Below are 576,716 nucleotides of genomic sequence, written 5' to 3' on the forward strand. Positions count from 1 at the left end.
TACATCTTACTTCTCTTGCCCACTAGTTAATATTTATTAAATGCTTCCTAAGTGACAGGTACTATCATTAGAAATCCACATGAATTATTCTGTTAAATCATTACAACACTATGAAGTAGGTACAGTTATTACCCTATTTCACAGAAGATGGAACTGAGAACTTAAGGAGTAAAGTAATTTGCCCAAAGTCACACAACTAAGAAGTGGTATGGCTGGTATATGACATCAAATAGTTTGATTCCAGAACCTCCATTCTTGGTACACTCTAGTTTTCTCAAGGAAATAAAGAATTTATTTACAATTAAATGAAACCTAAGGAACTTATTCTCATTTGCGAATTGCCTTGCTTGCGATGGAATCTTAAAGACTTGCGGGGCATTTGATGGATGTAAAATCATATCGAAAAAGAGTCATAAATGAGTCATAGTATAAGAATTCCCATGGGACTCCCATGAGAATTCAAACTTCAAGATGCACATCAATCCTCAAACATCTGGGGAGCTTTGGACCGCAGGCAGTTCTGAAAGGGACAATGGATCCCAAGAAACTACAGTACCTCTGAAATCATAAAGACAAGCATTGGAACTGCCTAGAAATCCTAGTGTTTTCTAGTTTTTTAAACATTAATTATTTTTCCTTAAATTTCTGAAAAACAAACAAACAAGCAAACAAACAAAAACCAACACTAGGAACCACCGCCCATGAGATAAAACTGGATTCAGGGTGGAAATACATTCAGAGAAAAATGGAGTCTTTCAAACACCATGAACTGTATTGACTTGTATAAAATTAAACCCAGACTCTGTAATTCTGTATAAAATAGTGGATTTCTAATAAAATATGCTACTATTTTTAAAAAATTGAATGCCAACAATGGCACACATTGAGACAGATGTGTAGATAACATAATTGTCCTGTTACTATATCTGTACTCCCAACTTCAATTTTTTCTGTTTACTCTTACTTGCAGGTTAGTGAAGAGAGCAGGATACGCCACCCCCAAAATATGACTGTAGAAGTTCATGAAATGTCACTTCAAAATATGTCATTTTGGCGTATTATTTTGAGCTGTGGGCACTTGAAAAAGAGCAAATGCAGGGAGAGGCTTTCTCTGAATTCCTAACTGCTTAAAAATAGATCCTTCAAAAGGAACTCAGTTGTCATAAATCCCCTCCTAGAAGTTTCATCAACCAGGGAAGACTCACTCTCATCACAGGAGCGGAGACTAGGCAAACCTTGTCACAAACTATTACACCTTTCATCTATTCTTCTAAAAGCCCATTTATCTTTCCTACAAATCATTTACTCTCCCCTAAGAGGCCTACATCCTCTCTCCGTTTCCCTATTAAGATGGTATTTCAGTTTGAATTCAAAGCCACCTCTAAGAGTTATTCATTTTTACTTGGGTATCTCCCACATGTTAACAACTTTCTGTTTGTTTTTTTCTTAATTTGTCTTTTGTTATAGGTGTCTCAGTTAAGAATTCACAAGAGTAAAGGGAACATTATTTTTCTTCCTTATATCAACTCATGACTCAACTGGAAAAATTATGATGCTAACTCTCTTGGCTTCTGTAGTTAGTTCAAAAAATGGACACAAAACCTAAATCAAGCCAGTCAGAGTGTTTTTTCCTGAGATTTAAAAACTTAAAGCTGGAAGAGAAGGACTCACCTCAGTTGCCTGCCTGTAAGGAACACTGAAGTACCTGAGATTACATGTCCAGGGACTGCCCTTAACTAAGCAAGGCAAAGATGAAAATAATTCAGCTCCTTCAACCTGATCAGCATAACTCTAAGGAATCACCTAGACCTGTTTTGTACAACACAATAACTTATATATGTGGCTCCTGAGCACTTGAAATGTGGCTAGTCCATATCATGAGGTGCTGAAAGTGTAAAATACAGACTGGATTTCAAAGAATTAGTAGGAAGAATGTAATGATATTTCTACTGATTACACATTAAAGTAATAATGATTTTTATATAGTGTTAAATAAAACATTAAAATTAATTTCACCTCCTTTAAAAATGTGAATACTTCAACATTTAAAGTGACATGTGTAGCTTGTCTTATATTTCTATTTGACAGCCTTGACCTGTAGTGTCTCTCTAGAACTTCCTATAGGATTGAACTAAAATTACTCTCCATAAAACTTTGCTCAGTATTTTCTCTTTCTTGGCCTCCTTTTCTTTCTTCCCAGTTGCTCTTCCCTATTCCTGTAGAGTTTTAGTGGGAATATATCACAAGTCACTTTGACGCCCTCAATCAAAAGCTGCTTCCAGAAGACTCCAACAGAGGCGACCCCCATCCTAGAGAAGAGATAGAAAAGTAGGGTTGGGTTTAATAACTCATTTAAAATGAGTTATATATAAGAACCACTGCCTTCCACCTTATGATTAGAGCCCAGTTTTCCGCCCACACTCTTGTCATCAGAAGTAGGTTTGTGTTTCCCTAGGTTGTTACATCGGAAGCTGGGGATTATTTCTTCTAAGGCCCATCTGTTTGAAGCAAGGGTCTCACTCATTATTATTTATTCATCGCTTTCTTCTATTTTAAGAGTAATGCTAAGGATTAAATATTCTTGCAGCCAAATGAGCTGACAATGCAATGGGGGATATTTTGCTTTCTTATTGTTAACATTTGCAGTAAATAAACAGGTTGACACTTGTTCTCGTTTTCTTAACTACCCAGCAGAACTTTAAAATATTTCCCTCCAAATTTCAGATTCCATCCAAAATTGTTTTCTAGCTAATGAAAACAGAATGACTCTCTAGTTAAGAAAGTATTGGCTATAAGTAACTTATGGAGTAGCTTAAAATCTTTTTCCTAAAAAGGAGAGGGGACTACCAGTATCATTTTTGTGCGCATTTTCCATTCATTCAGTTTAATTCCCACTTACAGAGTAACCCACCTATACAAGGCACCACTTGAGAAACTTCACAAAATTTCTGCATCAAGATGATTAAATCTAACAGACTAGATTAAATATGTACACTAATAACTATAATCAAGGCTATATGGGAAGACTGTCATGACTAGGGAGCAAACCACGGGTCTAGGTACTCAGAGATCATTTTTTGCCAAGGAAGTCAGGGTATGTGGCATGGAGGGTGTTGCCACTGCAAAATACCTTAAAGAATGTGGAGGAGGGAAGATTTCAACTGACAGAAATAGACACAAAGGTATTTGAAATAGAGAAATGGCATGAACAAAGAAACAGATAAGGCGAGATGTGTAGAGTGCTTTCCTAAATAATAAGCTTTAAAACGGAAAAGCCAAAGATCTTTAAACCCTTTGTTTGAGGAAGTTGACTAAGCCAATTTGCCTGCGACAAGGAATGGATATAGAAGCACAGGTCGCCAGCTGGACAGATAAGAGGCCATGTAGGTTTGGGAAGCCAGGCCCTCAAAATGAACTTTATTAAGCAATAGGGAACCACTGAAAAGTGGAGCACACAGGCACACCATGATTCAGTCAAATGTGAGACGTGATTACTTTATATTTAAATCTAGAGACATTTCTTAAATGCCAATTTAGCTCAACAAGAATTTGCAGAGCAAATACCAAGTCCTGTTATGTGTTCTGGAGCTCATACATTTAAGTATTTGCTCTTTGGATTGTCTTATAAAAGCACCCTCAATGTACTTTTATAAATCCTACTATGAATTACAATTTAGATATGGATTTAAAAGAGCCACTTAATTTTAAAGAGGTATGTAGAGGTTGGGGGATAGAAGTACAAGAGAGTAAGAGGAAGAAGAGATAATACTTTTGGAGTGAATATCATGCGTCAAACTGTGCTATGAGCTCTACACATTATCTCAAAATATTAGTTTGGTAGGAGTGAGGGTAGGAGAGCGAGATATAGAGATGAAGCAAGTACAGGAAAAGAGCTGACTTTCTCAGTCCTATCAGTGAGGTTAAACTTCAAATTCCTTTACAGTTACCTTTCTACCACTGAAGCTAAGAGGAGTTACTGAAATTTACTGAAACCCCATCCCCTCATCTGAAAATTTGTAATAACATTCCTACCTTATGTAAAATTCCTGGCAGACTGCTTGCCATCTAAGTGGGTATTTAATAAATGACTATTAACTTTTCCTCTCCTATTACCTGAAAGTGGTCTAACAGGTTGCTTTTTAATCTGAAGGTTTCCTCTCGTAAATTGATGAATGCTGGCAGTATATCAAAAAGCAATGCGATAACAATCTTAGAAGTAACACGAAATAAAAATGCCACTAATCACAGGTTAAAGGAGACAATCTGTGCATTTAATCAAAATGACCACCCTCAAAATTCAGAGGGCATATGCTAAGAATGTCATCAGTCCTGTTTGACTATTTGAAGGTTGATTTTAAGGGAAGATATAATAATCAGTTCGTGAGAATCAAGCTTCTACCATGTGCTCAGCTCTAGCCTAGGTAAGGAATCTCATCTGGAACACAATACATACACATGTAAAACAGAGAAAAGTAAGGATACATCAGAATTAAGAGCTAAATGGGGTATTATTGACAACTGCTGGAGTTCAGAAAAGGAGAATGACCTTGCAGGGATGTTGAAGAGAGAAGGGAGGGCAGTTTTGAGAGAGAGAGAGAGAGAGAGAGAGAGAGAGAGAGAGAAAACATATCTTCCCATCATCCCACATATTATTCCTATGCTAATAATTATTAAAATCAAAATATCAAAGTTATTTTCTATAAGGGGAATAATTAATATATGTATTATTTCAATATGTCCTTAAATAATCCCCCAGATTTCTTGGCAAGAGGTACAGGGCAAGTCAAGGCCAGATGCTGATTCTTTGGGGTTTGTGGATCTTTGATAAATTTTAGAAAAGTTTGCAACATGAGCCAAAACAGATCATTTGTATGTAAAATCCACTGGAAGCAGCTTGGGTGGGCCTACAAGTTGGGTGTGGTAGGGTTTCAAAGAATCACTTGGGTAGAGCCTATGGTATTAGCCAGGTTGAGGGAGACTCAGACTTAGACCCTGCTTGCACCTTCAGGCTGTGTGGATGGAGGGCTCAACAAAGAAACAAAATGGCAGAGAGAGTTTTCTCTCTAGCCCTCACCCTGAAGCCAAACAATTCAGTTCTTCCTCGTATGTCCCTGATGCTTTTTGAGTTGCTTCCCCAGCACTGGAGCTCAAAGTGAGTGAGTTCATTAGTGAGGAAATCTGTAAACAAGCCTTTGAAGAGGAACGCCTTGGACTCCAGAAGCCTCTGTCTCACTCAGCCACAACCCCTGCTGTTATTCACAGCTAGAAGTTATGGGGACTTCTCTTCCTAGCATTGAAACCCTGGGTTTGGAAGTCTTGTCAGGGCTGGGACCCCTTGCTCCTCAGCGGGGAACCACTGCAGCCAAGATATACCCTTGTTTCTTAATTGCCATATCATGAGTATGGGGCCTGCCTGTTCTGTGTCTCTGCCCCTCCAATGAGTCTTGTCATGGCTTCTTTTGTAAATTCTTAAGTATAAGACTTCTGTTTAGCTAGTCTTCAGGTAGTTCTCAATGATTTTTTTTTTTCTGTAGTTTAGTTGTAATTTTGATGTGGTCATGGGAGGAGGCAAGTGCAGCATTAATCTACTCTGCTGTCTTGGGCAGAAGCCTCTCATGGTGTATTTTTAAGTGAAAAGAATAAATTGGAGAGAAGTTATTTCTCTTTCTTACTTTTGTAAACTAAACAATCCCATTTTTATAAAATAAAAAATGAATCTCTTGTCTACTTCCATATATAAAATTTATTGGAGAAAAGAGGTAAAAACATAAGAGTCCATTTATGTGAGATAATGTATGGTATACATGTGTGGTTGAATAAAAAACCATAAGATTGTGAACAGCAAAGTGTTAATGGTAAGGCAGTTATTACAGAGTAGTAGAATATCAAATGATATTTACCTTCTCCCTTAAAATGTTATGTATCGCTTGATTTTTTTACAGTAAGTATATATTACTTATGTACTCTGAGAGAAACGATAATACTACTTTTACTTCAAAGAAACAATTTAACTTTAATGTTCTTCAAAGTGCTATTTCTAATATTTTAAGACGCAGAAATAAGCAGAAAATCCAATAATAGGGAAGGCCCTGTTAAGTATTTTGGTATAGTTATACAACAGAATGCTAATTGGCCTTTAAAAAAGATGTTGTCAGTGATAGAGATTGCTGGCGTTAAAAGTGGCTAGACCTAAGTGTAAATCCAGACTCGCACATACCAGCTAAGGATCTTAAGAAAGTCTTTTCACACGTTGGTGGATTTTCTTCATCTGTAAATTTGGAATAGAAATATAATTTTGTTAGCTCAGCATTGAATATATAGTAAAGTTCTTTAAATATTATCTATATAATAGTTATTTGGGCTGCTGATGTGAAATTTAAAAAATAGTGAATATATATTTCTTCACAATAAGAGACAAGAATTATTTTTTATTATAATGAGTTTATTTTAGATAGAAATGGTTACTAAAAATCATAGTCACTATGGAATCTACAGCAAGGTACCTATTGCTGTACAACAGAGGTCAGGCTCAAGAGAGAAGGTCTTACAGATAACAGTAACAGTGAAACTTTCATGCCTGTGTGGAGCATCACAGAGAGAAGCACTGCATAGGCCGGACTAGGAAAGGAGAGAAGACAGAAGAGATACCAGGTGATACAGTCATTAGACGAAAAAATGAGTCCATTCTCCAGTAAGACAAAGGCAAGACACACTGTACCTTAGCCAATCAATAGTCGTGGAATCAGTGTATGGATGGTTGTCCAGGCTATGCATTTATGATCGGATTGTCTGGGTCATAGAGAATGAATTACAAAGAAAATCTTTCACTCTACACTGTTAGAGAGGACACTGAATTGTGTAAAAAAATATTCACCATCCTATTAAAGGGTGCATGACAGTTTGAATGGTGTGATCCATATTTCATTCAGTAAATAGGTATTTATTGAGTGCCTATGTTGTGCCCACATTCATGAGATACCAATCACAGATCAAGATGTGTTCTGTTTTGAATCTGGATAACTTTGCCATCTGATTCCAAGGTGTATGATGTCTGTGTTTACAATGTGTTGGGAAATTTAAGATGACAGTTTGAATGGTGTTTGGCACTTACCCAAAAGGATGAAAGGCTAATGAGTTAGAATCAGTAAGACATCATTAGTGGTACATAGGCAGTGTGGGGCATCACATAAAGGTACAAGAGGTCATATCAGACTACTTGGGTTCAAAATCTGTCTCCACTACTCATCGGCCCTATAGCATAAGGCAAGTTTCCTTATCACGCCAAACGTCCATGTTCTCAACCGTAAAATGAGGATAATAATAGCATTTACCTGAGAGATTTCCTTTCTCTAATTAACAGTTAGTGAAATAATATATAGAGAAAGCATGGCATAGTGCCTAGCAATAGCAAACACTAACACCCAATAAATGTTAGCTCTTATTATTATTTCACCCTTGTGTAGCACTATAAGGAAGGAACAAGTTAAAATGGAGCAAACTAGAATCAGACCAGAGGAAAAGACGATCAAAGGTGCCAGGATAACAACTTGTCTGATATCTGCTGGTCATGACAGATATCAATGGCTAAACTCTCCTGTGACAGTTCTTCAAATGAGTATTACTGTTTTGTATGTGTAAGTTTGGACTTACAAGGAGCATGTTTTTGGAACCATATGTCTACTAGAAATAGTACTCTTAAGGATGACCTAAACATAGAGAAGGGAGTAATCATCAAAATTCTGAAAAAACTTAACAAGAAGTCTACGGTCTGGTAGAGTTTCCTTGAGAAACACCCATTCTTTCTCACACAGGTGCTGCTATTTGGCAGAGGAAAAAGGTATTTGTGAACAATGTCAGAGAGCCCCATTGCCTTGGAACTCCTCTCAGGGTACAATGAGATTCCTTTTCTTCATGCAACTCATTTATCGAATACCTGTTTGATGCCAGGCAAGACGTTATGTGCTAAGGATACAGCATTAAGGGGGAGAAATGATCCCATTGGCCCTGTCCTCATGGACTTGCAGCCAAGAGACAGAGGAAAAAGAGTCATGTGAATGCCTAAATAAATGTAAAAATATAATTGTAATAAGTGCTGTTAAGGAAAAGTGTATATTGTTATGAAATCATGCAAGAGAAGGACTTGATGTAGTCAATGAGATCATGAAGGCCTCCTGGAAGAAATGATGCCAGTTTGTGATGGGAGGAATTAGTGCTCCAGAGCGAACACACTGAGCAAGGGCCTTATGGTGGAAGGAAATATAACACCTATGAGAAAAAATGTCAGTGACTGAAAGAGCTAAGATGTGTTAATAAGAGCTAATATTTATTGAGTGTCTACTACGTAAGTTTTAAGCACTTTACACTGATCTTCACAACAATCCTAAGTGAATGATACTAGTATTATTCCCATTTTAAAGATGAAGAAACTGAGACACAGAGAAGTAACTTATCCAAGGCTATGCAGTTAATAAGTGGTAGAGTAGAAATAAGATTGGAGAAATAGGACAGGACCAGAATGTGCAGTGACTTATAGGCCATGTTAAAATTTTGATTTTTATGATAAAAGAAAAAGGAAGGCACTCAAGTTTTAATGAAGGAAGAAAGGTGTGTGTGTGTGTGTGTGTGTGTGTGTGTGTGTGTGTGGTGTGTGTGTGGTGTGTGTGTGTGTGCGCACACGCATGTAGGTGTGTGTAACATGAACATATTTATGTTTCAAAACAGTCACTTGAGCTGTAGTATGAAAACTAGTTGAAAAGATAGAAAGAGTAGATATTGAGAAACCAGTTAAGAAGTGACTGAGTTGTTTGGGCAAAAACAAGAGGTGAGGGTAGCAGGACTAGGGAGTTGGTCCTGGAGGACAAAGTGGATATGTTTTGAGATATATTTTGGGGAGAAAGTGGATGAGGTGTGTTGAGGGGACAAAGAGAATAATGTTTCAGTGGTGATCCCTAGGTGTCTGCCTTGTGTATCAGGGTAGATGGTGGTGTCATTCTCTGAAGCAGAGAACACAGGAAGAGAAGCAAACCTGAATACAGAAAAGAAAAGTCATGAATTTGAGGTATTTGGAGGACATCTCCACTTGGCAATGTCAAGAATATGGTTGTATTTATGGATCTGGAATGCAGGTAGGTCTATGCTTGAGATTTATTTTGGGAGTCATCTGTGATTGGTGGTCATTGGAGACATGGAAATGGATAAGATCCAGTAAAGAAAATGAGAAGAGATAACTGCTCAATACATGGTGAGGAAGCGCAAGTTTCTTTTGGCCTTGATTTAGCCTTTTACATGTTTTTCCACTTATTGATCCAAACCCTATCTTCTGTAAGAGCAAAATAAGTTCAACCAGTAGTCAGAAGAATCATACCAAAAAATTGATATAATAAATTGAGTAAATACTTGGGATTTCTTCATTCTTTTTATCCAGTTTGAAGCATTCCTTCTAGAAGAAAATAATTAACCTAGCAATTATATTTTGTCTTAACCTTTTTAGCATGTCCTTAATACTCAAAAAACATTTGCACTATAAAATGAAAACTTAGGCTAAGTACACCCAGAAAGCAACTTGCCAAATAATACTCCCAAAGGTCTGGAAGAATTATTTCACAGGAGCTTGTCTTACAGATACAAAATAATTACAGTACTCTTTCTTTTTTTTTGAAGTGTGATTACCAGAGTTATTATTTCATCCATTGCATTGAATATTCACCAAAGGAAAATACATATCTATCTCTAATGTCTTATATTCATGCTATTAATAAAATAGCTCTAGCAAAAATACTTATTTGACATGAAATTTCCATGAGATAAAAATCTGAACTTTAAAGGAAAGCAAAACAAACTCTTTTATTACATAAGTGATTTAGAATGAACTTTATCACCCAAATTCATGAGTAAAGTTTCCCATTCTGACAGTGAATTGTGAAGTAACTGAGCAATGCAGTGATAAATACTAGGTGAGTAGGGTGAGCTGTGCCAGTGTTTTCTGGATCGTTCAACCACCAGAATCAATAAGGCAAATAGTTATAACTCCAGGTTTTGGGACAATATGGTTACAGAGTCAGACACATCCAAGCAGGAAACAGCAAACAGATGTTTTTCTCAAATTAGGATAATCTAGATGGGGTTTTCAAGAGGGACAAGGATAGAGCAGTATCCTAGGGCCATTATCCTATGCCTGAAAGGATGTGCAAGAAAGAGAAACTCAGAAAAGTTTTGTGGCGAAGTTCACCTTGAGAGGAGGTATGCTCCTTAATGAAGGGACATTAAGTGATCTGGCTTTAAGTGATCCTGCATGGAGGCAACCAGGAGAGTAAAATAACCCCACTTCACGCTCCTTCCTCCTTAATGGGGGCCCTAGCAGCCATGAGCCAATTTAGTTCATTCAGGCCAGGCTCCAGGGTCAGAAAGCAGGGTGCAGAAGGGTGGGGAGGAATTCAATAGAGAAACAGAATATAGTGAGCACAAAGAGGAAGAATGGCAAATAAATAACTAGAATTAGTGGATAGAAGTTACTGCAGTGTGGTGGGGCGGTGGCAATGGTAACATAGGGAAGCCTGAGAGGCTGGCTCAAAAAATCTACACATTAGTCTTATGTGTCCATAATGAATATGCCAATAGCATTTCTAAAACCAGCAGAGTGGTCTTACTAAAATTGGATGACGGTCTCTTGGAAATCTTACAGAAATTAGGCAGAACTGTTAATTCCAAGGCCTCTTTCAGACCTGTGTACTGTGATCCTATGTTTGTTGAAGAATAAGTCAATAAAGTTGAGGTCTTGGCAAAGATACCATAGGGATTCAGAAAGAGCCATCCCAAGATGCACCTCAGTGCTATGTGAATTATTTTGAGCTGAAGACCACCAAGACTTTGTGCACTCAAGAGAAACTTCCGCCCCACCTTAATTATCTAGAAGGATTTAAATTAAGAGCCCAGCCTTTGATAAGAATTATCACCAGAAATGACTTTTATTTATCTATATGACAGGACAAATTAATAATTACTGAACATGTGTTCTCCCTGCAGTGACCTACTGAAGCCCCAAGACGCCTTACCTCATCCCTAGCTCAAGATGTCTTATACACCCATGTGCCCTTTCTATCTCTGAACCTGCCCTGCATATGGGCTCTCTGTCTCCCTCACATATGGGGGGTTCCAATCCATAAGTATGTATGAAATTTGGTTATTTTCTCTTGTTACTCTGTCTCATGTCTATTTGATTATTAAACCAGCCGGAAGAACCTTGAGGGTAGAGGAAAGGTTGTTCCTCCCTGACAGTACTAAAAAAAAGGTGTGGGTTTTCTTTGTTTTTAGTAAAATGGGTATTTGAAAACCCACTTGCCAAATTGAAAAAAATTCCTATATACAAAAATTTTCATCACAGCAAAGAGCAAAATGCTGTTAAGAAAATTTTAGTATGTTTGTCAATGCTGGATCGAATAATTATAAATACAAGGAATCATGAAACATCATAAAAAAATGCATATGACTCAATATCAGGTAAAAAAAGCAGAATTTGAAATTTTATATATACTACTCTGCTTATAATTTAGAAAACATGAAAAAAGATGAATGAAGTTATTGGAAATTAAAGTAGTTTTATTAAGGTGGCAAAACAATGGATAATTTGTTTCTTCTCTTAATTTTTCAAGTTTTCTGTAATGTTTTATCACATTTTATTTAAATATTTTGACATGTCAAATACTTAAATGTTTCATTTGTTTTCATTTCAATCTAAATATATTATTTTAAATGAAATTAAAGTATTTTTTGGAGAGCAGAAAATTTTCTATATCTTGATCTGAATGAAAGTTACCTGGGTGTATACATAATAAAAATTCTTTGAACTGCATATTTATAATTAACACAATTTATGCACATCCATACATGTACATATATAAGTTATACCTTAGTAAAAGAGTTTTTAAAATTATAATCCACAACATATTATCTAAAGTATACTGGATAAACCACACCCATTTCTGTCCTACATCCATCCCTTTCTTAACCCTGGCAACCACTAATCTCTACTCCATGCCTATAATTTCTTGTTTCTAGAATGTTACAGAAATGAATGATACAATATATAACATATTATGATTGGCTTTTCTCACTTGGTATGGTTCTCTGGAGGTTCTTTCAGATTGTCAAACGAATCAATAGTTAATTCCATGGTATGGAAGTACCAGTTTGTTTGACAGTTTATCCATTGAGGAACATCTGGATTGTTATTGAGAATAAAGCTGTTATAAGCATTTTTTTTAAAAAGCATAGCTGGAAATGAAGTTGACTGTTCTTTCTAAATTTATCTCCTGCATTTAATCAACACGACACAGCATGATATTCCTGAATTTTAATTCCAAAGACAAAAAAAAAAAAAGCCTTATAGCATTCCTATATAGCTATTTCTCTTTACTGGAAAACCCTTGCCTCTGTATACAGTATCATGCTAGTGTGTGTGTGTGTGTGTGTGTGTGTGTGAGAGAGAGGAGCTGGGGCACTGCACAAAATGTGGAGTGTTTCACGAATTTGCGTGTCATCCTTGCACAGGGACCATGCTAATCTTCTCTGTATCATTCTAATTTTAGTATATGTGCTGCCCAAGTGGGCACAGTTGCCATGCTATCCTGACTGACCACTTGGAAGTCAGTGACAACAGGATGATAAGGAAGCCCATACAATTTCTAGTAATAGCAATAGAAATAAAATTTTAAAAAAGCATCAGTTGAGACTGGGAGTAAACTGCAATTTGAAAACACAAATGATCTCTATTTATATTACCATCATTTGTCATTTTCATAGTACTTTTTATTTGTAAATTCTTCATAGTGGGAACCTCTAGGACATAGACAGCATTGAACATAATTGCTATCATTTGATTCACAGGTAGTGGAGAATTTAATTTAGTGAAATCGAATGCTGTGCTTGTCAGAAATTAGCAGAGCCAGAGCTATACCACAAGTTTTTGAAAGACAATTGTGAGATTCAGATGTGCCAGCGAGCTATTCTGTGTTTCTTTAAAGGTCTAGGTCTCAAACATATTAGTCTTCTCAATAGAAGCTGGGTTTTGTTTTCTTTTTCGTTTAAAGTTCCAAGCTTTTAATGTTCATTTTAATTTTTTAGTCATTGCTGAAGAAAATATGTCTGATATCTCAGATTATGAGTAGCAATATCTTCCAAAGGCTGCTTGATGGGAGATATTTCCTGATGAATAAGTATGTCCTAATTTAAAGAAAATCTAAATCTCGGGAATTGTTTTCATATACAACTGGAACAGTGCCCAGTTGGAGATACAATATGCAAGCATAACATGAGAAGTATTGTGCAATTTTTCCAGTGTACTTTTGGTTTGGTTTCCACTGTAAGGATAAGACTTTTTCACTATGAGCTGGTAAGGCAAGTCACTTACTTTCTTATATTTCTCATTCTTCACGGTTATTGCAAAAGATGTTTGAAAATACTATCAATAATATTGTTTAAAAACTCTACATATGTCAAGTCCTCCATTTTTTACCTGATTTCTTTTTTCCCAGCTCTAATGAGGTATTATTTACATATAACATATATAAATTTAAAGTGTACAATGTGGTGATTTGATACACATATATATTGCAAAATGATTACCACAATAGGTTTAGTTAACACCTCCATCCCCTCACATAATTACCTTCTATCTGTGTGTGTAGCCTCTGATTTCTTTTTAAGCCAAATATATAGGGAACTATATAATTATAATTTAAAATATCTTTTCAAGACTTACACATTAAAATATAATTTGATGTTTATCATTTTAATTAAATACATATTTTTTTAGAAAATTAGCAATGAAAAAATTCAGTTGATATATTTCCTAATGGACTAGTCTGTCTTTTGACATTTGCAGTTCTCCCCAAAGAGGTTGATTTGTATTCGGAAGAGAAAAGTTCCTATCACTGATATCTTGTTACCTCCTAAAGTTATAAGTCTCAAATTTTAGAGTTCATGATTAGTACCTGGGGTTGCTCTCGAAGGGTAACAGAATATGTCATCCTAAAATATGACTGAAGGACTTCAAGATATGCTGTCTCAAAATATGCCACTTTGGCATATTGATTATTTTGAGTTATAGGCACTTGAACAACAGCAAAAGCATCGAGAGGCTTTCTCTGAACTTCTTTAATCTGCCTAAAGACAGATCCTCCAAAAGGAACTCGATTGTCCTAAATTCCCTTCACAGAAGTTTTAAAAACTAGGGAGGACTGATTCTCATAACAGAAGAGGAGACTAGGCCTGACACCACATCCAGACAAATCTTGTCACAAAAATAAATCAGTCTTCTCAATGGACAAATCTTGTCAAAAATTATGACACCTTCCATCTATTCTTAGGGACTATTCATCTTTCCTAAAAATCACTTACTCTCTTTTTGCATAGCAAAGGAAACTATTAACAAAAATGATACATAGATAGGGGTTAATATTAAAAATATGTAGGGAACTCATATAACACCAAAAACATTCAATTAGAAAATGGGCAGAAAATTTGAATAGATATCTCTCCAAAGAGGACTTATAGATGGCCAATAGACGTATGGAAAGATGCTCAACATCATTAATTATCAAGGAAATGCAAGTTAAAATGCAAGTAGGTGACAATAAGATGTCACCTACTACCTGTCAAATGGCTATCATCCATAAGTCAACAAATAACAAGTATTGGCAAGATTGTGGAGAAAAGGGAACCCTCATGCACTGTTGGTTGAATTATAAATTGGTGCAGCCATTATGGAAAACAGTATAGTGGTTCTTTAAAAAATTAGAAATAAAACTACCATATGACCCAGCAATTCCACCTCTGGATATTTATCCAAAGAAATCCCAAACACTAATTTGAAATGATATATGTGCCCCTCTGTTTATTGCAGCATTATTTATGATAGCCAAGATATAGAAACAACCTAAGTGTCCAGCAATAGAGGAATGGATAAAAAAAGAGGTGCTATATATCTACGATGGAATATTACTTGGCTATAAAAAAAAGAATGAAATCTTGCCTTTTGCAAGAATGTGGATGAACCTAGAGGGTATTATGCTAAGTGAAATGGGTCAGAGAGAGACAAATACCATATAATATTATATGTGGAATTTAAAAAAAACAAAATAAACAAACAAAACAAACAAGTTCACAGATACAGAGAACAAATTTATGGTTGCCAGATGGGAGTGGGGTTGGAGGAGAAGGATGAAAAAGGAGAAGGCATCAAGATTTACAAATTGCCAGTTATAAAAACAGTTATGGGAACATAAAGTAGAGCATTGGGAGTATAGTCAAAAATATTGTAATAACTGTGTGGTGCCAGATGGGTAGTACTTACTGGGGTGATAATTCATAAGTTATATAAATGTCTAATCACTATGTTGTGCACCTACAACTAATATAATATCCTATGTCGGTGGTAATTGAAAAATTAAAAAAATTTTTTAGTCATTTACCTGAAGAGACCTGCATCCTCATTCTCCTTTCCTTACTAAGATGATATATAAGCCTAAATTATAAAGCTACCTCTCTGAGTTAATTTGATTTTTGTCTCAGCTAAGAATCCAGAAAAGTAGAGGAAAAATAAGTTTTTCTCCCCTACATTATGGAGCTCAGATACAGTTAAAATTTGGAGAAAACATTTTCTACATAGAAACAAGGAAATTGAGGTGCTTTTAGCAGAAGTAGGACTAAACTTTGGCCATGAAAAACAAACAAACGAACAAACAGTTGTCTAAAACATAGAGATTAAGAGAAAACATATTTATGTATCTGGTATAGTCAGCTGAGTTACCCATTTCAAGGTTTATTGAGTACCAAGCACTATGTGCTGCAAAAGATGTGAAGATAGGGAAGACAAGACACAACACCTACCCTTTAAGAAGCAGTTGTCTTAAAAAAAAAACAAAAAAAAGAGAGACAGTTGACTAGAACTTTGCTCTCAAACTCTGGTATGCATAAGACCCCTTAGGAACTTAAATGTAGGTTCTGGGCCCCTTTTCAGGCTTATTAAATGAATTTTTGACCCTGGGGTCTCTTTTAAAACAGATGATTCTATTACAGGTGATTCTTGAACAATACTTTGAGAAACATGTGTCTAGCCGTTAATACATAACATACACACAAAAAATAATAACGCAAGGCAGATATGGAAATAACTGAAAGTTTCAAGCTGTGTGTATAGGTCAAGCTGGGCTTAGTCTCAGCTGTGAGAAATTAGTGAAGATCTGGTGCTCATAGAGAAATATATTTAGGCTTTTAACAGGCAAATTAAAGAGCAAAGCTTTCTAAGTGGAGGAAGCAGTGTGAGCCAAAGCACAGCTCTCAAAGCCCCCAGGAATCCTTTCTTGGAAATAGTCTAAATACGATAAGAATTGCATTTTTGGCAAGAAGTCTGCAAAAATAACAATACCACTAAATTGTACACTTAAAAATGGTTAAATGGTAAATTTTGTTGTGTACATTTCACTATAACTTTTTTTAAAAAAAGTAAGTTAAGACCAATTGGTGGAGGGATTCTCTCTGTACTGTAAAAATCTGGTTTGAGTCTGGAGGCCTTGGTAATTGGAACCCTCTCAACACTTAGAACATGGCAAATGACCTAGGTCATTGCCTTTATTGGCAGGAATGATATATAAACATTTGCTCCCTGTTTCGACATAAGTCATCAGAAAGGACTGGGGCCAGGTTCCGGAGCCTTACTGAAGCGGCAGCTGAAAACCTTGCAGAGGCTCCAGAAGTTGAGAAGGGCAGCTAGCACAGTGAAAAGGCACTGGGGAGCTCAGGGAAGCAACTGCTCTATCAGCCGAAATGGAAGTATTTCAATAGTTTCAGGACTGGTCTGACTATATTGGTGTAAATTGGCTGAATGCCAGCAATGTTCATGGGTGTTTTGTGTTCCATTCTGCACAAATTTACCTGCAGGGAACCTATAAAGAAGGCCAGATTTGACCTTTCCTATCATATATTACAAAACTTTATCTCCTCTAGTGTTTCCCTTTCTTCCTCTCCAGCCTTCCCATCTGGCAACTACACACACCTCTCCAGTTCCCATGAGTATATCCTGATTTCCTCCAATAACATAACTTGAATGTGTTCCACATTCCTCCCTAAATTTGCAAACCAGTTCTTCAGCATCTCCCTTACACACCTACCCAAGCTTTTCCTTTCTATCCGCCTGCCTGACTACCCACTGAAGAAATTGACCTAATAAATTAAGATGAAAGTTTGAGCTGTTAATGAAGACATATGGAGACATCTGTTGTCCAGAGTAACAAGCAAGACCCTGTGGCCGTAATCGGTGTGCACAGGAGGTGTGTACTAAAAGGGGAACCTGTTACTTCACTCCAGATTTCTGTTCTCCAGACCAAGAAGACATTCTCAATTTGGTTCCACCACATTCTGACTACTACAGTACATTTTTCTCTATATTTTCATTTTCCCTTTCCCCATTCCTTTCTTGTCTGTTAAGTAGCTGATACATGTGCACAAGTATTTGCAGTCTTTTCGGTAGGTTTTGATAGACACCGAATGGAGATCAAGTGGGAAAAGATACGGTCCTGTGAAACTACCCCCTTTCTCTATTAGTGGCATACTCACTCAGCTCTTATCTTTATGTTCCAGTAAGTTATTTTGCTCTTACCTTTTAACAAAAAAAAAAAAAAAAAAAAGAAAGAAAGAAAAAGAAAAAGATAAAAATCCTTGCATACCTTGTTCGATTGAAGAATTTCAATGTTTTTCATTTGTCATTGTAAAACCAAGGAAATTTTATAACTTTTTTGTACATAGCTGTTACATGTAGGGCAATCTGTCTTTAATTAGAGATAAATTACTCTAAAAGAAATGAATCCTAAGTAGTTAGTTTTCACTTTCAATCAAGCATCTGTTGTTTAAATAAACTTCTTATTTTAAAAAACAAACAGAAAAATCACTAGGAAAAAATCTAAAACATTTTAGAGAAAATATGTTTATATCGATTTAGATTACAGATAAGTAGAGAGAAAAGTAACCCTGAGAATTGCTTTTCTTTTGGAAAAACTTGTGGATGTGTTATGCCCTGATTCGGAGCCCCACAAGCCGCGAAGGAAACAGCAGCCGATGCAGTCACACAAGGGAGTTTATTAGCGAGCTACCTCGGACCCAACTCCATACACAGCCAAAGCAGTGTGCAGGAGAAGGGCCCCTTCCTTAATCTTACAGACATATTTAAAGGGAAAAACCACAGACTGGGGTGACAGGTCTTGGCGTTGCAGGATTGGTGGGCAGGTAGCCGCAGGGGAGGTCTAACTAGCAAACAATAGAAGAGGAATTTCAGAGCCATTCTTACTGGTTGACTATATCTGGTATGGGGGGTGGTTACCGTTCTCATAGCGTTCCCATAGTGATAGTCGAACAGTAATTTCCAGGAACTGGCTAAAATGGAGGCCTGTCACAAAATGGAGTTACTTTGGTTTTTCAGATTTAATCAGACTTGCTTGAGGTACCTTGGGGAACGGAACAGAGGAAAGGAAGGGAAACTTATACTTTTGCCTCTACATACTTTGTATTGCATCACTTAATTTTTTTTTTTATAATAGGAATGGATTATTTTATAATTTTTTAAACAATCATGTTAAGTAACAGGTTATGTACTACATAAAGAAAAACAGCTGTGTTTGAAATGGAATCCCAGAAACAAATGCAGTGATCAAAAATAAAAAAGAAGATGGAAAGAAGTTTTGAAGAGAATATATATATAAAATGTTCATGGTGCTTATGTATAATAGTACAATGAATTTTTAAATTTCTATATTTTATGTTCTCTATGGTCAACATACATCTTTCATAATTAAGGAAAATTTAAAAAATAAAATTACGACCTTTGCATATATGTATTTACCAAATTTTTTATACATACATTGTGCCACATGTTTTTCTGTGGGTCTTTAATCTTGAGTAAATAATAAATTTCAGAATACAAATCATAAACTACCTTCAGAAAAAAAGCCTGTATTTTAAAAAACATGAGACTCAGGACCTTGGCTGTTGTTGCATAATTGGTTTAGTTTCTTTCTAAAGTTATTTAGAAAAAATATTCAGCTATATACAGGGCTGCTTTCCAAAATACTAGAAGTAATGATCAGGGAGATGCTGTTTGAGTATTTCCATGAAATATCTGAAACCAAACATTTGATAGTATTTAAAAGAATTTCAAATCTCTGGCTTCCTCTCCCTGTGGTCTCTTCTCTCATCTCCACTTGAATAACCTGGAGACACCGCAGACAAAACAAGCTCCAAACGAAATCCAGTATCTTAGCTCCTTCACATCCCCAAACTTCTCTTCCCGCCATCTCCTAGAATTAAAAGCAGTGTTTGAGTTTCTCCTGAGAAAAGCCAGATCTGGAGGGGATTTTACTTCCCCCAGGAGGGGTGCTAGGCCAGGAGAGTTGCATTCTCAGAACTAAGTGGAATATCAATTACCAAGCAGAAGAAGGAGAAAGCTCTCAAAAACAATGTAGCAGCAATAGCCCCATGAAGGAGAAAAGAGAGAGAGATTAGCAGTCAGAGTGAGTGTAAATTTTGGGAAGAGAGAGATGTTTAAAGGGGATTCCCAGGAGAGTTTTCCCTGTAATGTGCTGCCTCCCCCAGCCCTACTTTAGCAAAGCACTCCATCCTTATTCCCAAAGCCTTTAATAAACCTATGTGTAGACAGATTGCCTGTGTTTGAGACCTGACTCCTCCATTTACTGGCTGTCTGGCCCTAGGTAAGGCAGTGTACCTCCTTGTTAATTGATTCTCTCATCTGTAAAATGCTGAGTCTTGCTTACTTTATGATAAAAGTTGTGAGGAATAACCGAATTAATCCTGTTCCATAACTGAAACAATGCTTGACTATGTTGTAAGAGCCACATACCTACCTATGTATGAGTTAGCTATTGTTTTTCTGGGCCTCATAGTCCAACTGATTCTACTTGAATGCACCCTGAGAAGAATTCTGGCTCAAATGTAATCTTGTAGAATTTGAGATACTTTTTCGGTTGTCACCACTATCCACCCAGTCACTCAATCACTCCTTTCTCCCAGAATTAAGCAGTCACTGAGTTCTTCATCTTCCTAAATATCTCTCAAATCTATTCTCTCCTCTCCAATGCCCTAGTTGATTCATTGACTCTTTCTTAGATGGCTGCAATAGCCATCAACTTGTTTTTACTTTCTTCAGGATCTTCTAGTTTTGATATCCTTCAAAATGATCCCAAATTCTCTAAAGTACAAAACATATGCATTTATCTCCAGCTTAAATCCCTTTGAGTGTGATCAACAGTCACTCTGTTTCCAGCTTAACCTCTCTGATCCTTAAGTCCTATGTCCCTCTGACCTATGTCATCATAGCCAGTCTACACTTAGCACTGGCATGAGTCCAGGCCTTCCCATGTGTTCTCTCCTTTCTTTGGAATGATCTTTCTATCATGCTTTAACTAATGAGTTTCTATTTAATCTTCAAGACACTAATAAATTTTTTTCTCTTCTGTGAAGTCTTTCTTAGCAACCCCAGACAAGGCTATGGTACATAGCCCTGTCTATGCACTTAACAAGTTGAGCTGGAGGTATGTGTTTATGGGTCTGTCTTTCTCAGTAGACTATAATTTACTCAATGACAGAGACTGCGCGCCTAATTCTTTGTTAGCCTAGAACCACGCCCATATGTCCGTCACATCAAAGATGTTTAATAACAGTGTGTTGAGTGAGTGAAGTAATAAACGAATGGATTAGTATAACACCTCAGGTGAAATATACATTGGTAGGAGAGTATATAGGGTAAAGGAGAGGCAATTAGTATTCACCACTGTAGCCAGGTGATTTTGGACAAATTTCTTACTCTGTCTGTGCCTTAGTTTCCTCATATACAAAATGGTGACAATAATATCTTTATAGTTATGTGAAGACTAGTTAATAAATGTAAAGTGCTTAGAAGAGTGGCTGGCATATAGGAAGTACTCACAATGTATTAGTTGTGGTTCAGAGAGACAGAATCATTGTAAACTCAGTGAGAGATGGGGGCCCTACTCTCCCAGCACCTGGATACACTCAGCTGTGAGGTTCCATTAAGTAGACATGGTGGATTAAATCATTGGTCATTGGTGATTAGCTCAATCTCCAGCTGAATTCTCTCTCAGGAAGTCAGGAGGTGGAGCTAAAAGTTCCAACCCTCTGATCATGCTTTGGTCTTCCTGGCAACCAGCCCTGGTCTTGAAGCTATTAGGGACCCACTGAGAGTAGCTTCATTAGGATAAAAGGAGCTTCTATGCATGGAAAATTCATATCATGGTACTCCATACAGCCATTAAAAAGTATATATTTGTCAAAACCCACAGAATGTGTAACACTAAGAATGAGCCCTAATGTAAACCATGGACTTTGAGTGACAATGATGTGTCAATTTAGGTTCATCAATTGTAACAAATGAACCACACTGATAGGGGATGTTGATAATGGGGTAGGCTGTGCATGTGGTGGTGGTGGGGTCATGAAATATGTGAGAACTGTCTGTACATTCCACTCAGTTTTGCTGAGAACCTAAAACAGCTCTAAAAGTAAAGTCTATTTTTTAAGTAAATATTTAAGGACATGGACCGCTATTATCTAACATTATGTATTAAATTCATATTAAGATCATTTCTCTCATTGAGTACACTCAATGTTGCAGGTATAACATAGTACAATCCTAGATTCAGTAACAATTATTATACTACACAATCTATAAACATGTATTTTAAATTATTCAATCATATTGTTGAATTAATGTAAAGTTTTTTTTTTAATAGACTATATTTTAGAAAATATTTTGGGGAACCACAAAATTGAGGGCAAGGTACAGAGATTTCCCATGTGCTCCCTACTCCCACACATGCATAACATATTGACATGGAAAGCTATCCATTATATATATATATGTTGAATAAAAATGCATAGAATATGCATATACATATGTCTCTAGTTGCATGGAAAATACTTAGAAAGGATAACTGACACGTTTTATTATTATCTCTATTTTTTTGTGGGAAAAGGGAAGCTCCGAGTAGTTAAATGACTTAACCAGGAGCAATCGGCTATAAATGGTGAAGGAAAGAGATGAAACCAAGTCTGTCTGGCATGGTACTGGGCTTAGTCCATTTTAACATGAGCCAGGAAGGTCTGTGAGGGAATGCCAGGAGCCACTGGTAGAATGATGCAAAAACTAGGGTTTCGGGTAACCAAAGAGTACATTTAAGGAAACTGTGCCCATAGCTGGGTTGGTAGAAAAGCCGGAGGGCATGCCAAAGAGCCACTGTGGAAACCAATGAGTCACTGTGGAATCAATGGTTCAATCTCTGTTTAGAGCAAAATCAACCATTTTCAATTTCAGAGAACCAAGGTTTAAATTCTGTTTTGGAGAAACTACCCCTGACTATTATTGACCCTTAAACTAGTAAAGAAACTAGGTTTGGGCCAGGATGTGGGTCTTATTGCAAACTCTGTTACCTTATCAATAGGGTTCTTTTGGTTGATCTAGCTCTAGATCATCTGATACAATCTCCCTTCCTAGGCAGGAATCTCTCCTACAGCCTTACTGATGCACATTTTAAAAAATCTTCTCTAGCTCTATAAAAATCCTGACATGTCATGAGGCATAGAAAGAAGAGACTGTAGGTATAGGTTAATTGCCACTTTGATTTGAGTGGGCTATCTTTTTATTTGAATATATTGTTTCATGTGTGTACATTTTTAATTTATGGAAAGAGTATCGTATTATATATCTCCTTCTGGTGTTTACATTTTCCAACTCAGCCCTATGTATTTAAGAGTCACCCTTGCAGCTTTGCCTGCATCTAACCTAATGGTACTCACAGAAGTATTAGACTCCGGCATGTGCATCACAATTTGCCTGCCTACTCTCCCAGGGATAAGAGCCCAGATAGACACCAACTCCCTTCCACACTAGGCTGTGATGCAGGAATATCTTTGCACCTATTCCTGTAGAGACCTGTGTGAAAATTTCTTTGGAATTTATATCAGGAGCAGAATTGCTGGGTCATAGGATAGATGTTTTCTTCAGTATACTCAATTATGCCGGGTGACTCTCTAGAATGGCTCTATCAGTTTAGATGTCCACCAGCAGTGGAGGATAGTATGTTCTTCCCCCCCCCCATCTCTTCCAACCCTTGACAGGATCCAAATTTCTGATTTTTTTTTTTTTAGCCTGAAAAGTATGAAGGTATACTTTGAATGATTTAGTTTGCTAGCAATTCATGTTTATATGAAGAGAAAGCTCATAGTAGAGTTGATTTACTGAGAAGGGTCAGATTGATCCTGTTGTTTCAGGTTCCTCTTCCACACCTTGTTCTGTTCCTTAGGTTAAAACAATATCATTTTTTAAACAGTGTTATTGAGATATAATTCACATACTACGTAATTCACCTTTTAAAGTACACAATTCAATGGCTGTACAACCATCACTACAATTTGTGGAATCAATGGTTTGAATGAGTGAACAGCTGTTTATTGAGCAAATAAGAGGAGAGGGTTTTTGTTGAGGAGAGGAGGGGGAGGAAAGAGATCTTGTGAGCAAGAGATAATATCAGAGACAAGCAAGCCCAGAACAAGGTAGGGTTCCACGCAATATCAAGGACTAATAAAAATTACTAACATTTACTGGGTTGTCTAAAGCCAAAAATGACTCTTATTTTTACCATTTAATTCTCCCCAAAAGCATGATTTGAGGAATACTACCATTTCCATCTATACGTGAGGAAATAGCATAGAAAGATTAAAAAACTAGCCTAAGGAGACAGTTTATAAACTCCAGAGCCATATTCTCCACCACTATATTACATGGCCTCTCAGAAGAGGCAACTATGAGGCCCCTGAATATCACCCAGAGTCAATCCTAACTACAGCCTTAATGTTTTTCTACAGGTAGTGCAAAAAAAAAAAAAAAAAATCTAATTTTGTAAAACTTTGCTACTAACTGGCATGTCTTTGATAGAATCCCTGGTTTTGTTACCTGTTTTTAGGAGTTCCGATTGCATACCATGTGAAGAGGTAGAATTAGAACTTGCCTGGAATGACAGAAATTTGGCCTATAATCCCAGACTGTAGTTACCAACTCTATGGTCTTAGACAAATCTCTTCACCTCTCGGAGTTTGCATTTCATTTTCTGAAAAATGAAGGAGAAGAGGAGGAAATGAGTTCAAAGTGGCTCCTAGCTCTAAACTTGTTTGATCATATTGACTTCTGGACAGGCAAAAAGACTTCTAGGGGCCTTTCCTCTCCCAAGCTATAAGTTTAATCAGTGAGATAAGAAGGAAGAAGTGATAGGTTCCCCAGTGGCAAACACTACTTTATTATGATCCTTATCTACAGGAAACATGTAACACTATATACTCTGCCTTCTCATGAACCCCATTGGACAATCGAGCCCCCTTCTGGAATAAAGCTTTCTACATTGGTTGCTCAAAAACAGACTGAAGTTAAATTCATCTCTCTCTCTCTCTCTCTCTCTCTCTCTCTCTCTCTCTCTCTCTCTCTCTCTCTCTCTCTCTCTCCCTCCCCCTCCCTCCCTCCCTCTCTCTCTCCCTCCCTCCCTCCCTCCCCTCCACATACACATACCTCTTTGGTGAACCCTAATATAGTTAGCAATTATTATTTTTGTTTGCAGCACAAAGTGATACCCTACCCTGGTTCTTCAATAAGAGCACAAGCAATCAGTAATCACATGGCAATCTTTCAATTTAATCCTCCCAATTCTAAAGATTTAAGACAACTGAGATGAGAAAATTAAGATTTGCTTTGGAAAAAGGCAAGAATACGAGGAGGTGAGAATGCTCGTGTCAGACTTAGGAACTAGTAAGTGTGGGTGCAGTGTGGGTATTTTTAGGAAAGTAGTGGGTTATAATGTTGGTGAAGGGCAGGAGCAGACCATGGAAAAGTTTGAAAACCACCCTTAGAAGTTTAGGATTTTCCCCCCATGTTGGAAATGGGAAGCTTTGTAAAACAATGCTGTAAAATCAAAAAAACAAAACAAAACAAAACAAAAAACAAAAAAGCATCAGTGGGTATAGGATTCTCAGTGGGAGAAACCAGGGAAAGAGAGAAGAGATAGAAAATATTATTTAGCTTGCATTATGCAGTTACACACAGTTCATTACCAAAAAGCTCTAAATATTTGTTTCCTTATTGTTTCCCTGGGTCACATTTCAGGCCATATAGTGGTCCCTAATGTGAGCAGGCTGATGTCCCTCTTTGGGTCCCCTTTCCTGTTTTTCTTGCCCAGGTTCCTGCCTCTTCCCTATGGTCTGTATAAATTTGGGGTGTGGATAGGGAACACCATTTTTGTTGCCCTTTGTAATCTGGGGAAAATTCTCCCTCTTTCAACCTGTAAGGAGGACTGTGAATTCTTGTTTTCTTTATATTAAAGTATCTTCAACAAAACCGAGCTCTCTTGTTTACTTTTCATAGTATATCCATTCTGTGCTATTAATTTATTTGAATTTTAAAACTTTTTTCTTGGAGCATTTCTGTATATAAAATCTAGATCGCCCAAAGCCAAAGTAACAAAGTAAATGCTAACTCTGTTTTTAAAGTCTTTATTTAACACTGCCAGGGAAAGATTGGGTACTTTCCCAGAATAAGCCAACTAGCTGGAAAAAGAATACTTTATTTTCTGCCATTGGAAGAGAAAGTGACCAATAGAAAAGCAGTTCAGCACCTCCTCCTACTCTGTACAAAATAGGGAGGTGTGTTTGTACATGCCAGTAACTCAGGCTTTTGGCTGCCTGACAACTAGTGACAAATGTGTCTTTCATCATCTCTAGCACTGTTAGTTACCTTGAGATTCTGAATTCTAAAATAAAGGAGATTAGAATAAAAGAAATGAGTTTAGAAAGTTAGATATCATTTCCAATAGGTTAAAAGTATACCCACACTTCTGAAATTACAGATTTCAAAGACAATGGCAGTTTTTCTTAATACTGCATGCATTTTTCTGTTGTTTATACACTTGTTTAAAACAAGTCCTTTGTACATTCACTTCGTGTTACTGACAAGAAAAGTACCAAATATCTTTATGGAGATTATAAAGGAATGTTGGGCCTATTTTGGCTATATCCTGATAGCAGTACATTAACAGGTATTACTTGGCAATAAACACTGAGTTTTAGATTCTCGAAGGTATATTTCCACCATGTTGTTCTGTACCATTTTCCACAGCCAGTGGGTACATTAACTTGTTTATATGCTGCTTTCTAGGTAGACCAAGTGTTTTCCTTTTAAAACTGGCTATTTATTGGCTTCTCCAATGTACTGAAAAATCTTTAAAGAATAATAACTCTGTTTATTTTTGTGGGACACTTACATTCTCTGCCTGATTTAATTCTTGCAACAATTATGTATGTCAGCTAGGGCGAGTCTTATTTAGCGCTATTTTACATCTGATGAGACAAGGGCACAGCAAAGTTACCTACTTGTCTGAGGCCACACACTGGTCAAAAGCAATGTTGGTGTCCAGGCTCCAGGCTCAAGTAAGTTACATTTTCTATAATTCCGAGATATTTCTGAAGAGTTAAAAACTTATTTTCTCTCTCTCATTCTTTCTAGGTAGCATATATATATTACGTGACTGAAAAGTCCCTAACTTAGAAGAGAGACAGAGAGAGGTAGAACGGGAAAGGTGAGTCACAAGACTCCTAGGATAATACTTAGAGAATGCCATATTTTTCCAGGTATAACATTCTTCATATTTAGACACATGCCTACTGTCTCCTTTGCCCCATCTCAATTTTCATGAGAGCAGAGATCATGTTTACATCGTTCTTTCATTGATATGAACTCCAGAGGCTAACATACATTGTACCTGATATACTATAGGAATTTCATGAAAAGTTATTGAAATAAATTAATGAAAATTTCTCTTTGACTAAAATTGTCCCAAGAAAAACTTAACCAAATAATTATCAGTTGGAGCTACTCTCTGTACCAGGTGAGATTGGCTAGGTTAATTTAGCTCAAGGTGTAGAACAAACAATATCAGTGGCTTAAAACAACAAAGGTTTGTTTCTCACTCATGCTATATGGCCATTGTGGACTGCAGCAAGATTCTTCTTTTCATAGTCACTCAAGGACCTAGACTGAAGGAGTAACCATGATTTGGAACACTGTTGGTTGTAATAGCAGAAGGAAGTGACCCTTGGAAGGTCTTGTAGGAGAAGACTTAATTGTCAGCTCCACTCACAATTAATTGACTTAACTCCCTACAAGTGTCCCACCTTCCCAACAGCATCATCCACAAGGGGACCAGAAACTGCCAGCTGGTGGAAAGCAGGAAATATTTGGCAAATAGTGCTAATGTCTGTCATATTTCATCTCCTTGATTTTGAGCTTTTGTTATTTAAGTAGCAATTTTGTTTAAAACTTTTTCTGTAATATACATATATAAAATATAATTCTCCTAATAACAACCCTGTATGAGAATGATGCATAATGATATTAAATACATGAATAAGGTAAAAAAGAAAAAGAGGTGGAAATGCAAAAATAATTCAAATCTCTGTACCACCAGTACTGGATGAAGCTCATTTATTTCACATTTGTGGAGGTAAATTACATATGGGAAAAGAGCAGCAATTATATTCTAAGATTAAAATCATTGCTGCAAGTTTTAATTAGGCCCAAAGACAAGATTTAAAAATTCCTTGTATTTGTATTTTGGCAATTATTTTGGTGACACAAAGAAGGAACAACAGGGCTAAAAATTCTGGTTAGAACATCCTGAACTATGGAAAAATACATTCTAGTATCCCAGGCCTATGTTTAGGAATGAGGCCAAAAGTAGCATATAGATACTTACCTAGAAAATTGGTGATTCTAATGTAAGAGAAGAAAAAATGTTTTCCCTCTACTCTCCTAGGTTATCTTTCTGGGACCCTGGAAAATAAACGGACAAAATACAAATTTAAAAGGGAAAAAACATTTTAACTGTGTAAGTATGCATGGAAATTTCACAAAAAATATGAGACTCTAGTAGGCCAGATGACTGAGGTTGGTACACTACCTTAGACTAAAAAAGGTTAAGGAATCTGGGTGGGGAAAGTAAGTTATGGGAAGGGGAGGAGAAGAAATGTATGGTAAATAATGATTGTCTTGTTATATAGAGTCAGGTGATTAAAGTTATCTTTGGGAGTAGCTCTCTTCCTGGCACTTACTAGAGATACCATGATAAATGAAAATATCCTTTATAAATGTACATTTATTTTAAAAAGGAGAAATTTATACTCTATTCTTAGGTGGGGGCATTTAAAAAGCTTTTCCTGCATCTTCTGTTTCTCAATTGCCTTTATCTCAAAATAATACATATGCCAAAGATGCATATTTTGGGACAGCATTTTCTGGAACACTTTACTGAGTATATAAAAATATCCATCTCTAATTTTTTAACAAGATAATAATTGACTATTCATTAGTGAATATTAATAAAACTATCAATTCATTATTATACATCACATGGTTCCCAGAAGCATTAGTAATTTATCAGGAAAATGGGTAGTGTTAACTTATATTAAACAAGAAGATTATTAGACTGAAGTAGCTATAATGCCTTTACTTTCGCAAACCAAAACCTAAGCCTATATTGCCTTAAGGTTAAGAAATGGAAACCGAAGGACAACCAATTAGAACCAACTAGACTTTCCCAAGTAAAGTGAAGAAGAAAGAAAGCTACAACTTCTAACAGTAAAAAGTACTTTCTTGAGGAAAATTAGACCTGTACTTTTAGCCCTAGGATTGGTCCAGAATGGGTATCCGTCAGATGTCCTGTGGTTTGGATTAACGATGTTAAGTGAATGCAGGTGGTCTGGATATGTGAATCCTTCAGGGAGTAATCAGAGAGTTACCTGGCAGTCTGGTAGATGTCCAGGTATTGACACATAACAAACTGATATATATGTTCAGGCATTCAGGACTAGAAAGTTCAAAAGTTTAAGTTCCCAGGCTATTTAAAACAAGAAAAGAAGTCTTTCCTCATGCCTCGACCTACTTGATTTTGGTAATTTAGTAGCTTGACTATAGTGACTCTATTTTATTTCTTAACTCTATCCCTCAAAGGTAACTGCTTAAACCAGCGGTCCCCAACCTATGAGAAGCTAATCCCTGATGATCTGAGATGGAGCTGAGAAGGTGATACGAGTTCTGGGGAGCAGCTGCAAATACAGATGGCTCACAGGCCACTCATCACCAGCTGTGTGGCCTGGTTTCTAACAGGCCACAGATCAGTACTGGTCCATGGCCTAGTGGCTGAGGACCCCTGGCTAAACTATAGTCAATTAAATAATTTCTTTGCTTTGCTTTTGCATCTTTAGAAAATTTTGCCTCCAGATCCTGTCAGTGGAGTGCTCCTAACTGCTACCAGTTTAGTGCTGCCCAATTCTAATAAATTTTTGCTCAAATAAATTCTTTAAATGTTTCATATGCCTGTTTATCGTTTAACAGTTTCATTCTGGTGGTTCATTAAATCTCAAGCGGCTTACTCAACATTCATATCTTCTCACTTTATATTTTATAAGCCCCCATGCCACATACCTACCCAAAGCTTTATAACCTGTTTTAGGTATAATTTCCTGATAGTCACTACTGTTCAATAGTTCAATTCTTTGAACTATAAAGTGAAATAAAAAGGAGCTCAAGTCAATACAGGCATGGAGTGTTGTGTCTGCTCATTTCTTCTGGACATTCTACAGTGATCCTTGATGCTGAGAACATGTCCATTTATACTACATTTAGCCACGCTTTAGAGATTCAAAAAGTGGAGGTATATAATTCAAAAGAAGTAAACTGTTGGCTTTATTTATAATCAATTCTGGTAGAATGTTGAACAGTATGGTTTTCAAATGTAATTTCAAAAACTGTAATAATGTCAAAAACAAATATATTCTTAATACAGTCTAATTGACCTTACTTTTCACATGACTGTGGATTACAGTCTATTATAGTAAAAGAATGTAGCGAAGTCATGATATTCTCAAATGTTGAGCATGCAGATCGTAAGTGCTTAAAAAGAAAGTCACAACAACATGCAGAATTCAAAATTTTTTAGACTAACAAGCTTAAAAATTCTACATTAACAGGTCCTTGTTGTTACCAAAAGTTTTCACATTTGTGAGAGCAAAGTCCTTCATTATTGTCACCAAACTTTGGTCTAACTGGTTAAGATATTGCAACACATGGTACTACATTAATGATGAATTGATTAAAGAATAACTTATTGTATTTAAAACTCAGCCATCAAAATGCTCCATTAAAAGAAAAGGGCATCACCGAAAGACATGTACTGGAATGTTTGTGGTTAACGCCATCTCTAACAGCTCCAAGTTGGAAACTACCCCAATGTCCAACAGAAGAATGAATTCACAAATTGTGATATATTCACAGAATGGAATAAAAGGAATGATCTACAACTATATGCAATGAAATGGAAGAATCTCACAAATATAAAGTTGAGTAAAGAAGTAGGACAAAAAAGTACATACATTATGATTATATATAGAATTCAAAGACAGGCAAAACTAATCTATGCTGCTGACAATCAGGATAGGCAATGACTAAAAGGCAGTATGATGGGGTTCCTGGGTGTTAATAATGTTCTATTTTTTGATTCTGGGTACATAGGTGTGTTCAGATTGGAAAAATTCATTGAGTTTGGGATATGTGCATTTTCCTGTATACAGACACACACGTATATAATTTTTCACTAAAAACTTAAAAAAATATTTCAGAAAGCCCATGAAAATTGAATTTCAATCCATAATCCTCAAATGCCATTACTAGAATTTGTAAGTCGTCAGTGCGAGACTCACTCTCTAAACAGAGTATTCAAAGAACTGGATTCAGAATAGTTGTCCTGGGGCCAAAATACCTAATATGTCAAAAATCTCCAATCTCTCTCTCTGCTTTCTTCTACCTGCAGTGATATCACCATAGTTTAAGCCAGGTCATTTCCTACCTTGAGTCTCATCTGATATAGCCTCCTAAACACTCTCCCAATAGCTTATTTTACTTGTTCTCCACAAATTAACCTACGTGTTTAAAAGCCTAAACCAGATATTTTTAGTTCTTTGCTTAAAATGCCTCAAGAGTCCCATTAAATTTAAAATTAATACATACTTCAACACTTGGCTACATGGTCTGGCTTCTGTCTACCTCATCCACCTCAAGTCATGCTGCTCTCCCCCTACCTCTGCATTGGAGCCACATTGATCTTTCTGTTATTCCAAAATTTCAAGCTGTCCCACCTCAGGACCTTTGCTTTGCTGTCCCCTCTGCCTGAAGGAATCGTCACTTTCCTGTTTTCATATTCTCCGAGTCTCCGTTTAAATGTTATAAAGTTTTCTCATAACAAGCCTCCCTATGTTACGTCAACCTCCTATTCTCTATATCCACACCTTGTCTATTTCCTTCCTTGACATATGTTATTTTATTTGCTTGTTTACCTGTTTGTTTTCTCTCTCTTTCTCTTCATTAGACTGTAAGCTATATGAAGGCAGCTATCACTTCTAGTCTATTCGAGTCAGGATTGCATCTCCGGTGCTTAGCACGGTGCCTCAAATACAAAAAAAAAAAAAAATCCTACATAAACAGAAATACTTGTTGAACGAAAGAATCGACAACCTCGGGGGATCACAAAATATCTGTTAAGTCACGAAGAACGCTGCACTTCGAGTTTTTCAAAGAAGAGCAATGAATCAGATGCCTTTCAAGAAGCTCTTTGCCCAGGTATTGTTAGCGTTCCCTTTTTGGTTTCCTAGTGGTCACAACTACAGCCTCAAGCCCCAAACAACACCTCCCCTTCTTCCCCGCCCGGCTCTCCGATGGTGGACTCGCTGGCCAGGCACAGTCTCCCGACCCCTCCCACCGCCAAGGCGCCCCATCTTTGGCCCGCGCGCCCAGGCCTTCGGAAGGGTGGGATATTACCGCTAGCCTCTACTGGCCCAAGGCGATGTCTGTGCGTAGCTCAGCGCTACAAGTCGGGGAAGTCAAATTGCAGTTAGAGGAAGGCTCGTTCCCTTTGGAATCTGTGATTGGTGTGCCGACGGCAGGCGCTCCGCCTTTCTCAGCGCAGATTGGCCGGGGCTGCCGTCAGTCAAGGGGAACAGACCTTCCTTTTTTATCCAGCCCACTGGGGGCGACAAATTCTCGAGTATTTCCAGCAGACCAGCCCGTGGCTCTTCTAAGCGCTTGCTCCAGAGATCTGAAACATCGGAGAAGGCAGTCTTGTTTACCGACCAAAAAAGCACCTCCTCCGCCTTCTGTTAGCTAATTTAAAAATTTCCAGGAACCTAACCATCACGAGGTAAGAGCCTAGAGAATTCGCTTTATTTTGATTGCTGTTAATCTTTTATACTATCATTTATAGGCCGGGTCGCATCCCACCACTTCCAGATCGTAGAATGGATAGCTAATAGGGCAGGGTTTCCTAGGACGCGAGAGGAAATATAGGTTTAATTTCCTCAGCACCCCTCAGTCCGAGCTCCACGGTCGGTGTCTGTATTCTCTATGCGCCGTTTTCTTTCCTTTTGAGGTCAGGGGCAGCTGGTCCGGGCTTCACCGCCGGCTGAAGGCGTTTCCTATTGAGACTCCTCGAATTTGACCGCAGGCTGGAGGCGCAGCTGAGCAAGTTGGGTCGGCCGAGGCTGAGGGAAGAAGGGACCGCGCAAGAGACGATGGAAGGGAGGCAGGGGCTGCCCCCTTGTGTTTACCTTTAGCGAGGCCCCACGTCGAGGATGCTGCTGGAGTCGGCGCGGCGTCGTCGCCGCAGCTGCAGCCGGGGAGAGGGAGACGTAGGCGACACTTGGGATCCATATTTCGAGAGGGTGGTTGGGAGGTGGATACCCGGCGACTGTAGGTGCTAGGGCAAACCCAGCCATCCTCAGTGCAACGCGGGCGGGAGGGTGTGCTTCCTTCCTTGTATCACACTAGGCATTCATCTGTCACGGCCGGGGAGACGAGCCCAAGATCCTGAATTGTGCAAGGGAGAGGTTTTCAGGGCCTCAGAATAGAGAAGGTTGCAGAGCCTTGGTTGATGTCGATGTGAGGGTTTTGCTCTTTTCCTAGGAGAGCATTGTAATAAGGCTTTGTGGCTGGTGCTGTCTTTTTTAGCAGCCAATTTCTGTAGATTAGAGATTTCACAGGAGGTGAAAAGACGAGATTCTGGATGGAAATAGCCTGGGAATTTGGAGTCTCCAAAGCTCCATTTAACCTTTCTGAGCTTCAAACTGGAAATGTGCAACAAGGCCTCTTTTTCGTTGGAGGGATAAATCTAAGCAGGTGTCAGTAGTATTGATTTTTAGAACTCCTGAATAATTTGACATGGGTTTAAAATGATAACGACAAACTGCCCTTATGACCTGCTTTTAACAGTTAAGAGCAATTTCACTCAAGTTTCCAGTTCAAGCTCCTGCCAGAAACAGTGTCTCCCTTTTTCAAAAATAAACTTGGATACCTCTAAAGTTTTTAACCCATTGAGATTATAAAATGGGAGTAAATGAAATGTAAACTTGACATAGCAATCTTGTAGCTATGTGGCTTTTCTTCACCCCCCCCTTTTGTTTTTAAATCAAGTATTTATTTCAGACTACAAACCAAATGGATTTATTTTTTTCCTTATGATGTTTTTCACCTGAGATTTCCTACTCTAAAGATGTGGGTTTTCGCCAACGATCTTATGTAAATCTCTGTGCCTGTTACAACTAAAATATTTCCATTTAACCCTCTTTGCTGAGACACTCCCCCTGCCTCTGCCCCTGTCCCTACCCTCACCCCAGAATTGTTAAACCAGGGGCCAACTGGCTTCACTAGTCAGTTCTGTCAGGACTTTAAAATATCAAGTTAACTAGTTAAAACTTTGAGGAGGAGGAAGATGGAGAAGGCCTGGTCACACAAATCAATATGAAAATGATGAAAAAGAAAGTATTTTGAAGGTATTTATTGACAGTATATAGAATATGTAGGGGGTTTGTGTGTGTGTGTGTGTGCGTGTGTGTGTATGTGTGCACACTCACATTTTTAAACATTCATGTAATTAAAGTAAATTTGTGAGATACATTTTTGTTTTGATTAGAAAAGAAGAAGGAATTTGGAGAACAGTGTGGTCTAAGTGGAAGATTGTCCATCCCTTCCCCACTCCTTTTGGATTATGACTATCAGTATAGTTTAGGTTGCTTATATAACATGTTACGTGGCTAGGATTCCAATCAAGTTGTTTATTTTCTTGCTTAACATTGTTTTTAAATTTTGTTCTTGCTAGTAGAACTTGATGTGAGCATAATATGTTTTTGTACTTTTAGGTCATTTAACCTTTGCTCTGATGTTTTCGTGTACTCAAATGTCTTTCACACAAAATTACTTCTACCCTTTGACCCTTTTGGATGATTTCAACTTTCAAAGATTGCATATAAATGTTAAAATGGTTTAGAAAAATAAGCTAGGCTTGATTTCCGATTGAGAGATTGACAAAGGATTCCTGAATAACTTTTTTTAACTAGCAGAATGATAAATACATACCAATTTATAATTTCTGAACTGACAAATAATAAAAATATGTTTTAGGTGTTTGTCCGTTTGTTCTTCACTCTTCTTGTTATAAAGAACACTGCCCCCTCCTCCCTTTTTTTTTTTGAATGCTTTCGTGTGTTTATCATGTCAAAAATTTCTACTCTCTTGTCTGCTAGTCAGTGCAGAGACACTTCCAAGGGCATCTGGAGAGCTGAGAGCCTATGATGGCTGACTCCTAGTTTACAGCCATGGAGTAAACTTTTCTTGATGTGTGAGTTTAATTCAAAGTTGTTATTTAGCGTGGGAACTCAGGTCCTCTTTGAGTTTTTTCCTCAGGAATACAGGGCAAATTAGTATGGGTTAGTTACACTGCATATGGAAAAGGAGATGAAACCACTTGGACAGTCTTTTGCTTGCATAAGTGACCCTTACCTAGTTATATAAACTAGCTATATATTTGCCTCACATTTCATCTATGCCAATAGCAAACCTCAAAGAAACTGTTTTTCTATGACTATTCTGCTTGCTTTCTGAGATGATTGTGCAGATAATAGATGAGTTGAAGCCAGGTTGATGATTGATTTTAGTGCTTATAGGCTTAAAGAAACTGCTCAACTTGCATTGTTTCACTCTTAAATAATGTTTCCAGTGGATATTTGTTCCCTGCTGAGAATGCAGCTCTTTATTTTATTTTATTTTATTTTATTTATTTTATTTTATTAATTTTATTTTATTATTTTATTTTATTTTCATAGTTGGGGGATAAAGAAGGGGGGGCAGGACAACGGTATCTTATAAAAACCGCAGAAAAACTTTTTCAATGTTTATTGTTTGTAATGTTAGAACTTGTTTAAAGTAGGTACATGACTACACAATGACCCAAGGCTGAATATGGCATACGTGCTTTCAGATTGAAGTCAAAAGAATAATACTTTGCTAATTTCTGGTGCACTCTTCAAATGCTAGTGTGTTTTCTAATCAATGCACTTTAAGTTTTATTATTTTTCTATGTGGTATTAATCTGCTTTGTGAATTATCTCTAACAATAATTAATACTTAGTTCTTTCACTTGCTAGATTGCATTATAGTTTGAAATTTCTTTACACATCATCATCTTTATTTGACAGTTGTTATTACTGAATAAAATATAACTTCAAACAGAAGCAAAGAAATTAACACTTCATTTTTTTGTAATGGAATGTGTTACTTCTCTTAGATGCCTGATAACCAGAGATACTGTGTCTCTACCATCTCCAACTTGTCATAAAAGAAGTGAGTTTCAGTCTTTTATACATGATATTAGCTAAAAGGCCAAGAAGAAATGGCCTCCTAAGTATTTCATGACAACAATTCAGTGTTAGCTTTGCCATCTTTATTCTAAATACAGGGCTTATGTCTTTCATTGCGTAAATAGCAAGGAGTAATGTCCCTTCATATACATAGCTACACTGATTTCCAAAAATTTATTTGAAAATTATTGCTTGAAATCCATAATGCATTTTCTTATAGATGCGCACAAGCTGGGCTTTTTTTGTTTTGTATGTTTGTGCCTTTTTTGGAGATATATTTTTTCAAGCTCATTTTTTATTGTGAAATAATTCAAACATACAATTGAGAATAATATAACACCTACATACCCTCCACCAGCATTATCAAATCTTTACATCATGCTATATTTTCAAGTTGGTTTTTAATTCTTAAAATAACAGAACAAAGTACTATGGAGATGAATTTTTGCTTAGGACCTATTTGTATGGAAAACTGCCAGAAACAGCCCTTCCTTCCTGCAGCAGTATAGAAATTCCCTGTGAACACACCCAGAGGAGGCTTTAGAATATAGCTTTGTGGCAGAGTCTAGAAGTAGGGCAGAATAATAGTTTCAAAAAACTGTTGTCCTGTCTCTGGTGCTGTCTCCTGCTGGAGTTGTCAGCAATGAGTTTAAGGTATGGGTGGGCTCCTGGGGTCATGGGAGAGGAGAGGGCTGCAACCCTGATTTTTGGTAATATCTAATAAAATAATAGATCAGTTATATTTGTAATTACTGATAGAGTCCCTCTCTCTTCCTTTCTCTCTCTCCTCAGTTGCATCATTTCTCCCGAAGATATTTCATTATTGTTCCTTTGACCTTTCCCTGATTACTGAGTCTTCCGGAGCTGAGTTATGTCAACAACTGCCTTAATTACTTTGGTTAGAGGAGGTGGGAACCAGGTGAGAAGAAGAGTGCTGCTAAGCTCCCGCCTACTGCAGGATGACAGGTGGGTGATGCCCGCATGCCACAGCTCCACTTCAGAGTCCAGGTGCTCACGGTTTGATCCGGATGGTAGTGGACATCCAACCACCTGGGATAATTTTGGGATCTGGGATAACCAAATAGATGAGCCAATTCTGCTGCCACCCAGCATTAAGTATGGCAAGCCAATACCCAAAATCAGCTTGGAAAACGTGGGCTGCACCTCACATATAGGCAAACGGAAAGAGAATGAAGACAGATTTGACTTTGCTCAGCTGACAGAGGAGGTCCTGTATTTTGCGGTGTATGATGGACATGGTGGGCCTGCAGCTGCTGATTTCTGCCACACCCACATGGAAAAATGCATCATGTATGTACAATGACTTTCACTCTTGACTTTGCAGTTTGCCTTATGCTTTGTGTTTAAATGTTCTTTTGACTGAGATGTTCAGTCTTAACATGGCTATTTGAGTGGTGGTTTTGTACTGTTGTTTTATGAATGAGCAGTAGCTCCAGCATACCATTTATTACTGATGATTATTATTATTTTATAAATATATGTTTTAACATCTAACAACTCCCCTGGTGAGAGCACTAACTATGTTAATTGACAAAAATGCAACTGGACAAATTTTAAAGATCTAATTGGCTTTTTTGAATGATTCATGAATCAGGCAGCATCCTGTCTAACAAATAGAAAAGAACTCTGAGGAGCTGAACAAAAGGAAAGTCTTATTCTATAGGTAGAGAGGGAGGGGGTAAGAAAAGAGAAGATTACCTCATCTTTGGAGGATGGAAAGGGCTTATGTGGCAGAGTACCTCATTGGTGCTGACCAGAGAATTCCAGACTAACCTGTTAAGATTACCTTCCTGGAGAAAGTTGAAACTTCAGTTAGGTTAGGCACTAAGCTGTGGTTTGGTGACATGGAGTTAGTACAGGTGACTCCATTTTGGGAGTTTTTTTTTTTTTTTTTTTTTATGAGCAGAATCTATCTTATGGGATTTGTGATCATTTCAAGTGAATAACATAAAGTTCATGACCTTATGTGCTACGGGAATCTATGAGAAGCATTTACCCCTATCGGTACATGTCATGTAGTGCTTCAATAAATGATAATTATTCCCTCAAGTAGTATGAATAGCTTTGAATACTTGTTGAAAATAGCTTTAAATGATTAGCATTAGTTTGGGGAAAAATGCATTTAATGAGGCTGTTTTGGAGCCCTTTTCATAGTTTATTTACTGCAATTACTATTAATGTATTTTTGAGGATTATACTGCTTTTAATACTGCTAGTATTAAAAGACAGGGGGAACATGGCCATGTGACTATTGTTTTCCTGTGTATAGTTCTTCAGACTATTCATTATTGGATGTATGTATATTTTGTCTTATTCCACAGAAGAACTCAATGGTTCAATTTAATACAAAGGAACTCTTGACCTCTTAGGGTTGCAGTACTGAGGATTAATCTTTTAAGATTAATCTTTTAAGACTTTTATTTTAGTGTCGTTAGAGACTTATCATTATGTCTGTTACTTAAAGAGCATCGGAAAGGCATGGAGTGACTGTTAACTAGAATGACCTCTAGAGGAGAGGAAGACTGAAACCTATTGTAAAATTATTGCTTGGGGTTCTTTTTTCTCCCCATGAAGGGATTTGCTTCCTAAAGAGAAGAATTTGGAAACTGTGTTGACCTTGGCTTTTCTAGAAATAGATAAAGCCTTTTCGAGCCATGCCCACCTGTCTACTGATAGTAAGTAAAATAATCACATTTCTTAGGGTCCTGGGGAATATCAGGTAAAATGGAAACAATTTAAGTCCTTTAGTGGATGGGAATTGGATGTTTATGTTAAAAATTATTTTACATAAAGAATCACTTTAAATGCTGTCAAACTGATGTTAATACCTCACTTTTAAATGAAATACATTGGAGAATTGTTCAGAAATTGAAGATCTAAAATGCATCTGATGTTGAAATTTAATTTTAAAAAGATTAAAACATTTTTAATCTGTTGTTCGTTTGATGGACAAGATGTCCATACTATGAGATTGTTTATTATTCTTTTTTTTTTTTCTTTTTCCCCCTTCTCCCAACCCCCTTGAGGGTTTATTATTTTTGTTTCTTAAGATAAATCTGATGAACAAATACTGAAATATACTATAAGGTAATCTCATCTAGCCAGGACAATAATTGTTCAAGCAAGAGGAAAAATGCTAATTGATTCTAGAAAAGAAAGAACAATGACTAATATATACTAAATACTTATTAATTGTATAATTAGAATAATTAATCTTATTAATTTTTTATTTTATTTTACTTATTTTTTCTCCCACCGTAAAAAGCTTGATATTGCAGCTTTTCTGTGATAACAAGTGATATTTTTGTTTTATTTGTTAAACACAAAGTGAATTAAAAATTTTGTGTACTATGTGTCCTTAAATTTTGAAAGTAAAATGTTTCTGATTTTGACTAAATTTATCAAAACCATTTCAGGAAAACATAGTGAATGTTTTCTAGTTAGCTGGCCCTAAAATATTTTGCTCGAAGGTTAATCTTGAAAACTTGTGCAACAATCTTAAATATGTACATATAAAATGAAAACAAATCATGGAATAATTATTAACCATTATTTGGTTCATCATCTTGTTTAAAGAAGCTCAAAGTGCACCACTGAGATGTCATTTTCACAATGTTCAGTCGGAGTTCCTAGGCATGGAAATTCTCCCCATTTCCTAGATAAGGAACTGAAACTCAAAGAGAGGTAAAGGGCTGTTGCTGGGGGGTTTTTGGCACCCATTGCAGCCTCTCTCGTGGGCATATTTAATGATGAGAATTAGAGAAGATGACTCTAAGACTCTAAGATGGCTCTTTTTGCAACCTTAAGGTTTTTCCTGCTCTTTTTTGAGAAACTTTCCATCATCATACTCCTCATAAAAGTATTAGAGTCCGTCTCTTTGTTCAGGAATTTATTTTCTCACTTGTAGATCATCTGGCCCATTTTCTTATCTTCTCCTTCATTCCTTTGGACTCTTTTTCCTTCCAGCTGGCCCCTCACCTTATCAAAATAGGGACTGAGAGAGGGCACATTTTAGGCATAAGATTTATCTCTTGTTCTTAATGGGTAGAATATATGAGGAGAAGAGAAGATTAAAACACTTTCTTATTATTTTATTTTTATAACTCTGAATATTAGTGTCCATATCAGCATGCTTATTTCATCCATAACCAGCTTGGCTGTGTCTTACTTCAAGATGTTTGTTGGCTGCAGTGCAGGTGGTATGCCCCAGCTGTTCTGTAAACATGCAAAGCTTACTGGGCCAGGTTTTCATTAAGTACATTGCGACCAACTTTAAAATTTATTATTAATAAGTTGCTAAGGCTTTCAAAGATGGTAAAAATTGCCTTTTGATATTTGGGACCTATTTTATCAAATGTATTGAAGCCACTAAAAATAGGATGCTTTATATTGTTTAACTTTTTGATTTGTGGATTAAAAAAAACTTAGACCATTTCAAATTTCAAAGTTATTATTCAGTTTTTTTTTCTAGTTTTTAGTAAGAACTGAAGTATTATCAGTTATAAGAGTGTATAATATTCTTTTTGGCATATATATGACTAGGACCAGTGTTAAATAAGATTGTGGAGTTAATGCAGTTTGCCCTCTCCAGTTTCTTTCCATAAACCCCATTTCCCCAACTTGAACCAATCCTTCCTGTGAATAGCTTATTCAATTTTGAATCTCCATTGTTCAGCACTCTGCATAGAATTTGGAAGGTGCTCGATTGGACTGAACTGATGTCTACTGCCTACTTATTCTCACCAAAACTATTATAATTTATTCCTTGATTATCCTATAGCTGATTTAACATGACTATTGGTATAATGTATGTGTTTTAATGAGTTATATAACATGAGTGAATTTGAATTTAAGTATGAGAAACCTGAAAAAAGATTGGTTAAACCATAGACATGAGTCACTAACGGTGGAATTTCAGGTATAAATGGGAGGAGGGCTCCTCAATTATATATTAACTTTCTTAAGAGAAAGCGAAAATATAATAAAGTGAAAATAAAACATTCTCATTTTTTCAAGACATTAGTCCAAAGCTGTCACATCCGCATAAATTACTTCGAATTATCCCATTAGCATTTAAAATATTTACTATTTTAGTTTAAATTGGAGGTGGTTTGAGGAGAATAAAATCAGAGTGCCACTTACTAACAAAAAGCAAGAATCTTGCCCCTAAGAAATACCAGCTATATTTATTGACTTGTTGATGAATTTCGAATTTACCCTTATTTATAAATAGCTAATTTCATCATCTTTGAATATTTTTATATTCAATTTATGCCAGTTATATATTTTTACAATTCACCAGCCAGTAAATTCAAATGACATTCCATGCTTATGAATCAATTGTCACTTAAGCAGAAGGTAGAAAAATTAGATTATAATACTATATATCTGATAAACTTCATAGTGTTTTTAGAGTGCATAAGGTTTGAAAGCAACAATATTTTTCAAGAGACAAATGGTTAAAAAAGAGAAGACTTGCTCCGTCTTTCAGAGTTGAAGATAGTGACAACAGCGTGAGTCTTATCGGAAACTTCTGTGCTCTTCATATTATGTGATCTTTTTATGGAAGAATTAAACTACTACACAGCGAGTGTTAGAAACACCGTGTTTTTGAGTACGCCTTTTATGCTGGGGGTAGCCAATAGAAAAAATGGGGGAAGAGCATTAAAGAGAGATTCTTATTGTGCTATTACTGCTCTCAGCTTATTACTTTGATTTTGGGATTCATGAGCCATACTTGTCTGAAAAGCCCATTTTTAATAAATATTAAAACAATACTGGTCTTATACAGTTGAATAATTACCAGGGGGGGGTGGGGAGAAGGTTAGATTTTGAAAAGTACAAATTTTATGCTTTCTGTTGCCTTTTAAATTCTCCATCATTTTGCTTCTGATATGTGGACTTGTAACACTGGGGGAAAGAGAGAGCTGCAGAAACACCCCCTTTATGAATTATATAAAACTATAAACATGCATTAGAGCTCAAGAGCCTTATGAGCCTTTATTTAAACAATTAATCGTTCTACTAAAAAATGGCTTCCAGATACTGAATCCTGCATTGAACACCGGAACAAGTGTGTTACTCCTCGCATCTGATTTTGATGTGCTTTGATTCCTTCTTAATATAGTTAAATCCCAGTAATTTGGTGGTATATTGTAGTTCACATCCTCTCTAAGTACTGCTTGTCAGATATGATGAATATTTTTTTAAGCCCATGAAATTTCCCCTCTGTTATTGGGACAATTCTTATATTGCTACCAAAATAATATACAGTGCATCTTTCAACTCAGTAAAGGTACTGATTTACTCTTAAAGCCTATTTGAGTGACTGTATTTGTGTGTGTGTGTGTGTATGAGAGAGAGAGAGAGAGAGAGAGAGAGAGAGAGAGAGAGAATATAAATATGCAGATGTCTGTCTGTGTCACTGAATGTTTTTCTACACATGCATTTTTTCTCGCTTTGGGAAGCCACAAAACTTAAATGTTACTCTGTGATGAAAAATAGACTTAACTACAAAATACCATCAACTTGGGCAAACTGAGTTTTGGAATCTTTGATTTGGCATGCCTGGAATATTATATAATTTGCAAGTGAAATTTTCACCGAAATAAAAACCCTTCCCCTTATTTTGCAGCTCTTTTTCTGCCCTCCCCTGTGTTGCAGGTTTGTAATGTTTGAGCAAAACTCCTGGGTGAATTTCCTATTTGCCTCTATGTGTGTTATTTGTGGCAGAGAACAGTGCCTGGTCAGCAGCTCTAGACCTGGAGCCCGTGGACACTCTATGCTGGGCTTCAGTGGAAAGAGAGATCTGCTTAATTTTGTCCCAGGTGGAGGAGTCCAGCGGTTCCTAGCCTGGACTACTGGAAGGTTCCCACATCCTCTTTGTCCCATTAGTTGAGATGACTTGCAGTAGGAAATGTCCAGTGAGTGTTAAGAACTTATTGAAGATGTCTTAGTTTCATAGTTTTGTTTTTAGGACAAAAAGTGAGAATTTTTATTTCTATGTTAAATGAAAATAAATGTTGATTTAATACTTATATTATTAGATGCTTAGCAAACCAGAATCAACAATTTTGAGAACTTTCCCATATATCCTGGAATTTTGGAACTGTTAAGTTGGGTTGGTAAAAATTCAAGCTCTTTCGAATTTTTAGGTGGCCGAGCCATAGCTATAATCCTGAACAGCTAGCTACTCTTGAAATTTTCATTTATGAAATTTTAACTTTTTTAATGTAACCAATGAAAAGCGACTTTTTAAAAAGCTGCTGCTGACAGTTTACACAAAGGAGAGGAATTCTGAACTCCCTGAGCAGTGCTGTTTTCCCTTGCCTGGCTCCTCCAGTCAATTGAAAATGTTACAGAAGATAAACTGTCGGAGAGTCCATTGTATTGTATTTTGGGAAACTCAAGAGTTAACATTTGTAATGTAAATAGTACTGATACTTATGCTAAACATTTCTGTTATACATTAACAAATATACTTTCGCATTTCCAAGATATTTTGCAGTTCCAAAATCAGGAGACAAATGGGAAGACAGTAGAACTAACTATAAATACTATTTTTCAGTAAATTCAGCGTGGATATAAATGATTAAGCAGGGTTTATTCATGTTTTTTTATATTACTTTTCTGATTAAAGCAGGCATTTTTATATGTTGATTGGAAAATATATTTATATATATCTTTCCGAAATGCATTACTGGTGTAATTGTTTAAACTGTTTCTTTTAAAAAAATTTGGAAATATTGAGCCTCAATCAGTCAAGTCAGTCGCACTTTGTTTTTCCTAAATCTTCCTTTGAAGTCAGTAGTCTTTGGATGATCACCTGAATATTTGATTTAGATACTTTAAGGCATTAATCATGTTATAGAAAATACTTGCTTTAAATAAGTTATTATTTTTTCAATTTCTTCCAATTTGCTTTACTTTTTAGACCATAATTTCACAGTATTTCACTTTAGCAAGGCTCAATCACCTTAATTTTTCTTTTTTAACAAGTAGTAAAGAACTGAAGACAGACACTGTTAGAATAGTTCAAAGGAAGATGCAAAATGCAGTTTGGATTGGCTGGAGGAGATAGTGGTGACCTCAGGCCAAGTAACATTTAATTTTATTCCTTATTGGTCTGAGAAAAGTAATATTCTTGGAGTGGTTTTGGCCCAGGGAATGACCACAGGAACAGCACTTAGACGTACTATCCTGCATTTGGATACAGATGGAGTGTATTAGATCCTGTGGAGCTAAAAGTGTTAACTATATCAAGCTTGTGGGAAACTAGAATGAATTTCATTCTCCACCCCGCAAATTTTCTCCTAATATAACGATGGTTGCAACTTTGTTTCATGCCTGAAGACAACAAAAATAAACAGAAAAGAATGTGAGCCTTTAAGCATTTTAGGGTTTTTTGGTGAATGTTTGTAGAATGAAAGAATATAAAATAAAGCCTTCGAAGGGCTAATGATGTGCCCTTGGCATATCTTGCTTAGCACATTAATTGATAGTACTTTTGTAGGCTAGGAGTAAGAAATGGAAGAAAAAATAATAATCTTCTGAGAACATAGATTATAGAAAAGTCAGTTTGCCTGAATGGCTCAGTAGACCTAACTCACCCTGCCATATTCGCTAGTCTAATTAAAATATAATACTTTTAATCCTGACACCTGATAATACACACAAAGGTGTCATAATAATTATTATAAATTTATGTCAGCTCTACTTGATATAAATTGAGGCCATTTGAAGACAGTGATGCATTGGTTACCAAATTAGGATAGCAACTTTTTCTGTTTGCATGGAGCCTTGTTACTGAATTAAATACTTCTTTCTATGCATGCTCTTACTTACATAGTTCATTTGCCTTTTATTTGCATAGCTCTAGTTAAATTAGAATGATACATTTCAGTGTTAGTTTAACATGCCTGTTTTATTTTGTAATAAAAATTCAATACAATCATTTGACCGTCAATAACTTCTTCATAATGTTTACAGCAACCCTTCTGACATCTGGGACAACAGCAACAGTAGCCCTGTTGAGAGATGGTATTGAACTGGTTGTAGCCAGTGTTGGGGATAGCCGGGCTATTTTGTGTAGAAAAGGAAAACCCATGAAGCTAACCATTGACCATACTCCAGAAAGGAAAGATGAAAAAGAAAGGTACCACCTCCAACTGATCAATTATTCTGAGAATGTTTATATATAGTTCATAGAGATGAAACCTTGTATTTCAAATTGATTTCATGCTTAAGTTTAACTGTGCCTTGGTTTTCTGGATTTTGCATCAGAGTCTAACTTTTTCTTGACCAGGATCAAGAAATGTGGTGGTTTTGTAGCTTGGAATAGTGTGGGGCAGCCTCATGTGAATGGAAGACTTGCGATGACAAGGAGTCTTGGAGATTTGGGTCTTAAAAGCAGTGGTGTGATAGCAGAACCCGAAACAAAGAGGATTATGGTAAGAAAGGACTTGAAAACGCTTGATACACATACAAGGAATGAATGCAGTGTTGTCTGTTTCTGGCTGCGAGCTTTTTTGGAAGCCTTAAGTGAAGCCAAAATGATTTTTTAAAGGGAGTAATTAATGGAAGAATAGATAAACTTTTCAGACAAACTAAGATACTACTTTCCAAGCCTAATGTGTGGTTTGGTTTTTGTTTCACCCAGCTATGGAATTCTGGTGGAATGGCTCTTCCGCCTTTCCTTACCTGTACCTGATCATTTAAGTGTCACTTCCATTTGGAAGCTGACCATACCGTCCCTTTTCCAGCAAGCTAAATAATCATGATATCCTTTCCATGCTACTAATTAACATCCATACTTCCCCCAGCACACATCCAATCATGAGCTGACACCTCCCTCTCTGCAACCCCTGTACTACTCTAGTGCCTGGTACAGTGTAGTACAGGTTTCCAATAATGGCAGCAGACTTTATTAACAGAATGACTTCATGTCTTATAGATAGCCCACTTTTATTCATTTTATCTAACAAATACTTATATAGGATTTATTATGTGTCAGGCTCTGTTCGAAATAGCTACTGCTATCCCGCTGTACAGAGAAAAAAATCTAAAGCGTATAGAGCTCAATTTAACTATGTTTGCCAAAAAACAGAGACAGTTTTCAAACTCAGGAAGCGTGGCTCCAGAGACAGTGTTCTCAGCCGCTATATCTTGCTGCCTCTCACATTCAGCTATCTGGCTACTTCCCTTTTAGTGTTACTAAGTAAATGTTAGCTTTGTGCTCCATGGTTGATGCTAAATCTTGCTACTTTTGCCCTAAATACAGGCCTTCTATTTTCACTCTGTTTGCTTATTAGCTATTAAATACAGATGACCACTTTGGCAAACAGATAAAATCTTTGAATTATGAAGATTATTCTAAAGCTGAGTATAGTTTATAATCCTGTGAATTTGGTTCTGATTGCAGCTACGTCATGCTGATGACAGCTTCCTGGTCCTCACTACAGATGGAATTAACTTCATGGTGAATAGTCAAGAGATTTGTGACTTTGTCAATCAGTGCCATGATCCCAGTGAAGCAGCCCACGCAGTGACCGAACAGGTGACACAGCAGAGCTTCTGCTAGAAAAGTCCCAAGGTGGGAGAGGAGAGGAGGACACACCTGAGTATAGGACGTGGTGCAGCCTGGAGGGGCTACCACAGGCTTGAGATAACTTTGAAATCTTGTCTTTTAGCTTCAGTTTTACAATGAATTTTATACTAGACTCCAACTTAAAAACATTTTTCCAACTTAAAAACATTTTTTTATAGTTCTAAGTAGTTAAGTAAAATTCATATGCCAAAGAAATATATTGTTTATTTTTTAGCTTTGTACACATCTTGAAATAATAACAGCAATAGTAAATTATAATAATAGTAAATACTAATATATCCCTTACTATATGTCGCTCTTCTGTTGATATATATTTGACTCATGTAATAATCACTATAAAACCCTCTGAGGTTGGAGCTAGTAATATCTCTTTTTCATGGATGAGGAAAACTGAGGTACAGAGACTGAGAAGTGACTTCAAGATCACAAAACAATTAAGCTGCAGAATAGTTGTTGGTTGAGCTTCAAACTGACAGCCAATTTCCCGTTTAACCATTTGACCATTAAATGAGACTGCTCCCAAGTAATTACCCAATATAGGAACACTATAGCACAGTCAACTTCTGATTTTTGAGAATGGGTGTGTGAAAACAAACAAATACAAAAAAGATGTATGGATGTGTTGTGTGTCACTGTGTCAGTCAGAGCTAAAATTTGGAAGCTGGATAATACCCAGTAGAGAAAATATAAGATTTCCATGGGTTGTTTAATATTCTGTTTGGATAGGTAGCTCTTTTAAGTTATAGCCCACTGGTCATTAGAGGCAAAGTTTAATTCAAAAGCTATTTTGCATTTCCCAAGTTTTACATTTTTCAATTCTGGAGGTAAATTTTGCTTAAACATTTTTTTTCCTTATACTTTTTAATTTATTTTATTTTTTTCAATTACAGTTGACCTTCAGTATTATAATAGTTTCAGGTATAAGACCCAAACTTCAGTGCTAGTATTTGTAATTAAGATATAAGAATTACTTAGAAAGCATTATTTATTTGAAAATGAATGGGCAAGCATGAATTATATTCACTTGGATACTATGTATGCTCATGAGATTAAGGAAATGGGCCTAGTTCCATAGATATCACTTCTTTCCCTATTGTAATTACCTATCTTGAGATACGTGTGCTCTAATTCATGAGGTCAATAATATTTATAATGACTGCATAGTATTCCAGTAGATTTGTATACATTCATTTAACAGTTCCCCTTATCAGCACATTTAGTTTATGTTCATTTTTCCATATTATAGAAGGAGCACTACAACAAACAATTTTATATCTATTTGTGCATATCTATTTTCTTCAGACTTTAGGTTAAAGGCTTAGAAGTAAAATTGCTAAATAAAAGAATACACAGCATTCTAAAAGCTTTTAATAAGTTTGCCAAATTGCTCTCCAGAAATATTATTCCAGTTTACACTTAGAAATAGTATTTCATAGCTTGTGTTTCTCGTATGTACAGCTTGTTTTTTTCCATTACCTTATAGCATGTTTGTCTTTTTATGGTTATTGTATTTTGTCTGATATTGCAATTTTTTTGTGTGTGCATCTTTCAATTTGTTTTAAAAGTTCTTTGTTTTTTGAAGCTTTTTACGTGTGGTATTTTTATCAGTCCTTTTCTTCAAAGGTTTTGGCCTCAGGCTGTGAGGTCTTTTGAAATTCTTTTGTTCTTAAATATAATCCCAATGCCAACTTTTTGAATTTTTGAATTAGTTTGAATTTGCTGTTTGAATTAGTTCCTGAAATTGATTTGCAATTCTCCTACTGTAGAAGATTGTTTATGCCACTTTTCTATTTTGTAGGGTGCATAATGAACTTTCTTGTAGTTATACCTTTATATATAGATCCACTTTTTTAGGTTATTTTTTAGGCTAAATTCCTAGAAGCAGAATTACTAGGTAAGGACTAACACTTACTAAGTCTTTACCTTGTATCAGTTCCTATGCTAAATGCTTTACATGTATTTTCTTCTTCAGGAGTTGCATATCTTATACCTTAGTTCATTGGTTGTTTCTGTTGCCAAAATAACTACAATGGGATATAGTAATGTGGTTGTTTTGGATCATCTATTATTCTGTGTGCAATCTAATAAATTGTGTGGATATTAATATATGGTGAAAGAATCACAAACCAAACCACTGTGGCATAATTTGGGTTGGTAACTGTTAAATAAGTTTGACCTTCCAGAGGAAGGATGATTTCTCTTTGTACAGATTCTGATTTCCTGTGTTTTTCTCTTCTTTTCTGCCAAACCTTGCAGGCAATACAGTATGGTGCTGAAGATAACAGTACTATAGTAGTGGTGCCTTTTGGTGCTTGGGGAAAATACAAGAACTCTGAAATCAATTTCTCATTCAGCAGAAGCTTTGCCTCCAGTGGACGATGGGCCTGATCATTTGCTGAGACTTTGAATTTTTATGCAACAGTTATGTAGTAACTAAATCAAGAAACCGATTAAATCAAAAGGTTAACTATATCAAAGTGACCTTGTGACTCACTAGATCAGTATACAAGCCAGTGTAAACCTAGCAATCATTTGCATGATAGTTTTTCAGAAATATCCATCATATTTATGTTCAACTGTATATACTTAGTGTAAATATATGTGTAATACAACTATTGTGAGTCTAACGAAACTATTGTGAGCAAATGAAAAGTGGTTTTGATATACATTCTGAATGTTAAATTTCTAATTTTTAAAAGTCTTAGGCAGTTATGAGTTTCTTTTGATCACATTTGTTCTTTATTCGTTTGAACAGATTCTTGTCTCCAGGTTCTTCTAAAGTAGTACGTTGATAGCTACTCAATGTCCTTTCAGCAAGCATTTCAATTTTTAACAATTGTATCAAGAAATAAGTGTGCAACGGAATTCTCCGTTACTGTATTTTGTATTCTGGACCACTTACTGGGAAATATAGCAATGTGAAATAAATTAATTCAGATAGTATGACAATGCTAAATTATATACGTATTTGTAAACAGTGCTCTTATATATTTCAACTGTGACACCAGATTCTCCCTCTCCCCCAATTCATTCCTATTTTGTAGCTAAGAATGCTATAGATCTATGACTCTTCCTTCATATCAGGCTAAGAGTCCTTCGGTCAAAGCTCTACAAAGTTAAATACAAATGATATAAGTATCTTGCATAAAGTTTGCATTGGTTATATCTAACCGTGTTTTGTATATAGTATACTTATATCACTGTATAGAGTAAGCATGTTGGATAATTTGTAAGTAAAAACAATACTGCATTGACTATTGGTACAGACATAGCTTGAGGTTTACATCTCCTTTTGGCTTATTTCTAAGACTCATTATAAGGGATAAATCTAAAACATTAAAACTTTATTTGCCAATTTTTTTGGCAAAATTATCTTGAAATCATGATTTTCACAAGTATAAGTTGTTAAGTACCTTATATATTCAAAAGTAAATGCCATCCTGCTTTCTATCAGCTGTTCATTTGTTATAGATCTTTGTGTTTAAGTGCTTTGAAGTCTGATACATTCTTTTAAATTAGTTTTGGAGGGATCAGTTTTGAATCTGTACTCTATGACGTGAACTTTTCTCAAGTTCCAGTCTTTTAAAAAATTACTTACTTTGAAAATTGTTAACACATAATCTAAATAGAAATTATTTTTTTTTCAAAGTGGAATTTGATTTTTTTCCTAAGAACCTTGGCAAGAAATGAGTAGGCCCATGCTATCTCTTCAATATCAGAGAGGACATTTATTTTCCTTTCTAGGAGTGGAAAGGGATTTAATTTCATAGTAATATGACAATAAGAAAATGCTTCAAAGCAGGGTGGGAGGAAGAGATGGTTAAAGTTTAGCATCAGACATTTAAACGTATATTTTTCTTTAGCACCTCAGTTGTTCACAAACCCATATCTGTGAAAAGTGACATAAAATTTTAGTTGAGTTATATTTTATTGTATGTATTAGATTCACTTCTCTGGATTATTTAAGCAGAAATAAAAAGTCATGTCTTTACAAGCCAAATTGTAATGACCTGCCTATTGCTTTTGGCATCTGGAATGAGAACACTTGACTCTGGCAGCTCCCATTGGTTGTGAAATGGTTGAAATGGTCCATCGATAGTCATATTGAGTGTTCCGGACTATGAAATCATAGAATTCTTCCACCTCCAAGAATGACTCATCTGCCATTGGCTTCCAGTACAGAATTTAGTTGCTTGGTTTGTCCAAAATGAATTTAATTTCTGCTGAAGCACTCTTGTACACGTTTGTTTTATAATTTACCAAAATTCTACTTGGGCGTATAGCACTTCCTATTAATTGCTGCTTTGACCATTGTTTTAAATGTATGTATTAGAGTAACTGTGAACGGACTAAAATCATATATCTCAGTGTACAAAACACCATTTTAATAAAGTACATGCATTTTAATAAAGTATATTAAGCATTTTCTAAAATCCAACTGTTTATTAGGCATAAGACTTTCCAGCATTTATTACATGACACTGTGAAGACTAATTTAAACGAGTCAGTGAATGGTTGGAAATTTCGTTTAGTAGCCAAATTCTCACTATTTGCAAAGTTAATGTGAAGAATCTTTGAAAAACGTATATACATTTGTCTATTTGATCTTTTTTATTTAATACGAAATAAAATTCATCTCTTTCATTTTCTTCTTGGTACATCAAAGGAAAATGGTCATGATGATTTATTTCTACAATATTGTGCTTGTAGTGTATTTCACTGCAGCATCTCCGTATATTAAAAATTAGAAACAGGTGTTTGGAAATGATAGCACAGAACTTTGCATCATACATTTAACATGAGCAAATTTTAATGTCCTATCATTGATTAAATAAAATATAGTAGTTGCAATCCATCGGCGCAAGGGTCTCTTCTGGAACATATCCCTTGATGGTAACTTGGCAAACCATGGTGGCAGAGATCTGTCCTGTTTTATTCAAACTTTATACCTAGTACTTTTTATGTTTAACAAAGAGGAAATGCTTATTGAATTGTTAATCATTAATGTTTGCTGAATGAGTAAGTTAATGCATTGAATTAACTTTTATTAATTTTATTAGTGAGGAAATGGCATTAGAGTTCTTAAATATTAAGTTAAATTTGGTATTTAATGGTGAGGGAATGATATCTTACTTATTTTACTGTTTCTTTAGATAATGATCAGTTAGGCTTTTGTAAAGTATAAGTTAGTATAAAAATCTTGTTCTGAACAAAACCTAAAAGAGCAGTGCTGCATGAATGACCCTACCCTTGCTTCTTTAGAATATGGAGAAGGGGAAATAAATATTAAGGGTCTCGTATGTGCTATGCTCTTTTGCATACATTATCTCAATTATTTACCACCACCACCACACAGAAGCCTTTTTAATGAGGAAATGGAGCCTTCGAGTAGCTAATAAATAGCAAGACTCGAAGTCTGTTTTATTTTGCCGCACCTTCTTAACATATCAGCAAAATCAAAACTAATTTACTAATTTACCAACATTATCTATTAACATCTATCTGTAGAAATATCTTTGCTGAAAATGAAGCAGTACATAGAAATGATTCAGAAACTCTAACTTAGTGGATGGATGAACATTAATTAGAGATAGTAACTGAGCATATGTCATCTAAATAAACTAGATTAGAGAACTAAATTGTGTCCAAGCCAAATGAGTATAACTGGGGAGGAAGTGTGAATGAATGAATGCAAAATGACTGCTTTAAACAGTACAGGATTTAGAGGATCACTTATGGAAGTCCAATAAGTTTGTCTACCTATGATCAACTACTACATATGTCTAATAACACCAGGGTGGGTCTAACAGGGCCTGGGGAAGGTAGTGGTTGATTACATACCTGAAAGAGCTTTGTCCAGAGACAGAAGAATGAGGAAAGTGAGTGATAGCAGAAAGAGATATCAGCGTTCACCTGGAAGGGTGAAGCAAAGATGTTTGGAGGCAAAAGAGATGTAACCAGTAAAGTCACTGAGACTTGAGTCACATGTCCAGGGTAAGTTCTTTCAAGGACCAGGAATCATGTCTAAGGAGGCAGGTGGCCAAAGGCAAGGCCAGTTACATATTTTATGAAAAACAAAAATACCAGGCTCTTATTCAAAAATTATGTGGGTCTAGAAGATGCAGAGCTGAAATGACTTGTGCCACAGAAACTGGCAGTGACATAATTTTGGCAAGGGTCCCAGGCAGGTTAGGAAGTGTGATAAAGCTCCAGAAGTTTCCCACATATCTGGATCTTGTGGGTAATCTCCCCACTGTGTATGTTCAGATGTGAGTTTCAACTTCAGAGAGATGTCTCTCCCAAAGGCTGTCCTCCAGCATCATACTGAACAAGGATACAGCACATTCCCTGCACATCTGTGGTTTTGCTCCATTGTGAAACTTCCTGGTGCCGAATGAAGCGAGACCTCAGGCTGAAGGCTTTCCCACATTCACTGCACTCAAGGTCTTTGTCCAGTGTGAGCTCTCTGTTATTCAATAAGGCTGGAGATTTGGCTAATGGATTTTCCACATTCACTGTGGTCATAAGGCTTTTCTCTAGTGTGAACTTTGCATACAATAAGGCTGGAGCTTTAGCCAGAGACTTGTCCCTGTTTTGCTGCACTTATAAAGCTTTTCCCCAGCGTGAATTCCTTGGTGTTGAAAGAAACTGGAGATGCAGTGTGAAGAATTTCCTCCATTCCCCGCATTTACAAGGCCTTTCTCCAGTGGGACACTAGTGTCGCACAAGGTGCTCTATGGTGCTGGGCCCTGGTGGGGAGGGGCGCGTTGTGGGGCTGCTGCCCAGGATTCATGGTTTTTGACTCCTTGACCAAGTCGCACCCCGACCAGGAGGGTGAGGGCCCCGCCAGGGCGCCCTGCCTCCCCCGGCCAAGGCGCGAAAAGCTTGGAGGGTGGCTCTTTACCCTCTCGTGCCCCGCGCCAGGGCGCCACTGCCCTCGTGAGGGGCTGCGAAAGACCCAGGCCTGAGGCGCCTGAGAACTTTGTCTTTCAGGCCCTTGATGGATGCTGGACAGCTAGCTGCCTTTTCCCTCTCCTCTTTTGTTTCCTTGTTGCTTCCTTTCCCGAGGGGGGGGGGGGGCGGGGCAGGGGCTGCTGTGCCCCACTGAGATAAAAAACTGCCTCAGATGCCTAAACTAAAGTTGAGAGAACCCCTTGCCTAGCTCTTCCTTCCTTCGCGCCCCTGGTGAGCTTGAGGGTGCAGGCCTTCTTACCCCAACACCAACCAGTCATCGGATGCAGCCGGTCTTTGGCAAGAGGACATGTATATTGGCAAGGAGGCTCTTCCGCCTAGGGGAATACCTATAGAGGATGGCAGACGAGAGCTGTCCCCTGGTGGTGAAGCTAGGGGAATAATATTTCCTTCTGTCCTGAAGGTAGATTCTGAACAACACAACACATCGTCCACTTTGCAGATAAGACTGGGAAAATCAAGGCCTTTGTCCAGGGTTCTACAGGGGTTTCTGTCCAGCTCAAACCCTCATTCCCAGAAACTTTGCTCTATTCATTGCTCTTGCTTAACTGTTTGGCCTGGGTGACCATGTTTATAGCAACAGACACTTCTTGGTGTTTGGACAACATAATCCTGAATAGAGTTAATCTTTAACTAGTCAACAATCATTAGATTCTCTCTTTAAAATATATGCTAAGAGATGAACGGACTCTCTAGCTGTATAGTGGGAGGAGCTAGGATTGAGAGATCATGTTAAGCTGACATGGCCATTTCTAGATAATGTGCATACTTTCGAGTATGCAAAGATTAGATACCCAGCGAGGGGCAGAGAAGTGGAGGGAAGAGCTGCCTCCATCTAGCAGAGTCTCAATAACAACCCACGGCTGGTTTGAGAGGATTTCTGTACAGACCAAAACTCCTGCAGACAACAAAATGCAAAAAGCAACTACCTGAAGACTGGCTAGAGATTCGAACCCAACTCTATTTCATCCCAAAATCAGTTATTTTCCATTTCAGAAGTCAGAGAAGGTTGATAAGTACTTGTACATTAATAATTAGATGGGAAAAAATTCCAGAGGGAGTCTGAGAATGCTGCAGCTATTCGCTGGAAGCCAGGAAGAATCAATTAATTGGAAAAAGTGTCAGGGATAGAGGAGAGAACAGAGTAAAAGCACATCAACACCAAAAGTCTAAGACCAAGAAAAAAGTTAACCAAAGTTAATCATAGATCAGATTCCTGAAGAAACATTAAAGGTTCCCACTTCCCTATCTCTCATTCACTCTTCAGTTCGCTGCATTCTGCCTTCTGACTCCACCACACTGATGAAACATCCATCTCTAAGGTCCACAATGACGTCCTATTGGATAAATACGGCGATTCTTTTTAGTTTTTATATTTTTTGACTTCTCTTTGCCATTCAACATTCCTGGCTGCTCCTCTCCCATTGAAACAGTCTCCTCTCTCAGTACCTGTATGGTTTTCTTTCTGTGTATCCAGCAGCTGCTTCTCAGTCTTCTGGCTGTTGGTATTCTCCAGGTCTACCTCAACTCTTCTCAATGTGTACTCTCCTGGTACAAGCCAATACATTCTTTTCCCAAAATCTATATGTCTTCATGTTTAATATAATTAATTTGTAAGTTTATACTGTAGGGGACTGAAGTTTCTCTTGAGCCTGTAAGGTCTTCATTGCCTTTAGCTCAAAAAGCCAATACATTTTACAACCTGTACACTAATGACTTCCAACTGTACTCCTGGCCCAGATTTCTCTCCTGAGCTCTAAGTTCAAATATTCAGGCATGGACTGGAAATTTCCACTCAGAGGTCCTGTGGGCACCGCAACTTCAACATATCCAAAATGGAATTCTCTCCCGAATCTATTTCTTTAAATCCATGTATCTTGATGACCCACTCAGACCCCTTTCCTCCTTTGTGCCTGTAATTTGGCTCCTTTGCTTCATCATCATTGTCTTTTCCTTAGATACAACTGACACTGTAGCTTCCCAACTGATTTCCCTGCTTTCAGGGTCAACTTGTGTCCACTCTCCACACCCTGAGCACCGCACACTCATGTTTGCATTCTTTCAGTCTCACCTTCTAGATAAGTTAAAACTCCTTAGGGCTGCATAAATGACTGTTCCTTTGCAGTCTATTCCCTGCCACTCCAGCATAATTTCATCCACTTCCAATCTTCCTGCCTAAGCTTTATCGCAGCCTGTGTACATTTTTTTTTCTTTCATTACAACACATCTCCCCACTTCTTTCTCTGGTTAACTTCTAAATTCAGGGATTATTTCCTCTGAGATGTTTGTTCTGAGAGTCCTCCAGTCTGGATCAAGTTCCCCTTTTGTTAATTGCTATGGCACCTTTTCCATCCAAACACTACCTTATATCATAACTCTTGGTTTGTTTCCTTTTCTTCATCTTTAACTTAGGAATTCCTTGAGAGCAATTCCTTAGGAATTCCTTTTTTTTCTATATAATCCTAAAAGTTAGAAACAGTATCTGGTACATAGTAGGCATTCAGAAAAGTTTGGAATGCATAAATGACATACTTAAAACAAGGAAAAGATCTATTTTTGAGCCTCATTTTAACACTTGAAGGTACATCCTTCCAAACACATGATTTCTAGAAAGAATAAAAATCACTGTGTTACCTGAGAAATGAAGCCCTCAAATTTCCTCAGTTATAGCCAAATTGAGTAGGTGGGTCCAGTATCATTATCTTAAGATCATGTCCAATTACTTCTAGCAAGTTATGCTGGCATAGTTGAGAAAGTATGACAGTGGTGCTTGAAATAAGACACAATGATAACATAAGAAGATCTAAATGTAAGAGTCTTCTTAGGTCCTGCCAAGAATGTCTTTACACTGTTACATTTCCCTGATGCTGAACTTACTCTTACAGATCAAAGAAATGTGAGAGATATGTTTAATTACAAAGCCTAAAGCTATGTTCATCAGGGAGAATCCCTGCCCCAAAGTTCCTTTATAGAAACTCAGAAAAGAAAGGAATTGGGTTTTCTAACCTAAGCTTATCTAATCTTATTTTCAAGATAATACAGTTTGTTAGATGCCAAACCAGGGACCGGCTTCCAAGCTGTACCCCATAGGTCACTGTGCACACTGTGCAGTCCTTTGAGGACAGGGGCCAGGTGGCTTTTACTCAGTCTCCCCACCCCCAACTCCCCCCCTCCCCGCCCCCACCACATACACACACTACCTATCACAATCCTGCCATAGTGGGCACTCAATTCATTGAATGAAGGAATGAACGAATGAATGTGTTCCACCAGAGTGACGTAGATGAGAGGGAAGAGCACTGTCATTTCTCCGAAGGTGGACAGCTTTACAATTTAGGGGCGGGGGGGGGGGGGGTAAAAAATAGTTACTTAAAAAATAGACTTTATCAAAAAACAAAGGCAGAAAAAATGTTTTGGTTGTCAAAATGATCTATGTTAAGTTGCCGAATATTTGTTACTATTTCAATGGATGGTGGAAACCTGTCTTCCAGAATGTTGACATGTCTGCATAAGAAGCTTCAGGGCAAATGCTTGAGTGGGAAGTTAGGAATGGCTTGAATCCTGCCCTCCTCGTCTAAACAGCTGAGCAAGTTATTTAGATAAAAAAGAAAACCATGATATTACTAATTTTTGTCATTTGTAAAATGGGTATAATAACACCATATAGGGTTGTTAATATACAACCTACACAGTAATTACCCATTTTTCTGCCACTACTTTCTGTCTAAGTATCAGTTTTGCTTTTTCAGGAAATGTTTCTCTCTGTTTTTTCCCCCCCTTCCCTTATGTGCCTTCATTTTTCTCACTACTTTTCTACTTTTTTCTCTTTATTTTCTCTCTCCCTGCCCGACTGAATTTTTTCATAATGGTCTCATATCTCTTTCTCACTCACTTAAAAAATGACTAATGGCTATGAACTTTAGTAAATTTACAGAACAAGAAATTTAATATCTATTAAAACCTTACTTTCTTTTTTCAAAACTAATTTCCGATCTCTGCCATATTCATGCATACTTTTTTTACATTTCAAAATCAGTACTTTCATGTTATTTTAGTTCTCATTTTATCCAACTATTTATAACTTTAGATTGAAAGGGACCAGGATATGCCACTTTGTCATAAAGATGATTTTGAGTTGAAGGCAATTGAAAATCAACAGATGCAGAAAGAAGCCTTTATGCTTCCTTTATCTAACTAAAAGCAGAAACTTCTGAGAAATGAGACTGTCATAAATTCCCTCTTTAGCATGGGTCTACTACTAGGAGAGAGACCAAGAGTAAAATGACCATAAATCTATGTCTAGGGGAGTTTCATGGTCATGAAGAAGATGAAGAAGGCCACTCTTGTATTCGTAAACACATACTATCATAAATTTTTTTTATCTCTAGGTTGTTCTCCCAAAACCCCATTTTTCTTTCCTAAAGAAACTTATTTATTCTTCCCATGGAAGCCTTTCCTCCACTCCCCTCTCTCTCTTACTAAGTGAGACAGATACACCTCAAACGTTAACCACTTTGCTACTAGCTACTTCCATATGAATAAACTTTTTTCTCCTATTAATCTGTCAGTTTAACTCAGAGATCCCCAGGAACTATACCTAAGAGGGTAGAGCAAAAGTTTTTTTTTTTCCTTTCCAGGAGTTCATATGCCCTGTATTAATATAGACCATATACTTGTAGATTTTTATAATTATGGTATCATATGCTATATTTATGTCACATTCCTCTCCTATGGGGCACATTGTTTCTAATTTAAAACATTTTAAAATCTCTTCTTCCATTCCACTTTCCCTTGCTTTCTCTGCAACAGAAGACATTTACAAACATTCAAATGCATGATTATGTAAATATATAAAATTTGCTATGTTTCTCGTCTCTATCTTAATTAAGCTTTGTGAAAAGCAGAAAAATCAGGCAGTGCTGCGTGCTTGACAGTCTGTCTTCTCTGTGGAGCTGATCTAGGCACCAGTCATAAACTTTATTGTACCTAGATTTCTCAGACTCTAAACATTAATAAATGTTAATAAATAGCTGCACAAACGTATAAGGCAATAAAGAGAGCTGAGGTTGGTCTACCTAATAAAAATACTTGCTTTGATTTGAGCTTCCCTTTCCTAGAGCTTCCTGTGACACCTGTTTAATATATAGTAACTATTAAGAGTTGACAAGGAAAATCTGTCACTTACTAATTTTCTGTTGTGGTGTTTGGCTTTTAAAATTCAGAAGCAGCCATTAAAGCAGATATGGTATTTCAAAGTTCTGCCACAAGTGTGATTTTCTTTTAACTAATGTTTAGAGGCTCAGTTTATATTATCATTTGGTTTATAATGCTGATTATAATGTCTTGATTAAATAGTTACTATGTGAACAGCATCATACTTTTGGACTACGAAAGCCTAACATGTGGTCCTTAACTCGGCAAAGTTTATAATATAATTAGCAAAATGAGAAACACAAACTATAAGTGCTAAGGAGCTTATAAATAATCATCATGAGTCTTGATATGTAACATAGAAAATTTGACACTTAATAAACAGTTGCTAAACCTTGGAGTTTCTTCAAAACCTTAAAGAAATTTTTGAGCAGATTTTTCATATTCAGGAACATAGGAATAAATTATCACAAATTTGTACTAATTCATTCTAGAGAATTGTGAAGATGCCATCAAAACCAACTCAGGCTGGAAAACAAAACAAATTTAGAGTACTAGAAAAGGCCTTCCATAGTTTTCAAATGACTAAGCTAAGAAATGTTCTGTTCCTACCTCTCAAGCACTGAGGAATAGTCAAAGCCAGAGGAACAATAGGACTGGCGAAATATTTGCCTGAGGTACTGGGGTACAGATCATGCCCTTCCTCACATAAAAATTACAGTCTATGGAAGGACACATTGTAAATAGTCATGAAAGTATACCTTCCCTACCTCCTCGCCTTGTTTATTTGAAGTGGCTTTCTCCCTTCTTACATGCTGCTAATTCTGATAAAAGTCACCTTTAGCTGAAAGACTTCACTACTCCTTGAAGTAGGGAACGAAGCTGGCTGTTTAAAACCTTTCTTACTTCCCTGTTTCAGAGAGTTCAATATCTCCTCAAACAAGACTGGGAATTAAAATTCCATCTACATCCTTAGGGATTTCCTTTTATTTTATTTTTTTTTTTAAGAAAATAAAGGATGCCTCAAGAAATTAATAAACATGATTTTTTCTATAATTCTTCACCTTTGATACAGTGATGATCTTATAAGAAATAAGGGGCCTTCACTGGCCCTTTGCCTCTTTAAAGAAATAGTTGGGGATTTCGTGGAGATTTCTCGGAATGATTCATTTATTCCTAGTTGTTTGGAAAAAAACCATGTTCCAGGGTAAGATAATATGCACTGTTAGCAAGTGTGCCAGGTCAATAGAAGGCTTTTCTTTCTTTCCTATAAAATCTGTCTTATTTAGCTTTGAGCCAGAGGTTTTTATATTTTGTTCCACAGAACCCAGGAGGGTCTCAAAAATTTTATTCTAACTTTTTAGAATTTGGTTTTTGTTTGCAAGATAGGTGGTCATCTTGATTATTAAAAACAGTAAGCAAAAAATACATGAATATTTTCTTCTGAAGAACTGTGAATTGGTTAATACATTTTATCAAGCACCTACTGGTATATTGCATAATTCTAGGGACTAAGAATATGTCAATAAACAAAACAAATAATCCATGTCCTCATACAGCTTACATTCTACTGGAAAGAGAAAATCTAGCACAATAAATAAAGAAATCACATAATATATTAGAAGGTGATAAGTGCTCTCAACAAAAATAAAATGAGGCAGATCAAGAATGCTAGTAGATGGACTTGCAATTTTAAGTTGGGAGGTCAGGGTAGGCCTCATTGAGAAGTTATCATTTGAAAAAAAATCTTTAAGGAAGAAAGGGAATGAGCCATATAGATAAATAGGGGGAGAGCATTCTAGGCAAAGGGAACTGCCAGTGCAAAGACCCTGTGGTAGGTCGATGGACGTATAGTTGAGATATAGCAAGGAGATAGGTCTGGCCACATTAGAATCACTAAAGGAAAAAAATGGGATCAGAAGAGTAGGGATAGGAGATACTGACTGTAAAAGTCTTTGGCTTTTACTCTAAGAGAAATAGGAAAGTATATGAATACACACAGGGAAGTCTTTAAACAATGGAGATGTGTGCTTTCAACATAGAATTCCTACTTCCTAGTCCCATACTTCCCAGAGATTGCTGCTATTTTCGGTCACATCTTTCCAGAGGTTTTTCTTTGTGACTACACACAGAGATGGGTATATATAGAAATACATAGTTTTGTGATTGTGTGTGCGGGTGTCTGTCTGTCTGTGTGCATGTGGTTTAACATTCGTATGGTTTGTGTTAATTAGCAACTTGCTTTTTAATATGTCTTGGAGAGCTTTGTCAAGACAGTACATATATTTCTATTGCATCCTTTTTAACTGTTTCATAATATTTCATTGTACGCATATGTTACATTTTATTTAACCTTACTGGTAAACATTTAGGTTCTAATTTCTTTCATCTTTACCTCCCTTCTCTTCCTCTTCTTTTTTTTTCTACTTTCCTTCCTTTTTTCCTTCTCATATTGAATTACTATTATCTTAATATTATATTTAATCATATAAAATAATATTTAATATTTAACGAATAATATATTGAACATTTCACAAATAATAACATAAATAGATATTTAATAACATAACATGTTTCATGAAACATGGGAGGAAATTTGAAAATTAATTACCTTCTATCAGAAAAAAACAATGTGTTCTCTAAATTGGAATTACTTAACTTTGCCTCATTGGAAAAGAGGTTTTGGTTACTTCTTAAGCAAGGGCTTGTCTAATATTTACTGTTCTGGAATAAGTGGGACTCATGAGGGCTTGAGCCTAGATACTCTGAGCCTTACTAAGGGTTCACTCGGTTACCTTAGCCAAGTCAGCCATAGGTCTACATCAGTGGGAAGTAAGGATTCTACGTCCACAATCTGCTGCTTCTGTGCTGGGCTCTCCTCCACTACTTACAGCCTGAACCAGTATGGCATTCAGCCAGCACTGTTTTTAGGTCCTGTGTGTTAGTCTTGTCTTCCTAACCTTGATGTCAACCCCTGGAGGACAAGAACCCTGTCTTACATTCCTTTTTTTCCACCAACAGCATCTAGCTGATTCTTAGAATCATGGTTATTTATTTATTTTTAATATATGTTTTAATTATCCTTAAACGTGTTATTTTCCAGTTTAGCTTTATTTGGTTTAGAATAAATCTTGGAATAAAATTTCTGCCATCTTTATAGCTATATCTGCCTTCTTTTAAATATGCCATTGATTAGGAAGTTTGTAATTTTGTGCTGGTTGGGTTTTTCCTTCCAGGCCTTGCTTATATACAGACAATTGTGCTAGTAGTATAATGCACACACGCCTTAATCAATTAAATTGCAGGGAGATACAGGTAGCTATGCTTCACCCATGCTTATGTCACAACAAAATGGTCAGTCATCCAATAAGTAGGAAAATTATCACAGTAATATCACAAATAATTTCACATTTATTCATGCTTATGATAAAGAATGAGATGAAATTAAGTCCTCGCTGGTACCCATGGATATCAGTAAATGTTAGCTCCTCTCCTCCCTTCAAAAAGAAATGATTAGCCTTATGAATTTAACCTGTTTAAAAGGTAGAACACATTTAAAAGAAGTTCAGATATATCCACAGGGATGACAGCAATTTTATTCCAAGGCTTGTGCTAAATCTTGTTTCTATCTGGAATAAAGAATAATCTTGCATATTTCAAAGATTTATTGTATTTTGTGTGATTTAAGCACAAATTTTTATAAAAAAGAGTTATCTGTGTTATTTTTGGCCTTATGTATAGTCTCTTCTGGGGTACTCACGGTGCAACTACTACCATGAGAAAAGAGGGATCCCCCAAATTAAAAAGTGATCCTTGCATTAGAAAAAACCCTGGAGGAGTTATTTCTTCATGAGTACATTGTGAATGTAGTTAATACCACTGAATGGAACACTTAAAAATGATTAAAGTGGCAAATTTGATGTTACAAATATTTTACTACAATAAAAATAATAAAAATAAATAGATGGAATTTCTTAACTTTCATTTTAAGAAATATCTATTGAATACTTGATTCATACTTAGGTATGCACAGTAGAGAGAGGAATCAGGATGGTGATTTAAAAAAGAAAGAACTTACAGCATGGCCAATTCAATAATCAGCGTTTCAGTATCTCATGATATTACCATGCTGACTCTGTAAGGAAGGCGTTACTGTTATCACCATTTTATAGTTGGGAAGGCCTGGATAAAAAACAACTTGTCAGGCGAGTAAAGGGTGGAACCAGAAACTCTTCGTATATGTCATATTATTTCACTTGACATCATTATGTTTTCAGGATATAAAATGCCTATTTAATAGGCATTTAGAAAAGGAGAACATTGAAAAGGATAGTGTGTTCTAAATATAGCTTCTCTTTTCAAGTTTCTGGCAAACCTTTACACTGAAAACTAATGTTGTCTTGCTTTGTTTTCTTTTTTACTTCCTTTCCCAATCTGTGTTATCTTCCTGCTTGTACTTTTTTGCAAGAGGGCAGAGCCTATGAAAGGAGACCACCAATTAAGTCAGAGCTAGTCAAAGACAGGAAGTTTACACCGAGCAAAACTATTTGCTAGAATTGGTTTTGATTCTTTCTAAAGTTGTTAGCATTGAGATGCTGTCATCAGGATTCTGTTGCACAAAGAGAAAGATATAAAAATATCTCTCTGACATGTGAATTTCCTCCTGTTCCCCATCCTCTTACCAGGAATGCTGGAACAGGATCCCAGGCTGATTCGTTGTCAGTCTGAATCCTAGTGGATGAGAAAGAAATTGGGTAATACCCAGTTAATGGAGTAAAGAGGAACTCAAGGAGAGTTGGGAACTGTTCTTTTCACTGTGGACATTTTCTCAAGGCCAGTTTATTTTTGGAAAGCCTCAGTCCTCCTGGTGTTTCAGGACTGGCCTGGGCTGATAAGTTTCCTCTAATGCATCTCTTGCCTCCAGAGAGCTGGCAAAAAGAAGTTCCTGGACTTTAAGGGACATGGATCTTGGTTGAGTCTCTATAAGAAGACCTACAAGTGTATCGCCACTGCTTGTCTACTAAGGTTTGGGCTGCTTTCCTGCCAACATCACACGTCATAATTGAGGTGAATTATTTGCCTGTTTTTGTTTTTTCAAATATTCATACTGAGTAGAGAATTCTTTTTTGGTATGTGTTTTAAAAAATGTATCATTGAAATCAATACTTCTCCTACTTTAATATATGAATCACCTGGAGATCTTGTTAAAAAGCAGGCTTTTCAGAATTTAGTGGGTCTGGGGTAGGCTTGAGATTCTGCATTTTTGACAAGGTCCCAGTTGACCTCAGAGCTGCTGGTCCAGGAACCATGCCATGAGTAAACAAGGCCTTAAAGACTCTAGGTTTTTTGCTTATTTGGGGAAGCGGTTAGGGGAATGCAGGCAGAATGAAAGCATTTGCTTGAGCATATGATTTACACAGAACACCTGAGAGGAAAAAATGGTATCCTTGGTTGTACCTGTCCTGGTCGTATCTGCTTTGATGGAGGATCTCTATGTGTGGGGGTTTCTGTTCAACAGTACCTAGGTGTGGTAAACCAAGTCACCCCACGTGAGAAAAGATGTGCTACTTTTTAGATTGCATGCGCCACTTTTAGCAGAGCCAGAAATCTTGTTGTAATTTTTGTAATTTGGGGATTGAGTATTCATATCATGCCTCCCACTGGACTTTATTCATACCATGCCTCCCACTGGCATGGTTAGTGATCACTTTGAACATTTCGGCTTCAATTAAAAATTGTGCATTCTAGAAGAATAACTGGTGTCTTCCTCCTACTATGTGGAAGTGAAGACTGTAAAGCATATGAATCCATTGTATTGTTTAAAATCAATTTTAGTAAGAAATATAACTAATATGTTTATCTTCTTGTGAGAGGCCTATGTTCCTCTTTAAACTGAGTAGTTCATTGCCCTAAATAATACATTTTAATCTGACAGTAGCTCTTAATCCAAAGAGACAAACCGAGGGGAAACAAAAACAATAAATAGGTAGGGAAAGGGGACCAATTCTGTCTGTTGAAGGAGGAGAATAGCAATGGAAGTAAAAAGGGGAAAGAAAGGAGAGTGTTTGCTTAGGAAGTCACAGCTTCACAAAGCAAATAAAAGAAACACCAGCCTAGAAATAGAATTCTTTCCCACAGGTGCATGGCAGTTCTTCCAGAGCAGGAGCATGAATTTTCCTCACTGAAGAAATGTGCTAGAGCCAGAAGAGGTAAATGATAAATCGTGTTGTCTTAATAAACATGCTGAAGCCATTTGTCATTATTCAAAGGAAGTAAAGATCAGAGGTATGAAGTAGGCCCAGTATGAACTCATGAAGTCATCGTAGACAGTGGGGAATCGCTTCAGTTTGAAATAAGCTTCCAACGACATTCTTTTCTTTCACTGCATATAACCAGGAGTGTTATTAGAAAATTTAACAGCCTTTGGGGCACGAGTATTGATCGATCAATCAGAACAGAAGCTATTGTAAATAACCCACATAATACAAACCATTGGTAGGCAGTAAGAATGAACAGGGCTGAATATTATATTAAGCTATTGAAAGTTTTAATTAAATTTTTTTTGGTACAGGAGAAATTGCAAAGCTTTAGATGAGTTCTGGGACATATACAGTAAGTCTTCATTTCGCATCACTGACAGGTCACTGACAGGTTCTATGACTTTAAGCAAAATTATGTATAACAAAAACAATTTTACCATAGGCTAATTGACATAAAGAAGAGTTAAGTTTCTGTGGTATCTCACCAATATTATAATGAAACAACGTTGAACAACATGACGTTAAAGGACCTAGTAGATGGTGCCAAGACTCTGGCCCCATTCTCTTAGGTGGGGCTACTCCCTCTCTTCTCCAGCCCAGAGCAACCCCTCATTCCAGCTGTGTATCTTCTGCAACCTACACCATAGAAGTAGAGTTCTCTTAAGTCACTGCAAGATTCCAAATCCTATCTTTTCTGAAGCAGGATTAGGAAAAATACATATACATTCTTTTGTAAAGAGTTACAGCAGAAGAAATTTAATCACCACACTGTCCTTCCATACAAAGCATTGTCACATATATTATCCCACTGATCTTTCACAACCATTACGGGGTACAGGTCTAGGTTATTATTTTAACCTTTCAATGAAGAAATTGAGACTCTGGTTAAGTAATTTGCTAAAACGCACACAGCTGGTTAGTGAGTGTGCCAGATTTACCATTAGGTCTATTAGCTCTAAGTACAGGTTGATCCTGTGCTTCAGCATCCTCACAAGACCTCTAACGTCTATATTGTTCTGTACTAGGGTTTTCTTTGTATGTCATAATTTGACACCTTTGTGCATTGAAAAAAAGCTTGTTTTTAATTTTTCTCATCAAAATTGTACATGTGTTGTCTTAGCTTTGCCTCCATTGAGAGCTTTAAATCCTAGAGATGAATATTTAAGAGCAAGGCTTCTCAAACTTTTTCATGCTTAAAAAATCACCTTGCTGAAAATCAGCTTCCTGGGTCTGAGGTCCAGAGATCCTAGATCAGTAGGTTGGGGCTCGAGTCTGAGAATTTCCATTTCTGACAAGCATCCTAGATGACCTCAGTGTCACCATCCGGTGGCTGCGCTTTTGGACTACAGACTCAGCTTCAGTCCGTAATCCAAAATTGTGTCTTCATGGTTTAGTGAGGGCACTTAGTGTGTTTAATTAGAGATAATAGAGCTAGAATTCCTGGGTTTGAATATCGATGCCATCACACATGAAAGCTGTGTGATCCTGGAGAAAGTAAGTCTTCTATGCCTTAGATTCCTGATCTGTAAAATGGGTTCAATGATATTGCCTACCTCATAAGGAAGTTGTGAGAAGTGACTTAACAGCACTGGCACGGATTATCTCCATATATATTTGCTCTTAGTATTATTAAGTCTTGTTCAATTTTTAATGATATGTTATGATAGAAACACCACCAACAAGAATCCACACAGATACTAAATGCTCTTTGATGTAGGTGTTACCCCAGGGCTTAATCATGAGTCAAACTTGTTCTTATGTTTGTGTGTGAGTAGATATTCTGGGTGTCAACTAGCACTTACCACTAAAAGGAGAGAGAGCAAATGATGCTGAAAAGCTGGAAGGGTCTGATCATGCAGGTCTTTACTTGTATGATCTGTGAACTTGGATTTGACTCTGGCCGTGATGAAAGCCATCAACATAGTTTGAAACTGGAGCGTGCAATCAGAATTGCATTTTAGAAATGTCTCTTGCTCCACTAAGGGGCTAGCTTGGAAGGAGGTGAGGCTAGACACTGAGACCTGTTTGAATAGACTGTTGCACTTATCCTGGAGAGAATTAACACAGGCTTGAACTAAGGCAAGAGGACAACGCACCAAGCAGGTGAGGCTGAAGAGGGCAAATTCTCTAATTAGGGGGAACTCAAGCCCTGTACTGAGAGAGAAAAGGGTTCTTAGTGGAGCACAAGAAAGAATTTAAATACACGCCAAAGTTAGAGTCAAAAGGAAAGTTTATTAGAGAAGGGGAAAAGCAAAGACAAGAGAAAGCAAAGACAAGAGAAAGCAAAGACAAGAGAAAGCAAAGACAAAAGGCCTAGACAAGGGGAATAAGCCCCGGGTCAGGGAGTCCAGCATATATGTCATTATTTAGTTCCTATGAGTTATAATTTAAAGACTTTGTTTACCCATTTTCCTTTGATATGGGTGGACATACAGGGAGGAAAGATAAGAGTATGTGGCCTGAAAGGCCTGCTGGCAATTCCCAGTCTTCTTTCTATAGGTACCCCATGTTTTAGCCGTAGGAAATGAATGATTTTATTTTTCATAAGGTGCCACCTAAGTACTCTGTTTTTTTCTTTTTTCCCTTTAGGATGTGGGTAAATGGGTTGTTAGCATCCCAACAGAAATCTTTTGTTTTGCAGGTTTCCTCATGGTCTGCCTGCAGGGCTGATGAGCATATTACAATCTCTAAATGTAGCTTGATTTAACATTTCAGTTCTCTTGCCTCCTTCCTACATTACAGGGATCCCATGGTTCAGGTGATGAAACGGAGCACGTGCCATGATTCAGAAAGAAAATATAACTCTGTGTTAAGACTCCTTGGCTTACACCTCTTCTCTAGATCAAAACTCTGTGAATTTGACTGAGCCTAACTCCTATGTAGTCAGAATCCCTAGCTCCTAATAGGTCTTTGATGGATGGTTGGTGAGTGAATGGGCGAGGGAGAATAAATCAAATCCTCCTATGGTCTTCAAGTCTGTGCGTGATCTGACCCCTGCTTACCTCTCAAGCCTCATCTTCCTCCTCTCTTGTGTTTGTTCTTGTCACACTGGCCTCCCTTCAGGCCTTTAAAAATGCCCAACTGTGATCCCTGGTACAGAGGCTATCAAACTACTACCCCTGGGAAAAATTCGCCCTGCCACCTGTTTTTACAGATAAAATTTTATTGGAACACAGTCACACCTATTTGATCGTCTATGGTCTGTATTGTCTATGGTTACTTTAGTGCTACGATAGCAGTGTAAAGTGATTGTGACAGAAACCAAATGACCCGTGAAGCCCAAAATATTTACTATCTGGCTCTTTATAGAAGAAGTTTGCTGATCCTGCTGGGGACTAAAAAAGATAGTGACTACTTTTCCTCCAATCTTTTGAATTCTTCTAGCTGGGCTAATAAATTAACAAAGATTAAAAGGAAAAAATCAAGGTTTTAATATGTGCACATGGGGAATTCACATAAGCATGAACATTTCAAAGACAGTGAGGCAACATTAGCTATATATGACATTTTTGAACAAAGGAGAAAGGGGGAATGGAGTATTAGATTTCAGAAGTGAGAATGTGCAATTCACAGATAATTGAGGAAGAGTGGAACACACATAGCAGGCAAATTCTTGCTAGGCAACTCAGAAGCCATGGGACATGGGGTACCAAGCTAACAGATTTGTGCTAGGTGTAGATTCTTAAGGTAATTAGCCAAGGCTCCCTTCCTAAAGTTGATTTTCCTTTCTGAATCTCTTAGGCAGGAAAGTGGTTGTGTGTGTGTGTGTGTGTGTAGGGTTCCTTCTGAGTCTTGTTTCTTAAAAAACAGCTTAAAATCAGTATCTTTAAAAAGTAGTTTCAGAGTGGTAAAATTTTGGTTCCCTTCAATTGCTACTCCAGTGGTATTGGTATAAACACAGACATACAGACTAATGGAATAGAATAGAGAGCCCAAAAATAAACTCTCATATGTACAGTCAAATGATTTTTGACAAGGGTGCCAAGACTATCCAATGGGGAAAAGACAGCCTTTTCAGCAAATGGTGCTGGGAAAACTGTATATCCATGTGCAAAAGAATTAAGTTAGACACTTACCTTGTATCATATATAAAAATTAAGTCATAATAGACAAAACATATAAATGTAAGAGCTGAAAGTATAAAATTCTTAGATGAAAACATAGGGAAAAAATTTCATAACATCAGATTTGGTAGTGAATTCTTGTATCTGATACCAAAAGCATAAGCGACAAAAGAAAAAGTAGATAAATTGGATTTTATCAAAATTAAAAATTTTATGCATCAAAGGACATTATGAAGAGAATGATACAGAATGAAACAAAAAATTTGCAAATCATATATCTAATAATATCTAGACTATATGGAGAACTCCTAGAGCTCGACAAGAAAACCAAACAACCCAATTTAAAAAGGGCAAGGACTTGAATAGACATTTCTCCCAAGAAGATATACAAATAACTAATAATTAGGAAAATGCAAATCAAAATCACAATGAGATACCACTTCATACCCACTAGGATGGCCATAACAACAACAAAAAAAGGAAAATAATAAGTGTTGGCATAGATGTGGAAGAACTGGAACCTTTGTGCTTTGCTGGTAAGAGTGTAAAATGTTGTAGGTATTATGGTAAACAGCTTGACAATTCCTCAAAAATTAAACATGAAACTACCATATGATCCAGCATTTTTACTTCTGGGTATATGTGAAAAGAATCTAAAGTAGGCACTCAAAGAGAGATTTGTATACCCATATTCATAGCAGTATTATTTACAAAAGCTAAAGGATGGAAGCAAAATTTAAGTGTCCATCAACAAATGAAGGTCACAAAATGCGGTATATGCATAGAATGGAATATTGTTACAATATTTTACCTTAAAAATTCTGACACATGCTGCAACATGTATAAACCTTCAAGACATTGTGCTAAGTGAAATATGCCAGTCATCAAAGGACAAATGCTGTGTGATTCCACTTATAGGAAGTACCTACAGTAATCGAATTCATAGAAACAGAAGGTAGAATGGTGGTTATGTTTAATGGAGAAAGGGGAATGGGGAGTTGTGTTAAATGATACCAGAGTTTTAGTTTGGGAAAGTGAAAAAAAGGTTTGAAGATGGATGATGGTGATGGTTGCAAAAAAATGTGAATGTACTAATGACATAAATTATGGCATTAAAAATGCTAAATTTTATGTTATGAATATTTTACCATGATAAAAGAAAAAAGAACTCTACCTTCAGGTCTTTGCATGACTAGTTCTTACTTATTCTCTGGTTTTCAGCTAAAATGATATCTCCTCAAGGAATCTTCCCATTACACTGTAATTTCATTATAAGACATATTACTATCTGACATGATTTTATTTATAAATTTATATACACATTTATCATCTGTCTTCATTAGATTGCTAGCCTCCTGAGAGTAGTCTTTGTCTAATTCAAAGCTGTATTTAACACTTAGTTCTTGGCACAGAGGAGATGCTCAATAAATATTTGTGAAATAAACTAATGGAAACACCTTAATGAGAAAAGAGAAAGTGCTCCACCTGGAGGTTGTATTAATAAATGTACTCTGTGGGAGTTTTATTTTATTTTGTTATTTTTTCTTTTTTGCTATGAGAGTTTTATTTATTTATTTATTTATTTATATTATTTTTTTATTACATTTATTGGGGTAACATTGGTTAATACAATTACATAATTATCAGGTATACGTTATAATTTGACATCTGTATATTCTATGTTTACCACCCAAAGTCCAGTTTCTTTCAGCTACCATATATTTGATCCCCTTTACACACTTCGCCCTCATTCTCCTCCCCTATATTTGACCCCCTTTACTCCATCCATCTACTCTCCCTCCTCCCCCACACCCTACCCTCTGGTAACCACTAATCTATAGTCCATGTCCACGAGTTTCTGTTTGTCCTATTCATTTGTTGCTTTTAGGTTATATCCCACATATAAGTCATAGCATGTGATTTTCAATTTTTTCTATCTGGCTTATTTTGCTTAGCATGATTATCTCAAGGTCCAGCCATGTTGTCACAAATTGCAGTATTTCATCTCTTCTTATGGCTGAGTAATATTCCATTGTATATTTGTACCACAGCTTCTTTAGCCAATCATCTATCGTAGGACACTTTGTTTCCTTCAATGTCCTGGCCACTGTGACTAATGCTGCTATGAACATCAGTGTGCATATAACTTTTTGGATATGGGTTTTCAAGTCTTTGGGGCAAATACCCAGTAGAGGGATTGCTGGATCATATGGTGGATCAACTCTTAGTTTTTGGAGGAACCTCCATACCGTTTTCCATAGTGGCTGTACCAATCTGCAGCCCCACCTGCAGTGTATGAGGATTCCTTTTCCTCCACATCCTCTCCAACATTTATTGTTACTTGTCCTGTTGATTATAGCTATTCTAACTGGTGTGAAGTGGTATCTTATTGTGGTTTTGATTTGCATTTCCCTAAAAGCTAATGATGTTGAGCATCTTTCCAAATATTTGTTGGCTACCTGTATGTTCTCTAGGGAGAAGTTTCTGTTCAGATCCTCTGCCCATGTTTGGATCATTTGTTTTTCTGTTGTTATTGAGTTGTATGAGTTCTTTGTATATTTTGGATATTAGGTCCTTATTGGGGACATTACTTGCAAATATATTTTCCCATTCGGATGGTTCTTTCTTTACCTTGTTGATGATTCCTTTTGCTGAGTGGAAGCTTTTTAGTTTGATGTAGTCCCATTCATTTATTTTAGCTTTTACTCCCCTTGCTTTTGAGGTCAAATTCATAAAATCCTCTTTAAGTCCAAGTCCTTGAGTTTAGTCCCTATGTTTTTTTTTTTTTCTATGCATTTTATTGTTTCAGGTACTTAATCCATTTGGAGTTAATTTTGCTGTGTGGTGACAGACAACAGTCTAGTTTCATTCCTTTTCAGGTGGCTTTCCAGATTTCCCAACACCATTTATTGAAGAGGCTTTCCTTTCTCCACTGTATGTTTTTGGCATTTTTGTTGAAAATTATTTGCCTATATAAATATGCGTTTACTTCTGGACTCTTGAATCTGTACCACTGGTTTGTGTGTCTGTTTTACTGCCCATACCATGAAGTTTTGATTACTATTGTTTGTAGTATAATTTGAAGTCAGGCAGAGTGATGCCTCCAGCCTCATTCTTTTTTCTCAGGATGGCTTTGGCAATTCAGAGTCTTTTGTGTTTCCATACAAATCTGATGATTTTTTGTTCTATTTCTTTAAAAAATGCCCTTGGGCTTTTGATGGGGATTGCATTAAATCTGTATAATGCTTTAGATAATATGGTCATTTAACTATGTTGATTCTTCCAATTCAAGAACACGAAATCTTTCCATTTCCTTTCATTTTCTTCAATTTCTTTTAATAGGGTCTTGTAGCTTTCATTATATATATCCTTCACATGTTTCATTAAATTTGTTCCTAGGTATTTTATTCTTTTTGTTGCAATTGCAAAAGGAATTATTTTTTCCACTTCTTTTTCTGATACTTCATTATTAGAGTATAGGAATGCTATGGATTTTCGAACATTGATTTTGTGTTCAGAAACTTTATTGTATTTGCTTGTTATTTCTAGTACTGTTCTCGTGGAGTCTTTAGGGTTTCTATTTACATTTGGGGTGATTATTGAAATACGAGGTCTTTTTATAGCCATTTGATCTTTTGCTTTCTGGTAGCTCAGTGTTTCCATTGCTTCCTTGTCCTTGTGTTTCTGTTTTCTTAATTTTGGTTGGGTTTTGTGGGTTTTCCCTCTGATCCTTCTTGTTTTATGTTATGCACAATGGTTCTGAATATTTGGCATGTGGTTACCATTATAAATATGTAAAGGATAGTTATATATATACAGTCGTCCATTTTCTTCTGCATGTGCCTTATATCCATTCCTCTTTGCGAGTTTGGATCTTTGGATCCTCTCTTTTTCAGTTGTTTTTATCTCATTTTGTCCTTTTGTATGCTGAACATGCATACTATCTTGCTATACCAATTCTCTTCTTATGATTTAAGCTTATCATGTCCTGTTCTTAGTAAGGGTTGCACTCCTCTGCTTCTATTTGCCTGATAGTCACTTTACTCCTAACTATGTTTGTTTATTTATTCATTCATTTGTTTGTTTGTTTGTTTTGTCATTTTATTTTAGGTGAGCTGACCCCTTTCAGTATTTCCTGTAGTGCAGGCCTTGTAGTGGAGAATTCCCTTAAGTTTGGTATATCTGGAAAGGTCTTAATTTCTCTTTCATACCTAAAGGAGGGCTTAGGGGTACACTATTCTAGGCTAGTAGTTCTTTTCACTTCATAGTTTAAATATTTGATTCCTTTCTGGCTCGTAAGGTTTGTGCTGAGAAGTCCAAGGATTATCTAATGGATTTTTCCTTTATAAGTTACCATTTTCTTCTCCCTGGCTGCCCTGAGAATTCTATCTTTGTTATTGATTTTTGATAATTTTTGGTTTGAGATAATTGGGTGTTCTGTTGAATTCCAAGTTCCAGCTCATTTCTTAGATTTGAGACATTCTCGTCCACTATTTGTCTGAAAATGCTTTCTAATCCCTGCTCCTTTTGCTTGCTTTTGATTATGCCTATTATTTTTATGTTTCCTCTCCTAATGGTATCAGTTAGTTCTTGTATTTCTCTTTCATTATTTTTTATTCTTCAATTTCCCCCTTCTTCCTTCTGATTTATTTCTAGATTTCTGTCTTCAATATCACTGATCCTTTCCTCTATTTCACAAGCTTGTTATTTCATTTCACCTCTTGCGGTCTGTTCTTCATCTCCAGAAGTTCCATTTGGTTCTTTCTGAGGGTTTCAATCTCCTTGCTCTGCTCATCTAGGTGTTTTTTCAATTCCTGAAATTATTGATATGACTCATTTTGAATCTAACTGAGTTTTTTCAGAAGTACCATCCTGAATTCTCTGTCATTTAAGTCACATATTTCTATGTCTGTAAGCTTATTTTATGGAGATTTTTCTCTTTCTTTATGAGATGCCTTGTCACCTTGGATGTTCATGGTGTCTAATGGACTATTTCTCCACCTGGGCATTAATGGAAGAGTATTCTTCTGTTTTTCTAGAAAGAAGATTTATTATATAAAGGTCTCTCTTTAGCCTGCTGCAAAGAAGATGCTTTTCTTTTGGTTTCTAGTAGGTGGTGTCTAAGCTTCTTGGATCCCTGCTTTGTATATAACCTTAAAAGTGCCTTTTTATTTTCTGATAGATATTTAATCATGCTCGCTACCTTCAGTTTCAGTACCTGTCAGTGTCAGCAACAGTCTTGGCAATGTTTGCTAAGATTCCCCTGGGGCTCTGTGGTGATTGGTCTTGGAGGGCATGGGCGTAGGGGCCCTCTGAGTTGGGAGTTCGGGGCTGCAGCTGTTGTTTTTCTGCGGTCCCGTCCTGCTTCTCTGCTTTCTGCTCTATGACTGGGCCCTGCCAATGGCTGTTTGGAACTCACAACACTTCCAGGCAGGGCTGTTCAGTGAAGTTGCTACATCTTCACCTCTCTCCCTCCTCCTCCAGGGAGCTCTAGCAGCTTTGAGAGGCAGCTTGCTTCTTACTCCCAGTCCACTGCCAGACACCCAGGGTTCTGACCTGTGGTAGCTCTTATGCACAGATCCCACACTCAGACGTGCTGGTGTGCAGTTTGGGTGTTTTTTGTTGAGTTTTAGATGTTCAGCTTATTGCTGTTTCAAGGGGAGAGATCTGAGGATGTCTCTCTCTCCACCATGTTCCCCAGAATTGCTGTGGGGGTTTTTAATGTATAATATTCAAAAGCCAAAGTTGAACTGAAAATGTAACTTCACTAGTATTAGCTATCAGGATGAGTGAGAGGGCATGAAGAAAAAATAAATCAAATATATTTTTGTAAAATATTTCCTTTCCCTGACTTTCCATATGAACTCCCTCTCAGCCTCCCAGTTCCTAGGACTTTAGCTACTACTCTCTTTCCTCTCCATGTATGACCCATTCATTTACTTACCATCTATGGCTGCTTTCATACTGCAAGGCCAGAGTAGAGTGTTTGCAACATCAACTGTATGGCCCACAAGCCTAAAGTTATTACTATCTATCCTTTTATAGAAAAGCCTGCCAATCAATCCCTAATGTAGATAGAGATAAATACTAGAGATAATTTCTTTATTCTTCTTCAAGAAATGTTATGATATTTATTCAAGTCAATCTAGAATATTTATTGAGTTCCTACTGTGTTTCGGGCACTTTATTAGGCACTGGAGATAGAATAGTAAATGAACAACCTTTGTTTAAACTCACCTTCTAGTGGAAGAAGACAGATAATAAACAATAACCAAGTAAATGATAAGTATGTTGGAAAGTGAGGAGTGCTAGAAAGAAAAGTATAGTAAGGAAAAGGGTAATCAGGAGAGGTTTTTCAACTTTAAATAGAGTAGAGGAAAGCAAAGCTTTTGGGGAGAGGAAATAGAGGTCAGATATGTCTAACATGTTAGAGAAACACGCAGGAGGCCAGTGTGGATGAAGGAATCATTTCTTTCTATGATTTCCAAGCCCCTGCATTCTGGCTCTATTGGCTTCAGCTTTAAGATGTATACCTTGTGCTGCTGGACAGCATCCCAGTCTTGCATAGTGTCCTAGCTAGCACTATAATTGAGCCTTCAATAGGCTAGTTCACTATTCTATCAAGCCAACTGCTTTTTCATGATGAGGGTTTGTAATGAGTTTTGAAAACATGAGCCCATTTCCAAAACTCCTTGCTCATAGCATATGCCCAGGGTTAGAGACTGTCATGTTGGATACCTTGACTATAGTTTAAACATTCTGTAACTTCATTATAGCAATGTTGGCAGAAGCTCTGCAGGCAGGGAAAGTACATTTTTATCCATAATATGTAGCTATCCCTGAGAGCATAAAGAGCTGTTTATGATGGCAGGATTCCACCATTATCAGCAATGAGTAGGTGGCCACCTGTCACCCTGGACAGCAGTGCCATATCATGGCTTAGTATTGGCTTCTGCTTTTGGTAAATTGGGTATTTAGCATTAGATATAGCTAGACTAGCCTTGAGGAGGTTGAAACCATGTTATTAACTCATACTTCCTTCCATGCTGCCATGATCACTTTGTATATGGATCTGCTAAGCAAGCACTGGGATGCCTGGAGAAAGAGGCGTCCTGATGTTCGCAAAATGTATCCTTTGATCATCTGATCTTTGACAGCCTGCACCATCATGGATATTCTCTACTGGACATATACATGACACACAAATATTCTCACACCTTGTGCCACTACAAGAAGCCCATACATAGTACATTTTGTCACCAAGTTTTCAAATAGTTCTTTCCAAGTTCCCAACTAGCTGGTCAATTCAGGAGCTACTTCCTGTAAATCATTATGAATCTTAGTATCTCAGGCCATGAAAGAAACAACCAAAACACCCATTGCAGTTCTGTCTGCTTAGAGGATTTCCCTTCAGATGGTCTTCTGTAGGCATACCTGAGTGGGTTAAAGTACAGTGGACATCCACTTTTGTCAGTGTCACATCATTTGCAGATCCATCTGAGAACTAGACCTAAGCTTTATTCCTTTCTGTGAACTGCTCATTGGGAATACCCCAAGAGAACACTTGTATAGGTTGAGGAAAAGGTAGAATAGTGGCAGGAGAAGGTACTTGAAAGTTAGAGCCAACTGGTCATACGTATTTCTTGTGCCTTCTGGACCTGCTGGGGCCTGATCTCCTATATACTGCTTCCATATCATGATGGAAATGTTGCTACATACATCCAGTTTTTTGGTTCGTGATGGGAAGTTCAGGTCACATGGTCACTTGGTGCTGCATGGTCATATTTTCAGTCTCAAAAACTAGGCCAGTAGCAAGCCATGAGCTGCTTTTCAAAGGAAGAGTATTTGTCATTAGAGGAGGAGATGGCCTTACCAAACCCCTAGATGTCTGTGCTGTGGTCCTACTGCAGCTTGCCTCAAGCTATATACAGAATCTCTCTCTGCAACAGACATTTCTAATACCCTTTGGTCTGGGAGGTCCCAGGGCTCAAGTGTCAGAACAGCTTCTCTTGAAGTCTGGAGGCCTTTCTAGTACTTGCCCCACTCAAAAACTGTACCATTACAAATTATCAAATTAGCGAGTCAGAGCAAAATGCTCAAATATTGCATAGATTGACTCGAAATTTGAAAGAGGCCCACCAGGTATGGTGTGTGTTTTTTCTCTTCATGGTGGAAAGTGCAAGGTATAGCAAACTGTGTCTCATTTCAGAAGGGCCGTCCTAGCATGTGCCAGACAACGGAGGCCTCTGTGAATATCACTGATGGAATAGACCCATAAATTTTTGTAGAATTTAACCCCCATCCTTTGGCGTGTACACGCACGCACGCACACACACACACACAGTTTTGATGCTTGTTTCTTTCTGCTTACTTTATCTAATTGGCATGACATTAATATACAAAATCAGCATGATATCTTCTGAGATATCAAGATAATCAAGGTTCCTCTTAACTATGTTATGATGGAAGGAGAGAGGACATAGCCTTGGAACATGAACAATAATGGATACTGTTGTTCTTGCCATGTAAATGAAAATTGTGTTTGGCTTTTCTTATTGATGGAAAGGAAAAGAAAACATTTGATTGGTCAATAGCTTCATATCAGGTACCAGGTGCTGTGTTGATTGTTTCCACTAAAGATATCACATCTTGAACTGCAGCCAAGATTGGCATCACCACCTAAGATCATAATAATCTGATGTCATTCTGTGTGACCCACTGGACTTTTGTACCACCTAAAAAGGTGAGTGAACTGGAAAGACTGAAGGAATCAATGCCCTGTATCATAAATTTCTATTGCTGGTATTAATTCCTGCAACTCTCTCAGGGATATGCTATTATTTTGGGGTTCTCATTATGGTAGAGAGGAAGTAAGAGTGGGACGGTAGTTTCAAGGGGTTCTATTTGATGCTTCGTACCATAATAGCTATCACTCTATGTGAAGGAGTCCAGAGCTAGACTAATTTAGGCCAAGACTCCATCTACGTGCTGATCTCCATAAGTTGCTACTCTGAATTTTTGAACCTGGTGAAATTTTGTATTGCTGAGGGTCAATGTAATCTTAAAGATAGTATCTAATAATCTCCAGAAACATTGGATATTTCCTTTGCTCAAGTGTATAGCCATGCAGAAAACTCTCTCTGTGGCAGTACTATTTAAGATGAATCCTTGGACCAGAAAAATTAGCAATACTTGGGAATTCATTAAAAGTGCGAATTCATAGGCATTATTCCAGTCTACTAAATCAGAATCCTGAGAGTGAGTCTCAAGTATCAGTGTTTTAATGAGAGTCTCAGCACATCAAAAGACTGAGAAACATTGTCCTGGATCAGTGATCCTCAATTAGGAGTGATTCTGTCCCTCAGGTAGTATTGCCAAATGAACAACAAGGTACCCAGTTAAATTTTAATTTCAGATAAACAACAAATATTTTTTTTAGTATGTCTGCCCTCATGCAATCATTTCAATTTGAAATTCAAATTAAACCTGTATTTTTATTTGTAAATCTGGTAGCCCTACTCCCCTGGGAATATTTGGCAATGGTTTGGCAAACATTTTAGCTGTCACAACTGGGGAAATGGGTGTGTGTATGTTACAGGATAGTCTCCCACACTAATGAAATACCCAGCCCAAAATGTATATAGTGCTAAGATTAAGAGGCACTGACTTGAAGGAAGATTTATGGTATACACTTATGGCCATGTTGCAAAATATTTTCTCAAAAAGTACCCAGATCTTCCCTCCAGGGGCTCTCAGTCTCTGAACTGACTTAGGTCTGGGTATTGAATATAAAACACACTGGCAACTTGAGTTAGGTTCTGCCTAGCAGGCTTTGATTTTTTTCCACCTACTTATGTCAAGTAGCACCTCAGTAAGCTGTCAGCTTGTGATTTCTCGAGACCCCATAATCGATTAGCCATTGCCACAAAATACAGCAGGTCAAAACACCAATTATGTGTTCCATTCCTGTGGCTTATTGTGGTAGTCATACCACATTGTCTCTAACAGTTCAGCATGAGATCATGCCTAATCCCTTTATTTCCACTGAAATAAGGTATACATTTTTGTTGTAGCCTTACTTGCCAATATCTCTGACCTACAGCGCTCTTCAAGGATACTGGTGCCTGCCTCACTAATGCATTTCATAATGTCTTGGAGAAAAGAGTATCTTTTAGACCTTTCAAAAAATGTTAGGAGGTAACTGAGCAGGTTGTACATAATGCATCTATTTCTATTTGTCTGAAATTTGCATTCATTTGCCTACAGTATGCAAGAGAATTGCTGGTATTTCAACCTCATTAACTCTAGGCTATCATTGAGTCCAGGCTTTCATTAGCTAACCCTTTAAAACTGTTAGCTCTATCACTAGTATTCCAGCTAACATGTTATACTCCAAAACCTGGGGGAATGTACCCATGTCAATGAATTCGGATTCATTATTACATTTTATCCCTATTGGCTTAACACCCTTAGAATCTATACTCTCAGCTCCTCCTCAGGCTTTTGGTAATACATGCAGGCAAAGTCATGTGACTCTGTCAGGGTATAAGCTCTTTCCTCCTAGTCTGGTTATCTATTGCCTCATAAAACCACTTTATAACTAAGAGGCTTAAAACAACAACTTATTATTATGTCTCATGGTTCTGATTGAATGGATTTGAGAGAGAATGAGAGAAGAACTGGGGAGTGAGTATAGAGAATTCTTTTGAAGAGTTTTCTGGTAAAAGACAACAGAGCAATAGAGCAGTGGTCGGAAGATATGAGATAGAGATGTTGTTAAAGGTGAAAGAAATAAAAAACAGCACATTTGCATGCCATTGGGAATGATCCAGTAGAGAGGGATAGATATTGATATAGATATACTTATATAGATAAGTATGTATACAGTGTATAAATATATAATACATAGGTAATACTTCTATATCTGATGATGTAGAAGAGAAAGGAGAAAATTACTGTCATTGAGTTAGGAAAGAGGGAACGGGATCTACTGCAGTGTGAAAACATGGACTCAGACCTTAGCAAGACTATGGACGGTCTATCTGTGCCAGAGCAACAGGAAGAAAGGCAGAGTATGCCGGTAGGTGGGCAGGTATGGTGCAGGGAATCTAGAAGTCTCTTTTGCTTGCTTCACTTTTCTTCATAAAGTGGGAAATAAGGTTATCGGTGAGAATGACTATGAGAGAGAGTACTGAGGAGAAAGAAGTCATAACGTATTGAGAGAGGAAAACAGAAGAGTGAATAGGATAAGGAAATAGGTATGAATTTCTGGGCACCACTGAGAGTCCCAGCATTGAGATTCTTGATCATGAATTTAAAGTCAGATAAGTCATTATTTTTATGTTTTTCTCTACCCACATTCAGCTGCAGGGATGTAGGCCCAGAGAGGGGAACATCTGAATTTAGAGTTTTGTCAGGCAAGTAGCAATGCAAAAAATGAGCAAGGGAGTTGAGGGTGTTTGCAAGAGTATTACTGAAATGAATGATAATGGAATTTCAGCTGACATGGAAACTAAAGGGAACAGTGGGGAGTGGGGTTCGTTGGAGCTTGGTTACTAGAAGGAGCGAGGTAGAAAGATGAGATGCGGAAGTTGGAGAGCAGGATACATAAAATGACATTGATAATGACAATGTTTATGGTATCACCTGGGGGTGCATAGCAGAGGCAGGGTGGAGAACAAGAACATTAGAGAAGTTCAAGAAAATCAGAGGCCAGTGTGCTGGCAAAATAACCTTTGTGTATATTGAATTCATCAAGAAGTAAGACAGAAGTGGTGTTAGAGATAGTAAAGCGTACCCGGAGCTATTACCGATAGATGGGGGAGAGGGTCCTGGAGCCCTAAGATAGCAACTTCTGTCAGGGGTGTTCAGTGGTAAAGTTGGATGACATGAAACTGAAAGCTGAGATCTTTGGGGAGAAGTGAGTAGACGATCCACTTTGGGGTGTCCATATTTTTGTGGCGATTTATCTTCTCAGAGTAATCAATATCTGACTGTGAAATTCTCAATGTAACTTCAAGAAAAAGTTATTTCTGTAAAGACTTTTCATGCTTTGTCACAAGAGGGCACCAGAGACTAGCCAAGATGATTTTTTTTTTTTTTCATCTAAAACTGTCAACCGTATTTACTTCTGAGAGTTAAACAGGGAACAATTAATAATTACTTTGGGCGATATGTGTGAACTGGGACTTTCCTATGCAGGCTAGGACATATGCTCACACCCTGCCCTGCACAATATGGCCAATTTAATCATGAGCTAGTTCTATAGTAAACGCTCTAGTTCCTGAAATCGCTACAATACTTTTGACACAATCAGATTAGAAAGAGAAAAATGATCAAACTTACTTTTATCTTGAATAAAAGATTAAGGAGGACTTTCTTCTCCAACCCACCTCCCTAGTTATATTTATTGCCTAGTCCATCTTCCCCCTTAGTGCAATCCTAGTTTGACTATATCCTTCACATGAAAGAATTGTTCATTCTCCAAAGTATTTTGGTCATTTGGAAGCAGTCTAAAGTGTTCTCTAAATTTCTATGTTTCCTTTCCATGTACCTTTTATCTTCTATATATTATATGGTAATTATTTCTGTAATTGTTTTATTTCTTCTTTTGGACATGACTTACCTGCTGAGGATATTAAGATAGTGTTGAAAATGGCTCTTTTTAAGTGCTCTATCACATCCTCTCTTTTCTTAATAAGCCAAACTGTTCCCCTTTTTATTTCTAGCTGTTGGTAGCACTGTTTTCCAAAAAAGAATTTTATCGATGCATATTTAGCATACAATGTTATGTTAGTTTCAGGTAGCACACTCTTAACCTTATGGGACTTATATCTACCATTCCTTTTTCTTTGAAGCTACATTCTCCATCATCATTACTGAAATGAAGTTAATGTAAATGATAGCTCAGGAAAATAAGTGAGAAGGTAAAGCTGTTGGGGAAAACATTTCAAACTCAATTACAAACGGGTTTACAATTTGTTTTTGTCCTCCTCAGGTAACACAAAAATATTTGATTACTTACATTCTTATATGTCATCATATCTAATTCACTCAAAAGATATTTAATTACTAGTTTATATGTGGATTAGCAATGTTTTAAACTTCTCTGGCATACCCACAAAGTAATTCTCCTAGAAAGGGTACTTAGATTTTTTTTAAAAAAATATGTCTTTAGATGTATATAAAGAGGGGACTAGCACAAAGGCATAAATATAAACTTATTCAGTTTTAAAACTGGGTCAAAAAGTTATTGACAATTGGAGAGAATGGTGACTACTAGAAGAGATTTTTGTTTGTCTATTTGTTTTGTCTTTAGGTTGTCTTTGAGCAAGAAAAACTCAGTATGTTGCTAATGACATATTCTCTTGAATCTAAAATTCATTATTATTTTATATACCAACACAGTCCCATCTAATTAAATGGGAAAAATGCTTTCCTTCCACTTATAATTTTTATTTTATACTTATTGAAAGAATTCTCTAAACTTTGATGAGATTTTTTAAATCATGTTTCTTTTTGCATACCTAAAAAGGGAAATAAAAATACAATTAATTGGTTGTTATTCCTAAAATTTCTTCATCTCCAGACACTAACTCTTTTGAATCACTTAAAAAATATCTTTTCATACTTTATTTTATTTTTTATTTTAATTAATTAATTAATTAATTAATCAATCAATTGTTTCTATTGAAAAATGATTTAATTTTTTTTCCCCCTGTCTACCTTCCTCCTCCCCTGGTAACCATTAGTCCATTGTCCATGTCCATGAGTCTCTGTTTGTTTGTCCTGTTCCTTTGTTGCTTTTAGGTTTATATCCCACATATAAGTGATATCATGTGAATGAATCACTTTTGACTCAGCGATGGATGTCTTCTGTTTTTCACACAACAGCTACCTTTGTGCCTTCAGAGTATCAGGATACAGCTACTTCTTAACATAATCCTTAAGGGAACCGAAAACCAATTTTGCCAGGTTCTTTAACTGTTTTGCAGTTATACAGAGCTGGCCTACACTAAACACCCAGGAATATTGATAAATATATCACACACCACTTTCTAAGAACTATTTGGTTTCTAGAAGTAAAGAATAGTCCACTATTGTTTCAGTAACTTTCATTCACCTACTGAAACTCATTCTGCAAGTTTTGATGCTGACACTTTTGATGTTCAGGCCTGTACAGGCAATGACAATAACTATGTCATAATTGCCTTCTGGCCAGCAGGAATTGTAAGATGCCATTGATTAAGAAGGTCAACTTGATTTTAGTGATGAGAGAAAAGTGTGCATCTTAAATCAATGAAATATGGTAGATGCTTTTTGATAAGGCTCAATTCAAGTCTTTTGCTTCTATCTTTCCAAAAAAGCATAAAAAATTTCAAACTATCAAAAATAGGAATAAATATTGTAATAAGCAAATAAACACCAAAGTAGGAAAGGACAGAGGAAGAGAACACTAAATGGAAAATGATTATGATCTCCAAACCTATATGTTCCCTCCCCTGTGAAACCTCCACCCTCAATTCTGCTTACTTGGAAGAAGAGGAGAAAGAGCACAAGCTTTAAGTTTTGTGGCTTTTAGCTGTTAGCCTCAGAGAAATTTACTAAATGTCTTTGATCCTCTATGTTCTTACCTGTAAAATAGGACTAACAATATTTATCTTTCCTAGTGACTTTGAGGGTTAAATGGGATTATATCTCAACAGTTTTTTTCTTTTTTTTCCTTTGAACTATTAACTTTGTGTATATCATTGATAAGACAAATATTCTGTCTAGCATCTTCGCTGGTATACTTTTCTCTTTTTGAATTATAAATTCCATGAGAATAAGAACTGCCTCAATTCACAATGCTTTGATATTGCAGTTACCCAAAATAGATTTGCTGAGTTAATGAATTAAATATATACCAGTGTCCCAGGATAATTTTTATAGATGATTCAGAACCACAGTGATATAGCAAAGTTATAGGATACAAGGTTAATCTACAAAAGTCAACTACTTTCCTATATACCAGCAATGAAAAAGTGGAATTGGAAATTAACACAATTGCTATTTACATTAGCACCCCCAAATATGAAACACTTAGGTATAAATCTAAGAAAATATGAAAAGGTCTATATGAGGAAAACTACAATACTCTGATGAAAAAAAAAACAAGAATAATTAAATAGATACTCCATATTCATAGATAGGAAGACTCACTATTATAAGATGTCATTTATACCCAACTTGATTTAATGAAATCACAATAAAAAAAAACAAGTAAGTTAGCTTGTAGACATTGACAAACTGATTCTCAAGTTTATATGGGGAAACAAAATACCCAGAATAGCCAAGGTGATATTGAAGAAGAACAAAGTCAGAGGACTCAGAAAAGTATGAGATCATTGAAGGAATAGGCATATAGATCACAGAACAGAAGAAAAGGTTCAGAAAAAGACCCACATAAATATAGTCAACTGACCATTGACAAGGGAGCAAAGGCAAAACAATGAAGCAAAGATAACCTTTAACAAACAGTGCTACAATAAATGGACACTCACATACCAAAAAAAAAAAAAAAAAAGGAATTAAGACACAGAACTAACATGCTTCACATGACTTAACTCAGGATGAATTATAGATCTAAATGGAAAACACAAAACTATTACACTCCTAGAAGATAACACAGGAGAAAATGTAGGTGACCTTTGGCATGGCAATGACTTTTTAGATATAGCAGAGGTATGACCTATCAAAAAAAAATTGATAAGCTGGGCTTCATTAAAATTAAAACATCTGGTTTGTGAAAGATATCATCAAAAGAATGAGGAGACAAACCATAGACTGGGATAAAATATTTGCAAAAGATATCTGATAAAGAACTGTTATCAAAAATATACAAAGAACACTTAAAATTCAACAATAAGAGACAATCCAAATAAAAAAGGCACAAGAGACCTGAACAGACACTTTATCAAAGAGGGTATACAGATGGTAAAAAAGCATATAAAAGATGTTTTATATCATATGTTATTAAGGAATTACAAATTAAAACAATGAAATACTACTACTATATACCTATTAGGGAGACTAAAATCCAGGACACTGACATCGAATACTAGTCAGGATGTGGAGCAACAAGAACTCATATTAATTGTTGGTGGGAGTGCAAATTGGTACAGCCACTTTGAAAGACAGTTTGGCAGTTTCTTACAAAATGAAACATATAGTAGCACAGGATTCAGTAATCATGTTCCCCTCTTTTTACCCAAATGAGTAAAAAACTTGCCCTCACAAAAACGTCGACATGGATATTTATAGTAGCTTTACTCATAATTGCCAAAATAGAAGCAACCAAGATATCCTTTGGTGAATGGATAAATAAACTGTGGTACATCCAGACAATGAAATATTATCCAGTGCTAAAAAGAAATGAGATATCAAACCATGAAAAGACAGGGAGGAATTCATAGTATTGAGTGAAGAAGTCAATCTGTAAAGGCTACATACTGTATGATTCGAGCTATATGACATTCAGGAAAGACAACACTATGCAGACAATAAAATGTTTGGTGGTTGCCAGTGGGTATGGGGAAAGGAGGAATGTGGAGCACAAAGAATTTTTAGGGCAGGGACACTATTTAATATGATACTATAATGATGGATAACACATCATTATATATCTGTCAAAATCCATAGAATGTAGTAATTTAAATCCTAATTTAAACTATGGACTGTGGGTGATTATGATGTGTCAATGTAATTTCATCAGCTGACCAACAAGTGCACCACTCTGGGTATGCTGAAGTGGAGGAGAGAGTGTTTGGTGGGGAAAGCAGAGGATAAAGGAGAAATCTCTGTATATTCTACTCAGTTTTGTTGCGAATATAAAAGTGCTCTAACAAATAAAGAGGGAAAAGCTAGTTATGACCATATAGATTAAATCATAAGCAGTGAGCATTCAGTCTTCAATCTGATATATATATATATATTTTTTATCTAAAAGTGGTGGTCCTGAAAAATAGCAAGAATATGAAAGAATGAAGAATTTTATTAAGTTAAAAAAACTTTAGATTTAAATCAAAATGACTGTCCCCTCCTGCAATTAACATCCCCTCCCACAATTAAAAAAAAAATCAGCATTCTATCAATGCTTAACCTAGGGTAAATGGTAGACATCAGTTGGCTCTCAGAAGAATTAGCAAATATGTAATGTAAAAGCAGAGATACTACAATAACCCATCTTGAAGTTGCCTATCAACCACAAATCAGGGGCAGGGCAAGGAACCGATCTCTGCAGAAATCTTCCGTTTCCGGCTGGAGGATGTCTGCATCAACCAGCTGCTAGGATATCTGCCAACAGTGCTAGGGTGACATTTAGTTTCCTTAGTGTTCTTTCATTCTAAGAAGAGTTGGGATTAATCACACACATGTTTAAAACAATCAAATCCATATTAATACTTTTATATTAAAGAATTTTCCCCTACTGGTTATTTTATATATTTCTATTAGTGAAGAGAATATGAGACTGATTTTGTTCACCCAGTTGCAATGTGTAATTAAAGAAGTGATTCATGTTTTTGATTTAAAGTTGAAATCTTACTAAGTTTGTAGAAAATTATGGGATATTTAAAAGAACTAAGGTTGATCATATTTATAATTTTAACTATTTACTTTATATATGTTATTTGAGCATGCGGGGAGGTTTAGTGTGTTAAAATAAAAAACGGAAGTATCTAAGTGAGCAGAAAAGAGTTGACACAGCAGACCTGAGACTGCTGTCCTTAGGAAGGCCTGCTCTCAAGATGTATCCTTGATGGTATCTGGAAAGTTGAGTAACAGAGTGCTCCCAGACAACAGTTAACTAATAAGGGTGGTTTATGCAGACAATATGGTTTGTAATGAATGTCTGCTTTCCTTCTTGGAATCTGAAATTTTGGTTAATTCTAGGCAGAGTGTGCCTATTTACCCATCCCCCAGTAAAAACCTTGGGCTCTAAGTCTCTAGTGAACATCCCTAATCAAATTTTTGCCCACATGTTGTCGAATCTTCATTGCTGAGAATAGTGTGCTCTCTATAACCCCTCATGGGAGGGAGGAGGGGGGAAAAGGAAGTTGGAAGATGGAGTGCTCTAGACCATGATGATCTTCCCTTTATGATCCAGCTATGTATCCTTATAACATTGCTATAGTAAATCCTGAGTAGAGCTATATATCAAGTTCTATAAATCCTTCCATAAATGTGGAATTCTTCCATGAATCTCTAAATGTGGAGGTGGTCTAGAAGACCCCCAATACACTAAGGAAAGTAAATATTTTCTTCCAAGTACAGTCTAGAGTGTTTGAGAATATTTAATTAACTATGTTTGTAAATTAGATCAAATATTATTGAAAGATCTCTTAGAAGTGAATAATACAATTTGCTAGAATTACAAATAGAGCAATAGCATTTGTAAACTGAATTTACAGTCTTAAGGAAAACTAGAGTGCTAAGTTTGTAATTTTAATCACCAAGTATTAATTTTTAAAGTCCAGGTAAACTTTTGAATAGGCTTCTCAGCCTACAAAAAATGCCCCTCAAAAAAGATTTTCAAAAGCTCAAATTTATTCTCTCTCATCAACCCATAACAGGTTGCTTGTCCTCCTAATCTCAGTTACAGAAGGGCATTTGTTCAAATTGACCACAGTTCTATATTATTAAGATTTTAGCTATAAAGGAGGAGCCTAGCATCCAGCCCTGTTTATACCACTTGGTATGAACCATATCATACCATCTTACAGAGTCTGCTTCTGATGGTGATATTCAAATGTGATTTTTATAAAAGTCCCAGTAGGTAGGGAATAACAATATAGTATTAAAGACCCAGGAAAAGTTCACAAAAATTAGCCTTTTGATATTCTTTAATGCCCTTGACAAATTTCTCCATTGGATGATGAAGAGTGTGGCAGGGATCTCTAGTAAAGCAGTCGTGCCTGAAACCTACTTGTTATGCATTAAGAAAATATGGCTTTAAGAACTTAGTATAAGGAGAAAATAGAGACTTTCCCCTCCGTACCTAGCATAGTACCTGGCACTAAGTAAATCCAGTACATATGTGTTGAATGAATGGAAAAGCTGATGATTTAGTTGAGGAGAAAAAAATGTAAACATGTCAGAGTTAAATGACAATACAAGATGTGATTTGGGGGACATTTAAGAAGCAGCAAATGATTAGATTGCCAAAGAATGGAAATGAGACTAAGTGTTAAGAGCTCAAAGCAGAGGGAGACCATTGTAGGCTAAAGTGGTCAAGCAAGGAAGGCTTCATGGAGAAGTTTGGTCTTAAAAAATCTTGACCTTAAAAATACATTGTACTCGAATATGTGAGAGTTGGGGAAGGCATGAGATGCAAAAATGTGAGCAAAGAGACAACAGTGAGAAATAAGAGGCATGGTTATGAAATGCATTTTGACCTCTAGCACTGCAGTCTAGCTGTCTTACAAAAGAAGAGTGGGGCAAAAGCCTCTTAACATCAGGTTGTGGTGGCTGTACATGTCAGGCTCAGAAGTTTGAAGTTGATTCTTTTAATAGGGAGAAGAACAAATAGTTTTTCAACAGGCAATGATATGAAGGAAGAGTTTGGTGGTTCTAGAATAAAGAGTATACTGAGACCAAAATATAGAATAGTTTAGATTGGATTAAAGGAGTGAGTGTTGATGCCACAGAATAGTTAGAAAACGGTGCAGATATAAAGTAATATAGGGCTAAGCTAAGGTAAGGTCAGAGGGAATGGAAATAGACAGATGTCTTAAACATTATCAAGAAAGAAGTGTTGGGACTGGTGACCACATGCAAAGAAAGGGTAAGAGTACCTTTACGAAAGTGAAAGAGGAGGATAAATTTTCAGAATGAAGTATATATCTGTGAGTTGTTTTAAATGGTTAGTTCTTCTTTTTTATACCAAATGAATTAGAATCAGTATGAATATTGGAAGGTAGTGTGAAAAGAAAAGTTCAGACCCCAACTGTTCCAATACTGAAAAGAACTTTTGCAACTTAAAATGTTATTAGAACACATACTTCAAGGGTTTAATGATTATATAATTTTTAGAATCTTGACTTTACCATGGAAACCTTGGGAGAGTCAAGCAAGCAGTACCTAGAGGAATAATGGACATAGTGTTAAACTGGGATTTTGGAATCTGCTGGGATGTTTGGAAGACTTTTTAACCATTTTGTTAGAGAAGAGCTGAAGACACCAACAGCTTTGGTGATTGTGCTTCAGGAAAAAGTACAACTTGCCAAGTTTTCTGCCAGTGAAAGTCAAAGGAAACAGAACTACAGGAATTTGTTGGATGTTTCCTAATGTGTCCCTGCTGGTAGACGTGCTTCAGAAAAGGCTGAATTGCTCTTGTCCAAGGAGGAAGCAGCTTTACAAAAGCAAAGCCAAAACGAAAACTTGGCTGTACTCTTAAGAGGCCAGGCGGGTAGCATTGTTCAGGCCAGCCTGACCTTCCTGTTCTGTGGGATTTGCAAACATATTTTGTATTTAACTGATAAATATCATAGCAGCATAGGTCCCAGATTTCAAGTCTATCTCCATACATAAGCCACTACTCTTAATTATGAAATAAAATATGCCTAGGAATGTCCTAATCCTCAGTATCTCCAAAACAGTGCAATTAATTCTTTTCTAATGGAGAGAATAACCAATCCCATTTCACCAAACGCAACAAAAGTCCTCTACCTCTTCAAAACACTGTTCTGTTTCCTCTTTTATTGTAGGCAACGGGACAAATTAAATAAAATGGAGCTTTCTTGCTCTGCCAGAAGAGGCCAACTGATCTAGAACCTAAAATGTACTGAAGATGTGCAAAACTTTTACATATACATAGGCCCACATGGCAACTGTGGTTATTGAACATCTATAGCAAAGTCATTGTCTGTCCAAATGGTATGCTAAGCAAATGGGACTGTCTTTCTTAATTCTTTCTAGGTGGGATATGTTGGCTCTTTTAGAAGCAGCAAAATCCTTTCCAACTTGACGAGAATAAAACTAGAGAAACAGAAAAGAGGAAAGAGAAGATTTGCAAAGTCATTCAAAGGGAATAATTACATAGAGGGTTTCCTTCTCTTTTCAGGTTTGGAGCTGAAACGCCTTTGGTTCAGCTGCTGTTCCAAGATTTTCTGGTGCAAAAAGAGGAAGCAATCAGGGTAATCTGTAAAACTTTACTTTGTGCCACTATGATTAAATTTTTATTTTGATAACATCAGTAATATTCAGTTGTCCTTTTATTTCTCCAGTTTGAAGAGAACCTCGTTTTCCAGGTGTAGCCTTCAAGTTATTTTGTAGCTCCAATATTGGAACATTCTAATTAAACCACTTTGAAGAAATAGTCCTTCAATTTGTTAACTACAGCTTTCTTTGGAAACCAGCCATAGTTGTTCATTAGTCTCAGCCCTGGGTCATCGAATCCAGATGTCAGAATCCAGCTATCATTTAACAGTTTATAAAACCAGAAAGAACAGGAGTCTCTGATCTTCCTCTAAGTTCTTTTGTCTCTTTACTTTCTCTTTAATTCCTCCCCATTTTGTTTTCACCTCTTCAGTTCCTAAATAATCTGCAATCAATCTTTTGAATCACCCTTAGTATTTTCATTGGTTATGTAAACCCCAAAATTTAAAAAAGCCAAAGTGAGAGGCAACAAGAATTAATTTGAGATCGAAGAATAGCTATTTGGCAAGCTCTGATTCAGACAGAAACCCAAAGTCTTCTGATTATGGGATGAAGGTGATTTTTTTGTTGTGTGAGAAGGGGAAAAGAAATAACTACAAGAGTAGAAGGAATGAATTTCTCTTGGGTGCTAATAAGCTAAGGAAGGAATTTCTATAGGTACGAATAAGCCAAGTTATTCTTTAGCTGTACATGGTGGCGCTTATTTTAAAGTGTTCTTAATTTTTAGTCTTCATAGTCAGGATATCTGCTAGCTTTACAGATAGTTGTTTGAAATACAATGTTGATTTGGCTCAGTCTAAATGTTCCTTTGCCCAATCAAAACATTCTAAAATTTCAAGGAACAAGATGTACAAGACGGTTCCTAGCTTGATTTAAAAATGACTCCTCTCTTTTATGAATTTGACCTCAAAAGCAAGGGAAGTAAAAGCTAAAATAAATAAATGAGATTACATCAAACTAAAAAGCTTCTGCTCAGCAAAAGAAATCACCCACAAGGTAAAGAGATAACCATCTGAATGGGAAAATATATTTGCAAGCAATGCCTCCAGTAAGGGTCTAATATTCAGAATATACAAAGAACTCAAACAACTCAATAACAGAAAAAAATATATATCATTATCCAGTCAAAAAATGGGCAGAGGACCTGAACAGACACTTCTTCCTAGAGAACATACAAATGGCCAACAAATATTTGGAAAGATGCTCAACATCACTAGCTTTTAGAGAAATGCAAATCAAAACCACAATGAGATACCATCTCACACCTGTTAGAATAGTTATAATCAACAGGACAAGTAATAATAAATGTTGAAGAGGATGTGGAGAAAAAAGAACCCTCATACACTGCTGGTGGGACTGCAAATTGGTACAGCCACTATGGAAAACAGTATGGAGGTTCCTCCAAAAACTAAGAGTTGATCTACCATATGATCCAGCAATCCCTCTATTGAATATTTACCCCAAAGATTCGCGAACTCATATCTAAAAAGTTATATGCACACCGATGTTCATAGCAACATTAGTCACAGTGGCCAGGACATGGAAGCAACCGAAGTGTCCTACGACAGATGATTGGATAAAGAAGAGGTGGTACATATATACAATGGAATATTACTCAGCCATAAGAAGAGATGAAATACTGCCATTTGTGACAACATGGATGGACCTCGAGATAATCATGCTAAGCAAAATAAGCAAGACAGAAAAAGTTGAAAATCACATGATATGACCTATATGTGAGATATAAACCTAAAAGTAACAAGTAAACAGGAAAATCAAACAGAGACTCATGGACATGGACTATAGACTAGTGGTTATCAGAGGGTAGTGGGTAGAGGAAGAGTGGGGAGGTAGAAAGGGTAAAGAGGATCAAATATGTGGTGACAGAAAGAAATCTCTGGGCAGTGAACACAGTGTAAATATGTGTATGTGTGTGTGTGTGTGTGTGTGTGTGTGTACACACACACGCATATATATATATATGCCTTACTGTTAAAGCATATAGCTGAAACTAATTGGATTTAGTTAACCAATGTCACTATAGGAAAAAAATGGCTCCTCTTATGTCAACTTTTCAGTTATAAATGGAATCTCATTTTAATGGCGTTTTATTGAACACCAAACATTTTCATTAAAGTTTGTCAATGTAAGAAATCTCAAAACCTGTAGAGAATTTTTATGAGTTTATATGAGCCAAACTGATGACATATGCAATGAAGAAAAATCTCAAATGCTCCAGAGAATAACAGTTTTGCAACTTCTTTTATACATTTGAAATTAAGAAGGGGATTGGAGAAATTGGAAGGGGATTGGGAGATTGGAGAAAGCAAAGCAGGGATTGGATTATAGGGTAGGTAACAAGATTATGTGCTCTCTTGAGGTTTAATATTCACTTTGAAGGGTATTACTCTGGATATTTCAAAGGTGTGTTAACTTAGATGCACAAGAATAATGGATAGGGCTGGCTTAAAACCTTTCACTAAGAAGTAATATGCCTGGGGCATGACTGTACGCCATGACCTGTCCAGTTATTAATTTAAGATCAGATCACTCTGTGAAGTTACTTTTTATAGAACCCCTTTTTTTTTTGATCCACAAGTTATATTTAAATGGAAACCTATCCTCCTAGGGTAAGCAATTTGGGTGGGAGTGAGAGAGAAAGGGAAACTAAGGAGAGGTTTATGTTACTAAACTATTGAAACAAAAAGTTATACAAATAAAATCTCTTAAATTTGGTGACGGCCACTAATGAACATTTCCCCATTAGTAGCATGTTGGGGGCAGCTCATGAAATAGTGCAGTTGATAAGACCATTTGAGCTAAACGTGATAGCGCTGCACCAATATTTATGCTGTGACTTTTCTTATAAGATTTTTTTTTTTTACAAATTTTACTGAACTTCTCTCTCTCTCTCTCTCTCTCTCTCTCTCTCTCTCTCTCTCTAAATTAAATTTATTGGGGGTAACATTGGTTACATTTTGCTGAACTTTAAATAGCTTTTAAAAACCCAAAAGTCCAGGCAAACCCATATACTTAAAACAGACTCTCCCAGGAGATTCCAGTGGGCAGACAGGTTGAGAACCAGTGCTTCTCAACCTTACTATGTGTGTGAATCACCCAGGGGTCTTGATGAAATGCGTTTCTGATGCCGTAGATCTGGGGTGGGGCACAATTTTCTGCACTTCTAACCACCTCCCAGGTGATGCCATACTACTCATTCCTGGACCTTGAGTAGCAAGGAAGGGATTAGACAAAAGGTCAAGATCAAACTTTGGTCTTTATCATATTGACCTGGGGAATTTGGTAAAAATGCAAATGCCCAGACCCATTCCTGCTTCAAGGAACCTTATTAGCTTCCAGGTGATTCTGAAGTAAATTAAAATACAAGAACCATTGGTCTGGACTGTGGATCCTCAGCTGTCTAATCATTCTGCCCAGCCTGTTATATTTTTTTTCTTGCCTCTTGTTTCCTTTTCTGTACATTCTGAAGTCTTAAAATACAAATAGCAGAAGAAACTAAAAAATCAAAACGATGGAATCTTAACAGTCTAACACTGGTATATGAAATACATTAATTAAAAAAAAAAACAGTTCATATGGCAGATATGTCATTCCAAACAATCCAGTCTAAGGCTCTCTGGACTAATATAGGGATGTTTGGCATTGTGTTTGCAGAATCTCACTTTGACTGATATTAGGCAATAATCTTTATTTCCCTCAGTTTTCATAGTCTTATACCTCCTCACCTTGAACCTCATACTTATGTATGGTATTTTTTAATTTTTTAAGGATGTCATTTTTTACAACTATGATAGTGTCACCTTAGCCTTAGTTAATTAAGACTATCAAAAAGAGACTTTCTGTTCTATTTTGTCATGATATGTTATTTTCTGCTATATTTTCGGGCCCAAACTTGTGGTATATTAAGAAAATCTATACATTTTTCCCCCCACCAGACACATATGACATCTCCTGGCATAATAGATTTTACAGTATGTTGTGTTGATTTTTTGTTCTTTTAATATCAATAATAATAGCTAACATTTATTGCGTACTTACTGACTGATAAACACTTCTCTAAACACTTTACATGGTTAAACTCATTTTGTCCTCCCAGCAACCTAGGAGATAGATGTCCCCTTTTAGATAGATAAGGAAACCAAGAACTTGGTCCAGGTGACAAAGTACAATGTTGTAGAACTGGGATCGGAAGCCTGGCAGTCTTGATGCATAATTTCTGTGTCACACTGTTTTTAGTGTTGTCATTTGCATGTACATGTCTCTTCATTAAATGTTTGTATATATCTACATTTCCCTTTACAAATACTTTAGTTTTTGGAGCAGTTTTAGGTTCACAGTAAAATTGAACAGAACATACAGAGACTTCTCACATACCCACTGCCCCTACACATCCATAGCCCTCCCCAATTATCAACATACCCCTCCAGAGGGGCATACTTCTTACAAATGATAAACATACATTGACAGATTAGTTATCACCCAAAGTCCATAGTATGAATTAGGATTTACTCTTGGTATTGTACATTTTATGGATTTTGACAAAAGTATAATGACATGTATTAACCATTAGTGTAGTATACAGAATAATTTCACTGCATTAAACATCCTCTGTGCTTCACCTGTTTATCCCTCCCTCTTTCTTACTTCCTGGCAACCTCTGACCTTTTAGCTGTCTGCATAGTTTTGCCTTTTCTTGAATATCGTATAGTTGGAAACATACAATATCGTAGGCTTTCTATATGTGCTTCTTTCACTTGGTAACATGCATTTAAATTTTCTCCATGTCTTTTCACAGTTTGAGAGCTCATTTATTTTTAGCACTGAATAATATCCCATTGTCTGGATGAACCACAGTTTGTTTATTCGTTTACCTACTAGAATATCTTGGTGGCATCCAAGTTTTCGCATTACTAACGAGCTACTGTAAATATTTACGTTCAGATTTTTCCAAGAACTTGGATTTTTTTTAACTGTTTGGGTAAATGCCGAGGAACACTATTGCTGGATTCTGTGGGAAGAGTATGTTTAGTTTTGTGAGAAACTGCAAAACTAACTCCCAAAGTGGCCATACCAATTTTCATTCCTACCAGCAATGAATGAGAGCATTTGATGTTATGAGTGTTTTGGATTTTGGCCTTTCTAAAAGGTATGTAGTGGTATCTTATTCTTGTTTTAATTTGCAATTCCATAGTGACATATGATGTGGAACATCTTTTCATATGATTATTTTTCATCTGTATATCTTTTTTGATGAGATGTCTATTAAGATCTTTGGTTCATTTTTTGATTGGGTTGTTTATTTTCTTATTGTTGAGTTTTAAGTGATCTTTGTACATTTTGGATACCAGTCCTTTATCAGATAGCTTCTCCCATTGCGTGGCTTATCTTCTCGTTCCCTTTGCAGAACAGAATGTTTCAATTTTAATGAAACCCAGCTTATGAGTGATTTCTTCCATGGGTCATGCCACTGGTACTGTACCTAAAAAGTCATCACCATACCCAAGGTCACCTATGTTTTCTGCTATATTGTCTTCTGGGTATGTTGTAGTTTTGCATTTTCTACTTAAGTTTATGATCCATCTTAAGTTAGTTTTTGTGAAAAATGTAAGGTCTGTGTCTAGATTCATTTTTTTTTTTTTTGTATTTGACTGTTCGTTGTTAAGCACCATTGTTAAGACTATCTTTGCTCAATTGTTTTGCCTTTGCTCCTTTGTCAAATATCAGTTGACTTTATTTATGTGAATGTATTTCTGGGCTCTCTATTCTGCTTCATGAATGATCTGTTTGTCTATTCTCTCACCAATACCACACTGTCTTGATTGCTGTAGCTTTGAAGTTAAGTCCAGAAGTTGTATGTTGGCTATTCTGGATCTTTTACTTCTCCATATAAACTTGAAAATCAATTTGTCAATATCTCCATCTAACTTGCTTGGATTTTGGTTGCAGTTGCATTGACTCTATAGATCAAGTTACGAAGAACTGACATCTTGACAATATTGAGTCTTCCTATCTATAAACATGAACTATCTCTTAATTTTTTAGTTATTCTTAGATTTATTTTCATCAGAGTTTTGTTGTTTTTCTCATATAGACCTTGCTCACATTTTTTTTAGATTTATACCTAAGTGTTTCATATTGGGGGATACTAATGTAAATACCATTGTATTTTCCATTGCAAATTCTACTTGTTCATCGCTGGTACATAGGAAAGTGATTGGTCTTCATAGGTTAACCTTATATCCCATAATCTTGCCATATCATTAGTTCCAGGAGCTTTTGTTGTTGTTGTTGATGATGATGATTCTTTTGGATTTTCTACATAGACAATCATGTATTTGCAAAGACAGTTTTATTTCTTCATTCCAAATTGGTATGATTTTAATTTCCTTTTCTTGTCTTATTGTATTAATAGGACTTTCAGTATAATTTTGAAAAAGAGTGTTAAGAGGGGACATCCTTGCTTTTTTCCTGATCTTAGCGAGAAAGCTTCTAGTTTCTCACCATTAAGTATGATGTTAGCTGTAGGCTTTTTGTAGATGTTCTTTATCAAGTTGAGGGAATTCTTCTCTATTCTAAATTTGCTAAGAGTTTTAAATCGTTAATGAGTTTTGACATTTATCAGATGCTCTTTGTGTATTTATTTATAGGCTCATGTGATTTTTCTTCTTTACCTTGTCGATGTGATGAATCACATTAATTGATTGTCAAATGTTGAAACACTCTCATACCTGGTATAAATCCTGCTTGATTGTGGATTTTATACATTGTTGGATTCAATTTACTAATATTTTGATTAAGATTTTTTGCATCTATATTCATGAGAAATATCGATCTTTTCCTGTTTTGGTCTTTTCTTGTAATGTCTTTTTTTTTTTTTTCCTTTTCTTTTCTGATTTTGTCTGGTTTTGGTATTAAGGTAAAGCTGGCCTCCTAGACTGAGTTAGGAAGTATTCTTTTGGCTTCTATCATTTGTAAGAGATTGTAGGGAATTGGTATAAGTTCTTTCTCAGATATTTTGTGAATTCTCTGGTGAACCCATCTGAGTCTGGTGCTTTCTGTTTTCGAAAGTTATTAATTATTGACTTGATTTCTTTATAGACAAATTGTCTGTTTCTTTCTTTATGAATTTTGGCAAATTGTGCCTACAAGGTCCATTTTATATAGATGATCAAAATCGTGGCCATAGAATTGTTTATGGTATATTTTATTATCTATTTAATGTCCATCAGTTCTGTAGTGATGTCCACTCTTCCCTTTCTGACATTAATCATCTGTGTCATCCCTCTTTATTTTTATTTCTTTGTTAACCTATCTAGAGGCTTATTGTTTGTTTAAAAAATCTTTTTATGGAACCAGCTTTTGGCACTTCATTAATTTTTTCTGTTCATTTTCTGTCTTCAATTTCATTATTTTTGCTCTGATTTTATTATTTCTTTTCTTCTGCTTACTTTATATTTGATTTTCTCTTCATTTTCTAGTTTCCTAAGGTTGAAGCTCAGATGACTAATTTGATATCTTTCTTTTTTTCTAATATATGCATTAATGCTATCAATTTTCCTCTAAGTACTCTTTTGCAGCATCCCATGAATTTGATAAGTTGTATTATCATTTAGTTCTTTCTGTTTTTTCCATTTCTCTTGAGATTTCTTCTTTGACCCATGTGTTATTTAAAAGTGTGTTGTTTGAAAAATAAATTTTAAAATGTGTATTGTTTAATCTCCAAATATGTTGGGATTTTCCAGTTATCTTTCTTTTATTGATTTCTAGTTTAAATCCATTGTGGTCTGAGAGCATAGATTGTATGATTTCTATTCTTTTAAATTTGTTAAGATGTTTTGTATGACTCAGGATGTAGTGTGTCTGGGTGAATGTTTCATGTGAGCTTGAGAAGAATGTGTAATCTGCTGTTGTTGGAGGAAGTAGTTTATAAATATCAATTTTATCTAGGTGACTGTTGGTGCTGTTGAGTTCTACTATATTCTTACTCATGATTTACCTGGAGGATGTGTCCATTTTTGTTACAGGGGGCTTAAAATCTCCAAAATAATTTTTGATTCATCTATTTCTCCTTGCAGTTCTATTAGTTTGCCTTATGTATTTTGATGTTCTTTTGTTATAGGCATACACATTAAAGATTGTTATGTCTTCTTTGCAAGTACAATTCTTTATTATTATGTAATGTCCCTCTTTATCCCTTGCTTTGAAGTCTTCTCTTTCTGAAACTAAGGTAGGCATTCCATTTTTCTCCTGATTAGTCTTTGTATGCATAGCTTTCTTTATCTATTTATTTTTAATCTATATGTGTCTTTATGTTTAAAGTGTTTTTTTTTTAAAACAACATGTAGTTAGGTCTTGTTTTTTGATTCACTTTGACTATTCTGTCTTTTAATTATTGTTGTTATACCATTGATGTTTAAAATGATTATCGATATATTTGGACTAGTATCTACCATATCTGTTATTGTTTTCTATTGATTCTCCTTGTTTTTTGTTCCTATTTTCATCTTCCATATTTTTTCTGCCATTGACAGTTTTTCATATCATTATCTCTTCCTTCTTAACATATAAATTATATATATTTTAAAAAGATGTCTTTTTTTAAAAAAAACTTTTTTTTAGTGGTTGCTCTCAAATTTCTGACTTTTATGAATTTCTTTCTCTCTAAAGAACTTCTTTAGATATTTCTTGCAAGGCAGATATACTGGCTACAAATTCCCTCAATGTTTGTTTGTCTGGGAAGTCTTTATTTTTATTTTACTTCTGAAGGGTAACTTTACAGAGTACAGGATCCTAGGTTAGTCTTTTACTCTCTCAATACTTAAATATTTCACTACTTTCTTCTTGCATGATTTCTGAGGAGAAGTCGTGTGTAATTTTTATCTTTTCTCCTCTATAGATAAGATCCTTTTTTTTTCCTTCGGCTTCTTACTTTATTTTTTTATTTTCTACAATTTAAATATGATGTACTTAGGTGTAGTTTATTTGGTATTTGTTCTACCTGGCGTTCTTTGAACTTCTTGTGGGTTTATAGACTGAATGTTTGTATTCCCTCCTCCCCCCACCTCACCACCAAATTCTTGTGTTGAAATCCTAACCCACACATGCTGGTATTAACAGGTAGTGTCCTTGGGAGGTAATTAAGCCATGAGGTTAGAGCTTTTATGAATGAGATTAGTGCTCTTATAGAGAATGAAGAGCTTTCTTGTAGTCCTTGCCATGTGAGAGATAAAACAGACAGCCATCTACAAACCAGGACACAGGCTCTCCTCACCAAAACCAAATTTGCCAGTATCTTGATCTTGTATTTTTCTACTTCTAGAACAGTGACAAATAAATGTCATTTTTTAAGTTACCCAGTCGATAGGACTTTGTAGTAACAGCCTGAGTTAACTAAGACATATTTTGGTTTCTAATCTTAATTTGGGGGAAATTCTCAGTCTTTATCGCTTCACATATTGCTTTTGTACCTTTCTCTCTTCTCTTGGAATTCTCATTATGTATATGCTATACCTATCTTGGGTATTTGTCCTTTTGTTCAGTTATTATTGTTATTATTATTATTATTATTAATTATTGGTTTCAGTTTCTTTTGACATATCTCAAGCTTAGCGATTCTTTCCTAAGTTGTGTTCAGTCTGCTAATAAGCCCATGGAAGACATTCTCCATTTCTGTTACAGAGTTTTACTCTCTAACATTTCTTTTTGATTCCTAGAATTTCCATCTCTATTTACATTACCCATCTGTTCTTTCATGTTGTCTACTTTTCTCATTAGAGCCCTTAGCACATTAATCATAGTTGTTTTAAAATCATGATCGGATCTTTGCAAAAGCCTTGCCATATCTGAGTCTGGTTATGATGCTCGATCTGTCTCTTTGAACTGTGTTTTTTTGCCTTTTTTTGTATGCTTTGAAATTTTTTGTTGAAAGCCAGATATTATATACTGGGTCAAGGGGACTCTTGTATATTGGTCTTTAGTATGAGATGGTACAAAGTGGGGTGAGGGGTAGCATTCTGCAGTCCTATGGTTAGGTCTTAGTTCTTTAGTGAGCCTTTTCTCTTAGGCTGAACCTTCACAAGTGCTTCTCATCCCCTGACTCCTCACCCCCATCTCCACCCTGCAACCAACCTTACATAAGACAAGATGGCTGGCTGGAGTTGGATCTTTTCTTTTTCCTTGGTCATTTGGGCTCTAATAAAATCCCAATATATTAGGCTCCAGTAAAATAGATTCTTTTGAGAACAGGCTATGTTATGAACAGAGCATTCTGGTTTGTTTCAAAATGATTACTTTTCCTGGGAAAAGCCCAGGGAGATTTTTCTCTGATCTTTCCTGTGAGAACCTGGTAGAACTCCAAGAGATAAAACTCACAAAGTGAGGAGACCCTCTTGGTGTTTTCAGTTCATAGACTTGTCCACTCTGAGCCTCTAGCTAGTCATCAATAATATGTCAGGTTTTTCTACCCTGGTACAGGTCCATTAAGCTGTGATTCTGTATTTGACTGAGTGTCTTTCCAATTTTAAGGGAAACAGTTTTCCCTGTATCCTCAGGTCCCTGACAAATCAAAGAGAAGCTACTGATTTTTCCATTCAGCTCTTTACTTGTTGTTAGGACAGTGATGACTTTGAAGGTATTTATGTTCCTGACTGCAAATTGAAGTCGGTTCGTTTTGAATGCCAATTTCTCTCAACAGCCATGGTAAACACGGTTTTTGTTTGTTTCTATGTTTGAATTAGTTCTCCAATGATGAATTGCTGCTCAGACAGAAGTAATTGGTACTTAGTAAGTATTACTGAGGTAAGATAAACCTAGTTAAGAGGCCGGACCTCACCTAAGTGGGTCCATAAACTGGATCTTTTCAGTGTTCTTGTAGCGATGGAGCTCATATTTGCTGATTCGTAATAATTAAATGCACAAAAATTTGAGATGTGAATCAGAATAATAATTAATCGATTTTCTTAAGAGACATTTCTTTCTATACTTGAGATATTCAGTCTTCTAGGCAGTCACTTCCAGACATCAGAATAAAGAAAAGTGGATATACTTTAGAGCTTTTTCATCCTAGTGTTGAGACATGCTTGTGTGAGCTATGTCTACCCATAACAGAGTAAAACCTCCTTAGGGACTAGAAATTTCATATTGCCTTCATCCAAGGTTAAAAGTGTAGTTAAGTATTCTCAAACTCTAATACTCATAACTAATTATAATAAAGACACCATTTATGGGATGATTCTTCTGTGCCAGAAACTATGCTAAATACTCAATCCTCACAAATTCTTTGAAAATAAAATGATTACTCTTTGCTAGGTTAGGTAAATTAAATGGCTTAGTTAAGGTCACCCACCCAGTTAGTAAAACTCAGAGGCAAGTGTCAAACACAGAGCACTCTGAGCTGACCATACACCATATGAATTCTCAACAATTCTTGGACCGTTTTTTTTAGTTTCCATATAGACAAACCCTTTGTGTTAACACATTCTTTATTCATATAGGTTGTTGTGAAACTAGTTGTAAATGATTCGGCATTAGCTTTGGCCAGTTTATGAAAAGTTTTCCATGAAATTTTATAACCTAGAATTTTTAAACATATATAAAAAGGGTAGAGAATATGGTAATAAATACTTACGTATGCACTCTGAGGATTTTTATACATTAGTATCAGTCTACTGTCTACAAAAAGATTCTTTTAAAATATATATCATTCTGGTCACTCCTCAAAACCCCCAATTGCTTCCCACATCTAAATAAAAGCTCAAAATACCAATGAACCACGAAGACCTAAACCATCTCGCTCTGTTAGCCTTCAGCCCATCTCCTACCATTTTTCTTTTCATTATTGGTACTCCAGACACCTAACCCTGCTATGCCTTGAAGATGCCACACACTTCCTGTCTCAGAGGCTTTGTGCCCACCACTCCCTCTCTCTACACCACTCTGATCTCAGTATAGTCATTAGTATTAATTTTAGCTGTAAGATGGTGGCATCAACAATAAAAATGTTTTTGTCTCGTGTTCAAGAAATCTAAAGGTAGGCATTCCAGAGATAGTATAACAAGAACCCACATTCCTTCTATCTTGTTACTTGACTCTGAGTGGCTTCTATTCTCAGTCACCTCACAGTCCAAAACAGGGACAGGAACTCCAGTCATCATGTTTGGATTCCAGCCAACAGGATAGAGGAAAGGGGAAAGGGCACTCTGTGTTTCTATGAAGTGTTGAGTAAAGGAGAAAATTGAAACATTTGATGTCTAAATAAAATCCCTTTTACTTTCATGGACACCTTTGAGGATAGTGGCAAGGCGTTCTTTTAAACTGAACTTATTTCTAATCACTCTTCTAGTAAAAATATAGTTGAGTTTAATCTTTTTGTACCACCTGTGGTCCAGGAGATTTCAGATTTCTTTTGTTTTAGCAACAGAAACCTTTTTAAAAATTAAAAATAAACATATAACTTCAATATAGAAAAATATTTATTATCATATATATGATAAAATTTCTAGTGTTTATTTATTAAAAAGTTAGTCAGTGAAAACAAAGTATATTTGATGAGCACAAAAGGGGTTTGTTATAGTTGAAGAAAGCTTCTGAAATAAATTTATTTCTGCATTTGCTTTAGTCATACAATATTGAGAAAAATATGATTCACAAAGTAGTAGGTGGAAATAATTTCATGTTTTTTATTGTTTTTCTTCTAATAATTTTATGATTTTCTCTGATTAAACACAGATGATCACAGAAGATTTGTTCTGAGAAAACATATAAAAATAGTTCAAGTTAACACTTAGGCTTCCAATATGTTAAACTTTGATAGACACTACATGAAAGGGCACAGTATATTTTTGTACAATTTATAAAGTTTTTTAAACAAACAAACAAACAAACGCTTCTCTCTGTATTTTGAATAAACATATTGTTATTGTTTTTTTAAACACTTTATTGAAATTTAGATACTATTAATTTTAACTGTACAATTCAATGAAGTTTAGTAAATGTATAGAGTCATATAATCATTACTAATCCAGTTTTAGAAACTTTCTATCATCTCATAAAGCTTCCTGCAAACCTGTGCTTACTGGTGCTACTTGTACCCCCTGTCTTTCCTCCCTTTTCTTTCTCTACCTTCCAGCTGAGAAGAGTAGATGGTTTCCTGGAAGCTGGTGTATTAGTGTCTGTCTAAAACATCCATGGTATATGTTTCCTTTAAAAAGTGTCTTAACATAGCTATATAACTTTTCGTGAAAGATAAAAATTATAAGTGATTTTGTCATCGAGAGAACTTTGAGTCGATTAATTTTATAAACTGTGTAATAATGTATAATTGATACTGAAGTGTGTTATATGTTGAGCTGGAATGTTTCTATGGTATTATAGTACAGTTCTTGATTGACAAGTTGTAGATGACATTCTCAATGTCCTTGGATGGCCACCAGAAGGGGGACTTAAAATTCCCAACAAGATTGTGGGTATACTTGTCAGTTATGATACTTGGAATAATATTAAGTGGGTTCACACAAAGAATCTCACGTGTAGTCAAAGAACAACTGCTGTCTTTCACAAACTCTAGTGTGTTCTTCGTTTTTGAGAGAGCACTTGCTGCTCCTGTAAAATTGCTGCAAAAGCTGGCCTTTGTCTCTTAGTAGAAGAGGCAACACTAACACACCAGAGATAAATGATTGACCTTGGGGATTTAAAATTCCCTTTTTTTTTGATAAAGTGTTTGGTGACAACAGGCAGCAGTTACATTGAAATGTACTAAGGCCTATTCGTGTAGCAGGTTGGAAAGAAGTGATATAAAGGATGGGTTTAGGCAAAAGCCCCTTGAGACTATAGAGGCTTCTTCCTTGACTAGCAAATGAAGGAACCCTACCAGTTGTGCAGGAGGGCCAGGAATGGAGATCACCTCATGTTGCAAGCCACTCTGGCCTGATCACATTGTTCAAGCAGTAGGGAGACCAAGAGGAAAGGCCCCTTGCTGAGATCTGTGCTGATGTTGCTGAGAACATAGGACTGAAGTTCACCTAATGAATTCAGCTTCACCTCTGACTCAGGCATTTCTCTTTTCAAGAACAAACAGGCTTATGGCAGGGGTTGGGGTCCCACTTTCTTTCACTAGAACTGGAGGATTTTATGTTCCGGTCAAGTGTGTTGCAGATTTGATGGCACTTAGCATTGTCAAACTTATCAGCTCTTAGTTACAGTGGAGTACAAGTTGCTATGGTTCTTAGAATTTCCCCTTGGCATAGTCAAAACTTACTTTGGATGTGGACACAAATCTCAATTAGACAACAGACTGATGCAAGTGTATGGGTAAACTCTTTGAGCAAAAATATTCAAGATGTTGTAACTGATTATTGCTAAATGCATTATATTAAAAGTTAGGGTTAAATAAATTACTCATGCCTATTTGTAGTCATTCCCCTTTCCCATCTCAAGGACAACTAATCAATCTGCTTCCTGACTCTATAGCTTTGCCTTCTCTAGGCATTTCATTAAATAAAATCTTATAGTCTTTTTGTCTGGCTCCTTTTACATAGAATGTTTTTGAGGTTCATTCAACTCGTTGCATGAATCATTTATATTCCTGAACAGTATTCTATTGTATGGATAAACCAGATTTTGTTTATCTACTCACTAGTTGCTGGACGTTCAAGCAGGTTTCAATTCAGGGCTATTATGAATAATGCTACTGTAAACATTTGCTTACAGGCCTTTGTGTAAATATATGTCATTATTTCTCTTGGACAGATTCCAAGGAGTGCATTTGCTGAATCATAAGGTAAACTTATATATATATATATATTTTTAAGAAACTGCTAAACTGTTTTCCAAAGTAGTTGTACCATTTTACATTTCTACCATCAATGTATGAGTATTCCAGTTTTTCCACATCCTCTCACCAAAACTTGTTATTGTCTTTTTTATTATTGCCATTCTGGTGGTGTGAAGTAGTATCTTATTGTGATTTTCATTTGTATTTCCCTAAGGGCTAATGACGTTGAGCATATTTTCATGTGCTTATTGGTCATTCATTTATCTCTGGTGAAATGTTTATTTAAACCTTTTGCCCCCCCCCCCTTTCTTTTAAATGGAGTATTTATCTTCTTGGTATTGATTTGTAAGTGTTCTTTATGTATTCTGGGTATAAGTTGTTCCTCTAGCCTATACATTTTTAAAAAGGCATATACAATATTTATACTTTTTATTTTATTTACCAAATAGAGCCAAAATGTATAAATATTTTTGTTTATATATTGGGGAAAAATTCATGCTCTGAATACAAGTTGTTTATCAGATACATGATTTGCAAATATTTTCTCTCAGTCTGTTTCTTGTCTTTTCATTTTCTTAATGGTTAGGATATTTTTGAACATAACATTTATATGAAAGGTTTGTGGATTCCTTGAAACCTCTCCTTGGTACCATAGGATTATCAGACCACAGTTTGAAACCCACTGCCAATGAGCACTTCAGTGGCATGTAAACGCAGCAAACTGTGTAAGTTATCTTCAGCAGAATCATAAACCAGTGGAGTTGGAAGAGACCTTACAATTAACTAAATACTCTTCTGATTTTATAAATTAACTCCTGCCTGTTTGAACGCCTTACTCGTGTGCCAGTATGTAAGGTTCGATGGAGCATTGGAGGCATAGCTTAGATTTGAGGACAAATAAAACATCGGAAGTTGTGAGGTTAGCCTAGGCAGGAGCACAAAGTGGGAAAATATTTATTTCCTGATAAGACTGGGGATTTATTTGCTGGCTTACGATAAAGAAATTTAGGCATCAAAGCAAAGTAAGGAAGAACTCTGAACTCTGTAGAAACTAGACTTTAATAATAGAAATCTACCTCAATGACTGTTGTTTTAAATAATAACAAAGAAAACAATACTCATTCTGTTAGGGAAATTTGTACTGTGTTCAGGATAAAAAGGTCAACTTTGTACACTTATCTCAAACTACCTCATGCCTCCTTTGCATTTATGATTTATGCACATTTCTTTTTGTATACCCCTTTAAACTTACCTCCTTTATTCATTTAACAATGACTTTATTAAGAATCTACCATACAGCTAAAAAAAAACACAACTGGCCTTAAAAAGTAATTTATACTCTCATAAAGAAAATACAAAAGTAAGTAGCTATAAAATTATGGATTAAGTACTATAACATATTTTATAAGTAGGTATAAGTATAAAAATAATATCATGAAACCAAAGCTGTTTTTTTGAAAAGATCAAAAAATTGGCAAACCTCTAGCTACATTGACTAAGGAAAAAGTAAAGACATTACTACTGATTTTATAGAAATAAAAAGTATTATAAAAAAAGACTATGAACTATTGTCAATAAATTGGATAACTAGATATGATGGACAAATTCCTAGAAAGATACAATCTGCCAAAACCAACTCATAAAGAAATGTAAAATCTGAATAAACTTGAATAAATTTGAATCTGTAATTGAAAACCTCCCAAAAAAGAAAAGCAATGAACCAAATGAATTCATAGGTAAAGTCTACCAAATATTTAAAGAACTAACATCGATCCTTCTGAAGCTCTTTAAAAAAATTGAAAAGAACACTTCAAAACTCGTTCTGTGAGGGCAGAATGTCTTTCTTTGTCTCTTGTTATATGCTTTGTTTTAAAATCTATTTTCTTTAGTATAAATATTGCTATCCCAGCTTTTAAAAACTTTTTTCCATTTGCACGAAATATTTTTTTCCATCCCTTTACTTTTACTTTTACTTTATGTGTGTCTTTTGATCTGAAGTGGGTCTCTTATAGACAGCATGTGTATAGGTCTTGTCTTGTCCATTTAACTACCCCATGTCTTTTGATTGGAGCATTTAGTCCATTTACATGTAAAATGATTATTGATGGGTACATAGTTATTGTCATTTTATTATTCATATTTGCATTCCTTTTTCCCTTTCTGCTTCTTAAAAAGTTCTTTTAATATTTCTTATAATAGTGATTTGGTGGTGATAAATTCCTTTAGCTTTTTCTTGTCTGGGAAGCTCTTTCTCTCTCCTTCAGTTTTAATGATAGCCTTTCTGGGTAGAGTAAACTTGGTTGTGGGTCCTTGCTTTATTCACCACTGAATATTTCATATCAATCCCTTCTGGCCTGAAAAGTTTTTGTTGAGAAATCAGCTGACTGTCTCATAGGAACTTGCTTGTAGGTAATGAACTGTTTTTCACTTACTGCTTTTAAGATTCTCTCTTTGTCTTTCACCTTTGGCATTTTAATTATGATTTGTCTTAGTGTGGGCTTCTTTAAGTTCATCAATTTTGAAATTCTCTGTGTTTCCTGGACTGGAATGTCTATTTCCTTTGCCATGTTAGGGAAGTTTTCCATCATTATTTTATCAAACAGGTTTTCAATTACTTGATGTTGTTCCAGTGGTGCCTTAAACTATCTTCATTTTCCTAGATTCCTTTTTCTTGTTGCTATTCTGATTGAGTGTTTTCTGTAACCTTGTCATCTAATTCACTGATTTGACCCTCTGCTTCATCTAATCTACTGTTGATTCTTCCTAGTGTTTGCTTCATTTTAGTTATTGTATTTTTTATTGCTGATTGCTTCTTTTTTGTGGTTTTTATGTTTTTTATTCTTCCTATCTCTTTGTTGAAGTTCTCACTAAGTTCCTTAAAGCATCCTTATAACCAGTATTTTGAACTCTGTATCTGGTGCATTGCTTGCCTCTGTTTTGTTTAGTTCTTTTTCTGGAGTTTTCTTTTGTTCTTTAATTTGGGACATCTTTCTTTGTTTCCTTATTTCAGCTGCCTCTCTGTGTTTCTATGTATTCGGTAGATCTGCTATATTTCCCAGTCTTGGCTTCGTGGCCTTATGTTGAAGGTGCCTTGTGGAGCTCAGCAGCATAGTCTCCCTGGTTGCCTGAGCCAGATGCTCCTGGAATGTCCCTTGTGTGGGTTGTGTGTCCTCTTGTTGTAGCTGAGCCTTGATTGCTGTTGAGATGTAAGTAGGTGGGATTGACCCTCAGGCTTACTGGCTGTGAGGACTGACCATGGGTATGAGTCTACTAGCTGCTTTGTGGAGGCTGACCCTATGGAACTGGATTCTCCCCAGGGGCTCTGGTGCCTGCTGACACCATTTTTTTGGGGTGTGCTGCTTGTGAGACTGATTGGGTGGTGCTCTGTTATGGTCCGAAGCTGGCCACCAGGTATGCTGGTTTTATCAGCCTCTTGGATGGGGATCTTGTGCAGGCCAAGGTCAACAGCTGCCTGTGATTGACCTGGGGCTATGTGGTAGAAGCTAGAAAGTGATCCATAATTAATTTCTGCCTGTGCTAGACCTGGAGGTGCATGGGAGAGGCTATGCTGAGAACCAAGGCCAGCTGCCACCAGTGCCAAGCCTGAGGTAGCTCAGCAAAAGGCCCAGGGCATCTTGAGGCCTGCTGTTGCCTGCCAGCTGCTCGTGTGCCTCAGCTGTTGAAAAAGCCTTGGGTAGTAAGTGAGTTGGGGTCTCAGGGAATCACCAAGGTATAGTAACTAGTGTTCACCAGATTAGTGCAGGTTCATATTTATCCACATAGTACTCACCACAGGAAATACGGTGCCTGATTGCCGGCTACACAAGAGGATGACTTAACACAGGGACTGTGGCACCTGTCCCTCCAGCCCGTGCCTTGAAGCCACTCAACTGATTCTTTCCCTATGTCCCTGGCACCTCCCAAGTTACTGTCTTTCCGCCAGAGCCAAAGGTGAGTGCCTGGATATGAGAGCATCTGTATGTGGGCCCCCATGGTGTATGGCCATGCCACCCTGAATAAGCCCGATCCCATCTGATCTCAGAAGTTGAACAGGGTTGGGCTTGGTTAGTACTTGGATGGGAGACCACCTAGGAAGACCAGGTGTTATAGGTGTAAAAACTGAAAATAAATAAAATAAAATAAAATAAAAAGTGATTATAAGCTGACAAGGTCCTTGCAATCTGTGAGGTCAACCAAGGGTTGCCTCGCCTTAAAAAAAAAAAAAAATTGGTATGTATGTGGGCCCTTTAAGAGAAATGCCTAGGTTTCCCACAGCCTTCTCTCTTACCTGAACATAATCTCTGCTGATTTTGAAAGCCAGATGTTGTGAGAACTTCCCTTCTGGACCCTGGTCCTCTGGTATGGGGCTGGGAACCCTCACTCTTCACTGGGGACCTTTGCAGACAACATATTCCTCCCATTTCTTACATGGGTGTGGGACCAGCCTATTTTACATTTCTATCCCTCCTACCAGTCTCAATGTGGTTTATTATTTATATCTTTAGTTATAGGACTTCTGTTCAGTTAGTCTTCAGATGGTTCTCCAGGTCGATTATTCTGTAATTTAGTTGTAATTTTAATGTGGTCATGGAAAGTGGCAAGCACAGTGTTTACCTATTTCCCCATCTCAACCAGAACTGCTACATCTCATTTTAAATCATTCAAACAATGCAGAAAAAATGTGACTGAGTGATAAAAATAATAATTTACATATTGAGCTTCATTCTTGACAAGAAACTGATTTAATTTGAGGCTATAATGAATATTTGGAAGTAGACACATGAGTTTTAAATAGTTTCATTTTAATTAGTATCAATTGAATTTCTGATACAAAAGATGAGAATGAATTACATTTCTTTCCACTTCCTTTCACTCTCCCCTTAGATTTTATTATTTGCAATTTTTCATATTTATATTTATATTATGTTCTATAAATATAATTTCCAAGTGGAAATTATGCACACTACCAATCTTTTCACATCTTTTTTTTCTAGAGTTCTTTATTTTTATCTTTCTGTTAATCAGCTGGGTTTTATTGTTAAGTGATATTTTTCCACCTAGTGTTCATGGATGCTGTCTGCCCTGATTTCCTTTATGGAGTATTTTCACATTGAGAAATAGTATGAACTGCACTGAATAAAGGGGATGGAGACAGAGCCTTGAGTTCACATAAAATGTGAGCATAATACCTGGCCACAGAAGTATACTCTCAGAAAAGGCAGACTAAAATTTGTAGCCATTGGCCAGACTATACATGGTGTAGGACCTAAATCCATATTTTTTGCATGATTTAAAACATAGGCCTATAATTTAAGACTATCAAGCTGTATAATTTCCATATCTGCCTAAGAGAAATAAAGAGAGACTTTCCCAGATGAGCATACCCTCAAACAAGCCTCGAAGAATTCCTACAGATACACAACCAACAAAAAGCTCATAATAAAAAAATGATAAAACAGAAATCCAGCCAGCCATAGATAACAGAACCGGAACCTCAGAATTCAAATAGTATAATTATCATAATTAAAATAAAAAATAATTCTGCTTGAACTATATTAAAATGTAAGAAAGGACATTGAAAATATGAGCAAGAAGAGGAGACTATCAAATGATTAGGCCAATTGGAAAAATAACAAAATATTACTTTTCTTTCTTGGAGATATTTATTTTGGATTTGCAACTGCATAGACTTTTCTTGTTTTTCTTCCTTTATTTTTATCCATTGTGGCTGAGGGAGATTTTGAAGGGTGAGTGAATTTATTTTACCTCCTCTTTCCAATTTTTTTAGTGATTTTTACAGGAAATAATGATGCCATTATTTCTTATATCAGTATTAATTAAAAAGAGCCAGATGTGGGCATAAATGTTTTACTAGATGAATTACCTTGGGTAAATTTTTTAATCTCACAATGCTTCAGTTTCATCATCTACAAGATAGAGATTTTAATAGAACACACCTAAAGGTATTGTCATGAAGCTTGAGTGAAGTTTTAAAAACCTCACAAAATTAGAAGGCACTTTGAATACTGCCTGGCAAGTAGTAAGTACTCAGTACATATTAACTATTATTGGCATTTGGTAAAAATTAAGGTTATCTATGTTTTTTAAAATATATGTTATTTAAAAAAATTTTTTATTCAACCCTTTGATAGGTATTATCCATTAATGTGAGGTAAGAAATCGAGGCACCCGAGAGTCAACTAGCAAAAATTGTACAGATGAGATGAAACTTGGGTACCTTAGATTGGTTTATGGCTTTGTCACACACAGAATAATTAATGTATGTTTCATGGTCTAATATGGGTTCCGAGTAAGGCTATAGCATTTGGCTTTGTTGACATGAACTATTTTATTAAGCATGACAGCCAGATCTGAAAAAATTCCAAGACATTGTGCATCATGTATCATGAATTATTTAATGCTCGTTACACTTTAACTTTAGTTGTTCCCATGACTTATTTCTACAGGCAATAAAATGTTTATAGTAGTTGGTAATGTTATGTAAAAGAGCTAAGTCTTTCAGGACACCCTCCTCCATTTTTATAACATAGTAGGTTGAGGTAAGGGTGGATAGGCCCCTGAATTATATAAGATAGACTCATTTTTATTATTCAGTCAATATATATGTATTAAATATCTGTTTTGTTCAAGGCCTTGAGCAAGGCAATATTTAGGAAATACCATGAGATGTTGGATATACTTTCTACCTTTATAATTTTTATTAATATTACAAAGTCTTTAGCTTCTCATGTTTGAGATCTTGAAATTAACTCTCACCTTCAATGTTCTATCAGTTACCGGGTACCGTAAATTCTTCCTTTATAATGTCTTTTTTTCATGCTCCATTCATCATAAATTTTTCCACTATTGCTCTAATTCAATCTATATTTTTTATTTACAAACTGATCGCTGCCTTCCCATATCCTTCCATAAACAGTACATAAACAGATTAATCTTTCTAAAAGACTACTTGGGCAATGTCATCCCTTTTCACTAACCTTTTAATGGTTTTTCCCTCTCAAGATTAATCTGAACTTCTTGGTTTGGAATTCAAGGCCTCCACAATTTCACCCCAGAAAATTCTCTCACATTTCTTTTTAAGCTGAACTACTCCTTGAGGGATAGGTTTTATGAATAAATGCTGTATACATGTTCTGCAATGATTAAATCTACTTAATTAACTCATTTTTCTCTAGCATTTTGCCATCTTTCTTTCCCTCATAACACTTGTTATAGTTTGGAAGATAAAATAGTGTTTCTCTCATTTGATTATTCACTGTATATTACTGAGCATCTATGACATGCCTGGCACAGGTTCATAAATTACTGCCACACAAGACAGAATGTGCGTAGTGGTAGACAGTGTTTTGGAGTTGAAAATAACTTTATAATCAGGTGACAGGAAAGACCTCATCAGTGTTTACATTCTTAATGTATAATTACACAATTATACATTACTCAAGAATGAGTATCAGCAATTCATGACCACAGATAAATGAATAGAACTATGAGCTTAGATTAGAAAACTGTAAAATGAACAAAAGCTATTTCCAAAAGAACTGCCCAGAAAAACAATATTTTTGTTGTAGTGAGGTATACATAACATAAAATTAATCATTCTAACCATTTATAAGTGTACAAGTCAGTGGCATTAAATACACTCACACTATTGGGTAGCTATCACCACTATATATACCCAAAAGTCTTCTACCATCCCAACTACCCAGGAATTTTTAAACTTCTGCTCATACTAAGCTCGGATGTTTCCTCCAGGCTCAGCATTCCATGACTCTCATCCCCATGTAGACTTAGTTATATCACTCACAGTGGCATAACACTTTTCATACCATTTTAATTGTGATTTATCCATTTAGACATCTGTCTCCCCTTTTCAATGTGTTATTTCTCTTCCTGTTGCCAAACACAGGATGTAACACAAGGGAAGCCTTCAGGAAAGACAATGTTGCTTAATTGGAGTCTGGCTGGCATTCTGCTAGAGAGAGAAATAGAACCATGGCTTATGAGTTCACTCTCTTCTACAACTCTGATCCTCTCTCTAATTTTTTTCTTTATGCTGTTTTAGCATAATCAAAGGGAAAAGATGATTTCAAATATAAGGCTTCCATTTGTGCCATTCTACTGGGTGATGGAGTTAGTCAAGCATTAGGATTCTTTTCTAATTTAACACTTTATGGTGTATCTCAAAACTGGAAACAACCCAAAAGGCACATCAATAGTAGAATGAATGAACTGCAGTATATTTATAAAATGACTTATACACAGAGATGGAAATTAATAAGACTTTACTATGTGAAAACATATGAATGAATCTCATATAAGTAATACTGAGTAAAAAGAGGCAGTTTCAAAAAAGTAATTACTTTGTATATACAGTTTAAAAACAGACAAAATGCATAGATGATGAAAGTCAGGAAAGTGGTTACGTTTGGAAGGGATAACTAGCCTAGAGTGTTAGGAGGCTTCTAGGGTTTTGATGACAAATCAAAAGTGTTAACTTTGTAAATATACATCAAGCTATTTACTTAGATTTTTCTACTTGTTCTGCATGTACGTTATACTTCAATTAAAAAGTTTACTTAAGCAGGAGACTTTATGGACATGTGAAATTTAGCTTGGTGAACTCTCAACATTTAACCTTTCAGCCTGTTTTGAAGGAACAAATGTTACTACCTCTATGCCACTTTCTGACTCTGCAGGCTAATTATGAGTACTTGACCATATATATTTCACCCCACCCTACCCCCGCCACTGTGCTCATTTTTCATAGAGTCGTTCTAACTCTATGAACTTTATAACTAAATGAATTATTTCTTAGTTTGTCTCTTATCTGCTATATAAAGCAAATTGTATGAATCAAGGTGGTCTGGCTCCAGATTCTAGGCTCTTAATACACTTGCCAGCTCCTGCCACACACACACATAAGCTTGCACACACATACACACATAATGCTGTCTCTCTTTGTATTAATGCTACCTTCTGTTCTCTGTATCCATAAGACTTTGATAACTGGGTTTTTTTTTTTTTTTTTTTTTTTTGGCATTTCTCTTCTCTCCAAGATGGTTACTACTTGGGCAAAGTCTGCATTTATTTAGATGATCAAACAATCACTCTAGCTTCTGTGCTCTTCAATTTTCTCAACTTTACCTTCAGAGTGGTCAGAATTCAAACATCCTCTGCTCCCCTAGCCCTCAAGAGTCCAATTCATCCACTGGTTATTTAGCCTAACTCTATGTACTGTTCTGAGGAATTATGCAGTTGTAATTAAAGTCCCAAGTCAGTTGACTCTAAGGTAGTGCAATTATCAAGATGCGCCTGATTTAATCACAGCAGCCCTTTAAAAGGCAGAAGAGGAAGTCTTAGAGATACGAATTTTGGGAAGGATTCACCTTCTTTGAAGATGGAGGGAGTCACATGTGAAGGAATGTGAACAACCTGGAGGAGCTGGTTGATGCAAGGAAACAAGGATCTCGGTCCTACATCTGCAAGGAATTGGATTCTGCCAACAACTTGAATTTAGAAGCAAATTCTTCAGGTAAGAGCCTTCATAAAAGAGCCAGGTTGGCTGACACTTTGATTTGGCCCTGTGATAACCTAAAGGGAGCCTACTTTAGCCTACCTAGAGTCCTGACCTCCAGAACTGTGAGATGATGAATGAGTGTTGTTTTGAGATGTTAAATTGATAATTTGTCACAGCAATAGAAGAAAAACACATCTCCTTTCTACTTCCATAATCTTACTGTCATGTTCAAGTGTTGGGACCTTGTCAAAATCTGGAATGCCAATATTAAATGTCAGTTTTCTATTCGGTGACCTTATCCTCCTGTTTCAGCTCTGAGTTACCCCTCCATAGGCACCCATTTTACCTGTCTCTTCCTGGTTTCATTTTTTTTTATGATGAATCGCTTGATCTGCTCAACTTCTTGCTACATCTTTCTATTGCCTTACCCATCCAACAAAACCACATCCTAGAATTTTTTCAACCTTCTAAACTTCTCTTTCTTTACTTCTTTGTGAATGGGAAAGCTATGCCCATTTGTGACTTTGATGCCACAGCATTTATAGAATCTAACCTTGGGTGTCCTCAGTGTTGCCATGCAGTCTCTCTAGGTCTCTTATTAGTGTCAGGAGGAAGAATTTTTCCTCTACCAATTTAGGTCCAGTGGGCCAGGCGTTGAAAGTTAACTGACAACTGACAGATTAAAGGAGAAAAGATAAGGTTATGGGGTTTATAGGGGAGAGGTGAAAGGGGTAAAGGGACTTCTATGGGAAAACAAAGGACTTTTAGAAAAGACAAATGGGCTTTTAGGAAAACAAATGTAAGAATGATAGTTTTTGATAGTGTTTGTTTTTGTAACTTCTTATCCAGGCATGAGTAGTTGGTCTTCCTGGTGGTGAAGCTCCCTGAGGGGGCATTTATGACAGCTTCACTCTCTGAAGGCCCTGCCTTTAGTTAGATAAACGAAGTTCCAAAAAGGCTTCTTTCTGTACCAGTTCTATCTCAAGTGTCTTCAGTTTAAAATAATCTTCATACGAACTCTGTGGGTGTGGGTGAGTCCCTACATTAGCATCTTCTTTGTTTCCTTAGGGCCCTGTGGTAGGCATCCTCCCAAAAATGTCCATATCCTAATACCAAGAATGTGAATGTTAGGTTACCTAGCAAAGAAAAATTAAAGTTGCCAATGAAATGAAGGTTGCTAAGCAGATGACTTTAAAATAGGGAGATTACCCTGGTCTATCCAGTGTGTCTAATGTAATGACAAGGGTCCTTAAAAGTAAAAGAGGAAGACAGAGGATGAGAGTCAAATAAAGCTATGTGACCACTAAAGCAGTTAGAAAGTCAGAATGATGCTTTGTTGCTAGCTTGGAAGCTGGTGGTATAGGGCCATTCACCAAGGAATGCAGGCAGCCTCTAGAATGTAAAAAAAGTTCCAGAAAGATACCTAGATCTGATGACATCTTTAGTTTTAGTCCAGTGAGGCCTATATTGGACTTCTGATCTACAGAAATGTAAGATAAAATTTTGTTGTTTTAAGCCACTAAGTTTGTGGTACTTTGCTACTACAGCTAGGGGAAATGAACATAGGCCTATTCTAGTATTCATCATTTTCTCAAATATTCTGTTTTCTTATTCACATTCACATTCTCAGCAGTTCCTCCAACTTCAGAGAGAAAATGTAGTTATGGGCTAGACATTTTTTTCAGTTTTTGTCTATAATCCCTGATTAAAACATATGTCTGCATGAGACATATCCTGATTCCCTTCTCTTATACCACAATCAGAAAAAACAAAAACAAACAAAAAAACCCACAACTTTTCCTAATGCTAATTCCTCTGGATTCTGTTTCCATTCTGCTTTAGAAGGGACCTGATTATACTAATTAACCACTTTTTCTGTGGGACCTAAGGGAGGGGTCGATCAGATGATGTATGAAGGAATTCAGGGGAAGCAATCTCTTTTCTGCCCGGTATCTAGCTGGCAGGTGGTACAGCAGCACTCAGGCAGTGGTCATGTCATATAATGATCTTTCCTCTACGGATGTTACATATGTAACCCAAATTCCCCCAGCTCCCTAATAAACCCTGTCTGAAAACTGGATTTGCGTGGAGAAAATTGAGTCTTCAGTTTACCACTAGGACTAAGCACTAAGGAACATACTGGGTTCTTAGAAGATTTTTGTACCTGGTAGCCAGGCAAACAAATAGACCGAGAGCTCAGGGAAGCTGGAAGAGGCTAGGAGGATATTAAAAATCTTGAGAAGGATGAAGAGAGCTTCTTTTATTTTTTATTTTTTATTTTTTGGTTGACCCCACAGATTGAAAGGACCTTATCAGTTTACAATCCTTTATTTTTTACACTTACAGTACCTGGTCTTCTTAGGTGGTCTCCTATTCAATTACTAACCAGGCTCGACCCTGCTTAGCTTCCGAGATCAGAAGGGATCGAATTTGTTCAGGGTGACATGGCCATAGACAAGAGAGCTTCTCTTAGGTTCATATGAGAGCTTTGATAGTAATGTTAGGTAGCTAGTCAGATGTGGGAGAACAAAGGAATAAGGGTCCAGCAGATAGACCACCCAAAGTACACCATATTGGCAGAAAATCTCTCCTGCATCAGGAGGGTCATAATCTTAGCTGGCTTAATCCGGCTTACAGATGCCAGCACAGAAGGTACTGCTCTAATTTGCCCACAATTTAAGCTTCATTATAATACTACGTTTATGTCTGGAAGTTCATGAATCTAATTATAACAGATAATTCTGGGTAAGTACATGTGCACTAGGCAAAGAGTTAAATAGCAGCCAAGCGTCAGTCAAAATGGCCTCACTTGCTAATCACCTAAGAATGCCCTTGTAACCAGCCATCCAGGCCCTAATATGATGCAAACCCCTCCCCACCCAGGTTCGTTAGTTGTTATTGTTGGTGTAGTCCTTGTTGTTATAGCTCTCTGTTATAGCTGCATTTGCTAAAATCATGTGCTTCCTTAGAGCAAGCTTTATCTTTCTAGAATTTACTTTTAATCTTTTCAAAATCTCACCAACCTGTGCTTCTTCACTGCATCAATGTGGAAGAACCGAGGAAAAATACTACTATACTTTTGTGCTATTATTTACCCCCCTACCATGCCATTGAGGCAACACCGAAATTTAAATCACTCCAACTGAAACAGTAGGGCACCTAATTCATGGAGTTACAAGCCCAAGAAGTTTCTTCCTTTAATGAGAAGACTGTTTTTGTTACCATTCTGTATAATAAACCATATCCTTTATCAACATTAAATGAATGTGTATCCTTTGCCTGTATCTATTGCTGATACTCCATCGAGCACTGATATCCTCGTGAAAACCATACCAAAAAGCCCCTCACTGATTTGATTATTGGAAAGTATTACCCCACCCTAAATTCTCCCAGTTCTTTTTGAAGTTTTCAAAAGTGAATCTCAAGTGATTTCATGAATGAATGTGTCTCCTCCCTTCACTGGAGGGCATCTTCCCTATTTGTCTATTTATGTCCATGTACACCGTCTGCAAACACACGGTGAGACACCTCACCCCTGCCAGTGCCCGTTTAAGATCTCCAATGTGTGTGTCAAGGATAGGGACTCTAGATGGTCCCCAAACCTTTTATTAAAATCATAAAGAAAGTTTAATTTTGATAATGCTATGGTCTGATTGCAAGACACCTAAAATGTGACAGTGACTTTAAAAGTAGCTTGGAGATAGCCCAGCAGATCAACGATATCATTAGAGATCCAGACTCTTCGTGTTTACTTGTTCTGCCATCTAAAAAATTAATAGAAAGAAATGAGAAGGCCTTACATAGAAAAATTACAAATAAACCACAAATGATCATTAAATGTTAAAAAAGTTTACTTTTACTCACTAAGTCAAAGAAACATAAATTAAAACACTGATATGCCATTTGTTATGTATCAAAAATTTTAAATTAAAGTTATTATTCTATTCAGTATTTGTGAGAGTTGAGGATAAACAACCTTTTAAATTGTTAGAAGACTGATTTTGGCACAAACTTTTTCTGGGAAAATTGGCTAAGTGTGTTAAAAATTTTTAATGATCATAACCTATTACCCCAGCAATTCCCCTTCTGAAGTTTACCTGGATGTGTGCAATGATGTAGCTATAAGGTTGTTTCGTGAATAATAGAAAGATTGGTTAAATTATTTATGGTATATAACAAACAACTACCATGCAGCCATTAAGTATAAAGTTATAGCAAGATATTGAATGACGGGGAATCATGTCATCCAACAGAGAAGTTTATGAAGTGATAATAGATACCATTTATTGAGTGCTAACCAACCAGCGATAATAACTATGTTCAGCGCTTTACACAAATTATCTCATTTTATCTTTGTACCTACCTTGTGGAGGGAGGAGGGCTGTCATCCAAGAAAAGCTCTGAGTCACCTGTCTATCCTAATTTTGACCTGAATAAATTTGCCCACTCTGAAAGGTCATCTTTAAGTTTCTTCCTCCCTCATATTCTGTGTCCTAAGATACCTGAACACTAAAAGAGAAAAGATTGGAAAATAATCAGCCCCAAATAAAATGCTTACTTATAGTTAAAATGACTCATTTCTTTACAATGCAATGCACTCATGCAGGGCTGGCTTTAATATGAATTTGCTGTTAACAAAATGTCCAAATCTGTAAAGAAGTCAACTGATGGCCATTGACACCAATTCAAAGCCAAAAGGAGTCTCCAATTTGTGGTGCAGTGAAGAGAGAAATATCATTCAGTGCAAACAGCTCAATTGTGTTACAATAGAGCTGTGAGAACACTGTGAGAACAGCTCAATAGTGTTACAGCTTAGTTACGAAGTAGCATGGTTCCTCTCTGACTAGAGAGCTCTACTCTGCTCCACCTGCTTTGGTCTGCTTTGCTCTGCTCCAGGAAGACAAATTTGTTGCTTCATCTTTGGCTCCAGCTGGGGAAATGCAGTCTTCCGCCTTTAATGGAAAGAGACAGTGCACTAAAGCACAAGGATGTTGATTTATATGAACAGAAGTCCCTGCCCCTGGTTTCTGATTGGTCTGTCCTTATGCAAATGAGGACTATAAATCCTCACAGATTTATTGAGGATATAGCTGCACAGCTCCAGTTGGATGGGGGAAAGCCTCAGTCCTATTGTTTGAAACAGTCTTCCAAGAACTCCTTTAGAAGGACTGACTCAGATGGCAGGAACACAGTGCAGGAAAACAGTTGAGTACAGGAGGCAGGCAGTTTAATGCAGGGTTCCCCCTGAAGTGCTGTGTGCATGAGAGTCTCCTGTTTAGAAATGCCTGCTAGGCTCTGCTTTTTAAATCGAGCTGAGTAAGTCACCAAAAGCCCTTCTCGGTAGATATTTTATTTGAGCCCAAACTGATGACAATTGCTAGGAAGCAAGATCTCAATTGCTCCAGAGAAGGACAGTTTTGCAGTTTCTTTTATGCATTTGAAATTATGGAAGGAATTTAAGGAAGATTACATGAAGGTGGAAGAAGGCAAGGCACAGATTGGATTGCAAGTTAGTTAACAAGGTTGTGTGGTCTCTTAAGGGTGGTTATGTCTTCAACGGATATTACTTCTGACATTTCAAAGGTGTGTTAATCTAGATGCACAACAGTAATGGACAGAGGTTGCTTTCCTTCTATATCCATTTTATTGTTTTAATTATAAATGGATGCTGTGTTTTGTCAAGAGCTTTCTCTGCTTCTATTGATATGATCAGATGATTCTTATTCTTTATTTTGTTTATATGGTATATCACATTAATAGATTTGCATATGTTGAACCATCCCTGTGCCCCTGGGATGAAGCTCACTTGATCATGATGTATAACCTTTTTAAGGTGTTGTGGTATTCGATTTGCTAGTATTTTATCTACGATTTTCGCATTTGTGTTCATAAGAGATATTGGTCTGTAGGTTTCTTTGGTGTGTGTTATTTTTACTGGGTTTTGGTATCAGGGTAATGTTGGCTTCATAAAATGAGTTGGGAAGTATTGCCTCTTCTTCGATTTTTTGGAAGAGTTTGAGAAGAATAGGTATTAAATCTTCTTTGAATGTTTGATTGAATTCACTGGTGAAGGCATCTGGTATTGGACTTTTAGTTTTGGGGAGGTTTTTGATGACTCAATTTCCATATTGTAGATGCATGTAATTACATTTTTCAGTTCTTCATGATTCAGTCTGAGAAGGTTGTATAGTTCTAATAACTTGTCCATTTCTTCTAGATTATTAAATTTGGTGTCATGTAATTTTTCGTAGTATTCTTTTATGATCCTTTTGTACTTAGGTGATATTTGTTGTAATTTCTCTTTCATTCCTGATTTTGTTTGTGTCCTGTTTCCTTTTTCTTTAGTGAGTCTAACCAGGGTGACAAATCTTCAGTTAATATCATACTTAATGGTGAAAAACTAAAAACATTCTTTCTAACATCAGGAACAAGACAAGGCTGTCTGTTATCACCACAATTATTCAGTATAGTATTGGACGTTCTAGGTAGAGCAATCAGGCAAGAGAAATAAGTAAAAAGCATCCAAATAGGAAATTAAGAAGTCAAATTGTCACGTGTTGCAGATGATATTATTGACATAGAAAATCCTAAAGACTCCACTAAATCTTAGAAATAAACAAATACAGTAAAGTTTCAGGATACAAAATCAATGTTAAAAAATCCAAGGCAATCCTATATTCTAATAAAGGATTTTCAGAAAAAGAAGTTAAAAACTTTCTTTTGAAATTATAATAAAAAGAATAAATACCTATGAGTAAGTCTAACGAAACATGTGAAGGAACTATACACTGAAAACTATAAGACATTATTAAGAGAACTTGAAGAAGACACAAAAAAATGAAAAGGTATTTCATGTTTTTGGATTGGAAGAATCAACATAGTTAAAATGACCTTATTACCTAAAGTATTATACAGATTTAAAGCAATCCCCATCAAAATCCTATCAGTATTTTTTAGAGAAATAGAACAAAATATCATCAGATTTTTATGGAAGCACAAAGACCCTGAATTACCAAAGCCATTCTGAGAAAAAAGAATGAGGCTGGAGGCACCACTCTACCTGACTTCGAATTATGCTACAAAGCAATGTTAATCAAAACAGCATAGTATTGGCAGAAAAACAGACACACAGAACAATGGAATAGAATATATGGGCAAATAAATTTTGACAAAGGAGCCAAAAACATACAATTGAGGAAGGACAGCCTCTTCAATAAATGTCAAAGAATGAAAGTAGACTGCTGTCACCACGCACCAAAATTAACTCCAAATGGATTAAGAATCTGAATATAAGACCTGAAACAGTAAAATGCATAGAAGAAAACAGGTAATAAACTCATGGACCTTGGACTTAAAAAGAATTTTATGAATTTGACCTCAAAGACAAGGGAAGTAAAAGCTAAAATATATGAATAGAATTATATCAAACTAAAAAGCTTCTGCTCAGCAAAAGAAACTATCAACAGTGCAAAGAGACAACCATCTGAATGAGAGATTATATTTTACAATGTCTCTGATAAGGACCTAATATCCAAAATGCACAAAGAACTCATACAACTCAACAATAAAAACAAACAATCCAATTAAAAAATGGGCAGAGGACCTGAACAGACACTTCTCTCAAGAAAACATAAAAATGGCCAATAGACCTATGAAAAGATGCTCAACTTCACTAGCTATTAGGGAAATGTAAATCAAAACCACAATAAGATACCATCTCATACTTGTTAGAATGGCTATCATCAGTAGGACAAGTGATAACAAGTTTTGAAGAGGATGTGGAGTAAAAGGAACTCTCATACTATGCTGGTGGGACTGCAAATTGGTACAGCCACTATGAAAAACAGTATGGAGATTCCTCTAAAAACTAAGAATTGAATTACTGTATGATCCAGCAAATCCCTCTTCTGGGTATTTACCTAAAAAACCTGAAAATATTTATCTGCAAAGATACATGCACCCCATGTTCATAGTAGCATTATTCACGGTGGCCAGGACATGGACGCAACTGAAGTGTCCTACTATAGATGGTTGGATAAAGAAGATGTGGTACATATATACAATGGAATATTGCTCAGCCATCAGAAAAGACGAAGTACTGCCATTTGCGACAACATGGATGGATATTGAGATTATCATGCTAAGTGAAATAAGTTAGAAAAGTTGAAAAACACATGATATCACTTATATGTGGGATATAAAATTGAAAGCAACAAACATGACAATCAAACAGAGACTCATGGACAGGGACAGTGGATTAGTGGTTACCAGAGTGAAGGGGGAAGGAGGAGGTAGATAGGGGTAAAAGGGTTCAAATATTTGGTGATGGAAGGAATCTAACTGTGGGTGGTGAACACACAATGCAATATATATGACATACTGTTGAACTGTACACTTGAAACTTATTTGATTTTATTGTTACCCCAATAACTTTTAATAATAATAAAAAACTCTTTCACTAGTGACATTATAGGCCTGGGACAAGACTACCCACCATGACCCGCACAGTTAGGAATTTATCATTTATTACACTATCACATTGTCAAATAGAATTTTATGGGAATGATCAACTTGAATAAATATTAGGGTAAGGTTAGGTTCTAACAGAACTTTAGCTAGCAAATAAACTAACATCAAAATGAAAAAAACCACAAACTAAAATACTTTAAAAATTAGACAAAAAGCAAGGCAGAAAGTTTTTTTGGTTTGTTTTAGTGATTTTAGCTCTATTTTGGATGAAGATATGACACAGTATTGTCATGTGTCTTTATATGTATGTGTTACTGATTAAAAATAAACAGACATTTTATCAATTTATTTGATTTTTAAACAAAATTCATTTTTCAAAAATAAAAGTTATATATCTGCATTATATCATATCAAATTTAGAAAATTATTGCGAAGTAGAAGAAAAAAAGAACCTTGTTACTACCCAGAAAACAAATATTTTGTTGTATTTCCAGCTGTTTTTTATATATATAGGTTTTTGGTTTGTTTTTATTTTATGTAATGGCAGAATGCTATATTCAATTTAATATCTCTTGTATGTGCCTTTTAAGCTATTTCATGTCTGTTTTTTCCATTTTTATAAGTGGAGAATTCTTGTAATAGCCTTCAGAGTTTGCTAGAAAATTTTTATCTTTACTGCTAACAATAAAATTATCTTCTTGAGAGGGTGTTTTTCAATTATGCAAAAAGCTCTGAGGAATTTTTCCAAACCTTGGCTTAAAATGACAAATGTATTTATAGAAGGGTTTTTAAACTGACTCAGATGTTTAATGCAAAAAACAATTTCACCCAAGTGTTTGGGCTCATCATAGATATATATTCTTAAGTCCTTAAAAAGTATATAGTATATTTTTAATATTTTTAAATATAATGTATAATCAATTTTCTTATTTAGATTTCCTAGCCAACCCTATCTTGTATGGGGTAAAGAATTAACTGTAATTCCTAATGTTGCTTTAAAAAACTTAGCTGATAATATGATTTTTCTTTGTAAATGCAAACCAGAAATAATCTAGATGCAAGCACTAATTTTTGTGAGTAGATGCAACAGATAAATTTTAGCAGAGCCAGACACTCATAAAGTCTGATAACCAGCCCTTTTCGTAAATCTGCACAATCATTTTCCAGCTCTTTCACTTGATCAGCGTCTTGCAAATAAGTGTTTTTTACAGGAGTGTGAAAAAAATACTTTTAACTGTTTCCAGTAATATATTCATTCCAAAAGTTTTTTCCCCTCCCCTCCCACCGCCCGCCCGCAAATTAGCACCATAGATTTAGTTTCTGATTTTATTGGCTGTGGGGCTCACAAACCTAAATTCTCAGACGCTCATTCAATAGAGACCGCCTACGTGCTCTAGGTGGGCAACATTCGAAACTGAAAAGCCGATGCGTCAGCGTCCACTGGTGCTTAGAGGCACGGCACGCGCAACCGGCAGACTCCGTCCATCCAGGCCAGAAAAGGTATTGATCATCCACGGTAGGGTCCTGTGATTGCCAGGGCCGACTGTCTATTTTGAAAGAGTCCTGGAGAAGGGAGTTTTGGGGTTGTCCTTGCGTGCTTCAGCATAATTGTCTGGGTTTTCCCGCCTAGCAGGCGGGTGGCGGCCGCCTGCGGTGCGGAGCTCGGTACCTGGACCACAGGGGGCGCGGGCTCTGCTCTGCGGCTTATCGCAGCCCGGCAGCCGGCGCCACGCCTTCCGCCCTCCGGCAGGCACTGACCCCCGGAGAGCCTGGGCGTGAGGGAGGGGCCGCCGCCCCGCGCTCTCCCCGCCCTGAGCCAGAGGTGTGCGATGTGAAGCCGGCGCCCGCGCTACCCGCGCTCGCCTCTGCGCCGCCCGCCCCCTGCCGCCCCTGACTGTAGCCACCAGCACCGCGGTCCCCGCCTTCCCACGCTGTTCGCCGCGCGCGTGAGTGCTGCTCCCGTGGGGAGCGCGCGGGCGCGGTGGGGGACTGTCTGCGGGGCTGCGCGTGTCGGCCGGGAAGGTCGCCTGGGGCCGGGCTTTGCGGCGCGCGCGCGCTCTGCCCGGAGACCCGAGTCCCGGGCGCACTGGAAGAGAGAGGTGCAAATGCTTCCTTAGAGTGTGTTCGGAAGGTCTGGCGGGCTCATCTCAGCGTTTACGTAAACGATTGTTAGTGCTCTGCCTCGGAGCACACGGACCCTGATATCGGAGTCTTCGAATCTCTGAGTGAGTAAATGGTGACAGCCCTTTGACATGTGTGTGTCTTGAAAGATTGGTGGGTATCGAGTGTACATTTGGTAGAAAATAGAAAACTGTTCATTTGATTTGAACAGGTTTTAATTAGTCCCTCCCAAGTTCATTCGAAAGTGAACATGAAATACAAACTGAAAATTCAGACTGCTTTTTCAGAAAACGATGCGTTGGTACAACCAATTCCGTGTGTGGTAGTGTGTGTTAAGGGCCAGTTGGTAAAAAAAACTCTTGCCTTTCTCCAAATGTGTGAAACCAGGGTTGATATTGGATAGTTAAAAACTTATTGAGCCTGGACATTACTGTAAAGTGGGAGGAAAGTTAGTACCTTAAAAGGAATTAACCAAAATATTCTATCTTATCCCCAAGGCATAAAGTTTGTCCACAGCTTTGGATGATTTATTGAAAAGTTATTGAGTTCTCTTGTGCAATTTTTCTATGGGTAGTTTAATGATTAACATCAAAGAGTTAACCAGCTTATTACAATACTGATTTAAAATAATATTGAAGACGTTAGAACAAAAGAGAAAAATAGAAAGCCAAAAAAGTTAAACTGCAAATCTTGCAAACAGTTAAAGAAATACTGCCTAGGTTTATTTTTTTTTTTTTGCCTAGTAATAGACATGTAAAAGCTGATCCCACTTTCAGATAAAAATGTAGATGCATAGTAACAAACGTTTATTGGTCATCTTTGTTCCAGGACTTGGGCATTCAGCAAAAGCTCTTTTAGGAAACACGTTTTTTTTTTTTTTTTTTTTTTTTTTGCACTGAGGTGGTGTAAAAATACACTTATACCCCAAATCTATTTCTTACTATTTCTTATTTATTTTATTAATGTATATTTTATTACTATCCATGAAGCAGTTGAGGCAAACATAAGTGTTAAAAACGGAAAATAAAATACAACTGATAGTTGAGTTACCGTGGGGGAGCAAGTTAGAAAGGACAAGGACTGACCATAGGTCCCTATGCAAATTGAATTGCATCTTGGAGGTCATCACGTACAATTCAGTGCAGATAAAGCGGGGAAACATACCAGCTCCTGGGAAAGAGAAACTTTTCCTGACATTTACTTCTGAGGGAAATGTCTTGTGTCACAGAAGGATGTAGAGGAGACTGAACCAAGGCAGTGGGAAAGCATCCTGTGAATTCATCTGATAGTGCATGCAATGGTGCATTTTCTAGGACTGCTCGTTGTAATTGTACTTTTTCTTACTCTATTTGTGAAAAATACTTTTTGCTTGCTAGGACCCTATAGTCACACATGCTGTTGTTTAATGGCTTGGGGCTTCTTTAAGGATAAATCTAGATTTTCTAATGGGATAGGTAGACTTGATCTTCAAACACTCTATTTGTCTGTCAAGAGATTTTCTTTTTTAAATTTACGTACTTCACTTTATTCGCCCAAGCAGCAGAACCATCGAACGAGAAAACAGAAGAATGCGTGGCTTTGTATACATTTAACATCACAACATAACCGATGCAACCAGTCTGTCGGTCTGGTGGGTCTGAGAAGGCAGAGAAGCCATTCACTCAGGTTTTCAGTTCTAGCATCCCTCCAATTCCTGTCAAGAGGTTTTAATAGAAGTTCGCCAACAGTTGAAGGTCATAGCGAATGTTTTATTCTGTGTTGCTTACTGGGATTATAGGTTAGGGTTGAAATCCTTTAGTAAAAATTAATGAACCTGAATGGCCGTCCTCCCTATAGGTATAGGGTATATAGGTCTGCAAGAAGCTCAAGTGTATCCTTTTAAAAAATGAGTTTCCAATTTACTCCAGGATGTGAATCAATAATTGATAAAGTATCTAGATGACTTAGGCTTCATAGCTTTTTTTTTTTTTTTTAACAACAGTTTTAGGAGATATAATTCACAGATGATACAAATCACCTATTTAAAGTGTAAATTTCGCGTAACCGTCACATTTTCATCATCCTCCCCTTCAAAAACCCATTAGCAGTCCTTCTTCCACCTCACGATAGTCTCCCCACCCCATAGTTTTTGAAGCAGGTATTTTACTTCACTGGGAGACTGTTAGAAAGTGGATATCTAATTTTTGAGCCACATAGTTAGCTTAGTTCCAGAGATAAATAAGTATTCTGAGAATTGTAGCAATGAAAGTTAGTTGTGTACTGGTTGTTTAAATTCAGGGTGGATAAGTGTGGGTTAAGCAAAATTGTTGCTGCCACCTTGATTTTGATGGAGAAGTTTTGTTTTGGGCAAAGAAGGGTAGAATAAAATCTTAATGGGCCAGAAACCCTGTTAAATAGGGTTTGTTGCACTTTTCTGATGTGGGGCAGAAGAAACTTTCATCTGCCCTCAAAGTTCTTTCAGCAGGTCTATTAATCAAGTAGATATGAGGTAGATTATCTGGAGAAAATAACCAAGTTTATACATACATATAGATGGGAACCTCGCATACACGAGAGTCAGAGACACAACATGCAGGGGACGTTCAGAGACTGAAATGGAACATGGGTATATGCAAGACATTCAGAGCTAGGGAGAGGTAAGGTGCCTTGGGGGCTTCAAAGGGTCATTGCAGGGAAAGCAGATATTTAGTAAAGAGCAGTTTGTCTTGCCCTATAGAAAGGTCAAAGAGGTGATCTCTGATAACCTTTTATCAAGAATGGACCAGGCCCCTAATTTAAGTTATTCTAGGTAGTCAATGGAAGGGCAGAAGTTCATGAGCCTGAGATTGAAGTTGCCTTTATCTCAGAACATCCCCTGTACCACACAGACACATCTTGGGGTGACTTGTTCTAAACTCCAGCACTGATCACTAGCTCAGATGCTTTGGGCTAGGAAAAATATGTCTTTGATATGTTATTCTTTATAAAGCAATACTTTTCAGAATACTGTTGTGGAGAAACAAACTTTCCTCTACTCACAAGATTCCCTGGCTGGGCTAATAATCAAAAGACATGAGAAAGAGTAACAAGAGAAAATAACCAAAATTAGCACATACATATGGATGAGAACCCCACATACGTGAGTGAGTCAGAGACCCCCACATGCAAGAGAGGTTCAGAAATAGAAAGGGTACGTGAATGTATATATACGACATCCTGGGCTAGGGATGAGGTAAGGCTCCTTTGGGGTTTCAAAGGGTCATTGCAGGATAATAAGAAGAGCAGACCTTTAGTAAACAGAAATTTGGCCTGCCCTGCAGATAGGTCAGAAGAAGTTATCTCTGCTAATCTCTTATGTGAAAGGTCTATAATTCAAATTTTTCTATGTAGTTAAAGAGGAGAAGGTGGGGGAGAAGTTTCTCTTGAAAGTTGCCTTGAGCGCAAACCACTCTGCATACCATCGTGCACTTTATGGGGTGACTTGTTCTATACCCTCAGGCTATGTGTTGCTATGACTTGGTTATATAGATCTCGAAGAAGAAGTTGTCAAGAACAAAGGTTTTTAAGTCTAACATTTTGCTTCCATTAAAAATACTGAAAATTAGCGGCATTTTATTATTTCTTTTAATTTTTTATTTTGAAATAATTTTTAGACTTACTGAAAAGTCGCAAAAAGAAATGGTACAGAGTTCCAGTAGCATTTCCCATAACTATAGTACAATTGTCAAAACAAATTAACACTGACACAATACTATAGTATTACTAAGTAAACTATATAGACTTATTTGAATTTCACCTGCTTTACACTATTTTTGCTGTTCAGGATTTGGTCTTGGATGTCATGCTGCATTTGGTTGTTATTCATCCTTATTTCCTCCAATCTGCGACAATTCCTGAATGTTTTTTTTTTTTTTCATGACCTTGATATCATGAAGAATATTGGTCAGTTATTTTGTATAAGGTTTCTGAAATAGTACTTATGTTTTCTCTCAAAAAGATTGAGGGTTTGCATTTTGGGTCAAAATACCAGAAGTAATCCCAGTGCCTCCTATCAGGGATATGTGATTTCTTATTATTGACATTAAACTGGATAGGGTGATGTTTGCCAGATCCTCGGTGGAAAGTTATCATTTTCCCCTTTGTAATTAGGTGAGAAACTTGGACTAATATCCTGTTTCTACTGTAAATGTAACCATAATATTCCTTCTTAAAAATATTAGTCATTAATTTTAAAATCCATTTGTGGAATTTATTGTATAGTACTATGTTGTTCTAATGGTGATTTAAATTTTTTTTCTCATCCTTTTTATGTTTATTAATTAGAATTTTTTTTTAAGGAATTGCTGTTCTCCACTTATTCAACTAGTGGTATCAGTATAGAGTCATGGGTATTAATTTTATTATATGGGTTATAATCTAATGCTGTTATTTAATTGGCAGCTCAGATTATTCCACCTTTAGCCTCTCTGGGAGCTCTTCTTTCAGGTAGGCCCCTGTGCCCTTTCGACATACCACCATTCCTTTCTCCTGCATTTAAAAGCATTTCCCTACTTTCTGGTATCATAAAACGCTCCAGGCTCATTTTGCATTTTCCTTCCATGCCTCAACTATGGAATCACCCATTTCCCCAAGACACTCTAGTTCCTGTTTTTGGAGAATGTTATCAGAAACCAAAATATGGGTACTATCTGTTGCTACTGGAGTAAAATTGAGCTTTTTAAGTTTAACATGTTACTTAGCAGATGAATGTCTACAAAGAAGAGTGATGCCTTAAATTTTAAACACCCTGCAGGACCTGATGGTAGTTGTCAATTGAAGTTTGGTCTCTTATGGGAAAGAAGTGAAATTGGCAGGCTCTAGCATTTTTAGAAGTTGCCAGTTTTTCTCAAATGATAACCCATAAGCACTTACAAAACAAATGAAAGAGCATAGGAATTTTTATTTATTTGGATCTTATAAGAAAACAGTTTTTAAAATTTATAACACAATTAAACCATTTTCTGACTGATGGCCGAATATATGTGAAGGAGAGATATGCACAGATCATGTCTTCGAGATGTGCTGTTAACCTAACAATAAAGGCGACAAGCATTTATTTGAGATCCAAAAGAAAAGTCATTTTGCAAGCACTGATTCAGTCAGCAACACAAATAGTATTCTGATTAGGAGGTGAAGGCAAGGGAGTATTTATGAGAAACGGAAAAGGAATAATTATATGAATAGAAGGAAGGAATTTCTAATGGGAGTCAAGCTAAAGAAGGAATTAGTTAAGTCCAAATAAGGTAACGTAATGATGCTAATCCTAAGCAATATCTTTAATTTGTCCAGTTTTAACATTCTAATTTGTCCAGTTTTAACATTCTAGGAGGCAGTTCCTCTGGGATGGTACCTCTGACTCTCTGTTAAAGTGGCTCCATTAATATTATTTTTTATATTTCCCTCTATTGATTGAGATCTTTCTTTGAAAGCATTGCTGATCAATCATTGGAAAGTAACATACGTCATTTATTAAAAGGATTGTTTGTCCCTTGTTACTGGTAAAGCTTATTTTTGGTATGTCATTTCCCACATGGAAGGGAAAATGGTTTTCTTAGAATCCTTAGGCCACATTTGAGCAACATGGATGCCAGAACTGAGAAAGGCTTTATGTCCTGTTCTTTTAAGGGCAAATGTCTGAACCAGGAGATAATACCTGAGGGCAGACAGCTGAAGATATCAAACCATGAGGTGTCAGTGGGCACTGTGTTTAACCTTTTGGCTGGTGCCTGGATTTTATCTAGTTTCTCTTTACTTCACAAGAGGCGTTTCATCCAAGTGCATCAAGGAATAGTAACAACAGAGCAAACCCAATTGTTCAGCTAGGATACAGTCAAGAGAAATTCTATTATCTAAAACAACTTGTGCAAGAGAAATTAAAGATTTATCCTTGTTGAGTATTGCTTTGGCAGTAGCTCCCCCCAGTTCCCCACCTGCCCAAGGAGAACGTATTCTTCTGAATCTGGCATCTTCACTGAAGTGGCATCCTTTACATATTTTTCACATAAGTATATCTGTCTCTTATGGGGTTATAAAATTGGTTATTTGTAAAGTAACCCAGGAATGACTAAATATATTTAAAAATATTAAACAGTCTGGATCTGCATTGACCAATATGGTAGCCATTAGCAACATGTGACTATTTAAGTTTAAGTGAATTGAAATTAAATAACATTACAAAATTACTAGGGACATTTCCACATGTTTTTTCTACTGTAAACAAAAGGTCAATTAGGGGTTCCAACAGAAAAAAGATTTATTTAGGAAAATAAAAGGATCATAACCAGTATTTGAAGCTGTGGCAAGCCACGTATAAGAGAGAGGAAGAGGGAGGAAGCTCTATTTTAGACGGGTGGAAGAAGTTAAGGAGAAGGGCTGTTATAATGGCCTAAGAGCTGTTTTCACCATAGAGTTCTTCCTGTGGGCTTTAGGACTGACATGGGGTGTGAGGGTGCCTCCCAGGCCCTCTCAGTGCTGTCTTGGTTAACGTCTCTGTCATAAATTTTGACAGCGACAAAAGACAGTGCTATTTTATTCCCCTTTCATTTCGCTGAAGGATGTGGAAAGCATAAGTATTTTTAAGTCTGACCCTGAATTATGTTGATCTGCAATTCATAAAATAATCACTTACTTGGGCCTTATTTACATACTTTTTAATGTCAGGAATGAGATTATCATCTATTAAAGAAGTGATCTGTTGTGTAATTTGTAAGAATAAAAGGAGTTATTAACATTTAACTTCGTCGAATTATGTATCTTTGCTTGTGCTGCCCCATTTTCACAAACTTAATCACAGTCTTAGGCCTCAGTCCCAGAATTCTTCTCTCTAACTAGAGTGTAGGGGTGAGAAAACATTCTCTAGTCTCTTAAGTTTGTGATTGGAGGACCTGCAAATTAAATCGATAAAAGACATATTAGCAAGAGAAAAAGACAGATCAGATTTAATCATGTGGGAAGGGAGTTGACAGAAAAATGTGACTCAAAGGGGCATTAGAATTTGGGTCTTAATACCACCTTAATAAGAGCAGGGGAGGGGGAGAAGGGCACTTATGGGAAAAGAAGTGGTTTTTAAGAGAGCTAAACAGGCCCTTAGGAGGGTAGAAGGGAAATAGGACAGTTTTGTGATAGGTCTGTTTCCATGTGGTGCCAACTTGTCTTTTACTGTGATGGTAAGAGTCAGTCTTCCCAGGTTGCCTCTGGGAGGAAGTTATGACAATTAAATTCATTGACTGGCTCTGCTTTCAGGTAGACAGGGATTTCGGGAAGTCAAACAGCTTCAGCTGAATGTAACTGCTGTGCCACATCCGTGTACTCAGCATCCACTCCCCTTCGACCCTGTCCAGGTCAGGGCCCAGCACCATCTCCAGGACCTCTCCTGTGAACTGTGGACCCTGCATCCGTCTGCGTCGTCTCTGCGTGAGTGTCTAGGAAGTGCATGTTCCAAGCCGAGTTTCTAATCTTGTGTCCTGAAATCGAAGTGAATAAAGCATTTCTAGGAGGGAATATTCTACTCTTGTCAGTCAGTGTTCCTGGTGATGTGCCTCAGAGGAGGACTAAGAATTGGTCATCAGTACATGAAAACCTACTTAATTATCAATACTTTCCGAGGGTGGATTTTATGGTCTGCGAATCATATTTTAATAAACAAATTGGTCATGAGGTATGTTATTTTGTCAGTCACCTAATTTTGTGAAGAGTATGGGGGTGAGCTGGAGTGAAAACTGATTGGAGGGGATTCAAGAAGAAAAGGGAGGGAGAGGAACGGGAGGGCTATGGACAGGAGCTGTAGAATTTTTGTTGTTGTTTTTAAGAAAGAAAGTGTAACTCAAAGGACTAGTTAGGATTTGGGGCTTATCTGTCATCTTAATCGGAGGAGTATTGGGAGAAGAATTACAGAATTTTTATAACCGGTAGAGAAGGAAGAATTGGTGCCAGGGAGAAAAAGTGAGGGGTGGAGGAAATTCCTGGAGAAGGTGTCCTGGAGTAGGCCGGAGGGAATGAGCAGCGGTGTCAAGCAGAGGGTTCCTGTTAGGGAGCAGCAGAGGGAGTCCTAGGGGAGTTGGCCCCTGATACACAGAGGGAGTGGGTGGGAAAGGTTGGAGATGGATGAAAGATGGGACAGAAAGGAAGAGGGGGTGGGTGAGGCCACGGGGTCTTTTATTTATGATGCCAAGGTGGGAGCATGCGTGGCCGAGATAGTGGGGAGGGCAAGATCGTTAGAGGAGAGAAGGCCAAGTGGCTAGTGGGGAGCGGGCAGGGACAAAGATCTACATGGATTTTGAAATCCCCTGCAGCCACCAAGATTCTAAACTTCAAAATTGTATACGACAGCGTAAATCCATCGACACCTGTTGGAAAACAGCTCACACTTGGATGCTCAGTTGAACTTGGATCTGTAGCACGCCCTTAAAATTGAAGAGCAATACGTTATTGCATAATGAAGACCCCAAGAGAGTGGGGTGGTTTGTCATCCATAAGAATCATGTTTAAGATTTTTGTTTTTGAACCAAAGATATCCCTTCCTGGGATATGTCACAGATGCCTAAAACTTACCAAGTTGGCACTGAGGCCTCGTTGATCTGTAGACATCCTCCTCTGTCATTAACCAGCGCCCCGTCGCCCTTGTCCAAGCATGTCTCACCTGCTTTTCTGTAATAGCCTTCTAACTTGACTTTGCTTCCACACTTGCTACACAGTAGTCAGAGTGGTCCTTTAAAAACCTAATTAGTATCATGGGACTTTGCTGCTTAAAAAGCCTCAGTGGCTTCTCACTGTACAGACTTTTGTGATGGGGTCTATTCTTCTGTCTGATCAACCTTGTCCTCAGTAGCAGGACAAGGTACTGTCCTGTCCTGGACAAGATACTATGCTGCAAGGTTATTGGGGCCTAGAGTGCCAGACTCAGCTCGCTCCCTCGGCCTGAGAAATTTAGTGCTCCACAGTACTGAGCGGTCTTTGGACCTCAATATAGTGTCAACAACGCTGGATGCTTCAGGTTGGATCTGTCAAATCAGAGACAGCCCATTAATTGACAGAGGACATTTTAAATTTATGGAAGTTGAAACTCAGATTTGTTTTTTCCTAACAAGCTTTAATAGTACCCTGTTTTTGTGTCATTCATAAGTTTATAGATATTACCTGGCAATGATTTGAGAACTCCAACTTCTAGTCAGGATTATAATCTCTTGGCCGGGCTTCTACCAGTCTTTGTAAAAGTTCCACTCTGGGCAGGTGTCTGGCTGAGGACTTTAGAATCAACCTGTGTACTTTTCTTACTTGCAATTTTCATTGCCTTACACACTCCATTTACAATAGAGTATCAGATTAAGAGTATGGTAAAAAGTAAAATACAGGAAAATGGCATTTCAAATGCAAGTTATCATTTTTATAATAGGTATAGCAGCATCTATGGAAGAAAACTGCTTAAGCTTTGCAAAAAAGTAAAAATATGGCCTCATCAGTTAGAAAGCAACAAGAAGAGAGGAAAAGTGACATAGGCAGATCACTAGAAAAGTGACAGCTGGAAAATGCCAAAGAATCCCATTATTCCAAGCCCCTTGATTCTGTTTCTTAAAAAAAAATAAATAAAAATAAAAAGATACTGGTTTTTGATAATAGTCTATCTTTTTATTTACTTTCTTAACTATATAAAGCACTTATTTTAATGTCAATGTCTGATGACTTCTGTGTGCATTAACATGGGTCTAGTTTCTTGTCGTTGGAACATTATGATCCTGTTTTCTGTAATGCCTGGTATTTTTTTTTTCAATTATAGTAACAGTCAATATTACTTTATACTAGTTTGATTTGTATTGCCTAGTGGTTAGACATTTATATAATTTTCAAAGTGATCCTCCCCAATAATTCTAGTACCCACCAGGCACCATGCATAGTTGTTACAATATTATGGACTATATTCCCTAAGCTGTACTTTACTTCCCCCTGACTATTTTGTAACTACCAATTTATACTTAATCTCTTCATCTTCTTTACTCAATCCCATAACACCCCTTTCACCTGGCAACCATTAGTTCTCTGTATTTATAAGTCTGTTTCTGTTTTGTTTATTTTGTATTCCTGGTAATTTTTATTGAAAATCTGGATGATTATATCTTCTTTGAGAGTGCACTTAACTTTCTTTGGATAGACAAAGTTGATCAAGTAGAGGCTGGTCTGTTTCTGGGTTGCCTAGCTCTTCTGGGATCTCAAAAGCTTGGGTTTCTAGAGCCCCCCCCCCCCTTTTTGGTAGGCTTGTCACTTCAAATTTTGTTTCCCTAGCACTGAGAGACTGCTGAAATATTTGCTAAGATTTTTAGGCTCTAGCAGCTTCTTTCTTCGTGATGTTTCTGAGCTTTGCCCCACGTGTGTGCAATCTGCCTCGCGAGGAAGGGGCACAGGATGCAGGGTTTGCATTCATGTTGTTCCCTCCTTTCCAGGATTTTGGCCCCTTTGGTACTGGCCGCTTCTGTTGCTCTCATCAGAGAGAGCTCTTCAAACTGTTGCTTCTTGTGTTTTATCTACTTTTACGGTTGTCCTTAGGGGATGATTGGTTTTGAACAGTTACTCCATCATAGCCAGAGTGAAAGTTCTTCATAGATTACTTTGATTTTTAAAAATTAAAATAGATTTATTTAAGTTTCAGATTTGACACCTATTCACAAGCTCTTAAGTTCACCTTAAGGTCTTACCCTAATTAAATCTATTCAAGGGGCTTTTTGTAACTTCCTTAATGAAACATTTGAAACTACATTTATTCATTTAGGACTCAGTTTTGTTTTAAATTCATTAACTACTTAACTATTAGTTTGATTTTCTTAATCATTTTAATTTTTAATTCTAAATCTTTCTAGAATTTAAATATGTTTGCCCATTAAAGAAATGATTGTGTCATCCCAAACAATTTTAGAGTTTATCTCCTGAGCTGATTGAAAGGGAGTAACAACAAGTGATATAAATCCTGGAGCTATAAATTCAGAGAAATTTCTCTTGTCTTTGACTCCTGGCTAAGCCCCCTTTTATAATAACTATGTCATAAAGTCCAAAATTACAAAAAAGAAAAAAAAAACCCTAATACCTGTAAACAATAACATATAGTCTGTCCTGCTCTTAAGTCATATCCTAATATGCTTTTAAAGCTAGACAAGGTTAACTTCTGGTCATTTTTTTCCTGCTTCATGAGTTTTGAGTAATTTTCATACTCTTCCTATTTATTTATTAGATGTTTAATTGATATCTATTTGGAATTAATGTATTCAGAATTGTATCTGCCTCCCTAACATGGGTACCAAAGTTCTTATCATAGTGATAAGTGCTGTTCAACAGAGCCATTTATTGCAGTGCAGTTTAAAACATTTGCTTTTTAATGTTAATAATATATGATACTGAATCCAATATATCGAAAACATTTTTACTTAAACATTTAATTAGTATAAAAATGAATCACGAGGCATTCGTTTTTTTTTTTTAAATTTGGATCTCTATTTTTATTTTTTAATTGAGGTATTTGACATATAACATTATTTTCAGGTGTACAACATAATGATTCAAGATTTGTATATAGTGTGAAATGATCACTACAATAAGTCTACGTAATATCCATTACTGCCTAGTTATGTTTTTCTCTTCTCATGATGAGAACTTTTAAGATTTACTCTTAGCAACTTTCAAATATACAACCTAGTATTGTTAACTATAGTTACCATGCTATATATTACATCTGCAGGACTTATTTATTTTATAATTGGAAGGTTGTACCAAGATGAAGATGTTTTAGGTATACTGTTACTGAGTATTTATAGTCTTATTTATCTGGACTGTCAACTTACTGTTGCTTTTTCCTCCACAGAAAGGCAGAAACTCTCCAGATGTCTTCCAATAATGACCATGTTTTCATCCCAATATCACAAAGAGACACCAGTGGGCCCCCTGGGACAACCTCCAACGACCTAAAGACAGTTACTGAAGGAGCCGTGTTAAGTTTTCATAACATCTGCTATCGAGTGAAAGTGAAGAGTGGCTTTCTACTTGGTCGAAAAACAGTCGAGAAAGAAATACTAATGAATATTAAGTATGTGCATGAACTTTTATTTAAATATTGACATGACGTGAACTTCGCAGGTTTTGCCTATTACAAGTAAAGGTGCTATGGACATTTGTACACGTGTCTACAGATATATAGACACATACTTTCATTTCCTTTGGCTCAACTGAGAGTGAAATAGTTGGATCATGTATTAGGTATATGTTTAATTTTTAAAAGCACTGCCAAAATGTTTTTAAAGTGGTTGTACCATGTGTATCAGCTTTCATTTGAGAAGCTGAATAATTAATGTGTTGTTTAGTTTTTCCTGGGCAAGCCTTGCGGTTTAGTTGAAAGATGCCTGGACATATGACTTCTGATTTTTCGATTGTGGGAATATAATTGTAATCTCTGAGTTTCAGTTTTCTAATCTGTGCGATTAAAGATCTATCACTGTACTTTATGAGTCAGACACTTTAGGTACTTATGCACTTTATGTCCTTTATATACTAGAAGAAAGAGTCAGAAGGTTGAAATGACAATATATTGTGAAAGTACTTTGGGTTTCGATATACTCGTTTTCAATGAGTGGCCTATTTATAGTTGTTTATAATCTATAGCAATTTATCTAATGTTTTCCCCGATCATACAGACAGACAGGAGCAACTTACATATAAGACAACTCTAGCTTAGCTGAAGGTATGTTATTGAATGAAGACCAGTGTGATGGAAAATTTAGGATCCAAATAAACATAAAACTACAATTTTCATTCTCTTCCTCCAGCAATGAATTCATCACGTGGTGGTGGAGGTAGGCAGTGGAGTGGGGAGCGTAATGAGAAAAGAATTTAGTTGGTACCAAGTATCTCTCTTCTTGATACCAGATAATACCCATTAGGATTGTTCACGTTTTTCTGATTTCTAGAGAACTGAGCCTGATTATTCCTCTCTGTGGTTTGGGAAGTACGTCTAAATTTGCTCAGACAGCATGGCCACTGTTGTATTTTGTTAATTTTAGTTAATTTATTTGTCATAGGGGTAATAATTCTTCCTTAGATAAGACTGGCAGCCTTTCTAGTTCTCTTAGACTGGAGGAGTGGTTATAAGAATGCTTTGGCCAGGTGTGGCTGCAAACCTAAATAGAATCAGATGCTTCTCATGTTTCCCTGATGCATTCTCTGGGATTGTGGCCTTTTCCGTCACTGGCAGCCAACTGCTCCCAGAATGCTAGGAAATGACAAATAAGGGAGAAAATTTTTGCATGTGGGTGGGGAAGAAATGATGGGGATCTGAGATTGATTGGGTGTGGCAATGTCAGGGGCTGCGTAGGGTTAGATAGAACTTTCTTCATGTAGCAACACTACTGTCAAGCCTACTTCCTTGGTTTCTTATGGTGGTTAAAAGAAACCCTGACTAGGAAAATAAGGAGAGGAATGGTAGACACAAAGCTTTTATCTTTTGCTACATGCCTAGATAGAATTGACTGACTTTTTTGAAAGGTGACTCTTTTTTTGTGGAACACAATCAAGTTGGTCACTACAGATTTCGTGCTAAGTGAAAGGTAACACAACTTGACTATGTACAGATTGAATGGATTTCAAACGAATGCTGTGGAAGGATGTATTTTTATCTTGCTTATGTTTTTAAGATTAGTAACTTAATACTCTTAACTGTATTAAGTACAGTTAATACACTAAAAATGTCGTCTAATCACACTTCATCACGTTTTTATGGGTCAGTGGTATGCATTCCACCAATAGATGAGTCCCTCTTCACCTACATTCCTAGGTTAATAAAAACTGTGTCACATCTTTTTTTTCTTTTTAAAAATGATTTTATTTTTCAATTATAGTTGACATAAAATATTATATTAGTTTCAGATGTACAACATAGTGTTTAGAAATTTATGTACCTTATGAAGTGATTTCTCTGATAAGTATCTTAGGATACTAGGGCTTTCCAGTTTACTCATATTTCTGGTTTAGGCATCATGTGAAAGGGCATCCGTTATATTCAGTGTGGCATTTCTAATTTTTCTTCTATTTTCTATCTTCTACTAAATAGTGTTTCTGGGATGGAATAAAAGTTGCTCGCATATATCTTATTTTTGACTTATGTTTGATTGTATCACAATCATTCAAAATACTACTTATATTCCAAAAAGGCCAATGATTTCCATTTTTCCTTTGGAACTCTTTTGTAATCTCCTGTTTTAGACGTAAGTAACTAGAATTTGATGTCCTCTGTGGGGGTAAAAGGATAAAACAAAATCTGACTATGCACATTCAAAAAGGTAAAATTTTACTACATTATGGAAAATATTTTTGTTATGCTTAGTTTTTCTCCATACCTAGCATTCGAGCTTATTCTCATCAATGCTGAAGATGTATAAAAAAAAAATGGTACATTCCACTAGATGGGTGAATATCCTATAATCATCAGGGAAATTCATTATTTATATAGGTTTTTAAAATTATAATTTATTTGGAAATAATTTCAAACTCAAACCTTGTGAGCACATAATCCTTTTACCCAGATTTCCTACCTGTTAACTTTTCACTGCATTTGCTAGTCATCTTGTCTCTTTGGATACCCACTGTCATTAGTACTATTCTGAATCATTTGAGAGCAAGCCATCTATATGGAGCTCAATTATCCCTAACTCCTTCAGTGTATATTTTTCAGAAATAAGGAAATGAGGACCCTCTCCAATATAACCACTCTCGGTCATTGTCTGGGAGTAGCCCAGGAGAAGCAAAGCGCCATAGTGGATGCAGTGGTGGGCCCTAAGGGGCTTTTGGTCACCCATATTCTTTGCATAGTTGACTGACTCTGACATCATATCTCCCTCTTTAGTCTCATCCAACCTGGTATTTTCTTGTTCCACTGCAGGTATGTTAACCTTGGTCACCTGGTCATGTTGGTGTCTGCCAGCCTTCACTCTAATGTTACCATTTCCCCCTTCGTAATTAATAAATATTGTGAGGAGAGATACCCTGGCATTATTCCAAAACTCTATTGTTCATGAAACCTCAGCTCACCAGCTTCGGCCCATTTGATGACTCGTTCCTGAATCAACAATAACTGTCACTATGATAGTTACCAAAGAGTGATTTTCTGTTTTCATCCATCTCTTCTGTATAGCGTAGTTTTCATTTTACTAAAAGGCAAAAGCTTTATTTGGCATTGCTTCATTTATTTATATCAGTGTAGACATATGGATTTCCATTTTATTCAGTAGCATTCTATAATAATGCATTATTATTATCTACCTTGAAATTTCTATTGTTCCTAATTTGGTCAGTGGGAGACCTTTCAAGGTAGGTTCTGTGTTTGTTTTTTAAATTCATACTTTTGACATATTCTCTCATTCTTTGAGTATTTTGCTGGCACAGCAAGAAATTTCACACTCACTGTGTGCTTATCCCGCCTCAGACCTGGAATGAGCTGTTGTACCTTTTTGTGGAGTTTATATTTACCAACCCAGATCTGGATGTTTGGAACATTCATTGCTGTTGGGTCATCATAGCTCCCAGGCCTCCTCAATGGACAGCCCTAGGGAACATATACATGTATATTCGTATATACATATCTAAACCTTTTTATATCTGTCTGCGTATACATTAAAACCCATGACCTCTAATTCTGATCTTACACCCAAAGGTTATTTCTATGTTTCGATGTTTGTTAAACATCTTCTCCAAAAGTGAAAAACCTGGCTCTCATTATTCTTAATATATTGACTGACTTAATCAATTTTCTTATTCCTTAATATAAGCTATTTCTCCACCCCTCAGCTGTCTCCTCTCTTTCTCTCACCTCCTTTGTGGCCTGTGTTCTTGGGTGCTGGTGGTTGCTGCACCTCCACCCAGCATTTCCATCACCTTCACACTGGGAAGGGAAGGTAGAGTCTAATAGCCGTGACTGATGTATTCTTTGAACATGGTATAATAAGTAGGGAATGTAACTATACCTATTTTCCAGTCAGGCTATACTTATTGTCCATAAGTTATTTCCTACTTCTTGACATTTGTTTCTATTGAAAACATTTGATTTTCCTATAAGTAATTGTCATTTATAAAAATGTAGGGACTCCTCATTCAACAAATTTTGAATGTCTGTTAGGTGCCTGACATTGTGCAAGTTGCTAGTGACAAAGGTATATCATATCCTCTGTTGTCAGAAACCTTTCAATCTAATGGGGGATTCAGACAACTAGAGCACTTCACTGTGTTCTACTGTGATAGAGGAATTAGAAGACACGATGGAAGTCTGTAACCCAAAGTTGGAGGACTAGGGGCATGGGGAGAGAGAAGGTGATGATTGTGTGTGTGTGCACGTGGGGGGTGGTTATATTTGAGAAGGACTACGCTCTAAACAGTGGGAATGGCATTGACTTTCTGCCCATAAAGTGAGACCAAAGGATTTACAATTATTCATTAAAATATAATAGATGTAGCAGGAATCTTGTAATTAGGTTTCATTTTATGTATTTAGTATTTAATCATCTACCCACTTTAGACCATCGTGCTGCATGCTACAGAGTTGAGAGTAAAAAAAGATGACACAGTTCTTGTCTGCATGGTTTTACAGTATAGCAAGGGAGACTTTCTTGCATGCAAATATTATCAAGCAATAAATAAGTCTGAGGAATGGGTTTTGAGGGATGATTCTAGGGTGGAGGGTGGGGTAGGGCAACGAGGGAACTGTAGACCATAGACTATAACAGAGGTCAGCAAACTTTTTCTATAAAGGGCGTGATAGTCAATATTTTCAGTGTTATGGGCTGTACTTCTGGGTTGCAATTACTCTGTCGTTTTAGCATGAAAGAGCCATTGTCATAAATGAGTGAGTATGGCTCTGTTACAATAACACTTCATTGATGAAAACAGAAAATGTGAATAGCTGTAGTTTTCTAATCCCTGAACTAGAATGTAAACTCTAGGAGAGCCAGGTCTTTGTTTTATTCTTAACCCTGACCCATGTTCTAGAAGAGTGTCTTGTATACACAAAGTAGATACTAAATAATTGTGTTGAATAAAGAATTCGCCACTGCTGCAAACAAACAGGAACTCTTGCATTTGTGATAGTCCCATGTTGTTTTATGTAATGCTAAGGTTTAGTGCCAAAGGAAGCCCAACTCAGAGGTCTGTAAAATCCTTTGAGTTAGAAAGTTCACATTGAGTTTTGGGTTAATCATTTAGTGTTGCTTGGTCTATTTTGAGTAGATTTTGTAAAAGCTTGGTAAGTTTTTCTGACAAGGAAGTCTTAGTGAATAGCAAGCTGATTTCTAGTCATTTTAAAAACAGTTACTAGGTAGCTATTACTAGAGAAGGCACATTAAGAGCTATAGATAAACGCATCTTGAAAGTTCACCCAGCCATTCGCATGGATTTCTACATCAGGGGAAAGGTCTCAGAAAGAATAAAATATTTTCCTGTTTTACAGATGGCTTTACTTAACTCACTGTATTTGCCCAGTGTTTCAGTGAGAGGCTCCTCAGTCAATGAGCAAAGTGGAAGGTACACTTCACCCTAGCACCCACCAGCCATTTTACCCTTGTGACAGTTCAAGCACAGTAGGCAGTAAATGTGGAGGTCCTCCTGGATCGAAGCGCTGCTGCAGCTACCTCGTGAAGTTGATCACTCACGACGCTTGAATAGCGTAGTGTTTGCCTCTGTGAAAGACATTATCTGGAAATGAAATAGCCTTCCACTTCGTGCCATCCACTTGGAATAATTTTCTCTGGGTAATCACTTTTGCTTATACTCCACCGTACGGAGATTGGCGTCGACACCAGGGTTTTGCAAGGGCTTCGTCAGACCTCTGTTTCATCACGCCGTGTCACTATGGTGGTCCCGCCCCTCGTTCTTGCTCCAGTCCATTCTCCTTACCTTTCTACCGGTTACCTTCAGGATAAAATTCAGACCACTTATTTACCTTTTTCTTGATTCTCAGCACAGTCAACACTGCCTTAATATTTTCTACTTTCCTACTCTCTGTCTGAATATTCTCTACCCTCAAACACTATGTAATGTGTTGGGAACATGCAGCATGCAGTGTCTTCACCATGTCTGTACATCGTTCAAGGTCACCCCCTGAAGAAAGTGGTGTCTCCCCTTCTAAACAGAATTTTCCAGTCCACTTATCTGACACTTTACAAGGAAGAAACAAATACTATATTTGAAGGGTATATGTTTTACATTTCCAATTTGATTAAGATTTTTGTGAGGGTTAAGAACTGGTGAAGTTTCTTTTTCTTAATGCCTGAGGTGCTTTATTCTAGCCATCGAATTTGTACTTCAGATGTATTGTTTCTTGGTCCGACTAGATTCGAGCAGTGAGAACACTAATGCTAGTGATTCTAGAAATCCATTAACTTCTTAATCGTGTAGAACTAAACTAGGTAGCAAATGAGGTGACTGGAAAATAATTCTCATCAAACATTGCTCAAGACTTCGCCTTGTGTTAAGAGAGGTAAATGTAACAGAGGCTTTACTAGAATCTTTATTTTCAAGTAGACTTGAAGGTTTATGTGTCCTTTTAAAAAAAATAAGTGGTATAAAGAATAAGTGGAAGAAATCTAGAGGGACCTGAGGCCTTTTCCTTATAGGTCCTGAAAAGTGAAGGCGTCCTTTGTAGACTAGACTCTATTAATTGGCCATTTGGTTTGTTTTTAATTTAATAGTGGGTTTGTGCTTGTTTTCTGCTGATTTCATCAACTTTCATTGAGTGTATGAAATGCAGACCCTATATTAGTAGACCTGGCTTTAAAGTGTACCAGTAAATCTGTTTCTGCATTTACAGTGGGATCATGAGACCTGGCCTCAACGCCATTCTGGGACCCACAGGTGGAGGCAAATCTTCGTGAGTATAGCAGAGAGCATCAGTAAGATTTTTCTTTGCCATTTTAATGTGCTTTTGAAGATCACTTTTAGGAGAGCAGGTATTTGTAGAGCATTACTGCATGTCTAGCCTGCTGTAGGTGCTATGGAGTACATGCAGTTAAGCCATGGTTCTGTCCGGAGGAGTAGGGAGTCGTTAGGTCATCTTCACTGACAGGACGTGATAAGGTGGTTGGCACACAGGGGTCAGCTGTGAATTTGAGCTAATGAGGCAGAAAAGGAAGGGGATGAAACTCAAAGTGGGGAGATGGAGCTGAAGGCATAAGTGAAGGCTTGAGTCCCAGCTAACTGAGCACATTGCCTGTGTTTGATCTCCCAAGGTCACACAGCCTGGAGGGCAGTTAGGGATCTCTGTGCTGGGTCAGCCAACAGTGCTTTCATGTTTTGGGGCTTTATTGTAGCATAGAGTTAAAAATGAAAGACAAGAATTAGAAGAATATATAATAATAGTTGAAACATAGAATTTCTTGATCAGTTAATTTTCTAACTTGAACAGAATTTGGATTCTGAATAGCTGAAACATATAGCCTGAGTTTTTTTTTTTAAAAAATCTATACCCTTTTTAAAAAGTATATTTTTAAAAATTTATTTTTCAATTATAGTTACACACAATATTATATTCATTTAAGATGTACATACAACATGGTGATTAGACATTTATATATCTTACAAAGTGATCACTCCAATAAGCCTAGTACCCACATATTTGTCCTTTTTGTAGGTTGTTAGATATCTTAGCTGCAAGGAAAGATCCACAAGGATTATCTGGATATGTTTTGATAAATGGAGCACCTCGACCTGCCAATTTCAAATGTAACTCAGGTTATGTGGTACAAGTAAGTATTTGGGAATTTGCATTTTAGATTTCTCCTGTTTCTGTGTGAGCATGTACCATGGCTGATAGTTTAGTATGCTTCCTGTTGGTTCTATGACTTAGGCATAGAACCAACATACTTTAAACCAGCTTTTGATAATCTCCCATAACATGTAGTATTAAATGGAAAGGCACAGGGCATAGGGTATGACCCTTATCAGGAAAGTGATATGAATGCTACTTATGGAATATGACCCTTGTAAGGGCAACGTTAGCAATTCTAGTCATCACATTCCTGAAAGATACTGCTGTTTTACTTTTTTCCGTACCTTCACTTTTCTCCTTCCCCTTGCTTAGAAAAGTATTTTGACAATATTTGTGAAAAGCAGTCTGTAATTGTCTGCTAGTAATAGTTATAATTACTTGTGTTCTATTTGGGTGTACAGATTCTGAATGAAAATTATTTTTTCAGGCTTTGCATCTATCTGTATATGGATTATTATAATTTGTATAATTACAGGTTCATAATTAGCTAGAACTTTCCCTTGAGTATATTATTTATGTGGATTAAGTTTTCTACACTGAAGAGTAATGGTACTAGAAAAGACCTGATATGTTTTGCTAAAATGCCATTCCGCCTTAAGGATGATGTCGTGATGGGAACTCTGACAGTGAGAGAAAATTTACAGTTCTCAGCAGCTCTTCGGCTTCCAACTACTATGAAGAATCAGGAAAAAAATGAACGGATTAACATAGTCATTCAAGAGTTAGGTCTGTCTAAAGTGGCAGATTCCAAGGTAAGGTGGAAAAATGGATGGTAACATTGACAGGGCATAGGACCTTTCCTGTGTAATAGTGTAAATTTTTTTTTGGGGGGGAATATAATTTATTTAGAAGTTTTCTATAATGCGAGTGGTCAAAAGTGGGGTGCTTTCCATGTCTGATAGAAAAGTGACTAGTTACATAATATGTAGGTGGAAATTAACCAGAGTAAAGTAAAAAAATGATTCAATCCTGGAAATGAGTAATGGCAGTGTGGTCTAGCACGTAGAAGTGTTCTTTGGAAAGTCACATGCCCCTGCTTAGATTTCTCCTGTTTCTGTGTGAGCATGTACCATGGCTGATAGTTTAGTATGCTTCCTGTTGGTTCTATGACTTAGGCATAGAACCAACATACTTTAAACCAGCTTTTGATAATCTGCTTTCCATTTGTTACCTTTGCTTTGTGATTACAGCTTTTGATTCTCTTCCACACTAATTGTTTAAGTCTAGTCTCATTCAGTATCTGTACACTAACTTTTCTTTTTATTTTCTCCTCTTTTTAGCCATTCTTCCTCTCTTCCTCCAGGGGACTTTGTTCTGGTGCTTTGGAGGTATCTTTCTGGAATTCATAAATGATGAAAATGCATGAGATCTTGCTTTGTATGTTTCATTGTGCTAAAATTTGGCTTCTAACGTTATATTCAGTCAAATTAGGGTTTATTTCTAATTTTTGTGGCATCCAAGTTGTTTTTCTATACCATTTTTACCTTTTTTTTTTTTTTTTTTTGGCACTTTGTCTTCCTTCCCTTTCTCTCTTCCCGCTTCCTTTGGCCAGTATCACTTGCAGACTGTCATGTACTGGTCTCCCTTAGGTTTTATAGATTACAGCTGTGGGCAAGGGAGACAAAGTAATTGCTTATATGGGTTGTGCAGAATCAGGAAGACTAATTGAGATGAATGAGTGAACTTTCCAGTTGATAAATAGGTATGGAAGGTTTGCTGGGAGGACATTTGAAGCTTTGGGTGAAGATGAACTTCTTAGATTGTCATGGCTCTAGTTTAATCCCCCTGCGAAATCTCTTCCATAGAGTAATGAGAAATGGCAGTATTCTGCTGGTCACTGCTTTATTTGATACTTTCTGACAGCCTTTTATGTAAAATGTATTTTGCTTTATTTTATTTGAAAGAATAACTCTGAGATGCTACCGTTTACCACTTTTGTTGGTTTTATGAGTGTTTGGCTTCTGTTTATTTGATTTTGTCTTTCCAGTAAGTGCTTTCCATTTGTTACCTTTGGGCAGCCATTGCCCTGAGTTCCTTGCATGGATTTCCAGGGAAAAGAAGCTGAAGGCAATTGATGACTTCTTAGAATTCATTGATCTAATTGATTGAAACACCATAGTAAAAATGTTTACTTTCTATGAAATTTAAACCTAACAGAAATGTAGAGAGAATAGTCCGATTACTACAGTAATAATATCGTTGTAGTATAATTAAAATATGGTGTGATTACAAATAACATGCACCTAGATTTTCCAGTTGTTAAATATTCAATAATGTCTTCAGGTTTTTCTCTATGAACTATTTTTTAAAAATTTATAAATATTAAATTTTACCACTGAATATTAATGTATCTTTTTAAAAATAAGGGCATTTGCCTACATTACTGCAATATCATTAACAATTAACAAAATTAATAATATTTTAATATCAGTTATATAGAGCCCATATTCATTCACATTTCTCTGGTTGTCTTAAAATGACTTTAATAGCTCAGGTGTTATGGGATATAATAAAGGACCTGAGTTACATTTAATGATTATCTCTTGAAGACTCTTGCTATCAGAATTGTTTCCTCTCTCTTGCCTCCCCTAAAGTCTTCTACCTCCCCCAGTCACACACAGTGACACTGAGTGGTTGAAAAGACTGAGCAAATCACCTTGAATTTGTCTAAAAGAATGAGTCAGGATTTCTGCCATGCATTAAACATATAGACAGGGTTAGTTTGGGAAGCCTTGTGGTAATCTAAGAGGTGCTAATGTGAATGGCAGAAAGTGAACTTTTGTAGCTGCCAAGGCCCAGTTCTTCTTGTAAGCCCATCTGAGGATTTTTCTTGGTGAGAGAGAAAAAGAGAAGTGCAAGAAGACTAATTATGGATACTTTCATAGTTTTCTCTCATATCTTTTCTCGCTTATGGACTGTGATTTCACAGTCAGGGCCATGTCTGTAAGTTCTAACATACAATCTTAAAACTAAATATTTGACTCGGTAAGGAACATGTAGAACTGTTTAAAGCATGGTCTTCATATGAGGCTTAGACACATACCAGCTCTGTTCTGAGCCTCACTCTACTCATCTAATTAAAGAGAAACCAACCTCTTCTCCAAGATACTCATTTATTTGCTGTTCAGAATAAATGAGGATGTGAGATAAAGTGCCTCTTATAGGGTTGGCACATGTTAAGAGCTTAAGAAACTATAGTGGCTATGATTGTTATTGTGAATAATGATAATATTTGTGTTTTAGGTTGGAACTCAGTTTATCCGTGGTGTGTCTGGGGGAGAAAGAAAAAGGACTAGTATTGGAATGGAGCTTATTATTGATCCTTCCATCTTGTTCCTGGATGAGCCCACGACTGGCTTAGACTCAAGCACAGCAAATGCTGTCCTTTTGCTCCTGAAGAGGTAAATGCTATGGGAACATTATTTTAATATTTATGCACTATCTGATCACCTGCTGTGTGCCAGGCAGTATTCTTGGTGCAGGGGATTCAGCAGTGAACCTAAGAGACAGAGGATCAGTCAATTAACAAATACAAGTGTTTCAAGAAAAATGAAGCAGGATGAAAGTGTAGGGAGGACTGCTGTGTTGGGGTGGTGGGTGCCCTATTACATAGTGAGATGGTCGGGGAAGACCTCAGTGATGTGCCGTTTGAGCTGTGAGCAAGACCTAGATGTCTGGGAGGAGAGAGTTCTAGTTGGAGGGAACAGCCAGTGGTCCTGAGGCAGCTCATGCCTAATGTGTTTGGAACTCAAGAGGCCAGAGGGATGGAACCCAGTGACCTAAGGAGAGCAGAGCTTGGTTAGTGTATTAGTTTGCTTGAGCTGCCAAAATATGGTACCATAGACCGGGTTATGTAAACAACTGAAATTAATTTTTTTAGTCTTGGAGTCCAGAAGTCCAAGGTTACAGTGTTGTCAGGATTGTGTCTTCTGAGACCTCTGTTCTTGGCTTGTAGGTAGCTGTCTTCTCTGTGTGTTTTTACTTCATCTTCCCTGAGTGTGTCCATGTTGGGATCTCCTCTTGTAAGAACTAGTCTTTATTGGATTAAGGCTCATCCACAGGACTTTTCAGCCTTAATTACCTCTTTACAGAAAAAGTACAAGAATTATGCAAAGAAATCCCATGTCCCCTAACCTAGCTTCCCCAAGTCTTAGCATTTAACTGCTTTTGCTCTCCCTTTGCTTCTCCCCTATCCACACCCATTTTTTCCTCTTTTTTTTTTTAACATTATTTCTCATCACCCAAAAATACACTATAGTGTAACTCCAAAATATAAGGACACTTCTTTTACATTATCGTCTTATATACCTCCCAGGCAAGAAGTCACATTGATAGCACTGCCACCATCCAGAAGTGTCTCTTTTTCCTTTCTGTGTCTGAGGCTCCTCTGCAGAAATTCTCTTCTTTTTTTTTTTTTTTTTTTTAATGTGTTTAATATCTTTTTTTTTTTAAATTTTTTTATTTAAGTTTATTGGGGTAACATTGGTTAATACAATTATATAATTTTCAGATAGGAATTCTCTTCTTTAAGCCTGAGCAGCTCTTTACTCTTTTTTTTTTTTTTTTTTTTTACCTCCCATGTCCTTGTTTGTCTTTGAGACTAAATATATAGGATGGCCCTCAACCTGGGTCCAGCCAGTAAGTTTTTATGTGACTAGATCAGGCCATGAATTCTTGACAGGGAGGCCACAGAAAGGATGATGTGTTCTTGGCTGTATAACATCAGGGGTTGCATGGCTCTGGGTGATGTTAACTTCCATCACCTGGTCATGTGCGTGTCTGCTGGGTTTACCTGCTCTGAAATAGCTAGTTATCCCTTTGTAATTAATCCGTATTTTTCCAGGGGAGATAATTGGATGTAATGCCAATATCCTGTTCCTCTTCAAATGTCCACCCAGCAGTTTTAGCATGCACTAACAACTCTTTCTGTATCAAGTACTAGTGCGATTTTCTGTTTGCATCATTCTTTCCTCATATATTAGTTCACATTCTACTGTAAAAATGTTTTCCATAAGTTCATAGTAATATTTTCAATTCCAAACTAACACCTGAGTACTGTTTTTATCTTTACCCTTTCCATGTTTATAAGTGACCTTTCAGACAGTGAGAAACTTGGCTCCCATTATTTCAATATATTTACTTAATTGCATAGACAACTAACTTAATTGCTCAGTATAACCAATAACGCTGGCACATTTCAGATGTTTAACGACATGTTATTTTCTCAATTTTTAACTTAGGATGTCTAAACAGGGCCGAACCATCATCTTCTCCATTCATCAGCCTCGTTATTCCATCTTCAAGTTGTTTGATAGCCTCACCTTATTGGCCTCAGGAAGACTAATGTTTCATGGGCCTGCTCAGGAGGCCTTGGGGTACTTTGCATCCACTGGTATGGTTGCCTTTTTCATGCACTGAGATCCTTCATTAATATAATATTGAAAGAGAACAGACTAGAGTTCCATTTAATCTTTGAGTGGATGTATTATGGGTTTCACCACTCGAGTGTATGTTTGGTCAGTTTGTTGCTTTTTTCCCTTCATTTACAGCACTGACTGTTATTTAGGTCTTTTTCTTGTCCTAAATGAGTATGCATGCATACTCTGTGTATATGTAAGACTATTTCTACTGGGCCTATATCTGTTCTGCTTCCCAGTTCTGGTGACTTTTTCATAACAGTTCAATAAATACATTGGCCTCATAGCAGTTATCTGTCAGTTGAACATTTTTAGAAAGGTCTAATACCCCCAAATCGTTTGTCTTCTTGATCATACAACAGATCAGTTTTTCCCTTTGCATGGGATGTTGGTCTGCATTTATGAGGGGTCATGGAGATGCCGCTTAATCTTCTAGTAACATCAGAATACAGATTTAGACCTGGAGTTGATATGAGTGTCTTACCAGTCAATAGAATGGCTATTCCTGAGTTTGACACTGATGGGCCAACATTTCTGACATTTCTGAGCTTCCTGGTTCTATTTCAGATGGATATAATATTTTTTATAGTTTATGCAGTCTACTTCATTTTAGAGCTATTTGGAAATTATTATAGATCATGTTCCATGACCAACTATAATTTAAAATAGTCTCTATCTTTTAAAATTTGTTTTTGTTGACTCTATCATTTAAAATAATCAAACACACATGGATCTGGGTAGTCTAGGGGAGAGGAATCTAAGAGTCAGACTATAGGCCAAGTTGAGTTCAGACGATCAAGCACAAGAAGTCAAGGCAAGCCTTCAGGTGAGTGTGCCATGCTGGTCATGTCCTCATGAGAATGCTGCTCTAGTGATTTGTTCTCCATATTGGAATTACGGCAGTATAATAGATGATGGTTTGGACCTAAATTTAGCTGATGGAGAAGGAACCATTGCTGTAGTGGGATACTGGCAGTGCCTAGGTGAACCCAGAGAATAGAACGGTCGCTGTGCTGGCTTTGCTTGATGCCTTGCTTTAAGGAGCATTAGTCCTACCTACAGCTTTTTGTTTTCTTTGCAACTTTTTTTTTTTCTTAGACTTATATTTAGATTTCAAAAGAAATACTAATAAACACCAGAGCATATTGATAACTATTTTATGAATTACAATAGGTAAGGCTTTCTGAGAATCCAAGCTTGGTTTGGAGTATGTTTTTCTCCAGGAGACAAAGAATTGTTAACATATTATGTGACTGAATACACAAAAAAGAAAGGGTAACTTGGTGAGGGGGAAGAGAGAGAAGATGAGTATCTTCCAAGACCATCATGCCTATGTACCGTAGTTGCCTTCTTTTGTAGGTCACCACTGTGAGCCCTATAACAACCCTGCAGACTTCTTCCTGGATGTGATTAATGGAGATTCCTCTGCTGTGCTATTAAATAGAGAAGACAAAGATGGTGAAGGTATGTGAACCTGTCAAGAGTCACAGATTGTCACCTAACTGAATTGGCTGATGTGTAGCAGTGTGGTAGCTCATTAGAATGTGATTTATGAATTTATATTACTAATGCTGTTCGATGATACCATTTATCTTGCTTTTCTCAGGCTGCTGTAACAAAAATACCATAGGCTAGGTGACTTAAACAACAAACATTCAATTTTCACAGTTGTGAAGGCTGGAAAGTCTGGATAAGGCACCAGCAAATCAATGTTTCTTGAGGCCCTGCTTACTGGTTATAGACAAATGACAATCTGCTCATTATCTCAACACATAGTGGAAATGGGGACAGAGCTCTCTGGGGCCTCTTTAATAATGGTACTAATCCCATTCATGAGGGTTTCATCCTCATGACATGAAGTAATCACCCCTCAAAGTCCCCACCTTCAAATACTATCATGTTGGGGACTGGGTTTCAGTATACGAATTTTGGTGACGCAACCATTCAGTCTATACCACCAGTCAACACAGATTTTGTTGTCCAGGAGTGCTATAAGTGCTTCTGATTTAATTTATAAATGAGCATTTATCTCATAGTGTCAGTTCTAAGAGGAGTTTTCTATTAAAAAATACACTCATTGTTTATAAAGTGTTCGCAATAAGAGAATTGGCAGTTTATGCTTTTACACATAGCAGAAAGCAAAGACAAGGTTTTAGGTTAAGAATTACTACTCCCCAAGGATAGAAGTTTATTTGAGAAGAATCGTGGTGCACATATTATAGTTAGGGAAAGGTCAGCTGGTTTGCTGTATCCACAGTTTATGGAAGTAGTCAGGCCAATAATTATATTTTTCTAATGTGTAAAGCAATGACAGAGCACAAAATTTTTTATGCTCAATTTTAGCCTAGAAAAATAGGCTAAGTCAGTCATTTTGTTAATGTTTTCCTCTATCCACTTTTATTACAAAGGCAAGGAGACTGAAAAGCCTTCCAAGAGAGATAAGCCACTCATAGAAAAATTAGCCCAATTTTATAGTACCTCCACCTTCTTCAGAGAAATGGAAGTTGAGTTAGATCAACTCTCAGAAGCGCAGATAAAGAAGAAGAGCATAGCCTTCAAGGAGATCACCTATGCCACCTCCTTCTGTCATCAACTCAGGTGGATTTCCAGACGTTCATTCAAAAACTTACTGGGTAATCCCCAGGCCTCTATAGCTCAGGTAATCAGATCCTTCTAATTATGCTGTAAGTACTCAAGCAGGAACATTAAATTCTGATACAATCTGTTTTATGATTATGCTTGTCTACTACCTACCCTTTCATTATTTATCATTTTGGGTGGAATGTGGAATCAGTCAATAAAACAAAACAATTAAATTTTAACATAGAGATAACATTTTTAAAGTGGTTTTTGGAGTACCTAATTCAGATTCTTTTGTTGATTTAGACAAGCTGTTATGGATAATCTTTGTAGAGAGAAATTGTTTTCAAAAACAGCGAAGTAAAGGAATTATTTAGCCACACTTGAGGTTTTCTGTAGCTGTGCATGTTCATTTTCTGATTTATTCAACAAATTCTTATTGATCATCCGCTACATTTGGGAGTTTGTCAATAGCTGTAATTAAAATGAGTAAAAATAAAAACCCCTGTATATGGAGCACATGTTCTTATGAGGATAGACAGCTGCTGTATTTATACAGAAATAAAATATGTAGCAATGCAGAAGGTAAAAGGAGCTATGGAAAAATTTAAGCAGAGAAGGGAGAAAGGAAGAGAGAGAAAGAGAGAGATGGAAAGGAGAGGAGGAAAAAGGGAGATAGGAAAAAGGGACTGGTTTGTGTTTAAATCAAGTGGTCAGAGAAGCCTTCATCTAGATGTGCAGGAATGTACCTGAATGTAGGAGGTATCAGTCTCTCTGCGGGAAGAGCCTGAGTGGGAATTCTCATTTAGGGATTCTAACATTAGGAGAGCACTAGATAACTGAATTTCTGTTCACTACTACATGATGAGCTATTACTGACTTCTTACCCCGTGCATCATAATTTTCATACTTCAGTGTGTTGCCTTCTAAGTATTAATACCTAGAGAGCCTAGATACTTCTTTGAGATATACTGCTAACTGCTCCAAACATTTTGGGGGCTTGTTATTTGACATTTCTCTCAGAAAATAACCTCTTTTGTGTACTGTCAATCAGGGGTAAATTTCAATTTTTTTAGAGTAGATTTGATGTTATTTGGAAATAGTCTGGTGAGCGAATCAGGTGAACCTAGTTGGCCATCGGTCAATGGTGATATGATGTAATGGAATTGATTCTTTAGTGTGATTTATGCATTCGGGTTTTGTTTGTTTGTTTGTTTGTTTTTAAATGAATTTCTCTTGCTTCTAAAAGTGGTTTATAATTTTCTTGTCCAAGTCACATGTATAGTAGTTCTGGGCAGGACATGATTAGAGTGTGGAGCTACTACTAATGAAGAACGATTTTGCAACTTTGGTGCTAGGCTTCCTTCAGCTGCAAACCCCAGGCCTACTGCCTCCAGGTTGCATGTTCAGCCTACTTATCTCAGTGAAGTCAGGTCCACAAAAGGAATTCCAGCAATCTTCAGAGCAGTGGCAGTGTCATAGAATAAGGATAGAACATTGCATTTTCTTGAGCATCTGCTTAATGGGAGCAGCTCTAATACAAATTTATGAAAACTGGAATATTAGCTTGGGGCAGGAGTAGGCAAACCTTTTTTGTAAAGGGCCAGGTAGTAGATATTTTAGGCTTTCTAGGCCATGTGGTCTTTGTGTCATGTAGTGAACTCTGCCATTTTAGTGAGAAAGCAGCCACAGATAATCCATAAACAAATGAACATGGCTGTGCTCCAATTGAACTATTCATGAACAGTGAAATTTGAATTTTATATAAATTTCATGTGGCAAGAATATTTTTCCCTTTATTTTCCACAATTTAAAAAAATGTTAAAAATCGTTCTTGTGGACTAAACATAAATAGGCGATGGGTCCTCTTTGGCCTGTGTGACACACTGTTACTAACCTCTGGTTTGGGGGTTTCACTTATTTTATTTATTTATTTTTCTTCCCCCTCTTTAATTGCCCCTCCCCCCCGACTCCCCCCCTTCCCTATGGATGTTGCTGTTTCCCCTTAAGAGCTGGATCTCTGAGGGTGGGGCGGCACGCACCTGGGGCCTGCACCCCGGGCCTTCTGCGTGTAAAGCAGACGTGCTAACCACTACTCTATGGAGCCACCCCCTGGGTTGGGGTTTTTAAACTTCCACATATGTCATTTGCTTCTTCAAGTGTTCGAATGTGTAGCTATTAAAATGATTTATGGCTCCCTGCTGATAAATCTTTTATCTGTTGTCTTACAGATATACTTGGGTTTGAACTAGTCATTCATGTGATTCAGACTTCGCTTATGATAATGCATTTAACCAAAGGTAGTTTTAGGAAGATCTTAGAACGAATATATTATCTGTATAAGAAGATTAATGTTCATTTGTTGTGCCAAGGGTTTCCTTAAATTGATTTGGAAAACATCGTATCTCTTAGAGATTCATCATTTTAATTAACATATTAAACATTTGACTGTGCATTAATTTTTTGTGTATGTCATGGCCATAAACATTCCTCAGAAGTCATCTTGAGAAATATTGATAAACATTTGAGTCACATATTCAGGGAATTTTATTTTTCCTATTCACAGCAGAGGCCAGATACATAGATCCGCAGACAGACCTCTTTGTCTGCTGTTGTACAGTGTTTACTTTGTATGATTTTCTCTTTCTTAACGCAAGAAAGAATAACATAGACCCACCTTGTAAAAGCATGAAAATATTCCAGGATTAATCATTTTATCAACACATTCGAAAGCTGACTTTGAAAATACTTTTAGAATTTTGAAAACTTTAGGGAACATCCTAATGATAATACTGATAATCTGTTAGTAAAAGATATCAAGTTTGACTACAGGAGAAGCAAAGCATGTGGAGTGTTCAGTTTAACAAGTGTGAATATTCCTAATGTTATCCTGCGTGAAAGTACAGGCTTGCACGTGCGTACATGTTGGTGGAGTCCTCATTCGTTTTGGCGTCATCATGTCTGTTGACATGAAATAAAGTGTTTTCTGAGGATAATTGAAATATGGAAGGGTAATAGATTTTTTTTTTCAAATTTCTTACTGTCTTATTAGCAAAGGAATTTTGAAGTCCATCTCAAATCATATTCTTTGCAGACTGTGGTATTCATAACCTTCACAGATCATGATCCTGTTTTCCAATTTGGTTTCTTTGTGCCAAAAGTGTGCTTGACAAGTTACTTTAAGTCTTGATACTGTTGACTGTTGTAGTACTGAGATTTCTTTTTTTAACTTTGAAGGTTCCAAGGTACAAGTTTGGATGTTTTATTTCTATCAATTATTTCTTGTATTTTTATATTTAATATAATTTAAAAGTAGAATTTCCTTGAAGAAACTGTGTCATAATATAACCCTTAACCCTTTGCTGATATAAGTGTCCTTAAGAGACATTTATCAATCTTAAAAACAAAGTGGTTTATTCAGTCTTTTTAGTACTCATCAAACAGACTAAGTGAGGGTAGGTAAGTGTGTGGCAAAGAATTAGAGGCGTAGCCCTGCACTGTGGGCTGTGGGCCCTACAGGCTGAGGTCGCTGGAGAAGCAGTGACAAGAGAATGGGTAATGGAAGCACCTGGGTGCCCTCAGGGAAAGCCGACTGAATGAATGCTTGGTGACAATGACAGTGCACTTTTCCATGCAGGCATGGAGTCCCCCTCTCCCTACCCCATGGGTGATTCCTTGCGTTCCCCTACTTCTTATCATGCAGAATTCTATTGTTACAAATTTTGTTACATGCACTTTCGAATTTTTACTTATTTTTAATATTAAGAGTAAAGATACCCTGTTTTCACTTGAAACCTCTTGAAATAGTATCAAAATATGCATGTTCACTAACTCAAAGGTTGAGAAAAGTTTTGGCCAGAACTCCACCACTGGGATCTGATTTTATTCCCTAAAGGACTCTGCTAAGCGCTTGTGGTATTCTACCCTGTGTGGTATTCCCAGGTCCAGTAGCTGAACTGGACCCTGAACTGGCAATTCTGGGGAAGGACTTGGAGGGATCTTAGCTTTTCTAGTAGTCTACTTTGTTCTCCTTCAGTTTCCCCAGCATAAAAATTAAATTATTCTTAATTTTAATTTAGAAAGCACTCCAATGTTTTATATTTTAATGACTTTGGTCAAGCCGTTTAAATTATCTGTCTTGATAGATTTGATTGTAGCCATATATTATAATAAATGGTGTGTTGAGGTTTGCCTTTAATTGAAACTCTTTTTTCGTTTTCTTTTTGCAAAGATCATTGTAACAATTTTCCTGGGACTGGTTATAGGTGCCATTTTCTATGACCTAAAAAGTGATGCTATGGGAATTCAGAATAGGTAAGTAAATTTGGACCTTGGTTTTGAGAAAATGCTGTTACTTTTTTCAAGGTTTTGAAAATTCATTAAGAGTTTGAATTTTAGACCAGTACAAGACTAATTGAGGAATAGGGTAAGTCAGTGAATTGAAAGCTGAATGGAAGAGTTAATTTTCATATAGATAGTGGTAAAATATACCAAATATAAAATTTACCTTTTTAACCAGTTTTAAATGTACAGTTCAGTAGTATTAATTACAGTCACATTGCTATGAATTATACCATTATCTGTCTTTGAATTTGACTGCTCTAAGTACCTCATATTAGAATCATATAGTATTTGTCTTTTGGTTACTGCATAATATCTTCCAGGTTCATCCATGTTGTAGCATGTGTCAGAATTTCTTCCTTTTAAAGGCTGAACAACATTTGACTATGTGGACACCCCACATTGTTTATCCATTTATCTGTCCATGGACACTAGGTTTTTTTTCACCTTTTGGGTGTTGTGAATCATGCTGCTGTGAACATAGGTGTACAAATAAATATCTGAGTGTTTGCTTTAAATTCTTTTGGATATATACCCAGATATTGCTAGCAGAGAAAGCAGCTACCAAAGTAACACCCTTGAACACATTTGTGTCTTTCCACAATGCCAAGTTTATTGAGTGGAACCTTCTCAGATAAACCAATCAGATACCCACACAACACACAGAGAAGGGAAACACAACACACAGAGAAGGGAAGTACAGAGGCTTATGTGACAGAGAGAAAGGAATTGAGTCCTTATCTCCAAAGCACGTTCCCTTGACTGGCAGCTCAGAGAGCTGTGCATAGGTCCCAAGCCAGTGGCTACGATGGGTAGAAGGTGAAAGTCTTTAGGTCTCAGCGCACCATCCATGATCCTCTCTGGTCAGGCTTGAGCACCATTTAAGGTGTTCAGCTTTTATGGACCTTACAAGGTGGGATCCTTATGCTTATGGGCCCCTGCAGATTAGGGCTTATCCAGGGCAGTCGTTGCCATTTCTGTGGTTTTGGGAATTCCAGTCAAACTCGGAAGGGTGTTCCTGTTATGTGCCAGTTGACACTACTGTCATGGCTTTCATGGAATTCATTTTGTAAAGTCCAAAAAGTTCTCAATTTTTTATGCTCTGTACACCAGAAGCAGAATTACTGGATCATTTGGTAATTCTATCATTTTTTTTTTTTTTTGAAGAATTGCCGTCCTGTTTTTTACAGCAGCTACATCATTTTGCATTTCTACCTATAGTGCACAAAGATTTAAATTTCTCCTTAATCTGGTCCACACTTTAGTATTTCTTTTCTCTATATTAGCCACCTTAATTGGTATGAAGTAGTATCTCATCATGGCTTTGATTTGTAATTTTCTAGTGATTAGTGATGTGAGCACCTTTTCATGTGCTCATTGGCCATTTTTATGTCTTCTTTAGAGAAATGTTTATTCAGATCTTTTGCTCATTTTTAAATTGGATTTTTGTTGAGCTATAAGAGTTCTTTATATATCCTGGAAATTAACCGCTTATCAGATATAACTTTACAGATATTTTCTGCCATTCTGTAGGTTGTCTTTTCACTCTGTTGATAGTGTTCTTTGACACACAGAAGTTTTAAATTTTGTCATAGACTGTTTTATCCATTTTTTTGTTTTGTTGCTTGTGAATTAATTTCCTTTCTATTATTTGATTTGTTTGCTATGGGGAGATAGATGGGAGTCTGTTTTTTCTAACTGTAACATGGATTACCACCTTGTAAAGAATTAAAATACATTAAATTCTTTAACAGACACTATTTACTATAAAATAAATTCGTAACAATTGAGAAGGAATTTTACTATCTACTAGTTCAGAATCGTTATGAACATTATTATACTGTTAGATGTGAGATTTAGCAAATTGAGCTGAATTATTGCCAGGTACCATGTTTCTAAAATAAACTTTTACTTTCGAAATTAGTATTTACTTTGATATTAGGCTTTTTTTTCTGTGTCATTATGGTGTATGGTTAGCACTTGTCTGAAGAAAGGAAAAAATTTCTGGAGCCATATCCTGGAGGAGAAAGAGATGTCTCTGATCTATCTATCCTGACTCAATTTTATTTTTGAGGAGAGTTGCAGTGGTTATAGTTGAATGTGTTTTGATGTCTGGACAAGGATGATTATTTATGAAAGGAAGAAAAAGTATAAAAATCAAGTCCTCACTCAGGTAAAATAAATGATTTCTTGTGTGGAATCAGATAGTGTTCCTCTGACATGAGATTATTAAGACAGTTCTTACCACAGTTCTGTCATTATTTTTATCTTTACTTTCCCCGAGGGCTGTGTTCTTTGCAATATTTCCAAACCTGCTTATAATTGATGGTTTATACCTTTGTAGTTCCCATATTTCACCCTGCTGCACAGAGAGTACTTATGACAGGATCTGTTACTAGTCCAAAGGCCTTGTGCTTGATGCTTCAATAAATCAAAACTCAAAACATCAGAGTTTGGAGTAAAGAAAGGTTTGTTGATCAAAAAGGCACTAACTGAGAAGATGAGAGCCCTAGTAGTTCCTCAAATCCATCTTTAAAAAGTATAGAGTTATTTTATGTCAAGGAAAGGGGAAAAGGGAGGGGCTATTTGTATAAAAACTCAAGCCTTAAGCAGAATTCCTCTAGTGAATAGCATGCCTAAAGCAGGAGCTCTGAGTCTGAGGGCCATGGGTGCAACACTGGCCTGACCAAGATGGAGTCATAGAAACCCAGCTGTTCACTCTGTTACAGATATAGAGCCTGTGGATCTTTTGTGTTGTACAGCAGGACCATTTGGATAAAAATGTTGGGATAACAGTCCTCCACTAGAATTTTAAAGAGGAACTAGACCTCTAGTAGTTAAAGACCTCGTTAGAAGAATCCAGAAAAATAAAGAAGAGCTTTAGCTGTTTCTTCAAATGTTTTCTGGAGAAACAGGGGATTGGATTTATTTTAATTTGTATTTTTGACTTAAGGTTGCTACCAGTTTTCATCATGGGAAATTGTTCAGAAGGCCAGTGGTTTCCTTTCTTCTTTTGAAATGAGTTATCCCAGGAGGTGCCCTCTCTGCCCCTTCTCTAATCTGTATAACTGACAGCCTGGGTTTTAATTGTGCAGAGTATGAGCTTCAATCTAATGGTTTACCTTACAGGGTTGTAGTGATAGCTAAACAAATTAATATGTATTTAGAGGAAAGGTATTTGAAAATGTATTTGGATCCATGTTAGATATTATATACATGAATTACCACCTTAAAAAGAGTTAGAATACATTAAATTCTTTAACAAAACTGTATTATCTATGAAATAAATTGTCATGATTTAGAAGGAATTTTACTATCTACTAGTTCAGAATCATTATGAATATTATTTTATTGTTATATTAAAGACTTAAAAACTTGAGCTGAATGTTGCCATGTCCTGTATTTCTGAAATATTTTCCTTTGATATTAGGCTTTTTTGCATATCTAGAAAATTGCATACTGCTTGTGTACTGGGCCTGGCTATTTTCCATTTATTCATTATTATATAAACATTTACTTTTAAAACAGCCTGTTCTCCATGTTCTGTTCTTTATTATTTTTGCTGTTAAATACAATTATCGAGTTTCTACAGACTCTTGGTTTTGAGGGCTGTAACTTGGGCTAACATTCTTTTTTAAAACATATTTTTGTGTCATTTAAATGATATGCTGCTTCATCTCTTTTAGTTTCAAATCACATCCTCATTGGCCATTAAATTGGTTATGAAGGGAAACCCAACACTGTTTCAGGGATGTTGGCATGCATTCATAAAATTCATATTTGTATCAAAGTGTAAATGAAGTGAGTACTTTACTTTTTAAACCTTAATTATTTCACTTGGAGAGAAGCATTAATGGTCTTCCTTTCCTAGCACATGCACAAACTGATCTTTCCTTTAATCATGATTTGTTTTCTTTCCGAGCATGCTGGAAACAATTTTAGCGATGGGTCGTCAAGTATAATATGAAGGTTCTTCTGATGATTGTGTGATAAATAACTATAATAAGGTTTCGATAGGAGTTTCTCTCCACTGTCTTTTATTTTGTCTCCTCATGTCTTTGCATTTTTTTTTTCACTCAACTTTTAAAAAGTGGCTAAGAGAGATTTTAAACTTTTGTGGGATTTATTTGGCTCTATCTTTGTTCATGCACGAGGAATGGTACTTCATGTTTTTGTTAGTTAAAATTCAAAGTGATAATATTTTTATGACCTATGTAATCGTTAGCTTGGCTGCCATAACAAAGAACCACATACTGGTGGCTTAAAAAAGATTTTACTTCTTATAGTTCTGAATATCTACATTCCAGATCCTCGGGATCTGATGAGGGTCTGCTCCTGGCTCGCTGTATTCCTACTGTGTCCTCTCATGGTACAGAGAGAGCACTGATATCTCTCCTTTTATTATAAGGTCAATAATCCCTTCATGAGGGCCCCACCCTCATGACCTTACTAATTACCTAATTACCTTCCTAATTACTACCTACATTACTACCTAAAACCTAATTACCTTCCAAATCACATTGAGGGTTATGACTTGTCATAGGGATTTAGGGAGGATACAGTTCAATCCTTGGCAACACAACCATGAATTTCAAACTGTGTCCTAAGGAGTCTTAGGGGCATGACAGTAGAGACACAAGGATGTGGACCTGAGGGGACTCATAGTTCCCTTTGTTTTTTAACCAGAAGAGTTGTATAACATTATAAGGTATTTGATGAAGGAGTTTTACAGGTAAGTAGGTGTTCTGCAGGTTTGGAGTACACAGCCCAAGCATAGTTCTGGCAGCTGGAAGAATATGGGAGGAACCTTGAGCAGATGCCACATAGCTTTATTCAACCATAGCAGGACACAGCAAGGCGCAGGCACAGTTTCAGCTTCCCCCAGGCCATACAGGCGGGGCTTATAACAAGGTGCATGATAGTAGCTGAAGGCCAGGTACTATAATCAGTCACAATCTACAGGTAGTACAGAACACTATCTAAGGTCACCTGGGACTCTGTAACTAAGGCTGCCCGAAACCGCAGGGCTTGCTGGGAGGATGCCTGACTGCATCCATTTTGTTTGTCAGTCCCCTCACCCAACAGTAGGAAATTGGTCTAAGAATGTTTATTTGATTGCGGTGCTTTTGTTCTCTTTCTTTCATCACAGAGCTGGGGTGCTTTTCTTCCTGACGACCAACCAGTGTTTCAGCAGTATGTCATCCGCAGAGCTCTTTGTGGTCGAGAAGAAGCTCTTTATGTGAGTATCTCTATTTCAGGATGAGCTCTGTTCAGTGTTAGGACCGTTGGTCAAACTGGTCACACTCAGAATTGGGCCACAGATTGGTTCCTAGGAATTATCATTGTTAAATGAGAGAGAAAGCAGCCAGAGAAGGGAGGAAAATCATGAGCACGTGGGGCCAGAGACCAGGGGAAAAAGGAGGTTCAAGATTAGAAAATAGCACCGAATGCAAATGCTACAGAGAAGGCATGCAATAAAGCGGCTGAAAGGATCTTTTGTTTTACCCAAGAAGACGTCATGGTGACCTTCACAAGGAAAGATTGAGGGGCTTGATAGACAGAAAATAGTGGGTTGAAGAGTCAATTGAAGGTGGGGAGATAAAAATGAGAAAGACTATAGGGAGAATAGAAAGAGCCAGAAGGCAGCCTTGAATTAAGTGTGGGCTGATTTGTTTATTGTGTTTTTCAGTGTTGGAAGAGATTTGCCCATATTTACACATTTGAGGAAATTAATCATTAGAGAGAGAGAGAGAATGAGGATTTTGGTGGAAGAGTTTGGAATCCCGGGAGGAAGATGTTTGGAAGAGAAGGGTTCTAGGACTTCAGAGGGGAAAAAATAGGATTAGATAGCTGACAAGATGTACAGTTGTCAGGCACGATCATTGAAGGAAGAAATGTGGCTTTCTCCTTTCATCACGAGATGGAAGGAGTAACTAGGGTTTAGTGGTCAGAAGCTGCACTGGGGGGTGTGGAGGAGAGAAGAGCCACCTTCTTCATAATGAGAGGCTGAGAGAAAGAAAAGCCTCTCTGACCACTGAGATCAGCTACTGAGTGCTCTTCATGAAGATCCAGTGTCAGAAGAGAGGGAGGAGGTGCAGAACCTTTTTACCTGGAGAAGGGTCCCCGTGGGCAGAGTGGGTGGCCTGAGGAGGGAGTTCTGTAATGAGAGGGAGGGGTCATTGCAAAGAGCTTCGTGGGGACTGTGTCCCAGGGGAAGCATGCACCTGACATGGTGTCTGATGCTGACTGGGTGGAGTCAGTGGGTTAACCTGGAGGATCTGAGAAGGTGCAGCTGTTAAACCCCTGGTAGCAGTAGAAATCTGTACAGAGGTGTGTTAATCATCTGGTCTGTGCCTTCTTAAATTAATATGGGATGTGTGATATGAATTTTTGTTTTTTAGACATGAATATATCAGTGGATACTACAGAGTGTCATCTTATTTCTTTGGGAAACTGTTCTCTGATTTACTATTCTTGAGGATGTTACCAAGTATTATATTTACTTGTATAACATACTTCTTGTTAGGTAAGCAATAAGACAAAAACTATGTATCTTTAGTCTGGTAGGTGAGGGAAAGCAAATTTCTTTTTGCAAGCATGTTTTTGATTCCCAAAAGTATAAACCAAGCCATGAGATAAAGAAGCATCTATCTATTGTGCACACTCTGAAATAGCTGTTCTCTGAGGATATTTTTGTCAAGACTTTCTCCAAACTAACATTTAAGCCTATTCATAAAACTACTTGTTACTGAGAGGTGATATGTGTCATATAAACCTGGAAAGAATTCATGAAGTATTCAAGACTATGCTGGAGGAGCCGGAGGTGGGATATTTTATTACCTATCTAATTATATTCTTGTGTATATATGGATGGATGTGTGCATGCATACATGTGTGGGTATGTGTGTGAGAGCGAGAGATATAGAAAGATTCATTTGTGTATTGTGTTTAGGCTTCACCCCAGGCTCAAAGCCTTGGAATTTTCATGTATTTCACTGATATACATACCAGAAATGTAAAACACTGTAGAAGATTTACTGAGCCTAAACTTCCATTTTAAAAATAAGAGATATATCATGAATTGGGCATAGACCCTAGATCCTCAGACTCTTGACTGTTCTTATAGCTTTCCAAAATGATTAGGTTGTTTGACCCATAATAGTAGCCCATTATAGTTTATAAGGCAGTTTTATGAATTGTAATTTAACCTTTTCTCAATCCCAGAGCTCTACAGTACTTAGTCTCAGAGACTTGGGTCCTGGAGGCAGTCCCTCAGATAGTGAGGCTTCTTACTGGGAGGTCACAATATCCCAATCTTCCCAGTTCTTCACTAATGCACTTACGACAAACACTGAGCAATGTGGTGATGTCAGTGTAAAAAGACTGTGCTCTTCACAAGTTTCCTTCTTTAAGAGAAGGCAGTAGAATTCTGGCCAGGTGCAGTGCCTCCTGCTCTCCCGCTGAGGCGCTGAGAGATTGTTACTACTGACACATAAGGAGCATAGGTGATACATGGCAAAGTGCCTGTGCACTAAGTATAAAAAAGAAAACTGTATGGCAACGTTAGGCAGTTATTTGGGGAAGGAACAATGAAACAGGTGACTCAGGGTGGTTGAACAGAGGATGAATTTTTTCATTCTGATAGTTTCTCAAAATATTATAGTGCTATTTGTACAGTGAAGAATCACAGATATGCAGTGCCCTAGGCAGTTAGACTAACCCCTCTTTTTTCCCTAAGGATTGAAAGCAGAGGTGGGAGCTTTCTTCATCATGATGCTTACTCTTATGATGGTGGCTTATGCGGCCAGTTCTATGGCCCTGGCCATAGCAGCAGGTCAGAGTGTGGTATCCGTAGCAAATCTTCTCATGACCATCTCTTTTGTGTTTATGATGGTGAGTAGAAGCTGTGTTTCTCTGAGAAGAAATTATTTTCTTTTGTCCCTTCCTGCAGATGTACCTGTCATGGAATACCTGTTTTGAGGATTCTATAAATGGGACTCTTTACATTAAGGAAGCCATATATTAAAATATAGCTTGTATCACCTTTTTCCTGACATTACCCAGCCTTTTTTGCTACTGTTCTAATATAATGCCTTAACTTTAGTTAACATGTTGTTCCAAATGAGATTTTAAAAGATATTTCTTATGACATGTAGTGAAACCTTGATAAATGGGAACTTCAAAAACCAGGAAACTTTGATTGAAAAATTCCCTCATGAAAGGACAAGTTAATTGCCTTTCTTTGGCAGTGCTGTTAGAGAACTGCTGGCTTATTTAACCAGCATCTGAGTTGGTTTGGTTGGATCAGACATTCTCCAAGGGAGAAGCAAAGCTCCTTGAACTTATGTGGCACGGGTCATCCTTCCTGGGTTCCTCCCATATTTTGAAAAAGAATGTTTTAAAAATACTGAAAAATTCCAAAGTCCACACAGTGTTATGTCCCCTCCTTTCTGGGTTCATGACATTCTCTTATATCAATATTTCTACGTATCTGTTTTTTTAAATGGTTACTTTATTCTAAGCTTACAAGCCCCTTCAATTTGCACACATGTAAATGAATCGACAGGTAAAGGGAACCAGTTAGCACATTTCCCCATACTACATCAAGTAAATAGGAATACTTAGCCTACTTACTAAATATGCATGTCCTCTCTAGAAGTACATGTCTTTAAAAATTTGTCATTAGCACAAGCTATACCGTTGAATACTACCAATCTAAACATTAATGAGAAGTTGATAAACTTTGTGTATGTTTTCTGTTATGTCATTCAATAAATAAAATGTCCTTCAGTATATAAAAATATTTTGTTTGATATATTAGATACTTCAATTTATTACTTAATGGTTTATATTTAGAACTTTTTAAACTACTCATAAAATCATATTTTATTGAGAGATGTTATATATATTCAGCACTTGGTAGTCAAATCAAAAAATGTGCAGTCACACCAGCAACATGTTCATTATTATGCCCATCCCGGCAAACCGAGTCCCAGTTAGGAGAAGTTCTGTATGAACCTCTTCTTACGTGGCCGTCTGTTGCTGGAGCGGTCCTTCCTGGGGCCTCTGTTGCAGTACTGCTTTTTGGTAGCTTTAAATGATGTTATTGGCCATATTTTATGCTGCACTTCATGACATCATGCTGTGTAACAGCTCTAGGTTTTGAGTTATTTAAAGCATGCATTTTGAACACCAAGTTATTCCTAAAGTCGTAAAGAGATAGAATGCAAACCTCTGCAAATAATGAAGCCTACAGTTGTGGAAGGAGATAGAGGCAGGAGATGCTCAGGATGTCCTGTGTATGTCTATTGGTGGGAACATACAGTGGTTGTAGGATTAGGACATTCATGCTTATAGACCTTCCATTGTGTGACTTTAAAAAGAAAGCAAAAGCCTCACCAAGCAAAGATCTTCCTATTAAATGAAATATACATTTTCATTCCTTTAAAATCATAAACAGCCTCAGTTATAGAAAAGTATACACAGGCAAAGAGGATATGCTAAGTCTTTAGAGTAGTGGAGTGAATTTCAAGAAAGATTGTAGGGGACTTAAGGAGGGTGTTCTCCAGAATTCTTCATGAAATCACTCCACCAGTCTCGATTCTTGGTATTTGCTTTTTGTAGATTTTTTCAGGGCTGTTGGTCAATCTCACAACCATCGTGCCTTGGCTCTCATGGCTTCAGTACCTCAGCATTCCTCGATACGGCTATGCGGTAAGTTTTCCTCACCTGTCCCTGTGACTGGTTCATTGCTCCCAAACTAGGAACAACCAGAATAAAGCTTGACCATCTCACATGCCCAGACGTGAGCTGTGGAAATCTCCAGGAATTTTCTCTTGGGAGCAATGAAGAAGACTTTTCTATTAAGCCTTAGGTCACCTTGGTTGTCACCTGGCTTTCCCCAATCACTCTGTTTGAGGAGGGGCAGAGGGTGGGGAGAGGACCCATAGTGAAGGGAAAAGGTTGACCAGTTGATGGAAAAAAATGTAGTTGCTTTTTAGTTAGTTCAGTGGGGAAATCAATAGGATGATAAGAGCCTAGAATTCATATTTTATATTGAAAGCAAATTTAGAAGAAAAACCCAAACCATATAATATTCACGGCCACTATTGGCTTTAGGATATAATACAAAGGAAACTGTCTGTCTTAAGTGGTTTCGAATAAAACAGCAGTATAAAAAATGTTACCATAAATGCACAATAGTCATTGGGTATCACTGTATCATTCAAATCATAGTGTTTATGGGTTATACATTGGGAAGAGGAGGAAGGACCCATGGGGTAATATAGCCAGAGGTTTCACCTCATGGCCAAATACTTTATTTCCTTTGATTTAGAAGCTGAAGTCCTACCCCTAGGTCTCTTGATTGCCAGGAAGAATCATTTTAGTTGCTTTGCTGTGACAAAGACTGTAAATGTGAACATAGTTTGTTGCAGAAACAATAAAGATTAAACCAAGAGGATGCGATTGTGATAATTCTTTGGAAACTTACTGAAATTTAAAACTATTTAAATAGTTTTCCACTTGTCTACTTCCCCTTGTGTTGTAGGCTTTGCAGCATAATGAATTTTTGGGACAAAACTTCTGCCCGGGACTCAATGTAACAGCAAACAACACCTGTAGCTTTGCAATGTAAGTTTGCCTTCAGTGTGTCAGCAGGTTTGCTTACTGTGTGGTGTGATGCAGAAAGGCCACTGAGCTTAGAGCTGGTATGGGTCCTTGCAGGGACACTGAATTCTTTGGGCCTAAGTTTTCTTATCTGTCAAGTGATTTGTCCACTAATGCTTGTCAAGGTGCTGTGCAACAACTCGGTCTTCTACTATGTTCAGAATTGTATTTACATTGGAGAAATTGTTCTTATGTATTGCTTGTTTTGGGCCTTTTAAAAGATCCTTTTGCTGTTTTGATTGTGGGTGTGAGTTTTGATTTTCAGAACTTGCGAGTTTGAAATGCGCTGCTTTGATCTTTTACAAAGTCCTTACAGTATCTGCACTGTATGGATTATGTGCAGTGAATGGATCCGCGCACTTAGGGCTCCCGGTGAGCCCAACCCATGGTCAGCAGTAAGAGGTAAAAGGGCAGCAGAAGGAAAGGGAGTGGACATTTTCCTACCGTAGTCCTGGCACTTGCCTCTTTCTCTTGCATTTAGGAGACATCATGAAATCAAACATGGCACATTTTTGGTATCCTAAACCTCATGACCTCATGATCATTCAAGTGGAGCAGAAATAGCTTTGGATAATAGTACAAAATGCTCTTCTGAAGTAGAGTTGATGCTTGAACAACACAAATATGAACTGCACAGGCTCAGTTATATGCAGATTATTTTTCAATAAGTACTGTAAATGTACTTTTTCTTAATGATTTTTTAAATAACGTTTTTCTCTAGCTTACTTTATTCCAAAGAATACAGTGTATAATACAGATAACATACAAAATGTGTTAACTGATGGTTTATGTTATTGATATGGCTCCAGGCAACAGTAGGGTATATATAGTTAAATTTTGAGGGAGTCAAAAGTTATATGTGGCTTTTCGATTTTGCATGGGTCTGTGCCCCTAACCCTCATGTATATAGAGATTTGATCATCTTTGTGAGGACCTCAGATGTCATCTGTTAAAGTTGAGGTTTTCCCCTTAAGGAATGAGTGAAAAATTACTTGGTAAGTGTTTCTGCCCTTTGAAGGCATCATAGATCTGGACACAAATGAATCTGGAGAGGGAGCTTGGTTCAAAGTGTGAGTCTGTGACCTTGGTCAAGTTCCTTAAACCATAGTCTCTTCATCTTTTAATGTGTGTAATATTAACCTCATTCCATTATTTTAGGTATTAACTAAACTGTTACATGCAGGTCGTTCATTGTGTATCCAGCAGAATTGTAAGCACTCATTGGCTGTTACCTAGTTTATATGAAGGGATAGTTAGTTAAGACTTGGTAACCTATAGGCTTCTTAAAATAAGGAATGGTGATTGTACTGAGTAAAAATTGGACTCATGCTAAGATTGAAATCATATTCTTTTTCTGTTGAATTTCAGATGTACTGGCGAAGAATTCTTGATAAAGCAAGGCATCAATATCTCGCCTTGGGGCCTGTGGAAGAATCACGTGGCTTTGGCATGCATGACTGTTATCTTCCTAACAATTGCCTACCTAAAACTGTTGTTTCTTAAAAAGTTTTCTTAAAGCTCTCTCTAATTTACCTGATTTTTCTACACATTAAAAAGGAATCTGTGCAATTCAAGTATCTAGTGAAGTACATTGTTGTCTTCTTTTCACTTGCCGTCGTACTGTTGTGCAGCCGGAATTATTTTTGACAGAAACCTTTGCAGAAATCACAGTGAACTGAATTATACATGAAGCATCCAAGTCATCTAGCCAAACGGTAACCATGGGGGAGAAATCTAGTTTAATTTATCAACCCCTAGAAACTCGTGACAAGTTACTAATATCTCTGGTAGCAGTTTCTTCATCTTTAAAATGAAGAGTTGCTCTCCAGCTTCAATTTTATATGAATTGATAATCTGCCATTTTTTAGTAAGAAATAACAAATGTGTTAGTGCTGCAGTAGAAGAATGAAATCTATGTTGGAAAACCCAGTGTTACTTATAGGGTAAAAAAAAGCATTATGATAGATAATTTTTGATAAGCGTTGTAAGGTTAGTAGAACCTACTGAGGTTTTTCTGTTGTGGAATTAGAATATCTTGGGAATATCTGCCTTTGGACAGCAGATAGAGAGAGCCAGGAATCTGGTGACTTAGGCTGCCTGGGGTAGTTGAGTGGTTTGTGACCTGGGTGTGCATCTGGATCACCTGGGAACTTTACGCGAATGCAGATGTCTGGGCCTGTGAGCCCCGCTGCACCTGTGGGCCCCCTCTACATGAACTGTTCATGCCAGGTGCTGGTGATTTCCAAGATCCTTCCCATCATCTTTTCATTCTCACCTTTAGCAGTAGTAGGAAAGTTTTTAAACTTATTTTTATTGAAGGGTAATTTAGGGGAAAGTATGGTTCAGTGAAATAGCATAAAAAGAACATACCTCTGTATTCACCAATGCAGGCTAGGAACTAGGAATCACCAGCGTGTGGAAGCCTATCTCATGCCCAACTCCCAGTCACGACTTCACTTCTCTGTGGGGCATTTTTAAAATGACACTTGTATACTCCCCTCTGTGCTTTTATCAGAAAGAACATCACCACAGCTCAGTTTTGTGTTCCCATGTGAATAGGTAAATTCTTAATAAAGCACTAATTTTGGAATAATTTTAGACTTACAGAAAAGTTGCAAAGATAGTGCAGAAAGTTCCCATGTCCGTTAGCCTATCTTAATGTGAAATTTTATATACCATGGTCCAGGCCAAAGCTATGAAATTAACACTGGCACATTGGTTCAGGAGATCATGTTGCATTCAGTACCCCCTTTTAAATGTAAACACATGTCAGTATTACGGGAATTAGGGACTCTGAGCTGAGGACCACCAGAGTGCAGACCCCCGTGACGGTGTCTCGGAGTATCATTCAGCGTCGGCAGGTGCCCTGCCATGCGGTTGCGTCATTCTGGGAACATGACATTAGATTTTTATCTTTGAAGTTTAAGGAACATTTTCCTGCTTTTAAAAAAAATAATGTATTAACTCATCATCTCAAAACACATCCTTTTTTTACATGATTATTATATAATTATCAGGATTAATCAATTTTTCCCTGTTCTTGGTATAGTTCCTTCTCTTTCCATCAACCTGGCTTATTCACATTTCTCTGTATATGTTCTTACACAGGAATAAATATGTTACACAGAGAACTGTGTGAAATATATATATCAGAGAGAAATATAGATGTATGCATCACATTCAAAATATACATAAGAAAACAGCCAAAAATATTTTTAAATTTAATAAGAATTTAAATATATCCTATCTTAACCTACTTTTGTGTTACAGTTATCTTTATATAATTCTGTTTTAATTATGGCAGGAAACAAAATTTTCATCTTAAACATTTTTAAGTTAAGAAAATTTTTAAAGTGTAGCTAAAAGCATTTAAATCCTATAAAGCATAAAAAATGTTATAGACATTTATCTCATACTATGTCTATATTCTTTTAAATTTTGTTTTTCTTGGCTGTCAGAAGAACGTATCTATAATGGAAAGGATAAATTACTTGGTTTCAAGTAAAAGAAAACTCAGGTATAAATGAATGTCAGGTACTATTTATACTCCTTATTGGGTCTAGTGAGGCTTTCAAAGAAGAATGCAGGAAGACTTGCTATGGAAGGCTCCTTGGCATGCTGAGTGAGGCTATAGGAAGGAATGGAAAAGTGGGAAGGCTGGAGAGAGAGTTGCTAGAGAGAAGCGGATGTGCTCATCTGTTTTCCCATCTTTGAAGCCATCCTTCATGGTCTTTAGATTTGAATTTTATGATCCTCAAAACTACCTACATATATTTGAAAAGCAACATTACTCCTATTTACAAGACCTCTTTAGGCCACTCCATGCTTGCTCATTGGGCGCAGAGCAGACTAGTCGGAAGTGGCGCGGACGGAGGGCACTCATGGTCCAGCGGCGTGGGCTCTCACCACGGCTGGTCGGTCTCCTGGCAGCCACTACTGATGCCCGAGCTGTAAGCGGAAGGGGCTGGTGCTGAGCTCTGCACACGCTCCTATCCTTTAGACACTTGGTGACAAGCTGGTAACATGCGATAACTTTATGATTGTCCCTGAAGCCTCTGAGGATCACTGTCTTGCGCTGTGGGTCCTACCAAAGGCACTAACTTTATAGAAATGCTGTGCTTTCTGTTTTATTTTACGTCCCTGTGGCAGAACTGGGTAGTGTTTTATGACACCTCTTGCTGTGCTGTGTCTAAAGAAGTTTTCTTTTGATGTAGCATTGGGATTACAGAAGCTCCTTGGCTTGAGAGCACTTCCAAGTCATTGTAGTGTTAAAATTTTTGACTGGTGTCCATGTTAAAAAAAAATATTCATATTGAATGTTCATATTACAACCCATTTCTTGTGTGCGCACAAATAATCCAAAAAAGTTTTATTTGGTGAATTCTGAATTTTTTTAAATAAAGTTTGAGTAAACCATTTTAAAGGCCCACTAATATAATAGTCGATATGTAATCAATATTTTCAAAAAGTTATATAATTTTATATGCCCCTTATTTATTTTTAGTGTCTTTCCATTCTATGAATTCCTTCTTACATCTGTAAAATCGAATGTTTTTACCTTAAATTTTTGATTACATGACTTTATATTGAATTGTTTACTTTTCGACTTCTCCATGCCTTGATGTAAACCTAAAACTATTCTGAATTTTTACCAAAATATTTTGAATCTTATATTATGCAGATTTAGACTCAAAGTTGCTAAAATCAAGGAGGACCTTTTTCTTTATGTTGAAAGGCAGGTCTTTTACTTGTTCTTTCTTCTGTTTTGTTTTGTTTTGTTTTTTAAACATTTATTTTCTCGAGCTGGTTGCAAGACAGAGGGCAGTGGTTTTTTTCTGCACCAGGAGTTGACTTGACAAACTTTTTTTTTGTGAAGGGACTCAACAATAAATACTTTGCAGTCTGCCTTAAAAGAAGAAAAAGAAAAACAAACACAAAACAAAACAAAAAACTTTTGAAAATGTAAAAACCATTTTTGAGAAATGTAAAAATAATTCTTAGCTCACTGACTTGTAGCTCACCGTTTGTCCCCACTGAGCAAAATGAACCTAAGGTACTATCAAGCACAAGATTTTTAACTCCCACAGCTGAAAATCTTTTTGTAAGTAAGGTTCTATTGATCCAAAAATGATATCCAAAAAGAAGACCGATCTTGTGGCTCAGAGTCTAAGCCATAGGCAGCATGGTTAGGTGGAAAAGACATCATGTCTGCCATCCCAGAGTTTTCTAAGCCTTTTAATACATCAAGTAGTGGAAAGGTGGTAGAAAAGGTAGTCTGAAAGAACTTATATTAGCTGTAGGAGAAGTGTGCAGGAAGGGGAAACGAGGCCAGTTCTGCAATAGGCGCTGAGTCTGCACAAACGAATGTCCCCTCCTGTAGATTGGTGGGGAGCAGCAGTCTGGAAAGCCAACAGGTAAACAAGTGGAGGCTCCTGGTAGCTAAAATAATCTGTGGATGTGGCCACCTGACAATTGATCCGAAGTCTCAACAGGCAAGCAGGGATGTGAACAATCTTTTGACAGCTGGCCAGCAGACATTTACAGACTGACAGTTCTATCTCTTTCACTCTGTCTGGCCTCTGAGAATTAGAACATCTTGGAATTTTCTCCTTGTCATTCACTTCCATGTTGCATCCAGATCTTTCGAAGAGAGCCTTGCTAATGAACATCTGCATGATTTTAATTATGCTTAAGTGGCCCTTTTGTGTTCAGGTCATTGTCCCATATTGCTAGGAAGGCTTATCCTAGGAGGTCATCATATTCCATGGAAAAGGGAGGTCCAAGGATTAATTTAGGTGATGAGATGTCTTATTCCAGTTATGGGCAACGAGAGAGAGAGAGAGAGAGAGAGAGAGAGAGAGAGAGAGAGAGAGAGAGAGAGAGAGAGAGAGAGAGAGAGAGAGAGAGAGAGAGAGAGAGAGAGAAGGGTTTTACTAGTCAACTGCTGATGAGGATTTTAATTTCTTTGAAAAATCACTTCTGGAAAGGTAGAGGAGGATAGTTCAATCTGTTGAGCAAGTGTAATGTTAGCTGGGGTTTGACTTATGGACTCATTTAATTAGGAGAACCAGTTGGTATAACATTTAAAAATTATGAATAAAAGGCCAAGTAGCATTATTGAACCAACTTTTAATATTTTTTTTAAATAATAGAAATGTCCATTAAAGAAGCTTTTCCTAGCTGGAAACCAACTGAAAAGGTTCCTGTAGGCAGGCATCTAAATAAAAAATATTTTCTATGGAAATAAAGGAAAACAAAACAAACAAAAGAAGTTAATGATTAAAGTCAATTTTAAATCCAGCTTTGAGTCTGTAATGCTGTTCAGTGAGAAGATTTTTGATGTAGGACTTGAAGCTTCTTTTGCTTGAGTGAAGGCAAGCAGTGAGTCTGATAGATTCTATAGGTCTGCAGTTTGAATGCCTGGTGGCATCATTGAGTGCTCAGGTAAACTCTGCCAGGCTTACATGGCATCAGTCATTGAGATTGTTTAAGCATGAACTGAATAGAAAAATTCAGGATCCAGTACAGTTTATAGGTAGAAAATAAAACCTCAAGATTATTAACTGAACTAGAACCTAATATTCATAAATGCGTATTATAGTTTCTATTGAAACACAATTTTTAAAAATCATTCTCATTTTTATCAAAGATAGCCAAATTAAGACTAATTTATTTATTGTATATGTCTCGTTTCGATGAATTCGACCTGATTATTTTCTAAATACAACATGAATAGCAGTTGATCATGTAGGTTCTTTTAAATCTGCTTTGCTGGGCTTTTGCATAAGGACTCTCCAGACTGAGCTTTACATAGCCTCTCAAGGCTAAGAAACATAGCTACATCCAGCGAGCTTTTATTGGCTTTCAAAGTTAATCTTCATTCTTTAATGCTATCTGGTCACATCTGAGTCTAAGTATGTATCTCTCAAACATGACATTCCAGTCAAAGCCTTGGCAATAAAACTACTTTCCAATTGTGTCCTGTAAAGGGAACAGATTCTTATTGAACTTATACAAATAACTCTATTCCCATGAAAATAATAGCTCTCACGAACAGTTTCAATTTCTGGAGAGATCAGGTAGGGAGAAAAATATAAATGTTTCAATACCATTCAAAAAGATATAATTGACCAAATTGTTAAGTCATTGGTAGTTTCCGAGAAACAAATGATTTAAAAAATCAGCAATTTCAAACAAAAAGTTATAAAATTATAATCATTCTTAGTTTATTTAGTCCCATATAACCAATTCTTGCTTATCAATACTCATGCCAGTATTCCATGAATAAAGTTATTCCTTAGAATTCTATAAATCTTCATGCAGTTTAAAGGTATGATCTGAAAGTTATTCTGAGATTAGTATTTTAGAACAAGTTAAAGTCCTCTCCATGGGTCTTTCTGAAGATGAAACATATTTGCAAAAGCATCAGAGTAAAATAACGACTTTATTTTATTTTTTATACCTCTTAAAAATTTGTAATTAAATTTATTGCAGTAACAAAGATTAATACAATTATATAATTTTCGGGTGTATATTATCATTTGACATCTGTATATTGTGTGTTTACCACCCAATGTCCATTTTCTTCAGCTAACATATATTTGATCCCCTTTACCCACTTCACCCTCCCCCCAGCCCTTATATTTCACCCCCTTTACCCTGTCTACCTCTCTCCTCCTCCCCCACCCCACTAGTAACCACTAGCCTACAGTCCATGTCCATGAGTCTCTGTTGGTTTGTCCTGCTCATTTGTTGCTTTTAGGTTAATATCCCACATATAAGTGATATCATGTAATTTTCAACTTTTTCTGTCCGGCTTATTTTGTTTAGCATGATTATACCGAGGTCCATCCAGATTGTTGCAAATGGCAGTATTTCATCTCTTCTTATGGCTGAGTAACATTCCATTGTATATATGTACCACAGCTTCTTTAGCCAATCATCTATCGTAGGACACTTCAGTTGCTTCCATGTCTTGGCCACTATGAATAATGGTGCTGTGAACATCGGTATGCAAATATCTTTTTGGTAATGGGTTTTCAAGTCTTTAGGGCAAATACCCAGTAGAGGGATTGCTGGATCATTGGTAGATCAATTCTTAGTTTTTTGAGGAAACTCCATACTGTTATCCATAGTGTCTGTATCAATTTGCAGTCCCATCAGCAGTGTATGAGGGTTCCTTTTTCTCTGTATCCTCTCCAACAATTGTTATTATTTCTCCTGTCGATTATAGCTATTCTAGCAGGTATGAGATGGCATCTCATTGTGGTTTTGATTTGCATTACCCTAATCGCTTGTGGTGTTGAGCATCTTTTCATATATTTGAGGACAACTTTATTTAATTATCTCAAAATGTATCTTCTTATGTTATTCTTTTATTACAAAACCATACTTTTTTAACAGTGACATTCTCTCTTTTGTCTGTATGTATGTATGTATGTATGTATGTATGTATGTATGTATCTATCTATCTATCTAATTTCTATCTTTCCCTCTCTCCTACTCATGAACTCTAACCTACTTTTCTCCCATGGCCTTCAGGCTAATAGCTCCTGCTATAGATATGCTCCTGCTGTACAGAAATTCTGCTTGAGGCTTGAGTACTTAGCAAAAATAACTTTTTTTCAAAAGGAGTCTTTCCTAAGGAGGTGAGAAAATATATGTAAAACTGTTTATGAAATATTTACAGGAACTTCAGGACTAGACTCAGATCAGTGGGGATCAATGGACCAATGGGGAACAAAGGAATTTGGACACTTCTCGCTCTTCCATGGATACCTGTCAGCACCAGCCTGTCTAGAGATCTCAACCACCTCTTGCCTTGCCCCTCCTCCCTTTTCTTGACATAAAAGACACTTGAACTTGAGGCCCTCTTGAGATGGATTTGAGGAACCATTCAGAGCTTTCATCTTCTCAGTCTGCACCTTCTTGAAAAATAAACCTTTCCTTTCTCAAAGCTCTGACATTTTGAATGTTGGACCTTTGAGGCATTAGGCACACATGCTTTGTACCTTGTAACACTTTATTCCATCCTAATTAGAATTCTTAATACTTAGAACCCTTAATTTCTAGTAATAATCAAAAAGTAAGCACCTAGTATTCTCTAGATTGGCAAATTTATGAATTTTTCACCATCTTAGGAAACATAGTCTCTTTCATTGGCAAACATTCGCAATTTTTTGGAAACTTTTTAAAAATAAAGTACAAGACATATTCATTAACAGATTCAAATTTATCAATTTCTTTATAATAAAAAGTCAATAGTAGGTAAACTTAGTTTTGATATTTAATAATTTTTGTCATTTCACTTAACTTAGTAAAACTCTTTATTTTCAAGTTACCAAAAGATTTTGGGAAACTATGTTTAAATGTACTATGTTTAAATATGTATATGTATGTATGTATGCATATATGTATATATCATAAAACATAATTATTACACAAATTTATCTAAAACTTTTTATTTATATCTATTTAATTTATTAGCTCTTAAAAAATCTGTGAGATTTTAAAGTCAATTACTATCCAAGTTTTTTTCTTGACAAATCTTGTAACATAGATAACATGAACTTATTTTTGTAAAGCCAGGCAACATTTGTTCACAGAGAACAGGCTTGGAACTGGGGTTTACACCACCCTTTCGGTCTATGTCAGACAAAATCGGAAGAAATGCTCTGGGCTAATTTCTCATATACATTTCCTGGAATAGGAGTAAGGAATTGGAATTGCAGACCAAGGTCAGCACGCTGGTTCCTAATAAATAATGCAGGTAGGAAACAACATCCTAGGTTTTGAGATAAGACTCAAATTATATGAGACTGGTTTGCCCTGTAGGTTAAGTCCTCCTATCTACTAGTTATAAGAGAAGACAGGCTTAGTGCCTTATGTCCCCATCTCCCTTCTACTTTTTTATTAGGAAAGACGGGCCTTGTACCTTGGGCCTGTATCACCAGTCCGCATCCTCACAAGAAAAGGTGATGTAACGCTCCCTTTGTAGTGACGAGTGTATATCACCGAGAATATTCACATCAGCACCGAAAAATTATTAATATGTGTGGAGCGGAAGGTGGCTGAGACAAATTCCGTACTGATCTCCAATCAAATGTCATGTTTATATTACAAATTTAACTTGTGGTCAAAGGTATATGCGGGCAGTCTGTAGTTTTGTCATTTTGTCAGGAAAACTGCCTCATGTTCGTGGAGGCAGCAATCTCACATCAGCGACTTTGGTAATGGAGCCTGAGTGTGTTTTGAAGAGCGACTAAATAGCAGTGGAAACAACAGCAGCAGTTTTCCTGTATGGTAGGAGAAATGCTGAGTCACTGTGAGGAAACTTCTTCACGACGGAAAGAACGCTATTTCAGAATTTCTCTACAGAACACCTCAGAATACAAATTTTCAGAGGTTCTGTCTTAACCACAATGAAAAGAACAAAGAGATATTACCATTGATGGTATTCCTTCAACATATTCTGAACAGGCTTATTTTAGCCTAGCAGAGGAAAATGAGGTGGGAATCAGCTGGAAATCTCATCACAAGAATTAAGGAATCTCGTGATGCTCACAAGGCTTTTCCCAGCATTCAGGTGACCGTCAAGAGACAGCACAGAGGGCATCAGAGGGAGATGATGTGCTATTCGGTTCATGCTGTGGAATTCACTTGACCGATCTACACTCCTTGGTAAAATTCACGTAAGCGCTGAGAAAATGATAATACCTGTATAACATAGCCCTGTAACGTCCCTGGAAATGAAGATCATGTCTGTAAGACAAGATATGCTTCAGGACAGCGGCGTCGGCTAACAGACAATGGTTAGTTAACTGGTTTTAGGTTTCCTCTGTGGTCAGGCAACCTGCTTGAACGCAATGGGAGCAGCTGTCGAACATTAACTGCATTGATATTTGGAGGCAGAGTCTGCTTGACAAAGGTCCTTTAGAGCGGTGAAAAGTGTAGGTGCCATTTTGCTGTATTAGAGCAAAAATGCTGAGTCACTGTGACCATAACTCTTAATGGCTTCATGTGAGACTCCTGCTGTATTCTTGTCTGCGGACCTTAGGTCACTACTGTCAAGAGGGAATTCCTTAATGGACAATGCCTCAATTGTGAAATATTGAAAATAAGAGTATATGAGACAGACTTTGAAAGCACTTGTTTGAGGATAGGAGAAGAGGAATAAGGTGGAAGTCACCTGAAAATCATATATCAATCACTAAGGAATCATACGGAAGTCAAGTAAACATTTGACTGGAATCATGTGGGGATCAAGAAAGATCCCACAAGAATCTGGTGTCTACCAGGTGACTGGTATTGTTCCTGTGGGCATAGATTTTTACTTTATCTTTAGAATGAAACAGACTTCAGAGTGTGAAACGTTTTGCACTCAAGTTTACATTTTAAAAGAGACTGGCAAAGTGTTGTGCTTTCCATCATCCACACAACTTATTATAGTTTGATCAGAGGTCTGGTTCTAGGACCATGGTCTACGATAGACTTTTTTTTTCCTACCAAGAAGGTCTCGTAACAACATGCCCAATCCGCCATCTAAGGATTTGTTAAGTAAAGTTAGGATCGATTCTGTGGGTCCACGTCTTCAACTACTTCCTGGAAATAGGAACAATGCCTGACATGCTTCCAAACTCCCCAATCAAGTTCCTTACCAAACATTTCAGGTTTTGGCTTGGTTTCTTAGTGCCCACGATACTTTCTCTTACCAGGGGAAAGGCTTGGTGCTGTAAATTATGTTCAACTTTCAGACATTTTTGAAAAGGAGAACTGATGACATGGGACAAGATTGTGCTGAATGGACTGTTAAGATGACACAAGGTTGGTTTCATAGGCCCATTTTCAACGGTAACTGCTTTAAAGGAAGGAAAGTCTTAGAGCTATGCATCGAGTCCTCTATTCTTCTCCTCCTAGGAGACAGGTTGGTTCTGTATGCCAAGATTTCCTCAAGTGTCTGGTGGCAAAGGGCAAGCTGAGTGTTTATGGGCCTAGGTCTTCAGTCTCAAAAGTGTTATCAATTAGATGTTCTATATGTTGTGGCTCTAGGGCTGTCAGGTAGTTCCTTTTAGGAAGCCACGCTTGGTGCGTATTTCCATAGTCTCTTTTTCTTGTTTCTTTTCCATAAAGAAGGTTTTGCCTAGGACTCCAGGTGACATCTGTTCACAGAGGAAAGATGTGCTTATGCCAACCCTTCAGCCTTGGTCTGGGAAAGATAGAAGATATTTTGGGCCAGTTTCTCAGCTCTAATTCTTGAAAATAGGGCCAAGGATTGGAACTGAAAACTAAGGTCAGCACTCTGCCTCCTGATTAGAAATACAGGGAGGAGACAAGGTCTTATATCTGAGATAACATTCTCTTCTTTTAGAACAGGCTTACCCTTTGGGTTAAATTCTCTAAGCTACTTGTTTTCAGAGAGGACAGTCTTAGTGCCTTGGATCCCAGGCTCCCTTATCCTTTTTGTTATGAAATGACAGGCTTTACGTCTTGGGCCTGTGACACCACACTACATCCTAACAGTGGAAGACAGTTTGGCTGGTATGAATGGCAGCCTCCATTTTTCTTGTATTCTGAGATGTAAGGTTTTTTTGAGGGTCATACACTCCACATGAGTATCTAGAATTAGGGGATACCTTGGGTTTACTGTGAGTAGTTTTTTGTTTGTTTGTTTGTTTGTTTGTCTGTTATCAATTGGATGGTATCGAAATTCCATGCATAGGCCCACACTGTAATTCCTGTGAGGAGAGTCCCTCTAGGTTTGATGTCAGAGGCCTAAGTCTCCATTCTAGTTTCCCTTCTGTAAAGACATATTTGTTGCTGTATGCCTAGGACTACACTCGACCTTTTTTCAGGAAAGTGAAGCTTAGAATTGTGAGTAGAGGCCACCACTTCAATGTCTAATAGGAAAAGACAAAAGAAATGCCGTGACTCGAGATCTCAGCACCACTTTTTGGAATAGGTGAAGAAATGAACCAACAAGCTGACTCACCACTGTCGCTACTAATAGCATGTCCAGGCTTGGAGCCAAGGTTCTAGTTCCTTAAGAAATATATTCAGAGGAGTGGCTGGCCTAGCAATTTAAGGTCTTTAATATACAAAATTTCATTGAGGATAGGCTTTTTCACTGTAGACTAGGTCTCTGTTGTATTAGTATTAGGAAGAAATTGGCTATGTGTCATGACCCTGGGATCCAGCCTACATTATTTGAAGGGAGGACTGTATTTTACCCGAGTAGTGGTCTCCTTTCTTTTCTGTATTAGCCCAAGGCTTGATCTGTGTGTCATACACTGCACAATAGTTTCTGTCACAGGGTGTAAGAGTTTGGTAATGTGAGTATATCCTTAGACTAGTCTGTTCAAAATTTGACAGTGTTAAATTTGAAAGTATAGGCCAGAGAAAGTCACTAATGTTTCACGTGACTGCCCTTGGGAAGATGGTGCCCATCAAGAGCCTGGACTGTATGAAGCATAAGGAGATCTTGTGACAGATAGGGATGATGCAGTGCTCCCTTTTAATGGTGAGCGCAAAGCACTTGAGAAAATTCACATCAACACTGAGAAGTCATAGGTCTACGTGGAGCAGCCTCTTATCTGTCCTCCAACTAAATGTCGTATCCCCATTATAAATCTAATCTGATGTCAACTGTATATGCGGGCAGTCAATGAACTTTACTTCACCTCTCGTTTTGACTGTTTGTCTTGAAACGTGCTTTATGACAGTGGTGGTAGTTTTTGCACATTGGCTGCCTTGATAATTGGAAGTTGAGTGTGCCGTGAAGAAGGGACAGGATAGCGGTTGAAGCAGTAGCTGTCATTTTGCTGTATTGTAGGAAAATGCTGAGCCATTGTGAGGATACACTTTCATTGCAAAAAGAATGGCTGCTTAAGAATTTCTCTATAGCAAATCACAGACTAAAAATTCTTGTCATCAGGTAACTGCCATGAGGTTTCGTCCGTGATCAGGCAAGCTGCTTGTAGACAATGGGAAAAGTGGTTGTACGTTAAACACGTTAAAATTTGGAAGCTGAGTCTGAATGTCGAAGCTACTTTAGAGCAGTGGAAACTCTAAGCGCCATGACGCTGTTTTGTAGCAGAAATGTTGAGTTGTTGTGAACATAACCACTAACGGTTCCAGTGGGAGACCTGCACTATTCTTGTAGGGGGATGTTAGGCCACTACTGTGGAGAAGTAATTGCTTAAGGGCCAATGACTCAATGCTGCCATATTGAGAATAAGAATTTATGATCTGTGTTTTGAAAACACTTGTTTGAGGATAGGGGAAGAGCAATAAAGTGTATGTCACCTGAAAATCACGTACAAACCCCCAGGGAATTACATGGAGTTTGAGAAAACACCTAGCAGCACTCAGGTGGTAATCAAGAACCCAGCAGGAATCTGGTGTCTATCAGGCAACTAGTCTTGCTGTGGCTGTAGGAGTTCACCTTACCTCTTACAATGAATCAAGCTTCGGTCTTTAAAATGTTTTGCACTCAAGTGCACCTTGTAAATTAGAGTGCTGTGTTTTCAAGCGTCCACACACTTACTCTTGATCCAGCAGAGGACTGGGTCTTAGGACATGGACTTTCATTGACCTTTTTTTCCCTACCAAGAAAGTCTTGTGACCATGTGCCAAGTCCTCTACCAAAACATATGTTAAGTAAAGTTACACTAGATTCTGTGGGCAAAGGTCCCCACTCTACTTCCAGGAAATAGGAATAATTCTTGGCTGCGCTTCCAGGCTTTCCCATCGAGTTCCTTACAAAACAGTTCAGGCCTTGTGCCAGGTATTTTTATGCCTAAAGTATGAGTTCTTATCCGGGGAAAAACTTCATACTGTCAGGTATGATCACCTTTCAATGATTAGCTAAAAGAAAAATCGTTTATGTGGGAATAGGTTGTGCTGAATATACTGTTATGATGACACAGGGTTTGTGACATCAGCCTTATTTCTATTGTAGATGCATTAAAGGGAGGACAGTCTTGGAGCCGTTCTCCGAGTCCTCCATTCTTCCTCCTCCTAGGGGATGACAGCTTGGTTCTGTAGACTAAGGGGTCCACAGAGTTTCGGGTAGCCTGGGCCAGGCTGGATGTCTGTGGCTTTAGGTTTTCAGACTGGATATGGTCACCAATTGGAAGGTCCTGACGTGGGCCTGGGCTTTAACTACTTCCTTTGAGGTAGTCCAGGCTTTCTTCAGTTTTCAACAGTCTCTGTTTTATTATCTCCTTCTTAAAGAAGGCTTTTGCTTTAGTCAGGTAGAACAAAATATTGTATTTAAACTTGATAACTCAAAAAGACATGTCTATTCAAACAAAACTTAAACTAGCTTTAATATTAAATAGTTTTCTAGATCAATTGATACTGAAAATAATGGGTTATTTTTATGATATTTTTAAATCTTATATGCCAATTAAATATTAAAATTAATGATATTTTCCAGAGGTAAAAAATAAAATAACAAACACTATACAACATACAAACGAAAACAGATCACCAAGAGATCAAAACAGAAAGAGAATTACTGATGATTGTAGAGAAGACATGCTTTTTCATTTGCCCTTGACGATTTTTAAGGGCACTGGAGAAAGGGCTAGGGCTGGGGTCAAGCATGGGAGACTTCAGCCACCTGTGTTTTAAAAGTGCCCCTTACCCAATTTTTTCCCTTTGGTTTCCCAGCCTCAGGCAGTGGTGGGCTCGGTTTGCACTTCTGATTACTTGGCAGGAAGACCTGATGACACTGCCCAAATTTGGCCAAATTTTTGACCACTCATTAAATTCATTAAATCCTGTTCAAATATGTAATTTTCATAACCTTATATCACAATAATATTTTTAAAATTTCCACTTGGTTGGGAAATCTCTGGGTTTCGCCTTCTGTTTTTTTAATTCTCTTGTTAATTAACTTAATGTTTGTATTAGAATCGGTGAGACCCAAGGAACAGAAATAGTAAATTTAAAAGGTTTAAAATGATATATTTTTTATGTCTAATTTTTTTTTCTTCCTAAGTGCTGGGCATTTGTACTTCCAATTACCTAATTTTTTACACTATCTGCAGGTAAATAGGAAGGGGTCTGCGTGGATTTCGATTTTTGTTCTAATTTCATCTTTCTATCTTATTAAGAGAATCTTAATGGCTAGTTGTGATATCAGTTCGAGAGCTCTCTAAAAAAATTTCTATTTAGAAGTTTTTCCAATTCAAAGGATCCAGTGTCTGACCATTGATGGTAGAATTTATAGCCACTCAAACCAAAAAGCCTTTTTACAGTTTAACCAAGGATGCAAAAGTTTTCCACAAAGAAAGCAAAGGATGTAGCCCCCACAGATCCAAAGCATCATTGCCAGGGAAAGTCAGAGAGAGAGAGAGAGAGCACAGACCTCATTACACAGGCAGCCAGGATGGTGTAGGACATATGTTGTCTCTGGCCTCCCACAAAATGTGAGACACCTCCAGCCACAAACCTGCTAATGTGTGGCACTGGCCAGTGCTATTGGAATGGGACATTTCCAGCACTAAAAAGTAACAAAGATTTAGATGAAAAAGGCGCCTTATAGGCTGAGGACTTTTATGACAAACTCTCTGAGAGCTGGCATAGCCAGACAAAGAGACACGCGGAACCCCAGTCTAGTCAACCGACCACCAGATGCACCACCATTGTAGCGCACCTTCCAGAAGGGGAAGAGCAGAGAAAATAGTTTTTTTCTGGTCACAAAGCCAGGTCTTAGGACATAGCCAAGACAGAAGGACAAACATCATCTGGTTTTTTACAGCGACCCACAGCAAAGTTTCTCTGAACAGATGCCAGTCTGGAGAGACCAGCTTAACTCCTCAGCCTACAAGCCGAGGTTGAAGAACACGCTTACAGGGAGTCTATGCCTGTGTTCTATCCCTGTGACATTTTCCTCTTATGAGAAACAACAAAAGAGACACAGACACAGAAAAAAAATGACCTTCTCTTGGAGGAAAGATTCAGTAAAGAAAACCTAATGGTCACTAGGCCCAAGAAGCCAACTTCACAAATATTATCTCCATCAGTCTAAATTTAGAAGAAAGACGAAGGATCTAATCATTTCTAACTTGTCATTTTTAGTAAGGTCAACCCATTTAGATTTTTTTTAAATGCACGAATCAGCTTTATGTTCTCTCACAGCAACAACACGGTGTTTTCTGGGAGGGGCCGGAGAAACGTTACAGTTTCGATTTCCTATAATTTAAACTGCTTTCAACCAATCAACGCTGAGAAGTTGTTTCTGGTCAGTAGAATGCTGATTCCTGCATGCCTCTCTCCAGTGGGTCTCTGCCTACTCGCTTATGTTTGGAGTGGGAAGCTGATCCTCATTTAATTTCCAAAGCCAGTAGTATACAGCGTTGGTCTGGTGCAAAACCCCAAACTAATTACATGAAATGACCACCAGATGCCGCTATGAGTTCAGTTATGTCAGACAACAGAAAAAAAAAAATACAAGCACATTTAAGATTGAGGGTGTCCCTTTAAATAATCCTTAATCCGATGAAGGAAGAGTGATTCTCTCTTTAACATTCGCTATATTGATGTGGTACCCATTCGCTACTGACACAAGGGAACAATCCCTCCTCATTTTCTGGGTTGCCACAGATGGACACTTTATTCTAAAGGAACACCCTGCCCTGGACCAAGAAAACTGGCTTCTACTACCAGGTGTGGGTTCCCAAGATGCAAAGCTTTGGAGGGGCAGAAAGTGAGTGGCACTCAGAGTCTACCAAGCCTCATGGGGTTCTGCGGATGTCATACTCAGACCAAGAGGGCAGCATCATTCTCTGCTTCTCCAAAGCTTGTTCCACGTTAGGGGCCAAATGTTAAGCACGAATTTTCCTTCCATGTTGAAAGTCTTTTTATAAGTGAAGTTTTATTGAGCCAAAAATGTTAACAGAAAGAAGATAGTTATTGCTGCATAAATTCTAAACCATCAGCAGCACGGCTAGGTAGGAAAGACAGCAGGTCCACCATCCCAGAGCTTTGCAAGTGTTTTTTTTTTTTTTTTTTTTTTTATACATCAACTAGGGGGAAGGGTAAAAAAAGAGGTTGTCTGAAAGAATTTACGTTAGCTGTAGGGCAAGTGTGGGGGATGGTGAGGCAGGGCCAGCCCTGGGATAGGCGCAGAGTCCGCATCAATAAATGTCCACTCCTGTAGATTGCAGTGGGAAGCAGTCTCGAAAGCCTACATGTAAACAACAAGTGGAGGCTCCTGGAGTTAGATGGTGCCTGGCTAAAATAATCTGTGGAAATAGCCACCTGGAAATTAACCCGAAATTCCAACAGATAGACAGGAATGTGAGCAGTCTTTTGTTGGAGCTGGTCCATGGCCATGAACAGGTTACCCGTTCTGTCTCTTTCTCTCACTCTCTGACTACTGTAATTTTATTTATTTTTTTATCACTACGCAGTGCTAATTCTTCGTGTCCTGCAGGTGACACAGCTACAAACTACTCTGAACTCTGGCTGACAAAGGACATAGGTATCTAAAGAGTAACTGTAGTACATTAGTGAGTCTGTTTTCCGGGCCATGTTCTACCTTCTGAACTTAAACTGGATGGTAATCGTTTGGCAGGCATACAAAGATACCGAAAGCCAACTCCTAAGAAACAATTAAGAGGCTTTTGTAGACTGACAGGGTACTGTTGCAATTGGGTCCCTACTTTTCCCTTGATTCCTACACCAATGTATGAAGTGTTGCATATCTGCTTCTCAGAACCATTAATTTGGTCAGTAGGACAACAACATGCTTTTAGGACTTTTAAGGATAGCTTGAGCAATCCTCCAGCTCTGGGTCATCTAAACTGTGACCTGTGCTTTTGTCTGGGCATGAACAAGGTGGCACTACAGTAGGGGTACTCATGCAGAAGCATGAAGATCTCATCAGCCTTTAGGATCTTATAGTCAACAGTTGGACTGTATAGCACGGGGAATGCCTCCTTGCCTGCCAGCAGTCCCTGCTACTGTCCTTTTAGAGAAAGCTACTGAAGACACAGTTGCAGGAACTCCCCGAATCATTTATGCTCCCCATGCAGTCGAAGCCTTGCGCATCTCACATCCTACGCGGCACCTGTCTGCCAGCAGGATAACTTTGCATGAGACAACTCTCCTTTTGGCATCCATATCACCCTAACGAGACGCCGTACACTCCATCCAGCAACCTTGCTGCTCACAGAATTCAGTGACCGCATATTGCTGACTGTCACTCTTTTGCTTCCTAGGAAAGATTTAAAAGAAACTTCAGCACCTAAGTCTGATGAATCCTGGTATACTGACAATTCCTACTTGAGAAACTAAGATGGAAAATATACTGCTGATTATGCAATAGCATAAGGTTTGAAGTCACTGAGGCTATTGACTTACTTCATAGTACTTCAGCCCAACAAGCTGAACTGTATGCTCTAATACAGGCCTGTATCCAAGCTCAAAGACCAATAATCAATATTTACATAGATTCTTATTATGCATGTGGTATAGCCCATGATTTTGGAATGTTTGGAAGCAGAGAGGATTCATTACTATTAGTGGAACAAAATTAAGAACACTTCTTTCATACTAGAATTACTAGATGTTATTTTACTCTCCAGTGAGGTGGCTATTATGAAGGTTGAAGGATGTTCTCAATTGCAAAAAGAACGTGCTAAAGGGAATCAATTAGGTGATGCTGCTACAAAATGGGAAGCCCAAAATTAGGTACAATTGAAAATGAAATTTTTACTTTGGCATTTCATATCCAAAATGATTTAAGAACAGCATGCATGATGAGGACATTTTAGAATCTGTGAATCCGGCTTAATTTAGTGCCTCTAATGATGCTAGAGTTTGCTGACAAACTCAAGGAGGTTTTCTAGGGGCCCAAAACCACTTCAGGTATAGACCTAACAGACTCCCAGTATCACCTGACTCTGTGATACAAAGGATGTTCCAAACAACACATGAACTAACCCACTGGTCTACAAAGAATATGTTCGAGTTTGCCAAGCAACATTGGTGGGGCTGACAATTTTCCACAGCTGTTGCTCTAGCCTATATCAGATGCCCTACCTTGTCTAAAACAGAATCCAGGAAAACCTGCAAAGGCCCTACCTTTGAATTACCTTCAAATCCATTTAAAGTATGATAAATGGGTGTTCTACAATTACCTCCTTGCATGGCTACCCATATGTGTTAAGAATAGTTTGTATGCCTTTTCACTGGGTCGATGCTTTCCCTGTTTGCCACCTCTGTAACTAAGATGTTAATAGAGAAAATGATAGCAGCCTAGGGGACCTTCTGCTCCACATAGTGACAGAGGACCTCATTTTGCCAGACAAGTTGTCCAGCAGGTGTGCGCTATTTGGCCAATACAACATTTTCATTGTGCCAACCACCCTCGATCCTCTGGCTTAGTGGAAAGAACAAGTGCACTTATTACAACTCAGTTAGCTACGTTTATGGAAATCTTGAAAGTTCCTTGGCCAAAAGCTTTATCAACAGTTCTCTTAAATCTGAAGTCCACTCCCTTTGGGAAACATAAACTTTGCCCTTTTGAAATATAACGCAGGGATCGTGCATCTCTCCCTCGTAATGCTAGACTCTTTATAAAAGGGAGAATTCCTACATTTTGTCAAGAATTTATTAAAGCTGTTAATAAAAAACACTCTTTAGTAAAACAGGCTTTTCACAGTGACAGAGAGAGTGACTCCACCTTATGAGATTCTCCTCGAGACTTTGTATATCGCAAAAGACATCTCTGCAAGAATTCTTTACAACCTCGCTGGAAAGGTCCTTTCTATGAATTTGTCGCAAATCCCTGTGCAGCCAGGTGTGGGAATTGACTCCTGGATTCATATTTCCCACTTTAAAAAGCTAATTCACCTAACAGTTCAGCATACCTGTCTCTGACCTCAAGCTTAGTCCGACCAGGAAGAGAAGACATTGACATCTCCAAGTACACTGCTTCTACTCGAGTCCAGACCAGGCCTTAAATTGTGAACTTTATTATGCATAATGCTTTTATTTAATTTATAATTACCATAGTGATCTTATTCTTGAAATACTGATAATTCTGATAGCGCTACACCAAGCTGGTCAACTCTCTCATGTTTTAGATTGCTTATTTTAAATCACTATTGTCATTAGAAAGATGATAAGGATTTACATGTATATATTCATTGTGAGGGCTACGCTTACCCAGGCATGGAAGGTAATTCCTCAATCAGAATTTCACGGTTCCTTGCAACTGCTGCAAATCTAACAAAATGCTGGATATACCACCCTAAGCCTCATACCACCCATGGTCATAGTGACTCACGCGTACAGCCTATTTCTAACTTCAGTTCCACTCCTAACTATACTTGCAATATGACTCAAAACCCCCACATCATTAGCTATCGTGTTTGTTTGACCCACTCTAGCCACCCCGTGCCATGTTTTTTGCCCTTATGCTGCTGTTCATGTAAATTGCCCCTTATTTATGTCAAAACCACTGTTGATGAACTAAAAAAACTTTTCTGGCTCTGATAACTTCACTAACACAGATCCAGAGCTACCCAGTTGTTCTAATTTTTATTGTAACACTTGGGTCAATATAGTCGTGACTGATTAACTAAAATATTAGTAAGTTTCTTTGTATACCACCAAGTTTATCTTTCTCTGTGGAGGAGAAAACCACTCGTGGGCCCTGAAATGCCTAAGAACGTGGATCTCAGGAAAAACATCTCTTGGGGTATCTAGTCACTCTTCCATCTATATATAGTTCAGGGGAAGCCCAACACTGGGGGAATTCTCTTAAATTATTTTTCCAGAATCAAACAATTCTTTTTAGATGGAGATTCTGTTTAGCCAAAACCCTCTTACTATTTATTTAGAAACCAAGAAGATGCCACGGGCTACTCTTTTGGGAGAGTGTTATTCTATGATGGGGTGTTCCATCTCATGAACACGTGATTAGAAATACCTTTTTACATTAAGCGACATCGCTAGCGATGTTGCAGCCTCTATTACAGCACAATGAAAGGTCATTGCAATTCCTTAGCCAAAGTTGTATCAGATAACAGAATTGCTCTAGACTACATGTTAGCAGGGCAAGGAGGCTTATGCGTGCTAATTAGTACATCTCGTTGTATATGTATAAGCTGAGGAAGTAAAAACTTAGTTATAAAATATTAGAAAAGAAGCAACTTGGATGAAACAAGTCTCTACCAAGGAACTGGGATTTAATCTGCTCAGTGGCTTTGTTAGTTGGTTGCCAGATTAGCTTATTATTTAGAAAAATATCACAAGTTGATTCAATAATTCTACTTTGTCTTCTTTTGGTTATCATAATTTGTAAATGTTATACTTGTTGCTTCTCTCACTTACATAAATTTATAAATCACACCCCAACTAACATATGCATGCTCGACAGATTAAACTAGCCACCTCTACCTTTCCAGAAGTTACTCTTCAAAGAAATTATAAACTTTGTCAGTAGTTGATGTGGCAATTCTCTCTCTCACTCTCCCTCTTGTTGCCTATGGCTAGCCTAAGACATCACCAACATAACCCTTGGACTTCCTTTGTCTGTGGGCAAGACCTCTTAGGAATAATCTTTGCTAGCAATGTGGGGCAATGCCTTGAACATGAAGGACAATTTAAGCATAATTAAAATCTTGCAGACATTCATTGGCAATGCTTTCTGTGAAGGATGTGGATGAAAAGAGGAAAATGACAAGGAGAAAATTACAGTTGCTGAAGAGTGAGAGAGAGACAGAACTGTTAGTCTTTGTGAATGGCTGCTGACCAGCTCTGACAAGAGACTGCTCGCATTCCTGTTTTGCCTGTAGGGACTTTGGATTAATTTCCAGGGGACTATTTCCTCAGGTTATTTCAGCCAGGCATCATCTAACTCCAGGAGCCTCCACTGGTGGGTTTCCTGGGCTGCTGCCCACAGCCAATCTACAGGAGTGGACATTTGTTTATGGGTCTCTGTGTCTATCTCAGGGCTGGCCCTGCCTCACCTTTTCCCATCCCTGCTCTATAGTTCTTATAAATTCCTTCAGACACCCCTTTCTTCCATCTTCCCACTCCCTGATATATAAAAATGCTTGGAAAACTCTGGGGCAATGAGTATGCTGTCTTTTCTACCTAACCATGCTGCTGGTGGTTAGAATCCATGCTGTGAGACAGATCTTGGCTAGCATTTTTTGGCTTGGTAAAATCTAACTCACAAAATGACTTTCAGCTGTGGGAGTTAATATATATATATTTTAATTTAACAGAGCATATTAAAAAGCCTCTTAGAGAAATGAAGAGAGCCTCTCATAGGTCCACATGGCAGCTTTGATATGGTACACCTGATTTGTGGAGTTACAGGCCCAGGAAGTGTCTTCCTTTAATGAGAAGACTGCTTTGGTTGCCATTCTGTATAATAAGCCATATCCTTTATCAACAATCAATGAATGTGTATCCTTTGCCTGTGTCTTTTGCAGACAGTCCTTCAAGCACTGGTACAAAAAAAGCCCCTCACTGGCATGATTACTAGAAAGGAATATTATTACTTCCATCTCTGCTTCTAAAAAAATTTCCCAGTTATTTTCGAAGTTTTCAAAAGTGAGGTTCAAGTGATTTCATGAATGAGTGTGTCTCCTCCCTTCACTGGAGGGCATCTTCCCTATTTGTCTATTTATGTCCATGTACACTACCTGCAAAAACATAGCGGTGAGACACCTCACCTCTGCCAGTGGCCATCTAAGATCGCCAATGAATGTGCTAAAGGTGGGGACTCAAGATGGCCCCCAAACTTTCAATTAGAATTGTGAAGAAAGTCTAATTCGATAATTCTCTGGTGTGTTTGCAAGGCACATACAACATGATAGTGACTTTAAGCACTTGGAGATAGTCCAGCAAATTATCAGAGATCCAGACTTTTCTGTTTACTTGTTCTGCTACTAAACAATTAAAAGAATGAAATGAGAAAAAAGCCTACATAGAAAATTTACAAATAAGCCACCAATGATCACGAAACATTTTTAAAAAGTTTACTGTCACTCCTTAAGTCAAGGAAATATAAATTAAAACACTGATATGCCATTTGTCATCTACTAAATTAGAAACAAAACTTATCATTTTATTCAGGATTTGTGAGAGTTTAGAAGAACAAGCAACTTTTGAAATTGTTGGGAGACCGAATTTGGCACAGAGTTTGCATGGGAAAATTGTCTATATGTATTAAAATTTTTCAATAGGCCTTACCTTTCACCCCAGCAATTTCCTTTCTGAAACTTATATGGTTATGTGAAATGACATAGCTAAAAGGACCTTTTCAGAAAAATAGAAAGATTGGTGAAATTAATTCTGGCACATAATAAACAATTTAATACAATGTAGCCATTAAGTATAAAGCTGTAAAAAGTTGTTGAATGATAGGGAACCATGTTTGCAATAGAGGAGTTTACAAATAATAGCTACTGTTTATTGAGTGCTAATTAGTGATAATGACTCTTTTCAGTGCTTTACACACACATTATCTCATTTATTTTCTATAACTAATTTGAGAGATTGTTTCCCCTGTCCAGTAATAACCCCTCTAAAAGACTAAGTAATTAGTTCAAGTTCAAATCTTCAGGGTTTGGGAGAGCCAGGATTCAGACAAAGGCTCTTGGACTCCAGAGATGATGCCCTTCGTCCCTGTGCTATGTATATAAACCCACTTTTTTTTTTTTTTAAGAAAATATGGAAAAAATCTTAAAACAGATGGCATGTGGCTTATACGTTTAGGCGATTTTTATTTTCTTCTTATTGATATGTAATAAGAGAGAAAAAAGCTTAGTTAAATGGAAAAGAAAAAGTGCCAGATTGAGAACACATTTAGTGAGAGTTCCAATACCGGTCTCTATAAACACTGGGCAGTTACTCTTTTCAGGTAACATAACAGCGGTGTCATGAGGTGGAGGGCAGCAGCCGCTGGTTGGAGAAAAGCTGTTTTTTCTTTTGACTTTTGATCTTGTATAAATTGTTCACCTTTGGACTAGGTGACTCATCTGTAAAATCCTTAGGTTCCTCCCTCCATAATATTCTGTAACCTTAAGTACCAAAACACTAAAAGAGAAAATAGGACACTTGAAAATAATTACCCCAAAGTAAAATACTAACTTATAAATTTAAATGACTCATTTCTTTATAATACAAAACATTTATATAACAATGACTTTATCTGAATTTGTCAAACAGAATATGATAGCAGTGATCAGCTTGGGAAATTATTAGGGTGAGGTTAGGATCTAATACAGCTTTAGCTAGCAAATACATGAAAATATCGATATAAAAAAATCACAATCTAAAATATTTTTAAAATTAGACTAAAAACAAGGCAGAAAGTATTTTGTTGTTTCTTTTAGTGGTTTTAGCCCTATATTGGATGAGGATATTACTCAGTATTATCATGTGTCTTTATATGTACTTTTTACTGACTAAAAACAAATACTGACATTTCACCAATTTATATTGTTTTTAAACAAAATTTATTTTTCAATATAAAAATGTATATCTGCATTATATCACAATAAATTAAGAAAATTACTCTAAAGGAGAAGGGGAAAAAAGAACCATAATATGACTACCCAGAAAATGACCATTTTCTTGTATGCCAATCTATTTTCTATGTATGAGATTTTGGTTTATTTTATTTCACATAATTGCAGAATGCTATATTCAACTTACTACTTTTTTATGTTCTTTTATTCAATTCCATGGTGTTTTCTCATTTTTATAAGTTCCCCTCTTGGAATTGCCTTCAGAGTTAGCTGGAAAGTTTTTCATCTTTACTAATATCAATACAGTTTTATTTTTTAGAAGGCATTTTTCAATTTTGCCAAGTTATTAAGGGCCATCTCTCAAGAATTTTTCCCAAACTTGGCTTAAAATGACAAATGTATTTGTATAAGAGTCTTTAAATTGACTCAGAAGTTTAATGCAAAAAAACCAATTTCACCCAAGTGTTTGGGCCCATCATAGATGTATACTCTTAAGTCATTTAAAAGTATACACTATGGTATTTTTAATATTTTTAAAAAATCGTGCGTAATCCATTTTCTCATTCAGGCTCGTGGCTAAAACTTTCTTGCAATGGTGTGAGAGTTAACACTAATTCCTAGTGCTGCTTTTAACAGCTTAATGGATATTATTTTTGTTTGTAAAAGCAAACCGGAAACTAGATACAAGTACTAATTTCTGAAAGTGTATGCAACAGATGAATTTTGGCACAGCCATACATACTCATAAAACCTGGTAACTAACCCTTTTCCTGAATCTGTACAATTACTTTCCAGCTTTTCCACGTGATCAGTGTCTTCGAAAGAAGTGTTTATTACAGGAGTGCAAAAAATACCTTTAAACTATTCTCAGTTATATTTTTATTAAAAAATTTTGCTCTCCTCACTGCCCCCCCCCCAGGAGATTTAGTTCCTGATTTTATTAGCTCTTGGCCTCAAAAACCTAATTTCTCAGAGCTCATTCAACAGTGACCTCCTACTTGTCTAGGTGAGCAAGGGACAAAACTGAAAAGTCTACATCCATGGCACCCTGAACAAGCCAGATCCCATCTGATCTTGGAAGCTCAGCAGGGTGGGGCCTGGTTAGTACTTGGATGGGAGACCAACTAGAAAGACCAGGTGCTGTGGGCCTAAAAAATAAAGGATTGTAAACTGACAATCTGCGAGGTCAACCAACGGTTGCCTCGCATAAAAAATAAAAAATAAATTAAAAATAAAAGAAACTGAAAAAAGCCAAGGCCCTCAGCATCCCTGGTTCTTAGGGGCGCACGCTACTGGCAGTGACCCAATCCATCCAGGCAAGAGAAGTTATTGCTCAGCTGGGGAAGAGCCCTGGGATTCCCAGGGCTAATCGCCAACTGTCCTTTTCAGCAGAGCCTTGGAGAAAGGAGTTTGGGGTTGTCCTCCATACTCCGGTATAGTGGTCTCAGTTTTCCTGACTAGCCTTACGGAACTCAGTCAGTACACTACAGCGGACACGGCCCGTCCTGGCATGTATAGCAGCCAGGCAGCCAGCGCCACGCCTTCTTCCCTGCTCTGTCCCCAAGAGAGCCGGGGCGTGAGGGAGGGGCCGCCGCCCCGCCTTCTCCCCGGCCCCTGCCAGAGGCGTGCGATGTGAAGCCTGAGTTCGCACGACTCGGCGTTCGCCTCCTCGCCGCCCGGCTCTCCTGGTTAACGCTTGCCAGCCCTGACAGTGACCGTGACCACAACCACGGACCCCGGCTTCCCACGCTGTTCGCCGCGCGCGTGAGTGCCGCGCCCGTGGGGAGCGCGCGGGCGCGGTGGGGGACTGCCCGCGGGGCTGCGCGTTTCGGCCGGGAAGGTCGCCTGGGGCCGGGCTTTGCCGCGCTCGCGGGCTCGGTCCTGAGACAGGAGTTACAGACCGAGTCCCGAGCGCGCTGGACGGGAGAGGGAGTCCCGGGCCATTAGACAGGCTGGGGAGACGCAGGAAGGAGGCAGTGTGGAAAGGAGCCAAGGAGATTTTGGTAAAGCTGCACGATTTAGAAAACACAGTACAAATACTTCATGTCGGTGTGAAGCAGAATCTGCTTCCTTAGAGTCTGTTCGGAAGGTCTGGCGGGCTCATCTCAGCGTTTACATAAACGATTGTTAGTCCTCAGCCTCGGAGCTCACGGACCCTGACATTGGAGTCTTCGAATCTCTGAGTGAGTAAATGGTGACAGCCTTCTGGGATGTGTGTGTCTTGAAAGATCGGTGGGTATCGAGTGTACATTTGGTAGAAAATAGAAAACTGTTCGTTTTAGATGACTAGGTTTTAATTAGTTCCTCCCAAGTTCATTTGAAAGTGAACATGAAATACAAACTGAGAATTCAGACTGCTTTTTCAGAAAAGGATGCATTGATACAACTGATTCCGTGTGTGGTAGTGTGTGTTAAGGGCCAGTTGGTAAAACTCTTGCCTTTCTCCAAACGTGTGGAACCAGGGTCGATATTGGATAGTTAAAAACTTATTGAGCATGAGAGTCACTGGAAGGTGGGGGAAACGTTTGTTACTATTAGTACCTTAAAAGGGATTAACCAATATATTCTATCTTCTTATCTCCAGGACATAAGGTTTGTCCACAGCTTTGGATAGTTAGCTAAAGAGTTGCTGAGCTCTCGTATAATTTCTCTGTGGATAGTTTGATGATTAGCATCAGAGTTAACCAGCTTCTTACAATGCTGATTAAAAATAATACCGAAGACGTTAGAACAAAAGAGGAAAATAGAAGGCCAAAAAAGTTAAACTGCAAATCTTACAGTTAAAGAAAATACATGTAATGTTGCTTAGTTTTATTTTCTTGCCTAGTAATAGACATATAAAAGCTCATCCCACTTTCAGAAAAAAAGTGGATTCATAGTAACAAGCATTTATTGGTCATCTTTGTTCCAGGACTTGGGCATTCAGCAAAAGCTCTTTAGGAAACACATTCTTTTGCACCGAGGCGATGTTAAAATACACTTAGACCCAAAATCTATTTCTTATCTAGTCTATTAATATATATTTTATTGCTATCCATGAAGCAGTTGAGGCAAACATAAGTGTTAAAAATGGAAAATAAAATACAACTGATAGTTGAGTTACCGTGGGGGAGCAAGTTAGAAAGGACAAGGACTGACCATAGGTCCCTATGCAAATTGAATTGCATCTTGGAGGTCATCACGTACAATTCAGTGCAGATAAAGGGGGGAAACATACCAGCTCCTGGGAAAGAGAAGCTTTTCCTGACATTTACTTCTGAGGGAAATGTCTTGTGTCACAGAAGGATGTAGAGGAGAGTGAACCAAGGCAGTGGGAAAGCATCCTGTGAATTCATCTGATAGTGCATGCAGTGGTGCATTTTCTAGAACTGCTCGTTGTAATTGTACTTTTTCTTACTCTATTTGTGAAAAATACTTTTTGTTAGCTAAGACCCTATAGTCACACATGCTGTTGTTTAATGGCTTGGGGCTTCTTTAAGGATAAATCTAGATTTTCTAATGGGATAGGTAGACTTGATCTTCAAACACTCTATTTGTCTGTCAAGAGATTTTCTTTTTTAAATTTACGTACTTCACTTTTTTCGCCCAAGCAGCAGAACCATCGAACGAGAACACAGAAGAATGCGTGGCTTTGTATACATTTAACATCACAACAAAACCGATGCAACCAGTCTGTCGGTCTGGTGGGTCTGAGAAGGCAGAGAAGCCATTCACTCAGGTTTTCAGTTCTAGCATCCCTCCAATTCCTGTCGAGAGGTTTTAATAGAAGTTCACCGACAGTTGAAGGTCATAGCGAATGTTTTATTCTGTGTTGCTTACTGGGATTATAGGTTAGGGTTGAAATCCTTTAGTAAAAATTAATGAACCTGAATGGCCATCCTCCCTATAGGTATAGGGTATATAGGTCTACAAGAAGCTCAAGTGTATCCTTTTAAAAAATGAGTTTCCAATTTACTCCAGCATGTGATAAAGTATCTAGATGACTTAGGCTTCATAGCTGTTTTTTTTTTTTTTAACAACAGTTTTAGGAGATATAATTCACAGATGATACAAATCACCTAAAGTGTACAGTTTGTGTAACCGTCACATTTTCATCATCCTCCCCTTCAAAAACCCATTAGCAGTCCTTCTTCCACCTCACGATAGTCTCCCCACCCCATAGTTTTTGAAGCAGGTATTTTACTTCACTGAGAGACTGTTAGAAAGTGGATATCTAATTTTTGAGCCACATAGTTAGCTTAGTTTCAGAGATAAGTAAGTATTCTGAGAATTGTAGCAATGAAAGTTAGTGTACTGGTTGTTTAAATTCAGGGTGGATAAGTGTGGGTTAAGCAAAATTGTTGCTGCCACCTTGATTTTGATGGAGAAGTTTTGTTTTGGGCAAAGAAGGGTAGAATAAAATCTTAATGGGCCAGAAACCCTGTTGAACAGGATTTGCTGCACTTTTCTGATGTGGGGCAGAAGAAACTTTCATCTGCCCTCAAAGTTCTTTCAGAAGTTCTATTATCTGGAGAAAATAACCAAGTTTATACATACATATAGATGGGAACCTCGCATACACGAGAGTCAGAGACACAACATGCAGGGGACGTTCAGAGACTGAAATGGAACATGGGTATATGCAAGACATTCAGAGCTAGGGAGAGGTAAGGTGCCTTGGGGGCTTCAAAGGGTCATTGCAGGGAGAGCAGTTATTTAGTAAAGAGCAGTTTGTCTTGCCCTATAGAAAGGTCAAAGAGGTGATCTCTGATAACATTTTATCATGTATGTACAAGGCCCCTAATTCAAGTTATTCTAGGTAGTCAATGGAAGGGCAGAAGTTCATGAGCCTGAAGTTCAAGCTGTCTTTAACTCAAAACATCCCCCGTACCACAGAGACACATCTTGGGGTGACTTGTTCTGAACTCCAGCACTGATCACTAGCTCAGATGCTTTGGGCCAGTTCTTTAGCCCAGGTAGCATTCGGTATCTCTCATGTCACTGACATTAAGTTCTTTGTTATCTGGAAGTGTAAAAATGAAATTTTCTAGAAAGCAACAAGCCCTATGATCTGAAGCTTGAGGTGAGTATCTTTCGGGGAAAGAGGAAAGCCTGCATGAGAGGTACACAAACTTTGGACCCCCTCACACAGGAGGACTGCCCTCTGCTTTCTGTCCTGCAAAACCAGACCTGGCCTGACTCTGACCCCAGGGGTCTGGGAGAGAAGGGATGGAAAAGTTAGAAGGTCAAAACAATACTCAGAAAGGAAGAAGGATAAAACATTCATTTTACCCATTTTCCATAACCGTCACATATTAGTTTAGAATGCCTTATGACAAATCAGTCTGTCCTCAGAAAAATAAATGGAAGTGGCCATTAAGAAGGGGAGTGGTGGGTTTGGGTCAGTGCTTAGGCATGAAGATGTTTTTTACACTTATTCTCACTTTATGCTCATTCTAAGCCTTTCAGAGAGGTATTTTAATCTCCTATTTATTGAGGAGGAAAATCAAAGTTCACAGGGTCACTCAAAGCTGGACTAAGAAGAACATATTGTACTTTATTAAAGTTCACCCTTCCTTCCTTCCTTTCTCTCTTTTTCTCTTTTTCTCTTTCTCTCTTTCTTATCTAGCCTGGTAATTTTAAAAAATATTTTCCTTACATGTTCATACAGCAGCTCATTATAAAGGCATGCAGAGACAAGAAGAGAATGCATGAGCTGATAGGGAGTAGGAGCCCCAGACCTAATGTGGGTCTAATAAACTGTCATTCCTTCATTTTCTACCTTGGATGAAGATCTCTCTGGATCATAATTACTTCATGGGTTCAGGAAACATGTACATTTGAATGGGAGGGATCTGTATTTTATTGAAGTAGCCCAGAAGTAAGTAGAGTCAATTGAAGGTACCAAAATCATGGTAGTAGTAGAGTGATAAGTGTGCTGAGAACACTTGGTATTCTTTCCAACCCATCGCTGGAGATACGAAAGCATCCCTGTTATGATCCTATTGTTAATAAATACTGTTCAAGCGATCTTCTTACCTAAGTGTTCGGCCAGTGGAGTCATCACCCTGTGATAGTCTAAAAGACCTAGGAGCTGGTCCTGGCATGTCAATACTAGCTCATAGGCTCTTCTGTAAAATGGAATAACTCAGCCCTAGTCATGAGGCTCAGAAAAGATCAAATAGCGCAGTATTTTCAGAAACCGTAAAACACTACCTGTAGCTATCTCTCTTTCTATATAAACAATATGGCAAAGATATTCTAATTACTTAGTCTATATACAATTTTTAATGAGCTATTATTTCTTCTTTTATTCATACTGGGTCTTCAAAATCTGGTCTGTACCCTATATGTACAGCACGTCTTAATTGGACCATCCACATCTCAAGTGCTCAACAGGCACATGTGGCTACTGAATTGGGTAACACAGGTCTAGGGGCATTAATTGATGTACTAATAGAAGTTGGTCTGGATGATGCCTTTTTTATCCTGAAGATAATGTGTTTAAAGATGTGCCTCTTGCTTTTAGTAATTAATTTGTTTCTCATACCTAACTGTTCTTAATACAGAAGGCATAAAATTGCAGGAAATGCAAGAATCTAGAAAATAATATTTGCTCATTTTTTAGCACCTGCTTACTATGGGCAGAGAAGTCTAGCGACCTAAGTCTTATTGTCTTATTTCTGCCAACCTGACATCTCACTTTTTTAATTTTTTTTTTTTTTTTTTGGCAGGGTCAGCCCTTGGTTGAGCTCACAGATTGCAAAGACCTTGTCAGTTTACAATCCCATTTTTTATTTTTTTTATGCCTACAGCACCTGATCTTCCTAGGTGGTCTCTCGTCCAAGTACTAACCAGGCCCAACCCTGCTTAGCTTCCGAGATCAGATAGATCGGGCTTGTTCAGGGTGGCACGGCTGTAGACTGACATCTCACTTTAATTTGTAACATTTCTTATTTATTTTTCCTGTTTCATAACATGGAGATATTGTTATTTGTCTTTACAGTATAGCTAACATGATCCTTACCTCAGATGAAATAGGTGTACATCAGAAACCATTAACCAGTAGGAGAATTTTAGTTAAAAATCTTATGGTATCCTCTCAGTCATACCTAATCTAATAATGCTATTATTTTTATGCCAAACTAGTCACCCACTTCTATCCTGAATCTAAGCTGGGAATAGAATCCATTTGACGTGCAATTGATTTACGCCCAGATATAACTAGTAACCCAGTGTCATTGTATCCACTCCAGTTGCTACTGTAGCGGTCTGTTTTTGCTACTTAGCTGTTACTAGAGCTACAGACTACTCTTGTTCTTATTTCATAAATAGATAGATATCTTCCCTTTCTTCCTGCGATGTGTTCTATCTTTCCTCACAGGCTGCCACCTAACCCAGCATAATTTCTAGTAGTTTGGATTTTTCAACAGAAACCAAATTGCTATCCTCCTCTCTCTATAATTTCTACCTAAAAAAAAAAGAGGTGTAAATCACTTCTGGAGAACAGTTTACCAAATGTAAGCTTCCTGTTCTTACTTCACTCTCAGTATGATTGAGATAGCCCCTAAATCTTGGTAGTTAGGAGGATCTCACAAGTCTCATATCATTTGTATTTCATCCAAACACAATATGCCAGAGAAACAAGAAAAATATGTCTTCGATGTGTTATTCTTTACAAAACAATGCTTTCAGAATGCATATAGCTGTAACTGTATTGTATAGATCTTGATGAAGAAGTTTTCAAGAACAAAGTTGACATTTTGTCTAACATTATGCTTCCATTATAAACATTGAAAAATATTGGCATTATTTTATTTATTTTCATTTTATTTTGAAATAATTTTTAGACTTATTGAAAAGTTACCAAAGAAAATGGCATAGAGAGTTCCAGTAACATTTTGTATAACTATAGTACAGTTGTCAAAAACTAATAAATTTACATTGGTTGAATATTATAATACTGTTAACTAAATAGTAGATTTATTTAGATTTCACTAGCTTTTCATTATCCTTTTTCTGTTCAGGATCTGGTCTAGGACCTCACATTGCATTTGATTGTTATACATCCTTAGTTTCCTCCAATCTGTGACCATTCCTCAACTTTTGGTTTTTTTTTTTTTTCATGACCTTGCCACTTGTTAAGAGTACTTACCAGTTATTATTTTGTAGAATGTCTCTCAATTAGTACTTGATATTTTTTTTGTAATTAGACTGAAGTTATGCATTTGGGGTGGGGGGGGGGGGAAATACCAGCAGTAATGCTAGTGGATCATATCAGTGTTACCCAAAGTCTTTTTATTTTTTATTTTTGTTCTTTTAGGCGAGACAATCCTTGGTTGACCTCACATATTGCAAGGACCTTGTCAGCTTACAATCTCCTTTCTTTTTTTCCTTTTTTTTCTTTTTTATATTTAATTTTTTTACATCTACAGCACCTGGTCTTCCTAGACGATCTCCCATCCAAGTACTAACCACTCCTGACCCTACTTAGCTTAGGAGATCAGACGGGTTTGGGCTTGCTTGTTCAGGGCAGCATGGTCGTAGATACAAAGTCTTATTACTGATGGTAAACTTGGTTAAAGGGCTGCTTGCCAGGTGCCCAAGGAAAGTAATAATTTTTCTCTTTGTAACTAGTAGATTGCTTGGTAAAAAACCTTGGGCTATGTAAATATCCTGTTTCTACTTAAACTTAATTTTGGACCATTCAAATATCCTATTTCTCCCTCAAACTTTGTACATTAATTTTAGTCAGTCGGTAGAGCTTGATATACATTATGTACTATATTATTCTAATGGCAGTTTGAAAAAAATTTGTCGTATACCTTCTATGTTCACTAATTAGAATTCTTCTGTAAGGAAGAGCTGTCCCTCCACCCATTTATTTTTTCAATTATTGGTATCAGCAGAGACTAATGATTTATTTTATTATATGGGTTATAATCCAATACTGTCATCATTTAATTTGCTGCTCAAATTATTTGAGCATTAGCATCTGGGAGCTCTTCTTTCAGGTCGGCCCCTGTGCCCTTTTGACATACCACCATTCCCCTCTCCTGCATTTAAAAGCATTTCCTCATTCTCTGGTGTCATAAAACACTCCAGGCTCATTTTGCATTTTCCTTCCATGCCTCAACAATGGAATCAACCATTTCCCCAAGACACTCTGGTTCTTTTTTTTTTTTTTTTTTTTTTTTTGAAGAATGTTATTAGAAACCAAGATATGGGTACTATCTGTTGCTACTGGAGCAAATTTGAGCTTTTTAAGTTTAATGAATGACTTAGCAAATGAATGTCTACATGAAAGAGTGATGGATGCCTTAAATTTCAAACACCATGAAGATCCCAATGTGGCAGCGGAGGCTGAGCTAATCATTTTCTATAATGGTTGAAGGTTGTTCACTTCCCTTTCTGTAATAAGTAAGGGACTTTTCAGTGTCACATCTGACCTAGCACAGACCAGCAGTCCTTATGGTCTGCCAATCAATCAGAATACACTTTCCTTAAATAGAAAGAACATGCGAGTCTGTAACTCTGAGGACTATAAGATGTTCTGTGATCAGGCTGAGCCAGTGCAAGCACCAATAAATGCTACTTCCTGATATTGCCTCAGTGACCCGTCTCTCTGTCTGAGTATCCTGCAACACCGATGGTAGCTGTCAATTTGGATTCAGTCTCTTATGGGAAAGAAACAAAATTGGGAGGCTCTAGCGTTTTTAAGAGTTTCCAGTTTTTCTCAAATGATGACCCGTAAAAGTTACAAAACAAACAGAATGGACATAGGAATTTTTATTTATAGGGTCTTTATAAATAAGCCATTTTCCCTCCATCCTATTAACTTAAATTATATCCTTACTAATGGCTGAATATATGTGAAGGGGAGATATGCACAGGTTATATCTTTGAGAAGTACTGTTACTCTAAAATAAAAAAAAGGCAACAAAAATTTATTTGAGATCCAAAAGAATAGCTATTCCAGCAGAAACCCAAATAGTATTCTGACAAGGTGAAGGCAAGGAGTATTTATGAGAAAGGGAAGGGGAATGATTATATGAATAGAAGAAAGGAATTTCTATGGGTGTCGATAAGCTAAGAAAAAATTTTTATAGGTTCAGATAAGCTAATATAGCTATGCTAATTCTTCAGAATGTGTTTAATTATCAGTCCAGTAGTCCTGATGACTGCTATCTTGTTGGTTTTGCAAACAGTTGTTTCGGATACAGTGCTGCTTTAGTCACAGTTCAAAGGTTGTTTTGCCCATTGAACATTCTAATGGTATATAGAGTGAAACCTTTAAGGCTCCATTTGGAAGTATTATTTTCACAAAAGTATATGTATTTTTTATAGTTTATACAATTGATTATTTATAAAGTAACTCAGGAATGAGGAAATGTATTTTTAAAAAGTAAAGCATCATGACCTGCATTTGACCAATATCATAACCTTTAGCCACATGTAGCTATTTAAAATTAAGTGAACTGAATTAAATAACATTACAATATCACTAGAGGCATTTCAAGTGCTGAGTAGTTTCCACATGTTTAGTTGACCATAAGTCAAAACTCAACTAGGTATGGTGTAAGCACAAAGGATTTATACGGGGGAAACGAAGGATTGCAATTTGGCACATGCAGCCATGGCGAGCCACATATAAGAAGAGAGAGCAAGAGGGAGGAAGTTTTATTTTAGAGGGAAGAAGATAAGGGGAAGGGCTGTAATATAACCTAAGCGCTCTTGTCACCATAGAGTTCTTCCTGTGGGGCTTTAGGACTGACAGTAGGGTGCCAGAGCTCCTTCCTCAGTCCCTCCCCGTTGTTGTCTTGGTTAAAGTGTCTGTCATAACATTTGACAGTGTCTGGGGGGCCAGTGCTATTTTATTCCCCCTGCACGTCACTGAGGAATGTGGAAAGCATAGATATTTTTAAGTCTGACCCCAAATTACATTGATCTGCGATTCATAAAATAATCACTTACTTGGGCCTTAGTTACAGACTTTTTCTTGTCAAGAACAGATTATCATCTATAAAAGAAGCGATCTGTTGTGTTATTTGTAGGAATAAAAGGAGTTAATTTTTAACTCCCTTTTAAACTTTGTCAAGTTAAGTATCTCTTGCTGGTACTTCCTAATCTTAGCCTCAGTTCGAAACTTGACCTTCCTCCCTAGCTAGAGTGTAGGGGTGAGAAAACATTCTCTGCTCCCTTAGGTTTGTGATTGGGGTACCTGCAAATTAAATCAACAGAAGCCATATTAGGAAGAGAAAAGACAGGTCAGATTTAATCCTGTGGGAAGGGAGTTGACAGAAAAATGTGACTCAAAGGGGCATTAGAATTTGGGTCTTAAAACCACCTTAATAAGAGCAGGGGAGGGGGAGAAGGGCACTTAGAGAAAAGAATTGGTTTTTAAGAGAGCTAAACAGGCCCTTAGGAAGGTAGAAGGGAAATAGGACAGTTTTGTGATAGGTCTGTTTCCATGTGGTGCCAACTTGTCTTTTACTGTGATGGTAAGAGTCAGTCTTCCCAGGTTGCTTCTGGGAGGGAGTTATGACAATTAAATTCATTGAGAGGCTCTGCTTTTAGGTAGACAGGGATTTTGGGAAGTCAAACAGCTTCAGCTGAATGTAACTGCTGTGCCACATCCGTGTACTCAGCATCCACTCCCCTTCGACCCTGTCCAGGTCAGGGCCCAACACCATCTCCAGGACCTCTCCTGTGAACTGTGGACCCTCCATCCGTCTGCGTCATCTCTGCGTGAGTGTCTAGGAAGTGCATGTTCCAAGCCGAGTTTCTAATCTTGTGTCCTGAAATCAAAGTGAATAAAGCATTTCTAGGAGGGAATATTCTACTCTTGTCAGTCAGTGTTCCTGGTGATGTGCCTCAGAGGAGGACTAAGAATTGGTCATCAGTACATGAAAACCTACTTAATTATCAATACTTTCCGAGGGTGGATTTTATGGTCTGTGAATCATATTTTAATAAACAAATTGGTCATGAGGTATGTTATTTTGTCAGTCACCTAATTTTGTGAAGAGTATGGGGGTGAGCTGGAGTGAAAACTGATTGGAGGGGATTCAAGAAGAAAAGGGAGGGAGAGGAACGGGAGGGCTATGGACAGGAGCTGTAGAATTTTTGTTGTTGTTTTTAAGAAAGAAAGTGTAACTCAAAGGACTAGTTAGGATTTGGGGCTTATCTGTCATCTTAATCAGAGGAGTATTGGGAGAAGAATTACAGAATTTTTATAACCGGTAGAGAAGGAAGAATTGGTGCCAGGGAGAAAAAGTGAGGGGTGGAGGAAATTCCTGGAGAAGGTGTCCTGGAGTAGGCCGGAGGGAATGAGCAGCGGTGTCAAGCAGAGGGTTCCTGTTAGGGAGCAGCAGAGGGAGTCCTGGGGGAGTTGGCCCCTGATACACAGAGGGAGTGGGCAGGAAAGGTTGGAGATGGATGAAAGATGGGACAGAAAGGAAGAGGGGGTGGGTGAGGCCACGGGGTCTTTTATTTATGATGCCAAGGTGGGAGCATGCGTGGCCGAGATAGTGGGGAGGGCAAGATCGTTAGAGGAGAGAAGGCCAAGTGGCTAGCGGGGAGCGGGCAGGGACAAAGATCTACATGGATTTTGAAATCCCCTGCAGCCACCAAGATTCTAAACTTCAAAATTGTATACGACAGCGTAAATCCATCGACATCTGTTGGAAAACAGCTCACACTTGGATGCTCAGTTGAACTTGGATCTGTAGCACACCCTTAAAATTGAAAAGCAATACGTTATTGCATAATGAAGACCCCAAGAGAGTGGGGTGGTTTGTCATCCATAAGAATCATGTTTAAGGTTTTTGTTTTTGAACCAAAGATATCCCTTCCTGGGATATGTCACAGATGCCTAAAACTTACCAAGTTGGCACTGAGCCCTCGTTGATCTGTAGACATCCTCCTCCGTCATTAACCAGCGCTCCGTCGCCCTTGTCCAAGCATGTCTCACCTGCTTTTCTGTAATAGCCTTCTAACCTGACTTTGCTTCCACACTTGCTACACAGTAGCCAGAGTGGTCCTTTAAAAACCTAATTAGTATCATGGGACTTTGCTGCTTAAAAAGCCTCAGTGGCTTCTCACTGTACAGACTTTTGTGATGGGGTCTATTCTTCTGTCTGATCAACCTTGTCCTCAGTAGCAGGACAAGGTACTGTCCTGTCCTGGACAAGATACTATGCTGCAAGGTTATTGGGGCCTAGAGTGCCAGACTCGGCTTGCTCCCTCGGCCTGAGAAATTTAGTGCTCTACAGTACTGAGCGGTCTTTGGACCTCAATATAGTGTCAACAACGCCGGATGCTTCAGGGTGGATCTGTCAAATCAGAGGCAAGTCGTTAATTGATAGAGAACATTTTAAATGCAAGGTTTAATTTATGGAAGTTGAAATTTAGATTTTGGGGTTTTTCTTAATAGTATTTAATAGTATCCTTCTATTTTTGCATCATTCATAAGCTTATGGTTATCACCTGGCAGTGATTTGAGAACTCCACCTTCTTGTCAGGATTATAATCTCTTGGCCTTAGCCTCAGTAAATAGTTGAAGGTCATGTGTGCTTATATAGCATGTCCTCTTGGCTGAGTGCAGCTCTGCATTTCCTAGTATTATTTCTAGGAAAACAATGTGAGAGGAAGGCCCGGGCTTCTACCAGCCTGTGTGAAAGTTCCACTGTGTGCAGATGTCTGGCTGAGGATTTTAGAATCGACCTCTGTACTTTTCTTACATGCAATTTTCACTGCCTTACACACCCCATTTACAATAGACTACCAGATTAAGAGTATGATAAAAAGTAAAATACAGGAAAATGGCATTTTAAATGCAGGTTATCATTCTTATAATAGGTATAGCAACATCTATGAAAGAAAACTGTATAAACTTTGCGAAAAAGTAAAAATGTAGCCTATCTAGTTCCAAAGCAACAAGGTGACATAGGCAGAGCACCAGAAAAGGGACAGCTAGAAAGGGCAAAAGAATCTCATTAATTCCGAGCCCCTTGATCCTGTTTGAAAGGACTTTTCCAGCTGGCTGGGAGGTGTTATCAGGCAGGTAACAGACTAGACCAGTTCAGGTGAGTTGTGAAACGTCTGGACATCTCTTTTATCGCTAAGGATTTGAAGTCCTTATCTAGGACACTGAGGGTGATCAAAACCCATTTAGGACTAGCAGGTGTTCTGGAAGCTAGGAATCAGCGGTAGTTGGGAAGCTGATTTTTTTAAGAGAGAAATTTAGATACAATTTAGTTTTTTTTTTTTTTTTTTTTTTATGTAAAAAGGAAGAGAGCAACACATGCCCAGAAAGCTTCCGTCATAGGGAGAGGTTATTGTTTACTTATAGTGAATCATGTAATACTGTATAGAGATTGGTAATTATTATTATCTATGTTTTTGTTTCAGTTTAGAGTAATGCTCTGTTCCTATTGATGTCAGAAATTTAAAAAGTCTGTGTTTCGGTATACTGTGCCAGATGGGTGGTGAGCCTTGGTTACCCCATCTCTCAGGTGATTTCTGACTTGTGAATCACTAAGGCCCTGCTGTGTGTCTGAGGGAGACTGTCAGGATCCTAGTGAGGATCCAAGCAGATAGGTGGATTACAAACTTAATTCTACTGCAGCGAAGGCAAAGTCTTTGTATGCACGGGCTTCTAAAATTGTGACATTATTTACTCTCAGTTTTAGGCTTTTGTCATGTAAGGGCATGGATGATTTTCCTTGGGTACTTGAGTTCTAGTTGGTGCTTTTCAATAGGAGAAAATCTCCTCATTTAAAATACGCTAAACTTCTATCTTGAGCTTATGACTTATTTAAATTTATGCAGCCTGTCACCTGATCCTCTTAATGAGTCTTGGGAAGAGGGTTAGCACGTGTCCTCAGTGACCGAATCACATCAAGTGGGCATGACAGCAGGAGAAGCAAATGTTGGTTTTGGAACTGGTATATTTTGACTTCTGAAGACCTCAGGAGATGGCTTTGAAAATTTGTCAAGTCAAGATTTGGGGCCCTTCATCTTTGGAAACGTGGCGGAGTGAGAAACGTCCCCTGATCTCTCCTCTTGAAACAACAACAATAAGCTGAACATCTGAAACTCAACAGAAAACACCCAAACTACACAAGAGCATATCTGAGCATGGGATCTGCGCATAAGAGCTACCACTGGTCGGGCAGTGGACTGGGAGAAAGAAGGAAGCTGCCCCTAGCAGCTGCGAAAGCTCCCTGCAGGAGAAGGGGGCGAGGAGAAGGAGCGGTGAGTTCCTGCAGCTAGCTCCTGGAACAGCTCTGCCTGGGAAAGCTGCTTTGCCTAGTCATCAGAACAGAAAGCAGAGAAGCATAACGGGACCGCAGAGGAATAGCAGTTGATTTTGCTGGCCGTGGTTGCAAAACCGAGGCTGAGCTACAGCACCCAACTTGAACCCAGCATACGAAAGGACAAACTATGATAATAATGACTGAAAAGTGGGGGGGGGGCGGATTCAAAGATCCAAATTCACAAAGATAAGGCGTGTGTAGAAGAAAATGGAAACTGTGTATATATATATATATATATATATATATATATATATATGTGTGTGTGTGTGTGTGTGTGTATAACTATCCTTTACATTTTTATAATGGTAAACACAGGCCAAATATTCAGAACCATTGTATATAACAAAACAAGAATGACCAGTGGGAAAACCCACAAAACCTAACCAAAAAGAAGAAAACAAAAGCACAAGAACAAGAAAGTAATGGAAACACCGAGCAAAAGATAAAATGGTATAAAAAGACTTCATATTTCAATAATCACTGTAAATGAAAATGAACTAAACTCTCCAATAAAAAGGCATAGAATTTCAGAATGGATCGAAAAACAAAGCCCAACCATATGCTGACTCCAGGAGAAACAGCTCAGCTCCAAAGACAAATATAGACTCAGAGTGAAAGGATGGAAAATGATATTTCAAGCATATGGCATCCTGAGAAAAACGGGAGTAGCAGTTCTGATATCAGATGAAATAGACTTCAAAATACAAAAGGCAAAGAAAGATACTGAGGGACACTTTATAATGATTAAAGGGATCATGCACCAAGAAGACATAACCTTTCTTAATATTGATGTTTGCAATCAGGGAGCCCCGAAATATATAAACAATTTCTCACAAAACTAAAGGGAGAAACAGACCAAAACATTATGTTAGTAGGGGATCTAAAGACCTCACCGTCGGATATGGACAGATCATTCAAATAGAAAATCAGTACGGAAATAACATCCTTAAATGACACATTAGACCAATTGGACATAATTGACATTAGTGGAGCCTTCCATCCCAGAACAGCTGCTTATACATTCTTCTCTAGTGCACACGGAGCATTCTAAAGAATCAACATCATACTGGGACACAGAGACTGTCTCAACAAATATAAGAAGGTTAAAATTATACCGACCATATTCTCTGATCATAATGCTTTGAAACTAGAGATCAAATTCAGAAAGAAATCAGGAAGAAATACAAATATATGGAGATTAAACAACGTGCTACTGAAGAATAACTGGGTCAGAGAAGAAATAAAAAAGAGAGATCAAGAGATACATATAAATGAATGATAATATAGTACAACATATCAAAACTTTTGGGACACTGCACAAGCAGTCATAAGAGTAAAGTTCATATCATACAGGCCTGTCGCCAAAAACAAGAACGAGCCCAAATAACAATCTAACGCTTCATCTTAAATAATAGAAAAGGAAGAACAAATGAAGCCTAAAGTCAGCAGAAGGAAAGAAATAATCAAAATTAGAGCAGAAATAAATGAAATGGAAACAAAAAGATTGATAAAAAAAAATGCAACAAAGAGCTGGTTCTTTGAGAAGGTTAATAAAATTGACAAACCTCTGGCTAGACTCACTAAGGAAAAAGAGAAAGGACACAAATAAACAAAATCAGGGACAAAAGAGGGGAAATTATGACTGACATCGCAGAAATACAAAGGATCATATGGAAATACTATGAAAAAGTATATAACACCAAATTTAATAACCTAGAAAAAACAGACCAGTACTTAGAAAAATACGAGACTGAATCAAGAAGAACTGGACAATCTAAATAGACGAATTGGCAGTTTGGCAATGGAAACGATCATCAAAAACCTACCAAAAAGTAAAATTCCAAGATCAGATTGCTTCACCAGTGAATTCCACCGAACATTCCAAGAAGATCTAATACCTATTCTCCTCAAACTCTTTCAAAACATCAAAGAGGAGGCGATACTTCTCAACTCATTTTATGAGGCCAGTATTACTCTGATACCAAACCCTGGCAAAGATAACACAAAAAAAGAAAACTACAGCCCAATATCTCTCATGAACACAGATGCAAAAATCCTAAATAAGATACTAGCGAACCGAAATACAGCAACATATTAAAAATATTATACACCACGATTAAGTGGGCTTTATCCCAGAGGCACAAGGATGGTTCAACATACACAAATTGATTAATGCAATACACCACATAAACAAATTAAAAAATAAGAATCATATGATCATATCAGTAGATGCAGAAAAAGCTTTTGAGAAGATATAGGATCCATTTATGATCAAAACACTTCACAAAATCGGTACATAAGGAAAGTACCTTAACATAATAAAGGCCATCTATGACAAACCCTCAGCCAACATTATACTTAATGGTGAAAAACTAAAAATATTCCCTCTAAGATCAGGAACAAAGCAAGGCTGTTCACTATCACCACTGTTCTTCAGTATAACATTGGAAGTCCTAGTGAGTGCAATCAGAAAAAGGAAAGATATAAGATGCATCCAACTAGGAAATGAAGACGTCAAACTGTCACTATTTGTGGGTAACATGATTCTCTATATAGAAAACCCTAAAGACTCCACAAGAACACTACTAGAAACAATAGGCAAATACAGTAAAGTCTCTGGATACAAAATCAATGTTCAAAAATTTATAGTGTTCCTATATTCTAATAATGAAGTGTCAGAAAAAGAATTGGAAAAAAATAAATCCTTTTGCAATTGCAACAAAAGAATAAAATACCTAGGAATAAATTTAATGAAATAAGTGAAGGATCTATATAATGAAAACTATAAGACCCTATTAAAAGAAATCAAAGAAGATACAAAGACATGGAAAGATATTCCATGTTCTTGGATTGGAAGAATCAACATAGTTAAAATGACCATATTACCTAAAGCATTAAACGGGTTAATGCTATCCCTATCAAAATCCCATTGTCATTTTTTAAAGAAATGGAACAAAAAATCATCAGATTTGTATGGAAAAACAAAAGACCGCAAATTGCCAAAGCCATTCTGAGAAAAAAGAACGAGGCTAGAGGCATCGCTCTGCCCGACTTCAAATTATACTGCAAAGAGACAGTAATCAAAGCGGCATGGTATTGGCAGCAAAACAGACACACGGACCAGTGGAACAGAAGCAAGAGTCCAGAAGTATGGGAAACTAATTTTCAACAAAGAAGCTCAAAACATACAGTAGAGAAAGAAAGCCTCCTCAATAAATGGTGCTGGGAAAGCTGGACAGCCACTTGCTAAAGAATGAAACTAGACTCTTGTCTATCACCACACACCAAAATTAACTTAAAATGGATTAAGGACCTAAATATAAGACCTGAAACAACAAAACACATAGAAGAAAACATAGGGACTAAACTCAAGGACCTTGGACTTAAAGAGGGTTTTATGAATTTGAACTCAAAAACAAGGGAAATAAAAGCTAAAATAAATCAGTGGGACCACATCAAATTAAAAAGCTTCTGCTCAACAAAAGTATTCATCAACAATGTAATGAGATCACCATCCGAATGGGAAAATATATTTGCAAGCAATACATCTGATAAGGGCCTAATATCCAAAATATACAAAGAACTCATACAACTCAATAACAACAACAACAAAAATGATTCAATTAAAAAATGGGTAGAAGACCTGAACAGACACTTCTCCCTAGAGAACATACAAATGGCTAACAAATATATAAAAAGATGCTCAATGTCGCTAGCTATTAGGGAAATGCAAATCAAAACCACAATGAGATACCATCTCACACCTGTTAGAATAGCTATAATCAACAGGACAAGTAATAACAATTGTTGGAGAGGACAACAATTGTTATAGACAATTAGTTGCTCATATTTATATTCTACAATTCAATGAGTTTTTTTTTCAATTATAGTCATCATACAATAGTATACTAGTTTCAGCTGTACAGCATAGTGATCAGAGATCCACATAACTCACAAAGTGATCTCCTCATTAAATCTAGTACCCTGTTTCCCTTTACGTGTTTATTACAACATTATTAACCATATTCCCCATGCTACACTCTACATCTCCATTTCTATTCTGCAACTATTTGTTTGTATTTCTTAATCCCTTTGCCTTTTTATCACCATCCTCTCAACCCCCCTCCCATCTAGTAACCCTCAAAATATTCTCTGTATCTATGAGTTTATTTCCACTTCCGCTGTGGTTGTTTTTGTTTATTTTGTTCTTTAGGTTCCACATATACATGAAATTATGCGATATATTTGTCTTTCTCTATCCTTCCCATTTCATTCAACACAATGCCCTCTAGGTCCATCAAGGCAATATCTTTTTCCATCCTCTTTCTTTTAGTCTGTGTGTGTCTTTTTTTTTTTAATTATTATTTTATTTTTTGATTTTTTTAAAATAATAGATTCTGATTCTTTTCATTTACTATCTTAACTAAGTTAAGCCGCTATTTTAATGTCAGTGTCTGATGACTTCAGTCTGCCTTAATGTGGGTCTATATCTATTTTCTTCTTATTGGAACATTAAATCCTGTTTTCTGTGATGCCTGGTAATTTTTTTCAATTATAGCAACATTTAGTATTTTCTATTACCTTCAGGTGTACAGCATAATTGTTAGACGTTTGTATAATTTTCAAAGTGATCTCCCCAATAATTCTAGTACCCACCTGGCACCATGCATAGTAATTACAATATTATTGACTATATTCCCTGTGCTGTACTTTACATCCCTGTGACTGTTTTATAACTACCAATTTGTATTCCTTAATCCCATCATCTTTTTCACCTAGCCCCCCAGACCGCCCTCTAATTGGCAACTATTAGTTTGTTCTCTGTATTTATGAGACTCTTTCTCTTCTGTTTGTTTATTTTGTATTCCTGGTAATTTTTGATTGACAATTAGGATGATCATATTTTCTTTGAGAGTGGACTTATCTTTCTTCTGGTAGATCACTTTGATCGAGTAGAGGCTGTACTATTTCTGGATTTGCCCATATTGCTAAGGCATAGCCCTTGTAGAATGTTGAAAGCTGGGGTTTCCGGGCCTCTTCTCTTTGGGTAGGCTTGTAACTTCAAATTTTGTCTCCCTAGCACTGAGAGGCTGCTGAAATATTTGCTTAACTTTTAGTCTCTAGCAACTCTCTCTACCTGGTGTTTCTGAGTTTTGCCCCATGTGTGTGCGATCTCCCTGGAGAAGAAGGGGCACAAGATGCTGGGCTTGCCTTCCGGTTCTCTCCTTTCCAGGATTTTGGCTCCTTAAGTCTTGGCCGCTTTTGTTGCTCTCGTTAGAGAGAGCTCTTCAAACTGTTGTTCCTTATATTTTATCTCCTATTAGAGTCGTTCGTAGGGGATGATTGGTTTTGAACAACTCGCCCACCATAAAGAGAAAGTTCTTTATAGATTGAGTTTTAAAAATTAAAACTAGGTATATTGAAATTTCACATTTCAAACCTGTTCAATCTGTTAAATTTACCTTAAGTTCTTACCCTAATTGAACCTTTAAAGGGGCTTTTTGTAGTTTCTTTAATGAATCTTTTAAACTTTATTCATAGATTTAATACTGTTCTTTTAAATTTATTAACTGCATAACTATTGACTTGATTTTCTTAATTATTTTTGTTCTTAATTCTAAAGCTTCCTGGGATTTAAATATGTTCATCGTTAAGGAAAGGGTTATGTCGTCCCAAACAATTTTGGAGTTTACCTGATTGAAGGAGCATAAACCAGTGATATAAACCCTAGAGTTGTAAATCCAGAGAAATTTCTCTTGTCCCTGACTGCTTGGCTAAGCACCTCTTTGTAATAACTATGACATAAACTCCAAAATTAAAAAAACAAAAACAGAAAGAAAAAATCAATGATGATGGTGATCATGTAATCTGTCTCCAATCATGAGTCATATCATAGTCTGCTTTTCAAGCTAGCCAAGTTTAACTCTTCTCATGTGTTTCCTGCTTCTGGAGTTTTTGAGTAGTTTTCAAATTCTTCCTATAGTTAGATATTTAATTGACATCTAAACGAGTGTTCGCCTTCCTAATATTGGTTCCAAGTTTTTTCTGACCATAGTAACATGGGCTGTTCATTGGAAATGGTGCTATTCATTATAATGCAGTTTAAAATGAACTTACTTTTTAAATGTTAATAATGTCTTATTGAATCCAACATATCCAAAATATTTTTACTTAAAATATGATCAATATAGAAAGACTGAGGTATTTTACATTTTTATAAAATTTAGATTTATATCTTAAAAATTTTTTGAGAGGTAATTGACATATAACATTAGTTCAGGTGTACAACATAATGATTCAAAATAAGTATATACTGTGAAATGATCACCACAAAAAGTCTACTTAACACCTATCACCACACAGTTATAAGTTTTTCTGTTCTTGTGATGAGAACTTTAAGATCTACCACTCTTAGCAACTTTCAAATATATAATAGAGTATTGTTAACTATGGTTACCCTGCTGTCCCCAGGACTTATTTATTGTACAACTGGAAGTTTGTCCAAAATGGAGTTGGTTAAACTGAACTGTTACCTAGTGTTTACAATCTCATTTATCTGGACTGTCAATTTACTGTTGCTTTTCCCTCCACAGAAAGCCAGAAACTCTCCAGATGGCTTCCAATAATGACCACGTTTTCATCCCAATGTCACAAAGAGACACCAATGGCCTCTCTGGGACAACCTCCAACGACCCGAAGACAGTTACTGAAGGAGCCGTGTTAAGTTTTCATAACATCTGCTATCGAGTGAAAATAAAGAGTGGCTTTCTACTTGGTCGAAAAACAGTCGAGAAAGAAATACTAATGAATATTAAGTAGGTGCATGAACTTTTATTTAAATAGCTTTATTGACATCTCGTGAACTTCACTGGTTCTGCCTATTACAAGTAAAGGTGCTATGGACATTTGTACACGTGTCTACAGATATATAGACACATTCATTTCTTTTGGCTCCATCGAGAGTGAAATGGTTAGATCGTTTGTTAGGTATATGTTAATTTTTTAAAAGAACGGCCAAACTTTAAAGTGATTATACCATATGTATCAACTTTTGTTTGAGAAATGGAGTAATTAATGTGTCATTTAGTTTTTCCCGGGCAAGCCTCGTGTTTTAGTGGAAAGGAAGCCTGGGTGTATGACTTCTGACTTTTTCATTATGGGGATAAAATTGTAATCTTTGAGCTTCAGTTTTCTAATCTGTGCGATAAAAGATCTATCGCTGTACTATATGAGCCAGACACTTTAGGTACTTATGCACTTTATGTCCTGTATATTCTAGAAGCAAAAGTGAGGAGATTGAAATGACAATATATTGTGGAAGTACTTTGGGTTTCAAATAGACTTGTTTTAAGTAAGTGGCCTAATTGTAGTCATTGTTAATCTATAGCATTTTACCTCATGTTTTCCTCAATTATACAAACAGAAACCATTGGAGTATTAAACAGATCTAGCTTAGCTCAAGGTATGCTGTTGAAGTCCCAAGTAATAGGAGAATTTAGGATCCAAATCAGTAAAAAATTATGTTTTTATTCTCACCTTCAGCAACTAATTGATCATGAGGTGGTTGTGTGGGCAGTAGAGTGGGGAGGGGAATGAGAAAAGAAGTTTTCTCATGTATCTCTCTTCTTTCACAGATGATAGGCATTAGGATTGTTCATGTTTTTCTGATTTCTAGAGAATTAAGCCTGATTCTACCCTTCTCTCAAGAGGGAAGTGTATCTAAGTTTGCTCCAACAGCATCGACTATGTGTTCTCTTTTGTTACTTTGTTTAATAGGGGACGTTTTTTCTTAAATTTTTGTAAAAAGTTTTTTGAAGCAAAACTGAGAGTGTACACTGAGGAGCAAGATCTCAAATGCTCTATATAAGGGAAATTTTTATTTCAAGGTAGAACAAAGAAACTTTTCTAGTTTTCCTAGACTAGAGGGGTGGTTTTAAGAGCCCTTTGTACAGGTATGGCTTCAAACCTATGTAGAATCAGATGTTTCTCATATTTTCTCCATGCATTCTATGGGATTGTGGCATTTACTGTTACTGGCAGACTACTGCTCCCAGAAGGGTAGGAATTGACAGAGGAGAAAATATTTGGATGTGGGTGGGGAAGAAACAATGGAGATCTAAGACTGATTGGGTTGTGGTATGGTCAGATTGTGTAGCATGAGATAGGACTTTGATCATGCAGCAACACCTTCTGTCATACCTACTTCCTGGTTGCTTTCTTGCGTTGGTTAAGAAACTCTGACTAGGAAAATGAGGAGAAGAATGGTAGACACAAAGCTTTTATCTTTTGCTATACGCCTAGAGAGAATTCACTGACCTTTTGGAAAGGTAACAAATTTTTCGTGAGACATAACAATAAAGAAAGTGTTAGTCACTTCAGATTTTGTGCTAAGTGGAAGGTAACAAATGATTTGACAATGTACGTTTGAATAGACTTATAAAATGCATGTTCGTGAGAGTACATTTATCTTGTTTATGTTTGAAAGCTGACAGATTAGTAACCTGATACACTAAAAGTGCCATCTGTTTAAGGCTGTATGTTTTTATGGTTCAATGGTATGCATTCCAGCAATAGATGGAATGTCCTTCTTTACCTGCATTCCTAGGTTCAGAAAAGTTGTCAAATCTTTTCTTGAAAACTAAAAAATTATTTAAAAAATATAGTTGACATACAATGTTATATTACTTTCAAGTATACAATATAGCAATTAGACATTTACATACCTTATGAGTATTGCCCCTATAAGTCTTATAGGACATTAGGGTTTTCTTGCTTCCTCATATTTCTGGTTTAGGCATCCATGAGCTAGCTATATTATCCTTTTTATTCATAAAGCATTTCTAATTTTTCTTCTATCTGCTGTCTTCTACTAGTATTTCTGAGATGGGAGAAAGATGCTCTCATTTATCTTATTTTTACTTGTTTTTGATTGCACCACTAGCATTCAAAATAGTAATTTCATTCCAAAAAAAAGATGAGAATTTTGATTTAAGTTTTACCTTTGGGCATGTTGTAATCTTATTTTAAGAACTAAGTAACTAGAACCTGACATCCTATGTGGAGGAATGGGGAGGTAAGTAAAAAAAAATCTGACATTGAGAATTCAAAAACATGAGATTTTACTACCTTATGAAAAATATTTCTGTAACACTTAGTTTGTCTTTACCCAGCATTTGATCTTCTCACCAAAGCTGAAGATCTATGAACAAATGTTCCATTCCAATAGATGGGTGGTAGCCTATAATCTTCAGGGAAATTCATTATCTTTTTCGAGATTTTTTTAAAATTAATAACTTATTTTGAAATAATTTCAAACTTAAACCTTGCAAGAACATAACCCTTTTATTCACTTCTTACCTCTTAACATTTCAGTGCATTTGTGATTCATTTTGTCTCTTTGGATACCCATTTTCATTCGTATTTTTCTAAATTATTTGAGAGCAAGCTGTACATATGAAGCTCTATTATCCCTAACACCTCCTGTGTATATAGAACCCTCCCTGATATAACCACCCAGTCATCATCTGGGAGTAATGGATGCAGTGGTGGGCCCTAAAGGGCTGCTGGTCAACCATGCTCTCCGCATAGTTGGCTGACCATAACTTCATGTCCTCCCCTTAGTCTCATCCAACCTGGTATTTTCCTGTCCCACTCTAAGTCACGTTAACCTTGGTCACTGGGTCATTTTGGTGTCTACCAGCCTTCGCCTTAATGGCACTATTTTCTTCTTCGTAAATTATAAATACCAAAACAGGAGATGCCCTGACATTTGCCAAAACCCTATTCTTTATTAAACTTGAAGCAAGCAGTTTCAGACCCTGCCAATGACTCATGCCAGAGTCAGCAATAACTGTCACAATGACAGTTACCAAAGGATGGTTTCCATCTTGCTCTACGATATGAATTTGTTTGCATTCTGCTTAAAGGAAAAAGTTTCATTTGTCAACTCTTCGTTCATTTATTTCTATCAGTATAGACTCATGGATTCACATTTTATTCAGTACCATTCAATAGTAATGCATTATCATCATTATTTATCTTGACACTACTATCGTTCCTGATTTGGTCAGTGGGAGACTTTCGAGGTAGGGACTCTGTTTCCTTTTTTTGATATATTCTCTCATTCTTTGAGTATTTTCTTACTATGGCAAAAAGTTCCAGACTCACTGTGTGCTTACTCTGCCCCAGACCTGGAATGAATTGATGTACCTTTTTGTGATGTTTGTATTTACCAATCTGGTTCTGGGTGTTTGGAACATTCATTGCTATTGGGACATCATAGCTCCCAGGCCTTCAAGTGGACAGACCTAAGGAACGTATATATGTATATTCATATACACATGTCTAAATCTTTTTATATCTGTCTGTATGTAGATTAAAACGCATGACCTCCAAGTCACATTTAACATGCAAGGGTTATTTCCACATTTCTACGTTTGTAAAACATCTTCTCAAAAAGGAAAAATTCTGGCTCACATTTTTAATATACTTTAATGTGCTCCATTTTTTTTTTTTTTTATTCCTTAATATAAGCAATCTCTCCACCTGCCAGCTGTCTCCTCTCTTTCTCTCACCTCTTTCGCGGCCTGTGTTCTTGGGCGCGGGTGGTTGCTGCACCTCCACCCAGCACTTCCATCACCTTTGCACTGGGAAGGGAAGGTAGAGTCTAATAGCCGTGACTGATGTATTCTTTGAACATGGTACAGTAAGTAGGAAATGTAGCTATACTATTTTTCCAGTCAGGCTATACTTATTGAAAAACATTTGGTTTTCCTATAATTAATTGTCATTTATAAAAATGTAGGAATTCATTTATTCAACAAATTTTGAATGTCTGTTAGGTGCCTGACATTTTGTGAGATGCTAGTGACAAAATTATGCCCTCTGTTTTCAAAAATGTAGTCTAATGAGTGGTACAGACAACTAGAGCACTTCGCTGTGTTCTATTATGGGATAGAGAAATTAGAAGACAAGATGGAAGTCCCAAACCCTAAATTGGAGGGCTGTGGGCATGGAGAGAGAGAAAGTTAAGATTTGGGATGTGTTTTTTGTGTATGTAGGGCAGGGTAGGGATGGATGATTCTCTAAGCAGTGAGAATGGCATTGACTTCTCACCCATAAAACAAGGCAAAAAGATGTACCATTATTTACTAAAATGTAATAGATGTGACAGGAATCCCATAGCTAGGTTTCATTTCATGTATTCAGTATTCGGTAGTCTACTCATTCTAGAACATTATGCTGCATGGTACGGGGGTGGGGAAAAAGAAGATTATACAGTTTTTTATTGGCAAGGTTTATAGAATAGTGAGAGAGACTTTCTTATTCTGAATGTAAATGCTATAAAGCAATAAATAAGGGTGGGGAGTGAATGATGAGGGATGATAGTAGGGTGGAGGGTGGAGTGGGCAACAATGAAATTGTAGACTGTGGACTAGAACAGAGGTCAGCAAACTTTTTCTATAAAGGACCTGAGAGTAAATATTTTGAGTGTTATAGGCCATACTTCTGTGTTGCAGCTACTCAACTCTGTTGCCGTAGCATGAGAGCTGCCATAGACATTAACAAGTGAATGTTGCTCTGTTCCAATAACATTTGTCGATGAACACAGAAAATGTGATCCCTGGATTTAGAATGTAAACTCAATGAAGGTGCAGACTTTTTTTTTATTCTCAGCTCTGACCTGCGTTCTAGAAGAGTGTCTTGTACACACATAGTAGACAATGAATAGTTGTGTTAAATGAATGGAGAGACAGGTAGCCACTACTGCAAACTGGAACTCTTGCATTTGTAATTATACATTATTGTTGTTTTCTGTAATGCTAAGGTTTCATGGAAGCCCAACTCAGGGACCTGTAAAATTCTTTGACTTAGAATGCTCACATTGAGTTTTGGGTTAATGATTTATCGTTACTTGGTCTTAATTTGACTATATTTTGTAAAAGCCCGGAAAGGTTTTCTGACAATGAAATTTTAGAGAATAAAAGGCTTATTTCTGGTCATTTTAGAAACAGTTACTAGGTAGCTATTACTAGAGAAGGCACATCAAGAGCTATAGATAAATGCATCTTGAAAGTTCACCCAACCATTCGCATGGATTTCTACATCGGGGGAAAGGTCTCAGAAAGAATAAAATATTTTCCTGTTTTACAGTTTTACTTAACTCACTGTATTTGCGCAGTGTTTCAGTGAGAGGCTCCTCAGTCAATGAGCAAAGTGGAAGGTACAGTTCACCCTAGCACCCACCAGCCATTTTACCCTTGTGACAGTTCAAGCACAGTAGGCAGTAAATGTGGAGGTCCTCCTGGATCGAAGCGCTGCTGCAGCTACCTCGTGAAGTTGATCACTCACGACGCTTGGATAGCGTAGTGTTTGCCTCTGTGAAAGGCATTATCTGGAAATGAAATAGCCTTCCACTTTGTGCCATCCACTTGGAATAATTTTCTCTGGGTAATCACTTTTGCTTATACTCCATCGTACAGAGATTGGCGTCGACGCCAGGGTTTTGCAAGGGCTTCGTCAGACCTCTGTTTCATCACGCCGTGTCACTATGGTGGTCCCGCCCCTCGTTCTTCTTGCTCCAGTCCATTCTCCTTACCTTTCTACCGGTTACCTTCAGGATAAAATTCAGACCACTTATTTACCTTTTTCTTGATTCTCAGCACAGTCAACACTGCCTTAATATTTTCTACTTTCCTACTCTCTGTCTGAATATTCTCTACCCTCAAACACTATGTAATGTGTTGGGAACATGCAGCATGCAGTGTCTTCACCATGTCTGTACATCGTTCAAGGTCACCCCCTGAAGAAAGTGGTGTCTCCCCTTCTAAACAGAATTTTCCAGTCCACTTATCTGACACTTTACAAGGAAGAAACAAATACTATATTTGAAGGGTATATGTTTTACATTTCCAATTTGATTAAGATTTTTGTGAGGGTTAAGAACTGGTGAAGTTTCTTTTTCTTAATGCCTGAGGTGCTTTATTCTAGCCATCGAATTTGTACTTCAGATGTATTGTTTCTTGGTCCGACTAGATTCGAGCAGTGAGAACACTAATGCTAGTGATTCTAGAAATCCATTAACTTCTTAATCGTGTAGAACTAAACTAGGTAGCAAATGAGGTGACTGGAAAATAATTCTCATCAAACATTGCTCAAGACTTCGCCTTGTGTTAAGAGAGGTAAATGTAACAGAGGCTTTACTAGAATCTTTATTTTCAAGTAGACTTGAAGGTTTATGTGTCCTTTTAAAAAAATAAGTGGTATAAAGAATAAGTGGAAGAAATCTAGAGGGACCTGAGGCCTTTTCCTTATAGGTCCTGAAAAGTGAAGGCGTCCTTTGCAGACTAGACTCTATTAATCGGCCATTTGGTTTGTTTTTAATTTAATAGTGGGTTTGTGCTTGTTTTCTGCTGATTTCATCAACTTTCATTGAGTGTATGAAATGCAGATCCTATATTAGTAGACCTGGCTTTAAAGTGCACCAGTAAATCTGTCTGTTTCTGCATTTACAGTGGGATCATGAGACCTGGCCTCAACGCCATTCTGGGACCCACAGGTGGAGGCAAATCTTCGTGAGTATAGCAGAGAGCATCAGTAAGATTTTTCTTTGCCATTTTAATGTGCTTTTGAAGATCACTTTTAGGAGAGCAGGTATTTGTAGAGCATTACTGCATGTCTAGCCTGCTATAGGTGCTATGGAGTACATGCAGTTATGCCGTGGTTCTGGCCAGAGGAGTAGGGGGTCATTAGATCAGCTTCATTGACAGGACGTGATAAGGTGGTTGGCACACAGGGGTCAGCTGTGAATTTGAGCTAATGAGGCAGAAAAGGAAGGGGATGAAACTCAAAGTGGGGAGATGGAGCTGAAGGCATAAGTGAAGGCTTGTGTCCCAGCTAACTGAGCACATTGCCTGTGTTTGATCTCCCAAGGTCACACAGCCTGGAGGGCAGTTTGGGAGCTCAGTGCTGGGTCAGACAACAGTGCCTTGTGTTCATGGTTTTGGGCATTATTGTAGCATAGAGTTAAAAATGAAAGACAAGAATTAGAAGACTATATAATAATGGTTGAAACATAGAATTTCTTGATCTGTTTATTTTCTAACTTGAGCAGAATTTGGATTCAGAGTAGCTGAGAAATATAGCCTTAATTAGAGGGGAAAAAAACTCATATATGTATCTTTATAGGTTGTTAGATGTCTTAGCTGCAAGAAAAGACCCACGGGGATTATCTGGAGATGTTTTGATAAATGGAGCACCTCGTCCAGCCAATTTCAAATGTAACTCAGGTTATGTGGTACAAGTAAGTATGTATGGATTTGCATTTTAAATTTCTCCTGTTTCTACATGAGCAAAGTGGAAGGGCATGTGCCTTTGCTGATAGTTCAGTATGCTTCCCCTGGTTACATGGCATGGGTATAGAACCAACTTACTTTAAACCAGCTTTTGATAATCTCCCATCAGATGTAGGGTAGTGCTAAATGGAAAGGCAGGGACAATAGAACATGACCCTTATCAGAGCAGTAATATGAATGCTAGTTATGCAATACGACCCTAGTAAAGGTAACATTATCAATTCTAGTCATCATATTAATAGAGTCTGTTGGTAATATGATGTTTTAATTTTTCTCTACCTTTACCTTTCTCCTTCCCCTTGCTTAGAAAACTATTTTGGCTATATTTGTATAAAGCAGTCTATAAATGCCTGCTAGTAGTAATTACAATTACCTGTGTTCTATTTGGGTGTACAAATGCAGAGTGAAAATTATCCATTAGACTTTGTATCTCTCTATACATGGAGTTTTATAATTTGTGTAATGACAAGTTCATAATTAGCTAGAACTTTCCTTATTTTTGTGGATTAAGTTTTATACACTAAAGATTGACAGTACTACAAAAGACCTGATGTGTCTTGTTAAAATGCCATTCGCCTTAAGGATGATGTCGTGATGGGAACTCTGACAGTGAGAGAAAATTTACAGTTCTCAGCAGCTCTTCGGCTTCCAACAACTATGAAGCAACATGAAAAAAATGAACGGATTACCGCAGTCATTCAAGAGTTAGGTCTGTCTAAAGTGGCAGATTCCAAGGTAATGTGGAAAAATGGATGATAACATTGACAGGACATAGGACCTTTCTTGTGTGGGTGGTGTAACTCATTCAGATGTTTTCTATCATCTTTGTGGTCAAAAGTGGGTGCTTTTTTGTAATAAGAAAAGTGACTAGTTACATAAAATGAAGGTGGAAACCAACCAAGACAAAATTCAAAACAATGATTTAGTCCTGGAAATGAGGTATGGCAGTGTGGTCTAGTATGTAGGTGTTCTTTGCAAAGTCACATGCCCCTGCTTTATAATTACAGCTTTTGATTCTCCTCCACACTAATTGTTTAAGTCCAGTCTCATTCAGTATCTGTACACTAACTTTCCTTCTTTCTGTTTTTCCTTTACCTTTTAGCTATTCTTCCTCTCCTCCTCCAAGGGACTTTGTTTCATTTCTTTGTTGGTATATTTCTGGAATTCATAAATGATGAAAATTCATGGGATCTTCCTCTGTATTTCGTATTTCTACAGTTTGGTTTCCAAACTTATTTTCAGTCATATTAGGGTTTATTTCTAATTTGTATGGAATCCAAGTTGTCTTCCTATAGTGTTTCTTTTGAAAGCCTGTCTCCTCTCCTCTCTCTCCCTTCCTTTGGCCAATATTACGTGCAGACTTCAAGTGCTAGTCTCCCTTAGGTTTTACAGATATCAGTTGTGGGCAAGAGTGATAAAAGTAACTGCTTATGTGGGTTGTGCAAGATCAAGAAAAAGAAATGTGACGAATGAGTAAAATATACAGTTGATAAAAAGGATTAGTAGGTTTGTGGGGAGGACATTTGAGGCTTTGGGTGAAGATGAACTTCCTTGGTTGTCATGGTTCTAGTTTAATCCCCCTGTGATATCTCTTCTTTAGAGTAATGAAGAATGGGGGTATTCTGCTGGTCGCTGCTTCATGTGATACTTTCTGACAGCCTTTTATGTAAAGTGAATTTTGCTGTTTTTTGTTTGGAAGAATAACTCTGAGATGCTACTGTTTCCCACTTATGTTTGTTTTATAAGTGTTTGGGTTTTACTTGATTTTTTCTTTTCAGTAAGTGCTTTCCATTCTTTATCTTTGGGCGGCCATTGCCCTGAGTTCCTTGCATGGATTTCTAGGGGGAAGAAGCAATTGATGACTTCTCAGAATTCTTGATGACTTCTTAGAATTCGTTGATCTATTTGATTGAAACAATTTAGTAAAAATGTTTATTTTTTGAAAATTTAAACATTTTCTTTTTAACAGAAATGTAGAGAGAATAGTCTGATTATTACAGTAATAACATCGTTGTAGTATAGTTAATAATATGGTATAATTACTATGATATGATCACTAATAACATGTACCTAGATTTCCCAGCCATTAAATATCTTATTCAATAGTATCGTCTGGTTTTTCTTTTTGAGGTATTTTAAAGAAAGGTATAGATACATATTTTATCCCTGAATATTTATTATGCACTTAAAAAAATAAGAGCATTTGCCTAATTACTACAATATTTTTACCAACTAACAAAAATAATGACATTTTAGTATCAACCATATAGAGCCCATATTTATTCTTATATCTCCAATTGTCTTAAAATGTCTTATAGCTCAATTGTTATAGGATATCATGAAGGGCTTGAGTAACATTTAATGATCATCTCTTGAAGACTCTTACCTTAAGAATTCTTTCCTATCTTCTGCCTCTTCCAAAATCTACCTGCTTCCCAAACACATACGGTGACACTGAGTGGTTGAAAAGACTGAACCAGTCGGCTCGGATTTGTCTAACAGAATGAGTCAGGAATTCTGCCAGCATTATGGTATAGTCAGGGTCAGTTTGGGAAGCCTTTTGATGATCGAAGAGGTGCTAATGTGAACAGTAGAAAGTGAACTTTCTTAGCTGCCAAGGCCCAGCTCTTCTTGTGAGTCCACTTGAGGACTTTCCTTGGTGGGGGAGAAAAAGAGATGTATAAGAAGACTAATAAATTGTAAATGCTTTCATGTTTTCCTATACTATCTTTTCTCCCTTTTTGAACTATGATTTCACTATGTCAAGACCATGTCTCTTAAGTTCTAACTTATTATCTTAAAACTAAATACTTAACTTGATTAAAAATATATATATAGAACTATTTAAAGCATGGGTTTCATATGAGGCTTAGCCACAGACCAGCTCTGACCTGAGCCTTAGTCTATTCATCTAATTAAAGAGAAACCTACCTCTTCTCCCAGATACTCATTTTCTGTTCAGAATAAATGAGGGTGTGAGGCAAAGTGCCTCTTATAGGGTTGGCACATGTTAAGAGCTCAAGAAACTATAGAGGCTGTGCTTGTTATTGCTGATAATGACAATATTTGTGTTTTAGGTTGGAACTCAATTTATCCGTGGTGTGTCTGGAGGAGAAAGGAAAAGGACTAGTATTGGAATGGAGCTTATTACCAATCCTTCCATCTTGTTCCTGGATGAGCCCACGACGGGCTTAGACTCAAGCACAGCAAATGCTGTCCTTTTGCTCCTGAAGAGGTAAATATATGGAAACATTCGTCTTTCATGCACTATCTGATCACCTGCTATGTACCAGGCATTATTCTCGGTGCAGCAGATTCAGCAGTGAGCACAATAGACAAATGTTTCTTCCTTCTTTGTAGTAAGGGATCAGTCAAATAACAAATATGTATTTCGAGGAAAAGGAATCAGAGTGAAAGTGTAGGGAAGACTGCTGTGTTGGGGTGGTGGGTGCCCTATTACATAGTGGGATGGTAATGGGAGACCTCAGTGATATGCCATTTGAGCTGTGAGCAAGACCTAGATGTCTGGGAGGAGAGAGTTCTAGTTGGAAGGAACAGCCAGTGGTCCTGAGGCAGCCCATGCCTAATGTGTTTAGAACTCAAGAGGCCAGAGCAATGGAACCCAGTGACCTAAGAGGAATGGTGGTTGGTTAGTGTATTAATTTGCTGGCGCGTCAATAACACAGTACTACAGAATCGGTGCCTTAAGCAACAGAAATTAATTTTTTTACAATCTTGGAGCCCAGAAGTCCAAGATTAAAGTGCTGTCAGGATTGTGTCTTCTGAGGCCTCTGTCCTTGGCTTATAGGTTTCTGTCTTCTCCCTGTGTCTCATTTCATCTTCTCTCAGTGTGTCTGTGTCATGATTTCTTCTTATAAGAACATTAGTTCTTATAGGATTAAGGCTTACCCATATAACATTTAGCTTGAATTACTTCTTTAAAGATTCTGTCTCCAATACAGTCACCTTTACTGGTGTTGGGGCTTAGGAATTCAACATATGAATTTGGGTGGGTGGGGGGAATACAGGTCAGTGCTCAACAGTTAGAAAAGGAATCAGATGGATTTGTCCCTTGGGTGACATAGGAGCTTTTAGAGAGTTTTGGAATGGCGGAGTGATGGCTGTGTAGAGAAAAGATTATGTATATAACTGGAGAAGGGCAAGTACAAGGAAACCAGTCAGGAGGGTGTTTGTAGTAGCTCATTCGAGATATAATCGTGGCTTTGACTCAGATGGTAGCGATTAGGCGGGAAGAAGGAGATAGACTCTGGATATATTTTGAGTATAAAACCCATAGGATTAGCTTGTAAATTGCATGTGGGTTGCGAGTATTGAGAGAATGAATTCTAAGATTTGGGGACTGAAACATGAAAGAATGGAATAAAAACATTGCATTTCCTTTTATCAAGAAAGAAGACTGTGGAAGGATCATATTAATAGGAGAAATTTAAAAAGTACTTGTTGGCATCTTTATTTAACATTACATTTTTAAAAGTTTCAATCTTATAGAAAGGGCATAAGAATTGCACAAAGAAATCCCATGTCTCCTTAGCTAGATGGCCCGACTCTTAGCATTTAACTGCTTTTGCACTCCTGTCTCACTTCCCCTCCTCATATGTGTCTGTTTTGTTTTTTACTTTATTTCCCATAACTCAAAAATATATTGGAGTGTAATCCACAATATAAGACCATCTTTTTACATTGTCACCTTATATACGTCGCAGCCAGGGGGTCACATTGATACTATTGCCTGCATCCAGTCGTTAGACTCCAATCAGGCTTCAGCAGCTTTCTCAGAATTTTCTCTTTCTCTCTCTCTCTTTTTTTTTCTGTGTCTCAGGATGTTTTGCAGAAATACTCTTTTCTAAGCCTGAGCCATTCTTTGGTCCTTCCTTGCCTCTCACGTCCTCGCCCATCTTTGAGAGTATATAAAGTGGCCCTCAATCTGGATCCATCCAGTAAGTTTTTATGTGACTAGATCAGACCATGACTTGTTGGCAGCGATGCCACAGAAAGGATGCTGTGTTCTGGGTATAAAACATCAGGGCCTGCATGGCTTCAGATCATGTTAACCTCTATTACCTGGCCGTATGCATGTCTTCTAGGTATACCTGCTCTGCAATAGCTAGTTATCCGTTTGTAATTAATCAGTATTTTGTCAGGGGAAATAATCAGATACTATGCTGATATCCTGTTTCTCATCAAATGTCCACCCAGCAGTTTAGCATATACTAACAACTCTGCACGTGTCAACTACTAGTGTGACGGTTACCAAATGGTGATTTTCTGTTTTCACCATTTTGTCCTCACAGTTGGCATTCTACTGTAAAGAAGTTTTCTCCTCTATTTATATTTTCTCATATTCTTATTTTAGTTAATGGATTATAATCTGTTGTTCTTATTTATTTGTATGACCAAATTAACCCTTAGTTGGCCAGCGAAAGCCCCTTGAATCTGGCTTTTCCTTCCTTTTGACATGTCTCTGATTATTCTTCAAGCATTTTTTTGCTTTATGGTCAGCAAGATGTTTCAGCCTCATCTTGCACTTTTCCTGTGTCAGATGTTTCTCTACGGAGCCCTAGTTCTTTCTGATACTGTTAAGATTTAGAAACCACAATCTGAGTACTTAGTGTGCTCACTGCTGCTGGAGTATCATTGGCTCTAGAACATTTAGCAGAGAGGGAGAAGAAATATACTTGTATGTGTGTATATGTGTGTATATAGAATATAAAAATATATTTCTGTATTTGAAAATATATATTGAATATAAAATATTGTGAATATATGCAGTTTGAATAGAAAAACTCGTGAACATACATCCGAAAGTATTGCTCTTTGTTGTTATGTATATATTGCAAAATCCATGAGTTCATAGTAATATATTCAATTCAAAATTAACAATTGTATATTTTTTTTAGACCTCACCCTTTCCATGTTTATCAGTGACTTTTCAGAGAGTGAGAAACATTGGCTCCTATTATCTCAACGTATTTACTTACTTGTGGAGCCAACCAGCTTTACTGTTCACTGTAACCAATCATTCTGGCCATGCTCTGTGCCCACCATCAATAGGAACCTCCATGCTCCCCAGCCCCTTTTTTCAAAAGCTACCAGACACTCCACCTTCGTATGGCTTTCTTTTCTTTTATTACCTTGCTTCCTCTGATAACCATGCACTCATAAGCAAATCTCTATGCCAGGATGACAAGAAACATGAAGATGGGAAGATGTCTAAGATTTTAGACATCTTAAGTTAGAAATGTCAATTGTACATATGAGTGAAGATGCCAAGTAATGGGTCTTGGGTTCAAAGTCAGTGAGAGAACACATCCATGGCATTTTTATCATCTGTAACTATGTTAACAGTGTCCGTTAGAGAATGATGAATTGATAAAGAATACTGTATAAATATTTTCACTGTGCTTTGGACTAGTTAGCAAATAAGCATCTTTCTTTATTCCAAAGAGCTCTAACCTAGTATTTCTCCAGCTCCACTGTGCACACGAATCACCTGGGGTCTTGTTATAACACAGATTATGTTTCTGCAGTTTGTAGGAGGAGCCCACGAGTCTCTATTTCTAATAGGAGAAACTGATACTGATGCCGTTGGTCCTCAGACCAAACTTAGATTAGCAAGGCTCTCACCAATTTACTTGCCTGCATGCAGTCCTTTACCAACTCCTTGTTCTCTGCTGTTTAAAGTTCCACTCTCTGAGTAAAGGGATTCATCATACGTTTGCGTTTTGATGAAGCCTCTTTCTCTAGCTTCTCTCCTCCTCACCCCTCCCAATATATCTCTGCAATAACACTGAACTACATGTAGTTTCCTGAGTAGACCTTGTTACCACATACTTTGTTCTGCATGTTCCTTTACCTTGATTACCCTTTTTCTTTCTTTCTTTGACATATTCCTGTAGGCCCCTGTGACACTATCTTATATTATCTTCAGATCAGGTTATAGTCTCCTATTTAGCTTACAAGGGATCCTCAGGTACTTCCATTCCTCATTGTATTAAAATGATTGGTTTACTGGCCTGAGCCTCTTTGAGGCAGAACAAATTTGTATACACTGCTAGCATATAGTAGGTGCTAAGAAAATGCTTAAATTGAAGTGATTGTTCTCTTAAAAATTTTTAACAATAACAGTTTTTGAATGGTGATTTTGGCCTTTGTTTCTTCTACCCATAATTAGCAAATTCTGAGTAAAGGTAGTTTAGTAATCTTTTGGCCATGGTCCATCAAATTTCATCCTTAAGTCCTACTAACTGTCACACCTTGAGCTAGTTACGTAACCCTCTAGGCATTATCTGTAAAATGAGGGTGATATTACTATGGTGCTGTCAGTATTGTCTCATAATTGCTTTGTAAAAGCATTATGGAAAGCAGATGTGGTAATCAATAAAGTATTTAGCAAAGACCTAGTAAGTACTTAGTTGTTGTGTTAGGTGTAGTATTAGGGTGGAAGAATGAATACCAATTTGTATAAAACCAGAAGATTTTAATGATCGATCAATGGGAATAGGACATCAACCATTGTATTAATGTTTAGTTTATAGTATATTCTCGACCATGAGTGTTCTTACAAATTTCCTGAGTGCTTGTTAAAAATAAAGATTTTCTAGACCCAACAGGTCTGGGAAGACTGTCCAGGAATCTGCAGTTTTAGTTAATGCTGTAGTTGATTCTAGACTGTTCGTGGGACAACTTTAAGAAAGCGTAGTCTTTCTTAATAGCATTGAATTTAGATTCCTTAACCATGAGAGAACATGAGATGAGAAGTTAGTAAGAGAAAATCAAGTTGAATTAGGCTTGAGGACCTAAAGGCAGGAATAAAATATTTTGCTAAGAAGTGCAAATTTCAGATGTTTAACGACATGTTATTTTCTCACTTTCAACTTAGGATGTCTAAACAGGGCCGAACCATCATCTTCTCCATTCATCAGCCTCGTTATTCCATCTTCAAGTTGTTTGATAGCCTCACCTTATTGGCCTCAGGAAGACTAATGTTCCATGGGCCTGCTCAGGAGGCCCTGGGGTACTTTGAATCCACTGGTATGGTTGCCTCTTTTATGTACCGAGAACCTTTATTAATATAATCCTGAAAGAGAGCAGAGGAGGTAGACGAGAGTTCCATTTAATCTTTGAGTAGACCTATTATGGGTTCTGCCACTCCAGAATATATTTGGTTAGTTTGCTGCTTTTTTCTTCATTTGCAGCATAGACTTAATTAGATCTCTTGTCTTTTTTGAGTATGCGTGCATACTCTGTGTCTGTGTTGGACTGATTCTACTGGGCCTTTATCTGTTCTGCTTCCCAGTTCTGATGACTTTTTTTCTAACAGTTCAATCAATATATTAGCCTCATAGCCACTTATCTGTCAGTTGAACATTCATAGAAAAGCCTGGTACCCCAAAATCATTTGTCTGACCATACAACAGATCGGGTTTTACCATTTTTTCCCTTTGCACTGGATGTTAGTCTATATTTGTGAGGGTTTAGGTAGATGCCACTTAATTTTATAGCAACATCAGATTGCAGATTTAGACCTGAAGTGGATACGAGTGTCTTAGCAGTCAATTGAATGGCTATTCCTGATTTTGACACTGATAGGCCAAAATTTCTGACAGTTCTGGGCTTCCTGGTTCTATTTCAGATGGAAAAGTGTAATATTTTTATGACTCATTTAGTTCACTATATTTTAGAGATATTTGGATGTTATAGATGATGCTTCAGGACTCCAAGTATAATTTTAAATAATTTATATTTTTAAAATGTTGTTTTTGCTGAATCTTTATCATTTATAATAATCACACATACATGGGTCTGAGGAGTCTAGGAGGAGAGGAATCTGAGACTAGGACTATAGGCCAAGATGAGTTCAGATGATCTGGCTCAAGAAGTCAAGGTAAGCCTTCATTTGTGCCACGCCGGCTAAATTCTCTTGAGAATGCTGCTCTGGTGATTTGTTCTTTGTAAATTACAGCTGCATAACAGAAGATAAGTAGGTCTTGAACTTGTCTGTGTAGAAGTAACCATTGTTAAAGTGGGTACTGGGGTTCTGGCAGCCCCTAGGTGAACTCGGAGAACAGAACCTACCCTGGGCTTCTTGTAAACACAATCCTGCAGTGCCTAAGTTGGCTCTGCTTGTTGCCTTGCTTTGCGGAGCATTAGTCCTAGATACTGCTTTTTTTTTTTTTTTTTTCCAAAATATATATATTTTTCTTGTGTACTAGAGTTGCCTTCTTTTGTAGGTCACCACTGTGAGCCCTATAATAATCCTGCAGACTTCTTCCTGGATGTAATTAATGGAGACTCCTCTGCTGTGGTATTAAGAGAAGAGGTCGAAGACGGTGAAGGTATGTGAACCTGTCACAAGTCACAGATTGTCACCCAATTGAATTGGCTGACATGTAGCAGCGTGGTAATTCATTACCATGTGGCTTTGTGAATTTACATTACTAATGCTGCCATCTGCCACCAACTGTCTTTGTCGGTTTGGGCTGCTGTAACAGGAATACTATAAGGAGGGTGACTTAAACAACAATTGTTTATTTATCCGAGTTCTGGAGGCTGGGATGTCTAAGATTAGTTGCCAGCAGATTTGGTGTCTGTTGAGGCCCCCCTTTCTAGTTTTGTAGGTGGTCGACTATCTTCCCAATGCTTAAACATGTGGTAGACATGGTAAGGGAGCTCTCTGTGGCCTCTATTATAAGGGCACTAATCCCATTCATCAAGGCTCCATCCTCATGACCTAATCACTCCTCAAAGTCCACACTTTCAAATACCATCATTGGGGACTGGGTTTTGGTATACGAATTTCGGGGTGACACAAATATTCAGTCTATAACACCAGTAAACACAGATCTTGTTGTCCATGAGTGCTGTTTTAATTAATTTAAAATCTGAGCTGTTAGTGTCGGTATAAAGAGAGTTTCCATTTTTAAGAAATGGTCATTGTCTATACAGTGTTTCAAAGTAAAAACTTGGCAATTTTAAATTCGCACATAGTATAAAGCAAGGTTGAAGTTTTTATATTAAGAATTACAACTCCCCAAGGATAAAATTTATTTTAGAAGAATCACAGTGTACATATTATAGGAAACAGTCAGCTAGTTTGTTGTATACACAGTTTATGGAAGTAGTCAGGCCAATTAACTGTTTTTTCTAATGTATAAAATGACAGTACATAATTTTGTTCTGCTAAAGCGTTAGAATTAAGGTGTTAGGGAAGAATGTAAGAAAGGGGTTACAGAAAAATGGGCTAAATTAGTTATTTTGCTAATGTTTCCGATCCACTTTTATTTCAAAGACAAGAAGACCAAAGAGCCTTCCAAGAGTGATAAGCCACTCGTAGAAAAATTAGCCGAGTTTTATGTCAATTCCACTTTCTTCAGAGAAACAAAAGTTGAGTTAGATCAACTCTCAGGGGTGCAGAAAAAGAAGAAGAGCATAGCCTTCAAGGAGACCACCTATGCTACCTCCTTCTGTCATCAACTCAAGTGGATTTCTAGACGTTCATTCAAAAACTTACTGGGTTATCCCGAGGCATCTATAGCTCAGGTAAGCAGACAGATCCTTCTAACATTCACGTGGGAATGTTAGATTCTGATAGGTTTTGTTTTTTTTTTTTAAGGATTATCTGTATCTTCTAGCCACCCTTCCACCCTAGTCCCTTTGAGATATAGAAACAGTCAATAGAACAAATAAAAGACATTTAAGGTTTTACTTTGGAAAACTTTTTATAGTGTTTTTGGAATACCTATTTCAGAATTTTTGTTGATTTAGACAAGCTATAATGGATAATCTTTGAAGAGAAAAATTTTTCAAAAATAATGAAGCAAAGACATTTTTCAGCCACATTTGGTCTTTTTTGCTTTATTCTGTAAGTTCTTACTAAACATGGATCTGTTTTTGGATCTTGTTCACAGCAGTGTGCATAATGGATAAAAACAAAAATCCCTGGTTTCATGGAGTATGTGTTCTCATGAGGAGAGATGCCTCATAAATCCATACAGAAATAAAATATATAGCATAGCAGAAGGTAAAAGAGAATATGTCAAAGTTTAAGCAGAGATGTGGGGAAAGGAAGAGAAAGAAAGAGACAGAAAAGAGAAGAAGAAAGAGGGAGACAAAGAAAAGGAGTTGGTTTGCATTTTAAATCAGGTGGTCCTGGAAGCCTTCATGTAGATGTTGGTGAATGCACCTGAAGGTAGGAGGAGACAGCCCCCGTGGAAGGGAAGGGCCTGTGTACAAATGCTATTCTTTGTAACTGACCTTGTTCATTTAGAAATTCTAATCTTAGGAGAGTAGTAGATGCCTAAAACAGCTTGCAGTGAACACAAAGCAGTAAGCAAACTTGACTTCTGTTAAATAAGGCTGTTCACTGTTAGATCAACTTTTTCTTCATTAAGGTGAAATATTATTCTTTCTTCTTTTGGCTGGCTCTGTTGATAGTTGTTAATTATTGCTCTTTTATGTTTTTTTCTGTTATTCTTGAGCCCTCTGTCATACAAAACCTTAGTATTTCCAGGTTCTTTCTGGGGAAATCAATTTAGCCCGTTGTTTTGGGGGTTGTAATTTTATTGTCAATTATTGAATTACTACAGACTTCTAAACAGTGGCATATAGTAGGCTCTAATAAAGTGTAACTGACTTCTTACACCATGTACCATTAATTTTCATACTTCAGTATGTTGCCTTCTAAGTATTAATACCGAGAGCTTAGATTCCTTTTTGAGATGTACTACTAATTACTCCATACATTTTGAGGACTTGTTATTTGACATTTCTGCCAGAACATGACCACTTTTGTGTACTATCAATCAGGGGTAAATTTTTATTCAGGGTAGATTTGCGGTCATTTGGAAACAAGTCTGGTGAATCAGGTGAAACTGGTTAGCAACACTGGTCAATGGTGATTGATGTAATGAGTTGATTTTTTTGTGTGATTTATGCATTAGGTTTTTTACTTGGAAAATAAATTTCTCTTGTCTGTGAAAGTGGTTGAAAAAGTGTCTTGTCCAAGTCACAAGTATGGTCATTCTGGGCAGGACATGATTAGAGTGTGGAGCTATTTCTAGTAAACCAGAATTCTGCATTTTTTGGTGCTAGGCTTCCTTCAGCTTCAAACCCCAGGCCCAGTGCCTTCAGGTTGTGTGTTCAGCCTACTTGCCTCTTCAGTGAACTCAGTTCCATAAAAGTAATTCCAAACTGTTTAGAGCAATGGCAATCTCATAGAATAAGAGTAGAATGTTGCATCTCCCTGAGCATCTGTTTGGTGGGCACAGCTCTAGTTCAGATTCGTGAATACTGAATTCTTAACTTAGGGGGAGTAGGCAAACCTTTTTTGTAAAGGGCCAAATAGTAAATCCTTTAGGCTTTGCAGCCCATTTGGTCTTTGTCTCATGTTATCAGTTCTGCCATTTTAGCAAGAAAGCAGTCATAGGTAGTACATAAACAAATGAGCATGACGGCTCCAATTAAATTATAAAATATTCATGGATACTGATATTTGGATTTCATATAAGTTTCACGTGGCAAGAAATATTCTTTTTTTTTTTCATGGAAAAACAATAATTAAAAAAGTGGTAAAGAGCATTCTTACCTCATGGACTGAACAGAAATAGGTGACAGGCCCTCGTTGGCCTCTGTGCCATATCTTACTGACCCTTGGTTTGGGGTTTTTAATATTGCACATATGTCATTTACTTCTCTAAGTGTAGTTATTAAAATGTTTTATGGCTTACTGTTGATTAATCTTTTATCTGTTGTCTTTAAGATGTACTTGGGTTTGAACTAGTCATTCACGTGATTCAGATCTTGTTTGAAATAATGCATTTAACCAAAGGTTGTATTTGGAAGATCTTAGAATGAATAAATGATCCGTACAAGAAAGTTTATTGTGCCAAGGGTTTTCTAATCAAATCAATTCAGAAAACATATCTCTTAAAAATTCATTGTGTCTATTAGCACATTAAACATTTAACTGTGGGTTAATTTTTTTGGTGACATCCATAAACATCATTCAGAACTCACATTGTGAAGTGTTGGTAAAAACATCTGAACAAAAATAGTATCATGTATATAGGGAATTTCTTTTATCTTTTCATTTTATTTTTTCTGTTCAAAACACATTTCAGATAAACATATGCAGACAGCATCTCTTTGATCCATTGTTCAGTATTTATTTGCGTGTTTGTTTTCTTATTCATAATGCAGGAAAAAAATATGTAGATACATCTCTTAAAGCATAACACTATCATGGGATTAATCATTTTACCAATACATTTGAAAGCTAACTTTAATACTACTTTTAGAGTTTTGAAATCTTTAGGAAACATCCTGATGACAATACTCATAATCTGTTAGTATAAATTAAGAATTTTGAATGCAGGAGAAATGAAGCATGTAGAGTATCCAGTTTTAAAAGTCTGAGTATTTTTAGTTATACTGCATGAAAATACAGACTTGAATACACGTGCATGCATACGTGTTGATGGAATCGTCCTTATTTGTTTTGGAGGCTTGATCTGTTGTTATGAATTGTTCCTGAAGGGAATTGAAATATGTCCTGGTAATAGATTTTGCTTCAAATTTCTTACTGATTTCTTTGCAAAGAAAATTTTAAGTCCATCTTAAATTATATTTGCAGACTGCGATCTTCATAAACTAGCCTTCACAGATCATGATTCTGTTTTCCAATTTGGTTTCTTTGTGTCAAAAGTGTGCTTAACAAGTTACTTTAAGTCTTGATACTGTTAACTGTTGTATTACTGAGATTTTTTTTTTTTAACTTTGAAGGTTCCATGATACGAGGTTGGAAATTTTATTTATTTCGATTACAGTTTCTCATATTTTTATATTTAATATAACTTAAAAGTACAACAAGAATTTCCTTAAAGAAATTATATCATAATAGAACCCTTAACTCTTGCTGATAGAGGTGTTCTTTAGAGACATTTATCAATCTTAAAAACAAAGTGATTATTTTTTCAGTCTTAGGACACATCAAATAGACTAAGTGAGGATAGGTAAGAATGGCAAAGAGTTAGCGGTTTACCATGCATTGTGGTTCTGTCGGCCCCACTGGCTGAAGTCACTGGAGAAGCAGTGACAGGAGAATGGGTAATGGAAGCACCTGGGTGCCCTCAGGGAAAGTTGACTGAATGCTTGATGACAATGACAATGCACTTTTCAATGTGGGCATGGAGTCCCCCTCTTCCCCCCACATAGGTTGTTCCCAGGTTACCCTTACTTCCTTATCATGCAGAATTCCATTGCTACAAATTTTGTTATATGTGCTTTTGAATTTTTATTTCTTTGTATTAAGAGTAAGAGTAAAGGTACTCTGTTTTCACTTGAAACCTCTTGAAATATTATAAAACTATGCATGTTCACTAATTCAAATGTTGAGAGTTTAGGCCAGAACTTTTAGCCACTGGAATCTTATTTTATTCCCCAAAGCACTTGCTGTATTCTACCCTGTGTGGTATTCCCAGGTCCAGTAGCTGAACTAGACCCTGAACTGGCAATTTTGGGACACGACACAGAGGAATCTTAGCTTTTTCAGAAGTCTACTTTGTTCTCTATCTGCTCCGCAGCACAGTGATAAATTATTTTTTTTATTTTAATTTAGAAACAGTCTAATAACATACACTCTTTTGTATTTTCCCAAGAACTTTGATCAAGGCATTTAAAGTCTCTATCTCAATGCAGTGATTTGATTATGTGGCCATATATATTGTAATAATAAATGGTGTATTAAGTTTTTATCTTTAATTGTAACTTTTTTCTTTTCTTTTCTTTCTTTTTTTTTCTTTTTTTTTTTTTTTCTTTTTTTGATAAGATCATTGTAACGATTGTCCTGGGAGTTGTTATAGGTGCCATTTTCTATGATCTAAAAAGTGACTCTACAGGAATACAGAATAGGTAAGTAAATTTAGACCTTGGTTTTGAAGAAGTGCTGCTACTTTTTTCAGAGTTCTGAGAATTTATTAAGAGTTTGAATCTTAGATAAGTACAGGATGAATTGAGGAGTAGGATAAGTCAGTGAAGTGAAAGCTAAATGGAAGTTAATTTTCATATATATATATATATCAGTGATAAAATATACAGAAAATAAAATTTACCTTTCTAACTAGTTTTAAGTGTACAGTTAAGTGACATTAATTACATTTGTAGTGTTGTGCAACCTTCACCCCCATCTATCTCCAGAACATTTTTTTTCATCTTCCCAAACTGAATCTCTGTACCAATTGCATAATAACTCCCCATTCCTCCTTTCCCCAGCTCCTAGAAACCACCATTATACTTTCTGTCTCAGAATTTAACTGCTCTAGGTACCTCATATAAGTGAGATCATACAGCATTTGTCCTTGGGTGACCAACTAATTTCACTTAGTGTAATATTTTTAAGGTTCATCCTTGTTGTAGCATTGTCAGAATTTTTTTCTTTTTTTAAATCTGAATAACATTCCATTGTACAGCTGCACCTCATTTTGTTTATTCATTTATCTATTCATGGATGCTTGGGTTGTTTTTTGCTTTTTGAATATTGCAAATAATGCAGTAAACATTCGTGTACAAATAAATATCTGTTAAAGTCTCTACTTCGAATTTTGGGGGGTGTATACCCAGAAGAGGGATTACTGGATTATTTAGTAATTCTGTATATTTTTTCAAACTGCCCTCCTGTCTTCTACAGCAGTTAATTCTTTCATATTGCATTTCTACCAGCGGTGCACAACCTAGTCAACACTGGTTATTTTCTGGGTTTTGTTTGTTTGGTTTGGTTGTTTGTTTTGTTAAATAGCAACCCTAATTGGTGTGACATGGCATCTCATCATGGTTTGAACTTACTTTTCCCTAGTGATTAGTCATGTGAGCACCTGAATTTCATGTGCTTATCAGCCATTTCTATGTCTTCTTTGGAGAAATGTTTATTCAAGTTCTTTGCCCATTTTTAAATTGGATGTTTTTACTGTTGAGCTGTAAGAGTTCTTTGTACATTCTGAATATTAACTCCTTATCAGATATAAATTTGCAAACATTTTCTGCCATTCTGTGTATTGTCTTTTCATTCTGTAGATAGTGTTATTTGATACGCAAAAGTTTAAATTTTGTCATAGACTGGTTTGTCCACTCCTTTGCTTTTTTGCCTGTGAATTAATTTTGATTGGTTTGCTGTGGGGAAGTGGATGGGACTCAGTTTTTCTAACTGTAAAATGGATCGCCACACTGAAAAGAATTAGAATATGTTAAATTCTTTAACAGAAACTATTTACTGTAAAATAAATTCTTACAATTCAGAAGGAATTTTACTATTTATTAGTTGAGAATCATTATGAACATTATTGTACTGTTAGATGTGAGACTTAATAAATTGAACTTAATTATCATCAGGTCTCATGTTTTTAAAATTAGCTTTTTATTTTGAAATTACTTACTTTTGATATTAGGCTCTTTTTTTTTTTTATGTGGTTATGGTATGTGGTTAGCATGTCTGTCAGTTTACTTTACCTAGTTTTAGTCATAACGTTTCCTTAAAAGTATCATTTCATGATGAGACATTGTAATGGGCTCTAGCTGCTCTGATTATAGGTGCTCAGCAAGGTCACACGCCATGGAGTTCTGTGCTTTGTCTGTGGAGAGCCTCTCTGGGTCAGGCAATGTGTTCCCTGCTCTCCGCCCATGGTCTCAGGTTACCCTCCCACCCAGAGGGGTAAATGGTATTATCCTCACTTTACTACTGAGGAAAGTTGCAGTGGTTTAATGGAATCCATTTTGATGTCTGGAAAATGATGATTGTGTATGAAAGAAAGAAAAAGCATAAATATCAATTCCTCAGGAAATAAGCATTTCCTGTATGGAATCAGATAGTGTTCCTCTACAATGAGATTTCTATGGCAGCTTTTTTTGAGAGTTATGTGAATGGTTTTTATCTTAACCTTCCCTGACAACTGTGTTCCCTTCTGGGTCCTTTCCACACCTGCTAGTAATTGGTGTTTTGTACCTCTGTAGATGCTGCATTTCACTCAAAACAGAGCATTATCATAGGTTTTAGAGTCTCTGGACCTTTTGTGTTGTACAGCAGGAGCCATTTTGAAAACAATATTGGGACACCTGCCTTCCCCTGGAATTTTAAAGAGGAACTGGAAATCTAGCTATTAAAGATCTCAGTAGAAGAATCTAGAGAAATAAAGAAGAGCTTAAGCTGTTTCTTCCAATGTCTTCTGGAAAAGAAGACATTGGATTTCTTTTAATTTGTATTTTTGGCTTCAGATTGCTACCAGTTTTTCATCATTTAAAATTGCTCAGGAGGCCAGTGGTTTCCTTTGCTCCTTTGGGAATGAATTACCCTGGAGGTGCTCTCTCTGCCCTTTCTCTAACCTATACAACTGACAAGCTGGGTTTTAATCATGCATAGAACTTGAGCTTCTTTGACCTAATAGGTACCTTATAGGGTTGTGGTGATAGCTAAAGAAATAATATGTTTAAGAGAAAAGGTATTTAAAAAATGTGTTTGGGTCCATAATTAGATATTACAAACATGGATTACCACCTTAAAAGGAATTTAAAATGCCATATATTTTTAGCATAAAAACTATATTTATTTTAAAATAAATTATCTTCTGATTTAGAAGGAATTTTACTATCTACTAATTCTGAACCATTATAAACATTATTGTAGTGTTAAATGATAGACTTAACAAATTGTTGAATGTTGCTGAATGCTGCCATGCCATGTTTCTAAAATTAGCATTTCTTTTGGTATTAGGCTTCTTTTGAGTCTAGAAAGTTGCATTGCTGCTTGATACCTGGGCCTGGATATTTTCCATTTATTCATTATTGTACATTCACTTTTAAAACAGCCTGTTCTCTAAGTTCTGTTTTTTTAATTATCATTATTTTTTTGGTGTTCAAAAAATTACCTAGTATCAATGGAATCTTTATTTCTGGATTGTACACTTGGATTTACATTGTTTTAATGCTCCCTTATTTTGTGTCATTTAAAATTGTGCCACTTTATTGCTTTTAGTTTTAGCTCATATCTTCATTGTCAGTTAAATTGTTTGGTTATGAAGGAAGGCCCAACACTGACTGGTTCAAGGGATGTTGGCATGCTTTCATAAAATTTATATTTCTATCAAAGCATAGATAAACTGAGTACTTCACTCTTTAAAACTTAAATTTTTTTCTGAGAGAGAAACATTAATAACCGTCTTCCATTTCTTACTTGTGCAGAAATTGATTTTTGTTTTATGAGCATAATTTGTTTTCTTTTTGAGCACATTGGAACCTGTCTTAGTGATGGGCTGTCAAAAACATTATCAAGGTTCTTCTGATGATTGTGTGGTAAATGTATTTAGTAAGGTATCGATAGAGGTTTCCCTCCACTGATTTTCATTTTGCCTCCTCATGTCTTTGTTTCTTCTTTGCTCAACTTTAAAAAGCAGCTAATAGAGGTTTTTAACCTTTGCACCCTTTATTTGACTGTTTCTCTTTTCATGCATTAAGAATGGTACTTGGTGCTTTTCGTAGTTAAAATTCAAGGTGATAGTATTTTTATGACCTATGTAATCATCAGCTTGAAAACGAAGAACCATAGACTATGTGGCTTAAACAACAGGAATGTATTTCTTACATTTCTGGATATCTAGGTGCCAGATGGTAAGTAAGGATCTGATGAGGGTCCTCTTCTGGCTTACTGCCTTCCTGCCCTGTTATCGCTGAAGCAGAGATAGTTCTGTTTTCTCTCCCTTTATTCCAAGGGCACTAATCCCATCATGAGGGCACCACCCTCATAACCTCATCTGAACCTGATCCCCTTCCAAAGACACCATCTCTAAATATGATCACATTGAGGGTTTGAGCATGAACATAGCAATTTTAGGTGGACATATTTCAGTCAATGGCAACCTGGGACTGTGGATTACAAACTGCTATGGCGTCCCAGGGACACCACTGTGGAGACACAGGGGTGTGGAGAGACTGAGGGGACTCATCCTTCCCTCTATTTTAACCATAACAGTTGCTTAGCATTATAACATTTGAGGAAAGAGTTTTGCAGGTAGGAAACTGATCTCAGAATGCTTAATCAGTGCAGTGCTTTTGTTTTCTTTCTCTCATCGCAGAGCTGGGGCACTCTTCTTCTTGACAAATAACCAGTGTTTCAGCAGTGTGTCTTCCTTGGAGCTCTTTGTGGTTGAGAAGAAGCTGTTTATGTGAGTATGTCTCTGTCTCAGGATGGGGGCTTTCCAGTGCCAAGACTGCTGGTCAAACTAGTCACTCAGAATTGGGCCATAGATTGGTTCATGGGTATTACCAATGTTAATTGAGAGAGAAAGCAGCCAGAGGCTGGGAGGAAAATCGTAAGCACATGGGACCTGAGACCAGCGGCAAAAGCACACTCAAGATCAGGGCATAGCCAGTAAGTGCAGAGAAAGCAAGCAATAAATTTGCTGGAAAGGATCTTTTGCTTTATCCAAGAAGTCATGGTGACCTACATGAGGAAGGTTGTAAGGGCTTATTTGAGAGAAAGTAGCAGGTTGAAAAGTAAATTGAAGGAGGGGAGGTAAAGATGACAAAGACTGTAGACAAAGCTCAGCCCTCAGTGGAAGGGAGAATGGAAAGAGCCAGAAGGTAGTCTCCCGGGGAAGGCACACACTTGACATGGTATCCGAAGCTCACTGGGTAGAGGTGGTGGATTAACCTGGCAGATCTGAGAAGGTGCAGTTGTTAAACCCCCGGTGGCAGCAGAAATCTGTATAGAAGTGCTTTAGTCATCTAGTCTGTGCCTTCTTAAACTAATGTGGGAAGTACAATGTGAATTTTGTTTTTCAGGCATGAATATATCAGTGGATACTACAGAGTGTCATCTTATTTCTTTGGAAAACTCTTATCTGATGTACTACCCATGAGGATGTTACCAAGTATTATATTTACTTGTATAACATACTTCTTGTTAGGTAAGCAATAAGACAAAATTATATGTATGTATATATGTATATATAGAGAGAGGGAGAGAGGTAGGGAAAGCAACTTATGGGGATTGTTTGTTTAATAAAGTTATTTGTATGATACATGTAGACAGATTCATTTTTACATTGTGTTTAGGATTCACCCCAGGCTTATTGTCTTGAAATTTCCATATATTTCACTGATACACATGTACACATAAAGGAATATATATGTATATTTTTGACAAAGCACTATAGGAAAATATCCACTGATTGAGTTTAAACCTCCATTTTAGAAATGAGAGATGTATCATAAAGAAATAGGCATAGATCAGCTATAATTGAAAAAAATTAAAAAATAAAATGTAAATAAATAAATGAGAAGTAGGCATAGACCTATATCCTCAGACTCCAGACTGTTCTTATGGCTGTTCCAAAATGATTAGATTGTTTGACTCACAATAATAACTCATTATAGTTTAAAAGGCAGTTTTGTGAATTGTAATTTCACCTTTTCTCAGACCCAGAGCTCTATGGTTACTTAGTCTCAGAGACTTGGATCCTGGAGGCAGTCCCTCAGATAGTGAGGCTTCTTACTGGGAGGTCACAATATCCTAATCTTCCCAGTTCTTCACTAATGCACTTACGACAAACACTGAGCAATGTGGTGATGTCAGTGTAAAAAGACTGTGCTCTTGACAAGTTTCCTTCTTTAAGAGAAGGCAGTAGAATTCTGGCCAGGTGCAGTGCCTCCTGCTCTCCCGCTGAGGCGCTGAGAGATTGTTACTACTGACACATAAGGAGCATAGGTGATACATGGCAAAGTGCCTGTGCACTAAGTATAAAAAAGAAAACTGTATGGCAACGTTAGGCAGTTATTTGGGGAAGGAACAATGAAACAGGTGACTCAGGGTGGTTGAACAGAGGATGAATTTTTTCATTCTGATAGTTTCTCAAAATATTATAGTGCTATTTGTACAGTAAAGAATCACAGATATGCAGTGCCCTAGGCAGTTAGACTAACCCCTCTTTTTTCCCTAAGGATTGAAAGCAGAGGTGGGAGCTTTCTTCATCATGATGTTTACTCTTATGATGGTGGCTTATGCAGCCAGTTCTATGGCCCTGGCCATAGCAGCAGGTCAGAGTGTGGTATCCGTAGCAAATCTTCTCATGACCATCTCTTTTGTATTTATGATGGTGAGTAGAAACTGTGCTTCTCTGAGAAGAAATTATTTTTCTTTGTCCCTTCCTGCAAACTCACCTGTCATTGAAAACCTGCTTTGAGAAATCTGTAAATGGGACTCTGCATTAAGGAAGCCATATATTAAAACATAGCTTGTATTAGAGAATGTATCAGCTTTTTCCTGATCTTACTCAGCCTTTTTTGCTGTTGTTCTAATATAGTGCCCTAACTTTAGTTAACATGTTGTTTCAGATGAGATTTTAAAAGATACTTCTTGTGACATTTAATGAAACCTTGATAAATGAGAACTTCAAAAACCAGAAAAAAATTGATTGGAAGCTTCCCTTATGAAAATGACAAGTTAATTCCCTTTCTTCAGCACTGGCGTTAGAGAACTGCTGGCTTACTTAACCATCATCTGGGTTGGGTTGGTTGGATCAGACATTCTCAAAGGGAAAAGCTAAGCGCCTTGGAAAATAAAACATATGTGGCATGGGTCATCCTTCTTGGGTACCTCCCGTATTGAAAATAAGTGTTTTAAACATACTCAAAAATTCCAAAGTCCACAGTGCTAGGTCCACTCTTTCTTGGTACATGATATTCTCTTATATCAATATATTTCTCCATACTTTTTTTTAATGGTTACTTTATTCTAAGCTTACAAGCCCCTATACTTCGCACACACACATAGATGAATCAACAGGTAAAGGGAATCAGTTAGCATATCAAGTACTATGTACACCACATAAATGGGAATACTTAGTCTATTTACTTAATATGCATGTCTTTTCTGCTAGAATAAAAGTACATGTCTTTAAAAATTTGTAATTAACACAAACTATACTGTTGAAAATTGCCGATCTAAACATTATTGAGAAGTTGGTAAACTTTGTGTATATTTAGTGTAATGCCATTCAAAAAATAAAATGTCCTTTAATATATAAAAACATTTTGTTTGATATATTAGATACTTCAATTTATTACTTAATGGTTTATATTTAGAATTTTTCAAACTACTCATAAAATATTTTAGTGATAGATGTTATTTATTTAGCACTTGGTAGTCAAATCAAAAAACGTGCAGTCACACCAGTAACATATTCATTATTATGCCCATCCCAGCAAACCGAGTGCCGGTTAGGAGAAGTTCTGTATGAACCTCTTCTTACGTGGCCGTCTGTTGCTGGAGCGGTCCTTCCTGGGGCCTCTGTTGCAGTACTGCTTTTTGGTAGCTTTAAATGAAGTTATTGACCATATTTTATGCTGTATTTCTCCACATTACGCTGTGTACAACTCTAGGCTCTGGCTTATTTTAAGTACACATTCTGAACCACAAATTATTCTTCAAATTAGTCATATGGAGACAGGATGCAAAGCCTTGTAAATAACAAAGCTTCCTGTGTCGTGGAAGTAGGCAGGGGCATGAGATGCTCAGGATGTGCTGTGTACGTCTGTTGGTAAGAAAGTATAGTGGTTGTAGGATTAGAACAGTCATGTTTACGGACCTTCCTTTACATGCTGTTACCGAGAAAGTAAAAGCCTTGACAAGTAAGGGTCTTCCAATTAAATGAAATATAGATATGTTTTCATTTCTTTAAAAGCATAAACTGCTTCAGTCATAGGAAGGTATGCACAGGCAAAGAGGATATGGTAAGTCTTCAGAATAGTGGAACGAACTTCAAGAAAGAGTTGGCCTTAGCACAAACGTTTATAAGGTTGTAGAGGCCTTAAGGAGGGTGTCTCCAGAATTCTTCATGAAATCACTCCACCAGTCTCAGTTCTTGGCATTTGCTTTTTGTAGATTTTTTCAGGGCTGTTGGTCAATCTCACAACCGTCATGCCTTGGCTCTCATGGCTTCAGTACCTCAGCATTCCTCGATACGGCTATGCGGTAAGCTTTCCTCACCTGTCCCTGTGACTGGTTCATTGCTGCCAAGTTACAGACAACCAGAATAAAGCCTGACCATCTCACGTGCCCAGATGTGAGCTGTGGATGTGTCTAGGAATTCCATTTTGGGAGCAATGAAGGAGAGTCTTCTATCAAGCCTTAGCTCACTTTCCCTAGTCACCCTGTTGTTTGAGGAAGAGGGGTGGGGAGATAACTCACAGTGAAGGAGAAAGGTTGACCATTATATGGGGGAAAAAATATAGTTTATTTTTAGTTCAGTGGGGAAATGAATAGGATGATGGGAGCCTAGAATTTGTATTTACATTGAAAGGAAATTTAGAAGAAAACCAAAACCATGTAATATTCACAGCCACTGTTGGCTTTAGAAAGCTAAAAATCTCCCAAGAAAACTGTGTCTTGATATAATATGATTGCCTTTCTGACTCCCAGGAATTATAAATGGTTTTTATCACAACAAACAAGAACAATATAAAAGATGTTACCATAAATTCACAATAGTCATTGGGTACCTCTGTATCATTTAAATTATGTTATTTATGGGGTTATACATTGAGGAGAGGAGGAAGGAGCCATGGGGTAATATAGCCAGAGGTTTCACCTTGTGGCTAAATACTTCAGTTCCTTTGTATGAGAAGCCTAAGTCCCACCCCTATGCCTCTTGATTGCCAGGAAGAATCCAGTGAACTTTGGTTTGTTTGCAGAAACAATAGAGATTAAACTGGGGGGGGGGGGGGGAGGGATGCAAATTGTGATGATTCTTTGGAAACTTTTTGAAATTTAAAACTATTTACCTTGCCCACTTCCCCTTGTGTTATAGGCTTTGGAGCATAATGAATTTTTGGGACAAAACTTCTGCCCGGGACTCAATGTAACAGCAAACAACACCTGTAGCGCCGCAACGTAAGTTTGCCTTCAGTGTGTCAGCGGGTTTGCTTACTGTGTGGTGTGATGCAGAAAGCCCACTGAGCTTAGAGCTGGTATGGGTCCTTGCAGGGACACTGAATTCTTTGGGCCTAAGTTTTCCTATCTGTCAAGTAATTTGTCCACTAATGCTTGTCAAGGATGCTGTGCAACAATTTGGTCTTCTACTATGGTCAGAGTCATGTTTAAGTTGGAGAAATGGCTCCTATGTGAGTGTGTTGTGGCCTTTTAAAAGATCCTTTTGCTGTTTTGATTGTGGGTGTGGGTTTTGATTTTCAGAACTTGTGAGTTTGAAATGCGCTGCTTGGATGTTTTACCAAGTCCTTACAGTATCCACACTGTATGGATTATGTGCAGTGATTGGATCCACTCACTTAGGGCTCCCGGTGAGCCCAACCCATGGTCAGCAGTAAGAGGTAAAAGGGCAGCAGAAGGAAAGGGAGTGGACATTTTCCTGCCGTAGTCCTGGCACTTGCCTCTTTCTCTTGCATTTAGGAGACATCATGAAATCAAACATGGCACATTTTTGGTACCCTAAACCTCATGACCTCATGATCATTCAAGTGGAGCAGAAATAGCTTTGGATAATAGTACAAAATGCTCTTCTGAAGTAGAGTTGATTCTTGAACAACACAAATATGAACTGCACAGGCTCAGCTATATGCAGATTATTTTTCAATAAGTACTGTAAATATACTTTTTCTTAATGATTTTTTAAATAACATTTTTCTCTAGCTTACTTTATTCCAAAGAATACAATGTATAATACAGATAACATACAAAATGTGTTAACTGATGGTTTATGTTATTGATATGGCTCCAGGCAACAGTAGGGTATATATAGTTAAATTTTGAGGGAGTCAAAAGTTATATGTGGCTTTTCGATTTTGCATGAGTCTGTGCCCCTAACCCTCATGTATATAGAGATTTGATCATCTTTGTGAGGACCTCAGATCTCATCTGTTAAAGTTGAGGTTTTCCCCTTAAGGAATGAGTGAAAAATTACTTGGTAAGTGTTTCTGCCCTTTGAAGGCATCATAGATCTGGACACAAATGAATCTGGAGAGGGAGCTTGGTTCAAAGTGTGAGTCTGTGACCTTGGTCAAGTTCCTTAAACCATAGTCTCTTCATCTTTTAATGTGTGTAATATTAACCTCATTCCATTATTTTAGGTATTAACTAAACTGTTACATGCAGGTTGTTCATTGTGTATCCAGCAGAATTGTAAGCACTCATTGGCTGTTACCTAGTTTATATGAAGGGATAGTTAAGACTTGGTAACCTATAGGCTTCTTAAAATAAGGAATGGTGATTGTACTGAGTAAAATTGGACTCATGCTAAGATTGAAGTCATATTCTTTTTCTGTTGAATTTCAGATGTACTGGCGAAGAATTCTTGATAAAGCAAGGCATCGATATCTCGCCTTGGGGCCTGTGGAAGAATCACGTGGCTTTGGCATGCATGACTGTTATCTTCCTAACAATTGCCTACCTAAAACTGTTGTTTCTTAAAAAGTTTTCTTAAAGCTCTCTCTAATTTACCTGATTTGTCTACACATTAAAAAGGAATCTGTGCAATTCAAGTATCTAGTGAAGTACATTGTTGTCTTCTTTTCACTTGCCGTCGTACTGTTGTGCAGCCGGAATTATTTTTGACAGAAACCTTTGCAGAAATCACAGTGAACTGAATTATACATGAAGCATCCAAGTCATCTAGCCAAACGGTAACCATGGGGGAGAAATCTAGTTTAATTTATCAACCTCTAGAAACTCGTGACAAGTTACTAATATCTCTGGTAGCAGTTTCTTCATCTTTAGAATGAAGAGTTGCTCTCCAGCTTCAATTTTACATGAATTGATAATCTGCCATTTTTTAGTAAGAAATAACAAATGTGTTAGTGCTGCAGTAGAAGAATGAAATCTATGTTGGAAAACCCAGTGTTACTTACAGGGGAAAAAAAAGCATTACGATAGATAATTTTTGATAAGCGTTGTAAGGTTAGTAGAACCTACTGAGGTTTTCCTGTTGTGGAATTAGAATATGTTGGGTCTCAGCTAAGCCTTTGGACAGCAGATAGAGAGAGCCAGGAATCTGGTGACTTAGGCTGCCTGGGGTAGTTGAGTGGTTTGTGACCTGGGTGTGCATCTGGATCACCTGGGAACTTTACGCGAATGCAGATGTCTGGGCCTGTGAGCCCCGCTGCACCTGTGGGCCCCCTCTACATGAACTGTTCATGCCAGGTGCTGGTGATTTCCAAGATCCTTCCCATCATCTTTTCATTCTCACCTTTAGCAGTAGTAGGAAAGTTTTTAAACTTATTTTTATTGAAGGGTAATTTAGGGGAAAGTATGGTTCAGTGAAATAGCATAAAAAGAACATACCCCTGTATTCACCAATGCAGGCTAGGAACTAGGAATCACCAGCGTGTGGAAGCCTATCTCATGCCCAACTCCCAGTCACTACTTCGCTTCTCTGTGGGGCATTTTTAAAATGACGCTTGTACACTCCCCTCTGTGCTTTTATCAGAAAGAACATCACCACAGCTCAGTTTTGTGTTCCCATGTGAATAGGTAAATTCTTAATAAAGCATTAATTTTGGACTAATTTTAGACTTACAGAAAAGTTGCAAAGATAGTGCAGAAAGTTCCCATGTCCGTTAGCCTATCTTAATGTGAACATTTTATATACCATGGTCCAGGCCAAAGCTATGAAATTAACACTGGCACATTGGTTCAGGAGATCACATTGCATTCAGTACCCCCTTTTAAATGTAAACACATGTCAGTATTACGGGAATTAGGGACTCTGAGCTGAGGATCACCAGAGTGCAGACCCCTGTGACGGTGTCTCAGAGTATCATTCAGCGTCGGCAGGTGCCCTGCCATGCGGTTGCGTCATTCTGGGAACATGACATTAGATTTTTATCTTTGAAGTTTAAGGAACATTTTCCTGCTTTTTAAAAAAATAATGTATTGACTCACCATCTCAAAACACATTATCGCACCCTCTTCTTACATGATTATTATATAGCCATTAGGGTTAATCAGTTGTTCCTGTTCTTGGTTCCATAACCTTGGCTTACTCACATTTCTATGTATGTATTCTTCCTCATACGGGAATAAATGTTACACAGAGAACTGTCTATAAAATATATACAGAGAGAAATATAGATCTATATATCTATACATCTATGAAAACTATACATCATACACAAAATATACTTAAGACTTAAAACAGCCAAAAATACTAACACTATCTACTTTAATAAGATTTTACTATGTCCTGTCATATTTATCCTCCCTTCGTGTTGGTTATTTTTCTAGATGATTCTGTTTTAATTATTATGTTTAGAAACATATAAAATTTTCATCTTAAACATTAAGTGAATAATTTTTTAAAGAGTTAAGTAAATGCATAAGCCCTATAGAGTAGAAAGAAAAATGTTAGTTTATAGAATTTTACTTCAGAATATGTCTATATATTCTTGTGCATTTTGTTTTTCTTGGACATCAGAAGAACGTATCTATAATGGAAAGGATAAATTACTTGGTTTCAAGTAAAAGAAAACTCAGGTGTAAATGAATGTCAGGTACTATTTATACTCCTTATTGGGTCTAGTGAGGCTTTCAAAGAAGAAAGCAGGGAGACTTGCTATGGAAGGCTCCTCGGCATGCTGAGTGAGGCTATAGGAAGGAATGGAAAAGTGAGAAGGCTGGAGAGAGAGTTGCTGGAGAGAAGCGGATGTGCTCATCTGTTTTCCCATCTTTGAAGCCATCCTTCATGGTCTTTAGATTAGAATTTTAGGATCCTCAAAACTACCTACATATATTTTTTACCATGAAAAGCAACATTACTCCTATTTACAAGACCTCTTTAGGCCACTCCATGGTTGCTCATTGGGCGCAGAGCAGACTAGTCGGAAGTGGCGCGGACGGAGGGCACTCATGGTCCAGCGGCGTGGGCTCTCACCACGGCTGGTCGGTCTCCTGGCAGCCACTACTGATGCCTGAGCTGTAAGTGGAAGGGGCTGGTGCTGAGCTCTGCACACGCTCCTATCCTTTAGACACTTGGTGACAAGCTGGTAACATGCAATAACTTTATGATTGTCCCTGAAGCCTCTGAGGATCACTGCCTTGCGCTGTGGGTCCTACCGAAGGCACTAACTTTATAGAAATGCTGTGCTTTCTGTTTTATTTTACGTCCCTGTGGCAGAACTGTGTAGTGTTTTATGACACCTCTTGCTGTGCTGTGTCTAAAGAAGTTTTCTTTTGATGTAGCATTGGGATTACAGAAGCTCCTTGGCTTGAGAGCACTTCCAAGTCATTGTAGTGTTAAAATTTTTGACTGATGTCCATGGTAAAAAAAATATTCATATTGAATATTCATATTACTACCCATTTCTTGTGTGCAAACAAATAATCCAAACAGGTTTCTCTTGATGAATTATAAATTTTTGAAAATGGGGTTTGAGGAAGCTATTTTATTTGTCCATTGATATAATTATGTTAATATGTAATTAATAAATATTTTCAAAAGTTATATAATTTTATATATCCCTTACTTATTTTTAGTTTCCTGGTATGATAAATTATATGGATACACTGGAAATATTATTTTATCTCTCTCAGATGGAAATCATAAAGATCGAATAATTCTTAATATTTACTTTGCATTTTATGTTGTTTTCATATATCTTTCCATTCTTTGAATTTCTTTTGCATCCATAAAGTAAGAATTCCTTTTAGCTTTAAAACTTTGATTACATAGTTGTATGTATTGACTTGTTCATTTTTTGACTAACTTCAAGAGGAGCAGCCATCCAAGTATACTTTTTCAACTTCCTCTACATGCCTTGATGTAATCCTAAAATTTCTTTATTTTGAATTGTTACCAAAATATTTTAAATATTCTGTTATGCAGATTTGGACTCAAAGTTGCAAAAATCCAGGAGGGCTTTCTTCCTTCTGTTGAAAAGTCACCCTTTCACTTGTTCTTCCTTCTGTGTGATTTTGTGACTTTTTATTTTTATTTTTTTTTACATTTTGTTTTGTTGGGTGGGGCAGGACAGAGGGCAATGGTTTATTTCTGTACCAAGAGTTGACAAACTTTTTCACAAAACAGGCAACGTGAGCCACATTTGGCCAACAGGACAGTTTGCAGAGGCCCCTGCTATAAACAATTGTTGCTCTGGCTGCATATGAAACCATAGTTAAAATGTTGGTAAAACAGATTTCTAAGAAATTTTCTGGTAATTTTATTAAGATATTTGATTTTAAATATGTATTGAAATCCTGTTTCTGCATAATAGAACAGATATATTGCTTTTAATACTTCATTTCTCTTATGTCCCTCCCACTTCCTGAATTGTCAAAAGACAACAAGTGGGTTTATACATCTGGAATTAGTTTTGAAGTTGCTCTCCGTATACTCAGCCTTCGTGATAGCAGTTTCTGTAGTTAAGCGGGGGTAAGAGGGCTGGCTACCAGTTGAGATTAGGTTTCATGGGGAGCTTATAGGTAAGCCCATTTTGCATGTTCAAGAATTGGATTTAATTTTTCAGTGCATCCAAGGGGTGTTGCTATGTTCTGAGGAGTTAATTCATACCAGCCATCCTCAAAAGGAGATTATTAAGCCAGAATACCAATTTGCTAATTTAAATAGTAAAATGTGATGTTGTCATTTACTTGTGACATTCATGTCAAGTTTGAAATTGAGATCAGAAGATTCTTTGGTAAAGACAGAGTTAGACTTATGACTAATTCAAATGGTGTCTACCACATGCATAGGAATTTGTGTGTCAAGCTAACCCAAATAATTGCAACAGCTCATCTTCACTAAGACAGTGCAGAAGATAATCAGCATCCCACCTCACCCTAAGAGGGTTGTTGGTCCTCCCTGGAATAAAGATCCTAAAGAAAGAAAACTTGGAACCTCACCAGCATAGCTACCATCCTTGTGTATCTCCTGGCTTTCCATCTCTTTGTGTACACTTTGTAAAAATTTTTTTAAATGATTCACATGTTGACCCATAGTCTACTTTTTGTCCCCACTGAGCAACATGAACATAAGATACTTACATTCTAAATTGAAGTAACTTTTATCTTCTAGACTGATCTTCCATATTTGTTTGCTGTTACTTAGGGTGGGTTTTCCTAAACTCGTGTGGTAAGAATGAATGATCATCTGGGTATTTATGGAAGGAAGAGAAGACGGAAAGACTATTCTTTTTTTCTCTCTGTTGTGTTATTATCTCTGAGAGGTGATCTAGAAATTTCAGATGATTCATTGGAAAATTCTGATTTAGGATTGTAATAAGCAATTAAGGCCATTTAACTTATATTTCTTATATGTATTTTTTGAAGATCAAATTGGTTTCATTAAATCATTCATGAATCAGGCAGCATCCCATCTAGCACTAGAAGGGCACTCCCTATCAAACTTATTCTAACATTTAGATGGAAAAATAAAGGCTCACAAAAATAGCTTAGTCAACATTGCCAAAAAAAAAAAAAAAAAAGCCAAACAGGAGAGCACATATGAAGATTGTATCACATGTAAAGACATACTACGACGTTAAGAAGATAAAGAGTTCAAAAACAGACATATATACATGAACCTGAAATATGTGACACCAAGAACTAGTAAGGGAAAGAAATTTAATAGCATATTGATAAAACTGGCTCATTAAATGGAGAAAAACACCTATGGACCTAAAGCAAAGTGACTCTAAAGATGTATTAAATGTGAAAGGTAAAACCATAAATTTAATAAATAAAAGTTTGTAACCTTACAAAGGACTCTATAATACCCAAAACACAATAAAGCAAAAAAAAAAATGTTTTACTACATTAAAAACTAAGAAAACATTGACAAAGTTATCAGTTGGATGACAAATATTAACAGTTAACTACTGATAAGGGATTAATATTTAAACCTTACAAGGAAATTTTGCAAATCAACAATAAGACTTTGACCCAGTGGAAAAATAGACAATAAATAAAAACATCTGTTTCGCATTATAACAAAGTGTAAGGCTGGTCGAGATGCCAGAGTAAGTAGATGCTGTGCTTTCTTCCATTCACGACCAGATCAAAATTACAACTAAACTACAGAACAACCATCACTGAAAATCACCTAAAGTCTAGCTGAACAAAAGACCTACAACTGAGGACATAGAGAAGTGACATTGAGATTGGTAGGAGGGCTGAGATATAGATTGGGTTGGTCTCACACCTGAGTGTGGCGGTTAAAAATCGGAAGGGATATCTTGGCTGCTGAGGTCTCTCCGTGGAGGAGCGAGGGGTCACAGTCCCCCACCAGACACCCCAGCCCAGAGTTCAAGTGTTGGAAAGAGAGGGCCCCAAAAAATCTGGATGTAAAAATCAGCAGACTGTGGCTTGAGTGTGATGGAGGGTCATGGGAATCCCAGGTCTTCCTCTTAAAGAGCCAGTGCATGGACTTGCCTGCTGATGAACTTTCTCTGAGCTCTAGTGCTGCAGTAGCAGCTCAAAAGATGTCAGGGAAACTGTGGGGGGAAACCGAATTGTCTGGCTCAGGGCACCCAGCTCAGGTGACCAGGGACACTATGCTACTGGGTCCCCCAGTATACTCTACTGAGACTGGGAAACCTAGCAGCCCTGCCTAATACATAGAAACCAACACAGAAAGGCAACCAAAATGGGGAGACAAAGAAACACATACCCAATGAAAGAACAGAACAAATTTCCAGAAAAAGAACTAAACAAAATAGAGACAAGCAATCTATCAGATACAGACTTCAAAACAATAGTTCGAAGTCTCAATGAATTTAGGGGAAGAGTAAATGAACTCAGTGAGAACGTTAGCAAAGAGATAGAGAAACATAAAAATGGAGATGAAAAAAACATAAAAAAAGAATCAGTCAGAAATAAAGAATACAATAATTGTAGATTAGAAGAAACAGAGGATCAAATTAGTGATTTAGAAGATAAGGTAGCAGAAAACACCCAATCAAAACAGCAACTAGAAAAAAGAATTCAAAAAAATGAGGATAGTTTAAGGCGCCTCAGAGATAATATCAAGCACACCAACATTGGGATACCAGAAGGAGGAGAGAGAGAACAAGGAATTTAAAAGCTATTTGAAAAAATAATGATGGAAAACTCCCCTAACCTAGTAAAGGAAATAGACATATAAGCCTAGGAAGCACAGAGAGTTCAAACAAGATGAACCCAAAGAGGGCTACGCCAAGACCCATCATAATTAAAATGCCAATGATGAAAAACAAAAATAAAATCTTAAAAGCAGCAAGAGAAAAGCAATTACTTACTAACAAGGGAGCTCCCGTAAAATTGTCAGCCGATTTCTCAACAGAAACTTTGCAGACCAGAAGAAATTGGCAAGAAATAGTAAAAGTGATGAAAAGCAAGGACCTACAACTAAGATTACTCTATCCAGCAAAGCTATCATTTAGAACTGAAGGATGTATAAAGAGCTTCCCAGACAAGAAAAAACTAAAGGAGTTAATCACCACCAAGCCAGCACTCTAGGAAATGTTGCAGGGACTTAAGAAGAAGAAGAAAAAAGAAAACAAAAAGATAAAACATAAAACATATGACTAATAAAATGGCAATAACTAGATGTCTATGAATGTAAATGGATTAAATGCTCCAATCAAAAGATAGGGTGGCTGAATGGATAAGAAAATAAGACCTTTACATATGCTTCCTACAAAAGACTCACTTCAGATCAAAAGACACACACATAGATAAAGGGATGGGAAAAGATGTTTCATGAAAATGGAAACAAACAAACAAAATAGCTGGGGTAGCAATACTTATACCAGACAGAATAGACTTTAAAATAAAGGCTATAAGAGAAAAAGAAGGGCCCAGTAATGCCACTTCTGGGTATCTGAAGAAACCCAAAACACTACTTCAAAGGGACACGTGAATCCATATGTTCATCTTAGCATTCTTTACAATAGTCAAGATATAGAGGCAACCCAGGTATCTATGAATGCATAAATAGATAAGAGGTGGTACATATACACAATGAAATATTACTCAGACACACACACAAAAATGAAATCTTGCCATCTTCAACAACAAGAATGGACCTAGAGGGTATTGTGCTGAATGGAGTAAGTCAGACATAGAAACACAAGTGCCATATGATTTCACTTACATATGGAATCTAAAGAACAAAATAAACAAACATACAAAAGAGAAACTCATGGCTGCCAGATGGTGTGAGGGGGGCAGGGATTAAGGGCTACAAATTGGTAGTTACAAAATAGTCATGGGGATGTATAGCATAGTATAGTCAATAGTAACTGTGGACAGTGTCAGATGGGTACTAGATTTATTGGTGTGATCATTTTGAAGTTATATAAATGTCTAATCACTCTGTGGTATACCTGAAACTAATATAATATTACATGTCTATTATAATAAAAAAAAAACAAATTATTTTAAAAAACCAAAGTGTAAGATTTTCAAGGGTTTGCAAAAAGCGAATTTACAAAAATGGAAACCCAAATGTTGAACAACCGTATGAGGAGATGTTTAACCTTATTAGGAATTAGAGAAATGCAGATTAAGAACTCACTTTAAAACCATTCCATTAACAGAGATTAGGAAGCTGGGTGGCACCAGAGCTGCTGAGGGGATGGGTAACAGTGGTGCTCTCATACAGGCAGTGGATCTGTAGACCGGTGCAGTCGATTGGAGGGCAGTCTGACAGTTCTGGGTAAAATTAAATATGCATATCCCTGGGACTCAGCATTCTGACTCCTGTTATATACCCACTGAGGAACTCATGAAAAATCGACAAGGGAATTAGGTACAAAGATTTTGGAATGGCAGGAATATTAGAGACAACCCGTCACTAATGTGTGGTGGCTAACACTACGCAATCATCAGAATAACTAACTAGAGGTATCTACTGCAGAGGAAGTAACATGCCAATTATGCTTTTCGATATAAAAAAGGAAGATGCTGTCTATGGCCATTCCACCCTGAAAGAGCCCGATCCAAAATGATCTCGGAAGCTAAGCAGGATTGGGCCTAGTTAATACTTGGATGGGAGACAACCTAGGAAGACCAGGTGCTGTAGGCGTAAAAAATTTAAAAAATAAATAAATAAAAATATAGGTTTGTAAGCTGACAATGTCCTTGCAATCTGTTAGGGTTGCCTCACCTAAAAAAAAATAATAATAAAATAAAATAAAAAGGGAAGATGCCTTTTTGAAAGTCTAAGCTTTTACTACTCAGTTCATGATACAGGGTAAATTACACAACTGCATTTATTTAGGAAGCCGACTTACATACACTTTTATATCACGTTTTTATTAAGTAAAGTGCTCAGTATTAAACATCAATGTAATTCTCAATTGTTGAGAGATACCTGCATATATAACATCTCAATAATATTAATATAGAGAGGAAGATGACAAGGGAGGAATGAAGAGGGAATTCTCCATGATTAAAGAAGAAAAAAATCTGTAACTTATGGGTAAAAAAAAAAAAGGATTTTGGAAAATTTTATAGGCGAAATGAAAACAGCATAACAATAAGTATCATAAAAGACTTTCTAGTGACCATAATTGATATATGGCACGTGGTCAATCTACATGAATACCACATAATGGCTGCACTTCAAATTGAAGTTTGTTTACATGTAACAACATGATACACATACATAAATACACTCACTATCCCTGGAATGCAAACTTTAGTACCTAGTAATAAAGGACTTTGTGTAGCATCCTTCAAAGAAAGATGGAAATAAAGCAATGGGAAATAACTGTTAAAGAAACCAATGTGTATCATTTCTACACGAGCCAGCTTAGAAAGGTATGTGTGCCCACGTTTTCATTGAAGATTTGACTGATATATTTTACCAATTAAATAACAGAAATGTGCATTAACACACAGCATTAAAAACAGGGCTCTCTTCTATTATTCTCCAAGTGAGTTATTCACCAGCATGGCAGGCATTCTCTCTTGCTTGTCCTATTAGCTGTCAATAGGGTCAACACTTTTGAAAAATAGATTTTTATTTTTTTCTGAGAAATACTTATTTCCCATAATTTAGTGAGACTCTCTCCACATTAAAAAAAAAAAAATTGCCGCAAACTCAAACTTCAGCTGATGTTTTCTGATAAAAGATAATTTTCAATACCCAAAATTCCTTTCATTAAATTGAGCTTGTACAGATTTGAATTTCTACTTTTGAAATGGAGGACTGAGTATTTGAGATATGTATTCTTAAAACATTATAAAAATCAAACTTTTGTTTTATAATTTTTATATGAATTTAAAAACTTTTAAAATTGTATTTTAAATGAATGTATTTGCTGAGTTAAAACTTTCAGTGCATATTAAAAAATTTTAGTAAGTTGTTCTTCCTACATTGGTTATACTCACAAATAAGATGAGCCACATTAGAAAGAGAATATCTAAATAAATCTTTATACTAAACTAATTATGAGAAAAAGTCCAACTTAGCGATATAATTCCTTCCAATTCTTCTATGTGTTATGCTTAGAGATGACATTTTAACACAAAACTGGTCTTTGGTGGTTTCGTGTAGCTCTCTTCAAATGAGAATGGAAACAGTGAAAAATTAAGTGAAACAGTTATTCCCAAAGATATTAGATATGCTAAAATAACAAAAAAGCATAGTACTCAACATTTACCTTAATCATTCATACAAATTCTAGCGTAATGACTACATACCCATTCTGTTTGGAGTTCTTTTCTCGCTCATCTTTTAGAAAAGTTTACCCCAAGAAGGTAGTTAAAATAAAAGGCTCCTTTCTTACAAGAAAGCAATGTAGTAAGCCCATGAGCTAAGCCCAAGGAGGAAGGAGTGCTCCTCTTTCCCTTCACACATTGGGCAAAAATGACAATATTGATTTTTGTGATTTGAAAATGAAATTCAGAAGACTTTTGCCAGTTCTCTTCTAGCTTTAAAAGGTGACTTCATTGTCGGCTGAGACTCAGTCATAGTAGCAAATGGGCCTTCCCCTCCCTATACCTTACAAAGATTTTTTTTTTTCTGTACTCAATATTTACAACTAATTTCTTACATGAGAAGAAAAAAGAAAACTATGATCCATGGGCAAAGTTTACCTAAAATAAATTAAAGTGCAGAAGAATTAACAATTGGTCACAACGACCAGCTACGTGTGGTGGTCAGGGCATATAAATACAGTGGGTCCTGGATTAACATCGTTCAGTTATAATGTTGATGAGATGCAGAGGAACTTAACGCTTGTGTATGTCAATAAGCCTATGATAAAACCGGTTTCATTTTGCCTCATTTTGCCACAGTTCCAAGAACCTGTCCACAGTGTTAGGTGAGGACTTACTACAGTGTCTTTGCTATGGAAATTGAGGACAGCCTTCTTCTCACCTATTTACAAACACATTCACAAACACACATCCTAGACGTTGATATTGGAACTGCCGGTTCCACCCGCGCCTTCTAGTCCTTCCGTAGACTGAGAGGAAGAAGGGCGGGAGCTTCTGGGGCGAGGCTGACCATTTAGTCCCACAGGTGTGCCTAAACCATGACTCATTTGGGAAGCTGCATCGTCGGATTCCCAGCGTTCCAACTCTTCCCGTACTAGCCGCTCCATCTGTTCCCTGTGGATTTCACTGTCACGACCCAGTCTTTCATCCTAATGAAGGAAAAAGAAGCCATGTTATGGAAGAGTGATGAATAGTCTCGTACTTAGAAACTGCTCTAGGAAATTTGGGGGCCAAATAATCTGTCTATAAGAGGTAAGGCTGGAGTTTCAGAGCATACAACAGCAATTCTCAGTTACTAGAGTAACTTTTGCTTACTTCTACTATCGAGCAAAGGCAGGACTATCAGTGTGTAAAGTTTTAAGAAAATAACACCTCTAGATAATCATTTGACCTACAGTTATGGAGAGGGAGAAATCTCAAATTAAGGGTTACAAAAGTCGGCTACCCTGATAAGGTACAGAATCAGGGCATTTCTGTTTCAGGCGACCATTACCTCGGCCACGCCATCCAGCAGCCTTCCCAGCACTTCCCTTCTCTTCAGTTTGGCCCGCTCCATGATCTCCAGCTTCACTATCACGGCGTCGATCTTGGACACAATGCTGCCGATGGAGTGCTCCATTCGGTCCACTCGTCTCACGAGGCTGCCAGAAACCACAGTTGGGTGGGACAAAGCCAGTTGTCTTTCAAATGGAAGTGCTAAGATTCGTCCTTAAATAATATGATAATCTGAAATATTTTCTAAGCAGTCTCCAATTTTAGAGATAAACCCTTATACATTGCTGGTAGGAGTGCTAAATGGAACAAAGTTTCTATAATTTAACATTGTATCAGAAGTCTTAAAAATATATGCCTACCTTGTATTCATACATTCCTTGTTTTAAAAACTTTCTAAAGGAAATAATTAAGCATACATATAACTTTTGGCTAGCAGGATATTCACTAGAGTTCTTCTATCAATAGCGTGTCACTGATAAATGATTATATCACATAATCAATAGAGATCATTTAAATATGTTGTTGTTCATGTATGCAGTGGAATTTTAAGCAGACACCAGAAATTATATTGTGACAGAATATTTAATGAAATAGGCTGATGTTCAAAATATAGTAAGTAAATAAAGCAATTAGAAAGCAGTGTATACACTTATGATCCCGTTATTTTGAATAAACATGTTATATAAATACTTATAAAATATAAATAGGAGATGACTTCTAAAATCGCGACATGAGGGCTTTGTAGGCCCTCTCCTCAGTAAAAGAACAGTAACTATTGAATGTTATTTGAAAAAAATTTCTAGAGAATTTCTTAAGGGCATAAAGCAAATAAGCATTTACCTAATAAAATGTACTAAATTCAGTAAAATGAGTGAAATTTTGTGACATCTGAGACAAAATCTGCTCCCTGTCTACCACCCCCAGCTCAGTGTGACAGAAGCACCACTTTGGGTATGTAAAGCAAAAGACACAGGGCTCTCTCTCCTCTTAGCTCCCAGTGGCTGGGAAGGGCAACCTGCCAGCATGTCTCATTCCTATTCCTCCACCTCCAAATCCATGTCACAGAGGCTCTAATCCAGATAAGAGTAGCTGAGAGGTGAGGCTCTTTTCCCTTATTCGACTTCCAATTGTAGGGTGGAGTTGCCATGCCAAGAGAGGCAAGCTAAGAAGACCAAAGGTTGCTATCTCATCCTAATGCCTTATTCAGGAAGCAGGGTGTCACTCTGAGAGAGATGGACCACTGTCCCTGCCCCTACCTCTGGAGCAGTGGCACAGAGGTTTTACCTCTGTAGGGCAAGCCCATAAGACAGAGAGCTCCATAGCTCCCTTCCAAGTAAACTGGCTTTATTTGGAACAGAATGCGGGACATTCAAGCCTAAGAGTGCTCCTGAAAACCATGGAGATGGTGGTAATAAGCAGATAAGAGGAGACAGGTCATTTCATGAAGTCATTTCTCACAGCTAGTTTACCAGTGAGAATTAGGGAAAGAGACAGCTAAGAAGACAGCCAAAGACTGGCTTCAAAGACTATTCCTCAAAGAGGACTGAATTTAACTGGATCAGACTGTAGAGCAATTTATATCCAAAGGCATTAATGATAATAATAGACCACTCAGCCAACAATTAGCGGAACCTAAGAGCTGGAAGTGATATCAACAGAGGCAGAAGACTTAACAGAGAGATCAGGGAAAGACAACGAGAACCTTGCTAAAATCACCATCTTCCCAGGAAGGCTGTGCGCATGGTCATGGCTGTGCCCTCTAAGAGGCAACAAGTCCGGAGGTGGGGAGGGGCAGAGAACTAATATCCAGAATTACTATAATATATTATTTAACATCTCCAGTTTTCATCGACAAATTATGAGCCATTCAAAGAAACAGCAAAATATGACCCATGCACAAGGCAAAAAAGAGCTGGCAACAGAAACTATCTTTAAGAGGGATCAGATAGACTTAGTAGACAAGGAGCTCACAGTGGCTATTACAGATATATTCACAGAACTAAAGAAAATTATGCTTAAATAAATAAAGGATGATATAATGTCACTGTCTCTTCAAATAGAGAATATCAATAAAGAGATAAAGATTATTAAAAAGAACCAACTAGAGTTGAAAAGTACCATCTATAAAATGAAAAATTCACTAGAGAGTCTCAGCAGTATTTCTGAGCTGGCAGAAGAAGGAACTGGTGAACTGGAAGATAGATGGATAAAACTATGCAATCTGAAGAACAGAAACAAGAAGGAACGAAGGAAAATGAACAGAGCCTAAGAGAAATGTGGGATACCACTAAGCATCTCAATATACACATAATATGAGTCCTAGGAGAACAAGAAAGAAGGAGAAAAATATTTGAAGACATAATGGTTGAAAAGTTCCTAAATTTGATGAAAATATTACACATCCAAGAAAGTTAATGAACATCGAGTAGGATAACTGTAAAGAGATCCACACTCAGACATATTGTAGTACAAATACTGAAAGATAAAGAAGAAAAAATCTTAAAGAAGCAAGAGAAAAATTACTCATCACGTACAAAGGAATTTCAATAAGATTAACATCTATCTTATCAGAAACAATGGAAGCCATTAGGAAATAAAGGAGCAGTAAAAACATTCCCAGATTAAGGACAACTGACAGAATTCATGCTAGCTGGCCTACTTTAGAAGAGGTACTAAAAGACGTTCTTTAGGCTAAAAGCAAGTGATCCCAGATGGTACTGCAATGAAAATCATGAAAAAACAAAAAGCACTGGCGAAGGTAGTTACATAACCAAAGAAGATGATATTAATGCATATTTTTTCTTTTTTCTTTTAACTGATTTAAAGAGAAGCTATACAAGATAATATGTACATAATTGTATTGCTGGGCTTATAACACAAATGTCATAAAATATTTGACAGGACAAATGAGGTGGGTAAGAGCAAAGTTGTATCATAATTCCTTTATACTTACACTTGAAACTCTTCATAAGAAACCCCACTGGAGATGCTTCCCCTCCTTCTGGAGCTGTGCCCACTGTCTTCGTCGTCATCCTCCTCAGAATCATCCAGGCTTCGTGGGAAACTTCGGCTGCTCATGGGGCGTGGTAAAGAGCTGTGATCCAAGTCCAGGTCCTCCTGAGGAAAACGGGGTCATTAAGCAAGAACACCCAGACCCCACGGAAGCTTCACTGAGGGCTTGGCCTGATGAAAAATGGCTGTGTACCTCAGATTTCTTTGTGGGTAACACCAGACTGTGATCTCCACACTTTTCCATTTCATAGATTGGCAAGTTTTCAAAATAGATTTTAATTATTGGCAAGTAGTTGCTAACTTTTTGTTTAGATAAGAAAGAACATTAAAAATAGAATAAAACAAAGAAAAAGTAAATGAAGAAACATACTGTCACCTTTTCATAAATAACACAGTAGTTAACAAAGTAGGAAGGATATAATTTGAGAATCAGAATTTTGACTAAATACAGACTTTAAAAATACAAAAACTTTATTCATTGTCTTTTTGTTCACATTTCACTATGAGTGGCGAAGTTTTTCACTTACTGGCACAGCATTTAGAAAGCACTGTTCTATACTATGCCCTCAAAGGAAAGTGACTTGTGTATAACAAGGATCTGTATTCTGTGTACCTCAATTGCTATGGATTTTTGTTTGTTTGTTTATCCATTTATTTTAAAAGTAATATTAAAGCTTTTAATTATTTTTTTTCTAAAAGCCCATATAAATTCACTTTTAACAGTTTCATAATAATTATTCAAATGGAAGGCAACTATTTTATTTTAAATGTTAACTTAAAAATCAAATAATTTTATATCTCCTGAGAAAACTTTCTTCCCATTGTTATGGACAATATGAAGTATGTAACTACTCAGGTTTCTCTTTTCAAGTTGATTGCTGGAAAGTTTATGGCCAAATTTGTAGCCCAATTTTTTTTCAGTGTTTTAAAAAATGTTTTTTTTTAAAAAAATTTTAATTTAATTAATTAATTTATAATAATGTAGTCCAATTTTAATAAGTATATATGTTTTTATGGGATGCATTTTTCACTTCATTCATAGTCTAGTTTTATATTTCACTTTTGCTTTAATTCTTTCTTTTGATTTTTTATATTTGTTAACTTATTGAATTTTTATATATTATTGTGTTATATATCCTTGTTAGAATAAGCACTAATACACAAATTGAGAGTGAGAGAGAGAGAAAGAGAGAACGAGCCTCTCAACAACCCATTACTTAGTATGGTTCATGGGTGCTAAATCAAATCATTTTCTCCTAAACTAGACCCACCCTCTCTTTTTCCAAGTCGTCTCTCATCTGCTGATGTTCGTGTTCAGTCAGTTCTTGGTCTCCATCTTGGTCATACTTTGTGAATATTGCCTCAATCTCTGCATCAGTATGGCCCTTCCTGAAATTATTGAGAGGTTACAGATGAACTCATTCACGTACATGGCCCAACCCGAACACAGAGACAACAAAATTCAGGAGAAAAGGAGAAACTGCTGACTCAGGGACAGTCTTCCTCTTATAATATATTCTAGAAAGACATCCAACTCTAAAAAAAGTGCTTTTGTGAGTACTTGGGCCAGAAATACCCTTATCACTATGAACATATCTTTATAGAAGTAATGTCCCAGGATTTCACAAACTGTATGAGATCTCACCCTTTGAGATCTTGTCGAAGTTCATCAAAGTTTAACTTGCCGCCTCCTTGCCGCAGACTCTCTGAAATGTCGTCCACAGTATTTTTTTTTAGTTTTAATTTGACCAAGGCTTTATGGTAGCCCTGTTGAAAAGAAAAGACTTGGTTTAGTGTATTCTTCTTTTACATTTGCTTTACCTTCCAATTATGGTAACAACTACCATAAAGCCAATAACCAGAAGCATGCTTGACATAAATCAGCCACTTAACAAGTGTGTGTTGAACAAATGAATAATGAACATATCCCGAGTTTTCCATAAAAATCCTGTGTAAAAGATTCAAAGAGTCAAAGTCTTTTAGTAAATCAAGAACTAAAAACCTTTTGCTCATACGTGAATTCGAGCTTAGGTTATAGAAATGAAAATCACTACATATTTACAGCTGTCTGCCTCAGAGTATGTAGGAATGTGCAACAGTTCATAAGAAGACTGAGAAACATGAGTCATAGGTTGTTTATTTTCTACATTCTCTCATAGGAATTTCCTTATGTAGGTATGTAAACAAAATTCAGTAAAATGTGGATGCAGATTTTTCACTAATAAACTACAGGCAGGCCTTGCAGATTTTTCGCTAATAAACTACAGGCAGGCCTTGCTCTGCATTGTAGCATAGGACTACAAAAATGACCACACAAGCACAAACTGTGAGCTTTAATTTTATCCTAAACTTATCCCTAGACCTTCTAAATCACATCATGCAACTCCTCTACCTAATGGACCTAAATGTTGGGATTTCAATGACTCCTCCCAAAGGGGCCATCTTTCTGACTGGAAGATTCTTCTCAGAGATGATATGCTGCAATTTTTATGAGACTTTGGATGTGTGTGCCAGCTCCATGGACTATGAGGGTGAATATTTCCCAAAATCAAACATGATGAGTGGATACTCTCCAAAATCACTTTTTCTAAATGTTTGAGCAGCCAGGCCAGTGGGGATCAAGATAAAGGATGGCCACTGCAAATTCAGAGATGCTATAAATAAAACAAATTGAAATTTTACTCCTTCCAAAAGGCAAAAAAAGATATTCCCTGAATATCCCAGAACTAAATATCTTGCATTGCATATCTTAGAAGAAAAGTATAATTTACACCGCAACTTATTTCTATAATAGCACTCTGGGATCCAAAAAATATTTAGACAGAGATGCTTAGAAGTATCTCAGTTGATCACTCTGAACAGTTCATATTAAGTTATTGAAAGGAGAATGCACTAGAATTTGTCTTCCTGTTTTTTCTATCAAAACAAAACAAGCTCCTTTTGTTATGCACGAAGTCTTGAGAATGGGTTAAAGGCATAAACCCGTAGCTAGATAGACCTGGGTCTAAGTCCTGGCCCTGCCATGTGCTATGGTCCAGCCCAACTGCTGCGTGACCCTGGACACACTTATCTTCTCCATGCATTAGTTACATCATTCCCAGAGTGTGGCTAATAGCAATTAATTCACATAGCTGTCATCAGAAATGAATGAGATGATATATTGTGTTGTGAGAGGTTAAGAATGAGTCACCCTAAGATCTGCCTCTGTGGTATGCAGATTGTTTCTGAGCTAAAGGCAACTTCAGCCACAGGTTCAAGAGAAACTTCTTAATTACCTAGAATAATTTGAATTAGGGGTCTTGCCCATAATGAGAGATTATCAGAGAAAACCTCTTTTGACCTATCTCTAGGGCAGGACAAACTTCTATTTACTGAGCAGTTGCATTTCCTATCATCTTGCAATGACCCCTTGAAGCCCATAAGGCTCCTTAACTCATCTCTAGCTCGGGATGTCTTATACACCCATGAGCCCCTATCTCTGAACTTCTTATGCATGTGGGGTCTCTGACTCTCTCATATATGTGAGGTTCCCATCCATCTGTGTATTAAATTTGGTTATTTTCTTTTTTAATCTCTCTCATGTCTATTTGATTGTTAGACCAGCCAGAAGAACCGTGAGGGTAGAAGCAAGTTTCTTTTTCCTCTACATCTGGTGCAGAGAGCAGGGTAAACTCACTGGCAGGAATCTCACACTTCCCCACAAGGCTGCTGCAAATGAGGAGATCCTGGGGCAACTGACACGTGCCAGAAGAAGGTGAGGGTTCTTTCCATGTCAGCACACCCCTAGATCTCTGTCTGCAGAGGTTTTTTCCTTAACTGTTATACCTACAAAATGGACTGGATCCTAAATTTTTCTAGTTTTCTTAAATATTTGGCTACAACCCTTTGAACTAATATTTTCATTTTCCCATCCTTCAACTTGGAATCATTGAGAATGAAAACTGGCCTTTTCCCAAGGCCACGCAAGCTAAAGTGGGACAACTTGATTACAGACTTCAGAGAAATCACCACGATCAGCTCATCAATGCACAATCTTCATGCTTATTGTAGAAAGATCACCAGAGACAATTCAACTGCACACCAGGAGAATCTATCACACTGTAACTGCCTGCTTTCACTCCATATGAAGATAATTTAAGACAGACATCTAGAAATCTTGACTGCCTGCCTTCAGAACTCAGAAACTGGGATTACAGTAACCTTTGTTTTTCCTTTGTTTCCATAAAGATGCCTCTTATTAAACACCAGATTGCCTGTACCAGAGCCTTAAACTTTGGGAGCCCACCTGCATCACCATCTCTTGAAGTGAGACACAACTGTTAAAATGAATGGGACTTTTCTAAAGACTGAGACCACTTTAATGAGATATAGAACAATTTATCAACCCAATTTCTGGAATGTGAGACTTCCCAGGAAGTTTCAGAGGAGGGAACTGTGGGAGTTTAGAACGAGTCACCCCAAGAAGTGCTTCTGTGGCATGCAGATTGTTTAGCGTTAAAGGAAATTTAAGATGCAAGCTCAAGAGAAATTTCACCGCCCCACTCCTCAGCCTCAACTACCTAGAAGAATTTGAATTAGAGGCTTTGCCCATGAGAGATTTATCAGAGCTAAACTCTTTCACCTATATATAGGGCAGGGCAAGCTTCTATTTACTAAAGGTCTGCTCTTCTTACCATCATGCAATTACCTTTTGAAGCCCCCAAGGCACCTTACCTCACCCCTAGCTCAGGATGTCTTAGACACTCATGTTCCCTTTGGGTCTCTGAACCTCTTTTGCATGTGGGCTCTCTGACTCTCTCATGTATGTGGGGTTACCATCCAAATGTATGTATTAAATTTAGTTATTTTCTCTTGCTAATGTGTCTCATGTCTCTTTGATTATTAGACCTGCCAGAAGAACCTTGAGGAAAGCTTATTTCTCTTCCGCAGAACTCACTGCGAGGATGCAAAAGCATTAGCTATTATTATTATTGTTCATTATTTATTAGCACATGATAGTGATTTTCACTAGAGAAAAGGATCCCATTTTGTCTAATGATTTGTAAGCCTTGGGACAAAGACAGGGACATATGATGCTGATTGCAACACACTGCTTAAATTTGCACTGGGACTAATGGTTTAGTATAAAACCTGAAATATGTGATGTTCTAGCTTTGAATTCAAGAATGTGGTTAATGGATAGCTAAACATTCCTTAGGCAAACTCAGAAATTACTGGATCCATTAATTCCTTGGCAGGATAAGCAGTCCAGCTCTTCCTTCAGGAAAAAAAGAGAAAGGAAAAAAAAAAAGTATCCAGAGTATTTTGAATGCTGCTTGCCTTCTTCTTGTGTAACTTTAACGCTATAGAGTGAACAGATGTCTTAGTGAGTTACCATAATCCTTTCTTAACTTGGGTCAGCTCACAACATTTTATCTTTTGCATATTTAATGTTGTGAAATATTGCAAAGAGTTCCTTAAATGTGAAGTTTTTTGCCATTGTCATTTCTTGTGTGAAATCTTCATCTATTCTGTTGCAATCACTCTCCTCATTTATATTGATAAATTTGCCTTCACTAAGTTATTTTGACTGTGTACCTAGATATTGTGAATGTCTGGACACTCCCATGGCTAGCTACTTATTTCTTCCATAAATCCAATACATTTGTTTTGATTTTCACTTCCAGTGTTATCATTCTTTTTTTCTTTGCTACACTTTCATCTTTGCTGACTCATTCTCTCTTCCAATTATTCATTTGTAAAATGTCACATGGTTTATCACTGGGCGGTAAGGAGGAAATATAACTACATGTTTGTGCATGTACTGAAAAGCAGGTCCTCAGTGATGAATCCAAGCTTTGCAAGAATGACATTATTGGTTACTAATTATGATGTGCATCTGTCATTTATATAATGATTTGCAGTGAAGTTTTCACTTTATGCTATCACTCAGTTAACATATTGTGATAACTGAAAGTGAATTTTGCTCTTTATGCTATTACTCACAGGAAATACACTGTGATAACTAAAATTTGAACTGTTCAAAAGGCTGGTGTTATTTAAATGAAATAATTAAAATTTGTGGATATCAGACCCAAAGTGCCAAGTGAAGACTGCTTCCCTGGAGATTTGCTAAAATGTAATCAACTGTTATGCAAAATTCAGGAAAATTCAAATCTTAGGTCCCATCCAGAGGACCTTGTTTTATGATGCAAGTCCTATGGTTTGAACTAACAGATAAGGAGTCATTGTAGCTTAGCAAAATGATGTTAGGGAACAAGTTATGTACTTTAGCTGTACTTATTCGTGGTTTAAGTTTTATACTTTAAACCAAATAAAGAAGTCACATTAAGAACAAAGCTGCCCAATTTCCTTGGCCTGCCCTTCTATTTAAAAAACACTTCCTGAAAAGGTAAGTAAGTGAGAGTTCTCAGGCCCTTAGGTGTGGCCTTACTCTGTGGATCTTTCCTTTGACTATTTTAAAATTTCCTTGGAAGGTCAAGGACAAAGGGTGAACTACAAAATATTTAATAGAAAAAGAGGAAATGTATTTATAATCTTCCCTCTGGTTTATTCTGAACTCTGGATCTGGAAGTAAGAACTAACTAGAGAAGATGTCAAAACAAATAAAGGGGATGAAACCACTAGTTCAGCTCTAAGAGTCTAAAGAGATTATTGAGAATTTAATTCCAGGACATTAAAGAATTTCCAGAACTTAAATCCGAGCTAGCAGTATACCCTTCTCTAGCCCCAAGAACACTTAAATTATTCTTATAATATAGCAATCTACTCTTTATTTTGAACAATGACAATTGATTAATGTTCATTTGGAAATCTGGCTGAAACAAGGCTCATTTTATGTGGAAAATAAAACAATTTCGAGAATTAGAGCTTGACATACCTTTCTGATAAGATCTGAGAGTTCCATTTCAGCTTTCTGCTGTGCCAAATCAGATTTAACTTCAGAGTAAGTATCATTGATGATGGCCAAAAACATATTCTGTGTGTAAATCAAAGGAAGATTGAGGTTAAAGAAGAAATCTAAATATATTTATAAACAGTAATCTTTCACATATACTTTTTTGTTGTTTACCTTTTTTTCTTTTTCAATTTGATATCTTAAGAAGTCATACATTAATAGTTTTGCTACCATATTCTTTGGGAAAATTGGTTTTTTTTCAATGAAGTCAGCCAAAGGAAAATGCAAGGTATTTTCTTATTTATAAAATCATGTATTGTGATATATTTTATAAAAAGAGACAAGAATAAAATACGCCAAAATATTAATGTATTTATAAATGGAGAAATTATTTTATTACTTTTGCTTATCTACATTCTCTAAATTTCCTTTCATTTGACAAATTATTTGGAGTGTAGCACTCTAAACAGCTCATCAAATTTTGAAAGTCAACAACAGACAAATGGAATTTGTCTATGCTAATTCCAAATATCATTATATAATATTATTTTAGCCTTATAGAATATATTTTGAAGAGTTAAAAAAATCTGCAAATAGGGATATGGTAGGCCTAGTAGGGAGATAGTTAAGAAAAGCTTAGTGGATGAGACATAGACTTTGGAGTTAAGCAAACCTGAGTTTTAGTTTTAACATTGCCAAGACTACGTTGTTTAAATTTTCTAATCTTCATTTAAAAATGTATTTATTTGTTTTTCCACTTATAAAATGGGAGAAATAACATACCTGCCCTACAGATTTGTTGTGGGGATTAATGAGAAAATCTACCTAAAGTCTTTAAAGACAGGGCCTAATGTGTGGTAAGTGCTACGTAATTTATAGCCATTATTATTCAGTAATAGTTAGTTCATTTTCCTGACTTTTCCTTCCTCAGTATAATGTTTGCATTTCCAAAAAATTTTTCTGGAAGCACTGCACCCAGTTATAGGTCCTTCTTTAACATGCTCTCTCTTTGGTTTTCCTTTTCAGCGCTACAGTTTATAAGTACACTGTTGTGTATCTGATTATGTCTGTTTTCCCTACGAGTTTATGGAATCTTCATGGGAGCAGGGTTGATCTTTATTTTCCTTACCACTGCATCCTCAGTATCTAGCACATTGCTCAAGAAATATTTACTGAATGTTTGATGAATGAACAAATGAGAGCTCCATTATTTTAATGGACTATAATGGGCTACTAAATTGCTATGAATTAAGGAGAAATGTTGTTTAAGATTGTGCAGAAGAAATGAGAATAGACTATAGAATACTTATAAGTTCCTGGCTTAATGCTCATTTGCAAGGTAAGACACCTATACTCAGAGTAACTTCTCCCACCTTCTACTTTCCAGTCCAGGAATCTAAGATTTTATTTTTGTTTCCAAATGGCTGTTACTGCACGCCTTAAAATGTCTTAGTCAGAATGCATTGAAGTGTGAGTCCTCTGAAGAGATTTCAAAAAATAGGTGTTCAAGAAAGGCTCTTGAAGGTAGGGAGAGGAAGTTCATTCTCCTTTCCATTACATCTGCAATCAGAGGTCTTTCCTTGTGGATTATGGGGCTTTTGCTTCCTGCCTCAGCTAGGCCACCTCACACCACTGTGGCTTTTTGTGAAATAGGTACAATTAATTAACACTTGGCAGTCATCTCAGAAAGGTGACCAACCCTGCAGCTGGCTTGTCATTTCTGTAAAAGAAAGGATTTGTATTGACTGTAACCTCCCCTTTCGTTCTGGGGAGTACAGGAGGAGCATTTCCTTTTTGTGCAGTAGTGCAACAAATTGTTTGCACTACTACACAAAAACTATGAACTTCTTTTCATATCCTAGTGATTGATCTGATAAAAAGACTAAATAATTTAAAAGATGCTGCCTACTTGAGGACACAGTTCAAACAAATCCACATCTGAGTATTTCCAAGTACCACAGTTATGTCCCTCACTTGGCCACTGACATACAAATAAAACCTAGGTGACCTGAAGTCAACTGAAGGACCAGTGCAGAACTCTCAATTCCTGGGTTTTGTTTTCATAGTAGAGATTCAGGGATTCAGATGCTCCAGAATCCAAAGTGCTACCAATGTTAGAGTAACAAAGGTTTACTTATTCCCCTATTTTTTTCTTTAATATATGATAGGAAGGAGAAACTTAAGAAGCTTAACTTTAAAAGTAACCATGATACATGGGAAGCAAGATACAAACGAACTTGCAAGATATTCCTGACTCTTTCAGTCCTATTAAAGTACATCTAATTCTCACTCTGTAAATACTATATAATTAACCACTAAATACTTGGAGCAACTCTGATATTATTCAGTGATATTACACTGAAATACTAAATCTTATACAAATAATCTTCATAAAATCTATCGAAAATGAAACAGTTTTATTGTTTTCTTAAGATGATGGTTGATGTAAGGAAATCTTAAGTGTTAGTGTTTACATGAAAAAATACCCACTACCTATGTTAAGCTAATTTAAGACTTTCTTAGTAGAGTGGACAAATAAATGTAAAAATGTTAAGATAAGATAAAGAACAAAATACTTAAAAAAAAAATCTTAATTAACTTAAGGCCAAATGTTAAAAATGTTAATTTGTACTAAATCAAGAGAATAAAAAATATTTTTGAAAATAATTTTTAAAGTAATTTCCGTTCATTGTTGGATTTAGTTTTAAATTTAAAATATAAATATTCTTTGTAGGCAATCTCTAGATGTGCTAAATATAAATAAGTAAAAACAGAATATCTTAAGCTTGACAAACAATAATTCACTCAAATATTATTCTTGACATCCTGGATCTTGCTTGCTTTGTCAGTTCCTCTTTTTTAAACACAAAAGAAAAAAAGAAATGCAAAGTCATGCTAGCAAGTGACCATGAAAGTGCTGATGTTTGGTTACAACAGCATGTAAATATATTCTGCTTTTTAGGTGAGACATGATTTTAAGTAACCATAAGTCTGCATTTGATCTATTTTTTTTTTTTTTGCATTGAATAAATAAATGAAAATCCACAGAAAAGATATTTGGTGAAGACTTAAAACTGTAAATCAGAAGTGAAATATGATTTTTTTCTGTATTTTTCTACTTCCTAAGTCTTCTAAAAATAGGGAATAGAAAATAAAGAAAAGATGGTGATTTATGAAATTTAAATCACCTCACTATAAATAAAAGTATACATACCAAAAGAATGAAGAACATAAAGAACACAAAGGTAGTGAAATAAATTGGCCCCAAAACTCGATTAGCTTCCTCAATCTCTGCGAAGTTGATATCACCCAAAAGGATACGGAATTGAGTGAAACTATAAAAACAAAACAAAACAAAACACAACGCCACAATACAAAAACAAAGAATGTCCAGTATTGATGCAACTGTTTTTAAAAGATGATTTCATACTTTTAGACTTTTTTTTTTTCAGTGTAGAAAACTGCCAAATAATAGAAAATTGTCAATCCCTTTGGAACACTCTCACTACTTATATGAGCAATTGAAGCCTTATGGAATAAAAATAATATGCTTTTTTTCTTAAATATGTTATTTCTATTTTTTGAAAAGAAAATATAATAATTATTATTGGATGACTTATAAAGCAATAGGCTATAAGAACTTAATACATAATCTAGGTAAAACAGGGTAACTAAACTTCACTGTGGTCATTCTGTATCTGAATTTGAAATCTCTTTTTTAAAAAAGATTTTTGAAGGACAGCCAAAACGTGTGTTTCAAAGATCCAATATTCTCACATGCATGCAAAGGAGGGTCAAGAGTTGCCACATGTTGCCAATGCTGATCCTTAATTAGTAAAATCATTTTCATTTCTGATTTTATCCAAAAGCAAAATTAATTAGGGCCCATGCACAAAGCCCTATTAATCTCCATTATCATGATCACTTCCTTTCCTAACTCACTCCTTTCTATGTGTCATGGAAATCTAATATTTGGCTACTTTTCCTGTTTTTAGTAACATATTTGAGAACTTTGGAAAAAGACTGAAAATTTCTGTACTGGTGTGAGAACATTAGAAATCCAACTTTTTTTTAACTTGAAGTTTAAAACATATGGCAACAATATCGACTAGAAATAAAAATACAGGCAGATAGTCTCTAAAAAGCTACCATTTGAAATTGGTGCTCAGAAAACCCTGATCTTTGGAACATTGTTGGTTTACTATGGCTGACCTACTATGTCATACTACTTTGGGGCTGTTATCTCAAGCATCAGCATTTCAGAATGTATGGTCATCTTTGCATTGGTGGGCCAATGCTTCTGGGAAAGAGAATTAAATCTCATTTTAAACAAGTACTTTTCAAAACACTTGGTGGTTAAATAGCAATCATGAAAATTCCTTTATCTTTTAAAAGGCAGTGACATCTCCAATTAAATTTTCTTCTTAATTTCATATATACTTACATACACTCTTGGAAAGTACTGAAGTCATCAACCTGAGTGCCAAAGACAAGGTATGCCAACTGAGCGTATGCTAAGAAAATAATGAAGAACATAATTGCAAAGCCAAAGAGGTCTTTGGCACACCGAGACATAGTTGTGGAGAGCTGACTCATGGTCCTGTTAAAGTTGATGAATTTGAAAAGCTGTAAGAGAGGGAAGATATCAACAGATGAATGGGTAAATAGAATGTGGTATATACACACAATGGAATATTATTCAGCCTTGCAAAGAAACGAAATTTTGATATATGCTACAACATGGATGAATCTTGAAAACATTATACTAAGTGAAATAAGACAAATATAGTATGATTCCACTTATATAAGGTACCCAGAACAGGAAAATTCAGAAACAGTGGAATAGTGGTTACCAGGGGCTTGGGGAGGGGGAAATGGAGAGTTAGTGTTCAATAGAAACAGTTTCAGCTGGGATGATGAAAAAGTTCTGAAAATGCATCGTGGTGCTATTCGCTACATTGTGAATACACTTAATGCCACTGAATTGTACACTCAATAATGGTTAAAATGGTAAACTTTATGTTATGCGTATTTTACAAAAATAAAAAAGAAGAGAAAAACGACTTGCTTTCTTTCAAATCTAGCAACTTCTATTTCTCATTTAGAAAGTATTTGTTCAATATCTACCATGTGACAGGCTCTATTCTTGGAGCTGGGCACACAGCAGTGAACAGAAAAGCTCCTATCCTCACACAGCTCACACACACATGATGGTTAAAATACAGTGAAAACTGGTTTAATTATAATTTAAATGATTAGTGATATTTTTCCCTTAAGAAAGATTGAAATAAAAGAGAGAAAAAACTCCTCCACAAATGAAAACTAGTAAAAAACAAATCTCCAGGAAATGCTTATTGCATATTATTAACTTTTACTTATTGTGCATCAAGTATATGCCAGGCATTACAGGGGAGGGCTTATGTAGATTGCCTCGAATCTTCACAGTGACCAAAATATTAGTATTCTATCTCAGGAATCATCTGGGGCCCGGAGTCAGATTTGAATCCAGCTCTGTCTGACTGCAAAGTGATACTGAGCTTTTTCGTAGACCAGGCACTGAGTGAGGATGGCTGCCCAGGCTGAGCAATCCAGAGGGCGTGACAACCTGTAGAGCTCTAGCAAGAAGCCTTGGTGGAAGAACACTGAGAGATACAAAGAAGTTGAGTCCTGACCCTGCCTTAAAGAATGGAATGGTTCTTCAAGTTCGAGGGGCAAGATATATACAAGTGAAGGACTAAATAAACCACCCAGCCCAAGGCACACTTTGAAAGGAAACCTGTAAAATTTTACCTAAAGACCTTCCAACTGTTTCTGGCCACACCAAAAATTTTTTCAGGGCTGGCGTAATCATATTACTTAATACAATTCCTATTAGTATTTCTATGAGATCTGGATTGTTATTACTACTTGATTGTTATTACTACTTTATGGTGAAGGTTCAGTATGTTAATGATGGTTTCTCCTGTACAAGCATGTGATTGAATAAATAGCATGAGAGATACAGGATGAGGTCTAGGCCCTCTGATAAATCTCAGGCCTTCCAGGTATGAATACCAATTCAGGAAAATAAATAATTCTTGTAAGTACCTTTTAGAACAGTGCTATTCAATATAATTTCTGTGATGGTGGAAATGTTCTATATTTCCACTGTCTAACAGTAGCTACTAGCCACATATAGACATTGTACACTAGGGTGACCAAAGAACTAAATGTGTAATTGTATGTAATTTCAATTCACTTAAATTTAAATTTAGATAGACACCTATGGCTAATAGCTACTGTTTGGATGGCACGATCATAGAACTTGACTGGTGACAGGCTGGCAGCTGCCTCGGAATTACTGAAATTTCTTACAGCTCTAGAATTAAAGCCCATTGTATATGAAATGCCCTAACTTTTCACATACAGGGAAAAGAAGGAAATGAGTGATTAAGGAACTACTTAGAAGAGGTGCTTGTCCCAACCTCAGTTCTAGGTAGTTTCCCTATAGCATGTACCTGGGAAAGAGGCAATCCTTCCAGAGAACATTTCCAATGCAGCATTTCCCCTTTCCTGTCCCCTGTCCTTCCTCCTATTTCTCTTAGTTCCTTTTCCTTCACCTGGTCACCCCATATCAGGTGTGACTGGGACTTGTCCCTGTGTTAGAATAGCCTGGGCTCCACAGGCCCAGCTGATATACTGAAAAGGCCTCTTATTGCATTTGTTAAACAAAACCTATGGGAATAGGCCTTGCAGGAGTTCAGGGAGCATCATGCCCAGTGAGATAAATAATCACATGAGTCCTGCTAGTATGCTTGTAAAATATGGAGAAGTTCTCTGGCTGGCTACTTGAATTTGGCCACAAAAGAACATTCCTCCGTCATTCTGTGTGATTCATGTTAATAAAAAGGGGAAAATATTATTACAAATCCAGAACAAGAAATTTATAAATTACCTTAATCCAGACAAAAAATACTATGACAGCAGCTATATTATTGAACTGTATCTGCCAATATGCCAGATGCTCAAAGTTGGGGAAAGTATTTTCATCTTCCAGAAACTGTAGTAGCACCTCCACATTTGATGTTCTGTATATGTTAATTCCTATAGCTATGATAGATAGCTGGAAAATGAAAGATTTATATATTATTACAGTGTTTTAGAAATATATAACTTACCCTAAAGTGAATACTTTATTTTTCTTCATCATTGTTTTAATTCTAGGGCTCAACATTCTACCTACCCAACCGCATTCCCAAACATCACTCACACAAATGGAAAGCACTGAGCACTGCCGTAAAACAAGTAAAACAATATATTGCTTACACTTCTTTAGTTAGGAACAGAAATCCAATAAGTGTACATGTGCATGTGCATGCACACATGCACGTGCGCACGCACACACGCACACACACACACAGATGTCACTATATTTCTAAAACCAACTCAAACAGGAATGTCTTCTGGGTTTTTTTTTTTTTTTTTTTTTTGCTACCCTTTAAATCATTTTCCACCCTTCTGCTTTTTCTGTCTCATTTTGTTTTCTGTTTGTTTCTTTTCTTTTTCAATTTTCAGCCATCCATTCTTTCCTCATTCAACAAATACACAGCAGATGTTTATGTACACAGAACTGTGCTGGGGGCCAAGAGGAACAAACAGAAGTAAAATGCTCAAACTCTATCCTCAAGAAAGGTCCACTCTGGTTCAAGACCAGATAAATACTAAAAGATAAATAATACAAAAACCTACTGAGGAGCTGGCATGAAATGACATAAGGTGAAGGGTGAAAGGAGTCCTCATAAGAAGAAAGAAGGCTTGGTCTTAAAGGATGAGGGACTGAACGGAGAAAGCTGAGAAGGCTTGAAGTGGGAATACGTCGGCCAAGAGTTTTCCTCTTGCTCCTTTTTTTCCCTTAACTCATGACCACACAACTTTTCACATCTATTTTGATTCTGAAATATAAAACCACATCTGAGGAAACACTGGGCTATATATACTTGCATCCGTCACCACTGGATTAAAATTCATGTGTGGAAAGTGCTAGGGGTTAACCATAACAACCTTGCTCTCATGCGGGGTCTAAATCCATGGCAGGTGGTGGCTGTGACTCTGGGCTGTGACAGATGCTGTAACCTTTACTGCTCATTCTCTCTCTCTTCTCATGGATGATGGTAAAAGACCACTTCATTAGCCCTTCTTGAGAGGCCATCCAAATCAAGGCCTCAGGAGATTATCATATCAAAGACCTGCCTGGCTGCCAATCACAGCTAAAAAAGCCAACTTCACCACCATCCTTTTTTTCTCTATGAAAATTTGCAGAGCCAATATTGTACTTTTGTGCTGGTAGTAGGAATATTTTCTTTGAGCTCTCTGGAATACTGAAAATGTTTTTCTCCATGGACTTAGCTGAGAGGGATGAAGAAGAAGCTGAGAGAAGTGTTAACTGACTCAATTCAACAATAACCCTAGCATTAGCTTACTAGGTGTAATTTGTTCTCAATTTTAGTTCTTTTTACTCTGCACAGGACAAATGTTTATAAAAATATAAAATGTATGGCCATTTATACAGTATCAATGTCATATTAATACCCTAAATTTCCTTGAGACTTTTCCTTTAGAATAGAGAATGAGAGAAAAGAGATAAAGAAAAAGATTTTAAGAGAATTTGGGTTGTTATGTCATTACTGAGTTTTCTTAGAGATTTGCACCCCTGTCTACAGGAGAACATGTTTTTCCCCTAATAAAACATAAGCCTTACGAGGGCAGGGGTTTTGTTGCTTTGTTCATTCTTATATTAACCCCAATGCCTATAACAGTGCCAGACACATGGTAGGCGCTCAGAAAATCTCTCTTGAATAAATAAATTCATCATTTTCACTCTGTGAAACCTACCATTCAACAAAATTATCTGAATTTAAATCTCTTAATTATCTTATTTTTATCATTAATTCTGCCAGTTTTTTGAAAGACTATTCTTAGGACAAAGGTTGATTGAAGTAAACCTTTAGCATTCAGAATATCAAGGGGGGAAAAAAAGAAAACTAGAGGAAATAATTTCAAAGTGATTCCAAGATGTTATATTTATATTTAAGATATCATTTATTTTCAAGTTTCAGGTGGACTTCGGCAAATTTGGGCCAGACAAAACAAAAAAGTTTGGGCTCTTTTCATAGGGTTGAAAGTCTAATGGAGGATAAGACACCTTTGAGGGATAAGTGGAAAGCTTGCCCTTATTTCAATTAGGTCAGGAAAGGTTTTAAAGGAAAAGTGAGATTCCAGTGGCCCTTCCTTGTACCTTTTAAAAGCACATTGTTCGAAGTGTCTTGGCAGTACTAAGAGTCAAGAAAAATAAGAACAGTAGCACAATGAAGCAAGTTTTCAAAGAAATACTTGCAAAATGCTATGGCTACTGAGTCAAAGAAACTATTTTCAATTTCCAGGAAACCATTAGCTAATTTTTCAGTGGTCTCCAAAGTGGGTACAAGGCAATTCATTGGGATGTGGGAAAAAAACATTAAAACTTCTAGGCAGGTGATAAAAAAAGCACTGGGATTCTATTTCTATTTATTTTTACCCTAATCTTTAAAATTCTATGTTGTGTATGTTTTTACAAATGTACCTGTTATATCAGACACACACGCACACACACACACACTTTGTAAATAAATACAATACATTGGGATGTGTTGTCAAAGTTTTCACTGACAGGTATACATAATCAAAACATTTGAATGCCAGTAACTAGACTTTTGTTTATAAGGAAGTAATTTAATTAAAAAGAAGACTTATTAATTAGCATATTACACTTACTTTTTAACCATTATCCTCGTTGAGCTAAATATCAATATAGCCATTAAACCAAAACAGCAGGTTTTGCATCCTTAGAGTTCCATCATACAGTAGGAAAATATTTTGAAATATTACTTCCAGTATCACTGTTAAATACTGAAATTCTTTTGTATCTCTGCTCATTATTAATACATTGAGAATTTGGGGAACAAGAATTTACCTATAGGAACTGTGTGACGTTACACAACCATCTTGAAAGAAGGAATGCATTTCTAACTGCATCAGGGCCAGAGTGGTTCCATACTATATTCTGTAGGAATTTTTATTAAGTAAAAGCTCTTTCTGAAGTACATATGTATGTGACTTGGAGGCAGTGACAGAATGGTTAAGAGGGTTCTTGTGAGGATCAAATGAATTTCTGTATATGAAAAGCACTTGGAACTGTGCCCAGCACAGATAGCTTCTAAAGTGTTAGCAATTATTATTACTATTATTGCTCCTGTTAATATTGTTATGGCCATGAAATATATGTCTATATGGCTTTTTATGACTTAATATTATTTAACTCACATATGAATAACATATTTTCTATATTTAATAACATAACATGTTAACATATTAATGACATATTTTCTATATGTTACCAACTAATTCTAGTGGCGATTTGATAATGACTTCAAGTAAAAGACCAAACAGATTTCTGGAGTGAGGGAAGAATAATGGTTAGGAAGTAGAATACTAGAAAAGAGAACACTAAGAGGGTAATGCATCACCAACCGAAATTTCAGAGGGGAATCTCTGTTTTTGGAAGTAGAAAAAAAAGGTCTTTCAAACATGTGACATTTAAGCAGGTTTACATGCTTAATTGTGTAACAGGGCTTAGCAAAAGATTAAGTATTACTGCTGAAAGGAGGAAAGCTTGCAAAAATATATTTCTACACAGAGGCCTCTGATTTCTACACTGAATGGTTAAAATGGTGCTGAAGAGAAAGCATCTAACAAAGTGTTAAAAGTATAACAGAGCCAAGGGCAGGCAGGAGGCCTACAAGGTGTCACAGTCTTGACTATCACAACTCGTAAGATTTCTTGCACCTCACACAGTAAACCTTGATGGCCAGACTTATATCTTGTACACTATGGATTATTTGCAGGAAAATTTCAAAATGTAGGAAGGTTTTCTCTGCTACCCAAAATCTTTCAGGATGTTTCTTCTTTCCATAACTTTATGCATGTTCATAAAAGTATAAATTAATTTTTAGCAGTAGTTGAAGGAAAATATCATTGGCAAAAATCGGAATAAACAAAATGAAACATTGTTTTCTCCCCCACATCTCATATGGCATGCTGGAGGCAAATATGAATTACTGTTATTTTTGTAATTAGTGTGTCTGAGAGTTTATTATAAACATCTCTCCATTTCCACATTCAGAAGGGTTATTCATGCAAAATTAGAAAATAATTAGTAACACTGAAATTAATGTAACAGAAGTTTTAGATTCTCTTTCAAGATTATCGAGATTCACAATGCCGTAATTAACATGTTTTTGGACAGAGGAGGGAATTTGGTGTTATTCTTGAACCTACCACAATGATCACAACATCCAGACAATTCCAGAAACTCCTGAAATAGTGTAGTTTGTGAATGCGAATTTCCAATATCTCTTCCACCACATAGTAAAGGATAAAGAAACAAAAAATAATCTCACAGGCTGCCAGGAAGAAATCAAAAGTTGTGACATATCGGATCAGCTTTACAGGCTGAAATTGCCAAGATGGAATCACACCGCCTGTTGCTGGGAATTCAATCAATAACCTGCATTGTAATGAGAACAATTAAAACAGTAACAACAACAGATGGATGCACCCAGGAAAGAACATCCATGTATTCTGTCCCTGCATTATAAGGTAATAAAACTGTGACCACAGATCATCCCAAACAAATGGCAAACGTTATCTTAGTGACTTCATATATGTAGAATTTGTGTCACAAAAGCAACAAGACTTTCCGAGGCCTCCCAGACCAAACATTATTCCATATTCAGTCTCCCCTTAACTTCTCTGGTTTTTATACTGTTCAATATGATATATATATATATATATATATATATATATATATGTGTGTGTGTGTGTGTGTGTGTGTGTGTGTGTGTGTGTGTTTTAAATGTAGAAGTTAATCAACAAACAAGACTTTCTAGAACTTTGATTAAATACAAGTTATTCTACTAGACAATGAAGAACATAAGAAATATAAGTCATGCATTCAAAACATGAATGATCTGGTTGAGAATTGTATGTTTTGTAATAATGATACAAAAGGGGCTAAGTTCTCATTCATATATCTGGTAACACCAAACTAGCATTAAATAGTTTACTCTAGGAGGTACTTTTTTCTACCCTTCCCAGAGCCTTAGAGTTAATAGGTGCTAAATAAATATCTGATTGTCTGAAATAGTAACATATATTTTTTATATTCATACTGATGGCATTGATCTTTAGTGCTTTACCATAATTGAAGTGAGGACTTTTTTTTTTTTTTTTTGCCAAATTGCCATTTTGTAGGTATTACAGTGAGAAAGTTAAATGATTCATTTCATTGTACAGTCTCCCTATTGAACTAGAAATATAATCTCTAGATCCTTAATTTTAAGATCGTTAGCTATTCAGTGTAACCATGTTTCCCATTACAGGATTGGTAGCCACACTAGAACTGGAGTATCTAGGACTCATGCATGAGCGATAATCAAGTACAAGCAGGGACTATGGAAAATTAGAATTGGTCAAAGAAATGTGAAATTTTTGCTTCCTCTTCACTGTCAGTCTCCTTTTCCTTCTCTCCTATTTTGATGTGTTGGAGAGAATGAGTAAGAAACAAAAACTGAGGAAGGAAAATACTGAAACAAAGAGCCTTGTGACAACCTCACTGGGAACTCACGAGGACAGGAAGTGGCCTCTGTACCAAGTCATCTCTCTGCAGCCCATTCTGGCCCTGCATCTGTCAGCCCTTTCAGAAACTCAGACTACAGTGTGGAGAAATGAAGTAATCACTTTGACAATATTCATTTTTAAAGTATGAGGAGGAAGTGAAAGACAATACTCAAGACCTCCTATAAACAGATATTTCCTTAAAAGTCAGTCATAGTTGTCTGCCGGTTTCTATCCTCTTTCTATACTTGCTGGAATCATTAGGAAATGTTCGATAACAATTGCAATGGATTCTCATTCACTTCTAGTAATAACTATTACTTGTTCTAATGTGATGTTACTTTCTGCAAAGGTTGTTAAATATAAGGACTAGGAAAATCCAAATGGTCATGCAAAGCAAAGTTGAGGTTAATCTCAAAAATGATCACAAGGATATCATGAGAATTTATCCTCCTTATTCGATGGGTAAATATACATGAAGGTAATTCATGCCAGTGTCGGTGATATGTTCACCAGGAGGATTAAAGTGGGTGAACTTTGGATCCCCCTTGCTTTTACCTTTTCATTTTTTAGAGAATGTATTACCTTCTAACATATCATGTAATTAATTTGTTTTGTTTATTGTTTATTATCTTCTGGTTAAATGCAAGCTCTGCAAGGTCAAAGATCTTTATTTTGTTCACTGTTGTGTCCTACGAGCCTGGAAGAGTGCCTAGCACATTTTAAGTGTCCAATATATGTTTGCTGAATGAATGAATGAATGAATGACAAGAGGCCCTGCACAAGCCAGTGCGTTCTTTGCCAGTTTCCTCACTGATACCTGAGTGGTCATGAGGGAAATGATACAGGATCTATAGAAGGAACTTTATGCACCTTTGGTTAATCTTGAGTGTGAGCAGGTACCTGGATATTTTACTGAACCTGGAAATAACCCTTGACTACCATGCTTGTGTTCTAATAACAGGGGCATCATCTGAGCGTGGATAACTCAGGAAAATGAGTCAAACTTTGATGGCTGTGGGCCTTAGTAATGTAGCACTGATCATCCTCATGATGGGTAAAGACAGCTGTTAGCAAAACACAGTGCTTGGGGGATAAACCTGGACCACACTTAAGGTTCTTCTCAACCTGTTATATTCTAGGATCCTAACTCCCTTCCCTCAAATATCCTTATCCCAATCAGCCTTCAATTTTCACCCCTCCCTTGCTATCAGCTGTGTTCCTTGGCACTCTCATTTAGCCAACTGCAGAAAACAGTTTTCTGGTCTATCTTCAGACTGCAATGTACATACAAATACACAAAAAAGGGAGGGCTGAGTGCTCTTGGTACACACCTGATCACACAAAACAGGTTAATGTTGGCGTTGTATACTGAAAAGTCAATGAAAATTGCCCTGGTTCCTCGGTCTAGCCAGACATTTTTCTTGAGGCTAGCAATCTGAGCAGCTGTTTCCTCTCTTGTTCTTGACAAATCCAGGTAATAGCCAGCTCCACTATAAGTTGCAATCATTCCCCAGTGGCTACTCCCATTCAAGTCTTTTTCACTTGTGTAGATCCAACTAATCAAAAAACAAAACAAACAGGTAAAAATCAGTAGAAGACTTATGGCAATTATAATGATAGTTTTTGAGAAAAGAATATGTAATAAATATGTCTTATCAAGTTGGGTAATGTGCTTCACATGTGTTTTCTTATTTAATTCTCACAGAGTCATTATTCCCATGTTAGGAATGAGGGCCCTAAGGCTAAGCGAGGTCTACTTAACCTCAGAGTGTTTGAGGGTAAAGTCAAGAACCTAGATCAGGACTCTCTGTCTGCAGAGCCTGTGCTATTAGCCCTAGTTTATATGGCCGCCTGCCCCAGGTAATTGTACTCAGGGACTAGCTGACTCTAGGCCCTCAAGGAAAGTTGCAGCCAAAAGAAGGACAAGTTCATCAAGTGCCACTATTGGCAACTGAGCTAAATAAGACTCCACAAAGCATTTGGGAATTTACTCCACAAACATTTACATAGGCCTCACTTAGAAGCAAGATGCTTCTTTGGCATTAGTGGATATATAAAGGGATGAACCAGGATCCTTTCCCTTTCAAATTTGCAAGAAATAGGAAAAGAAAAGTTGTAATTAGACCATTAAAATACAAGGTGGATGATAAGAACCAAAAGAAAAGTATAGAGAAATTACTCAAGCAGATCAGAGGAGAGGAAAGGTTCATTTGTTTGGAGGTCCTGTGATGGGAAAGGTAAACCAGAGTAGGTTTTGGGAAGAAGCCTTATTGAATCTGGGCCTTGAGAAGTAAGAATAATTCAGACTTAGACAGGTGGGTGGGAAAAGCATTTTCAAGCTTGTGACAGGCAGGGCCAGGGGAGTAGTTTGAACGGTTTGGCTTCCACATGATGAAGAAAAGAAGGTCAAAAGGTAGACTGTGGCCAGATTGTGAATGGCAAACACAGAGTCATGGGAGGGAATGCTGCTGGGGATCACTCTGATGGTAGTGGGAAAGACTGGAGTGGGGAGGAACAGAGGGCTCATGAGCAGAAAAGCGTTAACGTAGCGACTCTGAGATGACCTTTCCTTAGGAAATGTGCTCGCAAGGTTGGACCTTGGCCAGCATCTGGAACTTGACTGATAAACGGCCCCCTACACTGATATAAAACTTTCCCTGACTGAACCTAAACTGTCTGTGCATCTGAGGTGGCTTAAGCTGAACATCTGCTTTCCTTCTGCAAGCCTGGGATGTGGGTATGTGACAGGCAGAGAGTGCCTATGTGACCAGCACCGAGTAAACACCTTAGTCACTGAGTCTCTAATGAGTTTCTCTGACAGACATTTCGCACATGCTGTTACAAACTGTCACTGGAGGAATTAAGTACATCTTATGTGAGGCCACTGGGAGAGGACTTTCAGAAGCTTGCACTTTGTTTCTTCCAGATTTGCCCCACGTGCCTGCACCTTTTGCTGCTTTTGCTTTATTCCCTTTCACTGCAATAAATCTCAGCCATGGACACACCTTTATACTGAGTGTTGTGAACCCTTCTAGTAAATTACTGAACTGGGGCGTGGTCCTGAGGATCCTGACAGAGCTCGGTTAGCAGTCCCTGCAACGACCAAGAGGTGGTGAGACTCTACCTAGAGGAGTGATGGTGGGACTGAGCGAGTGCTGCCCCTGCAGTGACTGTCGACAGAATCTGGGAAATGATTCGGAAGTTGGGGAAGGAGAAGGGAGAAGGGACTTCTTGAAAATGGCTCTGTAGTCTCTTTTAGGGTAATGTAAAGATGGTGGTGCCATCAACGGGAGGAAGAGCAGATCCAATTAGAAAGCGATGAGTTCAGTTTGGGGAATACTGAATTATAGGAGATGGTAGGACACAGAGGCAGAATATCTGTCTTCTATCACTGTGGTGTAAGCTCTGTTAAGACAAGGTATTTGATTCTGCTTTGTTTGCTGCTGTTCTGTAACCCCAGCCAGCACCAAGGGCACTGGCAAGACAAAAGAGACCTTACCTGGAACATGTTGTAGACACAGGTAGACGCTCAGTATATTTGTTGAAGAGATGATTTATCATCAAATAGAGATGACAGTGGAAGCTATCTTAATGTCAAGGGAAAGGGAATAAAGAAAGGAAAGACAGAGACCTGAATATATAACTTGGGAGTAAGAAAGGAGAGGTGAGAAAAAAAGGGGGTTACAGAATTCAGAGAACACAAGTTCAGTGCCACTCATAGAAGGCAAAAGAAAGAGCAATCAACACTGCCACATTCTTCAAAGAAGTGGAATAGAATGAAGATTGAGAATTGTTCAGTAGATTTGCTACCTAGAGGTTACTGGTATCTTCCGAGAGAGATGTCAAAAGCAAGGGTTTAAGTGTTAAGGGGTGAATCAATGGTAAGGAAATGGAAGTGTCAAATGAAGACTATTCTTTCAAGAAATCTGGAGTTGAAGGGAAGGAGAAATGGGAGAAACGAGAATATGGCAGGATCAAGGGGTGGCTAGATATACTCAAGAAAGTCCCCTTCGGTGGCGAAAATCACTTATTCATCCATGCATCCAACAGGTATTTACTAAACATCTTTACAGACCAGATGCTGTTCAAGGTTTCGAGAATAAAGCAGTGAAGAAAATAGAGTCCCTGCTCTCAAGAGGCTTGAATACTGATGAGGAGCTTAGGGCAGGAAGAAGCCACTTTAACAATGTAATTGATATGGAAGAAGAAAACACAGGCTTTGGAGTCAGGCTTGTTAACTCAGCTTGGTTCCACTTAAGAAATGTGGTGCTTTGAGTAGGGGAGCCTCTGTTTTGTCATCTATAAAATGAAGCTGATACCTATTTTCAGAGTTGTTTTGTGAAGAGTAGATGAGATAATGCATGAAATCACTTCTTAAGTAGCACCTGGCAATGGAGTAGAGGCTGCATAAATTTCTCATATTTATGATATGAGATAAAGTAAAATATCAGACAAGGTACCACTGTTCAAGGGCATGCTTATATTGTGCAAGAACAAGAAAAAGGAGTATCGGAAAGGAAAATCATTATCATAATTTGAAAAAAAAATATCTTTTCAGATTATTTAGTCTCTTTACTCTAAATCTTCTGATTTTTACTAAATTTCTTATGGACCCTGATACTAAATATGGTGTGTACCAGATGACAGACAAAGAATCTGATCATGAGAAAGGTACTTGCCCCCATCTATATGAACATGTATATGAACAAATCTGGATTCTGGGTGTCTCAGTTCCCAGGAAAGGAACTTAGATGAACTGATAGAATTAGCTTTGTTAAGTTTAGATGATAGTTCTCACCACGGTGACTCACCCGGGGCAGTGACCCAAAAAGTTCCACCTTGGGACAGCCCAAGAGGTCTTCTCATTTCATTATAATAACTACAGTAATTCTAAAAATAATGACTGTCCTAACAGAAGCATTTGAGATCTTGCTCTCTGGCGTATATCATCCATTTGGCTCAAATAAACTCTCATAAAAATATTCAAAAATATGTAAAAATAATGAATGTCCTCCCTTAATACACAAGAAGTTTTAAGTATGGTTACAAAAAAGCATAAAAAATCTCTCTCTATATACATAAATATATATGAACATTACAAATACATACTCAAAATCATAAACACATATATGAGAAGGATGGGCTTTAAGTCAGACAGAAAACCGCCCCACAAACTTATTATACGCTTTAAATTATTACACTCTGAACAAAAATTTATTTGTAAGAGCTAATAACAAAAAAATTTTTGTATCACAAAATTTTCTGGTAATAACCTAGTAAATTATATTCCTGGAATCCAGGCATCTTAAAAGAAACATCTGAAGGACCACATAGCTTCTTTCTTGTAGGCTATAAGGTCAATGATTTGGCCATTTGAAAAATATTTACATAGAAGCTGAAAAAGGGTAAAAAGCAGAGAAAATTTGAGAAGCCAAAAGTCAATTTGGCCATGGCCTTAAATATAAGCATTGAGGACTCAAGGCATCTTCTTTTTAGTGAAATAGTCAGAGAATGAATGAATGAATGAATGAATGTCAGTGAGAGGCCAGGGCAAGTGGCCAAGAGCCACAGACACTTACGCGGTTCCATTTCTTGGACCAAATGGAGCCCTGTCCTCACTGCTGACAGAGTAGACATCATAGCACTCTTTAATCTCATCTCTCAAGTCCTGAGGGATAGAACAGGACCCATTTCTGACTTTGAGCTGCCGTATCCGTGGTACCCCTAACAGGAGGTTCTCATAGTAGATAAAGCTTCGGTTGTCAGCTTCATTTCTGTTGTTGGGCTGTGTCTTCCAGTACAGCCCATCCAACAATGTGCCTTCTGTGAACTGAAAGCAAAGGAAACATTTCTGAAAAGCTCTCAGTTCAGAGGCTGCCTTGCTGCTGCCTGGAATGTTTGCATGACCAACAGCATAGCACTTTGTGAATACAGTAGAGTGACATGGTGGGTGGGTTTTGTTGTCAGAAATCTAAGTTGGATCTTACTCCATCATTTGCCAGTTATAAAGCCTAGAGCAGGAGTCTCCTTCGAGCCTGGGTTCTTGTGCCCATAATGTCCATCCTTTGCACGGTCACTATACCTGACATGTAAATAAGAGTTCTCAGGTCTCAACTAGGCTCAACTCGTTGGGATTACCCTGCAGTTTTTACTTCACAGTCTGAACAGAAACTAAGAAATCCAGTTTTTGGATGTTTTCAGATTTCATTTTGAGTTTTGCTGAAAAGTGAACACTAACATGCTCTAAATCTTTTAGAGGATTATATTTTTATTCCACTGATGGTTATCAAATGTGATTGTCCAGTGTGGCGAGTTCATGAAACCATTACATTTTATGATTATAAATTTTTAAAGCAGCACTTTCTACTGGCTACAGTTGGGATTTGTCTTTCATTATGACCGTTAGCCATTCTCACTCGATTCCTACGAGACTCATTTAGGTTACAGTTAATATTTAACATTTAGACTATTTTACTGACCAGAATTTATAAATGAGATATCTGCAAGGCATTTAAAGTGTTAGAGACGTTTTAATTTAAAAATTATTTACTTTTATTGGGTTAAGACCTTTTCTGCATGTACCTTGTTTTTTCAGAAAAAGATAAAACAATGGTGATGACTGGTGTTCTGAAGTTTTATGTACACTGCACAATGATCCTCAATATACAAAAACTACACAAAGTAGCATTGTTTCCAGTCTTCTTAGAATCAGAACAAATGCCTATGCAGTTTAGTTGGATAAAGTGTATAGAGGTTTCATATATTATAGAACATATAAATCAAAATTTCCTATAGAAAACTAAATTTGGGAGTTGAGGCAGAAATAGTTTGAAAATTAATTTATTTTTAAAGATTCAAGATAGGACTTTGCACCATGTATTTTTGTAAATGCTTTTCAAAATATTTGTCTTTGGCAGTGTTTCATTTGCTGCCACCAAATTGATAATATGCTATTGAAATGTTTAAGTGAAGAGTTTTAATTTTTAAATTAAATTAAAGTGTGATACTTCAAATGAATAATAAGCAGCATATTTCTTTTTTAGAAACGTAAAAGGCTTCATGAATTTGCATGTTGTTCCTGTGTAGGGGCTATGCTATCTTCTCTGAACAGTTTCACAGAACATAGGTACAGGGTGGGTACTCACTAAATGAAAACGGATTTTTGCTCTAGGACTGACGGCAGGAGTGGAAAGGGTGGTATACATAAATCTACAGCCACAATCAACTTCATTTTCCCTTATTACAATAGTTAATAATTAATAATCATGGTTCTAAACTTGCTTGGAAAGGAAAAGTCTATAGTTTTGATTAGCAGTCTGCCATCCGATGGATCTTCTAATTGTTTGGATAATTTTGCCATATGGTGAACTCTCCTACCCTACCCACCCCTGCTTTTAGAGCTTGGCATTTATTATCATGGAATCGTGTACATGTGAGAAGTCTCTTGTTAGTTTGTCTATAGAGAAGGCAGATCTAGCCATTCTCAGTATCTTATCAGATAATCAATACAGATAGACTGATTTTCCCCATTGGGGGAGGAAAAGATTCATATAATACAAGGGAAATATTATATTATGTAAGTGTGGTTTTAGATGCCAAGTATTTTTAGGCATTAGCATAAACAGGTTCCTATGATCTAGTTTCCTCTATCTTTAACATCAACAGCTCTGACTGCCAGGGTTTTATAAGAATTTTAGAAAGCATCTCCTCAGGAAGAAACAATCATTTCCTTTCCAATTTCCCTCTCGATTTCCATAGATTCTGAGCACCACATCTTCCAAATCAGTTTAATATTTTTCCTACGGTTATCATTTATTGCTTATCTTTTGCCTTCATGTTAGAATTTGTGACAATTTGGGAAGGGGCCGGGTTGAATTTTACATTAGAGATCTTTGAAAGAATATGTTTGCCTCATTTCAAGCACTGCTCTAGGATACTTGTCATCCTCAACAAAACCACACAAAAAACTAAAAAACAAAGCAAGACAAAACAACCAAATTTTGCCCTATGGGCCTTACATCATAGGAGAAACTCAATAGATATTTACTGAGTGAAATGACTGCGTGAATTATAAACTAGGTGAGGAAGTGTCTATAGGCCATGGGTACTCTGAATCTCAGTTTCTTCATTTACAACATGGGCAATATCAGTACTTACCTTCTATGGTTACAATGGAGATTCAATAAGATATGAAACAGCAAGGCACATATATAGTTCCAACAACTCACCGTAACTTTCACATCTTATATGGTCTGAGGCATATAGGAGGCCCTATAGATACTGCCACATTGAACTTATGAAGCCAAATGAACAATTTTCAGTGATAAAGAGGTACTCTCAAAGTCATTTGCAAATACCTTCCAGAAGTCTTCCACTGAAGAAAGAGTTTTAAAGTTAGTTTTCTCCGTTTTGGACACCGGGGTTTCTAGGAAGAGTTGTGACATTATGCGAGTGTAGTAGTACACACTGGAGCTCGTCATCCCATAGGTCACTAGAACACAGAGAGACCCAAATGAGCTCTGTGAGGGAACCTGCACACTCACTCTCACACTCCCAGTGGACGAGCAGATCTCCACATACGTTTTGCTCTCACCCTCACCCTTCTTCCCCTCATCATGCTTCTAGGGTATCCTCCCAGCACACTGGCTTATACAATAATTTAACATTGGCTTAAAACCAAATTAGCTTACTACTGAGTATCAAATTAGGATCAGACAACTTCACTTGACACTGGGGACTTCCGACATGCCCCTTCATCTCCCGCCTTCGGATCAGACTCTCTGCACTGGTGAGGCTGCTCTGCACACGCCCCAACAGAGGCCATGCTGAGCTTCTCAGCCTACAGCTGTGCCTATGCTGCTGACTCTCCCTACAGTAACATGGCAGGCCATTCTGTTTCCAGGTCGCATCTCCATTCTTCTTGCCCTGCTCTGTGCCCCAAGGTTGACCTCTACAGATTGTACCACATGGGGTTCCTTGATGTGAGGGCATGAGGAGAGAGAGGTTGGGTTTATTCCCACACTCGACGCCCCATTCCCCCACCACCTAGATGCTCTAATCTTGATCATAGCTTCTGGGGGAATCCCTTCTCCCACAGCCACCTTGGGTTTTCACCAGCCATGCCATTCCTTCCCTTTTCCTCCTCAAACCTGGAGGTGATAACCTTTCCTCTTTGTTGGTCTCTGTAACCCTGCCAACCTTCATTAACTCTTTATTTACCACTTTGAATTTTCCATCTCTTTCCTTCCAGGTGCTGACAGATACAGGCATATCTGCCCTCACCTATTAAATCATGTATTAAACATTAAACTCAAGCTCTACCCCTAACATGAAGACTTGCTGATTATATCAGCCCATTCTGAACAGTCCTAGAAGAAGGTGGGAAGGTAATATATAGGCTTAGAAGGTCACAGAAGATCAGGGTTTGAATCTTGGCCATTCCTCTTACTTGTTGTGTGACCTATGCAAGTTTCTTAAATATTCTAAATTTCGGTTTATTCTTTGATAAGATGGGAATAATTAGCTATTCCATAGGATTTTTTTTTGGTGATTAAATAAAAAGAATAACTAAAAATTATAAAGTGGCTGACATGTAAATGTCCAATAATGGTGGTTCTTCTTCCTTAGTTAAAATAACTATTAAAAATGTCAGCACTTTAATGAATTCTATCTTATGCTGGACTCTAATGACTACAGGTGTAACATGCTGTTATTTCTATAATTAGCTGACAAAAACTTCTAGGGGAAGCACGTTTTATACTTCTTTTGATGATAGTTCTTGACACTCAGCAGGTGATTAATACTTAGCCAATTCTATAATAATCTCAGGCATCACGAAATACATTTTAAAACCTTGTTATTAAATGATTTGAGGATTAAATGCTATAGAGTAAACTCTCTCCCACATAGCTCATCCTCTTCCCCACCTGAGCATCATAAAAATTAAGAGTATTAAAAGAGAGGAGTAGATAATAGCACCCTAAACACAGGTGTCCAAGAGTCCATCGCCAGCAGACAACAGAATGATAAAAACACACAATCCGCATATCGTGAGTGCTGTATCTAGAGCAGAAGGAATGTTTTCCAGTCACCTCAGTTAGGTTTCCTCACCTGTCATCCCATGGCCCACTAATTAGGAAAAGAATGCTCCTCTCCAAGTTTCACAAAACCAGCCATCTCTCAAAACCGTATTGGAGCAGACTCCTTAATCCATTATATTTATGGAACAAGGTGTTGGATATAAAGATGAGCAAGATGTGATCTCTGTCTTCAAGGAGAGGAGTCAGAGAGTCCCTGGGGAGAGTACCACCTACCCAGCCCCACAGAGGGACGGACAAGGTACAACGTGCTCTACAAAGGCTTTCTGTGGATCAGTCAATTGAGGGAAGAAAGCTGATGCGATGTTAAGGAGTAGTAGTGAAGGCTTCCCAAGGCTGACTAAATGATTAAGTTTAATTTTTCATTAACTTGAAATTAGAATTTGCGTTGGGATTGATTAATATAGATCATTCTGGAATTTTTCACCTATGGTTTTTGTTGTTGTTAAAAAGGAATTTTAAACAGTTTTTTTGCTTATAAATATGGTAATTATGTATGTACATAAATCTTAGCCAACGATTAAAAAATATATTTCCTTTATGTTCCTGTATTTTTAATTCTGGTTTTGCTTTTGAAATTCTCAGGGCCTGTAGGGAATTGAATGGCTTCACAAAAAGGGAAATGACAGATCTCCTTAGCTATGTAGCACCACCTGCTGCACATCCAGAGAAACATCCAGCTTTGAAGGATGCTTACCCTAACTCATTCAGTCTGCCAATGTTAACTCGGTCCCTCTCCTCTGCCAGGCCCTGGGCTGGTCTGTGGGATATCTTCCAGTGACACCTCCACACGTTCCAGGATTCACATGCACCATGAGTCCATGCAGGCTGTAGCTAAAGGACCCTGGATTTGGAGTCGGAATAATTTGGGTTTAAGTTTCCACTTTGCTTCATCTTGAATATCTGCCTGTGTGTTATGGGTCTTGGTGTCTTAGAATCTTGCACAACTACTTAACTTTTCTGGGCTTCAGTTTCATTATCTAGAAAATGGGAATAATAATATCTAGGGCTTTTGTGTAGTTCAACTGGAGAAGTATTATGTGAAGGCATTTTGTATACTGTTAAATACAACAGAAATATGACTGTGATATCATTTCTCCATTCAGTTCCTGATGGAGAACACCCACTTGGAAGGTGGCATTCACTCTTTAAATAAGCTGAATTGTGAAGAAAAGAAACTACAGAATGATATAGAAAATCAGAAAGAAAAGAATATTAAAAATATAATGTAAAGGACTCATATATATCCTATGTGCCTATATTTCTTTTGCTATTTAGTCCTTGTCTTAACTCCCAAGTTCCATTTTCCATAAATAAGCCAGGATAAAAAATATTATCACAGCTCACAGGATCACCAACTAATCAGCATGTAAATTAACCAAAGCTGTCTTAAAAACATGGTCTCATTTCAAAATAAGCAACAGACACTATGTTATTCTTAATATTGTGAAAATAGAAGCTCAAATATTAAAAATAAATAATAGTAATTATACTAAATGAACTCCAAACTGTTAGAATAAAATGCAAAGAAAAAATTTCCAATGTAACAAAAGAAAAAAATTATAAAATAACAGGAAAGCATAAAAAGAGGTAAAAATAAGATGACAGAAATCTGACAAAATCATAAAATGTGAAGGTTAAACTTACTAGACAACAAAGTCTTAAATATTAGTTAAAAAATAAAAAATGTACCTCTAAAATTTTTATGAGACTCACTCAAAATGAAGCCAAAAATAAAGGAATAAGAAAGTATATACTATATATATGTATTAGAGATAAAATACTTTTTAAAATTTGTTAAGTGGTATAATCATCTGATGAAGGAGATTATAAGGTGAGTAAGTATTCAGTTAAATAAAAAGGTTTTTCAAGAGTTGGAAAGGATGCAGAGAAAAAGGAACACTCACACACTGCTCATGAGACTACAAACTGGTACACCCACTATGGAAAACAGTATGGAGGTTCCTAAAAAGCTAAGAATTGATATATCATATTCTCCAGCAATCCTTCTCCTGAGTATTTACCCAAAAGACTTGAAAACATTTATCAGAAAAGATACATGCATCCTGATGTTCATAGTAGCTTTTTTTCTCTAAATAACTCTTGGGCCAAAGATGAAATCAAAACTGCCACACAAACATAAATATACCAGATATAAAGACAACAGAACAAAGGTGCTTTGGTCCCAGGATTCCAGGCCATCTACCACAAAGTGAAGCCATCATCTCAAATAGGAAACCCAACTTCTTCACTAGCTCTGTGTTGTACTATAATCTCACGGGGACGTGGTGGAGATAAAATGAGAAAAGATGTTTGAATTAAAAGTGCTCTATATAGACTAGTGGTTATCAGAGGGTGGGGAGTGGGGGAGGAGGGTGAGGTAGATGGGGTAAAGGGGGTCAGACACAGGGGGTAGGGGGAGGGTGAAGTGGGTAAAGAGGATCAAATATGTGGTAGCTGAAGGAAACTGGACTTTGAGTGGTAAACAAACAATGGAATATACAGATGTCAAATTATATAATTGTGTTAACCAATGTTACTCCAATTTTATATATATATATATATATATACACACACACACACACATAGTGAAAAAATTCCAATAAAAAACGTAAAATAATAAAATAAAAGTGCTCTATATAAATGCAAAATGCTATACATTAATCAAAGAATAACTAGGCTTGAACTGTTTTAGTTGCCACATTAGGAAAAGTTCTGTTAGTGAATGAGAAGTACTAGGGGATAAGAGAGAATAAAAATAGGCAAAATGTCAACATTTACTGAAAACACCTATGTGCCATTTCTGAGATATGCCTAATAGCATCCCTTTCTCCCTCTCTGTGCTGAGGGAGACAGCTGCATGAACTAGTCTGACAATCCAGCATGAGGCATGTTGTGACAAAGGTGGGCCTGGAATGTCAGCACAGCTCAGAGTAGGGGGCTAGTTGATGAGAGCTTCGCTGTGGATCTGGCTTCTGAGCTGATCTTGAAGGATGGGGAAAATTAAACAGGTCAACAAAAAGGGACAACACAGGCCGAAGCCTTTTTTAAGACTCATAGGTGGCTTGATGTGGCTGAAGTACCAAATGTTCCCAGAGAACGGTAGATCTAAAGAAGTCAGCAAAGACTGTGCAGTGAAATGCTAATCTACTACACAAAGATTTTGAACTCTGTGTTGATGTGAGGTCATTATACCATGTTAAACGCAAGTGTGACCTGGCTTAATCTGGCTTAAGAGACAGCAGTCTGTGGTAGCACCTGGGAGCCCAATCGGCCTGTGGTCCAGCAGCAGAAAAGACCTCAGTAAATGTGCCATCTTCTTAAAATTTAAATAAATTTTAATACATTTTATTTAATAAAATTTAAATAAATCTTTTCACTCCCCTACTTAAAACTTGGGCTTCCTCCTTACCGAAGCCTACCCAATCTGCAGGGTCTGTCTCTTGACCACATTTCCATCCTTGCCTCATGGCACACTCTACAGTAACTGTCTTTACTCCGCTTCCAGAATGTTCTGAGCTCTTTCCTGCCTCAGAACCTTCATTCATGCCGTTCTCTCCTTATCTGACTGGCTTCCACTCTTGCTTCAGGCTTCAGAGAGGCTTTCCCTTAGGGGAATCCTCTTCCCCAACTGTCTCCTTTTATATCGCTTACCACATTTAGGACAGGTGCTAAATCTGTTTAATTAAATCATCGAAAATCAAATGAACGAATAAATGAATAATCAGGAGAGGGATAATAAAGTTAAAATAGGGACAATCATGAAAGAAGGCAGATTTGAGAGGCACTAAAGAGGAAGTAGGTGGAATGATCACATAAGAAGAGTGAGGAAAAGCATCTTGGATGATGCCCAGGTAAGGGATGAGGCATTCATGTGGGTGATGTTAACATGAACCCAGATAGAGAACTTGAGTGAAGCAAGTTCGAATGGGCAGGTTTATGAGTTCAGGTTTAGGAATGTTGAGAATGAGATGCCTCTGAGATATATCACTGGAGATGTCCAGTAAATGTTGGCACAAGGTATGTAGTTCATGAGAGAGATCTAAAAAGATTTGGGAGTTACCAGCTTACGGGTGGGTACCAGTGGGAGCTGTGGAAAAGATCACTGCATAAATAGATTTCAGAAAGAAGAAAAGGAAGAAAGTGAATAGTGCAAGAAGGAACACAGAAAGAAAGAGAGTCATAGAAGCCAAAGAGGGACATTTCTAGAATGTCAGATGCCATGGGACCAAATGCCAGAGAAAGGCTGAAAAGAGCCCACAAAATTTGGCAATTAAGAGGCCCCTAATGCCCTTGGTGAGGGCTTTCCAAGAGGCAGAAGTGAGACTGCAGAATAAACAAGAGGTAAATTAAAGTTGTCAAAACTCCCAATATTTTAATCTGGTTCTGGTTAAAATTCAAAACTGTACGTAACAAGTTGTGATGGAAATCTTTAAGGGACAGAGGTTGTTGACACTAAGTGCTTTTGCAAACCCTTACATTCAGCTAGTAGACTTTTTCTTTTAAACCCAGAGAGAAGGATATGTAATATTTACATCTGTTACTAAGAATATGGAAAGGAGAAAAAGCTATGCGTGTGAAAAAAAGTAATACTTAACCATGAATATACATTCCTCGTCATTGCAGTTTTTGTTCACTTTATTAAAAAGAACGAAGAGCTTTGCAGCCATAGTCTGTCTTTAATAGTTGCTTCCTGTGGACAGTAACCTATGATCTTAAGACTGAACATGTTTGTTGTGGAAGTTAACCTGGAGTCTGTCAGAATGTTTGCCACTGGAAGTTGAGTTAGCTCTCCAACAATGTGATGAACCCTCTGACTTTGATTTCTCTAACTTAACAATTAATCTGCATGGATTCTCATGCAAATTAGGAAAATTATCTTTAGTCTATCATCCTTGCAAGATTTTTACAACTAAAATATTTGTTTTGAAATTGAGATATAGGGGTACAGGGGATGTAGATGGAAAAATTTTAAATTCTTTCTTCAATTAAAAAAATAAAAATAAATAAAAAATAAATTTAAAAAATGAGATATAATTGACAAATAACATTGTGTAAGTTTAAAGTGTACAATGTGCTGACTTGAAACTATTCATTTCTTTTTTTTAGAATATAAGGCAAAGTCTCCCTCTTCCAGAGATAAAGAAATGGAGCTACATAGATGTCTTCTTAAAAGGGCTCTTCTGTCCTAGGACATATCATTCTGTACTATGATTATATTGTTCATGTCCTCATTTTCATTACTTCTTTAGATAGCAGTAAGTTTCAAGTTAAAGACTTTTTCACACTAATTGATTATCTGTGAAGTACATTATATTTTCTACTCTGTAAAATATTTACTGAGGGCTTAGTGTTTTTCTCAGAGGTTTGTGGTTTACAAATGTGTTAAAATGTAAATTCTCTGTGATATTTCTTTTAAGTATTCTTTACGATTGTTGTCTGCCTTATGAAGGATTCCTCCCAGGTTGGGAGTACTGATGAGTAAATTATAGGGAATGTTTTAGGAGGTTAATTCCACTTGCTTACAAGGACAATTCTAATCCTGTTTCAAAGTAAGAGAGGAAAGAATGAAGAAAGGAATGGAGGGAGGAAGGAAAGGAAAGAAGAAAAAAAGGGGAGGAAAAGGAAAAGTAGGCTCCTAATAATTTTGTCTTTTTTGCCTTTCTGTGACATACAGAAATATTACATTTTTAAGATATTGACTCAACTAACTTTTCTTTGTCATTTAGATTATTATATTTAAATATAAGAGATTTGAACAATTTTATAGAATGAATAGAGAAAGCCAAAAATGTATTTTTATCAGATTCGGCAAAGACCTTTTTTTGCCTTTTTCAAAAATCTTCTATAATACTATTCCTTTCTTTAACTTCAGCATCTAACCTACACAAAGAAATGCCATTACAATTTATAATAGTAACTATAAATAAATAATAGTAAATATAAGTAAGTACTTTCATAGTGAATTCAAAGCTAATTTAGGTTCAAGTGAGAATAAATCCTAAATTACAGAGAAAGTGGGATTACTTAGTTCCCATATTATTTCCATCCTCTTGCTTAAGCAGACTGCTTTTAAAGACTAGAGGCTAGAACTAACCAACTGGTAACATGGAAAATAAGCTCTTAATGGGCACTTAGTTGCTCCAAATGTATGCCCAATGAGAACCTATAGTTCTTAGAACCCACTGATAGATAATTCAGCCATTGTCAACAACCTTTAGGGAGATTTTTACTCTTACTACTATTATATGACAGCATCCTAGGATCTCTTCATGTATTATTTCCAATCTTCATAAACTCTTTCCAAATAAGATGAGGAAACAAAGGTTTGGAAAGGTTAAATAACTTGCTAAAGCTTATCTAGTGTGAAAGTAATAGAGTTGGGTTTTGAACCCAGGTCTCTGTGATGCAAAAAAAAATCTATATTTTCTTTCAATGTCAAGCTGCCTTCTGGAAACCCACCTAGTTCATATTAAGAGCTTTTAATATGTAAGGCATAAGGCTAGGTACATTATCTCATTTACCTACAGAGTAATGAGTTTGTTATTGTTGGTCATTTGATATTGATATTGCTGGCAAGATTTTAAAACTAGTAATTAAAAAGATGATTTCTGAGCAACAGGGAAAGGACTCAATCATTAGGAGTCAGTAAGGCTTTGCTAGGAGTAAATCACACTGGCTTATCCTCACTTCCTTTTTAATTTGTTCAACAACTGATAGATTAGAGAAGTGGTGGAGTTTATTCAGACAGGCATTTGAAAAAGTCTTTCTTATTTACCTGTTTCATGAAGAGTCTGAGATAGATGATAAAATAATTCAGTGAATTCCACCCAAAGAGCTTTGATTAATGGACCAATATTCTTGGACCAATCTCTTTTGATTTATATAATTAATTCTGCTGATACTGTGAAGTTGATCTGTAAGATGAATGGCTCCAAGATAATTTTAGCAGATTGGAATGAGGAGTATAGTAGATTCTAACGAGATGAAATTTAACAGAGCTAACTGGGAAGTCTTCCACTTTTTTACCCAAGAAAAGGAGCGCGAATACTAGCTGCGGGACACAGTGTTTTACCGTTTTTGGTGAGGAGACTAAGGAATCATATGAATTATATGAAGAATCAGGTGACGAGAGGATGCATGAACCACAGTACAGTATCTGGATGAGGATGCTCATGGCCCCACTTTCCACTCTTTCATGGTGAGGCTCCTGTAGTGCTTTCAAGGAGACTGATAAACAGAACATGTGTGGGAGGGAGTTTGTATGATGTGGGTTCATGTTTCCAATTACATGATCAACAGTTAAAGGAACTGAAAGGTTTAACCTAGAGAAGACTTATCAGAGATTGGATGTCTGTTTCCAAACTTCTGATGGGCAAAATTGGAGAAGAGATGTGGAAAAGATACTCAGTATAGGTGGATGTGGAGGGTAGAACTAAGAGAGGAAGCTAGACTGGACTAGACCTTGGTTTCATATAAGGAATAACTATCTGACATAGCCATAGAAAAAAGTAATGAACTACTTCAAAAGAAGTAAGTCCCTTAACCTGGAACTCTTGCTCAATCTGAGGCAGGATGACTGACCATTTGAGAAAGATTTTGCAGGAGAAATTGTAGCATGCAGTGGAGGTTTGAATACACTTCCACTAAGATCCCTTCTTAAACAGAGATTCTACAATACTATGAAAACAAATCTTTGCTATGTAAAATATGTAGCTACAGATATAAGGAAAAAATGTAATTAGTGTGAAAAAGAATAAAAAGCATAAAAATTCTAAAATAAACAAGAAAATCCAATCAGTTATATGACAAGGTATGTCTCCCAAAACTCCAGCTATTCCGTTTATTCATCTGGCCTAGTTCCAAAACTTGTCAGTGCATCTGAAAACCCACTTTCCTGGGCCATATATGGAAGGTTCTGATTTAGTACATCTGGGGAAACTGTAATTTTAAAAAGATATTACCTTGGTGATTCTGATGTTCAGGCAGTTTTGGGGACCACTAAAATTCTAAACTTACTTAGAGGGGTACTTATATTTTGCATAATAAACATGTATGTATGTATGTCTGTATGTATGTATGCATGCAAACATGGTTATGCTTGAAAAAATTCAATTATAATTTTAATAAACTTGCTAATATTTAAGGCCACTGTAGTTTAATATTTAAGTACCCTTTCTATGATGGGAGCAAACTCAACTTAGGTATTCTAAGCTCTAGCTTAGAGCTTAGAACATAAAAGTTAAACATATCATACCTCTTGCTTTGTAACTTTTAATGTAATGAACAGATCATTTCTAGCTGTTCAGCATTTCTCTTAGATAACATGTTTTTAAGAGTAGTGAGATGTTCCTTCCTAAACAAATAACAGAAAATTTCAGAAAATTAGTAAGAAAAAAACCAAGAATATGGATGTTGTGCATACAGATATACCTTTGAACTTAAAAAACTTTTTTATCTTTAAGTTCTCACCAGGATAATCACAGTCTCAGAAAATGTAAAAAGTCACATCCTGCTAAAGCTCATTAAGAGCTTCCTAGTATTAGTAAAAACCAGTGTGGAGATATGAAGTAAATCAATATTCAAGTTCTTAAAATGATAAATATTAAAACTTAAATGTTACTTTAATCGTTTATGTTCAACTAACAAATTTTTTTTATTTTTTATAAATTAGTAAATAAAAATTATTTTTAAGGAAGCTTTTAGCACTTAGTTAAGTAAATTTAAGGTGGCCTATTTTATGTAGTAAGAAAGCATTATTAAAGTATTGATTAAATTTTAATTCTCTTCATAATCAAAGAAAGGGGACTCTTTCCAAGGTTGGCGAGAATTTTTAAGCATTTCTAAGTATAAACTATAAGAATGATCTCCTTTCCCAGAGAACTATGGTAAGAGGTCCTGGTAGTTATAAATCTCCTTTCTTGTCTATTTGCAGAAAAGGCTTTAGAGGGAACACAAAAGAACTCCACCATCCTTTGATTCAGAAGATAAATCAATTGCCTGTGACTTTCTGGACTTTGAGGCAAACAGTTTCTAAGACTCATTTCTGGCTAAGCCTTCCCTATCCAAAGGATGCAAGGACTGTGGAAAGAAGAGAAGAAGAAAGAGATGAGTCTGCAGTAAGTTTCCTGTAGAGTAAAAATCCGGTAAATACTAAAGAATGAAGGCATCCACACAACACACCCAAATCTAAAACAAGGGGATTTTTAAATCTATCTATCTATCTATCTATCTATCCATCCATCCATCCACCCACCCACCCATTCATAAAAGCAATATTAGGTGACATTATTTGTATTTCCTGAAATTTATACTTGGAAAGTCATTTTGCTGAAAATAATTCTTACATACACTTTATATTAGTTGTCATAATAATAGTGACACTGTAATTATTGTTACAATATCTAATGCAAAAACTTTTACTTAGTTGCTTAGTGTATGGCAGGTTGCTATGGTACAAGCATCTTAAAGTGAAATGATCACAAATGACAATGAACTGGCCAATCGGACAATACTGAATTGTAATTGAAAACAGAGAACTTATGAATTAACTCTTCTAGTGCAATATATAACTCTTTTTAATTATTATTTTGACAGGGCAAATATTTTTAAAACTTTTCCTTAAGTGGAAGGAAATAGTCTACTTACAGATGCACAAGACTATGAGAAAAAGGAGGTATGTAGCCAGTTCCCGTAAAACACTTTTAAGGTATTTCTCTCGATTAGTGTTGCTTTCCTCCATGAGTCTTGTTCCCCAGAGACCTTCAAAATAATAATAAAACATGTCATTTTATTTTTTAAAATCTTATGAATGGAAAGGGGAAAACACATAAATAAAAAGCATAACCTCTAAGGGAGCTTCTCCTATATTTTTTTAGCACACTCTGAATATAATTGGAAAATTGTTTTAGCAGGAGTATTTAGTAAAAATTTAGAAAAAGAACAGGAAATGAAAGCAGCCTAAAAGAGAAGGTTAAATAATTGTGCATACACATCAGCTCTTATATGGGAGAGGACACAACCTGGTACTATTCTTATCACTAAATTTAGTACATGAGGAAACTACATCGCAAGTGATACCTTTTAGGTCACCCCTGACAAAAAGACATCCTAGTTGGAATACCATTTCCCTACGAAAACATCTATCAAGCGTAAAATCTCTCCTCTGTGCCCATCTTTGTCCTTTAAGAAACTCAGTGCTGACTGACTATACTAAAAATGCTTAGCTTAACAGATTTTTTTAAAGTGCCAATTAACATATAAGCTTTTACTTAAATGCAACAACTTATCTGACTTCTCTCTTTGGAGAAAGACTAAAATCAGCAACCATGTTCTACATTTTCGCAGATGGAAAAAGTGTTGGGCCAGCTGAGCAAAGATGACATAACCCTCCACGAGCTTGCTGGAGAGAGTTACCACAGTCTTGGACTCGCAGACAGACATGGTGGCTGTCCAACCCCCATTAATGAACAGTGTGGTAAAGTCACATTGCTGGTTACTTGGAAAAAGCCTTAATGTTTTCCAAAAAAGACAAACTTCTCAATCCTTTCAGTCGGATTAGGTCGGCTGTTAATGGTAGCCAACCTGGCCGCTGCATGTTGCCTCACTCTTATTCCACAGACTTTAATCCCTTCAATCACCGAAACTCACAGAGCCACTTAATCACAATCAATCCCACACAGAGAACAGGGGAAAATGGTATGTGGTATTTTAATATGAAGCGATGACTTCATCACTAGTGTTTATGTATTCTCAAGTCTTATGAATAATACATTAGTTCTACTGCTAAATTTGGGCATTTCATTTCCTTTTCTTTTTTCTCCAAATTTCCTTTAGGAAAATTAGCATCTGAGTTCAAATTAGCATCTGTGTTACGCATCATAGATTTCACCACACTGAAAGTGGAGCATAACTTATGACCAGGTTTGCTTCTGCCAAGATCTGGTAGTTGTCAGGGAATTACTCACTCAGAAGAAATGCAGCAAGCAGAATGTTTGTTCGCTGAAACTCTGTCATATTAAAGAATTATTACAAATTTAGATGACATGGAAAATTACAACTCAGAATAACACAGAGGCAGCCAAATATTAGGCTCAGTAGCCCTGGACACAACCACACCATTTCTTTGAGTATATTTCTTTTGGAGGCCAGGTCTAAAATATAAATGTAAGTAGAGATTGCTATTCTCTTTACTGTCAGGAAAGATTGTTGCCTTGCCTGACTTAGTGATTTCATTCTTTCCCATGGTTTACAAACAATTATGCACTGTGGAATAGTCATGGTTCTTAATATTTACAAATGGCACTGCTTGACCTATAAACAGAAAAACCAAACTCCTTTCAAATTTTATTCACACTCAACTTGCAGTGGTCTATAGCATTTAATTCTAGCTCTCAAAAGAAACATTTCAAATGAAAAGAAACAAGCACCTTGATTTATACTTCTATAATGTACTTTCAAGTATATACTTTTTCTAAATTACTCTATCTCCTCAAATACGTATTGCTTTAAAAATTTCATCCAGTTTCCCCACTGGGTGTGTATGCTGGGTCTGTCTCAGGGTATAGGGACCTCTGTAGATTCTAATGGGTGAGAAATGGTTGCATCCATAAATAGGAAAAAAAAAAAAAAAAAAGCAGTCCCGTAGTTACTTACTTCCCATATTTAGCAGAACTGAGAGAATAAGAATGGTTAAGGATAGAGTTCATGTCCAAAATGGCAGCATTCTTCAAAATCAACTGTCTTTTCCCACTATTTTGTGGGGGGAGAATCTTCCCAGCATTCCAGGAACTCACGTTCAGAACACAGGTGTCTGCAGCTGTTAGGGAGAACGTGATAGGAGGGGACACCAAACAACATACTAACTACTTCCTTCATGTTTAAGAAGGTGCCTAGTTAATTCCACAGCCCAAAGTTGGAAGACATCATCTAAACTATGTCTGTTCCCCTGCATGGTATTACTTATTAATACAAATATAGGAGAACTCTGAGATAGATAACGCAAAACACAAATGATGGCCCAAACATAAATGACTGAAAAAATGCCATCTTTGCAACTATTTTATCCAAATGTTTCCAAAACCTTTTTATTTTACAATATATTTTTAAAAATCACAGAGAGAACATAACTAATTCCTGTATCTCTCACCCAGCTTCAACAATTATCAACTCCATACCAACACTGATTCATCTAAACCCATTCCTCCCAATTATTTTGAAACTAATCCCAGCTATCATATCATTTCATCCATAAATATTTGTCCCATTGTTTAAAGATTCAGTGTGGATCTTTTGAGTCACATTAACTCTACCCCCATTTGAAATACACTAACCATCTAAGACTTATTGATCATGACAAGATGTAATGTGGAAATCTGGAGTCAGAATTTGTATTCAAATGAGAGCTCAGCCACTTATGGGGTATGAGACCTTCCCTAACTCCTTGAGTCTACATTTCCTCATCTAAAAATAAGAAGAGTACCTGTTTATAGGGTTGCTCTGGGAATTAGAAATATTATGTGTAAAGCACATACAGTGTTTGGAAGAGACCTATCTATAGCTTCAAAAACAGCTCCAAATCTTCAAAATGTCCTACTTTATGTCAGAATGGCATAAAGACCTAAATCCATGTGGACTTTGAATTCATTGTGAATTACCTGACCAAATGCTCATTGCATTTATATCATAGAAGAATCTTGTTTTTGTGCTCAGACACATGTGGGGCTTGTTTAGAAAGATAAATATTATTTTTCCTAATATTCATTTAAATTGCAGAGATAACTTTAGAAAGGAAGTGACTTTTTGCTCCTATTGGTCTATTTTCTGTAGTATAGTAAGTTGTTACCTTATATGACATTGACTCCTGAATCTTGAATTCTTAGGTCTCTCCTGAGGTGCAGATAAGTATATGCCACAGCCAATCACCAGTTCCACCTGCATATTCCACAGACAACTCATACTCACATACCTAAAACTGAGATGATTCTTTTTTTTTTTCTCTAGAAACCTATTTACCCTGTTTGGATTAATGGTACCAAGCCAGAAACATGGGTTTCATCCTAGAATAGGCACTTTTCTTAACCTGCACAGGGAGTCGGTCTACAATTCTGATGATTTCTGTTTCTTCAATGTAGCTCCCTTCTATCGCAGCTGGCGTGCCCTTATCGCATCCTTTATCACTCCTCTTTCTCAGTCAGACCTCTCCTGACCTAATTCTCTTAGCAACCAGTGCTATCTCCCTCACCTCATTCTCTACATTCTGGATAGAATCATCTTCAGATTGACATGTGATCATATTGGCCCCGTCTGAAGCTCCCACTGGCTCTGTCTGCGGAATAAGGTATCAATGAGCTACTAGCTCCATCTTAACTTGTTATTTTTTCCTCCTCTGACCATCCCCACCCTCATCCTTCAAAACGTACCTCGTTTCACTTTTTCTGGCTTCTCCCAGGTAGAGCCGGTCCTCTCCTCTTTGGGTCCCTCCCATATCTGGGACCTGACATTGAAATTATTTACTTATATTTCTGTTTTCCCTACTAAACCGAGCTCCTTGAGAGTAGAGAACTTGTATCCCTAGTACCTACCACAAAGGAGACAGTCCATATATGTTTGTTGACTACACAGATTGTTACTTGCATAACCTATCGCAACCCCCTGAGTAGCAACCTTCCCTTAAACTGCCCCCCAGCAATGAAAACACAAAATCTCATTTGTCCAAAATTATAGTGCAAATAAAAAAGGAAAAGAGATGGCATGAGGTTTAGACTAAAACAAAGGGAAACCTAAAAGGCAAAAACAACCAAAGTGTTGATCACCTGATGAATGGATAAACAAAATACACACACACACACACACACACACACACACACACACACAATGGAATATTATACATTTATCAAAAGGAATGAAGTTTGGATACATGCTACAAAATCGATAAACCTTGAAAACATTATGCCAGGTGAAATAATCCAGACAGGAAAGGACAAATACTATATGATTCCATTAATACTCGAGGTACTTAGAGCAGGGAAATTTATAGACAGAAAGTGAAATAGAGGTAACCAGGGGCAGTAGAGGAGAGGGAATGGGGAGTTATTGCTTACTGGGTAGAGTTTCTGTTAGGGATGATGAAAAGGTTCTGGACAGTGATGAAACACCATAGTGAATGGGAAAGAAGGTATCTATTTGTTATAGCAGCTTAGCCCACCCTGAACAATACAGCTAATACTTTATGATTTCTATAAGAAAAAAAAAAAAACAAGCTTATATGTATAAAAAAATAGAAAATGACTTTAACAAGTTGATATATCCGGAAAACACATTCAACTTTCGAAATGCAGAAAAAGTGATAACTCATGTATTGTGCCTAATTTTATCTTTTCACTAAAAAAGAGTTTGCTATGAAAAAAGTAAAAGTGGTTATTGAGGAAACCTTTAAGGGTAGGGCAGTCTTTAAATCTTTCAGCACCCCCTTCACTTTCTTTGGTCCAGACCTTCATCGTGTCTTCGCTGGCTGCCTCCTACCTGGTCCTCCTGCCTCCAAGTTTCCCTCTGCAAGCTCTCCTGCACAGCACACTGCCTGACTCATATTCCCTTTCAGCATGTTCTGCTTCTGCTCAAAAACTTTGAACCACTTCCTAATAGTCACGGATTACTACTTAATTACTTGGTTAGACACAACACTTCCCACCACCAGGCCTCAAACATTTCCTCTTTACTGTCTTCTGCTAAGAGGACAGATCTAGTGTTCAAAGAGCAAAACTGACCATTTGTTGTTCATCTTGAGTTCATGTCATTAAACAGTAACAGAAGAGCATGTCGAAGCTAGAATGGACCTGGGAGGTTCAACGTTTCCATTTTATAAATGGGAACCTGAGGCCCAGGAAGTGTGAATGAGTTATATGAAGTCACAAAGACAGGAGACTGTCAGGGAAGCTCCTGACCACTCCAAATTTAAGTAATCTCTCCTACCTTTAGAAATTGCAACCTACTTTCTGTTCTGATCCTAGGGCACTACTAACATAACACACATAACATTTTTGTCATTGGTATTCCAAGAGGAAAAAACATCACAACTCATTCATGGTTACTTATTTCACTTTTCTGGGTTTCTGTCTACAGGAAAATGGTGATGTGCTATTTTCTTTTTGTAGCACCTAGCACAGTATTATTTTCATGGTAGGTGCTAAGTATTTAACAAATGTTACTTATTGAATAAGTGACAAGAATGTCAATTATATTTCTTCATTAAAGAAAGTAAAATTTATTCTAAAATTTTCTGTACTTAGGATTTTCCTGAGTCTGTTCTACTAATTAGACCATTGATAAGGTATGACTTGACGTTTAAATGTGAGCTTATTCATCGTGAATTTTTGGAAAATTTTATTTAAAATAAACTTGTATATACACTCATATAAATATATATTATATATTTCCTTTCATTATTCTCCATTATTGAGTTTATTCAAAGAAGACTAAATGTGTTTTCAAATGCTTAAACTGAGTTAAAAGGATCATGAGGTACTATTACTTCCTAATTTGTAAGAAACTTTTCTTAGTATTTTAAAAAGTACATTTAAAACAATGTAAAAGAATACAGATGACCCTTGAACAATATGGGTTTGAACTGCACAGGTCTACTTATATGGGTATTTTTTTCAATCGACAGGTGCCAGTTCAAACCCCTGTTTTTCAAGGGTCAACTCTGCAGCTGGGAACCTACATACACAGAGGGCTAACTAGAGTTATTCAAGGTCAGTGCCCCTAACCTCCTGGTTATTCAGGGGTCAACAGCATATAATTTGTTTGAATAGTTTTGAACCTTAAAAGATATTAGGGGTTTTTACTAATATACTCACACAGGTCATTTTAAAATGATCTTTGTTTACCACCATGCCCTGAATCAAATTAACTAACAATAAGCAATTATATAAAAGTACCAAAATGTACACTTTTAGAATTTATGACTTAATTTATATTTATGAAGTACTTACGCCATGGGAGAAAGTTGTTAAACATTTTATATCTCATTTCATTTAATTCTCCAAAGACAAGAACTAAGTGTTATAATTCTCTCTTTAAAAATAAATGTAAATATTGGGGATCAGAGGGGTTAAGAAATTTGCTTGAGGTCGCACAGCCAATTGGGTTGAACTGGAATTTTTGGTAGTAGAACTGGGATTTGGGTGTAGGCCTTACCTTGTAGTAATCATGTCATTAGAAAAGCACCTGAGTAGTTTTTGTTTGTTTGTTTGTTTGTTTATACAAGAGTTTCAAAACTGACAGGATGGGAAAGAGAACATTTCCAAAAGAATTGAGAAAGAAAACTTAAAAGGAAACTAAAATAATAAAAATAATTAAAATAATCTGGATGCTAAGAGCGAATCAACTCTTTCCCAAGGATGCCTCTGACAAGACTTTGCAGAAAGAGGATCTCCATCTGCTCTCGGAAAATTTGTGTCCTCTTAATGGGCACTGGTAAATTTGAAAATTCCTTTCCTGCCTTTTGGAGAGTTGGGTGCACTGAACTCTGATACATTTGACACAGCTGGTATCTGGTAACTTCACTGTTTTGTTGGAATTTCAAAGAACATGAATTTATTTTAAAACATACTTCCAAGTTTTTTAAACAATGTAACCTTTCTTTACAACTGTTTTAGGAAAACGCCTGGATTAGAAATGGCCAAATAACTGTTTTCAAAAGATACTATTTTATTCTATTCGCGGTATTCTCAACAGCACCCCCTCCCACAACCAACCACACATTCACCAAAACAACATCAATGACAACCCAATGACACTCCTCCCACAACTTGGATAAGACTGTACTGCTACCTTTCGAGAACAGGATGAGGGCTAAAGAGGGCTCAAAACCTGTGGAAGGCCATGTACACTAATGCAGAATTTTCATTTTGATTTAGTGAAATTGGCAAATACACAGTGGGACCACCATTTGTTGTACTAGAATATTCATTGTTTCTCCTACAATAATGTTAATAATAAAAACCCCAGATGTACCCTTTCACTTTAATACGGCTTTTACTTATTTCCAGAAATAAAAATACGCTGACATTTCTTCTTCTAGAAGAAGGAGGTATCCAATAAATCTGCACCGACAAGGGCGCAGTGGAATTCGGTGGTGGGTACCGGAAATAGAGCGGAATTAGCAGAGGTCGGGAATGCGCTTCCAAGGGAGGCGGGGACGCAAGGGGGATGCGAGGTGGAGCCGCGGAAAGCTGCCCGCAGCGGGCGATGGCTCTGGCCGGCGCCCGCGGTTCTGCTGTGAGCATCGGCCGGTGTGGGTCTCGCTCTTACCTCGCAGCCCGCGAACCAGCCTCTCGGCCCAGGCCACCCGCGGCGGCTGCCCGTCCAGGGGGAGGTGGCGATGCAACGGGTCCGCGCCGCCAGCCGGGCCGGCGCTCGGCGGGCCCTGGTCCTCTCGCCCGCGCCGCCTCCCGCTTGGGTGCCCGGCGCCGTGGTAGCCCCGCAGGGCCCGGCCGGCCGCGGGGCTCACGGCCGAGGAGGCGGCCGACCTCCGGCTGCCCGGGCGCCACTCCACGTCCATCTCCACCACCATTCCCCCTTCCTCCCCTTCCACTTCTTCCTCCTCCTCCTCCTCCTCCTCGGCCTCGAAGCCCGGGTTGTCGCGGCTCCACGCCTGCCGCGAGCACGACGAGTGCGGGGGAGACGGCGACGCCGAGGCCCCGGCCGGGGGGTCGCGCGCGGCCGCCTGCCGGATGCGCTCCATCTCCATCTCCATCTCCAGGCCGCGCGGCTCGCGGAGGCCGCCCGGGGCGAGGCCGGCAGCCACGGCCGCGCCGCCCGCCATCAGCCGGCCCGGGCCCGGCTGCGCGTCCGCGGGCTGCTGCGGCTGCACGCGGCTCGAGTGGACCATCGCGGTCACTGGCGCCCGGCGCGCCTCCGCCCCGCGCCGCCCGCCGCAGGAGCCATGTTCTTTTCTTCCCGGGGCCCGCCGCCTGCTGCTCCCCGCCCCCGACCGCCCGGCAGTCCCGCGTCCCTCGCCCGCCCCCTCGGCCCGCCCCCGCCTCGCCCAGCGGCCGCGGCGCGCTCCTGGGGCAGGCGGGAGGAAGCCGCCCCCGCGGCCGGCGCGCTCGGCGAGCGGCGCCCGGGCCCGCGTTCCAAGCGCGGCCGGATCCGGCGCGCGCGCCCACATTCCATTCGGGTGAAAGGGCCCGGGCGGGGACCGCGGCGCTGACCCGCCTGCCTGCGGGGAAAGGGCTCTCGGAGCTGTCACTGCCAGCGCCACCCTGAGGTATTGCTTAGGTCCCCGCACACCGCCAGCCACTTCTGCCTCGATTTACCAAGGTGCAGACACAGAGAAAAGTATTTTGTGGGATGGTGTGAATTAGCGAGATCTATTCCGAGTTGGTCTGCAGCAAAGACAAAGAAATCTTCCCTTCATTTGTAAACTACCAACAAACTACTCATGCTGACTTCTTCCTTGGCTTTTGGTGGCTCAGCTCTCCCTGGTTCCGATACTTTTGGGGTGGTTTCTTCAATCTTTGGTTGGCTACTCTCTCCACGCGCTGTGAGACCCTAAGGACTCAGCCTTGGGACTCTCAGGTCGCTGGCGCTCCCAGAGTGAGCTCTTCCCCACCCACCATCCCTCCCTCTGGCAGGGGCCAGCACTGGCCTCTGAGTAACAGAAGTCTACATCAGGCCCCAGGTCCAGAACTTTATTCTCACTCCATCAAGCACATCCAACTCGATGCTCTGAAATCATCTCAAAGTTAACCTATTCCAAACTAAAGTTATCTTTCCCTCTCCTCTGTTAAGCCTCCTTCACCTCCTGTATTCCAGTTGAGTTTTGAGGCATCGCTGTCTCCCTCTTCCCAAGCTACACTTCCTCATGATGTCCTCATCTCTTCTCATCCTACTCCTAGTCTTTCCCAAATCGTGTTACTCTTGCCCTAGAAGTATATCTTTGATAGGACCTCTGTTTTCTCATTCTTTTTGTCAATGGCTTAATCCAGGGCCCTTATGGTAATGTTTTGTTCCATATTAATACAAGGAATCTGTCAATTCCACCTCCATTCTCCACTTAAGGGACTCCACTGTTTCTAAATTATTTTCCAGAACCAAAGTTGCTCATGGGACACTAATGCTTAGACACCTCTGTGGGCTTGTGACAGCTTAAAGGATAAAATTTAATTGCTATAGTTTGGCTTAGTAAATTTTCATAATCTGCTCCTGTATTTGTCTGCTGGGGCTGCTATAACAAAAGCATGGACTAGGTGGTTAAACAACAAAACTAATTTTCTCATAATTCTCGAGGCTAGACATCTGAGATCAAGGTGTTGTTGCCAGGGTGGGCTTCTTCTGAGGAGTCTCTGTCTTGTATATGGCAGTTTTCTTCCATTGTTTTTCCATTATCTTTTCTCTGCAAGTGTCGGTGCCCTAATTTCCTCTTCATATAAGGACACCAGTCATATTGGATCATGTCCTATCCTAATGACTTCATTTTAACTTAATTACCTTTTTAAAACCCCATCACCAAATGCGGTTTTATTATGAGGTACTAGGGATTAGGACTTGAACATATGAATTCTTGATGGGAACATGATTCAGCCCATGACAGCTTCCCATCTACTTTTCTAGCATGATTCCCCCTCTTGTGCATCCAAGTGCAGCATCCTTTGTTGCTTCCCTGTGTGCTCTTAACATGCTGCTTGTTTTTAGGTGATCATGGGTACCTATCACCTGATCCTGCAGTTTATCCTTTTAGTTATCCATCTTTCACTTAACTGAGCTTCTCAAAGGCAGGACTGGTGGATCTGGAGCACAGACATAGTTCATGCTACCCATTAATTCATATCCTGTGCAGTGAATCAGGAGCTGGGTATGTTGAACAGAATATGACACAGCTCCGGTTCTCAAGAGGAGACAGACGAATAAACCAGAAATAGCTGTCCTGGGTTAGGGTTGTGATGCCTGTCAGCTGAGGAATCTCCAAAGATGCTGAGGCCTTGCACAGCACTATCAGACGGCATGGGCAATGGATTCTGAAAAAAACACATGGCCGAAGGAGAGCCAGGTCTGAAAAGAGAGCACAGAATCTGAGCCGAAGGGTTCTGCTGGAGAGTAAATCTAGTGCAGTGTTTTAAAACTGCGATCAGGAGACCATCACTTGCATCATTTCCATCATTGGCAGCACTTATTGAAAATATTGATTCCCACTTATATGTGGGGTATAACCCTAAAAGCAACAAATGAATAGGACAAACAAACAGAGACTTATGGACATGGACAATAGACTACTGGTTATCAGAAGAGAGCAAGGCAGGGGGGAAATAAATAAAATGTAAATAAATTAATTTAAAAAAATATATCGATTCCACTCCAACCTGATTAATTCCCGATCTCCAGGATTTCAGGCCTGAAATTCTGGGTCTTCTCAGAGAATTCTGGGGCAATGTGTGCTTGAGAAGCACCGATGTGTCCCAAATAGAAGGGCTTTCATGAAATACGTTCCTAGTGCATTATCACCAGTGATGCCATCACCTGGAATCCCAGACTTAGAAAAAATGTCAGCAGTCTTTGCGTTGAAGTACTTTTTGGCTTGAGCTTACAGTGCGCTAACTGTAAACCCTGGGCTCAGATTCTGCTCTGCCACTTCCTAGTTGTGTAACCTTGGGCAAGTCGCTCTTCTTTCTCACACCTATAAAATGAGAATAATTAGAATGTCCACCTTGTAGGATTGTTGTGAGGATTAAAAAGTTAATACAGGTAAGGCACGTAGAACACTGGCATATTGTAAATGCTCAAATGTTGGCTATTATTAACTCATATCTTAATTATGATAAATATTTTCATCGTTATAATTGTGTAATTGGAAGTCTTTGTCCCAACCAAACTGTGAGCTTCTTGAGGATAGAGGGTCCATGCTCAGCACAGAGGGTTTCATAACAATACTTCTTGATTACCCACTATGCTCCAGGCATAACACTAGGACAGAGTGCAATCAATGAAACAGGTGAGAAGCCCGGCCCCTAAAGAGCTTACATTCCCTGAGGATTTGTTGAGGCCATGAATGGATATAGTCAGGTGCCATCGTTTTCAGTCATAGAACTAAACCTTTGACAAAGACTGAGAATTCTTCATGTAGAGAGCTCTTTAAAAAACTGTCACACACCACAACTGCTCTGGGCTCCAAGGACCTAAGTGAAGAACTTAAGCCCACATGAAGCTATGACGGGTCAGTGCTCAAAATGCTATTTTCAGTTTTGTGATATCTTCTCCAAAGAGGTTTTGATTTTCCACAGTTCAAGGTTTACGATACAGCGGATTACTGCTTAGTGTGTTCATTTCTTGTCTTACTATTTTTTCCTAGCAGGTCTATAGTCCAGAGACCTAAGGAAGAGACTACTGAATGGGAAAATACCATCAAGGAATAATATAATAAACAAATTAATGCAATTACTATCTATTGAGTTTAAATTTTGTGCTTTTACTATATAGCAAATGATATTATTATTTTATTTAGAACATACTAAACAAAGTACTATTTGGATAGATCCTTCAGGGAGTTATAATCTCATTGGAGTGATGCATACACTTAGTCTAAATAACAATAGACAGCAGTATATAATTTAGCATCAAGTCGATAGTGAAGGCTTTCGACACAAGAGGGGCTTGAGAAGAGAGACTACCCAGGCTGGCCTAGGAAGGGAAGGTAGGCAGGGTCAGATCATGGCAGGGCTCAGCATGTTAAGAAATACAGACTTTATTCTGTAATTACTAATAATATGCCCTTTTTTACAGTGCAAAAATCTGAAACATTTTCCCTAAGACTATATCCTTCTCCTGAAAAGAATTCAGGTTGATGGAAAATGTGTCCACATATACATAATTCAGAATTAGATATGTGCTTACTCAAAATTTTAATTACAAATCATTGCAAGAAGTGTAATTTTAAAAATTTACAGCAATATTTGTGATTATAACTTGGATACTATTTGGTCTATTGCATCTTTGACCTCACATTCCAGGAGTTTCACTACTAATTCAATCTTAATCTTCATAAACCCTCCACTAGCCGTTCAATATGTTTCCCACTCATACCCTATTCATTCTTTGTGGCTTGCTAATGTTCTCTTTAGTGCTTTTACCCTGACACGTTTTCCCTCATTCAGAACGCCTGGCTTTTTCTCAAGCAGGACTTGAGGCTGTGAATTTCTCTCTGTACCCACTGAACGCCTTCCTTTAGTACTCATCTTAAAACCATATTTTTCATGTGAAGTTTTTCCTTATTAGATAAGTGAGATGTACAAACTTGAATTTTTCTTCATCTGGTTGCTGCAATCTTATTTCCATATTACAAATTTCAGTAATCTATAGGGGTAGATAGCATAGCCTGGATGCTATTTGGTTTTATTTCATCTGTTTGGAAGGTTCCTCTGGGGACATGCCATACAAACCCCCACCTCTTAGTCTCAGTGCCATAGAGGACACTTGGAAAAGCCATTTTAAAACACAACTTTAAAAACAATTTAGTCTAATTTAAAAGTTAGTATTCTCTACACATCTGACTTCTGTATTATTAGAACTGCCTGTTTTTCTTGTTTTGCTGTTATTTTCCAGGGTAAATTGATGATGTAGACACACACTGAAGAACCCGTTAGTTCTACAGATTCCACCTTCAAAAAAAGTCTCTGGCATGTGTGGCGTTGCTTAGCAACCTACCCAAACAAACATGTTTCCCTTTCAATTTTTTCCCCAGCCCTTATTTATTCAAGGACATTGTAAAATAAATTATTACCACTTGACATCTGAAATCATTAGAAGAAAAGTTGGTGTTTTGGGCTTTAAAAGAACTCTTAACCATACTAAAACTTTTACTTTATTTCTCACTCTACTGCTCTGATAACGCAAAGCTAGAATTTGTGGTATTCTTCTTCATGTCTGGAGTTTGAGTTGGATATGTCCCTGTCTCTGTGAGGGTTACCTTGGCATCATTGTTGGCTGGCACTGTGACTCTGATAAACTAACTTCTCTGTTTCCTTCTCTGAACGATGAGATTAAATATTGAACTTACAAATTCCCAAAGAGGTTTTGTTGAAGACATAATTAAGGAATATTAATAAATTCACCTAACACTTATAGAGTATCTACCTGACACCAGGCACCGTGTTGAGTTCCAAGGAGGCAAACATAAGATGTGATTCCTGCCTTCAAGGGGATCAAGTCTTATAAGTCAAGGATGCTTGGAAATATCCTTACATCACTCCCAAGCCCTCTTCTAGAGACTTATGAGATTGTATAAAGACTTAAGAATCTTCCTAGACTCAGGCATCATCTCTTCTGGGACTTCTTAGCCATGGTCCTGGCCCCTGGCTTAAATTTACTTGCCCTTCTACCTTGTAATCTTTTATCACAACATTTACCACCTCATATTGAAAATATCTGTTAACATAGTTGTCTACTTGAGTAGAATGTGGGTTCCTAGAGAGCAGAGACCCTGGCTTATTTGTTTAGCAGTTCAATAGCCAGTCCCCTTTGTTATCCTAACAGTATTCAGATTTTATTGGGGAACCACCCTCCCGTGTTCTGAATCCATGTGCGCCTCAGGTGTGGCTGACACCACCATTAGCTTCCCAGTGGTGAGCGTGGAACTCAGGGTTGGCCAACCAGAGCATGTCCTGTTGGCCCTGTGAATGGTATTGAAGAACAGACATGGCATCTGGTTTTGTTCAATGGAAACCAGGATAGAATTTTTTTTCTGAGTTGTTGGAAAAGGAAAGGTTTCTTCCTACTAGATTTGGAGTTGTAAGGATTTAAGTCTAGACAAGCTGGCAGCCAAAACATTGATGCTCAAGGGAAAAATGGAGTGAACAATACATATACCAAAAAAAAAAAAAAAAAAAGTATAATGTGAAGACTGGAAGAATACTGAAACTGAATTAGTGGTAATGTTTTCAGGGGGGAAGTTTAGCAAACAATATAATATTAAAAAAATTCGCATAATGCGAAGACTGGAAGAATACAGAAATTGAAGTAGGGATAATGTTTGGGTGGCCAAGCTACTCAAGAACATTGTGAAATACATTTTTTTTAATCACTTGTCATATCCTAGTTTTGTCAGATGCAGATAAGATATTTATCATTTGTATCTTTATCCAAGTTCAAAAGAATTTTGAGTTATGTAGGGCCAGAAACAGAGCTCTTTGTGAATACTGTGTGAGGCTTTTTCTCTTCAACTCAAATTTATTCACGGATACTATTTGAGTGTAATTGTTCAAAAACTTTTAATACAACTAGACTTTCACTAGCCCAGATTTTCCAAAAGGACATCAAAATTTTTTTTCAATGCCTTCTAATGCCAACATGAATAAGGCTTACAGCATCTCCGAATCTATCAGACTTTACAGAATACCTGTTTAATATTCATTTAGCACAAACTTAGATCTGACTAGTGTGCACAAGAAATTGCTCTTGCCTGTAAGAAGCTTGTAATTAGCTTGCAAAGACAAGCTATACACAGATAAAGCAATTACCCAATAAGTGATCTATCACACCATCTAGGAAGGGTTTGTTGTTGTTTTAAGAGTGTGGAGTCTAACTCCTAGGGATTGTGATTCATTGTGTATTAGGTCGGTCCTAGGAGATGAGGAAAGACGGGTTCTGATAGTATCATTTGAGCCCCTGAGCCTGCACTAATCGAACTTGCTCTAATCTAGCTTTGGACTTCATAAGCCAAAGAATTTCTTTTTTGATTTATTTTTTCTAGATTAGGGCTTCTGTCCCTTGCAATTGAAATAGTTTTGAATAGATGTGAATCATACAGACTTGTAAAAGTTGTGTTAGTAATATGCGTAAGATACATATGAACATTTGATTGGCCCATCTGGTCTGAGCTAAAGAAGCCAAATAGGGCGTATATGGTGATGGGCTTGGCTTCCCACTCTGATAGGATCAGGAGATTAGAGACTTTGGAGGATGCTGAACCCTACTTTTCTTTTTTAATATTGTTAATTTACAACTTTGAAATTCTTGCTATAAAAATCTTTTTATTCTCTTGAGCATTTTTCCATAGCAGGTTAATAATTTTGATGCTGCCCAATTTATGAATTTTTTCTTTTGATGATTGTGCTTTTGATATCATGTTTAAGAAATTTTCGCTTCACACAAGACCATGAACACTTTTTCCTATATTTTCTTTTAAAAGTTTTATAATTTCAAGTGTTACATTTAGGCATACAATTGAGATAATTTTGTATAGGGAATGAGGTATGGATTGAGGTTTTTTTTCCTTTCTTTCTTTTATTTGTATATGGATATCCAATTGTTCCAGCACCATTAATTGAAAAGACTATCTTTTCTCTGTTAAATCTTTGCGCTATTGTTGAAAATCAATTGCCATGTGTTTGTGAGCTTATATCTGGATACTCTGTTTTATTCCCTTGATTTATGTGCTTAACCTTTTACTGATACCATCCTGCTTTGGTTACAGTAGCACCCCTCATTATCTTGTTCACTGGCCACATAGAGTATTTTAAATTTGTAAATTTTAATGGTTTAATTTTATATAATAACTCTGGTCAGAGTCTATACTTGTTCTGATCCATAAAAGGCTACTCATCAGTTTGTCACAAAGCATTAATGAGTTATGTTGGGTTTCTGTCTGAACAATATCTAGAAATCATTTACAAATGTTAATTTTAATATCAACTGTCAATTTTTTAAGTGAAAAGCATTTTTTGATCATCACTTTTTTTAGTAACCTTCAGCTCTTCTGAAAGATAAGGATATTAGCAATTGTGTACTCTTTACTAACAAACGCTTTTTTAAATTAATAACTTTTACATTTTTGAAGTCCATAAAATTTTGTTTTTTCTAAAATAGCAAATATAGTATTTCATCTTATATAGGTATATGTATTTAGTATTCATTACTAATACTTTTAAAACATGTATTCCCCTTTCCTGAGTTTTCTTTTGATTGAGTCCTTTTGGGATAGATTTTTTATTAAAAGATTGTTTGTTTGTTTGTTTGTTTGTTTTTTAAGGAACTCATTAATACCTCATGATTCCCAGAATCTGAACAAAACTGAGAATGGCTTTCTGTTGCCATAAACCTGAAAGAAATGGGTTGGGCATTTGGCTTATCTTTTTTGGCTTAATTTTTTTTTCCTGTTTTTAGGATTCTGGAAAAATTCCTTCACCTTCCTCTGTCATTAAATATTGCTGTGGAGAAGTAGGAGGTCAGATTAAACCCCTCTTATTTCTCTCAGCCCTAGCAGATGACTCAGTTTTTCTGCCCTGAAGTTACTTGCTCAGTGACTTTTTTTTATTATCCTTCTGCAGGATACAACTTCGTGTTGATCATTCTGCATAATTATTTTTTCTGGGAAATAATATATAAATCTAATCAGCAAATTCAACTTTTTATTTATTTTAGGAAAGTTTTTTAAAAAATAATTTTGAAATAGTGTTTCATTTATTTTCTTATTGTTAAGTTCAGAGGGTTTCTTGTATATTTTGGATAAGTCTTTTATCAGATGTGTCTTTGAAAATATTTTCTCCTTGGTCTGTAGATTGTTTTATCTTTCTATCAAAATAGATTTTTGTAAAACAGAACTTTTTAATTTTAATGAAACTCAGTTTACAAGTTCTTTTATGGATCATACCTTTGGTGTTATATCTAAAAGGTCATCACCATATCCAAAGTCATCTAGGTTCTCCTACTATTTTGTTTTCATCAATTATTTATTGTGGTTGTAAGAGTTTTTGTTATATTTCATTGCTCTTTTATTTGGTGCTTAATGGTTCATAATATTTATATTTTTATTGTAGAATAAACTGTTTCATTGCATGCTATTTGCTTTTTAATTCTACTTTTTTAACTACGATTTTTAAAATACTTTTTAAATCTGCATATAGGGGAAACAAAAAGAACAAAGGGTGATGGAATATTTATTATTATTATTATTCATTTATTTATTTATTTATTTATTTATTTATTTTTACCATTACATGAATCTGTTTTTGAATAGAGGAACTTCATCTATTTTTTCTCTCAGCTTTATTATGGTATAATATACAAACATAAATTGTATAGGTTGTATGATGTGATTTTTTTAAAGTTGTATAATTTGATGCTTTAATTACATGTACAATGTGAAACGATTATCACAATCAAGTTACCACATCCATCACCTCACATAGTTAGTTACCTTTCTTTGTATATATGGTAAGAACACTTAAGATCTACTCTCTTACCAAATTTCAAGTGCACAATACAGTATTATTGACTGTAACTATCATGCTACATATTAAATTTCCTAGAATTTACTAATCTTATAACTAAAAGTTTATACCCCCGACCAACATCTCCCCATTTTCCCCACACCCCAAGCCCTGGCAACCACCATTCTACTCCCTGCTTCTATGAGTTTGAATGTTTTTAGATTACACATATAAGTGAGATAATATAATATTTTTTATTCTGTTTTTAGCTTGTTTCACTTAGCACAATGTCCTCCAGTTTCATCCATGCTGTTGCAAAGGGCAGAATTTTCTTCCTTTTTTGTGACTGAAATACATTCGTGTATACGCACACAAATATCTCCTACATTTTCTTTATCCACTTATGTGTCATTGAACTTAGGTTGCTTCCATATCTTGGCTATTTTTAATATGCTGCCATGAATTTGGCAGTGTAGATATCTCTTTGAAATACTGATTTAATTTCCCTTGGATATATATCCAGAAGTAGGATTATTGGAGCATATGGCAGTTTTATTTTAAATTTTTGAGAAGCTCCATAATATTTTCCATAAAGGCTGTGCTAATTTAAGCTCCCACCAGTATATAATGCACTGTATTTGTGTATATAATAAGATAAAGGTCCAACTTCCTTCTTTTGCGTGTGGACGTTCAGTTTTCCCAACATCATTGCTTGAAGAGAATATCTTTTCCCCATTGAGTATTCTTGGTGCTCTTCGCAAAGATTAGTTGACCATATATGTGCAGATTTACTTTTGGACTTTCACTTATGTTCCATTGGTTTATGGTTCTGTTTTTATGCTGGTACCATACTGTTTTGATCACCATAGCTTTGTAATATAGTTCGAAATCAGGAAGTGTGATTCCTCCAGCTTTGATCTTTCTCAGGATTGCTTTGGTGAGTTTTTCCAAGTGCACTCCTAAATATTTAATTGTACACCTCTTAAGAATAAGGATATTCACTTTTATAAACATAATGCAGTGATTACACCTAAGAAAATTAACAATAATTTCACAATATCATGTAACATACCATTTTATTTAAATTACCATAATTGTCCTACAAATGCTTTCTATAGTTTTGTTTATTTTTCAGTCCAGAAGCCAATCAAAGTTTATTTTGCCCTTCGGTATGCCTAAATTTAGGCTTTTAATCTAGAATAGTATCTACTGCTGTCGACTCCTTCTTTTTCTTTCATTACATTAACTTCTTTTGTAGACTTGACAGATTTAGGGAAAAAACAGATGCTCGGTTAATTTCAACATCAGATAAACAATGAATCATATTTTAGTATAATATGCCCCATGCTTATACTAAAAGATGATTTGTTGTTCACCGCAAATTCAAATTTAATTGAATGTTCTCTATTTTATCTGGCAACTCTAGTTTTTGGAAAATTCAGGCTAGTTTTATCAAAGGGTAGCTCAAATTTTAGATTTGTTTGTTTTCTTGTGATTTGATTCTGTTAAACATTTTTTACAAAACCATTTAATAAGCAGTGTTACGTTCTTCTTATTGCATCACATTAGGAGGCACATATCTAGTACTCCCACTAATGAAGCTAAGTTTGGTTACTGGGTGTAGAAGGTGATTACCAAGCCTCTCTTGTTACAGGTATCTTCTTCCTTCAGAATTAGTAATTTGTGGATGATAATCTGAGACCAGACGAATATTCTATTCTCAATAACCTTTTGTGCAATGATTTTAACATTCGTTAGTGATCATTTTCTGAATCGATATTACACTGTGGGTTGCAAAATGACTCTAATTTTATCATTCCTTCTACGTTTATTATTAACTAGCATTCCCCTATAAAGATCTTTCTTTTATGCTCTCATAGTATCACTAAATACTAATTAAATTTTAAAAATTCAATTTGTTATAATCCATTGTTGTTATTGTTCTTTTTATTCTTAAATTCAGTTTTGGCCAGTAGAAGTCACCTTCAGTTTGCTATTAGTTCTCTTGGTTATGACTCTATTTTGTTTCTGAGTGTTTCTATCATTGAAGAGATTTCCCAGGCTCATTTTTTCACTCATTTTGTCCAACAGGAATCGGCCTTTTCCCCAGAGCCTGTGAGGGATATCACTTTACTGCTGTTCTGCTCAGAATCCATTGCCATCTGTCCCACTTTGTGATATTGAAGTTGGACCCTGTAAACATGCTTCCCAAACTAGGTGGCAAGCAGCAAAGTTTGTCAGCAGAGGGCACTGAAGGGATCCTGCAGGAAACAGGCTTTGCGTGCTGGTGTGTGTCCTCTTTTCTTGCTCCTCCTGTGGAGCAGCGGCTGTGCTGCTGCATGCAGAACGCTCAGTGGTGCTCACTGTCCAGCTATTCCTGCTGGCACCATGGCAGGCAGTTTCCTGCTCAGCAGTCATGACCCACGGTTTCCTGCTTGCTAGCCTCAGTCTACTGGCACTCCTGTGGGAAATGACTTGTTTGCCAATTTCAGCCCACAAGCTATAGACAGCTCCACACGGGATAACACGGCTAACTTCCCTGGCCTCCTCTGGGCTGCAGCCACACCCTCCCTAATGAAATTTGAATCTTAGCTTTAGAAAGACAGGCTTTCTTTCCAAATTGTTTCTTATTGTGTCCTGTATATTTTTAAGGTTCTCTTTTATCTCCTCTGGTTAACTTCCTGTTTCAGGTTAATAATTCTTATATTAAATTTTCCTGTCTTCTAACTGAACGCTGATTGATAGAGTGCAGGGAGGTGTCTTTGAATGGTATCACCATTCACAAATACAATTTCTGGATTAACTTGGTTATGTCCTTGGATTTGAGCACAATGTTGAGCCATTGCCAGTGGGAAATCGGATACTTGTATTCTTTGGCACGCAGGGACAACACAATTAAAGCTGTTACCTGTAGTTGGTTGTGATGAAGTGCCAACTGAAGCAAGTACATGGGGAGCACAAGGGGCTGCTGCTCTTGACTAATGATAACCACAAGGCTGGTAGTGTCTAGTCTTATAGTTTGGGCTATTATAACACAAGTAACCAAAAGACTGGGTGCCTTATAAACAAGAAACATTAACTTTTCGTGGTTCTGGAGGCTAGAAAGTTCAAGATCAAGGCATTGGTAGATTTGCTGTCTGATGAGGGCCCTGCTTTTTGTTCACAGATGGCCATCTTCTTACTGTGTCCTCCCAGGAAGAAGAAGCCAGAGAGCTCCAGGAATCTCTTTTATAAGGACACTATTCACAAGGACTCCTCCCTCATGACCTAATCACTTCCCAAATGCCCCATCTCCAAATACCCTCACATTGGGCGTTGGGTTTTAGCATATGAATTTTGAGTGGACACAAACATTTAGTTTACAGTAGGTGATATGGGGTTGAGTCTTCTCACAGAAGAGCTTTCCCCACATCCAGATTAACTCCTTCATGTATTTGTCTGATTTTTTATAGTATTTTATAAAACATTAACATATCTGGTTAATTTAGAGATTATTTTGATGTATGGTATGAGATATGGTTCCAATTTTGTCTTTCTCCAAGTAGATATCCAGTCACTCAGCATCATTTATTTAAAAGCCCATCTTTCCCCTAGTGATCGCAGATGTCATATAACAATTCTCATACGCACTTGGGTCTATTTCTGGACTTACTATTCTCTTCCACTCTTTCTATTCATTTGTCAGTACCACAGTATTTTTATTAAGAGATGCTCTATAATATTTGTTAGGGCTAGTCCTCCTTTATTGCTTATATTTTTCAGGATTTTCTTTCATATTATCATATGTTTATTTTTTTTATATGAACTTTAAAAGTAGCTTGGAGCACTCTTAGAAAAAAATTTACTTTTATTTGAATTTGAATCACATTACATTTATATAGTACTTGAGAGAATTGGCATCTTTGCAGTGTTGAATTGTGCTATACGAGAAAAACATAGGAGAGTTTCACAGAGTTTCTAATTCAGTTTTGACACATTTTCTGTTATGTATTTTATCTTTTTTTGTTTCTATATTAAATGACATTATATTTATTATATTTATTAAATGGTCACTGTTCATATTTTTTGTATATATGTTTTTAGGTAACTTTTACATCATGCTACCTTACAGAACTTGTTAGTTATTATTTTTAGTACTGCTCTGTTTTCTAGGTGTAGTGTTATATAATCTACATAAAGATAATTTCTTTCTCAATTCTTATGCATCTAAACAGTTATGATTATTAACTTATATATTTGCTTTGTCCTTGATCGTAGTGAGAATGCCTTTAATACTTCTTCATTAAGGAAATATCCTTTAATTTTCATTTTATTTTTATAAACTTTAAGAATGACTGTTGAAATTTGTCAAAGGTGGTGCTACATTTTATTATTTCTTCACAATTCTTTCTTTTTTCCTTCCTCTATCATGATTCACTGTGGGAGGAGAATATTTCACCTGCATATCGATATGGAATTTGACTGGAGACTTACTTTTACCAATGGAATTTGATCGAATGTGGCCGTAGGTCAGTTCTGAGCCCAAAGCTTCATATTTCTAACTCCTCTTTTGTTTTGCCTCTACCATCAGAAGGGTGGCCTGGGTGGCTGCTGATCCCAGACAGAGAGACAAATGGAGCAGACCTGAATACATCCTGCAGCCTGAAGCACAACCACCCCTGCCGACCCATAGACAGGTGAGCGAGAAAAAAAATATTTGAGGTTGTAAGTCACTGAGATATCAAGAGTGTTTTTTGCTCATTATTTTCACAGTAATAGCTGACTAATACACAGTCTGTAGATCTAATCATAGAATATCTTTCTCTTTAGATCTAACTATATGGTGAATTATAGGAAATAAATTTACTAGTATTAAAGAATCATTGTCGAAGAATACCCCCCCCACACACACACACACACAAACACAGCACCTTGATTATGATGCATTCTTTGAACTTGATTTTAGATTCTGTTTGCTGGCATTTTATTCAGGATTTTTCCATTGCTAGTCATGTGTGAGAATGGTTTATAGTCTGTGTATGCATGCGTGTGTGTGTGCATGTGTTTATAATCTTAGCAAGTTTGAATGTCAAAGTTAACTTGTTTCATAAAGATCATCTGAGAGTTTTCCTTCTCTGCTATGATTTATATAGTGTGGGGATTATCTGGACTTTGAAGGATTGATAGTGTTCCCCTGTAAAATCATTTGGGTCTAGTTTTTATAGATAGTTCTTTGATAATATTTTCTCTTGCCTCTATAGAAATTTGTCTTTTTATGCTCTCCATTTATAGTGAAGTCACTTTTGGTAAATTGCATTTTTCTAGAAAATAACCTAATTCAGCTAGGTTTTCCATCAATTTTACATTGAATTGTACAAAGTTGTCTCTCTCAATTTTTAAAATTTTCTGTTTCATGTGTTATCTTTTTGTTTTTATTTTTATTTGTATTTTCTACCTTTCTTCCTTTATTGGGTTCACTAGTAGTTTATCTATTTTGTTGATATTTTTTTTTTTACAAAGAACCAGCATTTTGATTTATGCATTTCTACTATTTTTATGTTCTTTACCTCATTCTTTTTGCTTTTAACTTTGTTATTTCCTTTCTTATACTTTCTTTTGCTTTACTTTCCTGCTCTTTTCTAATTTTTATGATAGGAGTTCATTTTATCTATTTTCATTCTTTTATTTTTTTGTTGCTGCAAGAATTAAGGCTATGGATTTTCTGTAATCACTGATTTAACTATACTCAATAGAATTTGTGTTTTCATTATGATTCTTTTTAAAGAAACTCTGCATTTTACATTTTTTCTCTTTTGTCTCAAACATTGTTTAATAGAAAATTTTAAAAATTTCAAGTGGAATTTCTAGTTTTAGAAAAAGCATAGGAGTAAGACAAGGAAATAAAAACACTCGTCCCACTCTAGGTTTCTAGAACTTTTAGTTTTGAATGAAATTAAAAATTTCGATTATACCTGAAATTGCGTTAAAATTTTTCCCAATATAAAGGACTATTTGGTTATTTTCTATAAGTAATCAGAAAACTATGGGACCTACTCAAGCTTTCATCCAAGGATAGGAAAGCAATAAATTTACTGAACAAATTAATAAGAAACAGTAAAAGTGATTTGTGATTGCATCTTGGCTTTCATTAGCTTTTATGTCAGTTTTATGAAAATCAGAAAAATGTGCTCCTACTGGGTGGAAGCAGCCTACACAGTCCTGCATGGTTGGGTCATTTCTGGTTGCATATCACCCCCACTGGACTCCTGTTTCCTTGGCTAGGAACTTTAGCTCCGCCAGAAACTATATAGTTGATCCAGCAGTTCCTAGATTGCTCTTTACTAAGTCCAGCACATTCATTAAGATGATTATATCTGTTAATTGTTGGGCAACTGTGGGAAACTAAATAAGAAAAGCAACTGACACCACCAAACTCTCATTACATTCCAGATATAAGATTTATTCACACAAAAATAATCACAACAAAATGTACACTAATTTGAAAAACAAAAGATTACAGTGACATAAAATTTTATCCTCTCTTATGAGTGTGTAAAAGCATTTTGTTTGCTTCTGTGAGAATTTCTATTCATAAAAGAATGACAAACATTAAAATGCAGTGATAGTTTGCATTTCTTATATGGAAAGAACATAGACTAAATCCTGAAGCTTTCAGTTTACAGGGGTGTTACTATGAAGCCACACACTAAACTACTGATCAAAAACATTATCTATTTCCCATCCACATACATATACATTCACCAACTAAGCTGAGAAATAAGCATTTCATATCCTCTCTCACCCCACTATAATGTATTTTTTCTTTTAATTAAAAACAAAAAATTGTATTTTTCATTTTTTTAATTGACCTCAGATGATGCACTTTCTAATTCATGAGAAATGCGAAATTTCAGGTGTTTGTCTTGTTCCTCACTCTTAGGGTCTAGGGCTAGCTTGTCTTCACGGCTATGAAATTCTCGGCTGTGGAATTCGTGGCTGACTTTGGAATTTTCTCGACTATCAATCACATCAGCATGCCCATTGCTCTCATCATTTGCCTTCAGCTTATATGCTTCGGAATGCTCGAGACTGCGTGTTTCCGTGCTGTGGTCATTCAGCTGACTTGTTTCCTGACTGTCTTTTCCAGGTCTGTCCCAGTCAGAAGCCACGTGCAGGCCCTGTGCAACGAAGACGGCCTTGACGGCCTTGCGTACGTCGTCCATCTCCTTGCTTTCCACATGTGACGTGAGGTCCTCCTCTGTAGCATCAGGATACTGAATCACAGCACAAATGGAAAAAGAATTAAGTGACAGCCAGAGATGGGAATATTGTAATTCTTTTCTGCACTTGAACTTTTAGGCCAGTTTATACTGAAAACTATCTAAATTTGACTGAAGTGAAAAATAATACTAACATGTTACTTTATATTTCACCTCGCCCTTTCATACGTCATCTCCTTTAGTGTAATAGGTACATCAATTATATATGTGATGAAAGCTATGAGTTAGGTCTCATTATCTCTGTTTTACATAAAAGAATAGTGAATTGAAAGTTGCAAAGGAAAGTAAATAGTAAATGTCCAGGCTATGTATCAAATCCAGATCCTTTGACAATAGATTCAGTGTGATTTGCAACTCCATCATTCTTCTTAGGTATTTAACTTGAAAATGTGACCATTTTATTGTGCAAATAATTGCTGTTTTCCAAAGTCTCTTTCTAATTAAAAAAAAGTGCTTTATAACCAGGATATCGAAAAATAGCACTGTGATTAAGAGACAATCACAGAAATTACGTAGACTTAAACATAAAAAATCTACCAAATGGAAAAAAGTTTTGCATTTAATGGCAATAAATTAATGACTGTGCTTGTGGATTGATTGACTGAATGAATGAATGAATGAATAAGTGAATATGCAGACTCTGATTTTTTAGAATTGAGCCCTAATCATAAGCATCTGATACATCTGTTATAGGATTTACCTGGACTACAGATCTGTGGAACTTCTTAGATTTTGACTTCAGCCTATAAGCCACACTATCACCTCGGCCATCATTTGTGTCTCTTGTGGGGATAGCTGGAGTGAAAACTGGGGTTTCTGGAATGTCAGTGGGGAAATCAGTGACCAGTTCATCAGACTCATCAGAGTGGTGGGACTCATCAGAGTTGTCAGAGTCATCAGTATTATCAGCATCATCTGAGTCATCTGAGTCAATGTGGTCCTGGCTATCCACATGGTCTTCATCATCTTCATCATCCACATCATCTGTGTTGTCATGGCTCTCATTGGACTGACTTGGGAGAGTCTAAAAATCAAAATGGCCAGAAAAATTAGTGTAAGAGTTTTTATTTTCCCTTAGCCTTTATGGTGCTTTAGTCTTTTTCTAGCTTACTTTTATTTCATTTCAAGACCTTTGCATCCAATGGCTTTTAGGAGCTAAAGTGAACATCTTCCGATTTTTCTTTTAAAGATAAATGGAATTATAATCTGAGGTATTATTCTTGTTTTCCAATAAAAAATTATTTTCCTAGATATTGTTAAGTCAAATATGTGTATAATATTTATATTAATAACAGCTTTTCCTACTTCACATCAAACATTATTTAATATGCCAAATTCAATGATGTAATAAATACATATACATAATTGTGAGATTACTTTTTCTATTTGAAATGAGAATTCTTAGGTGAGAGCATCTGTATATTTATGCATGTACCCTAATCTAAAACTACCTCCCTATTAGCATGGATAATCAAAAGGTGTCTCTTACACATGTATATAAAGTGCAGCTCCAATCTGTTAGTTGAATAAACCAGTAATTGTCTATTAAACTTTTGATTAGTGAATATACTTAACTTAGTGATTCTAAGCATATTCAAACAGAATCTTAAGGAAAGCAAATTTAACTTATCTCTTTACTTAGCAAATATATTAATCATCCTAATAAAACAGTCCTAATAAAAAATCCTAATTAAGAGCCCTAATAATAGTTATCAAATAAACCATATGATAGAAACAGAAACGTTCCTAGAGACAAACTGTTGGGTTTGATAGGTGTTAGATTATCAGATATTAAATGAAACATCTATAAAATACCTTAAACCAATTGCAAGAGGCTTGGTATTTCAAATAACAGAACTTAGTAAACATTTCCTGCCACACTAAATTTATCTAAAGAAATCTGGTATTTCTGACATTTAGTAATACATGTTTTCTTTCTGAGCAAGTTCTAGACTGGAACTTTACTGGAAAATTTGCTGGTGGAATGTTGTCAGAATTGAACCCAGGCAATGTCATTAGGGCAAACAGTAGCTTCTTTTGTCTCTCCAAGGTGTGGTGGGCCTCTGAACCTAAGTGAGATCTCACCTCTTGTTTGAAGTTGTCAGTTTCTTCAGAGGACACAGTATTCTGAAAAAGAAAAGGCATAGATCAGTGAGTATCATACATGTTTAACTTTTTTATTTGAAAGTTAGCCTTTTCCATCCAAAGCAGGTCTTATTTTGCAGCCTCATTGGTGAATGACTTAAAGGGGAAGAAGTCAACATGGCAGATCAATTGATGTCCTAAGCTCACATTTACCAACACGCAGGAAGGATCTACTTAACCGGGCCGACAATAAGCTAGAAAAATTAACATTTTCAGAGAAGATAGAGAACACACTATTTGAAGGAAGAATTAGTGTCTTTTTAATAGAAAAAAAAATATGTCACATGAAGCCATGTCAGCATGAGTTATTGAATGATATTTAGGAGATAAACGAAAAGCTCATCCTAGAAATTTAGAGCTGGTAGGAAATAAGGTAAGTCTTTTTGTTGTTATTGACATTGTTCTTTAATTGCAAGAAATTTAATTTTTAAAATTAATTAAAATTAAAAATACCTGTGGTGCTAGGAGATTCTGCTTCTGAGATGGGTCAGGCTTTAGCCAAGTGGCTACAGCATCTGGGTATTTGTTGAAAAGCTACAAAAAAGTTGCACATTTATCATTATTTTAAAAAGAAACAGAGATCTCTAAGTGGTAAGCTGAAAAAATAACTATATTTCCCCAATACTGATGGTTAAGCATCATATGTATGTATTTAGTCAACCAGAGCCTTAGATACCCGTTTTCTAACCTATTTTTTTCTTGCACATTCATTTAAACTCTTACAGAGCACTTACTGTGGAATAGTCACCCTTTCAAAGGGATTTACATACATTAATTAATTGAATCCTCTCAACCTGCTATAAGACAGACATCATTACTGTTTCCACTTTACAGATCAGGAGAAACTCAACCACAGCGAAGTTAAGAGCTGGGGTTCAATCCAGACAAATGGGCTCTTCACGTTCATTTTAACACTGTGCTTTGCTGTTCTATGTTTGCTAGGGGAAATTTCCTCTCAGCTAAAGTACATCTGAGCAGAGTCGCCCTTAATTAGTATTTGTCTTCATTGTTTCCTCTCCCTGTGGAACAGGGAGAAACTTTCTAAGGCTGCTCTTCCAATGTGGTATCTACTAGCCACATAACATGTGGATATTTAACTTTAAGGTAATTAAAATTAAATTAAGTAAAAAATTCAGTTCCTAGCTATATTTTGAATATTTACATTTGTACTAGATACATTTTGAATGTTTAATAGCCCCATGTGTCTAATGGTTATCTAATGGATGAGGCAGAAATATAATATTTACTAAATCATTGCACAAAAGTTCTATTGTTCTAAGGCACCAAAGACATGAATAGAATGGCATTTCCTTCAGCCAAGTTATTTATTTGGAAAATGATTATAATATGCTAGTACAGAGGAGTAAAAATTGCTCTAATTGTGTGTCATTTGATGGGCTGTATCACCCATGACCAATCACTTCACATCCCTGTCATCGAGAATGAGAACCCTGAGGGTTCCATAGATTTCCTTCCACAGCCATCAAAATGATTCAGAACTTGAGGGTGCGGGGACAAAATAGGGAGGAAATCAGTCATTGTAACTAGCTGTAACCAAAGCAGCTTCAGATGAGCCGCTCTGAAAGTTTTTGCTAAAAGAAGGTACAAAAGCTACTGGTCTAGAAGAGTTCAAAGTTTCCCTCTTTTTTTTCTTTAAAAAATATATTTATATAAATATTACATAGAAATGTGTTATAATTTACATTTATTTTATACATATTTTCTGATGATCCATGTAAAAAAAATAATAAAACTAAGCAAAACAAACAGACTAAAACCCACCCAGTAATCATAACAAATAACCAGTGTTCATCTTCAGAGGTATTGCCTTATGGATTTACCTTATTTCCTACCAGCTCTAAATTTCTAGTATTCTAGAAGGTTGAGCTCTTCATTTATCTCCTAAATATCATTTAATAACTCATACCGACATGGCTTCATGTGACATATTTTTTTTCTATTAAAAAGACACTAATTCTTCCTTCAAATAGTGTGTTCTCTATCTTCTCTGAAAATGTTAATTTTTCTAGCTTATTGTTGTGATTCAATACTTGTATTCTTAAATCAATTGGAAAACAGACAAACCTACCCACACCCACCCGCACACCTAACCACACACAGAGATACTTCTCTTAGTGTCTTTATTAAGCAATCTAATTACAGTGATTCCAGGCAACTCTATTTTGCCCTTTATTCTGTTCATCTGAATTGAACTCTATGCCTTTTTGTCCAAGCTCCTGGGGACAATGCGCATTTGTTGTTTGGTTGGCACAGTTTCACCTGTTGTGGAGGGGCAGGTATATCTGTGGTTCTGGTCAAATAATTATAGTAAAGAGTTTGATTTGGTCTTATGTTTGGTTAGGAAAATGTGATCTAAGGTCAACTGACAAGCACAATAGATGCAAACAGCATAAATAGGCTTTTTTAATGGACTTCTCAGCAAAAATCTTTGGAGATGTTGTGAATATAACAGTCACACACATTGTCTAATATGTGAGGTGATTTTTAAACTTAGCCTTCCACTAAGTAAAGCAAGGAATAGAATTTTATACTTCTAGAACAGTTTGTTGACTCGTGGAAAGAAAAAGTCACAAATAGAACTCATTTTATACAAGTAATGATGGCCTAAAGCATTATTTTATTATATTTAAAAATCTAGTTTGGTGTTTGGAACATATATCTAATTAAAAACTATACTGTGCTTGGTATTGGCCTAGATTGAAAGCAGGCAGTCAATAAATACTTATAAATTGTCAGGCTTGACAATGAAAATAAATAAAATTGCAATAAATATGTTTGTAGTACTTCTTAAAGCAGCTGAATAAATAATTTAACTGTATGGTAGATAAACTGACAAGATGCTTACCTGCCTTTCCTCAGAGCTGCCAGAATCAGCGTGTTTAACCTTTGAAACAAAAGAGATGAAGAAAGAATACAATGTGAATGTGTTCCCAGCACATGGGAGCATACAATTTATTTATTTTGAAGAATTTTCTTTAAGATTCAGCTGTACTCACTGGAAGGGCGTAGGCAATGCCTACAAGGCAGAAGCAAATCACTGCGATTCTCATGGTAGCGATTTTTCCTGCAAAACATTTTGTAATGAATACTTGATCTCTTCAGAGGTTAAAACAGTGATACCTTTTATGCTACTACATTATAAAATAATCACAAATAAAATATATTTTCTACCTACTACAGACAACTTTCTTTTTTATATTATGCTGTTTTTGAGTTAATATTTGTAATGCCACCTGTATTCTCCATCTTTCACTATTAGACAAGGGAGAGAGGACTTTTACAAGCCTCTATTTATTCAACTTGTAAATTCAGAGTTCCAGAGATTACACCATTATTACCTATCACCAGCTATCTAAACCTAAAAGCACTACAACAGTAATTAATCAAAATAATTAGCTTGTGTGGAAATATTTACTTTTCAAAGAAAAACACAAAGAGAAAGAAAAAACAAAGAAATTTGCTTTCTTCATGTTTTCAGCATGCCTTTCAAACATTATTTTTAACTTAAATTATTAAAAAGGTGTTACTTGGGTGAAATGAAGCTTTTTCTAAAGTTAGCTATTTAAATAAGTTATTCTCAAAATTTGAAATAAAAAAGGAAACATTGAAACACTCAACAGCGTTTCTATTTGTGATAATGAGTTTCCATACAGGTATTTTGGTGAAAATTTTTACAGCTAAATACAGAAGTAAAATATTCAGAAAATGCTTTTTTTCCCCCCTTGAATAAATCAAATAAATATCATTATCATTGACTTACATTGGCACTAAAGATCATTTTCCTTTTAAATGCCTCCACAATCATCTATCTATTTCAAATGATATGGGTATAATCATTCCAAAGGGACATAGAATTTTACAATTTTACTTTTTTTTTTTTCTTCTTTTTTTCTGATTGGAAGAAGTAGTTTCAGTTCTTCTGAGGACTCAGTGGAAGGATTTTTAAGTTTTGTATTTAACGGGCTTTCAAAATAGCTGGTCACCTTTCCTCTGAGATATCTGCAATGTATCTTGCATTCTTATTCAAAACACTAGAGCAATTTAAATCTGAATAGTAGCATTACAGTTAAACTCCTCCTTACAACTTGACCTTCCCCTGAACGGAAACTGAATGCATAGTACAGCAGCAAAACAGCAAACTGCAGGTTTACCTGGGTCTGCCGCCGGCTGAGAAGGCTGCCACTGGCCTGAGGAGAGTCCAGTCCCAGATGCTGCTGTGCTCCACGCCTCCTCCTCTTGCTGCTGACAACCAGAACCTGCCAGAATTTAAATGCTGCTCCAGATATTCCCAACCAACGGGGAGGAGGAGAGATGTGTCATGAGGTTTTTTTGCCACTGCCCAACCCACTTGCTCCCACACTTCCCCCTCTGGTTTTGTGGTTAACACACACACACACACACACACACACACACACACACACACACACATCCCTCTAGAGTTAAAACATTACTTATCTACAATATCATTAACTAGCTTTTTCATTTATGGGAATGGCATTCAGCATCACAAAAAGGCACCTACAAGTCTCATTAAAAAGGGGGGGAAATGACTAGCTCTTACAAAGATTATTATCTTTGAATTGGAAGAAAAAATATTAATAAAATCAGTCCTAAATAAAATTAATTTTTTTGTTTCTTTCATTTTAAATAATAGATTAAGATGATAAATGCAACTAAAGATGCCTTAGAATTATACTTACGTAAGAGCTACAAAGCTATTTGTTCAAGTGTACAAAGAGCTCATCAACTTTCTCTTCCTCCTTTATTACTCAAGCTCAGTTTTGTGATTTCATTTAAACAAATGGCATTAGTAACATCAAGATCCACGTTCATGCCCATTAAGTTGGACTTACAATGACCTTTCAAGGAGAGGGATTTTTTGTCATTTTTTGAATTGTTCGGAGGTGATTAATCTGATAACTTGCTATATAAAATAGAAGAATGGTAATTTGCTTTAGATGCTGCAGCGGTAAAGTGGTGACTGCTTGAGAGTGCTGCTTTGGGAGCCAGAGAGTGGCCTAAATCCCTCTCTGCCACTAAATAACTGTGTGACTTTGGGCAAATCATTTAGCCTACCTGTACCTGTTTCCTTATATATCATGTGCAAATATTGTTACTCTGGCTCATGGAGTTTTTAAGAGGTTTAAACAGATTTGTATGTGGAAAATGCTTGACACATATTATAAGCATATTTTAAGCATTGTGTATGTATTAACTGTTACTAAAATTTAGGAGGAGCAGGTTCTCATGATTTGCATTTAAATGGACAGCTTATTGTAATGAGACTAACATAAGACCTTCAAACTGTGTATATCAATAGTGTAATTTATAAACCTGTGAAGGAATGGATTAGATCCTGAATCACTTTTTTCTAGTTTTTCTCCTAGGATATATGAAGTTGATTACTTAATAAGAAATGATGTGTGTGTGTGTGTGTGTATAAACTTTACTGGGTGTTTCAAAAGTGTTTGAATAAAGGAAAATTACAGATGAAGTTTGAATACTGGAACAGAAATTAGGGGTAGCAGAGCTCTGAGTCTATTTTAAATATTAATATTGTCTTGAGATTCTGTACTTAACCTTTTCATCTACCTTTGTCACTTGTGGAATGGAGATTTCACTAATTTAAATACCTTGCCATTGTAAGATTAGTACATGAAGTGAAATTAAAGATAAATGGCTCCATTATTATTAATTCTATCTAAGGCGTCATCTTCTATTTACCAAATATTGATTTTAATATAACTATTGATTAAATAATTTCTTGCAGTGTTAGTAGAATAACTAACCCACACAATTTAGGACATCTTTTAAATTGGACGCATTCCAAATAAATTGGAATTTTGGAATAATATTCAAATAAATTGGATATTATTGATTTGTGGGCTCCCAGCACACATTTTAATAATTGAGATGGCAGCTATCTCTTTAAAATATAAGACACTCAACTTATAAATTCTTATTTCTGCTTTTAAAAACTGTTTTTATCTCTTTAAACACATTACTCACATAAATTTGTCATATTGTCAATTTAGTGGGGCAGGGGGAGTTCACAAATTCTAAAAACAACAAGATTTCCACAGGATTCACTATGGTTTACTCTGTGCCCACGGAAATGATTTAATATGAACTTAGAGAGTTATAGGAATAGATTTCGCTGGAGCCCAGCCATCTTGCAATGAACCATGAGACCCACCCGAGGGCTCTTCCGGTAATGGCTCCAAAGTGCCACACGATGGCAGTGTTTCTGAAAAGGATTTCAGGCCACAGTTTTGTCAGTTTTCTCACTCAGGCAGGATATAGCATTCATGTATTTAATGACAGAACTCTAAAACAGCCGGAAGGCCCTCCATTTCTTGGAATGCCAGGTGAGTAAATGGAATCCCAACAATGACCCACTACACAAATAACAGGGAACACAGAGGCCAAGAGAACTAAAGCTTTCTTCTTTTTCTCAGTGGTTGCCTTCAGCAAATCCCAGGTAGACACTATTGTCTCTTTCCCCACTTCCCACACTCATTCAAAAGGTTAGTGATCCTGAGATCTCACTCAGAGAAAAGGCTTATGAATTCATGGTTAAAGAATGTGTCTGGGATGCTTTAGAGATGAGAAAATAAAGTGATTTACAATGGAGGCAGTTCTATAAAGTATCCAATGGATAGTGTGTCATTCTGACTTTTGAAGAGGCTCATGCTTCTTACTTTTTGTAATCAAATATGTTGCTGACACTGATTTTTTTTTCTGAGTAAGATTTTCCAACTGTCAAAATTAACATTTTAAGTGATTTAAATCAGAGAAGCTTGATCTGTAACATTTCCGCACTGTTTTTCTTCTTGATTAGACTAATTCTTGGTTGTTAGAATCAAAAGGTCAAAATGACCGAATTCCTTGTAAATTCTGTATGTTGAAAGGAAACAATTCAGTTGTTAAATTCGAATAAGAGTGGCTTGTCATCATAAAATATAGACACTATAAGAGGATATACAGAAACATATAAAGAATATGATATATTTTTTCTTGAATTACATGAAAATTCCATATAATAGACAAATTAAAGAATCCAGATGTCACTGTTTTGGTGAACTTTATTCTTGACTTTTAGTTTATTTGCATATTTCCAATTATATTCTACTTAATAAAGTACAATCAACTATTTAAACTATTTCAGCTCTGTAAATAATTACTTTTCCCCTGAGTCAAGATAAAAATCTGATATTTTGATACCATCACTAAGCTATCGTAGATGAGTTGGGAACTATAGCTAATTATAAGCTTACCCAAGTATTCATCATTTGTAGTACAGGGAAAAGGTAAATATTTATTAGAGGGAAGAAAACAAGGGTGAACATAAGAGGGTGCTATTTTTAAGTTCAGACATGAAATTAAAACATTTCAGAAATAAAAAAGAAAACGATAAAACTTTTTATGTCGATTGCTCAATAACTTAGTCAACAAAATTCAGCTCCTGAAAAAAAGTGGTTTTACTATCCATAAACATTAGTTTTACTTAAAACAAACAAAAAAAAGTTTCATTTTAGGTTCACAACATTGTAATAAATAAGTATTCAATAAATTGTTAATGATTAACAACTTAACTCTATAACAATGAATTCTGAACATGTAGTTCTTGCTTATCAATACAATTTATGGGCACTATGCTTCAATACGTGTGTCACATATTGTTAGTTAATATTTGTCAGTACTCAAGGATCTAGCAATATTTCCTTATTAAAGCATTTTTAGTAACTCTGAGGACAGTCTAGCTCTTTTTAAATGATAGATTCTCTGAAGTGGACTTGAATTATTATTATTTTTTCTTTAAATAACACCATTTTTACCCTCATGGAGCCTATTTACTCATGAAAATCAACTAAGAAATTTGAAACTTGTATAGCCAATGAGGTGAAGTGGTATATTTAAATAGTAAGCTCAGTGGAGCTGTGGACAGAGAAGGCATAATGCAGAGACCCTTTGTCTACACTGGAGTTGAAGGGATGGGTATTTTTGTATTGGACTCACACAGGAAGTCTCTTTTTCTAGCCAAAATCAATCACAGTAGTGTAGAATTCTACCTGCAGCAACACGGGGAACAATCCAGGAGCGTGAAATTGGAAAGGATCCAAAGAGGGAAAGCTGCAGAGACGTACAAATAGAAGGTCAGGCAGCTGCAGGTCCTTGTTAGTACAGAAGATACATTTTGCAGTACAAAATGACAAGCATTTTGCAGAAAGTATTTGAACAGAGTAAAGCATTCTTTGGAATTGGTTTATGAGAATTCTTATTTAAAATCTGATGCTTGAGTAATTTTTGGCAGAGAACTCATTATAAAGTTAATGTGAAAAAGTGACCATTTCAATACAGAACAGAAGAAAGAAGGCAAAAACTAGACAATAAAAGAAGCAGCTAGGAACATTTCAGATCTTGCTCCCCAGTATACATCATCAATTTGGCTCAAGTAAACTCATAATTTTTTTTTTTAAAGCAGCTAAATCAGATACTTTTTAGCCACACTCGGCTAAGACTTTTTGTTTTTATTTGGCCAATTCCAGTTAAGGAATACCTCACATTATTAACTCCCCTTTTCCACTGTATAACATTTATACTTTTAAAAAATACTATTTAAAATAATTAGTAATAAAAGCTTGAGTTCTTTAATGTTTAAATTTTTCAGTAGAATGTAGTTCTAATATATGCTCATTCCTTAGCAGTTTCTGTGCCAACAAATATGCAGTAATGAAAAAATTTAACTCTATAATAAAATGTATATAATTCTTATTGAGTCGTTCCTCATAATTATTTTCTGTTGTTTTCATAAAGCCCCAAATAGGACCTCTAGATCCTGTTAGAAGTTGCCATCAGGCAGAATGGATTATTACATCTGAGAACTTCAGGCAAGATTCCTGTATGCCTAGAGAGCTGCTCAGGTGAAAGCTATATTTTTTACAGACCATGAGAACCTCTGAGATCTGGCAGCCTTCATCTAGTCTTATCTTTCACCAAGTCCCTCCTTGTACACCATGAAACTAGCACACAGAGACATTTGGAATGCCTCAATGTGCCATGCAATTTCAAATCGCCAAGCCTTTGATCCCCTTGTATGGCCCTCCTGTCTAGAATATCCTTTCAGTCCCATCCATATCTGCCTGTGAAATATTTTCACATCTTTCCGGACTTATTTCATGTCAAGAATCAAGGCATCTCCTTTAAAGCCTTATTTAACCTAAACAGAAATAACCACTCCCACCTTTGTGCCCCTAACTCACCCCGTGCACGATCTAGCAAAGCACCTGTGATACATGCTTGTCTCCTGACACTAGCAAGTGAAATACACACATCCAGGGACTGGTTCTTGTTCATGCTTGCATCCACAGTTCCCTACACAGCACTCAGGAAACATTTGGGAAACAAGTGAATGAAGGAGCGCTGTTTTAATAATGCTTAATCTCACAGCTGCTGCATGTAACACCTGCATTTATAGTAGTCCCCTGCTTATCTGGCTTCTCTGTGGTTTCACTTTTTGCAATTTCAGTTACCCACTGTCAACCACAGTCCAAAAATGTTAAATGCAAATTCCAGAAACAAGTTTTAAATTGTGCACCGTTCTGAGTAATGTGATGAAATCTCGGGAGTCCCATGCCACCTTGCTCAGGATGTGACTCATCCTTTTGTCCAGTGTGTCCACACCATGTAGGTTCTGGTCTGTCAGTAACTTAGTAGCCATATGGATTGTCAGATCAACTGTAGAGGTATCACAGTGCTTGTATTCAAAGAACCCTTATTTTACTTAATAATAGCCCCAAAGCCAAGAGTAGTGATACTAATAATTCACATATGCTAAAAAGAAGCCATAAAATGCTTCCTTTAAGTGAAAAGGTGAGTACAGTACAATAAGATATTTTGAGGGAGAGAGAGAAACCATATTTACATAACTTTCATTACAGTATAATTGTTTTAGTATTAGATATTGTCATTAATTTCTTACTATACCTAATTTATAAATTAATCTTTATCAGAGGTATGCATGTATAGGAAAAAGTACTATATATAACGTTCAGTATTGTTCATGGTTTCAGGAGTCTTTTGGGAGTCTCGGACGGTCCCCTTATCTGTGGGGTTCTGGCAAGCCCTTTAACTGTTCTGGTTTCTCAGATTTCTTGATCGAATTAATCTACATTATTAGTTACATCAGTTTCAGCACTAAAATTCTGTGATTTTTTTTTAATTCACAAGGAAAAAAAATATATTGACATTACAACAGGAAGAGCAAGCAGGTTGTACAGAGATGGCAATGAGATGAGTTCAGTTTAAAAACCAGAAAGAGAAGATTTTGACACAGACTCTTTAGTAGTAGATTAGCAGTCAAGTGAAAGTTGAGTCTTTAAGATGTTTTTGAGTAAACTTCCATGTGTTTTTTTGCTATATTTTAAATCATAGATAAAAATTAATAAATATTATAATAATATTAGTAAAAACAAAACTGTTTTTTAAAGAAGAGGAATATCACTCCTAGCATATGACCCTAGCAAGTCAATCTTTGATGTTCTGAGAATTTTTGTCCCTTTGTCCCCAAATATGGGTTTTCTAGAAGTGTTTTCTCAGTATGGGTCACATGAATTTCTTTACGATTCTGTTATACCAAGAGTCGAAGATTGAGGAGAAAGTGACTGAAGAGATTGTCTTGTTTCTTTCCTGGAAAATGTCACCTGTGGCATTAGAAGGCAATTTCGTTGCCAAACAGTTAAGAATACCAGGCTTCTTCATAATCGGGAGATGGTTTTAAATTTTTCATTCTTGTTTTCCCATCCTCTTTATTTCTAAGCATCTGTAGATATTATTTGTCTAGACAATCTATTAACTTCAATTTGTATGTAAAAAAATTGTTCAGGAGTTATTTAGAATGAAAGTTTGTGACCAAATTCTGTCCTCTTCTCACCCATTTCATGCTTAACAAGTTTCTACTGCCTTTTTTATGCCCTAAGCATATACCTTTTCTATGGCAGCAAAGAGCGAGCCCAGAACTTCTGCCTTTGCTTGTTAAAAGAAGTGATACTGAAATAATAATAGCAATAAGAAGGGCAAGTATATATATTTTTATGGAATATCTATAATGTGCAAGATTTTAAAATGTATATTATGTCTAATATTTCTAACAACTATATGAATTCAGTATTAAAATCTCAATTTTTCAGATAATTATAGCAGAAGCCAATTACAGCATAGTCACTTCTATATATGTGATTTCATTCACTCCATGCAAAAACATCTGAGTGTATGTTTTCAGGGTCCAAAAATGCCCAGAGGAAAGACTGGTTAGTTCTTCCTGTCAGGGTAGGGAAAGCTTCCAAGAAGATACTGTGATGCAATACCAAAGAGGAAGTGATATTAGAGACTAACTTCCAATGTGAATCAAAATTATAAGCATTCAACTCTGACCAAACTTGTCTGTTTGTGTGTGTGTGTGTGTGTGTGTGTGTGTGTGTGTGTTTTCAGACAAAAGCTATCAGTTACAATGATATTGATAAGAAATCTTATAAAGTAAATAATTTTGTTTCTGATAGGTTCAAATCTAATCAAATTGCCAAGCTTTATTACAAAGCATGCTGTGGTTACAAACCACACAGTGTCAGAGAATGTTAATACGTCTCTGCTAATCTCACACCTCTCTGAATCACCAATTCAAAATGTATGATTACTGACTGTGGGTTAATATCATTAGCTTTATACTTAATAAATATAATGACCTGAAATATTCATTGTCTTCATTAGCTAAACTTCAAGTGAATTGCTTCATTATCGCATTTTAACAGGTAATATATATCTAGACAAAGGCACATTTCATAGTTAGCTTATGTCTTACAACATCTAAATTCCTTATGACACTAACCATAATAATTGTGGCAGGTATTGGTGGCTGTACACCAAAGATTCATCATCTTCAGTCTAATTTCTGGGAAGCAGCTTGCCCCGTTGAAACTATATTTTCCAGCCAAGATCTCTTGCATCAGGTATGATTGCATGACTAGTTCTTGCCAATGGAATGTGAGGTGTTTCACTTCCAGGCTGCCTAAAACCTAAGTGTGCAAACTCCATATTTTTCTTCCTCATCCTTTGGCTGAATGGAGAGGATCAGATGCATTTTGAGAGGGCAGGAGACCCAAGAAGGAGATAGCTTAAGTTGTCTGCTGATATGGGATTTTATATGAGCCAGAAATGTGCTTTATTGCCTTAAGTTCCAGACACCCATTATAATAGCAGATGTTAACTTTAATTAATGCAAATTTTTGCACATAATAATGCTAAATTCATAGTTTTTGAATGATAACATCTATATTCTGGATCACTAGACTCATGAGACTGGATTTACATTAAGGTCCCATAACTTTATATATATAATTTCTATATTATAATGTCTATCTATATAGAGAATTTACTATTCATTTTTGCTTCCTCATTCCTCAAACCCTGAAGAGTCCATATGAAATAACTACTATGTTAAAATTGGAGTTAATTTTTTTATACAATAAGTATGTGACTCATTTAATTCCAAAACAACAACAACAAAAAATGATATATCATCTCATTTAATTCTGAATGAAGTATCAGTGTGTATTTTAAGTGATTGGGGTAGCAGGTTTCTCTTTGTCCTCTGTTTTTGTTTTTCCTACTTTTGCCTAGAAGAGAATTGACTTCAGTACGTGTTTTAGTGGATAATGTCCAGTATAGGAAACCAGGAAACCTAACTTTATCTTGACTATGCCACAAACTCCAAAAAGTATTGTTAAGTTAGCTTGCCTGTGAGAAGAGACAATCTCCCAATAAATAATAAACTCATCTTGAAACTTTTGATTGTTTACACAGTATCATTTACTTTTACATCTTAAGTAGACCACCTGCTTATTAGAGCACCTTTTGGCCTCTTCCCTAGGGAGCAGACAGGGACAAGTAGGGACAAAGTTAAAATCAACCTATCTAGTTATATTTGAGAACTTTAAGTCATGTTCTTTGAAGGTTTTGGATGTCTTCTGTTCCCTAGTAAGAATGTGTTTACAGATTAATTTTAGTCTTAGTTGTCTTTTACCAGATCAAATATTGTGTGGGTGGTAAATTCTAGGAAACTTGAAGAATTTTAAAATATTCCACCATGGTTCTTATATGAAGAAGACCATAATTAGAGGAAAAAGTAGGTTAGGTTAGAAACTGTTTATGTTTGGGAGCTGAAGTTTTTACCCTTTCCTGTATATTTCACTGATATCCCCCAACCTATGGTGGTCTTTGGCCTATGGATCATAGGTTGGCCAGGGGGCAAGCCAGAGTTCCCAGTGAAGCAGTAAAAGTGGTCGTGTGTGGCATATCAACAGAACTGCTACACCCACTTGTCTGGGTTGCGGAGGAAGTGGAAGCCGGGGTCAGGAAAGTGGTCTTTTTCTGCTTGTAGACAGTGCCAAAGCATTTCAGACAGGGGTTTCGTTTTGTTTTTGTTTATGTGGAGTTGGTTCAGACACAAGTAAAATTATGGTGTCTTAACTTCTAGTAAGATTGCAAACATATATCTTGCTTCATCATCAAGCTTGGTCCCTTAAGAATCCAGTTTGTATCTTAGAGATGATGGTATTCTGAAATTAGAAGGACAAAGGTGGCACACTTTTATTTAAATCTCAGAATTTTTGACTGAGAATTAATGAAAAACATTTTATTTTTTCTTTTTAAGAAGAAGGATAAGAATCCTATACACAGAAAGTTACAGGAAGTTTATTTTCCTAAAACATATTTTACTTTTATAATAGTTTTATAAAATTGGGCAACAGATTTATTTCTTGTGGTCTTATCTTCTATCCTGAGTCTTAACCAAGTGGGCAGGAGAACTAGGACCAAGAAATAAAATCAGGTAAACTTTCATCTGACTGTGTCAAGTATGTGAATACAGGGTTATCTATGTGTAGATCTTTCTCTCACACGAAGAATTTGAATTGTTTTTTTAAACAAAAATCCATAAAACACAAAAGCATATAATAAACAGTTGAGAGCTGGGGAAAGAATACTAAGAAATCAATAAAATTTGTAAGTATTGAGGTAAACTTAGCATAAAAAATATAAAATGTCTAGTTCTTCACGTCAGTTTGTAAATGTTGATTTAGTTGCTTTGAAACAACTTAAGTTAGTATCAAATGCTTGAAAGGAATCATACAATTTAAAAGTATGGATTGTACATATCTGTTTGCCTATCGTTTTCCAATATAGTATTATTGTTCTAGTCCTAGAATCTCCCAAGAGGTTGAAGAGCTATAGTAAGAAGGCAGGACACTGAGAAAAGAAGGGGTTATTCTTGACTTGTGACTCTATTTTAATGCTAAGACAATTCAGGTTCTAGACGGGCAGAAAATCACTAATAGAGATGTGAGCAGAAGTTCTGGTTTATCGCCATCTGTATCAAATCATATATGAAATATGATGAATGGTATTCCCCGTGTGGTGTCAGATACATGGACCTGGCTTTGAACCATGTAATACAATGCGTTGTTTTATTTTCACTTAACCTGATAATGCCATTTTTACTGTCACCATAGGACACCTAATTAATGATATTTAGGATAAGTTTTTAAAAATTCTCAGATCTCTTTTTGGTCACAAGCAATAGCTCATTAATCTTGTAAATGTACTTGGAGTTTTTGCCAGGTGTAAGTAACCCTTCTTATTTTTCTGTGGTGACAGAAAGAAATCTAACTATGGGAGGTGAACATGCAATATATGCCTTACTATTAAATTGTACACCTGAAACTTATTGGATTTCATTAAACAATGTCACCACAAACACAATAATAAAATAAAATAAAATAACTTAAAAAAGAGAGATGTCAACCAAAAAAGAGTTATATAACCTAATCATGGAAGTGACATCCTATCACTTTTGCCCTATTGCATTTGTTAGAACAGTTGTTAGGCCACCCCATACTCAAAGGGAGAGAATTACACAAGGGCATGAATACAAGGAGTTAGGGATCACCGGGGGGACATTTTAGAGTCTGCCTGCCACAACATGTGTGTATTACCTATTTAGTAGAATTAAATAGATGAATGTGTTTTTAGACATTCATTATTTTAAATAAAAATTAAAGTCAGTGTAATACATGAAATATGATTCCTTTTTTTAAAATACAAAATAATGGGCATGTCTACATATACAAATATGTGTATAAATGCACACAAAATGGTGGGAATGATATAGATCAAGTAGATAGCATCTTCATCCATCAGGCTGCTATAAGAGAATACCGTAGACTGGATGGCTTATAAACAACACTTATTTCTCATAGTTCTGGAGACTGCTCAGTCCAAAATCAAGGCCCTGTCTGATTTAATGTCTGATGAGAGCCCACATCCCCTTTAAAGATGGTCACCTTCTTGCTATTTTTTCACATAGAAAAAAGGGCAAGGGAGCTCTTTGTGGTTTCTTTAACAAGGGCACTGACCCCATTCATGAGGGATCCACCCTTATGACCTACACACCTCTCAAATGCCCCGCTTCTTAATATCATCACACTGGGGGTTAGCTTTCAACATACGAATTTTAAAGGGACACAAACATTCAGATTAAGGCAGTTAGCAATGATTACTTCTTTGAAAGGGAGTGTGAAAAGAATGGGGAGAAAGGAACTACCATCATTTAATCTAGCTGTTTATTTTCTTTCCAAGACCACAAGAAAGGAATTAGGGTCATTTTATAAAGTTGTAGAGGATATGGCTTTCCAATGGCATCTGGTCCCTTAAGTGCAGGATTAGGACTCAAAACACAGTTCTCTTGAATATCAAAGGTTGTTTTTTCTATTTATTTGTCAGATTATTTACTTATTTATTTATTTATTTCTAAACTAAATTGTTTTATTCAGAAAAGTTATTAAAAATTAAAAACACTACTTTTAAAAATGATAGGTATTAATGCCTCTGCTGATGCCTGACTAGCTCCATTGGGTCATCACTTTTACACAGTATGTCTGATAATTAAGCCATTTTTACAACCATGATAAAATAAAAATTTATACTTATCCTATGGTAGAGTTGCCAAATTTAACAAATGAAAATATAGGATGTCCAGTTAAATTTGGATTTCAAAGACACAACAAATAATGTTTTAGTATAAGAATTTCTCAAATATGAAAAAATTTTTATGCATACAATATTTGGGATCTACTTACTCTACAAAATTATTCGTGTTCATCTGAAAGTCGCATTTAACTAGATGTCCTGCATTCTATCAGGAAGTCTATTCTCTGGGCAATTCAAAGAAGCAGTGTAGATTCTTGAGTAGAAAGATTACATAGTAAAGTGGAATTTTAAAAGAATCAGCCCCTACTTATTGTCATCTGTGATATCTCAAGATTCTCATTCTTCTCTTTCTGACCCAGAGAATAATCCATTCGACAAACGATGAATGCCTGCTAGGTGTGAGGTAGCACACCGGGCTGCTGAGGATACAAAATCAAACATAATTTCATCCTCACCCTAAAAAACTCAAAGTCTTTTTCACTGGTACTTCTCATAGGATATTTTTTGAGAGGTGGAGCAACTAACGGTAAGAATATATAAAATCTGGTAAGAACAGATCAAATTGTTATGAATGTCTCTTAGATTTTAAACTTTAGTGTTTTTTGGGTGGTTTTAACATACCTTAAGGCCTTTTAAATGATTTATCTATAATGGATGTTAAAGAACAGAATATTTTTGAAAATTGAGAAATTAAAAGAATAGTTTTAAAGAGTTTGAACATTGCATTATTTTCTTTGAGTACTCATAATCTTTTCTATTCTTCTGAATTAGCCATTGAAATATTTCTGTGGAAGTAAAAAGAAGTAATATAATTTTGCACAATGTGATTAACCAGTATAAGTTTGTCAAATATGAGTTTATGATTATATTCCAGGAAAACAGAAAAGCAAAACTCAATAAGGAAGTAGTCTATAACCGAATTTCAATAAATGTCCCAGAGATGGAACTTTATGTCAAGGTCCTTTGTACTTTGATTTAGCAGACTCGTTTTTTTGTTTTGTTGTTTGTTTTGTTTTGTTTTGTTTTGTTTGTTTTGTTTTTGCAGTTTTAAACACATTATTCCTTGAAGCTTATCCCAATAATGTAACATAATGGGATGACTGGCCAGTTACTGAATGACTTCTAGAGTTCCATATTTTAAGATTGATTCATTTTAAATACAGCATTGGAGGAGAGCTTTATGGCTACCTTAGACTGCCAGAAGAAGAACAAGTGGTTCTTAGAGCAAATTCAGCCTGAAATATCACTGGGGGTGAAAAGAAAAGAAAAGAAAAGAAAAGAAAAGAAAAGAGAGAGAAGAGAAGAGAAGAGAAGAGAAGAGAAGAGAAGAGAAGAGAAGAGAAGAGAAGAGAAGAGAAGAGAAGAGAAGAGAAGAGAAGAGAAGAGAAGAGAAGAAAAAGAAAACACTGAAGCTGTCCTACTTCTGGCACATCACGAGGAGGCAGGGTTCTTTGGAAAAGACAATAATGCTGGGGAAAATAGAAGACAGCAGGAAAAGAGGGAGACCAAATACTAGATGGATTGATTCTATAATAGAAGCCATATGCATGAATCTATAAGAGCTGAGAAGGGCTATTGAGGACAGGACATTGCAAAATCGCTCATTCATTAAGTTGTCAGGAGTCAGAGCTGACTTAATGACACATAACGACAACCAGCTCTCTGGTGGAGAAAGGATGACTATATGTAGTCATAGAAAAGTGGAAGAGAGAATGGAAATATGTCATCCAGGGCCTGATTGCTGTCAGATCCAGTCCTCCCATCCTTCTTGCTCGCCTGGGGTCAGAGGCAATGGCCCTGTGGGCTGCATTCCTGAGCTCCCATGTCATCTCCCCTCTGGCTAGTTTCAGTTAATAGATGGCACTGACAAGAGATAAGCAGGCAGGAAGAAGGGAGAAGCCCAGCCAGGTATTCCTCCTTCTCTGCCTCTTTGAGGCTGGCTGCATCTCTGACAGTGACTATGCCTTCCTTATGGCCCCCAGCTTTCACCTGGTGACCCTGGGCCCTGGGCTCTCGTACCATTCCCTTTCCCTCCTCTGGTGTAGGAAGGGCAGTGGCCACCTGATATTGCTTCATGGAGTTTATTTGGCTTCTCAGATCTTCCATGGTTGTCAATTCCCTGTGTTAAATTCTCTTTACTACGTGTACTTGAGATGGTTTCTAGCTTTCTGGATAGACTGCTCAATACAGGGAACATGGAACTTTTTAGGAGACTCTCAGGGAATCAAGGATCCATATTTTTCTCTCCTTGACTTAGTCTTCAGGGAGTTTCAAATAAGCAAATGAACAAGTGTTACTTTAGCACTAAAGCTTTCTCTGTTGTAAGGACCAGAGAGACTGCTCATGGTCTTCCAGAGCAGATAATTCCTAGGAATATTTGACGAGTAGAGTGTGAACCTATACTTTTCCTCGAACCAAGTTTTCCTTTATTTTCTCAGTTAACATAGATAATTTCCTCTTTTCTAATGGAGGGGAGATGCTACCATTTCTAGATCAATAATTCTTAAATGAACATGTAAAGGGAAGGAGAATAAAGAAAGGCAGAATAAAATGAAAAAGAAAGGGAGTTTAGAGATAATGGAGAGAAAATAGGAAGGCGACATGAAATCAAATAATATAGCTGTACTCTTTAAAAGAACAATAGCTTTAATTAAAAGGAGATTTAAAAAATCTATTTTCTAAGAAATGTTACTCATAGTGCTGAAGTTTGTTAGCATATTTTAGATAGTTGCCTGAAATCAAAAATCACAGTAAATATATTAATCAGATCTGATTTCTATATGCATTATAAATATTAATAATCATAACTTCTTGGTGAATTGTTTTCCAGCAAAGGAAAGGAAAATATTTTCTAGTGAAAGCAAAGAACTTGACAAGTGGGCAGCAATAGCACAAACCTGATGGAGGGAAGGAGGCAGTCACATGGCCTTGGTTTATGGAGGTGTAAAATGCCCTACTCCAGAACATCTACTTACAACCTTGTAAGCTAAGGGCCTTGTTAGCTGACTGTTACGTAAGGTCAAACCTTGAATCAGATTTTGTGTAAGTTACAGTTGTGCTCATCGCTTTCTGGCATCAAATAGAAAGAAGACCAGAACTTTCTTAAATGTCCAAATGTGATATTTCTATACAGTTTACCATTACTCTTATGAGAAAAGGCTTTGCAGTCAGTCTACTTCAGTTCAACGCTGCTTTCGTCACTTTCTAAACGAGGCACCTTGAACAAGTCAGGTTAGTGTCTCTGGTCTTCCTCTATAAAATTGGTACAAAAACTTGTTGTGAAGATTAAATGTGCTCATGAATATAAAGTTTAGGCCTGACCTGGAATTAGTAAGCATAGAATAAAGGTTAAATATTATTATAGCTCAGGAGTGATACCTGTGATTTTAGAGCTTGTATTATATTTGAAGTATGGGAGACACACTTTAGATAAATGCATCAAGTTATATACCATATTAAATGTAAAAAATCACATTGATTTATAACTTGTTCTACCTTACAAGCAAAGGAGAAGAAAAATCCCACAGTGACAGCTAGGAGATTTGACACATAAGCAATAAGAGAAAAACATTCAAAAATAAAATTCCTTCTTCAGGCACGTTCTGCACACACATGTGAAGGGAAATGTAACGGTATTTATGGCAGCAAAATAAGCAGAATAATTGGGATTGGGAAATCCGTAGCAAAATAAAGTCACTGCATTTAGATGGACAACTTATTGGGAAATATGAGGTCTGAAACTGTGGTTCCCTCTGTTTCCTGAGAGATTTTAGCTTACTAAAGTCAAATGACAGTTTTTTACAGATGGAAAATTATGAGCTATTTAGGGAAATAAGCACATGTCTTAATTGGGCAATATCACCTTTTCCATGAGAAGTGTAAATGAAACCTTAAAAAATAGTTTAGATTGAAAACAATTGATAGAGACTTTCTCTGTCTCCCTGCCTGTCTTCCTTTTCCTTTCTCTCTCCCTCTATCCACCCTCCATCTCCATCGTGTCCTTCCCTCCTTCTTATTCCCTCCTTTCTGATGGACTATGGTCCCAATCCTCATATTAACAAATAACAATTCAACAATAAAGCCTGCCAGCTACATTTTTGAGTTGACATTCATTTGTATCACTATCATTGTTGGGACACCAATTTTGTAGCAGGCCCTGACCAAGTCCTCCTATAGTGACTTTAATGGTTAATAGGGTCCATGCAGGATTTCCCATATGAGAACTCTGAAAACAAAAGACTTAATTGAAAATAGTTAAATGATCTGATTTATAAATACATTCAGTTTTAAGAAAGTATAAATAACTGCGATACTATCAGGGGATTTTCGATCATACGTTTCCCCTCCAGAACAAAGTTAACACTTGTAGACTCAGATAAGGTAGTTTCCCATCTCTCTTGACTCATCTGGCTGGAACAAGTTTACATGCCAGTGTGGGAATGGCCACATGATTATTCTAGGAAGCAATAGGAAATACACTAATGTGATCAGAGTTCATAAGCATTGAGCAGTGCTGCTTTTCATAGTGAATTTGTTGATCTACCTGTGGCACTTTATACCAAACACAGGCCTCATTTTGACACCAATCCCTCTTCCTTGGAATTTGGAAAACACCTGTGTATGGCCTTTGACTAGTTTAATGCTCTCACCTTCTCAAGTGTGTGGTAGTAACACCGAACATTTATTAAAGATGACTACAAAGCAACTTTGTCAGAACTGGAAATAAGAGCACATGGTTGCGAGTAAGAGCAATGAGAGTGAACTGGTCATTATGTGCCTGGGCCTGAAGGGAGGTGGGTGGGGGCTCCAAAGCCCAGCTCACTGTCTTCTTCCTGGTTTTATTTATACAGTCTGTGGAATCACTACTGTATTACTGTTCCTAGACTCCCTCCTTCCGTGAGTTCTGTACTATTATGAAAAACACTCAAAAGGATGAAGGGCTAAGAACAGCAAAGATAAATGTGATTAATTGCAACTCCTTTTTAATCACTACTTTTTGAGAGGAAAAAAGAACAAAGTGGAAGCAGTGAAGTTTGACAAACGGGCAGCAATAACGAAGTTGATAGAGGAGATGGAGCAGGACACAAATGGGACAACTATTCCCCTTTTCCTGACTGTTTGCCCAGTTGCATGAGCTGAGTATACAAGAAGGAATGCCATCTCTTCTACTGTAGTGGACGGAAGAGCATCTCTCCTGCAAAACTGTTCTGGCTCATTCCAAAAGAAGTACTTTCTCTCTCTACAAAATAACCATACAAGTTTAAATACACTCTTTTTATGGTAATTAATACCTGTTATTCCTCTCAGTTGGGTGAGACTGAGAGAAAAAAATAATACAAAAGTGAACTTATAAACAGATTTGGTCATTACAAATAAGTTATTTTGATAGTGTACTCAAGGAAGGCTTCTTTGAGGAGATGATATATAATCTGAAAACTAAAGAATGAGCAGGAAATGACTATAAAAGAAAGGGGGAAGAATGTTTGAGAGAGACAGAAGAGCATGTGCAAAAGATCCAAGAAAAGAAAGGAGCTGGGGTGTGTACTGAGGAACAGAATGTAAGTCAGTGTGCCAGGAGCTCTGTGACCATTCCATAGCAAAAGAGAACCTTAGGGAAGGCAAATTCATACCTAGAATCAATACGTATTCTATTTATCAAGGACGAAGCATTTCCCCTTCCACCATGAAAATGTTCCAGTGTAATTAGCCTGCCACTAAGTGGCTAATCGATCAACCAGGGAAGGGGTGCCGTTTTGGGGGCTTCGTGCTAGTCTCGGCTGCTGGTGGATCAGGCTCTCAGCGGTGGCTGTTGCCAGGTCTGCCTTGGCGAATGGAAGTCTGTACTGCTGAGCCCATGCATAACCTCCATCTCTGCCACCATGGTCACTTTGTTCATGAGTCTATTGAGCGATGACAGGGTAGCTGGGAAAGAGGCTGGCATTCACAGAAGGGATGAATATAATATGTTTATATGCTACCGTTGGCCATAGCACCACACCCTCTCCAAAAAAAGAGAGAGAATAAAAGAAAGAAAGTCTGACAACTACATCTAATTTCATTGGTCAAAACGATTTTTTTAAAATTATTTTTTCTGGAATATGTTGCTTGACCAGACACAGATTTAACCATATCATTTAGCATACACTGTCCAATGCAGAAAATACAGAAACTATTTCTTAATTACTGGAAAGCTTGAATTATAAAAAGTAATCATCAATTAAATGCATTTCTATTTAAACTTTGCTTTTGTTCATAATACATATGAAAGTTTATGAATGCATTTTCATTAAAAAACACATTTAAAATCCAATAGAAGATAGTCACTCATTTTTGAAAATGCATCCTTTTGTTATCCCATCACCTTGAGGGAAATATGATCTTACCAAGTATCTTTATTACTATGCCTTCTAGTCTTGTCTTTGTTTATGGAAATTGTAAAGAGAAAAGTAATAAGTAATGTACTAACCGAAGTAGTCATAAAATATTTTTGATTAATTCTGTTAAAATTTAAAATTATAAAGTGACAGAAATATTTTATTTTATATCTTAATATTATGGTGTAATTAACTTAATTATTTTTCTAGAACAAAAGAAATATGATATGTAAGCATATACTGATAACTATCAGGAATTCATTTATTTAGTTAACAAAACTTCAGTGAACCAACACCCATCATCAAGGAGTTTGAATTCTAATGACAAGGCTAACTATAAAAATGTTAACAAATATATAAATATATAAGTGTATTAAAATAGTGGATTATGTTCATAGTGCTAATTATCAAACTATATTCACATTTGGCTGTTATGACAACTTATTTTTGCCTTTGTAGAAAATCATGGAAAGTATGCTTCTTTGTAAAGTATAAGCAACATATTTTGTTTTCAGTTTGGAAAGTAACTTGGAGCTAAAAGAGAAGGTTATCAAGCGGTTATTTTTGGTTCTAGTTCATGCAGCTTTTTTCAAATACACGAAGTTAGGTTTGCGAAGAAAGCTCTTGTCTCTTTAACTTCCTGTTTAGGTAGTAAAACAGAAGTCTAGGAAAGGTTTGCTATGACCAAGTGATAATGACAGTTTATTCTTTGGGGAACTTTGTTTTACCCCTGTCCACAAGCATAGCCTTAGGAAGATGAAACTCTCACCACAGCACATGTGTACATTTTGCTGAAATGACAAAAATTGCATAATCCAAATGCCATTCTTGGAAATTGGGAATTACATTGGAAAACATAACCGAAACAAATAAAGACTACAATTAAGTTTTTAAAAAATCAGTATTTAATCACCCTAAAGCCAGTTGTTTGGAATAGTAATTACAACAGGCAAAATTCAATAATATTTTAAAAATTTGTTCTTCAAAAACTGGTCACTAGATGGAAAATTCTATTCCTTTTATGTCATGTTATTCTTTAGGTGGCTGGAAAAATAAAGTATTAAAGTAAGTAGCCTTGTTCCACAGTAATTTGTTTTGTGTATTAGATAAGACTTCTAAAACACAAGTAAGTTAGGTAAGACAGTTACATGTGTTTTAAAAGTACCGAAATTTTTAGAATATCCAAGAAATAATCTTTTTGGTTCATTTTTGTTCTTCCCAGTATCTTTTATATTAATGTATCAGAGTATTTATTATTGATATGGCAATATATCAAGACCAAGATGAGTATTGAGACACTAGTCTTATACTTGTTATTAAATTTAGGAGCACAGATGCGACACACACCATGTAAGCTCCTGTTTTCTGCTAATGTTAAAATAGCACAATATTGACTATTTCTTTGGAACTTTTCAGAAGAAATATGACCTCAGTCTCAGTGGGTCTATGTAATTGTCTTGTGTTAATGTGAGATTCAGTGTAAAGTAAAACACCAAATGATAAGTACCTATTAAACATTTTTCTTTCTTTATATTTAATTAAGATTCATCTTCCAGGAATTCAAAGTCCTTCTGGGCCCACAAGGGTGGAAATCAGCCTTCTTACAGGGCATTTGTTCAGTACTGTCCAGTTATCCCAGCAATCCCAGTGGCAGCTGCCTGGATACCTGCAAGTCTCCGTAGTCTCCTCCTGCTCTTCTCTGTTGAATTTTTGGTTTTTACTTTTCTCTTGATTCTTGCCACTGCAGTCTTTCATTGACAAAATATCAGTAACACGAGACATTCGTATTTAGCAAACTATATTGAACTTGCTGAGTTGTACAGTGGAGTTACAATACTGACTACAAGCCAAAAGTTAAAATTTAATAATAGTCATTACGATCCTACCATAGTCTCCATTGGTCGGTCATTCATCCACCATTTCCTATTGGCCGTCTCTCCTTAGGCTTTGTTGCCTTCACTTCTGATCCATTCTGCAACAATGTGCCTTTTTATTGGTGAGTTCAGTCCATTTACATTTAGGGTGATTATTGAAATACGAGGTCTTCTTATAGCCATTTTATCTTTTGCTTTCTGGTAGCTCGGTGTTTCCATTGCTTCCTTGTCCTTGTGTTTCTGTTTTCTTTATTTTGGTTGGCTTTTGTGGGTTTTCCCTCTGGTTCTTTTTGTTTTATGTTATATACTTCGGTTCTGACTCTGTGGTGTGTGGTTACCATTACGAATATGTAAAGGACATTTATATATATACAGTCATCCATTTTCTTCTGTGTATGCCTTGTCTACATTTGCGAATTTGGATCTTTTTGCAGTCATTGTTATCTCAGTTTGTTCCTATGTATGTGGAACATTCATTATTATCTCATTATAGTAATTCTCTTATTATTATTTAAGCTTATAATGCCGTGTTCTTAGTAAGGGTTACACTCCTCTGCTTCTATTTGCCTGATAGTCACTTTACTTCTAATTATGTATTTTTTGGTCATTTTGTTTTCGGTGAACTGACCCCTTTCAGGATTTCCTGTAGTGCAGGCCTTGTAGTGGAGAATTCCTTCAATTTTTGTATGTCTGGAAAAGCCTTAATTTCTCCTTCATATCTGAAGGAAAGCTTAGCTGGATACATTATTCTAGGCTGGTAGTTCCTTTCACTTAATAGTTTAAATATTTGATTCCATTCCTTTATGGCTTGTAATGTCTGCGCTGAGAAGTCCGAAGATAATCTAATGGGTTTTCCTTTATAAACTACCCTTTTCTTCTCCCTGGCTGCCATGAGAATTCTGTCTTGTCATTGATGTTTGATCATTTTAATACAATGTGTCTTGGTGAAGGCCTTTTTGGGTTGAGATAATTGGGTGTTCTTTGATTTCTTGAATTCCAAGCTCCAGTTTAGTAGATTTGGCAAATTCTCATCCACTATTTGTCTGAAAATGCTTTCTAGTCCCTGCTACTTTTCATCTCCTTCGATAATGCCCTTTATTCCTGTTTCCTCTCCTGATGGTATCAGCTAGTTCTTGAATTTTGCTTTCATTATTTTTCATTATTTGGTTTCTCTCTCCTTCTTTCGGATTTATTTCTAGATTTCTGTCTTCGATATCACTAATCCTTTCCTTCATTTGGCCAACTCTATTTCCTAAGCTTGCTATTTCACTTTTCATCTCTTGCAGTGTGTTCTTCATCTCCAGAATTTTATTTGGTTCTTTATGAGGGTTTCAATCTCCTTGCTCTGCTCATCTAGGTGTTTTTGCAATTCCTGAAATTGTTGATTGACTCATTTTGGAATTCACCGAGTTTTTTCAGAAGTGCCATCTGGAATTCTCCATCATTTAATTTGCATATTTCTGTGTCTGTAAGCTTATTTTCTGGAGATTTTTCTCTTCCTTTCTGCGATGCCTTGTCACCTTGGTTGTTCATGGTATTTAATGGACTATTTCTCCACCTGGGCATTAATGAAAATGTATTCTACTGTTTTTCCAGAAAGAAGATTTATTATATAAAGGTCTTTCTTTAGCCTGCTGCAGAGAAGGCACTTTTCTTTTGGTTTCCAATAGGTAGCATCTAAAAGACTCCTGGATCCCTGCTTTATATAAAGCCTTAAAAAGTGCCTTTTTATTTTCTGATAGATATTTAATCACACTCGCTACCCTCAGTTTCAGTCCCTGTCAGTGTTACCAACAGTTTCAGTAACATTCGTTCAGATTCCCGTGGGGCTTCGCAGTTTTCAACCAAAAGGGGAGGGACCCTTTTGGTTGGGGATTGGGAGCTGTGGCTCAGCCATGGCTGGTAAAAATCAACTGTTGTTTCTCTGCCATCCACTTCTCTGCTTTCTGCCCTGATAACTGGGCTCTACTGCTGGCTGCATGGAACTCACAACTCTCCCAGGCAGGGTTGTTCAGAAAAGTTGTCATTCCTTCTCTCCTCCCCCTCCTCCTGCAGGTAGCTCTGGCTGCAAGAGGCGGCTTCTTTATTTCTTCCAGTCCACCACCCGACACCTGGGGTTCTGACCTGTGGTAGCTCTTATGTTCAGATCCAATGCTCAGATGTGCTAGTGTGCAGTTCGGGTGTTTTTAGTTGAGTTTTATATGTTCAGCTTATTGCTGTCTCAAGGGGAGATATCTGGGGACATCTCTCACTCTTACATGTTTCCAAAGTCTTGTTGCCTTCACTTCTGGTCACTGCCTCCTTCTCCCTATCCTACTCTTTCCCTGTAATCTGTTGTATTAGTGTGCTAGGGCTGCCATAGCAAAACACCTCATACTGGGTAGCCTAAACAACAAAAATTTATCATCTCCCAGTTCTGGAGGCCGGAAGTCCAAAATGAAGGTGATGACAGGTGTGATTTCTCCTGTGGCCTTTCTCCTTGGCTTGCATATGGCCACCTTCTCACTGTGTCCTCACATGGCCTTTCTTCTGTGTGTGCATTGGATCTCTGCTGTCTCTCCTGGGTCTTAATCTCCTCTTCTTATATGGGCATCAGTAAGACTAGATTAGGGCTCACACTAACTGGCTTCATTTTAACTTAAGTACCTCTTTAAAGACCTTCTCTTGAAATGCAGTCACTGAGGTAGTAAAGTTTACATTTTCAACATATGAGTTTAAGAGGGACATACTTCGGTCCATAACATCTCTCAAGTCTTTTCTCTTCTTCTGTTCTATTGTCAGTCTCCAATCTCCAAATTTCAGTCTCATTTTTAAGGCAGAGCAATTTTGTTTTCCAGTAATTCTCCTCTGTATGTTCAAAACAAAATAATCTACTTGCAGACTTTGTTTTTTCTTTTTCTTTCTTTCTTTTTTTTTTTTTTTTTTTTTGGCCATACAGAGTTCAGATATATAACTATACCTAACATATAACATAAATTAGTTCCTATAACATAAATAAGTTCCATGGTAGAATTCCATCAATTGTGCACAAGAGAGACAAATATCATGACTTATTCTCTTGAACTTTCCTTAGAACCCCTGAATGGGTGGCCATTGGCTGAGATGCTTATTTTTCCTTCTTTGACCTCATATATTTTCTCTTGAGTTTACTCACCTGGATTACAATAGGGACTTGTACAGATATTAATTCAGAGAGAAAAGGAAATATTTTGTCAGCTACTAATACATCAGTCATAGGATTTTTTTTTTAAACAAAAGGTATCTAGTGAATAACTGTTACCTTATATTAATAAACCAAAAGAATGTACCTGACTCTTTATACCTCTCCTTTCCCAATCTCTCCCATCCTTACAGCCCCCTTTTCAAATGCACCCTCTGGGGGACTTCTTTTTTAATTCAAGGGCGCACTCCTCACTCATTCACTCAAGCAATCTTTATGAGCAAATTAGTCTACATTGTCTCTCATCTTTACAACATTCCTACAATGTAGGCATTATTAAACATACTATATAGATGAGAGATTATAGGTCAAGTCTCCATCATGCTATTTAGTGACAGAATATGAATATGACCTAAGTCTGCTAGGTTCTAATGTCTCTGCTTTTTTTCACTGCATAAGAATAGCAGATATGAGACTTCTGCTCTTTAAACTTTCATAAGAGTTATTAAATTCTCAGCATTTTTAGTCTTGTCTTAAAATATTTGGAGACTGTTTGGTCTATTACTGTTTATGCTTCTCTTCTCCCTGTTCAAAAATTAAAGAATATATATTTTGGCGGGGAGGGAGGGAGATTATCCCTAATCTCACAATCTCTAAAAGTACTCTTGTTAATTTTACGTTTTACTTTCCCATCTTGGTTGATGTCAGTTTACATGTTGACAATCTCCTATTTAGGCAAGAATAGAAGTGAGTCATGCCACCCTGGGTCCCACACAGTAGGAGGCACACAGCAGCTGGGAAGGAGTCCTGGGCTGGTGCCACAGGAGAGTAGATTATTGAGACATTATTCCAGGAAGCAACAAGCTATTGAAAGTTTTGGGAAAGAAATGAAACATTCATGAACCAAAAAATAGTTCAAAAGGTAAAGCAAGATTAAAAAATCTAGTAAGAGAGTCAAGAGAATAAAATGAGATGGCCTTAGGAGCCAAAGGAAATAAGCACATGCAGGTTGAAGCACACTTGTTCCTTTGTTTCTAGTTCAGGAACAAAACCTTGGATTGTGATGATATTGTCCTTTATGCATTTCTTATTACTAAGGCCTAGTTAAAATGTCGCTACGACTGGAATTTTTGGATCTACTTCTCTATAATAAAAAATGATTGTGTTATAGGTATCTAAGTTAACTGCTTGGTGATATTATATGGTTCTTTTGAATTCCTTTTTTCCTAAGTCATAGTGGAGAAAAGAAATACATACATTATCAGTAGTAAATTTTTTCTGAAGGCTTACCTCTAACAACTCTGTGAGAGAAGTATATTATTATTATTATTATTGTTTTGAATTGATCTTTGTGCAATGTATTAAGAGACAAAGTAATGATATAGTTTTAAAAAATGAGGATTCAATGAATTCTGCTTGGATCAGGATAAGGGAGAACTCTGCTAATTAGATGATATGTCTCCTATGGGTCATCCCATAACCTGGTGCCCATGTAAATACGACTTCTGATTGTGCTCTCACATAAATATTACCTTTAATATTACTCTCATTACCCAGACATCGAAAATAATAAATGAACGAGGATTCATCCTGATTTTTATTTTACAAAAAACCCCCAAGTTTTAAGGACATTCGCACTACACAGGGCTGGGGTGTTTCATCAAGTTAATGTTTGTTTCAGAAATTCTAGATATTATGTGCTATAATAATTCATTGTTTGACCTGAATTTTTTTTTTTTTGGTAGAAATTTATCTTTAAGGGTGCACTAGATTGCAAAGCAGACCTCATTTACTGACCCATTCATTTCTCTATCAAATAAACATCCCTTAGTTTGCCAAGCATACAAAGCATCAAGACTAAGAACAATCTTATCTGTTTTAAGCCAGAACCCTTATCTTTCTAAAAGGGCTCTGAAATGCCCAAATTTCTTTGTCATTTGGTTGGTGATACAACTAAGTTCACCAGCATTTCACGGGGTTAGGGAAAAGTTTAACACCCCCAACAGCTTGCAGCAAAATATCTATGTCGATAGCTTTGCATGATTCATTTAAATTAACTTTTCATTTCAAATGGAGCAGTCTGGGAAAAGAAAGCAGCTCTCACTAACGTTTTAAATTCTTGCCCAAACTGACCTGAAATTTTTATAAGGAATAATTAAGTCAAATAACATGTTAAAATCCACATGATGATTTTTATATTTTAGGCAGCTTGAATAAGAGGAGAGGGTACTTTGTGAACAAAATGTTTTCCTATGACTAGTTCTTCCTGTACATATTATCCTAAGGATAAGAGTACACTGGGCTAGAAATATTAAATTCCCTTTTCATTAGCATAGTTAATTTAACAGAATTTCCTGTAAGAAAAGTTCAACAAAGAAATATGATTAATTCTCTTCCCCAAACATTTACCAGTTAGTGTGAAAGGTCTAATTTCTCCATATTTTCCATTTATTTCTATGTTATATGATCATAGAAGTAAAAAAATGCCTACAAGAATGTTTATTTCAAATAAAGTTAAGGGGAGGCCATGGCGAATTCCAGTGCTGAAGGCATTGGGGATTCTATCTAACAGAGGTTTTTGAAAAGCGTTTTTGTCATTCTGAATGCTAATTATCATTACACCTGCCTGTAGATGCAAAAAGTGAGGACATAGGAGGCATAAGTTATCAATATATCACGTCATTTCTGGACAGGGCTTTATTAAAACAAACTAGAATAAAAATATTAAAAAAATAAAGTTTTTTTTATGTTTATATTTTTCTAATTATATAATTTTTCTAGTTATGTAAGAAATTTTAATTTTAATCAATTGAATATTTTTTATTGTGTTTTGGTTTGTTAAAGTTTTATTATACTTCAGTGATACTATTAGAGTTGGCAGAGGTTTTCCGCTACAAGTTACTTTAATTTCTCTAAAATTTGGTTTCCTTATTTGGAAAATGAAGAATTAGTAGTCTCTAACTCAAGAAAATGTTCTAAAGATTAAATAAGATGAGGCATGTAAAGCACTTAGCAAGCACTGGGAACATGGTAAAGTCTCAATGAATGTGATCATTCCTGAAACAGGTTATAGACTGTATTGATGTCATTTCTGTGTGTAGTGTACCTGTGTTGTCCTTCTGCACTGCAGATTGTACTTTCCAGAGATGGCTGCAACAATATCTCGCATGACATGTGCTCTTCTTACAGTGTGACCTCGACATGCCTCCCATTAATGCCTCCCTTTCCTCGAAGCTAGAGGATTTCTGTGATTATCTTGACCAAGAGAGGATGGTGGAAGTGATGCTAGGTGACTTAAGAGGCTAGGGCATAAAAATGCCACATATTTCTGTCATGTTCTCTCAGCACACTTGCTCTCAAGATAGTCAGCTGCCATGTAAACAGTCACTCTGGCCTGAGGCACCAGACTATAAGGAAACCCAAAGCAGCGTATGTAGAGAGATCACGTGAAGAGATCCTGAAACCAAATTCAGAGAGAAAAAGGAGAGGGAGGAGGAGAGGAAGAGCAAGAGAAAGAGGGATGTGCATGGCTATCACCCAGCTGCCCCAATCTTATTTTACCTGATTTTACCCGCTCTAGCCACTGTTTGCTTGCAACCGCACGAGAACTCCTTCATGATGCAAACTCACGGAGTGCAAAAAAAGTGTTTTAATAGTTATTATTTGTTTTGTAGTAATAATAATGAAACATTCTGCTTTTATCACTTTGAGCCTTCCTAAGGACAGAGAGAGATTCTCTGTGAATTATGAAATAATAAAGTAAATAACTTCAGACTGAAGAAATCTTAAGTTTGCTTACAGAAAAACACTAAAGTGTCAAACATCTTTAGTTTTGGAAGAGATTAGAGCTCTCAAAAGCCTGTGGCCTTCTACTGAACACCCATATCACACATATATCAGAGTGTGCTAACTCATGTTTGATATTGTTCTTCAACTAACTTTTCTTTTCAGAAGGGGATGATTATTTACTGTTTCTATTACATAGAGAAATTTGAAGCCTATGTGTTAACAATGACTGAGAACTTTAAAATCTACAAAAATTAGTAACTGTTATACCAAAGGAGAATTTAAACTACAAGTCTGAGCATGTCTCCACTCTGCTTCCCAAAGCTTTCTGCACAATTTACCACTTACATTTACAGATGAATGAGTCTTATGTGTCCTTGTTGACACAGTTTCACTCCCTAGTAATATGTTGGGACTATTCAGAATAATTCTGCCACACATATAATTATTAGCAAACAGGTATAAAAGTAGTTATTTAATTTCGTTCAGTTCTTCTTTGTCCTTTTATCACTCCACAAGATTCACTTCAAGACAACCATGTCGACATTTCAATGTAGAATGAGCCAACTTTTTAATAGGATCTGGCAACAGAGTCTTTTATTGGGTGTGTATGTATAAATGTGTGTGTGTGTGTGTGTGTGTGTGTGTGTGTGTGTGTACCTATGACATTGAAGGATGGGTGGAATGGGAGACAGGACCGCATGGAACTCCAGGTCAAGAACCATGCCCTATAGATGTCAGGCTCTTGGGTTTGCCAGATTTTTACACTTTTTTAATGCAAGGACAATAGTGCTTGTACGGACTTTCCAGATAACTATATTTATTAAATACTAGTAGTCACACAATAAAAGATTATTTCTAATATTCTTAATACTGTTTTATGAACCTTTGGTGGAGATTTAGATAGTGATATTGAAACACTTTCTGAAAGCAGCTCAGGAATGGGAACTCCAAACATTTAAAGCATCTGAGTGTGAGTTACTACTCAGAGTATTACAAATATTAACTAATTGTCCCTATGGTGTGATTAAATTTCACACACACACACACACACACACACACACACACACACACACACACAGAGCTTAGGTGAAGTATTTTAGTAGTCTGCTCTGATGAAGTAACCACTTGAGCTAAAACTAACCCGAGGTGAAGTATTTTTAACTGTATTCCTGACAGTTTAATAGCATCTCACATACAATATAATACCAAATCCTCTCCTTGACCTTTAGGTCAATACATTATCTGCCCCATATCACTCTCTTATCTCCTCTGTACTCTCCCCTAACTCGCTCTGCTCCAAGTGTACTTACCTTTTCGCCATTTCTCCAACATGCTCCATCCAATCTCGCACAGCACTTCTGCATCTGTAGTTCTGCCCGGCATATTCCCTCAGGTATTCTTATGGCTGGCACCTTTGCTCAAGTGTCTCAAACAGATGTTACTTCTGCAAGAAGACTTTTCTGATCACTCTAGCACTTACCGCTCTTTATCCTCTTCCTCCTTTTTACTTTTTATAGAACTTATCTTTCATTAGACATCGTGTTATACATTAGTTAATTTGTTTGTCTGCGTCCCTCACTAGCATGTAAGGTCTATGAGGGAAGGACATTTTCTCTTTGGTTCACTACTTTATCACTAGTACCTGGCACAATGCCTGGAAGATGGTAGGTGTACAAAGCTAAGTGAATGGATGAATCTGTATTCATTCAAACTGTAATATCTTTACTCATATTCTGTTAGTTATAGCTTTCTCAACTCACTGAAACTCTGTTAAATGATGTTTAAGTGATCCTTTGAAACAGGACCCGTATCACAGAGGAGGCTGGGAGCAGCTGGTGCTGAAAGTGACCCAGCCCTGATACCTATGACAGTCATTTCTCCATTTTATTTGTTTATACAACACATATTTCTGGAGCACTGTGTGACAGGCCCTGTGATAGCTCACTAGCAAGGGTAGAAGGAGTCTTTGTCCTCGTCAGGTATAAAGTCCGTCAGGGAAGGCAAACGATTGAACAAATGATTAAAATCAACCATGGTAGGTGCTATTATAATATAAATTCAGGATGCTGTGGCCAGTGGTGTGCTGAAGCTGGCTCCTACCGGTTTATGAGAGCCGATTGTTAAATGTCCAGGAATTTTACAAGCTAGTTATTAAGTACCACCATTATTAAAAAATTAAATTATCTAAACTTATAATGAAATAAACTATATTAAAAACAAAGGTAATAAATGCTCAAAAATCATCATTTCCTAATTATCTTGCTCTTGACATTATTTGTATCTATCGTATCTATTTAGTGGAATTGTTATACATGCCGTGCTGAAAGTTAAACTTCTCTGTCTACCCAGCCTTACTTTCTTCACTCCCCTCACAGATGTTTATCCCAAGAGTACTTTTTCCAAAACTTCCTGAATGAATATCTTCATCTCTTAGTTTGATCCTCTAATTTTTTTTACCCTTTCTCCTACCTTTATTGTTGATTGCTTTATTCAAATCTTTTTTTATGACTCCCAATACCTTCACATAGTCCTCTAACGATGTTAATTATAGTTTCTTTGACCTTTTATTCTGCTCCCTACATTATCTTGGTTTACTCCAAATTTTTTCTTTTAAAAATATTTTTTGGTTTTAATTTTTCAAGTTGCAGGCCTCATCAGACTCTCAGGGGATTTTTGGCCATCAGTTCTTATTTAACAGTGAGGCGCCAAAAAGATATTAGATGGCACATACTATATGCAGAGATCGTCCTAAGCCCTTTGTATAATTAACAAATTTAATCTTGTTGTGGGCTGAATTATATCTCCTCAAAATTCGTTTGCTGAAGTTCTAACTACCAGTAACTTAGAATGAAACTATGTTTAGAGATAGAATTTTTAAAAAATAATTAACTTAGAATGAGGGCATATAGTGGGCTCTAATCCAGTATAATTGGTATCCTTATAAAAAGAGATTAGGGCACAGGCGCACACGCAGGAAAAACCACGTGAAAACACAGAGAGAAGGTGACCATCTACAAGCTAAGGAGAGTGGCCTCGGAAGGAATCAATCCTGTTGATGCCCTGATCTTGAACTTCTAGCCTCTGGAACTGTGAGACAATAAATTTCTGCTATTTAAGCCACCCAGTGTGTGATACTTTGTTATGGAAGCTCTGATACAGATCTCAACATTAACTATGAGAAGGAAACCATTGTTATCCATTTCACATATAAATAGAGGCACAGACAGGTTAAGTAATAGCCTAAAGCCAAACTGGGTTAGGTGAAGACTGAATTTAAATTCAGATAGTTGTCTGCAGAGTATTTAACCAGCACCTCTACTGCCTCTCTGATTGGACAGTCCCTGTCTTGGGGTGGGGCTTGTTTACTAATGGATATTATAACTGTGTATTTTTCTCAAGGTCAAACTGCCCTTTTTTCATTGTTGTTAGTATACTCCTCAGTGTCTAGGTCTCCAGTTCTTCTCTTTATAGCCAGTTAATTTCTCTAGAGAGGAGTCTTTCAGTCTCCTACCTGGTGAATATATTTCTGGCTTCCTGCATTTGAAATCAGGACCAGGAAATGAGGAAAGGTAATAAGTTTCTACAGTTGATTATGCAGACTTAATCTCGTATTCATCCCCAAGTTTCTCCATACTCATTCCAGCCAGTGTTTCTAAATCTGGAACCTTCCTGACTGAATGCCTCCAAGGAATATGCCTTTGATCTAACAGTTGTAGTGTAGGTGGGGATAAGTAAAGATAGTTATCCTGATCAACAAAGTGGAGGTAATTATCCAGCCTTTTTAGTACGGGCTTTCAACTTGGTATCTTGGTATCAGCCTCACACTTCAATACTACTGTCAAAAATATCTAATGCTTCAACTCTTGGGGCCTTTTAATCTTCTGCAGGATGAAGACACGTTCTCCTCTGTGCCCCGAGGTTGCCAGGCCCTGTATCAGCCATCCCAGTTACTACCACTTCTTCCACTTTCCATCTTCCAAAGTGTTGCCTTCTTGGGATCACTGTTGTTTCCTTTTCCATTTTTCCTCTCTTGATTTACAAGCTTTGATATTCTTCTGTGGCTATGTTAGCAAGTTTGGGAAGTGTAAAAAGACATGCTTTAAAATGACCTATTTTCCTAGCTCTCACTCATACTACCTGTTCTATGAAGTTAGATTACTGGCTTGATTAAATTGGTTATATTACAGGGGAAGTATATAGCAAGTGGAATCTTTTGATTTAATTTAGACTTCCTATGCCAACATTGAACTAGGATGGATCATATATATCTGTTCTTAAAACCATACAGACATGATTCTGAGAGAGTAACAGAGCTTTTTCTTAAAGGAATGCCATCCCAGTCCAAGTAGATTGTCTACGCAGAGCAGGCAACCCAAACCCATAATATTATTTGACTTTGAGAAATTATTTTATTTTCCTTTTAGTAAGTCTTTTCTCATAAAACAAATGATCTGACCAATCAGCCAACAAACTGACAGTTTTCAGACTAGCGAGAGACTGATAGGAAGAATGTCACCTTCCTCTCTTACCCTCCTTCTGCCACTAGACAGATACGCTGTTGAGTTTGATTACATTTCATATTTATTTAATATCAGGAATCAGAAACTTAATGAGAGTGATGTGATGAGGGATGGTGAGTGAGAGCGAACAAGTCAGCGTTCCTCAGTGCAGTTGCTGTGGGCCTGGAGAATCCCTTTTGGGAGAGATGAGGGATTGCAGGTGGTTATCAGTGACGCCATAACAGGGTATGGCTGTGCTGAAATTGAGAAACTGAAATTTGAAGTCTATTTTGTTTGTTTGTTTGTTTGTTTGTTCACTTGTTGAGAAGAAATAAAACCTCATGCTTTCACTTAATTCATGAAATATTTGTTAATGTGGGGTTATTGTGAGTCTTAACATCAAACTTGAATTAATATTGCTATTCATGGGGAGAAAACAGACCAATCCTATAAAATAGCCAACCACCACCATCATCACTAAAGTCTTATTCCTTTGCAAAGAAACTGTCCCAAAATCTGCAAAATACTGCATTTGCTAATAAGACTACTATAGAGAAGATAAATACTGAAAAGCAGGAAGTATCCAATATTCATCTACTGAAGACACGTTTTATGTTAGCACCAAAGGAAACTTTGAGGATCTGATTTCTTGGTCAAAAAGCCAGAGGTGATGGATCTGGTGCTGATTCTAACATGTTTTACTAATTTAAGATTTATTTAGGACAATATTTAAGTAAAGCAGTTACAGGAGAGCCTATATTTGACCTCTGTTCACTCGGTTCTCTTACTGGTAGTAGATGCAAAGCCTCCTCTGCCATTGCTTTCCATTTTGTTCTTTTTAGAGGTACTTTTTCATTTGCAACATTTAAGGGCCTATGAAGTCCTTTAAATTTTGACTGAAATGAAGAAAGAAAACTTTAAACATTGACTATGGTTTCTAGGAGAAACAACTTTCTATAGACCTGCCCATGGGCAACTTTGAGCCTTTGGTGTCCCAGTGAACCAGCCTGGACCATGACTCCTTGCAAAAGCTGCAAATTTATTAAGAAACAGACTCCTTTTAGAGATATCCAGGATTGGACCTCTAGCTTCTCCAAAAACACCTTATTTCCAGGTCTCTTGAACACTCCCGATCTACAGAAGTTACCAGAGTACAATATTCTAATAGTTTAAATTAAAAAAAAAAAAAAAAAAAGTAGGCCTAGAAAGTGGTGAGCTCCTGTTGTACAGTGTATGAGCTCATATTGGCGGAAAATCTTCACCTGTCATTTTGGTAAATGATGTATCCAGATCCTGTTACATCGTTATTAGGCCACAAGTGAGAAAGTGAAAACAAATGAGAGTAAATTATAGAAACTGTGTTTACAGAGGCTATTTTGGCATTTCCAGTCTCCCTTTTTTCCTTTAAACCTTTGAATATCCCAACATGTACCATGTAATGACACAGATGCTAGGTTTTTGTGGGTTGAATAGTTTGTGGCCATGACTTAAATATTCTTGCATTCACATGAGTATTTTGCAGTACAATTTAGATATGGCCCTTTTTATAGAATTTTGAGGGAAATTCTACACTTTTAAATATGTTCGTGCTAAGTATTCATTTGTCTGGAATGAAAAAATTCTCTAGGGATTTGTATAATTTGGTCAGGCAGATAGATTTCAAGTATAATCTAGTATGCTAAGTAAAATTCTTTTGTTTTGCTAACTAGAGAGGAACCATGACTTTGTCAAAAAGATGTAATGCTTGGATGTTTTAGGATTATTTTAAAAATCCAATTATACATAGCTTCCAACTTCAGACCGTAGAAAATTTTCTTGATAGTTTTTTAGGTATTATCCAAGTGGGAAGAGGCAAGCAGAGAATGCTTTCTTTGTGCTGGGGCTAGAAAAATGTAAAAAGCTGCAGACCTTGGGCAAATTACTCTCTTTTTCTAAGTGTGTTAAGAAGTCTGCATTTAGTTAAGAGCTGATGGAGCCAGCAGCACTATTTTTATAGCAAGGGAGATTTTTAAAAAATATTCCTTGTGAACACATTATGCAAAAAATTTTAGTTTCAGTTCTTATTAAAATAAGATTTTATTGACTTTCTATCAGAAGAATATGAGAAGCCAGGGAGCAACTTCTTTAAATACAGTCTTCTAATAGTAGAACCTTTTAAACAGTATTTAAAAAGTGGTTTGTTGACATGACTGTTAAGACTATTATGAAAAGACTTGAGAGGAAGCGGTGTGAAAGCAAGGATGACAGACTTCACAGAGAGGAAAATGAAGGACGATCCTTTTGTTTAAGCTCACTTCTGCATTAGCCTGCACAGGTTTGCACTCACTGTAAGAATATTGCTAGGCTTCTGATTTCTGTGTACTTTTATATTAAAGCTTCAGTGTGCTTTATAAATATACACACCAGAACAAAAATACCTTTAAGAATCTTGCTAAAAAATGTAATTTGTCTCAGCTGCAAGCTCCCTGAATAATGGAACATCTAAATCCAATAATATTTCATAGGCTTTTCCTTCTGCTCTTTTGGGATTGCACAAGAACCAGCTTCTGGTTTGGGTCCATCCTAGTCCAAGCTCTTATGAATATTCTCAGATGGGTAGCTCCTCTGGCTTCTTACACACCTTCACTGCATGAGGCGAGGGTGCTTAGTGGCTTGATCCTGGATCCATGCTGCCATGCCATTCAGAGGTCTGGGTGTGGCAATTCCTAAGAGTGCAGCTCTGGATAGGATATAGAACTCTGTTTCTTATGGAGAAGCTACCTGCCCATCCTTTTAAACTCAAAGAAGCCAAGTCTCCTGAAGTGAGACCACACTGTCCTTTAACTTCAAAGTCCCAGATCCTCCACCAACCGCTAATTGGACAATTAACTTTTTTCCTATTCTAGCCCTGAACTCCACAAAATACTAATTCCCTCTGCCCTGTCCCTCACCCCAGCCAAGGGAACCCAGCATTCAGAAAAGAGAGGCCAGGTATTATTTCTATTTGAAGAAATGACCTTTTCATACTTTTACTAAGGAGTCCGTTTAGCAGTGGGGGAAATTCATTAAAGTTTTATTTTATTCTATTTTACCATTTATCAATAATTGCAGATTATCACAACCTATTAAGATAGTAATGCAGTTGCAATTACAGTTCTGGATGTGGTATTTTCATAAGAGCAGCATATAAGCATAGCCCCTGGCTTGGTATAGAGCTATTGATCTAGTTAATGCTTTTCGACATCTCTATCAGCTAAATTAATAAGATGCAATTTGCTTTCAAGTAGCAGGGAGAGTAGAATACTGACTTGCCTAAGGACTCTCTATGTTGACTCACTGTCATAATGTGGTTTGTAGGGGCCTTGATCATCTTGATAGTCTACAACACATTATGCTAGTGGGGTTGCATATATCACTCATGGGAATGCTGGTCCTACCTTTTGCTGCAAAATCTGTAAAGCTGCCAGTTTCGAGTGGAACTTTGAGCAAGAAAAACAACCAAGGCTTTTCAACAAGTCTATGCTACTCATTCTTATGACCTATTAGACCAATGGCATTAAGCATTTGTTTCAGACAGAAATGTACAAAGCTTCTGGTAAGCTCACAGTGCAGACCCTGAGGTATTTGGAAAACCTATTCTCCACTTAGAAAACAAATAAGCAAACAAACAAACAAACAAACAAGCAAACACTTTTTAGCTTGCTACTGGGTCTGACAAAGACTGAACACTAGACTTTTGAATATAAGTCAATGTGTGACACTAACTGCTCATTTTGAACTGGGACTTATATCATCCTTTGCACCATAAATTTAGACATGTGCATTCCATTCCAGTGTAAAATGAAAATGGTATACATGAGACACGCCCAAGATAAGTCAGAAGGCATAAATAAACAACACGAACTCCCATGGTAGTTACTCTTACTGCTTTCCTGCCTATCCGTCAGCTTATACCTACAGTTTCATAGGGGAATTCTTTATGACCAGATGAAAGAGGAGGAAAAAGAATGGACCTGGTTTATGAATGGGTAGCTTGTGGGGTATCAAACAGAAATGGGTGGCTCCTATATTACAGCCTCACTTAGAGGTGACACTAATAGACAGTGATGAAAGAAAATTTTCTCAGTGGGCAGAACTTTGGTCAGTCATCTGGTTGTTCACTTAATGTGCAAAGAGAAATAGTTTGAAGTATGAATTTTCATAAACTGGATAGGACAGCAGTTAAGGCTTTGGAAAGAACAAAACAGAAAGACTGGTAAAGTCTAGGAGAGAGGGGTGTGGGTGGGACTCTCAGCATGGGCATGAGTGGGAGGATACGTTGGCCCCATGTAAATTCCCAGTAGTGAATGAGTGTTTTCAATAAATGAGTGAATAAGATTCTCTCTCAGGCATGTCAATCAGCCTCTTTCCCTCACCATTCCTATGATTAGCCAGTGGAGATATGTAAAGTAGCTATGGTAGCAAGAATGGAGGTTATACGTAAGGCTCTCCAACGTGGGCACACTCTCATCAAGGCTGATTTGTCACCATCTTTGTGTATCCAATCTGCCTATAGGAGAGGCCAGTGCTGAGCTCCCCAGGTGACATCATTCATGATGTTCAAATCAATTTTTTGGAACTGTCGAATGGCACCTGAAGCCTCACTTTGGCTCCATCAGAAGATAAATCCTATGAAGACAGGGTGATGTCTAAAGGATGTTTTATATGTCTTTAACCAGAGGAAATAAAAGTAACATCTTTCCTAGTGCTGGAAACCATGTGTTGAGGAGCCAAGGGCTGGAGATGAGAATGGACTTTGAAACTATTATACCAAATATATATTTTGGGGAATTTTTTCTTTTCATCCATGCAACCTTGGTCTTGGTGGGTTTATAGTACTGCAGGAAGGAATGCATCCATTAGGAAATTCAATAATAGTTCCATTGAATTAGAAATAGAGACTGCTCACTGGCCATTTTAGGCTAATGAAGCAATACATAGAGAAGAGGCTACTGTACTGGCTGGGGTGAGGATTCTGATTACCAAGGGGAAATCAAGTTATTACTGTTCAGTGGGCATGAAGAAGAGTATTTCTGGAACCCAAGTGAGGTTCTTCGCTGCTTAAGATTCTATTACCCTATGTCCCTTTTAATAGAAACTGTCACAACATAATAAAGACAGGACCACCAAAGGACGCAGCTCACATAGGACTAAAGCTTTGTCTCAGGCAACCAGGTCAAGAACTCATTCGATATGCTTTTGGAGAATTAAAAAAACTTAAAATGGGGATTGGAAGAAAGTCACTACGGTTAACAGCTTAGGCTTAGTGACCAGGTACAGAAGCAGAGACCAGTTACATAGCAGCTTTGTCTTATAATTGTTTATTTTCACCATGTTTCTTCCCATTCCTTTTATAAAGAGCACAGCTGGTACTTAACATTTTAGGTTGCAAGACATGACATGACTGAATAGACCTTGATGATGTGGATACTGGGAGGCAAAAGGAGTGGAGCACACCAGATGCTTTCTGCTGCTCCTCCAGCTCCTTACTCTACCCTTACCTCTTGTTCTCCGTGTGGCTCTTTACCAGTGGACTTCGTGCCTGTGGCTTCTGGCTGGGTTAGGCCAGTGGGAGGCAGAGGACGGCAACGTTGTGGTTCCTTCCTTTTGTTTGTAGTGCTGCAGATTGTCTGTGTCCATTTCCTGAAGGCTGAAGCTCTTTTCATCTGGCATTCTCCATGTAGCTGTCATCTTGGGGTTTGAATAGCTACTCTCTGTAGTTGAAAGGAATAATGAGTTTCTTCTATTAGTAGCCCATTGGTACTACGCTATCTCTGGTTTGTTTCCTAAAACCTACTCACAGCAAATAGTCTCTTTAAAATATTCTCCTCAAATTACCTGTTCTGAATATGTCCTATTGGGACCCTGACTGATTCACATACAACACTTAATTTTATCTTTACAACTATTCTAAAATATACATTGGGTAAACCCTGTTACTTTCATTTTTAGAACAGTGGCTTTTCATTGTAATTGAAATAAAACCCAGATAGTGTGGTGTAAAAGCCATCATTGACCTGATTTCCTTCTTTCTCCAAGCTTATCTCTTAGTCTCCCTCCTCTCCATTGCACTAAGCCACTTTAAGATTCCTCAGTGCTTTGTGTCCTGAGATTCTCATCTATTCTCTATCTATTCTATCATCCATCTGTCATCTATCTATCTATCATCATCTTTCTATCTCCCTTTTTTCTAGAGTGTAAATTTCCTGACAACTCGCTTTTAATGTTCGTTGATAGTGAATAAAAAAGCATGAACTAACTCTGTGATAGCGATAAAAGAAGCTCAGTGGTTTTAAATTTCTCAAGGATTCACAATTATCTGTGGCAGAATCAGTACCTATAACTTCTGATATCCACATACTTGAGTCTATTCTCCATCTGATTTTCAAAGTATAAAAATGCCGTAGGACATGGAATGCCACAAAAAAGGGCAGTGAGCACATTTTTAACTTATGTCAGATCCAAACTCTTGAAACAATAATGCTGGGTCTCTCATCTTCTCAGCCTATGTTGGATTTGGAAATGACTGTTTTTTGATAATAAATTACCATTTTTCAAAAATATTTTGCTGAACAATTCAGTAAGATGTTAGAAATGTCCCATTTCGTGGCCAAAATAACTTAGTTAAGTGCTGAGTTAAACTTGTCTCTTTATTGTAGAAATTTCCAGAGCCTTTAATACGTATACTGCAAATTTCCAGGAGGCAGATATACTATGCACAACTACCCAAACTGATTAGATAGAAAATACATTATGCATCACACAATGTTTAATCAACAATAGACCAAATATACAAGGGCGGTATACCATATAGTGTGGGTGTGTAGTAGGCTATATTATCTAGGTTTGTGTAAGTACACTCTGTGATGTTTGCATAATGATAATTGCCTTAAGTGTCAGAGAAGGAATCATATTGAACTTAGAAACTATTTTGACTGAACGACAATTAAAAACTACATATTTAAACTTGTGGATGCTTAAACTACAAAACTTGTGGGATTACCTATTACTAGATCACTAAAAAAAGCATAGGATAAAAGCTTCATGACATTGTTCTTGGCAATGATTTCTTAACTCTGACATCAAAGGCATAGGTAACAAAAGCAAAAAAAGATGAATTAAACTACATCAAACTAAAAAGCTTCTGCACAGTAAAGGAAATAATCAACAAAATGAAAGGAAACCAATGGGAGAAAATATTTGCAAGCCACATGTCTGATAAGGAGATAATAGCCAGAATATATAAAATCTTTTAAAACTCAACAATAGCAGAAAACCTGATTTAAAAATGCACAAAGCACTTATGTAGACGTTTCTCCAAAGAAGATATACAAATGGCCAAAAGCATGTGAAAAGATGATCAACATTACTAATCATCAGAGAAATGTAAATCAAAACCACAATGAGATATCATTTCATACCTGTTAGCATGGCCACTACCAAAGAAACAGAAAATAACAATTACTGGCAAAGATGAGAATAAATTGGAATCCTTGTGCACTGTTGGTGGGAATGTAACATTGAATAGCTGCTATGGAGAACAGAATGGAGTTTCCTCAAAAAAAAATTAAAAACAATTTCTTTATGATCTAGCAATTACATTTCTTGCTATACATTTAAAAGAATTGAAAAACAAGATCTCAAAGAGATATTTGCACACCCATGGTAATTGCAGCATTATTGCAGTAGCCAAGAGGTAGAAGCAACTTAAATGTCCATCGATGGATGAATGGATAAAGAAAATGTGATATATACACACACTGAAATATTATGCAGTCTTAAAAAGAAGGAAATTCTGTCATACACTACAACATGAATGGACCTTGAAAACATGCCAAGTGAAATTAGCCAGCCACATATATTAGCCAGTCACAAATACTGTATGATTTTATTTACGTGAGATATCTAAAGTAGTTGAACTTATAGAAACATAAAATAGAATGTGGTTATTATATGGCAGTCTTTTCCCAATATATACAAATATCAAATTATACTGTAAATGTTAAACTTACACAATGCTATAGATATACTTATCTACATATATATGTCGATTATATCTCAATAAAACTGGGGAAAATAAAATTTACTCTTAAAAAAAAAATGTGCTTACCAGAGGCAAGAGGGAGAAAAGAGGATTTGTCATTCCATTGTTCAATGGGTATAGAGTTTCAGTTTTGCAAGATGAAACAATTCTACTGTACAACAGTGTGATATATTTAACACTACTATAATATACACTTAAAATGGTTAATATGGTAAATTTTATATTATGTACTTTTTAACACAATTTTTAAAACCCTGTGGAATGCAGTTAAGGCTATGTATAAACAGAATTTTACAGCATTAAATGTATATATTTAAAAAAAAAAGACAAATTTTAAAAATTAAATTTATTAGAGTGACTGGTTAATAGAATTATATAGGTTTCAAGTGTATAGTTCAATGATACATCATATGTTTATTGCATTGTATTCACTACCCACAGTTAAGTTTCCTTCTGTCACCTTTTGACCTCTTTTACCCTTACCTACTTCTCCCCACTTTCCCTCTGGTAACCACTAAACTATTGGAAAGACTAACATTTAATAACTTAAGCATCCATCTCAACAAACTAGAAAAAGGAGAGTAAAAACAAAATAAACACAAGAACAAAAGTAAAATTCCAAATAGACTAAAGAAAGAAAATAATGAGAATAGAAGAAATAAATGAAATTGTTTAAAATAAAATATAAAATAAAATAAAACAAAATAAAATAAAATAAATAAAGAGGAATCACAAAGGCAAACATTTTGGAAAAGACTAATACAATTGATGAAACCTCTAAAAAGACTTGTTAAGAAAAAATAGAGATACTATTAATAGCCAATATCAGGGGAAAAGAAGGGAGACATTACTATAGATCCTATAGACATTCATAAGAGAGTGTTATGAACAATTTAATGCAAATCGTTTGAAAAGGTGGATAAACCAAACTCTATAAAAACTCACATATAAAAACAAACACAACAAAAGAAAAGATCCTAATAATTATGTAACTGTTCAAGTACTGAATCGATAAATAGAAGTTTTAGGGATTTCTTTAGCAATCTCTTCAAGGATGTTTGCACAGGTAACATATTTGGAAGCTAGAGAGAGGTCAGAGGTCAGATTTATTTCCTGATCAGGAAATGTCTCCTGGCAGAGTAAAGTTTAGTCAGGTTTGCTAGCAGCCCCTGTAAAAGGTCAGGTGTTTCCTCACCTTAGTATTCCTCACTGTGACACAAATTATTGTGTGCACAGGGGCCAATGGACCAGCCTCCGTATCACTCTCAAAGGAGCTCAGGCTGCCTGCTGTGCTGTGATAATAAACTGTCAAAATCCATTCAGGCTTGTTGTTTGCTTACCACACAATACATCTACAGAAGTGTGGCAAATAGTCACTGTTGCTTAGGGACCACTTGACTTGACAGAAACCATCCCATAAAGCAAATGAGGATCTAGTTGCTCTAATAGAGTGAATCCTTCCAAACATTTAAGAAAGAATGCCAGTATTAATTAAAACCTTCCAAAGAATGCACACGGAGGGACCGGGACCATTCCCCGTCTTGTTTAATGAAAATGTCATAACCATGATACCAAAGCCTGAAAGGACCTGAAAAGGAAAATTAAAAACCAATCACGCTTATGACCACAGATGTAAAAAACCAGATGTTACAAACTAAAGCAATAAATGAGCATTAATGATAATATACTCAAGTAATTTGACGTTAATTCAGAAATGTGAATTGCTTCACATTTGAAGATCAAATCACAAAAATAAGATCCAAGATTATTTCACCAGATGTAGAAAAATCATTTGATTAAATTTGAAATCTATTTAATATGAAAATACTTAGCAATCTAAGAAAGGAAGATAACTTTTTAAATCTTATAAAAGTTGTTTTCAAACAGCCTATAACAAACACCAAACTATCTTTACAAGATAAGGGTAAAGAGGGTCGAATATATGGTGATAGAAGGAAATTTAACTTTGGGTGATGAACACACAATGCAACATACAGATGATGCATTATAGAATTGTACACTGAAAATCTATATAATTTTATTAACCAGTCATCCCAATAAATTTAATTTAAAAAGAACATACTGTTTTAAACATAACCACAACAGCATTGTCTCACATAGAAAAATAAGGAATTTTTCCTTATGTTATCAAATATATCAGTGTTCAAGTTTTCAAATATTTCATGAATTATTTTCCTTACAAGATCCAAATTAAGTCTGTCTGTTTCAATTGATTGATGTTGCCAAAAAAAAAAAAAAAAAAAAAAAAAAAGAAGAAGAAGAAATGTGAAGATTCTGAAATGTTACCTTACCTGTAAACTAACAAGGCAGCTTGCCACAGTTTTATAAATTCTGCTGGAAGATACAAGAGTCAGAGACAAAGGACTTTATTACTCATGGCACAGTAAACGTTATGTTTCATCTCAGTGTTGGTTTATTTTGCTCCATAGTTGTACAGGGGACAGGGTGAAGTGGCCAGCTGATGCTGTAAGTGCTATACTGTTTTAACTACTGTAGCTTGTAATATATGTATTTGAATCAGAAAATGCGAGGCATCCAGCTTTGTTCTTCTTTCTTAGGAAAATTTTGGCTATTTGGGGTCCTTTGATATTCCATATGAATTTTAAGATTTTTTTTCTGCAAAAAATGTCATTGGCCTTTTGGTAGGGACTACATCCAATATGTAGATTGTTTTGCATAGTATGCACATTTTAATAATATAGGTCTTCTGATCCATTAAAATGGAATATTATTTCATTTATTTGTGACTTCCTTAATTTTTTTTAGCAGTGTTTTATAGTTTCCAGTGTACAAGTCTTTCACCTCCTTGGTTAAGTTTATTCCTACATAATTTTTTGATTCTATTACAAATGAGATTGTCTTCTTAATTTCCTTATTCATTGTTAGTGTATAGAAACACAATTGATTTTTTTGTGCTGATTCTATATCCTACAACTTTTCTGAATTCGTTTATAAGCTCTAACATTGTGTGTGTGTGTGTGTGTGTGTGTGTGTGTGTGTGTGTGTGTGTAAACTCTTTAGGGGTTTTCACATATAAGATCCTCTTATCTGGGAAATTGATCATTTTATTTCTTTCTTTCCAATTTGGATGTCTTCCTTTTCTTGCCTAAGTGCTCTGGCTAATTGCTCTTTTGAATAAAATTGATAAAAACAGGCATCTTTATCTCAGTCCTGTTTTTAGGGAGAAAGCTTTCAGTCTTTTACCGCTGAGTATGATGTTAGCTGTGAATTTTTCATATACAGCTTTTATCATGTTGAGGAAGTTTCTTTCTATTCCCAGTTTATTGATTTTTTTTTATCATGAAAAGATGTTGAATTTTTGTCAAATACCTTTTCTGCATCAATTAAGATGATCATGTAGTCTCCCCCCCACCCTTACATTTCTATTAATGTGGTATATTACATTGATTGGTTTTTGTTTGTTGAACCATCCTCACATTCCAAGGCTAAATCTTATTTGCTAAATTCTATTTGCTAGTATAATGTTGACACTATTTGCACATATATTCACAATGGATATTGGTCTATAGTTTTCTTGAATTGCCTGGGTGTTGCTTTGGTATCAGGATAATTCTGGCTTCATAGAATACATTTGGAACTGTTCCCTTTTTAATTTTTTGGAATATGTGAGGGGAATTGGTTTGAGTTCTTTAAGTGTCTGATAGACTTCTTTAGTGAGCTTTAGCAGTCAAAGGTACTTCATCCTTTTCAAGAATAAGATGTCATTGAAATCTAACTATGGGCAGTGAACATACAATGCAATATATATATATGCCTTGCTGTTGAATTGTACACCTGAAACACTGGAATTCTTTAACCAATGTCACCATTAAAAAAAAGAAAAAAGAAAAAAGAAAAATAAATTTTAAAAAAGAGTTAGATGCCATTTCCTTTAAAAGCTGATTAAATGGAAATCCACCTTCTTCTTATAAGCATCAGAGATTGATAATAGATGCCACAGATCTTTGAAAAAATGTTATGAAGTGCATTTCATGGCAACAAACTAATCACTGGCTTTAATGCCGTAGTGCAGAAACAAAAAGGCCACTCTGGCCTCCCTCCAGTGAATATTGTTTAATATATGTTATTAGTTAGATCCCGACTCTCAGGATCATTTACTTAACGAGAATAACTGATGCTGCGCATTAAGCAGAGTGTCTGAGGGAGGGTCCTATTAATTTGCATTTCGACAGACATCCAAAGTGATTATTTCCTTTGCAGAATTTCAGTAGGCTCTGGAGAATTAGACGAACTGGAAAGATTGATTCTTTTGGTTATTTGTGAGCAATCTCAGCAGCACCTTAAGTGGCCGTGATCCTGAATAAATTCCTACCACAAGAATAGCTTAACAGGTTTTGAGACTCAGACTTATGAATTAATTATGGAACATAATTGTTTTTGAATTTAATGTCCTAGCTATGCTGAATTCTGCTTGCTCAATTTATGGTATTAATTCACAGTATTTTAAAGAGTTTTCTGAAGTTTTTCAAGTCCTGCTTATTTCCTTGCTGGAATACATGCCCCAAAGGAGCAGGAATCTTTTACTGTTTTGTTCACTGATGTATACCAACTGCCTAGAACAGTTCCCCCCACATGGTAGGTGCTTAATTAATATTTGTTGAATGAATGAATAAATGTGGAGTACCTACAGATCAAATGTCAGTTTCTCACTTCGTTGAAGCTCAAGCGGTGTGGACAAAAGTCAGAGTGATTCCTAGGCTTTGAGCAAGGGCAATGGCTTTTTGATTCAAGATGTTAAGTGATGTAGAAATGTTTCTACTTAAATTGTCTTGAACAAATTAGTGATTGTGTCAACATGAAAAGTCAACTCTTCCTGTAGTCCAGAGAAGGAAAAGAAGACAAAGTGGTAGGCAATGGGATGACTACTGACAAGAAAGGAGAGGAGAAAAAGGCTCAACGAAACAAGCATGGACAAACTTCAGAACTTGGCTAAGAAAGGTTTCATGTGACAAAGAGCAGGCAATTCAGATCTAAAATCCCTTATCTGCAATTCTGAAATTTGAAAAGAATGAAAACAAACATCTCTTCTTAACTCATTTGGTGACAAATCCTGATCAGAATTACTGTGAAATTCTTTATAGTTTTTCTATCATGTAAGAATATTTATTCGTTTACTATACTAAAGTTAATATAAATGATTCTGAGGTATTGCTCCAGACTCTTCTAGAATGATAATATACATATATATCTTTATAAAATCGAGAAAATTTTGAATTTCCAAATATCTCTGGCCTTGGGGTTTCAGATAAGAGATTGTGGACCTATGTAACTGACATTTCACAAAGGGACATGAAAGGGGAATAAATTTGTCCATATTTCAAGAGTATTATGTGGAAGCTATGGACTGCATAGTGTCTCCCCCAAATTTGTGTGTTGAAGTCCTAGCCCTCAGTCCTTGAGAATGTGATTTTATTTGGAGAATGCTTCCAGATGTAATTGGGTTAAAGTGAGGTCATTAGGTGGATTCTAACCCAATATGACTGATGTATTTATACAAAGGGGAAATTTAGGGACAAAGACAAGCACAGAGGGAAAATGATATGGAGACTTATAAGGAGAAGACAGCAATCTACAAGTCAAAGAGAGAGGCCCGGAGCGGCTCTTTCCCTCATAATTTCAGAAGGAACCAACACTGCTAACACTTGATTTTGGACTTCAAGTCTCCAGAACTGTAAGAGGACAAATTTTTATTGTTTAAGGCACCCAGTCTGTGTTATTCGTTACAACAGCCCGAGGAAACTAATGTAGTGGATATGTGAGTTCTCTCTATGAAATGCAAAAGAGAGGATTGGATTGTGCTTTTGGCTCCAAGTGAAGAAGAAAAGACAAAAGTAGCTTAAAAATTAGAGCAGAAGATATGTAGTTCCAGGGTTGTTTCAGTGTCTTGAGGATGTCATCAAGGACTCAGACTCTTTTATTACTTCTTGACCATCTTTGGTGTGACAGCGACGTCTTTTCATGGTTATAAAATGGTAGCAGCTGTTCTAAGTGTTGTACCCTCATGTGAAAAAGTGTAAACATAAGAAAGGAAGCCACAGGGTTCTATTTAGGATGACTTCAGCAGAGTCCTTGAGTTCCCTTAGTCAGAACCAGGTCACGTGGCCATTCTCAGATGCAAGGAAGGTTAGAAGAATGAGTACAGTCTGTTCTGTTCTAATACTCATTTCCAAGAAGTGAATTAGTTTATTTACATTGGTGAGTAGGGGAATGATGTCAGTATAATGTGGAAACTCTGTTGGAATAGCAAAAAAGCAGTGTATAGCAACACAGAAGGGGAGAATTAGTAACCTTCAGCCAAAGAAGTAAAAACCTTTAGTTGTACAGGCAGGAGCCCTGTTAACTTTTTAAAAAGAAAATTAAAAATGAGTGCCTGCACCCAGGGCACCCTCCCTGCCCACCTGCCTTATACAGCTCTAAGCTCGTGGCAGTTTCCACTTCTATGCCCATTTCATCATGTGGAGAAGTGTCCTATGATCATTCTAAGCCTCACTGGCTTAGAACTTCACAGTGTTTTCCCTATCATTTTTAATAACTTTATCAAACTGTAACATATATAGAGAAAAATGCATAAACCATAAGTGAATCTTAGGAGGATTGGGGAGTTTTAAAATGAATATTTTTTGTAAACCCTCACCTTTAACTTTGGGGGGAAGGCTTACCATGCAACACAAGTAAATTAAGACCATTGCTCTTCTGTCACCGATGATTTCCTGGATTTGAGAATAAGGTCTTCAGTGGATGAAGAAATTTCTTAAAGATTTTTATGAGTAGTATTGGTGGCATCTTTTTGCTTTTTGTTTAATTAATCTCTCAAGGGATCATCTCCCTGCCCAGTCTTCTTATTTTGACTATCTAACTACTTTACAATTGAACCTTGATACTTTATGAAAAGAGTGTGCTGATCCTTTGGAATTTAACTATTAAACAGTAATCTGTGGGACATATCTTCCAGGTGCCTGGAGTGTGCTGTGGGTTAGGAACTGAAACAACAGGACAGATGTGAAGTCCATGTCATTTTAATACATATTTCTTATATATTCTTGGTCACCTCAGCCATGCTGATCTGCCTGCCTAGGACAGTTCAAGTTATATTCTGAAATATCCATGCAAGTGATCTTGCCAAAAGCTACACAGGTTTTTAATGATCTACCTTTAGCTCCATTTTTCCTATAGACTCTGTTATTTGTAGGACCTAATCTTGCAGAAAACAAGAATTTCCAGTAACGATGTTACAGCAGAAACAACTGAACCTGACATTTTCAGCCTCCATTGTAGGAACAGATCTTTACCAGCTGGAAGAAGGGAAAAAACATGATTTTGGGGTAGAAAACAGCAATGTCTATCTCACAGCACAATATGCATAATTAATTTGGTTGCCACAGATTCAACATTTAACATGATGAGAATGGTTTAGAAAAATGTAAAAGTTGCTACAGCAAAATGTGGAGACTGATAATAAAATTTAATTGGTACTAGATTGTCTTTCAAATGCAGTTTGTACTATGACTAAAGGATTTGTGTGAGAGGCTTGTGGAGGCTTTATGTCTCCTCCTTGGCATCACGTGGGTGTGAGACAGGGGAATTAGTGGCTGGTCAACCAGGTTAGCAAAGTATTTTTCTATACAGAGTAGGTCTCTGAGCAGCCCCAGACTATAGAAGCTGCTTGGAAATGTGGACATGGGTACCCATGGGCCAATGGTTAGGCATTCCTGGGTCGTTTTTGGAGTAGAGGATAGCTGCTAACACTCAGGCAGGCCACAAACTTCCAGAAGTAGCTTTCCTTGCAGGAGTTGAGAGCATAGTGACGAACTAGACCAGCCTGGGAAATGTGAGTCACACAATTCCTTCCATCTGACCCGGACCTGGGCACCAAAATCCACACCGTTGGGCCATAGAGGAATGATCATTATTTCTTCATAGGGCACTTCTCCACACGCAGCCAACTGGGAATAGGAAAGAAAGGTGATCAATTACATTTTAAATAGTGAAATACCTTCCACATCTAGAAATCACCTAAATTCTTCTTAAAAATAGCCAATGATAGGTAACTCATTCTCTATAGAATCTACCGCATATAGTTAAGAGAATGGGTTCTGGAGCCAGACTATCTGGGTTCAAAATACCAGTTATTCTAGTCAACCAACTATCTTTTCTCGACCAAATTACTTAACATCTTGTGTCTCGGTTCCTTCATTTGCAAAATGGATGTAATAGTAATATATATCATATGGTTGTTAAGAAACACAAATATTCTTATATCTATATAACATGTTATATTATATAATATATTATGTTATTATATAATATGTGTGTTATATAATACTTATTATATTATGTAATATGTGTTATATAATATGCAGATTATATAATATAATTTGAAACAACTTGAAACAACTTAGCACATACAAGTGCTAGGCCATTATTATTATTATCATCATGACCATCATTATTCCCATAATTATTATTGCTAGAATGACCAAAGTTCATGTAAATTGGAATACATAGTCTGACCAATTTTACCTCATTTTTGATGTTAAAATATTTGTATGAAACATCTGTTATTTTTGCCCTCCTCATTCTTTCATCTATTAACTCTTTGGAGCACAATCCAGCAATTTCTCTATGAGGAACCACTCTTATCTGTTTTCAGAACGAATTCTTCAAATGCTTCAGGGAGAGTTGACTTCACCTCCAGCTCCTGACTACAGAGTTGGGCATGAAACATTATCAGAGCCAGTGGGAGACAAGTGTTTTGTAGGTTATGAACCTTGGGAGATATAATGCTGGAAGCCATTTGGCAGCACCTAATGAATGCCTAAGGGAAAAAAAGCTGCGGCATTTATTTGTTCTTTTGGTTTTTTGTTTGTTTGTTTGTTTTTGTTTTTGTTTTTGTTTTTTATCCACTCAGCATCTTTGAACAACTTTCTTGCATTGCAGGTTAGGAGGTGAGATTAGATCAAAAGATTCCTAACCTATAGTCTACAGATCAGTGTCCATTTTAGATAAAGTTCTATCCAGTCTGTCATAAAAAAGAGAAAACAAGTTGGTAAGCTTTTCAGATAACCAAATTTATTCACATATATTTCTCTTTCTCTTTTTCCCCTGAAGATTACAGCCTTTTATTTTCTTTCAGAGTGAAAATATTCTTCATTATATAAAATGATGATTATAGTAGTTGGTAGTTATTTGTTCTGCCTTGTCTTTTTAATGTACCAAGCAAAATACAAAGTTGGCAACTTTAAATTAGTTATCAAATTTGGGAAGTTTTTGCCAGTTAATGTAATTTAAAAATCTAGTAGCCACTGCCTTAGATAATCCATCCCTTCCAACTCGAAAGTTCTAAAACTCTCAGAGAAGATATTAGAGACTCAGAAAAGTGAATCGCCCACCTACAAAGTCAGAAATTTTTTAAAAATTAAAAATTATGAAGACACAGAAATTATTTGTATCTTTGGAGCCATTTTGGGTTATTAATGCCACCCAGTATTCTGACTGTGTTAGAGGCTAGTTTACTGTGGATTCATAAAATACGACTTACTGCTCTGCTGGTGAACCTTTCAGCCTCGGTTCCTGGTAGCAGTTAACATTTAACGCTGAGCCTTTCAATTTATTTCATGGTTAGTTAAAAGAGATTATTTAAAGTAGCTTTACTAATCACAAGTGTTTATTTTAATCTGATGGAACAGGGTAACCAGAAAGCCAAATCCTCTGGAAAGAGAGAATAGACATTTCCTTTTCCTTCTGAGAAACTTAGTATACTCATATATATGGACAGCGCAAATGGCTTAGGAAGGCTGGTTTCCCCTGTGTATCTGGTTTTCAAATTCAGCCTTGCTGCCTGCTAAGTAGCAAAAACCAGTCAGTAACCCTTTGATAGATGACTGACTCTTCCGTGAGTGTATAGGTGAAATTATAATCATAGTGACTTATTTATAAGTGAATACTGGGTAAATTTAAAGAGCTGTGCAACCAAGATTCAAATCAGTGCTTTGGTGGCAGTGTTTGGGTAGATCAGTCACTCATTAGTCATAACCCCTGATGGGTTATACCCATTCAAGGAGAAATCAAATTAACTCATTTAGATATAACATTCTTGAGAAGAATCATTAAAAGCTTTCTCCCCTTATTATACATTACAGAAAAGATTTATAAACCTTAAGTATAATTTAAGATATTTTTTCAAACTAAAAATATATCTACTTTTAATTACAGTTTTATATTTTGGGAGTCTATAATATTTCCCTCTGATTGTACTTGTGCTGAATTCTCCATTTTTGTTGATCTGATTCAATTTCATATAAAGTGTAAGTTTAGAGGTTTTAAGTTTTATTTTCTCATTCATCAGGAATATCTCATCTTTTTACAAAGCTTTTGTTTTTGCATATATGATAAGAATGAATTTTAATTTTCTTCTCTCTCTTAAAAAATATGGGCAACAGAAGATTTGTATTTAATTCTTTCTTGTCACCATGCTCTTAACTTGTCCAGGGTTTCCCTTCATATTTTTGTTCACAAGCGATTAGGTATGCTTGGTACCAGGGCACAAATGTATTTACAACTCAGCAAAAGAGATGACTTTTGTTTCAACCAGGAATGTGGAATCAATGGTTCTGGCTAAATGATGTCTTTGTCTGAATCTTGCTTTTTAATGTTTACCTCAGTTACATTTCCATTAACTCTGGCTAAGCTGAAGGGCACCTTTGTCCAAGGACACTTGTAGATTAAAAAAAAAAAAAAAAAAACCACTAACTGGAGAGTAACTAGGAGAAGTGATATCAAAGTGAGTCATTTGTCTGGTGCTCCCACTGCTCAAGCATTCATGATGTAAATTCTCATAATGGGTCAGCTTTATCAGCATTTAAAGGAATAAAGAAATGTTATAAGACTCCCAGAACCTGACCAAAAATTTTATTTTAAATCTGCTTTGTTTATGAAAAGAGGTATTCAAGAAATAGGCAAGACAAGAAAATGGTGAAGAATCAGCTATAAACAATAAAGCTTTTGTTTGTTCAAAGACAGTGTATTCTGTAAAAAAAACTGTGAATGTTTGGATTCTTGCAAAGAATTGTGTCTAATTCAACTCAAATTTGCCAGTGCAGATGAGGAAAGAAAAGGCAAAAAATATCCAAGAAAATATACTGGTGTAGAGTTGTTTTTTGTTTTTTTTCTACTCACAGGATGGAAATTTTCCCTTTTGCTTAGATTGTCTGCTGTTGTAGGGTTGTTCCACAAACTTCATTGACATCCATTCACTTATAGAACATCTGCCATGTAACAGAAACTGAGGCATGAGTAATGTAAATACAAAAGAAGCTTATTCCTGTCCATGGCCTAGCAAAGGAGAAAGACAAAAGAATTGAGAATTATGAATTATAATCCAACATGATAAGTGCTACAACGAGGATGAAAGGTGAGGACTTAGGGCAACTGACTCATCCTGATTTGCCTGGAAGTTTTTTGGTTTTAGCACTGGGAACCCCCTCAGTACCAGCCAAACCCAAACCGTTGGTCACTTTGGTGAGGCAGCTAGTTGGAAGTAATTGGGGGCAGTTGTATGTGGAAAATTCCCAGAAGAAAGAAAATGTTTAAGCTATGTCTGGAAAGGCTTAGGTCAAAATGGTAGGTGTAAAGATTGAATAACGGCCCCAAAGACATACAGTATAATCATTGGACCCTGTAGATGGGATTAAATTAACAATCTTGAGATGGAGAGACTATTCTGAATGATCCAGGTGGAACCTAAATGTAATTCTAAGTGTCTTTATAAAAGGAAGGCAGAAGGAGATTAGAGATATGTGGCAATAGAAGCAAGAGGTCAGAGTAATGTCCAAGGAAGCGGCCACCAGACAAAGAATGCGTATGGTCTCCAGAAAATAGAAAAGAAAAGGAAATGGATACTTCTCCAGAACCTCCAGAAGGAATCCGTCCTCTGACACCTTAACTTTAGCACGGTGAGACTGATGTCTACTTTCTGGTCTCCAGATGATGAAAGAATAAATTAGTGTTATTTTAAGCCATAAAGTTCATACTAATTAATTACAGCAGCAATAGGAAACTGATACAGTGGGGAACACAGAGAAGGGCATTGTAGGAAAGGCAATACATGGCAAAGGCTGTGAGGGAGCAAGGGCTGTTGGGAATATTGCAAGTTGGCGGGTTGGCAGCAAAGCATGCATGGGGACACAGGAGGAGAGGAAACTCCGCAGGGTGGGGGCTGGATCCTGAATGGCCTTGAAACTCATATCAAGGAGTTTTTCCTCCATTTTGAAGACAGTGAAAATATATTCAATAATTTAAAGCAGGGCCACAGTGACATTACATTTACATTTTAGAAAAGTTTTTTGGTAGCAGGATTGAAAGTAGATTATTGAGAGGAGGAAGAAGATCCAAAGAATTGAGGAAATTCATTTAGATTGTGTTGCCCAGGCAAGAAAAAGTAAGAGTCTTGATTGCCAATGAGGATGGAAAGCAGGCGCAGTCGCTAGAGATTCCTAGGAGGCAGATTATACAGGACTTGGTGACCAGCTGATAAGGCGAAGGAAAGGCTGAAATTTTTGTCTGGGTGCCGTGGAAGATGTAGCTGTTAGAGCCAAGATGAGGAATACAGGAAGAGGAGTGTGTACAGGTCGTGGGTAGGAAAGATGGGTCAGCTTTTAGACACATCGAATTTGAGGAGCCACTGATATGTACAAATAAAATTTTAAGAGTATAGTTCAATCGAAAATTACAAAAAGACCTTCAAAAGAGGAAGGTTCTCATTGGAGGAATGGTGAGGGGGTGAGAAAAATAGAAATGGACCGAAGGTAATGTCACTAGTAATGCAGGCTTGCCCCTCATGTTTGGCTTCCCCCCCCCACCCCCCCTTCAATCTGTCCAGTTCATTTCTTAAGCATCACTGTCTAGTGCATTACTGGTTGCGGTTCAGACATAGTTGAGCTACTCATGTGGTCTCTGTATCTCTTACCTTGCTGCTCTCTAGTTTGTCTTCATGCCACACTATTCCTCAAGCTCTGATTACACTGCTCTTCTACTCAGAATTTTCCCATAGCTTCTCCTTGCAACTCTTCTAATCAGGCTTCCACCTACCTTTCAGCCTGGTCACCACTACTCCCACTCTATATCAGCAGATGGAAATTATTAAAATAAAGTATTGTTTAAAAAGCTAACACCCAATAAAAGTGAAGACAATAATTATAAGATTTAAAAGTAGGTATTACAATCTTTAATGATAGAGTTCACTGATTATATTAATATTGAGTTGCCTGTATAAAGCTCTTTATGATCTTGCGCTAGTGGGGAAATGGGGGGAGGGGGACTCTAGGTATATGCTAACTCCAAATAGAAGTTATCCATTAATTTCATTACTTGTTTGATAACTTTAAAGACAGCTTTGTGAACAAATTTTGTATATATGAAGGTATATGCTGGTATGTATTAAGGGTGTTTCAATTGATAGCAAACTCTAACTTTTGTTTCAAAGAAAGTATTCTGGTCTTTATCTTTTTTAGTTCATTATTTATAGGTGAAAATGCTGATTTGCAATAACATATAAATTTAAATACCATCATATTTATATTCTGGCTCATGAACTAGAATGAAAATCATCTTGCAAAAGAAGCTTTACTTTGTCCTCTTCTGGATTATGGGGAAATGGAAATGCTTTCAAACTTTTGCATTTTTGTTCAATTTTAATGCCATCTATAATCATGTAGGTACATGAGATTTTAGTCACAATATTACACCACAAAGATGCTATTATATCAATACTTAAAAACAGCATGGAATACTTAAAACAGGTATTTTGAACTGTTATCCTATTTTTGACTATTAGAAATACATTTCTCTTTCAAAGTTCTATTGTCCTTTTCTTCATTAGAATAAATGCTTGCCTCCTGTGTTTTTTAAAAGTGTCTCATGTTGTAAGTATTTTAACATTTATCTTACTTCTTTTAGGGAGATAAACTCCTTAAAGGCAGGTCCATGATGTTTCAACTTTGCATCCTCACACTGCTTAGTACAGAAGCCACACATAGCTGCACTTAATAAATATTTGTTTAACTCAACTATTTGCTATTATTCTTCCTCATAGTTGAATTGACCTCACATTCCCCAATGCCTTGCTGTACCTTTCTCATCATATCTAGGTGCAGAAGTCATGTAGTTAAAGGCATAAGGTCATGATAAGAATAAAAACATAATTATATGCTATACTGATATTCCTTTATGAATTTTCCAGTGTTGTTAAGTTCTTTTCAAAGTGATGAAAATATCCACAAACTTTTTTTTGTTTTAATTTGACCTAAGAATTCTTAATTAATCTCTTTAGAACTCTTCATAATGAACACCAGAGAAAAATTTTAGTTGTAGATGAGATAATGTATAGCCTCCCTTAATTTGTAGATTGACTTTAAAAATTTCTTACAGCATTCTGTAAAAAAAAGAAAAGTGATTTACATAGTGCAGAGTGAAGTAGCTCAATAAGTCTTTATTTAATACAGCCATCGTTAAGAATGCATCATTTTGCTTGGGGGCTGTTATGGATCGAGTTGTTAGGTTGAAGTCCTAATTTCTAGTGCTCACAATGGCTCCTTATTTGGAGATAAACTCTTTCCAAAGGTCATAAAGGAGGAGATCATGGGCCCTAATCTGATATAATAGATGTTCTTATAAAAAGGGGAATTTGGACACAGAGACAAACATACACAGAGGGAAGATGGCCATGTAAAACTGAGGGTTGAAATGAAACTCCAAAGATTGTCAGCAAACCGCCAGAGTCTAGGAAGAAGCAAGGAGGGATCCTTCCTTAAAGGTTTCAGAGGAAAGACGGCCCTGCCAAGACCTTGATTTCAGACTGCTTGCCTCCAGAGCTATAAGGTAATAAATTTCTACTGTTTTAAGTCACCCAGTTTGTGGTGCTTTGCTACGGCAGCTCTAGAAAACCAATGCAGGGCCTTATATAAAGTATACTGTTACCTTATTCTACCAAACCTTTTTTGATTTGAAATATTTTAGAAGAAAAGTATATGTTAAAAGTTCCAAATTAAAAAAATTTAGAAAAATGCAAGTGTTTTTAAACAAATAAAAATTAAAAAGTAGTGAAAACTTCTGCTAAACAAAACTAGCAGTCAATCTAGTAATGCCTATCATTACTGGATTACAGCTAGGAGAAATTTTCTAAATGTGATTGGCAGCCATTAGATGCCATCTCAGAAGAAGAGATGGGATATTTTTTATGTAAGGTACAGAAACTAATCCTCTTAATCACTTAAACTAAGATTACTTGTGCTTATTTGCACAAAAAATAGATTTTTCTTTACTTTTGCATCATTATATGCTTCAAATGTGAAACTAGTTGTTTAATATGTCTTACCTGCAATATCGAAGGTGCCAAGAGATCAAAGATCATATCTGACTTGTTCCTGGTGACTTGTTCTTGGCTATGTCCCAGTGCCTATGAATGTACTAGACATAACTGTGGGAAGAAGGAACAGAGGCAAGGAGGAGGATGGGAGAGATAGGAGAGAAGAATTGAATGACAATTTCCTTGTTATTCCACCACAAAATGTGAACAGCATTTTATTCTGATTCCTTTTATTTTTATTTTTCATTTTGTTATTTTTTTAAATTTTTAAGTTTATTAGGGTAACATTGGTTAATACTCCGATTCCTTTTAAAAATACTATTGAGTCATATTTAAAAATTCTCATTCGCTTTTTAGAAATTAAGATATTTTTATTTTCTCAGGATGGGACTGTAGCCTGTGGCATGATCCCTCTCATTACAATATTAGTTATTCATGGTTTAGTCTTTATACTTTGATTTTTAAACATTGTGTTCTCATCTCTACTCTGTCTCCTGGCTGACTATCTTGTAAATATCACCACAAGAGATATGATAGAGAATAATTGTAAACAAGAAAAATTATTAAAATATCTTTTTATGGGCCAATCAGCTCTTTATCATATTTAAGGAACATATTACAGCAATATATTTCCAAGAATCAAAAAGCTGGTTTGCATTCTGCCTCTGACAAGCTTTGACACTGAATAAACCTCTTCAGCACAGTTTTTTCTTCAGAATTAAAACTCTCAAAATCCATTTTGCACTGATTACTTGGTAACTATTCTTCAATGATATGAATATCTAGGAATAAAAATTTCTGTCTGATTATAAAGTGCTATATTGCTTGTATTACTATATAAAAACTTACCCAGGAGGTTGTTTCTTCTTGACATTAAAAGAATAAAGTAGGCATCAACATTCTGCACTGAAGACTGACTCTAAGATAGCAAAGAACCACATATTTATGATTAGTTATACGAAATATCCAGATAGAGTAAATTCATAGAGACAGAAAGCAAATTAGTGATCATGAGGGCTGAGGGAGGGTAAATAGGGAATGATTGCTAATGGGTATGGGTTTTTGGGGTTTTTTTTGGAGGCGACAAAAATGTTCTAAAAGTTTTGGTGATGGTAGTACAACTTTATGAATATACTAAAAACTACTGAATTTTACCCTTTTAGGGGATTTTATGATATATGAATTATATCTCAATAAAAATGTATTTTAAAAAAGTTCCCCTTAAAGTATAAACTTTTAAAATTGGTAATTCTTCCTTTAAAATCAGTCTTTGAGGAAGATGATTCCTTCATTTAAATTAACGCTGCTTAAAACAGCATTAAACTCCCCCTTTTCAATTGCTCTCAGAGCTGTTTCTTACGCTTTGAATATACACTTTGATGGCAATTTTCATACCCTGGGGATCGATTTGATATTGAAAATGACTGAAAGTCAGTGCAACTCAATACGATTAATGAGGTGTTAACTATAAAATGACACTTTCTTGTGCGCTCATAAAATAGCTCTGAATGTTACTTGCAAAAGTTATATCAGACACAGTTGGAACATGGTCGACATTTTTGGATTAGACATAAAATTATCCTTGGTGACCTTCTGGAAATAAAACATTTACTTTCAGTTATATTTTGATGTATTCATTTAAAAAAATTATTACTTTATAGTTCTACCTCTTTTTCATGATAGATAATGCGACAGCCCAGGAACATAATTAGACAAATATGCTCCAGTGAAAGTCCAATAGTGCCCTCTACGTCCAGGCCAACTAGATACCGTGAATTCCCTTCTTTGGTTCGGCATAAACATGATGAAAGTCTCAGAAAAGCAGGCATGTGTGTGCATGCAGTATTCTTCCACTGAGAGGAATGTCAATGTCTTGGTGCCATTGACACTGTACCCTCTAGTCCTGGATTCTGCCCCGAGGACTTCCAAGCACCCATGACGTCTGGGGGTGGGGAACGGTAATTGTGCCTACTTGAGGTCAGCAATCTGTCTGTTCTCATAGACTGAGTGATGGATCAAGCGTCTATTTCCATGCCAACCCCGCGACAACACTGCTTGCATTCTTGCCCTGTGAGAAAGCCTATGTGGCTAGCTCATAGCCTATAGGTCTAGTGCAATGTAACAGTTGTGTCTGTTTATATAACCTTATTGCAGCCAGGCTCTGAGTGGTGTTCTGTTCCAGGAGCATAGTTCTCACCCAAACATGTTTAAAAATGTATTGAATTGATATCTTGAAAAGCATTAAAGTGCATGTAATCTACGCCCTGTTGGAATATTTCTTGGATTCTCATTCTTTCACATCTCATACTTTTTGACATTCCAGGTTCTCATGTGCCAACTCCACTTCCCCAATCTTGCTAGGTCTTTTCCTTCCTCTGGACTCTTGGGTGCTGTAGTTTTCTGTCAATATTGCAGTGTTCCCTAATTTTGCATTCCAAAAGGCTAGAAAAGAGTTTAGCAGGAATAGACTCACTTCAGAAGAAGTGAATAGAAACTGGCCTGATAAAGTAGGAACCACTTGACATTGTGGGAAAGGGAGAGAATCTAATACTTATTAATATTTTTTTTAAATCAAATCTAGCTTACAATTGTAATATCTACCACAATAGTCCTAGTGTCTGTATTACTTTCCCTGTGTCATTTGATACATTCTATTCACTTTTCACAGTATCCTAGCTACCCATCCATAGCCAAACTATTGTTTGGTTGCAGTTGGCGTTTGTTTTCTTCTTGCATCATGCTTTGGCATATCTCCTTATATTCAAGCCTAGTATCTTCTGCCCCTACCCTGCATTTACTGAATTCTGGAACAAAGATTGGGATAATAGATAAGATAGGAGGCAGAGCAGAAGCAAGAACAAAATAAAAGAAGATGTGCCAGTTTAGTGAGGAAAAGGTGAGTAAGCAAGACGGGGCCAATGTAGATGCAGACAGCAAAGGGAAGGGTGAAAGGTTTGCCTCTGAGGAAGATCATCTAGACTGTGCAGTAGGCTTAGAACAGTTCAAAGAGAAGTGCTCTAAAAGTGACTTGGAGAATGGAAATATCACTGAAATAGTTACTTAGCCTTTCAAAGGGGCTGGTTTTGAAGATGGCTAAACCATTTGAAATTTTACATTATGTTACATTTAGGAAAGAATCACATCCATAACTTTGTAGCCATGTCTTCTACATTTTATTGACCTTTATATCTGAAATATAGGTTGACACTCATCACTAATTATGTAGATGTGCCATTTTAACAGTTCACTAAAACACTAGACAAGGAGTTAAGGCACCACTACATTTCCAGAATGTGCATTGTTGAGAGACTAAGAAACCTAAATCTGTCATTTTTCTTTCTCATGCCAGCCATTCAGAGCTCTTGAACTAGTGAAAAAAATATGGGGGTTTTCTAGCAAGAATCAAGAACTTCAAATAGGCAACAAAGAGTTTTCAAAACTAAGGTTCTCAGGAACCTGAACAAGCCCTCACTCATCTCTTCAGCTCTTTTGAAGGACTGGTTCTCTGACCTAACAAGCTCATTTTCTTGCTCTTTGCTTTTGCCTGAAGCAAATGTCTCTCATACTCCTTTTATACACCCAAATTTCTTTATTCTTTAAGGTTCAGATCTAGTCCAAACTCTCCCAAGACTCTCTTTGCTCCCACTCACACAAATATTTGTGTAAGCATACTTACCTTTTTCTCTTAAGCTGCTAAGACATTTACTCATTAAAATGATCAAGTAGAACATTAATCAGCCTAATGAGTTAAATATAAAACAGGAAAAGATCTAGAATATGGCTGTAACCATGACAGGGTAAGGAGGAAACAAAAATAAGGTTAAATTACCTCAGAAATTCAAATATGTAAAGACCGCATAATTTGCATATGTAAAGTGTTAAAAATATTTTCTGAATCATCAGTTAAAAACATGTTTCTGTGGCAGAGCAGGCAGAAAGATTTGCTCCCCTCTGTCTTTCTTTAAACATTAAAGCCCTGGGGCTAAAGGAGGAGCTCTCTGAAGTACTGTGTTCATTTTTGTTTTGGTGTGTGGAGTTCACTAACCAAAATGACAACAAACACTCGAAAATGGGGACTTATTCTATGGCATCTGTTCAAACCTCTTAAAACAAGGGATGTTTTCTTGTCTGATGTATAAGCCACCCAAGCACAAATTAAAAGCAGATGCTCCATGAATCTCTAAGGATATTTATAGCTCAGAGTCTATGCTTCCTGGTCATCTCTCAACAGCAGAGCATTTTGAAGAGGTAGTGAACATTTTGCAATAATGAATGCCCCGTTCTAGCAGATTTCTACTTCTCAGTTTTGAAATTAGACTACACTTTTTCTTATCTCAGTGGAAAAAAGTATCTTCGTAAAAGGAACTTGAAGTATTTTCCATACCACATGTGTTCCTAATTACACTCTCACAAGGTCTGGTGTGTTAACCAAAGACAAGAGGGATGATCTCAGGTTTATGTACTGAATGCTCTCCCATGGTAAATTTATGCATTTCGGTGTAGTCTGTTCTTCAGAACAGTAGGCAAAAATATGAAACAACATTCATAAAAATAGAATTCAAAACATTAAGGTTTCTACTGAAGGACAGAAATATGTCATTTGGATTTATAAATCTATTCTACCAATATTTATTATGCGCAATATGCGTAAAACAGGTATTGTAGGGATTCAACAAAGAAGCACCGTTGTTGTTCTTTGGCATCATTAAACTTGACATTGTTGAAAAGAGAGTGCTTCATTGCACATAAATGAAAGTTGACAATAGAAAACCATACAACAGGTGTTGCCTATATGTATACAGAAAATAGAACTTTTGGAGAGGGATTTTAATGTCGCCTGAAATTATCATTCTTTAATACTAAACACAGTAATGGCAGTTTCATCCAGGAATAGGTTATGGAATAATGAATAATGGAAATGAATTAATTTAGTCAAAAAATGTCAATATTATAAAATGGATAAAGCCCTGGACTAAGAGTAATGAATACAGGAAGAAGGAGTTCATACATAGAGGCGATACACCCACATAAAATGTGCCCAACCCCTTTGTTTTCTGAGGCAGCCTTTGAGCTCTTTTTCTGCAAAATAATAATCATCCTCTATTTCATTGAAACTTTCATTCTAAGTGACACTTTCTTCCTTGAATAAACTTCTGAGCCTTCCTTTCCTTCCTTAAACTTCACCTCCCTCCACTAAGTACTTTCTACCAAATAAAAGAGAGGTGGTAATACGGCCATCTCCACCCATAAGTGACCAATTGAAATAAGCACAGCCTCAACTTGCTTCACTCGCCACCACACAAAATATTCTTACTAGTTTTCTTGAATCCAGTACAATTTGAGGGCTATTTAGTTTGTGTGGTATTTCTGATAGCTGTCTTTTCCCTTCTTTTCTGTCTGTTTCTGTCTGGGACAATCAGGAGCTCTAAACAAAATTTAACAAAGAATCCATTAAGTAGATTAATGCTTCAGCTGATAATTGAAGTTATGAATACACATAGTGCCTTAGACATTTTATAAGGAAGTTTTATTTTAACATTTGTAAGTCAGGGCTTACTGAGAAAGTTTTCAACACTAAAGTGGAATGCAGGCATCATCTTTTTTAAACATGAGAAATTTCAAATCATTTTTGTTCACCAACTCATACAATTCATAATTTTTGTGTGTTAAAAATGATTCAGTAGAAGTGACAAATTTGATAAAACAGGGGATACAAACAAAGAGATGGAACCTAGAAAGAGCCTAAGGGCACAGATGTGACCGTAGGACCCTAAAACTACCTACAAATTACCTAGAGACTTCAATGGCCACCAGCATCTCCATTCCTCGACACTGAGATGTCTGTTTTGTTTCTTCTCATCAGAAAATTGATTAGGTTTCTATAGAAGACAGGGAAAAAGTTGCTCCTGTACCTTTTCCTCCACTCTCCATTTCTTACTGCCCAGCAAGCTATACTATAGAGAGGTCAACAGAAAAGATAGCCCCCGAGGTCTCTTCCCCTTTTTGATTTCACGGAATATAAAACTGAAGAATTTCCTGTCTGAACTTATTTATCAACTAAGTTCAATCCATTGAAAATTACTAGTAAGAAATCTCTGTCAACTGAAAAATTAAAAAGTTTGCTCTTCATGTTGCAAATGTGTAGGCCCTGGCTTCAAGTTTGCAGATTTATATCTTATTTTTGCTTCTTTCGAGATATTTGGTCATAGGTGACTTACTTACCTTATTTTTGCCTGAGTATACTTCTCTGTGAAATGAGAATAAAATAATAAAATAATCATCATATTCACCAAAGACACAAAACTCTAGCCTCTGTCTCTTATTAACTTATTATTTGCTCTGCAGAAAGTATAGATTACTCTGGGATGCCTTGGGACCTAGTGTTAGGAAGCCCTATTTTCCTGAAACGATCAAGTTCTAAAGATCGAGTTCATAATGAATCTCAAGACATACACGTGGCATCAGTGTGAATTATTAAGAACCACCTTCTGCCCATTGCCCAATGGGTAGCTCTACTAGTCAGTGAGAAATCAAGATTTCCAATATGCCTATTTTGAATCATGAACTCACCTTGGACACTGGTAGCTCTATCACATGGGTCCCTGTTACTGTTGACATATTTTCTTGGCCATACTCTGTTCAAACCACTGGTACTTCTGGGTTCATTATTCTGCCTCTACAGAATGTTATCTCTCGTTTGGAATGATCCTTTTCAAAAAAATATCTTTATGCTAATCTCCTTTAGTCTTTTTCCTTGTCTATCAAGACTTCAAATCCACAGAATGATAGTGTTCTATTAACGGGATTAGTAATAGTAGTTGTTGGCATATAATAATAACAATTGTACAAGTAGCTAAGGTTTACATATCACTTACAATGTGTCAGATACAGTGTTTTATACGTTAATTCTTTGAATCCTTCCAATAGCCCTTTGAAGAAGGTATTATTCTAATCATTTTATAGATTGTGGCACAATTTGGTTAGCAATGTGTCCAAGTATTATAGCTAGTAAATGGCAGAGCTGGGATTTGAACACAGGTACTCTGGTTCCCAAGTTTTTTTCTTAACCTCTAATACATGTACAGAATCTTTATTAATAATGAATGATAAATACTATTATTGTGTGTTTCCTTTGTGCCTGTCACTATTTTTAAGTAGTCAATATGTAATATTTTATTCATTATTTACAATAATCCTGTGAAGAAGTTTTTGCTTCCATTTTTCAGATGAGAAAACTAAGGCTTAGAAAAGTTAAATATCTTACCTAAGATCATGTAGCTATGAAGTGAGAGAACCAGTATTCCCCAGAGCTTCTAACCTTAACCTGTGTACAAAATTGTTCCAGCTGATTACTCCTAGCTTCCAAACTGAATAGAAAATTTAATTTAAATCATTTGTTACTTTTTATAAACTTTCCATAACATTATATCAGGAAAATGTCTTTAAAATAATCTGAGGTAAACGATTTTTTAAAAATCAAATTCTTATTTATAATTGGTGAAAAAAATACCTTCTGGATAGGGAAGGATTGGTACATTCACAAACAAAAGTTTGGGGCATGTGTGGAGAATGACAAGCTGTATGTTTTAGCTGGTGACTGTGGGAGGGTAATAAATCTAGAAATTAAACAGGAAATAGCCATGTAGAGGTAGGTTGTGACCAAAGCATGGAGGGCCTTGAAAACCTAGTTTGAGACTGTAAGGACCTCTGAGAGCCACTGAGCTCCATGGGGAGCCAGCATCTAGGCTGACTCAGCATGATTGGTGACTGATGTAGAGAAGCAGAAGTAGGTAGATCCAGTAAAAGGCTATTGCATATTTCTTGTATATTTACCAAAAGACATGCAGAAATGTTTATAGCACTGCATTCATAATAGCAGCTTTATTAATAAAATTCATAGAATAGAATAACAAGTAGCAATAAAAATGGGCAAACCCCTGCTATCCACATTTGAATGAATCTTACAGATATAAGGTTAAGTAAAAAAGCCAGACACAAGAGTATATGCTAGATTCCAGTGACATGAAGCTCAAAAAGAGGGAAAACAAATTTGTGTTGAGAGAAGTCAGAATAGTTACCTGTGTGGGAGCAGATGGTGTTTATTGACTGGGAAGGGGCACAGGGTTTCCTGGGGTGTTGAAAATGTTTTATCTTTTGATCTGTTTTTTTACACAGGCACACACATACCTACATATGTATGTAAAAATTCAAGAAGTTGTATACTTATGATACATACACTTTATAGTATCTATGTTATACCTCCATAATAAGATTTTTAACAAGATTATTGCATAGTTCAATCAACTCTACTAATAATTGTAGAAACTTTCCAATGGAGAGTTCCATTCATTTTTCTCTAATTAAAAAAAAATAAAAGCATATACTTTTCTTCTCCTACTTGAGATTTCCTTCCTCTTTGGTTGAGTGATGGCTCTGTGAGTCACTGAATCAGTGGCAAGGGCAGTGGGGTTCATTGAGAGGTGGAGAGGAGAGAAGGCTTCCAAGGTGACAGGGAAGAGGGGAGGGAGTGAATCAGCCACTCTGGGCATGATGCCTCTCAGGCCACACCACTCAGGGGAGACAGCTTGTCTTCCTTTCACAATGATTTCAACACAACTTCCCTATTTTTATTTTCCTTCACCATTAACACTTGTCTCATGCGAATGAAAATGCAGCAGATCATAGTGACTAACCCGTTTTCACATAAAATAACCAGGAACCATTTTTTTTTAACTGGTAATTAGTATATAGAACATAAAAGGGTTTATAGTAATTAGGTCATATAAATGCCTACAAATGCATTAGTGGAAAGCAAGCATTCTCTTTTTTTGCAGGGTTACCTATATGGAAATTAATGGTTCTGAGATGAGTACCTGGTTTGTAAACAAGCTGATATAAGCCAAACTCAGATATATTTATATTTTTACAACCAGCGAATTTGAAAATTCTTTCAGCTACAACAAATACCTGCTCATAGGCTCTATGTGTAAGACAAGGCACTGTCATGCAGAGACTAAGGTAAACAAGGTGCAGTTCCTGTCCCCAAGAAGGATTCAGTCTAGCACGGAAGATCAGACTGGTGGATAGAGGAACATTAGCCACAGAGCTGGCTGGCAAGAAAGTGCAGGATAACTACCAAAAGGAAAATACAGAGTTCTTGTGAGTTTTGAGGCAGATGAATGGAATTTGAACAGAAAAAGTTGGATGAGGACTTTTGGGAACAGGGAGGATGGGAATAATGGTATTAGTAGCTACTATTTCCAGGCTACACAGTACAAGATGCAATCACAGACTTTCTCATTGCATCCTTAGAAAATTCCATAGCTATTGTTCACCTCATGTTCTTGGTGAGTAAATTGAAGCATGAAGAGACAGTGACTTTCCCAAATCAGTTGATCCAGGACCTATATGCAGGTCTCTCTGATTCCGTGGTCTTTCTTTACAAAAGCAGACTATACGCCCTGAAGTTAAGAATATGGATACTTGAGCTAGACTGACTGACTGTGATTTCCAATCCCCTCACATTCTGGTTTGGGATTTCTTGCAAGTTATTTCCTTTTTGTGTGTGTCCTTTTCTTTATCTGTGAACTCGGATTAAAAATAAAAACATATTTCACGAAGGTTAAATGAGATTACCTACATGAGCACTTAGAACAAACAGCTCTTGTGTATATATTAGTGGTATGCAAATGCTTGCTACTGTCATTTTTTGAAAGCAGTTATTACAAAAATAATATACGCTTTGTAGAAAATTGGCAAAAAAAAAAAATCTAACAGATCAGAACACTTGCTAGAGGCAAGACTGTTACATAAAAATCAATAATGTTCCTCTATCCAGCAGAGATCTATTTGAAAATGTATTAGGGAGAAAAAAGATACATTTCAAGATAACAACAAAACCTATGAAGTATTTAGAAATAAAGCTGATTAAAATGTGCAAAAAGTTTATGAAGACCATTTGAGAAATACAGAAAAAGGTCAATACAAATGCCTTTCTGTTGGGTTGGGGTAGGAAGACATTGTAGATAAAGAGAAAACTATTAGAGAATAGTTTGATCCAAGGAGTGAGATGAAGGCAGAACATTTCATACTGAGTAAGGTCATAGATGGCTTTAAATGTCAATTTAAAAATTTTGCAATTAATTTAATAGGTGCTAGGGAACCTTGCAGACATGAACAGGAAATGGGATAGACCTCAGAACAAGAAGATACTACAGGAGAAAAGCATTTAAACAATAACCTGGTAATTGCCTGGATGTTGGGGAAAAATAAAAATATATTGATTTTAGGATAGTTAAAGAGGATAATGAGCCTCTTGAAAGTAATTCTAAATAATAAATCAATCTTCCTGACTATATATTATTTTCTGTAAATTCCTGCTTTTTAGAAATGTGTTGAATCTGAGTGAATCACTACTTGATTTGCCATCTGAATATCTAGTATGATAATAAGGAGTTCTGTATGGGAATATGAATAATTGCACTGAAAAAAAATTCCCTGGCAAAAGTTGGAGCTTTTGGAGGTAGCAATACTAAGGAATATCATTAATAATTTTTTATTAAATGGAATGAAATGTGAAAGGTTACATAAAGGCAGAAAGAGAAGGAAAATGAAAATGTATTGAATGACTACTATATACTCTATGCTATGGAATTAGCTAATTTAATCCTGACAATACTGTAGGGTAAGAATTATTATCCCCATTTCACAGGTGAGGAGTTAAACAGATGGTGTCAAATTTCCCCTTTATTATTTATTAATAAACAATCCTGGGTAAATTACTTAACCTTTTTAAAACTTAGTTTCTTCATTGATTAAAATGCGGGAATAATAGTGCCCAAATCCCAAGGTTATTTTCTGAATTAAGTACAATAACACACATTAAATCCTTAGCTGTGTCTGGTTCATAATAGCTAGCACACAGTGACTTACCACGAGCCATGGAACTGAGCTAAGAAATTTAAATTCATTGTCTCATCAAATCTTCACACAAACTTTATTGCAGTTACTCGATTGTTATTACAGTGCTTTTAAGTAATAATACATTTTATTGTTATTTTATTGTAGCTCAGATTTTACATGTCCAAGATCAAAAAATTAACAAGTGGCAAAACTGATATTCAAAATTAGCTTTGTCTGAGGACAAAACCCAGAAATATTTGAGAATATCCCATATTAGAAAATGTTAGGAATACTAAGATGTTACTTAATTTTTTTTCCCTGTAAGCTTCTAATTTGTACTCTGATGAGAGAATCAGACACTTTGTTAGGTACAGGATCACATTTTATTATGTAAAAATGGACTAAAATGAAAATGCAATGTGGACTGAAAGAATGTGTATGTGAAAACAATTGATGTCATAGTTGGAGGAGGGATTGTAATAGCAATCATTTTTGAATACCTATGATTATGCTCACCCATTCTATGTGGCATTAGTACAGAGCAGTGAGTGTACATAGCCCAGTGAGAAGGATCTGAGTGACATTTGACAGGAGATAAAATAAAACAAATGAGAGGATATAACTACTTTGATAATTTCATGTTTCACATCTAAATTATAAACCGGATCTCCCCAACATGAGCATGACACAATTGTAAATATATGAGCAACATCTAATTTGCTTTTATTAGGCATTCCTGTGGATAAATCCGCTATTTGGGGGTGAAGTCTTCGACAATCTATTTGGGGCGTGGGGATGGGGACAAGATCTCTGAAAGCATGACGAAAGAGCAACAACAGACGCTTGCCCAGTTACCACTGGGTACATTGTAGAATTTTGGGTTTTATTTTCAAGTTAGGTTCGCAAGTTTAGGGACAGAGCTGAACTGCTGGAAGAGACTTTGAAGACAATCTGGGGGAAGAGTTGAGTTGAGGTAAACACCTGAACATGGTATCTAAAAAAGAATTTAAAGGAAAAAAGAAACGTCTAGTGGAAATTTTTATTCTATTTTTATTTTTTTTTTTTGCTGTGTGGTTTATGATATCGGCTTCTGACTAGCTCCCATGAATTTCATTAAAATTTGCATTTTTTGTTTTTGTTTGGTGAGAGGATAAAGAGCTGGGTCCTACTTTAAGATAAGGTGAACATACTTGTCAACACTATAATTTCTTTTTAGCCTACAAAAATGATGGCTTTAAACTTTAATTTACTTGTAGCACTCTAAGTTCATAATTCTTTCTCTTAAGGAATCATTTCTATTTATACAACACCTTCCTATCTCTGACAGTATAGCACAAGTTTCTTGGGCTCGTTGAGGCAGGTTGGGCAAAGTGCTGGGTCAAAATATCAAGGGACTGACACAAAATGTGGCACTATCACAAAGCTAAGTAGACCCTGACTGGATCTGGTGTGCGTGGCCTTTTAGAGTGAATTCTATCTTCGTTTGGTACACAGGCCAAGAGGGTGGGGGGATCTTGTACCACAAAAATCCCTTTAACTGAGAATCTCTGTTCCAGGAACTAGGAATGAGCTTCTTATAGAAGAGACATGAACTTGTCAGAGAGTCAGACTTCCCAAAGATCACGCTGACATGTAAATTGCCTAACTTGGCAAGAGTAGATCCCTTGCGGGGATTGCTCCCACACAACATCAAGTACACTTGGCTATAGATCTAACTAGCTTAGTTAAAATAAAGAGAGATTCCCTTCCCTCTGTGTTCCTGGTACTCTACACTGGGGCTTTGGGATGGATGCAGAACATCCTGTTGTTCTCTACTGATAAAATTTGCACCTGGTGAACTGGCTGTCTATTCTCTCAGCTGGATCAGGACCCAGTGGTCCTCTTTCACCAACTTAGCCCTATGCTGGCCTTTGCTGACATTGCAAGTCCCTTGAATCTCTGCCACGTTATCCATGCAGTCTGCAATCCAAGATTTATGTATACATACCCTCATTCGCCATGGCTGCCCTTTGGCAAGATTGGCAGCCCTCTGATCTACTATCTCTTCTGTCCCCACTCCAGGCACATTGGAGTTTCTGGATTCCTCTGATACACTTGAGAGCCAGGGGAGGAGCGCAAGTGCTAAGTGGGCTGTCTCTCTGCCCAGTCACAGCACATGACCACATCTCGGTCACTTCCTAGGATCGCCTTTCTGGATGGTGTGTTTCCCTGTAAGTCTTTACGTCTTCTTCACTGTTCCCTAGGAAGCCAAGCAATTGTTACTTCTGCTCTAGGCACTCTCCACCCCACCCTGAAACTTCTCTGGATTTTCGAGCTCTGCGCCTCCTGAGATGAAGTTCAGAAAAGCCTGGACCATACATCTCTGACCTCCTGTGTCCTTGTTCCCCTAGCCAAAGTCTTCTTTCTTGCCTCCTTCCTCTGCCTGTCACTTGCAACTGCGCATTTGTGTTATCGTTTTATCTTTCCTACTCCAGCCTTATTCTTGGCTTTAAAAGTACGTGGTTTATGGAGGAAAAGGGAAAAAAACTTAGCTTATTAATAAAAGAACATGTAGTAGAAAAAAATTAAATATATTATACCTGTTTCATGGTCAAGCACATGAGGGAACTAATGGACAAAAAAAAACATGTCCATCATCGTCACAGACTTTACTACAGTCTTGTAGGGAAGATGGCCCCAGCTGACACTCAGAACGAAGAATGAGGGCGAGTGATATAATAGAAATATAAAATATTTTGGAATAATGGGAGAGGAAGATGTGTGCTTTGGTTGAAGGAGTATGAGAGAGGGGAATTTCTGAGCGATAGAACTAGAGGACATAGGAGCAGATGGGATGAGGGAGAATGGGAAGGCAGAAAGAAAGACCTGGTGACAGCAAGTGTGGTGGTCTGTAGTGGGCAGTAATGTGGGTAGGAGACAAGTCTGGAGCCCGATCCACTCCCAGGCCCTCTGGACTCTGTATTGCATTCTCACTGGAAGAGGAAAAGTTGGCAAATCTTTACCAACCCATGTATACTTTCTCAGGTAATCCATTATCTCTTTCAAGTAAACTCTGTTTACTTGTCTAATTATGATTCCTGGTCCAAATTTGCATAGTTAGATAGTTAGAACCTTTCTCTCCTGACTCAGGAGGGGGTGAAAAACATAATTTAGTTGAGTTTTATAGAGCTATTTGTGAGACTGTCTGCTTTGACTAGAATAATGACTCTTTTCTTTCTTTGTTTCTCATCAGCCAGTGTGGTTTGGGATTTAATAACCAGGCAGAGAACTGAAATTAATACTGGTAATATTTTAAGCTTGAATGAGGAAAAAGGAGGTAGGAATTTTAAATTGTTAGTTTATTGTGTATGTAGGCAGCTTTCTGTCTTCTTTGGAAAGATTTTAGGCCAGGCAAGATCTTACCATTACTTTAAAAAAAAAAAAAAAAAAAGTTTGAAAAAGGAAATATTCATACTCCAACTTTATTTTTCCTTTTAACACGATTCAATCCCTAGATGAGAAGATAGTTTTTGTCACTCTGTACCTTTGAAGGTGTATCAAAAATGAGGTGATGGTTTGTGGAGATTAACTTACTTAACAACAACAAAACAAAGCTTTGATTCTGGGACCTTTTTTTGGTAAGTGTTTTTCCAAAATAATATCAATCGAAGATAGAAACATTCCTTTTTGTGTATAGGTAGTATTGTGGAGTTCAGATAAAGAGATAAGTTTGAAAAATAAGACTTAGATAAGATATCTAAGCCAGTGTACTTGACCAAAGAGTCATGACCACTTTATTTTTCCTTTTTCCTTATTGCTTTTGAAGAGGAGCTGTTTTTTTGTTTTGTTTTGTTTTGTTTTTCCTTAAAAGAGAAAAAGAAGAACCCCAAATAAAAGAACACTTGACTGTTCTTTATTTTGGGGAGAACTGTTCTTTATTTACTAGTGTCTGCTAGGAAATAGTCATCAAATACAGAATACATATTTTGGCAAAATGAGGGACTACTGGACAATCAGGGTTAAAGAAAATGGAGGTTTTCCCACTACTGGTTTTGGTGATATATAGTATATACCATATTAAAGGACTAGTCATAGAACTAAATGGATAGTTGTAAGAACTACCTCAGCTAACCCCTCCTTTTTAAAATACTTTATTTTTTGCTAGTTGCTTAGATTTTTTTTTTATTTCTAACTCAAAATTCTGTGTCACTTAATATGCAATACTTAACTTTATCCCAACAACCACAAAAAGTTCGATATGATTATTCTCACTATGCTGATGATGAAATTGAGATTCAGAGGGACTAAATAAAAGCCAGAGTTGGGATTCAAACCCTGGTCTTTCTAACTCTGAACCACATGCTGTTACTATATCTTCTATCCTGTTTTCCCTGAGGGAAACTGTGTATATATAGTAGAGCCATTTATGACTATGTGTTCATGATAAAAATGATTTAGAATTTTTTAAGGTAGCAAAAATAAGTAAACCTATCTAAGGTGCTTTCAGGAATCTCCTGCTTAATACTCAGATGGTCCATGCGTCTATCAAGAACGACCATAGGAATCCAGTCATTTTATTGCATTCTTTTGTCCTTAGTATCTCTGTTCTGGCTGTTATTGGTTTCCCTGGCCATTTCCCATTTTTCACCTCTAACCATTTGATAACTGATTTTGCAGTCTTTCCCCCTCATAGATTTTTCCCCAAATGTAGATGCGAACCACTTCCGAACTTCCCCAAAGCATAACTACCTCCAGGTAGTAGCATTCAGAAAAATTATAAAAGTCGTCATGAATTAACAGAGGGAAATCATAATTAAGAAAAAAAACCCCATGAAACCCTATGTTAGATGTCAAAAGATACAAATCCAAGATATTCGTAACATTTAGCAGCCTTAGGCCTTCACAGAGGGCCATCTATCTCTACGTCCCACAGGCTGCCAGTGGTGGGCCAGGTACCATTCCAGATGGATGTGTTTCTACTCTTGTGTTCCAAGTTCCTCACTCCTGCAGGAAAATGAAAGTTCATGCCCACCATCCTGTTGTCGTCTTCATCCTCATCATGATCAATGACTGAGTTACAAAGCCTGCACTGAAGACTGCTTCCTACATGAAGGCTCCTCATTCCCTGACTTCCTCCTCCAGGAGAAGACTTGACATTCACTTTTGCATAACCAAAAGGCTCATTAAATTTTGTGGAAAACCTGGTCTTGCTCCAAAGAGAAAGTCTCCCACCTACTTAGAACAATAGAGAACTATTGGTACATTTAAACGTTCTACTGCTTTCCTTGAAAGAATAGGAATATTGAGGTCCAGGCTCCAAGAAGCTCAACACCAAACACAATTGAAAATCATTTTTTATTTGTTACTCCTTTAGGCAAGGTTAACACCTTAGCTATAACACAATATGAAACATCAGGTTACTTCCTTTGCCTATGAGTAGATGAGATGACTCTCAAGTATTTTTGGTAAAGAGCATGTTATGGTGTGTAATACGCTGTGTGGAGGGCTTGGAGATGTGCAAAATTTGACGTCAGTGGCTACTTTGTATGGGTCTTAGAATGTGACCACACAGGGAATACTAAAATTTTCCTGCTGAAACATTTCCTAAGTGATTGCCTTTGTATTTGTCCTCAGGATCTGTCAAGAGCTAATTCATTTAACTGGTTTAGAGCTCAATACTCTTAATATGAATGTTTAAATGATTCTTGAATGGATAAACTTGGTACTTGTAACTGGACACAGATTCTCCTGTTAAAATTAAAATCTTTCATTTGATAGTACTATAATTATACTTCTTGGATTAAACTAATCTTTTACTTCGTGAGCTTGAGCAAGTTAAGTTTCTCTCTAGCTCAATTTTCTTGTTCGCTAATTTACTATAATAATATCTACCTCATAGAATCATTGCAAGGATTTAATGGAATAATACATGTAAGGCCTTAAGTCAGGGCTTGCTGTTCAACAAATGCACAGTCAATGTTAACTGTGATTATTAGTATTAATAATACTAGTAGCAGTTTCACCTGCTAGGAGTCACTAATTGTTCACTCTCTCAACAAGAATGTAACTGCTAGGTGACCAAATGATGTCACACTTAGCCGAGTTAATATTTTGAGTCTCTGGAGTTAGTACAGTAGGCTTAAAATCTCAGTTCTGCTGCTTGCAAGCTACGTGACTTTAGGCAAATTACTCAGCTTCTTTTAGCCTCAGTTTCCTCTTTGAAAAATGGGGACGAGAATGGCACCTACTTCACAAGGAGTTGTGAGGATTAAATGAGATAATCTGTGTAAAGGACTTGACATAATGCCTGGCACAGAGTAAGCCCTCAAACATTAGCTTCTTCTCTGTTCATTCTTCATTTTATCTTTCTTATGTTGTTATTCTTATTGGTTGACTTTTACTACTGTGAATAGAGCAAATGTCCTGAAAGGATGGCCTCCTTCAGGGTGCAGACAGGCATCTCAGAGTGCACAGGGCTGAGAAACACTTGCAGGTCAAGAAGTCAAGAAAAGGGTATCTAGTTAGAGTTCTTGGAAATGTATTTTGCTTTAACCAAAAATGACAAGTTTAGGCCAAAGAAAAATTCTTGAGGAAAGTACTAGGGGAACTCTTCTAAATATTCACACAAACAGTCAAGGATGTGGCTTATTGCCTCACCTGAAGGGTGGGTTTCCCTGCCCTCCTGGGCCCCAGTCAGCTTTGAGTCACAGCTGTGTCATTCCGTCACCCCCTCTTCCATGCCCAATGCCACTTCCTGAGGCTGGTGAGGGTTATCCCCCGACAACTCCTCGGCTGTAATGACCTTGTTATTTTATAGAAATACCAGTGGGAGTGTGATGTTATGAAATATAACTCTGGTCCAGGAAATTGGGGATTTGGCTTCTGGCCTGATTTGTCAGTTGACCTTGGGCGAGTCATCAACTTTATGCCACTTCAGTTCCTGAAGTGTAAAGTAGAAAGAATAATGTCCACCTTCTGAACTCATAGGATCATTTTGAAGAGTCTGTAATGCAGCATATGCAGAAGCCATTTGAAAAGTTTAACTATTTACACATTTAAAATGTTGTTTAGAATACTATTTAAATTTGAAATTTACACATTTATTTGCTTGTGTAATATCATTTAGTGTGATGAAGAAAGCAAGGTTTAGAGGCAAAAAGAGATCTAATTTTAGCTCTGATATCTGCTGATTTTGTACCCTTAGATAAACCCCTTCCTTTCTTTGAGTCTCATTTTCTCATAGGTAAAATAAAATAATAATGATTGTCTCATAGGGTGGTTGTGCATATGAAATAAAATAAAATACGCAAAATGTTTGTTTTTTTCTCTAATTAATATATCCAGGTTTCTCATGTTTTTTCCCCTTATTATTTGGTTTGCTAAAATATGTATAGGTGTGGTGTGGAGTTTTTAATTTATATGCACACATACACACACATATGTGTGTATAATATATTTATAAAACTACTTCATGCTTCTTGGGATTTCTTATTTAAGTGTACATATTTACTTATTAATATATAAATATATTATTATTTAAATGTGTATGTGTATATGAGGTACTTAATTTATAACTATTTATCTATCAACAGATAGATACCTCTCTATATAACACATTTCACATACACTACTATGCATATATACATATTGCATGTATCAATTATGTGTATGTGTGTATGTATGTGTATATATATGTATAATGCCAAGAATTATAAAACTATTTTATAAATATATTCTTAGAAAAAGATTAATGTAATGATTCATGGATTGTCTCTAGATCTTAGCAGAAAACTGATTTATAGCAGACTTTTAGTAAATGTGCACTGAATAAACTAGTATTCCATAATAGCCTCTTTTGTTTACATTTAAAATGCAAATATAATATTCACAATTCTCTATCTGAAATTCCTACCCCAATTTGTCCACTCTAACCTAGTCTATCTCTTGTGTTTAATAAATACTCTGTTAATATAAATATTAAAGTTTAGGTTCTTGAATATACCCAGTAATAGAAGTTAAATATCAGTGGACTATATTATTTATTCGATTAAGAATTCATGACTATATTTTAACACTTTCTCAAGGAACATGGAAAAAACTGGCCTTGTGAAAGTGCTATATTTTGTGTTTCATTTGGTAGGGAAACAAATTCCTTGAATTAAAATATATTGATTTTTTTCTTAGTTAATATTAACATAGAATGAATTTAGGCTTCTGATTACTAAGTCTTGAAATTACCTTTAAATGTATTTTTATGGCTTTTTAAAAATTAAGCTTTCATTTTGAGATACTTGTAGGCTCACAGATGGTTGTAAGAAATAATAAAGAGAGATCTCTTGTACTCTTTGCTCAGTTTCCCCACTGATAACATCTTGTGAAACTATAATGCAGCATCACAACCAGAACATTGACACTGATGTAGTCAAGATCCAGAACGTTCCCATCACTATAAATGCTCCTCAGGTTGTCCTTTAACAGCTACACCCTTACCTGCCTGGCTACACTTTCTCCTTAACCCCTGGCAACCACTATTCTCCATTTCTATAATTTTATCATTTCAAGAATGTCATATAAATGAAATCATATAGTATGTAGACTTTTGCAATTGTTTATTTTTTCACTCAGCCTAATTCTCTGGAGATTGTTGCATGTATCAATGATTTGTTGTTTTTATTGATGACTAGTATTCCATGGTATTGATGATGTACCAAATAGTTTGGTTAACTGCTCACCTGTTGAAAGACACCTGAGTTGTTTCCAGTTTTTGGTTATTATGAATAAAACTGCAATAAATATTTGTTCAGTTTTTTGTGTGTGTGAACATAAATGGACATAAATACCCAAAGTGCAATTGCTGAATTATATAGAAATTGTATGTTTAGCTAGCTGTATAATAGGTCTCTGTTTTTTTCAAAAAATGTTTAGCTATTGTAGTTTATTTGTCTTTCCACATAAAGTTTAGTATCATATTATCTATATCTACAAAAAAAATCTTGCTGATATTTTTATAGAAATTGCATTAAGTCTGTATATCAATTTAGGGAGATTTGACATCTTTACAATATTCTGATCCATGAACATAGTATATCTCTATTTAGATCCTCTGATTTCTATCTTCAGCATTGTATAGTTTCAGCAAACAACTGTATATTTTGTTAGATTTATACCTAAGTATTTCATTCTTTTTGAGTAATTGAAAATGACATTGTATATTTTTTATTTCAATGTCTATGTACTCATTGCTAGTATATAGAAATACAATCGAATTTGTTTGTCGATCTTGTATCTTGCAACCTCATTGAGCTAATGTATTAGTTCTAGAAGTTTTTTTGTAGAATCTGGAGTTTTCCACACAGGCAATTATGTCATCTGTGAATTTTAAAACAGTTTTACTTCTTTTTTTCTGATCTTTATGTCTTTATTTCTTACCTTGTTTTATTTTTTGTGCCTATTCTTATGACCAGATTTTTCAGCACCATGTTTCTTAAGAGTGATGGCAGCAGATATCCTTGAATGTCATGAATAGACATTAAATTTTATTTGCTTTTTTAAAAAATATCAATTGATATAATCATGTGATTGTTCTTCAGCCTACAAATATGGTGGATTGAAATGATGATTTTCAAATATTAAACCAGACTTATATCCCTTGAACGAACCCACTTCTCCATGGAGATTATTTTTTAATATATTGTTGAATTCTAGATGTTTGCATTTATCATCATGAGAGATCATGGTCGAGTTTTTTGGATGTTTTTCCTGTACTATTTTTGTCTGATTTGTTATCAGGGGAATATCAGCTTCATACAATAAATTAGGAAATGCTCTTTCTTATTCTGTTTTCTGGAAGAGATTGTGTAGAATTGGTGTCAATTCTTTTTAAAATGTTAGGTAGAATTCTTCAGTGAAACCAGAATTTCTGCCTCAATCATCAAGGATCACTTGGAAGTTATGAGGAGAGCATAGTCTGTTATATTAACCCATATTTTTGCTTATTGCACTCTTACTTCCTGACATTTCAACATTCCTTCTTTCATTATTCCCTTTCTGTTTAGAGAACTTTCTTTAGTCATTATTTTAGTGTATGTCTTCTGGTAGCAAATTCTCTTAGTTTTATTTCATCTGAAAGTATCTTAATTTCCTCCTTACTCCTGAAGAATTTTTTCACTAGATGTAGGAATCTATTGACAGTTATTTTCTTTCAATATTGTGTCACTTTCTTCTGGACCCATGATTTCTTCTTTTATTTTTTTTTTTAATTTTTAAATGGTTTAAATTTTTTAAAATTTATTTATTTTTATTATGATGACATTGGTTAACAAAATTCAGTTAGTTTCATCTGTATACTTTAACAGTAAGGCATATATATTTTTACACTGTGTGTTCATCTCCCATAGTTAGATTTCTTTCTGTCACTACATGTTTAACCTTCTTTACTCCATCTACCTCCCCACTCCTCCCCCATCCCCTACCCTCTAGTAACCACTAGTCTATAGTCCATGTTCATGAGTTTCTGCTTGTCCTGTTCATTTGTTGCTTTTAGGTTTATATCCCACATGTAAGTGATATAATGTGATTTTAAACTTTTTCTGTCTGGCTTATTTTGCTTAGCATGATTATCTCAAGGTCCATTCATGTTGTCGCAAATGGTAGTATTTCATCTCTTCTTATGGCTGAATAATATTTCATTGCATATATGTACCACAGCTTCTTTAGCCTAGATGATAGGCTAAGGAAGCTGTGGTACATATATGCAATGAAATATTATTCAGGACACTTCGGTTGCTTCCATGTCCTGGCCACTATGAATAAGCTGCTATGAACATCTTTTTGGTAACGGGTTTTTAAGTCTTTGGGGTAAATACTCAGTAGAGAAATTGCTAGATCATATGGTAGATCAATTCTTAGTTTTTCGATGAACCTTCCTACTGTTTTCCATAGTGGCTGTACCAATTTGCAGTCCCACCAGTAGTGTATGAGGGTTCCTTTTTCTCCTCTGCAACATTTGTTATTTCTTGTCCTGTTGATAACGGCTGTTGTAACAGGTGTGAGATGATATCTCATTGTGGTTTTGACTTCATTTCCCTAATAGCTAGCAATGTTGAGCATCTTTTCATGTTTGTTGGCCATTTTTGTATGACCATGGTTTCTGATGAGAAATCATCAACCATTAGAGTTACTTTTCCCATATGTGAAGAAAAGGTGTCTTCTTTCTCTGTCTGCTTTCAAAATTATCTGTTTTCCTTTCATTTCTGGAAGTTTATGATATGTCTTGCCATGAATTCCTTTGAGTTTATCTTGTGTAGAACTCCTTCAACTTCTTGAATATGTAGATTTATATCTTTTGCTAAATTTGGGGATTTTTCAGCCATTATTTTTTGAAGTGTTTTTTAAGTTCAATCTCTTTTCTCTTCTCTTTCTGGAACTCTAATGACACAAATTTGATCTTTTGGTATTGTTCCATTGTTCCTTAGGGCTCTATTTATTTATTTTTTTCTTTCTTGTTCAGAACGAGCAATTTATATCTTTCTGTATTCCAATTCACTGAATCTTTTCTCTGTCTTCTCCATTCTGTTTTTGAGTCCATTCATTGAGGTTTTTATCTGGATAATTGTATTTTTTAGTTCTAAAATTTCATTTGATTCTTTTTTTTCCCCCTTTGCTGAGGATTTCTTTTTTTTTTTATTCTGTTTGGGGTTTTTTTCCTATTTGTTTAAATTTGTTTAATGTGTTGCTAATTGCTCATTGAAGCATTTTTATTATGGCTGCTTTAAAATTTTTGTCAGATTATTATAATATCTGTTATCTTGGTTTTAGTATCTATTGATTATCTTTTTACAATCAGTTTGAGATCCTTCCTGTTTCTTGGTATAATAAGTGATTTTCTAAAATTGAAAACTGAAATTTTATTATCTTATAAGTTTCTGGATTCTTTTTAAGCCACCTGTTTTAATTGGTGTGTGTGTGTGTGTGTGTGTGTGTGTATATATATATATATATATATATATATATATATATATATATATATAAAATAACCTGGTTTTGGGGTTTTTGTTTTTGCCAGGTAGATATAGAAACCCAGGTTTTCTGCATAGGGGGAAAAAATAGATAGATATGTAGATAGATAGATAGATGATAGGTAGATAGATAGATAGATAGATGATAGCTAGATAGATGATAGAGAGAGAGAGAGAGAGATGAGATAGATAGATAGATAGATAGATAGATAGATAGATAGATGATAGGTAGATAGATGATAGAGAGAGAGAGAGAGAGAGAGAGAGAGATAGAGAGAGATGAGATAGATAGATAGATAGATAGATAGATAGATAGATAGATAGATAGATAGAGATGTGTATGACTCTGAAAGTACTTGGGACTCCTCTTACTGCTGGGCAGTTCTGGCCCCCCATGTAATCTTCAATGATACAATGATACTACAGGTGGATGTCATCATTACCGCGAGGTAGTGATGAAAATCTTGACTTTCCACTAGGCTTCCTCTGGTGCCACCCTAGCAGAGTGAGGGAAGAGTGCCTCATTACTGCTGGGTAAGGGTGGAAGTCCAGACTCACTACAGAGTCCCATTGACAATATGGAAAGGGATGTATAAGGGCTCTTCACAGGCCAATGGGATAAAAGTCCTGGCTCCCTCCTCGGCTTTCTCTGACACCACTCTGGCAGAGGAATTAGTGCACCTTGTCACAGCCTCTTGAAGGGTGGAAGTCCAGGTTTTCCACTCAGCCTTTGTTGATGTGGGCGGGAGTGGGATGTCAGTTTTTCTGTGGAGCAGAGTGGTTATCTCTAAAAGTTTTCTGTTTTGCTAGACTGCCTTTTTCTTTATCCTTTGCTGAGAGAGAAGGGGCTTTTGTTGGGGCTTATTAGTCTGTTTGCGCTGGCCTTGCTGGGTTGCTGGCTTCTTCAGCTCCAAGTCTGGTATATATGAGATTAAAAGAGAACCCAGGGAAATTACTATGTTGTTTCTCATGTCCCAAGGTTTCTAGCCAGTCTGTCTACTTCTCTTCACCTTTCAGTCTTCTTATGTTTGTTTTATATGTAATGCCCAAACTTTTTATTTGTCCTTAGTGGGAAGCATCCGGAAAAGTACAAGTACTCCAGCTTCCCAGAAGAGAACATCCTATGTATTCTTTTCCAAAATAAAAGTCCCGGGGGGAAGGGGGAAGTAAATGGGGTAAAAAGGGTCAAATATGTAGTGACAGAAAGAAATCTAACTATGGGAGATGAATACACAATGTAAATAAATAAATACACACACACACACACACACACACACACACAAATGCCTTACTGTTAAAGTGTACAGCTGAAACACTGGATTTTGTTAACCAATGCCACCATAAAATTAATTAATTAGTTAATTAATTAAAAGATAAAATTAAAATTAAAAATTAAAAATAAATAAAAGTCCCATGACAGTGTTCAAAGATATGACTTGGTTATCTATACTATCCTTTTTACTTAGTTTTCCCTTAACCCAAGGTATTCCTAAAGTACTTGAGATGTAGATGCACAAGTCCCAAATATGTTCTTAGTATATTAATAAATCTCACAAGTAAAAGGGTAGATAAGTTTAAGAAAGGCTATGCTAAACAGTTTCTTTTACTGCTGAGTTTTTGAAGGCTTTTAATCTGTTAGTGTCCATTCCAACTTTTTGAGGTAATAGTTTCTTGAACAGGAAAGTAAATTGATATATTTGTTGTTTTAGAGGAAAAGGCAGGTAGTGGTATACAGAGTAATATAGGTAAACAAGTAAATTATGATTTTAAAACACATTAAGATTGAAGTAATCTTTTCATTCTACTCACCAATAGACAGGAGTATGTATGAAAATGCATGAAAGAAAGTAAAGATTGTAAATCACTTTGTGAAAGATTTTTCTGTTAGACTGGCGTGTACCACTTTTGGTTACATTCCTTGACCCCATCCCTATCTTTGGAGTATCTTGTTAGTTTTCACAGATTTATAACACTTTCTGGGCTCTAACTCCTAGACTTTTTAACATATACATTACATATACTTAATGAAATGGAGAAGTTAAGGAAGTAATATGATGACTGAATGGAAATTAAAGACACACTTGAAAGTCACTTTCTGTTGGGTTTCAAAAAACTAAGAAACAGTGGAATGCTCTAGTAACCTTGTAGAGAGGCACTGTTTTCAGCCTTCTGATAAACTAGTCAGTCTCAGCTTTGACTGCAGTTAAGTCTTAATTAATAAACAAGACTGGTCAGAAGTAGTCCAATGTATTATCTATTTAAAAACTAATTGCTTGCAGTGATATGTTTGAATAGCTGTGCAAAGAAAACAATCTGTTGTTTTTTCCCGCCCTTTGGTGCCAGTTGGAGGGGGAGAAGAATGCGTAAAGTGGAGGAGGAAATAGAGGACCCCCTACGGAAGGATGTGGTGAGATGGTGTAACCAAAGAAATCCCATGTGAAGGAGATGACAAATTCTACACTGTCATTGTCCACAAGAGCATCCATTTATCTGGGCCAAAGATTACACGTTTGCGTTAGAGCACTATACATGCCCCTTTCTAAGTTCAAAAACATTTTGAGAGCAAAAAGACGACTGTTTGTTCCTTCCCTTAAATTACAGCTTTTTTTTGACTTATGAACCCACTATGAGTATGTTTTCCATACCATCTGGCTCCTGTTCTTGCTCTTGCCTAAAATCACAGGGAGAGGGCTTGGAAGCGAGCCTCTGGGCATTTAGTTAGTTTGAGGCCATCATCTAGGAAATTCAAATTTCCTAAAGCCATCCTCTTTAAATGGATCTTAGCAGTTAGGAAGAAATATTCCAAAATACCTTAATGCAAACTTTTTCTATTTTTAAATGTTCGTTGAAAATTTCAAACATATAGAAAATATAGAGGATAACACAATGAACTGCCGTGTACATCTCAGACAGCTTTGACAATTAACAACTTTAGCCCATCTATTTTATTTAGCCCATCTTGTTCTATACCTCATTCTACTTCAGTTCTCACCCAGGGTATTTTGAAGTATATCTCAGAAATCATATCATTTAATTTATAAATATTTATGTAGTTCTAAAAGATGAAAACTTTTTAAAAATAACTAAAATGTCATTATTATACCTGAAAATAACAATAATTTATTATTTTTATGAATTACTCAGTCAATATTAAATTTTCTCAATAGTATAATATTTTATTTTTACAGTTCGTTTGTATCAGAATCCAAATACTGCCCCTACACCTCCATGTCTCTTTTAATCTATAGGTTCTCTCTTCTGTTTTTCTATGTAGTTTGTTTTAAAAATGGGTCATTTGTCTCTGATTTCGCTGATTTCATCTTTGTGGTATTGTCTAATATGTTTCTGTGTTTTCTGTAAATTGGTAGTTAGATCTAGACTCTAAATTTTTATCAGATTTGACTTTTTGTCAAAACAATTTCATTAGTGGTTTTATGTACTTTCATCAAGAAGTACAAGATATCTGGCTGCCTCTTTTTTGCGATGTTAACAGAGATTGATGATCATTGTCTGGATTTATTAATTCACTAGGGTTGTAAAATGATATTATATTTATTTCATTGACTTTTAATCTCCCTTTAGCAATAGAAGGACTTATGTCCAGCTCTTCCTTCTCCTGACAAGAGTCAAGGTCTTACTTATATTTCCTTAGTCACAAAGGAACTCTTAGGTTTCCACAAATCTTCAAATACAACTTCAAATTAATGTTAATAGATTTTTACTAACAAGTGTCTTGATACTTCTACATGGGTTCAGGATTAATGTTATGCGTTCCTAGAATAAAAGGACCAAAGCAGTATATTTCTTTTTAATAATGTGGTACATTAGTATTTTTATGTTATAAAGAAAAGTTCTTAAATAGTCAATTCAACCAGCAAGCACCAAAACAACCTATAGGTTATTGGTTGAAGAGTTAGTTGACATTTTTTTAAAGTATGCTTTGGCAAGATCCTCTCAGATTAAAAATGCAGAAAACCTTATGAGCTGGAAATTCCACTTCTAAGAAATTTACCCCATCAATAATTTTCATAGATTTCCAAGGATAAGTGAGCGAATTATTAAAATACTACTTATAATAAAAAAAAATTGTGGAGAAAAACCTCTCAATCTCCTTTAGCAGAAGAATGATTAAATAGTTTTATATTCATATGGTGAACTACTATGCAATTTTGACAAAGCATTAAGTAACTCTGTATGTACTGATAATACAGAGATTTCATAGTCTGTGAACTCAGCTTTTGTGGCCAGGCTGGAAATGGAATTCTATTACTATGAACTATATACTATTTTACAATTTAAACAAAAATGAGAATGTATTGTTTTAAAAATAAAACCGAGTAAAGTAATTACAGTTTTAAATAAGACAGGGAAAAAGAATTTGATGAGAGTTCAATATTTCTGTAAGGACATTTAATTCACATGCAGGATCTTGTTGGCAAGTCATGAGGGTTAGTCTCACTTTTAATTCTGAACATAATTAACCAATGACAACGGACAGCAATTAGTAACTTTGGCTTCTTAGATCAATGATTCATGTCAGTTGGAAGATGCTCAGAACACTGGGTTAGGGAACGATGTTGCATAAGTGACAGAGTGACCAATGAGTTCAAGCAGGAGAACAATCAGAGGTGAAATGAGGAGATTTAAGCTAGATTTGGATATATCAGGATAGATGGGATAGGTAAGCTAGGCATTCCAAGGATGACAAAGATGTAAAGGTACATGTGCGAAGACTACTTTGGTTAGCATGAAGAGTTCCTGTAGAAGGGAAATGGAGGTATGATTAGGATATATCTTCATGCTGAAGCCTGATTTCAGGATGTAAACTTTATTATGCAGGCATTGAGAAGTCACTGAAAACTTATAGGGTTGATCAGTGGAGGAGAGACCATTTAACTGCATAAACTCAGGAAAGAGTGGTTGCTAATTATATTTTATAAGGTTACAGGCCTAAAATCATTCTTGAGGCCAGGTTTGAGGATGAAAAGACAATCCCTTTTTGTACTCAAATGAGCTAACACTTCCCTGCCAAGGTAAAACAGTGAGAAGAAGGCTGTCACCTACTGCCTTTTGCTTATTGCACTAATTGACCATTTTACTGAAGCTTCATTCTCTCTCTCAGCACCTCTGGTCTTTGTAAACTTTTCCACTGGAGCAAGGAGAGATATCAGCTGACAACTTTATTCATCACAGTGACAATGTTAGCTTTCCACCTTCTTAATGAAATTCTCCAGTTGGCTGTGAAAATAGCAGGAAGCCAGCTATATTTAGCAAAGGAAAGCAACAGGTCTAAGCAGTGTGCAGAGAAAGGAAAAAAATAGAATCACTAAGTCTTATGATTAGTGCAACCAACAGTATTACTTACAATTTTCCATATTTTGAAATTAGCAAGAGCAGAGTGTTTTGTTTTGTTTTTTAAACCAAAGTAAAGCCTACAGGTTCCTTCACTATTATGTCTAAATAAAGTATTTTATTCATTCAAGGAGGAGGGTTTTCTTTTTTTAGAGTTCAAAAGGATGACAGAATTTTTTGAAATAAACTGGTCAGTAAGTATAATAGTTCTCATATTTAGTACTTTTACTACTTTCTTTTTTATTGAAAACATTTCAAATCTAAGAATTGAAATAATAAGAATTTATAGCCAATTTCCTATAAGACTTCTACCCTTCTGTAATTCTGTATTAATTTTTCTCTATTACTATGAGTTCCAGCAACTTTATTTGAGTTAAAAGTTTTAGATTGTGTTCACAAGATGTAAGGAGACTAGAAATGCAAAATTTTTCATGCTTAGAATTATAAATCTTTAGCACCACTAAGGTGACATTCCATCACCACGCATATTTCCTGAGAGGCATGCGCTCTTTACTTAAACCTGTAGAGAGAGGCATGGAAGAATTTACCAATTTAGGAGATTAGTTCTACTCTAATTAAAAAGTTTGTTCTTCTATTGAGCTGAAATCTTTCTTCTAATTTATGAGGGCTAATTCGATAACTCTTAGCCTTTTAATACATGTCTCACTTTTGGTTCATATTGAGCTTATGTTCGACTCATCTTCCTAGATTTTAAATTAAAAGGCACAGTTGTGGTATAACTGTTCATTTAGAAGAACATCTCTCTGATGTCCTTCTAGGGCATCAACTTTGTAAATACGAGATCTGCTGCCCACAGCGCCTGGTTAATTCTTTTAGTGTGGACTCACCTTGGGCGGACACAGAAAGTGTTTGCTTAGTCCTTCAAAGGGTTGATGTTTCTTCATCTGTGGTTTTACTCTGAGTCTCCAAAGTAAATAACTAATTTAAAAAAGATAATTGAAAGGCTCTATGCTTACTCTAAGGCCAATAAATTGTTAGTTTAATTAATTGATTAGTTTGTCTAGCTGTTAATATTTTAAGGATGTTTCGGTGTAATTGTAGATACATATATACTATATTTAACTACAAACTATCCTCCCTGCCACTGGATTTGTTATTTTTCTAAATCATTTCCTCTTTGGTGGACTGTTAAGGTTGTCAGCTTCAGGAAATCCACTGAAAGCTTGATCAAAGGACAATAAATTGAAAAATCAATATAATAATGCTTAATCATTGGTCCCATTGTCTTCATTACCCTTGTCAAGCCTCCAGATGTCAGCAGGGAACAATTATTAATAGAAAATCATCTTCCTGGGTAATATAAAACACAATTTTTTCTTTAAGACATCTCTATTCTTAAAAAATTCTAGCACAAAGTGAGAGCAAAATCTGGCAGAAGCAATTGGAATAAATCTTGAACATTTTCTTAGAATAGAATTAAATTATATTTGCGTACTATTGGTAATGCTAGTGTTCATTTTAATATGTAAACCTCTCACTTCCTTTGTAACATTTTTTTGGTGTTTACATAATTATAACTGGGTGTTCTGAGGTATCCATCAGGAAAGACTTGTGTCATATTTTAACGTGTCTAACCCCAAATCCTAAATATACAACTACTATATTTAAAAAGGGAGGGAATTCTGTGGAACCTAAATGGATGCTAGAGTGGCATCCACAGACTATAAAATATCTAATTCTCCGATTTGTAAACTATGAAAATAATCAAAAATTTAAAAAATGTTATTGCTCTGCTATGTCATAGATCTATCAAGGATTGAATTCATAGTGTACCCAACATACTCAATAGGCCTTTAACTAATTCCTCCTAGCCAGGGTTTATTCTGACTTACAGATTGTGCTAGTCTTCTTCAAGGGTGAGTAGAGAGAATTGTTGGAATCAAGTCTAAATTTCACTCTAGAAAGCTCTCTCTTATCATCCTCACCGTCACCATTCTTTATCTCTTTTGTACAAGTAGACCTGCATTGTTTAATTAGTCATACATTCCTCTGTGTTATCTCTCATGTTGTCTCAACACATTATTTAATTCATTTTGTTAATGAAATTTACATGTGTTTGTCTTGGTTACCCAAGCAGATAACTTCTTGAGCACCTTAACTTTGTTAATCTTCCCTGGTTTTTAATTTAGGAGTTCAATGATTAATTATTAATTTTACTATTTTTAGCATTATTTAGACCAGCTTTATTTTATCAATTTTTATTATTATTATTATTTATAAAAAGAGCTTTCATAAAAATTCATTTTGGGTATAATACAGTATCCTATTCTTTCCTCAGGAAGTAATCTTGTTAGATCTCTGGTTATAGCAATGTAGGATTTTGTAATCTTAAGAAACTGTTTTTCACTGTTTTTCTACATCAGTTTGGAATACCGCTTCCTGATTTAAGAGGGCAAAGCAAGTAAAGAGTACTTGTTTTCATAAGACATTTTCCCTCTAAGTGGTACTTCTCAAAAACACCATGATTCTATGATTTGAGGTTCTCATATTTATTTTAAGTTACTGTTTGGGAAAAGTTCCATATTACAGTAAGTCTTCTTTTAAGATAAATTTTGGCCATCATTAGAAGCATTAGTTCAAAGTTGCAAATAATTTCCTCTTTCCATACTCCCTAATCTATTTTACATCATTCTTTCCTTTACATGTTATAAAAAATTATTTGCAAAAAAGTAGCTGGATGAGAACTTTAATAGTACTTGGACCTCCGCTCTGAGTAGGTGCTACATGTAGTAGAAGAAAAAGTTCATGAGCAGCCCCAACAGAGAGTTATAAGACAGCTGAGAAGAAACCACTCATAGGAACATAAAAATTATGGAACGAAATAAGGACATAAAATTATAGAACATAATTAAATGCGCGGTAAGTAAAATATAAGCATTATATTTTACATTCACGTAACTTCTTTCTCCAAGTTTCTGGAAGGAATTCAAAGAGTGAATAGTAGTAAGAGCTAACAATTATTAACAGTTACTATGTGCCTTAAGCCGAACAAAGTGTTTTGGATACATTTATTTAATCTCCCACAACAATCTTTCTAGGTAAGTGCTATTGTCATTTCTGTCTTAAAGAAGAGAACACTAAAGGATACAAAGGCTAAATCACTTGTTCAATATCACATGACTCTTAGGGCAAAGTGCCCAAGTTTGTACCCATCTCTGACTCTGACTCAAACGCACAGGTGCTCTCAGCTTCTACCCTTTGTTTCTCAAGCTGCAGGTCACAGCCCACTGCTGAGTCATGGGAAAAATTTAGTGGGTCACGACTATAATTTTAGGAAATAGAAATTAACAGAGTATAACCTACATAAAATTATTTTATAAAATTTCTGTGCCTACGTGTTTGTGAAGTGAATTGGGTTGTGAGGTGAAACATAATGCTTACTATGTGCTGGAGACGATATTTTGAGAAGTACAGCCTCACCATGCTGCCTCTCATAGAATTCATCACCAGGACTATGGAGAATATAGAAATAGAAAAATTTTTTTTCATACTTTTTACTTGACGGATGAAGAGCTTAAGGACTAAAAGTAAGGCAGGACTACTTCTTAAAATGGGAACTATTTGGAACTGGGAATTTAATTTTGCTTCATTGAGGGGCAGCAATGCAGTGTGCCATACCAGATGCCACAGTGACTCTAAAGATATTAACGAAGCTTTCCCTTCTTCCCAAGATTCCAGCCTAGAGAGTAGGTAATATTAATGGGGAGATAGATGATGAGGAAGAGAGGAAACCTTAAATATAGTGAAGAGACAGAGTAGGTGGCATCTGAGTGACTTATATTTTTATGATTTTAGGATATTTAGAGAATGCTTGTATTCCAGAACACCTTCCCGTCTGCTTTCTATGGAGCCTGAACTACTAGCAAGACTTAATTCCCGTGAAGAAGATAATTTCCTTTTAGAGGGAAAAGGAATACAAATGATTTTTGGAGGAGAAATACATTGATTTTGTAGATTAGTTTTTAATGTGCAAGAATTATCCCAAGTTAGCTGGTTTTATCATCTGACAGTTAGGAGGTGAGATTCCCAAATTCCTAGGAGTTTATTGGGCGCAGAAGTAAGAATGGTCTTTAAATGTGGTGTTGCAGGATACTAGTTATCAAGGAAAAATAAGAGAAGGCAGAAGCTAAGAATGGAAGCCAGATTAGACAGCTTTGCTTAGGAATGGAACTGGCTAGAGTAGTGCCCAAGTGGCTAAAGAACAGGTAAAATAAAATAAAATAAAATAAATAAAATAAAATAAAATAAAATAAAATAAAATAAAATAAAATAAAATAAAATAAAATAAAATAAAATAATAAAATAAAATAAGAGCGGAATTAGAACTCTTACAAAAGAACTTGCAGCTGGCAGACACTTCTTGCCCATCAGCTCTTGCTCCACTCTGCTGTCTCTCCTAGGTTGGAGACCGTGCATTCTCAGATAAGACAACATTGCCCCCCAGGAAGGGATTGGTTCTTGGGTGGGGGGTGAAAAAAATCATACACTTTTTTATGCATAAAGTGCAGATACATATAACATGTAAGCAAGGATATGGCATATCTGTGGCTTTAAAATTTCATGGGAGGGAGTTAGGAAAAAATATGTCTAAAATGTCTCCTTGGAGGAGGCAATAATAAAAAAGAAGGTCAAGAAACACTGATGCAGACCAGGGTAGTTGAGAAGGCAAACACCTGAGAAGAAGGTACAGGTGGGGAGAGGTTTTGAATTAAAAGGTCAGATCTCCTATGTGTAGAAAAGAAATGAGAAGAGACAGAAAGAAAAGACATAGTAAGTCAGTGGGCTTCAGGGAAAACAATCAGGGGCGTGGCAAAAAAAGATCCGGGGGAGCTGTAGGGAGAGAAGAAATGAATGCAAGAGAAATACGGAGAGGGTATTTAAAAAATATTAGTGCGAATTGTGAATAAAATTTCCTTTAGTGCTTTGTCTAAAGAATCAAGTACGAATTGAAATTATACTTGCTTAGTTTTGACTTTGACTTCAATGGTGGAATTAAGAAAGTTGATTCTTTGAAATGAATAATCCATGCTTTTTCAATCTTATGTAAAATGCTACAAAAAGCCATTTTGATAGATTCTCTAGTACCTCTCCAATAAAATAACTTTCTAAACCCATATTATTTAGAAGCCATAGTTGATTGTGGGTTTTTTTGTTTTGTTTTGTTTTGTGTTTTTGAAGGCAGCACCTAAAGAGACTAGATCTCATGAACCCTAGACTTTATTTGGGTTGAGTTTATTTAATTACCCTAGAAGCTATTTAGGCTGAATGCTTTATAAGAAATACTTTAGTTCTTCGAGCTTGATCAAAAGCATTAAATTGTGTTTTGAGACCAGTCCAGAGAAGTCCAAAGATTTGTGTCAAGAGTATCTACAAAGGAACTAGGCATCCTAAGTATTTTCCTGGCCTTAGGAAGAAGCTATGTCTTCTAATGGTGTAGAGAAATGATTCTTTGGAGATCTTGTTAAAAATCAATGTCATTCCTGGGAAATAAGGTGAAATCTACCTTGTTCCAATTACTGGCTTAAAATAATAGGATCCTCCCTCAAACGAACAGTAATATGGTTCATTTCCCACTATCAGGGATGTATATAAAATGATTCATTATATTGTGAATAAATCCTTTTGGTTTTCAGGGAAGGTTTACTGCCCTGTACTAAAGCATGAGGGTGTTTGTTAAAATGGACTATAATATAAATATCACTTCTCAAAGATAATGCCAGATCCCAAAGGTCAGAAAAGCATGGGATTTGTGCATTAAATTAGGAGCACAGATATTCCACTTTTTAATAAGGCATGACTTACCAATGATAAATACCTGAATCCTATAAAGCAATCTACAAGTTAAAGGAACAAAATATGGTTAGAATTAATGCAATTAAGTGCTTCCTTATTACCTTTTTTTCAATTATAGTAAGAACATTTAACATGAGATCTACCCTTTTAACAAAAATTTTAGTGTACATTCCGTGTTGATAACTATAGATGTGATGTTGTTCAGCAGATTTCCAGAACTTATTCGTTTTGTATAACTGAAAATTTATACTCATCAAAGAGCAGCTCCCCATTTCTCCCTCTCCCTGGACCCTAGTAATCACCATTCTACTTTGCTTCTATGAGCTTCTTTAGAGGCTCTTGAAATACTTCATGTAAGTAGACTCCTTACTACCCCACAGATAAAGCATGAGTGTGGTAGTAACGGAGTGAGAGAGGTCAAAAAGAAAAGCGAGCAGTGTAATGACCAAGGGCAGACAAGCACTTCCCAGACATAGTCTGGAAATATTCCAAATTGTGTAGTTAAAAATAAATAATGTTTTGTAAATTTCTTTTTCCCAGTTGTGAGTTGTCTGATGTGATTATGACCTTGTCGGCAAATTCTATTTTCATTGTGACTGGAAAATCCTTTACCTCATGCTCACTTTGGGGAAATTTTAGTTCTTAACTGTTCTAATTTCTTCCTTCACTAATTTGCCACCTTCTCCTCTGTCTGAGAAGGTTCATGGAAAGTTCAACTCATTTGTCCAAGAGTTTCTTCCTCAGGGTCATTCTAGAATTTCATTATATTATAAAAACTTTGTTTTAGTAATCACTATTTCCTTCACAATAAATATTATTCTCTATTGCTTAAACCTAAGTTGTGAGGTGATACAACTTGCACAACCTCAGGTTAGATGGTATCGATATAATTGGAAAAGTGACAGAAGAATTCTGTAGAACTGGAAACAGTATTTGATATTTTAACAATGGATTTTATATCCTCGCTTTTTCATAATGCTATTAAATAGTTAATATCAATTAAAATAAAGGTCTTTGTCTTAAAACTCTTTAATAATTTCAGAAAACATCTCAAAATGATTTAAATAAATCTGCGAGGTACCATAAATGGGCCTGGAAATTAATAAATTAGAAATACAGGAATGTCATTCTAATACTCTCACCATCATTATATACCAAATTTGAATAACAATGTAAGTTATCCTGTACTATAGATGTTAGGAAGGTGCATCAAGGTTAAAGTTTACACTGAAAATTGGATGAATTTTTTTTTGGTGGGGGGGGGAGGGGAGGAAGCATTTGTATACAGTCTCTACACATTCTGCTCCAGTTATGATACATAGTTAAACTGTTCAATATGTAATCAGTTCCATGCTTAGTGCTATCATAAAGAATGCAAGAGATATAAAGAACTAAGTGGTTTTCTGCCAAGGAGAAAATTATTGAAAAGATAAGATAGTACTCAGGTGAAACTGCTTCAGGGAATTATAGAAACAATTTTAGAGTTTCTTTACTCCTTTAAATCATCTGTGTGTATTTTAGCAAAAACCTAGAACATGATGAGAATATAAATTAACCTTAAGTTGTTTAATAGCCAGTATTTTTGTGACTTCCTTGAATTAAACATGGAAGCAATGGGAAGCATAGGAAATGAGGTGGGACAGAGAGTGGGTAGGTATGTGCTAGTTTTGTCCTACGGTGTTTCCACAAAGTTTTGTATAAAGTGGCCTTTAGGATGTTTGCCGAAACCCACCTACAGGGCAAATGTTGTTTTATTTGAACTCGAGTTAAAATAAGCTGCCACATCCTCAACTTATTGGCCTGCCTCAGGAGCCAGCCAGGAAGGCGCTGTCTCCACGTGCTTCTCTGCCTCTAACCCCTCTGTAGAGGTCTTGCTTTTGTTGCCCTAACTAGTCCCTCTTCTTTGCATCCCAAGTCTTCTTATTCTTTGACCAATAATGAAACAAATACAAAGTCTGTAACTTTTATATGCATCAGTGGTAGTATCTTAATAGCAGGGATCTCTGCAGAGCTAGCTCTGTTATTGGGTGTCCTGTGCTGTCACACAGAGCTCATACTTGACTTAATGCTCTGCTATTGCCATCTTTAAATTCTTAATAATTGTCTTTGAACTTATGTTTTGTCAGTGAAGTCTGATGGGACAATGAAGCATGTGCTTGAGCAGATGAGATATGCAAAAAGGAGCTTTGTAATTCAGTAACTTTAACAGTACTTTCCCCTGCTTTCTGAACAAGAGGTTCTGCATTTTCATTTGTACTGAGATTTGCAGATAATGTAGCTGGTCTTGTTTTTGTGGATCTCTAGAGTTTTTTATTTGACTAATAATAGCACACCTTCTGAGAGTTTTCTCCTAGAAGTGCTTGTGTTCAGCTGTTAAATTTGTGTCCTTTTTGTTGCAAACATTCTTGAGACTACTCTGTAGAAGTCAATCTACGAGAATCATTGTCTTGGTTCAGGCAGCTATAACAAAAGTACAATAGACTGGGTGGCTTAAACAACAAATATTTATTTTTCACAGTTCTAGGGGAATGGGAAGTCCAAGATCAAGGCACCAGCAGATTCAGTATCTTGTTAGAGCCTGCTTCCTAGTTCATAGATAGCCATCTTCCTGTAACTTCACATGACAGCAGGGACAGGGAGCTCTCTGGGTCTTATTTACAAATAAGGATGCTAAATCCCATTCATGAGGGCTCTGTCCTCGTGATTTAATCATTTCACAAAGGCCATACCTCCAATACCATCATGTGGGGATTAGGTTTCAAATGCTGAATTTGGTGGCACACATTCAGTTTATGACAATCATGAAATGACGTTAATTATTGTTAGTATCAGTATCAGTAATTCTAAAATCAACACTAAAAAAAAGGATGTGCTAGTCAAATGTAGTTGCCATGGATACTGAAGGTATTTCTAAAAGATTTTCAGAATTGTAGCATTTAGCTTCCCAGGATGACTATTTCAGAGAGATTTCACTTGGATGCATAATTACTAACAATAAAAAAAACAGTCTTATTAGTATAATTATTTGTCATAATTGCAAAAATAAATTATCTGTAGGACTGAAGTAAAGCTGAAACCTTGCTATCTGATCTGATTTTGCATCTTAACAAGAATTTAATTTTCTATCGACCTATTTTTTTGGTTAATGATCTAGCTCAGGAATGTGAAACTCCCTAGCAACTAACATTATCAACTTAGGATAACCTCAACTCCAGAAAGAAAAGATCCATATTCAGCTAATTCAAAACTGTATATATATATCACCTCTAATTACAGGGCCCAATTTGCTTAGGTAGCAGGATGAGCTTCTGAGAAGTCAATTATAAATGCCCAACTATAATGTTGGGCTTTTTTTTTTTCTGTTGTGAACCTACTAATAAAGAATAAAAGCTTATCTGTGCCATGCTACCTACAATACCATGCCCACCCTCCCCAAAAGAGGGGAGGATAGGAGTTATGAAGGATCAATATTTTTTATAGACTTTTTGGGGTGACATTGGTTAATAAAATTATATAGGTTTCAAGTGTAAGATTTAATAATATGTCATATGTATATCGCACTGTGTGTTCACCACCCAAAGTTAAATCTCCTTCCATTACCACACATTTAACTCCCTCTACCCTTATCTACTTCCTCCCCTCCTCCCTTTCCCTCTGCTAACCACTAAACTGTTGTCTTTGTCTATAATTTGTTGTTTGTCTTGTTTGTTCATTGCTTTCAGTTTTGTATCCAACATATTAGTGAAATCATACAGTTCCCAACTTATTTTTTCTGACTTATTTCACGTAGCATGATATTTCGAGATCCATCCACGTTGTTACAAAGGGCCGTATTTCATCTTTTCTTATGGCTGAGTCATATTCTGTTGTATATATGTACCACATCTTCTTTTTCCAATCATCTATCGATGCACACCTCAGTTATTTCCATCTCTTGGCCACTGTGACTAGTGCTGTAATGAACTATTGCAGCACTAACATATATCTTTACATATAAATATTTTCTATTTAGGAGGTAAATACCCAGAAGAGAGATTGTTGCATCATATGTTAATTCTATTCTTAATTTTTTGAGGAAGCTCCTACAATGGCAGTAACAACTTATATTCCACCAGCAGTGTGTAAGTGTTCCTTTTTCTCCACAACCTCTCCAATACTTATTATCTTACCTGTTGATGATAGCCATTCTACCAGGTTGAGGTGGTAACTCATTGTGGTTTTGGTTTGCATTCCCTTAAGAGCTAGTATATCTTTTAATATTTTTATTGGTATTTGTATGTCTTCTTGGGAGAAGTGTCTGTTCAAGTCTTCTGCCCATTTTTTAATTGGATTATTTGTTTTATTGTTGAATTGTATGAATTCTTTATGTATTTTGGTTATTAGTCCTTTATCAGAGGTGTTGTTTGCAATATCTTCTCCCATTGGGTTAGTTGCCTCATTGTTTTTGTTGATGGTTTCTTTTGCTTTGCAGAAGCTTTTTAGTTTTGATATAGTCCCATTCATTTGTTTTTGCTTTTGAGGTCAAATTTATAAAATCCTCTCTAAATCTGAGGTCCATGAGTTTAGTACCTATGTTTTCTTCTAGGCAATTTATTGTTTCAGATCTTATATTTGAACCACTTTGAGTTAATTTCAATGAATGGTGAAAAAAAGCAGTCTATTTCATTCTTTTGCATGTAGTTTTTCAGTTTTTCTAGCACCATTCATTAAAGAGGCTTTCCTTTCTCCATTGTGTTTTTGGCTCCTTTGTTGTAAATTATTTGCCCATATATACCAGGGTTTATTTCTGGACTATCAATTTTTTCTACCGGTCTGTGTGTCTGTTTTCCTGCCAATATCATGCTATTTTAATTATTGTCACTTTGTAGAATAATTTGAAGTCAGGTGGATTGATACCCTTGGCTTTTTTTCCCTCAGGTTTTCTTTGGCTATTCAGGATCTTTTGTGATTCCATATCAATGTGATGATTTTTATTGTTCTATTTCTTTAAAAAATACCATTGGGATTTTGATGGGATTGCATTAAATCTGTATGTTGCTCAGGGTAATAAGGCCATTTTTAACTATGTTGATTCTTCCAATCCATGAACATGGAATACATTTTCACTGTTTGTGTCTTCTTCAATTTCTCTTAATAAAGTCTTATAGTTTTCAGTGTGTAGATCCATGAACAGTCAATATTTCTTGAACCTTATTATGTTTAAAGAATATTGGAGAATCCTTCAAAAATGCAAACTTTCTGTATGAACCAACAAAGATCCTGGTTCTTTCGATCTACAGTGGGATCCAGGATTCAATATTTTAAATTTTTGAAAATACTTTTTTTCATTTGCTTGAGTTTTCCTTCACTTTCCTAGTTGCAAAGATCTTGGCATTTTTTCTGATTCCTCCTCAGTTCTCTTACTTTCAAACTTTAGTATGACCAAGGGTTCCAACCCATCCTTAGATTGCTTTTCAATTTTTACTCATTCCCTTGTTGATCGCATTCACTCATGACTTCCAAACTGTCTATACTCTAATGACTCGGAAATTTATATCCCTAGCCTGATTTTTTCATAAGCCTCAAAGATTGAGTGTCCATCTGCTTCCATCATATTGCCTTTTGGGTGTCTAATTGGTATTTTCTTACTTTTATTTGCACCAGAAACAGAAAGCATTCAAGTCTAGTAGATTTTTTGGTGTATTTTTACTATGTTTAATTTGAATGAGAGGAGATGAAGGTAAATATCCCTGTGCAGATTTTGTATGGGGAAATGAGACACAGAAATAAAGAAATTCAATAAAGAATTCATCGTCAAACCAGCTACCCCATGGGAACATGGAATGTGACCCTGAGGGGGGAATGCTATAGACCAGTGTAAAAAAAAAAACCCTTCAGAGTTATTTAGTCAAGGGGCAAGGGGACTGGGGTATTTATATTCCAATTCCTGGTTGATGGCTGCTTCTGAGATAATTTCCTAGCATTAATTTCTGGCACTTTCAGTCCATTTTGGTGATAAAGCAGACTCCCGTGGCAAAAGAGTCCTTCTAGATATAGAGCTCTAGAATTGGAAGTTGGGGAGGTGTGCATTTTTTAAAACTATTTTTTTAAGAGCAATTTTAGATTCACAACAAAACTGAGAAGTACAGAGGTTTCCTATATAACCCCTGCATCGACACATGCATAGCCTCCCCCATTATCAATATCATTTAACCGAATGGTATATTTGTTACCAAGAATGAATCTACATTGACATATCATAATCACAAGTCCACAGTTCACCTAGGGTTCACCCTTGGTGTACATCTTATGAGTTCATACACATGTGTAATGATGTATATCTGTAGTTATACCATCACTCAGAATATTTTCACTGCCTTAAAAATCCTCTTTGCTCGGCCTGTTCACCTCTCCCGTGATCTTTTCATTGTTTCCACAGTTTTGCATTTCCTTGAATGTCAACTTGCTGGAATCCTGCAGTAGAAATATTTTCAGACTGACTTCTTGCTCTTAGTAATAGGAACCTAAGTTTTTTCTGTATTTTTTAACTACTTGATAGCTCATTTTTTCTTAGCGCTGAATAATATTCAATTATCTGGGTATATCACAGTTTATTTGTCCATTCACCCACTAAGGGCATTCCAAGTTTGGGCAATTATGAATAAAGCTGTTTTAAACATCCCTGTGCAGGTTTGGTATAGACATGTTCACTTTTGGACGGTAAATACCAAGGAGGGTTGCTGAATCTTATAACAATAGTATGTTTAATTTTCTAAGAAACAGCCAAAATGTTTTCCAAAGTAGCTGTACCATTTTACATTCCCACAGCAATATATGAGAGTTCTAGATGATTTATATCCTGGTCAGCATTTGGTATTATTAGTGTCTGGATTTTGGTCATTCTGATAAGTATGTAGTGGTATTTCATTCTTCTTTTAATTTACATTTCCTGATGACATATGGTGTGGAGCATTTTTTATTAATTTTAATTTGATCAAATGTTTAATTTGATTTTTTTGTTGAATTTTAGAGTTCTATGTATATTTTGGAAAATAGCTCTTTATCAAATAGGTCTTTTTCAACTATTTTCTTCTGTCTCTGGCTTGTCTCCTAATTCTCTTCACATTGTCTTTCTCAGAGCAGTTTTTAATTTTAATGAAGTCCAGTTTATCAATTATTTCTTCCATGGATCATGCCTTTTGTGTTGTATCTAAAAAGTCAATGCTATACCTAAGGTCACTGAGATTTTCTCCAATGTCTCCTAGCAGTTTTATAGTTTTGCATTTTATACTTAGTTTTATAATCCATTTTGAGTTAAATTTTGTGAAAGGTATAAGGTCTGTGTCCAGATTCAATTTTTGCATGTGGGTGTCCAATTGTTCCAGCACCATTTGTTGAAGAGACTGTTTTTGTTCCATTATATTATCTTTGTTCTTTTGTCAAAGATCAGTTGACTACATTTAAGTCAGTCTCTTTCTGGGCTCTCTATTCTGTTTCATTGATCTATTTGTCTGTTTTTCACTGATACCACACTGTAGCTTTATAGTAAATTCGAAGGCAGGTAGTGTCAGTTCTCCAATCTTGTTCTTCTATTTCAATATTGTGTTTACTATAAAATAACTTTCTGGGATTTTTATTAGGATCACATTGAATCTATAGATCAAGTTGGAAAGAACTCACATCTTGACAATAATGAGTCTTCCTATCTACGAACATGGAGTATTTCTCCAATTATTTAGCCCTTTGGTTTCATTCGAAAAACTAAATAAAATGAGTTCTGTGGTTTTCCTCATACAAATTTTGTATTTTGTTAGATATATAGCTAAGTATTTAATTCTGAGGGTTCTAATGTAAATGGCATGGTGTTTCTAATTTCAAATTCCATTTGTTTATTATTGGTATACAGGAAAGCAATTACTTTTTTGTATATTAACTTGTATCCTGCACCTTGCTATCAACACGTATTAGTTTCAGGAGTTCTATTGTTTATTCTTTTGGGTATTCTATATAGGCAATTATGTCATTTGTGAACAAAAACAGTTTTCTATCTTCCTTCCTAGTCTGTATATCATCCTTTTTTCTGTCTTGCATTAATAAGGACTTCCAGTACGATGTTAAAAAGAAGTTGTTAAGAGGGGATTTTTTTTTTATTTACATTATCACAACATTTTATACAGTTTTGGCACTATTCTGATTTAACTATTCTGACTTTAATAGTATTTCTGGTCTCGTATATTTAAAAATGCTGAATAGCTCAGGGGAGCCAACATCAGCATGCAACAGAGCACTGTCCTGCACTTTGCCCTCATCAAAATTCTTACAAATACCTAGATGGATACCTAAAATGCAATAAAATGTATATGTCTCAAAAAAATTGGCTGTGATAGTTAATAAATAGGATCTTAAAATCAAGATTCAAAAAGCCTTGATAAAATACTAAATTACGTACTTTGATTCAGAAAATAAATTATATAATATAGTATAAAGGACAGAGCTGATCTAATACTGGTTTTTATACAACAAGCAACAAGGAAACAAAAACAAGAAGGAGGGCAGTGCTTATGGAATTAGAAGTTAAATGAGAAACAAAGGGAACCAATATTAATTCAGCATGTGTTTTGGGCCAAGCACTGGCACGGGCATTTTGTAGGTGCCGAGGAATATAACACAATCATAGACTATACTTACTGGAGCGAGTGGCCAGAATAAGGGGAGTAACTGTCACACTGTGCTGAGATGTGCGGCCAATATGCAGACAATAATTTGGAGGTAACGAGTATGGTAGCAGGTCACATGAAAGGTCATTGAAAAAATTTTAATTTGATGAAGAGAAGGGTAAAGAGCATAAAAGATGTCATGTGGGAAAAGAATAAATTATTCTGCTTAGAAATAGAAGTGCAAGGTAGTGAGTTTTCTGTTAGTGTAAGTAAGCAGTACAAAATGACCAGCAAGTAGAGATAAAAGAAAGTGATCTTGCTTTAAGGTACACTAGACTAAATGACCTCTAAGATTCCTTCCAAAAATCTATACACTTCTATAAGCAGAGTTAGAAAAACAAAATGCCAGCGTTAATATCAGGGGCTTTAGCCTCACAAAATGGAGCACAGCTTATCTTTGGCTTTAATGAGATCAAGAGAGTAAGAAAGAAAATAGGTATTTTTAGTTAAGATAAATATTAGCTATTATCTTAGAAAACAGGAAATGTAGGGTTTTATAGGAGACATGTGTGCAAAGAAAAGCTAGATTAAAATTTTTCAAGGGGATTATTATTCATCAAAAGAGACCTTGTTTTTGATTATGAAGTTGAAAAGTAAGGAAGGGACTATGGGCACTATAAAAGAAAGGCATTCGTTTGTGTATTAAAAAAATAACTTCCTATAGGGAGATATCATCTCCAAATATAATTATGAATGAGAAGAAGACTAACACTCTCTCAGATCTCAAGTGCTCCACTTAATTTTATCTCAATGCTTAAAAAAATAAAAAAAGTGAGCAAGGTTGCCATCTAGTGACTGTTTGGTTTCTAACTTTAGAGGCTCTTGAATATAGGTCCCCATGACAGTGGTTCTCAAATCTGGTTGTGCATTCATATCATCTGGAAGTTTCCTAAACTATGAATTCCAGAGACCCACCTGATACTTAAATCAGAATCTTTGGAGGAGGGGCTCTAGGAGTTCTGCCTTATTTTAAAGATCTTTAGATGACTGTACTGGACCTAGTCTACCACCTGTAGTTGGAATTAACTGCCCTGAAGGCATATTGAGTGTGAGATGAAATGTCACAAAGACAAATTTTTGTAAAGTGCATTATTTACCAACTTGCTCTAAGAACCTGGTTTCAGACATATGCAACTTAGTATTGCATCTTTCTATGTCTGATACTTATAATAGGCTTATCACTAATAAAAGTTATCCTACTGCTATGATCAAAGACACATGGTTGAAGATATTTATTGTAATAATGGTTTCAATAATATCTACCAACAACTACTTAAATGTTCATCAATCGTAATTGGCTAAAAAAGACAGTAAATCAAAGCAGTGAAATTTCGTGAAAGAATTTAAGAAAAATGAGTATTTCTTTAGATGCTGACACCCTAGAGGGATTATGCGAAGAAAGCAAGCTGTATTTTGAGCGAAGAGATGATTCTGATGCAGGTGGTTTGGAGTCAATCTCGGAAACACTGTCTTAGTGAGTAGATAGACTAAGTAATATCTGTGGTATAAGGCCATGAATGGGGCCCAGAGATCTTCATTTTTAACAGGTTCCTCAAATTATTTTAATACAAACCACAGTCTGAAATCACTGGCATGAGCATCTTCCCATTAATGCTCAGATCAGTCTACTGGGTGTCTTCTGGATCTAGGGCCGGATCTGCCTGTGTTAACCTGGCATGTTGACATGCTTTCAGTCTGTGATAAAGAGGTAGCATGTCTTCATGGATTATCTCTATCAACAAGTAATGAAAATAACTATTTAAAGTGAACATACAAAACACTCTTCAAACATGGACCTTTAGACAAGCTCTTGTGAAACAGTATTTGTCATCAGTGTGCAGGTGTGGCTTCCCTGGTTGGCCACTATGTGGAAATGAAGTGGTGGCTGTAGAGCTGTGGTAAGCCATCAGGCCACCTACAAATCAGTCATCTAACAGGATATGACTGCAACGTCGGTCTCTGTGAAAGAGAGAACAGACAGTGTGACAAGGAAACAAAGAAGGAACCAAAGGAGCAAGAGTTGAAAGTGCAAAAGGAGCAAAGGTCACAATGGGCCGATCTGAGATATGTTTGCTGCCTTATGTTTCCCAAAGGTTTATGTTCTGGAAGAGTGTCTCCTGTTAGTATAATTCTCAGTTAGTAGAATTTGTAAGCAATAATCCATAAATTTGTGACGTTCTCTCCTGGAGTCAGCCTTTGTGACCCGTTTGGTGTTGGAACTCTGTCCTCACAGAGACCTGACATATTGAAAGGAATAAGCCCCTTCCCTAGAAAGACCATTAGTTGAACCAGCATGTTTTATGACAAGGAGCAGGAGACTGGAGGGATCTGTGAAGGTGGAACACATGGCAGTTAAAGCCTCCCTGGGACCGGCCCCTTCTAAGCCTCTCTGCTACCAATGGAAACAAGTTTCTACCTGACTCTCTAACACATGGTCTTACAAGGATCATGTATTTTTTAGTACGTGAAGAGGTTTCATTATTTCGGTTGATTCTTGTTCGTTAATCTATTCCTTAATGAAAGCATGTGAGAGTAAGCCTTGAATCAGTTTGCATTGTATTTCTTTTTCAAAATATCTTTATAGTTTTCTGATCATAAAATAAAAAAAAAATGTGGTATACAAATTTAGGAAGAATATAGAAAAATGTAAAGGAAAAAATCACTCAGATGCATCACATTTTCCCTTCTAGTCCTTTTTATAAACATGCTTACATACATTTTAAGAAAACTGGAATCAGATTTATATTCTGTCTGGTATCTTAGTGTATTAATAGTCATTGCAATACATTACCAAATATTTTAAATTATTTTAAAATTTTTTATACAATGCTACCACGATTTGTTCAATCTACTATTAAAGGATATTTAATGTTTTTCCAGTTTTTCTTCATTATAAACTTTTATTTGTTTCTTAAAATTAATTCTGAATGCTACTGGTATTTCACCACTACATTCTTTATCACGTTTAGAGTATACCACTTCGTGGTATTCCTTGTTTACTAATCATTTGAAAAATCAGAAAACAGAAATTTGAATATTTGAGAATGCCATATAGCATCCTTCAAATTTCTCAGTCCAAAAACTTAGTTGTTTGTGTCTCTTTCCATTCTTTTAAACCCTCATACCCAAATCGATAAATCGTCTCAGCTCATGCTTCATCACACACATGGAATCTGACCACTGCTTGACATCTTGCTCATATGGAGTATTATAGCAGCATCTAGACCTTACTCTGCTTCCTCTGTTGCTAGTCTACATTCTGTTCTCCACCACGGTAACAAGAGCTATCCTTTTAAGATAAGTTAGGCCATCACTTTTTGCTCATAGCCTTTCACTGGATTTCTACTTCACTCCGTAGTCTACAAGGTTCTCTCTCCTTTGCTTCCACTCCTTGGACTTGGTTGGATCTGTCGCTCCTCCTTGCACATTCATTCAAACCACGTTAGCTTCCCTTCTGTCCTCAGTGCACCAGGTATGATGCTGCCTCAGGCCTTTTACACTTGCCGTTAATTCTGCCTGGAATGCTTCTCTCCTTCATATTCACATAGCTAGCTAGCTCCCTCATCTTCCTCAGGGTTCTGTTTGAATGTCACCTCAGTACAGCCTTCTCTAATCATCCTATTTAAAATGGCAATTTCTATACCCTTCCTTGTTTTATATTCTCTACAACATTTATCACCATCCAATATACTCAATCTTTTCTTTTTGTTTATATACCGGCTATCTTTCTCTTATTAGCCTGTAAGCTCCACAAAGGCAGCCTCAGCACCTATGATAGTATCTGGCATATACTAGAAAGTCAACCGGTCTCAATTGAACTGACCTGAACTCAAATATTTGTTGAATGAATGACATTATCTTTTTTTGATGGGAGTGGAGTTACTGATGTGATATATTATAGGACTAGATTTTATAACATTAAACTGCTTTCGTACTTTTGGAATAAATTCTTTTTGTCATAACTGAATGAATCCTTAAAGGTATTTTTGCAATTACATTTTCTTGGATTTTTCCAATTTATGTTCATATGGGATGTTGGTATTAGGTTTCCTTATTTTGTTCTATTTTTTGAGGGTTTGCTATCAAAGTCATATTAGCTTCATAAAATAAGATGGGCAATGTTCCATCTTTTTCACTATTTCTAAAACAGTGCACAATTCATGTTATCATGCCAATTATCTATTTGTTGAAATTATGAAAGAACACACTAGTAAACCCATTTGGTCCTGAGGATATTTTTAAATGTTATTTTATTATTTTTACTATTTGTTTCAAGTATACAATACATTGGCTAGATATTTATATAGTTTATAAAATGATCCACTTGATTGCTCTTTTTATCCTCTGGCTCTCCACCTAGCCATTACATTAGTGCTGACTGCATTCCCTATGCCTTGCTCCCCATCCCCATGACCCTCTATCAACTACTAATTTGTTTTAACCCTTCACCCCTTTTTCCCTGTCCCCCAAGCCCGCTGCCCTCTGGCCATTACCATATTGTCCTCTATATCCTGAGGATTTTTCAAGGGATAATTTTTCGATAACATTTTCCAGTTTCTTTCAAGGTTAGTGATTTATTCAGGTTTTAAGATTTGTCAAGATTTATATGTTTTCAGAAAAGACTAATTCATAGAAATATTTTAATTTATAATCATAAAATTATTTTTGTTACTGTTATAGTTTAATTGTTCCTCTATCTGGTGTTACAGTCTTGTTTTCATTAGCCATTTTCTTTTATTCTTTGCCTCTGTGAGATCTTTCAGAGCTTTTTTGATTGTTTTAAATAAAAATTGTTAATTTAAAATTGTTTAAATTCTATTACTACTCTATTAATCTAACAATAATAGCAATCTACTTAAAGTTCAAATGTAGTAATAATCATATTTCTAAATAGGAATGATGTATTCTATTCTACACTAACCCCATGAACCCCATAGTGTGTCGGTCATTTAATAAGACAGAGTCTCTTTGCAGCTCTGTCTTTATTACCTAAAGTCTAAACCATGTACGTTCATGTTGATTTTCTTACAGATGTTGTGTGAATCCACTCATCATTTTTTCTTTTTTTTTCTCATCTAGGTTTCTGGCCTTAAGATCGTATTGGAGTTTTGTTGTTCTTTCTTTCAAGATTTCTTCAGAAGTTTTTTTCTAAGCCTTTATTACCTGCTCTTCCTCTTCTGCTCCCAAGTTCCCTTTCCGTGATTTTCATACAGATCCATCAATTTCTTTTCCTTTTCCTTTAAGGTCATCTAATGCTATATTTTAACACCTAATTCCAGGTACCAATATTTTAACTAGCAGAGTTTACTTTATTAGAAGCTGGTTTTGAAATGTGGGCTTTGGGAGAAGCATCTTAGTATCTTTAAAGTTAATGCAATCTTGAGTGCCCACTTAGTTTAAGGCAGGTCCTAAAGGCTAAGTGAGGGAAAATGACATGTTTCTTCTAGATTATATCAATAGCCCTTTGGGTGTCCTTACTGCTAATTTTCTGCCTTCCACCTCCCTCCATCCCTTCTCACCCACCACCACTTCCCTATGCTGTGGTTGGAGTGATCTTTCTCAGGCTTGAAAATACGTACAGTATCATTTAAGGTCATCCACAGTCAAGCCCTCATTTGCTTTTTGGAACTTACTGTCTACAGCTCCTCTGAATGTGTAATACCTTAAGGAAAATAAATTTTATTATATCTTTACTCTTTCCTTCAGCTAGGGTTCATCTTTTTCCTCAAAACTATAATCACTTTATTTATATTTCTATTATTGAGCTTACTACAGTCTGCCTTGTACCTTTTGTATACTTTTCTCCTTGACTAAAGAATCATCTTAATAAGGGCCAGGAGCATCTCTTCTCTTCTTGTTTTGATCCCCATAGAATTTTGTAAAATGTGGTCATCCAGTTAGTGTTTTTCAATTGAGCTGAACATTATGCCAAACAGAATCAGATATCTTGCCCCAACTAGCTGAAGTTGTCAAGAACAGATTTATTAGGGCTACAAAATCAAGGTATGTATTTACAGAGAAATCTAAGAGGGAGAGGTTAGAGGGAACAGAGGGCCTGGAAATGAATGCAGGAGCCTGGAGGGATCTTTTCTTTTTGGGCACAAGGTGGCAGACTATGCCCACTTGAATCACAGCATATAAAACAGCTTTGCAAGGCTGAAATGTTCTGCCCTATTTTAGAAATGTTTGTTTGTTTGTTTGTTTGTTTGTAAGTGAAGCCAGTGCTGCTTGATGGCTGACACGTGGGTTTGGTTAAAACACAGGCCCACTGCCTGAAGGCCGTGCTCCCAGATCTCTAGTCCCTCCATTTTGGACTCATCCCTTTGGGTCTGCATCCCAGAGTAATGCATTGCGGATGTCAAAACATCATGTTTCACTTAAACAAATGAATAAAGTTTGAATAAATATGCATGAACACTCAAGCTTGGAGAGAGGAAACAAAATCCGATCAGAGTGTTGAAGCGTAGTTTCTCCACTAGACAGCAGATGAGGACAGATAGCCTTTGGTTGGTCTTGCCTGTAATTACCCAAAGAAAACATTCCTTTTCTTTAGCAGCTCTTTTTTTTTTTTTTTTTGCCTTTAAAATGCCAAATGTTTTTCATGTGATCAGACCCTTGACATATATAAGTCTGATATAATCTGAGACATAAGTAACAGGCTGATTTCAATTTATTTATCTGCAATTTAAATTCAGGTATAATTTTCTTTACTTCATTAATTGCCTCCAATTTTCTGTGTGTGCATGCATGCACGTGCGTGTGCACGTGCCAAATTGTCTTTTATAAAAATAGCAAAGTACTGGGAATAGATTTTTCTGAAAGTCTGGTGGTGGCTAATTTATTAGGTTATATGATCAGTATCCATTGATACAGATTTCTGTTATACCTAGAAGATGGAGATTAAATTACGGGAAAAACATAATCCTTCTTTTCAGGTTCACTTTGCATTTATTTCAGATGTTCTTACTCTTTGTCTGGAAGGAGGTATAATTAAGAAAAGTAATAATATGGAGATTTGTTTCAGGAAATAAAATTTGCCCTATAAGAAGTTATAAATGTGCAACAGAGGAAAACACACAGAGGGCTATGAAGCAGGATATCTTCGTGAGAGCAGAGGGAGGTCAGAGGAAAAAAGAAATGCCGGCTTAAGCAGAGTGAGATGACGGAATGCTTTACTCAAGCTTTGTTCAGTGGACTAACTTCATAGCGCTGCCTTTGCCAAAGGCAGAACTAATCTTGTTGCCTTTGAAATGAAGTGCCACAGACAACAGCCTTTCTTAGAGATCATTTATTACAAATTACTACATGAGACATACTGTTTACTTTCATGCCTACAGAGCAATAGCAAAGAAAGGCTTTTGTGACATTCAAAGATTAAATGACACCTATTCAAATGTTATTTATTTCATAAATCCTTAATGAATTTTTATTTTCTTAAAAAAGCATCACAACTTGGAATAGAATCTCATACTCTGACCATTAAAAGAGCAACAGTTCTCCCCAGGAGGCTGGGTTTGGCTCACTTAATTCCCCGCTCTGTCCTCCTGCACCTTGTCTGCTATCAGATGGCTCTCCTTCACCATCGAATCACAGATGACTGGGTATTCCAACATTGATTCTGCTGAAAACTTCTCGTGGACTAGTTACCATCACTCTCACTTGAACTGCCACTGTCAGATGATTCACTACTGTCATGCTTTTTAAGGGGCCTAAACCTGTTGGAATGGGATTTTCTGTAACCCCAAGAGCCTTTCTTTTGTGGCATACCCTTATTCCACATAGAGTTATTTCGTCTATGGGGTACATGATAATGTTTTCTGCTGTGCGCCGTTATAGTCCCCTCGTTATTGGGACCACTGTGGGAACCTATTCCATTTTTAATTTCATTATCAAGACCATGAGAAGAAATAGGCTGACCCTGACTTTTGCCCTTACTAGGAAATCTCTCTTTTTCATTTGAGGTTACTTGATTCCTATTAGAATATTCTGTACCTTTTCTGCCACTCCCTTTGCCATTTTTCGGAATTTCATTATAATTAGTACTTTCGGCAACATCGCTACTGCCTTCTTTTTTTCTCTCTTTTGAGGGTACATGAGGGTAACGAACCTCTACTTTCCCTTGGTGAGCATTTTGGCTGCCGGCGTCCACTCTGTTTCCTTCTTTTCCAGGGAGTTCCTTAAAATCGGTGCTGCCTATGATGTCGTTGCTGCCCTCCACTAGGCTCACGCCAGCAGTATTTGCCTCTTGTTCTGTTTCATCCCTAGTCCCGATGGTATTTCTGCCATTTTCTTCTTTCTCTGGGATGTCGTTATAACCTGGCCCTCCGGCCTCTGGTTTAACAGTCTCAGCTTCACTTGGACCAGAAAATTCTGTTTTAATATCTGCACCTTTTTGGTCAGGATCAATGACTTCTCCTTTACCAGAAATGTCCTTAAAAGGTTGTCCATCTCCACTGAAAGGAGACATATTGTTGTCCCCCCTCTCTTGAAGATCTGGGTAACCACTGCCTTCAAAATCACTGGGGATTTTTTTGACTTTTGAGAGATGTTTTAGATAGTCAGTGTTGTGTTGGATTTGGTGAGTGCTTTTGCTTTTTACTGGAATCTTCTGTGCTTGTGGATCTCTTTGATGATTCTTCTTACCTTTTGAAGGGGCGTTGGCATAGCTCACACTTGTTGGGGTTTTGCTTAGAACTTTCTTGAATTTGATCTCTTTGTTTTCTTCCCCCAAGAGTTCAAGCACAGCTCCTGGCTCCATTATATGTTGCATATTATTTCTGGTGAGAGCTGCACTGTATTCTTCTTGGTCATGTAGTTTGCTGATAACCTTATGTCCATCCTCAGCTCCATTATTCCCAGTAGATCTGGGATAAATGGACATCTTTAGGTGATTGTGGGCATTTTCTTTGTTACTAGTACTGAAGTCTTCATTCATTGTCTGTCTATTTTCAAAAATATTTTGAGATTTACTGCTTCGATTATTTTTATTGACTCCAAGAAGGGACAAATCTTTCTCTTTTTCCTGGGCAATGTTTTCTTTAGGTGCTGACTCTTGATCTCTCCTCTTGACAGAATGTTGAAGAGCAATATTGTCATTGTTTTTTTCTCCCTGCTAAAGTATAATTGTTAACATAAAGTGATTATTTTATGTTCCATTTTTTTTAATTTAATAATTCTTAGAATCTATCTCTATCTATCTATAGTCTCCCAGATACTTAATAAAAAGAGTCTATCAACTCAGTAGAACTTTGCTGGTAGAGATAATTCTGAAATGACCAAAGCAGTTTTCATGCAACAAGAAGAATGAGCAAGGCTTGAAGAATGGGTAAAATCAGATATATGGAAAAGAAATGGTGAGAATGTTTTAAGAATAAGTCACATATTCAAATATTTGGAAACAAAATATTTGAAAGATAATATGAATAAAACTCTAAGTTTGGAGTGGAGAAAACTTAAAGAAGAGAATAAGGAATAAATTTGGACTTGTAGATTAGGGCCTGATTTTGAAGGAGAATAGAGTGTCGTCCTCACCTTGTGACTAGTGAATAGTTGCAAGTAGCAGAGAGTTCACATTTTTAAAATAAGTATTTTCTCTTCCATTCTCCCACTCATTCATTCTCTCTCTCTCTCTCTCTCTCTCTCTCTCTCTCTCTCTCTCTCTCTCTCTCTCTCTCATTCCCAGCTATAGTACTGTTCTGCTTTTATAAATGTATCTTATTAATGTAGGAAAAAGTAGGAAACTTGTTGAGTAAACTCACACTTGAATCTCAAGATAAAAATGGTTTATGGAAATGCTATTTTTATGAAGCTAGCTAATATACAAAAGTTCCGATGTATAGTATTTTTAAGATATAATTTGAAATGATTTATTTGTGACATTTTTGTTCACTAGTCTTTTATTTGGCAGGTATATTCTGAAAATAAGTGAGATTTTGCTATGAAAAAATATAGTAGAAAAAACTTCATAGTGAGTTATTTCTAAATGAAAAGTATTTTAAATATTTGACTTATTTTAAGACATTAAATCTTGGAAAGTTTTGCATGGACATTTATATTGTCCTTTGAAATCAAGTTCATTTGCTCCTTGCTAATATATCCTTTTTAATTAAGCAGATGCATAAGAAAATCAATAAATTATAATCACTTCTTGATTTTTTTTCCTCTCTAATCTAAAGTGGAAAGTTTTGCTCTATATTTGGTGCTTTTATTGCTCTAAAAACAACAGCATGTATACTGATTAATTGTGCACATTTCACTGAAGACCAAATAGGATTCTTTCATAATTGAAAACATAAAATGACTTTTAAATTGTGGTATTTGATGGTTCATTATTTTTTCACTTGCTTATGTTAAATGATTTCTGAATATATTATTGATGATGTGATGGTCTAGATATCAGCTGGCTTCAGCTTTCCTCTGCTCTACTTTCTTTCCTTATGCCTTCTCTCACATCATTCTTTTCATAGAGAATAGTCTCTCCCGCCTACTTGTTTGCTCAAATCCTACTCATCCTCCAAGACCAGCTCAATTACTTTCATTATGTAACTTACCCCGGACACAAGACTAGGAACTAATCTTTTTCTACTTCAAGCTCTAAAGTATGATTTTTTGCTTACTACTCACATAGCACTTTGCACGTTCTGTATTGGGTTATAATGATTTTTGTAAGTGTCATTTGTTTCTTTTCTAAGATCCCAAAGAGAAAGAATTAAGTTTTCTCAAGCATTTTATCTCCCGTAGTATCTTGCACAATAGGAAGAGCTCAATACATATTTGTTACGAGTAAGTTGAAAACGCAGTTAGTCTTAGAGATACATCTAAAGAATACTGAGCAGAACAAAACAACATTCTGAAGGAAAACTAGTACTTTCATGGGAAACGAAGCCAGATTTGGAAAAAGAAAATAGTCCTTTTTTGCTGATGGCATTTGAAGTTGTTTCCAGCTCTTTGGTCAATGAATCTGCAAAAAAGGACTGAGTGAAAAGAATTATTGTTCCATTTCAGTGACAAGGCCCTTATTCTTTCTCTTCTGAGCATTCTAAAACAGATGGAGTCATTTGTGGAATGAATTTAAGGGACACTAAAATGTGTCACTCTGGCCAAAATGATTTCTAATAGCTTCCTAATCCTCACCATTAGAGCGTATGCTATAATGTGTCCAGAGAACCCCCTTATAAAAGACCAAACATTAAACAGAAGCAACAACACGAAAAAATCATGGGATCAAGGTCCATCAGTACCACACCTGCCACGGCAGGTCCTGAAGCTGGGCAGGATTGGGGCCAGGGCATGGGGTAGCCCACCCGTGTCAGGAAGACTCTGGAATACAGAGTTCCATACCAGAGACCCTTGAGGAGCCTGGCTGTGGGAAAGGACAAAGGCACCAGCCACAGACAGAAACACCAGAGCAAGCTCCCCCATAGTTTTCTCTAGCGTTAGTCTAGAGTTTGGTTTGTTATAAGGATCATCACTCAAACATTCAGGTTACCTTTATGTTAGTTTGATTTTTCCTCCCAGATGACGTGTAAACATACTTAAAAATATAAGACCCATGTTTCTCATGGTGACCTTTATATGTTATCTGCAAAAAAACACAACATTATATTAAGATGGTTTTTCTCTTACTGAGAAGTTTTCTGGCTCTCTTTTTGATAGGATAAGATATTTTTAAACTCAAGTGAAGTCTAATTCTGCATCTGACAAATGATAGCTCTTCCTATGACCACAGAAGGGCGTGTGTCAGCCAGCCCCTGAAGGTAGCAGCCTGTTTCTTTCTTTTCTATTTATCTCTGTTGTCTCTAAAGACGACTATCAGCAATCTCTACCCCAGGGTATAGCAATTCGATTACCAAATTTCAGTGGAAATGGAACACTTGAAAATTTTTAGGTGGGAGGGGATAAGGGGATTAGAAGAAAGGCAAATTTTACGGTATGCATGTCTGATGTCAAATTGACAAAACTCAAAGCATGAACATGCAGGCTCTTAAATTTGCACTTTTTGCCTTTGTAATTTTCAGTTGAGACAGAACAGAAGATTGTTAGTTCTTAGAACAGAATTTTCTGAGACTGCCAGAAGAAACCATGGCAGGCAGAAGTAAGCTGCAATTTGGTGACATGAAAAACTGAGAGAACTTATTTAACTTTATGAATGCATATGGAAAACTAACTCCAGGTGAACAGAATTCCCCTTTAAGAAGTGCAAACTCTCTTTCCTTTGTTTTCTTCCTCATTTACTGCTTTTTTCTCATGCACACATGTTGAAAAATGTTGTTTGCTAACAATATCCCAGAAATTTTCATCACTTATCCCTGTGAAGGAAGAAGTCATGTTTAAGAGAAATTTTCATTTAGAATGCTTTTCTCTTTTCTATCACACATTGTATGAAATCAAAGTGTTAAAATTATATTGTGCAATTTTACATTTCCATTCTAAGTACACAGGAACATTTTGACAGTTAAAAATTTCCTCTTACAGACTATTTCCTTTACAGAGTTGAAACAGATTTATTTGAGAAGAATAATTCTGTTTACCCTCTGCTCTTCCACACAGTCTTGCTTAGTTTTCTCAGTCTGTGGTTGAAATGTCTGAAAGGAAACAAAAAATAAAACTTCACAAAGCATTCATTCTTTCATTCACTTCTTCAAACAATAAGTATTTCATTTATTTTTCTCTCGCTGGGTTATACTATTCAATGTGGAAAATCATTCTGACTAAAAGAAGATAGACACACTCAGTACATTAATATTTGTTTTGGTATTACAAGAGGGTGCCAGACAGAGACAGGGTTATCGCCATTACACAACCACGTTTAAGCACAGGAGAACTGCCAGGTTGGGGAGCAATGGCACTCCAGGTGAAAATGCTTGGGTGTCATTGGTATCTACCGAAAAAGAAGTTTTCACCAGCACCCTGGGATTCATTTAGTATCAGTAAACCAAAATCAGAATTCAGCGATGTGGACTGTATGTGTGTCAATTATAAAGTTTGGTAGTTGCTATATGAATTAAGATTTGATACTGCTGATGCAGCAAGGATAAAACCATATCCCTGCACAAAAAAGGAAGGACTACACCTAAGGATATAACTTTATTGCTGCCAGTCACCTGGACAAATAGCTCTTTCAGGAAAAGAAAAATGGGGTGGCCTGCAGATTGGGACGAATGTTTTCTCTTGATCTGACATGAAAGTGTCAAAGTATCTTGAGGATTTAAGGGGCCAAGAGGTAGTTATTACAATAGAGAAAGGCCAGACACTAAAAAGAAATAGACCTAGGCAACTTGTTCCAGGCTTTCGGACTAAAATTTTGATGTCACAGGAGAGCATGCAGAAGAGGACCTAAGCATCCTGAAGCAAACTTGTCATGGAAGCAACAGATATAACAACTTTTTTATTCTCAGTATTCCCTCCCCCCCCATATTTATTTTTAAAACTCCTGGGTTATCTTATATGTGGCAAGAGGAACCAGTGGGTATGACTGGTTCATGTTTGAAAACTAAAGTGGAAATAGGCATATGTGGTGGTATCAACTGTATAAGAGAGAGACAATCTTAAGGGAAAGATTAAATAAAAAGACCATCTCCAGCTAGAGAGTATTCTGCCTGAACAAATTTTATAGTTCTGTATTTCCTTGCAATAAGATAGGAGCAATGATCCTGCTTGCTTTCAGACATCGTACTTCTGCTCTCTCTGGGACTACTTGACAAACGACATTTCCTGAGCTCCTTTGCCATCTGGCTCCAGTCTGGGTTTGGCAGATGAGAGATGGGACCTGAGGGTAAAAGGAAAAAGAAGCCAAGGTGTGTCCTTCCCTGCTCTCTCAGTTTGGGGCTGCGTCCCTAGGACTGGATGCATCTCCTTTGTTGTCCTAGTTCTTGCTGCTGCCACCACCTCTCTCAGGGCATAGGGACCTCCACTCTTTCCTGGCTCCTCCAACCTGAGGCATGGCCTTGGCCTCAGTCTTCCCACTGCCTCAACACTCTTGATTTGCTCTTTCTGTCTGTCCCATACTTTATAGCCATTCTCCAAATTCTCTGTCATGAATTTTGTTTTCTTGACTGGACCCTGCTGATGAAACCATCTTAGAAATAAACCCAAAACTTTAGTAAAAGTACTCTATTGGCTGGACTCCAAAGCAGATCTGCCTACTATTCCATTCCATTCTAGAAATAAAAATCGTTTCTCAATCACAGATACAGAGAACAAACAGGTGTTTGCCAGAGGGGAAGCAGGTACAGGGATGGGCAAAATAAGTGGAGATTAAGAGAAACAAATTTCAAGTTATAAAATAAATAAGTCACGGAGGTATAAGGTACACCCTAGAGAATATAGTTAATAATATTGTAATAACTTTGTATGGTGACAGATGGTAACTAGACTTATCATGGTGATCATTTTGTAATGTATAAAAGTACTAAATCACTATTTTGTATATCTGATACTAATGTAATATTGAATGTCAATTATAACTCAATTTTTAAAAGACAGAAATACACATTAAAGAAATAATGAAATATAACTTTATATTCATTGGATGTGGATATAGAGAAAAGTGTAGTATAATACATATTGGTAGTGAGAATGTCAAGATGTCTAGCATTTGGGGAGGAAAATATGGCAATATCTATAGAAGAAGTACATATTATCTTTTACTCAATACTTCTATTCCTAGAAATCTCTTTATTATAGAAATAAAGGTACAAATCTTACTCATAAATATAAAAGTACAAATTTGTATAAAACAGTTTGTAAATGATACCTTATATTTCTATAGCACTTTACAGTTTGTAAATCGCTTTCAATTTAAAAAATCTCATCTGATTCCCATAATAACACCTGTGAGTCAGACAGCAGAAGAAAAAGAATTGCCTACACTTACATACCTGGTAGCAGTAGTAGCAGTAAAGAAGATATTTTAACCTAAATCCTCTGTCTCAAAGTTCCAGGGTTAAAATAATAAATTTTTAAATGGTCTGATATATGAAAAAAAAACATTTAATAATAAGAGGAAATGTTCCTGAAGTTTATATTAAATAACTTTAGGTATATTTTATAATTTTATCTTTTATTACCTTTTTAATGTTGGTTTTTATACGATTTTGTACATGTAAATTTAGATCATTGCATCATTTCTCAAATATATCAAAATAGTAAAAATATATCTCGAAAGGGGCTATAGGAAAAATAAAACATATAAATAAGAAGGGTAGATATTGAAAAAAAAAGAAATGACAGTTTGGGGTGTTTAACATCTTCTTACAGGACATACACACGTGAATGTATTAAAAACATACTTGATAGTATAGGGTATCTTAATATAGCTCACAATAATAAATCATGAGCTTACAAGAAAGTAACTTAGAACAAAAGCTTTATAGTCTAATTGCATATTGATGAATATTAATTAAATCACATGACCTAATAATCATCTTTTATTTTCTTCGATTTTTAAATTTTGTTTTTGAAGGAAACCAGAATGTCACCCCAAAATACACCTCTTTAACATAAAAAATTATTTTGAGCTGAAACCAATTAAAAAATGGTAAACACGGAAAAAGTTCTCCCTTTTCTGCACAAAGGCAGGAAATAAATTATCTTTTTACTGGAGAAAGTCTCTCATCAGCCCAGAGACCACACCAGAGGTATCTGCAAACAAATCTTGTTAAACTAACTCTAGTCTTCCTAGTTAAGGGATAAGGACTACCTACCCCTAGCTGGAGCACCCCTAACCCAAACCTTTTGTAGTGTCAACTCTTCACAAATATATTGTTTCTTTGTCTAAAAGGCATAAAACCTTCTTGCTCTGGTCACTTCTTCAAGTCCTCATTCACTTGTCAAGTCTCTCATGTACATGTAAAAATTCAATAACGCTTGTATGCTTTTCTCCTGTTAATGTGTCTTTGTCAGTTTAATTTTCAGACCAGCCAGGGACCCAAAGAGGATTGAGAAAAACTTTTTCCTGCCCTACAGTTTGAATTTGGATTATAATTTCAAAACATATGTAAGTAACTCAATATATACTGATTTCTGATACCACCCATCAATTATTAAATAATTAGATAACTGCTCAAATGGAATCTATTTATCTGGGAGAAAACATCACATTTAGCCATTCATAATTCAAATTTTGTCTTCATGCCTTTGCCATGCCTCATTCATTTGAAATATGCACCTCTCCCTTCTTCCCGCCAACCCCGCACCTGCTTGGCAGTTCTTCCATGCTTGAACGTGGCCCTGTAATGGAGATGGCAGTGTCTCCATCTAAGGAGAAATATTGGCACCTGCTTTTGACCAGTGGTCACTGGATTGATGTTGACATAGTGCATTTACTGGAAAATGCTCAGAGAGTGCCACTCTAGCTATTGGAATGTGTTGCTGAAAATAGACACATACCTACTAGGCTGGTGGGATGGAGCTGAGTCACTAAGACCCACTCAACCCCATCATGCCTAATAAGCACATCCCTCTGTGGCCCTGGTTGAAATAAGCCATGTGGATTGGACCTGGCAGATGTCTATTTTAAGCAGCATGGCCCCCACAGGACTGTTAGAGGCTGTGAGCTGAGAGGGGACATGCTTTCCTCAACCTCTGCCATCCTTACCGGATGGTATGGTCAATGCTTGTCCGTGGGTTACCCAATTGGTCACCCACTTGTTCATAACCTATATTTAAGTACTTTTGGAAACAGAATGATCACTCGTTCCCATGGTTTTCCAACTGAAAAAGTTACTCTGAGAAGTTCGAATGCTTTCCAGACATTATCTAACTGACACTATGTCTGCATTGCAGAAAATATCGGTAACATTCAGCATTTTCACAAGACAATTTAGTCACATCCTGAGTACTCATCCGGGTGAATCAGAAGGGAGAAAAGATACAAAAGGAGCTTGGAGCTTGATTTGGCTTAAGCTTGGAGGCACTTCATCCCATCTTCAGCCTCGCTATTGAAGAGAAAAATCATTACCAGCATCTCACAGTGTTGAGATGTTACAAGAATTATAGGAAAGGTCTAGACCCTTTGTGCTACCATGTATTTACAGCATCTAGTCGGTTAGCCTTAGACAATTCAAGTCCATTTTTTTCCAGATTTTAGTAAAATATCGAAAAGTTTTTTGACATTTTATAATTTGGATCTCTGAGCATTTACTCATTAGCATTAGCTGTTTAAAACATTGTGACTGGCTCTTGGTTTTCTCAAAAGTATTCTTTTTGGCATTTCTTAAAAGGCAATGTGTTGGTAACTTGTAATTTAGCACATGTTTATTGAAGGCCTCCTTGGTGGAGGCATTGGTATCATATGCTGGATGCTTGCTTTTAGCTTGATATTTTATTATAATTGAACTATGTAAGTGCAACTAATTTGAAAAGACATTACTTAAAAGAAAAATAGAGAAGGAGAGCAAGAGATTATATGATGCATAACTGAATTTGTAAATGCTTACTGGTGCTGCCCAGGTCAGACTGAAAAGGAGCAGTCCCAAGCAGATAATTTGCATCTTTGAGAATCTCTGTAAAAAGACAATAATATTTTACCCTAAAGCATTGCCAACGATGACTGCGGCCATAAAAATAAATAAAACACAAACGTATATACAAACATCTTTCCCCCAGTAATCCTTTTATTTAAATAAATTTGTTTATACTCAAGCATGGATACTTTAATGTAAGTGCTTTCATATGTCTCATTATTCCAATGTGAAAATAAAAATTGTCCAATATTATTAAAACAATGAAATCAGTTGGAAATAAATTTTATAGACATATTTATTTGCTCTACTGTCAGCCCAAACTTTTCCCTTTTGTCTTTAAAGAAAGACCATTTAATTTAATTATTTATATAATTTGTAATAACATTAAGTTATTATAGCAGCTCATAACATATTCTTTAAATGAGTTGCCAGGGTAGCAGAATGCACTGTGAGGAATGTAATCTTGTCTGCTACCAGGCCGATGCCTCAATATATTTTCTCATATTCATTGGCAATATATCTGAACTTGTAGCCATCCACGACTGAAGAGTAAAACAATTTATGCAATATATTAATAGCTAACATCTATTGAATTCTAAAATGAGCCAAGCACTGTTCTAAAAATTTTACACATATTCATTTGAGACTCATATCAACCCTATGAGTCAGGAGGCATTACTATTCCTGTTTTATAGTATGGGAAATAGACACAGCAAATCACATAACTTGCCCCAGAATTCCCAGGTATTAAGGAGCAGAACTGGGATCAGTAACCAGGCAAAGAAGGTAGAGAGCCAGTGTTCTTAATCAAGATGCTTTGCCACCTGGAATGTTTCTATTCTTTTATCTTATTACAGAAAAATCTGTATGTAGTTGATTGAAGGGCAAATTATATTTTATATTGGTCTCAACAAAATTATGTTTAAAACATTAACATTTGTAGCTATGTATAAAGATACATGTATATCCTTTGGTAAATATACTAAAGGATTGGATGACCTCACTTAAGGGGCCATTAGATTGAAAAAAATGTCAACATAACCTTGTATTACTAATCTGTTGGTTTTGGTAAACAGTATTGTACTTAACTGCCACACAGACAGCAACCAAGATGAGGATAAAAAAATTTATACCACTCTTTGAGATTACTTGGGGAAAAACACCTTTAATGGAAGAAATAATCTAAATACTGTTGCAATCTTTAAACATTTCAAGGTAATGTTTTATTTGTAGAAATAAATATAATTATTAAATATATTCTAAAATTCTAAGCTATTCTCTTTTAAACCAATACAATTTTAAGAACCCTAATTCTAACCATAATTTATCCACCCAAACATTTTAGAGATCAGGACAATATAAGTCATTTATTAGGTGACTTAACGCTGAGAAATATCAGCACAGGTGTTATATAGCACGGATGAGGTTAGAAAGTATGAATATGTTTACATTATCCTTATTCTGTTTATAAGTAAAGGTATAAAGTAAAATTAGTCTTTGAGATATTGTGGATCTTAATAATGCTGAGAGTCAAATCAAAGAATAAATTGTTACCAAGTCATCAATTTTAGTTGATAATTTCTAGACCTTAGTAACACATTTTTTATTTTATAAAACAAAGCACTAAATATTACACAGTTGTATTCAGGAGAGAACACTTTCAATTGGCATTTATTTTCAAAAGCAGTCTCCTACTTGGATGGCATGTATCCTGAAAATGTAAACAATTACATTATAAAGCTATTTGTTATTAAAATCATCAAGAAAGATAAATTACCTTGTATCTTTTATCTTCAGAATACCTGGCTTCTTCCGCAGGATTAGCAGTTTCTGGGCATTTTGCTGAAATTTAAAGTTTGTTAGAGTTCCCAATGGCCAATCAGCATTGGCTCACTTAGCACTAGCACAAACAATTTGTTACCAGTGCCCACAGATAACCATAGGGGGCAAAGTAATTTTAATCTAAAAATGTTTTTGTGGTGGAAAGCTGCTATCAAATGTTCCAGAAAGTGGGATAAACAGAAAATATAAATACCTCAGTTTGGTATATTATGTTGTCAGATAATTAAAATTGATTTTAGAACTATTAATTAAGACTGACTGAATAGCAAGTTTATAAATGGAAAACATTTCGGTTATCATTTCATATAGAAAGTTTTTTATTTCGTTTTTGTCTGAATTAAATTCAGCAACCTTTAACAAATATGTATTGAGTGCCTATTACATGACAGGCATTGGAGAAATAGCGGTGAACAAAAGAGACAGAATAAGAATCCCTGTCTTCATGTAGTTTATATTCTAATGGGTCAACAGACAATAAACAGGATAAATAAGTAAAATATATTATGTTAGATAGTGACACAGACTTAATTTAAGAGAAAGTATTGCAGGGAGGGGAGTGGGGACAGAAGTTTAAAATTTTAGATAAGGAGTCCTGGGAAGGGTTCATTGAGAGGGTGACTTTTGAGTAAAGACCTGTAGACACATGACTCTTCAAGGGAGGAGCATTCTAGGCAGAAGGAAGAGGAAGAGTAGAGAGAGCCCCAGAGGCAAGAGCCTGCTGGCTTGTTTGAGAAATAGAGAAGAGGTCAGTTTGGATGAAGGGACTGGTGAGGGAAATGACAGGAAATAAGGGCATAAAGGCATCCGATGGCAGATAATATTGGGCCCATATGTGTGTGCAAGGCTGTGGCTTTATCCCGAATGAGAAGAAAGCCCTTGGTTTGGAGCAGAGGAGTAACTGAGGGAGTGACTGAAGTAGGAATAGGTAGAGACCAGCCGGGAAGCTCTTTAGGCAATATGAGGAAGAAATAATTGGGACTTGAACCAGAGTAGTGGCAGAAGAGATGGGGAGAAGTGATTATGTTCTGAATATATTTTAAAAGTAAAGCCAGTAAGATTTGCTGATGTACAAGATATGGATTGTGAGAGAAAATCAAGAATGAAGAATAACATCAAGCTTTTTGCAACTAGAAGAATGAAGCTGCCTTTTGATATAGAGGAAACTGCAGAAGAAGTGGTTTTGGGGGAAATATTGAGAATTTGGGTTTGAATATGTATATTATAAAGTGGTCAGTTTAGGACACTGATTTTCTGAGTGGATGCACATAGCGTGCCATATTGGAATAAGGCTTTCTAGGGCAATTGTGTGCTCTTTGGTTTTGTCCAGTCTAGCTGCCAGTTTTTGATCACAATGTTTTGGTAGGTTCCATTCAGTCTAAAAATATTGTAATATCTAGAGGGGTAATTTACATTAGAACTATATGTGATACATCAATGAAAGATAATGTAAGAACTAACCCATGTCAAATGATAAGAACTACCTATAGTTAAACACAATTTTAATATACTGTAAATGATATTTAATGAGAGTTAAATGTAAACTCCCAATTTCTCCTAACTTCCAAAACAGACAAAGAACAAAATAACAAACAAAATAGCCTTTGGACAACTTTAGCTGAGGAAAGAGTATATTTTCTCATTTAGGCTAATCCCCATTTTTGCTTCACTCAAATTCAAAAGTTCCTCTTCTAAGTGTCTGGAGCTGGTTTTTAAAACACTTGCCTGGACTAGAATTTGAGCTATTGGGCTGTGGCCACTGTCGATTCATAACCATTCAACCATGGATTTAAGAGAATTTTAACATTGTCATTGAAAATGGAAACATTTAACTCTAGTAGCCTTGTAATCAAACAAACCTGAGTTCAAATACTGACTTGCTGTTGTCAATTGCTTAAGTAACTAAATGGAGTTTCTGAGAACCTCAATTTCTCCATCTGAAAATGGGGAGCACAGGAATAAGCTAAACATTCACTGAGTGATTACTGTGATCCACGCATTATTCTCAGTGTGATGCATTAGCTCATTTAATGTTTACAAGAACTCTATAATGTAGGTACTGTTATTATTTTAGTATTAGTGATGAGACCTAAAGCAATTAAGTGACTTACTTAGGGTCACATATCTAGCAAGCACAAAAAGCCAGAATTTGTAATTAAGTAATCCTACTCCAACATGAGGTTTGAAAACCACAGCACTATACTGTTTCATAAAATCAGCATGAACATTTAATTAACAAATGTCTACAAGACATTAAGCCCAGTACTTGATTCTAAATTAAATTAAAAATAAACAATAGCTATCTATTCCACCCGTTCTCCCCATCAAATAATAATCTGATATTCAGACGATATCTTTCTGTATCTCTTTCTGTCTTCTGTTTATTTTACTACCATGTCTTCTTCTATGACTTATTTAATAAGGGGGGGGGGGGAAGCAAGGAAGTAGTGAAAAAAAAATGAGTTGAAATTTAAAAGCTACATCTCTAGTTTTTAAATGTTAACGACCTGAATTTTAGCCAAGTACAAAGGATTTGGGTGAAACAAAAAGGTAATAAAAATAAAGGAGAAGGCAAGACAGAGTGCTCAGTCGATTAGAAGACTGAACAGAAAATGAAGCTATATAAAGAGTAAACAGATGTACATACCATAGAAATGCTCATTTTAATATTTCATTAAGGCAATGAATAATTTAAGAATTAACAATTAACAAGTTGTACAGTGTTTTTAGGTTGTACATTGTTCCATTTGTTGGTTTTTTCCTTGATTTTATTTTATAGCTTCAGATTTCTCAGAAGTGCTTTTCCTTTGTTTTCCCTTCTTTCCAAAGACTTTTATTGTGTGTGAAAGATTTCCCCTATATTTGTGATGAGAGAGCGTCTAATTCTATCTAGATTGAAGTTGTGTTCTATGAGAGAAAATTCACAGAATTTTAGGAGAAGAAAAATTGACTTAGCTGCTAGTCCTACCAAGGAGTAAACTGGAAGTAGCTAAATAAATATGCTCCCAAAGCTAAAATGAAATCAAAGCTCAAAAAAAAAAAAAAAAAAAAATCAACTTGAGCTTTAAATTTAGAACCTACAATTGACAAAAGCCTAAAAAGAAAAAAAACAAAAAGCCTATTCTGGCTGGAAGGTTGTAGAGAAGAGAGTCTGGAGAAAAAAACTGAGAATAATCATTCGCTAAAACTCTGTGAAATAGAGGTGTTACTTTTACTCGCTTGAAATTTGCTCTCTGCGTTGAGCTTGAGCTTCAAAAACTCAACTTAAGTTTCCTAAAATTTTTTGTGTAGTAAACAGTTTTTCTACAAATTTCTTAGGAAGCAGTAACCAAAGGTAAAGGCCAGAGTTCCATAAAGAAGGTTATCTATCCTCATAGCATCTCAATTTAACTGGAAAACAAACAAAGTAAACAAAATTAGGAAGCAATAAAAAAGGGCAAGAAATGGACACTGGAACTTTCTTCTAGTTCTTGGTTCATGGTTGAAGAACAGACAACTCCACCAATGATGCACCCAGCCCAGCTTTCCTGGGCCGGGTTGACGCATAGGGTTGCTCTTCAAAGAGATTTTTAGATGAAAGTAGTCCATAAAACATGTGTCCTTTTGTGATGCTTTTTATTTCTTAACCTTCACTTGAGTGAGAACAATTATTTAAAATGTTAGCAGACTAGGAACCTACACTACCAGTTCTAGCTATGGACCCTCATCCAAGAATAAGGTTTTTTGTTTTGTTTTGTTTTGTTTTCCTTTCTATTTCTGGAATCTCCCACCTGTTTTTTCTGTACTTCTCCAGGCCCAATTGTTTCAATATACATTTTTAAAAACCTAGTATTATAAATAATCTTTTTATCCTCTGTCCCAACTTAAATTCTTAACACTATTAGGTAACACATGTTTCTGTATCATCATAGACAGTTAGACATAAACATATATATTATATATATATATATATCCATATGTTCTGACACAAAATAACTCTTTATCTTCTAATTTATATATACAATAAATATACAGCATTTCCCCTTCTGGACCAGTGGGGGAATCTTTACAGTGTCATGAGTGGAAAAAAGGGGCCTTTTTTTTTTTTTAGCAATCTCCTCTTTCCTGTATAGACCCTTAAAGGTTTGTCAAGACTTTAGGCATTTCATAGATGTATTTATTCCCCATTGATCTCCAGAATAAAGTCCAGAATAGTTGTGCTGGCAGCCTCACTCTGTTTTTAGCAGAAGTAAATGTTTCGGTTTTAAATATGTTCATTCATAAGTATCAATATTTATCCTAAGTTTAAAAAAGGTCATTTTTTTTCTAAAACATCACTTACAACCAACTTTCTCATCTAACCCCAAATTATTTTTATTTTTAGATTTTTTTTTTTGTCTCTGTATTTGGGAATTTCAACAGAAGTACATAAAAATCCCAGCCAGATACAGAACCACAGAGGATCATGGAACAGTGTGAAGCTAGCTGTGTTCTTTTCTCTAGGCTATTTGTTTACTCATTCAGCTATTACTAGCAAAGAGAAGACATGTCAATATAATTTGATTTTATTTTTATATTAGATGTCTTATTACACCTTAAAATGTAATGCAGAGGATGTAGTTAAAACGTAATTATAATAATACCAACCCTTTCATTCAGGACATGATGAAATTGCTGGAAGGAGCTATAAAATTTTGTTGTGTGACCTCAAGGGGGAAATATCTCCCATTCTCAAAATAGTCTTTTTCAGAAGTTGCGTCTTTGTTTTGCAGAACCAAGAACCTGCTTCTTAGGACACAGAATATGACAACACTTACCAGCTAGTTATTCATTGTATTGAACACATATTATTTTCTTACCAAATCAGAACATGTCTAGTCTTCTAAGTTTTTAGTTTTTAACTTCCTGCTTATCTGCATTGTTATTTTATTTTAGCTCTTCTTTAATGACATTGTTGTCATGAACTCAGAGTATCTCTATGCTTGTCATTTCTTGTTCTAGTTATCTATTACAGTATAACAAACTATCTCAAAACTCAGTCAAAACTATCTCAAAACTGTCGAGGCTCTATGGGTTGACATGGCTCAGTTGCAAGGTCCTCACTTGGAATCTCTCATTTGAAACATGCAGAGAGGGGGATAGGTGCAGGAGTTATCTGAAGACTCGACTGGGCTGCACATCCAAGATGGCACCTTGATGCTTCTCCACATGACCTCTCTCTTTGGCAGAATAGGCTGGACTTCCTACATGGTAGCTCAGGACTTAAAATACTCAGTGAGTTAAAAACTCATTAACTGGATTTGTTGGTCTAAGAATAAAAGTGCCTGTACAAATTACCTTCTATTATACTCTATTTTTTCTCAGGAGGCCTCTTCCTTCCTAAGACCCTCCAACATCTCCAAAGCAGAAAGAAGAAATTGGTAGGCCAATTTTGTGAACTAACTCTGGAACTGTTATTGGAGTCATTATATTGGTCAAAGCAGGCATATTCAAAGGAGTCCAGAAATAATTTCCATGCCTTTATAGAGAAGTGACATTATTTTATGAAAGAGCTTGTGGAATGAGATATAGTGTTAGAACCATCTTTGAAGAGTATGATGTGCCTGAGTCAGATATTGAACATTCACTAAAAATTACTTTCAAAATGTTTGATATACTTGTATTAGTCCGGGTTCTCCAGAGAATTAGAATCTATCTCTGTCTCTATCTCTATCTCTATCTCTATCTCTATCTCTATCTCTATCTCGATCTCGATCTCGATCTCTATCTCTATCTCTCTCTCTATCTCTGTCTCTAATCTAGCAATCATCTATTATCTATCTATCTATCTATTTATCTATCTATCTAAAGAGATTTATATGAGAAATTGGCTCACAAGACTATGGAGAGTGAGAAGTTTCACAACTTGCCACATGCGAGCAGGAAGCCCAAGAAAGCCAGGAGTGTAAATCTGGTAAATCTGAGTCTAAAGACCTGAGAACCAAGGGAACAAGTAAATGGTGTAAAAACCAGTACAAGGGCAGGAAAATATAGTCGTCCTAATTTAGCAAGTAGACAGGACCCAAAAGGACGAATTTCTCTGTCCTCCACCCTTTGTATATTCAGGCCTTAATGGGTCAGATGATGCATACCCACATTGAGGAGGACAATTTACTTAACTGAGGTTCACTATTCAAATTCTAATCTTATCCAGAAATGGCCTCACAGAATCCTGAAATAACGTTTAATTTGGGCCCCACTTTGTCCAGTCGAGTTGACTCAGAGTTTACCACTAGATTTGATGATAACCCATTCTACACAGCATAAGTAATAATTTATATTGTGCAGTTGATTTTACATAAATATCCTAGAGCTAGAATCAAGATCAAGCTCTCCCTCAGCTAGCTAAAGGGAGAGATTTACCTGATAATCTGTCGCAAAATTTCAAAAGATAATTAGTATAGTGAAAAAAATCTTTGAATATTATATATTCGAAGTTAATACTTCTTAATGTGTTTAGGTCCAGGAACTACAGGAAGTATTTCACTAAGTATCTGCAGAAAGGAGACAACTCACAGATTATTGTATCAAACGCCAGAAATTTTACTGAATTTTCTTTAAGAGTTTGAAGTGAAAGACCAAGTTTCAAGTTAGAAGAAAAGAAAAGATAGTGAATTCACTGATAGTTTGTTTATATCCTAAATGGTTAAACACTTAAATTTTAAAATCAGTTAGTTCTCATAGTTATGACTTTATATAATCATCTGATTCAGGATTCAGCAAGCTTGGCCTATGGGCTAAATCTGGCCCGTCACCTATTTTTGCAAATAAATTTTGTTTACACACTTTATTTGCATCTATGACTATTTTGCTACAATGATGGATTTGAGTAGCTGGGCAGAAATCATATAGCCTGCAAAGCCGAAAGTATTTACTATTAGGTCTTTCAAAGAAAATTTGCTAACTTCTGTTTTACAGAGAAAGTTTGATGACCCCTTACTGAAATAGCAAAGGTTGAATTTGTATTTTTTAAAAAGATAAGACAAGTTCTGTACATATAGATGGAAGTCTTATCTCCTTAGACGTTGGATGTCTTGAAATATAAGGCAGGAATCTCCTGAAAAAGAACAGAATACAACAGAATGTATTTTGCATGGGAACTTTTATTTTTAGACCAACAAATCAAGTTAATGAGATTCTAACCTACTGAGTATTTTAAAAATCAAGGTCGGAAAATTTATAAAAAGTTTAAAAATATGAATAATAAAATGACAACAACTATGTTTCCATCAACAATTACTCTAAATGTAAATGGATTACATGCTCCAATCAAAAGATGTAAGGTAGCTGAATGGATAAGAAAACAAGACCCTCACATATGCATATGCGGCCTACAAGAGACTCACTTCAGATTGAAAGACACAGACTGAAAGTAAAAGAATGGAAAAAGATAGCTCATGAAAATGAAAACAAACAAACAAAAAGCTGAGGTAACAATACTTATACTAGACAAAATAGATTTTAAAACAAAGGCTATAATAAGAGATAAATAGGGACCCAGTAATCCCACTTCTGGGTATTTATCTGAAGAAATCCCAAATACTTATTTGAAAAGACATATGCATTTATATGTTCATTGCTATATTATTTACTATAGCCAAGATATGGGAACAACTTAAGTGTCTATCAATGGAGAAAGAAGTGGCATGCATATATATATATATATATATATATATATATATATATATATATATATATGATTTCACTTATATGTGGAGTCTAAAAAACAAAATAAATGAACAAGCAAAACAGAAACAAGCTCATAGATACAGAGAACATTTTGAGTGTTGCCAGATGGGAGAGGAGTCACGGGGGACAGATGAAAAAGCAGAAAGGATTAAGAAGTACAAATTGGTAGTTACAAAATAGTCATGGGCATGTAAAATATAGCATAGGGAATATAGTCAATAATATCATAGTAACTATATATGATGTCAGATAAGTATTATATTTATTGGGGTGATCACTTCGCAAGTTATATAAATGTCTAATCTCTATGTTGTACACCTGAAACTAATATAATGTTGTATGTTAACTATCATTGAAAAAATTATTAGAAAGAATATTTACAAATATTTGCCTTTGGATATACAAAGGTCCATGTGATTGCTTCATAGATTCCTTTTAATTAATATTGATACTTTTAATTAAAAATTTTTTTTCAATGACAGTTGACATTCAGTATGATATTAGTTTCAGGTGTAAACATAGTGGTTAGACATTTATATAATTTATGAAGTGATTCCCCAGTAAGTCTAATACCCACCCTGACACCATACATAGTTATTATAATATCATTGACTATATCCCCCATGCTGTATATTACATTCCTGTGACTATTTGGTAACTGAGAATTTGTACTTCTTAATCCCTTCACCTCTTCCACCTATCTCTCCACCCCTTCCCGACACCTGGAAAATCTAACGTTAAAAAATATATGTCTAACTTAAAAAAAACATTGATTTTTTTTAGTGACTCATATTTCTTGATGTTAGATTATCCTTTTCAAGAGTGTATTTAACTTTTTTTGCTTTTCTCACACTTTCATTATTTCTTCTCATCATTCAGAGTGATTCACTTTGCCTAGAGAAGGCTTTTTTTTTTTTTTTTAATAAAAGGAATGGGGAAAAGCGAACATTTGGTTTTTCAGTTCTGAAATCAGCCCTTGAAGCTCTCAATGGAACCGATCAGCTTGAAAACCAAAGCTTTAGTTTCACAAGTTGAAGATTTTGTTAGGAGAAGAAAGGGTGGTAGGATATCAGCAGGATCAACCTTGAAAGAAGCAGGATATTGAGCGTATGTCACAATAATAAGTTGAAAAAAAGGTGATATTCAGTGCTCTCCGTAGATTAAGTATGCTCTTCCCACCCTTGGACTTTCAGCTGGAGAGAATATGGATTGAAGCATCATATTAAAGGGGATAAGAGAGATTTGATTGAGGGGCCTAGGGTGACCACAGGGAGGACAGAGTTATCTCTGAGAAGCAACTTTCCTGTGGCCACACAGATCACCCCACAGTGTGGCCTATACTGGGAAGCCTTTCAGCACACCATTGCCTGGTGAGGGTCCACATGTCTGCCATGGATCATCTCATGGAAGTAATCTTCTTCATGCTCTAAGACCTTTCTTAGCTCATCCCAACTCTCCTGTGTGGCCAGCCTCTTTAGAATGACCCAGGACACTCATAAACCTCCCAAACCTTAGTGTCTGGAAGAGGTGTGTAGAGGAGAAGCTCTGCCACACTTCCTGATAACCTTGCCTGTCTCCATATAGACACATGGGCAAGGAGTGACTGCAGTCTGGCCCCACTCTTGGTAGAGCACCTTGTGGCTCCACCTGAACCATAGAGGGATAAGCAGCCTAGTAAAGAGAGGCTATAGGTAGTTTCTCACCCATGTCTCTTATCTTTTGGGGCACAGTCACAGAGCCATTTCTCATCTATCTTCCTAGTTTCCATTGAACATGAAACTTTCAGCCTTGGCCTTCCTTAGTGTTTCAACTACAGACTTCTGCGTAAGTCTATCCACTTGACTATAGATGAGAACTTGTTCCTCAACAGCAGAATGACCTGCCCACTTGTGCTATCTGTGTTCCGGCCCTTCCACTTCAGTGTCATCTGTGGGACCAGGGCTACAGGGAGCTGATACCAAGTTGATCCCACTTTCTCTGAGTAAAAAACTGTTTGACTTCATTTGAGCTCATTGTCTTTCTATGGGCTGAATCAATGGAATTGTGTGTGGTGTGTAACCCTAACAACTGCCATCGATCTTCAGATCTTCACTGTCATGCAGAGAATGCTTAACTGCTTGATGAGGGGCAAGGTGTTACCCTACTTTGACAACAACATGAAAGGATATTTCCCTTGTTTACTAGCAATCTCCATTCTCAAAGAAATCCTTATTTGATCACCCAAGCATGGCACAAAACCTGTAACATTCCATCTTCTTATTAACCCTAAAAGACAAGAGTAAACATCACAAGGTTGCTATATGTTCTCCTAATCAAAATTTCCTCTCCTAGGTCTGAGTTAACTTCTTTTATCTCCACAGGGGGATTTTTCTGTATAAAGAAAGAAACTCTGGGAGACATACAGGGAGTGGACTCCAGAGCAGTCTCCTTCCCTGCCTTACCAGCAGTCATCTTGGAGTTGCTCTATCTCCCTGCAACTCAGTTTCTTTACCTTTTAAACATAGTTAATGTTCAGTAATTGTTACAATTAAATGAGATAATATATGTAAAAAGCTTACAATAGAACTGGCACACAGTAGATGTATAATAAACATTATCTATTATATTGATGAAAAAAGTAGTTCTCAAACTATAAGGACATTGGAATCACCTGTCCACTCCCAGGATTTCTGAGTCAGTAGGTCTTGGGTTGTGCTCCAGAATTCACATTTCTAACAAGTTCTCAAGTGATCCTGCTTCTGCTGATCTGGTAACTACACCTTGAGAATCACTGAGTTAGGATTCATTTGCATGTTAATAACAGACAAACAATCCTAGTGGCTTAAAGAAAATGGAATTTTATTCCTAGAGCTTCAGCGTCCATAGCTCGTGTGGTGCTCCTCAGAGACAGACTGTTTCTATCTTTTCAGCTTGCCACCCATAGACTGTTGTCATAGACGGTCATGCACACTGTCACAGATGGCAGAGCACCATGGTTGAATTCCATCTATTAAGAGAGAGAAGTTGGAGAAAAGGGAAAGCGAATAATACTTTTTTGTAAGGAAACAACCAAGAAATTATACACATCAAATGTTCACCTAACCAGAGCTTAAGTCAAATGGCCACATCTAGCTCCAGGATAAGTGGAAGAAATATAAATTTATCGGTAGCCACAGGCCCAGCCAATAAACCAGAGAGAAAGCAAAGAATATTAACAGCATGTAGGAGTCCTTCCAGAGCTACAAACTGCTTTTTTCATGCGAACAATGGCATGAAAGAATTTTCTGTGGGTAAGAAGATGTAAATATCCAACATCATTTTCCCCCAAATATGAGCATAGCTTATTTCATTTTTTATCTTTTATCCATTCAAAAAAGTCATTTGTTTCATTCACAAATGAAAGATTATATCTTCTCTGGGAAAAATAAAACTGTTCACCTTTCTTTCCTAATAATTTGGATTCTCATCAAGTTTCTTCCTGATGAGGAATCAATAGGTAATGTGAGAGAATATAGGAAATAGAGCTTCGGTGGGAAAAATCAAAGAGAATTTGGAGCAAGATGCCAGTAGGGCTACCTAGCTAGGATAGCAGAAAGAGGCCGGAACTCTAACATGTGATTTGAAGTAGGAAAAATATTAAAAGAAGACGGCTTCCATGCAGAAATTTTTGCATGATATGGCTGAGAGCACTACTCTAAAGGGGTATCTTGGGGGTGCCCAGGACTTGGTTAAATCACAGTCCTCACCAGTCCACCCCTTTGTCTTCATCTAAGAACTTCATGTTGCTTTTCATCTAGGCCCTGGGTGGCTGGTTGTCTACAGGCCTCACCATCTGACTACCAACTTATGCTGGTGTCTGGGCTAGGCCATGACTCTTTCCTCTGCTGTGATGGCCTACTCTAAGAAATGCCTTGCCACAGTTCTCCTAGCAAACCCTACTAGTCTAAAGGAGACTCCTAGATCTTGGGGCAATGGTGGAGAATAGTCACCATTCGGCTCTCAAGGATAGAAGTGAGCTAGCCCAAATCCCTGCAGTAAAATAACAAAGAGCAGCCACTCATGCCATATTAGTCAAAAGCAAAAGAAAGAATCATAAAGAAAAAGATTAACCAATTTTGCTATATAAAATGAATAACTTCAGGACATTAATAAATAAATAAACTTCACAGATAACCTCTTTGTACTTTATAGAGTTTTGCAAGGATTAAATGCATTAGCAATAAAGGACATTATTGGAACAATTGGGAAAATTTGAATATGAATATGGACTGTATATTTGTATATTAGAAAATATCATATCTATGTCAAATTTCTTGAGAATAAGAATAACAGTATTGTGGCTATTTTGGAGAATTCCTTGTTCTTATACTAAATGCTGAAGTATTTAGAGATGAAGCATAATGATCTCAGAATGTCTCTAAGGTTTGGTGAAAAAGTATATACACATTTAGGAGGAGAGGCACACAGAAGCAGAAAGAGATAACATAAATATGGCAAAATGTTAATCCTTGGTAAATCTAGGTGAAAGGTTAATAAGGGTACCATGTACTAGTCTTCCATTTTTCTGAAGTCTTGGTATTTTGCAAAATAAAAAATGAGGAGACAATGAGTTATGCACATAACACCTTACAAATGTTAGTGATCAGACAAAAATCACTCTGAGGATAGGGTTCTTCATTTTCATATGCCCAGTGTCTAATTGTTGTCCAGCTCCATAGTAACTACTCAGTACGTCTTATAAATGAATAAATAAAAGGATGAATAAATTTTTATCTTCTTGCTTCTTCTCACTATCTACTTTCCTTCACTACTCCCAATTTCAAACTTTTTTTTAGGTTTATATTAAATCATAAATTGCAGTTAAGAGTTTACATATTAGCCCTATTTATATGTATGTGTATAAGAATTTTCCTCTCTATCCCAATCCCTAACCCACTTAAAACCAAATTAAGTAGAAGTAGGGTTGCCAGATATAACATACAATATTCAATTAAATTTGAATTTCAGATAAACAATGAATTATTTATGTAATATAAGTATGTCCCAAATATTTTACAAAGGCCAAATATTGAATGGAGCATACTTATACTAAAATATTATTCATTGTTTATCTGAAATTCAAATTTAACTAGATAGCTTATATTTTTATTTGTTAAATCTGGCAACTCTCATAAAAGCTATTTATTTCCCTGATATATATGGCTGACCCTGTCCGCATGTATGTCAAAGTCTTAATTATGTTGATTTATCCACAAGAACGTGTTTGTAGTTCTTCTGAGTTTTAAACCAGAGTGGAAATAAGTTTTCATCCTTTAGCCAAATTGCCCACCTACTTGTCTCACATTTTTCCATTCTGAATCTCTCATTTTTCTTCAAATAACACATTTGAACAATTGCATTTTTATTTGTGATAAAATCTATTGATAGAACATACATATAGGTCACATAAAAATACATGAGAATAATAATTAAACTATACAGTGTTGAATAGGTAGTATGATTAAAGAACTACAAACACATTTATTGTATACAGTGTCATTAATGTCAATGAATCTCTTCTTAGAAGCAATTCTTGCACAAAGAGTATGTTTTGGCAGTTAGTAATAGAGCAAACATATTAAAAATACTATTTAGAGAATTACAACCTCAAAATATTCAATCAAACTTGATTTTATGGATTGGTTTACCACTTGACAAATGGCTCTGATTTACAATTACCTTTGATGATATACCAGGGAAAAGCAAACATGAAGCCCATTACTTGCAGAAGCAATTACAGAAAATCACTTTGGAACAGTAGCACCATTCCGCATTATAATATGCACATGTGTTATATTGCACCTTCCTGAGTTGAACTTTGAAAACTGTAGCCACATGAAACACCAGAATGGATGACCTCATCCCAGGCTGGGCTTTCACTGGTGGTAGTAGTAATTTTGACCATCATAGCCATCATAGCTATGCCCTTTATAGTAGCTATACTCATCCTCATAGGCTCGGTAATTGTCCCCTCGAGGCTCCCTATTCTCGTTTTCATAGACTTCATATCCATTATCATATTCATTGGTGCCCGTTTGTTCGTACTCCCCCTCATATTCAGCGGTGGTAGTTTTCCTTAGTGTTGGGGTGGTGGTCCCATAGAACTCCTGTGGTGGAGTCGTAGGTTCAAGCCTGCCATTGTCGTGCTCTCCGGCCACTGTGTTTCCTTCTGCATTGGCATCAGGGACACCTTCTTCTTCTCCTTCTTCTTCTCCATTGTCTCCGCCACTGCTGCCATTGCCATTTTCTACCTCTGTGCTGTTGGTGCTGGTGCCATTTACCCCTTGCCCATTTTCATCCACTTCTGCTTCATTTTCTTCATTTTCATTTCCTTCCTCTTCCTCTTCTTCTTCTTCCTCTTCTTCTTCTTCTTCTTCTTCATCACTTTCCTCCTTTTTGGTAGCTTTCTTTCCTATATCTTTTGTCTGTAAAAAAAAAAAATTGGAAAGACTCTACATCCAGGCATGAAAATGTAAAACTTAAGGTCATAAATGTCATCAACATAGGCTGAACTGACAGCCTTGTTCTAGATGTAACTCTGAATTGAAGTCCATTTAACTTATGAAAGAATTGCGGGGGGTGGGGGGCTTTGAGAATTCCAAATTAGTACTTTTGCCATTGGGTTTGATGGAACAAAATGTATCTGATAAATAAGACTTCTGTGTGAGAGATGCTTTCTATAGCTTTATTACTCACTTTCTCTGTTTTGGTCCCTTTGAAAGAGGCATCTCTCAAGACTGTCACTCATTGCTAAGATACTTATCCTTTGTCTTCTGGTATAATGTAGAAAGTCAGTGTAATAACATGGGAAGAGATCTTACCTGGGAAAAGATCTTTCCTTATTTGTTAAAAGGAAAATTTTGTCTGTTATTGCTTTCTCAATGAGTTAAAGAAGATAATATAAAATACACTGAATACAGTGTCAAAATAACCTTAGACTTCAGTTAAGAAATGAAATCAGATGTAACATTTTGGAGGAATTATTACCTTCTTGGGAAGCTGGATCGCGGCTAGACCTATATTTCCTGCTTCAGATGTGGTTTCCTCTCCATAGCCGGGTGTGGCAGTAGAAAGGGTAGAGTTCTCCGCCTCTGATTCCTCGTCTTCATTTTCATCAGACTCTTCATTGTTAGCTTCTTCATTTGAAGTCTCCTGGTAGAAACACCCAGAGCATGAAAAATTATTTTAGCCAGAAGATAACTCAAGATTTGCTGGTATTATGAACCATTGTTGGAACAACAAAAAAAAAACTTTGTATCTCTCAGTCAACTCATCACCCAATGTTGACAATTCTTCCTCCTCTTAATGCCATTTGTACTTCTCACTTCTAAAAACTCAGCTCAAAGTTATTCCACCCTATTTACCCCACTGTAGTGTGTTTTAGATATTTCTACATTTTATTTAATCAATTCAAAATATTTGTGTAATAATTTCTACATATCTTCATATCTGCTATCACATTATACAGAACTTAGTTTCTTAAAGTCTTTCCATTGAAATCTTATTAATTAAAATAATTTAATTTAACTAAATCAAAATAATTTAATTTAAGTAATTAAAATTAAAATCATCAATAACTACTATAACGTGGTAGTAAATTAATTCTTATATTTGCTGACAAATAAGCTGAGAACTTTATACCTATTTTTATATTCTGTTGAGTAGCCCTGTTAAGGTAAGATTGCTGCTCTTACCCTTTGGAAAAGGAAAACGAGCTCAGAAAACTAAATAATTTGCTTAAAGACTCATGGTAACTGATGAAGCTAAATCTTTCTAACTCAACAAAGCTGAGCCCTTTTTGATGGACCATGAGTTGTTGATGATTAGAATTTCTATGAATATGCCTAAGATATTTTTTTCAATAGGAAATTTTTTTTATAGAAACTAACTCCAAACAAATTCATAGCATATCTTAATTGCTACCCACCACCCTCCCAAAAGTGAATATATCTCATTTACTTTCAGGTTTATTAAACAACAAAAAAGATATATTTAATTCAAAATCCATCTGTCAATGTGTAAGCCAGTTCTGTGCCATATGCAGCATTCAAAAAATGTTAGACATTTGACACACAATTAATTTTCTGTGTAATGAAGGAAGTAAACACTCCAAGAAATCTTTTATAATATATTAGGTTAATGCATGAATATGTTTTTTAAAAAATTACCAGTCCTCAAATGAATGCTTATTATAATCTTTAACATTTTAGTAGTCTTTTTCCTTTACTCCATATTGCCAGTTACTCCAATTGTTTGTTAATTGAGTTAATCTCACAATGTAATTTATAACTAGTATTAAAAGTTAGGAATTCATGCATGTAGAGTTGTTTAAATGAGTCTTAGAAAATCAGATTAATTTTAATGTATTTTTAAAGATATTATGATATTAGGATAACTTTAACTAGGCAACCTATATTTTAAGACTTGAAAACAAATAAATAAAACCTAGATTTAGCCTACCTTATTATTAAACAAGTGACTAAAAAGAATATGTTTGCCTCATCAGATTTGTAAATTCCAATGTCAATGAACCCTTGGTACTACTAAAGTCCACCCCAAAATAGTCTACAAGCTAATTGTGTCAATTTCCATAAACACCATACTATTTCTTTTTTTCGTGTTTATGCTTTAGCCCAACAGACTAAATCTTTTAGGGGTAGAGGAGTAAAGATCCTTAGAATAGGAGAAATATACATGTTGGGTCCTGTACCCTCATTTCATAGGTGAAAAATCTGAGGTTCAATGGAATAAATGGTATGAGGTCAAATAGATAGCAGTTTATTGGTGACAGGATCATGACTATAGGCCCAAACTCCCAACTTATAGACATCTATGTTTCCTCCTGTAACACCCTTTCTTTTCCTAGACACTTTATTTAAGGATATCCTGTTGCAATGAGTTAAAAAGGGAAAAAGTATTATTAACTCACTAGAATGGCTAAAATAACTAGAAAAAAAAAGTGTTGGTGAGAATGAGGAACAACTGGAACCTTTACATACTGACAATGACAGTTTACATTGGTATATCTGCTTTGGAAAGCTGTTTGGTTGCATCTACTCAGATTGAACATATGCATAGCCCTTTGACTTAGAAATTTTACTTCTAGATAAATTAGCTTCCAGAAATGAATGCATATAATCACCAGAAAGAGTATTAAAATGTTTATAGCATCACTCTTTGTTACAACCCAAACTTGGAAACTACCCAAATGCACATCAATAGAAGAATAATACATTGTGGTATATCCATGTAACAAATATCGACAATGAAGATGAACAGTTTACAACAACAGAACAGTATGGATCAATCTCTGAAGCTGAGAGTGGAATAGGCCACACACAAAAGAGTATATGCTGTATGATTCCATATATATAATAAAAATAGGCAAAAGCAGTCTATCTGTTAGGAGCTGCCCTTGGTAGGGCTTGGTTAATGAATGGAATGATGCCCAAAGCACGTGTTGCTTTTAGATATGGGTGCTGGTTACATTTACATGTTACATTTATGAAATTTCAATGACCTGTATACTTATGATAATTGTGGTATATATATTATATTTCAATAAAGGTTTAATGTTTATCAAGGCTAGTAGTTCAGAAGTAGAGACAAATGTATGATCACCTAGTAGAAAATATGCTTAAGCACCTTCTCCTGTAAATACAGTTCCTGGGGACTCTGAATTTAACTTGAATTGCCAATGAAATTTTAGGAAAGAAACAGGAAAAAGAAGTGGCTATAGAACCTCTTCAGAATGGAAGACTCCCAGGTTTATTCATCCACTTTTCTGTGATCACGTTTAATGATCTTTATAGCATTTATTCCTCTGAAGGTTCAAAATCAAACCACTGAATATTTACTGGGAACCATATATGTATAAGAAACTGTGCTAGGAAGTATGAGGAAATATAAAAGAGAGTACAGCACTGTTCCTCCCCAAAGAGGGATGAAATCTATGTTCTCTACATCCTCTGGGTCATGAGGAGCTTGCAGATAAGTTCTAGAAGTACCATCAATATTCAAATTGCTGGCAAAATTTTGAGTGTGTGAAATTTCATAAGACTCTTAAAGAGTCTTGAAGGAGTCCTAATCTTCCCCAATCTCCAACTACCATCACAACAAATGAAAAACCACTGCCAAAATGTGCACAATCTAATTGGAAAATCTAACTGGGCAAGGCAATTTTACAATCACTATACAGCAAACATCTATAGTTAAATGGATTACCCTAGCTTAATCCTTGTGAAAGATTACTATATGGAACTACAGGCAAAATTTTGTGGGATTTTCTGGTATTGGCTTGACATTCTTCTTAGGGCCTTCCTTTAAGCGATTAATGAGATTCTAGTAAATTATTGTACTAGAAAAGTTAATTTTATGGTTAAAAAAATTAAACTAATTATTCATCACTTTTAAAGTTCTCACGCCATTTTGTTTTCGAGATAGCAGACATTTATCCATGACCCATTTTCAACTGTCGTTCTCCATTTATAAATAGCAGCTATGAATACCTGAATTTAGAAGCTTCCCAAAACGGTGGATTGCTATAATTGACAATCCAGGAAAATGTACCTAATTAGTATGTTTCATTGGGCAAGAGTGTCAGTTATAAACATGTTGGCACAATTTCCAAGATATATAGATGAATTTTAGCCGGGAAGCACTCTAATTTGTAGTAGTTTATTTGAAGATATTTTTACATCTTGAGCACTTGCATTTTTGTAAGAACATGAATTTTATTATTAATAAAAACACATGAAATTCCTCTTAAAAATAACGACCCTACTTGTGGGTCAAGAAAGGCAGATGAATCACAATAACAGTGTAGAAGATGTAAGATTAGCTATCATATACTACCACTTAGTAAATTAAGTTTTTTTTTAAAGTTCAGTCCTTTAAACAAGCATTGCAGTGAGTTCAGAACTATTATATACTTGTTTTTTTACTATCATATTCTATCCACCTAAATATAAACAATACTTTTCCTTTTTATCAGAATTTATACTTCTTCCACTTAAAATAAAGACTACTTTTGGTTTTGTGTACCACTTATAGGTAATTTTAACCCCAAAATGCAGTAGTGTTTTGAACAGGTCATTTTAGTTGATTCTAACTTAAATAACATTTCACTTGTCCAAAATAGAAAACTCTGGGCAGTTGGTAAGCTGGCAATGTCTATTTGCTGAGTTCTGACTACAGTAGACTAATTTCCTATTTGTTTTTGTGCTGCCTGGTTTGTTATGAAAAATCCTGCAGAAATTCCTTACCTCTTCCTCTTCCTCCTCATCTGAGCTATCACCATCTTCGTTTTCTTCAGATGAGTCACTGCTCTAAGAAATATATACACATGAATTCATACACGTATAAATATGTAATTAGATTTATATTTATTTACTTTAGAACAGTTCTCATACTAATGTGAAAAAGATATGAAGAAATTAGGCATATATAAAATGATGTCAGAGAGAAAAAGCCATTTCACAATGTTTAAGATATGTATGAGATATTCCATTTTTAATTCCTAAAGCTTTGACATCTTGTATGCAAAAACTAGAGCAATGCATCACAGAACTGCTTAACTCTTAGAGAACAAAAGGATTTTCTAGTCCAATTTCTTTATTTTACAGAGAAGGAATCTGAAGCCCAGAATGGTTGTGACTTCTCCAATCAGTTCAAGACAATCTTGGACTAAGATATAGATCACATTGTTTTATTTTATTTATAAAATATGAATGAAATGATGATTAGTCTTATTACAAAATATAAGTTGTTACTGGTTAATTCTCAATAAGCTTGCTTGGTGAATTCTTTAGCTTTGCAAATAATATAACATATTTCATGCAAGTTGGTATTTTAGAAGCTATTATACATATGTGTGTGTAGATAGATAGATAGATAGATAGATAGATAGATAGATAGATAGATTGATATAAAAACACCGCTTTGTTTGAATAAAGCATGAATTTCAAAGCCAATACAGCTTAATCTATTTTGAAGTAACAATCTGGGTTTTAAATACTTAGTTGACTTAAGAGAATAAATAAAAAAGAGCTATGAGAAATATATAAGTAGATAGGTAAGGGAAAAAATCCTGGAAATAAAACTTTGCAAAATAGAATACATCATGAATACTAAGTCAGATTGTTATATTGGGAGATATATTTTATTAGATTCTTTTGAAAAACAACTATCTTGCAATTCTACATTAGTTAAGGTGTACTTGTTTACATATAATTTGTGGAAATTTTGTATATTAAAGATCTATGAGCTTTTAGTCTATTGATAATGAAAAATAAAATTTCTTAATATCTTCTCATTATGAATATTTTAATTGGACCACACATATATATCCATAAGAATTTCTAGGTGGGAATATCTCTGAGTACTTGATATTTTAGAAAAGTTGAGGTGCTAGTCAGAAACTTAAATTTATTACCATTTGCATTTTATTTAAGAAAGAAAACAAAGCAAAATTTCAAATGAGCAATGTTTATTTATGGGCCTGAGGTAAACCAGAGAATGGAAGACAATTCTGAGAACTCACAACTCATGTATCATTTGTACTCATATTTCTGTGGCCACACACATCCCCCCATAATTATTATGGTGCTAGAAATACTTTAAAATTATCATTTCCTATCATTGTATGAGTTAGAGATGGGTTAGCCCAACATATGGTAGGATGTTATGCCAAGCCACTGTGCTAAGACATCGTTTTCAGCATCTTGACTGCTTTTAGTGTTTCATGAGTCTTAGGTCAAATGGTGCATAATTGGTACCCTGAACCCAAACTGTATAGGAATAAAAATAGTGCAATTCTGGTTTGTTGTGTATTTAAAATCAACACTACTCCCTCCAGCTATCAAAAGCCCTCTTCACAGGTAACCCAATAAAAACAGAAACTCTTATTTTTAGTGCTTAGTTATTTTCCTTTTTGTTTTCAAATTGTAAGAATGTTTTGTTTTTCATGCAAGCATTTTAGTTTACTTCACAAACTTATTTCTCTCCTCTGCAGTTCTTGAGCCACACTTCCATTATAATTATGTTTCAACGTATGACATATTCATTGCTCTAGTGATCTACACCGGTCAAAGTTTCAGAAAATTTTCAGCAATCACCACTGATTATTAAGAATGTTTTTAAATGATCTCTACTATTTATAGAGTCAATTTTTTTTCCTACTAAATAAAGGACTCTAAATTATTGAAAGTAAAACAATTGTATGACAGTACTGAATCAACAATAACATGACAATTAGTGAGTGGCCTTATCATTGACTTAATTGTCAGTAACTGATAAAACTGTCCACTTTTGTCAGTGAGTTAACAAAAATAGCTGAATTGAATGTACCGAGGTATTTGTTTTTATTATATCATTTTAGAATGGACCCAAATGATCCTATTCTGTGTGTATGTATTTCTGCTTTAAAAGAGAATTTAGGAATAAATTTTGTTTTAACATATGAAAAACAAACTTTTTGCAGTAAGTGGTCTTTCTGGCTGATTTTCATTAAGAGATGAATTTCGGTGTTTGGTAATTAAACATGATTCCCTTTGAATTGTAATGGGTGAGAAGGAAAATTAATTTTTATACTTACTTGAACCGGAAACCGTTTTAGAGAAGGATAAAAGTAGGCATGCTTGTAAAGAGAGTATCGTGGTCTGTACTTAAAGACCTGCATAAACAAAATAAATGGTTTTTGTGTTTAATATACAATTAATCTAGAGTTAGTGTAGTCAGGGAAAAGAAGTATGCTAAATTAATTACCCCATTTTCTTCAGAATCCTCTAATTTGGCTCTTCGGTGAAAATTTTTCGTCTATTTAAAAGAACATTGAATTATTACATATTTTCTCACATAAAAAGACAAAAATAGAAATAACTATAGGTTTTTAATGTAGAACTTACTGAGAAAGCACAGGCCATTCCCAGAATACTGAGCAAAATTAAAGCAGTCTTCATTTTGGTGATTGCTTCTGGAATCAATAAAATGATAAAGTTAATAAATATTAAAACTAAGAGTGTAACATTTTGCTCATATTAGATGAAGTATTTCATTTGTTTTTATTTCTGTCCAATCATAGTTTTAACTAATGAAGACCAAATTTCTGCTTTCATTTTAAAATTGTTCCTTCTAATTAATGGAAGACTGACTTTACCCACCTGTTTAAATAATCGTGAATTCCATATTTGGTCTTAACCTATCTGCTGTGATCTGTCACTGGAAGACCATTTCATCACTGCAAAGGCCTTGAAGCCAGCATACTTTACACTGAGCCTCAGAGGCCTCCTTAGTGTCATTGACATAGGAATCTCAGCTAAGTGAATTGAATTGTTTCAGTGTAGTTATGTGACCTGTTTTATTTGCTTAACAAGCTAAGCAAAATTGAATACATTTAAATAACTGCTTTTATGTCAATGGTCTGACAGGTCCTAGCTTCTATATAGCTTTTGAACTAAAGGTCATTTGTAAAATGGAGGCTAGGAGCCATTTTTCTATGAACATCTTAGAATACTTGAAGTGATCCATAACATGTGGAATACTATTCTCACAGCATGTTGCACTGAACAGCCATGTCTGAGGATGATTCTATGAGAAGAGTTTATCAGGGAAAATTCTCCTCAAATTAGGTTTTTCCCCAGCTCCATTTAAGGTTTCCATCACTGTTATGGGATGGATCAGGGGATCTCAAGGGTCAGGGAAGAATTAAAGATGCAACCCTCAAAGTGGGAATGGTTCCAGAACAGGCTTGGGGTTTGCAGCCATGTGAAGATTTCAATTTCACATAGATTTCTCATAAGTAAAAAGAGAGAGAGAGAAAGAAAGTGCAGCCCTATACTAATTTTACTGTATTTAATAAAATCCAATTTAATAGAGTTTGGATAACTTAGCTGACAGCCTACTAACACCAGCCTATTTGCATTGACACATTTAACTGATAGTGTCTTCTCACACAGAGTGACATTTTAGGCAACATTTTAGAAGTATGTAATGGTGATGGTACTATCCCCATAAACACATGTGAAAAAGTAATATTTAAAATGTATGAAACTCAGGTCACATATGGTACTCTGAAGGTTGATTTTGCATTTTGTCATCATTAGCCAAGATTTATTTCATCCTTACTGAGTATCTGACACTCAAACACACACCACACAAGGTAAAGTTTGAGACCTAGAGAAGTTGCCTTGGGTCTTAAGTTACATTCTATTTGGGCAGAGTGAGTCTTTTAATTTTGATGCCTACACACTTCCTCACGATTTTCTCTACTTTAGCAGAATTTCTTGATAGGCATAGCAGGATAAAGAGACTTTGCCCAAAGGGGGCCCATCTGTTTATGAAGTATTTTTTACTCTTGAGTGCTCTGAAAAATACTTTGAACTTTGCCACCCAAGATTGAGCCCACTCGCAAACAGGAAGATTGTTGCTCCGCAGTTTCAAGAAAAGAGTTGGAGTATTTATAGTATCTTAAAGAGCTTAAAAACTTAAACAGATGGAACTGTAGAAAGAGTTTTGATTACATAAATTTCTCATAATTAACTATAAAACAACTAGATAAAAACATAACACAGATAATATAAAAAGAACCAAGTGATTCGTGTAGGAAACAATTAATTGGCTGCCTACATAAATCTTATTTTATTTACTTTATGATTCAGCAAAAGCAAAGGCCTCTATAGTGACCACTAATAACTCAGACAACAATTTAAACATTCTTAAAAGATAGTTTTGGAAATCTAATTACAAGATTTTATTGGGAAAGTATAATAAACTACCAACATTATTTGTTTCTCTAATACTACATATTTTTCCATACTGATTTTACAGCTGTAAGATATTAATAGTTTGAAGCTGAATATATAATGTTTTGAAAAGATATTGTATGTATTTGAAATATATATTAGGCATAATTCATGGAGAAATCTACATACACGAAGGCAGATTGCAAATGCAAAATAGTATTCCAGTTAGGTTATCTTAAATGCATCAGAATGAGAAAACAAAGAGTTATCTGTGAGGTGCAGGATGGAAAGTAGGAAGCATAAGTTTCTAATTTATATGCATATTAAGAACTTACTTATATGCATAGGTTAATAAACTTAGCCTTTTGAAAAGAATCTAAAATCTGAGGTACTAGTTTAATTGTAAGCAAGTGTTAAATTAATAGCCATTTTATAGTGCAATCATATCAACAGTTAAGTAAAAAAATTAAAGCCAAGTCCAGAGATGTAAAACATGGAGTGTTTGAGTTTAAGATAATTTATTTGTCATATTAAATCTTACCCTTTTGCAGTTCTGAAATGAGGAAGGAGGCAGGCTCACAGGAGTGAGTAACACAGATTGAATTTTTCCTCTGCTTTCTCACTCACTCATTCACTTGCTTTTGCTGGCTATAAACTCTTCTTTGCCTTCCAACAGCCAATCACTGTCATGGTCAAGGTGATGTCAGAATGTGGACTCTCACCAGAAAATCCCCAAACATCAACACTTTTTCAAGACACAAGCTCAGTTGAATAAACACGAAACAAGTGCCTCTAGTGCCAAGAGGTTTGCATTGTGGAATTTAATTGAAGGTTTAGATGAAGATGAATAGTTTGAGTTCTGAATATATATAATACACTGGATTTGAATTAAAATAAGTAGCAAAAGATTTAACCATTTAAAAATATCCTAATTATGCAAGAGTCCACTATGTTGAAAGGGAAGAAAACTCAGTCATCAGATACAGTCTTACATTATTAGTTTAGTAAAAAAATAATAAGCTAAATAACAAAGGAAAGGACCTGATGAACAATTAATAATTTAACATCAATTATTTTATATTTTTCCTGAAACACACTTCAGTGCTTCACAGGTTAAAACTAGTATAATTAAATGTCAAAATTTTTAAGATATATTTGTTAAAACACATCACTGAATATAAAAGTTAGAACTTTTGAGGATCATGCTACTGAGAGGAAAGTTTTATTTTTTGTTTTATAAAATAAACCTGTTGGGATTATCTATTTATATGGCTCCTTCATGTTGTGCAAATGATGTTTTCTAGAGCTTCTGTATAACTGTTTATTTCCATATTTAATTTTTTCTTTATGTGTATAGAAAAATAGGAATAGAGCTGGCAAGAGTGATCTGTTACTGAAATCATTCAGAAAAACAAAGTACACAAGAAACTGATTGATAAACTGAAGTGCTAATTCTTTAATTTGCAAAAGGAAATTTAGCTTAATAGCTTGCATATTCTTCCTGTTCAGTACTTTTATTCTTTCCCCAGTTGTGGTTTACCTAAGAAATCAAAAATTAATAGATATCATTTTTAAGTGTGTGTGCCAGTTACATTATTAGATATTTAGGGGGAAAAATCATTTATTTCAGAGAAGTTGCCTGGAAAATACAGATTCAACCACATCAATTTAACAAACTTTGAATTATTGAGCTTTTCCCTCATCTTCTTGAATCAGGGCACTGGATGGCCAATTTTCCAGGACATGGAAACCAAATATAAGAACAATTTAGTTCCTGTCTTTAACCTATTTCCCTTTTACCCAGAGAATACTCACCGGTGGTGCTTGTGGTGGCCGAGTTTACCCTGAGATAACCAGCGGATTATAGTCCTAACCTTACCACTAAAGTTTGCTGTACTTTTCCCAAGCTTTTCAGAGAATTACATTAAAACAGGACCAATGCAGTTGGGACAGCTCGTTTGAACACAGAACAGATGCCAAATGAAAAAAAAAAAGATTGCAAAGGGAATGACTATAGCCAGATTCTGTAGTGAACTTATGGCACTGAAATGGTGTGACAAGAAGGAAGTGATAATGTTTTCAGCATTCCACAATGATACATACTGTGATTGAAGTAGACAACATAAATGGAAAGAAAACTAAGAAGCCATGTGCCATTGTGGATTTACATATAATGAGAATATGGGAGCAGTAGACTCAGCTGATCAGATGCTCACTTCTCATCCAAGTGAGCACTAAGGCATCAGTTTTGGTATAAGAAATTCTTTTGCCACCTTCTAAACATTATAGTGTTTAACTCCTACATCCTGTTTAAGAACGACGATCCTGAGCACATGATCAGCCATGTAAACTTCAGACTGACGTTAACTGAAAGAACACTGGAAAAGTGTCACAAGCCAGGGCAACAACATCTTCAAGGTTGTCTGCACCCTGTCTGGAAGACATACCCTCAAGAGCATACCACCAACACCAAGAAAACAGAATTCAACTGGTTACTGCAAAGTTTGCTGCTCGCACAGCGACAAGGATGGCAAGAAGATCTGGAGAAAAATGCAATGTTTTTGTGCAGAATGTGATGTTCCACTTTGCGTTGTTCTATGCTTTAAAATTTACTGCAAAAAAATTTATTAAATACTGATCATCATATCCATTTCTGATACATTAGGATTAGAGACAAGTTCTGTTTAGAAATAACTCCAAGAACAGTTTTTATATTTTATTTTCACATTGAAAACCAGTCAGATTTGCTTCAGCCTCAGCGTGTTTATGTAAAATTAAATTAATGCTGGCAGAAGCCATACTTTTTTTTTCCTAAATGGGAAATGGGTTAAAATTTTCACAGTTGTGTAGGGAGACAGACATATATCCCTAGGACAGAGTAATCAAAATATCTACAAGGTTTAGAGGTGCTGCAGAAATAGAAAGTCTTAATTCTAAACGACAAAAGAGCAGAGAAGCTGGACCCTGACATCAGAATAGGAATTTGCTAGGATATCAATAGGGAAAAAGTTATCAAGAAGGAAGAAGAAAACATTCTTGGGAATGGGTTTAAAGGACATGAAAATGCATGAACAGTATAGTAATGCCACCTGGTATTTGCTGAGTGCACTTGTGCTAGTTTTTTACTTCGGCTATTTCACTCATCCTTCACACATGGAAAACAAATCTATGAGATTAATCCCTCATTCTACAAGTCATTCTACAAGTGAGGCAGGTGAGGCACAGTGATGGTATGTAGGCCCTGGATCACATGGCTAGTCAATAGGGGGAATTTAGAGATCAAAGCCAACTCTGTTTAATTCTACAGTCTACTTTTAGTCATAATTTATCCTTGCTGGAACAGTCGGAAAACATCGATGATTCAATAGATTGGAATAGAATGAGTAGTAGTAGTGACAAATGAGGATGATTGGATAGCCAAAGCCCAGAAGATGGGTGAGGTCATAGGTTGCACTAAGGCATATGGACTCCATCACGAGAGAATATCAAAGGGTTAAAGCAGAAAAATAACATATTGAGATTTGCAGTTAGAAAAACTCTTTTGATGATAAGCCAGAACTGGATCGAAGAAGGCAAGATTGTTACGGAGGAGAGGAGCTTCCAGAAGCTATTTTAGTGGTCCAGGAAAACAGTGATTATAGTCTAAACTAAAGCAGTAACAGTGGGGATGGAAAGGACAGAACAAATCAGAGAGATGTTAAATAGATAAAATCAATAACACTTAGTAGTAGTAGTAGAGATAAGAGAAATAGAGAAGCCTAGGATGACTTTTGAATTTATGGCTTGGGTAGTTTTGTAAGTGTTGAGACCTTATCTCATGCAATACTAGCAGAGTAGTTGTTTTACTATAATCATTCAGCACCTTGTTAAAATATATGATATAACGAAAGGAGTAGAGAACTGAGACTCAAAAGACTGGGGTTTTGTTCTCTATTCTACCCTATGTGAACCACTGAACCACCCTGAAGCTTCAATTCAATCCATCTTTAAGAAATAAGGGGGTTTTCATACACACAGACACATACTAAAACCCATGTTATGTGCCTCTATCGCTTACGAAGCATTCTTGCCAAACAATCGAACTTGAATCTGATGGAGTCTCTATATCCACCAGACTAGAGGAAATACAGAGAATAGAAGAATGTGTGAAATGACACTATTTGGGATGCATTCAGCAAAACCTAGAATGTGGGAAACTATAAGACATAGTACTCGGTTTCTATTTCACTAGCAGAAAAAATTTTTTAAAGAGGGTGGAAGGACAAGAGATTTAAAAGACTTTAGAGACATAGCTAGAGAAATTATGAAACAATGAGGAAAATGCTGAATGCTTATCAGATATTTTATGGTATAAGAAATTATTGTTAATTTTGTAGGTATTATAACATTATTAATATGTTTTTAAAAAGAAATTTATACTAAAATATGGATGAAACAGCTATCTAGATGTGCTCATAATTGGGTAATTATTGAATAATTAAAACAGTTTATAAATAGTTTTTATGAAAATAATTAAACTAAATGATCTGTAGGACTTTTTCCATTTTTACTTGTTATTTGTTTGTTTGTTTATTTATTTATTTATTTATTTATATTTTTATGGTGACATTGGTTAATGAAATCCAATTAGTTTCAGCTGTACACCTTAACAGTAAGGCATATATATATTTACACTCTGTGTTCACCTTCTATAGTTAGATTTCTTTTTGTCACCACATATTTGACCCCCTTTACCCCATGTACAGCCCCTTTCCCCCTCCTCCCTCCCCTCTGATAACCACGAGTCTATTGTCCATGTCATGAGTCTGTTTGTTTGTCCTGCTCATTTGTACTTTTAGGTTTATATTCCACATATAAATCATATCATGTGGTTTTCAATTTTTTCCGTCTTGTTTATTTCGCTTAGCATGATTATCTCTAGATCCACCGATGTTGTCACAAATGGCAGTATTTCATCCTTTCTTATGGCTGAGTAATATTCCATTGTATATATGTACCACAGCTTCTTTAGCCAATCATCTATCATAGGACACTTTGGTGGCTTCCATGTCCTGACCACCGCGAATAATGCTGCTATAAACATCAGTGTGAAAATATCTTTTCGGATATGAGTTTTCAAGTCTTTGGGGTAAATATTCAGTAGAAGGATTGCTGGATCATATGGTAGATCAACTCTTAGTTTTTTGAGGAACCTCCATACTGTTTTCCATAGTGGCTGTACCAATTTGCAGTCCCACCTGCAGCATATGAAGGTTCCTTTTTCTCTGCTCTTCTCTAACATTTGTTATTACTTGTCCTGTTGATTATAGCTATTCTAACAGGTGTGAAACGGTATCTCATTGTGATTTTGATTTGCTACTAACTAGTGATCTTGAGCATCTTTTCAAATATTTGTTGACCATTTGTATGTTCTCTAGGGAGAAGTGTCTGTTCAGGTCCTCTGCCCATTTTTTGATTAGATCGTTTATTTTTTGTTATTGAGTCACATGAGTTATTTGTATATTTTGGATATTAGGCCCTTATCAGAGGTATTGCTTGCAAATATATTTTTCCATTCAGATGGTTTTCTCTTTACCTTGTTGACTATTTCTTTTGCTGTGCAGAAGATTTTTAGTTTGATATAGTCCTATTCATTTATTTTTGCTTTTACTTTCCTTGTCAGTTTTTAATATCCTGTAATCCCTTATTTTCAACAAGTTATTTAAGCTTAATATATCCTTTCCAACAGTTCTCCAACTAATCCAGTCAAATTCTACCTCTAAATCGACCAGATTTATTTATGCATGCTCATTGGGGCATTCTTTCTAAGAAGTAGTGCTAGAAGAAAAAAATCACAGATCTTTACTAATTCTGCTTTTTCTATATTTAGAGCTATCCCAACAACACTTCTTGTTGCAATTTTATTATTATAACAGTTTTTTTTATTATTATTCAAGTGTGTTGATATTAATTGATGCTATTAGATGGCATATGAATACACATTCATCCCATTGGCATACCACGCCAAGTTGTACTGTGTAATGAGTCATTTCTGGGAGAAACTCTCACTCATAATGTATTCCTCTTTATTTCCTGACACATAGTCTCAGTTGTCAAATCCTATTAACACCACCTCCACAGTTACTTTGGAATCCTACTTATCCCTCCTTTCTTGCCAATTCCTCATTACTTCATGACAGGTTAGAGTAGTAATATTATAATTGTGAGCATATCACCCATTTCCCTTTTCAAACAATTCAATGACCACAGGATTTAAAATAAAAAATTGACATAAAGTCCTGGTGCTGTCTCTTGCCGGCTTTTGACCTGGGCTAAAACTGTCTCAACCTAAAAAGTCTGACCCCAACTTTTCTTTCCAATATCATGTATTACTTCTTGTCTGCTAGAATACATTTCAAGATGCTTTATATAAGGACTTATGAACAGCCGAGCCTGAAATGTAAATACTTTAAAAACATATTTTCATGTGAAACTCTTTGCTGCTAATATTCCAATAACCTGGAATTTTCTGGGACAAATGACAAAATTTCTTCCCCTCCACAAGAAAAAGGGTAAAATCTCGGCTCTGCCAGTACTTTATGTATTACTAAACTCTTCTACTATTCTATATCATCTACATCCACTTTTTCTCTCTGAAACCAACAAATAGTGTCTAGTTTGTGCACTAACCTTCACTTCTACCATATTCTTCTGCCTCACCATCAGCCTGGTTGTGTTTTGATAACTCCATCACCAGAAACCTTTCTGGCCAATCTAAGGTTTTATATACCTTTAACCCTCTGAGTTCCAGCATGCATTCTGCTTTCTATCCAGGCTTACTCGTTCAATGTTTGCCTAGTTTTTTCATCAATAAGTCTCTGGATCTAGGACTTCGTATGATCAGTCAATTGCTATTGCTTATTAAGCTCTTGTAAACTTGAGTAGTGGAGGATACAAGAAACATATTTTTTTCCCTTTGAGTTTATAATCTAGTCAAACTCTCTCTTTCCTCTCTTCCCTCCCAGGCATCCCCTATTTATGGGAAAGTAAAGAAATGCTTTTCTTAACCCTACCCAATTTCCCAGCAAAGCTTTCATGTATTCCATAGCCAGAAATAACAAATGCCAAACTTGTACCTAATATAAATTCTTATTTAAGAACCATCATGTTCTCTTACTATAATATTGTGTCCTCGTGTGGTAGTGGTGGTGGTGGATGTGTGTCCATGTCATCTGTTTTTTATCATGAGTTTCTGGAGAGCAAGGACTGTATCTATTTAAATTGCTGTATAGGGAGTCAGGAAAATCACATCTATAGTTATTTATACAAGATTGGAAATTCTCATTGAATCTGACATCAAGTGAACATTAGAGAGAGGTATAAATTGACTTTTCACCCTTTCTAAAAGAGAAGGCAAAGGGGAACACACAATGCTATTAGAGATAGTAGATATAAGGGCAGAAGACTTACAGACTGTTTTTTTGTGATGTGGTTCCTGTCTCAAAAGGAAATGTCCTGAATTTGCTTTTCTCCTTCCAAATCTTTATAAAGTATGAATGAAAGTTAAATACGGTTGAATCTCTCTATAGCCTTCTCAGGTACTTTCTCTCTCTACAATCTACTTCTCCCTATTGGCTCTCTTTCACTGACATTTAATTTTCAAGTATCTTTCATAAAACAAAGAAACAAACGCCTTCCTTCATTCATACACACTCTTACCCAGATACTCATATATTTCTCTCTTTGTCTTCATTGTCAAGTTTCTTGAGAGTTGCCAACATTTAATGATCCAATTTCTTCACCTTCTACTCACTCCTCAACCCATTGCAATATGGCCTTTGCCCCCACAACTCGGTGGAAATTTGTCACATAAAGGTTATCAATGACTTCATTCTGGTTAGCCCATGAGTTTTTTCTCATTAACTAGAATCGGCACTTTTCAGTCACTTTCCTAGGTGATGTAGATAGCAGTTAATGCCGTGGACTGTTTTCTCTTCTTCCAAAAGTTCGAGCTACCTACCACATGTGTGGTACTACATTCTCTGGTTTTCTCTTCCCTCCCTGCCTGTTATTTCTCAACTACTTTTATGTGCTAATCTTTCTCCAGCTGTCTTTTAGATGTTCGTGTTCTCAAGGTTCTGTCATTCTTATTCTCCAGAGTCTCTTCGGATGATCTCTTTCATTCCCATGACTTCACTTGCCCATCTGTTTTTTTGTTTGTTTTAATATGGATTTTCCTCTTGTGCTTCGGGGTTGTATATCAAACATGCAATGGAAATCTCCACCTGGAAGTTCCAAAATTACCTCAAGTTCCCAACAGCCCTTCCTTCTTTTTTTTTTTTTTTTTTTATTATTGTTGTTGTTGTCTAGTTGCTCATGATAGAAATCTGATGTCATTCTTATCATCTACCTGTCTCTTACGAACTCCCATATCAAGGTAGTCCCGTCAATTCCTGTTAATTCTATACCCCTCAAGTCTTACTTCTATCCTCCCTCACTACCACTGTTTTCTTACTTGAGGCCATTGTTGTTATACCTGTTATTTTAAGAACCTCTTTACTGTCTTTCTCTCCAATTTGTATTTCACATCATGGCCAAAATAAACTTTCTAAAATACCAATAATATATTTTCAATCTCTGCCTAAAATCTTCCATGCCTCTAGTACCTTCAGGATGAAATTTAAATTTCTCAGAGTTGCACAGAAGGTGCTTCAGGATCTGGCTTTTACCTATGATGCCAGTCCTACTTGTTAACTTCCTGCCTCACACTATGCTCAAGTTGTACTAAAATATTTCATTTCCTTTCTTGCATCTCATGTCTTTTTCTCAGAATCTTTGCACATGCTATCATTGTCTATCTAACTTTGACCTGTCATTTGGTACTCAGTTCTCAAGTCAAATCCTTCAGGAAGCTCATCCTGATTCCTATCCCCACCTTGGCTGGACTGAGTACCTCTTCTTTATGTTTCCAAGGCACTCCTGTGCCTTCTCTACTGTGACTGCCTGCTTATCTCCTGTGCTCTCTGGGTAGATTGGAAGTGCTTAAGCCTAGAGACAAGGTTTTATTTACCATTATGTCTCCAATCACTCACCACAGTGCATTTATTTCATAAATATTCTTGAAAGAACATCTGATTAACCAAGGAAGAATAAATGAAAGACCATCTATCACAGTGTTTCTTAACCTTTTTTCTCCCATTATCTCTTATTAAGGAGAAAAATTAAATTAATTTCATGTCTTTCTAAGGAGAGAATTTAATACTTAGGAATATGATTTTGTTGGACAGAGTTGAGCTTCGAAGAGCCACAAACCATTGCAATATCTAAGAATTGGAAAGGGGAATTTATGATGATTTCTAGAAGGCTACGGTGTCTATATCTGTGCCAGCCACAGTTAAGGAAAGAACAAACAAAATTCTTTTCTACATATGGACAGACAGGGATAATTTTGATCTTGCTCTTTAAAAAAAAAAAAAAAAATTTCTTTAACCTTATCTGCAATTTTAGTTAGAAACAAAATTTTTTACTTACTAGAGAAACTACTAGCTTATACTATTATTTAATTATTCAGTTACTTTGTGAATAACCTGAACATTTCATGAATGTTCAATTGTGATGTTAAAATGCCTAACATTTTTATCAAATCAGCACATTCTTTAGTGAAGAATTGAGAAATACGTACTCAGAAATCATCATTTCAAGGATTCCACAACCGACAAATATAGTCTTTTAGTTACTAGCTGGGATTCTATTTTTGGTGTTTCTTAGGCTTTCCATTGCTTTGGACCTTTTGCAATGACCTGCAATAATAACAGCTTGTGATTCCACAAAAAACAAATCACTGCCAGTCTTTACTTGTGGTCTGTTGTAATTCTGTATGATACGGCTCACTCCACTGCACCAGCTGTAAAGGTTATAACACATTTGACATCTGAGGACAGCTGGTCACTGGTCCCAACAAATGTCCACTGACATTTGTTGGGAATCACATTGGTATTTTCTGCTTAAATGTATGCAATGTGAGTTTGTAGGGATAAGTCTGGCCTAGTGCATTCCAAACAAGTTTCTTTTAGAGGAATAATCTCGATCGATGCCTTATTTTCTTGCAGTTGATTTTTCCCCCTACCTGGGTTTTCGTCTAGATCCTCTGTCCCAAAGATTTATGGTTTTAGAGTATTTTTCTTTTTCTTTTGATGTTTTCTAGTTAATTCATTGCTCTTATTCTGTTCTCAAGCAACTTTATTGTTGTCATGGTATGTGACTCTTGTTATTGAACATGAAGTCTTCCTTCTATACCAGAATTTGGGCTAGCGATGTTTTTCTCCTCCTTATCCTACCCACCACCCCAGAGAATAAAATAATAGTTATTTAGATTCAAAAATTTAAATGCTTAAATGATGCATTTCCTAGAAGGATTTTAAAACTCAAGATGGTCATCTATATCTTTGTATTCCCCAGGCACAGCCATGCTAAGAGGCAAAAGATGACATGTCTCTCCTTAATTTTTAAAATCTAAAAATAATTTTTTTAGTTTATAATAAAATCAGATGGAATAAAGTGATGATGAACTAAATAAGTCAAGTCATAGATAAATCAGATTACACAAGAAATTTAACAACTCTCGAAAATATGATCTTTTGTCACTATAATCACTATCACCATCAAAAATTTTAAAATGCCTATTTTCTCTTGAGGTCTATCAAAGTCTCTCTTTTGGTAACCTCTTTATGTAAAAATGGAATTTTTTCTACTTTTAGATAGAAATATCTAAAAACCCAGAAACAGTCACTCGTTGATAGAAGTATAAAATTAAATAACAGCCAAAATAAGCCAGATTCAATATTCCAAAAGTTATATTTTTAAAAAAGTAAGTTCAATTGTGAGATGGTAGACTGGAGAACACATTAAAATTCAAGTTTTGTGATTTAATTCTACAATGTTAGAAAAATCTTTTAAAACACATGGAACTCCTTGTTTTTATTTAAATTCGATGAGCTGGCATCAGGAGATAATGTCCTCCCTTGGTCTTGTGGCTTTATGTTTAGGATGAGGGAGGGGGGTTAAAGGACTTGCCTACAATTTCAGGCTGATTCAAAACCAGAGCCAAGTCCTCCTTGTAATTACGTTTTCCTATTATAGCTGAAAAGTTATTGCTCCGTATTCAAGTTTATACTTTATTAAGGTAAATTGGTAGAGTCTTTGCTTCTGCTGGTGCTACTGTGTGAAACAGTGAGATGCCGCCGCCCATAAGAGACCAAAATTGGTCTTTGCGGTGGAAGGAGAGTTGGCCACCATGAGAGACAAAAGTTTCCTATGGATTTGCATGTTTTAAATTGGGTAGTGAATTATATTCAGAACTAGAGCAGGTTTCTTTAGAACAATTAAATCTAAAGGACTGCAGAGAAGGCAGAAAAGTGTATCGAGTGAGACACTGGATTATGAGAGGACCAACCGTCAGGCTCAGGAGCCTATGGAGTTACAAGCATAGTACCAGGGGAAGCTGGGGTAGCAGGACGGGGAATGGGAGCAAAGAAGATGACAGAGAAAATGGATCTAATGGAGAAACTAAACACCTTACTGTGTTTAATCATAAGAAAGGCGTAAAAAATTCAGAAGCTGACGAAGCTCTTCCATGACACTAGTGGGAAATAAGTATATGAACAGGATGATTTTTTATTTTTAATTTTCTAAATAACAGTTCAAAATATTAGCCAAATGAAATGAGAAATCAATACATTAAAACATATAATAATACAGCTTCTTGGCATTCTATAAAACCTCAAAGTTGGAGGGAAAAAATTTACAGAAAAAAAAGTTTCTAGCTCAAGATAATGACTGGACTACATTTATTTGATGATGGATTGAACAGATTTGTCTTATTTATTTCTTCTTAAAATTCCACTGAAATATAAGTTCTTTTGAAAAAAAAGAAAATAATAACAATGCTATAAAAAGAGTATCATCAGTTTTTGGGGTTTTTTTTCCTACTATCTTGGAGTCTATGGAGGCCAGCTGAGAAAAAGTTTCTCAAATGACAGATATGTCCAAAGCCATTTGTTATCTGGCTATAAGTGGAGTCTTCAGAACCAAAGGAATCACAAAACTCTTCTTAAAGTTGAAAGTGTTTATGCTGAGATGGAACTGAATTCTCTCTAGCCAAGAGATGGTTATGGGTACAAAGAACAACACAGCGACTTCTGGTGGCAAAGAATAATTTGCCGTGGACACAATGGCATGGTTTGTGCCAATTCCAAAGCCATTGGATACAGATTCTGTGTGATGTAAACTTACTGAAAAGTACAAAAACAAAAATGGGAGGGGGGGAGGTGCCATCAGTCAATCAAAAATTCCAAAGAACTCCTAGAAGGTTGAAATTAGGTAGGATCAATTTGAATAGAAAATAAAAAAAGAAAATAAGAGTTAATAACATTTCTTTTGAAGGAAAGCCTAAAGAAGATCTGAATTAGAAATCAAGACCTAGAAAGATCAAGTGTGGGCTACAGAATAACTAATGGCAATAAATTAAAGAACTGCTTTTAGATCACCTGGACTACCCACCCCCATCCTGTTGAATATGGAGATTTACATGTAGGATGCATACAGGTAGTGCTTGCTGGATTAACACTTGAAAATGGTGGAAAGAAGCAGAATTGGGTGGCTGGAGAAGCTGAGCTGTGACTCAGTTACAATAGAGGTCTCAGCCATAGCCTTTCAGTGTTTCCCTAAGTTAAGGCAAGAGGAGTAAGTCTTTCTCCTCCTGCTCTTTCTTTATCTTTTTAAAAATTTTTTATTGTATTTTTAAAATTTTAATTAGTTTCAAGTATACAGTACATTGGTTAGACATCTATACAGTTAGTAAAATGATCCCCCCAGTTACTCCCTCCCTTCCCTAACCCTCCACCTAGCCAATGTATTAATGCTAATTGCATTTCTTATGCCATGATTCCCATCCCTGTGACCATCCATCAACTACTAATTTGTACTTCTTTAACCCTTCACTTCATTCTCCCAGCCACTCAAACCCCCTCCCCTCTGTCCATCACCAAATTGTCCACTATATTTGTTTTTGATTAGTTTGTTCTTTCTATTCTATAAATTCCACATATAGGCGAGATCATATAGTGTTTATCTTTCTCTAACTTGAATACCTTCTGGGTTCATCAAAACAATATCTTTTTCCATACCCTTCCTTTTCATATGTAGGGGTCTTGTTTTCTTCTCCTTTCAGCCACTCTATCTTTTGGTTGGAGCACTTAATTCTTTTCCCTTTAAGGTATTTATTGATAGGAATGTAGTTGTTACTATTCTTTATTCCTGTTTTTGATACATGTTTTTTCTTCTTAAAGAAGTCCCTCCAACAGTTCCTATAATATTGGCTAGGTGGTGATAAATTTCTTTAGTTTATTTTTTTGTCTGAGAGGCTCTTTATCTGTCCTTCAACTCTAAATGATAGCTTTGCTGGATAAATTATTCTTGGTTGTATATCCTGGGTCTTCATCCTGTTGAATATGTTTTGCAAGCCTTTCTGTCCTGCATAGTTTCTTTTGAGAAATCAGCTGCCAGTCATATGGGTGTTCCCTTATATGTAATTATTTGTTTTTCTCTTGCTGTTTTTAATCTTTCTTTGTATTTAAACTTTGTAATTTTAATTATGTTGTGCCTTGGTGTGGGCCTCTTTGGATCCCTGATTTTTGGAATCCTCTGAGCTTCCTGAGATTTTATGTCCATTTCTTTCACCAGGTTAGAGAAGTTTTCATCATTATTTCCTCAAACATCTGTTTAACATCTTGATTTTCTTCATTATGTCAATCAGATGAATATTTGGAGCCACAATAGTGTCCTATATCCTTCTTAAATTGTTTTTATAGTCTTGGCATTTTTTTTCTTGCCATTCCGATTGAGTGTCCTGATTGGCTTTCCTGTCCTCTAAATAGGGCATGTGATTCTCTTCTTTATTCACTTTGTTTATTCCTTTGCTTATTCCATTTAATATACTTCTCGACTCAGATAATGTGTTCTTCATTTCAGACTGGCTCTCTTTTATAATTTCCATTTCCATTTTTATGTTTTTTATCTCTTTGTTGAAGTTCTCACTGAATTTATCTATACTTCCCAAAAGTTCCTTGAGCATCTGTATAACCAGTGTTTTGAGCTCTGCATCTGTTAGATTACTTGACTCCATTATATCTGGATCTCTGTTCTGTTCTCTCATATGGCTTCTGCTTCTTTGTCTGCCTTTCCATGTCTGCTTCTTTTGGCTGCCTTTCCATGTCTGTTTCTATGTACTAAGCAAAGCTCCTAAGTCTCCCAGTCTTATTAGTATGGATTTGTGAAGTAGGTGTTCAGTGGCACAGTCCTAAGAGGGGTTCAGCTGCAGGCCAAATTTAGCCTAGGTCTCTACCTATCTTGGGCCACCTGTTAAGATTCAGGAAGAAATTCACAGATGCTGTGCTTACAGTTGCCTCAAAAGGCCACACTAGAAACCAAAGCCAGCCGCCTCTACCAGTGTGAGTCTCAGAAAAGAGCATGTGACTCACCGAGGATAAACCTGGATGTGGTTTGGGTGGGGCCTGAGTTGGGGTAGGTGGGGTTTCAGGGAATCCTCTGGGCAGAGCAACCTCTGTTATCCAGTTTGATGACATCACGACTATGGTGGTGGGAGGTGGAATGGCTCAACAGGGAATGATACTGCTGGCACTTCCGTACTGAGTGAGTCTCACCTTGGTCCTCACTCCGACAATGTCTCCGTGTAAGTTGCTGTTGCCCCCTGCGCACAGCCTAACTGGCACTGGTGCTCAGAGTGAGCAGTTCCACTACCACGAAAATCTGCTCTTGGACACGGCCACTGCTGCCGCCACAGCCTCCGTCTCAGCTGCTGGAGACTGAGAGGCCCCGTGTCCTTGCCTCGTCCTACCTTCTGCTGTTGCAGGGTGCTTTCTTGGATTTCTCCGTAGTTGTATGGTTTGTTCATCTAGATCCAAGGTGATTTTTCCTTGCTGCTGCTCCTTGTTTCTGTCACAACTTTGATTCGGTTGCCAGAGGAATAAACGGAGCCTGTATCATCTACATCATTTTTTAATCCTCTTTCCTGCTCTTTCTTGACCAGTATTTAAATGTGGGCTGCCTCTAGCAGTGGATGTAAATTTGGAGAAGCAATTTCCTTCAGCTGAGAGCCATTCCTGCAGAGGGACTCCACTGTAAACTGTCAGCAAGCAACACTTCTGACAGCTGAGGGAACGGGTGTCTTAGTCCTGACAGAAGAAAAACAATTAGCCGGAAAGAAAACATGGACATACAGGAAGTAATAAAGAGCAATAGAAAGAATAAATAAATTTAAATTAATATTGACTATCAAAAGTAATAACAATAATGACATTGTCTTATAAAGTTTAAAATATGTATGAAATAAAATGCATGATTACAATAATACAAAGATGGATGAGGAATAAATGAATTTAAAGCATTCTAAAGTCCTGATATTGTGTGGGAAGGGGTAAAAATACCAAATTTTAATAAATCAAAGAGACATTTATTTGGGTGACCACTTAGCAAATATCAAAAGATATGTAACTAACAAACTTATAGATGAAAAAATAGAATCATAATAAAAAAACTTGATTAATCTAAAAGAGGGCAAGAGATAGAAAAGAATATAGAACGAAAAAAACTCTAAAAGGATAGTTATAAACTTAATACATCAATACTTACATTATTTATTAATGGATCAAATACTTTAATTAAAGAACAAAGATTTTAGATTGGATAAGAATTTATTTTTTAATCTCCAAATCAATATGAATTACATCTAAAAATTACATATTTTTTTCTGAAAAAAATTACGCATCCTTCCCTTAGGTGTTGTAAAATGTTCAACATTAGTATTCTCTATCATTGAAATGAATTGTAAAGGTGAATCTGTTAATGACTTGATATTTTTACACATTTCATCTTTTCACATATCATGGTCAGATATCAATTCATAAGCATGTGATTTTAGTTGAGCATGTTAATCACATTTCTCTTTTATTTCTCTTTTAGCTTATCATTACATTGTAGATTAATCACTTTCAATCGAAGGTTAAGTGGAAATTTCTCTATTGCTTCCATTAAAACTCAGTTAAATAAATTTTTGTTATTAAATGAATGTTGAAATATGAAAATTTTTTATACTTGCATTGAGGTCCGGCAAACACTGCTGGCACTGTAGCTTGAACTTGGACAATACATCTCCTACAAATTTGTATGGGAATGGAGATCTCACTCATTATTTTAACTTTAAGAGTATGGGAAATGTATTTAGCATTTCAGGCATAACCAAAAATTATTGGTTATATTTTCATTTATTTAGGTGGCCAACTTTTACTGATAGTACCTGTTAGATGTGTTAAATGTAGTAAAACACAATACTATTTTTAATTTAAATTAACTTTTATATTTAATCATTTTTGTTTACAACTCAATTTACTGAATGACTCTATAAAAATTTTTTTGCACATATTATTTGTCATAGTTATTTTTCATATTTCTATAGCCCTTTGAGATACATTACCTTTTCTTTTGTTCTACTGATTTCAGGACCTTTCATTTCAGCCTCCATTTATTCCTGGTTTGGAAATTTCTATCAAGGATTTTGGAAATCAAAATTGACTACAGGTCATTAGACTTGTCATTCAAAATACTGTGTAACTGATTTTCATTACATTATCACCTTTAAATATTGTTGAAAGAGCAAATAGTGAATTTAGAACTTGTTACATAACTATTCACACTTATTTTATTAGATTTAAAACTTGTTTTAGCTTCTCTGAGCCTCAGTTTTTATATTTTTAATATGGAGATAATGATACCTATTTTAAAGTCCTTATAAGAAGTAAGATGCTACATATAGAGTATCTGCTATTATAAGCCTTCGATATATTTTACTTCTTGGATCTTTAACTACCTAAATGTAACATTAAACACTACTTCATAATTTTTGCATATATCTTTCTTTTATCTGAAATAACAAATAATTTGTTGTTCATATGTCAGTTCACTTTCATACCATAGGGAAATATAACTGTTTTCTGAATCACATGTATATAAACTTAAAGTATATATGTACATATGTGTGCATGAGTGTATATATCTATGCATATTTAAAACATTCCTCTACTGTTTTATTATATCTATAAATATGTTGCCTTTTCAGTAATTAAACATTTTAGTGAGAAAATTAGGGAAGAAAATGAAAAAAATATCAGCCACCATTTCTTCAGGCACATCATTCATAGACCATAGCAAAAGAACAAAACGGTTTTTGGAATACCGTAGCCTGAAACCAACCATTAACAAACCAATGGCTTTCAAAATCAAAGGGTCACTCCGTGGGGAAAAGGGGACCCACTATATCCTGACGTTCCCAAGGATCTCAAAAGCAACACCCATGGAGCAAAGTTTTCTTGGTGGCATGTTGTTAACTCATGAACCACAAAGTTTTGTGCTTAATCTGTGGTTGAAATTTTAAGCAGAAACCTGTAAATGAGAAGGTTAGTGTCTTAAAACCATATATTTAGTCAAATGAAGGTGTGGCTTCATGTTGTCCCTCTTTAGATGCCCAACTTTGAAGAGCAGATGGTTGGATCACTTTCAGGCATTTCTTACAAGTTTGTAGAAGTTTCTTTCCTCTTATTTTCTTCCCCCGAATATTATTTTCATAGCTTGGTGAAATAGAAGTCACCATTTATATTCGCCACATTTGAATGTGAAGACTGTAGTGGTTGTTTTAATAACTCAGGAGTATTCACATGTTTCCACCCTGGAGCTATTCTTAAAAGAAACCACAGCTCCAGAAATAAGCAAAGCAAACAAAACAAAGTAAACTAATGTGATGTCTTTCAGATTGCAGGTAGTAAGGTTACTGGTAACACAATGTTCAACTCTGCCAAGATATTTTCCCCTACCTTTAAAATGTAAATATAATTAGGTATTTCTGTTCAGTTTTATTTTGGTATTTTCCAAATGTCAATGGCAGGTCAGAAGGGGAGATGGAATGAGGAGACCTGGAGCGCTGGAAGACCACTCCTGCTTGTTTTGTGTTCTGGCCTCAGGGGTGGCTCATTCTGTCGGCCTGTTCTCCTGATCCTCCTTCAAATCTTGGCAGAAATAACACCACTATTTCCTTCATTTGAGTTTCCCTCTCTTTCATTTCTTATTCTTTCTGCGTGTCCAAGGACTCTAGAGATTCTTGCTATTATCATCTTTCTGAAGACTAATAATGAGTCATTTGTTTGTTCATTCAACAAATATCTAGAGATCATCTACTCTAAATGGTCACAGAATTCTAGGCTGACATTCAAAGGCATAAAAAGAAATCGAGGATGCCATTTGGAACTTGCAATCTAGAGAGACAATACTAAAGACACATTTCAAAAGTTATATCGCAATCCAAATACTTGAATAAATTAAGAAAGTTCTGGCCAGTGGAGACCATATTGTCCAGCACGGTGAACTTGGGCATGGTCTGCCTGGCAGGTGTAGAAACCAGTGTCTGGAAGTGTGGGTCCATATTTTGTGAGACATCATTTGTTCTCAAGGAACAAAAATCCTCTCAAGCTACATCAAGAAGTAGAAGAAGAAGAAAAAGAAGAAGAAGAAGAAGAAGAAGAAGAAGAAGAAGGAGGAGGAGGAGGAGGAGGAGGAGGAGGAGGAGGAGGAGGAGGAGGAGGAGGAGGAGGAGGAGCTGTAGAGCAACACAGTGAAACTGCAATGTCAGGGCAGCCTCCCTGTCTTTCTCAGTCTATAACTGTCTTTCTATAAAAAATGATCTCTCTTCTCCTTGCTGCAAACTAGCTTGCTCCATAAGATTCTTGTTTTCTGCTCTTCCTTATCCTCTGCTTAGATATACCTCGTTTGCCCAAAACCCGACTCCAATTCCAACACTGGACGTGCACCTAACATAGACTCGTGAGTTGTAACAACACCAATCTATGCTTTTATGTTACCTTTTCCAGAAGCATTCAAAACCCAGATATAAGAATGGAGAAGCCAGACAGTAAAGTTGGATCTAGATCTGTCAGGATGTAAGATGTATGTGGTAAAAGCAAATGAAAGCAAGAATGATACAAATATGGAATAAAGAGTTTTAACCAAGGGAATCAAAACTGTATTAGGAAACTTGAAAAGACAAAACTATTAGGAAAAATGAGAAAGTCCAAGGACCAAGATGGGAGATGTTGAATCAATAAATGGCATTTAGTTTTCCATTTGCAATGGCTTTTCCCTTATAATTAGCCCCTAAGCAAGCTACATTTTCTAGTTGAATTATGGTAGATAATTGATGTGTAAAAAAAATTTCCCCAGGAAATTATCTGTGTTTAAGACAATGGGCTAGAGTAGGAGCCAAGAAGTATCAAGAGGACAATTGTAGTTCGGCAATTGTAGAGCTTGTGTAGGAGTAGTGCTTTAAGATAATGCAGTGGTGGGAGGGAACAATATCCAATTGGCTTGGAGGTAAGTAGCACTGAAGGAACTATTCAGTGGCCATAGCTATGAACGTCTCTCCCCCTCCATCCCTCTCTCACGCGCGTGCGCGCGCGCACGCTCACGCTCACGCGCGCGAGCACACACACACGCACTATTACCTCTGTAGTTTGTACTTATTTTCGTAAGTCTTTCTAGATATCTGATCATCAAGAATGCTAGAATATGTTTTGAACTACAAAACAAAGTAAGTGTCAGGAAATTTGTTTCTTGGTTCAGGGCAATTGGCTAATACATGGCTTTACAGAAAAAGATGAGCAGAAGGATCCTACTGTATCCTGGAATATTTAGAACCTATTGACTGAATACATTAACATTGAAGAGATGGTTATATGTCTTTTAATCACGTGACTACAGTTCGTGCCCGAGGAGGTAAGTTAATATCTTTAGAAGATTCAAGAAATGGATTTCAAAAGTTAACTAGGAATATAATTAAAATAGATGATCTCACTGCTGTCTACATGTTTGACATCACTTCCAAGTGACTGTGATGCTTGAGTTAAGTTCAGAAATAGCACCCCACAATATATTTGTCTATAACTATCCTTCCTGCTTTTATTATCGAGGTAATATTTACATTACATGAAATTAATCATTTAAAATATACAATTTGGTGGGATTTAGCATATTCACAATATTGTACAACCATCATCTCTATGCAGTTTCAAACATTTTTATTATTTCAAAAAGGAAACTCCATACTATTAAATGCTTCACACCTTTTTTTCACTCATACTATTTCCACCTTCCTGAAGGTACTTTCATTTCCTGCCTTTGCAGGAATTCAAAACCAGCTTATGTTGGAACTAAAAATTCAGAAAAAGGAAATGAGGCAGAAGTCGGGGCTGTTCTGAGGAGGAATTAATTCCATGTTCTGCCTAGAGTTGGGATTTCTCTAGGAAGACTTGCGAGTGGGCAGTAGGCCCGGTCCTCTATAGGTTAAAATTTTTATTTGTTATATATGCCAATAATTTATATTAATGCATAATTCAGATTGTATTATAAATGCTAGTTACTATATATGTATATATTTTTTTGCATTTTTGGCCTTCCTTTTCCCTCTTCCTTACACTCATAACCTGTTCTCTCTCCCATACATATCATTCTCTCATCCATAACAACTTAGTAGGCATCCTTCCACTTCATCACCATGGTTACCGAATCACAGACAGACATTTATTTACTATAGAAAGCATATGTTTTCCTTATCATTTTTCTTTTACAAAAATTATAGAATGAATTAGAATGAATATCTGTATAACGACCCATCTTATACATTTTACTCATCAACAAATGCCTTGTGGATATCACCTCAAGTCAGTTGTTTAGCTCTGATTTATTTTGTTAATAAATATCACATGGCATGAATGTAGCATAATTTATACCAGAATTAATGGTCATTCACTATGTTGCCATTTATTCATTCTCTGACCACTATTAATGAAGCTATAATAGACTTATTCGTACACATTATTATGTGCTACTGGCTTGATTTATGAGATAGATTCTCCAGAGTGGTACTGAATCAAAGACTATACATTATTTTAAAAATTTCGACATACGTTTTTGATTGCTTTAGCAGTAGCAATGCAGTTCTACCAGCAGTTCTGAGAGAGCCCCTTTTATTATATCTTTGTAGGTGTGGAATAATACTCATTATTACTTTCATCTGTATATCGCTAACTACTAGTAAATTTGAGCATCTTTCCATATTTGTAGGATACTTGGGTTTATTATGTTTATAACATTTCTTGCCCATTTTATCTATTGCACGCCTTTTACTGGGACATTTTTATTATAGCTACCAACGCTTTGTCTTAATCTATGCTGTAATTATTCTCTCCAAAGCCATTGTTATTTCATTTTTATAAAAATGTGTTTTTTTTTCTTTTTTCCTCTGTAGACTGATATTAAGTCTCCTGGATTTTCCTGTAAGATTTGTATTATCAATCTCTCCCATTTAATTCTTTAATTCACCTCTTTAACACAGGCCGTGTGTTCTTATCCTACACTGGGCTAGAATTGAACTTCAACCCCGTCCTAACGAGGCCACCCCCAGTGATGAGAAGGAGCTCATGCTTCATGGCAATTTTATTCTTAGCTTCTCTTCTGAGAAGACACAGTGAAGGACACAATTAGTGTCGACAATGATGGGGCGTTTTTATTTTTTCATGGTGTGAACACCCAACTTCTAAGACTAGTTCTGCGGTCAGTGCCCAGTGGTTTAATTCTTTTTAGAGTTCACTGTCCTAGAGGAGTAAGAACTAAAGTAAAGGTCATGACATGCTGGAAATATGGCATGTGAAAGAGAATAAAATACAGTTATGGAATCCACCATTTGTGCATAATGCATTCCAATTCCTCCATTAAACAAATTGCTAGTGGCTGTATGCTATAAATAAATTCAGACACAGCCTTGAGATTTGTAGAATACAATCAGACGTTTTAATATTAAGAATTATGTTCCTCAACGAGTCAGGAAAAAAGGAAAGAATTCAGAATTCTGTTAATGATTTTTAGCCAGTGGATAGAATAACATTTACATATCTTAAGAGAAAATGGAATACAAACTTCGATTAAGTGTTTAGCCACTGAATGAGGGTTTCAGACTAACTTTACCTGAAAATTGGGAATAAAATGATTCCGATTTGAGGGAATAGGTAATGTACCCAGCTTTTCTTTATATTCAGAGTCATAGCAGCTACAAAGGAGTCTGCCATGTCCCATAAGTGTCTCAAACAGAATCTAGTGGAATTCTGACTGACATCACTGGTACTTAAAAAACATACAGACAACAAACCAGCATGCTGAGATAAAAACCAAACAATATTTTCATAGGAGAAAAGCATTCAAAATTATTTGGAGTGGCATAATTGTTAATTTTTAGGAAGTATGTATACTCAAAACAAGAAAATTTAACATTAAGTATAGAAATTATAAAGATAATTAAACTTGTATTACTCATGTTTTAAATTAAAGAATCAGCATATTTGGTATACTAGATATAGTTTAAGAGACTCTTCTAGAGCAACAAGATGGCCTTGTAATTTAATGTAAAGAAAATGTTTCAGTTGTTGATCATTTGAATCTTGTGACTGCTTTCTCTTTTCTTGATTTCTGTTCTTGTCTTCGTTATTTTCTTCTTTCTACTTTCTTTAGCTTAAATTTTAGGATCATTTTTCACCTTCTTGAGATGAAAAATTCAATTATAAATTTTCAGCCTTTCTTGTTTTCTACCATATGTAATTAAGGCTATAAACTTCTCTTTTGACACAGCTTTAGCTGTATCTCATAAGCTCTGATAAATAGTATTTTCATTGCTTTGCAGTTAATAGTTTATATTTATCATGATTTTTTCTCTGATGGATTATTTACAAGTATATTGCTTAATTTTCAAACATATTAATGTTTTTAAGTTTTCATTTTTGTTTTTATTTCTAGCTAATTTCCACCACAAACAGAAATTGTATTCTGATCTCAATCTTTTGAAATTTGTTGAGGATTACTTTATGTCCCACATTTGTTTTGTTTTGATTTGTTTTTTGATAAATGATCCTTTGAACTTGATAAGATCATCTCTTCTAGAGGTGCTGGATGAAACGTTTTATATATGTGTCAATTAGGCCAATTTTGTTAAGCATGCTATTCAAATATTCTAAATTCTTATTTTTTTGTCTATTTCTTCTATAAGTTACTGAGGGAATTATGTTAAAATCTACTAAAAATGTAAATTTATTTATTTCTAAGTTCTATTATTTTAAAATTTGTATTATTTCAGGTTAAGTTCCTAGATCCATACAAATTTAGAATTTTTGCATCTTCCTGATAGGCTGATATATTATATTAATTATATTATATTATGTTATATTATATTATTATATTTTTTGAGCATTAATAGTACAAGCTTTATTCAACAGCCAGAGAATGGAGAAGTGGGAGACTAGTTTCAAATCTATTTCTCAAGCTGGGCTTTTCATTATTATAAAGTGTCCTCTATCTCTGGTAACGGTTTTAAGCTACTTTGTCTGATATTAGTGGCATCGTATATACTTTGCAACATTTATTTCCAACATTTTGGTATTTCTATGTTTTAGATATGCCTCTTTTAAGTCTCGAACTTTTTAAAAATTATTTAATTTCTTTTTGTCCTGACTGTTCTATATTTCATTTTTCTCTCTGATGCATTTGATTCCTATATGCCAACTTTTTGTTGATATAATTAATGTACTGTCATCTGTCCTGTTTGATTTGCCTCTCCCTCCTTCATGAGGCTTGGAGAAAAAATTATCCAAAGATTTTTGTCTTACATCCTACCTTAGACACTCCCAAGGTCATTACACAGGCATTATTCTTATTCGTTCTCAATAACTGCAGTTCCTTTATAAGTCCTATTTCATATATCTCACTCTTTGACCATCACCCCTTAGATTTCGGCTTTTTTTCAATACCCCAATGCCAACAATCCTTTAAATCTGTCTTTACACTGTTCCTTCTTACACAGCTTAAATCCCATGGCCCATCATTTTAATCAACATGTTTCTACTTGCCCTTTCTCATCTGGTTGAACCAGCTATGTGAAACCCCAACTCTGATTAAATCCACCTTTCTGCCTACTCTGTCCCTGAATCTGTTCAACTAAACATAGAGAAAAACCACACGACTGGTCTTGCTCTACCATCATACCATGAATTTCAAGGGGCCTGCCAATGCTGCCTCCCAATCATACTTTGTTTTTCTAGTCATTCGTGCTCTCTCTGCGAGCTACTGTATCATATCTTTCTTTCCTTGATCACACTCTCAGCCGAGGACTCGCTTTGATAATCAACTGAGAAAATAAAGCACTTAGAAGAAAACTGGCACAGACTCCCGGCACCCCACCCCCAACCCGCATCCTAGCATGTGCGCTCATGCACTCTTCTGATCTATCTGTTGCTGCAGATGAGCTTTCTATCATCTGTCTAATGCGCACTAGGACCCACCTGCTCTTACTTGCTCAAGGTGGCACTCCGAAAATCCTCATCTGTCTCCTAATTAAAAATTTCCTGCTCTACTGGATCATTCCCAATAGTACATAAGCACGCCATTTGTCCCATACCAGATCATAAAACCTCTCTCTGACCCCATACTGATGGCATATAAATCCAATGCTTATGCATGGGGAAAGAAAAGTACACTAAGTGAATTGAAAAATAAGGGACAAATTGTGGGAAATACTTGACACAGATATCACTCATCACAGACAAAGAGCTCATATGTCCATTATAAAGAGCTTCTATGAATTAGTAAGAAAAACAGTCACATCACAACATTGGTAAATAATATGAATGAGAAGTTCAAATAGAAGTATATTATAATTTGACTCTCAAGCATATAAACAGATTTATAAGAGAAATTAAAAAGCCTCGCAGGTACAATTTTCATCTCTCTTCTTGACAAAACCATAAAATTTGATTAAAGAGTCTCTGTGGAACATTAGTTAGGAGCTTGTGACGAAGCCAGACTACATGGTTCTAAGTCCTACTAAAGGAGAGAGACTTTGAACACATTTCTTGACTTCTCTGCCCTTCACTTTCCTCATTTGTAAAGTGGGAATTATGATTACACATAACTCATAATGGAGTTTATTTTAAAGATTAAATGTGTAAATTTGTGTAGCATGCTTATAGCAGCTCTTGGTACAAAATATAAGCACTAACTATTAAAACAATTGGGATTGGGGAGGCTGTAAGGTCATAGCCTCATCTATTGTTGGTAGAAGGCTAAATTATTACATCCGTGAAGGGAAATTTGGCAGAACTTAGCAAAATCACAAATGAACATGCCCTTTGACTAAACAATTTCACTTCTGCGAGTTTATCTTACAGATATGCTTCACACATTTGGAATGATGTGTGTACAAGTTTAGTCACTGCACTATTTGCAAATGCCTATCAATAGGATACTAGTTAAATAATTTAGGTTCATCAATTCCTTGAGGATTCACCTCTAGCTCTCTGTGTGCTGCTATGTAGATTGTCAAGTTACTTTATATATAAGATACATTTGTTTCAATAAAAAAGCATGGGACGGAATAGTCTTGCATAGGTGCTACCATCTGTGTAAAAAAGAAGGGTAAAAACAACAATAAAGCTTTGGATATGCTTACAAATGTATAAAGAAGCTCTGGCACAATTCACAAGAAACTATTAAGGGTAGTTTCTTGTAGGAGTAAGAGGAACAGGTTTAGGAGTAGGAAAAAAACTTTTCACTGAATGCCTTTTTATAATTTATAGTTTATAGATTGGGAAAAAATGCCATAACATGTCAGTCTTCTGCCTTAAATCTTTCAATGGCTGTTCGCCTTTCTTAGAGAGCAATTTAGTCCTGACAATGACCAACTGTGCTCTAAGTTATTTGGCTCTCTTCCTGCTCTCCATCCTCTTCTATCACACTCGCACAGTGACACCACCTTCCTGCGTCCTTGAGAATGTCAGACATGCGCCTGCTTCAGACTCATTGCTACTGTCCTCTTGCTTTCAGTGCATTCCCTTCACTGTACTTGTTGCTTAAGCTATCATTTCCTTCAGGTGGCTGCTCACTCTGTCAGAGAAGCTTCTCCTGATCATCCATAAAAGAGCATGCCTCTGTCTCAGTTATTCTTTAACCTCCCCGCTACACACACACACACACACACACACACACACACACACACACGCACACGCACGCACACGCACACACATTTTATTTCCTTCGTGGCACTTACCACTACCCAACATTATAATGCATGTACAGTGCAAGCGCACATGCAGACATACTTTATATACATGTTGGTTTCTGTCTCGCCCCCTCAATAATGTATGAGCTCCATAAAAACAGAGACATGATCTTTTTTGTTCACTGTTGTATCCCTCAAATCTAGAATGGTAATTGGCATAAAGAAATAAGTGATTGAAAATAAAATCAGGAGTTCAAACACAGTTATCAGGGCTCTCTACTGATAATATGTTATCTATTTCTTGTCTCTACTTCCCTCTGTAGTTTGACCCTATTCTCTCCTACTACAGATGGGCTCTCAAGACTTAGCTGCCAACTGTTTCATATTTACATTCTCCCACTTTAGGAACCCAAAGCCAAGTACCAATTTGATTTGAACAGCATCCCTTGGAGGGACTGTGAATAACTGCAAGAATGAGAAAGCAGTGTTTGGTCTCCTAGATGAATGTTCTCTTTTGCAGCATGAAGGTATTTTTAGAAAATTGACCACTTTTTTGCTTTTGTGTTCCCAGTTATCGTTAGGTTAGCCATAGTGTGTGATGGACGGATTCTTCAAGAAGACCTTAAGAAATTCTTTCTTAAAGAACGTGTTTCCTGCATTTTTGTGTTTTTAAAACAGTTATCTCTTTATACATGACATGCAGTTTGGCTATGGATAAAATCTTTGGATTATTTTTTAAAAAAGAATTTTGTAGTTATTGTTACATTGTCTTCTGACACGTAATTTTGTTGTCAAAGAGTTTGAGATTATCCTGATCTTTTTCCTTTATAAATTAAACAATCTCTTTTTTTTTTGCCTAGATACCCAAGAGATTATTTATTTTTGAAACTCAGTGAAACCACAATGAAATACCATCTCACACCTGTTAGAATAGCTGTAATTAACAGGATAAGTAATAACAAATGTTGGAGATGACGTGGAGAAAAAGGAACCCTCATACACTGCTGGTGGGACTGCAAATTGGTACAGCCACTATGGAAAACAGTATGGAGGTTCCTCAAGAAACTAAGAATTGATCTACCATATGATCCAGCAATCTTTCTACTGGGTATTTACCCCAAAGACTTGAAAACTCATATCCGAAAAGATATTTGCACACCAATGTTCATAACAGCATTATTCATAGTGGCCAGGACATGGAAGCAACCGAAGTGTCCTATGATAGATTGGAGAAAGAAGCTGTGGTACATATGTACAATGGACTGTTACTCAGCCATAAGAGGAGATGAAATACTGCCCTTTGCAACAACATCGGTGGACTGCGAGATAATCATGCTAAGTGAAATAAGCTAGACAGAAAAAGTTGAAAAACTTTTGTATCTTTGGGGAAGCTCACGGAGATTAATACTACTATCAAAAATTTGAAAGCTTTATGATGAAAATTTCTATCACGTTTTCCTTAACTCAGCAGTATAACAGGTACAGAATCACAGAGAATTGTAAGTTTGATGAGGTAGTGACTAATATTCATAACTCCTGATCTAGATGTGGTCTTTTACTAATTCTTTTTAATTATTTATTATTAAAAGTTTTTGTTTGTTCATTTTTAATTTTCTGAACCAGCTCTTTGAAGGAAGTTTATGAGAGAGGTAGAAGCAAGGGTTTTGTTCCATGCTATCTTTCTTATAATCTAGAGATTTAGAGGATGTATATTGAGCTTTCACTATTTTTCAAAAAGTCAAAATAGACAGTAATTTTTTCTTTACAAATCATATGTTCTGCTCTTCCTTGCTGCCACAGAGAAACATTTTCCTGGAAACTTGACTTCTCTATAAGACATTTGATTCAGCCACACTCGCTCTGCTCCTGGAATCGAGTAAGGTAGATGGGGTCTCCAGCTTCCATCTGATACTTACTCTACATCCTGGAAAATGAGGGATATTGTTTTTGCACTTCTATGTGTTCATAAAATTTTGCAAAGTTCTCACTGTCATCTTCTCTCAATGTCCACCCTTGTGACATTGTTTTATGTTCCCATTGTTTCTTTTGGATGTGTATATATATGCTGAGAAGGGGAAAAGGCTGATTTCATGTCAATATATTCAAATTTGAAATTCCTTGTACTTTCAATTTTTCAAAGCACTGTATAAAATGGCAGTCCAATCAGGTGAGGAAAAAACAAAGAGTTCATATGCTTATTTGTCATGTGCCAGCTACTCTAATAATGCTGGAAATAAAACACTGAGCTAGATAGATAATGTTTTGTGGAGATTATGTTCTAATTAAAACAAATAATAAGAGAACCTAAAGGGATTAAAACAAATAATAAGAGAACCTAAATAAAATAGATGAAAGATACAGTAAGTGTATTGAAGAAAATAATATACCAATTCATATATTAGAATCTGACAGACACTGTCACCAAGTTCAAATTAGATTAGTTTCCAGGGATTTTTGTTTTTGTTTTTTGGGTGTTTTTGTTTTTTTGCTTTAGAAATACAGTGGTAGTGGTGGTTAAAACTCCAGGGACCAGCTGTCTTTATTTGGGAAAAAAGGAAATGTATGTTCTGCTCATTTCCCAAGATTGAATTTGTGGCTGGCCAGAGATTTAAGACAGGGTTTGAGCAGCCCACAGTTTCTTTTCCATAAAATACCACAAAGTTAATGAGTTATCCTTACCTTCATAGGAACTTATTTCTGACTTAAAGAAATCAAAACATGTTTTTTTCTTATTGGCTACATATTTGACTTGACCTAATAAAAGGAACAGGTAACGAGCTTTAAAATCAAGAGTTAAACACATTTATGATCTTAGCTATCCAATATTAAATATATTTTCTTTTCCAGGGTCGGTCATTGACTCTTGTTTAGCTAGAATTTAGTTAATTTTAAGGCATCATATCCCTTCATGATATAGAGTAGAGCAAAGACATTATACTGACCTATAGGTTTGGTCAGTAGCCTTATGTCAAAAGATGTTTGGATGTTAGGAAGAATTTTAGAAAAAAAACAATCAAAGACAGATGGAAGCAATGTAAATGTATGAAAAAATACAAAGACGCAAATTCTAAATTAAATAAGTGAGTAGTTTCTTTTGTTCAATTAAGTGTTAGGGGATTTTGTAAATTTATGTTCACTTGTAATGGGTTCTTTCACAAAATCAAATATTGAAGGATATGTTACTTAGTATCTCTTACTAATTCAAGGAAAGAATCTATAGAATATTAGAATATCAGTTCTCATCTACTTTCTATTAAAGTTTATTTTGGAAAGAAAATATTATAGATAATAATAAAAATATCTTACATATATTGTGTGCCCTCTTTTAGTAAAACAAATTCATTTTCTCTTTACTAGCACATAAACTTAGGTGACTAAGTCACCTAAGTTTAGCATCAAAGCATTGAATAGTGAGCATTGTGGTGAATTAGCAAAACTAGTTAAATTAAAGGATTCCAAAGAAATTAAGCTCTAATAGAATGCTTATATTGTTCTCTTACCTTCTTTCCTGCAGACATCTAACTAAAACAACTTCAATTAACTAAAACAACTTTAACTTAGTCTCACATTGTTAACAGCCAATCTATTTCAAGTACTAATGTGTAACTTTACAAGGGATACCCCCTAAACTGAAAATATTGATGTGTTCTAACTAAACTCATGAACTTAAAACTATTGGTTTGTCCTTCTCTTGTATACTTAGAGAAATTTACTTTTCATTAGGTAGATAGCATAAAAGGTAAATCGTTCTTTTTAAATAATCTTACTTGTTTTTATTAATCATTCTTAAATCTTTCTTGGCATCGTAAAAATCTAATCTAACTTCCCCCCACCCCCGGAAGATTTATTCTTCTTCCAACAACATAATAAACATGTGGTGGTGCTTTTATTCACATGTGGTGAATATTACATTCAAACCTTACCTTCCATATTAATGATGCAAACCAATAAAGAGCTCTTGGTGGCTCTTGGAAAATGAAAAACAATGTATTATAAAATATTGCTGGAACAGAATCTTATGGGCTTTTCTGGGAAAGAAAACAATGATTTTAATGTCACTAATTTTAGGGAATTTTGCCTCACAGGATTCTAATTAAATTAAACACAATGGAAATGTCATACCATTTGAGATTTGTTTTAGTCAGCTCAGGCTGCAATAACAAGCTACCGTAAATTGGGTAGCCTAAACAGCAGGAATTTATTTCTAGAGTTACAGATACTGGAAGTCCATGACCAGGTGCCAGCAGGGTCAGTGTCTGGTGAGAACTGAACTCTCCCCTTGAGTTTCAGATAGTCACCTTCTCACTGTGCCAACATATGGCCTTTCGTCAGTGCATGCAAGTAGAGAGAAAGAGAAAGAAAGCTCTCCAATATCTCTTCTTTTAAGGGCCCCAACTCATGACCTCATCTAAACCTAATTATCTCCCCAAAACGGCATCTCTGCATACCATTAGTGTTTCAGAATATGAATTTTAAGGGGACACGATTCAGTTCATAGCAAGATCTATGTAAATAATAGAAAAGTTTTATGTTAATTATGTAATATATTTTCCATTATAACCTACACAATTTAATCTGATCATAAAATCATCTAGAAAAGGTGAAAGGGAAATTTCACTCGTGTGTGGCATGAAGATTTTTTAAAAGACATATTTATCTTCTCTTATATTTTCCCTCTTTTACTTCTGTTTGAGGAACTAAGTTCTGAACTTGTTTCCTTGGAGAAAGGAACATATGAGGTAGAAAAATTTAAAAAGAGCCTTTTTTGCTTTGGTTTTCAAAAGCCAAAACCTCAAGGAGAAAAAAAGAGTATAAACAAGGGCAGATTTGAAGACTATTCCACAAGCCACATTGAGACAGGAGAGGTGGAGTCAAATGAAGAAGAATGAATTTGTGGATGGAGAACAGAGAGGTGAGTCTTGCTCCCATCCATTTTATGGGTTAGAGCCCCTGAGAAGGATGCTAGGATTCTAGAGAATCTTTAAAGAGACTAAGTGCAAAACTATGTTTCCCACTTCCTGATTTAGACCCCCGGCAATGGGGGAAGACTCCAGAAATTTAGGTACCTTGGAGCAGAGAGTATGTGCTACTTATTTTCCATTGTAGAGTCTTGGTGAGGTGACAAGAGGGGAGAACTGCACATTGAATCCAGGTCCACTGAGCCAAAAAGACACTTAGATTCTGGTGCAGCAGATCATGACAGAAGCAACAGAATAATTCTTGTCTCTCAGTGCGATGAGGAAGAAACAAAAAGAGTTACTATATCTGAAGAGATCATGTGGGACAGCATGAAGGACATCGCCTTGCCACTTGGTGGACTGATGACTTAGATGTAGAGAGAGAAACAATGTGTCCGAGGATAACTATGTAGACAGATAACATTAAGAATCATGTGCTTCCCACGAAAAACCTAGCACCACTCAGTCCCCCCAGTTAGCCAGAGCTCTGGAGAAATTTCTAGGTGTAGGACTGACTGTTTAGGCCACTCAGTGGATTGGGGGCTCCAAACAAAAATTGTAAAGGAAGAAAGTATAACACGTTAGGCCAATTGGTCCATTTTTTTCCCCCAGGGACTAGCTCTGCATTCCAAGAGGTATTGTCAGGCCACAAAATACTTACTCTGTTGCATCTTCCCCTCAAAGCAATGGACCCCTGATTGCCTCATACACTCGACAGACCACTGGACATTTCACTTGGGTATCTCAAAGGCAGCTAATACTCAATACATTCAAAGTCACACTCATAATCTTTCCCCAAGCACTCTTCCGTATGCCCTGTCTGAATCAGTAGGACCCTTTCTAACCATAGCATAAGCCAGCAACCTGCTCCCAGTCCTTGACGTCACCACCCATCTTCAATCCATCACTTCTCTACATTTCAATTTATGAATATTCGAGCATGAACTACCATCATCTCTCCCTCTGGAGGGGCCTACTGCATTTACTCAGTGCCCTTTTTCTCATTCTCTACACTGTACCTGAATGATTTCCAAAGCGAAACTGATCATCTTTTCTCCCACAACTCACCCACGACACTTCACACAGGTTTCATTGTGCCAATGATGAACAGGGTGACAAAGTTCTATGTGAGCTGGCTTATGTGTTTTTATACAACCTTATCTTAAACCATGCTCCTCTCACTTTCTGTACCCCAGGCACACTAACCTTATTGCCCTCCCTTAAACCAGCAAAGTCCCTACTGCCTCAGGACCTTTGCATGTCCACTCTTTTAGCCTGGAACACTGTTCTTCACATCTTCACTCACCAATTTCTACTCATACCTTTGATCTTATTTTCTTATCTCTAATCCTGCCAACCAGTTATATTTCCTTCTCGAAGTATGAAGTATCTCTCCTTCATAGCAATGATCATAAGTGAACTGTTTGTTTATTTTATGATTATTAATTACCTTCTGCTTTCCCCATTAGGCTGTCAGCTCAATGAGCAGTGAGAAAAAAATCTATACCCACATTTTATCCACAGTGACTCAGGCACATACTAAAGTAATTCAATTGAATGACTTTAGAAATCTTCTCAAGTGAGTCTTTGCTACATAAAGTAGTAAAGCAGTCTTTGAATGCTTATTCTATGCCAGGCAACATCAGATACATTCTTTACATGTATCAGCTCATTTAACTCCCACAACAACCCTGTGAGGTGGGCAGTGCTATTAGCATCTCTGGCTTTCAGACTGGGTAACAGGCACAAGCCTCACACAGCTGGTGAGAGGCTTGAAGACTGTACTCCTCACAGCCAGCCTGCACTGCCTCAGAGTCTATCCCATGGTGACTGCTGTGGCCACCTAAGAGAGGTGCTACTGACACTGTTTTGTGACAAATTATGGTTTTTATCGAATTATATTAATTATAAAACCATGGAAAGCTTACATATATTAAACTCTCATTGAATTATGCACAATCTCCATTTATTTATGTAGCAAGTATGTATTAAGCACTCATCATCTTCCAGAATTTGTGTTAGAAATTTAGAACTACGAAAGAGAATGAGATGGTTCTTGCACTTAAGACGCTCTTAGTCTGGTGCAATAAATGGAGACAGAAATAATTTATTCAGTACAATTCGATTGGAACCATAAGGAAGATGTCTGCAAAGTGCTGGGGGCAGGCGGTGGGGATGGTCAAGAAAATAATTTGCTGCCTCTTGGATTCTCCAGATGAAAAATGATGTGAGGCAAACCCTTGTTAAGGATTTCTAATACCCCTTACTCTCCTCTATTTCTCTATAGCCCCAGAATGTTTGCTAGTGCTGCCAGAACAAAATGATACACTGGGTGGTTTAAACAGCAGAAACTTATTCCGTCACAGTTCTGGAGGCTGGAAATCCAAGAACACGGTGGGTTCACAGGGTGGGTTCCTTCTGAGGAATATGAAGGAGAATCTGTTCCATGCCTTTCTCCTAGCTTCTGGGTGTTTGCTGGCCATCTTAAACCCTTCGAAGAATCCAAAACATCTACTTTACTCTGTTCAACCCTGGTTTGCTTCAGTAGTTGCATTGTATTAAGCATAAATTTATTAATTCTTGTTATAGTCTTTCCATAAAAATACTCTTCAGTGATATAATATGAATGGGATTGAAAATATACATGCACAGACTCCTGCCTTAGAGGTTTTCCCCCAGAAATATAAGTGTTCTTACAAAATTACATCTGGTTAGTGTGCACTGAAAACATACACACACACACACACACACACACACACACACACACACACAACCAACCAAACAAACAAAAACAGTTTTGGAATAAGCAAAAGCTCCTGTGCTCTGTATCCAACGCCTGTCTTCCCCTCTGCTGGGAACGTTTATTTCCTGCCGCCCCTGTGCTTCTTTAGTTGATTGCAACTCAGATTCTCACATTTACTCTTGCGTTTTTCCAAGATAAATGCATTCTCTTATATTTCTCTCTATCCCTCATTTCTTCCTCTTTTTAATTCATCTATAAACTTAAAACCCACCAAAATGTCAGCTGATCTGCTTCAGCATGCTTCTATTAAAATACCTGTAAAAAGTGAGAGCTGCCTGATGCATCCGTTTCAAGCCCTGCGGAGCACAGAGGCCTGTGGCAGACAGGGGCTCTTGACAGTTCACTGTCCACTGTCCATGGTCCGCCCTCCATGCGTCATCCTGTGGGGCCTGGGCTCACCACCTGCTGCCTGCTGAGACAAACGTGCACTCCTCATGGTGGAGTCTCTGCACTAGGCCACAGGTGTCAGGTCTCAGATCCATCGCCAGTGGAAGCCTCATGGGCAGTCTCCGGCGGTCCATATCCTCCACACGCTCCGCTACCTTTAGAGCAATCCCACAATTGTGTTTCCATGGGGCCCCGCCAATCTAAGAGGCCTGCCCACAGGCTTGTTTTTATAGCACCTGAAGCTTTTCAAATGTTAGGCTTATTAAGTTATAATTTAAATACCATAATGTACAGTTGGATGAGTTTTGACAAATGCACAGGGTCTTAGAACCACTACCAAACTAGGTATGTATAAATATATGGTCGAGAAGCTTCAATATTTCAGGGTGATAATATTTTCATTACCCTGAAAAGTTTCAACAAGCCCTTTTGCAATCAATCCCTTTCCCCATCCCTAGGCATACATTAAGCAATAAATATTTGATGAGCAATTTTAGTTAACTACTGCACACAGTGAATTCTAACATACAATAATCATAGAATTTGGTCCAAGTACCACAAAGACAAAAAACCAGTTGTTTAATCCAGAAAACACAAAATACACTGTAAAGAAAGAACAACAGCAACAAAAAAAGCAACAGATGTAATTGACAAATATAAAAGAATTAATCACTCTGATAAAATGCTACATTTTGCAGAACAATAAACTTCTAAAGCTCTTGAAAAAAATCTGAAAGTCACATCAGAATACGTACAAAAGGGCCTCCCTACCTCTTCATCGTACTTTGATTATAACCACTTTTCCCAAGCAGCAATATTTACAATAAATAAAATGCATTTATTGATTTGGGGAGTTAATTGCTAGTATAATCAGTGCTCAATTTTCCAACAGGTTGTGGTTCACAAGTTCAGTTGTTAATCAGGTGTTTATATCTCTGCAGGTATTTTTTTCATAAATATAATGTTATAAAAAATGAGTATTCAAATATTACTTAACAAGGTACTTGCTTGAATTCTAGATTCTGGAACCCAAGACCAAGCAATGCAGAACCAAGGTAGAAATACAATATTCAGGAAGGAAAATTATTAGGACTTGAAATATCAAGTTGAAAATGGAAAAGAAAGTTATGGAAGAATAAAATAATGGCTCCTATAATACAAGTTTGAACATCTAGGTGGATGGCAATGCCACCGATGGAGAGAGAATACTTAGAAAGAGGAGTAGAACTGGAGTGAGAGAATGGCAAGAAGCATTTGACGTTTGCGGGCATCTGTTAGTTGCTGAAACCATGAGGCTTAATGAGATCTCCTAAAAGACTGTAAAATGTGAAAAAATGTAATTCACCAAAACTCAGGAAGCTTTAACATAAATATATGGTTGAGAAACTTCAATATGTAATACATGGTCAAAAAGAGAGAGAGAAAAAATCAATACTTTTTGGAATATCATTATATTGTACTCAGAAAAAAAAAAATTTAAAACTCTTTAAGTAAATCTGATGTAAATGCCACAAAAACCTGAATTTCAATGAGATCATGGGACAAAGGTGTCAAACTTTAACAAATCTCTGCCGGATGCTGTAATCTGCTAATCTGCCAGCCGATTACGCCATAGACACCAGGGAAGCTTTTTAAAGATAAACATTTCAAGGCCCTGGCACATATGTTTTGATTTAGGAGATCTTTCATGAGGCTCTGGACTTAGTATTTTTAAAAGCTTCCCAAATTTAACATTCCACCAGCTTTGGAAACTTCTTCATAACACCTTCACTTCTCACTACCTCAAACTGCACACTTTACATTTTTTTCTTACAGAAGAAAATAGGGTTCGCCGTGTTTCTTGAATTTGGAGATGCATGGCCAAAGACAGAAAATACCTTCCATTTTTCTAGTAGTCACGAACTTTCGTAACTAAGAGAAACGTATAATTGCCAACCTCAGAAACACCTGGAAGTAAAAATAAGTGGTTATTATAAAAATAAGCACCTGCAGGCAGCATTTATTTTATTGAAAAAAAATAGTTGAGAGGAAGAATTCAAGCTATAATAAAATTAATTATTGTTCTGCAAGCCATCCTAAAAGAGGGTTTCCAATTAAAGGAATTTATTGTCACCATTCCGCTATGTACATGGCTGTCAGTGTGCTAACTGCTACAGCTGCTCTTTTACCTGTATCACGTGACAACCTGGATGATTCTGAACAGTTTACCCATCCAGGAGTCCATAGAACCTTGGTGTCCCGTGACATTTTACTAGGTGGTCCACTAAGTATTCGTCACATAATTTCAAAAACTGCTGTTCACTTTATCCCCTTTTGGAGTGTCACAATGAATATTAGTATATTAAAGGCCCTGAATAGACCTACAATCAAGAGCCCATTAATTTTATTTATGCTATTTTTTCTCAAATTTATTTGACCACATTTTTCTTTCTATATAAAACACAGTCTTAGAAATAGTGCTCCAGACAATACTATGACAAATTTTAATATTTTGATGAGATCAAGAAAAAGTAAATTGGTGATCATGTGTTGAGCAAGTAATGAGAAAATCCTTAGAATAATTTGGAATAACATTTTATTGTTAACTTGACAAAATAGTATCTGGGTTAAGACAGAATATCCGAGCATATTAGTAATACAAATAACAATGATTTAACATATTTTAGATATGTAAGCCAATCTACTAACTTCAAATACTTTAGAAATATTCATCCCCTCAAAATTATTGAGCTAATTAAAAATATTGTTATCTATTCATTGACGTAATTCCTAGGGACTTTTTCTTACTAATGCTGATAGCAAATGTTCTCTTAAAAGTATGAAAATTAGTGTTCAATATCCAACTTTCCTTTTTAGATGCATCTCCACTGTTTATGCCATGCTCTGGCCTATAACACTAAACTCCACAGCACTCTCAAATGTCTAATGAATTTTCAAAATCTCCACATATTTGCTCACACTGTCACCTTGGCTTGGAATATCTTCATCACTCATCTCTCAAAGCTCCACCAAAAGGACATTCTCTCTGATGTTCTTCTCAAACCACTATTAGTCCTTATCACAGGTAGTAAGCTTGGATAAATCCATCTCCCCCATTATATTGTGAATTTCAAGAGGACAAGAACTAAGTCATGTTTACTTGAGTAACACATAACACATAAGGTTTTAATGAGTTTTCTACTGCAATTAAATTTAGTGTATTCTATATTCAGTCTTTTCCCTAATTAAAACTGACATCCTCCAGTGGTGAATTAATGAGCTTTGGTGGAAGGCATCGAACAAGTCTAACCCTCGCAAAAATTCTTCACCTAAAGTCTGAGGCCATTTGGGACTCTAATTTATAATATTTTCTTGAAGCCTGGCTACAAAACAGTGAAGAAGCTCAATAGTAAATCTTTTAGATACAATAGAGTCGGCTAGGGATGCAGAAGTTTTGGTCCAGAAATAATACTTTTTGTCCTTGATGTGGAACCTAAAATTTGACAGCAATATAAATAAGGACAGTAACAACAGTAGCAGTGCCAAGTACTATTTTAAGGACTTTATGTATATTTACTCATATAATCCTCAAAACTACCCCCACGAAATAGTCATTATTTTTTTCATTTAAAGGAGAAGAAACTGAGGCATAGAGAGGTTCCGTAGTTTATCCAATGTTACACATTGCTTGAGTGGTAGAACTAGAATTCATTTTCTAAACTAATGTTGGCCATCAAAGTGGAGTCAGTAAATGCCATGGTGTGCGGTTTGGGGAACTAGTTTACCTGCTCCTAATTCTAATAGTCTCATTGTCTAGGTGAGATATTCTCTTCTTTCTGTCTGTGTTCTCACCTCTAAAAAATCTTGTAGCAGTTTTAGAGTAGAGTGAGTTATTTGCTGAACTGATCTGGCTGCTTCGGGTTCTACCTGCTAGGATAAATTCTCTCGTCCAGTCTTTCAGGATAATTTCGAAGAATAGAGAAGGATTTTTTTTTTCCTGTGGGAGGGCCAATTTATCTTAACAGTCCATGTCCTATTGTTTTTTAGAGGTTGCTTTTAAGTTGAGAAATTCATGTCCTGTATGCAAGGCTTCAAGTTTTTTGCAATTCAACTCCCTTAAAACTATAGTCAACTGCTTATCTTGTTTTGGGGACACATACCAATGACACAAAGGTTTACCACTCTTACTCTTTGAATCTCTAGTTGAAGCAGGGCCCCACACTTATCTCTTTTTTGCAACGTAAGTCAATACTCTGTCCTTTCTGCTAGCTTTGAGCTTTACAGAATCAGCCTTAGGATTCTGTGACAGGCTGGGATGGTGGTAGTGAAGTAGGGCTGATTTTTCTTGGAACACAGTGCTCATCCCCAAGCTGTCTTTTGGCCCACATGCTGGTCAGTGAGAAGCACTGGGTCTTTTGACTGGCAGTGGGTTAGCAACAGAGGATTATTTGAAGAAGGACTGGTGATTCCTGACTCTTGTTGCTTCCCCCGAACATCTTCATTTAAAATGCCTGAAATTCCTCCTTTTCTTCGATAACACACTCATTCTTTTGTAAGTCTCAGCAAATTTGGCAGTTGCATTCTAGCAAGGCTCTGAATATCTCAAGCTTTACAAGGAAAACAGCTTTTCACAAGGCACTTATCTTGATGTCCTTTGTGTGCATTCCAATGGGTCCACCTGAAGGGAGCTGCTTTTGTAGCCCTTACAGAAGACTACAATCCCTGCAGTTTCAAAACACATGAGCATCCTGCCAAGTTGCCATTGAACCTCATTGCTCCAGCTTCAGTGGCTATAAGGTCTGAATCCCAAGAGATGGTTTAGCTGCCCACTATGCCACAGCACAAGATCTGCAGTTTCCCGTCTTAGAATGAGAGGCAGCAGGATTCTCAATTCTCACGTGAACTCATCAAGCTTCACATGCTAGCATCTGTCTTTGGCAGCACTCACTTTTATATCGGTTTCTAATTAGTACTTTTTGGTTGCAAGTATATGAACCTAATCTAGCTAACTTACGCAGAAAATGAGAAATTTATTGGAAGGATATTAGGATAATTGTTGAAACTGAAAGAGAGAAATGTAATTGGGCTTCAGGAACAAATGTAAACCAGGAAGTAAAAATTGTTCAAATTCTCTCTCTCTCTCTTTTCTGTTCATTCCTGCAGGTCAGTATCATTTGTCTTTCTGCATCCCAGCTTTCTGTTTCTCAATCTACATTTCAAAAAAAAAAAAAAAGGTAGCCAGTGACACCATTGAGTTTTATGTTATAGGTCTAACCACTTCTCTTTCACTCTTGCAGTTGCTGATAAAGAGACAGGTAGGCCCACTAGGATCACGTGACTCTCAACAAACCAATTAGCCATGGCCAAAGGTCACAGTGCAGGAATGGGATAGCGATCATGTCAATGGAGAAAGACAAGTAGAGAATGATTCTTAGAAAAGAAATGCTGAGTAGACAAAGTAACATATACCTAGTTGCTGAGTTGTTGTAGTAATGTTGTAGCCAGTATGTCAGAATAGGTAAAGAAATCTCATTTAGATTCACCCTCTGTTTAACTGGTCCATTCAATTGTAGCTTAGTCTCTTTTAATGTGCTTAGAATAGGGGTAGCAGGCAGATATGGTAATTCATAAATACTTATTTAATGAATTGAAAAAATATATTAATAGAGGTCTTTATCAGTTCAGTAGGGGAAAATAATTTTAAAGCACTCCAAGTGTACTAAAAAATACTACTTGATCAGCGGAGACAAGAAAGATCTTAAGGATTTGCCCAGAAGTTCGTTCTTCTCAAACCACATATCTGAATTTGTGTTCTAAGAGTTGAGAAGTGCCAGAGGGTATTTGTCATATTCATGGAATACAACATGCTACTTGTTACTTTCTTGCTTTATCTGGCTCAAACTTAACACATCTGAGCAAAGGAGAATCATACTAGGCACTAACTCCACTATTATTTCTGTAAGAAAATTAAGGAATTTTTTTCCATATTCTTAACTGTATTAACAACCTCTCTCACATGCTAAGGTCCTTAGCATCAAAAGACAATTGGTATTTATTACAAAAGATGTTCACAGAAATTCTTGCACCTGTAAATTTAGGAATCTGCCATGATGTCCTTCACAATCTCGACTTTACTTTCCTCCGATCTGCTTTAGGAATAGGCATGCATCTCTCACCTGTTACACACAGACATTTGGTAAGGGAATTCATTTCCAGCATGGATAGTGATGCCTGGAATTCTCTTGTAGCTATTCTAAGTGAAAATGCTGCTCAATTAGACTAGAGTTCAGCTGGAGGTCTGGTACCTAGTGTCCAATTTGGCTCACTAGCCCTTACCTACAGGTATAATGATGCTGTATATGGGATGACCCCCCATCAAGGAGAACCTTTTAAAGGGAAAAGGAAATGGATAAATTCTACCTATTGTGTCTTATTCTTTAATCATTTACTATTTAAAAAAAACTATTTAATTTGAAATAATCTCAATTTGCAGAAAAGAATAGTGCGGGAAAAATTGTTTTATCCTGAACCATGTGAGAGTAAGTTTGCTAAAATGCCTCAACACCCTGAATACTTTAATATGTAGTTCCTACCAACAAGCTCCTACTACTATATAACCACAATATACCATCAATATTAAGAAATTAACATTGACATGTTGCTACATCTAACCCTCAGATTCCACAAGTTTTCCAATAACGTCCTTTATAGAAAAAAGTATGCAGTTCGGAGTCACATATTAGATTTCATTGTCATATCTCTGTAGACACCTTTGATCTGGAACAGTCTTTAACTTTTAAAGTTACAGAGCAGGTTTACCTATTGTCAAATGTCCTTCAAGTTGAGTTTGTGTGATATTCCTTCAGGGTAAAAGTCAGATCATGTTTCTTTGGCAGCAACATCATAGAAATGATGCTGTGTTCTCATCGGTTCTATTGGGTGACTTTAAGTTTTACTTTATCTCATGACAAATTTGTCTTGTGTCCTGTTAACTTTGATCTCCTGACTCAGGTGATTTGCCAGGCTTCTGCACTGTAAAGTTACTCTTTTCTCCTTTGTAATTAGTAAGTATTTAGCAAAAAAAGTATGTTGAAACCATATAATGTAACATTCCTCAACAAAATTTCAATTTACTTATTCATTTATATCAGTATATCCATCTGCTTTTTTATCTTCTATGGGTTAAAAAGTTATTAGCATTCTGCAACAGACACTATCCGTTTATAACCCATAACTCCTCTGATTCTCATACAAGCCAAAGGCAGTGCAGCTGTCTTCCGAGGGGCTCTTTGAGATGCAGGAGCATATTTTGCGCATGCTCAAGGAAAGCTGGTGTACTAGGGATTTAATGTTCTTGAGGATAGGATGAAAACTCATTGGTAACCCACCCCCTGCCCCACCGTTCCGGCTTTCTTGCTCCCTGGGTTAAGAACTCTGAGAATGTTCTACATTGCTTCCCAAAGCTCCTCAGAGGGACTGAGCTGATTTACCTGAATCAGAACACACCTTATTATTGATTCCCTTCCCTCTTCTGTCTAAATTTCCTGTCCTAACTCTGCTTCCTGGGATCACCTCCCAATAAGCTACTGGCACTCAAATCTTTTTCTCAGATCTGCTCTGGGGCACTCATCCTAAGACACATGTTATTCCCACAATGAGAAAACTTTAAAGTGATCTTGCCTTGTTTGAACAAATTCATAATCTTGTTACCAAACTCCAGTTTGTTTATCTGGTGCTTCACAAAGCCAAAATCCGAATCATCAGAGTTGTAAAAAGGACATGTTTATTGACCAGGAAGGCACTAACAGAAAAGATGGGAGGCTTAAAAATGCCTCAGATCTATATTGCTCATTGCCCTGAGTTAGATTTTTAAATACCAAAAAGAGAATGGGAGGGGAAGTCAGGATAAATCTTTACAGCTTATAATTTCTTGATAAGATTTCAACATACAGACTTGGAGACACCATCAGATAATCAAATGAGTCTGGACATGGTTTAAGTTCTCATTCTTTTCTGCAAAGCAAACCCATAAACCATCACCTCATGAGTTTTTCTCTTTATTTTTTTCTATGAAGAGTGAAGACATTATGTTAAGATGTTATCTACTGTTTTCCCTAAGATTATTGAGTGACAGGTCACAGGTTATTGATTCAAGAACATGATGCAAATTTATCTAGTCTTACAGTTAGAATATTAAGCAAGCTGTGGAAAGAAGCTGAGGTGTGACTAGGCCTAAAGCCTTGGGACAAGGTGGAAGGGTGACAAAGGAGAGGGCTTGGCATAGGAGCACAGTTGCAATCTGACGATTTCATTATTATTTGGTTATTCCTTCAAGACTTTGCTTTTTTCTAACTAAATTAAGGGATACCTCCCCATGATACCAATCTCCCCACCAAATCGTAGACTCAACACACAAGATCAGGATAAATCAGTTATATTAAAATGATCCCTGACTCCTCATAGCGGTAGCAAATCAACCTAGTGTTAACAAAACACTGTTGAATCAAGGTGTGCACATGCCATCTGGTCAGTCAGCTCATTAAAGTCAAAGTGCTATATAATTGCTTTCTCATTCCTTTGTGTTTATGTGTTATGTTATAGTAATTCCTTGAGTCTGACCAAAGCATCTGTTTCCCATCCTCCACAGTATAGTTCTGCTGGGAATTACCATTTTACTTCATAAAAGTAAATGCATACAGTATGTGGCAGTTTTTGAAGAGAGAGCTGAAAATAATAATAATGTACTTGTACTTGCTATTCTTAACCCACGCCCCCCTCATCCCCAAAACCACTCAGTACAAACAACTTCTAGACCAACTCTGTCTGGGAAGAGCAGATTTAGAAAGAAGGAAGACACTATAGACAGTACCACATACAAGAAAGAAAATATAATGTGTCGGCCCCGATACATTGTGGGATGTTACAGGATGTTGACTCATTTTGCAACTATAGTTCTTTCTCAGCATTGGGGAAAAAAATAGTCTTTATGCAAAGAGTTCAGCTCAAACAAATCCCTCCTGACCCTGCATTGCTACAGGACTTGATGCTGCCAATGTTAATATCTTTATTGGACACTGTGTAATTATTTTTCAAAAAGAACAGACCGAATCTTTTCTCAAATAGAAAAAACTCTGTATACACAGTACTCTCCTGTACAAGCAACAAGGATAATTGGACAAATGAAAAAGAAGCAAGAAATATTAGTGACATTTAAAAAATAAACACAGAGTTCCTCCTTAAAAAAGAGTATATTTGCAAATATTACAACCTGCAAAATCTTGCTGGCCAATAAGGTAGATCCTAACATCTTGTCATCTTCTCCCAAGGGATCTTTGAGTTTTTATGAAGAAAAGTTCCAAAATTATAAATAAATGGTCCAAACATCTCTATAATTACTTGTTAGTTCTGAAGTATTATCTGGGCAGAAATCCATTTTACCTGACACACATTTTACAACTGACTAGTAGTAAAAAATTTAGTTCAAGGAAGGTATATTTTTACTTCAGGTAGGAAAAATTATAAACACACAACCCCCTTCTACAGCAAATGGAGCATTTTCCTCAGCATACTGCTTCTCCATCAAAATAATCAGAGGCTGACCCATAGGGTCACAGATCAAATAAATGACGTCTACACTCTTCACTTCTCCACAAAATCTGCAATTAAAGTACCCTTCAAACTCGAAAAAAAAAATGCCTTCTACAAAGCAACTTGTTAGAGGGAAGTAATAGCTGACTCTTTTTTGTCTTTCAGCATCTTATTCTTGGCTTTGGAAAGATGCGCCTAGTTCCAATGAGGGAATCCTAAGAGGAAATAGAAGAGGGCTTTTATGTCGGTTTGTTTTCATGGTCTGAACAGCCTGGATGCTTCTACAGACATTCATGCCAAGAGTTAAGAGTGTGAATCGTTGGTTTTCCTGTACCTTCCTCTCATGTCTAAATTGCCACTTCTGATGATTTGGCTTTGTGAAAACATCCTCTCCCATTGATTTTTTTCCTAACATTAAAAATGAATGCGTGAAGTGATTGAATCACACTTTTTAAAGAAAAGAAAAAAGTGACTCTAAAAAATAGACTTTTCAGGTACTTGACAAAATTTGAGAAAAATATTTCTAGAAACACAAAGTTTTTAAATCCATAATGGAAAAAATGAGATTAACATAATAAATGTTAAAGTCACATTTTTATATATCATTCATCTAGACTTCTCTTGTCATAAAAAATTTTTGAAGATGAAGCTAACACTTACTATATTACCTTTAGATTCAGAAGAAAGGGCTATTTAAAAAAATATATTATGCTGTCAAATTAGGCTACTTTGCAATTTAAAAATTTTTAATTCCAATAAACATGAAAGTTGATAAATAGCAAAATATATAACAGAACTATCATATATAATTTTCTTCTTATTCACCATTTGGCTATTTGTTAAATACTGTTCATGTCCAGGTTTGTGCTGGATCCTGAGGAAATACTAAAGTATAAAAACATGGTTCAAACTTCAATGGACTTACTGTGTAACTGGGTGGGGTGGGGGGGGGCGGGGCAGGGCGGGGGATGATTCCTCTGTTACTTACCCAACAACATCATTAAAACCTCCCACAGTATTTAAGGGCCTCCATCACGTACTTTAACCCCACAACTGTCCTTGATATTCTTTAAAGTCCAGTTAAGCTGCAGCTTCTTGTTACTCCTTGACGGTGCCCTCAGCAAACTCCATGACTGCATTTAGGCAGCACCTGTGCTTATGAAGTCCTTCCTCTCAATACCTCCTGTCAAAATCTTCTTCCTGAGTTCAATAGAATCATTATCTCTTCCTCATTCACTTCTAGGTATATGTAATTCTTCCCTTGTCTGAATTCTTTTAGCTCTATTTCTCATAGTGCTTTTGTCATTCGGTACAGTACTGTAGATATTTGTGCATATTTCTTATTTCCCTATGAAAATTTTAAGCCATTTCAAATAGCTTATTTATCTCCACATCTCCATATACATTGCCTAATTCAGTATCTTATTTATAATATGTACTCAAATATGTAGTAGTTGAATAAATAAATGAATGAGTACTCGAAACAGAGAATAGTTAAGAATAATAATTGTGAGTCTACGGCCATGCCATCCTGAAAAAGCCCGATCCTGTCTGATCTTGGAAGCTAAGCAGGGTCGGGCCTGGTTAGTACTTGGATGGGAGACCACCTAGGATGGACAGGTCTTAGGTGTAAACATACATAAATAAATAAACAAACAAACAAACAAATAAATCAATAAATAAAATAAGAGATTGTAAACCAACAAGGTCCTTGCAATCTGTGAGGTCAACCAAGGGTTGCCTCGCCAAAAATAATAATAATAATTATTATTATTATTATTATTGTGTTGCAATGGGTACAGAGTAATAGGACAGTAAAAGGAATTTGGAGGAGGAAATAAAAGAGCTTGAATGTGGGATGTAACAGTCCAAAAAGTCTAAATTTTTTTTTTAATTTGTGTTTAACACCCAAAGTCCAGTTTCCTTCAGCTACCATACTAAATCTTTGAAGATGGAGAATTTAAACTTGATTTGGACCTTTAGGGATGATCATGTCAACAATGGAACAAAAGTGGCTAAGAATGACAGGCCTAGGAGTCTGGCTGACAGGTTAGGGAAGCAGAAAGAAGGAATTAGGGGTAAGGTTGTAAAAGGAAAGTTTCAGGGACTACCTAATGTAAGGCTGAGCAGGATATACACAGGCCACAAGATAAGACTTGATTAGTTGGGATCCCAGGAATAAAGCCCTGCTTCCAGGACACAGGCTGTTTGTTGAGAAGTAACATGTTCAGGGACAAAAGGAGTTTCAAGTTAAGGAGGTCTGGGTTTAATTTTGCTTTCACTTCCTACTGTTTTTGTTGGAGGTGGGATTCTCCAACCCTCTATTTTCTCATCAATAAAATGGGAGTTATAATTCTCACCCAAGTGGATTGCTGTGGAGGGTAAATGAGATGATATATGGAAAATGCTTGGCACATGGAAACAGCTCAGTAAATGGCAACTCTCATTATTGTTTGCTGCAGGCTCCAATCCAAGTAACTGTTAGCTATGGTTGTCCCTAGGTCCATTTGCGGCCAGAGGTGGCTAAGACATGAAGTCTGTTCCTAATTGTTTCATAAGAAGCCCTTCTGGAATTGTGATGGAGGTTTTAATAGAAGTGATGATGATTATGATGATAACAGAGTTTACAACTGCTAATATTTACTGAATATGCTTATTATGTGCTAGGAACATAAGAATTACTGTGCTAATCCTAATGAAAATGAATATTATAAGTAAAACAACTGGACCTGATCTTTGGGTGTTTAAGCAGGAATTCTCTTGGAGCAAAATGTGTCTGGGTCTCAAGAATTCCAGTTACTGCAAATATAGTGGAAGCCAAGACACAGAGGCTGTGGGGCAGGGAAAAGTTACACAGATATGGAGGCTTATCCTGGCAATAGAATCCAGGATACAGTAGTTGAAAAGTGTGGTAGTCTGAAATCTGATCCAGGCAGTCCCCTCTCTCTATACTAGGGACTCCAATCTGGCGAGCAGTCCAGGGTATAGTGAAATACAGGCACAAGGAACTACTCAAAGCCAGACAAGTGGTGGCACTGGGATTCTATCAGGACCCTTGTCAGTATTAGGAGACTACAGGAAGCAAGATACAGCCTCCTGAGGGAAGGAGTTTGGCAAGAGCTAGGCAGGCTATAAGGACCCCATCTCACAAATTAGGGCAAAAATGACAAGATTTTTATCCCTTGTACACTTTCTAAACAAGAAAATGGTCGTCCGTAGCCTTGTGTTTGAGATCAAATCTAAGCTTAGCAATTTAAAAAATATCGTGATCAGTTAGTGATGTCTGCCATGAACACTAGAGGAGGAACTGGAAACAAACTGGTTGTGACTTGGGTTTAATAGGAGAATCAGGGCAGACTTAAGAAAAAAAAGAGGAACTAAATAAAAAGGGACTATTATAAAGGGACCACTCGCAACTTTTAGGGGACACAGGGAAGGAGGGAAGGTGGTTTGTGGCCCATCAAACCTGCTCAGAATTAATATGGCACTTGTGTATGCCTCCTTTCCCCAGACTCTTGCCTTCCTAGGAACTGACTGAGACATTCTAATGCCTCAGCTGCCCATGTCTCCCCAAAGCAAAGGCTTGGAGTTAGATGCCCCATGTTTCCAATTTTCTGTATATATATATATATACCCATATATATATATGAATTCTCAGGAGATAATGACAACGAAAAAATTTCTATTGACAGCAAAAGAAAAACTAAACTCATTATTTTTTTATTTTCATAACAAAATATGGCAGTGTTTTTGTTTGAAGTTCTCTTTTGAGAACTATCTTTACATTTTAATATATTTATTTAAATAAGAAAGGACACAAATGCCAGCAAAAGCATTTCACTTCAATATACATTATAGCAAATTATTCTTTTTTTTTTTTTTAAGTAAGAAACAGGGAGGTGGATAGTTGAACAATTTTCCTCCTTGAAACCACATTCCTGTGGCATTACCCAAATTAAATCTTTCAGTCATTGAAAATGGAAAGAGAAAATGACTATATTAAAACCAAACAGAAAATAAATCTGGATCTTTTTATTATATTTTTCTAGGTCCGTAACTTCCCAACCTGTCCTGTTTGTGAGAATATACAAATATAACTCCACAAGAAGAAACAGCTCAGTCTTTGAGACCTGTTTCTTAAAGTAGACTTTGTTTTGAGGCACCAAGAGTAAAATGACTATATGTAGAAATGTCTATTTGAAAACACTTGTTCTATTTGTGTGGTAACCTCTCAATTTATATCTTTAACTCTAGGAGAGAGAAAGAAGGTCACACATAAAACATATTTTTAAAACATAATTTTTGGGGGATAAAAAGTCACATCAGAAAAGAAGGAAATACAGTGAGAATTATTGTATAGATTTCCTAATTGCATCTTTTAATTTAATAATCTTTAAACAATTTTTAAACAATTTTTGAACTGCTTTATTATTTAATATAACAGAATTTTGTCAATATGCAAATAGCACCAAACATGACATATTATCTACCAAGTGGATTTACAAATGGAAGATAACAGATAAAGATGTAAAAACAAAGCAATATTTCTTGTCTTCATCTTTTGTGCATGCAAACACGTGTATATATAAAGTTCATTTTTTTCTGCTTCATTTCATTTACTGATTCATTTGAAAAGCATTTTTAATGGGTTGAACTGTGGCCTCCTCCAAAAGATCTGTTCATCCAGAACCTGTGAATGTGACCTTATTTGGAAAAAAAGATCTTTGCTGATATAATTAATGATCTTGAGACGGGATCGTCCTGGGTTACTCAGGTGGGCCCTAAATTCAATGACAAGTGTCCTTAAAAGGGACAGGACAGAAGACACACACACAGAGAAGAAGAGAGGCCATATGAAGATGAAGGCAGAAATTAGAGTTATGAAACACAAGCTAAGGAATTTCAGGAGCCACCAGAAGCTGGAACTGGCAAGCAAGGATTCTCCTCTAGAGCCTTCAGAGGCTGTGCCTTGATTTCAGACTTTTGGCTTCCAGAACTTCAACAGAATACATTTCTGTTTATATCTAATTTGTGGTAATTTGTTGGCAGCCTTAAACATCTAACACACCATCTTTGAGCACCTTTCTTGTGCCAGGTACGTTGTTAGGCAAGTATACTCCTGTGAATACCATAGCATCTTTCCCTAGAGGAAACCACAGAAACATTTAACAATGTATAATTCTAAACAAAATTTAGACCAAAGAACAGTGGAGCTTTGGAACAAGGGTCTCAGGTACTGAAAGGCTTTCATTGTACATGAGTACACTATAGGGACTTGGGTACCTAAGAAGTACCCGCCAAGGTTCTCGGAGTTCTAGGGGCAGCATCCCAGGGGAAACAGCATTTCTACTAGTCTTGAAGAGTGGGAATGAATTTTCATGATGAAAGATTGGAAAGCAGGCTGTAGAGGAGATATTAAGCTGAAGGAATTGAAAGTATAAAAGGCATAAAGTGTGTTATGGCAAATAGAGAAATTTCAACTTGGCATGATGAATGAGTCTGTAAATGCATTCATTGAATCCACATTGCAAGAAGCATGTCCCCCTGCTGAAGAGTTACGGTACTGAGTTAAGGGGAATTAGGATGTTTGCTAAAAGTTTAGAGGACTGGGGAGATGGAATGGGGAGACAAAGGAAAATTATAATCAGTGAAAGGACATGACCTGAGTTGATTTTAGGAAAATAACTCTAGTGGGTTTTTAATTTCAGTTATGAATCTGTTTTCACCCACGATTTTCCTTTTCTCTTCCCCTACTCATGTACATAAAGGTTTACAACTTCCTTGCCTTGAAGAAGGCTTGGGATATGGCTTCCTCGCTCTTGTTTTCAAAATCTTAAATGCACTGAGAGGATAGGGTTTGGGTGTGTGCTTCTTAGAAAATGAGACAGAGAGGGAGAGAGAGAAACAGAATGTTATATTTTGCTGTGAAACTAAAACTGCTCTTAGAAATAAAAGATTAATTTTCAAAAATACATATTAGTACTTTTAACAAATAATAAACTGCACTGATCTTCCTTCCTTCCTAGTCAAGTTTAAGTAAATCAATTTATTTTCCTTTTAAATAAAAAATAAAACATGTCTTTCAGTTTCCCTATTCTTGGATACTTGGACGTATAACAAAGATAGTTTTAGAACCATTACATACAATCACAAGGCTTTTCAGAGTTAGTGAGCCGATAGGGATTGCTGTATTTTTTATTATGGAAAGTAAATAAGCAACTTTCATTGGAAGAACAGCTTTAATTATATAAACAATTTGTTTAGGAATAAAGAATAATCAAACTGGCATGATTTTTCAGAATATGCTCTGGAGTTACCATCCTGGGTTCAATTCCTGGCCCTACTGTTCATCAGATATGGATTCTTGGGCAAGTTTTTGTTACACTCTAATTTTGTTAATCTCTAAAATGGATTTAATAGGAATATCTGTACTTCATTGATTTAATAGCATGATTAAATGAGAAAATATATGTAAAGCATATAAGGCATGGCATAAGAAACTGCTCATAAATATGCTTTTGTGATTAGAGGATGTTATTGTTCAGTCATCAAACAACTAATGTCTTGGAAGACATCTAATCACTGAGCAAGAAAGGAACTGAATGTTGAAAATCCTGACTTCTAATCTAGCCATGATTGAAGAAATAGGTGTTAGACTTATTCTCCCACTATTAACAAGTATGAAAATGGAAAAAAAAATACATGAAACAGCTCTTTTCAGGGCTGTGATACTCAAGACACATGAAGGACAAGTAAACACCTTGTTCACTCTGGTTTGCTACCTAGGAGCAATGTCCAATTGTGGCCCAGGGAAATGAAGCCTAAACGGAAAACAGCAGTCTTGCCAGCCATATGAAACAGAGTTTGGAACTACGGAAGCAGCTGGAATTTGCATTGCAGCGTTCCAGATATAAGGGGCCTTAGCAGAGAAAAAGCCCCAGAAATCTACACTAGTGTTCTCTTGAGTCTTGGACCGGGCTCCCATGCATGCAGTGAAACTGAGAAGCCTGCAATAGGGCAGCTGTGTTAGGACCATGAGATGAATGGAAATACCAGGGAGTACCTAGTACTGAGAGACAATGGAATGCCATCAACCAGGGCTGAAGCCCCAGGAAAGTCACGATTTAGGAGTAGAACTAGTCTAGTCCTAACATAAGGGATACTCTGGACCTAATTTAATAAAGCCTAAACCCATGCCTCAGGAGAAACATGCTGAGCCGTCAGTAAATTAATTCTCTCCCAGAATAAAACCCAAGTCTTTATAGGTAGACAAGTCCAGAATCTTAACAATATAGTATTCTATTGTCCAGCATAAAAATAAAAAATTACCAGGCTTATGAAGAATCAGGAAAATATGACCAATATAGGAGAGAGAAAGGCAATAGAAATGACAGACATGTTGGAGTTAGCAGATAAAGACTTCAGGCAGCTATTATGAATATGGTCAAAAATTTAAAGGCAAAGATAAATAAATGAAGGAACAGAAGAAAGATCACGGCAAGTAAATGAAAACTAGAAGAGAGAAAGGAAAGTAAATAAAAATTGTAGAACTAAACATATTAATTTTTTTTTAAATTTGCTAAATTTGACTTAACAGCAGTTTGGATACTGCAAAAAAAAGTTCTTGGAGACAGATAAATAGAAGCTATGCAAACTGAAGCACAGAAAAAGAAAAGACTGACAAAAAAATGAACAGCACTTCAATGACCTGTGGAATATTATAAAGTCATCTAATAAATGTGGAATAGAAGTCCCAGAAGGAGAAGAGAGATGTGTGCAGTAAAAATAATGTGAAACAGCAATTTTAAAAAATCCAAATTTAATGAAAAATAAACACCCACAGAGAACATTCTCCATCACTAATTATTAATGTCCATGAGGACATCTGTTCATCTCCCCAGCAAAAAAAAAAAAAAAAAATGAACATTTAAATACTTAGTTTTGAAATTTTCAATTTTTTCTTGCTGGCCATAATGGAAGAATAAACCACAAACAGAATAAACACAAAGAAAACCACATCTAGGCATACCATAGTACAATTGCTTTAAACCAAATTAAAAATAAAATTTTCAAAACATCCAGAAGAAAAAGACATATTAAACACAGAAAAGTAACAAGAATAACCACTGCATTCTCATCAGAAACAATACAAGCTAGAAAACAATAGAATAATAGTTTTAAAATGTTATGGAAGAAGTTAACTATCAATTTAGAAGTTAAATTAAGTAGATGATTTTTTCAAAACTTAAACCAATAAAGATATTTTCAGATAACAAAAATGATGACTTGCACTACAAGAAATGTTTAATAAACTGATTCAGATTAAAGAGAAATTACACCAGTTAGAAATGAAAATCTACATGAATGATTAAAAAACACTAGATACTTTGCTACTTAAGTTTTTTAAAAAGTAATTGACCACCACTCTTACTCAATATAGTGTTGAAAGTCCTAGTTAGAATAATCTGGCAAGAGAAAGAAGTAAAAGGCATCCAAATTGGGAATGAGGAAGTCAAAATGTCAGTTTATGCAAATGATATAATTCTCTATGTAGAAAACCCTAAAGATTCCACTAAAAAGCTATTCGCAATAATAAACAAATACAATAAAGTTTCAGGACACAAAATCAATGAACAAAAATCCGTAACATTTCTATACACTAGCAATGAATTTTCAGAAAAAAGAAATTTAAAAAAATATTGTTGTAATTGCAACAAAAATAATAAAATACCCAGGATAAACCTAACAAAGAATGTGAAGGATCTATTCACTGAAAACTCTAAGACATTATTAAAAGAAATTGAAAAAGACACAACAAATAAAAAGATATTCCATGGTCATGGATTGGAAGAATCAACATAGTTAAAATGACCTTATTAACCAAAGCAATATACAGATTGAATGCAATCCCCATCAAAAATACCAACAGCACTTTTTAATGAAATAGAACAAAAAAGCATCAGATTTGTATGGAATCACAAAAGATCTCAAATACCCAAAGCAACCCTGGGGTGGGGGTGTCAAAAGCCAAAGTTTTCTCTCTGACTTCAAATTATACTACAAAGTGACAATGTTCAAAACAACATGATATTGGCAGGAAAACAGACACAGACCAATGGAACAGAACTGAGAGCTCAGAAATAAACTGCCATATATATGGGCAAATAATTTCTGACAAAGGAGCCAAAAACATACAATGGAGAAAAGAAAACCTCTTCAGTGAATGGTGCTGGAAAAACTGGAAAACCACATGCAAAGAATGAAACTAGACGACTATTTGTCACCATACACCAAAATTAACTCAAAACGGATTAAAGACCTGAAACAATGAATTGCATAAAAGAAAACATAGGTACTAAACTCATGAACACACAATGCAATATACATATGATGTATTATTGAACTGTACACTTGAAACCTATGTAATTTTATTAACCAATGTCTCCCCAGTAAGTTTAATAAATAAATAAATAAATAAATAAATACATAAATAAATAAATAAATAAATACTAAAATAGGAACTTAAAAAAGTAATTGATTTGAAACATAAGTGATGTTTTGTGGAATTTATAACATATAGAATAAGATATATGATAAATAGCACTAAGGAGAGAAGGCAAATGGAAGTATATTTACATATGATTTTTACTTTATGCATGAAATGTTATCCTATCAATTTCAGGTTTTGTTATAGGTTAAAGATGTATATAGTAACCTCTAAAGGAACTATCACAGAAATAAAACAATAAGATAACAAATCAAAAGAGGAGATAAAATAATGCTTAGAAATAACTTAAGGCAGGAAAAGAAGAGAAAATAAAGGATACGTGGAAGAAATAGAAAACAAACAATAAAATGATAGACTTAAAGCTAACCATATCAAAAATTATATTAAATGTAAAGGTACTAAACAGCCAATTAGAAGGCAGGGAAAGAAGATCCAAGTACATGCTGTTTCTAAGCAATTCTCTTCAAATATGAAGAAATAGGTAGGTTAAAAGTAAAAGGATAGAAAAAAAGATACTGTGAAAAAAGATACCACCAAACATTACTCATAAGCTGGAATAGCTATATTAATGTCAGATAAAGTACATCATTTATAATAGCATCAAAAATAATAAAATATTTGAGAATATATTTAACGAAGAACATGAAAGATCTGTATACTAAAACCTGAAGAAAGAAACTGAAGATGAAAATAAGTGAAAAGATATTCTGTGCTCATGGACTGAAAGAATTAATACTGTAAAATACTACCCAAAGCGATCTACAGATTCAATGCAATCCCTATCAAAATTTTAATGGCATTTTTTCACAAAAATGGGACAAACAATCCTAAAATTTGTATGGAATCATAAAAGATTCCAGATAACTAAAGCAATCTTTGAAGGAGCAAAGCCTGAGGCATTACATTTCCTGATTTCAAACTATATTTCAAAGACATAGTAATCAAAACAGTATGACATTGAAATAAAAACAGACACATAGATCAGTGGAACAGAAGAGAGAGCCTAGAAATAAACCCACACATATACGGTCAACTAATTTTTTATGATGGCACCGAAACACAAGATAGGGAAAGAATAGTTCTTCAATAAATAATATTGGGAAAACTGGATATCCACATGAAATAGGATAAAACTGGACCCCTATTTTATACAACTCACAAAAATTAACTCAAAGTGAATTAAAGACTTAAATGTAAGACCTGAAATCATAAAACTCCTAGGAGAAAACGTAAATAAGTTCAACACTATTTTATATGCGTGACATTTTATATCATCAGTTTATTATACAATTTATATGTATTAAATGGCCATAAGAAACATTTTTTAATAGATTAAAATCTAGAGTCACATACCAGTAATAATCAGTGATCTTTTAAAAATTTCTCCAAACTCTAGTGCATCGTAAATACTTAATAAATAATTGATAAATGAATGACTGACAGAGTTAAGCCTCCCACTCAAATCGAGAAGCTCCTCCACTAGTTATGATTGAGGCTTTATCATCTTTAGATTATTTATTTGGCTAAAAAAAAAAATTTAAAAAAAAAAAAAGCTTTGGTCGAACTGAAACTATTCTTTAAAAGTTTGGTGGTTCTGACTTACAGAGGAAATTAAACTTGATCTGGTTCCACATAACACTTATTAAAGTATTCGAATTCATGTGTCCATCCACTGTACAAGCTTTCCCTCTAGACCTCCAACTTATCCTCATGTAAGAGTTTTCAGATGTTTTCCATGAACTTATTTATCATCAGAATACAACTGGTACCCCTCTTAAAAAGTAGTTTTCATGTTTTAACACAGTATGCCAATGCAAGAATACCTCTTCTTTTATTGGAAATGTCTTCTACTCATATGGGCTAGGTATCCATGAAAAGTTTAAGTTAACAAAGCACAGTAATATGTGGCCACCATCAACAAACTTCTAACAATATTAATATACTTAGGTCTGCATTTATATAACAATTTTTAACCTGAGTGTAGAATTTCATATTTAGACTGATAGATATCTCCTTTATTAGATTTAAATGATTATTTTAATCTATTAAAATATTTTTGTATCTTCATATCATTCTCTATTTCAAAAGTATTTATTATTTAATATACCAGTTATATATGACTTCATTTTTTGGAATCTTGTACTTCTTTATAAATTCTCTATGAAATATATATATTCAAGTCATTTTCATTAATTATTATTCTTCCATTCATTCGACAAGTAAATATTTTCTGATATCTCAGTTTTCAGATAATATATTGATAAAAATAGAAAGAAGAGGAGATTATGTAGTTGATTTGGTAAGTCTAGATAATACATGTTATTGAAATTATTAATCAAAAGAAGACTAAAGAAAAATAAACTTTATATTCTCATTTTACTTATTACAAAAAAATTTTTTAAAGAAAATTCGGAATCACTTTTCTCCTAAAAAAAATAGCAATAATAAAAACAATGTTTAAAATTTCAAAAGAAAAAAAAGGAAAATTTCTTGGCTAAAAACTATGAAACACTGCTGAGAGAAATTAAAGTTCTTAAAAATCAAAGGGATATGCCATGTTTATGGATTACAAAATGCAGATGTCAAGCAGGTACATGATGTTGGTGTCAAAACTCCCCAAATTGACCTGTAGACTCAATGCAATCCCAATTAAAGCCCCAGATGATTATAAATTATATATGAAAATATAAATGACCTGGAATAGTTCAAATAATTCTGTAACAGGAGAACAAAATTAAAGAATTCATACTACCTGATTTTAAGACTTACTATTATCAAAAGATAGTGTTAAAATAAGAAAAGATAAGAAAATATTTATGACATATATCAGATAAGAATTTGTATCCAGAATATATATCATATATATTACAACCTCATAACAAACAATCCAGTAAAATTAATGGGCCAAGGACTTGAACAGAGAGTTGACAAAAGTTGATATATACTGGTCAATCTGCACAGAAAAAGTGCTTAATGTAATAGTCATTGGTAAATTGCAAATTACAATCACGAGATACCACTATACACCTACCAGAGTGACATCACCAAAAGTTGGTATGCATGTGGAATGATTATAACTCTCATACATTACTGGAGAGAGTATAAAATGATACAAATACTTTGAAAAACTATCAACTAACAAAGAAGAACATATAATTTAGCAATTCCACTCCTAGGTGTCTACCCAGAAAAAGAAAATATATCCAGTAATATGCCAGTAAATGTTTAACCAGCAGCTCTAACATAAATTAACTAATTAATAAAATTTTAAAATTTGTAAAAGTCCTGATTTGTAGCATTATCACCTTCTGTTGTGTACATACTTCTACCACATAAGCTACCAACATAACATCTCTGAACTCAGAGTTTGGAAGAGATGCACATTATTAAATTCTAGTGAGCCAATGAGAGTCAACTACAGCATACCAGTGTATGTGTCCAAAAGCTATTTGTATTCATGGTTCATTCATAATAACAAAAATATGAAAACAACACAAATATCCAACAACAGAAAAAGATAAACACATAGCAGAATAGTCATACAGTTGAATACTGCTTATCAATGAAAAGGAATTTACTACCAAATATGCAAGAATGTAGATAAATTTCAAAAACATATACTGAGTAAAAAAATACATAAGAGTATATAGTGTGATTCTATTCATATGAATTTCTAAAATAGGCACAACTAAATTATAAAGATAGAAATCAGAATGGCAACTGCCTCTTAAGGTGGGGATGGTTGATTGACAATTGACTGAGAAGGGGCATAAGAGAGCTTTCTGGGGTGATGGAAAAATGCTCTATCTGAATAGTGGTGTGGGTTACATATTTGTCAAATTTCATCAAATTGTATGCTTACCATATATGAATTTACTTCAAATAAAGTACACTTTAATAAAAACATTTTACACTTTACTGTTGTTTTTGTTATCCTTTCTCAACCAAGATTTTCATTAAAAGTTATAAAACATGTATGGACAGATAATATGTGAAAATATCTGTAAATAAACAAATAAGCAAATAAACAAATAAAAAAATAAGCAAAGGACTAGCCTTTGATACAATGGTAGAAGTGGTTAGGCGGTTAGAATATGTAAAAATTTTTAAATGAGTTTTAGGATTTGGTTATCTCAGAGGAAGGGAGGAAAGTGAGACCATGTTTGCCAGAGTTTCTAATAGTACACAGTTTTATGCTCAGTGTTTTTATTTTATGACTGGGTGAGATAATGTCAGTGTTTCAAATTATTCCACAAATATTAAAGTATTGTTTGATTTAAAAAATGCAAATTATGAGTTTCCTGACTGATCTATCCTTTTTATAGATATTATTTGTTTACAGGTATAAAGTAGTCTTTATATTTATAAAGTAGAAGTACAAAGCGGAAATATGAAAGAGAACTTTATGCTCTCCTCATCTATTTGAAACTCTTGGCTACTCCAGATATACATTCCTTCTTAAATCTTTTCCAAATTAGTCTTTCTCTCCAGAACATCAAAACATATCAGTCAAGGTTAAAGGAAAATAGTGTGGTTCTATATTTAGATGAGAGACTTAAAGAGGTACTTGCAATAAACTATTATAACTACTATTGTTTCAAGTGGTTTTGTTGAATTAGAGAGAGAGACCTTCTTGAAGTGTTTTCCAAACATGAAACAAATTCAAAACATATTTTTCCCCCAACTGGTATATCTTAACTCCCTTGAACACATGAGCATTCTACTTGCAATGTGAAACCTTTTGAGTTATTTTATATTCATTTACACTTATCAAAACATTATTTTCGAATAATTACTTATATGCAAATGTTCTCCTGAGCTTTCCCCTTAAGGAAATTAAAGTAAAAAGGTCAAGTTGTAGATGACCTTTTGCCACTGCCAGACAATTTCAAGCACCAAGGAATCCCCTGGCCTGCCCCATAAGAACTCCCAATATCTTGAGAGATCCCGCGAGACTGCCCACAAGATCCCGTGAGATCAAGCTTCCTCTGGAAAGAGTGACCATAGCTGCAGCCCCTCGGAACTGGCTCTGGGTTCCCTGAAGACTAATGTCTTGGACTGGATTGCCTAGAAAACAGCACTCGAGGTTGGAATAGCTCTATTGTGGAATATGTAGAAGTGGCACAGGACATGATGGTCCTATAGCTTCGATCCATTCTTTCCAATCTTTGATGTATCATCTTTTGAAAAGACCACCAAGAAAATAATTCATCCTTGAAACATTTCTTCTCTAATTAAATCAACAGGTGTTTCGAGACTATACCTAGGGAATTTCTTCACTTTTAAAAAGATCTGCCTTCATAATAATTGTCTTTTGGTCAATGTAGCTAGTCTAGTAATAATAGATAATAGTCAAGAATTTGTGAAAAAAGAAAAAATGCTGTAGATAGATGCTCCGTTCATCCCTCTCATGACCAAATCAAAGTTATGACAGAAACAAGGATCAGCAGCAAGAAAAAATTGCCTGGGATCTATATGAACAAGCCATACAACTAGGGGGAAATCCAAGAAATTACCCTGCAATGGCAGAAGGTAGAGTGAGGCGAGGACCCGGGGCTGCTCAGTCTCCAGTGGCTGAGACCGAGGCTGCAGCAGCAGCAGCAGTGGCTGACACCTCTTAAAGGAGCCGCGTCTGCAAGTGGATTTTCGCGGTGATGGACCTGCTCATTCTGAGCATTGGTGTCAATTTGGCGGCACACAGGGGCCACCAGGGACTTACAGGGAGATGTTGTTGGAGTAAGGACTGAAGTGAGACACTTGGTACAGGAGTGCTGGCGGTATCCATTGTTCCCTGTTGAACCCCCTCCCCTATTATAGTGTGCCGGATACAGTGCCACCATGGCCGTGACATCATCAAACTGGATAACAGAGGTCACTCTGCCCAGAGGATTCCCTGAAACCCTACCTCCCTCAACTCGTGGCCCCACCCAAGCCACATCTAGGAGTCAGGTGATCCTTGCTGAGCATCACCTAGACTCACACTGGCGGCAGCTGGCCTGGGTTTCTGGTGTGGCCTTTTGAGGCAACTATAGCATCTGTGGATCACTTTCTGAATCCTTACAGGTGGCCCCAGAGGGGCAGAGGCTTGGGCTAAATTTAGCCTGCAGCTGAACCCCTCTCAGGACTGTGCCACTGGACAGACACCTACTTCACAAATCCATACTAATAAGACCGGGAGACTTAGGAGCTTTGCTTAGTACATAGAAACAGACATGGAAAGGCAGCCAAAATGGGAAGACAAAGAAGCAGAAGCCATATGAGAGAACAGAACAGAGATCTAGATATAATGGAGTCAAGTAATCTAACAGATGCAGAGTTTAAAATACTGGTTATAAAGATGCTCCATCAACTTTTGGGAAGTGTAGAGAACTTCAACAAAGAGATTTTAAAAAAAAAACATAAAAATGGAAATGGAAATTGTAAAAGGGAGCCAGTCTGAAATGAAGAACACATTATCTGAGAGGAGAAGTATATTAAATGGAATAAACAAAGTGAATAAAGAAGAGGATGAAATGCCTTACCTAGAGGACAGGAAAGCCAAGGACACACAATCAGAACAGCAAGAAATAAGATGCCAAGACTTTAAAAATAATTTAAGGAGAATATGGGACACAATTAAAGATCCAAATATCTGTCTAATCAATGTAACTGAAGAAAATCAAGATGTTGAACAGTCTGTTTGAAGAAATAATGATAGAAAACTTCTCTAATCTGGTGAAGGAAATGGGCATAAAACCCCAGGAAGCTCAGAGAATTCCAAAAATCAAGACTCCAAAGAGGCCCACATCAAGACATGTCATAATTAAAATACCAAAGGTTATATACACACACACACACACACACACACACACACACACACACACATATATGCGTGTGTGTATGCGTGTGTGTTTAAAAGGATATTAAAAGTAGCAAGAGAAAAACAGATAGTTACTTATAAGGAAACACCCAACACCCATAAGACTGGCAGCTGATTTCTCAAAAGAAACTATGCAGGACAGAAGGGCTTGGCAAAAAATATTCTACGGGATGAAGATCCAGGATATATAACCAAGAATGATTTATACAGCAAAGCTATCATTTAGAGATGAAGGACAGATAGTTTCCCAGACAAAAAATAAGCTAAGGAAATTTATTACCACCTAGCCAATATTATAGGAACTATTGGAGGGACTTCTTTAAGAAGAAAAAACATGTATCAAAAACAGTAATAAAGAATGGTAACAACTACATTCCTATCAATAAGTACCTTAAACGGAAAAGAATTAAGTGCTCCAACCAAAAGATAGTGTGGCTGAAAGGATAAGAAAACAAGACCCCTATGTATGAAAAGAAAGAGTATGGAAAAAGATCGCTTTGATGGATCTAGAAGATATTTAAGTCAGATGGAGAAAGATGAACATTATGATTTCACTTATATGTGGAATCTAAGGAATAAAAAGAACAAACTAATCAAAAACAGACTCATAAATATAGTGGACGATTTGGTGATAGACAGAGGGGAGGGGTTTGGGGCCCTGGGAGAATGGGGTGAAGGGTTAAAGAAGTATAAATTAGTAGCTGATGGATGGTCACAAGGATGGGGAGCACAGCATAGGGAATGCAGTTAGCATTAATATGCTGGCTGGGTGGAGGGTCAGGGGAGGGAGGGTGCAATTGGGGGGATCATTTTACAAACTATATAGATATCTAACCAATGTATTGTGTACTTGAAACTAATCAAAATAAATAGAATTTAAAAAAAAGTCAAGTTATAGTCAGACTATTTAATTCAGAGTGGTAGCTTGATCCAATCTCATTTTAAAATACATTTTTCCCTAGAACTTTAGAATATCTAATTCTTTTCTCCCACCTCTTCATTCTGTATCATCCTTCGAGATTGTATTACTCTATTAATATTGCAGATTTTTCACCAGAAAACTTTAATGAACATCGATGAAAATATAAATAGGTTTAGTAATTTGAGAGTGACTAAAATATGATCCACATCATTTTTATATATAATAAATGTATAATATATATAATAAAAGTTTTGCTTTAGCAAACTATTTCAGGCAGGCATATTCTCCATTTTCTTTTACCTAGATAAGTTACCTGTTGATATAATCACTGCATCTTCCTTGCTTCCTTTCCATCTGCTTTTGACCAATAGAACAGCCTACTAGGAGATCGGTTGGTGGAATGAGAGAGAAGTCAGGGTGTTAATCTGCCTGCTCCCTCTGTCTTACTGTGGTTTCGGCAGTGATTGTCAGAACCTCTTCCCAGGCTTGCCCATACCATCCCCAAATCATGACCCTTTAGGTCTATGAGTAGTAAGTTTCTCACTGTTGCATAAACCTAACTCAATATCCCCTTTGTATTTTACCCTGCCTATACCTCTGTAAACAATCCTTTCATTGATGTCTTTTCAGCTGCATCTTTTTAAGGATGCCATCTCTTTCCTCCTTGAACATCAACTGACATAGTATAGGTACTGGCCATGGCCCCAGGAAATATACCCTCAAAGAAGATTCTGGATTGGTTGCCATGAGCTCCAGATAATCTTCTTAACAAGAGGAAATGTGTCATAGGTAAGCTATGGAGGGCTTTAAAAAAATAAAAAGAAAGAAAGAAAAAAAAAAGATAAACTTAAAGCCTTACCCATCCAAACTAGATTTTGGCAAAGAATCAGAATGTCTCTATAATGTCCTTAAAGGAAATCCTCATCTTGGGTAGTAGTTGTAAGAAAGACATGTTACCTATTTCACAGTTCACAAAGTTGGACTTGTATAGCATCATTCCATTATTACATGGAAATAGTGTATGAGACCATCTGTAAGCAAGTCTATAAAGAACAAATAAACTACATAAACAGGTTGTTCAGCATCTCACTAGATTCTGATATCAAAATTCTCTCCCTTGGAGCCTCAGACCTAAGAGTGACAAACGTGTCTCACTATTGCAAGTCCCTGGACACCTTACCATCCTTTTGGGATCCTTAGCCCTGCCTATATCTCTGTAAGTAATTTCCTCACTTCATTCTTTTCAATTTAACTCTTTTAAGTGAGCAAGCTATCTGCTGCCTGCTGTAACTCTGATTTACTGCACAAAATACATACCAACATGTGAGTGTGCAAACACACACACACATGCACACACACACTAGTTGTACCATACAGGATTATGTCAAAAGGAGAAAAGGAACCTAAATGAGTCTAGAGAAATAGTGTGCTATTGTAGAAAGGAGGTGATTCTGGAGTTACACAGTTTGAAATTTAATACCCAAAGTCATTATCCTTTGGTTAATGGGAAAAAGGAAGACAAATTTTTTCCCCTTTGAATCTCAATTTCTTAATTCACAATAAAGAAAATAATAGTATCTCATTGACTCATTGTGATAATTAAATTTAAAAATGTATAATAACAGGTAAAGCACCCAGAATACTGCATGTAAAATAAATATTATTTCATTAGTTGTAGAAGTACAGTAAAGGATCATTCGTCAAGGAATCTAAACACTAGAAGCATGTAAACTATGGAATTTTGTCAAAGCATTTGCTTTACGAGCATTCATTTTTTAAAAAAATCACAACAGTCTAATAATAGAAGAACAAGTTGCTGTGGTACATCTCATACAATAACAGTGAATCTCTGCCAGACTACAAAGGAAGATCCAGTGCTACAGTCCACGCTGTTCTCACAGCATAATGGAAGTCACGGTGGTTGAATCCAGTGACATCTTGGTAATAAGGCTTGTACAGCATGACTAGATAGAGAGTTTGTAAAGAACATGGCTGTCACATGGACTAAAAAAATGGAAAAAGATATTTCATGAAAACAGAAAGAAAAAAAAAGATTGAGTAGCAATATTTACATCAGACAAAACAGACTTTGACACAATGACTATAAGAGACAAAAGAAGGATCTAGTGATCCTTCTAGGTATTTATCTGAAGAAATCGAAAACACTGCTTCAAAGGGACATGTACATCCTCATGTTCATTGCAGTGTTATTTACAATAGTCAAGATATGAAGGCAACCTAGGTGTCTATCAATGGATGACTGGATAAAGAGGTGGTACACATATACAATGGAATATTACTCAGCCATATAAAAAAATGAAATCTTGTCATCTGCAACATCGACGGACATAGAGGATATTGTGCTGAGTGGAGTAAGTCAGAGAGAAAGGCATGCCACGTGATTTTACTTACATGCAGACTCTGAAGACCAAAATAAACAAACAAAACAGAAACAAACTCATAGATACAGAGATCATTTTGAGGGTCACCAGATGGGGGAGTGTTGGGAGAGAGAAAAAGGGGAAGGAATTAAGAAATACAAACTGATAGTTACAAAATAGCCATGAAGATGTAAGGTACAGCATAAGAAATAGAGTCAATATCATTGTAATAACTATGTATGGTGTCGGATGGGTGCTAGATTTATCTAGGTAATCACATTATAAGTTATTTAAATGTCTAATCACTATGTTGTACACCTGAAACTAATAAAATATTATATGCCAACTATAATTGAAAGATGAAAAAAATTGTTTAAAAGAGAATATGATGTGTATGGTAGAATATTATTCAGCCATAAAAAGGAGTGAAATTCTGATACATGGTGCAACATGGATGAACTTTAAAAACATGCTAATTGAAATAAGGTAGACATAAAAAGACAAATGTATGATTCCACTTATATGAGACATCTAGAACAGTCAAATTCATAGAGACAGGAAGTAGAATAGAGGTTACCAGGTGCAAAGGGCAGGGAAAACGAAGTTATTGCTGAATAGTGATGGAGTTTCTGTTGGGGTTTTGAAACAATTTTGTAAATAGATAGTGGTGATGGTTGCACAATGCTATGAATGTAATTGATGCCACTTTTACACAAATTGTAGCCTTGAATGGTTAAAATGTCAAATTTTATGTTACATATATTTTAGAATTTAAAATTACTATGTAATATAGCAAAAGCTATTGATTTATACACTTTAAATGGGTGAATTTTATGGTATGTGAATTATGTATCAATAAAGCTATTAGAAAACCAAAACCAAAAAGAAAAAAAAAAACTTCAGGTCATCTAAGACCTTGTGGATTATTATAAGAGCTCTAACTTTCACTTTACACAAAACGGCTAGTAACTGACGGGTTTTGAGAAGAAAAATGACGTGATCTGATTCTCGATTTAAAGATTTACTCTGGCTTCTGTGAGAATAGACTTTAGGGGAGGGGAAGATATAGGCACAAGGGTGAAAAGAAAGATGCCAGTTAGGACGCTACTTTTTCACCCAGGTAAGAAAAAGCTGTGATCAGACCAGGTGCCAAAGGTCTGAAGGGGGTGTGGGAGAGAGGAGTCAATGTTTTTGGCCTGGGGAACTGGAAAAATGGATATGCCATCAACTGAGTTGGAAAGAATACAGGTAGAACAAGTTTAGGAGGGGCAGAAATAAGGAGTTCAGTTGAATTTTGACATGCTGTTACCCATCTAAGCAGAGGTGGTGACTAGACAGATACATCCGAAGGAGAGATCTGGACTATAGATATAATGCAAAAGCTGTGGTCACATCCATGGTATTTAAAGCCATAATACAGAGTGAGCTGTTCAAGGAGCTAAGTGTGGATGTAGAAAGGAAGAGCACTAAGGACTGGGCCCTGGGGACCTCCAATGGTAGGGATTAGGGAGAAGAGGAGGAACTAAAAAAGAACCTAGAGAAGGTAGTTAATGAGGTAGGAAAAGCCAAGCGAGCCTGGCATCAAGTTAAAAAAATCAAGTGAAGAAAATGTAGCATGAGGGAGGTAGTGATCAACCATTTAAAGGCTGCCATTAATTCCCCAGGCTGAGGAATGAGAGTTGGCCATTTGATTTATAATGTCATTGGTGACTTTGACAAGAGTATTTCAGTAAACTGTGAGAGGCAACACCCTGTTTAAGGTGAGTTTAAAAGAAAAATTTGAAATTATGGGTTCTGTTGCAGAGAGGAGAAAAGAGATGATTAGTTGGCAAAGTAAGTGGGAGCAAGAGAAGTAATTTTGTTGTTAAAGATGGGAGATGGGTACGCATCAGATTGCAATGGGTTTATGAGCGATTGAAAGTGTTAAAAAAAAAGTGAAGACAGAGAAAATAAATGATTGTTTCAGAAAGTGTGGTTGTAAAGGGATGAGATTAAAGAAGTTACTAGCCAAAGGATTACTCGGGGCAGAGGAAAATTAGCTTCATTTTTTTAAAATGGCTTTAACATTTTGAACATGTGTCTGTGTCCATAGAAAAGAGCCATAGAAGATAGAGACAGAAAAATAATGTTGAAATGTGGTTTCTGAGAAGGGAGAAAGGTATAAGGCACATGTAGATGGCTCAACCTCGGACAAATTGTATGTCGACTTTGAATCAGAGGGATGACTGTAAGGATAAAGATGGATGTGGGCGGAGATGTGGGGATTGATGAGGAGATTCTTCTGGCTGGTTTCTGCTTTCTTTGTAGCATAGAAGATGTAGGAGTAAGAGATGTAGGAAGAAAACAGACACAAAGGTCATAACATTTGGAATGGTTGGTCTATGCCTTCTACTGCCTGATGAACTTAGCCTGCTTGTTTGCTTTTCTCAGCTAAGCACACAAACATAGACACATATACAAATACAGAAATGTAATATGCAAATAGGTAAGATATACCTAAATGCTGTTTCTCAACTATCCCATTAGAATTGCAGCTTTCTTTATTTTTAGTTATTATGTTGCATATTATGTGGCTAGTGGTAAAAATTCTAAGATGGCCCCAATCCTTGAATAATTCATATATTCATGGCCTTGAATAATCACCTCCCCCTGAGTGTGAGCTAGATCACGTGGCTTGCTTTCAACAAACAGAATACAGCAAAAGTGATGGGCTACCACTTCTGAGGGTGAGTTATCAAAAGCTGCAACTTCCATCTTCCTCACTCTTTCTTACTTGCTCTCTCTGATGGAAACTTGCTGCCATGTTCTGAGCTGCCCTATGGAGAGGCCCATATGGCAAGGAACTGGCGGGAGCCTCCAGCTAAGAGCCTGCAAAAACTAAGGCCACCAGTGCAGCAACCTCGGAGGAACTGAATCCCATCAACACCCATGTGAGTGAGCCTGGAAGCATATCCTTACCCAGTTGAGACTTGAGATGACCGCATCATACCTTTATCATAGCCTGTGAGGGCCCCTAAAGCAGAGGACCTAGCTAAGCCAAGCCCAGGTTCCTGATCCAAAGAAATTGTTAAATAATAACTCTTTTTGTTTTAAACTACTGTTTTGAGATGAATTTATTACTCAGCAATAGATAACTAATACACTCAGATTTAAATTGTATGCTTCTAAAATACACAGGCCCCTTTAAATAATCAAAAACTACCTCTGTTCCCAAGCATTTTACTGTGGCGAAAACAAAATAAATATGCTGTTTTGATGGGCAAGGACAGAGTAGAAAGAGAAAGAGAAAGTTCAAGGAAAAGTAAGGGAATAGATTGAGGTGTAAGTCAGTGATCTTACCTCCATAGGATATAAGATAACCCATAGGAGCAAAAGAGTAAAGGAAAAAATAGAGGGTTTTGAATGAAAAGAATGTAGACATGATGGAAGCAAACCTTCCCCAACTTGCTAGGGACTTAATACTGATTAAAGGAAGGGCCAAATGAGAAACCTTGCCAGATATCAGCCAAGATTCTGCTTTGCACACACTGTTGGATTTTATAGACTGTGAAATAGGAAATTATGATGTAGAGGGAGGTCAACTGCTCAGGATAGCTCAGTGCCTTTCTAGTGGAAGATAGCATTGGATTAAGACTTTTAGGTACAGTGCTTTTGCTCTGCTAAATCATAATAACTTTTAGTGCAACAATGAAAATATCACCAATTTTTTAAACTGTAAAAGAATATATAGAGCATCTAGTATTTTTACACATTCTATCTAGTTACGATCCTTTTCTGTTTCTTATTGGTTGTATAGTCTGAGCAATGTGCATAGTGTTTCTTAAATAAAATAAATATAGAGGTCCAGAGAAACTAAGTAATTAGTTCAATGGAGCCCAGTTGGACTTGAATTCAGAACTCCTTATTATAGTCCTCTAGTACTGTCTGTGCTGAAAAAGGGGGCAGGATATTTGTACTGGAATACTGACTTCATTATATTTTCAGTATTTAAAGGACTCTATTAGTATATTCTCTGAGTGTTAAATATCCTTATGATTCAAGTTAAGGTTTGTGGTGCTGGGTATAGGGGAGATTGCATGTGAGAAATAGAACTAGCGCTTCTGAAAAGAAATTTGCCTCTCCGAGGTTCTATTTAAGATGATAAGATTCACTACAGTGCTTCTACCAGAAGAAGGAAGCCAGTTCAGATCTGGCTTTCATCAAATTAAGTTTCAAAATTTTAAGCAATTTATTAACCCAAGATTATAAAAACTAAATTAAAAGTCCTGACGTATTCTAATCTTCCACAATGATCCTAGTGGACTTTCTAAGCTAGTTCAAAATTATCTATATCATCAAGTCTCTCTGTTCTACTCATCACCTTTCCCCATACCTCCAACTTCTCTATTTTCTTGTTTTGATTTATCAGAGTTTTTTAAATGCTTTCTTTCACCTTTTATCTAATCATTCTCCATGTCCTACAAATTATTTACCCCAAACCTCTCCTATCTATGCCCTCTTTTCGTTATTCCCTCACCACTGCCATGGCACAGTACTCATCACCTTATACCTTGGCCTCACTATGTGCTCGATGCATTATCAGGTCTGTGCAGCCTCCTCACAACCCACCCCCACCTCCATCTTCCAGAAACTGACCTACTTCTCCTGTCTACATGGATAGAGCACGTCCTCTTGTACCGCTTTATCTTTATTCCACAGGACACAGGTGGTTGGTCCAAACTAGGCCAATCAAATTTTTCCTTAGGACTAACCCAAAAAAAGTTTCTGTGGTTTCACATGTACCAAAAGAAAGAAAGAGAGCACTGTTTTCGAAGAATAGAGCATCAGATACACTGACAGGAACAGAGACAAAAGTCAGATGTCTGGTCAGGGCCACCTTCCTGGTTCATGCTGTTCCTTAGGCCTGCTGCATTCCAATCCTCGGTTTCTATATAATAAAAAATTTTTAAATTTCTTCGATAATTTAAATAATCCTAACTAAACACTACTGGAATCTCCTAGTTGTTCTCTCTCCTTCTTGTCTCTCCCTGTTCTTCCATATCTTGAAAGCCAATGACAGACAGGTACGTTGAATCAGTACGTGGAAGCTCTTAATTTTCAGATTAAGGCAGTAAGATTTTTTTCAACAAAGGGAACCAACATGCAATTGCAGGGGAGAGGTTGCATGGGGGAAAGTTAAGTTTTTCATTGGTAAAACTAACTGCAGTGTGAGAAATAGTTTGAAAAGTCATTACTGGAGAACGGAAAACCGCATTCCTCTTACACAAGAGTTGCTCCTAATTTCTGTTTGCAGTTGACCAACCACCTGCGCTTGGAATGCCACTCTTTCAGCCTCTCAGAGATCACAGCAGCGAGCAACACTGCCACCTGCTGGAGATTAGAGAAGTTACAGAGCTGGATTATCTATTCCAATATTCTCAAACTTCAGGATATGAAGCTGTCTTTAAGAATACTATTTTTAAAAAGAAATGTAAATAAATTCCAATTGTGTTTAATGATGATTCTTCTCTTTTATATTGTAATGCTATTGTGGAATTATAACTCTGGAAAGGCTGCAATTGTAGGAATTGCTGTTACATTTGAGTAATTTACATTTTTACTCTAGTTGGTACCATTACATTACTAACATTAAATCAAGAAGTTATAGCCTAGTTAAATGTGTTTTGCAATAGAGGATATTAAAAAGACGCATGTGTTTCTCCATTCAGACTGAGTGGAAGAATACATGTAGTTTAAAAGGCATCTTGCCAGAAGGAAAGATTTTTCATTGCTGTTCTTGTTAATGGATGGTCTTTTCTTTAGTAAATTTACAGTAGATAATCTAAGGTTGGTAAGTAGCGAAACAATATTTGCATATAGTTATTCACTGTTTTATTTAAAATAATAGAAAAAAGAAGAAATATGTACAAGTAATCTAGGTAATTTATGGTAACTTTAAAAATGTAAAACATCAAAAATATATAGATTAAATAAGAAAAATTAAAATCACTATAATTGCAACTATGGAAAAATATGCATGCTTACAGAATGGTGGTCAGGAGGTCAAGTTATTCACTGATGAAACTCTTTATGTTACATTGTGTTAGGGTGAACTTCTGGGGTATGGTGAATATTTGCATTTTCTCTGTGGTATCCTGCTCTGTATCAGATTCTGATCCATGTGAATCTAGTTTTGGCTAAGGTCCAATGCATCCTGCCTCACTCTATTATATAAGACTTTCCCTTGGCCTCTGACTTTATGTGGATCAGATTCCAATTTGCTGTAATTCCTCAGATGTGCTCTGACCCCTACCTCACGCCTCTCCTTAACATCTGAAAAGTCAAGAAGGTTAAGTCCACTCCCAGAAAGAATATTTTAACATTACCACTTCAAGCACATGTGTGCGCGCGCACATGCGCGCGCGCACACACACACACACACACACACACACACATGATTTCTAAGAATAGTAAAAACAATTCTTTACTTTACCCCTCAAGACAATTACCAATCCATACAGAATCCAATTACCATGAGAATTAGGGTGTTCCTTCTCTCTGGTCTCCCTCCTTTGTCTTCCTCTTTCTCCTTGACTCTCCTTTTATCTCTTCCATTATTTTAGTCCTTTCTCATACCATGGGGTCATTTTATTCCACTCAGTGTTTCCCTTAATAAAACTGGATCAAAAAAATTGAACAGAGTAATTCACATCCTTTAAATTCTGAATAAGGTAGGATAAAGGACAATGGAACTTTGCAGTCCAACCACAGAGTAAAATGTCTAAAGAACAAACAAAACTTTCTCTTACAGTGCAAAGTTTGTGCTTTCTCTATCAATGTAAACTCCCCATTTATTACTATAGCTCAGTATTAACTGGAGGATAGAGGGGGGCAAGATGGGGTGGGGAGATGAGGAAATGCCCTAGGAAGGAGATGAGGTTACTCCGAAGTTCTATTTAGGATGGGGGTAGATGCGGATCCAATATAATGTCCCAATCAGACTTTCTGTACCCTCCTTTCTGCTAGTTCCCTTCTTCCCCATGGGGGACTTTCAGATAATCTGCTTGACCTACAATTTATAAAGAGTGGCTTGTATTTCAGAAAGATAGTAATGGTTTCTTTCATATCAGTTACACAATAAGGTCTCTGACCAGACACAGCATTTATATTCAGCCGCTTAAAATAATAGTTATGATCTGTGCTGAAAAGGAAAAGCCAGGCTTTCTGCTTTGTGTGTCTGACCACGAGACCTAAAGTCTGTAGATATTTCTCCTGCTATAATTTCTTCCATCTGTTGTGTCGCAGTGTGAGGACAGAGAAACCATTCACAAGCTTAAGTAAGATTTATGCTGATGACAAGACAGAAGCTGATAGAAAACCAACAAGAGTAAAACTGAGAGATGTTATATTCTGATTGACCTTGGGATAAACAGTTTACCAAAAAGCAAAAATATCTATATCCTTTCCTCTGTTGACTTGTTATGTCTTAACTAATCGTCACCATCCAGGAGTTGATGGGGACTAAATGCTCATTACTCATATGTTGAGCCTATCAGTATGTTGGCAGTGGAAATAGACAAGCCTTTGTAACTGACATAGGCATTCAACTCATCGTATAAAATGGGGTCAAAGTTTGTTTAGTGTTTTATCTCCAAAATTAGACCTACACCTGGGACCCAAAGTGGCCAAGTTTCCAAACTACTATACTATAGCAGGAGTTCTCAATGCTGGCTACACTGTAGTATTGCCTGAGCCTTTACCAGTGCTAAAGCCCAAACCCGACCAATTAAATCAGAACCTGCAGTAGAGAGCCTAGGCAAAGATTTTTTTTCAAAGCTCCTCAGCTGATGTGAAGCCAGGGCTGAGAACTGGTGCTATTGGCTTACAATCCTTACCTTATTTTCATTACGTTCATTCATAACAGCCAGATTCACAAATTGTACTTGAATAATCAACATCACAGCTTGAAATTGTGGCCAATAATTTTAGTCCTCGATGTAGAAATTTACCAAATGGTATCTAGCAGTTTCATAAACTAAGGTATAACTTTCATTTATTCCCTAAGAATAATTTATATGCAAAAGCTAAATATTGTTTATTTTAACAGACTCTTTTGTGTATTTTTCCTATACCACATTAGTAATTCATAGTCTAAAAGTCAATTTTATCTAAATAACACTAAAGCCCACTGATTATGCATAAAATATGCGAGAGCACAATTGAAGAACACATTTTCTTCTATAATTAAAGAAATGGAAGATTACTCAGTGTATTTGGTGAGAAATCTAAATTATATTTATATAGTCTCTGAATATACACATATATTCATGTGTTAGTTAAGATGTAGATTAAGCTACTGTGATAAGGACACCCCAAAATATGGTGGACTAAATAAGATTGAAGTTTATTTCTCTCTCATGAAACAACCAAGAGGAGGATACCTTTTGGTGCAAGGAGACTATTTTAATTGTTGCCAATTTCTAGCCAATGAGAAGAGAGGAAAGGAAGAAGAAAGAGCACATCACTTCTGCTCACAATCCACTGGCCAGAACTTAGCCACACGTGCACGTCTGAAAAATAGAGTCTCCATCTGGGCAGCCATGTACCCAACTGAAAACCAAAGATTTCTATCAGTAACACAAAGAGGAGGAAAATGGATATTGGAAACAATTCTCAGTCTCTACATCATCTACATACAACCTAGAATCTAAATATACTGAGACTACAAAGAAACTAAATGGTTTAATATTTTACTTGGAAATATTTATTTTCATTATGTGTCCTTAGTAACATTTACGAAGCTTAGAATTTGTATTCATTTGATCAAAAAGTTTTATAAGAAATCATCTTCCCGTAGCGTTAGCTATAATATGCAAGTGATGCATATAACGTGAAACATGCTATACTCCCAGGCCTACTCCTCAGCACTGTCCACAGAACAACACCTAGACAGACCTGTGATTGCCACTGTTATTTCCTTTATTTAAATGAATAGATTCCAGCAGCTCAGTCATGCTCTTTTTTAAGAATCTAATGAAAATTATAGCTCCTCTACCCAAATATGTCAACAATTTAGCAAATAATTGTAGGGAGTTTAGGGACATTTTCCCCCATGAAGCTTAGTTAGAGTGACTTGACTATGTATAATATGAGAGATTATTTCTCTGTCTTTCATGGTAGCCTGGGAAAGTACAGATAAAATCTTTATCTCTGGGACCCACCAATGGAATTCCTAGAGCCCTGGCCCAACGTGAGACACGCAGCTGAAGCATATTGACTGCTCGAAAAATATTAATTCCTTTGTATTTCAAGTCCCCTCTGCTCCCTGTGAGAATTCCTTGGCATTGCATGCCTTCCCTTGGTGTTAGTGTTATTCCTCCCATCTTCACCAACACAGATCACACCTACAGCCATGGAAGTGGACTTGGTCATTCCTATGGCATTAATGCCACTCATTCTTTTGGCATGGATGGGACCTTCTCCGCATCAGTAGAACGCTGTTCAATCCTTTTGTTCACCCAAATCTTTTTGTTGAACCTCCTTCCTACATATGGTACATATACTACTTTCTTATATTTTGGGGCAATAGGCAAAGTTTATCTTGTGATATAGAAGCTGAAAATGCAAGATTTTTTTTCTAGAGTCCCTTATAACTAGTGTATGGGCACTTAGCACAGGCTCTGCAATCTTTATGCATCTACCAGAGACTTCAGATTGAGAACTAGTGAAACAATGAGGCAAGGCCCATAAAGAACGGTCTCTGGCAGCAGAGATAACTGGGATCAGTAGCATCTGTATTATTGTAGTACCAGTGTTATTGCCGTAGCAATGTTATCAGCAGCATCTACAGTCATTACCAGTGGGGTCACAGTACAAGCCACAGTGTTCAGTACTTTATGTCAACATCAGTGGGCTTCCAGGCTGAAAGAGTTCTGCTGCACATTAAGCCATGTGTGATAAAGACTTCATTATAAGTTTTCTGTTTTGGACATCAATACTGCTAGTTTCTCCAACATCACCATGGCATTTCTTTTTACAAAATCTTCAATTTTCACTTTGATATATATCTTCATGGGAAACTTTGGGGGAAGTAAGGATGAATTTCTCTGCTAAATGTGGCTCTTTCAAAATAACAGGTCTAGGAAAACACACCATCGCAAGTGACCGAGAGGTTCTTTAGATGCTAAGAGCAAGCAGAGATTATAACATTTCCTTTGTGTATATTTCAAACACAGAAGCCTATGTTCATATATTAATGAATGTTATTCCACTGCTTCAAATTTTCAGTGGCTCATTATTGAACTGAAACGGACCCACTCTCTGCCATTTCTTGGATTTTAAACTAGATTAATTAACTTAATTTTTCTGTACTTTATTTGCTTTTTATTTTTGTATATTTTAAAGGAGTAGAGAGTTTATAACATCAACTGAAAAGATATTTGTGATATGTATGCTATACATATATGAAAACCTGATGCCAGAAAGGCACTCAATAAAAATGAAGGCTGTTCTCCTTAATCTGGCATTCAGAGGCCTTCGCCTTGGATCCCTACCCACCTTTCCAATCTCCTCTCTTATCATTTTCTTTCCCTCTTCCTCTCTTCCCAGTGCATTGGAGACATGAGATTTTTAAACCATACCTATCATGCCATAAACAATTCTATACATTCACTTCTGTGTTCTCTCTGCTGGAATGGACTTCTCTCTTGTTTTCTTATTCACTTTTCAAGGCCCACCTCATTTGTCCCATTACTTCTTCCACTTCCTAAATAAATTACTCTTTTCCATGTACACCCATGGAGCTTTGATTAGAGCCCTTTCACTGCTCTAACCATCTTTCACAGTATATACACTTTTGATTCTGCTATTATAAATGATAAACTTCTTAAGAGTGGAAATCATATCTCACATGTATCTCCCTAATGCCTGGATCATAAGATATACTTCATAAATGTTTGAATGAGTCAATGAGTAAATGGTAAGAGTTGGAAACAACAAATTTGTCTTTTCTTGGGGCCCACAGGGGTTGTCAACCTTATCCAAGAACTATAAGGAGTAAAAGTAGTATCATCATTTAGGAACTAAATTTTAAGATCTACATATATATGCAAAATCACCTGCAGAAGACAGAATGGCTCCCAGACCATGAGAACTCCACGGAATCCAACTTGACTGTATTATTCTGTGTAAAGAGAGTATTGGCCATTTAAGAGTGAATTAGCCTTAATAAGCTTAGAAGAATAAGGGTCACTGAAGTGAGACTTGATCATGGCCCTTTCGAACACTTTCCAAGAAGGAGGAAGTCACGTTTCTAGTGTTGGAGTCTCAACTGTAAGGCTTCCATTGAGCATGATAGATACATCTTCTTTTGGTCCAGTGCTATGAAGCATTCATGTCACATACTCCCTCTGTTCTCATGCTCACTTTACAGCCTTTCAATTTTTATTTATTCACGTTATAAATTAAAAATTGGTTTATTATTATGATTTGGCTTCCCAAGTGGACCCATCCACTATAGAGTTCAATGAGGACCTCCAAGGGGAAACTACTACACCTTCAAAGCTAAAGACCAAGCCCAACCAGCTGTCCTTTGCACAGTGTTTTTATACCATTTCCAATTGCAAGATGGGCTAATATCTATACCTAGTACATAAAATGAGTTGATGGAAAAGAAAACTCTCCCACATCTGCTTAAGGTGATTTCTATCCATAAACATAGATGAAATTTTTATCATTGTTCATTCTTCTAAAAGTCCTGGGAGTTAACTTGGTTAAGGAATTATATGACCTCAGAACACTGGCTAAGTTTATGAGTCAGTTCATTAGGCTTTTGGGTTGCAAGGAACAAAGACTGACTCCAAATGCCTCAAGAAAGATTGGTGTGTTTTAAGGATACAGGTGACACTTAAGAGGAAGTGCTGTCACAATAACCCAGAAAGGTCTGGGGCAAAGGGAGAGTCAAGAACCAAGCATGAGAGCCTGACGACTATGATTTGCCCCGATATTTTTCTGTTATGTTCCACCACTAATGGACTTAAGCTCTCTCTCTATTCTACCTTTCTGTGTTTTCACATCTGAAATAAGATTCAAACTCAAGCTACTGTCACTCATGTTCAGGCAGGGTTTTTGCAACATGCCTCTTCTGATACTGCTGGCCAGCCCATAGACCAGCTTCCCTTGGGTCAGGTGCTCATCCTATACAATCATCTGGGTGAGGTAGTGGTTAGAACCTGCTCACCTGTGTCTCACGCACACAGAAGATCTGAGCATGAGGCAGTTCTCCTCAGAAAGACTGTGGATTGGCAGGAACCTGTTGCTTAGTAGAGCCAGATAATCCATAGCCAGAGAACCCAAATGTAGGTATGTGAATGGGCTACCTAAGAATCTCCCAGGATCTATTTAAAAATACAGAACTCTGGGTTCACTTCAGATCTACTGAATTAAAATCTCACAGTGGAGGATTAGGAAGAGAGAAAAAAAAAACATGTATATTCCCTTTTTTTCTCCCCAAGTGACTACTGCTTTGACATTGTAAGGGAACAGAGCTATGTGAAGAGTGAGAAGGGTCAGACTCAAGTTTAGAAAGTCTTCTTCTTGATTCTTTAATACATTTGTAGAGGAATTCTCATGCACTCTAAGAGGAAGAATGGGTGAAAGCACACTTGAAAAGTGCAAGTCCTTAAGTGAAATAGAGTCCTCCAAAGAAATAAAATATAAGGAATGTTTTTCCCTATAGTTCCTAGAATTTACACAAATGACAAGTTAAGAGAAAAGCAAGAACTAATGTTAAATTCAAATGCCATGCCCTTTCGGTGTGGCCTCATAATAGAGTTGAGAATTTGCTTCCCTTTTTTCTTACCTATAAAAAGTATATTTGGTGAATTATCATAAGCAATACGTAATTTTTGAAAATGTGAACTGAATTATAAAATTAAATTTTCAGAAAATAATCTAAGAAGATATTTTATTTTAATGAGGGAAAGCTAATAAACTATTTTGTGATGGTTTAAAGGAAGTGTTATTTAATATAAATGTATTCTGATCATTAATCACCATAAAAAATAAGCACATACTTCTGGGTATTCTTACCTTTATTACAAAACAAGTATTTTATGTTGAGGTAACATTTCAAAGAACATTTGGCAAAAATCAATTGAATTCAATATACACAATTTTGTTATGTGCAACATATTTAAAGGATGCAGAGGACAGTTTTTCTAGCATTGCACATAGATTAATTTTAGAAAAAATAGCTAAAAGTTATCTATTTAAAGAGGAATTTCTTTCTCCTACTTTCTTGATTCAATCCTCCACATCATTGCCCCTAGTCAGTGAGGTGATGTTCATGGGAGTTCCAAAAAAAAAAGTAAAAAACGATAAATTAGTTGAAAAAAAATTTATTTATCCAAAACATTTCACTGGTTCATAACTTGAAAATGCTCCCACAAACTAAATATTCAAGAATATAGGATTTACTTATGCTTATTCCAAGAATAAATAGAATTCTCTTGTCTTTGATGGAGAAATCCTATGCAACGCTCTGCTGTGAAACCCTCACCTCCCTGATTCTCCAAGCCAACGTTGGTTACCCTCTGCTATACTCTCATGTATTTTGCTCATACCTTTATTATAGAACGCTCCACATGGGATTGTAGTGATTCTCATTTCCCTTGTGTGTATTCCTCTTTAGCTTTTTAGCTTTATTTATCTCTCTGTAAGCTCCTCAGGAGCAAGAAATAAGTCTTAAGCTTCTTTATATCCCCAGCACCTACCACAGTGCCTGGTACATAATAGAACCTCAATAACTATTTGTTAGATTTGTGCATAGGAACTATGTCATTTTTGAAGCTGTAATGCACATCTCTCCTCGCTTTCAGTCTCACTGAGTGTGTTCTGGTGTCATTCCACATTATTTAAACCTCTGTGGTTGGTGACACCTTAGAAACAAGTATAATGTCTAGCATTTCCTTTCAGAAAAGAAATGGCCCTCTAGTTATTCTTCTAATAAAAAAAAAACATTAATAAATTATAGTTATAATTATTTCCATACTCTCCAACCCCCAAGACTACTTTACATGAGGGCCCCATCTTAGGAAAGCTGATGCTAATAGCCATCTTGGCAGTCATTGTCATCTTGATCCCCAATGGGTTTGTTGTGATAAGCATCAACTGTTAATTTTCTGCTTTCTATCTCAGTGTTTTTTGACTGGCCATCTTCCTCACTGCTTGACTTACTTTCAGTAGAGTTGCTATCTTCTTGTGATTTGCTGCTGTCCTGAGAATCACTACTATCATCTTCCTCGGACTGGGTGTCCTGCTCAGACTGGCTTTCCTCACTTTGGCTCTCTGTAGAGGCACTATGAGACTCAAGGCCTTCCTGGCTAGAACTGTTCTCCTCCTCAGTGGACTCTGGGCTTTCCTCTGAGGATTTGAGACTCTCATTGGATTCACTGTCTGCTTGTTCCTCTTGGGATTTGCTTTCTGAACTGGAGGGTTTACTCAAACTGCCCTCCTCACTGGAGTCGCTATCTTCTTGACCTTCTTCTGAGTGACTGGAGGTATCATCTGGATTATCACCCCTGGACTTACTTACTACCTCTTCCTGAGATTCACTACTGGTTTCTTGAGATGGCAGGTCAAGCTCTTGGCTAGACTCACTGCTGGGATCTTGTACATTTTGACTGTCTTTTTGGGACTGAATCTCCTCACTATCTTCTTGAGATTCACTCTTGCTGTTTTCTCTGGATTGGCTGAGACCAGCTTCTTTGGAGTTAGTATTTTCTCTAGAGTCACTCTTGACTTCTTCCATTGTGTTACTATTGTCAAGGTCACCTGTGTCATCTTCCACAGAAATGCGGGACTTTTTGAAAAATTTTCTACCAGGATACTCCACTGATTGTCTCTCACCTGAATTCTGAGGGCTTGCTTGCTCATCACTGTTCCCTTTTGATTCTTTTGATTTGACACTGGCACTGTTCATTCTGGAGTGGCTTCTCTCACTCCTGATGGTGTCTGGATCATCGCTCTGCATTCCTTCATCATCAAACTCAGAGCCATCCCCATGGCTACTATCCCCATCACTGCCGCCTCCCCTCCAGTGCTCCTCACTCTCGCTCTCTTGAGTGGGGGCATCTCCCTTAGGCCTACTGTTCATGTCATCCTCATTGTCAAGGTCCCTGCTCTCACTGGTGGCATCTTGGGCACTCTCTTCCCCTTGAGAGGCACTATCTTCCCTGGATTGTGTAGTATCAACTGAGTCCTCATCACTTCTGAGTTTGGAGTTTCCTCCTTGACTCTCTTCAGGTCCTGGGCCATTGTCATCATCACCAAAAGTGTCATCTCCACTGTCATCTTCATCATCATCTTTATCATCTCCTTCTTTTCCTCCATACCTAGAGATGTCATCAGCTGGTCTATGAGCATACTGATGGTCATTGAAGCCCAAGCCCTCCTCTGATTCAGTGCTGTCACTGGAGTCTTCATTTGCCTGAAGTTTGGGGTTAACAGATATAGTCAGTAATTCAGGAGGTGATATAGAGGGTGTTATCTAGTATCCATCAAGATTTTTTCTCCTGTCTTCTTCCTATGTCCCTCGCATAACCCATGGTCAGTTTTACTGCTCAATAACTTCTCTTTCCTGAGGTTAAATGGGAAGGAAGAGGAGTTGAAACTCCAAGTCATTCCATTTTATATAAGTACTATTCACTCATGCTGCAAAACTTTCTCAAAAAGTTTTGTTGAAATCACATTGATGAAACTCAAATCATATGGTAAGTACGATTCCTTAAACTCTCAGAATTATTTTTTTAAACTAAAGAGTTGAGCTATAATGCTCACTCATCAAATTGCTTGCTTTAAAACAGAGTTTTTAAAAATATTCGGTGATTTTAAAATGACCCACACATTTTTTTTCTATTCAACTTGGGATAAAAAAAATTATTAGGGAAAAAGTATAAAACCTTTAGCTGAAAAGAAAGTAAAATATTGTAGTAAGGTCTAATCTCACCCAAATTGTGTTTACACCTCATTTTCCCAGATAGAGAGTTGTCCGTAGAAGGCGCAGCTAAAAGACTGCAACTAGTATGACTACCACGGCAGCTTAGTTCTAAGTGTGAGCTCAGATAGGTTATCCCCATAAGTAAAACAATGGGACGCTCTACACAGATAAAGGACAGTGAGTCATCGTCGTGTTCTGAAAAATCTGCTCTCTTTCTCATACTCTGTAACAGTATTCTCGCCAACTTTTTTTCTTCTTCCACATATTCCTACTGATCATAGTCTGAGTTTCCGATTGGGATTATGGGATAATGAGATCTCTTTCCATCTCTAGAGTTTACACTGGTAGCCTGAAATCGAGCATCTGTTTAGCTTTCCATATGTCAGTAGGCACATACACCATCGTTCTCAGGCAGAGACTGTTACCCTTATTTGAACTCAGAGATCACTGAGGTCATAAGCTGTAGCATTCCCAGAAAAGAGCCTTTCTCTAGTTCTATGCTGATAAATTTCTAGACTGTTCCTCTGACAGACTTTTAGTAAGTAGTGATAAAAAGCTAAATAACTCATCTTCTAACTGTGGTTGAGTATAGAATGCAACATGGATCAAAGCGTCGGAGAGAAACCTGGTTCCTGGAACCTCTGGAGCTCCACAGGGTTTAGTTTGGTCAAATGATAGGACAGCTAAGAAAGTAATGACACTTAGTGTTAGAGAAATGAAGAGAAAGTAGAAGGAGAAGAAAGAGAAGAAGGAGGAGGAGGAGGGCGAGGGGAAGGGAAATGGGAGAGGGAGGGATGTAAGCTAAGTCAGCTCTTCTCCCTCCCAGAGCCACGGATGAGAATATTTCACTGAAGGTTCTTTGGGGGTCTCTTATTCTCCCCTCCAACAGGAACCTTGGCATGGAGGAGGTTTCCAGGCCCAGCAGGCACTTCATGTCATGTTATCCAGAACTCTTTTCTCTGCCTGATATGAACTGCTCTAATTGTAAAAGCAACATTTTAGATTAATGAATGAGCCATTACTTGTCTAACATAGTCTATAACAGTGTGTGTGTGTGTGTGTGTGTGTGTGTGTGTGTGTGTGTGTGTATTCTTTTTAACCAGAGTGACATTTAGGGCCACAGTGTCTATAATCTGGCCCCAGTGATAAATATGTCCACATCTGAATTCTCCCACTCATTTCTCCCTTATTTTATGGGACTATTTAGTCAACATAAGCAATGGTTAGAAAATGTTATATTTAGAACAGTTACCAGGTAATTTAATCTAGCATCATTTCCTTCAATTTCTAAATAACTTGAAGTTTAAAAAGGACTTTTTAATTACCTGTTCCTCTGAGCTAACTTTACTTTCTTCTGATGACTCACTGCTCTCCTAAAAGGAAAAAAAAGTATGTTATTTAGTAATTCCCAAGGAAAGGAAAAAAATATGATACATATCAATTGCTTACAGTTTGGATTTACTACTTTGTAAATGGCCTAAGGTGATGAGATGAGTGTTAAAGTTACTTTATGAGATGTTTATGACAAAAAAATAAATGAGATCATTACCAAAGGTGGTGTTTGTGTCTGAGCCAAACGACCCTATAAAAAACAAAGAAAGAAAAAAAAAAGAGTTATTCCTGCACAGGAACCATGTCATCACAAAATTTAGAATAATTTTAGGGGATTTTTTATGTTTCTTGATATATATTTCATATTTATAAGAGTAATAACATTTATGACAAAATGGCTAAAAAATGAATGTGAGCTGACTAATGGCCTGAAAAAAATCTTGTGGTATGGAAAACCTAGAAGATTTTTGTATTTCTTATACATAGAGAAAAATATGCTTTCTTTGAAACTGGTTGTTCATACAACCCAGAGGAAACATAACATAGGAAAAATAGCATGGGAACTCAGAACCCATATTTAAGTCTCAATTAGCTCATTGGTTTTGGTTTTTACCCTGAAAAATAACCATCTTGTTGTTAGCAGTGAAATTCATGTGTTCCAGGAAAGCCCTAATTCTCAGGTAACTGCAATGATTGGTGACTCTGTGAATTTGAACAGTTTATTTCACCCGCCTGATATCAGTTTCTTATAAATTAAGAATATTGGCAACCACTGTGCTTATTCCATGGGGCTGCTGTAAGGATGAAATCGGCTATTGCCTATGGAAGCATCTTGAGAACTATTCAATATGATATAAACTAAAAAAATGATCCATTTTGAAAACATCCACTTTATAAAATTCAACAGTAGACAAAACTGAATGGAGAAAACCATTAAACTTTCCTCGAGTCACATAAGGTCACCTAAATAAAAAGAAATGCTAAATCCGAAACTTAATTAGTCAGAGTTCTAATTTATTTCACTTTCTTTAATCTTGTAAGAACTCACTGCCTGAGACTCTGGTTCTCTTCCCCCCCCCCCCCCCCTACTCTCCTCCTTCTCCGTGAGCAAGGTAAAATTTCAAAGTCCCGGTGGCTTGAAGCTGCTGAGAGATGGGTATAAAGACCCAAGGTGCAAAGTAGAGCAGGGTGACTGTCAACAACAAGTTTTCAACAAGCCTCTCAGCAATGCAAGGCTGGGGATATCTCCTCAGAGGAAGAAGCTATAATCACTTTAAATCTTTGCCCTGTGAGGCTGCAGGCAGCCACAATGGCAGACTATTCCAGTCAGTTATCACTTGGAATTAAGGGGTAGTCAGGAGCAAGACATTGGTATTTTTCTCACGCCAACAGTAGACTTGAGAACATAGAACATTTATGGTACTCCCAGAGTCTCTGGTTGAATGAGACAAAGGATCTACAGTGGCTGATTTTAAATTAACAAGCCTTAAAACATCTCTGATGCAAGTTCGTGCAATGTCTTTTCCAGCCTCAGGCAGGGGCAGAACCCTATCTCATGCTTCTGTCATTATCTTCCCATCACTAAAGCATTTTGTCCAAGTTGTGTCACATGCAAAAGCCAGCAGGAAACAAGGTAATGAACAAAAACACCGACTTAACATAAGATTTTAACCCTTATTCGTAGTTCCACTCTTGAGAACCCACTGATTTCCTAGCTCAGGCCCCTTCCTGAGAAGGATGAAACACCCTGGTAAGGAATGTAGATTCTGGAGCCAGAGTGACCTGGGTTCAAAGTCCGACTCTAACAATTATTAACCATATAATGAAGGCAGGGTAGGTTTCACTCACTGTCTTCAGGGTTCCCATTTGTAAAATGAGAATAAAATGTAACACCTAATTCACTGCGGTGTTGTGAAGATTGAGAAAGTTAATACCTGTAAATCACACAAAACCATGCCTGGCAATGGTTCTTGAGTTATTGAGAGTTAATAATCATTGGACTATTCAGAGTCAATACTCAATTAACATTAGCTTTCATAGCAAAGACTCTCCTCACCTCTCATTTTGCTTTCTTTTCTCACCCTCTAGGACTTGCCCACCTGCCTAACCAGACATCTGGTAAACATATTTATCATCCTAATCCTCCAAGAGCAGTCTTGGTTCATTGTCACCCAACCCCTTCACTACTATACACATCCATTATGAAAATAAAGCTAAAGGAGAAAATACTTCCTCATCAAATTATATTATTAACTTGGAGGTGAAGCATTATATGAACTAAGTTTTTTTAATATGAACTAGAAAGTATAGCTTTTACTACTTATGTTATAGGTTATTAATGTGTTCATTAAATCATTAGCCCTTTCAACATTTGCAATGGAGCTAATTTGGTTATATTAATAATATATTAAAATTAAAATATTTCAAAAAAAATCTTATTTCTACTCACCTTCCATTCTTCAGAGCCCTTGGATTCAGTATTTTGATACCTGGATACCTAGAAAATTTAGTACACATGGTCAGCCCGCAGAGAAATTTTCAAGGCAGCAGCTATTAACACACTACTTTCTTAGGAGCAGTAGTAGTTGAATTTTAGCAAGCACCAGAATGACCTGGGGACCTGTCAAAACATGAATCTTGAGCCCCATCCCTAGAGGGTCTGGCTCAGTGGGTCTGAGGTAACACCCAAGAATTTACATTTCTAACAAAGTTCTAGTTGACACTGATGCTGCTGGTCTAGGGATGACACTTTGAGAACCACTGCTCATGAGGAAGAAAAATAAGAATCATAGCTATATGAATGGCAACTGAACAGAATAAGGAATAACTCAGATGGTATTTTAAAGAACACAGTTTATTAAGAAACTACTATATTTTTTCTGACTGAAACATATACAGCCACCTTGGCACACAGCCAATGAAATTGTAAAGTTTTATGTATAAAAGATTTTTTCATGAATTTCTATCCCGATACTTACTGGAAGAGCACAGGACAATCCCCAAAGAAGCATAAGCAGAATGCTGGTCTTCATAGCTGGGTGTGACACTTCTACCTGTGATGAAGGACAGATGTTTTTCTCCATACTAAAAAAGTATAGGAGCTTCAATTTTTTAACAGTTCCTCCCTGTTTAAAAAACAACTCATCCAAATGTCTATCAACTGACAAATGGATAAATAAAATGTACTATGTCTATACAATGGAATATTAGTCATCCATGAAAAGAAATAAAGTACTAATACATGCTGCAAAGTAAAGGAAACTTAAAAACATTATACTGAAGATGAACACAAAAGACCACATATTGTATATAACTCCACTCACAAGAAATGTTCAAAATAAACAAATCTATAGAAACAGAGTAGATAAGTGTTTGCTCAGAGCTGGAGAAGATGGGAAGTTGGGGGTGACAGCTAGGGAGTGAATTTTAGAGGTGATGAAAATGTTCTAAAATTGATTTTGATAAAGGGTGCACAACTCTGTGAATATGTTAAAAACAATGAACTGTGAAATAGGTAAAGTATAAATGTTAATCGTATCTCAATAAAGCTTTTTAAAATACCTCACTCCTAAGAGATAAATTGAGAACTTTTCAATGAAGAGCTCCAGAAACACTTCTTCACCAACCCATAAAATATGATAAATGGAGGGAAAAGTAGAGAAAAAGGAATAGAGAAATTTCTGATCTTTCACTTTCATAATAATTATGTAGCTTAGTGTGGCAGAGCAACCTGGCTAATATATTCCTCCAAAAAACTAAACGTATTGATACCATTGCTAGGTGGTGGGCATTTGTCCACATACACACACACACACATGCACGCACACATGCACACACACACACAGGCAGCTTCTCAATCACATATATAACTTCATAATAGTGTCTAGACAAAATAGATTGGTTATGTTTTTTTTTCTTGATCTGTAAGAGATGCACGATGGCAGCCTTCGTATTACAGTTCCAGAAAGCTCTTAATATCTATTATGCTATATTTAGTCATACATAACACATGGTTATGCTAAATTCTTTTAAGTGTCATTCACAGTACTGAAGGTTCTCAGGAAGATTAGAGGTTTGGGAAGCACTTGTGAACCATGTGAAAAAAAATAGGCCAAATCAAACTGCATTTTCCTGCAGGGTGACTTCACTTCACACCTCAAGAACTAGTGATTCGGAAAACAATTTGTTCTATATCTAAAAAATTGATGTACTAGATGCTAATGTAATAAGTTACCAAAATGATTGAAAGGAAAATAACTTGCCCTGTACTAGTAAACCCTGTGGCTGCCCTAACAACTGGTCAGATAAACTTTACATATTTTGTGAAAAATCCTGCAAGTTTATTGCAGACTTCACTTTTATTAACTTGTTTCTTTAAATGTTAGATGTATACTATACTAGTGACAAAAATATCTAAGCCAGAGATTCTCAACCCTGGCTGTATACTAGTATGACCTGGAGAGAAATAAAGACATACCAATACCAATGCACGAATCCCACTGCACAGTAACAGATCAGATCACTGGGGGTGGGAACAGGCATGAGCTTGTTTTTAAGGTACTCTTAGTGATTTTAACCCTTGATCTAAGAAATAAGCATACATTACTCAATAATGTCTGAATATGCTGAATGATGTCTGAAATACTGGGCTTGTGAAGTCATTTAATCTTTTTTTTAATTTATTCAAGAAAAAAATGAAATCCTAAGAAAAGGAAGCTAAGAATGGTCATCTCAACTTTCATACAGCTCCAATGGTACACAGAGCCTCTTATTTTATATCATGAACATCATCCCTCTTCAACATTGCCATTCTTAGTTTGTGTTATTTTCTTTATTCTAATTAGGCATAGTTCATATCAATCCTTGTGTTTTGATATTATTTAAATGTCTTTTTCAAATCCTTTGCCTAATATCAACAGAGAAAACATATAAAAATGCTCAACTGAACCTAAAACAGACCTAATTCAACAAGATATTACTTCTGAAGGAAACCAGAATATTTCATCCCAAAACATTCTTCTTTGACATAAAAATTGTTTTGAGCTACAGGCACTTGAGAAACAGCAGAGGAAAGAAATGATCTCTAGTCCTCCTTTCTTTCTGAAAGCAGGAGATAAAACTCCCATGTGAAAGGTATCTCTCTGTACCAGAGGGAAGGAAGGTATTCTTATCACCAGAGACAGAGAATGAAGGTTAAGAGAAATCCGCACAAACAAACCTTGTTAAACTAACTCATATCTTCCTAGACAACCTCACAATTTACTGCCCCTAGCTCAAACCCCTTTGTCTTGTTAATTATTCACAAATGTATTGTTTCTTTGTTTAAAAGATATAAACATTTTCTGCTCTGGTCACTTCTTTTGGTCTTAATTCTCTTGTGAAGGTTCCCTATGCATGTAAAAATTTTAATAAAACTTGTATGTTTTTCTCCTGTTTACCTGTCTTAGATCAGTTTAATTCTTAGGCCCAGGAGGAGACCCTAAAAGTGGAGAAATGTTCTCCCTCTTCTACACTTCCCTTTAGTTCCCATAATCAAAAGTTTTTCTTAAGGAAAGGAAAGTTTTCCTCAAATATGATACTCTCAGAATAACTGCATGCCAATGGTTTTGGCTTCTTGATCAAATGAAAAAATCAAGCTGTTCACCATTTTAATTTTCAAAGTGAAATATGAATAGGGTGGTAATCTCATGATGCTCTGAAAACTAGCAAATATTCTAGTCTTGATAAAAGGCCAATGAATACTGAGTTCTCCTCTTGTATTTTCTTTTTTTTAAATTTAAACAATGACCACATGAGATGTTCTGCACCAATGACTGTTGTGTTCTCATGAAGGAAGTGTGTACTCCCAGTGTTTGTTTCTTAGGGATAGAACATTATGAAATATAAGGGAGATGCACTAACTTGCTCATGTGCTAGAAATACCATTTAGCACCCTGACCTAAAGTAATAATTTTTCAAATGGTCTGATGAACTAAAATAAAATATACTGCCTCCCAAAGGACATAGTCTGCTATCAAGCATTTAAAAAGTCAGATCTTAAACCCTAGTTTAGATTCTTAATTCATATTTTTGATTAAAATAATTACATTTTTCTGAAGCATATTTCCAAATAAGAGCTCTAAACTTTAATATACCCTTTAGCTACCACTCTAAAAAGAGTAGAAGCACATATGTAGTAGTCTTAATTTGAGTAATAAATAAGCAAAATAGCTACGAGCCTGAAAGATTTGAGCCCAGAACCCCAAGTTCTTCATTCTACAATAGTGCATGTAACGAAAGAAAATCAACAAACTCAGTTTGAGTTCCACCTGTTTGGAAGGCAATATACGTAGGTTTTAGAGACTTTCAACCTTTATCAGTTGTTTTCTCAGAGCTGAAAATATCTAAAAATTTAAGAACTGGAGAAGGGAACTGCAGTTTCTTCTCTCTCTGGTTACCCTGAAGTATAGTAAGAACTTCTTGGTGCTCTCAAGTAAGAAAATTTGTATTCTTAAAACTTGTATTATATTCAATTGTAAAGTATATCTTCTTTTACTGAAATGAGAAAGATTGGCCAAAAAAAAGGAAATAAGACCTTGAAATATCATAGGCTCAATTTATCATGCTTAATTTGTTTATTTTTGAGTTAGTGTTGTTGTCCTTAATAATTTTAATGAGGAATCTATCGATTTATTGGCAGTCAACAAATATTCATGGAGGACATCCTATGTACCAGACACTGGTTCTAGGTGCTGAGTGCTGAGTATAATAATGATGATAATGAGCTGATCTTACAAAAGTAAAATTACCCAGAATTCAACTAACTAGAACATCCATTATCTAGAATGTGTTTCATTATTTCTTTTTAAAAGGAAAGTGTAATTTTGCCAAGACATGAATTCTATCAGGAATTCGGAAAACCAAACAAATAAATCAATAAAATTTTCTAGTTTTTCCAATTGCAGTTGTCTTAAGGTCAATTACAATCGACCCCACATTATATGCCTTCAACCACACTAAAATAACTCCTAGGCGTCCCAAAATTAAATATAGATTTGTAAAGTCTCTAAGCATTTGAGGCACATTGGTTCACATCATCATTTTGGGATAGGTAAGCAGAATAATGCCCTTTGGAAAACTGTTTATTTCTTCTCATGTTTTAATCAACTAGATCAAAGTAGTATAGTCTACTTAGGCCTCAGTGAAACAGAAAGTACGGTTCACCAAATGTTATTTCTCCTGAAAAAGACAGGGTTCTACAAATGTTGCTACTACACATGAGATCTGCTAGATGTCACACAAAATACGTTGCCTGACCACAGCTTCCATTCTCTGCTATGGAAAACAGACACTTCCATTATAGGTAAAGAAACAAAATAAATGCAACAAATAAAAATACATATGGACAGGAGTACATATAATCTTCTTAAGTATTCTACATTAGAAAATGTTTTAAAAAGACAATTGTATTCAAATTCTGACTATGTGCAAGGCATCATGTTAACTTGAATATCCAGCTAAATAATGCAAAAGCATTATAATTATCATACCCTTAGTTTATTTCAGTGGTCTTAACATTTTTTTCCAATTACTCAGTTTATAATAAATATTATTTTATGCTGTCTAGATGAATAGCTTTAATTTTATTTTTTAATTTAAAAGACCATGTTTTAAAAGTCCAGCCAATCTGGTTTAGATTCTTTCATAATGTCCTGTAGGCCATGATCATTATACACATGAAACCTAAATGTAAAAGTTTTACTTGTTTTTCTGATTAAAGCTACATTTTGAGATGACTTTGTCTGCCTCTTGTTCTATAAACCTTCCCTTTAAGAAGTACTATGCAGAGATCAAATTAAAGTACTACCGAGAAAAACACTTGGCTCTAATGACTTAACACGTCATTTTAATATCATTATTTACTGTGGTATAACCATCAGATACAAAAATTAGAATAATTTTTACCCAAGACACAGCTCTCTCTCTCTCTTTCTTTGCATGGCATAATACCTCTCAACATGTATACATATTTAGTATTTTCCAAACAACAAAACAGAAGTCATTTTAAAATAGTGAACCATGAAAATGTCTTACCCTCTTCAGTTCACAAAGACTTTTCTCAGAAAGTCTCAACCACCAGGCTGAAGTTCTCACAGAGGAAATCTGTGCCCAGTAAAGCCACTCTTCTGTTGATGTTCTGACAACTTCTCTGATGGTGCAAGAATTTAAACTCTGCTTCAGTTCTTCATAGCCAATTGCCCTCAGGCTAGGAGTGACTGACATCACAAGGTGTCACCGGGACTCCAATACACCCACACTTCCTCCAGCTTGCAGAGGCAGATGTTCCCTAAAAAGCTCTTGTGGTTCTCAAATGACTAGACTAGTTTCCATTAAATTGAAGATCTTTCTAAAGCTTTATTTTGATTTCTAAATATATGTCATTCACATCCATGCAGGCTTATGAGCATTATAAACAATGACAATATCTTCCACCCACTGATAGATCCCTGCAGACGTGAGGATGGGAAAAGGAGAGTCAAAGAGTGGGTAGAAAGTTTCCTGTTAATGTACATTTCCAGGTTGTACGTGAAGAACCTACTAAAATACTAGACTTTCTAAATTATAAGTGTTAAGAATATGGGCTTTTATTTATTCCTTTTTTTTTCTTTTAACAACTTCTACTACTCATTTCCTTTTGCTCTCATCTCCCTACTCCCACATATAGACAAAAGTCCAAATTTTTTACTAATTTAATGAAGTACCCACTTACAGAATTCTGTGGTGACTGGAAATGTTAAAACATTACCCTAAGTAATGTTTTTAACCAAAAATAATTTAAATCTAATATTTCATTAGACCTCAGAACTGCTTTCCACATTTTGGTTTTAACTCTGGTGACTATTTGAAATCAGAACTAGATTAAAGAGAAGACTATTTGGGTAGCATCCAGAGAAATCAATCTCCAAGGAACTCTCTGCCATCACTGAAAATGTAATGAAATGGATAAAATGATATTCATCAGGACTCTTCAGGGAGTGTATTTGTTGCAGGAAGCTGGAAGTAGAGTTGGCACTTCCAAAGGAGACTGCTCAGATAACAATAAAATAACCATGGAATAAATATTTTAAAAAATATAAATCACTGGAATTTAAGTTCCTCAAGAGTGGGATGTTTGCTTTGTTTACTGGTGTATATACCCAGTGAGTGCTCTAATACCTAGACAGTTCCTGGATCGTGATAAACATTCAATAATTACTTTTATAAATGACTGAATGTATTGGCTTTAAAATGACTTACTCTGATGTTTTTAGAAATTTTTATGATTGTTAGAAATTTTGTTCTAAAGAATTGGGGTGTCCAACTTTATCCAGGAAATTAAATCAAGTATATGGATTCTTAACTTATTCAATGTTAACTGAATAACATTGAATAAGTTAAGAATGAGGGGCATAAAATTGAATAAGTTAAGAATGAGGGGCATAAAATGAGGAGAGTGAAGTATATTTTTATTCAGAGCTGATTAGAAAACCAAAGTTTATATGGGGAAGCCGTAAATTCTCTTTGTTTATTCCCATTCTGAATTACACTTCCTGGTGGTTTCATAGGTCTTGACTGATGTCTATACTGGAAGAACCTTATAATCTTATGTCAGAGCAGATTCTGGGAACATTTTGGCAGAGGGTATTACATACAAGACATTGTTTTAGAATTTCTTTAAATCCCCACATGAAAACAGACAAAGCAACTAGATAAGAATATTAAAAAACATGGACAATATTTACAGCAAACAAAATATTTTAGTTACTTATTGCTGTATTAAAACTACTCCAATACTTTGTATCTTAAAACAATGACCATTTTATTATCTCTTATGACTGGGGCTACAGTTATTTGGGGACTCAATTGGAATAGGATATTCAAGATATTTCATGTAATTGTTTTTTGGATCTGAGTACTTGAATTCTCCTTTATGTGCCCTCTCCTTGTAGTTTAGTCTTCTCACATGGTGGGCAAGATCCAAGAGCTTCACAGAATGTCACTTTCTCCACATTTTATTGGTCAAATCAGTCACAAGGCCCTCCCATATCCAGAAATAGAAATAGCTTCTACCTTTGCATGTGAGGAGCGGAATGAACATATAGGCAAGAGAAGAAATGTAGGGGCCATTTTGGAGACTGGTTGCCGTACTATATGACAGGTTATAACCTCAAACTTCAAACAAAGTGGATGAGGACAAATCACAAACAGTTTCAAGACCTACCTCATCTATGCAGGCATAAGAAGAGAGAAGCATCAAGACATCTGATGGACATGAGAACAAGAGAACTTCTAAATATTCAATAATTATTGCTGGTAAGTGCTAATGGCTCATAATAAAATTTGAAGGATCTGGACTAGTTTAACCTCTAAGAATTCTCAAAACATCTGCCTTCCAGAAAAGATCCATATAAAGGAGGAACTTCCGGGATACAATTTGTATAGAATACTTACAATAAAGAAGGCACAGGTGTGTGTAGAAAAGGAAGATGGATACAGGAAATCATAGAAAGCAAGTTGCTATGATTTTTTTTTAACATGAAAACAGTAGGCGAGAACTATATAAAAGCTACCCTGAGCCATGCCTCGTTCCAAAAGTTCAGGAAAACAATTTCATATAAGACGAACAGCAAAAACCTATAAAGTGTAAATGACATAAGAACAGAAAAACATACAACCTTATAGACAATGAGAGCATACTGAGAATACACTAAAACCATAACCTATTTTTAAAAGAGCAAAAAATGCTAAGAAAATGATGCAATAGATGAAAAACACCATAAAGAAAAATTAGAATAACAAAAATAAAATATCAGAAATCAGGAGAAAAAAATAAAAGAAAAAATATTTTGGAAATGAAGACTAAACTAGAAGGAACACAAGAGAGAATAAACACAAATGCAAAAATTCCTAACGAGAACTAGAAGGCAAAAATAAATAAATAAATAAAAGGAAAATGTTTTAAATTTAAAAGAAATGAAGAAAAAGAGAAGTATTTGGTAGCAAGTAAATAACTTATATTGAAGATGGGCAAAAAAAAGATCCAAATTACAGATAATGGGAGCTCTGAAGAAGCCAGCAAAAGTGAGGGAAGAGCAGAAATACCGAAATAAATAAATAAACAAACAAACAAACAAACAAATAAACAAATTAATTAATAAATAAAACAAAATTATCAAACAGCAACATTTATAACCAAGGAAATTTCTCTTTATGCCACAAGAAAATGGAAGGACATTTTTAAGACCTTCAAGATAAGAAAATTTGTACCGAAGATTTTGTAGTGAACAAAAATGACTTTCAAACCTATAGTTTTCAAACTATTACCAACAAGCAAGAACTCAGATAACATTGATTCCTCTAAACAATTCTGGAGAATCTAATAGAGAATAAACTCAGGTAACCAAAATGACCAGAGAGACATTATTATAAGAACAGGTTGTAAGCATGAAACATATAGTTACTTTTATAAATAAAATTGAATGAGGCTAAAAGAGAGAGCTTCATATGTAACAGTTTTACACTTAACATAGGTATAGCATAACTTTTTTAAAAAGTAGGGAGATTGAAGAACACATATTCAAAAAGAATTTCAAATGTTCTCAATAATTATACTAGGGATGATAATACTATCGTTATTCTGAAAAATGTTGTTTGTGTAATGTGAAATAAAGTAAATTAGTAATTATAAATTATTAGATTTATTTCTACCAATGTGTCCTTTACAATCAGGATTCTTAGTGTGGAAGAAAGAAGATATGTATTTGATACAGGAGAGGATAAGAAAGAAATCCCGTGATTTCGAATTTAAATGGAAGAATTAGAATTTACCTAGTAATAAATTATAAACACACATACACACGTGTATACGCACAAACGTACACATCCCACATGTATATCTTAACTCTGTTCCTATAGACACATAAAACCAAAGACAACACAGTAGTAGTTAGTGTCGCTAGCATCCAAATTGCAGCCTAGCATCTAAAGCCTCTTGAGAAATTGGTTGATTCCAGATCTTGACAAGAAATGTACAAGATGAGTTGAGAACATTTTGTCATACCAGATTGCAAGAAAGCTATCAAAGACTATTAGAATTCTGTCAAAGGAACTCAGGAACATTTTGACTAGGCTTCCACTAGCCAAAGATGGAACAATATAATCTTTAAAATAGATAATTGTGACAGACTGAAACCTGTTAAATAATTTTAAATCCATGAGTTTATAATGATATTACAAAAATAAAATAAAACACTAACTGCTCACCTTGAGATGATGACAGGAAGCCAATTCATTATGTAGAAAACTTATGAATAAATTGAAAGAATGGGGCATTTTTCCAGCCCTATATGAATTGAACCAAAGTAGAGATGAAGGCAAGTATATCTTTATAAAAGCCTTTCAATTAACAAATTAAAAGGAAATTATAGAATTTTCCATTTTGCAACCCCTAATAAATTAATCAAACTGAGTATTGCACATCATGGCTCATTAAAAGAGAGACAACAGAACTTGGTGCTTCCTGACAAAAGAACACAGTCTCACCTATAGGTGACCAAACAGATCAAACCCAAGACAATCAAATGTCTGGATCCAGCTGCCCAGCTGCAGAAAATACAGATAGCAGAGGAGTATTTGGAAGTGCACCATGTGTGTAATCAGTAAAATTTAGACTGTGAGAAACTTTATTCAAATACCTCAGGCCCTTTGAAAGAAAATTACAGTATTAGGAAAGAAAGAGAAGAAATAGAAGTGTAATTTAAATGATCTTGAGACTTAAATTACATAGCAATCTTTTTTAATGGGCAAGACTAGATTATAGTTTCAGGTTTGTGCACTTGGGTGATAAATTATAAAGAAAATCAAGGAAAATCAAGGAAGTGATTTCCGTAGAATTCAATATTCCTTTTTGGTAAATGAAGAGTGTTTCATTGGAATGGAGCACACGAGAGGCTCCTGGAGTGACCAGAAACATTCTATTTCTTGGTCTAGATGTTGGGACAAAAGTATTCACTTCATAATTCATTAAGCTTTAATTCATTTTGTGGACTTCTTTTTATTTAAGTATAGTTGGTGTAATGTTATCACAGACGGCAAAATTCATTCTTTTTTATTTATTTGTTATTTATTATTTATTCTATGTCTTCTTTATTTATTCATCTATCGATGGACACAAAGGTTGCTTTCATATCTTGACTATTGTAAGTAGTGTTGCAAGGGGTGCATATATCTTTCAAATTAGTGTTTTCATGTTCTTCAGATAAATACCCAAAGTGGAATTGCTGGGTTGCATGGTAGATCTATTTTTAGTTTTTTGAGGAAACTCCACACCGTTTTCCATAGAGGCTACACTAATTTACATTCCCACCAACAGTGCATAAGTGTTTTCTCCAAATCCTCACCAATGCACATTATTTATTAGTTTATTGATGACAACCATTCTGACAGGTGTAAGGTGCTATCTCATTTATAGTTTTGATTTGCATTTTCCTGGTTATTAGTGATGTCAAGCAGCTTTTCATTTGTCTTCTATCTGACTGCATGTCTTCTTTAAAGAAATCTCTCTCTTCATGACCTCTGCCCATTTTTTGACTAGATTTTTTTTTAGTTGTATAAGTTCTTTATATAGTTTGGATGGCATCCCCTTATCAGGTATACCATTGCGAATGTATTCTCCCATTCAATAAATTGCCTTTTTTGTTTAGTAGATGGTTTCCTGACCTTTGCTGTAGAGAAGCTTTTTAGTTTGGTGAAATCTCATTTGTTTATTTTTATTTTTGTTTCCCTTTCTCAAGGGTATATAGCTAAAAAGATATTACAAAGTCTGATGCCAGATAGTTTACTACCTATATTTTCTTACAGAATTTTTATGGCTTCAGGTCTTAAATTTAAGTTTTAAATCCATTTTTAGTTTATTTTTGTACATGCTGTAATAGAGTGCTCCTATTTCATTTTTTTTTTTTTTGCATATATCTGTTTAGCTTTTCCCACCATTTGTTGAAGAGACAGTCATTTCTCCATTGTATATTTTTGCCTCCTGTGTCATAGGTTAATTCATCATGTAGATGTGGGTTTATTTCTGTGCTCTCTATTCTATGATCTATGTGTCTGTTTTTGTGTCACTATCATACTGTTTTGCTTATTATAGCTTTGTAGTATAGTTTGAAATCAGGCGGCATGATACCTCCAACTTTGTTCTTTCTCAAGATTGCTTTGGCTATTTGTGGTCTTTTGTGATTCCATATAAATTTTAGGATTATTTGTTCTAGTTACAAAAGAATGCCATTCGAATTTTGATGGGGATTGCATTAAATCTGTAAATTGCTTTGAGTAGTATCGTCATTTTAACAATATTAATCCTTCCAATCCATAAGTACAATATAGTCTTCCATTTATTTGTATCCTTTTCAATTTCTTTCTTCAATGTCTTATAGTTTTCAGAGTATATGTCTTTCACCTCTTTGATTAAATTTACTTCTAGGTATTTTATTCTTTTTGATGCAGTTGTAAATGGAATTGTTTTAATGTCTTCTCTGATCACTTATTGTTAGTGTATAGAAAGCAACAAATTTCTGTATATTAATTTTGTATCCTATTACTTTACCAAATTCATTTATTAATTCTCTTAATTTTTTGGTGAATTCTTTAGGGTTCTCTGTATATAGTACCACGCCATCTGAAAATAGTGGTAGTTTTACTTCTTCCTTTCTTTTTGTGTTTTCTGTATCTGTGACTATTTTTACAATAAAAGTTTTAAATATTTTTTAAATTAATGTCACATCAAATATGTTTAAATCCATGAGTTTCTGCATTCATAAACAAAACACTATGAAAAATTCCTAGTTGGTGGCTACACAAGCATTTACTTTTAACTTATACAATTGTTTTATGCTTTTGGGTATGCATGTTATATTTCATAGTAAAAAGTCTTTAATAAAAATTTTCATTTTTTGAAAATTAATACTGCATATGATCATTAAGAATAACTTTTCTGTGAGCTCGTGATGCAATTTTACCACTCTGATCTTAAGTAAACAAGTGTTTGTAATTTTTTTAATCTTTTCTCCATAAAGGAGTTAAATTATTTGTTTTGAGACTTGAGAGTGGATAAAAACTTTTTAATTTTCTTATTTGTAATAACATTTAAAAAATGCAACTGGCCATTTAGAAACTGTTTGGGACTTTACAATACCACAACTTAGTTACTTGAAAAAGACTGAATTCGGTCTGCCACACAAATTGATTCTTTTCCAATCTAGAGACCTCAGGATGTTCTGACTTTGGAGAAAATTGGTAGTAGAATAAAAATGGATAACACTGAGTACATCGTGTCCCACATTTTTCTTTGCCAACCTAAAATAATGCTTAGAATAGATTCTCCAAGTTGTATCAGTTCTCCAAGTTATACTACTTGGGATTTCCTTTCGACACCCCTCTGTGGGCCAACTGAAGGGATTCCAAAAGAGTCAGCTTTCAGTTTGTGAAAAGAAAGACTGGCCTGGAAAAGAGTAGTTTAATCTGAAAGTAAGTCTTTCAAGATATAGCTTACTGTCAATGACAGGCCAGTGGTGTGAAAACTTTTATTAACAACATCTAATAATATCTAGAAAGCATGTCAGATTCCATAAAATGTCAGGCTTATATTTTTGGTTCTGGATACAAAGATACATAATAAATCATATTTTCTTCCAAATGTTTTATTCTTATTTTCACTCATATAAATTTCATTTAGACTCATGCCTATTTCGTTTTGCTTATAATATATGTAATTTTGGCAAACCATATTATACATATATTATATCTCTTAAAATCTCATTTATATGTACAAAAATATTCATCAAATGCATGATTGACATGACAAAAGATAGTAAGAAAAGGTGGTAATTAAATGGATTTTTTATTTGTCTAGCAGTTACATCAACTGTGTTTTGCCACTCTGGGGTATCTGTATTTGATGAATGAGAGCATAATAGTCATTAACACCTTTGACAGCAGTAATTATTACATAGACAGGTAAACATTTCACTTAGATATGCATTAAGTTTCATATAATATTATCATGTCCTCAGTCTTTGATTTGATCTATACATTTAAGAATCCACATGAACCAAGATGTCTAGTTAAATATAGATGTGAAAATCATTAATCTTCTCAAAGCTTTCCTATATTCCCATCAATTATAGGCCAAAAAATTTCCTTCCTTCTTTTATCAATAGAATATCTATTAGTCTACTAGGTTCCTCTCCTGAACACACATATAATTACACACATAAATATCAGTTATGATCTATGTGCTTATTTTAAAATATTTTCGTATTCTATTTCTAATACTCGAATGCTACTTTTCCCCTTATGAATTACTTTTAACTTTTAACATTTTGCATTTTGTTCTTTTGCTCTTCAACTTCTTTCTCTCCTCTTTGTCTAGATTCTCTTAATAACTTCACCTTGTATTATCCGTTAATATTGTTAGGGCCAGACAGACCCCTATTAGGCAATCTGAAAAAAAGATATTTCTTTCTTTTCATGACTTAAAAGAATGAATAGATTTGTCCAATACCATATTTATTATTACTTAAGTTGAACCATTTATTAGGTTTTTAAAAAAATAGTAGAGATAAATCAGACAGCACTGCCCTATATTGCTTTCTTTTTATCTCCCCATCTCATCTTTTTTCATAACTTCTCTATTAATCCTACACATCAGGCACATTCATCTATCTATTGTACCTCTCAATATATTCTGTTTCTAATCAGTGATTCATCTTACTCAGAATTCCCTTTTTTTCACCCATTGTATTAGTCAGGGTTTGCCAAAACCAATAGGATAAATATAGATATACATGTAAAAGGAGACATAAGAATAGGTTCACGTGATTATGGAGGCGCAGAAGCTCCAGGATGTGAAATTAACAATACTTAAATACCGACATAAAGTAAATACTTCTTATGTTACGTGATAAGAGATTAAGAGAAGAAAGAAAACAAAAAAATTACACACAGACACACACACACACACACACACACACAAATGTATGTGTAACAAATTAAGGAGAAAAAAGTCATGGTAATAAGTCTTCGTTTCTGTAACTGGTCATGTGGTCATAGCTGGTGTTTACAACTACCTTTTTCTACTACCTATTTTGTGTTCCTTTTGCCTTCAGCAAGAACCTCAGCTGGTGTGGTTCTTTACCTAGTGGCATCACCCAAATCTTCATTCCTGAAGAGTCTGGGTTATTTGTAGTCTTGCCTGGATTGGGCAATTGTAGTTTTCTATTAACCTTCATCATTGTATTAGTCATGGTAATACTAAGAGACACCCTAATGGATCTCCTACATTTCAGACATACTCTCTACTATGGAATAATAATTCAATTTCCCCTTGGTATTTATGATCAGTCACCCCCGCTAGCATCATTACTCTCTTATTTACCAGTTGTTTGACAGGCATGAGAAGCTCCAAGTGGTCAGGTGGCAGTATTAACCCCTAGTTCAGTGGAATCATTATTGTGCCTCTCAGTGGACGCATTCCTTTCTCTATAACTAAGACCTTCAGACCAGCAAAACATAAAGTCACAAAAACAGAAAGCAACCATTTGCTCGTGGGTCACTAGGGGTAACTCCTATCTTCACCCCTTAATTTCTAGACTCATGAATACCGGCTTCGTGGTGGTCAGATAACACCCAGTTCATGATGGGAAGCTCACTTCCTGATGGTAACTTGTTGACTCAGGTCAAGTGTTCAGTCTCTATGAAAGTCCAGTAACAGGCCAAGAGATGTTTGTCAGAAGGAGGTAGTTATCTGCAAATAATGGCAGAACCTTGCTACAGAATTCTAAAGGCCTATGCTGCAATTCACCTATAGGGGCCTGCCCAAGATTCCAACAGCAGGCCTATCTGCCACTGACACTTTAAGCTCCCCTGGATCTACTGAATCATATGGCTGAAATGGGAGAGAAGCTTGCACAATAACTGAGAGCTGTTGTAGAATTTTCTCTTCTTCTTGGTCCCACCAAAAACTAGCAACTTTTTGGGTCATTCAGTACATGGGCTGGAGTAATACACTCAAATGTGGAGTTTATTGCCTCCAAAATCCAAAGAGGCATTATGTCCTATAACCTTCCTTTTTCAGTTATGGGAATGGCCAGATGGAACAACTTATCTTTCATAGTAGGCGGAATATATCAATATGTCACACACTGCTGAATTCCCAGAAATTCCAATAAGGTAGAAAACCCCTGAATTTTAGTAAGATTTATTTCCCACACTCTGAGATACAAGTGTCTTTCTAATAACTCTAGAGTAGTTGCTACTTCTCACACACTGTGTCCAATCAGCCTAATATCATCAGTGCATAAATGTAGTCGACCAGAATATCTTTTGAAAAGGAAAGGCAATCAAAGTCCCTACAAACTAAATTATGACAGAGGGCTGGAGAACTGATAGGTATAGTCTGGTGGGCCACAGTGACAATCTGGGTCTCCTGGAATTATTAGAGTCAGTTCTGAGCCAGTGTCCAGTAGTCCCCACAGGTCTGATTGTTTTCTTTTCCCCAGTGATGTACAGTTATCCTGGGGAAAGGCCATCAGTCCCTTTGAGGAAGACTGGGAGAAAGAGTAACGCTATAAATTTTTGGTAGTATACTGGAGTTTTTCCTCAGGGGGACCTGGTCTCCCCTTCATTCAAGGAGTTTTGGGTCTATATACTGTCTCAAGTCTGGAAATTGACTGAGGGGACTATACCTCTCTGTTTTATTATTTGAATTAGACTTTTGTTCACTTGGCGTAGAACTTTTCTGCTTATACAAATAAAGTAAGAGTAAACTCACCATCTATTTCACTTCTAGGAACACCGTGATTAACCAGCCAACGTCATAGGTCTGTGCAAGTCAGACTAATCTGATTACTATTTTGACTCTGCTCTCTATTGGAATAACCACTCTCAACTTGTCTTTGGCAATTGAGTGCCACCTGCCATCCCGAGATCCAATTACCCTTACTCTTCAATGGTGCTAGCTCTCCCCTCAGAAACTGATTTCTCAAAGTATTGATGAAAGCTGTGTCTCCTGGACCCGCTCAGTGTAGGCAAGTAGGTCTTAATGACAAATCCACTTCTACATTCCAATCTCCCTAAGTATCTGAATCCTTTCCTCTACATTAAACCAAGGGAGGTCAAGTATTTCTAATTCGCTCACTTAAAACCACCTTTTCATTCATGTTTCAGTCAACCAGCCAACCAAACACTTAGAGTCCTTTCTGACTCCCCACACTGCATCAGTAAATGCAGAATCTCGCTTAGTGGGTCCATATCCATAAATTCGGCCTGATCCAACTTTATCTTCCTTCTATCATTATGCCATATCCTTAGTATCCATTCCCACAAGTTTCCTTGACTTCTGCTTATATAAATACAATGAAAATTAATTACTAGAAAAATGATCACATATGAATTTCATGGCAATGCCAAATTGCTATAAAGATTATAAATTCTTACTCTCAATTTCTAGACTTCTGAACTCTAACAGACCATTTACAGGCTAGAACTACTCTACCGGTCACACTTTGATTAACACTGATATAGATACTATAAACATATGTAGGTTGATAAAATTATTTCAAGAGCTCTAAAAAGTTAGAATTGGCAATGGTGTTTCCAAAGCTCTAGCCACAGACATTCCAGATTTGGGATAGTTCTCCATCAAACATTGTACCGAGGATAGGTAAGTGAAACAAGGAAAAAAACACATGATTAAATTTATACCCAATGATAATAATATTGAGCTGTCATTTACCTATCTGATAGGTCTAGGGTAAGTTTACTTATCAATGACCATTTTGCTTTAAGATAGCAGCCTTTCTCTTTCTAGTGAAAAGCCACAAAGAATCTTGTGGATTTGTTTTTCTGACTATTTCTGATGGTTCATTGTATGGTGTTTTTTACTTATCTTATTTGTCCTGGGTCTAGTCAGAATGGAAAAGAGGACTAGAATAAGATTCCTTAGTTGAACAAAATGGCTACATTACTCATTTATATTCTTGAAAATGAAATAGTCCCAACTATTAAGTCCATTAGTCCCAACTACTGGCAGATAATGACAGGTGAAGATTTGAGCTTTACTGAAAGATGAAATCCAGATCCAGTTATAAACATCAGGCTCTTAAATGTCCTTTAAACAAACCACAAAAAATGAGGAGAAATATGTCAACGAACTTTTGAAACCCTGAGCCAGAGAGACTCTCAAGAAAAAAAAAAAAAAAATCTATGAAATTAAGGCACAACAACCTGAATTTCAGAAAAGAACCTGAGTTCAATTTAGAGATGGAAACAGTTAAATACCAGAGCTTGACCAATTGGGGTGGACTCCTTATTGCAGAAGAGACAGACAGAAAGGAGACAGAGCATGAGTCTCCCCATCTGCATGAGACAGGTGAGAAATGACAATGGAGCAGTTTTGCCATGCTGCAAGTTATAAACAGGGAAGTCAGTTGCAAAACACTGGGACTTAGAGGACATAACAACGTGTGTTCAGGGTGTCAAGAGTAATTGTAAGAGTGGAAAATTTTCCAGTAAGCCAGTTACAGGGAAGTGAGAGGAAGTAATGTCTTCAGGCACCAGCCCCCAGGAAGAGAACTGACAGCCACCAGGATGCAGATAAGGAAACTGCCTACAAGGCCCTGTTTGATCTAAGATTTAGAAGTTCCCTGGAAACAGATATCTTTGTGCTAAAAGCTAACAGCCATCTTCTGCTTTTTGTAATCTGCATGCTTGCTTGATCAAAGGCCCACCAGAATGTGGGTTTAGGCTTTATAACCTCCCTCCTCTGGAAACTCAGGGCTGATTCTCTGACCCTGTGTGGTGGAGAGAGTCAGTCGCCGGCTGGCTAATAAAGGCTCATAATTAATCTCGGTTGGCTCCGTGAGTCTCAGATTTGAATGCACCACAACAGTAATCACAGAAAAAGAAACAGAAATCATGGGAGCGATGTGAAGTCCAACAGGTGTGATCTGGAATGGGCAATATTTAAAGAGTAGGCAGGCATCTGGGAGTTCTGCCAGAATTTGGGAAAAGACTAGCAAGATAAGCAGAGGCTTGGTTTTAGCAAAAACATATCTCCTGAGAAAGTAAAAATGAGCTTACACGGAGAGTAAAAACCTACCCAGCTTTTATCAGATTGGATTAACAGTCAGCTAGGAATTTAATAGAAAATTATCTCTCTCAATGACACTGAAGCTGTAATGTCATAAGAACTCCCTACTCTGAATGACTACTGCTTTATTAATCGCCGAAGAAATTTATTCTCTAATATTATATATTATCAGAGATCATGCTGTTTAAAATATCAGTAAAAATAAAACACCCCACTCTACCAGAAAAGGACTTTTAGGAAGGCCTAAGGCACTTTGATGCAGAGAATCAGTCTCAATTTACAACCCAGGTACAGAGATTCAGATAAGGGGTCTCTGGCTACAGCAGTCCACATCCATCTTAACTTTGCACTTTATAAGGACATAGGAGCCTAGGTCTACTTCACAGTCCAAACTTGGTGTTGACCCCTTTAACCACAGCCCAATTTTGCTTTGAGCCTCTCAAACAGTGCTTCATTTAAATACCACCTAAATTCCACCCTTTCCCCAAATCAAAATCCTACAGTAGTTTTATCTTTTCCTTTGTTCACCGAGACACCCAAGGTTGCTCTGGTGTGCGGTCTCCTTCCTTGTGTTGGCTCAGTAAGCCTGATTATGCCAGACAACGGGTTTGCTCCTGGT

General features: G+C 36.4%; 8 protein-coding genes, 2 long non-coding RNA genes, 1 other non-coding gene and 5 pseudogenes across 26 annotated transcripts; 7 read left to right on the forward strand and 9 right to left on the reverse strand.

Annotated features, from left to right (window-relative positions):
- Positions 1 to 12,501: 12,501 nt before the first annotated feature.
- LOC118608805 lies at positions 12,502 to 12,608 on the reverse strand. Its single transcript, XR_004953186.1, has one exon. It is a non-coding gene; the product is annotated as a U6 spliceosomal RNA (small nuclear RNA).
- A 5,592-nt stretch (positions 12,609 to 18,200) lies between these two features.
- Positions 18,201 to 32,094, reverse strand: LOC107518930. 2 transcript variants are annotated; one of them, XR_004953081.1, is made up of 4 exons: positions 31,507 to 32,094; positions 27,873 to 27,949; positions 24,032 to 24,185; positions 18,201 to 19,343 (listed from the first exon to the last, which is right to left on the reverse strand). It is a non-coding gene; the product is annotated as an uncharacterized LOC107518930 (long non-coding RNA). The 2 variants fall into 2 exon arrangements; XR_004953080.1 differs by lacking the exon at positions 18,201 to 19,343 and having other exon boundaries at positions 23,207 to 24,185.
- On the forward strand, positions 26,622 to 29,155 carry LOC118608665. Its single transcript, XR_004953082.1, has 3 exons — positions 26,622 to 26,696; positions 27,933 to 28,004; positions 29,126 to 29,155. It is a non-coding gene; the product is annotated as an uncharacterized LOC118608665 (long non-coding RNA).
- Positions 32,095 to 32,210: 116 nt separating the features above from the next.
- PPM1K (protein phosphatase, Mg2+/Mn2+ dependent 1K) lies at positions 32,211 to 50,921 on the forward strand. Of its 4 annotated transcripts, XM_016161044.2 has the most exons (8): positions 32,216 to 32,366; positions 35,784 to 35,839; positions 36,649 to 37,167; positions 38,452 to 38,552; positions 44,866 to 45,031; positions 45,182 to 45,326; positions 46,298 to 46,432; positions 48,740 to 50,921. In XM_016161044.2, the coding sequence occupies exons 3-8, from the start codon at positions 36,728 to 36,730 to the stop codon at positions 48,869 to 48,871; spliced, it is 1,119 nt and encodes a 372-aa protein (XP_016016530.2). In that variant the 5' UTR covers positions 32,216 to 32,366; positions 35,784 to 35,839; positions 36,649 to 36,727; the 3' UTR covers positions 48,872 to 50,921. The 4 variants fall into 4 exon arrangements, with proteins under 4 accessions (XP_016016532.2, XP_016016529.2, XP_016016530.2 ...); XM_016161046.2 differs by lacking the exon at positions 35,784 to 35,839 and having other exon boundaries at positions 32,211 to 32,366; positions 46,298 to 46,468; positions 48,740 to 48,867; XM_016161043.2 differs by lacking the exon at positions 35,784 to 35,839 and having other exon boundaries at positions 32,212 to 32,366.
- A 12,263-nt stretch (positions 50,922 to 63,184) lies between these two features.
- On the forward strand, positions 63,185 to 169,422 carry LOC107518948 (broad substrate specificity ATP-binding cassette transporter ABCG2). Of its 7 annotated transcripts, XM_036227717.1 has the most exons (20): positions 63,185 to 63,673; positions 64,745 to 64,815; positions 90,031 to 90,103; positions 104,892 to 104,922; positions 136,909 to 137,126; positions 143,886 to 143,945; positions 144,705 to 144,819; positions 145,442 to 145,594; positions 146,123 to 146,170; positions 148,086 to 148,243; positions 150,083 to 150,234; positions 151,619 to 151,723; positions 152,668 to 152,918; positions 157,071 to 157,153; positions 162,330 to 162,419; positions 163,582 to 163,706; positions 164,919 to 165,073; positions 166,805 to 166,894; positions 167,730 to 167,812; positions 169,217 to 169,422. In XM_036227717.1, exons 2-20 carry the CDS (start codon positions 64,749 to 64,751, stop codon positions 169,362 to 169,364), a joined length of 2,205 nt encoding a protein of 734 aa, XP_036083610.1. In that variant the 5' UTR covers positions 63,185 to 63,673; positions 64,745 to 64,748; the 3' UTR covers positions 169,365 to 169,422. The 7 variants fall into 7 exon arrangements, with proteins under 7 accessions (XP_036083610.1, XP_036083615.1, XP_016016585.2 ...); XM_016161099.2 differs by lacking the exon at positions 146,123 to 146,170 and having other exon boundaries at positions 63,187 to 63,673; XM_036227722.1 differs by lacking the exons at positions 145,442 to 145,594; positions 146,123 to 146,170.
- Positions 108,911 to 109,029, forward strand: LOC118608906 (annotated as a pseudogene).
- On the reverse strand, positions 116,792 to 116,910 carry LOC118609148 (annotated as a pseudogene).
- On the forward strand, positions 124,851 to 248,557 carry LOC107518949 (broad substrate specificity ATP-binding cassette transporter ABCG2). 4 transcript variants are annotated; one of them, XM_016161104.2, is made up of 17 exons: positions 124,851 to 124,869; positions 132,403 to 132,475; positions 215,243 to 215,464; positions 222,164 to 222,223; positions 222,837 to 222,951; positions 223,586 to 223,738; positions 226,081 to 226,238; positions 230,904 to 231,055; positions 232,255 to 232,359; positions 233,313 to 233,563; positions 237,849 to 237,931; positions 242,137 to 242,226; positions 242,846 to 242,970; positions 244,004 to 244,158; positions 245,946 to 246,035; positions 246,871 to 246,953; positions 248,352 to 248,557. In XM_016161104.2, the coding sequence occupies exons 3-17, from the start codon at positions 215,262 to 215,264 to the stop codon at positions 248,497 to 248,499; spliced, it is 1,971 nt and encodes a 656-aa protein (XP_016016590.2). In that variant the 5' UTR covers positions 124,851 to 124,869; positions 132,403 to 132,475; positions 215,243 to 215,261; the 3' UTR covers positions 248,500 to 248,557. The 4 variants fall into 4 exon arrangements, with proteins under 4 accessions (XP_016016590.2, XP_036083616.1, XP_016016589.2 ...); XM_036227723.1 differs by lacking the exon at positions 124,851 to 124,869 and having other exon boundaries at positions 132,386 to 132,475; XM_016161103.2 differs by lacking the exons at positions 124,851 to 124,869; positions 132,403 to 132,475 and adding an exon at positions 194,930 to 195,114.
- On the forward strand, positions 194,381 to 194,499 carry LOC118609161 (annotated as a pseudogene).
- Positions 200,136 to 200,253, reverse strand: LOC118608968 (annotated as a pseudogene).
- Positions 248,558 to 256,954: 8,397 nt separating the features above from the next.
- Positions 256,955 to 257,073, forward strand: LOC118609096 (annotated as a pseudogene).
- Positions 257,074 to 257,246: 173 nt separating this feature from the next.
- On the reverse strand, positions 257,247 to 310,664 carry PKD2 (polycystin 2, transient receptor potential cation channel). 2 transcript variants are annotated; one of them, XM_036227724.1, is made up of 15 exons: positions 310,002 to 310,664; positions 302,337 to 302,450; positions 290,949 to 291,082; positions 288,171 to 288,421; positions 283,923 to 284,147; positions 281,251 to 281,479; positions 276,833 to 277,000; positions 274,343 to 274,524; positions 273,113 to 273,233; positions 269,881 to 269,979; positions 264,646 to 264,767; positions 264,272 to 264,389; positions 262,942 to 263,105; positions 259,987 to 260,134; positions 257,247 to 259,642 (listed from the first exon to the last, which is right to left on the reverse strand). In XM_036227724.1, exons 1-15 carry the CDS (start codon positions 310,579 to 310,581, stop codon positions 259,406 to 259,408), a joined length of 2,892 nt encoding a protein of 963 aa, XP_036083617.1. In that variant the 5' UTR covers positions 310,582 to 310,664; the 3' UTR covers positions 257,247 to 259,405. The 2 variants fall into 2 exon arrangements, with proteins under 2 accessions (XP_036083617.1, XP_036083618.1); XM_036227725.1 differs by lacking the exon at positions 310,002 to 310,664 and adding an exon at positions 304,344 to 309,976.
- Positions 310,665 to 326,309: 15,645 nt separating this feature from the next.
- On the reverse strand, positions 326,310 to 333,590 carry SPP1 (secreted phosphoprotein 1). Of its 2 annotated transcripts, XM_016161109.2 has the most exons (7): positions 333,468 to 333,590; positions 332,313 to 332,380; positions 332,162 to 332,200; positions 329,749 to 329,829; positions 329,236 to 329,277; positions 327,851 to 328,174; positions 326,310 to 327,144 (listed from the first exon to the last, which is right to left on the reverse strand). In XM_016161109.2, the coding sequence occupies exons 2-7, from the start codon at positions 332,364 to 332,366 to the stop codon at positions 326,731 to 326,733; spliced, it is 954 nt and encodes a 317-aa protein (XP_016016595.1). In that variant the 5' UTR covers positions 332,367 to 332,380; positions 333,468 to 333,590; the 3' UTR covers positions 326,310 to 326,730. The 2 variants fall into 2 exon arrangements, with proteins under 2 accessions (XP_016016595.1, XP_016016596.1); XM_016161110.2 differs by lacking the exon at positions 329,749 to 329,829.
- A 104,604-nt stretch (positions 333,591 to 438,194) lies between these two features.
- MEPE (matrix extracellular phosphoglycoprotein) lies at positions 438,195 to 448,778 on the reverse strand. Its single transcript, XM_016161019.2, has 4 exons — positions 448,717 to 448,778; positions 443,809 to 443,862; positions 442,767 to 442,859; positions 438,195 to 440,390 (listed from the first exon to the last, which is right to left on the reverse strand). The coding sequence occupies exons 1-4, from the start codon at positions 448,768 to 448,770 to the stop codon at positions 438,918 to 438,920; spliced, it is 1,674 nt and encodes a 557-aa protein (XP_016016505.2). The 5' UTR covers positions 448,771 to 448,778; the 3' UTR covers positions 438,195 to 438,917.
- A 14,594-nt stretch (positions 448,779 to 463,372) lies between these two features.
- LOC107518958 (integrin binding sialoprotein) lies at positions 463,373 to 474,821 on the reverse strand. Its single transcript, XM_016161112.2, has 7 exons — positions 474,589 to 474,821; positions 472,212 to 472,279; positions 472,072 to 472,122; positions 471,902 to 471,979; positions 469,572 to 469,634; positions 465,295 to 465,459; positions 463,373 to 464,732 (listed from the first exon to the last, which is right to left on the reverse strand). Exons 2-7 carry the CDS (start codon positions 472,263 to 472,265, stop codon positions 464,184 to 464,186), a joined length of 960 nt encoding a protein of 319 aa, XP_016016598.1. The 5' UTR covers positions 472,266 to 472,279; positions 474,589 to 474,821; the 3' UTR covers positions 463,373 to 464,183.
- A 76,888-nt stretch (positions 474,822 to 551,709) lies between these two features.
- On the reverse strand, positions 551,710 to 563,095 carry DMP1 (dentin matrix acidic phosphoprotein 1). The gene is made up of 6 exons (XM_016161020.2): positions 563,008 to 563,095; positions 557,913 to 557,987; positions 557,384 to 557,431; positions 555,152 to 555,184; positions 554,928 to 554,975; positions 551,710 to 553,092 (listed from the first exon to the last, which is right to left on the reverse strand). The coding sequence occupies exons 2-6, from the start codon at positions 557,964 to 557,966 to the stop codon at positions 551,710 to 551,712; spliced, it is 1,566 nt and encodes a 521-aa protein (XP_016016506.2). The 5' UTR covers positions 557,967 to 557,987; positions 563,008 to 563,095.
- Between the last annotated feature and the right edge of the window lie 13,621 nt (positions 563,096 to 576,716).

The sequence above is a fragment of the Rousettus aegyptiacus genome, unplaced genomic scaffold (assembly GCF_014176215.1).
Source record: "Rousettus aegyptiacus isolate mRouAeg1 unplaced genomic scaffold, mRouAeg1.p scaffold_m13_p_10, whole genome shotgun sequence".
Taxonomy (NCBI): Eukaryota; Metazoa; Chordata; class Mammalia; order Chiroptera; family Pteropodidae; genus Rousettus; species Rousettus aegyptiacus.

What these genes read in the sequence shown, in the direction of transcription:
- PPM1K (XM_016161043.2), top strand. Translation starts at nt 36,728, where the DNA reads ATGTCAACAACTGCCTTAATTACTTTGGTTAGAGGAGGTGGGAACCAG. An exon ending in AGGAAAGATGAAAAAGAAAG is followed by an intron (nt 45,032 to 45,181) that starts GTACCACCTCCA and finishes TTTCTTGACCAG; the next exon opens with GATCAAGAAATGTGGTGGTT. An exon ending in CCGAAACAAAGAGGATTATG is followed by an intron (nt 45,327 to 46,297) that starts GTAAGAAAGGAC and finishes TTCTGATTGCAG; the next exon opens with CTACGTCATGCTGATGACAG.
- LOC107518948 (XM_036227717.1), top strand. Translation starts at nt 64,749, where the DNA reads ATGGCAGTTCTTCCAGAGCAGGAGCATGAATTTTCCTCACTGAAGAAA. An exon ending in ACTCAGGTTATGTGGTACAA is followed by an intron (nt 144,820 to 145,441) that starts GTAAGTATTTGG and finishes TTCCGCCTTAAG; the next exon opens with GATGATGTCGTGATGGGAAC. An exon ending in AGAAGACAAAGATGGTGAAG is followed by an intron (nt 151,724 to 152,667) that starts GTATGTGAACCT and finishes TTTATTACAAAG; the next exon opens with GCAAGGAGACTGAAAAGCCT.
- LOC107518949 (XM_016161104.2), top strand. Translation starts at nt 215,262, where the DNA reads ATGGCTTCCAATAATGACCACGTTTTCATCCCAATGTCACAAAGAGAC. An exon ending in GAAATACTAATGAATATTAA is followed by an intron (nt 215,465 to 222,163) that starts GTAGGTGCATGA and finishes CTGCATTTACAG; the next exon opens with TGGGATCATGAGACCTGGCC. An exon ending in AACACCTGTAGCGCCGCAAC is followed by an intron (nt 246,954 to 248,351) that starts GTAAGTTTGCCT and finishes GTTGAATTTCAG; the next exon opens with ATGTACTGGCGAAGAATTCT.
- PKD2 (XM_036227724.1), bottom strand. Translation starts at nt 310,581, where the DNA reads ATGGTCCACTCGAGCCGCGTGCAGCCGCAGCAGCCCGCGGACGCGCAG. An exon ending in AACCTGTTTTGTGTGATCAG is followed by an intron (nt 281,480 to 283,922) that starts GTGTGTACCAAG and finishes ATTACAATGCAG; the next exon opens with GTTATTGATTGAATTCCCAG. An exon ending in TCTTATGAAGAGTTTCAAGT is followed by an intron (nt 260,135 to 262,941) that starts GTAAGTATAAAG and finishes GGTTTCTGGCAG; the next exon opens with CCTCGTGAGACGAGTGGACC.
- SPP1 (XM_016161109.2), bottom strand. Translation starts at nt 332,366, where the DNA reads ATGAGAATCGCAGTGATTTGCTTCTGCCTTGTAGGCATTGCCTACGCC. An exon ending in AGAATCTCCTAGCACCACAG is followed by an intron (nt 329,278 to 329,748) that starts GTATTTTTAATT and finishes TTTCTTTTTCAG; the next exon opens with AATACTGTGTCCTCTGAAGA. An exon ending in TCCACAGATCTGTAGTCCAG is followed by an intron (nt 327,145 to 327,850) that starts GTAAATCCTATA and finishes GCTGTGATTCAG; the next exon opens with TATCCTGATGCTACAGAGGA.
- MEPE (XM_016161019.2), bottom strand. Translation starts at nt 448,770, where the DNA reads ATGCAAATTATCTGCTTGGGACTGCTCCTTTTCAGTCTGACCTGGGCA. An exon ending in GTCTGACCTGGGCAGCACCA is followed by an intron (nt 443,863 to 448,716) that starts GTAAGCATTTAC and finishes GTTTCCTTTCAG; the next exon opens with ACATTTCAACCACAGACTGA. An exon ending in ACTGTGTGGAAGAGCAGAGG is followed by an intron (nt 442,860 to 443,808) that starts GTAAACAGAATT and finishes GTTTTTTTGCAG; the next exon opens with ATAACATATAAAGGTCACCA.
- LOC107518958 (XM_016161112.2), bottom strand. Translation starts at nt 472,265, where the DNA reads ATGAAGACTGCTTTAATTTTGCTCAGTATTCTGGGAATGGCCTGTGCT. An exon ending in TAAAACGGTTTCCGGTTCAA is followed by an intron (nt 469,635 to 471,901) that starts GTAAGTATAAAA and finishes TATATTTCTTAG; the next exon opens with AGCAGTGACTCATCTGAAGA. An exon ending in ATGAGGAGGAAGAGGAAGAG is followed by an intron (nt 465,460 to 469,571) that starts GTAAGGAATTTC and finishes TGTTTCTACCAG; the next exon opens with GAGACTTCAAATGAAGAAGC.
- DMP1 (XM_016161020.2), bottom strand. Translation starts at nt 557,966, where the DNA reads ATGAAGACCAGCATTCTGCTTATGCTTCTTTGGGGATTGTCCTGTGCT. An exon ending in GATTGTCCTGTGCTCTTCCA is followed by an intron (nt 557,432 to 557,912) that starts GTAAGTATCGGG and finishes TAAATTTTCTAG; the next exon opens with GTATCCAGGTATCAAAATAC. An exon ending in AGACACAAACACCACCTTTG is followed by an intron (nt 554,976 to 555,151) that starts GTAATGATCTCA and finishes TTTTCCTTTTAG; the next exon opens with GAGAGCAGTGAGTCATCAGA.